The sequence below is a fragment of the Mobula birostris genome, chromosome 14 (assembly GCF_030028105.1).
Source record: "Mobula birostris isolate sMobBir1 chromosome 14, sMobBir1.hap1, whole genome shotgun sequence".
NCBI classification, from domain to species: Eukaryota; Metazoa; Chordata; class Chondrichthyes; order Myliobatiformes; family Myliobatidae; genus Mobula; species Mobula birostris.
Genome location: NC_092383.1, coordinates 67,885,820 through 68,462,535, shown reverse-complemented (window position 1 = coordinate 68,462,535; position 576,716 = coordinate 67,885,820). Strand labels below are relative to the sequence as shown.

The following is a 576,716-nucleotide window of genomic DNA, read 5'->3' as shown; positions in this document are numbered from 1 at the left end:
CTAGTGGTCCACCAGTCCTCCAGGTTTGGGGGTTCAGCTCAGGGCAAAGATCCATGACTGGTGAAACAAAATTGTTACGGAATGAAGATCCCTTCTTCATTAGAGTGCAACGGTATTCCTTAGCCCCCAGCATGATTGATAGTAGGGAAAACCAAGAGGAAGTTACTGACATGATGAAGGAAACTTTGAACACCATCAGGGATAGAGCAACTTCTCTGCTGCCCTAAACATCAGTGGTGTAATGGGTAGTAAAAGTCAACAGTTTCAGATATCAGCTTTTTGCTTGTATTTGCATTGTACTTTTCCAGTTTTCAACTCTGGTAAATTCTGTTTCTCTCATTTACACCTTTTGCAGCTGGTCCACTGTTAATCATTGCTCCCCTATTTCACTCTATTATACCTCCAAGTCCTCATTTCATGTAAGGATTCTTCCCTTCCATGCAAATAATTTTTATGTTATTATATTTTCAAATTATTTTCTCTGCATTTTCAAACCTGCTTTTTATACAATATTTCCCTCTTCTGAGGAAAGGTTATTGATTTAAATTTTTATCTGTGTTTCTCTACATATGCTGCCTGATCAGCTGAATATTTACAGCATTTAATGTTTTTATTTCTTTGAGCTAATTATAGGGCTTTCATAATTATTGCTCATGTGTTTTCTTTCTTTTTAACTTCACAATGCAAATATATTTCAATTAATTCTTCTCTTTTACTGCATGTTTAAATTTTATGCACAGGAATTACTTAACTGTTTCTGCACTTTAATTTTTACCAGCATTTTCTGCAACAGGCTTTTGATAGATTTTATGTGATATTATAAATTAATTATTTTGTTAAATAATTAAATAATTTAAAGATAATCCCCAATTTTATTTGTTGGTCTGATTTCTCAGGCTGAGCTTTAACTTCAGTTAAAATGTCAAAACTAAACAGGGCACACATTAACTCCCATGTTTTATCAAAATCTCACCAGAATTGTGGTAGTACAGATTGGGATGTTGAAATAATTGACCTGACTGGAAACCCATACACATGTAGAGTGCACCAATTAACAAAACATTTGGTGACTAATTTAAAATGGGAACAGACCCTTGGGAAAACAGGGAAAAATGGGAAAATGTATTTGCTCCATTTTCAAGGATCTGGAAGATGATGTTCTGAAATAAGCTTCAGGCAAACCTTTCAGGTTCTTATGAATCTCAGAGGCCATTTGATCGATCATTGTCATTAACACAAAAAATGCGCAGAAAGACATTCTGTGATCCCATCAGAATAGCAAAGTGAATACTTCTTTCCATTTTCCTCAGTCTTTGGAATACTCAATAATTGCCCTTGTCAATATTTCCTATACTACCTTTTAACATCAGTCCTATCACACACTCATTTCTTCCTTGTTCACTTCACACAAGCTGCCAGCAATGTTCTCTGTTCCAGAAGAAGCCTACATGCATCAGTTTGGAGCCGAGCTGTAATGTCATACACACAGTATAGAAACAGCTCTGTCAACCCGTTGAGACCGCACCAATCATCAGCCTCCCCATTTACACTAATCTGACATTAATATAGTTTTAATCTCTGACCTTCTCTGTGACACTTCCCAAGTTTAACAATTTATCTGCACACTAGAGGCAATTTACAAAGGCCAATTAACCTGTCAAACCACATGCAAGGTTAGTATTCAACCCTCGTCTCTAGCACTTTGAGGTAGCAACTCTATGAGCTGCACCACTGTGGGTTGCCTTGCATGCTCTGCTGAAGCCACTGACAGCCATTATCTTGGTAGAATAGCTTGTTAAAACTGTAGGTTTGTCGCTTGAATACCCTGAATTATGGTTGAAAAACCTTCTCTTCGCTTGGTAGATTATTATATGGTATTGCTTCATTGCAACTAGTTTAACTGTCATATTATTATTGACTTGGATGTTTGATAAATGGTTGACTTTTATAATGCAGAATGAAACATGTTGAACAAGACAACAATGATAGTTAACAGAAAACTGCGCCATGGTTTCTAAATGCAAGATGCTGTATATCACTGACCCAACAACTATTTGTCTAGTTTTCCTTCATCTTCATACAATCCTTCTGTTAGGGTGCTTTTGGGTTTAGGAAAAATTGCAAAATATTAGCTATTGACTTCAGCAACCAAATTCAGCCACCAATCTTCAGATCTGAATAGGGACTGCAGATTAAATTTAAAATGCATCTCTGGACAATAGGTTCTGAAGAACGGTGAACCACTGTTAAATGGAAAACCATACAAGGCTGATTTAACAATGGTGTAGGTGTGAAGAAGATGTGAAAGTTATATGTAATTCAAAGGAAGCATTGTAGATATATTGTAAATATAGAATTGTCCTATGATGGTTAGAATATAAAATGTCATGTAATGTTGGGTCAAGCAGGCCTCTTACTTCAAAACAGTCTCAATAGGATGCCTGCAGTGTCTAACTTTTCAAGTAACTTCTTTATATTTACCAGCTGCGTGTCACTGGTGACTTTGTTTACTTGACAACATTTGGGATCTCGTTAGGGGATACCACCTTGCAGCCCATGAGGTGGTCAGTGATCTTAACAGTCTATGCGGGTGAGTATTTTTAAAATTAGCACTCACACTTGGAGCTGTTTGGGTCGGTATTTACTGTCATAAGGGGGGGGGGCACTGGTGGCGGACCCAAATGCAAGACACAGACACTGAAGTACTAGGAACAGGACTTGACTAGAGAGCTGGGACAAGAACACAGACTTGGGCACGGACTTGACTAGGAAAGCGGAACCAGGACATGGAACTTGGAACTAGGAGCCTGGGATTGGACTCCGAGCTAGAGACTGGACAAGGGCCCGAAACCTGGGTCTTGACTGGGCTCGTACTCCGGATCTAGCCGAAGACATGACGAGGCTTGTGTTCCTCGAGGCGCGAGGGTACTTCGAGGCTTGGGTTTGGATTCCGAGCCAGAGACTGGACAAGGACCCAGAACCTGGGACTTGAATCGGGCTTGGACTCCAGAACTAGTCGAGGACAAGACATGGCTACAGGATGAGGAGTGGCAACACAGGACAAGGGAACCCCAGCAGAGTACAAGGGAACCCCAGCACCGGGCTGGGCGAGACACATGGACAAGATGAGAACACAAAGCCATGGTTTGGACAGGACAAGGTTCTTGGATCATGGCTAGGACTGGACGAGACCCCGAAGCCTTGACTTGGTCGAGGGAGAGACAGGAACGCAGAACCTTGGTTAAGGGAGAGATAGGAACACAGAGCCTTGGTCAAGGGAGAGACAGGAGCATGGAACACAGAGCCGGGACCTCTCCTTGGAAACAGAATGTAGGGCTGGGACTCATTACACAGAACGCAGAATACGACAAGACGGTTCCCAACACAAGGTAGCCCCAGATGCCTGGGCTTGCCTAGTGAAGGCGAGCACACAAAGCCAGATCCCAACACTAGGTAGCAGCAAATGGCCAGATCTACCTAGTGAAGGCGTGGACACAGAAACAGTTCAAAACAACGATAGACAGTTCCTTATCTTGCTCCGGCAATGGAACTTGACAGGGTTACAGGCACGGCAAGGCTTCAGACGAGGCGAGGCGAGGCAAGGCTAGGCTTCAGATGAGGTGAGGAGAGGCTTCAGACAAGGTGAGGCGAGGCAAGGCTTCAGACGAGGCAAGGTAACAGAAGGAAGGGGAACAGAAGGGATTCAGACAGGGGGTATGGACAGGAACAATCCAGCAACCAGAGCCTGCATCCTGAAGCTATTTATGAAGCTAGCACAAATGAGAATCAGCTGCCTCAACAGAAACTGGGGAAAACCGGAAAACCTAGAATAAGGAACATGGACCGGACTGTGAACCGGAATGCAGATTTCACGGACTGGACCACGACAGTTACAGGATTGCGAGGTATCATGAACATGGTGGTGACCTGAACTGGTGCATTTAAAAGAAGTGTGGTGTGCATGCGTGTCTCAATGTTGATGTAAGAGACTAAACTTTGTGTGTTAATTTGGTGAGACCAGGCCACCAGTTGTAAAAGGTGGTTATTGAAGCTGTGTATTTTAGCACATCTGATTGTGAGTATGTGTGTGTGCTTTACCAATATGTCTGTAACCTTGGTGTAACAAACAGTTAGGTGCAAAAGAATACAACAGGCATTATGAGGTCAGACACACATAGGTAGCAGGTTGCAGAGTACATACTCTGCAGTTTAAAGTATGTACTCTTTAATTTTTATCCATCATTTGTATTTTGCATAATGTGGAAACTAGTACGGAGATATTAGAAGGGGAGGTTATATCTGTCAGGATGGCACTGACTGACGTCAGTAACATCAGGTTGACAACCTCGATGACCAAAGCCACGCCTTGACTTTGATTACAACTATCCATAAACCCTTCACCCTGGGGGAGAAGCAGAACATTTTGTCAGAGCTGCTCTCACGTAAAATTATTCACCAAAGCATGTGGAATCCACAGAATCCTCTTTCTGATTTGTCTGCTGACCAGATTACAAAGCTGGTGAGGTTGGACAAATAGCTGACGGCCAACTTTATATATTAGGGAGTCAGCAATGGGACACAGGATCATCTGTATCGATAACTGACACCCTTGCCCATGACTGGAGAGGCGATTTACATTACCAGTACAGGAATTGAAAGAATGAGGATGGAGAGGAGTCAGCCCCAGGTACTTGAGATTGAGGGAGTGCAGCTTCCTCTAGATTTTTGGATGTCCCCAAACAATGACGGAACTAACCTGGGAATAGACACACTGAGTAAAGCAGATACTATTTTAGACTTGGGGGGGGGGGGAAGGAGAAATACTTTATACTTTATACTTAATTGTCGCCAAACAATTGATACTAGAACGTACAATCATCACAGCGATATTTAATTCTGTGCTTCCCGCTCCCTGGATTACACAAATATTAAATATTAAAAATAATAAAAATTAGTAAATATTAAAAATTTAAATTATAAATCATAAACAGAAAATAGAAAAATGGAAAGTAAGCTAGTGCAAAAAAACCAAGAGGCAGGTCCGGATGTTTGGAGGATACGGCTCAGATCTGGGTCAGGATCCGTTCAGCAGTCTTATCACAGTTGGAAAGAAGCTGTTCCCAAATCTGGTTGTACGAGTCTTCAATAACATGGCCAAGATAGGGACAGCAAATGTGTGTGATCCACAAAACAGTTAGCATGGCACACAGAGAGAAGAGCAGACCCAAGCAGGGAAGAGAGAAAGGGAAAAGTGTGGAAGTCATGTCAGGAGGCCCCAAGGGTAGGGGCTGGGCACAGTCAGGAGCTGTTGGAAGTAGGTGCAACTGCCTGAGGAGGTAGCAGTGATTAAAGTAAAGGCTCACTAAGAAAGGGGATAGTAAGGAGCAGAAAGGGAACAAGTGGGAAGACATCAGAGTAAAGAGGGCAGTGGAAGAACAAGAAGCAAAAGAAGTTACAAGTGAACAGAAAGAAACTACTACTGCCAATTTAGTAAGACTACATGGAGGTGTGAAAGACCATGGTAACCAGGGAACTCATTGAGGGACTGAGCAAAGCAGCGAGGACACATTGCTGATCACAAATTCGGAAGTCATGGTGAGGGTGCTGACTGAAAAGGCAGGGATTTCTTCCAGATGGATAGAACCATAGATGTAGGAGGACTTAGGCAAATTGGAAGAACAGGCAAAAATAAGACAGATGGAATACAGTGTTGGAAACTGTACGATAATGCATTTTGGTAAAAGCACCAATAGTGCGGACTTTGGACCTGTACTGACTGGAATTTAGAAGAATACAGGGGGATCTCATTGAAATCTATGGAATGTTGAAAGGACTAGATAGGGTGGATGTGGTGGCAATGTTTCCTATGGGGAGGATGTCTCCTGTGGTGGTGGTATCCAGAACTAAGGGTACAGCCTCAAAATTGAGGGGTGACCTTTTAGGAGGAATTTTCTTAGCCAGAGAGTAGTGAATCTGTGGAATGTTCCGCCACAGACTGCGGTGGAGGCCAAGTCCATGGGCATATTCAAAGCAGAAGTTGATAGTTTCCTGATCAGTGGTGGCATCAATGGATATGGCGAAGCAAGTGTATGGGGTGGAGTGGGATCTGGGATCATCCACGATGGAATGGTGGAACAGACTCGATGGTCTAATTCTGCTCCTATGTCTTATGGTCTTATGGTACTTTTCACAAATGACAATTGTGACTGTGTGCAGACTCAGTTTTGTAGCCAGAGGAAACACTGGACTGAGGTTAATGCATACGAGCCACCTTCTTGTCACTCCCACAGACAGAGTGAGAGATCAGTAACAGTGCCGTTGCAGAGAACCCAAGTGATAAACACCAGCTGGCTGCACCAGACCTGACCACAGTTGATGGAAACACACTCACAGCAAACACAAAGGCAGATGATACCGGGAGAGTGCAACAGAAAGCCATGAATAGCATGTTACAATGTAAAGATAACGCTACTCTCAAATGAAGCCTGGTTGCTGAAGTTAGATAATTAGTTGTATACCATGGAATAAAAAAGATATTGGGGAAAATAAAAGGGAAGGGATCCAAGATTCAGCAGAAACATCAGGTTCCACAACTTTGATTGCATGGAGGACTGAGAAAGAAACAAAATTGCACACAGCATCTGAAGGCAGTCACCCCCCGCCTGGATGGGGAGTGAATACAAATGAGCTGGGCACTTTTCAGTGGTTGGCCAGTGATCAACTGGACAGTCTGGAAAGTGCTGCCACAGGGAAGGGGTCCAGTAATTATCCAAATACAGACCAACCCAACTTTTCCTGTACATCAAAGAGAGGTCCTGTGAGCCTGATCCATTTACTTTGCTGGTGCCCCTGGAAGGAGAGTAACCACTGGTAGCCACTGCAGAGACTTAGCTATCAGAGAAGAAGGGGTGAAGATAAAGCATGTGATTAAATTGCAATATGCTCGCAGTGAAGGGGGCAACAGGCATGTGAATGACAAAGCTGCATTTTTAAAACTGTTGGTCAAACTTCTGGAACAATCTGTCTGCTAAGCATCTTGCAGGTCCACATTTGGGATGATAGAGTAGATGTAAATGCATGTAAGGTATTGAGAGGGATTCCGAAGCAGGGCATTTTTGCTGCCCTATTTGAGTAGGTTCTCCTTAAGGTTGGCCTTTCCTGCTACAAATTTATTTTTATCCAAGTCGGCCAAGAGAAGGGACTATTAAGGCATTTCAGGGGTTAGGACAAATCGCAAAAATATTAACTATTAACTTCAGCATCTAACATCAGCCACCAATCTTCAGATATAAATATGGACTGTAGATTAAGTTTAAAATGCAGCTCTGAACAATGGGTTCCGAAGAGCCCTGAATCGCAGTTAACTGGAAAACCAGACAATGCTGATTTAACATTCATTAGGGTGTCTGTAGTGTGCGAGCAAAGAAGGAGGTATGAAAGTTATATGTAATTCAAAGGAAGCATTGTAGATATATTGTAAATATAGAATTGTCCTATGATTGTTAGCGTATAAAATGTCATGTAATGTTGGGTCAAGCAGGCCTCTTCCTCCAAAAGGGTCTCAATACGATGCCGACTGTGTCTCATTTTGTTGAATAAAGAGACTCCCTCACATCTACCAGCTGCTTCTCTCTGCTGACTTTGTTCATGTGACAGCACCTTCCTAATGGAGTTGGATGATACAGAACTGCATCAGCCAACTGCATTCTTCATTGCAATATGCAGTACATGTTTTGATTCACTTTCTCCACATAGCCCCAGACCGAATCTTTGCTTGTAGCTGCAAATGCTTAGTTTGGTGTTATAGCTGGTACTCCTCTGGCAATAATTTGTCCTTTGATACACAGGTGTAGTGGGTGTAATGATCTGGTCCCATGTCTCCCCAGCGATCCCCTGAACTTCCAAGAAGAGTGATATTATAGAGGAATGAATGATCACTGCAATGAATGGAGAAAACATCATTGGCACTCGCTGCCTGTGACATTGATACAGACTTGTGTATTCCTGCTTCAGTGATCACAATGGCTCACCTTCTGGATTTACAATCACAAATAAACATTCAGTATTGTTACATACACAATAAAAAACAATAAATGTTGCAAATTAAGGAGGCTTCTCTCTAGTTAAACACAGCTTTTGATGCACTGCTTCTCTGAGACATACAGGGCAGTGGCTTTTGAGACCTTATGCTACATTTGACTCTCTGCAAGCATCCTCAGCTGCACAGAATGAACAGAATCATGTGTTCATAGAGATACAGCAGGTGTTGCCAGTAAAATAGGGTATTTGGCCTAACGTGACCATTGCATGCAAGGAGCCCACCTGAGCTATTCCCATTTTCCAGCATTTGCCACGAATCGCTCTAAATGTTTCCTATCCATATGTCCTCCCTCTAACTGTTTTAAATGTTGTAAGCATACCTGCCTTTACCACTACTTCTGATAGGTTGTTTCATCTATTCACTACACCCCGTGATATGAAATCATCCCTCAGGTTCACCTTAAATCTTTTCCCTCTCACATTAACCTAGGCTTGCTAGTTTTAGACTCCCGTACCTTGGGAAAATGACTGTGATCATCTAACCAGGTCTGCCCTTCATGATTTTACAAACATCTATATGGTTACTCCTTAGCTTCCTATGCTCCAAGGAAAAAAGTTTGCGTCTATCTAGTCTCTTATTGTTCTAGCTCTCCAGCGATAGTAACATCCTTATGGATCTTTTTTGTACCTTCCCTAGCTTAATCACATCCTTCCTGTAGCATGATGACCAGAAAGGCACACAATACTCTTAATATCACATACAGTTGTACCATGACAGCCCAGCTCTTGGAAGAAAAACAAGTCATATGCCCTCTTCACTACCCTATCTACTTCTGTCAGCATGCTCAGGGAATTATGCACAGTACTGTGGCAATTTTACATATTGCACTGTACTGCTGCTGCAAAAATAAATCAAATTTCATGATATCATGATGATACCCTATTTCTGGTATGGGTCTTTATTGTGGGCAGAGTGGGAAGGGGGCAAGGAGAGGAGAATCATGGTTGGGAAACGGGGAAAGGAGAGGGGACGAAGTGGGAAGCACCAGAGGTACATTCTATAATGATCAATAAACTAATTGGTATCAAATAAGCTTACTTGATGTCGCAGGTCTGGGTGGTGTCTGGGTGGTGTCTGCACCCATGCCATGCCACCCCCTCTCCCTGGCACTACTTCTCTGCCACCTGCCCACACCCCTTCCGTGGCACTCCACGCTTGTCATTCCCCACAGATTTACAAACTCGCTTCCAGTCCACTTTGGCAAATGCAGTACTATGCAAAAGTTTTAGGCACCCCAGCTACATACAAATGCCTAAGACTTTTGCACTGCACTGTGCTGGTACCCTGAGGTCACTTTGTTCTACAACACTCTTCAATATCTTGCTACTTAGTGTGCAAGTCCTGTCCTGGTTTAATTGATCAAAACCCAACCTTTGCACTTGTCCAAGTTAAATTCATCTTCCATTCTTTACCAACTTTTCCAGCTGATCTAGATCTTGTTATAACCCTAGATAATCTTCCTTACTGATGAACCGTCTCGGTCCAAAATGTCAATTCTTTATTCCTTATATGTACAGTGTACTGTGTTATATGTACTCTGCTATACACCTTGGTACAGAGGAACATTGTTTTGTTTGGCAGTACACATGTGTGCGACTCAGTGAATATAAACCTGAATTTGAACAATTTAACATCTGGTTCTGCTGGTGTTACAAATGATTGTTTAGCTCAGAATGTTATTGGAGAAGAAAGAAATTCATACCATTTAACTTCAGTTTCTGTTGGAGTTAGAAATGCTCGTATGGGAAGAAGTAAGCTTCAAGCTGGGAGAAGATATATTATGCACAAAATATTTCAGATAATATATTGAATATGTTTTACATTTACGAGGTCTTAAAGGGTGCAGGCTGATGAAGGGGAGTCTTTACCTTCTCTTAAGCTGAAAATTAAATTGAAGACAAATCAATTTAGGATTAACTATTCATAGGTTTTTATGACAGGACAATTACTATCACAACAATATGGAAGGAAGACATGTACCCATCTTCAAAATGGAGAGTCAAGAAAGTATGCAGATTCTGGAAAACTGGAGCAACTCATAAAAAATGCTGGAGGGACTCAGCAGATTAGGCAACATCAAAGGAGGAAAATGATTGTTCGGTATTTCAGGTCCACATACTTCACAGAACTGGATATAAAGAGGGAAGAAGTCAGAATAAAAGGGTGGGGGAAGACGAGGAGCATGAGCTGATAAGTGGAAGAAATGGAGAATCCTGGATGGTCTGTTGCCTCCCTGGTGCCAGGGTCCGCGATAGCTCGGATCGAGTTCTCGGTATTCTCAAGAGGGAAGGTGAGTAGCCAGATGTCGTGCTCCATGTAGGGACCAATGATGTGGATAGGAGGAAGGAGGAGGTCCTGCAAAGAGAATTTACGGAGTTAGGTGCAAAGTTGAAGGACAGGACCTCCAGGGTTGCAATCTCAGGATTGCTACCCGTGCCATGTGCTAGTGAGGCTAGAAATAGGAAGATAATGCAGCTAAATACGTGGCTAAGGAGTTGGTGCAGGAGGGAGGGCTTCATGTTCCTGGACAATTGGCCTTTTCCAGGGAAGGTGGGACCTGTTCCAATGGGACGGGTTGCAACTGAACTGGATGGGGACTAACATCCTTGCAGGAAAGTTTGCTAGTGCTGCTCTGGGGGGTTTAAACTAGATTTGCAGGGGGAGGGGAACCAAAATGTTAGAGCAGATAGTGAGGTGGAGGAGGATAGTCATGAGAGAACTGCAAGTATAGTGCATGGAGTAAAGCCAGATCTAACATATAAAGAGTCTTTGAGGAAAGGGAAACAGAATGAAGGGTGTAAAGGTAGTAAGGTAGAAGGGCTAAAGTGCGTGTACTTCAAAGCAAGAAGCATCAGGTAAAAAGGTGTGATGAACTGAGAGCTTGGATATATACATGGAATTATGATGTAGTGGCCATTACAGAGACTTGGCTGGCACCAGGGCAGGAATGGATTCTCAATGTTCCTGGATTTCTGTGCTTTAAAAGGGATAGAGGTGGGGGGAAGGGGAGGAGGGGTGGCATTACTGGTCAGGGATACTATTACAAGTACTGAAAGGGTGGGTAATGTAGCAGGATCTTCTTTTGAGTCAATATGGGTAGAAGTCAAGAACAGGAGGGAGCAGTTACTCTATTGGGAGTATTCTATAGGCCCCGTGGTAGCAGCAGAGATACCGAGGAGCAGATTGGAAGGCAGATTTTGGAAAGGTGCAAAAATAACATGGTTGTTATCATGGGTGACTTTAACTTCGCTAATATTGATTGGCACCTGATTAGTTCCAATGGTTTAGACAGGGCAGCTTGTTAAGTGTATCCAGGATGGATTCCTGTCACAGTATGTTGACAGGTCGACTAGGGGGAATGCCATACTAGATCTAGTATTAGGTAACGAACCGGGTCAGGTCACAGATCTCTCAGTGGGTGAGCATCTGGGGGACAGTGACCACCACTCCCTGGCCTTTACCATTATCATGGAAAAGGATAGAATCAGAGAGGACAGGAAAATTTTTATTTGGGAAAGGGCAAATTATGAGGCTATAAGGCTAGAACTTGCGGGTGTGAATTGGGATGATATTTTTGCAGGGAAATGTACTATGGACATGCAGTCGATGTTTAGGGATCTTTTGCAGGATGTTAAGGATAAATTTGTCCCGGTGAGGAAGATAAAGAATGGTAGGGTGAAGGAACTATGGGTGACAAGTAAGGTGGAGAATCTAGTCAGGTGGAAGAAGGCAGCATACATGAGGTTTAGGAAGCAAGGATCAGATGGGTCTATTGAGGAATATAGGGTAGGAAGAAAGAAGCTTAAGAAGGGGCTAAGGAGAGCAAGAAGGGGGCATGAGAAGGCCTTGGCGAGTAGGGTAAAGGAAAATCTCAAGGCATTCTTCAATTATGTGAAGAACAAAAAGATGACAGGAGTGAAGTTAGGACCGATTAGAGATAAAGATGGGAAGATATGCCTGGAGGCTGTGGAAGTGATTAAGGTCCTCAATGAATATTTCTCTTCGGTATTCACCAATGAGAGGGAACTTGATGATGCTGATGATAATATGAATGAGGTTGATGTTCTGGAGCGTGTTGATATTAAGGGAAAGGAGGTGTTGGAGTTGTTAAAATACATTAAGACGGATAAGTCCCCAGGGCCTGACGGAATATTCCCCAGGCTGCTCCACGAGGTGAGGGAAGAGATTTCTGAGCCTCTGGCTAGGATCTCTGTGTCCTCGTTGGCCACGGGAATGGTACCGGAGGATTGGAGAGAGGCAAATGTTGTCCCTTTGTTCAAAAAAGGCAGTAGAGATAGTGCGGGTAATTATAGAACAGTGAGCCTTACATCTGTGGTGGGAAAGTTGTTGGAAAAGATTCTTAGAGATATGATCTATGGGCATTTAGAGAATCATAGTCTGATCAGGGACAGTCAGCATGGCTTTGTGAAGGGCAGATCATGTCTAACAAGCCTGATAGAGCTCTTTGATGAGGTGACCAGGCATATAGATGAGCGTAGTGCAGAGGATGTGATCTACATGGATTTTAGTAAAGCATTTGACAAGGTTCCACACTGTAGGTTTATTCAGAAAGTCAGAAGGCATGGGATCCAGGGAAGTTTGGCCAGTTGGATTCAGAATTATGTCTGCAGAAAGCAGAGAGTCGTGGTAGAGGGAGTACATTCAGATTGGAGGGTTATGACTAGTGGTGTCCTACAAGGATCGGTTCTGGGACCTCTACTTTTTGTGATTTTTATTAACGACCTGGATGTGGGGGTAGAAGGGTGGGTTTGCAAGTTTGCAGATGACACAAAAGTTGGTGGTGTTGTGGATAGTGTACATGATTGTCGAAGATTGCAGAGAGACATTGATAAGATGCAGAAGTGGGCTGAGAAGTGGCAGATGGGGTTCAACCCTGAGAAGTGTGAGGTGGTACACTTTGGAAGGACAAACTCCAAGGCAGAGTACAAAGTAGATGGCAGGATACTTGGAAGTGTGGAGGAGCAGAGAGATCTGGGGGTACATGTCCACAGATCCCTGAAAGTTGCCTTACAGGTGGATAGCGTAGTTAAGAAAGCTTATGGGGTGTTAGCTTTCATAAGTCGAGGGATAGAGTTTAAGAGTCGCGGGGTAATGATGCAGCTCTATAAAACTCTGGTTAGACCACACTTGGAGTACTGTGTCCAGTTCTGGTCGCCTCACTATAGGAAGGATGTGGAAGCACTGGAAAGGGTACAGAGGAGATTTACCAAGATGCTGCCTGGTTTAGAGAGTATGCATTATGATCAGAGATTAAGGGAGCTAGGGCTTTACTCTCTGGAGAGAAGGAGGATGAGAGGAGACATGATAGGGGTATACAAGAGGAATAGATAGAGTGGATAGCCAGTGCCTCTTCCCCAAGGCACCTCGGCTCAATACAAGAGGACATGGCTTTAAGGTAAGGGGTGGGAAGTTCAAGGGGGTTATTAGAGGAAGGTTTTTTACTCCGCGAATGGTTGGTGTGTGGAATGCACTGCCTGAGCCAGTGGTGGAGACAGATACACTAGTGAAATTTAAGACACTACTGGACAGGTATATGGAGGAATTTAAGGTGGGGGTTACATGGGAGACAGGGTTTAAAGGTCGGCAAAACATTGTGGGCCGAAGGGCCTGTACTGTTTTATGTTCTATATTCTAAGACCACAAGACCATAAGATATAGGAACAGAATTAACCTATTTGGACTATTGTGTTTGCTCCACCATTTCATCAGCGCTGATCCATTTTCCCTCTCAGCCCCAATGTCCTGCCTTCTCCTTCTATCCCTTCATGTCCTGACCAATCAAGAACCTATCAACCTCTGCCTTAAAGATACGTAAAGACTTGGTCTCCACAGTCACCTGTGGCAATGAATTCCACAGGTTCATCACTCTCTGGCTAAAGAAACTCCCCCTCGTTCTCCATTCTAAAAGGATGCCACTCAGAAATATTCTGAGTCTGTGTTCTCCAGTCCTAGACTTTCCCACCAAAGGAAACATCCTCTCCACGTCCATCAGTATTGAGGCCTTTTAACATTCAATACATTTCAATAAGGGCACCACTCATTCTTCTAAATTCCAGTGAATACAGGCCCAGAGTTATCAAACGCTCTTCATATCACAAGACATTCAATCGTGGAATCATTTTCATGAACCATCTTTAACCTTCTCCAGTGTAAGCACGTTCTTTCTAAGATAGGGAGCCCAGAACTGCACACAATACTCCAAGTGATGCCTCACCAGTGCCTTATAAAGCCTCAACATTATATCTTTGCTTTTTTTATTCTAGTCGTCTTGAAATGAACGCTAACGTTGCATTCACCTTCCTCGCCACTGACTCAACCTGCAAATTAACTTTCAGGGAATCCAGCACACAGACTCCCAATTCCCTTCGTGCCTCAGGTTTTTGAATTTTCTCTCCATTTCGAAAACAGTCTACCCTTTTATTTTTTCTACCAAAGTGCATGACCATACACTACATGAAACTGTATTCCATCTGCCACTTCTTTGTCCATTCTCCTAATCTATCAAAGTCCTTCTTTAGGCTCCCTACCTACTCAAAACTACTTGCCCCTCCACCTATTGGTGTATTGCCCACAAACTTTGCAACAAAGTCAGCTGCCAACAGAAAATTCTCCCTGTATTCCCATTCTTTGTCTCCTGCCAATCTGCTGCTGCTTTTAATTGATTTTAACTGATTTTAACTGACGTGTGGCTGTTGTGTTTTACTATTTATTACTATGTTTATTATTTAGTGTTGTGTTTGTTATGTTATGATTGCACTGCCCCTGAGAAATGCCGTCTCATTCTGCCCTGCAGAGCTGATGCATGGTTAGAATGACAATAAAGTTTTTTGAATCTTTGAATCTTCATCCATGCTAGAATCTTTCCTGTAATACCATGGGCTCTTAACTTGTTAAGCAGCCTCATGTGTGGCATTCTGAAAATCCAACTACACAGGATCAACCAATTCTCCTGTGTCTATCCTGCTTGTTATTTTTTCAAATAATTCCAAATTATTTGTCAGGCAAGGTTTTACTTTGAGAAAACCATCTCAAAGCCTACAGCCTCCTTTATTATGTGCCTCTACATATCCTGAAAGCACATCCTTAACAATCAACTTCAACACCTTCACAACCACTGAGGTCAGACTAACTGGCCTATAATTTCCTTTCTTCTGCCTCTCTCCTTTCTATAAGAGTGGAGTAACATTTGCAATTTTCCAGTCTTTCAGAATCTAGTGACTCGAGAGATCATTACTAATGCCTCCACAATTTCTTCAGCTGTTTTTTTCAGAATCCTGGGCTGTACGCCATCTGATCCAGGTGACTTATCTACCTTCAGACCTTTCAGTTTCCCAAGAACCTTCTTCCTAGTAATGACAACTTAACATACCTTTGACCCCTGACACTCTTGAATTTCCAGCGTACTGCTAGTGTCTTCCACAGTGAAGACAGATGCAAAAAACATAGTTAGTTCTTCGGCCATTTCCTTGTCCCACGTTACCACCTCTCCAGCATCATTTTACAGTGATCCAATATCCACTGTGGACTTTCTTTTAGACATAATGTACCTGAATAAATTTTTAGTATCCTCTTTAATATTATTGTCTAGCTTACTTTTGTATTCCATCTTTTCCTTCTTAATGACTTTTTCAGTTGCCTTCTGTTGTTTATGAAAAGCCTCCCAATCCTCTAAACCACCACTAATTTTTACTCTTTTTATGCCCCCTCTTTGGCTTTTATGTTGGTTTTGACTTATCTTGTTAGGCATGGTTGTATCATCTTCCCTTTGGAATGCTTCTTCGTCTTTGGGATGTATATATGCTGCCCCATCCAAATTTCTTCCAGAAATTGCAGCCATTGCTGCTCTGCCATCATCCCTGTTCTTTTCCAATCAATTCTAGCCAACTCCTCTCCTATGCCTCTGTAATTCCCTTTCCCCCACTGTAATACTGATATATCTGACTTTCGCCTCTCCTTCTTAAATTTCCAGGTGAATTCCATTATATTATGATTTCTTGTCCCTACGGGATATTTTACCTTAAACTCCCTAATCAATTCCAGTTTATTGCTCAACACACAATCCAGAATAGCCAGTCCCTTAACGGGCTCAATCACAAGCTGCTCTAAAAAGCCATCGTTTACGCATTCTAGAAATATATGTGAACCTAGATTAGAGGGGAAGTCAGCTAGATGAGAAGGAGGAAGGTGAAGTTGGAATAACATGAGAAGTAATAGGTGGATGAGACAAAAGGCTGAAGAAATTGGAATCTGGTAAGAGAGCACAGTGGACCATGGAATAAAGAAAAGGAGGTAGGGAACAGAGGGAGAAAAGTACGGATGATGATCAGTTCCTAAGAGCTTGGGATGGGAAAGAGAAGAGTTAATCGGGCTGGTGGGATAAGGGAAAGCAACGGGGATGTGGACAATAAAAGGACGTAGTTACCAGAATTTATAGAAGTAGATGTTGATGCAGTCAGTTTAGAGATTGATGGATGGATTAAGAGCAGTTGTTCCTCTAATCTGTGTCAAGCCTCAACTTGGCAGTGGAGGAGTCTGTGGAATCCTTGCCTCTTTCACCCTATTACCTTATAGGTTCTCACATCATTCCTACTCCCTCCCTCCCCCATCTATCTACCATTCCCCCCACCCTCACCTGGTTCACCTTGTGCTGTCCCCCCTTCACCCCCATCCTTTAATTCTGGCTTCTGCCCTCCTCCTTTCCAGTCCTGATGAAGCGTCTAGGTCCAACACATTGACAGTTCATTTCCTTCTATAGATGCTGCCTCATCTGCAGAGTTCCTCCAGCATTTTTTGCATGATTTGCTGCAAATCTGCAACGTTGCAATGAATACACTTCAACTTATTTCTTGCATTAAGTCATGATAGGTACAACAACTTTGTTAAAGTATCATAACCTTGAGGTGTGTGATACACAAAATGCTGATTAACGTTATGAAGCAAGTGCTTCCAATCCGCTTTTGAGCATTTAGAAGATCTTCATATGAGGGTTAATAGGCCACTCATGAGATATCAATTTTTAGTATGAATGTTTTATCTGTGTGTGTATTAAACTACTCTGTCTGGTACAATTACAGCATATTCATTAAAATGATTTCTGTACCATTGTATCTGAGAAGTAAATTCTGAGGGATTTCTTGCTTTGCATGATTGATGGATTTGCAGGATAGTTAGTGTTATTTGTAGGATGGGTGACCTTCTTCAACAGATTACGTTTCTGTTCATTAAACAAATAAAACATATACCTTTTCTTTAAACCATAATTTTATTGAGCCGTGAACAAATGAGGTCAAGCTTAAAATGGCTTATGTCATTTCCCTTACCTTAGGCAATTTCAGGCTGGATGGTGGTGATTGATCATATAGACATCCAAAGTTCCAAAAGGGCAAGGCGCTTGTTTCATAGATTGGGCTAACAATCACTGTTCTCAGCAGTTTGGATTGAATAAGCAAGTGCTGTGTGACGAGATAAGAGGATTTGCAGCATCATGCTCACACCAATTATGCCCTGACAGTGCGAGTAATGTTCTCCTTCTATGCCAGCATCACATCTCAGACTCCTGACAGAGCAGTTCTTGCCATTTGTTAATCAATATTGCCCGCTGTCATTTGTCAAGTGGCAGCTACTTTGCTTGTGAATGCCTATCAGTTGTCAGCAACCCAAAACTGCCGTAGGAGAACTGTAAACATGCTTTCATTGAAATTGCTGGTCTTTTCTCTTTTCCTTACAAAATCTCTACATAAGTTTCCACTTGTGCAAGATAGTTATGGAATGTACTTGGTGTGCAACATCAGAAACACCAGAATGAATATACAAATACTGCATATTCTGAGATACCAATAGATCATTTCTAACTAATTTTAGACTCAATGATAAAAGTCAACTGTTGTTCAATTTTAGATGCACTGATTATTATATCTGCTTTAATAAGGTCATTTTATTTACAAGTGATTACTGTAAATATGGTCTGGAAACAATGTTTATGTCCTAAAACAAAAAGTCCCTTACAATTTATTCTGAAGGCTATAACTGTTTGTGATTGCTATTTTGTTAATACCAATTATGCATTTTGAAAACATGATAGAGATCAGATTAAAGACATTTTTTGATAATTTTTCTTGTGTCTTTTGCACCTAGATAATTGACAGCGGAGTATTTTTATATAGGTGTTCTGATGAAGAACTGTAAGGACAAATGGACAATGGTGGAAACTGATCAAGAGACATATAGAAATGAACACACACAATTGCCAATCTCTTTTCTATTATCATACTAAATTAAGCTTCCTCAGTGGAATCAGCCATCGGTACCAAATATCCACATATTTAATTGTGATTATTAGAAGTATTGGACTTAGGTATGAAGTTCTCAATATGCAGCTCGTGAGAGGATAAACTTTATCAAAGTCCAATGACTTTAGTAAGGCATTTGACAAGGTACCACATGGGAGGCAGGTCGGATTTCAGGATGAGGTAGTAAATTGAATTGGACAATGACTTTATGGGAGAAGACAAAGAGTGGTGCTAGAGGGCTGCCTCTTTGACTGGAAGCCTGTGACTATTGGTGTGTTGCAGGGATTGATGCTGGGTGCTTTGTTGTTTGCCATCAGTATCAATTATCTGGATGGTAATGTGTTTAACTGGATCAACAAATTTGTGGATGATACCAAGATTAGGGGTGTAGTGGACAATGAGGACAATGGCTTTCAGAGGGATCTGCATCAGCTGGAAAAATGGGCAGTAAAATTGCAGTTGGAATTTAATGCAGACAAGAGCGAAGTTTTGTTCTTCAGTAAGACCCACCAAGGTGGGTCTTACACAGTGAAGGGTAGGGCGCTGAAGGTTGTGGTAGAACAAAGAGATCTGCGAATACAGGCACATAATTCATTGACAGTGGTAGCCTACGAAGTACCCAGGACATGTTCAGGGAGCAGTGTCTCAGAAAGGCAGCATCCATTATTAAGGACTTCCAGCACCCAGAGCATGCCCTTTTCTCACTGTTACCATCAGGTAGGAGGTACAGAAGCCTGAAGGCACACACCCAGCAATTCAGGAACAGCATTTTCCCCTCTGCCATCGGATTCCTAAATGGACGTTGAATCTTTGGACACTACCTCACATTTTTAATATACAGTATTTTTGTTTTTGCACGTTTTAAAAAATCTTCAATATACGTAATTGATTTACTTGTTTATTTATTATTATTATTATTATTTTATTTATTTATTTTTTCTCTGCTAGATTATGTATTACATTGAACTGTTGCTGCTAAGTTAACAAATTTCGTGGCACATGCCAGTGATAATAAACCTGATTCTGATAGAGAGAAAGATCATAAAGAAAGCATTTGGCTCATTGGCATTCATAAATCAATGTATTGAGTACACAAGATGAGATGTTATGTGAAGTTTTATAAGACATTGGTAAAGCCTAATTTGCAGTATGGTGTGCAGTTTTAGTCACCTACCTACAGGAAGGATGTAAACAAGGTTGGAAGAGTGCTGAGAAAATTTACAACCATGTTGGCGGGTCTGGAGGATGTGAGTTATAAGGGAAGATTGAACAAGTTAGGACTGTATTCTTTAGAATGTAGAAGTTTGAGAGGAGATTTGATAGGGGTATACAAAATTATGAGGGGTATAGATAGGGCAAATGCAAGCAGGCTTTTTCCACTACGGTTAGGTGAGATTACAACCAGAAGCCATGGCTTAAGGGTAAAAAGTGAAAAGTTTAAGGGGAACATGAGGGGACACTACTTCACTCGGAGGGTCTGAGAGTGTGGAATGATTTGCAGCACAAATGGTCCACGCGAGTTTAATTTCAATGCTCAAGAGAAGTTTGGAAAGATGTATAGATAGTAGAGATATGGAGGAGTACTGTTCCGGTGGAGGTCGATGGAAGTAGGCAGCTTAAATGGTTTTGACATGGGACTAGATGGGCCAAAGAGCCTGTTTCTGTGCTGTACTTCCCTATGGCTCTGATATGAAATTAATTGACTTGAGTGATATGGGGCTGAGACTGTCATATGTGTGAACTGAATAATGAGGGAACGCTATACATAAAACTGAAGGTTAGTGGAATTGATTCAGGATTGCATTTCAGGGAATGTATATTAATGAGCTTCTTTAATATTCAAAGAAAGGATAACACAGAAGCACATCTTAAATATAACAGATGATCATACGGTTTTAAGAAGGGTTCTCAAATGAGAAATGCCACAAAGTGCCTTAATAGGGTTTGTCCATTGGACATTAAAGTCTTCTGAGGACATACAGTAGGTTCAGCTGGACAATAGCAGAGAGGCAGTGGCAAGTGCCAGAGGCTTTACCAGGCCAAATAAGGCTATGAAGAACAGTTGAAGTCAGCAACTATTTGAATCCATTGAATCTCACAATGTAATAAGACTTCAATTGTTTAATTTTGCTCAGTTGCTGAGTGTCCTTCCACATGCAATTGAGCACCTTCTTTACCTCATAAACTTAGATATGTTCAGTCACTTATTTCCTATTTTGTCGTATAATTCACTGCAGAGAAACACTTGCTATCAACCACCTTTGGGATTACTTGCGTTTAATTAGATTTTACTGTGACTCTGCAAAGTAAAGTTGTAAGGAAAGAGCTAATTATGATTTCTCATTGGTACAATGGAAGCTCAAAGACAAAATGGCGTCAGTTTGAAATGTTGTGATAGTCTGCAGATGAGGGCGAGGGCACATTCCCATGATTAGATCTGAATGATGTTTCCCTCCTTACAGACCTGTTGTCTGTTTTCCTAAATTATGTGTCTGGGTTGAAGGTAAAGTGATAAGGTGGTGCAGCTGGTACCGTCAATGGTTAGAAAAGTACTGGAGTGATAATTACTGTATGTGCTTTGAAGCAGTCTTAAGGGGTATAAAAAAGGGACACTTTCTTTGTGCAGTGGGAGAATTGTTGTCTTAAACATGAGAAAGTCTGCAGATGCTGGAAATCCAAAGCAATACACACAAAATGCTGGAGGAACTTAGCAGGCAGCATCAGTGGAAATGAATAAACAGTCAATGTTTCTTGCTGAGACCCTTCTGCAGGATTGGAGAGGAAAGGAGAAGAGGCCAGAATAAAAAGATGGGGGAGGGGAGGAGGATAGCGGGAAGGTGACGGGTGAAGCCAGGTGGGTAAGAAAGATAAAGGGTAAAGAGGAAGAAATCTGATAGCAGAGGAGAGTGGACCACAGAAGATAGGGAAGGAGGAGGGGACCCAAAGGGTGGCATAAGGCAGTTGAGAAGAGGTAGGAGGCCAGAGTGGGAGTAGAAAAAGGGGGAGGGGAGGGAAAATATATTTACCTGAAGGGGAAATTGATATTCATGTCATTGGGTTGGAAGCTACCCCTCAGAATGTAAGGTGTTGTTCTTCCATCCTGATGGTGGCCTCATCTTGGCACAAGCAGAAGCCATGGACCAACATATCAGAATGGGAATGGGAATTATAATGTTTGGTCACCAGGAAGTTCTGCTTTTGGTGGATGGAGCTGAAGTGCTATTTTTTGGCTTAGGCTAGATCACAACTGGTGCTGATGCTAAGAAGATAGGGGCAAGTATGTCCAGGAGCGTATGTTAAGTCAGAGTTAGAGGGAGAGTTAGAGAGAGAATTAGAGAGATAGAGAGAGAGAGAGATAGAGAGAAAGAGAGAGAGAGAGAGAAAGAGAGAAAGCTAGATGAAGTTTGTCGGATCTGTGGTTCTTCTACAACATGGCAGAGATTGGCTGATTTAGTGGATGAGAAGTATAATTTGCTTTCTGCATTGCCACTATAAAGGGCTGTCTTGTGGCCTTGAACACGTGCATATGAGAATACTCTGAGCTAAATCCGAAAAAAATAACAAATTTTAAAATAAATTTTGTTACAAAAGTTAATTTCATTTTGTGAACCTTTTGAGAAAAGAGACATTAAGCAACAGGAAGTGATTGGTGATGGCAGAAGGATACGAAATCATCCAAATCTTATTCCTACAAGGAAGATGCTCTTTGATCTGATAGAGTCAGAAGTGATGAAGGAATACGGGAACTACATCAGACCTAAATGTCTAATTCCTCCTCCAGTAGTCCTGTGACAAGCTGCTGGCTAACAACGACTGCATATTTCTCTCCATGATGCTTCCTGACCCATTGAATTCCCTTAACATTTTGTGTGTGTTGCTCTGGATTTCCAGCATATGAATAATCTCTTGTGCCTATCATCAGGAATTTTTGAGTCACCTAGACAATGATTGACTTGTGTAATATTTTAATTGTCCTTTTAGTTTGCTTGAGAAGGAAAACCAACGGACTCCCATTTGTAATTTCTTTGACTAAATTGCAGAACACCTGTTTGGGTAGACTTCTTGCCTTTATTGACTGGAGGGAGGGGAACATGTGATATACATCTCACTTTCCTTGCCGAGTCTGAGGATTTCTATTTCATTGATGTAAGCAGAAGAAAAAACCTATAAGTGCTGATGTCAATCAGAAATATTTTTCTGCCAGATTTTCCTTTGCAAATTCCATCAAGGTAGAGGTTTAAAGCTAATCAGCAATGATTGCAGTTGACTTCACAGACTCCCATGTTCATCCTATGAAAATTGTCAGTAATTCTACACTGGATGAATTACAAAGCACCTGTCAGAATGTGTGCCTGAGAGAGGACAATGAGTAGAAGGATACTAATAACCAAAGAATCCAGAGATGTCATAAGTGAGTTTAAAAGCTGGGAAATGCAAAACTCGTGGATTAGGCCTTCATAAGTAGGTTGTTTTGCAGGATCCAATAAGCCAAAAGCTTAAAACCCACTTTAGCACATCACAGAATTCTATCTCCAATTTTGTTCATGCTTCAGACTCCTAGATACTTTCATAATACAGATTGTATTACAACCCGCTTTATTGAAAAAACAAAGTATAACGTTCTTATGAACACTGTTTTGGGAGATCAATTACTCGGAGTGATTATCTTTGAAGAGTTATCCCTCTGCTGTTGCTGTTGCTGAATCAAGTTAATGCATCAAGTCTACTTAAGAGCATCCACAATCTTAAAAGCATTTTGGGGAATTGTGCCCATCCAAAATTTGGGATCACTTCTCTGTATTTATCTAGCTCTTGTTAACAGGTACACACCTTTAAATAATTTTCTCTTTTCCCCCCTTTTAGTGTGCAGTAGGGTTTTGATAGTTAAAATATGAAGACAGTGTGAAAAGCTTGGTTTGTATTCCCATGATGGGTGATCTAATCATTAGTAAATAGCTAAGTAGCACAGTAAACCTTGTTGCCACTTTTCTAGGCAAAATTCATTGACAAACTGTCATTTAGTTAATTTTCTTAATGCCTTTTTTATTTTAGCAACTCAGTTTCTAATTGGGGACTTAAATGAGGCTTTGAACTCTCACTAACACAGCGTTCTTTAGATGTTCAGCTGGAAAATAGCTGCAGCAATGGCTAATTTCTGCATTTTGTTCTGAACAAAAATATTTGTTCTGTTTTTTTTAAAACTCAGCATTCTTTCTGAATCTATTTTTAAAGAAAAAAACTGAAAAGAATATGAAGTAATTTCAAATGATTTGTGCAGAGCAAATAGAGGAATAAACCAAAAATATAGCTGTTACCAGCGAAAAAACAAAGGCCAAATTTACCATGAATTTACATGTATTTGCACAGCATTTACATATTCATTACAAGTAAAATTGCAGTGATTAGTACTGATGCATGGCTTTGTATAATTAGCATAGATTATGTATAATTAATGACCAGAATTATATATTTAATACAGATGAGTGGAGTTTCTAGGGAGCTACTCTCTTTCTGGTAGTGGAATATTCAAGATAGGTGCTTTGGAAATGTTAAGGGATATTTCTCTTGAGTGGAACCAGAATCCACAACCTTTTGATTCATCAGCATCTGCACAACCCACTTATCCATGACTGGCACTAATTTACATTTTGCTTCACTGTTTTCATGCCCACTTCCACTTTGAGCACATCAGATCACCGATTCCCCCAATCCAGCAGCTTCACCAGGTTGCACAGCTAGGTCTAGAAGTAGAGTCAAAGTCAAAGTCAAAGTCATTGGCGAGTTTATTGATGTATATACAAATGCCTCAATGCACTGGTGCAATGAAAATCTTACTTACAGCAACATCACAGATGCATGGCATCATATAAGCAGCTTTCATAAGAAAAAACATATGTGAAACATAAACTAGAGAATCCTTTTTACAAGAAATAACGCAATTGGAGAAAGTCCAGTTGTGCAAATTAGTCAGTGTTGAGTGATTAGGGGTTTTCATGTTGACTAAGAACTAAATGATTGAAGGGAAGGAGCTGTTCTTGAACCTAGTGGTGAGGTCTGCAGCCTTCTGTATTTCCTGCCCAATGGTAGCTGTGAAAAGATGGTATGGTCTGTGGGGATCTTTGATGATAGATGTTGCAATCTTGAGGCAGTGCTTCCTGTAGACACCACCAATGGTGGGGAAGGATGTGTCAGTGATTTATTGAGCAGAGTCCACAACACTCTTCAGCTTCTTACCTTCTGTCCATTTCAAGTGCTGTACCAGACCATGATGCTCAGTCAGAGTACTTACAACAATAAATCTGTAGAAGTTAGTTAGTGTGTTCAGTGACAAGCTAAACCTCCTTAATTTCCTAAGAAAGTAACAACACCGGTGTGCTTTCCTTATGTACGTGCTGAGCCCAGGAGAGGTCAACAGATACGTTAATGCTTAGGAACTTAAAGCTGCTAACTCTCTCAACTGCTGATTCCCAGGTGTAGAGTGGCATATGTTCACTGTCCTTCCCTCTCTCAAGTCAACAATCAGCTCTTTAGTTTTGCTGATGTAGAGCAAGATGTGTTGTGGCAAAACTCAGCCAGATAGCATAATTTGCTGACTCAGGATTACCTGTGATTTGTCCAGCAACAGTGGCGTCATTGGCAAATTTGAAGATAGTATAGGAACTGCATTTAGCCAAACAACATGTGTGCATAGAGACTATACAGAGGGCTAAGCATGCACATTGAGGTGCTCCTGTGTTGATAATCATTCAGGAGGCAATTCAGTTTCCAATCGTCACTGACTGAGGTCTGCCAAGGAGGAAGTCAGATATCCAGAGATACGGATGCCCAAGTCGTGAAGCTTGATGATAAGTTTGGATGGGATCATTGTGTTGAAAGCTGAGATTTAGTCAAGGAATAGCAGTCTGACATATGAGTTCCTGTTGTCAAGATGGTCCAGAGAATGAAGAGCCAGAGAATCATATCTACAGTAAATCTGTTGTGAATCCCCTCTGATTCAAGTCCTCCCTGAGGCTGAAAACATCTCTCTTCCTTTACACTCACCAATATGTAGTTACAGAGTAGCATCTTGGAACTAATGGCTTGTCCTCCTGTTCGGGTTACCATCTTCTGCAGAAAGGTTCTACCATTAAGTCCTAAACCATTTCTTCTGCGTAGCTTATTGGTACCAGTTTATTGAGATATTCATGTTTTTACACATCCTGGAATTCAAGGAAGAGCGGTTACTACAGTGATGCCACTGTGCAAGCTTTCTATTTGTATTAAATCATCTCTGCACTTCCTAAAATTGGGAGACTAACATATTGTGAGTCATATGTCTATTGACCACTTTCTTCAACAGCATTTTAAGCAGATAAGCATGTAAAGCCATTCAAGTAGAACAATTACTGACCAAACAAAAATCAAGAAATAATGAATTTTGGAAAGGGTCTGAATTATTGATCTCTTCATATTTGAAGATTGATCAATATGTTTACGAGGGATGTCGAAAAAAAACTTCTCTAGAGGAATTTATTTGCTGTAAAACCTAATCCCACACAGAACTATCATTTATGTAACTGGAAGGCATCAACTAGCAAAATTGACGTTGTTTGCCTAACATTCCTGAGTTTGCTACATTGACTTTGATGGAGCTGGATTTGTGAAACCCAGAAATACTCACAATATTTCATCCGAAGATGAACTAATACTAGTAAAGATGTAGCATTATGTTCTGATTTTTTTTCACTCTAGGTTTTTGTTTATAAAGCCATGTATTCGTTATGCTTTATTAAACTGCTTTGTTAACCTATGTGTCTCTCTCAAAATCTTGGACACAAACATCCCAAGCTCCCTCTATTCTCCCACCTCTTTTAAAGTTGTGGATTGAGTTTATGTTTGTTAATTTCCTCTGCGGTTGCAATCACAGCAAAGCATTATGAGTTTGCTGGTGATGGGAATATTGATCCTCAATTTATTTTAACATAATAATGATGCTGACAATATCTGCAATGTACATTTAAAAACAAGACGTTTGCTATTAATACAGCTCGGTCCCCAGGACTTGACTGGTTTCAGATTATGCTCTGACCCAAGAGAATAATGCAGTATTTTTCAGTTCCAGCTCTGCAAGCATTCTATGAGTCTGAGTAGCTTGTGACCTTCCCAAGCAATTTTTTTGCCTTAAAGGGAAAATAGTTCTATTCTTACACCAAATCAGAGCTTTATCTGTGGCTTCATTGTAATCCATAGTTTGCAGGTTTGGCCAAGGTCACAAATGTATGTGTTTGCCCAGTTTCTAATCTTTTAAGCCTTTCTCTTTGTGCTGCAAGTTTACCCAAGTACAGTAAATGCAAAAGCCAAATGCTTATCATCAGCTATGGTGTGCGGTGTTTGGTGTTTTGCTTGTTAGATTCTTAAAAGATTACAAGTCTCTTTCTTGATCCATGTGTTTCCATTATTTGCTATTACATTTCCAAACTGTCGGGACTTTTGATATAGAGGCCAGATTAAAAAACATCTTTCTCCCCTGCTCTCATAATAAAAATGTGAAAAGACACAAAAAAAGGAATAATCATCAAATTATGTTATAAATCATGTAGCTGTAATATTGCCTCCATTTATCCCTGCCAGAATCTATTATTCCACACTAAGGAAAGACATAGTAGAGCTGGCAGAGGCTGCAAAGGAGAGTCACTAAGATGTTGCCTGAGATGGAGCATTTCAGTTATGAGGTAAAACCGAAAAGAGATTAAGAGGTGATGTGATTGAGATCTTTCAAAATTATGAGGGGAATAGACAGTATAGACTGCAGGAAACTTTTTATCATATCAGTGGAAGATAAATCTTAAATTTAGATTAGATTAGATTAGATTATGAGGACACGCAGTCCTCCTTTATTGTCATTTAGTAATGCATGCATTAAGAAATGACACAATTTGTTCCTCCAGAATGATATCACAGAAACACAAGACAAACCAAGACTAAAAAAACTGACAAAAACGACATAATTGTAACATATAGTTACAACAGTGCAAAACAACACCGTAACTTGACGAAGAACAGACCATGGCACAGTAAAAAAAGTTTCAAAGTCTCTTGAAAGTCCCATCATTCCATGCAGACGGTTGAAGGGAGAAACTCTGCCTGCCATGAGCTTCCAGCGCCGCAAACTTGCTGATGCAGCATCTTGGAAGCACCGACCACTATCCGACTCTGAGTCCGTCCAAAAGCTTTGAGCCTCCGACCAGCCCTCCGACACAGAGCACCAAGCACCAACTCTGCCGAGTGCTTTGACCCCAGCCTTGGCAACAATCAATAGGCAAAGCCGAGGATTTGGGGCCTTCCCCTCCGGAGATTCTCGATCGCACAGTAGCAGTGGCAGCGAAGCAGGTATTTCAGAAGTTTCTCCAGATGTTCCTCTGTGCTTCTCACGTCCGTCTCCATCAAATCAGGATTGTGCATGGCCCCTATTTAACAAATATGATATCAATTCAGAGTGGCCGTATGCACTGAGTCGCACTGTCATCTTCTCCTCCCCTTAGGATAAGGAGATGGCGATATAGAAGGGATCTGAGGGAGACCACTTTCAGCACTGAATGGTGAATATCTGGCGTACATTGCCAGAGAGACTGGTGGAAGCAGAAGCATTTAGGAAATATCAAGATGAGCACTTGAATTGAAGAGGCATGGAAGGTCACAGGCTGAGTGCTGGAAGATGGGATTAATACAGATGGGTGTGCATGAGTCAGCATGGACATACTGACTATATGGATCATCGACTCTATAAAATTCACATAGCTATTATCCATTAAAATGCACCCATCCCACCAGCCTGTCTAGCCTTTGTTATGTTCATCATCACTCTTTTTCTCACAGTCAATTTTTTTTCGAGTCACAAGCTTCAAAATTGTTCCCTGACACGCAACTCCAAGCTATTAATCTGTATCAAGAACTGGATATGTGTGAATATCACTAGTCCAAGAACAAAATGTTATTCACCCATATTTTCTGTCTCTCTACAGATTTTGTTTCCACCTCAGATCCCTTTGATTTGGCTGGTTGTTCTTCACTCTTTTCCTGTATTTAAGATGACTGGAATATTGCAGGTACAGGACCTCTAATTTATGTTTTCTTTTCCCTCACTACCCCAGTGTCCACCCACCCGCTTTCAGTACCACTGTCTTTGTAAAATCTCCTCTTTATCTCATCTAGATTCCAATGATGTCTTCTTTCTGACGAACACCAATGCAAAGTGCTCATTTGGTAACTCAGCCATACATCTAACAATAGCTTTCTAATTTGGTTCCTAATGTGTCTACTGTTCCTCTCATAATCCTTGCATACACAGTACTAAGGGTCTAAAGTAATTTCAGATACGTATCTTGGAGGTCAGTTGAGCAGCCCTGATGAACTGGCTCAAATTAAGCGTATAATGAACTAATACCCTCATATGCTAATCTTAATTCTGTCAAAGATTACACTTATAGGTCAAATCATTAGGCATATACAAGAAAAACGTGGGAAAAATATCCGCATTTTCACTTCATTGATCAAGTTGTAATATTGAAACTTTCAGAAGACATTGATGCTGACAATTTTTTTACCTTTGATTTATCATCACCATGGTGTGAAAGTTCAGATGTTTTTTCTAATTTCACTTCACTATGGACTAAAATGATCAATTCATTGAGTAATTTATATACCTTGAATGAGACTTAATATCTGGAACTACACTGTGGGATGAAAAAACACATTTTACAGGCACTGTAATATATATTTTACATACTTATTTTATTTCGGGCAAGATTTAATTATATTTCTACAGAACACTGCCTGTATTATAATTTTGTCACTTGCTGTTTTACCTGCATATTAAAACTTGCTGCAGATGTGTGGTCCATTAGTCACTTCTTTTGTTTTATATTCTGAAGAAGAGGAAATATATACAGCACATCCACATCATTTTCAGAATGGTTCAAAGACATCTGCATTCAATAAAATAGATTTTGAATGTAGCCATTATTGGAGTGTTCGAAATGCAGGGAGGAATTTGTGTTCAGCAAACTTCCATGACTGGTGAAATGAGGACAACCAGCTGGATAGAATTTTAAACTGCTGGGCGAAGAATATATATAGGTCAGTAGACACAGATAACTCACTCATTCCTCTTTATTGGTGATGGGAGCTGGTATTTCCTATTCTTGTTTTATAATGAGTGCACACTTGCATTTGTCCAGATTCGACATTAAATGAGAAATTTTATGTCATGGCTATTACATTTGGGGAAAATCTAATGAAAATATGATACAGTAAAGTTTTTTATTTCCAGTAATATTCAGATTAAACTTCCTCCAAATGGTTCAAATGAAAAATATTCATCTAGCAGCCCAATAAAATATATTTTGGCACCAGGTTGGTGGTTTGTCTTAAATTGCTCTGTATTATTGCTTCAACCTGGAGGCTCGAAATGGAGCTCATGAGAGACTCAATATTCAATTTGACCTCCAGCGTGAGAGCTGCCATTAGATGGAAAGCAGACACATGTAGTACACAAAAAGTCTCATAAAAAGCTGATTGCACAGGTGAGTAAACCACTGACGTGAACAGATGGTGCTAGTGTTGGCAACATGTTGTTCTTGGTTGGGGTAGATGCCAGAGAGCAACGTGCATCTGTGAAATTAGATGTGAACTGTTGGGGGTAGATGCATAATGGCAGCATGTACTGACTGCATTAAAAGTATGGCTTCCTGGTGATGTTATTCTTGAATTACAAGCTGCCGACTAGTAATTAAAAATAATAGGTCAGATTACTACAGGTATTAAAACCAAGTGATATTATACCACAATAAGTAAAATAAGTGAAATATGAAGTTCAGAAATAGTTATACAAATAATATTATGATTAAGAGGTGATAGTTCATTTTATAAATCACCAGTTACCAGCTGTTTGATATAAAATATTTGTGTGGCTAATTCCTTGCTAAAGAGTGGGTGGAGAAAAGGAAGGACATGATTAATGTAATTGTCTCTCAAGCTGAAGGGTGAAGCAGTGCATCTAATTAAATCTGGAAGACCGTTATCATTCAAGCACCATATAGGCTGGATGACAGACTGGAGTCCAAAGTTTGTGCATTCATGCCTGATGGTCCAAATGGAAAATTTGGCACTTGCGTAGGATGATCGGTTAAGTAAACATGACTACATGTATCTGAAAGTTACCGTCAATAAAAGCTGATGATTTGTAATCTCATGAAATCTAAAGATTCCGGATTCATTAAAAGTAAGCTAAAAATTGAAAATATTCTGATTCAGTCCATTCTTATGTTATGACAAATAAACTCTAAGTTCCAAAGTTTTGTTAGTCAGAGGGAATTTGAGTTTCTGGATCTATGTATATATGAAGACTGAGATGGCCTGGAAATAAAAACAGTATGCAAGGATATGTGATAAGGTTAGCTGAAGACAGGAATACATGCAATAATTTTCACAAGTTGGGTCAAAGTATGCTATTTCTGTGCAGAGGAATGTAACAAATAATTTGGAGCCTGATATTAAAGCCACTAATTTTGCATATTGTTGTTAGTTTGATGGAACAGAAGCTTCAGAATCTGCTAATTGTGCATTGCATTTAAGGATTAAGTTGTACCTAGGGTTTTATCCAAGTGTTAATTGTCAACAATGTTAAGTAGTTTGGCAGTACCTTTGTTGCAGATGTGCTTGATTAAATGACGTAAGTTTTCTCAGAACCGTGTAGCAAGCTGCAATAACTGGAACTTAGCTGATGCATGCGAGCATCAATGAACATGTAATTGATCTTTTAGGAATCCAGAAAAAATCATGAGAAGTGGCAAGAAATGTTATTGCCTCAATGTTTGGCATATCATTAATAGGTAGGAACAGAGCTAAGCATGAACAAATCTGACAATGGAAGGGAAGAAGCAATGAATGAAAAGATGAATAAATATTTGCAAATCTTTTGGTTAATTGATGTTTTAATTGTGAATGTTGTTTTCCTAGTGCTATGTGACTATGATCCTAGTGCAAATAAGATTTTCATTTCATTTGTGTACATATGTGTACTGTACTTGTGCACGTGACAGTAAATTCAACTTACTTTTTTCCCTTATCAAAGCACAATTTAGGAATAGAGTTAAGGGGGTGGCACAGGCAAAAGGTGTGTTTTAAACAAGATAGTCTTGTAAGTTGTTGTGAGGGAAGCAGTAGGTGCTAAGGAATATGGGTGTTCTGATATGCAAAGGAAATCACATTCTTCGAGTTATATAGTGAAAAAACAGGCCCTTCTGTCCACAGAAACTATAACAACCATATAGGCAAACAACAGGAATTCTGCAGATGCTGGAAATTCAAGCAACACACATCAAAGTTGCTGGTGAACGCAGCAGGCCAGGCAGCATCTGTAGGAAGAGGTGCAGTCGACGTTTCAGGCCGAGACCCTTCGTCAGGACTGCTGGGCGAAGGTCAGTCCTGACGAAGGGTCTCGGCCTGAAACGTCGACTGCACCTCTTCCTACAGATGCTGCCTGGCCTGCTGCGTTCACCAGCAACTTTGATGTGAACAACCATATAGGACCCATTTACACCAATCTTACACTGACCCCAATTTCATTCTTCCCACTTTTCATCAACTCATTACTGATTCTAATGACAGTGGACAATTCCAACATTCACACTCAAATCACTGATGCAAATGGCAAATGCGGAGATCCCAGTGAAATCCTTGTGTCAGAGGCTTCCAATCAAAACGGTAACCTTCTATCATCACCGTCTCCTAAACCAAGCTGACTTTGCATCCAATTTGCCAGCTTGCCTTGGATTCCATGTGCTCTGACTTTTTGGACCAGCCTTCCATGTGTGGCCTTGTCAAAGGCCAGACTGAACTCTATGTAGACTACATCGACCACACTGCCTCCTCAAGAAACTCAATTAAATTAGTCAGATAGTATACTCCACCAACAAAGCCAAAATGATAATCCCAGATCATTTCTAGCTTTCTAAGTGTATTGTAGATGAAATTTGTCCCTCAGAATATTTTTCCAGTCATTTCTTCACCCCCCCCCATGACATTAGACCCATTAGCATGCATTTATTCTGCTCGTTCCTACTACCCTTCCTGAATAACACTTTCACATTTACTGTCCTCCAGTCATTTGGCAACTCACCTCTGGCCAGTGAAGATTTATAATTCTCTGTCAGCATCTCTCCCTTGCCACCAACTGCAACCTGGGATACACTTCATCAGGTCTGGGTGATTTATCCATCTTTGTGCCATTTGCGACAGCTAATACATTTTCTCTTTTAATGTCAATATGCTCTGGAATATCCTCATCTGTTTGCCTGAAATCCACAACTACATTGTTGTTCTCCTTTGAAAATACAAATGAGAAATATTCATTTAGAACCTGAACCATGCCCTGTGGCTCCAGACAAATTACCCTTTTGGACATATTCTTTCCTGGTTATCTCATGCTTTCATTGTATTTATGAGGTACCTTGGGATCTTCCATTACTCGTCTACCAGTGATATTTCATGACCCTTCTTTGTCCTCTCAGTTTTTCTACAAGTCATTCCCTGCACATTACACACACTTGAAGGGCCTTCTCTGTTTTCAATGCTTTGTACCGATTATATGATTTCTTATTGTTCTTTAACAATCCCGAGCAAATTTCTACAGACATACTGTGCAGAGAGTCCCACCTGATTGCATCACCACTTGCTATGGACTTTCCAGTATTCAGCATTTTAAAAAAAAGCTGCAAAATGTTGTTAACTCAGCCAGCTCCATCATCAGCACCAGCCTCCCCACCATTAAGGACAACTTCAAAAGACAGTGGCTCAAGAAGGTGGCATCCATCATAAAGGATCCTCAATATCATGCCCTATTCTCATAACGACCATCAGGGAGGAGGTACAGGAGCCTGAAAACATCTTCCCCTCTGCCACATGATTTCTGAATGGTGCATGATCACTACCTCACTGTTCTGCTCTCTTTTTGAACTATATATACACTCAGTGGTCAATTTATTAGTACCTCCTGCACCTAAATCAGTGACCACTGGGTATATGTGCGTGATCTTCTGCTGCTGTACCCCATTCACATTGAGGTTCGACATGGTGTGCACTCACGGATACTCTACTGCACACCATTGTTGTAACGTGGGGTTATTTGAGTTTTTGTCACCTTCCTGTCAGCTTAAACCAGTCTGGCCATTCTCCCCAAACCTATCTCATTAACAATGCATTTTTACCCACAGATGTCCCATTCATTGGATTTTTTTTTTTTGTTTTTTCACACCATTCTCCTTAAACTCTAGAGACCGCTGTGCATGAAGATCCCAAGAGATCATCAAATTCTGAGATACTTAAACCATGACATCTGGTACCAACAATCATTCCATGGTCAAAGTCATTTACATCACATTTCCTCCCCATTCTGATGTTTGGTCTGAACAACAACTGAATCTCTTCACTATGTCTATGTCTCTGAAGCTCCATTCAATGCTGCTTGGCACTTCCATTGTATCCTGGATAATGGATTACCTGACTGGCAGACCAAAGCTTAACTGGCTTCAGAGCTGTATGTCAGACATGGCTATAAGCAGCAAAGGGGTTCCATAGGGGACTGTATTTTGCTCCCTTCCTGTTTATCCTGTATACCTCAGACTTTAGATACAACACTGAAATCACCTGATGACTCAGCAATATTTGGGTCTATAAATGGAGGACGGGAGGATGAATGAAGGGCCCTGGTGGAGGACTTCGTCAAATGGTGCAGCTGAATTGTCTGCAGCACAACATTAGTAAGACAAAGGAGATGGTGATGGACTTTAGGAAGACTAAGCCTGCACTGCTCCCTGTTACTATTGAGGTGAGGATGTGGATGCGGTGAGGACCTACAAGTATCTGGGGGTGCACCTGGATGGCAGACTTGAGTGGAAAACCAATACAGAGGCTGTGTACAAGAAGGGCCAAAAGTGCTTTTATTTCCTGAGGAGACTGAGGTCCTTTGGAGTATGCAGGCCTATCCTTATGTTCTACCAGTCTGTGGTCACCAGTACAATCTTCCATACAGGGGTGTGCTGGGGCAATGGCGTCAACACGGGTGATGCCAACAGGATCAATAAACTGATTGGAAAGGCTGGCTCTGTTATAGAAGTCAAACTAAACACTCTGGAGGCTGTGGTAGAACAAAGGACTCTACGGAAAATCTTGGCAATTGTAGAATATGTTTTTCACCTCTTCATGCCACGTTGGCTGAACAGAGCAGCACTTTTAGTAATAGACTACGACAAATACGCTGCTCCAAAGAGGTCATTCTTAACCTCAGCCATTAGGCTCTATAATGAGTCAACCTATAGCTGGGGAAGTGATGACCGCGCCCCTCCCCCGTGAGACTTTTTGAAGTAACTTTTTTTTAATTATTTCGTACTTCTCTTCTAATATTTGTATATCTGTGCACTTGTAATGCTGCTATGATAATAAATCAAATTTGGATTTTGATTCTGAGTCTGCACAGCAGGATGAAATCATGAGTTTTTACAGGACTTTGGTTTGGCTGTATCTGGGATGACATGTTCATGTGTAGCTACTGTGCTTTAGAAAAGGCATGAAAGCATTAGAGTGGGTGGAGAAGAGATTCACTTAAGTGAAGAATAAATGATAAAAACAAGAAATTCTAGTAGTATAGTCAGTCCAGAGGAATTGGGGATTACTCTCTTTGAAGCAGGCAAGCTGATAGAGGCATTTAAAATCCTGATGTACCTAGACAGATAGAAACTTTGCTCTTTGGAGGAAGAGTCAAGGACCAAAAATAAACAAAGGAGATAATATCGAAAATATAACAATGGTCATAAACGGAGATCTTTGTACAACTTTAAATTAGGATTTAAAATAACTGTAGCAGGCATCATGGGTGCAATTAATTAATGGAATGCAAAAGGAATTGGTTCAGCACTTGAAAAGGAACGACATGCTGTGCTGTAGGGAGAGAACAGGATAATCTATATTTGTATCTGTATAGAGGCTTCAAGGACTTGTCAGGCAGAATGCTGGAACCGTTCTGTCATAATAACACCAATATTTAAATTTTACAGAAAAGAATGAAAATGCTCAACATGTCAAGCAGAATCTCTGGAGAACAGTGGAGAAAAGCAGTTAAAGTTTCACATCAAACAGGATAAACATATTTCTCTCTCCACAGATGCTGAGGACATGCTAGTATGTAAAAGCAAGCCAGCCTGTCATGCTAGCTCCACAAATTGTGTTGCTGAATCATGACACACAGGAGAGGAAATCATATAATTAAACAATTCTTCAGAGAGTGTTCATAAATATTTACATTGGCCTAACTGCTATTTCCTTCAACGTGCTGAAAGATACTGCTGATTAGTTTTATTGACAGCAGATCCATATAGTTCAGAAAGACCAGATAATCGGTTATGATGTGTTGTCACTTTGGAGGCAACAACTAATTAATTAGCAGCAGGTCTAGTCTCAAAACCTAATTAAGTTTTATGAAGAGCAAGAAAGGGAAACTGTACCTGTGTCTGCTCAATTAGTTTAATTGATAGCTTGAACAGATAGAATGATTTGCATTTTGAAAATGAATGGAAATGAGTAAGCTTTAAAATATTTGGAATTTTACACAAATTTTGTGGGTATGAACAATGACAATAAAAACAATTGAAATTGGTTGAAAGTTACCATTTCTCAACAGAGATGATATAATTATTACTGGTCGGTGGCATTCGTTAGTCTGGCGAAACCATGCATCTGCGCCTGGAAGGTCTTGCTTCTCCTCTCCAGGGCGCAGGCCTGGGCAAGGTTGTATAGAAGACTGGCAGTTGCCCTTGCAGCAAGTTTCCCCTCTCCACGACTCCGACGTTATCCAAGGGAAGGGCAAGGGTTGATACAGCTTGGCACCAGTGTCGTTGCAGGAATTGCCAAAATGAGGTTGAAGACAACGCCAGACTGCCTTAGGGACTCCAGCTCTGGATTTGTCCTCAGGGTTTACTCCCGAAGCATTTCCCATGAGTAGGTATGGCTGCAAGGCAGCGGAGGTTTGAAATCAGAGTTTTCCCTCTCTTACATGGACTGCCCTTCCGGGCTGATGAGCTCCATCTACCCGAAGCACAGGTTTTAAGGCACCAGGACCCGCCTTCGCCCCTTCTACTGTCAGTAGAAACAGTTCCGCCGGGCTTAGAGGCTAAGCCACACAAGAAGTTCAGGAGTTGGATTTGGTTGTCAGAGGCTGTTTGAGGCGCATGCTGTGAGGATCACTTTTAGGTAGTGGGAGCTTGTCCCCACTACCACTCCTCAGCTTGGCAACCTTAGGAACCATAATTATTACCAGATTTAGAAATTCTAAATGCGTTATTATGAAAATCTTCCTCCATATTATAAAGAGGAAATTTTAAAATTAAAGAATGCCACAGTTATAATTTATTGTGGAAGATCATTTTGCCAGACAGTCTTTGAACTTTAAAAACTTTTACTGATAATGAAGGCTGCAAGAAAAGTTTTTTTTGCTTTAACGAACATGTTACAAGGCATTTTCATTTGAATAGCAAGTCAATAGCTAAGTTACTAACATCAGCATAACTCTTCCACATTAACATCATACGGTGAAAAGGCGTTGCTTCTATAATGTTTCTTTGTGGGTAGAAATGGAGCTCCCCACGATCATGCTGCACGCATGGCACCCACCTTCACACCTTCCCGAACCGGAGGCTACACATAAGACATGGCAAAACTGCAGCTGACGTCATCACATGCCGCGATATACCATAGACAATGAATTTACCTTTGTTATACTGTAACTATATTATCAACCTTTAACTTTAAATAGAAAATAGTTACAAACAAATCATTTAAAACATAGACCCAACAAAGTCAAATAAATGCCTTAAGGGGAACACACTCCCTGCCTGACATTTGTAAGGTCACTATAAACATGGTATAGAATTTTAGTCTCTAGATCAGTCTTTAGGTAGAAATAGAACAACCTCTGTAACTGGTCTCAGGTTTCCTTTTCAGGGTTCGTTGTAAAGATGTGAACTGGTTGACTGCCTGCTCTTTGTTGTTTGGTAAGCGCTGGTATGGTTCTCTGAACAGTAGTGGGGTGACCCAGTTGTTTGCTTCATCTCTAAAAACCTTTGTGTCCGTTATTTTTAAGAAGATGGTGTCTTCCACCGATGGAGCAAGTTTATTATCGTGCTTAGTTTGAGCGAAGACTGACTGTCCCAGTGTCTTCTCAGTTACTTTACCATGCTCGTGCCTTTGTTGTGTTTCCTTGATACACGCAAAACTTGTGGAGGGCTGAGAAATTGAATGGCAGCCTCTCTCTAGCACGTTAGTCTTCAACGTGTTAACTGTCGGTTTGTGTATGTTGCCAAGGCACACCTCTCCTATCACCACCCAGCCCAGGTCCAGACATTGGGAGAGGGGGGCGTCGTGTGGTCCATTGACCTGCTGCCTGACTTTGTGCACCCTAAGAACGTCTCTTCCGAGTAACAGGATTATCTCTGCTTCCAGATCCAGTTCTGGAATGTGCTTGGCAATGTGGTGGTGATGGGGCTGGTGTAGCACTGCACTTGGCGTCGGAATCTCGGATCGGTTATTTAAGATCTTATTGCACTCTAAGAGTGGAGGGAGACTGATGACGACTTTGCCATCCAGCGACTTGAGCTGGAAGCCTTCTGCGTTCTACCATATGTTCCTGCGATGCCAGAGCAAGTTCTGAGGTAGTATAAGAATGGATTACCCTTTACGCTGAACAACTCGAAGAACTCTGGTCTCACTAGTGAGCGGTTGCTCTGGTTGTCAAGAATTACATAGGCTTTGATAGCTTTGTCTTTGGCTCCCTTAGAGTATACCTTAGTGAGGCAGATCTTTGAGTACGAACGGTTCGACTGACCTGGACTGCAAACTTCTGTGCAGCTTGAGCTGACAATAGTTGTATCAGAGTGATGCTCTCCCTCCCCACCATCCTCTTGTGGGAACGAAGATGCCTTGGCAGTTTGAGGTGTTGGGCCAGGGTGCATGGCCCCACCGTGATTAGTGCTGTTAAATTCCGAGCACTTTACGGGGAACATACACTCTTTAGCGAGGTGGAAAGTAGAGGAACAGCACTTAAAAGATATTCTTTTTTCCTTGAGAAGGGCCTTTCTTTTGTCAAAGGGTTTGTTTCAAAACATTCTGCATTTTTTGAGGGGGTGGGGTTTGTTGTGCAATGGACAATTCTTGCTAGGGTCATCGTTGTTTGCGGAGACTTCAGTTTTATACACTGAGATGGGTTTATTGATGACAAAACTGTTTGAAGTGGGTTTGACTGGGTTGGTGTGAGTGGTGGTGCTGCCTTGATTCATGAAGCTAGGGTCGTTTCGCCCCTTTGCCTCCTTGCACACAAACCTACTAAAATACTCAAAGGGAGGGAATCGACCACTGTTCCCTTCTTTGTACTCTGAGTCAATAGATACCCATCTTTCCTGCAGCCCAAATGGAAGGTTGGTCACAACTGGTCCAACTCTGCGTGAGGTATCCAGATATGACAGGCCAGGTAAATAGCCGTTTTCTTCAGCACCTTGAATCTCCATGAGTAAATCTCCCAGTTCTCGTAATTTAGTGTTGTCCTTGGCTGACTCCAGAGGAAAATTGTCCAGCCATTGAAATAGCACCCTCTCAATAATTTCAGGGGCCGCATAGCAGTCCAAAGTCTCTCCCATGATTTGTGTAAGGCTAGCTTGGGGTTGTTGACGTACACTGAGCGTATGCGTTTCTCTGTTCACTTGATTCCTTTCCCAGCCATTTAGTCATAGGGTCCAACTCTTGGGTTGCTGTGAGCTGGACTCTGCCGGTGGCACTGGTGAATGAGGAGTACCACGCACGGTAATTTTCAGGCTTATCGTCAAACAGGTACAGTCTTGAATTGACGAGGTCTCATTGCGCTAAATACTGTGCCAAGGGTTCTGCTGCAGGTGGCGTGCTAGCTAGGGGAATACGTTGGGGGCCATATGACTGAGCGTGTACGTTTATGGTGGGATTCGATGTTCTGTCTTCAGCCTTTGTCTCTGATCTCGCCGGATCTCATAGGTTTGGTGTTGGGAAGTATTCGTAGACAGCCCTTTCATACATGAGTTTGTGGCAAGGTTGCAATTGTGAGTTGTCTTCCCCAGGTGGATGCGATGCAACGAAGCTTCCCTGTGATTTCACATGAGATGGGACGTTAACAGGCAAGTATGGAGAGGGAGAATGAATCTGCAGATCAATTTGAGATTGGACATATTTGCTGGTGCGTTCCAATTTGGACTTTTCTGACATAGATTCTCATGCTTCGTCTAGAACGTGCATTTCTTCAGCGATTTCTAACACCTGTGCTTCCACCATGGCCGCATCTGCTTCTCGTTGTAGCGCCAGCACTTCTAACTCTGTATTTATCCTTGCCTGTTCCAACTGGTTTTCCGCTTCTCTGGCAGCTTTTTCCATGTTCAGTTTTGCCTCTTGGTTAGCGTATGACACTTGCACCTTGGTGGCTTCTGCTTTAGCTCTTGCGAGGGCAGCCACACTTGTCGAAGTCCTACTGCTCTTGATGCTGAGTGCAAGTGACTTGATGCTTGATAGCGAAGCCATCATACCACTTGTTGAAGCACCGAATGATTCCGCCTTTTCACTGTAGTGTTCTCGTGCAGTGTGTTGAAACTCTGACTAAATACCAAGTTAAACTGGAGCCAATGAAGACAGAGTCGTAGCAAGGTTAACCATTTACTGTTCATTCTTCCACATTAACATCGTATGGTGAAAACTGTTGATTAGATTAGATTAGATTATGAGGACACGCAGTCCTCTTTTATTGTCATTTAGTAATGCATGCATTAAGAAATGATATAATATTCCTCCGGTGTGATATCACAAAACACAGGACAGACCAAGACTGAAAAAACTAACAAAACCACATAATTATAACATATAGTTACAACAGTGCAACAATACCATAACTTGATGAAGAACAGGCCATGGCACTGTAAAAAAGTTCAAAGTCACTCGAAAGTCCCACATCACACGCAGACGGGAGAAAGAGGAAAACTCTCCCTGCCATGCCCGACCACAGTCCGACTCTGAGTTGTCTGAAAACTTCAAGCCTCTGATCAGCCCTCCGACACCGAGTACCGAGCACCATCTCTATCCGAACAATTTGACCTCAATCTTGGTCACCAGCAGCAGACAAAGCCGAGGATTTTGGGGCCTTCCCTCCGGAAGATTCTCGATCACCCAGTAACAGCAGCAGTGAACCGACGTTTCAGAAATTTCTCCAGATGTTCCTCTGTGCTTTTCACGTCTGTCTCCTTCAAATCAGAATTGTCCATGGCCCCTATTTAACGGATACAATATCATTTTCACCGGAAAGCTGTGCGCACGCAGTGCGCTGCTATCTTCTCCTCCCGCCTTTAAAAAAAATACAAACATATACAGTTTCTGTTTCATTCTGGAGACCACGTGCGCTCTCTTGTTTTAGCAAGTGTCTTCAGCCTCCCCGAGCAGCGGGCGTGGGGGTTGTGTCAAACCGCCATCGGGCTCGAGCCCACCCCGCGTTTGAAATTGAAAAGCTGGCACGCGTGCCACCCCAACCGCCACTTCCTTAACAGAAACCGCGTTAATATTTTTACTTCAAATACATTCTTATGAACTTATGGCATTGCTTCTATAATGTTCCTTTGTGGGTAGAAACGGAGCTCTTCACAATCATGCTGCACGCATGGCACCCGCCTTCACACCTTCTCCGAACCGAAGGTTACACATAAGTCGCGGCGAAACCGGAGGTAACGTCATCACATGCCGCAATATACCATAGACAATGAACTTATCTTTGTTAAACTGTAACATAATTATCAACCTTTAACTTTAACTAGAAAATAGTTACAAACAAATCACTTAAAATGTAGACCCAACAAAGTCAAATAAATGCCTTAAGGGCAACACAGTGGAAGATCATTTTGCCAGGCAGTCTTTGAACTTTAAACATTTTTACTGATAACGAAGACTGCAAGAAAAGTTTTTTTTGCTTTAACGAACATGTTACAAGGCATTTTTGTTCGACCAGCGAACCAATAGCTAAGTTACTAACATCAGCATGCAGGTATGGTCCTCCAAGATTTGTTTGACTATCTCTGTGTTGAGCTAGCAAATCCCAGCTGTGTAGCATTAGTGCTGCTGCAATTGGCCTGGTGTTCATGGATCTACCAGTGTAAAATTAGCTAGTTTGTTTATTCCAAGATATAAATCAAGATCCTTCTGCTTGGAAACACATGCACACAGACAACATTTAAAGGATCAGAACTGGCTGAGCTATGAAACAGACAGCCAATGCTTACTTTCAATAAGGAGACTGATTCGCACTTTGCTTTTTAAAGGATAGTTAAAGCCTGTGCACTGTTGACACAGGCAGAGTCAATACAGGCCGTTTTCAACTCTACCACACAGGTGGGAAACTAAAGAAGACTGTAGTCCTTAAAAAAAAGTGCTCAAAATTCACAATTGATTTTAATGAATGAGTGAAGCACATTGCCAGAATTAAGTTCAGAATCAGGATTATTATCACTCATTGGCTTCTTCCCCTTTCCTTTCCAGTTCCGATGAAGGGTCCAGGTGCAAAACGTTGACTGTTTATTCCTCTCCATAGCTGCTGCCTGACCTGTTGAGTTCCTCTAGCATTTTGTGTCTGTTACTTTGGATTTCAGTTCAATTGAAGTTTAACTGTCATTAAATCATACATGAATACTCATGAGTACAGCCAAATGAAACAGTGTTACTCCAGGGTCAAGGTGCTAAACACAGTACCAACACTCACACATGGCACAAAGCACAGACAAAATAGCAAGCACAAATGGTATCGCAATCACGTAATAAGAGAGGCACAAAACTCGCAACCATCAGTTCACCGACGTCGACAATTGACCCTGTCTCTTGTCAAGCGAACTCGGTGGGGGGGTGTGTCAGTGCGGACTCCCACCTGGGCACCACTCTGCACCGCCCTAACGGCCCTCCCCCAGGTGGCACTGCGGGCTTGGGTCCTAGTCCTCGCACGTACAAGACAACAAGCCCAAAAGAAAATTAATAAAAATAAAACAACACAAAATATACATGTATATAGTCCAGTCACCCCCACCCATTGAACTCTTCAGTCGACCACAATGGAGCTTGTCTCTGCTGATTGAATGCTGGCGGGGGCAGGGGGAGTGTGGTGGTGGTGATGGCAGCGCCAACTCTAGCCTGAACGCTGCATCACACCGTCCCCAGTGGAGTGCCCCCACCCCCCACCACCCCCAGGTGACACACTGGCTTGAAGCCCAGTCCTTGCCTATACAAGATAACAAGTACCTGTAGAATTTTAGTAAAGTACAACCATGCAACAAAATATGCATGTATATAGTCCATACCCTTCAGCTCATCGAAACCTTCAGTTGACCAAAATGGAGCTTGTCTTTCACTGAGTGAACACTGGGGGGTGGGGAGGGGCAGCTCCATTTCCAGCCTGGGTGCTGCACCACACTACGCCCAGTAGAGCATTCCAACTCAGCTACCTTCCCCCCCCCACCCACCGTGTCTGTTAAACAGGCGACCCTGCAGCTTAGTGGTCCCCTGAGTCCACGAAGTGCCGCCACAATCTATAGTCGACCGCAGCAGTTGTTGTCTCCTGCTGAGGCTCCATTCTTTTGGACATTGTTAATCTGGTATGCCGAATGTTCGATTCACTGATTTACTAGCTGAGAGCCAGGGTGGACGGCGGGGGACCTGTGTGGCCTTAGTCGTTTTGACGACTAAGCATCAACCAGAGTGTCACCAGTTTGCAGCCGTCGGGAGAGGGGCGTCGAAGCTGGTGCGCTCCATGGGGCCAGTGTGGCACAGCCAGTACTGCCCTGCCAGTGTTTCGCTCGGCAGAAGGCAACATCTGTGGAAAGAGAAACAGCTAAAACTTCAGATCCAGGGCCTTTCGTTACAATTATTCCTGTTCCAAGGTGTAAAATCAATAGATGCTACAAGGCATCTTTATTCTCCTGCTCAATCCTCTTGCAATGAAGGGCAACTTGCACTTTGTTTTGCCACTGATCACTGAGCCTGCATTTTATCGTATGGTGGTATGTGTATAAAGGCTGATTTATACTTGTGTGTACTAGCTTACGCCGTAGCCTATGCAGGTGGGCTACGCCGTTGTGAGCATTTATACTTGTGCATTGGTGTGTCTGCGTCTCTCTGCAATTCACTGCCAAAATGCTTGTTGGTGGTGGGGTTTCTATGCCACTGTGTTGAGTTTCTTTGTGTTGAAGTTCAACACAAGGAAACTCAAGCTTCAAACAATGGCAACTGAAACTGAAGGATGGTGAATTTTCTGTGCTTGTCTGGCCACTAAGAGACATTGACGAGGAATTGCATTTCAAATATTTTCGGATGTCGGTAGGTAGATTTGACGATTTGGTTCATTGTCCCCAACCATTTATTTCTCATCAGTGTATGCACAGTATACTTAGAGACTGGCAATCACCATTTGAGTTTTAGCTTCAGGTGGAAGTCAACAGGTTGCAGCAGCTAGCTACAAACTGGTGTCAAGCACAGGGTCCTCCGTAATTTCGGAGGTCTGCAAAGTTTTAGAAAAAGCATTGCAGCCAGAGTTCCTTCCCTGTCCTTCAGTCGCCTAATGTGAAGTTATTGCAGCGTAGGAGGAAGTGCGATGCTACCAAGCGGACCAATCACAGTTGTTCGGTCTGCATTGCCGCGACGCCTAGATACATGTTGGGAGAGATGCGCATTAGGCTACGGTGTAGGGTTTGGCATATAGTACAGCGTAGGGTACGCAGCTACACCGCACTTACAGCATACATTTGATGCACAAGTATAAATCAACCTTTAGGATGTTGATATCCAACATCATTCCGGCTCTCAATATTTGAAAACATACTTTATTTCTATTATACTTTGCTACTATTAATTTTCATTTTTTTTATTATTTAAGTCCTGATAAGGGTCTTGACCTGAAACATCGACTCTTATATTGTTTTCCATAGATGCTGCCTGGCCTCCAGAATTAGTTCAGTATTTTGTGTGTTTTACTCTGGATTTCCAGCATCTGTAGAAACTCATGTGCTTTTGTTTCTATTATTCTATCTTTGTGTAACACTCCATAATGGCCTCTCTGTAATGTTTCACTGCTAAGGTAATGGTTTCTCTGTAGCAGCGATGTTTGGGTTTTGACTACAGATAATGGGGGCTTTGGAATGTATGCTAACCAATGGGAGGCATGTTTTTCTTTCTTGTGGGTCTGGGAGCAGGGATTTTGCAGTCTTTTGTCAGCGAGACATGAAGAGAGAAGATGCAAATGGAGAGAGTTGGTAGACCGCCGGACGGAATGGACTAGGAGAGAGAGTGCAAAGGTCAGCAACACTTGGAGGAGGTCAATGGGGGACATTGGGACATACCTGTGAGCTCCAATGTGCTCATTAGACTGTTTCATTAATATGGACCCTTGTCTTTTTATTTTCTTTACTAACCCTATAGTCAGAGTAAGATTAATGAAGTTTCAATCATTAAATTGCATATGGTGTACTGTCTGATATTTTGCTGTTCAGATTCGTAATCGGGCAACACATCATGCAACATCCACTCAAATGAGATTTCTCAGTTTGGCTGGGGCAGAGGTTGTCTTCCTCTAGACAAACGCATGCTGGCTGAACCTGAGGGTTACAATTGTGGGGGCTCATCCGGGATCAATTCCATTGGATGTTGTGTGATTGCCCTGAGCATTGGATTGTGTGTTTAAGTCTGTGCTGGTATGGATGCTGGTGTGTTCAGAGTGTTACCGGTAATGAATGTGTGCATGTTGAGTGGGGTGGATATTCATACCCTGGATGAATTGTTAATTCAATTTTTGAGTATGGTTAAAGTTGTTGGCAAAGTTGAGGTTGTAGCGCAGATGTTTGATAAAATGGTGGGCTCAGACCTTGTTTTAGTTCAGACTAGCTCTGACGTAATGGTAGTGGAACTGCCAACATCTATCGGTGCCCCAGGTGAAGCGGGGCCATGGCTTGTCCATGCTGTCAGGGAGGAGGAGAATGTAGTGGAGCAGTCCGAATCCCAAGTCGAGCTTCCTGTAGCTGGGGGTGGAGACTTCAAAGACAGGGTCCTATTGTTTCTGAGGAGTGAGGGGAAGGAGTGGTTGAATTTGGAATGTCTAATTAGTCCCTGTCCCCCATTGAAAAGTGAGAATTCTGAGGTAGTATCCACCCTTACCTCTCTGGCGACAGTGGGTGGGCTGCTGATGTGGTGAGAGCTGTGAAATCATGGCAACCTTTAGCTAACCTTGCCGATTATCTGGAGCATTGGAGAGGATCTTTGGCACGATAAGGAGCCCACCGGAGCTCATGGTGGGGTCTCAGAACATGCGTCAGGAGAAGGGGGAGAAGCTTTCTGCTTACATTTTTTGGTTAAAGAGGCAGCTAAGTTGCTTGCGGTGCAGAGGGCTCATTCAAGCGGCTGAAGTGGATTAGTTAAGAATGGACCAGATAGGCAAGGGTGCCCAGTCTCAGGAGCTGATTGCTTGGGGTCTCCAACAGTCTCGTAAGACGTGCCCCCCTCTCTCTTTTGTTGAGCTGATCAGAGAGGTACGGGAGGAGGAGGATGCGTTGGAGGCATGGGAGGACTCCGTCAGCAGGGTACAGTCCTCGGTAGTAGGCCCTTGTGGTGAAGTGACCACGAATAGCCTGCCCCGGGGAGCGGTAGAGGAGCTTATGGCAGAGTTGACAACTGAGATGTCTCGGCTGTTATTGGTGGGTGTGACACCCCCACATATGATGGAGCTGATGGGAGGGGCAGATCCCCTAAGGGGATGAACAATGCGGAGGTCTGTAGCAACCGGTGTCACACAAGAAGGAAAGTGTGCCCCCGGGTATCTAAGCGGAGAGAGTCGTTGGGAAAACTTAGAGGAAACCCAGTGAGGGAACAGCCTGGTGTCTTTGAGGGAACACGTTCCCAGCAATGTACCAAGGAATTCCCAAAAGCCAAAGACCCTATTCCTGAAGGCTTAGTGGGACCATGCTCCAGCGGGTCACTACAAATACAGGGTATTTATGCTAAAGTCATACTCGACACAGGGGTGCAGGTTACTTTGTTGTACCGATTATTTTACAGCCGGTATCTGAAGCATTTAGATGACCCCATTCAGGGCACTGGAGATCTGGGGTCTCAGTGCCAGTGATTATCCCTACGACGGTCATTTGTTAGTGAAGCTGGAGTTCTTGGAGGCCAATGTGAGAGTGCCTGAGGTCCTTGATAAATTAGTGCTGGTTTGTCTGGACCCGGTTGAGAAGGGCTGGTGGGGACCAATACCCCTCTTGTGAGGAGTCTCATGGGGGCCTGCAAGGAGAAGGCAGGTGAGAGCTTTCTTGCATCATTGTCCGTGCATCCAGTGTTTAGAGCCGCTTTTGAGGAAGTGTGTTGCTGCATTGGGCCAGATACCGAATTTAGACAAGGGACTGTGTTGTTCACCCAGTCGAAGCAAATGGTGGTACGGCCTGGGGAAGTAGCAAGAGTGATGGGGACCCCCAAATTTCCTGGAGTGCCTGATTGCAAGGCCCTCTTAGCGGATGCTCTGGAAGACCACGAGGGGGAGTTGGGATTTCCTGTAGGGTTTCTGGTGAGGGCTAAACTGCAGAAGCCCTCGGTTGTTCAGGTGAGCAGGATGGCAGTGATTGTCAAGAACACTATAAAGAGGGAGGTCACCTTCAAGTGGGAGATGCCCCGGTAACAGTGATGACTAGTGTCCCTGTCAGACAAGCCGGGGAGAAACTATTGATAAAAAAGGAGAAAGTTGACTGCTGAGTCGTTCAACTTCGGGGACTCCCCGGTGCCTGCAGGTTGGAAGAGGAGGTTGCTAGAGAAGATGTTGAAGCTGGAAGGTATCTTTTCCACTGATGAGTTTGATGTGGGTTGTTCCAAGAGCACTCGTCACACCATCCGGGTGACCAAGGATACTTCGTTTAGAGAGAGGTCACGGAGACTGGCCCTCGCAGATGTGGAAGACATTCGGCAGCATCTGTGTAAATTGAAGGAAGCTGGGATCATCACCGAGTCCCAGAGCCCCTGTGTGTCCCCAATAGTAGTGGCCCAAAAGAAGAATGGGAAGATACGAATGTGTGTGCACTATAGGACTCTGAACAGGTGTACCGTCCTTGGTCAGTATACAGTCCCGGGAATTGAAGATGCACTGGCCTGCTCTGAGTGATCGAAGTGGTTCAGTGTGCTGGATTTGAGGAGTGGATATTACTGTATCAGATCCCTACGAGTGAGGCTGACAAATAGAAGAGGACATTTATATGTCCCTTGGGATTCCTCCAGTTCAAAATGATGCCCCAGGCCATATTGGGAGCCCCTACAACCTTCTAGCAGGTCATGGAGAAGATGGTGGGGCATATGAACTTGCTTGAGGTATTGGTGTATCTGGATGACCTCATAGTGTTTGGGTCCACCTTGGAGGAACATGAAGTGAGGCTACTGAAAGTGCTCAGCCGCCTGAAAGTGCTCAGCCGCCTGAAAGCTGAAGGGTTAAAACTTTCCTTGGACAAGTGCTAGTTCTGCAAAACGTCTGTTAGCTATGTTGGGAACATAGTCTCACAGAATTAATAGTAGCTAGAGGCAGTGACCACTTGGCCAAGACCCCAGACTGTGAGCAGTCTACGCTCATTCCTCGGGTTCTGTGGCTACTATCGGAGGTTCGTGAAGAGCTATGCAAAATTAAGTCACCCATTGAACCAGCTTCTGTGTGGTTTCCCTCCCTTGGGGAAGAAAGGGAGGGGGATAAAAGGACAGGAGGGTCGAGAGTATCTTAGCCCGTCGGAACCTTTTTGGACCGAGATGGGCTGTAAAATATGAAGAGGCCTTTCAGTCGTTGAAGGAGCTGCTGACCCAGGTGCGGTGCTGGCTTTTGCAGACCCTCGATTGCTGTATGTACTGCACACAGATGCCAGCTGAGAGGGTTTAGGGGGCATCCTGTATCAGGATCAGTGCATCGGGTTGAGACCCATTGCGTTTGTCAGCCGGAGTCTGTCACCATCTGAGAAAAACTATCCCACACACAAGTTGGAATTTCCGGTATTGAAATAGGCGGTGGTGGATAAGCTGAGTGAGGGCCAAATTTGAGATGAGGATGGACGACAACCCCCTAACTTATATCTTGACCTCAGCGAAACTGGATCACATAGGCCATCGGTGGCTGGCAGCGTTGTCTGCCTATGATTTCAGCCTGAAGTACTGGCCAGGAAGCCAGAAGATTGATATTGATGCTTTGTTCTGATGGGTACATGAAGGAATGGACAGGGATGAGGAGTGGGAGAGCGTTCCTGACCAGGGGGTGAAGGCCATGTGTCAGTTTTCCATCACTGTGAAGGCAGAGGAAAAGGAGGGGCAGGATCAAGCGGTGGATCAATTGGGAGCTTCTGATGACACTATCCCCCAAGTTTACTGTAACCTGACTGCTCTGAAGACTAATCAGCTGCCAGAATTGAGTTCTGAGGAAGTGGCAGCTGCTTAACGAAATGATCTGGGTATCGGTACCATTTGGTCAGCGGTCGGAAAGAGAAATGTGGCTCAGGCGGAGAAGATGAAACATGCTGCAGTGCCTCCATTACTACGAGAATGGCCCTGGTTGGAGTTGCGGAACCAGATCACGTCACCCCCGGATCGACCTCAGCAGTGCCAGCTGGTCCTCCTGGAGAAGTATTGAAAGATTGCGTTGAAGTCACTTCATGATGATTCTGGACATTTGGTGGTGGAAAAGACCTGTGGATTGCTCAGAGATAGGTTTTACTAGCCCCTGATGAAGTCGGAGGTCAAAGAATACTGCAAGTCATGCATTCGATGCATACGGCGGAAGACACTGCCTACGTGGACAGCTCCCTTGTCCTATTTGCAAAGTGCAGGGCCTCTGGATCTGGTGTGTATTGATTTCCTGTCAATAGAACCTGATGTCAGCCACACGGCGAATGTCTTAGTCATCATGGACCACAACACCAGATATGCACAGGTTTTTCCTACCAAGGACAAGAGGGCGCCTACAGTGGCCAAAGTGTTATGGGAGAAGTACTTCATCTATTATGGCCTTCTCAGAAGGATACATAGTGATCAGGGACGGGATTTTTTTCTCAGTTTGGCTGGGCCAGAGGCTGTCTTCCCCTAGACAAACGTGTGCAGGCTGAACCGGAGGGTTACATTTATATAAGGGGTACATCAGAGAATAGAATACTTAAGGATAATTTGACACTCCTGTCTTACACCAATTCCAGATCCAGTGTGCTTTACTGAAATTGTAATGGTTGCTGGAAACATCCTTTCTTCACCTGTATTAAACAGGGTTCTTTCTCACAAATATAATGCTTAGAGCATGTATGTCAGACAATTTTGCTCTGAAATGTGCCCTCACACAAAACTGGTACAGGTTCCCCAAACTTCTAATTCTGTACAGCAGATGCTTTATCACTTGTGTTACAGAAAGAAAGGATGGATTTGGGGAAACAAGAGGGAGCTGAGGAATGTTGTTGAAAATCGTGCCATGTTTGTGTCTGTTACAGGTGTAGCGACTATGTCCCACTTGGCCCCCGTTCATCTAGAGTAAACTGGCATTGACCCTGCCAACTCTGTAATCGCGTTGGCGTGGATACTGTGTTGTTGCAGCCCGTGACATAAGATATCAGAAGGTACACAATAGACAAGTAAATGATTACATTTTATAATTATTTCTCGGTGATGGATTAGTAGAAACAAATAAAATAAAGGCACCAAATCAATAAATTTTATCAGTTCTGTGCACAATAATTCGTTGGAGCTCACGAAATTCGGTATCTGTTCCTCCTCTCAACCCTCGGCTGGGATCCTTTCCGGTGATCTACCAGAGTGCTCAACTCACATCTGACCTCTTCTCTTCTCCTCAGCCAAAGCTCATGCTTCTGCTCCAGTTCCTGCAGATACAGATAGAATAACATGACTTCCATTGGTTAGCAAATGAATACAAGTCCTGTTATCACTAATTGTAACCCAAACGTGCTGCTACAGAGAACCCCTTACTCAGCAGTTAACAGTACAGCAAACCCATTTTGTCAGCCTTAACAATTAACATTACGATGGGTATTACTGAGAACCCTACACAGGTTTTGAGGACATTCTTAGGTATTTTTCCAGGATATGTTATCCAAAGACAAGGTTATGAGGTGAAGAGGTGAGGACAGGTTTGAATCAATTAATCAACTAAGCTAGCATATACATTGATGGGCCGAGTGATCTTTGCTACAATAATTATTTGATTCTCTTATACATCCAGATGAGCTCTTCCTCACCAGATAGCAGGAAATATATTGTTGCCTGTGGTTGAACCAAAACCTTTGTTACTGTAATTAGCTGGCTGAATTTACAATGAGCCTTCTTCTGTCTTTCACATTAGCTTTCTGATAGCAGAAGAATAAACATTTTTATTTTAATCTATAAATTACAAACAGATTTAGTAATGAGAAGTGTAAAATCATTTTGACAGGTTTCACTTGAATACTGGAGTTCTAAACTTCTGGTAGGTGTCTGTGAATCAACTGACAGATTCAAGGCATGGCGAGGGAGACAGAATTTACAATTTTATATGCCTTAAGAACATAAGGCATAAGAGCAGAATTAGGCCACTGAGCCTATGAAGTCTGCTTCATCATTCCATCATGGGTGATGTATTACCCCTCTCAATCCCACTCCTCAGTGCCTTCTCTCTGTAAATGTTGATGCCAAACGATCAACAACCTGTCAACCTCCGTTTTAAATATGCTCAACGGACTTGGCCTCCACAGCTGTTTTTGCAATGAATTCCACAGATTCTCCACCCTCTGCTCTAAATGCACGTCCCTCTATTCTGAGGCTGTGCCCTCTGGTCCTAGACTCACCCACTATAAGAAGTATCCTCTCCACACCCACTCTATCTCGGCTTTTCAATATTCAATAGGCTTCAATGAAATTCTCAATCCCCACCCCCGCCATTCTTCTAAACTCCAGCGATCGTTTAAGATTCAAGATTGTTTAATCTTATTTCCAGTACACGGTGTAAAGAAGAGCAAAATCATTGTTACCCCGGATCCAATGTAAAACACAAAAAGAAACATAACATGATAAAGAACACAACGATAAAAAAAACAATCAAAATTAACACATGGCTTACATACATAGATTGATTATATGTCCATAAAGTGATGCAAGGCACAGGATTATCTGTATATAAAGTGACTCCGATAGGAAATGATATGTAGGGGTAGTGTGGCGTGTGGGGGGGTGGGTTAGTGGGTGGAGGGGTTGCTCAGCCTTGTGGTGGTGGTAGTTGGCATCTGTCTGCTTCAAAGGAAAATGAGTGATGATGATTATCATCACAAGCCTGGGCAGAAGGTATGGAGATCCTGAGATCCCCCTCTCGGCCTCACCCGTGTAGTCCAAAACAAAGCTTATAAACCAGTACGTTTGGCACCAGCTCGGCTGCAGGCTCAGCCTGACCCAGAGAAAGTTACTGTTTTTGAGTCAGATAGTCCTGGTGTGGATGCTAGGTAGCCTCCTCCCTGATGTGAGTGGACTGTTTGTCCCAAGAACGGGGAGGGTAGGATCTTTCATGATGTAACTGGCCTATTTTCTGGCACCTTTCTCTATTCAAGTCCTTGATGGTGGATAGATTTGTGCTAGTGATGCATTGGGCAGTTTTGACTGCCATATGTAGAGCCTTCCTGTCCGCCGCAGTGATGTTCTGTACCATGCAGTGATGCAGCATGTTAGGATTCCCTCTACTGCAAATTTGTAGATGGACATGAGTATGGATGTGCATAATCTAGTTCTCCCCTTTACCCCCGAGTACTCATCCAAAGATGTTGTCTGGCCTAGCTGCCTTACAGGGGTTGACTCCCTGCAGGGTCTTTGTCATGTCTGCTGCTGTTGCAGACAGTGGCTGCTCATCTGGGAGGCGGATAAATTTCATGTCTGGTGTTGTGTTGCATGTCTCAAAGCATGCATAAAATTTGTTTAGAGCATCAGAGAGGGAGGTATCGCTGGTACAACTGACACTAAGCCAGAAGGCAAGTGCTTACTTCTTTTCAGAGCTATACATAACACTTAAGACAAAATCTAACTATTCAAATCTAGTAGTACTATATACTCTAAATGTCATTACCAAGCGACTCGATAGCATATCTATTGCTTTTCTAATTACTTGTTAACAGCATGTTAACATAAAATTAAATTACAAAAAAAATGCTAGAACTCTGAAATAAAACAGAAGTACTCAAAGAGCAATCTGTGGAGAGATTTATTATTTCAGGTCATGGTATTCTGTAAGAACAGATGAAGTGAAACAAAAATATTAAGTTGCAGAAAGTAGGAAGGATGGAAAGAAGAAAGGGAATCGCTGTAATGGAGATGACAATTATCCTGATAACAAAATGCTCTGTGGAGCCATCTGGTTAATCACTAAAATAGATCATTTCGAGGGTGAAGGACAAACAAAAGAGCTTGCTGAAACTGTGAAAAAGAGAACACGGCAGATGCTAGAAATCTGAAACAAAAGTGAATGCTGGATATATTCAGCAAATCATTGGTAGAAAGAGAGGAACGGAGTTAAGCTGGATGATGTTACATTGGAAATGGTTATCTGAATCATTACATTTGTTCTCTCTATCTCTCACTGCCCTGCAGCTTAAAATACGTTTTTTTTTTCATTTCTCCAGTTCTGACTTAAAATGTTAACAGTTTCTTTTTCCCAGAATGCTGGTGTCTTGAAGTGCATATCCAGTACTTACTATTTATATTTGTTAGCACAATCATTTGTGCAATATGTACTTCTGAAGACCCTAATGTTCCTTTACTTTCTGTTTTTCTTACCAAGTGGAAAACTTCACATTTTTTTTCAAACCATATTTCATTTGCTAATTGTTTTTGTCTACTTTGCTGGGCTGGTTTCCTTTACAGAATATTGCAACCTCTTCACAGCTTCCTTTTCTACTGAGATTTGTACAATTACTGAAAATACAGTTACTATCTTCATCTAAATCACTGGTACTCTAAACAGGCGAGCCCTAAGCATTAATCCTCATGCTATTCTGTAAGTTAAAGTTTGTCATCCCAAACTGACTTGTCCTTCAGTTAAGTAGTTTTCATTGCCAATATATTAGCTCTAGCTAATAAGTCCTAATTTTGCAGCCTTTTGAACAATTTATAATGGCACATTAGAAAGCCTTTTGAAAACCAAGCATTCAGCAATCTAGAAATTTCGCTCTTAGCTATCAAGTTAGTTAAAACCCTAAAAAATATACTAAATACACTTGCTAAACCCACAGTTTTCTTTCCGTAAGATCATAAGACATTGGAGCAGAATTAGGCCATTTGGCCCATCGAGTCTACTCTGCCATTTCATCATGACTGATCCATTTCTCTCTCAGCCACGTTCTCCCCGTTACCTTTCATGCCCTGACTAATCAAGAACCTATCAACCTCCGCTTTAAATGCACCCAGTGACAGGCCTCCACAGCCACCTGTGGCAATGAATTCCACAGATTTACCACTGTCTGGCTAAAGAAATTCCTCCTCATCTCTACTATAAATGGATATCCCTCTATCTTGAAGCTGAGCCCTATGGTTCTAGACTCCCCCACCAAAGGGAACATCTTCTTCACATCCACTTCGTCTAGGCCTTTCAACATTGGATAGGTTTCAATGAGATCGCCTACTCATTCTTCTAAATTCCAGCAACTACAGGCCCAGAGTCTGCAATAGCTGCTCATATGAAAACCCTTTCATTCTCAGAATCATGCTTGTGAACCTCCTCCAAGCCCTTTCCAATGTCAGCATACCTTTTCTTAAATAAGGGGCCCAAAACTAGGAACAATATTCCAAATGAGGCCTCATCAATGCCTTATAAAGGCTCAGTGTTACATCCTTGCTTTTATATTCTAGTCCTCTTAAAATGAATGCTAACATTGCATTTGTCTTCCTCACCAACAATTCAAACCTACAAATTAACCTTCAGGAAATCCTGTACAAAGACTCGCAAACCTCTTTGCACCCTGGATGTTTGAATTTTCTCTTCATTTAGAAAATAGGCTTCACTTTTATTTCTTCTTTCACAGTGCATGATCATACAATTCCGGACACTGTATTCCATCTGCCACCTCTTTGCCATTTTACTAATCTGTCGAAGTCGTTCTGCAGTTTCTCTGCTTACTCAGCACTACCTGCCCCTCCATCTATCTTCATATTATCTGCAATCTTTGCCACAAAGCTATCAATTTCATCATCCACATCATTGACACACTATATAAAAAGAACCAGTCTCAACACAGACCCTTGTGGAACACCACTAGTCACCAGCAGCCAATCCAAAATGGATCCTTTTATTCCCACGCTTGGCCTTCTGCCAATCAGTTAATGCTCTGTCTATGCTGGTATGTTTCCTATAATACCCTGGACTCTTATCTTATTTAGCTGCCTTAAATGTGACACCTTGTCATGGCCTTCTGAAAATCCAAGTACACAACATCCACCAATTCTCCTTTATCTATCTTGCTTGTTATTTCTTCAAAGAATTACATAGGTTTGTCAGGCAAGATATTCCCTTAAGGAAACCATGCTGACTTTGGCCCATTGTGTCATGTGCCTCCAAGTACCCCAAAACTGCATTCTTTACAATTGACTCCAACATTTTGCTAACCAGTGAGGTCAGGCTAAAGGCCAATTTATACTTGTGTGTCAAATCAATGCCGTAGGTACGGCATAGCCACATACCCTACGCCATAGCCTGATGCGCACCTCCCCAAAAATGTGAATACGTGTCGCGGCGACGCAGACCGCAACAACTGTGATTGGTCCGCTTGGTAGTATCACATTTCCTCCTACGCTGCAATAACTTCCCATTGGGTGACTGAAGGGCAGGGAAGGAACTCTGGCTGCAATGCTTTTCATAAAGCTTTACAGACCTCTGAAATTATGGAGGACCCTGTGCTTGACACCAGTTTGTAGCTCGCTGCTACAGCTTGTTGACTTCCACCTGAAGCTAAAACTCGAATGGTGATTGCCAGTCTCTGAGTATACTGTGCGTACACTGATGTGAACTAAATGGTTGGAGACAATGAACCAAGTTGTCAAATCTACCTGCTGACATCCGAAAATATTTGAAATGCATTTCCTCGTCCATGTCTCTCAGTGGCCAGACAAGCACAGAAAATTCACCCTCCTTCAGTTTCAGTCGCCATTGTTTGAAGTTTGAGTCTCTTCATGTTGAGTTTCAACATGAAAGAACTCAACACAATGGCATAGAAACCCTACCACCAACTAGCGTTTTGGCGGTGAATTGCAGAGCGACGCAGATGCACCAACGCACAAGTATAAATGCTCACAACGGCATAGCCCATTTGCGTAGACTATGGCGTAAGCTAGTACACACAAGTATAAATCAGCCTTAACTGGCCTATAATTTCCTTTTTTCTGTCTCCCTCCTTTCTTAAAGAGTAGAGTGACATTTGCAATTTTCCAGTCCTCTGGAACCATGCCAGAATCTATTGATTCCTGAAAGATCATTAAAAATGCCTCTACAATCTCCTCAGTTACTGCTTTTGTACCATCTCCCCAGTAATAGCAACTGTACTCACTTCTGCCCCTTGACACTGTCAAACGTCTGGCATACTGCTTGTGTCTTCCACAGTGAAGACTAACGCAAAATACTTATTCAGTTCGACTGCCATTTCCTTGTCTCCCATTACTAACTATTCAGCATAAGTTTCCAGCAGTCCAATATCTATTCTCACTTCTCTTTTACTCTTCATAATATCTGAAAAAAATCGGTATCATTTTTAATATTATTGAGGTATTTTTGGGTAGCTTTCCTTCATATTTCACCTTTTCTCCCCTTATGGGTTTTTAGTTGCCTTCTGTTGCTTTTTAATAATTTAACAATTTTCTAACTTCCCACAAATTTTTGCTGTATTAAATGCCTCTTCTTTTGCTTTTATGGTGGCTTTGACTTCCCTTGTTAGTTATAGTTGTATCATTCTGTCTTTAGAATACTCCCTCTTTTTTGGGATGTGTCTATTCTGTGTCTTCCAAATTGCTCCCTGAAACTCCAGCCATTGCTGTTCAGCCATCGTCTCTGCTAGTGTCTCCGTCCAATTAACTTTGGCCAGCTCCTCTCTCATGTCTCTGTGATTCCCTTTACTGCACTGTAATACTGATACATATGACTTTACCTTCTCCCTCTCAAATTGCAGGGTGAATACTATCATATTACGGTCATTGCTGTCTCAGGGCTCCTTTGCCTTAAGCTCCCTAATTTAATTTATTACACAATGCCCAATACAAAATACAAATTTGATGATACAAATTTTGTGGACAGATTTGCTAGAGTTGCTGGGAAGGGTTTAAACTTATTTGGTAGGGGTGTGTGGGATGCAGAGTGATAAGGTTGAAGATAGGGATGTTAGTTTCCAAGCAGAGGTAGTGTACAGTGAGATTGTCAGGAGGGACAGGCAGATGATAGGGCAAAATTGATGATCCCCTTAATGGGCTCAAAAATACCATTTTGGCTGCTCCAAAATGCCATCTTGGAGGCATCTTTTGAGATCTAGTATCAACTTGATTTTCCCAATCTATCTGCACATTGAAACCCCTATGACTATGACTATGTAACATTGCCTTTTTGACATGCTCTTTCTTTCTCCTGCTGTGATTTGTAGACCACATCCTGGCTACTGTTTGGAGGCTTGTAAATAACTTCTGTCGGGGTCTTCTATCCCTTTCAGTGTCTTAAAACAACCCTCTATTCTATGTCATCTCTTTCTAAAGATTTGATTTCATGTTTTTACCAGCAGAGCATCTCCTCCTCCCCTGCCTACCTGCCTGCCCTTTCGATAGATTTTGTATCCTTGGATATTATACTCTCAACTACTATCATCTATCAGCTATGACCCTGTGACACCCATAACATCTTACCTGACAATCTCTAACTGTGATACAAGATCATCACATTATTTCATATATTGTGTGCATTCAAGTGTAACAGTCCTGTTTTTGTCACCTTTTTCAATTTTGTCGCCCTTTTACACTGCAACCCATCCCGCTGATTGCAATTTTGCCCTATCATCTGCCTGTCCATCCTGACAGCCTCACTGTACACTACCTCTGCTTGGAAACTAACATCCCTATCCTGGACCTTATCACTCTGCATCCCACACCCCCTACCAAATTAGTTTAAACCCTTCCCAGCAGCTCTAGCAAACCTATCCACAAAGATATTGATTCCCCTTGGGTTCAGGTGTAGCCTGTCACTTTTGTACAGGTCATACCATCTCCAGAAGGAACCCCAATGATCCATAAATCTGAAACACTGCCCACTGCACCAGTTCCTCAGCCACACATTCATCTGCCAGATCATCCTATTCTTGCCTTCACTTGCACATGGCACAGGCAGCAATCCAGAGATTGTTATTCTGGAGGTCTTGTTTCTCAGCTTTATACCTTGCTCCCTGAATTCTCTTTTTAGGACCTCCTCTCTTTTCCTTCCTGTGTCATTGGTACCAAAATGTACGCAGATGTCTGGCTGCTTACCCTCCCCTTTTAAAATGTCATGGACACGACTTGAGACATCTCTGACCTTGGCTCCTGGCAGGCAACATACCATCTGATTCTCTCTATCACATCCTCAGAGTCTCCTATCACTCCTCTAGCAATGAAATCTCCTATCACTACTTTATTCCTCCTCTTGCCCCTTCCCTTCGAGCACCAGTGCCAGAGACCTGGTCACTGCGGCTCACCCTGGTAGTATCCAAATGGTATACTTGTTATTGGGAGGTATGGCCACAAGCGTACTCTGTATTGGCTCCTTTTATCTGTTCTATCACCCGACAGTCACTCATATACTTGCCTCCTACAACCTAGGGGTGACTACCTCCCTGTAGCTCCTATCTATCATTTCCTCTTATGAGTTTCCCTTATGAGATGAAGGTCATTGAGTTGCAGCTCCTATCCTTTCACATGTTCTCTGAGGAGCTACAGCTCAGAGCACCTGGTGAAGATGTGGTTATCCAGGAGGCTGGAGGTCTCCCAGAATTCCCACATCTCACACAAAGAACAAAACACAACCACTGGAGCCATTCTTACTGCCCTAACTATAAACATATAGATGAAGAACGAGCAAGAAAAAAACTTACAAGACACTTATATCACCCACGACTGCTGTCGTCAAGCCTGTTGAGCCAGAGCCAAAGCCAAAAGTCTCCCCACTCTAACACAGCCCCACTCCAACAATGGTCGATCTTCTTGTCCCTGCCTTATTTTTATTTGACCTGGCTTTTTCCCAGGGCTGAAATGGCTAGCACAAGAGGGCACAGTTTTAAGGTGCTTGGAAGTCGGTACAGTGGAGATGCCATGGGTAAGTGTTTTTTATGCAGAGAGTGGTGAGTGTGTGGAATGGGCTGCCAGTGATGGTGGTGGAGGCAGATATGATAGGGTTTTTTAAGAGACTCCTGGATAGGTACATGGAGTTTGGAAAAATAGAGGGCTATGGGTAACCCAAGGTAATCTCTAAGGTAAGGACATGTTCGGCACAGCTTTGTGGGCCGAAGGGCCTGTATTGTGCTGTAGGTTTTCTATGTTTCTATGTTTTCTATGAACGATTAACTCCAATTGGCCATTGTTCAAGTTCCAAAAACAAAACAGCTATGAAATGCTGATCTTTAAAGCTCTCTCCTCAACTTGGATGAAGACACCGTTACTTTTCACCTCCAAAAATCTGATTGGCCGCTGTTCAAGCTCCTTAAATAGAGTTTGCCAAATCATGATCCATCTGCTTTATCAAGACTGCAGCTTTGTAAATTATGTTTGGCCAGCATGGCATTATGTTTTCCTTCCAAGAACTCCCAGTGACTGTGTGATCAGTGCTTACTGAAAGCTGATGCAGGAATATTAGGAGAGAATGGCTGTATGTATGTCCTACTGGTATGGAAGAAAGAAATCTGTTCATAAGCCACCCTACCACATCGAAATCCAAAAATAACTTGTTCCTTTCCTTTAACAACAGTGAGAAGCACATCACAGAGCATCTTTTTAATAGCCATTCTTCCATAAAATTAATCCAGAACAAGAACTTTCCAAATGAATGTTTAAGTTCACTCCAAGAACAAATTACCCTGGGAAAATGCTAGATAAAAGTGTTTTCTATGCCCTTTAGGAAGCCCACATTTTAAACAATGAACAAAAATTCTGCAATAAGATAAATAATTCAAAGTTGGACTCTAACCATTCAAGATTCAAGATTGTGTAATGTCATTTCCAGTAAACTTTGTGTAAAGAAGAATGAAATGTTACTCTAGATTTGATGCAGCACAAAAAAAGCACAATAAATATATGTAAATACATAGATATATATATTGATATATTGATTGACTATATGGTATGTCCATAAAGTGAAGTGAGGCATAGGTGCGTCTGTACATAAGGCGACTGATAGGAAATGATAAAGTGGTGTTGGTTAGGGGTGTGGACAGGTGGGTTGGTGCATGGAGTGATGATCAGCTTAACTGCTTGGGGAAAGTAACTGTTTTTGAGTCTGGTGGTCCTGGTGTGGATGCTACGTAGTCTCCTCCCTGATGTGAATGGGACAAGCAGTCCATGAGCAGGGTGGTTGGGATTCTTCATTATGCTAATAGCTCTTTTCTGGCACCTTTCTTTATATATGTCCTTGATGATGGTCAGGCAGGTGCCAGTGATGCATTGGGTAATCTTCACTACCTGTTGTAGAGCCTTCTTGTGTGCCACATGTGCCGTTTACACACCATGCAGTGATGCAGCATGTTAGGGTACTCTCTGCTGTGCATCTGTAGAACGTTGTGAATATAGATGTGCATGGCACAGCTCTCTTCAGTTTTCTGAGAAAGTAAAAGCGTTGGTGAGCTTTCCTGATTGTGTAGAATATGTTCTGGAACCATGAAGGAATTTGTACGGTTACAGTGTGTTAACAGTTAAACATACATAACTTTTGGTTGGTCTCTGGTACAATCTTGGAATTCACGTTGAAGAAACTGAATGTTGTGTTACTCCCATATAATATAGCATTAAGTTATGGAATTGACATCCCTGTGAGTGCTTCTTCTTTATGACATAGATTTAGGGAAGCAGGAGCACTGAAAAGCCAGGCAAAAAGTGAAAATTTACAGGATATTCAGATCCTCAGGGCTATCCAGGCACTAGCAGACCTTGTTTGAGCATGTTTTCAGAATTACACATCATACCACTGCAGAGATGCTGGTCGTGTTTTGTAGCATTCTACAGGGAAGACCTAAAAACACCATTAAGATGCAATGCAGCACTTACTGAGGCTCAGATAGTCCCACCAGGCAGTTGATCATTCTAAGAGGCAACCAAACACTTCTGTCAAGTAGGTAAATTTACTGCCCAGTCTTCTAAAACACAAGTAATTAGTGCCCTGTTTGTCAATAAAGCACATTCTATTACATTTTATGAACAATCCATTAATATTTGTCTGACTGCAGAGATTCCATGAATTTTAGAAGCTATATTTAGTTCTTACACGACTATATAACTTTTTTTGGCTCCTTCATTTATATAGTCTTTATTTTATTTTATTTAGAGGTACAGCATGAAACAGGCCCTTCCAGCACCACCCAGCAACCCACCAATTTAACCCAATTTACAATGACCAATTGACCTACTAACCGGTGTGTCTTTGGACTGTGGAAGGAAACTGCAGCACCCAGAGGAAACACACGTGCACACAGGAAGAATGTACCAACTTTCTCACAGAGGACACCAGAACTGAACTCCAAACTCTGATGCACCGAGTTGTAATAGCATTGCACAAACCACTATGCTATTGTGGTGCCCTAATGTCCATCTTACTCGCCTAATGTCCAATTAATATGTGACTACAAACATATCTTTCTACAAGTTAATGTCAAACATGTGAAGAACTGCCACAAAACTTTCAGCAGTCCTTTAGATAATGCCAATACATTGGTTTGCTTGAGGGGCCAAGAGACATTCAGTGTCCTTGTGACTCTCCAACACAATACTCATTAGGTGAAGAAATGCACCATGAGCTAAAATGCACACTCAAACATTAAGGATAAAATGATTCTTTAAACACCTAAACAGAGATTCAGATGGCAAGTTAGAACTTTGAAAACCTTCATTAATAATTTGCAGTTTCCGTCATTGCAAAATAGCTATAGTTAAAAATGACAAAGGTAATCACGTGGAAAAAATGAGGAATGCAGAAGAGCACTGATAACCTGGAGATCCCTGGCTACATCCTTTAAGAATACAGTAGCTGGGTTAACTCCAATGGTGCCACTGAGCAGAACTAGCAGGGAGCTTGGGCTGTGGTGCTTAGGCAGGGTGTGAAACGAGTAGATACTGTAGATACTGGTATCCAGAGGAACAAACAATCCGCTGGAGGGTCTCTGCGAGTAGACCTGCATCTGTGGGGGGAAAATAATTGTCGACATTTCCAGTTGTAACACTGCATTCTGATGCAAGGCATGAAGGCAAATTTGTGGCATTCTCAATCTGACAAGATGTCCTGCTGCCACTATGGAAGTCTGGCTGCTTATTCATCAGATTCATTACCCTCACCATCTCCTAGTACCATTAACATTGAATTTTGTGCATCTCTTTTTGTCCCCGATGTTGCCCAACTTTAATCTAATAGAAAAATGAAGAACAAAATTAACAGTATATTGTGAAATATAAAGGAAGTTTAGAAAATAATGTTAACAGAGGACTTTTGTTGTGAAATAATGATTTTGGAATGAAGAATTCTTCACAACTATCTTTATGGTTACCTTATAGGTAAGAGCATAATCAGGGGATAGTAAAATGTGAACAAAAGGAAAGAGGTAAAAATTGTATCAGCAGTTTTAGTGGAAATGTTGGAAAGAGAAATACAAGTTTATTCCCTATTCAAGTTTTTTTTTAATCCAGTAATTGTAATGCAGACTCATAAAATATACCATACTTTCCTAGAAATACAAGGTTGATCCAGTTTTAAAGTCAGTGTCCCACAAATTATATCATGATTGATCCATTATTACAGACAGGACAATCCATAATAACGGCCCAAATATAATATTACAGTATAAACGAGTAAGAACAACTTTCTTAATAGATATAGCCATTCCAAACACACGTAACTTACAGAAATAAATAAGTGAAAACTATGGAAATATGCTGAATTAAAGGAGGAAGTCGAAAGATTATGGAAAGTGAACATTGTCGCAATAGTAATAGCTACAACTGGTATCATCCCAAAGTCACGACACAATAGCATTAAACAGTTAGGCCCACACGGCAATATTTATGTAAATCTCCAGAAAACCACAATATTAAATACAACTAGACTAGTCTGCGATTTCCTCACAACTGAGAAGTGAGTGTGCTTGGCTATGCTTGTACCTCATGTTTTACCAAGAGCTGAGAAAAATATAAGTATAATAATAGAGGAAATTGAAAGATCATGGAACATGAACTGATGTACATTGTCCCAATAGTATTATTTATGACTGCTGTCATCCCAAAGTTATTACAGAATAGCATCTAACAATTAGGACTACACAGCAATATTTTTGTAAATCTTTAGAAAGCCACAATAGTAAACACCACTAGAGTAGTCCAACGGTTTTAGCAACTGAGAAATGAGTATACTTGGCTATGCCTGTACTGCAGGTTTTACCTGCTTGAGGAAAAATATAAGTGCAATAATAATGATAATAAAGTTTGCATGCATTAGATAACCTCACAATAAATTGGGACTTCGTGTTGCTTCTACAAGTATTGGATTTCTTGAATGATGCAAATATACGAGTAAACAAGTCTTTTCAGAATAGTGTTGGGGACCATGGTAAAGGCACAAAAAACTGCTAGCATAACTCGTTATCCAAAGCGGAAATTGAGCATTAGCTTGAAGACAATACAATCAGCAATGGTGTAATGGAAAAATGCAGCCTGTCCAGAATAATAATGTGAATTTGAAAAGTGACCAGAAGACTGCAGGAAATAAGGCACAGGCATAAAATGCTAAAGCCACTGTTAAATCTGAATGCTGGGAGATCTGAAGAGAATGCTGACAAAGAGAATGGTAAGCTCAGACAGAAAGTTGTGATATCTTTGGTAATCTAGTGATGATAACATGACACTATTGTCAGGAAGGTATTGAGGAAATGTTATATTTATGTTTGCAATGTAATAGCTTGGATATCATCAAAATACATCAATCATAAGTTGAACTTAACACACTCGCTTTTTTTTTATTTGAAAGTGAGGAAATTGTTGAACTATTTTATGGAGTCCATGCTCCTTTAAGTGAAAAGTTCTCATGGCAACACAGAAATAATGTAAGAGAGAATGCACAGCAGAAGCTTTGAAAATTAATGATGCAGGAGGCAAGTATGGTATTTTGAATCAATACATCTATTTCTCTGTCCCACTGTGGCAATGATTTACAGCTAATGTAGCACCAGTGGTCTGGTTCAGTGAAAAACATGCTGGTCATGTTCCAAAATAGGCGTTGTGTGGGGATAGGTCTGTTTCCCTTTGCAGTCGTTATGGACTTACCACTGGGATATTTCCAGTGATAAATTTCTGGCAGTGTAATCATTTTTCTTTTCCACGGGACACAATTTTATCATTATAGAACACTGTGATTGTATGGGACAGTTTTATGTAGTTGTGATTCTCTGCTGTATTACATGCTGTTATAAAGTATGTATTATTTCATCTTTTACAATTTTCTTTCACTTTTACCCAAGAAGCAGTTGTAATTTCATTGCACTGTCAAACATGAGTTCATTAATGTCAGGCAGGGTCGCTAACAAATACACCTACCTTCTAAGCCAATGATTCACTTACTTGAAGAAAAATATCCCTTTTTTCTGCTTGTATTCATCAAATGTGTCACATGATGTGTGAGTTGAACAGCTGTGCACAACTACAATTCTTTTCAGTTTTTCTTTCCAACTTTGAAAGTCTGCACAACAAAAGCTTCTTTTAGTAAATTAAAAGACTCTGCTTTTGGGACAAAGAAACTAGCAGGGAAAGATATCTAGCCAATCAAAACACATTGTTTTGAAACACTTTCAGATTTATTTTGATAGTTATTTTGAATACATAATGATCTGATGCTATATCCAGGAAGAAACAACCTGCTTAATGAGAGAGCCATTTACAACACATTATATAATAAACTTTGCCAAATGCAATAATCAGTCCCATGCATCACTTCATGAGCTGAATTGTGTTGATCTTTCAAGCACAAGTGAAGCAATCCATTTCAGTTTTGCCCACCTTCTAAAGGCATAGATTGTCCTTCGCTAACTGGTGAACTGAGCAGTTTGCTATTTTATTTCAGATTGCATCACCTGCCCTTTTTGTGGGAGAACAAAGGAAAGGAAAATAAAATGAAACTCTGAAGAGAACACGGAAAATGCTGAAAATAATCAAAAGGTCATACAGGATTAATGGAAAAAGAAACAGAGTTTGCGTTTTTGGCTGTTGTTGTTTCAGATACTTCAGCTGGTCTGGAGTCACATGTAGACAAGGCCAATTACTAGTGGCAATTTTTTCTTTAAAGGATACATCATTGTTACTTGGTTTTTAATTCCATGTTTAATTAATATAACTGGATTTGATAAACTTATCCATGATGTTTTTTGTCTCTTTAGATCAATGGCAGGGTGAAGAAAATATATTGTATGTAGTAAATCACAAGCACAAGAAAATCTACATGAAATCCCCTAGTTTTCTTAGCTGCATAAGTCTAAGGAAGACACTCTCTGGTCCCGCTAAACTCGGGAGATTAAGATGGCTCTCCGACCCCAAACCCCAGTTTGTGTGGTTGCGGAGTAATTTGCTACCCTGTTACAAACTAGTGCCATGAAATAACAGAGAGTACACTGCATACGATTAAAGGAATTATATTTATGAATCTTAACTTTAGAGTTTGTAAAGAAAAAACAAAAAAAGGACCCATTTTAATTAAACAGACAAATGTGCAAAAGTTGGAGCTCATCTTGAACTTCTCTGGCACACACGTGTTGGGCCCTCGGTCTGTGTGAAAGCACACGCCACCTTCTGAAATTCGCTTGCAATCCATCCCGAACAAATGGGCTCCCTTCTGGGTTGTATCCTATGACTGGTTTTCCCCAGCGTCTTCATCTCTTCATCTCCTGCCTAACAAAAAAACCTCAAGACCAATCTCAGTCTCCCTCACCAGAAAAACCTCCCCCCAGTTCCAGCATTATAATTGGATGGCACACATTCCTCATCATCCTTTATCTTCAACAATAACCCAAGCGGGCTGAAAGCAGAAGAGGCTGCTCTTACAGAACTGCTGAATGAAATACCTACAGCATAACAGTAAGGATGTGAACCAGGGCATTACATACAGATGCTGGAAATCCAAAACAACACACACAAAATACTGGAGGGACTCAGCAGGCCAGGCAGCATCTATGAAAGTGTAAGCATGCAAAGTTTTGGGCCTCAACCTTTTATCGGGACTTTTCTTCTGATGTCACAAGGAATGTGAAAACGGATGTTCTAAAAATTAAGTACCTCCTTCCATGCAACACATACAAAATACTGGAGGAACTCAGTAGGCCAGGCAGCACCTATAGAAGTGTAAGCAGTTAATATTTCCAGCCAAAACCCTTCATCAGGACTGGAGTCCTGCTGAGTTCCTCCAGCATGTTGTGTGTGATGCTGTAATATGTAGTGCTAACTGAATAGGAATATTTTGTCAGGGCAATGGGGAAAAGGCAGGGGAATGAGACTAGCTGGATTAGTCTTACATACATCTGGGACAACTTGGCAGGATGATTGGTTTCCTTTCTAGCTGTGTCCTTTCTGTGATCTATTGCCATCACCTGTTTATATTTATAGGTGTAAGCAACTAGTATTTGGAGGTTAGAGGTTCTTGCCAGGATGGAGGGCAACAATATTATAGGATTAGGAGAAGCTCAGATATAATCACAACATAATTTATCAGAAACATACAGGCGCTGACAAGGTGAGTTCTTCATTTAAAGTCATAAAGAGATACAGCACCAAAGCAGGGCCTCTGGTCCAGTAAGTCCATGACAGGCACCAAACACCTACTTATACTGATTTAACATTAACCCATTTTATTCTCCCCATTTTCCCATCAGCTTCCTTCAGATTCTGCCACCCATTCCACACTAAAGGTGCGTTACTGCAGCCAACTAACCTATCACTGTACACATTTATCGGATGCTGGCGTGCAATTGAGCCCCCGGACAAAACCCACATCATCACAGGGAGCACATGCAAACTCCAACCAGGTAGCACCAGAGGTCAAGGTTGAAAGATCTCTGATATGGTGAGGAAACAGCTCTACCACCTGTGGCACTTTGCTGTGTCAAGAAAGAAATAGAACTGCAGAGAACATGACACACAGATCTAAATTAGTTCAGATCTAAATTTAGTGTAACTCTAAAATCATACACCTCATGGTAGTTATTTTTATCAGTACCTGTTTAATGACGATTCTAGAGAGCTGTGCACCAGGTATCATAATCTGCTGATAAATTTGACGTAAGCACTAACTGAAAGAAGAGATAAAGAAGCGATAGTTAGTCCTGATGAAGGGTCTTGGCCCCAAACGTCGACTGTAACTCTTCCTATAGATGCTGCCTGGCCTGTTGTGTTCACCTGCACTTTTTGTGTGAGTTACATATACAAGTGCCAGTTTTAATAGGAAATTCATAAATACATCATGACTGATCTACTTGTTGGTATATTTTCTTTTAAAGATAAAGATTAAAGATTAAAATCTGTCACAAGCCTTGCGGCCCATCAGGCCGGTGCTTATGCCTATTTCCGTGGCGTGAAGTGACTGAGAGTACGAGATAGGACGCTGGTCTATCGCGAGGTTAACCCCTAGCATTTGCCAGTACTGATTTTCAGCTGGGTAGACTGGAGCATTGTGTGGCTATGTGCCTTGCTCAAGGATGCACACGCTGCCTCGGCCAAGGCTCGAACCCAAAACTTTCAGATCACTAGTCCAACGCCCTAACCACTTGGCCATGCGCCATACAAAGATAAAGATTAGATTAGCTTTATTTGTCACATGTACATCAAAAACATTCAGTGAAGCACTTCATTTGCATAAATCAAATGTACAAAGATTGTGCTGGACTCCCCACAAGTTTTGTCATGCTTCCAGTGCCAACATAGGACACCCACAATTTAGTAACCCTAAACGCATGTCTTTGGAATATGGAAGGAAACCAGAGCACCCAGAAGAAAGCAACGTAGTTATGAGGAGAATGAATAAACTCCTTACAGAATTGACCCCCGATATTACAGCTGGTGCTCTAAACCATTGCGTTAATCACTCTGCTGTCATGCTGCCCCAACTTCTAATCTCAGGTTGAGTACTCAATGCATTTTCAAAAATTGTAAATTCTATGTGTATTAGGTAATTGTTTTATAGATTTTAAATTTATAATTGAATATTCAAAGATAAACAAACAGTGTTATGTTCACTTCACTTTCTGCTATATAAATAGAGTGGACCAAACTATACAAAGCTGAATTTTAAAACTTCAAAACAGTGTGAAAGTTATAGAATGGTGAGGAGAATAACAATAGGGTTAAGGAGGATAAATGGCCTGGTGATAAGGGTATACACCCAACAAAGGGATATGATGCAGCAAAATGCAAAATAGATCTTATTAGGAAGAATGAGGAGAGGAAATATAAGCAAAATTATATTTGGAACAGATAGAGCTTAGGGCTAGTGTATCTAAATCTTTGAAGGAGAAGAGAAGACTGTTTAAAAATACTGTATAAAGAGGGTCATGGATTACAAAGAAATAACACTACATCTGTATAAAAATGAGATTGATGCCAGCTGGAAAACAGTAAACTCTAATTTATCAGAGCGTTATGCATCTGGAATTCTCATGCACCCTGCAAACATTTCTAAGAATATTAATGAATTTATTTTCATGAAAATAACCACAAACAGTGAATTTTATTTTGTGTGCTTTACAAAATAAGTGTGAAAAGATTAGTCCATATGCATGTACACATAAGACCAATGCAGTCAGAGGCGATTAGCAGCTACACCTTTTTGAAAATAAGACAATTTATGTAACACTGAATTCAGTTGCTTATTTGATACATTTCAACTTCAAATAAATTACAAATTTAAATCATTGAATTTTAAAGGTTTGTGCATAGGACACTAATATGGGATGTACAGTTTTCTTTATAAATCAGTAATTCACATGCCATCTGCATGTTTGTGCACCCAGCAGTACCCAATTCCTTTGACTGGGATATACTAAGCATACTGAGGAAGAATATCAAATACTTAGAACACAGAGATAATGAGCTACATTATTGCCAAGGTTAAAACAGCTCCTTTGCATTGAGCAATTATATTTATTCTCCTTAGATCAAAGATGTTTTTTGTAGCCGAATTGTTTTATTAAATTGGACGTTGTCTTCTCACTCTCCTACCCAACATCTCACCAAGAAGTGAATATATTCATTGTTTCTACGTCAATCTCTATCTAACCGTCTGAATTTTCCATAGAAATAAGTTAACAGAACTGGAGACACGCAAACACGAGGAAACATGAGGAAGATAATTCTTTCTTCATGACAAGCAGCACTTCCAGGGTTTGTCACTTACCTGTAACTATCATGTCCAGACAGTTTAATACCAAAAGTTTATGAGAATTTATTTTCCAAGACTTTCTATTTTAGCTCTGCTATTAACCTATTTATTGTCTGTCCACGATACAACAATAGGAAACAAATGAAGCAGTAACAACCTGTTCTATTATATCTGATAGATACTTATAATTGTTTCTCCGCAAGTGTTGTCATACATGACAGCAACAAGGAATGACAAGTTAAAGTGAAAGTGATGGTCATTATTAATTTCATCCTGATGGCCAATTTGTCTGATATCATTGGACTGGACTTAAAGGATTGAACTGGAAAGCAATAGCAGGAAAATAATTAAAGATGGCGAGAATTTCATTCATTGAGATGTCGATCATTTATTCAACTTCCTACCCTAACCAGCTAGATTGGAGTCACTGCTGATGAGTAATTCTTGGACTTGTTCACTTACTTCTCATAATAGGGAGAAAAAAAGTTCTTCTATCTGGAAGAAGGGTCTCGGTCCGAAGCGTCGACTGTTTATTTAATTCCATAGATTCTGCGCAGTTCCTCCAGCATTTTGTGTGTGTTGCTCTGAATTTCCAGCATCCTCTTGTGCTTATAGGTTGGAAGATTTGGGAGAATCGAAATTGGACGCAGTCAGACTGAGATGAACTACATTTAATGTATTATATGTTGAATATAGATCTCATCCTACATTTCTGCATCCCATTGTTATAAGACTATTGAAGAGGTCCCTAGTATGATAAGATGGACTCCTGGCATCACAATGTACCTTGTTATGACCTTGTACCTCCACTACTCTCCTGTAACTGCAACTCTTTGTTCTGCACTCTTTTGTTTTCCCTTGTACTACCTCAATTCACTGTTCTAATAAATTGATCTGTATGAAAAAAATGCAAGGAAATTGTTTCACTGCATGACTTAAGGGTTATGGGGAAAATGCAGGTAGGTGGAGATGAGTCCATGGTTAGAGCAGCCATGATCTTATTGAATGGAGAATCAGGCTTGACGGGCCAGATGGCCTATTCCCGCCCTTATTTCTTCTGTTCTTACATTCTTCTGTGACAGTGATAAATCAATTTACCAACTTAGACAATAAACCATCAGACATAGGAACAGAATAGGCCATTCGGCCCATCAATTCTGCTCCACCATTCTATTATGGCTGATGAATTAACCTTCTCAACCCCATTCTCCAACCTTCTCCCCATAACCTGACTAATCAACAACCTATCAACTTCCCCTTTAAATATACCCAATGATTTGGACTCCATAGCCATTCGTGGCAACGAATACCACAGATTTACCACCCTCCAGCTAAAGAAATTCCTCCTTATCTCTGTTTTAAATAGGCATCCCTATATTCTGAGGTTGTGCCCTTTGGTCCTAGACTCCCCGCTGTAGAAAACATCCACTCCACATCTACTCTATCTAGACCTTTCAATATTCAATAGATTTCAATGAGATCCCCTCTCATTCTTCTAAACTTCAGTGAGTACAGGCCCAGAGCCATCAAATGCTCCTCATATGTTAAACCTTTTATTCCTGAAATCATTCTTGTGATCTTCTCCTGGATACTCTCCAACGCCAGCATATTGTTTCTTAAATAAGGGGCTAAATACTGCTCAAAATACTCCCAAGTGCAGTCTTACTGATGCCTTGTAAAGCCTTAGCATTATAGAAACATAGAAAATAGGTGCAGGAGTAGGCCATTCGGCCCTTCGAGCCTGCACCGCCATTTATTATGATCATGGCTGATCATCCAACTCAGAACACTGCCCCAGCCTTCCCTCCATACCCCCTGACCCCCGTAGCCACAAGGGCCATATCTAACTACCTCTTAAATATAGCCAATGAACTGGCCTCAACTGTTTCCTGTGGCAGAGAATTCCACAGATTCACCACTCTCTGTGTGAAGAAGTTTTTCCTAATCTCGGTCCTAAAAGGCTTCCCCTCTATCCTCAAACTGTGGCCCCTCGTTCTGGACTTCCCCAACATTGGGAACAATCTTCCTGCATCTAGCCTGTCCAATCCCTTTAGGATCTTATACGTTTCAATCAGATCCCCCCTCAATCTTCTAAATTCCAACGAGTACAAGCCCAGTTCATCCAGTCTTTCTTCATATGAAAGTCCTGCCATCCCAGGAATCAATCTGGTGAACCTTCTTTGTACTCCCTCTATGGCAAGGATGTCTTTCCTCAGATTAGGGGACCAAAACTGCACACAATACTCCAGGTGTGGTCTCACCAAGGCCTTGTACAACTGCAGTAGTACCTCCCTGCTCCTGTACTCGAATCCTCTCGCTATAAATGCCAGCATACCATTCGCCTTTTTCACCGCCTGCTGTACCTGCATGCCCACTTTCAATGACTGGTGTATAATGACACCCAGGTCTTGTTGCACCTCCCCTTTTCCTAATCGGCCACCATTCAGATAATAATCTGTTTTCCTATTTTTGCCACCAAAGTGGATAACTTCACATTTATCCACATTGAATTGCATCTGCCATGAATTTGCCCACTCACCCAACCTATCCAAGTCACCCTGCATCCTCTTAGCATCCTCCTCACAGCTAACACTGCCACCCAGCTTCGTGTCATCCGCAAACTTGGAGATGCTGCATTTAATTCCCTCATCCAAGTCATTAATATATATTGTAAACAACTGGGGTCCCAGCACTGAGCCTTGCGGTACCTCACTAGTCACCGCCTGCCATTCTGAAAAGGTCCCGTTTATTCCCACTCTTTGCTTCCTGTCTGCTAACCAATTCTCCACCCACACCAATACCTTACCCCCAATACCGTGTGCTTTAAGTTTGCACCCTAATCTCCTGTGTGGGACCTTGTCAAAAGTCTTTTGAAAATCCAAATATACCACATCCACTGGTTCTCCCCTATCCACTCTACTAGTTACATCCTCAAAAAATTCTATGAGATTCGTCAGACATGATTTTCCTTTCACAAATCCATGCTGACTTTGTCCGATCATTTCGCCGCTTTCCAAATGTGCTGTTATCACATCCTTGATAACTGACTCCAGCAGTTTCCCCACCACCGACGTTAGGCTAACCGGTCTATAATTCCCCGGTTTCACTCTCCCTCCTTTTTTAAAAAGTGGAGTTACATTGGCCACCCTCCAATCCTCAGGAACTAGTCCAGAATCTAACGGGTTTTGAAAAATTATCACTAATGCATCCACTATTCCTTGGGCTACTTCCTTAAGCACTCTAGGATGCAGACCATCTGGCCCTGGGGATTTATCTGCCTTCAATCCCTTCAATTTACCTAACACCACTTCCCTACTAACATGTATTTCGCTCAGTTCCTCCATCTCACTGGACCCTCAGTCCCCTACTATTTCTGGAAGATTATTTATGTCCTCCTTAGTGAAGACAGAACCAAAGTAATTATTCAATTGGTCTGCCATGTCCTTGCTCCCCATAATCAATTCACCTGTTTCTGTCTGCAGGGGACCTACATTTGTCTTTACCAGCCTTTTCCTTTTTACATATCTATAAAAGCTTTTACAGTCCGATTTTATGTTCCCTGTCAGTTTTCTCTCATAATCTTTTTTCCCCTTCCTAATTAAGCCCTTTGTCCTCCTCTGCTGAACTCTGAATTTCTCCCAGTCCTCAGGTGAGCCACTTTCTCTGGCTAATTTGTATGCTTCTTCTTTGGAATTGATACTATCCCTAATTTCTCTTGTCAGCCACGGGTGCACTACCTTCCTTGATTTATTCTTTTGCCAAACTGGGATGAACAATTGTTGTAGTTCATCCATGCAACCTTTAAATGCTTGCCATTGCATATCCACCGTCAATCCTTTAAGTGTCATTTGCCAGTCTATCTTAGCTAATTCACGTCTCATACCTTCAAAGTTACCCCTCTTTAAGTTCAGAACCTTTGTTTCTGAATTAACTATGTCACTCTCCATCTTAATGAAGAATTCCACCATATTATGGTCACTCTTACCCAAGGGGCCTCTCACAACAAGATTGCTAATTAACCCTTCCTCATTGCTCAAAACCCAGTCCAGAATAGCCTGCTCTCTAGTTGGTTCCTCGACATGTTGGTTCAAAAAACCATCCCGCATACATTCCAAGAAATCCTCTTCCTCAGCACCTTTACCAATTTGGTTCACCCAATCTACATGTAGATTGAAGTCACCCATTATAACTGCTGTTCCTTTATTGCACACATTTCTAATTTCCTGTTTAATACCATCTCCGACCTCACTACTACTGTTAGGTGGCCTGTACACAACTCCCACCAGCGTTTTCTGCCCCTTAGTGTTACGCAGCTCTACCCATATCGATTCCACATCTTCCCAGCTTATGTCCTTCCTTTCTATTGCGTTAATCTCTTCCTTAACCAGCAACGCCACCCCACCTCCCCTTCCTTCATGTCTATCCCTCCTGAATATTGAATATCCCTGAATGTTGAGCTCCCATCCCTGGTCACCCTGGAGCCATGTCTCTGTGATCCCAACTATATCATAATCATTAATAACAATCTGCACTTTCAATTCATCCACCTTATTACGAATGCTCCTTGCATTGACACACAAAGCCTTCAGGCGCTCTTTTACAACTCTCTTAGCCCTTATACAATTATGCTGAAAAGTGGCCCTTTTTAATGCTTGCCCTGGATTTGTCGGCCTGCCACTTTTACTTTTCTCCTTAGTACTTTTTGCTTCTACCCTCACTTTACACCCCTCTGTCTCTCTGCACTGGTTCCCATCCCCCTGTTGTGAACTAACCTCCTCACGCCTAGCCTCTTTAATTTGATTCCCACCCCCCAACCATTCTAGTTTAAAGTCACCTCAGTAGCCCCCGCTAATCTCCCTGCCAGGATATTGGTCCCCCTAGGATTCAAGTGTAACCCGTCCTTTTTGTACAGGTCATGCCTGCGCCAAAAGAGGTCCCAATGATTCAAAAACTTGAATCTCTGCCCCCTGCTCCAATCCCTCAGCCACGCATTTATCGTCCACCTCATCGCATTCCTACTCTCACTGTCGCGTGGCACAGGCAGTAATCCCGAGATTACTACCTTTGCGGTCCTTTTTCTCAACTCCCTTTCTAGCTCCCTATATTCTCCCTTCAGGACCTCATCCCTTTTCCTACCTATGTCATTGGTACCTATATGTACCACGACCTCTGGCTCCTCACCCTCCCACTTCAGGATATCTTGGACACGATCAGAAATATCCCGGACCCTGGCACCAGGGAGGCAAACTACCATCCAGGTCTCTGGACTGCGTCCACAGAATCGCCTATCTGACCCCCTTACTATCGAGTCCCCTATCACAACTGCCCTCCTCTTCCTTGCCCAACCCTTCTGAGCTACAGGGCCAGACTCTGTGCCGGACGCACGGCCACTGTCACTTCTCCCGGGTAAGCTGTCCCCCCCAACAGTACTCAAACAGGAGTACCTGTTGTTAAGGGGAACAGCCACTGGGGTACTCCCTATTACCTGACTTTTCCCCTTCCCCCTCCTAACCGTGACCCACTTGTCTGCCTCCCGTGGCCCCGGCGTGACCACCTGCCTGCAACTCCTCTCTATCACCTCCTCACTCTCCCTGACCAGACGAAGGTCATCGAGCTGCAGCTCCAGTTCCCTAACGCGGTCCCTTAGGAGCTGCATCTCGATGCACTTGGCGCAGATGTAGACGTCCCTGCTTTTTTGTTCCGGTCCTCTTGAAATGAGTGCTACCATTGCATTTGCCTTCCTTACCACTAACTCAACCTGCAAGTTAACCTTTAGGGTTGAAGGGTTCCTGATGAAGGGTTTTGGTCCAAAACATTGACTGATAGTTTCCACGGATGCTGCCCGACCTGCTGAGTTCCTGCAGTGTGTTATGAGTGTTGCTTTGACCCCAACATCTGCAGAGTATTTTGTGTTAATCTTTAGGGAATCCTGCACAAGGACTCCAAATCCCATTGCACCTCTGAATTTTGAATTTTCTCCCTGTTTAGAAAATAGCCTATGCCCCTATTACAGTCAGTCTTCTATGGATGGTAATATCTTTCCAGTAATCAAAAAATTCCATCAGATTTGTCAGGCAAGATTTTCTCCTTAAGAAAAGCAGGGTGACTTTGGCCTCTTTAATCATATGCTTTCAAGTACTCCAAGGCCACAGGTTAAGTGGCCTGTATTTTCCTTTTTTCTGCCTTCCTCTGGATTGATACTTGCAGTTCTTCAGAACCATTCCTGAATCTAGTGATTCTTGAATGATCATTGCTAACTTCTCCACAATCTCTTCAGCTTCCTCTTTCAGAACCCTGGGGTGTAGTCCATCTGGTCCAGATAACTTATCTACCTTCAGACCTTTCAGCTTCGTAAGAGCCATCTCCTTAGTAATAGCAACTATACTCACTTCTGACCCATAATACTCTCAAATTTCTGGCATACTGCTTGTGTCTTCTACACTGAAGACTGATGCAAAATACTTAAGTCCATCTGCTATTTCTTTGTCCCCCATTACTGCCACTTGTGTCATTTTCCAGCACTCTGATATCCACTCTTGCCTCTCTTTCACTCTTTATTTATCAGAAAATAAATTTGGTGTCTTTTTTATATTATTGGCTAGCTTACCTGCATATTTCATATATTCTCTCCTTATTCTTTTAGTTTCCTTTAGTTCATTTTTAAATGTTTCCCAATCTTCTAACTTCCCACTATCTTTTTCCATATTATATGCCCCCTCTTTGCTTTTATGTTGTTTTTGACTTCCCTTGACAGCCACAAATGTGCCATCCTCCCTTTAGAATACTTCATTTTGTTTGGGATTTATCTATCCTGCACCTTCCAAATTCCTCCGGGAAACTCCAGCTATTGCTGCTCTGCCATCATCCCTGTTAGTAGCCCCCTCCAATTGACTTTGGCTAGCTCCTCTCTCGTGCCTCTGCCATTCCCTTTACTCCAATATAATATCTATAGATCTGACTTCAGCTTCTTCCTTTCAAATTGTAGAGTGATTTTTTTTTCACTGTCTCCTAAGAGTTCCTTTACCTTAAGCTCTCTAATCAAATCTGGCTCATTACACTACACCCAATCCAGGATTATATTTCCCTTATGGGCTCAACCACAAACTGCTCTAAAAAGGCATCTCTTTATGCATTCTATAAATTCCCTCACTTGGGATCCTGATTTTCCCAATCTACCTGCATATTGAAAACCCCCATTATGGCAGTACATTCTGAAACAGAAATACTTTACCAATATTCTGGGACACATTTGCATAAGGGCGAATTGCAAGTCTCTTAAAAACTAGAGCCAGAGAATTCCCTGCACGCATGATTTCATGACTGCCAAAAACTCTATATGCTGCAGGAGAGATAGTCACAGAACCAGCCCATACCAAGACCTCACCAAAGGAATTTTGGAACGTATTCAGCTCATTCTATTTTATATATTATGGTGTTTAAATATTTTTATAATTACTTTTTTCTGTTATATTTACATTTAAAAATATAATTTAAGTGCATCTTTTAAACAATGACAATTTTAGTTTAACATAAATGCCGGTGCATTCTGGTGACGTACAATAAGAACTTTGTATGGCCTACAATCACCCTTCTCATAATCCCTGGGGATGATAAAACTAAGAATTGAAAATTAAAATGTAAACCGTTTAAGTCAGCATGCTCTTCTTTCTCTGACTTTTATCTACGGATAAAAAGATGCATTTAGTAGAAACGTGCAGCAATTTTTATCAATCTCTGTTGCGAGAAAAGTAAACTTAATGGCTTGACTTTTGCTGTGGCATGATGTTTACTTGTGATTTTGAAGACACAGAAATCAGTAGGCTCCAGAGATCAATTTCTTCTGTTCTAGTTATAGTTGATTGAATATGCTCAGGAAAAATGAAATCACCCAGAGATTTATCAGCCCATCATATTTAAAAAATATGCGGGTCCATTTTTAATCATCCAGTTTAATAACAGTACATTTTCTTCAAATTGATTGACCAATTTTTTTCCTAAATCTCACCAAACTTCATCCATTTTAATATTATGAAAATGGAGAAAGATTGCAGATTGCAAGTTATTTCCCATTTAAGTACTTAATGTAATGAAATTTTCTAACTAATGTTCTTCATGTGCATGTAAACTTTTACTTTTCAGCTCAGCTTTATGACCAATTTCATCTGTATTGCAGTAGTACCATATTCTGTATATGTTGTCATCTATATCTATTTCATCTATAATACAAGAAACTCTTTTGCCCGCTCTTGCATCTGAACTACAATGAACCTATCCCTGATTCAATGACTGCTTTCCATATGTGTCTCAAAGGCAATTTAAAAGGACACCTGCTGTACTATAATTCATAACTATTTACTCTTAGCTGCTTGAGAGATTATTAGCTATCTAATTCACCACATAGGCTTCAATCTGGCATTGAGCCCCGTACCTCTAGGGTAAGACAGTGTCAAATCATTTTAATTTTATATGTAAAAATTCTAGACATGAGTGCAATCAGTGAGAATGAAACAGATTGAATTATTTTCCTCAGGGTTTTGAACCAACATTTTAGCATGCCTGCTGAGGGGCCATTTAATGAATATTGTCATATGTTAGAAGTCACTTGAGTTCTAGTTGAGGTAACGCACAGTAGTGATAGCATTTTAGTGTTTGTGATTTTTAATTCTGTGTGTTTGAGATTACATTTTGAAGATGTTGTACTGACTTCCCAAAGGAAACTTCAACCTAGAAATTAAACTTGTTCATGTGACTTGATGGAAAGATATCAACTTAATTGTCTCACACTTTGATGTTCTACATTTTAAATCAGGAAACTTGGGATTTAACTGTAAATTGCATGCCTAGCTGCTACTGACTTTCTACTTAGTAATGGCATTCAAAAATTCAATATAATTACACTCAATTGGCATATTGTCAATCTGTCCATTTCAATTTTCTTATTTAAAGAAAACAATAGAGTGGAGAATTAGGGATACTCGTATTTGTACGTACTCATTCATGTCATTTCAGGCTGTTGCTAACCTTTCATCAATGTTATGATGAGTGACCTAGAAAACCCCTGTGCAAATTAAACCTGCCTATTTTTGAATGAGATGACTTTACATATTGTAGAGAATGGGTACCTGGTGCAATAATTATTTTCTATTTTCTGTACCCAAATGAGATAACTATATGTCGACATGATGGTCCTCTTATTGAAGTTGTCCTCTAATCCAGAGGAGTTACTGATAGAGCAGCTGCTGTCTAAAGATTTGGTCTCACCTACTGATGATGATCAATCCACCTCAAATACTGTAGCTAGATGCCCATCTGGCTTCACACACAAAATGCTGGAGGAAATCAGCAGCTCAGGCAGCATCCATGGAAAAGAGTATGGTCAACATTTTGGGCCAAGACCCTTCATCAGGATGCTGATGAAGGGTCTCTGCCCGAAACATTAACTATACTTTTTTCCACAGGTGCTGCTGCTGAGATCTTCTGGCATTTTGGGTGTGTTACTTGGAAGTCCAGCCTCTGCAGACATTCTCTTGTTTGAGATTTGTCTACCTGGTTTTATGATTTACAAAACCCTAAGTCAGAAAAGAATTAGGGTGGCAATTGAGGTTAATCTGCAGCATTTCTGGTCCTTTTAATAATTTATGGTGGCGCAGTAACACAGCTGTAAGCATAATGCTATAACAACACCAGTAATTACTGATCAGTGTTCAATACCTATTGCTACTTGAAAAGAGTTTGTATGTTCTCCCTATGACAATGTGGGTTTCCTCTGGGTGCTCTGGTTTCCTCCCACATTCCAAAGATGTTTTGTCAGTATTAGTAAGTTATGGGTATGCTATGTTGGTGCTGGAAGCATGGAGACACTTGTGACCTTCCCAGCTCAATCCCCTCTGAATTGATTTCATGAGAATGACACGTTTCATTGAATGGTTCCATGTACATGTGACAGACAAAGCTAATCTGTATCTTCTTTAATCTTTTGTAATGAAAGAACACAATCCTCTCTTTTATAACCAGTGAGCTGAATTCCCAAAGCCGCCTCTGGCCTGCTTATTCAGCATTCAGCTGCAAATATGTTATCTGCTGGCAGTTTGCCATGACATACCTGCTGGCAACAAGATGAAAACATTAAACCAAATAGGGGGGAATTAGGAAATGGTCAGATGTCTCATGTATTGTGCAAAATGACAAACTCCAATGGTGTGGTCCAAGGTATTTTGAAGTTGAAATGACATTGATAAATCTGAGCTCAGTTCATAATAATGTTCCAAACCCAAAAAAGCATTATGCCTTCAAATTCACTTCACGTGAATGTCATAACTAAACCAGAAATTTCAGAGAATGGTAGACGTTCAGTCCGACATACACGAAGTCATGTATTAACTATATCTTTATGAAAAGGAACTGGTACACATTAAAATAAATTTGCCCAACCCACCCTATCCAAAATATAGGGTGAAATCCATTGAATAGCTCTCAAAATCTCCACATAAACCAAGGACTATCCCCATCAGAATAACTAGGTCCTAGAATGATAATGATCAATCTTCCAAAAGAATTTCATTTCCTTTGTGGCAATGAACTCGTCAGTTCAAGGGCTTAGAGCAAATGATCGGAAGTAGGATAGTAAAATCAATGGAATCAGATAGAAGTGTATCATTAAAATCAGCGGAAAAGCACCATTCACCTGATGTAGTTTCCAGCTGAAATCTATCTCAGTAGACTTGTAATTTATCAGAATTGTGTCAAGGAAAATCAGTACTAAGAAAAAGACAAAAGTCAGGTAGTTCAAGCTAATTCCCACATACATAGGATCATTGGAGCCAAGTGGATAGTGAGAAGATTAGTTGAACATCAAAGGAAGATTGAAAAATCAGCTGATTACAGAGAAAGAGTATTTTGGGGAACAGTGATCATAACTCCTTAAGTTTTCATATTTGCTACAAATAAGCATAAAGCCAAAACTCAGACAAAAGTGCAAAATTGGAGGAAAGATAATTACAGCAGTATTAGACAGGAGTTGGGAGAATAGTTGGGAAGCAGCTCTTATTGGGCAAGTCCTCATGTGCCAATCTTGGGATTTGCTGATAGGACTGCTGGTCAGAATGCGAGAACAATATGCTCTTCTGAGGATGAAAGAAAATGAGGCCTTGAATGTGGGTGATTTTAAATTTTTATTCAAAAAGAAAAATGAAGCATCTGTAAGATTTAGGAAGCTGAAATTGGAAAAGGTCTTTGAGGAATATAAAGGAAGCAGGAGGGCTAAAAGGGGTCATGAAATATTCTTGATGAGTAGAATTAAAGGAAATCCCTTGCTATTTACACATAAGTTAAAAACAGAAGGGCAATGGGTGAGAGGGTAGACCCAGAGTGGAAGGAATATCTGCCTACAGCTAATGGAAGTGATGAGGTACTAAGTAAGTACTTCACCAAGAAGGACATGGAAGTTGGTGTGGTCAAGAATAGGCATTTTATTAAGGAGGATAATTTGAGGCTCCTGGAGAACATTAAGGTGGATAAGTTCTCAGGACCTGAGGGATCATGCTTAGGTTACTGAGAGAGCAGGACAGGAGATTGTTGGCATATTCACATCTGGGAGCCTAACATCCAATTATACACATTAGGGTGGATGGGATGGCTTTGTAAGTAATAAATGAAATCAAATTCTTTGAAAGAAGTGGCATAGGACCAGAAAATGTAAAATACTTGTGGGTAGAGTTTAGACATTGCAAGGGTAGACAGACCCTGATGAGAGTATTATGGAGGCCCCCAAACAGTAGGCAGGATGTGGAGTACAAATTACAAAGGGAGATGGAAGATGCATGTATAGAGTGCAATGTTACAATACTCATAGGGGATTTCAATATGCAAGTAAATTTGGGAAATCAGGTTGGTGCTGGATTTCCAGAGAAGAAATTTGCAGAATGCCCATGAGATGGCTTTTTTATAGCAGATTGTAGTTGAGCCCAGAATAGAAAATGTATTTCTGGATTGGGCGTTGTATAAAGAAACAGAATTGAATAGGTAAAGGAATACTAAGGAGGCAGTGATTATAATATAATGGAATTCTCCCTTCTTTTTGAGAGGGCGAAACTAAAATCAGCTGTATCAGTATTGCAGTGGAGTAAGGGGAATTTACAGAGGCATGAGAGATGAGCTGGCGAAAGTTGACTGGAAGGATCATGAGCAGGATAATGGTGAAGCAGCAATGGCTGGAGTTTCTGACAATAGTCCGGAAGATGCAGGATCAGTTTATCCCAAAGAAGAAGCATTTGAAAGGAAGGATGACGCAACTGTGGCTAACGGGGAAGTCAAAGACAGTACAAAAGCAAATGTGAGGGCATGCAATCTAGCTAATCTAGTGAGAAGCTAGAGGATTGGGAAACTTTTAGCAAAACAGCAGAAGGCAGCTAAAAAAAGCAATAAGGAGTGAAAAGGTGAAATATGAAGGGAAGCTACCCAATAATATAAAAGAGGATACCAAATTCATTTACAGACAAGTAAAGAGTAAAAGAAAGGCAAGAGTGGACATCCGACTGCTGAAAAATTACTCTGGAGAGGTAGAAATGGAAGACAGAAATAGTGGATGAATTGTATAAATATAACTTGTGCGTGGAATGGGCTGCCGGCAGCCGTGGTAGAGGCAGATAGGATAGGGTCTTTTAAGAGACTCCTGGATAGGTACATGGAGCTTAGAAAAATAGAATGCTATGGGTAACCCTAGGTAATTTCTAAAGTACGTACATGTTTGGCACAGCGTTGTGGGCTGAAGGGCCTGTATTGTGCTGCAGGTTTTCTATGTTTCTATCTGCTATTCACTGTTTTCATTATGGAAGACACCATACTTAGAAATTCAAGAGCGTTAAGGGACATAAGTGAATGTATTTCAAGAGAAGGTGCTTAGGATCTAAAAGGTCTGGACCAGGTGCTCTACACTCCAGGGTTCTGAAAGGAGTAGCTGAAGAGATTGTAAGAGTGATCTTTCAAGAATCATTCAGTTCTAGACCAGTTCTAGAGGATGAGAAAATTGCAAAAACTACTCCACATTTTACGAAAAGTGAAAGGCTAAAGATAGGAAATTATAGGCTAATTAGCCTGACTTCAGTGGTTAGGAAAATTTTAGAGTCCTTTATTAAAGATGATGGCCCACCAGTGGTGTGGTGGTGTGCACACTGGACTTCGAGGTAAGTGGTCCCAGGTTCAAATCCGGCCGGTTCCTTGCATTCATTCCACTTGTGCTGGTTGAATGATGAGTCAGCTACTCGGCCTTGTTTCCAAACACAGGCAAATACTAAATAAACAACAAGGTTACTGCCCGATGTGCCACAAAGCATGGAGAGGAACAATCAAGGATGAGGTTCGGCGTACTTCAAAGCACATGATAAACTGGGCCAAAATCGCATGGGCCAAATCAGGGGAAATTTTGCCTGACATATCTGTTGGAATTCTTGAAGGAAATAACAGGCAAGCTAGAGTCAGTGGATGTTGTTTACTTAGATTTTCAGAAGGCCTTGGACAATATGCCACACATGAGGCTGCTGAACAAGATAAGAGCAATTGTATTATAGGAAAGATATTAGGTTAGACAGAAGATTGGCTGACTGTCAGAAGGCAAAGTGTTGGACTAAAGAACACCTTTTCTTTTTGGCTGCCGGTAATAGAGGTGTCCTGCAGGGTTTGGTTTTGGGTCCACTACTTTTCATGTTATATATTAATGATCTGAGTGATGGAATTGATGGCTTTGTGGCCAGGTTTGTGGATGATATAATGACAGGTGGGGCAGCAGGTAATGTTGAGGAAGCACAGAGTCTGCGTAAGGACTTTGTCAGATTAGGAAATTGGGCTAAGAAATGCCAATTGGAATACAGTTTAGGGAAGTGTATGGTCATGTACTTTGACAGAAGGAATAAAAGTGCAAACTATTTTCTAAACAGGGAGTGTGAATTTAGAAATCAGATGTGCAGAGGGACATGCAAGTCCTAATGCAGGATTCCCTGAAGATTAAACTGCAGGTTGAGGCAGTACTAAGGAAAACAACTGCAATGTTAGCATTCATTTCAAGAGAGCTAGAATATATGTGAATGCTAGGATGTAATTTTGAGGATTTAAAATGCATTTTTCAGGCTGCAGTGGTTGTATTGTGTGCAGCTTAAATCCCTTTATCTAAGAAAGGATGTGCTAGCACTTGAGAGGGTTCAGAGGAGGGTGATGAGAATGATTTCAGAAATTAAGGGTTAACATATGAAGAGTATTTGATGGATCCAGCCCTGTAAATACTGGAGTTTAGAATGAGGGATGATCTTATTGAAACCATCTAAAATTGAAAGACCTAGTCAGAGTGGATGTGGAGATCATGTTTCCAATAGTAAGAGTGTCTAGATTTAAAGGGCACTGCCTCAGAATATGAGGGCATCCCTTTAGAACAGAGATGAAGAGGAATTTCTTTAGCCAGAGGATAGATAATTAGTGCAAATTAGTGCCATGGATGGCAATAAAGGCTGCATCATTGGGTATATTTAAAACAGAGATTGATTATTTCTTAATGAGAATCAGAAATGCATATCATATATACCCAGGACATATTAAGTTTAATAAGTAGTGCAAAAAGAGAGCAAAAATATTGAGGTAGTCCATTCAGAAATCTGAAGGCGGAGAGGAAGAAGCTGTTCCTAAAACATTGAGTGCATGTCTTCAGTCTCCTCTACTCCTCCTTGATGGTAGCAATGAGAAGAGGGCATGTCCTCGGTGAAGGAGATCCTTGAGGAAGGATGCTGCCTTTTTGAAGCATCACCTTTTGAAGGTATCCTGGATGCTGTGGAGACTAGTGTCTGTAATGGAGCTGGCTGAATTTGCAGCTTTCTACAGCTTTTTCCAATACTGTGCAATGGCCCTTCCATATCAGACAGTGATGCAACCAGTTAGAATGTTCTTCACAGTACATATACAGAAGTTAGCTAGAGCTTTAGGTGACATACCAAATCTTCTCAAACTCCCAATGAAGTATAGGCACTGTTGTGCCTTCTTTGTAATTACGTTAATATGTTAGGCTCAGGATAGATCTTCGGAGAGGTTAACATCAAGGAACTTGAAACTGCTTAACCTTTCCACTGCTGACTGCTTCCTGAAGTCCACAATCAATTTCTTTGTGACAGGAGATCTTGACAACGATCGTTAGGACTCAAGTGTTGGAGTATCCGAGGCTAGGATCGAGACAAGTTCATTGATTCCCCAATGAATTGGCACTATCATCTTAGCTTAGGGCAAAATAGTGGTAGGCTGCTCCCTCTTGAGTTTGTTGAACTGTTGAGACAAGGCATCGGATCTCTGGTTCTTTGACCCCGGTTGATAGGTTAGGTCAAAATTTAAATAGCTAAAGAAAAGAGACCACCTAGTCTGCCTGGAATTCAGTCTCTTGGCCTCCTGAATATAAACCAGGATCTTGTGGTCTATCCAGAAAATAAAAGGGTCCTTGGCCCCCATCAAGCCAGTGACACCAATCCTCCAAGGCCAACTTAACTGTGAGTAGCTTCTGATTCCCAATGTCATAGATTCTCTCTGCTGGGGAAAGGAAGGTCCGGGTTAGATGAAGCCAAGATGGGAGCTGATGTGAAATGTTGTTCAAACTTTGCAAAAGCAGCCTCTGCTTTGGTAGTCCAGACAAAAAGACCCCTGGTTTTCTTAGTTAGAGTCGTCAGCAGAGCTGACACCAATCTGAAGTTCCTGATGAACTTCCAGTAAAAGTTAGCAAATCCTAGGAATCATTGGACTTGTTTGACACTGGATGGATGTGGCCAATCTCTAACTACACTGGTCTTGGTAGGGTCCATCTTGAGATTGCCATTGGAAATGATGAAACCAAAAAATGAAATGGTTGTAACATGCAATTTGGACTTCTCTAGTTTTAAAAAGTCCATGGTCTAGAAGCCTCTTTAAAGTGTCCTTGATGTGAGTGATGTGCTCCTCCATGGATATCGAGAAGATTAGGATATTATCGAAATAGCCAAAGGTGTACTTATGGAGAGCATCCTGGAGCACGTCATTTATAAAGGCCTGTAAAGCTGCTGGAGCATTTGCAAGGCCGAAGAGCATAACCAAGTACTCACAGTGTCACGGTGGTGTATTGAATGCAGTTTTTCACTCATTGCCCTCCTTTACACGGACCAGATTGTACACACTCCGCAAGTCTAGCTTCGAGATTACTCTTATCCCTTGAAGAAACTCAAAGGCAATATTCATGAGTGGAAGGGGGTAATGATTCTTGGCTGTTATGCTGTTCAACTCTCTATAATCAATGCATGACCATAAGCTCCCATCCTTTATTTGTACGAAGAAAAGGTCTGCACCGGCATGTGAGCTGGGGTGCCAAGTGGACAGACCTCAGAGTCTTCTTCCTAAATTCACTATTTCCTTGAAACAGTGGCCAAATCAGGGCCCAAATTTCAAAATCAGAGATCAGTATTTAATACCATCATTCCCACAATCCTGATTGAGAAGTTGCAGAACCTGGGCCTCTGTACCTCCCTCTGCAATTGGATCATCAACTTCCTACCGAAAGACGATAATCTGTGCAGATTGGTGATAACATATCCTCCTCGCTGACGATCAACACTGATGCACCTCCCACTGCTCTACTCTCCATATACACATGACTATGTGACTAGGCATAGCTCAAATATTATCTATAAATTTGCTGATGATACAACTATTGTTGGTAGACTCTCAGGTGGTGATGAGAGTGAGATATGCCAACTAGTGGAGTGATGCCACTTTAACAACCTGGCACTCAACTTCAGTAAGACGAAAGAGCTGATTGTGGACTTCAGGAAGGGTAAGATGAAGGAACACATACCAATCCTCATAGAGGGATCAGAAGTGGAGAGAGTGAGCAGTTTCAAGTTCCTGGGTGTCAAGATCTCTGACAATCTAACCTGGTGCCAACATATTGATGTAGTTATAAAGAAGGCAAGACAGCAGCTATACTTTATTAGGAGTTTGAAGAGAATTGGCATGTCAACAAATACACTCAAAAACTTCTATAGTTGTACCGAGGAGAGCATTCTGACAGGTTGCATCACTGTCTGGTATATGGAGGGGCTACTGCACAGAACTGAAAGAAGCTGCTGAAGGTTGTAAGTCTAGTCAGCTCCATCCTGGGTATTAGCCTACAAAGTACCCAGGACATCTTCAGAGAGCGGTGTCTCAGAAAGGCAGCGTCCATTATTAAAGACCTCCGGCACCCAGGGCATGCCCTTTTCTCACTGATACCATTAGGTAGGAGGTACAGAAGCCTGAAGGCACACACTCAGTGATTCAGGAGCAGCTTCTTCCCCTGCGCCATCCGTTTCCTAAATGGACGTTGAATCTTTGGTCACTACCTCACTTTTTTTAATATACAGTATTTCTGTTTATGCACATTTAAAAAAATCTATTCAATATACGTAATTGATTTACTTGTTTATTTATTTTTTAAATTTATTATTGTAAGGGTTTCTTTTATGTTACTGCTAAGGCTAATAAAATGGCTTCTCTGTAATGTTAACTGCTGAGTTAACAGTAGCAGTTTGTTTGGGTTATAATTACTGATAACGGGAATTGTATTCATTTGCTAACCAATTGAGATAGATGTTATTCTTTCTTGTGTGTCTGTAAGCTTTTGTTTTTGTGGGCCTAAGGGCAGAAGGCGTGATGGGGACAGAGAGAGGAGACGCAATGAGAGAGATGCCGTAAGCTGGGCGAGGATCGGACCCAAGCAGCAGTCTGAGGCCCAGGGTCTGCGGTGAGGAGAGGAGACATGGACAGACTCTAGTAGAGCGTTTGGTCGATCACTGAAGGCGGTCCCATTTGTGGGTGGGCGGAGTTCAGAGGACATCGACTGGAGGAAGGGAGACCTAGTTCTGTAAAGCTCCAACGATGTGTGCACAAACTGATTAATAATAATGGTGCCTTTTTCTTCTTTTTAAACAGTTAAACAGTTCAACATTTCTTATTTTGTTCCTTTACTATCCACATAATCAAAGTAAGAGTTATAAAGTGTAATAATTTAATTGCATATGGTGTATTGTCTGTTATTTGGCGTGGTGGGGTGCATCTACACAAACTTAATTACACAATTTGGCGGTGCCAAAGGTTGCCCTCCCTAGACGAGAGTGAGCTGAGCGAGCCTGAGGCTTACCAGGAGGCTACATTATTATTGTTTTTCTCTGCTAGATTATGTATTGCATTGAACTGCTGCTGCTAGGTTAACAAATTTCATGTCACATGTCGGTGAAAATAAACCTGATTCTGATTCTGATACTGAAATCCCCGTCTGTATCCTCAGGTGATGGCTGTGAAGTTAAGAAATGGGCCTTGCACCCCCAGGAATGGGCTCCAAGGGGCTGTGTTTTGGAATCTTTCCTTTAGTCAGAACCTGGTGGCTAGATCCCATCAGCTTAACTGGAAGAGTTCCAGACTGCATGGACCTCTCCTTGGTTTTCTCTTGAACAAGAGATTCCCTCTCTAGTTCCAGTACGCCCCTGACTAGACAGGGTCAAAACTCATACCATCCTGTTGGCTGGGACTGACTTGTCTGGCCAAAGGGCAGGACTAGGTCTCCAGAAGGCTTCAGGTCACCTCGCATTGAAGTCCGCACCCCTGTTGGTTCTTGGTCCCATGGAAGTGTGGGGGTCAGAGCACCATGCTGCAAACATTCTCTCTTACAACAACTGGACCAACCACTGTTTCTCCCTTCCTTTCAGTTCACAGAAGCATTATGCTAGGACAGCCAAGGGTGCCCGAAGACAGGGGCATGAGTGGGGAGTCAATAATGTAAAAGCTAATGTCCTCCACATGATCCGCTATCCTCACCTGTGATTCCACAGTCTATTGTTAGATCTGCCCAGAACCTAGCGGGCAGCCGACTAAGACAGCTGTGTGCGTGGACTAGCTCAACTCTCGCAGTGGTATGTCGAGCCAATGGGCAGTCCCCAAGTCCAGGAAATTACCTGCTGCCCCAGAGTCCACAAAAGCCTTCACCTGTCTCCAGTTCTTACTCCAGGAGATCTTCGCCTTCAGCGTGATGCCTGGGTCCATAGGGTTGGGAGTGGTGACTGCTACTACTACAGTCTTTCCAACACTGGACGGTCATAGCAGTTTTCCCAAGGGCTGAAGCATTGGGTATTCAGCCTACTGGTGACCTGTCACCTTGCAGTAATAGCAGCAGCCTTATCTCTGATGCCGGGACATCTCATCAGCGGAGAGCCTCCTGTAACTGATCTGCATGGGTTCGACAGAGTCCCAAGCAGGAGGCAGGTTGGTCATGGTCCAAGATCAGGAGGTGGAACTGCAATGGGTGGAGGCCAGGCTCAGATTAGCCCTCTTCAACCTTTTAATGTAGTCCCACTTATGCTCCACAATTATCAAGGTGGATGGACAATTCGATAAGGACCTCTAAGTCTCCTGCTGGCTCTCCCAAGCTGAGGACATTCTTTAGTTTGTCCCATTGTCCATGGTAGTATAGAGTGGACAGGGTCCATAGCCATAGTCATAGTCATACTTTATTGATCCCAGGGGAAGTTGGATAAATTGGATTCCCCGTTCCAGCCACTCCTTTAGGCCAAAGTCTGGACCTCAGCCACTGACCGACCGCCCTAATGCACCTTCTTCAGATGGTCCGAGGTCCTCCTGGTGACCATGAATTCCTCCGCCTCTGAATCTGCACAAATCCCTGACCTTCGCTCCCAATGCATGGTGGCCCAGGCAAAGGCTCTCCTGGTCAGGAGAAAGATCAAGAAGGCCACTTTTCCATGTTTTGAAGGGAACTAGGATGACTGGAGTTTGAACACCAATGTGCACTGAATGAGGAAGCCGTGGCAAGAGCCCGGGTCACTGTCGAATCTCACTGGGGTTGGAAGATGTACTGGCTCCATAGAGCTACCAACAGCTTCACCCGGGTGACGCTGGCTTCCTCTTTGCCATAGCTGGCGACCTGGAAGTCAAAAATCTCCAAGCTTTGTCTTGAGGTCCTCTCACTGTGGCAGGACACGAAAAATTCTGACACCCAACTGGGTCTATGTTGGGTCAATCATACTGCGACGAGAGACCTTGACAAGGATAGTTAGGACCCAAGTGCTGGTACATCCAAGGCTAGGGTTGAGACATGGTACGATACTGAAACAAAAACAAAAAGTTGGACAATATCCAAGTTGAGCTTACTTTTGAGCACTGAACCTCCGTTCAGGTGCTCCTTAGTCCCGAAACTCTGGCACCAAAACACAGCAGCCGATTAGCGGGATGGTCCTGAATCCATAAAGGACTGCGGCAGCTATCCACACTCCCGAGAGTAAGTGTTGAAATTCAGGAAACTGGCGCGGTTGGGTGCACATCATAACATCCTTGGGCTTTCTGACATTGAGTGCAAGGTTGTTGTTATGACACCACTCAACCAACTGATCTATCTTAGTCCAGTACACCTCCTCGTCACCATCTGAAATTCTACCAAAAATAGTTGTGTCAGAGCTGTTGGAAATGTGGATAAGTAATAGCAGATGACATGTAGTCTGGAGAGGATGGTAGTGTACTTTGAGAGCTCAAATTTAAAAGGGAAGTATACAGTAAATGGCGGGACCATTCAAGGCTTTGATGTATAAAGAATGATTTCGTGATGCAAGTTCATAGATCCCTTAGAGTGGCAATGCAAGTAGAAAGGATGGTAAAGAAGTTGTACAGCATCCTTTTCTTCATTGGTTAGGGTGCATAATATAGCAGAAAAGGAATTCATTGAACTTTGATTGGCTACATATGGAATAATGTGTGGAATTCTGATTGCTGCATTATAGAAAGGATGTGGAGGCCTTGGTGCTCCTGCAGAAGAGGTTCACCAGGATGTTGCCTGGATTACAGAGTATTAATGATAAGCAGAGTTCAGGCAAACTTGGATTGTTTTCTCCAGGTTTTGGAGGCTGAGGGGTAACCTAATGAAGGATATAGAGTTATGAGAGGCATATCAGGATTCTTTTTCCTAGCATCAGAATGCCAAATAATAAATGGGATAACTTTAAGGTGAAAATTTAAAAGGAAACTTATAAGACTTTCATTTTTAAATCAGTGAGTGGTAGGTCCAAGCAGGTACTGGATGTGCTGGCATGGTTTGGTTTTTAGTGTCAACTTCAACAGAATACAGCAATGGAAAATCCATTTTAATGTTGACCTAATCTATGATTAATTTTTGCTCATTGAAAAAAAATCTGATTTGGGTGAAAAAACTTACTTTCCTGCATTGTGTATGCTTGTTTTTATTTGAGAGTGTATCTTGCAGAGCCTTTGCTTTATAAAGTTGAGAAGAGGCCTTATTTTGATTTACATTGATTGTACTTAAAACATTCAGTCTTTGAGTCTGACACCGGGAAAATCTTAGAAAAGTACTGATGCCTATAGATTTTGGACAAGTGCAGTTCAGTTTGCTACAAAACCACTGTTCAGCAATTTTCCAGCTGCTCTCCTCTTCATTATTCCTGATGCCAAGTTGAGCTTCTGCTGAAACAGCTGATTAATGGTGCAATTTGTCAGCCCCAACTCCCTCACACACCTGACCATTTCTCTCGATGCCTGATCAGACAGAGAGACAGAAAGGGATTTAAAATTAGCATGGAGTGTATGCTTTAACTGTGTTTCAAAAAAAATACTGCTGAGATGTTAAAAAGGATGTGGGTGGATATTTTCAGCTCAATCTGTACCTCACCTCAGTGGAAAGAGATGGAAATCAGTGAGAAAGATAATTGTATTTTTATAGAACAGAAAAACAGGACAGAATGGTGTCATAGCCTCTGGAGCAGGTGTTCCCAGCCTAGGGCCCATGGTTTCAATGCTTAATGACAAGATGCTAGAAGCACAACAACCACTGATAAACAAAATCAGGTGAGTCTCAAAATGAAGGATATAAAAGATCAGGATATCACAGAATAAAGATGCTTTTGAGTTCTTTTGGAGGAGGAGAAGGGAGCCCAGTTTAGAGGATGGGAATGGGAATGGGGAATAAGAATGAGAATGAGAATCGGCCCAGGAAATAATATGGAAATAATTAAAAATAGGGCAGATAATTGACTCATTTTCAGAAGAGGAAATTGTAATACATGAATAAGAATCAGATTGGGTAAAGCTATGAGCAATAGTGTTTAGATATATATACATTTATGGGAGGCCACCTGGAAGAAGAGTGAAATGGTAAAGTCGTGAGTTAGCAAAGGTAAAGATGAAGGTTTCATCAGAAGCTGAGCTGAGACAGAGAGGAGCAGTGATCTTCCTGAGAAGAAATGAGGCCATATTTGTAATAGTTATAGTCATACTTTATTGATCCCGGGGGAAATTGGTAATGGAGAGCATACAGGTAAAAAAAAGCTTTCATATGATTTGTGGCGATCATATAAGATCCACGACATGTAGTCAGGATTTGCCGGTGGGAAATTGTCAGGAAGCTCTTGGAAAGGATATGAGTGTCGTTACTGAATGTCTGCACTACATGAAAATTTGGGTCTGCTTCTCCTGCTGGGTTAAAGACCTCATCGTCTTTGTGTTTGGTAGTTAGGTGACTTTCCTTATGTAATAGTGTACAACAAACCATGCAATAAGGCCATGATCAATGGCAGCAGCTTGAAGTTAGGAAACTTAGAGTATCAATGATCTTGACCTCTTTGGACAAAACAATAAAGCATACAACTGGTCTGCTGCTTGAAGTCACATGATCTCAGTTGGTCATTTAAATAACATGTTCTTAGGGGAGGCAGTGTCAATAAATAAAAATCAGCATTTATTTTAGATCAATAAAGTCAAAATTCTCACTGCAAGTAAATGTAGCTTGCTGCATTGGAGGTGACATCATTAGGGAAGTTTTAAGTTAGACACAGAACGAATGGACAAGCAGAATTCCAGCCTAAAACTTGGAAGTCAAATTGTCCAGTAAATGTCAAGAAAATGTGCACAGAGTTTGTCTACTCTCGGTCAGGCCAGTTTTCAACTTGACAACACGATTTTATGCAGCAACACACGCAAAATGCTGGAGGAACTCAGCAGGACAGGCAACATCTATGGAAATGAATAAGCGATCAATGGTTTGGGCCGAGACCCTTCTTCAGGACTGGAAAGGAGGAAGGAAGATTGCAGAGTAAGAAGGTGGGGGGTGGAGAAGGAGGGCAAGCTGGAAAGTGATAGGTTTTTCAACTTGAGCACAAGTTTCCAGGTCAATGGCTTCAGTCCTTCTTAGAATTGAAGGAAATGTCTACTTATCCATTGTTGGATGTCAGCAAAACAGAATGACAAGACAGATACAGTACAGTGGCCCAGAAAGATGTTTTAGAGATGGACCTGAGTGAGTATGTAGAACCAGATTTGTTTGTATGACATAGAAATAAAAGAATCTGGAAAAAAAAATGCTATAATTGAAATAATCATTAGTGTACAGTAAATTAACAATGTTAATTTAATGTAAGAGGTAATTAATACATTTGCAAGATTAAAAAAAGTCATAAATTAATGTATTGCTCCTTAATTTACAAAAGCATCAAGATTACTAGTTTTCTTGCATATTAGAGGAGTATCTCTCTACCTACATGAAGTTCGAATCGTGATGAGGATGTAGGTTTACAGACAAGAGAAAATCTGTAGATGCTAGAAAGCTAAAAAACACGTACCAAATGCTGGAGGAACTCAGCAGGCCAAGCAGCATCTATAGAAAAAAGTACGGTCCACATTTCGGGCTGAGACCTTTTGGTAGGACTGGAGAAAAAGAAACGTAGACTTAGAGAGTGGTCCCTATATAAGGACCACACTGCAGTGCTTTTTGACTTAGTATAAAATACAGTGGATTCCAGTTAATTAGGCCGTAAGTTCATCAGTGCAGCCACTTATTTGGGACAATTCTAGAAGAAGAAAAGCTAATTGAGAAAATAGCCTGGATTCTGTCATTTATTTGGAACAGTGTTCCACTTAATTTGGACAAGAGACTGTTGTCAAACTATTTCTAACTATTGTCAGCTGTGTGCACCTGCTTGACCATTAGGCAAAGCACTGTGCTTAGAGTGAACAGTTTTAAAATAGCATCAGTTGCTTGTATTTGTGTTCAAAAGTCAGTGATTTTTGTCACTGATAGTCAGTGAGAAATAAACAGTAAGACAATTCAGAAAATGAAATGATTTCACTACTTCAACAAGTTAGGAACAACAATGAATTTGAAGGTATTGACCATCATCTTGAATATTACAACTAAATAAAGATTTGGAAGATGCAGTTGATGAAAGCCTTGTATGAAGCCGTTTATTATCTGCACTAGGAGTCTGTGTTGATTTTGTTCATTTACAATCAATCAAAAGAACATGACGGTGTACACTTTATGAATTCCTCTGTTAATAGTAACTGTTAGTAAGTACTGTAGTAGAATTGGTAATGTTCTAATCTGTTATGTATTTCATATAAATACATAATTTGTTACTCAGTTAAATAATAGTGTGTCTTTTTTATCCCTTTTAATCTATTTCCATGAAACTTTGGCTAATTGGGGCAGCTTCCTAATTGGAACAAGATGTTCTGGTCCCCATGCGTCCCAATTAACCACAATCCACTGTATACACATCTTAGCAAGCCACTGTGTCCTCATACTGGAGTTACCCAGCTGACTTGTATATCCAAGTACCTGACCCACAGGACCTTGGCAAATATAGAGTTAAAAAAAAAACTCTTTCTAAATTCCTCTGTTCCCTTCACTTACGAGCAATGTGGTAAAAATTGACTGGAGCAGATAACCAAGTTGAAACAGAAAGTGTGAAGTGGGAATGGCATTCTCTCTGAGTGGTAGACAAAAAACTTGATCAACAGGTACTAAGTGAAATTTGTGCACCTGTATACGGCACAGGTCTGCCCTATACCTGGTTCCTGCATTAGAGAAGTAATGTAAGCCTTTTTCCAGTTTATCTAGAGATTTAGGGTGCATCATGTCCATTGGGTTACGATGCATAAACATCTAAAGAAAGAGGAGAATAATATACCCAATGTTGTGTTCATGCTGATGACTGCTTTTGTATCAAGTTGTGCATCAATTTTATAGAAGTGATTCAGGAACAGCTTCTTCCACTCTGCCATCTGATTAAACCCATGAACACCACCTCACTACTTTTTAAAACTTATTTCTGTTTTTGCACTACACTTTTTAACTTAACCACTTTAACATAAATAGTTGCTGTAATTCAGTTTTTTCCTATATTGTCATGTCTTTCATGTACTGTATTACCAATGTTGTCTGTGATGAGCATGGTGATAAGCATTGTGCCTAATTAAGCTAATCACATCTGTCTGCACATGATCCATATTTCTCTGTTCCCTGCATCTTCATGTGCCTATCTATAAACCTCCTGAATGCCAGCGTCATAGAATACTAGCTTCCTACACAGCCAATGTCTCGCTCCCATGTACACTGCCCTCAAGATGAATGGGCAGTGGATAAGACAATCAATCGCCTCTTTGTGGATTGTATATTCACTGAAATGGTCTGGAAGAGGATGCAACATCCAGGTCTGCATTCACCCAAACAGATCTGTGATGGCAGTTGCCAGGGATCTATACTGAGGCAAGCAGGTCCTGCTGCTGGAAGATCATTGACTCGGTGAAAGCTACACTTTTGTTTGCCTGAAACTTGTAGTCTTCCAGTGTAAGGAAATGTATGCAAGATAATGCTGTTCACTGCTATATTCCAGAGTTTAGGAATACATGTTGATGGATAAAATAGTGGTGCAGTCTTGATGGGCTAAATAGTCTAATTCTTCTATGTCTTATGGTCTTATGGGTACACACCAACAGCAAAGTCTCCATAGGGAAAGACCATTGTCCAAGTCTTGTCATCACTGAACACTGAGGTGTTGGACTCCTTTAACATGAAATCTCTCCAGCATTTCATAGATGTATTTTTTGAGGAAATATGAGTGCTTTTGCCGCACCACATTAGAATATATTGATTAGATTGTACAATGAGTGAAGAGAAGGACATGCACCAATTCTATTTCCTCAATGTAAGGTTATGAATAATGTATATTTTTGAAATAGAGAAAGAAAGAAATTCCATCTGACCAGATTTTGTCAACAGTTCTTTTAAATATAACTTGATGCCTCGGGGTAAATATAATGAACTAATATTCATCGTCCCAGATCAGGGAGAGTTATGCATGTGCTGAACTGCTCCTCTCTTACATCTGGAATGCAAGAAATTTCATCTTGAAAGTGGTGAACAGAAACTATTTTTAACATCATTAACAAGCTCATTGTATCAACAATCTAGATAGGAGTACGGGAAGGCTATACAGAATGTGGAAAGATTGAGAAACTAGTGAAGGATTGTGATGTGTGATCATTTTGACCACTTGGTGCCAGAATGTGTGCCGAAACTTGCGGGTGCCCCCAGCGCATCTTTAGGTTGTGTTGCTCCCAACACATTTCACTATATGTTTCAATGTACAGTACAAGTGATACAGAAATAGATCTAAATCTGACCACTTTATACTACAATGTCCTAATTGTGTTCTTTCTTGTATAACTTTGTGTAAGTTATGTTTGGTTTATGGTTGTGTACCTGATGCTGTGTGCCTGTAAAGTTGTTGCAAATCATTTTTTTCATTGCAACTCTGCATACTTGTGCATGTGACATTAAACTTGACTGACTTTGATTTGTGCCCACTTTGTCCAATGTAAGCTACATCCTGGTCTTGCACTAGCTACACTCGCAAGGAATACTGCAAGGCAGCCAGAGCTAACCTCACAGCTAAGTGGCTACGAGTCTCTGTAGATGACACCATATGAGCTGACACCTCTTAAATTTAATTGTCTTTCTAAAAGTTAATCTGCACATCTGACTGGTGTTTTCACTGAGAACATCCATAATGGACCACATTATATTCCTGGCTGAGTTCGGGTGGGAGAACAGCTCCCAAAATATCCTTGACAGATACAGTCTTCTGCTGGAAGTTTTCTTCTCCTCCTCTCTCCTCTATTTGCCTCAATTAGTCGAGGTTGTTTTTATACATTTTTCCCAGTCATTCCATTAGAGAAAGGTGCAACTAATCAACAACGTGGAAAATCTTAGAATCATACGGCACAGAAGTGGGACTTCCAGCACACTAAATCCATGACAACCATCAAATACCCACTTATACTAATCTTACACGAATTTGCTCTCCTCACCTTTCGATGAACTCTCACCCGCCCATTACCCTCATGCTCGAGATTCTGCCATTGACCTGCATGCTAGGGGTAATTTAAAGTGGGCATCAAACCTACCAGCCTCTCATGTGTAAGGTCAATGATCTGTTTCTCACTTTGCACATGTAATTACAGCACCATGCTTGGCACTTTGACCTCGTTTCCTAGATTACATTGTGACTTCTTCCTATTGCTAGGGGAGAGTACAGACCTCTAGGTCTTCATAGTATTCCAGCTACCCATTCAGAGATTTATCACCTAACTTTCTCCAAATCCAGGATATTGTGAAGGGTTTTATAGCCAATGTAGCTTTTTTTTCTTGGTAGTTTAGATACTGCAATGACGTAGCAAAGCCAGCAGCCAATCTGAAAACAGGAAGATCCAGCTTGCCCTCACCCTAAACAGCAATACAAATTGATGAAGATAGAGTGGTGAATGCAGTATATAAGTATGAATTTTAGTAAAGTGCTGATCCAGAAATTCATCAGGCACAGGATCCATGGAAACTTGGCTAATGGATATAGAATCAGCATGCTCACTGCAGGTAGATTATGGTTATAGATGAAGCATATTCTACCTGGAGGTCCTTGATTAATGGTGTTCCACAGGGATCTGTTCCTGGTTTCCAGCTCTTTGTGATTTTTATAAGGAGCCTGAATAAGGAAGGTTAAAGGTGATGTGGAAGGTTTAGAAGGTTGTCAAAGGTTAAAACAGGATATGAACAGGATGCAAAGTTGGGTGGAGAAGAGGCAGAAGGAGTTCAATCCAGGAAAGTTTGAAGTCATACAATACATTTTGGAAGATCAAGCTTCAAGATGGAATACAAGGTCAGTGGCAGGATTCTTAGCAGTGCAGAGAGACAGCGAGATCTTGGGCTGCAAGTCCATAGATTTCTTAAAGTTGCCATGCAAGTTGAGAGGGTGGTTAGGAGCGCATATATTGTACTGGGGAACACACACGCACATACAAAATGCTGGAGAAACCCAGCAGGTCAAGCAGTGTCTATGGAGAGGAATAAACAGTCAATGTTTTGGGCTAAGACCCTCTTTTTTGGCCCAAAATTTCAACTGTTCATTTCTCTTCATAGACACTGCATGACCTGCTAAGCTCCCCCAGCATTTTGAGTGTGTTGCTCTAGATTTCAGGCATCTACGGGATCTCTTGTGTATGGGGTGTACTGGCCTTCATTAGTCAGGGGATTCAATTCAAGAACCGTGTGGTAATGTTGCTGATCTACAAAACTCTGCTTAGCCTCTACCTGTATCGCGTTCAGTTCTGGTTGACTCACTCAGATGCTGCCTGATTCGAGAACATTTCTCATGAGAGGGTTTGGTGCCTGGAATGTACTGCCAGCAAGAAGGTAGAAGCTGATACAATAGGGGTATTTTATACAGTCTTTAACACAGGCACATGGATGTAAGAAAAATAAAAGGTTATGATCTGCATAGGGGCAAGAGTTTGACTGATCATAGTGTAGGTTTATATTGGTTGGCATAACACTGAGGGCCAAAGGGCCTGTGCTGTGCTCTACTGTTCTATGTTCTCAGAAAGCAGGACAGTCTATATTGTTGTTTGATGAGAAAATATCGGGCAGTAAAGAAACTCCCCTTCAGTTGTTTGAAACAGTTTTATATGCACCTGAAGAATACAGGTGGGACCTTCATTCAAATCCAAATCTCATTCAAAACTTTGAATTCCACTAACACAATGCTCTCTCTGGGATCTGAAGCCACAATCTTCTGTAAGGAACAAGCATGCTGTCAAATGAGCCAAAGCTGAAAGCGGAAAATAACATGACTTCCAACACATAATCTTTGTCCCTGTGGCTGAGTTTAAAGCCTCTGAAAGACACGCTCTACTGTCTGCCGGCTTTCCCACAAATCACATGCGAATATTCACGCTCCTAATGGGATAGAAATAAGCTCCATGAAACTGGAATGTTCAGTGATTCAGATTGTCTGCCTGATCCGTCTACTTAATGAAGTCTCCTGAAGTTGGATTTCATATTCAGATTTTTTTTGAATGTGTTAAATTGCTTATATTCCACTAAACTTGCTTAAGAAAATATTCAGGCTATCTCAACATTGCATTTACTTAAATGGAGTGAAGTTCGGTGACAGTTACAACATGTCTCTAACTCTGGATAGCTATCGTAGTACCACAGTAACCAGGGAGGAACCTCCAGACATTTGTCTTCACAAGACTGAGTTCATTACCGCAACATTCAAGTTCAATAATAAAGGGGAGGATCAAACATATGCCTCCTCCTAACAGGATTCAGGTTTACTCTATTAGGATGATAGAGATCTAATAGAACATCGAACATAGAATAGTACAGCATAGTACAGGCCCTTCGGCCCACAATATTGTGCCAACCCTTAAACCCTGCCTTCCATATAACCTCCCACCTTAAATTCCTCCATATACCTGCCTAGTAGTCTCTTAAATTTCACTAGTGTATCTGACTCCACCAGTGACTCAGGCAGTGTATTCCATGCACCAACCACTCTCTGAGGCAAAAACCTTCCTCTATTATCCCCCTTGAAATTCCCACCCCTTACCTTAAAGCCATGTCCTATTGTATCGAAACATAGAAACATAAAAACATAGAAAATAGGTGCAGGAGTAGGCCATTCGGCCCTTCGAGCCTGCACTGCCATTCAGTATGATTATGGCTGATCATCCACATCAGAACCCTGTACCTGCCTTCTCTCCATACCCCCTGATCCCTTTAGCCACAAGGGCTATATCTAACTCTCTCTTAAATATAGCCAATGAACTGGCCTCAACTGTTTCCTGTGGCAGAGAATTCCACAGATTCACCACTCTCTGTGTGAAGAAGTTTTTCCTCATCTCGGTCCTAAGAGGCTTCCCCTTTATCCTTAAACTGTGACCCCTCGTCCTGGACTTCCCCAACATCGGGAACAATCTTCTTGCACCTAGCCTGTCCAATCCTTTTAGAATTTTATATGTTTCAATCAGATCCCCTGTCAATCTTCTAAATTCCAGCGAGCATAAGCCTAGTCGATCCAGTCTTACATCATATGAAAGTCCTGTCATCCCAGGAATCAATCTGGTGAACCTTCTTTGTACTCCCTCTATGGCAAGAATGTCTTTCCTCAGATTAGGGAACCAAAACTGCACACAATACTCCAGGTGTGGTCTCCAGGCCTTGTACAACTGCAGTAGTACCTCCCTGCTCCTGTACTCAAATCCTCTTGCTATGAATGCCAGCATACCATTCGCCTTTTTCACTGCCTACTGTACTTGCATGCCCACTTTCAATGACTGGTGTACAATGACACCCAGGTCTCCTTGCACCTCCCCTTTTCCTAATCGGCCACCATCCAGATAATAATTTGTTTTCCTGTTTTTGCCTCCAAAGTGGATAACCTCACATTTATCCACATTAAATTGCATCTGCCATGAATTTGTCCACTCACCTAACCTATCCAAGTCACCCTGCATTCTCTTAGCATTCTCCTTCCAGCTAACACTGCTGCCCAGCTTCGTGTCATCTGCAAACTTGGAGATGCTGCATTTAATTCCCTCGTCTAAGTCATTAATATATATTGTAAACAACTGGGGTCACGGCACTGAGCCTTGAGGTACCCCACTAGTCACTGCCTGCCATTCTGAAAAGGTCCCGTTTATTCCCACACTTTGCTTCCTGTCTGCCAACCAATTCTCTATCCACATCAATACCATACCCCCAATACCGTGTGCTTTAAGCTTGCACACTAATCTCCTGTGTGGGACCTTGTCAAAAGCCTTTTGAAAATCCAAATATACCACATCCACTGGTTCTCCCCTATCCACTCTACTGGTTACATCCTCAGAAAATTCTATGAGATTCATCAGACTTGATTTTCCTTTCACAAATCCATGCTGACTTTGTCCGATGATTTCACTGCTTTCCAAAGGTGCTGTTATCACATCTTTGATAACTGACTCTAGCATTTTCTCCACTACCGATGTCAGGCTAACCGGTCTATAATTCTCCGGTTTCTCTCTCCCTCCTTTTTTAAAAAGAGGGGTTACATTAACCACCCTCCTATCCTCAGGAACTAATCCAGAATCTAAAGCGTTTTGAAAAATTATCACTAATGCATCCACTATTTCTTGGGCTACTTCCTTAAGCACTCTTGGATGCAGGCCACCTGGCCCTGGGGATTTATCTGCCTTTAATCCCTTCAATTTACCTAACACCACTTCCCTACTAACATGTATTTCGCTCAGTTCCTCCATCTCACTAGACCCTCGGTCACCTACTATTTCCGGAAGATTATTTATGTCCTTCCTAGTGAAGATAGAACCAAAGTAGTTATTCAATTGGTCTGCCATGTCCTTGTTCCCCATGATCAATTCACCTGTTTCTGACTGTAAGGGACCTACATTTGTCTTAACCAATCTTTTTCTTTTCACATATCTATAAAAGCTTTTACAGTCAGTTTTTATGTTCCCTGCCAGTTTTCTCTCATAATCTTCTTTCCCTTTCCTAATTACACCCTTTGTCCTCCTCTGCTGAACTCTGAATTTCTCCCAGTCCTCAGGTGTGTCGCTTTCTCTGGCTAATTTGTATGTTTCTTCTTTGGAATTGATACTATCCCTAATTTCCCTTGTCAGCCACAGGTGCACTACCTTCCCTGGTTTATTCTTTTGCCAAACTGGGATGAACAATTGTTGTAGTTCATCTACGCGATCTTTAAATGCTTGCCATTGCATATCCACCGTCAACCCTTTAAGTATCATTTGCCAGTCTATCTTAGCTAATTCACGTCTCATACCTTCAAAGTTACCCCTCTTTAAGTTCAGAACCTTTGCTTCTGAATTAACTATGTCACTCTCCATCTTAATGAAGAATTCCACCATATTATGGTCACTCTTACCCAAGGGGCCTCTCATGACGATTGCTAATTAACCCTTCCTCATTGCTCAATACCCAGTCTAGAATGGCCTGCTCTCTAGTTGGTTCCTCGACATGTTGGTTCAGAAAACCATCCTGCATACGTTCCAAGAAATCCTCTTCCTCATCACTCTTACCAATTTGGTTCACCCAATCTATATGTAGATTGAAGTCACCCATTATAACTGCTGTTCCTTTATTGCACACATTTCTAATTTCCTGTTTAGTGCCATCCCCAACCTCACTACTACTGTTAGGTGGCCTGTACATAACTCCCATCAGCGTTTTCTGCCCCTTAGTGTTATACAGCTCTACCCATATCGATTCCACATCCTCCCGACATTGAGCAGTGGTGCCCTGGGGAAGAGGCACTGGCTGACAACTCTATCTATTCCTCTTAATATCTTGTAGACCTCTATCATGTCTCCTCTCATCCTCCTTCTCTCCAAAGAGTAATGATTTTCATTTCTGTCTCTCTTGCCTTGTTGGATAATCTGATAGTGTGATACACTCTCCTTACTTAGAGCCACCTCAGCTCCACCTCCTGAAGCTTGAGAACTTTCTACAAAGGACCACTCAGATCCACCAGATGCTCATGTGGGGAATTAAAAACTCTATCCCTGTGTGTATTTTCACTTCAAGGCTTTGATTTGAATTAACTAAAATAATGATTATCTCCTGTCTGATGACTAATGAAGTGCACACATAGAATCTGACCTTGATTCTACAGGATACAAGTTCCCAGTAGAAAGTTGTCCTTTAATCGGTGTTAATTGGGCAATCTCAAAAAAATCAAACAAGTTGGTGGCAACCAGAGCAGAAGAATTTCAAATTTATAAAAGGGTCTTATATCTCTTGCCGTTGGTTTAAAGGAAGATGTTACGAAGTTATTTGTGTTGTAACTCTCAATTTCCCTTGCTTGGTCAATGTGCAGAAAAATAGCAGAATTTTAGTGAGTTATATCACAATGTCTCATCAAGTGCAAAAGGTAGGAAAGATGCTCTGTGCCTTTATCAAATGATTTTTGCAAGCTTCAAAAGAAGTTTTCATAGGCATTTTTATGTCCTGATCAATGTCCCTATAAATTTAGAAGTTAGCAAAATGAAAATATCATTTCCAAAACATTAACAGTGGAAGGTGTGTAATTATATGTAGATTATATGTAGTGAATGAAGTGAAATTTGAATTGCTCAGTCTAGATTCAAATCCATGCTTTATAACTGCAAACAGCAATTCCACAATATCGATATGGAAGTATTATACACCTAGTCATAAAGCTTTGTTCAAGGCTACAGTATAAACATGCGACAGCTCAGCCAGTACATGTCTAGAAATTAAATTATGTAATGTTGTTTATTTTGGTGCTCCACAACTGAGGCGTCGTTAGCAAGAAGTGAAATGTGAAGGCTGTTTTTTCCCATGTTGTTCTGCGTTACACTGATATGAGTCACACTTGTGTGCTAACTCATTTTCTGTATCGACATCCATCAACTGTTTTTTTTTCATTTTTCCCCATGCAGTATTCCTCACAGAGTGCAGCAGGTAAAATTATACCATGGTCTCCCAGGCTAGTCATCACTTGGGACTGCATGGAGAGATGTCTTTACAGTGCGAAGGTAAAAACAACCGTCTCTCAAATGTTTGCTTCAAAACAAGGCAAAGATAAATTGTACAAAAAATAAAATGTGCCTATACACAAGTTAAATGATGAATTTTGTGACTTGAATTCTCAAGTGAACTGTCCATGTTAAGTCCATTCTTGTGTTCATTAGGTTTCACACTGGCTTCGGTATCAGTGATGTTGAAATAGGAATTCAAGAGGCATTGCCCAGATGGTAAAGTGGAGTCCCAGTAACCACTGGACTTATTTTATATCAGCACTGGGGAAAATTCAAGGTAATAAGGACACAAGAGATTCTGCAGATCCTGGAAATCTTGAGCAACACACAAAATGTTGGAGGAACTCAGCAAGTCCATTGTCCTCACTATAGACAGAAATAAACAGGTGGTCTTTTAGGCTGAGATCCTGCATCAGGACTGGAAAGGAAGGGGGCAAGAGCCAGTATAAACTGGGGGGAGTGGAAGGTGTACAAGCTGGTAGGTGATAGGTAAAACTTGGTGAGGGGGAAGGTGGGTTGGGGAGGAGGATGACCAAAGAAACCAGGAGGTGATGTTGAAAGAGATGAAGGGCTAAAGAGGAAGGAATCTGATAGGAGAGGACGGTGGACTATAGAAGAAAGGGAAGGAGAATGGGCACCAGAGTGAGATGATAGGTAGATCAGAGGAGAAAGGGTGAGTGGGGGATCTGTCCTCAAGGTTCCTTTTTTGAGTGGTTCATGACAAGCATCCTTTGTGATAGTTCAGAAATAGCCACATAAAGAATGACTAGAATAGTCTCTATCAGTTGTTCTGTGAATTACAAGTATTCTGATGTGTTTTATGATATGGAAACCAAGATTTACACTTCATTTCTTCAAAACAAATCAGTACTCATCTCGAACTGTTGAATAAAACAAGCTTTCAATTGGAATAATCAGTTTTGAGCATTTTCCTAGATGTCATTTGTTCTCAAAATAAATTCTGCGGAGAATAAGTATTTCAGGTATACTGTATACATTCTTTGATATTAAATGAAACTATTGAACCACTGAAATCTTGATGGAGTTAAAGATTGTCTGAGAGGACTAAGATAATATAAAAAGTGCACTTTGATGTTAAAAAGTAGAGGTGTAGTAGAGAGAAGGAAGTGTGCCTTTTCTGCATAAACAATTAATTAACCTTAGCTTTTAGTGGAGCACAAGATCAGATTATTAGTAGGTGTAGCAATTCGGACCAACCTGATGGAAGTTAATGCAAAATAAGGGCTCCTCAGCTAACGTGGACATTTCCTTTTCTTTCTCAGCAGAGCACTGGAACCTCTACATGAGTTGCTAGATCATGCGGGAAAATGGAAAAAGGCAAAGAAAAACTGTAAGCCGCATTCTGAGAGTCAAATCAGTTGTTTCCGTAAGACCATAAGATATAGGAGCAGAAGTAGGCCATTCAGCCCATCGAGTCGGCTCCACCATTCAATCATGGGCTGATCCAATTCTTCCAGTCATCCCCACTCCCCTACTTTCACCCCATATCCTTTGACACCCTGGCTAATCACGAACCTATCTATCTCTGCCTTAAATATACCCAACAACTTGGCCTCCACAGGTGCTCATAGCAACAAATTCCACAGACTTACCACCCTCTGACTAAAGTAATTTCTCCACAACTCAGTTCTAAAAGGACGTCCTTCAATCCTGAAGTCATGCCCTCTTGCCCTAGAATACCCTACCATGGGAAATAACTTTGCCATATCTAATCTGTACAGGCCTTTTAACATTCAGAATGATTCTATGAGAACCCCCTCATTCTCCTGAACTCCAGGGAGTACAGCCCAAGAGCTGCCAGACGTTCCTCATACGCTAACCCCTGCACTTCTGGAATCATTTTCTCATTGTTCATTGGCCCATCTGATGGAAAACAACATGCCTATCGATACTGATCTTACTTTCCTATATTTGTCCCATATATCTATCTTTCTTTCCTCTCCATGCATCTTCCAAGTCGGGTCAATTTTATTATCATCTTACTATATACATGTATATCGTCAAATGAGACAACGTTTCTCCGAGCCAGGGTGTAAAGTATAGTATTACATATAACACACAATAACTTATAAGAGTAAGGATAAAATCTACAATGAGTTATGCTTAAGTAAATAAAGAAAAGTGTATAAATTAACTATTGTCAGGTATAGAACAAATTAATCTGTGACACTTCGAATGTGTTGCAGCAGAGAGTTTAGAAATCTGATGGCCTGAAGGAAGAAATTGTTTTCCATTCTGAGCATTCTTGTTTTTATGCATTGGAGTCTCCTGCCTGATGGCAAAAAGTCAAAGAGGATGCTGAATGGATGGGTGGGATTCTTGATAGTACTAAAGGCCCTGCATACACAGCACTCCTGATAAATGTCCCTGAGGGATGATAGGGAGACCCCTATGATCCTCTCAGCTGTTCTCACAGTCCTTTGTAGGGACTTCCAGTCCAATGCTCGGCTGCTCCCATATCAGATGCAGATGTACCTTGTCAGGAAACTCTCAATGATGCTCCTGTAAAATTAATTTGAGATGGGTTGTGGAGGGTGCTTTCCTTGCATCAATCTCCTTTGGAAGTAGAGACACTGTTGTGTCTCCATGCATAAAGCAATCAACCAAAGCATTGATATGTGAAACCATCTAGCAACTGATTGTGGACCCAAGGATGGATTATGCTGGTTAGATTATTATTGTCACTATATATATATCATTCCACATTTAATATTTAATACACTCCAAATGAAAAAAATTGACCTGCCTGGTGGTTTTCTCATTTGTTGTAAGTCAACTATTCCTCTTCCCAAGCTTTAAACCTCACCTTTCATTAGCAAATTTATATCAATCTCATTCTGTAGTCGAAGTTTTCAGAAGCAGATCCATGACCAAAGCTGTCACTGACACACTGCTAACACAACCAACAGGAGTACCCATTCTGGTGCATTTAAAATGCCTAGGTCACAGTGTAATGAGGTGCCTTAATCAAACCTGAAAGAAAGGTTGGCACATTAATAATGTTGATTGTTTCAATGATCAACGGAATAATTAACAAAATTAGATAAAATTAGTTTTTAAATTGCCTGTGATTACGTAAGTTTGTTTACATCTAACCTTCTAAACAGTAAAATCTCTGACTTGCTTTGAAAATCCAAATGATCTAAAATTTGATACCTAGTGGGTAATGAAAAACAAATTTAAAAAAAAAGCTTTTAAAAGAGAATTATATATGTACTGCAATGCTGGAAAGTCAGATTATTTTGCACTGTTGCAATGGACCGAATGGCCTCGTCGTTTGGTATATGATACTATGACGATTAAAAGCAAACTTCAAAGTTTATGGTAATAATATCTATGGCAAGCTACACTTCAATCAATGTTTAGTGTTTTTTTTTGTGACCCCAGAATATTACATTTCTACAAAAGAGTGTAAAGATTAGTAGTAGATTGTATTAAGTTAGCTATTGACTGTATTCTGCATTAATTCACTTCACAGAATAAAATATTTTAATGAGTGCAACCAAAAAAAGTTTCTCATTGCTGATCAATAGCTTCAAAATATTAGCACCAATTTCATAGGATCAAGTTGTTTATAGATATCTTCCATATTCTTTTGGGATTCAAATGATTTCCTACAATTCATGAAAATAAATGTTTTGTATTGGAACATGGTGAATGTGTCTGCTGGTAGCACGGTATTCAACTGGAAGCCAAATCTTTGTGGTCACGTTGGAAAAAGAATTGGAATCAAATTGCTGGAGACACACAGTTGATCCAGCAGCATCTGTAGAAAGAGAAACAGGCCCAGAATCCTTCATTCTGACCTAAAATTTAATTGTCTTTCTTTTGAAGGATTTTGCCTAAATGCTGAGAATTTCCAGGATTTTCTATTTTAATTGCAGATTTCTGTCATCTGCATTTTGAACTTTTCATTTGCTTCTGTTTACAGGATAGTTACGCTTGATTAGAGGTGGCATGATAGCATAGTGGTTAGCGTGACACAACTACAGCTCCAGTAATCCGGGATCAATTCCCGCCACTGTGCATAAGGAGCTTGTATATTCTCTTCATGACCATGTGTGTTTAAGGGTTTAAGGGGAATTAAGGGTTATGGGGAAAAGGCAGGTAAGTGGAGATGAGTCCATGGCCAGATCAGCCATGATCTGATTGAATGGTGGAGCAGGCTCAACGGGCCAGATAACATACTCCTGCTCCTATTTCTTAGGTTCTTATGTTTCCTCCAGGTACTCTGGGTAGTAGTAGTCATATGGGTGTCTGAGCCAGGCTCATTGGTCCAGAAAAGCCTGTTACCATGCTGTATCTCTAAATAAAACAAAAATAAAAAAAATATTTTCCATGCATTCAGCCATGTCAGCAGCTTTGGTCAACAGGTTTTCACTCTTGTATACCAGCTCAATACACTGAAAGCTGAAGTGAAACTAGAATCATAACGAGGAGACCAAAATGATCCAAAATTCAATACCCTAAAAATGGTGAGGCAGATTTGACAGAAACTTGCAAAACAAAATTACATTTGCACTTGAATGGCTGGGAAGGGGACTGTGCCAAATGGCCTCACATTTTGATGTATTATTTAATGATTTCTATAAGCAAACATTTTTTGGCAAAATCAGTAGCAAGCCATACTTAAACTAATATTTTGTTAACATATCTATATTTTTTGTTGTTCCAGAACATTAAATTACTGTAAAGTATTTCTGGATCACTAAAATAACCACCAGCCAATCACAGAGTCTTCAGCAGCCTGAAGAATCAACACACCAATGTCTCTTGTTTGTGATTGGTATAAATACAAGGCAAGTTTATTTGTTGAGCAGGTAAACATAGACTCAAGTCAGTACGATCATGCATCTTGTGAGGTTGGGAAGCAGGCCTGTGTGAATTTGTATAGGCTCTGTCTGCAGTATTGCATACAGTTCTGGTCACTCCACTGTAGAAAGGCTGTTGAGGCTTTGGAGATGGTGAAGAAAAGGTTTACCAGGATGCTGACTGGACAAACTTGTGTTGTTTTGTCTGGAGCGACGGAGGCTGAGGGGAGAACTGAGAGAGGTTTACAAGATTATGAGAGGCATAGATGGAGTGGACAGGGAGTATCTTTTTCCCAGGGCAGAAATGCCTAATACCAGAGAGCGTGCATGAAAAGTGGGAGGGGATGCGAGCGGTAAGTTTTTTACTCAGAGAGTGGTGGATGCCTGGAATGCGCTGCCTAGTGCTAGAGGCAAATACATTTGAGGCTCTTAAGAGCCATTTAGACAGGCACATGAATATAAGGAAGATGGAAAAATATAGACATTGTTTAGGTAGGTGGTGTTTTTTGATTTACTTTTTGGCAGGTACAGCACAACATTGTGGGCCGAAGGGACTGTTTCTGAGCTGTATGGTTCTATGTTCTATACCAGTTAAGATGACTGACTGGGATCTTGGCTATTATGGGAATTTTGACGTCCCAGGGATCATGGATATCAAAGGTAATGTTTGGAATGGAGTGGACTGAGCTGTATCAATGTTATATCAATGAAAATTGTCAGATCAGGATGTTGGCTTCAACCTATCAACTTTCGTGCTTCATTTAAGTGGATAATAGAATGGCAGCAAGCCCACTCCCCTCCTGACAGCTGCAGTCAAGCAAGGACAGGCCTTGATAGAAGTTAATTTCATGTATACCAGTTTAAAGCAGAAATGCCTCTCAAGTATCTCATTTGGAATGCTCTAACGGAACAGTGCAACTGAAATGATTAAGATCCCTCTCCCCTCTCCCTCTTCCCCCTCCATCTTTATCCTCCACTTCCTCACCCATTTCCCCCTCCCACTCCTCTCTCCCTCTCCCTCCCCCTCCCCTCCCTCTTTCCCTCTCACTCCCTCTTCTCCCTCTCTCTCTCTCCTCTCTGTCTCCCTCATGCTCCGTCCCTCTATGGAATAGAGTACAGTCGACATTTCGGACCAAAACCCTTCAGCTAGGGAAAAAAAAGATAAGGAGTCAGAGTTAGAAAGTGGGGTGTGGGGAGGGAGAAACAGAAGGTGATAGGTGAATCCAGTGGGCAGGAGGGGTAAAGTAAAGACCTGGGAAGTTGTTTGCTGAAAGGGATACAGGGCTGGAGAAGAAAAGACAATAGGAGAGGACAGAAGGCCATGGAAGAAAGAAAAGGGGGAGGAGCACCAGAGGGAGCAGATGGGCAGGCAAGGAGATAAGGTGAGAGAAGGAAAAGGGTATGGGGAATTTGAAGCGGGCGTGGGTGTGGAGAGAATTTACCAGATGTTCAAGGAATCAATGCTCATGCCATCAGGTTGGAGGCTATCCAGGCGGAATATAAGGTGGTGCTCCTCCAACTTGAGTGTGGCCTCATTGCAACGGTAGAGGAGGCAATGGGTGAACGTGTTGGAACAGGAGTGAGAAATGGAATTAAAACAGGTGGCCACTAGGAGGTCTCCCAATCTACGTCGGCTCTTACCAATATACAGGAGGTCACATCCTGAGCACCAGGTAACCTCAACAGACTCACAGGTGAAGTGTCGCTTCTCCTGGAGGAACTGTTTTGGGCCCTGAATAGTAGTGAGAGAGGAGGTGTAGGGGCAGGTGTAGCACCTGTTCCACTTGCAAGTATAAGTGCCAGGAGGGAGATCAGTGGGGAGGGACAAATGGACAAGGGAGTCGCATAGGGAGCGATTCCTGCAGTAAGTGGAGGGAGGGAAAATGTGCTTGGCGGTGGGATCCTGCTGGAGATGGAAGAAGTTACAGAGGATTATGTTCTGGACATGGAGGCTGGTAAGGTGATAGCTGAGGACAAGAGGAACCCTATCCCTGGTGGAGTGACGGGAGGATGGGGTGAGGGCAGATATGTGCACAATGGAAGAGGTTCGTTTGAGGGTAGTATTGCTCCTCCCGTGACCCTGCCACCCCTCCAGCCCTGTATCTCTTTCACCAATCAACTTTGGAACTCTTTACTTCAGCCCTCCTCTTCCCCCGCCAGTTTCACCTATCACCTTGTGTTTCTCCCTCCCTTTACTCCACTTTCTTGCTCTGACTCCTCGTCTTTATTTCTCCAGTCCCACTGAAGGGTCCTGGACTGAAACGTCAACTGTACACTTTTCCGTAGATGCTGCCTGGCCTGATGAATTCCTCCAGCATTTTGCGTGTGTTGCTTAATACTTCATCAAATCATTCATTGGGAAGAATGACTAAATTTGCCAGGTGCTAGAACATTAAAACTCCTTTTACTTGATGTATTATTTTGTTTTCAGCATATTCCACAGCTTGAAATATACAGCAAACCAAAATTGATTTTAATTCTTCAGATACTAATATTAGCAAATCCAGGAACGTGAATATAAATTTTCACATGTTGATCTTGTAAATGCAGGGGAATACTGAACAGAGATATGGCTCAAAGATGTACAAGTAAGTCAGCAGGCACTGAAGCTGTCATTGCATCTGACCCATTGCCACAAATAATAGTGGAAATAATCCCTTGGTATGATACGCTACAGATGAGACCTGAAGGAAGTGTTTGATACAGGCATTGGATATATTCAGTGAGGAAAGTATTTCATTTTCGTGGACAGGCATTCTTCATTTGATGAATACAAAAGTTCACTAAAGGATAATTTCATTCATCTGCATGTCAAAGATGGAAAAACAAAAAAAACATTTTTTTAATTTGTTTAGATTGAACCAAGTGAATGGTCACTTTAGTTTGGACCACAGTATTAATATTGTAGGAAACGAATGTATTACTTAATCCCAATGAATATGACAAGCTAAATCTTTACAGAGGCAATTTTAATTGCTCAGTGTTTGTTTTTCTGAGAGTTCAAAATTGAGGGCACAAGAGGCATCTTGGCTACATCAGTTGATGCATGTTTTCAGGTTTCAATTAATTTTAGATTGATCTATAAATAGGTGAGCTTCAAGCTTGTCTGTTGCCAAAATGTTTAGTTAAATGTATAATTTGATCTAATACATTGGATTGTCATTTCCAGATAAAAATGGTAAAGTTACTGTATGTACATAACATCCATTCAATCCAGGGTTTGATTGCCTGAAAATCAGTTCTTGAATCTCACTACCCAAGAATTTAGTCTTGAGAATTTAAGTAACAGTAATACGATGAGGAGCACTGACAGTTCATTGTTGACTTTGGCCTGGTTCCCGTTCTCCTCAGAAATCTAACCTAGTGACTGGGCTCAACTTGGGAACCAGCCAATTTCCAGTTCCATCTCTCCTAATACAGCAAGCTGCAGATGCATATGCTCATTGGTATCCACTGTGCTCGTAGTTTATTAGTGCTAATTGTTCACCAGAAAGTGGCTTCAATCCAATCATGTTGGTTTGATGTGGGTATTCAGTAACTTTATGGCATTCTGGGCATTTTCAAAATTGCTTTGTCAGTGCAGATAATGTAGCCCAATTTGCTTTCACAATGTTGGCATTCAATTAATGGTTAAAGATGAGACTTTGCTCTGACTGTTCGCCTAATTAGTTACTTCAAAGATGACATTCACCTCACTGCTCTCCAATGACTGATTTACCAATGAGTTCTGAGTTTCTCTCATCACTGAAATGTGATCATAAAGTAGAGGTCACAATGACAAATATCCGGTTAAATGACTAGCCCACTTAAAATAATGAAATATTAGTTCATTAATTTTTTACTTATGATTTTCCAGATGATTTAAATTAATTAGTGTTAATGAATTATAATGCTCAGCTATCATGAACTATCACCAACCCTTAATGGTTGGTTTGAATGTATAAGAATTTCTTTCAGTAATGGCTGCAGTGTCATTACCATTAATAAGTTGCTTCTTGTATGTGATTGCCCAGATACTATACTACTCCTCATAGTTACTTAAATACTAGATTGGTCAAATTTCATTGGTGGCTGACAGCTGAGTTAATCTTGGAGTCATCAGCACTAAGCTATTGGCTCGGCTAGGTCTGCAGCACAACAGTTTTCAAGTTCGGTATGTGAGCTGATGAAGCAATGAAAGAAAATAGAGGGATAAGCAATGTCAGGCAGAACCTGCACTGAGGGAGTAGAAGCATCAACTCAAAAAGACACCATTCCAAAATTATTGCTTTGTATCTTTTTCCCTTTTTTTGGATTTCGATATAGATTTCTAGCAGATTTTATTTTTCCAGGAAGTCAAAAGAACGTGTTTGGATGGTGACAAAGCTGTTGAACATTTAAATCGCTGTTGCAAGTAAAGGTGAAGAGGGAATGACAAATAGTTGAAGTGTAAAATGTTTCAATTATCAGTGTCTTTATGCAAACTAAAACATCATTCAGGTCTATAAGTTAGAGTGTTACAGTCTCCAACTCTCAGTTCTCTGCCAGATGATTTTTTTTTCCCACGTCTGTCGATTCCCTTCCTTATCTACTTGAATTCTTCTTGTTCTCTTTCAAAGACTTTGATGCCATAGCAGCTATGATAGATAACCATTAACTTTTAGCTAGATTAATTAGTTATTCAAGAAAATATCTACCAGCTCTAGCAAAATTGCTTTCAGTTAAATGGAATAAAATTGGAAAGCAAAATGGCTTTTGAACTTTGTTTAATATAATTGGCAACTTATATTACTGTATGTGACATAAACCCAGTGGACACTTTATTCTGTACACTTGTGCAGTATACTTGTTTGTTTACACAAATATTTAATCAGCTAATCATCTGACAAGAACTCAATATATAAAAGCATGCAGACATTGTCAAGAGCAACAGGTCCACAGCAGATGTCATCTTATTAACCCTTCAGTCAATTCTGGAAAATTTTGACAGCAAAGATAGATACGAGGGGTGATTGATAAGTTCGTGGCCTAAGGTAGAAGGATATGAGTTATAAACTTCAAATGTTCTGCATAATCACTCAAAGAGTTGACCTGCGTGTGCATGTAACGAGAGCTGTATAACTCATTTCCTTCTACCTTAGGCCAAAAAACTATCAATCACCCATGCTGCGGACACTTTCTGGAGGTCCAAGATCTGTATGCTCCACGACCGCAAGACTAAGTGTGTAGATGTAGGAGGGGACTATGTTGAAAAATAAATGTGCTAGGTTTTCTAAAATAGACTCCTTCTACCTTAGGCCACGAACATATCAATCACTCCTCGTACATCATCATGCTCTTTATTGATTACAGCTCATCCCTTGAAAACCAACTAGAAAGCTCCAAGACCTTGGCCTTAATACCTCCTCATGCAATGGATCCTGGATTTCATAATTTGTAGATCCCAGTCGGATTAGATTGGCAACAGCATCTCCTCCATGATCTCCATCGGCACAGGTGCGTACAAGGCTGAGTGCTAAGCCCCCTACCCTACTCACTTTACACCTATGTCTATGTCACTAAGCACAACACCAATGCCATGTTCAAGTTTGCTGGTGACACCACTGTTGTGAGCCAAATCAAAGTGGTGATGGAGGGAGACTGAAAAGTTAGCTGAGTGGTGTCATAACAACAACCTCTCACTCAACGTCAGCAAGACCAAGGAACTGATTGTAGACTTCAGGCGAGGGAAACCAGAAGTTCATGAGTCAGCCCTCACTGGAGGATCAGAGGTGGAAAAGGTTAGCGTATTTAAATTCCTGGGTGTTACTATTTCAGAAGATCTGTCCTGGAACCAGCACACAATTGCAATTGCGAAGAAAGCACAGCAGTGCCTTTACTTCCTCAGGTGTCTGCAGAGATTTAGCACGACATCTAATACTTTGACAAACTTCTGTAGATGTGTAGTGAAGAGTGTATTGACCGGCTGCATCACGGCCTGGAATGGAATCACCAATGCCTGTAAAAGGAAAACCCTGCAAAAGGTAATGGATTCAACTCAGTATATCACAGGTAAAGCCCTCCTAACCATTGAGGACGTCTACATGAAATGCTGTCGTAAGAAAGCAGCATCCATCATCAGAGATCCCCACCAATGATGACATGCTCTCTTCTCACTGCTACCATCAGGTAGGAAGTACAAGACCTTAGGGCTCGCACAACCATGCTCAATAACAATTACTTCCTCTCTACCATCTCTTGGATGGAAGGGGATAACTATACTCACTTGCTCTGCTATTGGAATGTTCCTAAAACCGATTATCTGACTTTAAAGACTCTTTGTCTCATTATTTATTGCTATTTATTTATATTTGAATTTGCACAGTTTGTTATCTTCTGTACTCTGGTTTATCTTTTATTGATCATGCATAGTAACGATTCTATTGATTTGCTGAGTATGCCCACAAGAAAATGAATTTCAGGGTTGTATCTGGTGTCATATATGTACCTTGCTGACAAAATTTACTTTGAACTTTGAAAAGGTTCAGTTGTTGTTCAGGCCAAACATCAGAATGGGGAAAAATGTGATCAAAGTGACTTTGACTATGGAATGATTGTTGGTGCCAGAGTAGATGGTTTGACTATCTCAGAAACTTCTGATCCTCTGGGATTTTCATGTACAACAGTCTCCAAAGTTTATAGAGAATGGTGCAAAAAGCAAAAAAAAACAAAAATCAGGTGAACTGCAGTTCTTTGTGTGAAAATTCCAAAGAAGGATTGGCCAAAGGAGAATTGGCAGATTGGTTCTTGCTGACAGGAAGGTGACAGTAACTGAAATAAACATGCATTACAACAGTGGTGTGCAGTAGAGCATCTCTGAATGCATAATACATTAAACCTTGAAGTGGATGGGCTACCACTACAGAAGATCATGAACATACACTCAGAGGCCACTCGGTCATTGAGTATAGTTAACCATTAATTTACTGAAGTTACCATAACTAGAGAGAAGGTTCTTAGGAAACTGAAAGCTCTGAAGGTGGATAAATCACCTGGACCAGATGGTATACATCCTAGAGTTCTGAAAAGTTGGCTGAAGAGATTGTGGAGGCATTAGCGATGATCTTTCAAGAATCACTAGCTTTGGGAGTGGTTCCAGAAGTCTGGAAAATAACAAATGTCACTCCACACTTCAAGAAGGGATAGACACAGAAGAAAGGATACTACAGGCCAGTTAGTCTGACCTCCGTGGTTTGGGAGATGTTGGAGTTAATTATTAAGGATGAGTTCTCAGGGTATTTAGAGACATATAATAAAATTAGCTGCAGTCAGCATGGTTTCCTCAAGGGAAAATCTTGCCTGACAAATCTTTTGGTATTCTTTGAAATAACAAGCAGGATAGACAAAGGAAAATCACTTGATGTTGTGTACTTAGATATTCAGAATGCCTTTGACAGGGTTCCGCACATGAGGCTGCTTAGCAAGCTATGAGCCTATGGTATTACAAGAAGGATTCTAGTGTTGATAAAACAGTGGCCAATTTTCAGGTGGCAAAGACTGGGAATAAAGGAAGCCTTTCCTGGCTGGCTGCTGGTGACTAGTGGTGTTCTACGGGGACACCACTAGTGTTGGGACCAATTCTTTTTGCATTATATGTCAGTGATTTGGATGATGAAATTGATGGCTTTGTTGCAAAGTTTGCAGATGATATGAAGATTGGTAGAGGGACAGGTAGTTTTGAGGAAGTAGAGAGGCTACAGAAGAGCTAAAACAGGTTAGGAGAATAGGCAAAGAAATGGCAGATGAAATACGGTATCGGGAAGCGTATGGTCATGCACTTTGGTAGCAGAAATGAAAGAGTTGGCTATTTTCTAAATGGAGAGAAAATACAAACAAAAACTGAGCTGCAACAGTACTTGGGAGTCCTTGTGCAGGATTCCTTAAAGGTTAATTTGCAAGTAGAGTCTGTGGGGAGGAAGGCAAATTCGATGTTAGCATTCATTTCAAGAGGACTAGAATATAAATGCACAGGTGAGGACTCAGTTGGAGTATTGTGAGCACAAAAGTGTCTGTTTCTGTTGATCAGTGTCAAAAAAGCCAAATTAAATCTACTGCATTGTAATTTGTAAAACAATAAAACATGAAAGCTTCCAAGGGGGAGTGAATACTCTTTATAGGCACTGTATATGTTATGGTCTTTACACTTTACCAGACCATTTAGTTGTTCAAGAAAATATGTATCACTTCTACCAGAATAGCTTTCAATTAAATGGAATAAAATTGGAAAGCAAAATGACTTTTGACCTTTGTTTGATTTTAATATAATTAGCAATTTATATTATGTGGCATATAACTATATGGTAGCCAGGGTGCAACTTGTTATTCCTCAGTGATACAGAAAAGCTTTTTGATATTACCTTTAATTTTCAGGTGCTTTTCTGAATATGGTTCACTAGATTGACTTAAATTCATCCCCAGAGTTTTTGAAACCTCTTTGGACATTTCATGTATCATAATGACTTTGAAATACATCGTGAAGCAAAAGGAATCTATTTTTGAAATGAGATTAATGTAGTAAGGGCTTATTTTGGATTAAAGCATACAGCTGTATTCAGGAGATCTCTAGTAGGTTACAATATGGAATACAATATGCCTTTTAAGCCTGTTATTGTCAATGATGGAAGGAATTATTTATACTTGCTGTTGGGTACTTTGAGTTGTCTGCAATTCCCCAGCATAACAGATTGGATCCCTAATGAAAATATGTTTGCAGATCATGGGTTTTGCACCTTTATTTTATTTAAACTATTCCTTTCATTATAAACCAAGTCAAGGACCTGTAGTTAAGGTGAAGTTCATACAGGACTTAATAGAACGAAGAAACAGGTGTAATAACTTGAAAGTTTGGCGATTCTTACTTCGACCATCCCTCAGGTTGAAGGAGTTCTGCTTTCACTCTGGTTTTGTGTGTGTTGGTGGAAGATGAGGGAACTGAGGGTTCTCCAATAGATGGAGAAGTAGGTGCCAGAAGGGGTGGGAGGATAAGCAATATGTGTGGTAACGCTTCCTTCTGCCACTGACACGGGGGTTCTCTGCACTTGCAATGTAAAGACTCAAGATTATCAACAACATTTTTAATTCTCCTTCTAAAATTTGATTGGTTTGAATTATCTTGGGCCATAAATTTTTAGATGCTGGGAATGTTTAATTTCTTCAAGGAAGCTTTCATAGCTTCATTCTGAACTTTACCTGCTTGGCAATGGTCAGCACAGTGACACAGCTAATAATGCTGATGTTTCACAGCTCCAATGACCTGAGTTCTATTCTGACCTCAGTATTGTCTTTGTGCAGTTTGCATATTCTCCTGTGACCATGGGGTTTTCTCCATATGCTCTAATTTCCTTCTACATCCCAGCTGGTAGTTTAATTGGTCACTGTATATTGCCCCATGTGTGAAGGTGAGTGATCCACTCTGGGACAGAAAGGAAGGAAGACTAATGGCAATGCGAGTGGAATAAAATAGGATTAGTGCACTTCAAAGCTTATATTATCATTATTAATATTCTCTTCTCATTCTAACTTTTAAAACAGTCATGCTCAATTAATGATAGATTAATTTTGTTTACCCATTTGGTGGGAACTGGATGGGCAAGTGCCACAGTTGCCTGCAGGAGGGTGAGGGACCTGAACAATTTCCAGCCTATTTAGTTACGGTTGCAACTGTGTGTGGTGAACTGTATCAATCATTTTCCCTCATTTCACTTTATCATGTTACTCTTTTAAATCAGCAAGGTTGAAACAATCCTGAGGCAGAAAACATTCCCTTAGTGATTCAGTTACTGATCTAAAAAATTAAACCCTTTAATGTACTTTATAATTCTGGAAGTGACTATGTAGAAAATGTTCTGAACTCATGTTCTAAGATATATTCTTGGTTATGCAGAGCTTTCTGTTTAGCTCAATATGGACACTGGCTGTGCAGGCTGTGCAAGCTGTGCAAGGTCCTGTGCAAGCGAGCTAGCTGGGGTGTTTGCTGACATCTTCAACTGCTCCTTGCTTCAGTTATGTTCACTTTCCTGGCCACAAATTTGTCAGATTTTCTTGCCCTCTGTATCCCATTTTGTTTTTTACTACATCAAACCAGCTGGCTATTGACTCAATAAATAACAAAACAACATCTATTTATCTTTAGTTGGCTAATCTATATAGATCTAGAAAAAAATGGCATTTTTAATTAATTATGAAATTCGTCGTGATATATTTGATCAGCAGAAAACAAGCAGCTAGAAAAAAAATCCAATGCATGTTTTGAAGGAATTCTCCTTTTTAATAAAGATTAGAGAGCCACATTTTGTCTTGCATAAGCTCAAACCTATTAAAAAAGTTCTCAAGGATATGTTTTTATATTGCCCATCTAAAAACTCACCTCTCTCCTCTCTTCACAGCTCTGAGTGGGATGAATTTCGAGTGATAAATGGCAATGTTAGACATTAAGGGTTGCACAATCAGAAGTCAAGGTTTTGGATGGTGGATATGAAGCTTAGAAAAGGGGGTTTAAATGATGAGAAGTGCAATGGATTGAATGCTGCAAGGTGTGATTTTGGATGACAGTGGGCAAGGTTTTGAGAGAGCAGACTTGGAGTTTGAACTATGATGAATTAATGGTGGAGAACAAGAATTTAGAAGAGGAAGAGTGAAGATTTGTGATAACAGCCAAAACTTTCAATTGTTACGTAAATGGCAACAATGAATATCAATCGAGACAGGTTATATAAAAACAACCAAACATTTATTAAACACGGATAAATGATAAGGAAAAAAAAACAAACAAAAACTTTAACCGGTAGTTAACCGTTCACCAAATCGTCACTCAGCACTGGTTCTTAAAGCGTTAAATGCGAAAACAGTTCTTAAAGCTATAAAGTCAGATATAGTTCTTAAAATGGTAAATTCGAAAGTCCAACAGATTTATATGTTCAATTGGGAGAGACTTCTCTGGAGAAGGATTTCTTCATAGACACGACTTCCCTGCTGGTTCTGTCCAAAAGATTCACGATGCAGTAAATAAACAGTTTAAAACAACTGACCTTAAAATGTAGAGAGAGCAAACCTTTACATGAACTCTTTTCTCTTTTGGCAAGAGTTATCTCGATGCAGGTCGCTACTCCTTCAATGAAGACTCAATAAAGTCGATCTTTTGTTAAACTGCCAAATGATGCTGACTCCTCTCAATTCCTCGAGTCCTGTACTTCGATAAAGTTTTCACTCCCCCTACTACTGCTGGAATAGGGTAAATCAGCACATCTAGCAAAAATTTCCAGTCCAATAATATTGTATCTTGCAACAGAACGCAACACTCCATTTTAAAAATGAAACTGTGTCACAAAAACAAACACACAACAGAAATGGAAACACAGCACGTTCTACATGGAAATCTACAAACTAAAAACTAACTGCGTCATCTGGGGTCGACCCTTATATACCCATAGTGCACAGGTCATCACGTGACCTCACATTGGTGGTAAAATTACATCAGGTGACCTCCAAAAGACCATTACATCATTCTCACAAAAAAAAAAACAGATCTCCTTAAGCATGTAACACAATAGTTGACAGTTACGGTAAGGCTAGGGGCTTAAAGATTTAGATGGTAAACAATTCAAATTGTTGAATTGTGCGTTCACAAGGCACTTTCAAAAATGTAGCAGGAAGTTAAATCAAAAGCTATCTTACAATAACGTTAAAGTTTTCCATCAAAGAAGTAGTAGGTTGACCATTGCAAGCTATCACTCTGTCTAATGATGTTGAGATTCTATCATGTAGAGACTCATTAAACAGCTGAATTATACTTGTACTGTCCATTTGTATTTATTTAGGAAGCAGTGTGCCACTTCGCTCTCTTTAAAGCAGCCCTCTGATCGGGAATAGTCAAGTCATTATGGAGGATTTTGAGTATTACTTAATGATCTATCCATTTTTGCATGAGTTGCTGTTAGATGTTTGAAGGGAGCTTTTAAAGTACGTTGCTGTTCTTTCTGGGATGTTTTAAGATTGTGCAATAACTGCGGCACTGGTGGAAAGGAATTGTCTTTCACTGGGTGCACTTTAATTTACAGAGAGTATGAGGCCAAATAGAACAAAACATGCAATGGAGCCTGAATGTCACAAGGGTGAGTTGGACATTCTCCTTCTGCTCTGAATTCCCTAGTGCCATTTCTGAGAACTTTGATATTCTCTTTCTAGATCTAAACACCAATGCATATTAATTCCATCACCCCCTGCCAGGCAGCACTTCGATCCACCTTTTATAGATCTGGTAATTTTGATCCCAGGTTCTTCAGAAGTCAAGAAAGAGGAATAAAACATAATGGTTTCAGGCATTTTATTAAGTATTACAGGAACAAACAACAAAGGAGCAGTATCATATTCAGATATGAGATAAACAATTCCAGTGATAACAATTAACTTATGAGATAGCCAGATTCAAGTGGGGTGTGACACCTACTGCAGGAAAACTGAGAAGCTGCCAAAAAAATACAGAATCAGCTGTGGTCTGCTCCAGGTGCAGTGATGCCTGGTCACGTGTCTTTCATAAAACTTCCATTTTGAATGCTATTTGCTTACGTTAATTGTTTCTACGATTTTTATTTTCTCTCTGTGCATTGGGTGTTTGATGGTCTTTTTTTCAGTTGGTTCTTTTCAGATTTCTTTGTTTTGTGGCTGCCTGTAAAGAGCTAAATCTCAGGGTTGTATAATACATACATACTTTGATAATAAATGTACTTTGAAATTTGAACTTCGATTACTGGAAGATTTACTGAACATGTGTATCGGTGATTATATAAAAACACAAGCAAGCATAGGAAAGTTAAACTATAAATGAAAACATTAGAAAAGTAACAAATCTGCACCTTAATCCGACATGGGTGAGTCTAAGCCATATGCATAAATCCAGGAAATTGCGTCCAATTATTACGTGAGAGTTAAACATGCTATTATATTTTTTTCTCCAGTAACTGAAAAGATATTTAAATCATGATAATCCTAAATTACCCATCCTCTTCACTACTCCCAGCATCCACTACCGAGCCCCACTGCCTCTCACCACCATGAATTAGGTGCTACTCATAATCTATACATCATTTAATCCTTCATTTTGACCTCTGGCCAAAGCTCCTGCTGAGTTTAGTTACTGGCAAGACTTGATTAAACCCAAAATAACCTGGTATGTTATTTTCATCTATTCCTTTGGCTCCACTAATTTGTGCCTAATATAGATTGTTATAGCTGCTAATTAATATAACTAGTCAAACAAGCAAGGCTACTGTCAAACTTTCACCTGCTCAAATAAATCACCATATTTAGTGACTTTGCACTGCACATCCATACTTTAAGAGAGCTAATAAAATATGCATGACAACATATATATTTTATCACCGTGTGCTTGTGAGGTTGCGGTTAAACTGAGATGCAAATACAACGATCAGAGTAAAGGGAAAGAAATGGTAAGATGAAAGCTTATGATAGTAAACACAGCAGAGTGAGTTAGGCATTGCAGTTTGAGGTTTAACTGTCAGGTGCTTCAAAAAATAACTTTGTGTCAATATCTGTCCATGGTCAAAGAATCTGGACCTGAAGACCAGAGGATTAACTTGATATTAGGAAGTATTACAGAATTATTAACGTTAACTATGCAGGAACAGCTCAAATAATTCCACCAAAATAGAAAGTAACTTGATTTCTTCCTGTTGTCTTAAATAACCTGATTTGTCAACACTGAGATTATCTACACAGGATAATCTATCAAACTATTGTTACAAAATAGAACGATCAATAAGAAACTCTCTCATTTGTATAGCATTTTTACCTCACTTACAGTTTTTCAAAACTCACTTTATTGAAGTACCTTCCACATTGTAATACAGGAGATCAAACAGTCAATTTATGTTCTGCAAGCTCTCACAAACATACATACAAGATGATTTTATTTTTACTGATGATTACACACTAAATTTTGGCCAAGCCACTGGGGATAATTTCTCTGCTTTGTTTTTCCCAATTATTACACTAGGCTCTTATTTGGCTCTAAGGAAACTCAGATCATTCAGCATCAAGGCTCAACAGGTGATTATCACAGTTTCTTTCCAATCATCATAGCTCTGCTCCACACTCTCTGTCAACTCAGTGTGGTCCATTTTCCTTTAAGCCTAACTAGTTCTCTGGAGAATTTCTTGAACTCTTGTGTAGAACCTAAGAAAAAAGTGAATTAGAGGATTGTTGGTGTATTAATAGAATTAACATCCAATACACTAAAAATAATACCAATGCAGCACCACCAAGTATACTCAATGTGTCAGATCATTGGGGTTTTTTTGTGAATGGGATCTTTTGGACAATATTTCAAGTTTATTGTCATTCAACCGTATACATGTATACTGCCAAACAAGACAACGTTCTGTCATGGTCCTGACTGTACAGCAGCAAGCATCCAAGTTTCCACGCTCCACTCTCCCAGAGAATAGTTAGCTGCTGCTGTCTCTTTAAGACTCAGACTGCCTGTTATTGCCTGCCATATCCCATCATGGAAGGTCTGTACTTAAAGGCCTTGTGCTGAGCACTCAGTGCTCAATCATATGTTCCACTTCTAGTACTACTGTTTGTGATTTCACCTTTGGATTCCATTTGTGTCATCCTGCTTATTTTGAGTCTGAGTCTCTGTTAATTCTAGACCTTATTCTGTCTTGGATTCACCACCATCCATTGTTTAATGTTCCTCCAGACCAAGGTGCACAACACATGCAGTGTAACTCACACACATAACACATAAAGTAATATTACCACAAATAAATTAACAATTAATACAGTACATATGTGATACAAGTTAAAAAATAAACAGTATAAAGCTATTGGCACTTCATAGGTGATGAGACCTTGTGGTGGCAGGAAGATCTCTAGTCTGATGGCCTGAGGGAACAAGTTGTTTCCCATCCTAACAGTTTTTGTCCTAATGCTATGGTACCTCCTACCTAATGGTAGGGGGTCAAACAAACTGTTGGACAAATGGGAGGGATCACTGAAAATGCTCAGGGCTCTACGTATGTAGCACTCCTAATGAATATTTCTAATGGGAATAAATTATGAAGTATGCTGGTTTGTCATAATAACATTCAATTTTAAATAGCAGGTATTGAAATTTAAAATAATGCAAGACTCCAGATTACTAATGTTAGAATAATCTTTCTTCATCCTTTTTAAAGCAGCAATTGCCTCACATCTGCATGCTCAGTGTATTAATACAGTGAGATGCTGTGATGACAACTAGTTTTACAACAGAACTTAATGGGCAGCTTGATTTAATATGGCCCATGGTTTTGAATTCATGACGACATTTGCTGTTTGTGCCAACCCTTACCTTTCATTGTTGATCTTGCCATCCAAGAGCACTGAGTTAGATTTTGTGTTTAGCCATTGCATTTGAGGAAGGTTGAAGCCAGGGCCCACCAATGATAAGGTGCTTGTTCCCTGTATTGAGCATTTACCATTCCTCTGGGTAATAAGTATATGGCCAAATGTTGGCTGCTGTTTCCCAGAATGACCAGTGAGATTATAAACTCTTTGGTGATGATTTTTCCAATCTTTGTAACTGAGGAAATTGAAGTTGCCCCTTAGTTTGAATATTAGTTAATGAAGGCCAGTGCATGAAAATAGTGAACATTTGATGTTAATCATGCGGAAACAATATTGAACTTAGTTGTTGGGGAGATTCTTTATCACTTAATTATGGATGTGCTCACACAGAGAGTGGTGCATACTGCATATTGGACAAGCTGCTGAGGAAGTAGTGGATGCAGACAGATATGTACATTTATGCATAAGATATTTGCACAAGTACATGGATGGGAAAGGTTTAGAGGGATATGGATGAAATGCTGGCAAATTGGACTGGCTAAGATGCTGGTCAGTATGGTTGAGTGTGACTGAAATAACTGCTCCTGTGGCATATTAGTTTGGACTCTGCTGAGATTCACAACCATTCTGGGTAAAATAAAGACATTGTTACAAAGCAATTCTAAAGATTGAGATTAATATAACCAGTACATTTCATTTTTCTGAAAGATAAATGTTGTTTTGTGGTGTTTATTTTCCCTTTAGTAATTTTCAGGACATGGACATCACTGACAATTCCAGAATTTGTTGCCCACTCTAATTCCTTTTGAGAAGATGATGGTGATCTGATTTCACCTTCACACTAGTTGTTGTTAGGGGCAGATCATTTGAGGATTTAGACCCAGCTATGATGTAGAACATGTGAATAGTTTCAAATCAGGATGGTATGTAACTTGGAAGGGAGCCAACAGGTGATGGTACTCCTATCCACCTGCTCCCATTGTTCATCTTGGTGGTAGAAGTCAAGGGTTTGAAAGGTGCTACTGGAGTAGCCAGCATGAGTAATTGAGTGCATTTTGTATTTGATGCACATTACAGCAGCTGTGAGCCCATTCTGGAGGGAATGAATGCTTAGGATGGTTGTTCGGGTACAAATCAACCATTCCAGGACGAAGGAGATGTCCTCCTTTTTTAAAGTCATTCCAGGACAAGGAAGATGTCCGCTGTTTTTAAAGAAAGGGGCTTCCCTTCCTCCACCATCAACTCTGCTCTCAAACGCATCTCCCCCATTTCACGCACATCTGCTCTCACTCCATCCTCCCGCCACCCCACTAGAAATAGGGTTCCCCTTGTCCTCACCTACCACCTCACCAGCCTCCGGGTCCAACATATAATTCTCAGTAACTTCCGCCACCTCCAACGGGATCCCACCACTAAGCACATCTTTCCCTCCTCCCCCTCTCTGCTTTCTGCAGGGATTGCTCCCTACGCAACTCCCTTGTCCATTCGTCCCCCACATCCCTCCCCACTGATCTCGATCCTGGCACTTATCCGTGTAAGCGGAACAAGTGCTACATATGCCCTTACACTTCCTCCCTCACTCCCATTCAGGGCCCTAGACAGTCCTTCCAAGTGAGGCGACACTTCACCTGTGAGTCGGCTGGGGTGCTATACTGCGCCCGGTGCTCCTGATGTGGCCTTCTACATATTGGTGAGACCTGACGCAGTCTGGGAGACCATTTCGCTGAACACCTACGCTCTGCCCGCCAGAGAAAGCAGGATCTCCCAGTGGCCACACATTTTAATTCCACGTCCCATTCCCATTCCGATATGTCTATCCACGGCCTCCTCTACTGTAAAGATGAAGCCACACTCAAGTTGGAGGAACAACACCTTATATTCCGTCTGGGTAACCTCCAACCTGATGGCATGAACATTGATTTCTCAAACTTCCGCTAATGCCCCACCTCCCCCTCGTACCCCATCTGTTATTTATTTATATACACACATTCTTTTTCTCCCTCTCTTTTTTATCCCTCTGTCCTCCTCACTATACCCCTTGCCCACCCTCTGGTTTTCCCCCCCTCCCCTTTCTCTTTCTCCCTAGGCCTCCTGTCCCATGATCCTCTCATATCCCTTTCGCCAAAAAACTGTCCAGCTCTTGGCTCCATCCCTCCCCCTCCTGTCTTCTCCTATCATTTTGGATCTCCCCCTCCCCCTCCCATTTTCAAACCTCTTACTAGCTCTTCTTTCAGTTAGTCCTTCAAAGGGTCCATAAAACCATAAGACAAAGGAGCAGAAGTAGGCCATTTGGCCCATCGAGTCTGCTGCGCCATTTTATCATGAGCTGATCCATTTTATCCTATTTAGTCCCACTGCCCCGCCTTCTCACCATAACCTTTGATGACCTGGCTACTCAGATACCTATCAATCTCTGCCTTAAATACACCCAATGACTTGGCCTCCACTGCTGCCCGTGGTAACAAATTCCATAGATTCACCACCCTCTGACTAAAAAAATTTCTTCGCATTTCTGTTCTGAAAGGGCGCCCTTCAATCCTGAAGTCATGCCCTTTCGTACTAGACTCCCCATCATGGGAAACAACTTTGCCACATCCACTCTGTCCATGCCTTTTAACATTCGAAATGTTTCTATGAGGTCTCCCCTCATTCTCCTAAACTCCAAGGAATACAGTCCAAGAGCGGACAAATGTTCCTCATATGTTAACCCTCTCATTCCCGGAATCATTCTAGTGAATCTTCTCTGTACCCTCTCCAACGTCAGCACATCCTTTCTTAAATAAGGAGCCCAAAACTGCCCACAGTACTCCACGTGAGGTCTCACCAGTGCCTTATAGAGCCTCAACATCACATCCCTGCTCCTATACTCTATTCCCCTAGAAGTGAATGCCAACATTGCATTCGCCTTCTTCACTTCTGATTCAACCTGGAGGTTAACTTTAAGGGAATCCTGTACGAGGACTCCCAAGTCCCTTTGCATCTCAGAACTTTGAATTCTTTCCCCATTTAAATAATAGTCTGCCCATTTATTTTTTCTGCCAAAGTGCATAACCATACACTTTCCAACATTGTACTTCATTTGCCACTTCTCTGCCCATTCTTCCAATCTATCCAAGTCTCTCTGCAGACTCTCTGTTTCCTCAGCACTACCGGCCCCTCCACCTATCTTCGTATCATCAGCAAACTTAGACACAAAGCCATCTATTCCATAATCCAAATCGTTAATGTAAAAAGAAGCAGCCCCAACACTGATCCCTGTGGAACACCACTGGTAACCGGCAGCCAACCAGAATAGGATCCCTTTATTCCCACTCTCTGTCTCCTGTCAATCAGCCAACGCTCTATCCACGTATGTAACTTTCTGGTAATTTCATGGGCTCTTATCTTGTTAAGTAGCCTCATGTGTGGCACCTTGTCAAAGGCCTTCTGAAAATCCAAATATACAACATCCACTGCATCTCCCTTGTCTAGCCTACTGGTAATTTCCTCAAAAAATTGTAATAGGTTTATCAGGCAGGATTTTCCTTTAAGGAATCCATGCTGAGTTCTGCCTATCTTGTCATATGCCTCCAGGTACTCTGTAACCTCATCCTTGACAATCGACTCCAACAACTTCTCAACCACCGACGTCAAGCTAACAGGTCTATAATTTCCTTTTTGCTTCCTTGCCCCCTTCTTAAATAGCGGAGTGACATTTGCAATCTTCCAGTCTTCCGGAACCATGCCAGAATCTATCAACTTTTGAAAGATCATCACTAATGCCTCCGCAATCTCCACAGCTACTTCCTTCAGAACACGAGGGTGCATTCCATCTAGTCCAGGAGATTTATCGACCTTTAGCCTATTCAGCTTCCTGAGTACCTTCTCTGTCGCAATTGTGACTGCGTACACTTCTCTTCCCTGCCACCCTTGAGTGTCCGGTATCCTGCTGTCTTCCTCAGTGAAGACTGATGTAAAATACTTGTTCAGTTCCTCTGCCATCTCCTCATCTCCCATTACAATTTCTCCAGCATCATTTTCTATCGGTCCTATATCTACTCTCACCTGTCTTTTACTCTTTATATACTTGAAAAAGCCTTTAGTATCCTCTTTGATATTATTTGCTAGTTTCTTTTCATAGTTAATCTTTTCTCTCTTAATGACCTTTTTGGTTTCCTTTTGTAAGGTTTTAAAAACTTCCCAATCCTCTGTCTTCCCACTAATTTTTGCTTCCTTGTATGCCCTCTCCTTTGCTTTAACTTTAGCTTTGACTTCTCTTGTCAACCACGGTTGCATCCTTTTTCCACTCGAAAATTTCTTCTTTTTTGGAACATACCTGCCTTGCACATTCCTCATTTCTCGCATAAACTCCAGCCACTGCTACTCTCCCATCTTTCCCACCAGTGTCCCTTTCCAGTCAACTTTGGCCAGTTCCTCTCTCATGCCACTGTAATTTCCTTTACTCCACTGAAACACCGACACATCAGATTTTGGCTTCTCTTTTTCTAATTTCACAGTGAACTCAATCATGTTATGATCACTGCCTCCTAAGGGTTCCTTCACCTTAATCTCTCCAATCACCTCCAGTTCATTACACAATACCCAATCCAGTACAGCCGATCCCCTAGTGGGCTCAACAACAAGCTGTTCTAAAAAGCCATCTCGCAGACATTCTACAAATTCTCTCTCTTGAGATCCAGTGCCAACCTGATTTTTCCAATCTACTCGCATGTTAAAATCCCCCACAATTATCATAACACTGCTCTTCTGACAAGCCTTTTCTATTTCCTGTTGTAATTTGTAGTCCACATCACTGCAGCTGTTTGGAGGCCTATAAATAACTGCCATCAGGGTCCTTTTACCCCTGCGATTTCTTAGCTCAACCCATAAAGATTCTGCACCTTCCGATCCTATATCACCTCTTTCTAATGATTTAATATCATTTCTTACAAATAAAGCCATGCCTCCCCCTCTGCCTACCTTCCTATCCTTCCGATACACCGTGTATCCTTGGACGTTCAGCTCCCAGAGACATGCATCCTTTAGCCAGGTCTCAGTGATGGCCACAATATCATACCTGCCAATCTGTAGCTGTATGACAAGATCATCCACCTTATTCCTTATGCTGCGTGCATTTAAGTACAACACCTTAAGACCAGTATTTGATACTTTTTGCTTTGATTTCACTGCAACTTTATTGCACTGCAACTCATCCCAATGGCTACACATTTGCCCCATCACTTGCCTTTCTTTCCTGACATCTTTACTGCTCACTATCTTAGATTTATTTCTGTTTTCCCCTTCCTCCGCTCTATCATTCCGGTTCCCATCCCCCTGACAAATTAGATTAAATCCTCCCTAACAGCTCTATTAAACTTTCCCACCAGGATATTGGTCCCCTTCGGGTCTCGGCCTGAAACGTCGACTGTACCTCTTCCTAGAGATGCTGCCCGGCCTGCTGCGTTTACCAGCAACTTTGATGTGTGTTGCGTGAAATTCCAGCATCTGCAGATTTCCTTCTGTTCGAGACTGCTTTGTTTCATTTGATGCCTATTAACTAGGGCATTTTGGTTGCACCAAATCGTCACCGTCACCTCACCTCTGAAGTTAAGCTCTTTTTAAAGCTGTGATGGGGTCTGGATCAGAGTGGTCCTGGTAAATCCGAACGAAGACATCAGTGAATAAGTTATTGGTCAGTAGCTGCTACTTGTAGAAAACACAGTGTAACACATAAAATGCCAGACAAACTCAGCAGGTCAGGCAGCATCTGTGGAGAGGAAGGAACAGTCAATATTTTGGGCCAAGACCCCTCATCAGGATTGGAAAGGAAGAAGCCAAAATAAGAAGTGGGTCAGAAGAGAAGATGTATAGGTGATAGGTGAATCCAGATGAGGGGGAAGTGGATGAAGTGAGAAGCTAGGAGATGACAGATTGAAAACATTAAGGGCTGAAGAAGAAGGAATCTGATAAGAGAGGATAGTGGACCATGGGAGAAAGGGAAGTAAGAAGGGGCACTAAAGGGAGGTGATGGGCAGGTGAGGAAAAGGTCTGAAAGGGGAGCCAGAGAGGGAAACGGGAAAATAATAGGAGAAGAGGAATGGGAAGGGGGAGGGAAGAACAGAAATTACCAGATGATAGAGAAATCAATGTTCATGCTGTTGGTTTGGAAATTACGCAGAAAGAATATAAGGTGTTGTAGAAAACATAGTACTGCTGATTCATCATGTACAGTCTGGACAGTAGTTAGCGGGATTGGATTCGACCTGCTTTTTTTCTGAACAGAACAGAACTGTGCAATTTTCCACTTCAAAAGTTCAAAGTATGTAGACTTTATACAATTTGAAACTTGTCTTCTTACAGTCAAGTGGTTCTCCATTTTGTAACTATGCTGGAACAACTTAGAGGCACAGCTAAATCATAACGACTGACATGATGTTATCTGGTCCCATTGCCTTTGCTGTTCACTCAGCTGTTTCTTGGTATCACATGGAATAAATTGAAATGGGTGGAAGCAGGCTTCTCGTTTAGCAGGGATCTCCAGAGGAAATGAAAGAATCTTCTAAGCAGCAGTCCTGGTTTTAACATTTTTGCAAATGCTTCAGCCTTGTGTTTTAGCATTCATATGCTGGCACTGCCGACATTGAGGATAAAAATGTTCTTGGAGCATCTTTCCACTTGCTATTTAGTAGTACACCAACGTTCACAATGAAATATCAGTGAACTCTGGAGCTTTGATCTGGTCTGCCGGTTGTGAAATCACTGATACGTTATGTTTGTATCTTTTCTGGGCTAGCATCTTGTCATTTTTCAGTATGCCTGATGTTGCTCCTGTTTGCACTCTCAAATGAACCTTGGTGCATCCTCCCACTTTATTGTAAAGGGAATTAAGGAATATATGTTTTTCCTTCTGCTGGTAGTCCACAGTGCTTCATGGATGTTTAATTTTAAGCCAAAGTTTCTGCTCTGAATCTAACCAATTTAGCACATTTGAGGTACCACACAGCACAATAAAGGGCATCCATGGTTTTGTAGAACGATAAATCTACTAAATGCTACAGACTCAGAGCATCTTGGCAGATGAGACACTGTCACCACAAAGACTGCCACCAGTGCTTTCATAGACCTTGGGTGAAGAAGAAATCAGGGACATTTTATCTTTCCTGTTGTTTTAACAGACTCAATCTGAAAAAAGTGTCCTTCAGGCTCAGACATCTTAGCCAATGTTGTTGCTTTGTTGCCTCTTGGTGCTGGGCATTTGAAGCTCCCACCCAGAGTATATTCTGTGCCCTCGCTGCTTTCGTGTGATGTTCATTATGCTTCAGCAGTGGATTTTCTTGATGGCATGAGACTTCATACAGTCTGGAGACAATGTTGAAGACTCCAAGAGCTATTCCCTCTTCTCTGTGCCAATATTCCCTGACAGGGTTGTCATGTTAATGAACAAGGCATACCCAGGGAATGCGATGGAGCTCCTGACGCATTGTCTGGAAGATATGATTCTGTGAGTATGCCATTGCCATCCTATTGCCTATAATAGCGATACCCTCGTGTCATCAGAAAAGCACAGATTTAAGCTCTTTAATTTTAGAAATGCAGGGGTGAATTTTACTCTACTTGTCACATAGAACCTGCCTAGGTTTGCTCTCCATTGAAGCCAGTAAGACTAAAATAAAGCATAGTGTATACACCAATTCCATTTTCTTTGTGCTGAGCACATTGGGTTATGCATCCCTCCTGTGATTTGATGAGCATTTTATTTTCCTGTCATCAACAATGTGGCTTCCCATTTTGAATTAAAAGCAGAAATCCTCTATAACACACCCAGGGAAGTACTTTTTTTTAAACTGCTTGCTTTGCTAATAAAAATTCTCCCTTTTAGTTTTGTAAATAATTAGAAAACTACACTTATTTTGTTCCAGATCTATAAAAACCAACTTATTCATACAGAGAAACGCAAACAATAGCATACCTTGGGGATATTATTCTCATTGAATCAGGTAAAGAAAAATACACAAGAGGGTAGGTGTTATTTAGAAAGCTTTAGCTGACAACATATACTTACAAGATAAAAATAGTAAGCAATTAAAAGCATTATAGTTATATATTGTAATGTGATATTTAATCAGTTCAACAGCACTAAACTTAAACAGCAATACTGCAATTTTGTCAGTTGTAGCTCTGCTGGTAGCACCTCTGTTCCTGAGTAGGGAAGAAGGTACAAAACATACTGGAGAAACTTGGGCTCAAAATTGCCAGTGCAGTTTCAGAATGGTAGACGGTGTCCTGACGAAGGGTCTCGGCCTGAAACGTCAACTGTACCTCTTCCCAGAGATGCTGCCTGGCCTGCTGCGTTCTCCAGCAACTTTGATGTGTGTTACGATGTGGTGGTGTTGGGTGGGAGCAGAGTGCTTGATTTACCCCAACCTCAGAGGTCTACCAGGCACTGCATTTGTGAAGACATTATTTCATCCATCATTTCAGTGAGGAACAGGACTTGCTGGCATCTTGCAAGTACAGGCATCCATTCACAGAAAGCCCATAAGGGCTTTGATTACTTACACCAAGTATTTCTTCAATAGGATAAGTTCTGGTGGCTGTGAATCATGAACAATCAAATAATGGTCAACATGATATTCCCAGAAGGTCCTATGGCACCCTTGTCCTCAGAGAAGTAGAATTGCCTTACATTTTTTCTGTTTAGCACTGCCCACAGGATGGACCTTAAAGCACGCGGGCTGTTTTCTGTTTCTCTGCCTGCTTGCCCTTTTGGATTCTCCAACCAAAGAAGAGGATTCAAATAGCAATTGTGCAAATAAGATTAATGACGTGAATATCCAGGTCCCTTTCACTGAATTCATAAACTTTCCCTTCTACGTGGCATGCACCATGTATGCTGTTGCTGTTTGGCTGATGTGGAGAAGATGAACAACTTCCGTAGACTGGTGCACAGCAAGGTGATGGAGGCCGTGTTCAACAGAGCGAGATCCTGTTGGAAAATACATCGGCCTCATTTTAGCACACAGTTCTGGGTGAAAACTACTTGGCAGATTTTGCATTGCTCTGTAGGAGAACCAAAGCAATGCCAGTGCTAGATACGATAATGCTTTAGCACACCGAACTAGACAAAAAAAAAACAATGGTTTTGATCCATAGCACATAAATTTCTTATTTTTTAGAATAATTCGAACTTTAATGTTTGTGATTTATTGCTATTTTAGCAGAGTATTACCACAGTTGTGGAGATATAATTTCAGCTAATTATTTATAACAACTTCACAGTCTCAATATTTGCAATATAATAACAATTGATGATCCATTACACTACTGGTTTGCTTCGCATGAATTTTCTAAAACCCTTCTCTGGAAAGAAATTCCATTATACTGTTAAAATGATTAATGGTTTTCTTAAATAAATGCATCAACTTATACCTCAGAAAGCCATAGACTACAGAGTTTTGTTCCATAAGTTAAATTAAAATAATCCACTTAAAATGCCTTGAATTAATATTACTTTTATTATTTATAAGGAACAAACTTCACAGGGATTAAAGTCCATTTACCTCTTTAGTATAATAGAAGCACATTATCTATTAATATACTTTTTGAATTTAATTTATACCTCCTCATGCTAAAATGTAAATTGCCATCTGATGTTAAGTATGAGTGCTTAGGACTATATGGAAGGTAAACTTGTTACCGATCTCTTAGCGATAACTATAATTCAGCTCTGGTCTTGGATTCAATGTTTAAGATGACTTCTTCCACCTTGAAAACTGAAAACAGCAGTTAAACAACTGGGACACAAATAAGAGCATAAAAATTAGTTGCAGGAGTAACTGTATAAATCTTTCAGCCTGCTTTGAATTCAATAAGATCAGCAGATCTGACCTTTGGCTTCAGCTAAGGTTGAGAAGCTTGACACATAGTTGTGCTTTGTATTATCGAAGGCACCAAAAACTCTGCTTGGAGATCTTTTATCGAGTCTGAGGAGACTCTTGTGTGAAGGATGGTACTAATCTGGTTAACCTTTGTATCATGCCGAGGAAATGAATGCCTTAGTAAACACGTACAAGGGGTGATTGATAAGTTTGTGCCCTGAGGTAGAAGGAGTCAATTTTAGAAAATCTGGCACATTTATTTTTCAACATAGTCCCCTCCTACATTTAGACACTTAGTCCAAAGGTCGTGGAGCATACGGATCCCTTCTTTGTAGAAGTCGGCATCTTGGACCTCCAGAAAGTGGTCCACAGCGGGGGGGGAGATTGATAAGTTTGTGGCCTAAGGTAGAAGGAGATGAGTGATACAGCTGTCGTTACATGCACGTATAGTTCAACTCTTTGAGTGATTATGCAGAAAGTTTGAAGTTAATAACTCATCTCCTTCTACCTTAGGCCACAAACTTATCAATCACACCTGCTGTGGACCACTTTCTGGAGGTCCAAGAGGCCGATTTCTACAAAGAAGGGACCATATGCTCCATGACTGCTGGACTAAATGTGTAAATATAGGAGGAGACTATGCTGAAAAATAAATGTGCTAGGTTTTCTAAAATTGACTCCTTCTACCTTAGACCACAAACTTATCAATCACCCCTCTTAAGAAATTAGTCAGGAAGTAATGGAGACAAATTAGTTGTAGAAATGTATTGGCTGCCAATGAAAGTTCTTTAAGGCAGGCCCAACTTTCCATTTTTCTTGCAGCAATGACAGGGCAGCTGCAGTCTCTGCAGGTATCTGCTTTTCGGGACTGAGTTGCAGCTTTAAATGCAGCAGTCAGGGTGAAAACCACCTTAACAATTTAAAATAAATCCCCCCATCTTTGTTATATTGGAAGGTCTCCCAGTTGTGTTAGCAAAAACTTATCATATGAAACAAGGATGAAATCCAAATTCTAAGCATTTGTCTCCATTATAGCTAGACTTCCTGAAAATGTTTATCACAGGTGTTCAAAATTTTAAATGAAATACACACTTGCTGAAGATAAATCATAATTTATCTCCAGATGGATAATTATACAAGCGGAGATATGTTCCTATATATAGAACACAGAAAAATTCTAGAGTCTGCAGCTAGGCAAAAAAATTAGAGTTCTAGTTGACTGTGTCATAGAAATTTCTGATTTCCAATTTACTGATATCAATAGGAAATAAAATTTGGCAATTTCCTAAATGAAAATGAATGAAAATTTACTACTTTCACAAAAAATGCCCAAAGTAATATCATGTGTCCAAAAGAATTGGCTGAATATTGCTACTTGTATATTCCCCTGACAGGAGAAGTGAATATTCCATGGTTAGTGTAAATTTGCAGGCTTTAGTGTACACATTGGACTTGGAACTATCCCCTCACTTGATTATATTAATCACTTGTTATTTCATTACAACAAATTAGATATATTATTTCAATTCCTATTATAACACGCCTTCATCACTTCAGCTCAGATTTTGCTGACTGTGAATTGCAATACTGACAACATTACTGTTATTGTCAGGGTGCAACTGTTAGCAAATTCCTGCATTTGCAGCAAAATTTGGAAATCTAGGGATGCTATCAGCAACATCTTTCTTCATGGGCTACAATACGGTAGGCTTTACTATGGAGTCTCCATAGCAATCACTGTTATAACTTGAACCTAGGCTAATTACTGATTATTCTAGTTCTTAAAAAGCAAGTTGAAGAAGTTAAGGCACAATCAAGAATAATTAATCTAACTGGCATATTAGACTATAATTACTATTGAGCAAACACTCTGGCCCCATAAAATTAATCTGACAGGTGTGCAATCTTATTCCCTCAAAAGAAAGTTATAAATTATAGTAATAATGTTTATATAGTTTTGTCCTTTTCTTTCTTGCAACAAATGTCTTGATCTTTACTTTAAGTGTGGAGGGGAAAGTTAATAGTCTCATTGTACAGCTGTAGATTCTTCATATTTTTCTTATTATATTGAAGGAAACAAATGAAGTAAAGAATAAGAGGAAGATTTCAAAGTGACAGACAAATATTCTAAACTATTATTTAATGTGTATCATGTTGCTATTGAAATAGCGTGAATTTCAGGGCTGAATGGAGAAAGGGACATAAAAGCTGCATGAAAAGGCTTAAGGAAATAGTAAGAGCTCTAGTTCTGAGCTTTCAAAATCTGTAAATAAAAATACTGATTTTTTTTCCCCTGGTCCATTATAAAGATTTTGTTCCCCCCTCAGTAATCCTTTGATGATCATTCAGCTAATATACACTCAGTGGCCTCTTTATTAGATACAACAGTTCACCTGCTCAGTAATGCAAATATTTAATCAGCCAATCATGTGGCAACAGATCAATGCATCAGAGCATGCAGACATGGTCAACAGGTTCAGTTGCTATTCAGACCAAACATTAGAATAGGAAAGAAATTTGATCTAAGTGACTTTGACTGTGTAATGACTTTTGGTGCCAGATCATGTGGTTTGAGTATCTCAGAAACTGCTGATCTCCTGGGATTCTCATGCAATCTGTAGAATTAACAATGAATGGTGTGGAAAATAAAGCAACGCCCAGTGAGCAACAGCTCTGTGGGCGAAAATGCCTTGTTAATGACAGCGGTCAGAGGAGATTGGCCAGACTGGTTCCAGCTGACAGTAAAGCAACAGTAACACAAGTAACCATGTTTTACAACAGTGGTGTGCAGAAGAGCATCTCTGAATGCACAACATGTCATGGCACCTAATAAAGTGACTACTGAGTGCATGTTAGTCAAGTGGTCCCATTCTGAAATGTAAGCAATACAAAACAGATGACAAACAAGATAGTAAGGTCTTGCCCTTTATAGGAGAACTTGTCTTTGTTCCATTAGGTAAATATTTGCTTTACTATGAAGTTCAAATGAATAATTTTCTATATTCTAATGTGTAGCATGGCCATTATGAAAAGTGAAATAGGTACCAGAACATCCATTCACCAACTGAGCACATGTGAAAAGACCATGCTTTTTAATTCTGTCATGGAATTTCATCCCTGTGCTTTGTGAACGATAAGTACGCAACTACAATCATTGTACACTGATTGTGAATTTGATTTGTTCAATGGAACCAACTGTTGAAAATTGAGTAGAAAATGCAGTCACAATGTTCTTGCCCCTAAGTTTGAGAACAAGATGTCACCGGATGAGTAATCATGACAAGCCTTGCAGTGCGAGTCAAATGGGATTCTATCCATCATGTAACTATCAATCTGAGTAGTAACAAATAGAGGCGGCAGTGCCTTTCAGGGTTAGGCCTCATACAGGAACAGGTTTAGAAATGGTTGCTTTTGGAAGGACATCTTCCATGTGGATTCTGAGGTGAGTAATGCTGGACCCATCTTGCTGGCCAAAACAGCACATGGACTGACTTATCTGGACTAGATATGGTGGTCTAATTTTGCTGGATGTCTGCACCCGTAAAGTCAACTGTTGAGATTCAGTCAGTGTCTGAACCATGTAGAGTCCAACTATCAACCAGAGATACCATGTGTCACTCTGCAAGTGCTGAACTCACAGCACCATATTTCACTTCAAATGGTCACATACTAAAAATTTCTTTGCTCTGGAATTGTTGGCCACAACTTCCATAATGTGGTGTTCATATGCATATATGAGCATTCATTCATACATGTTTAATGATTATGGGGGGAGAGGTTGGGCTGTGTCTTAGTGCTTCCTTATCATTCCTCTCCCTCTCCCATTACCTTGTGCACACAGGCATCGTGGTTTTAAATGAAACAAAATGCCCAATTGTATGTGAATTAAAGAAAAATAGAGGAAATGGTTGAATCAGGGAATTTTTTTTGTGAAAAGGCACAAAAATAAGTTAATTCACACAAACTCTTCTGACTGATGATCTCAATACAGGGAAATGAACTGAAAAATGCTGGGATTACTGAAATTCAAGAGGAAGGAATTCGTTCCCAATAACAATAAGGGGATGTCAATTGGGAAGAAAAGGAGCTCGGGAACAATTAAGCACCAAAAGACCTGAGGAAATTTGCAAGAACTGTGCAGCAGTTTGAAAGGATGCAGCAGTAATGTATAAGATATTGACAAACGCTGAACGCAACAGTCATGGGCACATTAAGAAGTTGAAAGAGATAGAAATAGCTTGCTGCACAATTGAGAGACCAGAGGATGGTTATGAAAAAGAGAGTCTTGTGGAATGTCTGAGAAGATTAGAGTGAGACAGAAGAAAGGAATAAACTGATTTGGAAAGAAAATTAAATAAGGGAAATGCAAATTCACTGGAATAAAGGAATCAGGAATTAATTGGAAACCACTAACAATTCAACATGTATGCACAGTTCTACACTAAATATACAGATAGCAGCAAAGCTGTTTTTAATAACTGCTGTTCTCTTCCAAGCTTGAATGTAATCTGATCATTTTCCCAATCAGAGATAAGGGCCTGGGGTCAGTAAACTCCGGGATACAACTGTCAGCCAGCATTTTAAAGATTTTGTTCACACAGTAAGCAGCATGGAGAGAAACAATTAATGCAAGACAGATGCAGACTGTACCTAGCTCTGGGACTGGTGCAGAACTCTTAGATTAAACATTTCTCCAGCTTTTTTTTTTAAATACCAAAGTATTTTCTAAAGACTATTATTCCTCAATAGAAGTATGCTAACAATTTGTGTCATGTGGTGACTGCAATATAGAGTCCTTGGACATTTCACTGATGGATAAGACTTGCTATTTCTACTTGACTATTTCTACAGCAATTTCAAGTTGCACTAAAGCACTAAATCCATCATTGTAGTGAATCTAACTAAATTAGGCTTTTGAGAATTGATTGATTATTTATCTATCTATCTATCTATTTAGAGATACAGCATGGAACAGACCTTTTTGGCGCAAAGAGTTCCACCACCCAGCAGCCCATCTATTTAACCCTAGTCTAAATATAGGAAAATTTACAATCACCAATTATCCTAGTCACGGGAAGAAAACACCAACTCCTTACAGATGGCACTGGAATTTAACCCCAAACTCCAACACCTCGAGCTGTAATAGCATTGTGCCAAATGCTATGCTACCATAGGATTACCAAGGCAAGGGAAGTAGCCTCGTTCATGTTAGTTTGGTGGAAAAAAAAATGCAGAAATTTATTTGCTCAGCCACAGAAGATGAGAGATTTAAGTGGAGCATGGAAATATGCTGTTTTTTTTAAATGAAAGAAATATTGAAAATATCTGCAAGGAACGGAGTCCAATAGCAGCTTACCATCATAGTAACTGAAGAGGAAAGTAAATTGGGGACGAGGAGGATTTGATTGAATCGAATAGATGACAATTAGATGAGAAAGTTCCAGAAGTCTAAGAAGATGTCAGCATTTTATGCTGAATCATTATTTGATTTGGACAGAAATTTAAATAAAGCACTTAATTGTTGTCCACATATATCATCAAATATATTTTTTCTAACTGTGCTATGGCACTATCATTACAAACTAAATTGAACTGTGGTGTTGCTGCTATAAATGCAGTGGCACTAACAATTGTTCATCGTAGCAGATAAATAAAAGTGATTTGTATTAATAAATTAATGTCTTGGCAGACAATAATGGTGCAGAGGTACTGTATATAGAAAATAATTTCTCAGTAGTACTATAATATACAGTAAATAATGTTCCTTTTTGCCACTAATTTAGGTAGAGAGAATTGCATGAGAAATACAAGTCTGAAATTCAAATAGCCACCACAGAGAAGGATTTTATATAATACATTTGAACTACCATGTTTATAACTTATTATCTTCAGTAGAGAGATGTGCCTCCTCCCATATTCAATATAAATGGCAATTAATATATCCTTCTATTCAAATCTCCCTATGGTTTGTATCCAACATCCCTTTGAGTGTATGAGTGTATAGAGAGAATATGGATTAACTATGCATTCTGGATTACGATCTAGTATCAATCTATCTCATCCAGTTTAAATATTTAATGTAGAGTATCCAAATGGACATAACACTGGCTACTTAATATTTCTGGTCCCTAGTACTGATTTTTGCTACAAGAATATCATCATGTTAGAGTGGGACCTATTTCCCCATACTCACCTCTCAGATGTCTCCATTTCCCTAAGGGGTCACTTCCTCCAACAAGCAATCAAGTCCTTGTCAAATGCAACAGAAGAAAGCAGCAATTGGATTTGGATGAAAAGGAAAGACAGCAACTGGGCTGCAAGATGAAAACAGGAGGATATGGAACTGAAGGGAACACTCACAACACGCTGGAGGAACTCAGCAGGTTGGGCAGCATCCGTGGAAAAGATCGGTCGACATTTCGGGCCGGAACCTTTCATCAGGACTGTAGAGGGAAGGGGCAGAGGCCCTATAAAGAAGGCGGGGGGAGTGTGGGAAGGAGAAGGCTGGTAGGTTCCAGGTCAAAACCCAGTAAGGGGAAAGATAAGGGGGTGGGGGAAGGGAGGCAGGGAGGTGATAGGCAGGAAAGGTGAAGAAAGAATAGGGGAAAACACAATGGGTAGTAGAAGGAGGTGGAACCATGAGGGAGGTGATAGGCAGCTGGGGGAGGGGGCAGAGTGACATAGGGATAGAGGAAGGGAGGGGGAGGGAATTACCGGAAGTTGGAGAATTCTATGTTCATACCAAGGGGCTGGAGACTACCTAGACGGTATATGAGGTGTTGCTCCTCCAAACTGAGTTTAGCCTCATCTTGGCAGTATAGACATATCTGAATGGGAGTGGGAAGCAGAGTTGAAGTTGGTGGCTACTGGGAGATCCTATCTGTTTCGGCGGACGGAGCGGTGGTGTTCGATGAAGCGGTCCCCCAATCTGCGTCGGGTTTCACCGATGTAGAGGAGGCCGCACTGGGAGCACCGAATGCAATAGATGACCCCAACAGACTCACAAGTGAAGTGTTGCCTCACTTGGAAGGACTGTTTGTGGCCCTGAATGGTGGCAAGAGAGGAGGTGTAGGGACAGGTGTAACACTTGCGCTTACAGGGATAAGTGCCAGGTGGGAGATCCGTAGGGAGAGACGTGTGGACTAGGGAGTCGCGGAGGGACTGATCCCTGCGGAAGGTGGAGATGGGTAGAGAGGGAAAGATGTGCTTAGTGGTGGGGTCCTGTTGAAGGTGGCGGAAGTTGCAGAGGATAATGTGTTGGATCCAGAGGCTGGTGAGGTGGTAGGTGAGGACAAGGGGAACTCTGTCCCTGTTGTGGTGGCAGAAGGATGAGGCGAGAGCCAAAGTGCGGGAAATTGAGGAGATGCTGGTGAGGGCATCATTGATGACAGCAGAAGGGAAACCACGATCTTTAAAAAAAGAGGACATTTGAGATGTCCTAGAATGGAAAGCCTCATCCTCGGAGCAGATGCGGTGGAGACGGAGGAACTGGGAATAGGGAATGGCAGTTTTGCATGTGGCGGGGTGGGAAGAGGTATAGTTGAGGTAGTTATGAGAGTCAGTGGGCTTGTAGAAGATGTCAGTGGACAGTCTGTCTCCAGAGATGGAGACCAAGAGATCGAGAAAGGGGAGAGAAGTGTCCGAGGTAGACCAAGTGAATTTGAGGGCTGGGTGGAAGTTAGAAGTAAAGTTGATGAAATTGACGGGCTCAGCATGGGTGCAGGAAGCAGCATCAATGTAGTTGTCAATGTACCGAAGGAAAAGTTGGGGAGCAGTACCAGAATAGGTTTGGGGTATCTGGGATGCCAGGTAGCACCGTTGAGCCCTCTGGAGACGTCATGGGCTTATTAACGAAATGTCAAAGAAGGAGGGTGCCCACCTAGTGACCCTGATGACATACCTACCCTCCCTCCTTGTCACCACACCAAGTCCACTGCCAACATCGAGAGTGCCGACTTACGATAGGGATTGAAACATCACATCCTAGTAGCTCTGCTTGTCACCAATAAGATCAAGTTTTCAAGGTGGGGAATCCTAGACCCAATTCTGAAGGACATATGTGTCATAGACGGATTGTCAGTTGATTTGAAGACGCTTTGACACCATAGCTTTGAAACATGTAGAAAGCCTCTGACAGATGTTAAGGTCCGACCCTAGTTTTGATGCTTATCAAAGTTGTCATTCTTTGGGAATATCCCTAAAATTCAGAAGCATTCTAAATGTCTTAAAAATAAAACAAGCAATTTTGAAGAAAGAATACTAATATTTATAATGAAAAAATAAAATCACCTGAGCATATCCAAACATACTTTTAAATGTTTAAAATTATTATTGCAAACCCATGAGATTTAAATAATTTAACTTTACAGATTTCATGTCTTCCTTCCTTGCTGCTTTGAAATTATGCACAATCTGCATCTATTTAGGCACAGGATCCATAAGCAGGTTATTCAGCACTAGGCTCAATAAAAGTTCTTGTATTGGATTTCCGGTTTGGTCGCCGGCCGCTCGACCATGGTTTTCGGTCGGGCGCCGGATGCTCGGAGAGATTTGGTCGGGGGTGAGCGCCCGACGCTTGGCCGGGGGCCATGGTCAAGTGGTCGGCAACTTGGGCCGGCTCCCCCACTGGACTTAGTCCGGTGAGGAGGGTGTGAGGACATCCAGCAGGACTAAAAAAGAACAAGACCTGACAAAGGGCAGATGAGCTCCTTGTGAGCCAACGGCCATCTTCCGTGGAAGAGATTAAAGCCTCACCACGTATCTACGAATCTTATGCCATGCACCTAGTTAGAAGAGACATGATGAACTTAGGCGCAGCACTGTGTGCCTGGACCTGCCTAAGGCTTCCCCCTAAGGAAGGGCCAAGCTCGAAGAAGCAGCCGTGGCTGGAGGCCAACACGGCCTCGGGCTCGAGTTCGGCGGGGGCAGCGGTGGGTGGTGCCAAGGTGGCCAGTGAGAACAAACTGGAGGAGAGGCTGTACTCGATGCTGTCGCACGATCAAAGAAGATGGGGGTGCATAGCCGTCAACCCTGGATTCAGGAGGGCACCCACTGATGACTGACTGATTGGATTGTACTGATGGACTTACTTGCAAGGATCCATTGTTATTATGCCCCTCTGCACCTTGTGGCGCACCAGGCAGCAGCCTTGCCGTTTCTTTGGCATTTTGTCTGATTTTTTACATGGCCAGTTTGCCAGCTCAGTGCTCAACCAGAATGGATGGAAAGTGATCAAGGAGCAGGCCAGATTGAAACTCAAGACCACTCTCCTCAAAGTCCAGTGCTGGCGCTATGGGACTTCTATATTTGGTGTCGAAATGCCAAACTTTCAAGCATCAATAGGGTTAAAAATGCAGCCTAAGTTCTGGCATAATTTGTTAATCTATCTTGGTCAGTTAAAGGCCTCATTTATTTTCAAATTTCACTCAAAACCTCTTCCTATGATGATCACATCTCTTTAGTAGATCATTCACCATAAGGTAAGCAGATATTCTTCCTATACATTAACATAAATACAATGGCTCTCTTGGTTAACTGATGCCACGACTCGTGCTGCCAAAGCCTTCATAATATATAATAGTTATAGTGGCAAGTTTCCAGAGATCAACATTCAGGTGACTATACACCACAAGGGAATCATCATGGAAATTGTTGAGGAACTAATAAGAGAAAAAAAATCCAGCAATTAAAAATAATATTAACAACAGTAACCTGCAAATAAGAGACAAAATTCTGTGCTGGATTTTCTTCCCAGCTACTCAAAGTGTCTAAAGTAATTAGAACCTTCGAACATTGGAAAGTTTTTCACAAGAACAGGCCATTCGGCCTAACAAATCTTGCCAAATTTATATTCACACCATGTGTTGAAATGGCTATCAAGTTTAGATTTGAAGTACTACTCTCAACTACACAACTAGGTAGTTTGTTCCAAGTGTTCTCAACTCAGTCTGTAAAGAAATGCTTCCTGACGTTTGTCTGAAATCTCCCTTTAATCAGTCTCCATGTATGGCCCAGTGTCCTCGTTGATGGATTGGCTTTGAAGTAGCAGCTGGCATCCACCTTACTTATACCCTTACTGATTTTCAACACTTCTACCATGTCACCATCTCATTCTACATCTACTTAGGCTAAAAATATTTAAGTCTTTCAATCTTTCTTCCTACCCCGCAGACCTGGAATAAGTCTCATTGCCTTTCTCTGAACTCTTTCCAGTGCCTTCTCATCCCTCACACAATATGGAAATTAACATTGTACACAGTGCTCAAGGTATGGCCTCACAAGCTCATTATACAGCTTAAGGAAAAACCCTCTAGACCTGAACTCCACTAGCGCATTATATAGCCCAACATTCTATTAGCCTTCCTAATTGCTTCTGTGTATTCTGTAGATATTGATAGTGATGAGTCTACCAGGATGCCCAAATCCTTCTCATACAGTGCAATTTCTAACTCAAGACTCTCCCCCCCATTTAATATTTCTACTTCCTATATGTAATATTTTACATTTACTTACAATAAATTTCATCTGCCGTTTATCTGCCCACATCTGGATTTTGTATGATTCTGTATGAATTCTGCTGCCTGAATGTTATCAACCCGTCTCCCTAATTTTCTGTCATCTGCAGACTTTATTAGTTTATTTGTTATGTGCTTTCCAAACCATTAATTTAAATCAAAAACAGCAGCAACCCCAAAACTGATCCTTGCGCACCCCCACTTTCAACAAGTTCTAGGTGTGGAAATGATCCTCTCACCATAACTTTTGTTTTCTGTTTTGAGCCAATTCTGCACCCATTCATACTCCTTACCTTGAATCTCTACCTCCTGCAATATGATTATTAACCTCTTGTGGGGTACCTTGTCAAAAGCCTTCTGAAAGTCCAAGTAAATTATATCAACCACTCTATTGTTATCATAAACTTCAGTTGCATCTTCATAAAACTCCAGCATATTAGTAAAACCTGATTTCCCCTTTCTGAGCTCATGCTGGTTTTCTGTTAATGTGCCTGTTCTTATCAACTCCTTTTCCACCTCAATCTTTATTAACGTTTCCTTTGCCTTACCTATGACACACATTAAGCTTACTGGTTTATAGTTACCAAGGTCTGTGCGGTCACCATTCTTACTGTATATGCTGTGACAATGTTCACCCACTTCCAGTCCTTGGGGATTTCACTAGTCTTCAATGACTTTGAAAAATACGTGTTAAGGATTTGTATATATAATCACTGATCTTTTTAAGTACCCTTGGATATATGTTGTCTGGCTCTGGAGCTTTACTAACTTTTAGCCTTTTCAGCTAAAGCAGGACCTTACTTTCTAAGATCTCTAAGTCACTTAAAAAAACATTACTTTTCTCTACACTTACTGGTATATTTCTAACACTCAATATTTGGAAAAGTAAAATCTCCCATAACTATAACTATAACATCACCCTCAGAACTTTCTTTTCTAATAGTCTGATAGAGTTTTTTATTAAAATTCCAATCAGCATTAGGAGTTCTATAACATACACCCAATGTTATTCCTTTATCATTATGGTTTTCAATTCTCATTAAGATATCATCGGTAAGTCTCGATTCATCTCCTATCATAAGCAGCCTCGTGTTTAAATTCTCTCCTGTGTATATGGCTGCTGTTCTACCTTTACGATCTTGCCTATCTTTCCTAAGTAAAGTATGTCATTTAATATGATTTTCGTCACCATTCTTTGAGTTCAGCCAGGTTTCAGTTATAGTTATTATATCATACTTATACGCACTTGCATATAATTCCAACTCATTTATTTTATTCTTAATACTTCTTGCATTTGTACAGGCCACCCTTAGTCTATTACTGATATTTTTCATTAAATATAATACTTGACATCAAATCAACATTATTCTGCACAACAGATGGCTTAGTAGTATTTTCAAACAAAATTGATTGTTTGAAGTCATGAACTTTCTGGAAAAATATTTTTCTTCATGCTTTTAACTAGCCCAAGGAGATATTCCTTAATCCTTAAACAAGCATAAATTTTATGCATATCTCATTAAGGGAAAAGCTTTATTTTCAGAACTGTTGCTAATTATTTTGTGTCAGCGTTTAAACAATAAAGCATAGAATTACTAGAATCAAAAATTTGCATATAAAAGGTCTATGCTGTATTAATGTAGCAGGTTCAGTTCATTATAACTCAAATTAAATGAGGACAATACATCAAATGCACTAGATGTACTTCAATAAAATTAATTAATAAGCACATTCATTGCTTCAAATTAACTGGCTATCAGTTTCTATCTCTACACTGCGTTTGTTAAAGAAAATAGAAAAAGGTTCAAGAGTAAACATTTGTTAAGTTTGGGAATGCTGGAACTGGATTTCTGAGAACTAACCCCAAGTGATATTGAAGATGGTACAGTTGGGTGCTACAAAATTGTTTGTAGAACAGATTATGCCACTGCCTGCACTTGTGAGGGCTATAGCAATATGATCTGAAAAGACAACAGCAAAATGCATAGCAAGCAGTTCATGGTGACAATCTGCTTCCTACATTGGCTGAGGTTTTGTTGTTTATTTTACATCTGTGCAGCACTGGAATATATTTTTTACCCCTCCCCAGTTTTCTCTTGAAAAGATGGTGGAACTCCTCCAGCTGAATAACTTGCTGGACCATTTCAGAAGGGGTTTAGAGTCACATATACGCTCAGTAACCTCCTTTAGATGCACCTATACACCTGATTGTTAGAGCAAATATCTAATCAGCCAATCATGTGGCAGCAACTCATTGCATAAAAGCATGCAGACATGGTCAAGAAGTTCAGTTGTTGATCAGACCAAACATCAGAATAGGGAAGAAATGTAATCTAAGTGACTTTGACTGTGAAATGATTATTGGTGCCAGGCAGAGTGGCTTGAGTATCTCAGAAACTGCTGATCTCCTGGGATTTTCATGCACAACAATCTCATAGAAAATGATGTGTAAAACAAAAAAAAATCCAGTGAGCAGCAGTTCTGTGGATGAAAATGCCTTGTTAGTGAGAGGAATCAGAGGAGAATGGTCACAACTATTAAAGTTGACAGGAAGCAATAGTTACTCAAATAACAATTTTTTACAACAGTGTTTTCCAGAAGAGCATCTCTGAATTCACAAAATCTCAAACCTTGAAGTGAATGATCAGCAGAAGACCATGAGCAGAGAATCAGTGGCCATTTTACTAGATGCAGGAGGTACTGTACATAGCATCATAGCTTACCAGCTAGTGCAGTCACTTTACAGCAACAGTGATCACCAATTGGGCTTTAATTCCTATTGCTGCCTGTGAAGAGTTGGTATGTTTCTCCTGTGACCGCATGAATTTCCTCTTGGTACTCTGGTTTTCACCAACCCTCCAAAGATGTATAGTTTGGGATAGTAAGCTGAGGGCATGCTATGTTGGCACTAAAAGCATGTCAATTCTTAAGGGCACAAGTGTTGTAATGCTTCCAGTGCCAACATAACTTCAGCATAATCCTTGCTGAGTTCATTTGAAGCAAATGACATATTTTACTGTATGTTTCAAAGTTTTAATGTACATGTGACAAAAAAGCTAATCTTACATATATTAATCTTTAGTTTTAAGTTATACAGTTACTGAAGAAGGGATGGATAGAACAAAGGAAATACTTTTGATAGGGTGAGGCCAAGTTTGTTCTGGTGATATACTATTCAAAAAGTCATCTGACTGATCAAGTGAAGAGGAAAATTGGAGGAAAGGACCTGTAAATGATGTGAAAAACAGATCAGACCTACTACAATGAGCTGAAACAAAAAAAGAAGATGGTTGGGATTACTTTTTAGAGTGCTTCTACTTGGCAGAGGAATAATATGTGATTTACCAAAGGACCTTATTGTAATGTCCCCATGGGCAGTAAGGCTTGCAGCTCAGTCATTGATTGTGATCACTGTGGTCTGCTGCACCATCTACTGTGTGTATGAGACAACAGAGAAAACCATATGACAGACCTTCAAATGCTGATAATTATTGTGAGCAGTCCACACACACATCCAGCATGCATGCAGTGGAACACATGATGCCAGAAGAAATGTAATAGAATAGATGAATGACACACTGAGTCAATGTATCTGTTACCAGAACCATTTCAGAAGATCTCTTCAGCACATGTCAAAATGAATGCTGCGACTTGAGATATTCTGCTTTATTCTGCATGGTTTCAGAATTTTTCAGGCACAACTGCCAGCGAAGCAGCAGGTGAGATCAGAGGTCTGCCTAGGGACTGTAAGTGATTCATCTTATGATTGTTGGCTTGCTGGCTGACAGGCAACAGCAAGGGTACTGGCAGACTGCAATTGGTGGAAGCATGGAAGTTCTCACCCTCAGAGATGCTGCTAGATTCTTGGTCCACAAAACCCCTGCCATATTACTGAGGTGATACCTCTACAATCTTAGTTACATGTGAATAAAAGCAAATAGAGGAATAGTAACAATTCTAAATGATTATTTTGCATTGCTTTTCATCGACGAAGACATTCAGATCATTCAATTACAAAAGATAATCTAAAGGCATTATGATGGAAGAACTTAAAATAATTCCGCACAAGAGGAAAACATTCCAGGCAAATTAATGGAGGAAAAGGCTGACTAGGTGGCTGGACCCGATAGACTGTATACTGGTGATTTAATGGAAGTAGCTGATGAGCTAGTTATAATTCACTAATTTTTTCTGGATTCTGGAGGGGCCACAAATGATTGTAAAACAAATTTAATTGGGAGGAAGTTCTCTCCACAGAGGGCTGTGAATGTTTGGAATGCACTGCCTTGGAGAACTGAGTCACTGGAATGTAGTCAACACAGAGTGGCAGACACAAGCTACAAGGGTAATGGGGCAAGAGCAGGAAAATGGTGTTGAGTCCACCGGCTGAACCAATCACCCTGTTACTGAATTATGGAACGAGGTTAAGCAACCCATGAGACTATTCTGAGGACAGAATAGAGTTCATTTTTTTTAAAGTCACTTGATCTACAATTGGTTCCTCCGATGTAAAAGGGACTGTATTTTGAGCACTAGATCAGTACACTAGATGGAAGAAATGCAGATATGAGCCTAATATTCCAATTGTCTCTCAGCTCAATTTTCTACCACATTCCCACTCTGGCATTACAGTCTTTGTTCTCCTCCTACTGTGCCATTGAAGTCCAACCTAAGCTGAAGGAACCTTCCATTTGAGCATATTACAGACCTTCGATATCAATGTTGAATTTATCAATTTCAGATGGCCATTCTTTCCTGATCATATCTTCCTCCTGTGCCTTTAACTATGACTTTCTTTCTTCACAGATGTTACTTACTCTGTTGAGTATTTCCTGCATTCTCTTTTATTTTGCTGCAACTCATGTGTCCTAGAACATAGAACATAGAATAGTAGGGCGCAATAGATGCCCTTTGCCCCATGATACTTTGCGAAATTTTAACCTACTTCAAGATCAATCAAATACTCCATCCCATAAAAACCTTCATTTTTCTTCATTTTTTAAGTGTCTTTTAAATGTTCCTGATGTATCTCACATCCTACAATTTTCTCCAAATACCTTAAAATTATTTTAGCATTTTTGCCTGGGATAAATGTGCTGACTGTCCACTCTTCTTACGCTCCTTATCATCTTATACACTTTGTCAAGTTGCTCCAAAGAGAAAAGCCCTAGCTCACTCAACCTACCTTCCTAAGACATGCTATACAATCCAGGCAGCATCCTCATAAATCTCCTCTATACCCTCCTTAAAGCTTCCACATCCTTCTTATAACGAAGTGATCAGAACTGAATGCAATACTGCATGTGTAACCTAGCCAGTGTTTTATAGAACTGCAACATTATTTCATGGCTCTTGAACTCAATCCCTTGACTAATAAAGGCCCACAGACCATTCACCTTCGTAACCGCCCTTTCAACTTCTGCAGCAACTTTGAGGGATCTACGGATGTATCATACTGTTTCAACATTTTATTTCTACTAACTGCCCTGTATTTTAACCCCATTCAGATGCATCAACTTTCATCAACTTCTCTTAGATGGCAATAATTTTGTCACGAGAATGTAATGTCCTGCTTATACCGTTTCATAGGACAATCTTTTTTAGTCTCCATCCCTCCACCTTTATTTTCTCACTTTTCCAATTCTGATGAAAAGCCAGTGGTTTGAAATATGAATACAAATTCTCTCTCCAAAAATGCTCCAGTGACTTCCTTTGCAGCTCTAGCCTTTCTATGTTTTAAAATTTTAAGCCTCTAGCATCTGAAATTTTCTTTTTGACTTTAGAAAGCATTTGCTTTGGGTGCAATGGCAGCTGTAACAGCATCATAGCTGGTTCATAAGTGCATTAACTTACTTGGTCACAACCATCAAGAAGTATGAGCTTAAACAACACCCAATGACTTGAGCTATGCTCATGCCTGATACCTTCATATTTCTTGAGATTATTTCTCTTCCCTTTGGCATGAATTTCAGAGTGCACTGGAATATATTATACCTTTCTAATTTTTACACCATCAAAACCTTCTTACAAAACTTCTGCAGGAGAATTCATACACACAATCTGGCAACTGTGCCCTTAATGTCAGTGTTGATGGCTTTGATTGTAAAGTTGTGTGTTGGTGTGTCTTCAGCATTGCAATCTTACCGTCCCCCTTCAGCCAAGTCAGCTTGCGTTTATTAGATACCTGAAATACAAATGACAGAAAAGGTGAATAAGCAGTGGAATAAATTCTTTAAACGTAATTTTAAATTCACCAAGTTTTATGGATGTTCATTTTTGCAATACATCAATTTACTTTAGTTTCTCAGATTTGGTTAGAAAATCGATTATTTTTCTCTGCAAAATATTCCATTATGATGTTTCATTTCAAAGTAATGTTATTTGACATTTTGGTATATCTACCTCTCCTCACATTCATGGGGTGACATTTATTCTCCATTCCCATTTAGGCTTGGCTAGTAGTCAGCAATCACCTGCGTGAAGACATATTGTCCCACTGTACTGAAAATTACTGCTTCTCAGTGAATTGTCAGTAATGATGGAGGACTATTTCCATAACAGGAAGTTAAGTTACTTGGATGTAGTGGCAATCTGATGTCTCTGCAGCCCCTGATCCTTCCAGCTGTGGTCATGGCAAACTATTAGAGTTCACTCTGGCAAAGTTCTACATATTGCAACTGATTGTGCAAGAAGAACAGACCACTAAATATAGTGAAGGGAAGATGGTTGCATGGTCAACCTAACACGAGTGGGCATCGACTGATATAATTTATGAGCAGTTGTAATACAGGTATGCAACCAGTAATGCACAACCTCACATCTGATATTTCAATGATGGTAATGTCATTTTGAAGCAGTTGATCATAATTGTATCCACCATGTTGCCCTGTGAATTTCCTCAATGATATACTAAGGGTGAAATTACTGACCCCAGCATTCACATCTACTTCCTTTAAGCAGAGCTTTTAAAAGTGAGAAGATTTCCTGATTCCTTTGACTTCAGTGTTGTTAAGATTTCTTGATGAAACTTGGTAAAATACTAGCTTGAGACGTCAGTCTCTCTTACTTCCCAACAGAAATTCAATTTTCTCATCTGCATTTAGAACATGGTTACAATAAGACCTCCAGGTTCTTGACAAGATTCAGAGTGTGCTCTGCTGATCAGATTATTTGTGATAGTGCAATTGATCACACGTTCCAGCGGTTTTGTGATAATTGCCAACAGCTCCATGGGGGAGGGGGTGTTACTGAGCTGGATTTGTCAAGCTTTTTGTGGATGGAACATATATGGATTTTTTTTTCACTTTGCAAGCTTATTAATTCTTCAAAATGAGATGGATATTGCTGACAAGTGCAGCATTTTCCCTCATCCCATATTACTTTTGAAATGAGTGGATTTCCAGTTGGGTCAACCACATTTGTGTAAATCAGGAATAATGAAGATGCCAGAGCAACTAAAAGGAGTGCATTTCTTTCCTGTTATTGGTGACACAAGTAGAAGATGGATTGTTTTAAAACCATCTAGAAGTTTTATTACTGCATCTCTAATTCTATCTTTGTATTGCAAATTTATTTAATTAAATGCCCCTTGCAGCTGTGAAAAGATTTGAACTAGTTTCCTAGTACCCAGACTTCTGAATCTTGGTCCTGCAATGTAACTACAAAACAACTAAACTCCTACATATTAAACTGTCTGTCTGTCCAAGGAAGTTGACCCAGAGCATGAAGAAATAAAATAGAACCTTGTGTAATATATAGTGCAGTATTTTATTAAATTTTGTTCAGAATATATAACATTTCATAAACACAAGAGATTCTGCAGATCCTGGAAATCCAGATGAACAAACACAAAATACTGGATGAACTCAGCAGATCAGGTAGCATCTGTGGAGAAGAATGAATAGTTGATGTTTCGGACTGAGACCTTAATTTTCTTTGTCCCAAAATGTATAATTTCTGTACATATTAAAAAACATAATTACAATTCTGATTCATTTTAATAATTTGTTGGAAACAGTCAGAGTGAATTCATCCATGGCCCAAATTTTATGTTGTATTGACAACAAAACTGTAAACCTCATCGTCATTAAACCTTTAAACTGATATTACCTCTGGAACATTCACAGTGAAACAGGAACATCCAGAAGTTGCAGTCAGTTATTTCCTGTTCTTCCACAATTTGTGCTGCACTTTTCTAGCTGCCTAATTGAGGGAAAGTCTGTGGGTTTACTGATGGATGTCTATTTGTGCAATACAAGAAGTAGGCCTTGTTCCAGACTTACTCATGCTCCCCCCCACCTCAGCACATCAATATTTCCTCCACTTTTGCTCTCAATCGCTCTCCTTCCATCAGAGCAGAATAGGGTTCTATTTGTCCTCACTTTCCACTCCACCAGACCACATTCAACACATCATATTCAATACTTTACATCACAATCAATGAGATTCAACCTCACTTACCCCCCTTCCCTTCCAGCATTCAAAACTTCTTCCTTCGACCTATTTCACTCTTCTGTCTCCAATAACCACCCCCTTCTTATGGCACCTTACCATGTAAGAACAAGAGATGAAGCACCAGTTCTTTTGCCATGTCCCTCTGCACCATCCATGGACATGAAGAGATTTTCCAGCTCTCATTTATTGTATCCTCCATGAACAATGAAAAATGGCAGATGGAAGTTAATGCAGGCAAATGTGAGGTTTTGCATTTTGGGAGGACAAGCCAGGGTAGAACATACACAGTGAATGGTAGGATACTGAGGAGTGTGGTAGAACAAAATAATCTGGTAATACAAATCCATAATTCCTTGAAAGTGGATGACAAATAGGACCATAAAGAGAGTTTTTGGTATATTGGCCTTCATAAATCAAAGTATTGACTACAGAAGTTAAGTGAGGTCAAATTTGGAGTATTCTCTGGTCACCTACCAACAGCAAAGCTATTAATAAGATTGAAAGAGTACGGTGAGAATTTATAAGATTTTTTCTGGTACTTGAGGACAAGAGATTTAGAGAAAGGTTAAATAGGTTAGGACTTTATACTCTGGAATGTGGGTTTTTTGATAGAGGTAAGCAAAATTATGAGGGGCATAGATGATAAAAGCAGGCTTTTTCCACTGAGGTTGAACTAGAGGACATAGGTTAAGGGAGAAATGTGAAATATTTAAAGAGAATCTGTCGGGGGAGATTCTTCACTCAGAGGATGGTATTAGTCTGAAACGTGCTGCCAATGAAAGTGATGGAGATGAGTTAAATTGCATCAATAAAGAGAAGGTTGGGTAGATACATGGCTGGGAGGGGTCTTGAAAAGCAATGGACCAAGTGTGGATCAATAGGAGGACTCGGCATAATAACAGTTGGATGTGGACTGGATGGGCGAAAGGGCCTGTTTCTGTGCTGTAGCACTCTATGACCCTATCATGAAGAAAGTAAATTCTCCATTTAGTTAGCAAAGCTGATCCAGAGTTTTCAGTCACCTGTCATGAACTCCATCCCACTCCTATACTGACCTCTCTATCTGTGCCTACTACATTGTTCTAATGATGGAAAATACTCAAGGAATATCATCCCAACTTCTAACTGGGAGATTTACATGACTGGGATTTGGTATTTAATGTAACATGAAATAAGCAGACTTTATTGTTTATGTTAGAAATAGCCTGCTCTGATTTAAGATGAGTCCCATGTATTGTTGACTCAACGTTTTCCTCTCCACAGATACAAACTGACATCTTGAATAATGCCAATACTCTTTTTGTTTTGTTCGGTTTTGTTTCAGATTTCTATTACTTACTGCCTTCTGCCTTTCACAGTTCCACCTTATCTGTTTATATTTACTTTGAGTGGCCACCTTATTAAGTACATCTGTTCATTAATACAAATATCTAATCAGTCAAACATGTGGCAGCAACTCAACGCATAAAAGCATACAGACATGGTCAAGAGGTGCAGTTGTTGATCAGGAAAAAAAACATCAGAATAGAGAAGAATTATGATCTAAGTGAGTTTGCCTGTGGTGTCAGACAGGATGGTTTGAGTATCTTAGAAACCGCTAATCTCCTGGGATTTTCACACACAAGTCACTAGAGTTTACAAAGAATGGTGGAAAAACAAAACAAACAAACAAAAAATCCGGTGCTTGGCAGTTTTGTGGGGAAAAAACACACTGTTAATGAGAGAAGTCAGAGGACAATGGCCAGACTGGTTCAAGCTGATGGAACGAGACAGTAACTCAAATAACTATACATTGCAACAGTGGTGTACAAGGAGCATTTTTGAATGCACAATACATCATACCCTGAAGTGGGTGGGCTACAGTAGCAAAGACCATGAACATACTGTGCACTCAGTGGTTATATTACAGGAGATAACTGAGGGTATTGCCCCCAATCTACCTCATTCATCTCTTACCTGGCCCATTGGTTAACAACATCTATGCACACAAACACCACTGTTTTCCAACCTATCACAACCTATCTCTGCCTATTAATCTCAATGCAACAGAAGCACATTAGTTTTCTTGCTATTTTAGTTCTAATGGCAGGTTATTGACCTGTAATTCCTCTTCCCACAGATACATCCTGTCTCTTTGAGTATTTTCTAGCTCTTCCTGGTGTTAGTTTACATTTCCAAAAAAGAATGGTCGTTGATGAAGTCAGTGTACTGTACCTCTGTTCTGAATTTGAAAGGCAAGGACAATATACTGATATTGCTATATGGTGCATTCCAGACGCCAGGGCGATTTTCTGCTGTGAGAACTCTTCAACGTGATTGGCTGCTCCGCCAGTTTGATTGTACCCTGTTTGCTCTACATGGATGATTGCATCAAATCAATATCTGACAGCAACTGACATCTAAAAAATGCAGAAGTGGGAGCAGCTTTCTTTGAAGTGAGCACAAAGTAATATTGTTTCGCTATTGATCACAAAATCCATTACACTTGACTGAGATTGCTCAGATACAGGAATGACAGACACAAAAGAGGAAATTTGGATGTTGGTTGATTCTCTCCGTTAAACACTTGTGCCGGCGTTTCTTAGCTTTTCAGATCGCTTACTTTTATGGAGATCAAAAACAAAACAAAAACAGCCTATGCTGGAAATCTGAAATAAAAATAAATAGTAAACTGAAAATGTGAAAATGCTGGATATGCAAAGCAAGTCAGATACCATCTGTGGAAAGAGAAACAATGCTAACGTTTCTTCAGAACTAGGGTTCGACTTCACTTCACACAGACGCACCTAAGCTTTCGCTGATTTTACTTGTTTTATGCCCGGATTATGTGTGGAATCGACACAGATCAACACAAGATTCCATTCCGTCATTTTTGTTTAAATTCCAAGTGGTGGTGGATATGTTTTTGTGAAATGTTAATTGCGTTTAGAGAAATCCTATCTGTGCTTTGTTTTCGGTACAGTATGTCTGTTTGAATTGGAGATAATACTTGGAATAAAATCTCTTTACTAACAATACAGAGGGAAACAGCTTGCTACAATTTCAAAATTCGGCGTATACCCACTTAACAATGTTCGCAATCGCCTTACTGCGTGTAACAATGGCTCGTTCTTACGTCGATCGTTGTTGCTATTTCTGTGAGAATCTGAACTGGTGCTTGACGCATCAGTGATTTGTAAGTCGTTAATTCGGCATCTTGATTTACGGTTATACTTAGATGCAATTGTGAATCCGCGAAAAAAAAACACAGCAAACATGAATATTCTTTTCCGTACTTATCAGCGTTGTTTTCTGAAGTGCCCACATAATTTAGAATGCAGGGAATGTGCCGGACCTGTAGAACTTACTTCACCGAGACCGTGCCTTTGTCGGGTACCGAGTCCTGAATATGGATTCCAGATAGATTCTGCCGGTAAATGTGTCTCCGTTAGTTTCGACTGGAACCCTGTTCTAGAAATGATTGGTGCTTTGTTACGTGCGGCCCCGTGAGGCATTTGTATTTTTCTTTTGCATTGTTAAAAGTTCATACATACCAGCTGCACATATCCGGCAGTTATAGATGGCGCAATTGTCTTACGACCTCCCCAAAATTTTCGATCATTTTCTTTACGCATTTGTTTTCTCTTCCGCCTCTCTCTATAAGTTCAACGCGTGGATTGCCTTGTTGATTTCCTCTGTCTGTCCCAACCTCACTCCAAGCCTTGGGAGGCTACCAGAGGGACACCCGCGAGTAAAATATAAACCAGTACAGATACACGTGATCCGGCATTACCCGGAGGCTATGTTTAAATTAGTGCATTCTGTTTAAGCTATCCTTCCAGTTTCGCCCCTCCCCGATCCCCACACTCATTGCTGGTACTATTACGAAATAGATAACCCTGCTCTTTGGAAACATGAGTCCATGTAAGAAGACATATCAATTTAAACCGATACTGACATCTACATCTCACATGCATCTACTTAACACTGGAACTATAAGTTTATGAATAGCTCTGTTGGATGCAAGTGGCGGGTGCTGCGAGAGGTCGGTAGGGGCGGGGAGCGGCATGGTGGGGGAGGAAGCCTATAAATAGTATAGCTTTACTCTTGTATGAGCTGACGTTTCCAGGTAGGTCCATTCACGGACATCCGCGCAAAACCTACAGATCGTGCGATGTAATTTTTTTTTGGAGATAAAATTAACAATTCTCCTTTCAGTTTGATGAGTGTCTTTTACTTGTGCGGGATGTACGGTGCAATCCCATCTCGAGGCATGGTTTGATTTGGCTCATCCCGGGCGACCAGCGAGCAGGTTAGGGAATAATCGGCAATTAAGTCGGGCGCTGTCCAGAGTGCTGAAAGCAGATGTGTCTTTTGGAAAGTGAGCTAAATTCTGATCTTGAAACTAACTGAACAAACACCAAGAACTGGTGACACATAGGCACGTGCATCACCGATACGTTTCCTGTTGGTTCCTGCCCACTCGTTATCACAGTCTTCCAATCTGGGCATTGTTGTTTAAAAGTAATCCTTCTAAAATCCTGGTTGTAGGAGTGTGGTCAGTTTATTTGTCCAAAACATTACCGTTGAAAAGAAGTATGACGACCTGGTTGTCTCTCAGTTCTATCGCTGAAGTTCACTTTTAAAGGATGGTTATGATATGACTACTTCAGATGGAAGGATACTGGCTGTAGCAGTAACATGCTATCAACTTTTTGGTTTCTAGCTATACTGTCTGCGCTTCTCATTGCCTTTTGTAGTAAGTATAAAATAATTATTTTAGAGAGAATGTGGTTTGGATCTCAATAACATATAAATCTTATGAATTGCGAATTGTAATGACTGAATAACTTAATAGCCATTTCTATATTGAATTAGTTTATTATTAGTATTATAATTGGTTTGCATGTGCATATTTCAAGGCTTCCCCTTCAATTCAATAAACGGTATATAAAGGAACTTAAAGTAAAACATATATTTTCTGTTATTGAGGGGCTGCATTTTACATGTACGTTAAACATGTTTGAAATTCATTAAATCACATATGCTCTATTAGTAATAATGAAGATGTTGCTGAGAATTACAGGATACATTCCAGCCTTATAATGAAATGCTAAGAATCCACTTTTTTCCTGTTTACAAATTACAGGTAAAATTGTTCCAGATTTTACATACTTCTTGAAGATGAGCTATATTGCCAGTTTTAATACAACGCCTTTAAAATAGGGGTTAATAAGTCAAATTCCAGCAGTGTCCCATTACTTACATTCTCCCGCACTCAGCAGCCATTTCGAAATATCAGGAGCTTAAGCAAAATCGACTTGCCTCCGGGTGAGGGTCCGGGACGGCGGGGGGTGGCGGAGGTGGCTGGGTGGGCGTTGAGGGGGTGTGGTGCTGTTAACACACGTCAGCTGCCGCAGTTGCCTCTGTTCCTAGTTAATAGTCTGTTTTGTAACTCGAATTCCAATACACAGTGGTGCCACTAGTGGGACTCGAGATGATGAAACATTTATAAGAAGGACCAAAATGCTGGCTATAATTGAATGTTATGAAATATCACCTGATGTTGGTCATTCATTGCACTGAGCTTTTGCAAGACGCTTTAATAGTATCAGTATCAGTGTCGCCTTTGACCTCAGGCCGATTTGACTAATCATAGAACAAAATTAGGAATACAATAGAAGTAAAGAATAAAACTCACCACCGTGAAGCCATTAGTTACATGAGTTATCAGAGTTTATTTGGATATACAGCATTCTGAACAGCTGCACAAGGGGAAAAAAAACTTACCAGCTATGTCTTTGAACTTGTAACAAATACTCTAAATGTGGTAAGCGAGGGGAGTAATGCAATGACAGAGAATGAACACCGTGAGTTTATTTTTTTTTAGGTGAACAAAACTTCTCATTATGAATAGGAACACATTTGACCTTGTGATTTAGAAAATGTCACCACAAGTTGCAAATGTAGATTGGTAAAGTTAAGCTACATGTTTCTAAATTAAAGGAAATAATTTTCGTTTCGATTTATTCTAGTTTTTACAATAAACATAACAAAAATAAGTGCTTTTGGAACTTGGTCTGAAAATAATCAAATCAGTGTAATAGTTTTCGCATGCGTGTGGCATACAGTATGTTTTAGTTTCAGTACCTGTAATCACTCATAAGTGTTGAAACCTTCTGGATGGTAAAATGATTGGTCAAGGGCCAATTTCAATGCATGCTCAGTATTTCTTGTTCACTGAGCGAAACATAGATGTTTCTTGTATGTGCTTTATGAGCTGTACTGTCCTTAAGAGTAGTGGGGGTATTAGGCAATGAGCCTCACTGTCGTGTTATCCTATCCATTTGCAGAGATTACGAAGATAATAAAGTGCATGAGTCGTCATACAATAAATCAAGACAACTACATATTCCTAACAATGTCAGCTGATTTAGTGTTGCCATACAAGGAAGAATCCTACACTCACACCAATCATAACACTAGCATTATTATAGGAAAACTCTACAAACTCTATTTTAAAATACATAAGTATCAATTCTACTTCTTTAGAAACAATATCTGTGTGCCAGGAGCTAAATACAAGGTACCTGTAGGAAATTCTCAGCTTTTGCCCAATTCCTGTCTGGTTGAAAATGGAGAACTTCAATGTTGTTGTCATTTCTTTGGTTTCATAGATGAGTACGGCAGAGGAACAGGTCCTTCAGCCCACAATATCTGTTCTGACTCTACTGTCAATTTAAACTGCATATATTCTAGATCCCTCATTCCCCTGCCACTTTGTGTGTTTGTCTAAACCACACTTGAATGTTGCTACTGTGTCTGATACCACCACCTTCTCTCACAAGCATAGTTCAGGCACCTACCATTCTTCTGGTACATATATGGGATCTTCTGGTACATATATGGGATAAGCTGCCAGCCGAAATGGTTGAGGAATGTACAATGATACTTAAAGTACATTTAATTATGTTCTTGGGGCATGGTGTTCAGAGAGATATAAATCAAATGAAAGCAAATGGGTCTAGCTTGATGTGCACTATTATCAACATGGAAGAGCTAGGCTGAAGGAACTATTTTATGCTGTATTATTCTATGACTTTATATAAATCTCACAGGTTACCCCCAGTGTTCGTGCTCCAATGAAAATGATACAGTTTGTCCATCCACTCATTTAGCTGATATTCTCTTATCCGGGCAACATCCTGGTGAACATTTTCTACATGCTCCATAAGGCTTCAACATCCTTTCTATAATAGGGTGACCAGAAATGCACACAATACTCCAAATGCAGCCAAGACGAAGTCCTATACAGCTGCAAAATTGCTTACTGACTTGTGTGGTAGGAGGCTGCTGCTTTTCCACATTAAAATTGACACATTAATGATTTGGAGATGAGAGTGAAGCTTTATTGGTTAAACCCCCTTTACTCTCATTGGTAGCAATTTCAATTTAGAGTATGATAGAATGAGATACCAATTCAGGGGACTTTCTAGAAGGCAAGGTAGAGGTTAAAATTCTTAGGCCCTTGTGGGAATTTTTGTGCAATGGTCAGAGAATCTTCAATGATAGTTTAAGCTATCAATATTAAATGTGCACCAAAGGTCTGAATTCAAGTCCTATGGTGACACTAATTACGTTGATACCATTACATTGGTGTTAAAGAGCTCTGGTAATGCTGAATGGAAAGGGTTGTGGTTGTTAGGAATCTACATCTGCTTTTTCAATGAACTTTACTCCACCAGAAGGTCAGAAGTGGGATGTTCAATAATGGTTGATTGCTGTTCGAATTCCATTGATGACTCCTGGGAAACTGATGCAGTCCATGTCTGCAACATTAATCATGATACAACATGTAATGACACACATAAGTGAAGGATAACATCTGCACCAGAAATATAAGGGATGGCCATCTTCAGCATGCTGGGGGATCACAATTGACCAGAAACTCAACAGAGCCAGGTACCTAGGCAAATTAGCTTAGAAATTCAGCAAGGGATTCCATATCATAACATGGATTAGTTCACCTCCTACTATCCCAAGCCATTCCCAAAATCTAAAAAGCACACACCAGGAGCAGAATGCACATTTATCTGGATCACCACAGCTCCATCAACACTGAATATACTTAACACCATCCGCAACCGCGTCGTCGAAGTAAATAGCTTCCCATGGATCAGTTAGAAAATTCTGTCCCTGCACCAATAGTCAATCTGTATTGTAGCGTGCACCATCTAAAAAATGCACTTCACATCAGCTACTCCAAAAAACACCTCCCAAACCTATGAATACACCCTTCAAATGTAAGGCTCACCCATACTTCCATGTTTCTCTGGTAGTCACATACAATTCTGAACGTAAGTGATTCTGCAGATGCTGAAGATCCACAGCAACACGGCCACACTGCTGGAGGAAATCAGAAGTTTAGGCAGCGGCCATGGAGGGGAATAAACTGCTAACGTTTCTGGCTGAGAACTTTTATCGGAGCCCTTCATCATTCCTAATGACGTCTTGGTCCAAAATGTCAGCTGTTTATTTGTTTCCATAGATGTCGCTTGACTTGCTGAGTTCCTTCGAGATTTTGTGTGTGTTACATATGATTCTGGCTTGGATATATTTTGTTCTTCCTCCTTTGTTTTCAGATGAATCTTCTGGAATTACCTACTTAGTAGTATCATAAAGTATATTCAATACAGCAATTTAAACAGGTGGCTCAGCCGTTAACCTTCTCAAAGACAACTTTTCTAGCACCTAAACAGATTACGTTCCAAATAACAGGGATAAAACTGGATCATTTGTGATCCATTAGTCACTGGAAAGTGACAACAGTTTAACTCCATGTAAATGGCAACGTGGCACTGAAACGTATTGCTATTGCACCATAATAAACGAACACACAGTATAGAAATGTTGGTTTAGCATCGTGGTTACATATCACACAGAAAACTTCTCAATGTCTTTCAGGCATTTTCCTTACCTCAAATGGTTTGGAAGTTTTACTAGCTTTACTTTCGAAGTATGATGCACAATTGGGATACACAGTTTGGTTGTTTTTTTGTGGATGGGGGGTATTCATGTGGCGCAGCTTTCACCGTTCAAGTAGTTGGAGTTTACACGTATGTGTAGTAAGGCGCGATGCCAGAAATCTTTATGTCCTAATGTTGATGCATTTTCACGCAGGCAGGCAGCACTGAGGGCAAATCCCAGTCTGCCGAACTTTACTGGTGCTCTTTATATTGAATCAAGCGATTATTTATATTTGATGGGATGCAAATTCTGCTTTATCTCCACGAAAGTCTTTTCTTAAAAATGGAACAGGTAGAAAACACTCACCACTGCCACCTTGTGGCCAGTAGGCAATCGTTGAACTGAACACTTCGGCGTATAGCTTTGTATCTTTGAAATAGAAGTTGAGTTTATAATTCAGTCCATTTTTCCTAACATATACGAGTACTATATCCAATGTTGGTGGGTAATAATAGAAATATCGCAGAACGCGATTATGTAACAACCCGCATTCTTGGCGCATCAATTATTAGCTGATGTCTAGTGGCAGAACCCACAGTCGTATTCGAAAGTGAATGAGAGCTCTATCCATTTCAGCACTACTTGTTTGAATGGAAAGTCGCTGTGGTGGCAATAATGTCTATCTGATGTCCGATTAACTTTCAGATTGATGCTCCGCAAATTGGTGGAGGCAGTAGCATCAGTCATAGCGACTAGGAGCTATCTGTCATTCTCCCTTTCAGTGGCATTTCTTTGCAATTTGCGGGTCGGTTTCCATATTGATCTATACCTGCATTCATGATTGCACCATCGTTATATTCTAATTTTCCTAACATTTTATAAATATCCTCTTATCGACGTAAACCCAGTAGCAAGTCAATGTTCCGTATCACTTCCCTTCTCATGCACAGCATTTTCCGTATTTTGTTGGGATTCCGAGAATGGGGTTTTCAATTGGCTAGATTGAAGACTAAAGGGGAATCATAATTAACTGCTTGATTTTATAAATAACAAAGATCAAACTCATGATGAATTTAAGGGAGTTCCACTGAGTATCTATCCATGCCCACTTTATGCAGTTCCTGGCTTCCAAACACCGCGATAAATGTAGCGTTACATGGAGCGTATGCCTAGTGAAAGGTACTTAAAACTAAACAGGCTGATAATTAGAGTCGGTCGATAACAGTCTTAGTTGTGGGGAAATGTCTTGGCTACCCAGAGTGCGAATGTGAATGGTGCTTTCAGAGGGTTGATGCCGCTAATAGATCGATTCATTGTCACCTTTTTAATTAAAAACCTTGAAATATGTTCAGCCAGATTATGCCACAGAGTGTTGGCTTCTCACAAAGGAACACTTTTTGAGCCTGCACTGTTCATTTCGGACATTGTTAGCAATATTTGTGTGCACTGTTGTGAAGGTATTTATACACCGGAGCTGAATACTTCCCCGCCTTGCTCCTTATATATGCAGACAGAGAACGGATAGATTTCGCAAATTCCTCTCTGCTCTCTGATACCCTGGATAAACTCAAACGTCAGAATATTTTCACTGCATAAAACTAAAGCACATATTTTAAAATACAGTATTTCTGATCTACCTAATGTTCCATTACTCAATAAGTTACTCCATTCAAAGAAAGACATCGATAAAAGCATATAAATAGTTTTAACTGTGGTGCTATAGATTGGCGCCCCGTGATAATTGACGATCGAGGTTGATATCTTAAAAGGGGTCAGTCCTAACAACAAAAGAACGACTTCTGATGTAGTTGAAAAGAATGAAATTTATGGCAGAGAATGTGAACTGTATAGTACGACACGATCTCAACACTTAATAGATGTAATTTTATCGAGTGTTTGTACTGAAGTTTAATGAAAAAGTCAAGTTATACATTACCCTTGTGAGACCTATTTAAATGATTATGAAATTTACATCTTTCAGTTTAAAATGGTCCGTTTCCGAGACCTCTTTAGAAAAAAAAACACACACACTTGGCAGTTCGTCGGAGGAAGTATTTGTTAAGTTTAACCTTATAAAAATAGCTGGACTGGTATAATATGATACATGGCGGCTGTTAAGGAACAATAAGCGAACGGGAGCACTTTGCTCGTCACGCCGCTGACTGGGCTACCTTAAAAACACAATCTGCAGCAGAGATGTATTTGTGCATCACGCGTTACACAAACTTTTCTCCCCGCTCCATAAAGAAAAAAAGCTAACCTCGCCAGCGTGAATATTTTAATGACACGCCAGTCAGTAAATTAAACACCCTTGACTTATTTATGTGCCGATCGCAGCACTAGCAGGGTTAATTACGCGCTGTTGCATATCTGGATAATTACAACAGGCGATCAATAGACGCTGCCAAGCAGTGACTAGCTGCAGTTGGAGACCTCATTGCTGCAGGGTTCAAGTAGAATGTGGTTCTTATAGCGTGGAAGAGGAGAAAGGGCAGCGATCGGGGCTTTTACAACCCAGATGCACATCGCGCCCCGTGGATCTCCTGGTGTGCGCTTAGTGGATTCGCGCGATCGGTGACAGTCCAGACTGGAGATTTACACAGGTGCCTTGTTTTTGGATTAGTGTTGTGTCTTTTTTTTTCTCACTGAAATCGATAGCGACTTCTGGGGCTTGAATGTGGAGAGAGGATCTGCATGTGTGGTCTTGGTGCAGATGAGACGCACAGAAGCTGAGCTCTGAAGCCGGGAGATCCGAACATGCTGCCGGCCTGGAGGGGGCTCTGCACTGGGGCAGGAGCAGCCCTTTGCTGCCTCCTCGTCTGGATCATCTACTCGCACTTAGTCAAAGAAGGTAAATGGTTGCCTACCGTGATAAATAGCACTGCAATATTCTGTCACACCTTTCCTTAAAGCTAGCCCGATAAAGTTCAAGTGCTAGATACCGAGGAGGATTGCCGCCAATTACATTCTGTTTCTTCCAACAACCCCTGATTTCAGATGCCTTTACTGTGTAATATTTGGGCATGGAACTGATATCACAACCATGCCAAACGGCTTTGATTATTGAGATGAATATACATCCTGCAGCGAAAAATGTTTAGACACCTATACACGCCTGCGTAATTACAATAAATATGTACGCATTTTCTGGTGCGTACATGGGGACGACGGCATCTATTCGGCACCGTGGTTACATGTCAGTAACTAAACACACTCATGTACTCCAGCGGATTTAACCAGTGAAATAGGTGTGTTATGATAGAGCACCAGTACGTTTAATTCCGCACGGTCGCTGTCAGATGTTAAATTGGGGAATAAGAACTAGAAATTACTCTAGCAGAACTCTCTGTTTTTCGGGAATGCTGCGAGACTTTCAAAAGCTAGCGGTGTTGAATCGTGGGCCTGACGCCTCCCAAACCGTGGCACACAACTTGTGGGCCAGTATATGAAAATGACTGGTAGGTTAGACAGGTGAACGAGAGGGCTGCCGGCGCAAGGCTGCCTCTGCACACGTCAGGACAGACCGCACGTTATTGTTCGCGTCTATGACCACAAACGGACGGCAAAGTTTGACAGAATTATTGCGAAAGCACCATTTACTGGGCGTTACTGCCCCCACCCCCAATTCCTAACCGCTCTAACACATAGATTATAAAGGAACGGTGCCGGGGGGAGCTGGCAGCTTGCAGCAGCAAATTTAGCATTCAGCAGGAAATAAGAGCAATTTTGTCCTGTCAAGCCGATACACAAACAAGCAACCACCTGTGTCCCGTGAATGTGTGCCAGGCTGTGCAAAGCGTGTTCATAGGTCTAATCTTGTTGCCTGAACTAGGTTTTCATGTTCATTTGCCAATTTGCTCTATATGACATGACTGTTGGGCACAACTTAATTCCAGTTTTTTCAAACTCCTATTGCTGAAGCTTGGGGTAAGGGGGGTTTCTGTTCGAAACACTTTTTTTAAACATCCTGAAAGTTTTCAGACTATATATAAATATAAACCAGATATGCTTGATTAAATCAAATTACATTTATTTGCTCTAGGATGGACCTATACAATTAAATTGAGTTCCACGATAATGCTCTCTGCCCCTTGGGTTGAAGCAGATAAGTTTTCGCTAGTGTGGCGGAATGAATACCCGTAACTATTCGTAACAAGGAAATGCTCGTGAAAACCTATTAAATACATGGTCAATAGAAGTATTTCGAAAAGAATTGGCGGTTCTGTCGTACAGAGCAAAGCAGTCTGAAATTGGCAGAAGGAATTTCTATTATAATAAATACTAGCCAACTCGGGATTCTCATCTAAATCCTATGGACAATCCATTCACTTTCTCAACAGGATGCAGCTGTGTAAAAGGCTGAACGTGCTTATCATGTACGCATTATTATTGCTAAATGGATCGAATATGAACAACGGCAGAAGGGAAATGACAGTAATGGCCGTTTCGTAGTTTCTCCCATCGCCACACTCAGTTTTCCACGGAGAGCGCCTGCAGCAACCGTTTCGACTACCGTAATGCTATTTTGAACTGGTCAGTAGAGGGTGCACAAAGCAATGGGTTACCAGTCGAACTGTGTCTTCTCCAACCTAGATTATCACCTCTAGTCAGTAGGTGCTGCGGTGATGGTATCAAATCGGAAATCCACTGAGTACTGAACTAATTAAAGCTCAAATATGCAACATTCTCTCTGTCTCCTCTATCTTCGTTCTCTATGAACTGTAAAATAGTTACTAATTAAGGAAATAACAAAGTCCTTTATTAATGGAAATGTTAAACTATACGACAGACTTTTCCAAATAAGCCACCTGAAACTTTCTGCAATTTGTTGTAGCGCAAAGCACGAGTCACGTGGCAAATCCTTAAATGGGTGACGTCATTCATCGTCCAAAACCGTCCTGTATTAAGTTGCATCTCTCTTTTAATAGTGAAAGCTGAAATATCCACAAACCCGAAGGTGCTTCTCCAGACTGAAACTTTCTACTTTCAGAGATGCTGTTTCATCTTTTTGTAACGATTTTTCTTCATCATCTAGGGGGGAAAAGCGTCCGTTAGCTTGAGACAAAGCCACCCCATGTCTGGGTTAGTATTTCTGCCTCTCTGTATGCGGCCCTTATTGGTTTTGATTCTTAGGAGCCTTTTATCAGGCTGTGGCATTGGTCCTGTGTAGGGTTATAACCGCTTCAGATTACTTCTGATGTCCTTTCTCATGTGGTATTTTCCCAACGAGAGATGCCCTCCTTCATGATGACCTTGTACAAGTACGTGTGAGTCACTACTGCGTTCTGCCTCATCTATTTTTATACTTTATCCTCACTGTACCTCAAGCGTCCAGCAGTAGAAAGTCATTGGTACCTTTGCTCTGGTGCTGTACTACTCTTTTGGCCATTTCAGTTCCTTTTTCCCTTATTTGGATTCCAGTTTCAGCTGTTTCAAGTTCATATGCAGAGGTCCTTGTTATCTTTGATTAGAGCAGGGTTTCTCAACCTGTGGTCCATGGACACCCTGATAATGTTAAGGCTCCATGGCATAAAACAAGGTTGGGAACCCTTGGGTTAGAGTATTACGGAGGTAGGCTTTTCTAATTAAGGGTCTCGCTGTAATGATGTCTTCTGCAAATTGTTATCCACTATCACACCATTATCAACCTTCCCAATATCCCATGTTAAGTGAAGTGATCAGGCTCTGTCCCTGAGGGGGAAAAATCTCACAAGTTCTCACTGATCCTTGATCTCTCTCTGTTCATTCATGGCCAGTGGATAATTTTATTCTGCAGAACAAAACATTGCAGTTTGGGGGCAATGAACTTTGTGCTTCTGAAGATCAGGTCATTTTGAGTACACTGTTCAGATGTCACATGGAAGTCTGGTCAGGAACAGGTTGTGTTTTTTCATTCTGACTGAATTACGTAAGGCATTAAATTTTATCAATTTGTCTAATATGCTCCTCATTCTCCAGTATCAGTGGATGAGAGATTGGAATTTTGTCCTGCCAATTTCATTTTCTCAAACTCAGTGTTCTCATCATTTCTTGTTTCATTAGACAGGGTCACATAGGAGAATTGGCTACAAATTTATATTTGCCCAGCCATCATAAAAACTTTATATTTGTCTTTCTCCTCCCAATTGCCCCTTACTTCCTAGCCTTTGTCATTAGATCTACTCTTCCATCCTCTATCAGCCCACCAAACCTCTTTACTTGGATTCACCTATTACTAACTTCACTCCCTTTCCCTCATCATTTTACACTGGATATCTGCCCCAGTCCTCTGAGTTCAGAGAAGAGTTTCAATCTGAAACATTGCTCATTTCCTTCCACAGATGCTGCCTGAATCATTAAGCACCTCCAGCATCTTTTTGTTTGTTTGTGTTTTTATTTGCTCCCTGTTCCAGCATTTGTATTTTGTACTTCCAATTTCTACAGCCACCTTGGTACTCAGTGGTGCTGCAGGAATTATCTTGAGTGGCTGTGATCTTTGTGCATGTATGGAGTTTTCCAATATGTTTATTGGTAAAATATTTGCAGACCAAATATCACAGCCAGTAACTTGTGCACAATGTGTCACTGGAACTGTCAGGGCTCTGCTTGTATTTTCTCCTGGCTGACCCTCCTGCTGTGAGGCTCTTTTCTGAGTCGTCTTCCTGCAGTGTCAGCTCCTTATCAGAGTACTCCGTCATGCATTCTGCTGTGACTGATGCCTATGTTGGAGCAGCTGCTCATGAGTATTTAAGCAGGGCCACTTCACAATCTCATTGGTCAGTTGTTTGGCTCACTCAGCTGACTGAGATGGGACAGGAACATGCTCATGCAATTGATAAAACCAAGTATTGTTCATCTGTAAGTTTTGTTGAGCTCCATATGTACTCTGCTGCCTTGATCATTGAAGGATATAACTTTGGACCATCTCTTGTGATTATCTGACCCATAATAGAGATTTTTTTCATATTGAACTTTTTTTTTTCTTGTTCAACTTCATTTGCTTCTTTCTTTATCTGATCTCCAGGGCTCTCAGTTTGCAGCAATAGTCTAAATTTGCCTGTTCTGTTCATTTATTTTGGAAGGCCAATTTGTCATCCGCTGCAAACTTCCCTGACTGAGTCTTTTAAGCACAGCATGCAGTATCTGTTGAGAAACCCTCCAGAGCTGTGTTGATTCCAAATGGCATTCATTTGGAAAGGTAACGTATTAATGGTGAACTTCAAAAGCATACTTGTCCTAGTTCCTAGTTCTGATGAAGGTTCATTGACCGGAAACAATAGTTTTGTTTCTTTTTCCACAGATGCTCCCTGAATTGCTGAGTACTTCCAGAATTTTTTTTTGCCTTTGTATTAAATATTAACTCTTTATCGAATGCACATATCAGAAATTATTAATCAGGTACAGTAGAGCTACTAGGACTTGATGTTTCAATCCCTATCGTAAGTTGGCACTCTCAATGTTGGCAGTGGGTTTGGAGTGGTGACAAGGAGGGAGGGTAGGTACATCATCGGGGTCATCAGGTGGGCACCCTCCTTCTTTGATGTTTCGTTGATAAGCCCATGACATCTCCAGAGGGCTCAATGGTGCTACCAGGTGTCCCTGATACACCCCCCTCAGTTCCATACCCTCCTGTCTTCATCTTGCAGCCCAGTTGTTGTCTTTCCTTTTAATCCAAATCCAATTGCTGCTGCTTCTGCTGCATTTGACAAGGACTTGATTGCTTGTTGGAGGGAGTGACCCCTCACCCCCATCTTCTTCAATAGACTGGTTGTAGATGTAGCAAAGAATCCCCTGCATCCCACTTCTACAGGGAAAATCTTGGTCTTCCAGCCATTCTGGGCAACTTCAGTTGCCAGTTCTTGGTCTTTTTCCTCTCATAAGCTTCTTCGACACCATCTTCCCATGGTACTGTCAATTCCACAACATATGCCAGCTTGGCTGTTGTGGACGACAGGACCATGTCTGGCCAGAGTGTTGTAGCTGCAATGTCTGGGGGAAACACAAGCTTTTTTTTCCCAAGTCCACGTCCATTTTCCAATTCCGAGTAACCTGCAGAATGCTCCCATCTTTTGATGTTATATGGTGCTCTGGAGGTTGGCCTGCTGGTACAAATCATGTAATGTGGACATTTCCTGCCGATGTTTGTGGGAGAGCATTTGTGATGATTGGCCTCTGTTCCAAGATTGATGCCAGTTGTCTGAGAACTTGGTTATGCTGCCAAGTGTACCGCCCCTGGGTGAGGCTCGTGGTGCATCCTGTTAAAATTTACAATAATAAAATGCTCCTTTTATGGGTAGCTAACATCCTTGCTCATCATAGGGTCAGGGTCCATTAAGGTCTCTTGGATCAAGGCAAGTTTAAGCTCTCCTCTTGATTTCTCAGCACTTTCCGAATTTATTCACAGGAAATAGGCCTCTCAGCTGGGGCTAGAGAGACTGTCTTAGTCAGGCTGTCTTTTCTGCTTTGATTCCACTTGAAAACCACTGGAACATTTCTTGGTGGATGATTTGTCTTGGCTTCAGCAAAGTATTTGCTTTCCATTTTTCTGTTCCCTGAAACACATTGCAAATGGATTTGTGAATTGTGCAGCTGAAGTGGATGCTTGTATTGAAGCATCATTTATGATCTTCTCCTGTCTACTTTTGTTAGGCCCAACTGCTGTATGGAACTGCTTCTAAATATAGCTGTGACATTTTTCTGCTCTCCTCCAATGAAAATCACATTGTATATCTTTTAATTCTCTCAGTTCATTCCCTTCAAAGATCATCATCCAGTGAGTTTGTACATTGTCATCGCCTTGTATGTTGAAATATATTACTCACTGATTTCAGCTGCAACACCTAGTGGGTGGTGGCTTAGTTTGGGAGGACGTTAAAAGTTGTCTCAGAATGTTAGCACTTGCACAGTTTGGTGTAATTTTATCTGGACTCCTGGATTCCACAAATAAATCTGCTGCTGATGAAGTACTTTAATTCTGCTAAATCACAATTATCTACTCATAATCTTAGGCTTGATAAAGCTTCAAAGGATCCCCTCTGCTCCTGGTCACTCATGAATACTGGAAAAGCTCAGCTGTTTTATTTCTAGGGAGGATGCATTGACCTATTAATGTAGCTAATGCATTCCCCAGAATTTCATTTGAGGGCTTTCTACTCTGGTATGATTCTTCCTCCACATGACCAGCATTTATTGTTTGTTCTGATTTTTCTGCCATAGGCAACACAATAGGTAATCTGAAATCTTTCTTCCCTTCCATTCCTTAGAGAAGTTACTTGTTTTTTAAATTCAATTAATTGGACTGATTTATGTTCCTTTGTGGAGATCCCTTCCCCCCCTCCCCTCCCCCCTTCCCCCTCCCCCCTCCCCCCCCTTCCCCCCACTCCATATCCACACATTATCTCAATTGGGAGGGAGCATGATTAATGATTGGTATTCAGAATCAGTTCCTGCACTTAAATATGACAATATGCCTCAATTCTTTCTCGTTTACTGTCCACAATACTGGAAAATAATTGGTAATTCAGACTAGACTAAAATCATCATATTAGATGGTGCAAAGCAAACTGCTGGAGAAGCTCAATAGGTCATAGAATCTGAGCATAGAAAACTGAAGGGTTATGTAGGAGCGGTGGGGGGGGGGTTACATTGATCTTATCTTCATTATAAAGTCAACACAATATCATGGGCTGAAGAGACTGTACTGTGATGTGGTGTTCTACATTCTAAGCTGGGCAGCATCTGTGGAGTAAAATGGACAGTTATGTTCCAGGATACACATCCATCATCTTGACTGAAATGTAGAAGCAGAGCATACTTTTTATGGTTTTCTTTCAAGCAAACTGCTGTTGGAACTTTCTACACATTGTTACAGCTCTGGGATCAGTTAGTCATAACTAAGGAAACAGCAGTAGTGCCTGTTATTCTCCACAACTATTATCACAAATATAGTAGATCCCCCAGTTGTGTTTGTAAACAGTTCATCAATCTGTCATTAACCATGTTTGAAGAAGAGAGTTGGTGTGAACCTGTAAAATTGAAGTTATAACTGAATTCTGGGAATTCCATTTTAATGTGGTCTTTATTAAAGTTGAGTGGACATATATCTTGTAGCACAGTCATCTATGATTAAATATCCCTTAGGTATGGAAATACAGGGTAGACCTTCAAAGACAGCTGACATAAAACCTAGGAAATGATACTGAAGCTTGGTCTTCAGCTTCGTGTGGGTTTGGAGGAATTATTGAGTGCTTTTGATGAAGATGGGAATTATTGCAGGTTTTGTGAGAGGTATTTGACTTCATGAAGGGCATACAGAGTGGATAAAGTCTGCTTCCATTGGTGGAAGGTCAGAAAGGAATGGAGGTGATTGACAGAGAAATGAAAAGTAATGAGAGAAGTCTTTGTATACTGTCAAAAGTTGATGTCTGGAATGCCATCGTGTCATAGAGTAATGCAGCATGGAACAGGCCCCTTTGATCAACTCATCCATGCTGACAATGGCGGCCAGCAGGTTTGTCCTATTTATCCACATTTGACCTATATTCTAAACCTCTGCCATGTATTAATGTCATCTAAGTGTTGTTATTGTACCTGCCTCTGGCAGAGTATTCCATGTGCTCAGTACTCTCTGCATAAAGTTGTTGCCCCTTTCGAATCTTTAACCTCACACCTTAAACCCTATGTGCTCCAATTTTTAGTTCTCCTTCCCTGATCTCATGTTCACCCTATCTCTACCCCTCATGATTTTATGTGCCTCTATACAGTCAAGTGCAAGAAAATTTCAGTCCTGAAGTGTCTTAGAGGAGCTACCCCTACAATGGGTAAAAGTAGCAGCAGATTCAATGGTAACGTTCAGGAGAGTGGTCTACCTGAACTGCCATTAAGTAAGTTAGTAAAGACTTGATAGGCTGAATAAGCTTATTCAACTTCATAACCAATTGGTGTTTCGCTGACAATCAAGTAGTGATTAGATAATGCCTCTTCCTGTCCAAGACCAAAAGAAGCTGCAGAAGATCATGAACATGGTGCAGCACATCACACAAACCAATCTTCCGTCCGTGGACTCACTCTACACCGCATGCTGTCAGAGCAGTGCTGCCAAGATAATCAAGGACACGACCCACCCAGCCAGCACACTTTTCGTCCCCCTTCCCTCCGGGAGAAAGCTCAGGAGCTTGAAGACTTGTATGGCCAGATTTGGGAACAGCTTCTTTCCAACTGTGATAAGACTGCTGAATGGATCCTGACCTGGATCTGGGCCGTACCCTCCAAATGTCCGGACCTGCCTCTTGTTTTTTTGCACTACCTTACTTTCCATTTTTCTATTTTCTATTTATAATTTAATTTTTTTAATATGTACCAATTTTTACTATTTTTAATATTAAATATTTGTAATCCAGGGAGCGGGAAATGCATAATCAAATATCACTGTGATGATTGTACGTTCTAGTATCAATTGTTTGGTGACAATAAAGTATAAAGTATAAAAGAACTCTTCAAACAAAGTAGGCACAAATCAAGTGAGGGTTGTGAAACCCATCTGCAATTTTGACAGGACTTGTTTTAAATGCTGCTTATTGTAGAAGAAGAGCTTTTAGGAATGGGGTGGCTTATTTTCCTAGATCTACTGGAGGAGGACTAATTGTAATGACCTGCTGCTGACGACTAGTGTTCAGAGACTTGAAAATGGGGGACCAGTGTAGATATGCTTAGGAGGGAATGGTGGAACTGATCCACATTTTGTGAAATATTTTGTGCTTCTTGTTTGCTAGCTCTGATGTGAAAGAGAAATTTAGTCAAATAAAAGTCCATGGTCATTCTATGCTCTGTGCGAGCAAAGTTTGGAATGAATAAAGCCATGGCTGTGCATTTCAGCAGATTAACTGAAGCAAGAGCAAAAGCACATGGTATTACAGAGGCAGTAATACTGTGTGTGTCCTTGATAATGGCATAGATTCCATGGATGGTATAGAAAACTTGGAAGCTAAGTGCATTCATAAATACAAAATAGAAACTCACAAGTGAATTATTTTACAATTGAATGGAAACATACAGTAACTTCCCTGTAATAGTGTTTAAAATGATGCGTTTAAGTAGCAGGCAACACTCATAAAAGTTGCTGGTGAACGCAGCAGGCCCAGCAGCATCTCTAGGAAGAGGTACAATCGGCGTTTTGGGCCGAGACCCTTCGTCAGGACTAACTGAAGGAAGAGTTAGTAAGAGATTTGAAAGTTGGAGGGGGAGGGGGAGGGATCGAACCAAGAGCTGGACAGTTGATTGGCAAAAAGGATATGAGAGGATCATGGGACAGGAGGCCTAGGGAGAAAGAAAAGGGGGAGGGGGGAAGCCCAGAGGATGGGCAAGGGGTATAGTGAGGGGGACAGAGGGAGAAAAAGGAGAGAGAGAAAAAGAATGTGTGCATATAAATAACCGATGGGGTACGAGGGGAAGGTGGGGCATTAGCGGGAGTTCAGTGAAACCATCTCTCACTGCTCCCCATGTGTAATTTCTTTGGCTGTTCAACTTTTCGACCACATTTTGACCGACTTACTCTAATGCCCCACCGCCCTCCGTACCCCATCCATTATTTATTTATATACACACATTCATTTTCTCTCTCTCCTTTTTCTCCCTCTGTCTCCCTCACTGTACCCCTTGCCTATCCTCTGGGCTTCCCCCCTCCCCCTTTCTCCCTAGGCCTTCTGTCCCATGATCCTCTTGTATCCCTTTTGCCAATCAACTGTCTAGCTCTTGGCTCCATCCCTCCCCCTCCTGTCTTCTCCTATCGTTTTGGATCTCTCCCTCCCCCTCCCACCTTCAAATCTCTTACTAGCTCATTCTTCAGTTAGTCCTGACGAAGGGTCTCGGCCTGAAACGTCGACTGTACCTCTTCCTAGAGATGCTGCCTGGCCTGCTGCATTCACCAGCAACTTTTATGTGTGTTGCTTGAAATTCAAGCATCTGCAGATTTCCTCTTGGTTGCGTGCTTAAGTAGCAGACTGTATTTGTCAGAGTTCTGCTGTATTTTTATGCATAGAAGAAACTTAAAATTTATTATATTTTAATATATTATTATGAGTTTTAGGACACTATTATAGGGTCATACAGAATGGAAACAGTCCCTTCATCTATCCCGACCACGATGCATATCTACACGAGTACCATCTTCTTGCATTAAGCCCATATCCTTCTACTCCTTTCTTATTTATGTACTTGACCAAATGCATTTGAAATATTCTGATTGTACCTGCCTGTACAACTACCTCTGGCAACTTGTTCACGGACTTGCTTGTCAGACCACAAATAATCTCTCCATTTCACTATGCAAACAACAAAGTTCCTTGTACCAATCCCTGTGATTCTGATAATTAATAGGTGCAAAGTTCACTTGAGGTTTTGTGCTGTTTTCTAAGGAATGGATTGTGAGAAAATATCAGTAATCATTATAGTGTACTGCATAATATTGTGATTTACAGTATAAAATTTTAAGCAATTTGGAAACAAATATTTTGGTATTAATAACTTTTCAAGAAAGATGTGAACTTTATCTTTACATTGGAGTAAATGGTTCCAGAGTCACAACTGAAATGTCTTTACACTTTAAAGTGAAAAATGTTTGGAAAATTGAGAAATAGTGAATAGCTGAGGTAGGGATTTGGGAAGAATGATAATCATGAGGTGTATCAATAAAACAAAGGTGTAAAATTTAAAGATCAGCTTTATTTTTCCCAAGTATATTGAAATATACAGTGGAATGTGTCGTTCTGCATCAATAACCAACACATTCTGAAGATTGTACTGGGAGGCAGTCTGCAAGTGTCACCCAGTGCCAGCACATGCTCACAATTTACTAATCCTAACCCATTTATCTTGGGAATGTGAGAGGAAATCGGAGCACCCAGAGGAATGCCACACAGTCATGGGGCGAAGGTACAAAATCTGTATGGACAGTAGTGGGAATTGAACCCCAATTGGTGATGCTGAAAGACTGTCAGACTACAGATGCGCTACTGTGCCACATGCATTGGAAGTAAGTGGGAGAACAACATATTAACAGCAATTGCAGACGGTTCTGCATTAACAGTCAAAAATGCATATTTAAATGGACATAAAAAAGACAAGTTAATTAGACTTGCAAAGATAACAAGGCTGCATGATTTGTAAATTAATATAATTAAGTTCATGTGAGTTAAAATGCTTGTTGCAGTAAGTATTTATAATAACAATTTATTAACTGCATTTATTTCACTAAATAAAATCAATATTTGGGTGCCCTTTTAATTTCTGCAATTATATTAGACACGTGAGGCTACAGATGCTGCAATCTGGAGCTACAAACAAAGCTGGACTTACCTGAAGAGTCTCGACCCAAAATGTCAACTGTTAATTTCCCTCCACATATTGGACATTATTGATGAAGCAGATAGAAACCTGATTTTTGAAAACCATTTATTCCATGGACTCATTGTGACTTGGAGAAACCAAAGTAGACATGCTATGTTAAAAAGGTATGTCCATGGTTTGAAAAGTAACCTGACAAAGATAGAGCTTACAGCACACACAGAATACTGGAGGAACTCAGCAGGCCAGGCGGCATCAATAGAAAGGAGTACAGTCAATGTTTCGGGCTGAGACCCTTCATCAGAACTGGAGAAAAAAAGATGAGGAGTCAGAGTTAGAAGGTGGGGTGAGGAGTGGAAGAAACACAAGGTGATAGATCAAACCCGGGGTGGGGGGAGGGATGAAGTAAAAACGTTGGGAAGTTGATTGGTTGAAGAGATACAGGACAGAAGAAGCAGAAAGTTGGCAGAGGATAGAAGGCCAGGGAAGAAAGAAAAGGGGGAGGAGCTCTGGAGGGAGGTAATGGGTAGGTAAGAAAATAAGGTGAGAGGGAAAGGGTACCTACCATCACCTCCCTCTGGTGCTCCTCCCCCTTTTCTTTCTCCAGCACTTTATCTCTTTGACCAATCAACTTCCCAGCTCTTTATTTCAACCCCCACCCCAACTGTTTCATCTATCATGTGTTTCTAACACCATTTCCCCAACATTCTAACTGTGACTCCTCATCTTATTTTTTTTTTCTCTAGTTCTGATGAAGGGTCTCAGCCTAAAATGTGGACTATACTCTTTTCCATAGATGCTGCCTGGCCTGCTGATTTCCTCCAGCATTTTGTGTGTGTTGCTTGGATTTCCAGCATCTGTGGATTTTCTCTCGTTTGTGAATGATAGAGCTTGACCTTGGATGGCAGTGAGCTGCAATAAGGATGGACAAAGCACTCAGCATCCACTCAACATTATGTCATTATTTCATCACCCTTATTTGATGAATTAATAATTTTTAAGAATTAGTAATCTGTGTTAGGACTTCCCATGAATATTATTTCGTGCTGTTGTTCTTCTGTGTTATCACCACAAAAAACAAACATCTCTTGTATTTGGTTGATCGGTTGTTCATTGTAAGCGTATTGTTTTGTGCCTTTTAAGATCAAGCTTGTATCGGATAAAGTTAGATGTAGAAAACTAACATGACTGCATTGTTTTAATAATTCTTAGAAACAACTCCTCCCTCCAGACATGTGATTATTTTTTGAGTCCAATTATATAGGTCACTTCCACAATGAGACTCCAATGATATTTGTGCAAAAGGTATTCCCCTTGACTTTTTTAACCTTTGATTCATACATTAGTTTTTGAATTAATGGTAAAACAACATCTTGGTAGCAGCAATCTATCTATATCCACCTCTGACATCATCAAATCTGGAGACCTTTTGGTTTCCAGACTGTAGAGCACAAAGCTCAGATGTTTAGAACATTATATAGCTGCTTCATAATAGGTCCCATCCATAGAAATAATGAAATGACCTGCTGTCAAAATTTTTAAAGGCTAATGAAAATTAACCACAATAAAAATGTTACCAACTTCAAAACAAGTACATAAACTCAATTAATTAAAGTAAGCTTAAATTATTTAAAATGCACCCATGTCCCTTGTCATCTCTATTCAGTGAAACAAAAAAAATAGATTAAGTTACCCCAGGTCTAACCTCGTACAGATTCAGAGTAAGTGCTGAGTCCAGCAGTGCGATGCAGTTGGCAAAAACCTGACAGGGTGCTCCATGTGAAGTTGCTGGTATCTCTCAGGAGAATCCAGCCCCAAATTTATCCCCTTCTATTACAAATAACTTATAATCTTTTCAAGATAATTTTCCTTCAATTTGACTAACAAAGGTCACTGAGATAAATCAATGGGGGGAGTTTTTTTGTTCTTGGGGTGCTTTTTGTTTAATGGAACAACATGCTGTAAGGATTGCTATGGGGGACCAAAAAAGGAAGCTAAACCTTTACAAACTCAAAAGGACTGTTGAGTCCTTTTGAATGAATATATATTTCTACAAGCATACTTCACATTGATGCTAAAGAAATATAGATGCAGAAATCAAAAGCAAAAAAAAAAACTCTAGTTGCTGGAAATTTGAAATGTAAGCACGGTTTTCACCCAAAATGTCAGCAATTCCTTTCCTCCCCCCGTGGTTGCTCAAAATGTCAAGTTCTTCTAGCAGAATGTTGCTAGGTATATTCCACAGTTCAGGTAGGATCTGAGGAGAAATGGTGTTAATATTTCAAGACTTTTCATCTACCTACCCAGATGATTTTTTTTTCCTGGCATTTTTTTGGTTTGTATTCCAAGGAAAGAAAGTTACATTAAGGCTTGCTGTAGTTTTCTTCAAATATCCACGGACGTAACTTATTATATTGTGCTAAGAAACATGGATCATATTAGAGTTCATTGTCAAAGTTCAATCCACAGAAAGTTTGTCAAATTTTAGCCAGGATAGATCGGAAAATAGGGAAGTAGCTGTTGTATACATGGCTTTCTGTGTAAATGCCTTTTTTTCCACATTTCTGTTGCTTTTGAATTTGTGTTAGCAATCAACAATTTAAGTCAAAAAGTTGCTCAGATTAGTATGCCTAATTCATCAAGCTCATAATGATTTAGTTGATGGACTAACTATTGCCATTATCATTTAATTACATTTATTGATTTGCTTTATTATAAATTAGGGGCAATTGTATGGAGTTAATAAATTTCATGACGCATGTCTGATTGTGAGTAGTAAACACTGTAAATTTACTCCATGTATTCTCTGTAATTTCTTGAGCCACTATATGAATAGATGGTTAGCTGTTTTATGAAAGCCATGAGAAATATAGTCAGGTCCGTGGAGGGGAAGCTGGTTTCCTTGATGTGCTGAGCTGTGTCCAATGCTCTCAGCAGTTTCTTGTGGTCTTAGGCAGAGCAGTTGCTATACTGAGCTGTGATGCATCCCATTGGGATGCTTTCAATGATGCATTGATAAAATGTCATTTTATCAATGGTCATTTTAGTACTAATTTTGTTCTTGCGGAACACTTCTTAGAACCTTAATTTTGTTTCAGATTGAATCAGTGGATGAAAATTTGTAGTGTAACGGATCTATATGAGCTGAAATAGAGCAGGGTTCCCCAACTTGGGGGCCGTAGACTCCTTGTTTAAAGGAATTGGCACATGGCATAAGAAATGTTGGGAACATTTGTTATAGAGGCATAGAGGAATACCGCGTGGATACAGGCCCTTGAGTCTAATGAGTCCATGCCAAATATGGTGCCTACTCAGCTCGTCTCAGTTTCCTGTGGTTGGCCCATATTTCTCTAATCCCCAAACTTTTAGGTACCTTTTTAAGTACTTCTGAAGTGATACGGTTGTACCTGCATCAATCACAAAGATCTATCCTGGCCAAACTCTCACTATAACTCAGACCCTCCAGTCCTTGTAACATTCTCATAAGTATTTTCTGCACTCTTTCCAGTTTACCCACATCTTTCCAATAACAGGTGACCAAGACTGTGCACGGTGCTCCACATGCGGCCTTACCAACAACTTGTATGACTGCAACGTTATGTTCTAACTCCTAAGCTCAGTGACATGAGTGAAGACCAGCATGCTAAATGCCTTTATCACCACCCTGTTTGGCTGTGTTGCCATTTTCAATGAACTATGCACTTGCACTCCTAAGTCTTAACTGTTCAATCACAATCTTTAGTGCCCCACCATCCTTAGTATCAGTCTTAGGGGGAGTCTGACTTTACAAATATCACCTTGCACTCATCTGTGTTGAAATCCGTTTACCAGTCCTTGGCCCACTTCCCTAACTGGTTAACATTGACAACAGCCTTCACGATCAGCGACACCTGCTCTGCTGATCATGCTCTTTGGATTTGCATTCAAATCATTTATACAGCTGTGTGCAAAAGTCTTAGGCACACGTAAAAAAAATTCTGTAAAGCGAAGATGCTTTCAGAGATGTTACATTTCATTATTTTTAAATCTCAAAAATATTCCAATAGAGAACATTAAAGAACTAAATCAAATTAATATTTGATGCGACTGCCTTTAAACCTGCATTAGCCACACCGTCATACAGTTTTATTAGAAAATTGGCCGGTAGTTTATTCCAAGCATCTTGGAGAACTTGCCCCAGTTCTCCTGCAGATTTGTCTGACTTGCTTGCTTCTGTCTCTCCAGGTAATCCCGGACAACCTCAGTGGTGTTGAGATCAGGGCTCTGTGGAAGCCATACCATCTGAAACCATATAAAATTCTAGGGTGCCTAAGACTTTTACACGGTGCTGCACGAATAACAAATAACAAGGGTCCTAACACTGACCCCCATCACCTAATTACAGGCCTCCATTTTGAGAAACCACTTTCAACTTCCATCCTCAGCTTCCTATCTCTGAGCCAATTTTGGATGCACCAAACTAGCTCTCCCTGGATTCCATGGAACCTAACCTTCTAGACCAGTCTATCATGTGGGACATTGTTGCTGAAATCCAGATTGACAACATTCATCAAAAACTCTGATTATCATTCACCTCTCATTGCAGACCAGTCTATTAAGTAGAACCATTTTGATGGCCTTGTTAAAATCCAAATGGACAACATCGACTGAAAACTCTCATTTACCTTTTTGGTTACCTCTTCTAAAGTCTCTAATGTATGGCCTCCCATGCACAAAGTCATGCTGACTCCACCTAATTAGATTAGGATTCTACCAATATTTGGACTGTTTTGCCTGTCCAAATGCTTGAGGATCCTGTCCCTCTGAATTCCTTCCAGTAACTTCCCCAGTACTGATGTCAGGCCGAGCAGCCTGTAGTTCCTTGGCTTGCCTTTGCTACACTTCTTAAACAAAAGAGCCTCATCGGTGGCTAACAATGAAACAAATACAGTATCTCTTGACAAAGGCCTCTGCAATTTCCTCTCTTGCCTCCTACAAATCTGAGGATGCACTTGGCCAGGCCCTGGGTATACATCTACCTTAATACACTGTAGTCCTGCAAATACCTCCTTGCTGGTAGAGTGCATGTCCTCCACAATATCTCTACATTTCCTTTGTCCCTTGTGAACTGTTTTTATTTCAGATCTGAAGAATAATTGTAGTTTGATCGGCCATAATTTCATGGTGAGAGAGGCAGTTTGAGAAAAAGTTCTGAAAAGGCCTTGGTTGCTAGGATACCACATGCAGTCACTGGTTATGAAATTGGCTGGGTATTCCCTTGCATGGTTTCTGCCTATACTGAGCTCAGTGGACTTCAGCCTTGACTTGTTGGGAATGCAATGCTCCTCTACACATAATTAAAGATTATAATATTATTCAAAAGGTACTATTGTTCACAATGTTCCAGCTAATTCTCTTCCCTCATGGCTGTACACCATCAGTCCCGTAAGCATTGTTTTTCTTTGTTTTGTGCTTTCAGTTTTTTTTGTTCCTTTGAATTTTTGTTGCACTTTCATATTTTCTTTATTACGTTACAAAGTGTAGAATTTTAATTGTTGCAATAAAAATGTAAGATTTGTAAGGTATTTTATCTGGTCAACTCTCTCGGTTCTTTGGAAGATCTGAGGAGGGTCGAGGGGCAGGCCTGTTGGCAACAGATGAGCTGCCATGGCTCAAGCTGCTGCAACCATAAACCCAAATACTGTACCTATATTAAAAGTTCTTCCATTGGCAGCTTTGCATCAGTACTGGACAGTGATGAAGATATGCCATATCGTATAGTCTTCGTGGCTAAGATCAAGTATATGGATAGATTTGGCAGCACTATGAAGGTGACTTTAGTGTTGAACTCCTAAACATAGAGAACTACTAATCCATCACCTGGTCACCATTCAGGTGCTATTTCAACAGAACCTGACAGCAGTGATAGAGAGATTAAAGGTAACAGGTACAGTACTTGAAATATAACTTTCCCAATGGAAATCTGTAATGGTATAAATTGCACTGTTCTGCTTTTACATGACATTCTGCAAAGTGTAGAATTTAGTAAAAATGGGCATCTGTTGATAGGTGAGGACTTGATTGGTGGAAGGATTTGTTTCCATGCTATATACCTCTATGACTTTGACTCTAAACATGCGTCTGTATGTTCACCCAATAAAGGACAATTTAAAGATATTTACTTGGACTTAAAATTTGCACACTTGGCAAAGACAAGATTTTGTCAGAGAGTCTAGGTGGATTCTAAAAATCCTTGGCTGTTCTTTGGCATCCTGAACATGCGGCTCAATTACCTAATGGGCTTCCACTGGTTGGAGTCAACCACAAACGTTGTAGCCTGGCTGTCAAAGTCAGTGCACATGCCAGTACATAAAGTCATAGAGGTATATAGCAATCCAGGGCATTACGATATGGAGAGCAAGCTGTTGCCCCTCTCCATAAGATCATAAAACTTAGGAGCAGAATTAAGCCATTCAATCATGCTGATCCCGAATCCCACTCAACACCATAAACCTGCCTTCTCGCCATATCATTTAATGCCCTGACTAATCAGGAAACTAACAACTTTCGCTTTAGATATACCAATGGACTTGGCCTCCACTGCAATCTGTGGCAGAGCAATCCACAGATTCACCACTCTCTGGCTTAAAAAAAAAAAAAAAATCCTCCCTACCTGTGTTCTAAAAGGTCACCCCTCAATTTTGAGGCTGTGTCCTCTGGTTCAGGATATCCCCACCATAGGAAACATCCTCTCCACATCCAACTTGTCTAGACCTTTCAAGATTCACAGGGTTTCAGTGAGACCCCCCCCCCCCAACAAATTCTTCTAAATTCCCGTGAATATAGGCCCAAAGCTGCCGAATGATCCTCATATGTTAACCTCTTCATTCCCAGAATCATCCCTGAGAATGTCCTCTGGTCTCTTTCCAATGACAACACATCCTTTCTGAGATATGGGGCCCCAAACTGTTGACAATACTCCAAGTGTGACCTGACTAGTGCCTTATAAAGCCTCAGCATTATCTCCTTGTTTTTATATTCTATTCACCCTTGAAATAAATCCCAACATTGCCTTTGCCTTCTTTACCACAGACTCAACGTGTAAATTATTCTTCTGGGAGTCTTGCACGAGGACTCCTAGGTCCCTCTGCACCTCTGATTCTTGAATTTTCTCCCATTTGGATAGCAGTCTGCACTATTGTTCCTTTTACCGAAATGAATTATCATACATTTCCCAACACTGTATTCCATTTTTCCATTTCCACCCATTTTTCCAACTTGTCTACATCTTGCTGCAGTCGCCTTCTTTCTTCAGCACTACCTACCCATACACCTATCTTTTTATCGTCCACAAACTTTGCCACAAAGCCACCAGTTCCATTATTGTTGACAAACATTGTGAAAAAAACATTGTGAAAATTAGCAGTCCCAATACTGACCCCTGAAGAACACCACTAGTCACTGGCAGTCAATCAGAAAAGATAACCTGTATTCCCACTTGCTGCCTCCTGGCTATAAGCCATTCCTCTATCCATGCCAGTATCTTTCCTGTAACGCCACAGGATTTTATCTTGTTAAGAAGCCTCATGTGTGGCACCTTATTAAATGCCTTCTGAAAATCCAAGTAAATGACATCCACTACCTCTCCTTTATCCACCCTGCTTGTTACATCCTCAAAGAACTCTAATAGATTTGTCAGACAAGGTTTCCCTTTACTGACTTTGACTTAGTTTATGATTAGTCTCCAAGTACCCCAAAATCCCCTCCTTAATAATAGACTCCAACACTTTCTCAGTCACTGAGGTTAGGCTAACTGGCCTATAATTTCCTCCCTTATTAAAGAGTGGAGTGACATTTGCAAAATTCCAGTCCTCCTGGACCATGCCAGAATCAAGTGATTCTTGAAAGATCATGACCAATACATCAGATATCTCTTCAGCAACCTCTCTCAGGGCTCCTAGATGTAGTCTATCTGGTCCAGGTTACTTATCCGCCTTAAGACCTTTGAGATGTCTAGGACTTTTTCCTTTGTAATAGCAGTGGCACTCACTCCTGCTGTCTGACACACATGGCCCTCTGGCACACTTCTGGTGTCTTACACAGTGAAGAATGATGCAAAGTACTCACTAAGTTCTCCTGCTATTTCTTTGTCCCCCATTTCTACCTCACCAGCATCATTTTCCAGTGGTCCAATATCAACTCTCACCTCCATTTGAATCTGTATATAACTGAAAATATTCATAGTATCCTGCTTTATATTATTATTGGCTATATTATAATATATTGTTGGCTAGTATGCCCTTATATTTTATCTTTTCCGTTAAAGTTTTTTTTTTAGTTGTCTTTTGTTGGATTTTGAAAGCTTCCCCATCATTTAACTTCCTACACTTTTGCTACCTTATATGCCTTTTCCTTGGCTCTTATGCGGTCCTTAACTTCCCTTGTCAGCTATGGTTGCTTACTCCTACCATTTGAGAACTACTTCCGTGGGACATATCTATCCTTCGCCTTGTGAACTAATCCCAGAAACTTCAGCCATCTCCGCTCTGCTGTCAACCCTGCCAGTATCCTCCTCCAATCCACCTGGGCAAGCTCCTCTCTCATGCCTCTGTAATTCCCTTTATTCCCTTTCTCCAAACAGCAGATAATTCTAAAGGAATGGCAGAGACCTATACACTTAGGTACCAGTGGCATCATAGGAACTTCCGGTCAATGTTAAACTCAATGTAGGACTTCCTTAGGGACTCTAGCTTTGATTTTTTTGTTGGCATTTACTCCTGAAACCTTTCCATGAGTGAGTATAGCCACAAGGCAGCAGAGGTTTGAGATCAGGGTTTTGCTTCTCCTAGGTGAGCTGCCAACCATGGCTGACAAGCCCTATCTGCCCAGGGTGACTGGTTTTAAGGGCCTTCGCCCCTTCTCCTGTCAGTTGAAATGGTTCTGCTGGCTAAGAAGCTAAGCTACACATGGCCAGGGTCTGGACTTGTTTGTCAGAGGCTATTTGAGACACATGGTAGTGGGAGCTAATCCCTACTACTCCCCACCCTCGGCTCCACTCCCCCCAGCTATGACAACCTTGAGGAACCTTCGATTACTTAGTCATCTCTCTTTAGATTGGAATCTCCAAAGATGGATGTGGCATGATAGATTTCAAGGGTTGCCTTCCATTCTTGTATGATTTAATAGTTTCTTCTGTATCCTCATGGGAATATGTGATGGGGAACAGAAGTCACTGAAGAAATAAGCACTTCTATAAAATATTATGCACACTAACATCTATTGTATCATGGTATTGTAATGCCTGTGTTTAGTTTGACATCAGATGGTGAATTGAGTGGCAAAGTCATATTTGAAAAATGATGGTAAAGGTGCTGATAAGATGTAAACTCAGGAATGTTATCAACATATTCCTATTCCAATATTACAGTAGATTTTTATTTCCCATATCAAGAGAGATATCTACTTTATAATATTGTCTGTCTGACAATCAGCAATTATGCCATCTACATGGAAAGCTGTGCAGACTTGATTCAGTCACAGTCAGATATTGGATCCAACTATTGCTTGCATAGCCTTGTCCAAGGTGGAAATGACATAGGTAAGCATGTTATCTTAAGAAGATGTTTGGATGAGCATGTGTCTACACCCATTCACTTTGTTCTAATTTGCTACATGTTGATGTCACGGCCAAGCCAGCTCACCAATGCCTCTACGTCCTCGGAAGGCTAAAGAAATTTGTTTTGTCCCTGTCGAGTATTAACAATTTTTATCAACACATCATAGAAAGCGGTCTGTCTGGATGCATGATCGCTTGGTATGACACACGTGACGGCAAGAAACTGCAGAGAGCTGCAGTCTAGCGCACACAGGGACCAGCCTCCCTTCTATGGACTCCAATGATACTTGCTGCCTCAGTAAAAAGCCAGCTTAATCAAACACCACACTCACCCGGGACCTTCTTTCTTCTCCCCTCTCCCATCAGGCGAAGATACAAGAGCACATTCCACCGAGTTCAAGGACAGATACTATCCCTCTGTTATCAGACTTATGAATGGGCCTCCTGTATGATTAGATGGTCTCTTGTCCTCACTATCTACTTCACTATGATCTTGCATTTTGTTGTTTATCTGCACCGTACCTTTTCATTAAGTTGTATACTTTATTCTGCGTCATTACCTTTTTACTTAATTGTGGATTGTGTAATAATCTGTATAAATGGAAGACAAGCGTTTTACTATATCTCAGTACATGTGACAATAAGAAGCCAGTACCAATATCTAGGCTGCATTATACAACCTCCTGTAGCCAGGTGTAGCCTATTGACAATGAATCACTCGAGGAGATTTATGGAATAAAACTAAAACTAGTAGTATTCCCTCCCTGTGTTCCTGGTTACATAACAATTCTGCAGACTATTTATTGGTGCCTTTTCTTATTTGATATAACGTAAAAGGAACAAAGAGAATTGTGTCCAGATGGCGAAGCAGATATGAAATTGCTTCCAATAGGCTAACTGGGTATTGAGTGAAACTTAACTTCAGGTGAAGCCAAGTTTTTAAGCATTTCTCAGATGAGCAGTTGATTCTCATATACACTGAGTGGCCACTTTATAACATAATGTACATAATGAAGTGGCCTCTGAGAGGGAGTATGTTCATAGTCTTCTGCTGTTGTAGCCCATCCACTTCAAGGTTCACTGTGTTGTGCTTTCAAAGATGCTCTTCTGCACACCACAGTTGTAATGCATGGTTATTTGAGTTAGTGTTGCCTTCCTATCAGCATGGACTAGTTTGGCCATTAGCTGATTAGATATTTGCATTAATTAGCTGGTATACTTAATAAAGTAACCACTGAGTTTTAATCTTTTGATTGTAATGTTCTAGATTTTCAATCAGCTGTGAATCTCAAGCTTGCCCAATTAGACATTTAAGTTGTCATCTCTGTGGAACTAAACTATGCACATATCTACTAACGCTTAGAGGTTCAAGGTTCATTACTGTTATCAAGAATACTCTATCTAGACTTTCCAGTGTTAAGTAAACTTCACAGTAGAATATTACACTTACTGCTTTGTTTTGTTTCTAAAGTTATGACGAAGATCTTTTCATTAGTAGGAAACCACATTTGAGAGAGATATACATCCATTAGTCTCATGAGACCATGGATTTGCGCCTTGGAAGGTTTCCAGGGCGCAGGCCTGGCCAAGGTTGTATGAAAGACCAGCAGTTGCCCGTGCTGCAAGTCTCCCCTCTCCACGCCACCGATGTTGTCCAAGGGAGGGGCATTAGGACCCATACAGCTTGGCACTGGTGTCGTCGCAGAGCAATGTGTGGTTAAGTGCCTTGCTCAAGGACATAATACGTTGCCTCAGCCAAGTCTCGAACTAGCGACTAGCGACCTTCAGATCACTAGACGGACACCTTAACCACTTGGCCACGCGCCAACTTTGTGTGTGTGTGTGTATATATATATATTACATCACATCTTGTAACATATATATTTGAGGCCAAGAATAACTAAACTTGATAGTTCAAAACCAGATAGATTATTTTTCTAATATTCACTGCCTGGTTATGAGAATTACTGGGGGAGGCGAGTATTTCCTGGCCCTATTAAGCTATCTTTGGCATGATAGTAATGGATTGTTGTCACAAGATACAGTAAAAGGTCCTCCACAGACTATTCTACTACTTAAAATGACATGGAAATGTATAAGAGAAGATGCAGCAGCTCAGGGTTTATCATCTTATAAGAGAGGTTTACATGGCTTGTGTATGCTTTAAAGATCCTGATGAAAATGGTTTGTATAGTTTTTGGTGTTATGAGGAGATAATGGGTAACAGCTTTTAAGCACTGCAGCTGTAACCTCCTTCTCCTGATATACCTTGCCAAGACTGTAATTGTGTCTGAGCCAGCTGGGTCAAAGATTCTTTGATGTTTCCAAAGATGCTCATTGAAATGGGATGTTTAATATTTTGAATGATGTTTTCCTGATATTAATACATTCTGATGACTCAAGCAGCCTTAAAAAGGTGAAATTATTATTTAAAAAATCCAAGTCTTTATGAATAAAACATATAATTGCACATTGATTCTCAGAAAGATTATCCCTTAACTCAGTGGGATTGTTCATACTCAGCTGGATGTTGTAGCAATAAAGAGAGTACAGAGGAGATTCAAGCAACGCAAACAAAAAATGCTGGTGAATGCAGCAGGCCAGGCAGCATCTATGGGAAGAGGTACAGTTGACGTTTTGGGCTGAGGCCAAGGAGATACACCACGTTTTTGTCTGGAATGGAAGGATGATTACATTATAAGGAGATATTTGATAGGTTGGGTTTATTCTCATTGAAATGCAAGGGGCTGAGGATTGACCTTGGAGGTTACCAGTACTTGAGGTGCATAGAGAAGATAGATGTTATGTTGAAATTGTACAAGATGTTAATGAGGCCTAATTTGGAGTATTGTGTGCAGTTTTGGTCACCTACCTACAAGAAAGATGTAAACAAGTTTGAAAGAGTACAGAGAAAATTTACAAGGATGTTGTTGGGTCTGGAGGACCTGAGTTATAAAGAAAGATTGAATCCGTTAGGACTGTATTCCTTAGGACATAGAAGACTGAGAGGCGATTTGATAGAGGCATACAAAATAAAGAGGGGTATAGATGGGGTAAATGCAAGTAGGCTTTTTCCACTGATATTGGGTGGGACTACAACCAGAAGTCAAGGGTTAAGGGTGAAAGGTGAAAAGTTTAAGGGGAACATGAGGGGAAACTTTTTCACGCAGAGGGTCATGAGAGTGTGGAATGAGCTGCCAGCACATGTAGTGCATGTCAGCTCAATTTCAGCATTTAAGAAAAGTTTGGATAGGTATAAACATGGTAGGGGTATGGAGGGCTATGGTACCAGTGCATGTCAATGGGAGTAGGAAGATTAAATTGTTTCAGCATGAACTAGATAGGGCAAAGGGCCTGTTACTGTGTTGTACTGCTATATGACTTTACAGATGGACAGAAATATTCTCCCAGGGTGGGAGAGTCTAGAACTAGAGGTTACTGGTTTCAGTTGAGATGGGAGAAATTTAAAGTATATGAGGCGTAAGTTTTTCATAGAGTGTGGTGACTATCTGGAGTGGGCTATCAGAGAAGTAGTAAAGACGGATACAACTATGTCACTTAAAAGGCATTTGGACAGTGTTTGGATAGCACAGATGGAAGGATTATAGGCCTTATCAATAATTTTACAATATACAGAAACTTATGGAGCAGGCAGTCAAAAAGAAATCACAATGGAGCTGTGTCTGTCTACTGTACTATGCCTCTGACATTAATGGAATTAATTTGACCGAGACAGATCACATGCTGATGTGATGACGTGGCATGTTTAGTGTTACTGACCACGTGGATTTCTCTGCAGTACTACATACAGCAGAAACACAGACCATGTAGTTCAACAGGCTTCTTACTGGTATTTATAATAGATACATTCCCCTTCCATATCTATTCATTTATGCTGTCAACCTCAGCAGTTGGTATCAAATCATATTCCATTATAATGGGACATTTCGAGGCAAATTTCAGCATATTCTCTGCCCCTTTCTGGCCTCTGTGCTTCTTTAGCTTTCTCAAAAAAAGTCCTTGTTTCTGGGTTCTCTATTTAATCTATCGATGATTATTCTATATTTATGCCACTTAGTTTTAGGTTTCCCAAAGTAGAAATATTTACTCTGCATTTACTCTTCCCCAGCCCTTTCTAAATAGAAGAGCTCCTTTGTAGCAAAAAATGATATCAGGTGGGAGATTTATCAGACCAAAGTCAAATGCCTGGACATGAAGTAACCGGGTGAATTAGGCTACATTTGCAGAATGTGCAGAACAATTGAGGAATAACAGTTCATTTGGAAACTTTCTATTTAGTTTTTATGTACTCCCTTGAGCTTTTCTGATCATTATATTACTTTGGCTATGCTAAGTCCTGAGTATATATTTTTCACTTTTAGAGAATTTGACTTCATGCAGCATATGTCAAATAGCAAGCTTTATTTTTAAAAGAAGTCTAATGTTGTTGTATCTCAATAGATAAACTTGTTTCAGTCAATATGATAAATGTTGCTAATTTTCCAGCTGTCCTTTCCTTCTTCAAACCTCTTGGTATCCTTCACCAGAGCCAACTATTTACTGTGCATGACTCAGTGTGGTTCTTGCTTTCAGAGCTATCACCCCCCAGTCAATTTTACAGGGATTTATGGTGGCTCAGAATGGCTTCTGACATAAGAGGAAAGTAACTGATTCTTTGATTCTGCACACGCATCACTCCCACTAGCTGTATCCTCACAAGATCCCCCTGATTTCTCCGAGCATACAACATTAAACAGCTCTGATTGTTCCAAATCCTTCTTCTGTCACTCCCTTTATACATTTATTAAGTAAGTTGCAGGAAAGGTAACTGCTTAGGGCAACCTATCCATTTCACTTTCTGCTGCCTGCTATTTCTACATAAGGAGTGGGTAGAGAGAATGGATTATTTAATATTGCCAAAACGTGACATTTTTCTTTGTGAAAAGGAAACCTTATTATATTTTTGTTTGAAAACAGCTTGAGAGAGTTTTGTAGCATATCAGTACTTCATATGCAGATACGTTTCATTTTAATTATTTTTTTCCTCTATTAATAAATTATTAGGTCATCCCCATCCAACCCCTGCTGCAAATCACTATATAAAGCTTATGACTGCCTTTCTAATGCATAAGACAGGTGGGATTTATGGCTAAGTATTCGTTATGCTGCTTCTCAGAGGACCTTTCTCGGTCTGTGGAGATACCTGCGTGAATTCTCCGGGTAGTTGTTGCAACAAGATGCTTCACTCTCATTAGATAGGCTGTGCAAGGAATAAAAGTTTATTTTTATCAGGTGCACTAAACTATTATTTCATAAAATATTAGGTTGAACTCATTCATATATATTATGTAATATGTACAGCAGTCACTGAATGGATTTGGTTCATGGTGCTTAGTGAATGTGTTTGTTTAAATGGCTTCTCATCTCTGAAGGCTCCTTTCCTAATCACAGGAACAAATATGTGAAATGCTTTTAATGACTATTCCTGAAAAGCAGTATGTCACAACGGAATGGGTTTCATTACTGGAAATGGCGGCTTTATTAGGTATACCTGTATTCATCTTCAGAAAGATAAAAAGAATGGAGGATCAGCCTTACCAAAATTTAGATTTTATTATTGGGCAGTTAATATGAGAAATCTTACATTTTGGTTATATTACATTAATCGTGAGGATTGCCTGATGTGGGTTTTTTTAGAAGCTAACTCTGTCAATAAATTTTCTATTATTTCTCTTCTTGCATCCTCACTTCATTTGTCTCTGAGTAAATTAACTGATAATCTGGTAGTTAAACACACTATGAGAATTTGGATACAATTCCGAAAATACTTTGGCTTATTGAGATTTTCTCTTTCAAGTCCCATTTTTTTCTAATTATCTTTTTAAACCCTCTATGATTGAAGTGGCTTTTAAAGAATGGGATAGATTAGGTAGTAAATGCTTTCAGGACTTGATTGTAGAGGGAAGTCTCTTTTCGTTTGAACAACTGTCAACTAAATATAGTTTACCCAAAACTTTTTTTTTGATACCTTCAAATAAGATATTTTTTATGGTCTCAAATAAGTACATTTCCTAAAAGTCCTGATAAGAATCTATTAGATATAATTTTTAATTTAAAACCTTTTTATAATGGATCTCTATCTAATATTTATAATATGCTGTTGGGAATGAGAAGTGTTCCTTTAGATAAAATTAAAAATCCTTGGGAACAAGATTTACAGACTTCAGTTTCTGAGGATACTTAGAATTAAATTTTTAAATTGGTTAACACTTCATTCTTATGTGCCTGCCACTCTCTTCTACAATTTAAAGTGGTCCATAGGGCCCATATGACCAAGGATAAGTTGTCTCGTTTTTGATAGCTATATCTCCGTATCGTGATAAATGTAATAATGGAGAAGGTTTACTCATTCATATGTTTTGGACATGCCCGAGTCTCGGAAAATATTGGAAAGAAATATTTCAAACTTTCTCGATACTCTTCAAAGTAAACTTTAAGCCTAATCCTTTGACCGCTTTATTTGGTGTTGTTAGAGGAAAGGATATTATTTTGGCATCATCTGACTTGCACATTTTTGCTTTTATTTCTCTTATGGCCAGAAGGACGCTCTTGCTTAAATGGAAAGCTGCGTCCCCTCCTATTCACGCTTAATGGTTACGTGATGTGATGTGATGTTTAAATTTAGAGAAGATTCGATGTTCAATCTCTGAATCTAGCCAAGACTTTCAAACATTGTGGGGACCTGTTTTGAATTATTTTCAAAACCTTTGATTTGCTGTTAAAGCACAGATGATGACTAATTTTTTTTTCCTTTTTTTTCTTTACTAATCAGCTTCGGTCTTGGTAGTGGGTTAGATTTTTTTAATATAATAAAATTACTATATTTCAATGTTATGAATTAATTTGTATGAATATAGGATAAGGAGTCTTTATGTGCAATTTAGTATAATGTATTGATATATATTTGTACTCTGTATTCCTATATGTAAAATTAATAATAAAAATATTGGAAAAAGAAAAGGTATACCTGTATAGCTCATTAATGCAAATATCTAATCAGCCAATCATATGACAGCAACTCAATGCATAAAAGCATGCAGGTATGGTCAAGAGGTTTAGCTGTTGTTCAGACCAAACATTAGAAAGGGAAGGAAATTGTGATCTAAGTGACTTTGAGCATGGAAATGATTGTTGGTGCCAGACAGGGCGGTTTGAGTATCTCAGAAATTGCTGATCTCCTGGGATTTTCATGCACATCAGCCTCTAGAGTTTACAGAGAATGATATACAAATATAAATAAATATATAAATATAGTGAATGGCAGTTCTGTGGTTTAAAAAATGCCTTGATAATGAGAGAAGACAGAGAAGAATGACCAGACTGATTCGTGCTGCCAGGAAGGAGACAGTAATTCAAAATAGCCACATTTTACAACAGCAGTGTGCAGAAGAACATCTTTGAATGCACAATATATTGAACCATGAAGTGGATGTGTTGAAGACCACGAACATACACTGGGTGACCACTTAATTAGTTACAGGAGGTACCTAATAAAGTGGCAGCTTAGTGTATGTGAAATGCTTTTAAATGACTATCCACTGAAAAGCAGTATCACACAATGGAGTCTCTTTCAATTAAATGTCACTATTCCTGTTGGTCTTAATGAACTGTCAGATTAGGTTTGAATGTATTTCAGAATCAATTTCCAATCCAGCATTGAAATCATTAGCTCCTGATTCAGTAAAACTTGAAGACAGAAATAATTTTCTGTTTTCCCATTAACTGTATATCCACATAGGCCACGAAGGCATAAAATGTGTTGTTGTATATACCTGTTATTCCAATTGTATGGCAATGAAAATCAAGAGGAGGTCTATGATTTGGGTCGTTTTCCACCTAATGGCTTAAAATTGTACAGGCAAAATGTGGCATTTCTATTCCGTCAGCAAATCAAAAGCCTATAATGAACTATGTCTTTATCGATGCATAGTACTTTCAAAAATATAACAACAGCATACATGTCCAAATACTTTTCAAATTAGCTAGACATTGCTTCACAGCACAGCAATAAGCAAGTTTAACACTGAACCACGCAGAGCAATACTTGGTCAATGAGTTTTATGGAGCACCTTGAAGGAAAGCAAATTGGATCGCAGAGATCTTTAGGGAGAACAGTCAAGATCATTAAGTCCTAACAATTAATTTTAGGGCTGATCAAGAGATAAGAAGCAGAAGAGCTTGGGTTTCCTAGTGCATAATGTTGATGGAGGGTATGGAAGTAGGGAAAGGAAGGGTGATGGAGACATTTGGATACAAGATGAAAAAAATTGAATTTTAGCATTGCTTTACCTAGAGACATTATCAATTAGCAAACTGCAAGGATGATAGGAGTGAGTTAGGACATAGAACTGAGATCAAAGGAGGACATATTGGAATACACAATAATGCTATTCTTTTTGCAACCAAGGACATATTCCTTTAAAGTATAAATCATCTGGGTTCTTCATATCTGTGCTGAGTTAGGCAGAACTTGTGCGTACCATTCTTACAGAGCCAAATATCAATATTGATGGATAAAAGTTTATACATATAATGAAACTTAATATAAATACATTTGTAATGTGGTATGTTTTATGTTACTAGATTTTCCTTCACACAATAGAAGGTGAAAGCTTGACAGTTTAAACTATATGATGCAGTTGCAGACACCACTATTGCCAGCCATAAGCAGTACAGATCAACCTGTAAGCATAAAAAGAGCTTTTATCTGTAATTTCAGTATATAGCAGTGAAATATTGCCTCATACAGACCATAAATCTGAGTTTAGGTGTCATTAATACAGCAGTTGTGTTATTCCAATGGTTCCCGATACTGTCTGAATCTTTTAGAGTGTTGCTGCCTTGAAGCAAATGCCAAGATAAACTCTCTTGAATAGGTCTGTACAATCATTTTGTATTTAAATTTGATTCGTGTCTGCATGGTAAATGTTTGATAAATCTGATTTCTAGTTTTAATAGATTTCCCATGCAATGGTGCAAATTGGTTGGGTATTCATGGCAGGGTGTTAGGATTGCATCGGGTTGAGAGTTGTTATTGTGTTAGGGGAAAAGGAACTCAATGGTTTGGGACATTGGCCCAGGCAGTGGTTATCCAGCAAATCATGAATGTATTAACCAAAACAGTGTTGCAGAGTGATGTGTTGCATTCTGTTGGATGCTACTGAAACAGATCATTGCACAGCCTAAAATGTTGGCACCTCTGCATATTTCAGTAATAACAGTATTTGAACAGGTTAAGTAATGAAATTTCCACGTCGGAACCTTTTGTATTAGATCACTTAGTTTAGAGTATTACAGTATGTCAGTATGCATAAATTGTAGCAAAGTCAGTTCATCCAGGTTGTTATTGATAAGAGAATAATTATCTGAAAACTACTGTCATAAATGTGTGCCACTATTAACTTCAACACTAGTCTAATGAGTACACAGAAAGCACTGAATTGATCTATTTATGTCCGCAACAGATTGCAACAATGAGATGTTTCACCCTAAACTGCTGGAAGTAATGAAGTTAGAACTATAACAATTTTTGCACTGACATTTTAAATGTCAATTCATGGCTGAATATTATGAGAGTCTTTGTATTCAGTCTTTGCCATGATCCATGAGCCAGTCTTCATCAGGAGATCGGAGGTGGAGAGAATTGCAACTTTAAATTCCTCAATGTTACTTCAGAGGATCTGTTTCAGGGTCTATGACGCCAGTGCCTTTATGAAAGCACAGCAGTGCCTATACTCTGTTAAAATTTGCAAAGATTCTGCAAGTCATCTTGAATTTTTGACACCTTCTATGGATGTGTGGTGAGGAATATATTGACTGGTTGCATCACAGGTATGGAAGCCTGCAAAAAGTAATGGATACTGCCCAGTCCATCATGGGCTTTTATGTTTTGTAACTCCAAAACCATAAAAAAAAATCTAGTTGGAAGGAAAATGCGGAGACTCCAAAATTTGAGTCTAGCTTAATTTTTTCTTGAGAATGGTGGTCCTGGTGTGGATGCTACATAGCCTCCTCCCTGGTGGGAGTGGGACAAACAGTCCATGAGCAGAGTGGGTGGTTTCCTTCATGATGTTACTGGCCCCTTTTCTGGCACCTTTCTGTGTGTGTGTGTGTGTGTGTGTGTGTATATATATATATATATCCTGGATGGCAGGTAGGCTGGTGCCAGTGATGCATTAGGCAGTTTTGATTACACGTTGTAGAGCTTTCTGTGTGTGGCAGTGCAGTTTCTGTACTATGCGACTTGTTCGGGTGCTCTCTATTGCACATCTGTAGAATGACGGGATTATAGGTGTGTAAAGTCCAGCTCCCTTTGGCCTCCTCAGAAAGTAGAGGCGTTGCTGAGTTTTCCTGATTGTGTAGAAAATAATGGATTACGAATTTTGTGTAGTGATAAACACCAGTCTCAACAATAATATTTTTTCTCTCATTATTTAGTATAAGACCGTAGATATAGGAGAAGAATAAGGTTGATTGGCCCATCAAGTCATGGCTGATCCATTTTTCCTTTCAGCACCAATCTGCAACCTTCTCCTTGTATCCCTTCATGCTCTGACCAATCAGGAATCCATCAGTCTCTGCCTTAAATATACATAAAGACTTGGCCTCTACAGATGCATGTGGCAATGAATTCCACAGATTCATCACTCTCTGGCTAAAGAAATTCCTCTTCATCTCCATTCTAGAATGATGCTCCTCTATTCTGAGGCTGTGACCTCTGGTCCTAGACTCTCCCACGATAGGAAACATCCTCTCCACATACATTTTGTCAAGGCTTTCACCATTCGATAGGTTTCAATTATGCCACCCCTCACTCTTCAGAATTCTAGTGAATACAGGCCCAGGACCATCAAAAGCATTTCATATGACAAGCCATTCAATTCTGGAATAATTTTCCTGAACCTACGCTGAATCCCTTCAAGTTTCTGCAATCCTTTCTAAGATAAAGCGCCTAAAACCTCTCTCAATACCCTAAGTGTGGCCTCATTAGTGCTGTAAAAACCCTCCACATTGCACCCTCGCTTCTATATTTTAGTCCTCTTGAAATAAGTGCTAACATTGCATTTGTCTTTCTCACCACAGACTCACCCTGAAATTAACATTTGGGGAACCCTGTACAAAGACTCCCAAGTCCCTTTGCATCTCAAAGTTTTGAATTTTCTTTCCATTTAGAAAATAGTCAACCCTTTCATTTCTTCTAGTAAAACACTTGGACATAACTTTCCAACACTATCCCATCTGCCACTTCTTTGCCCATTCTCGTAATCTGTCAAAGTCCTTCTGTAGGCTCTCTACTTCCTCAAACTACCTGCCCCTCCACCTATCTTTGTATCATCTGCCAACTTTGCAACAAAGCCATCAATTCCATCATCCAAATCATTGACATATAACGTAAAATGAATCGTCCCAACACTGGTCCCAATGCAACACCACTTGTCACCGGCAGCCAACCAGAAAAGACTCCCTTCATTCCCATTCTTCGCTTCCTGTCAATCAGCCTCTGTCTTATCCATGCTAGAATCTTTCCTGTAATACCATGGACTCTTAACCTTATAAGCAGCCTTGTGTATGGCAGCTTGTCAAAAGCCTTCTGAAAATCCAATTGCACAGCATCAACCAATTCTCCTTTGTTTATCCTGCTTGTTATTTCTTCAAATAATTCCGACAAATCTGTTAGGCAAAATTTTCCCTTAAGGAAACAATGATGACTATGGCTTATCTTAACATTTGCCTCCAAATACCCTGAAACCACATCCATAACAATCAACTCCATCATCTTCCTAACCACTGATATCAGAGTTTCTTCTCTTTCTCTACCTTCTTGAAGAGTAGAGTGACATTTATAATTTTCCAGTGTTCTGGAACCATTCCAGAATCTAGTGATTCTTGAAATATCATTGCTATTTATTCCACAATTTCTTCAGCCACTTCTTTCAGAACCCTGGACTTATCCACCTTCAGGCCTTTCAGTTTCCCAAGAACCATCTCCCTAGTATTGGCAACTTCACACACTTCTGACCCCTGACACTCTGAAGCTTCTACCATACTGCTAGGGTCTTCCACAGTGAAGATGGATGCAAAATACTTATTAAGTTTATCCGTCATTTCCTTGTTCCCCCATTACTACCTCTCCAGCATAATTTTCCAGCAGTCCGATATCCCCTCTTGCCTCTCTTGTATATGAAGAAGATTTTGGTATCCATTTCAATATTATTGGCTAGCATACTTTTGTATTCTATTTTTTTCCTTAATGACTTTTTTACTTGCCTTCTGTTTATTTTTATAAGCTTCCCAATCCTTTAACTTCCCACTAATTTTTGCTCTACTTTATGCCCTCTCTATGGCTTTTATATTGGCTTTAATTTCTCTTGTTACTCATGGTTGTGTCATCTTGCCTTTAGAATACTACTTCCTCTTTGGGATGTATTTATTCTGTGCCTTCCAAATTGCTTCTAGAAATTCCAACCATTACTGCTCTGCCATTAACCCTGCCAATGTTCTTTTCTAACCAATTCTAACCAACTCCTCTCTCATGCCTCTGTAATTCCTTTTGCTCCACTGTAATACTGATACATCTGACTTTAGCTTTTCCTTCTCAAATTTCAGGGTGAATTTGAGCATATTATGATCACTTTCCCCTAAGGGTTCTTTTACCTTAAGTTCTCTAATCAATTCTGGTTCATTACACAAAATCCAATCGAGAATAGTGGGCTCAACCATGAGCTACTCTAAAAAAGCTATCTCACTGGTATTCTAGAAATTCCCCCTCTGGGAATTCAGCACCAAGCTGATTTTCCTAATCTAACTGCACATTAAAATTTCCCATGACTATTGTAACATTGCTCTTTTGCCATGCATTTTCTATCTCCCGTTGTAACATGTAGACCAAATCCTACTATTTGAGGTCTATATACATTTCCCAGCAGGGTCTTTTTACCTTTGCAGTTCTACCCAAATTATTCAACAGTTTCCAACCCTATGTCACCTCCTTGCTACTGATTTGATTTCATTTTTTAACCAACAGAGCCACAGCACCCCCTTTGCCTTCCCACCTGTCCTTTTGATATAATGTGTATCCTTGGGTGTTATTCTTCTATTTATAAACTTCTTTCAGCCATGATTCAGTGATGCCTACAACATCATACATGTCAATCTGTAACAGTGCTACAAATTCACCTCTCTTATTCTGTAAACTATTCAAATATAACATCTTCAGTCCTGTATCCACCCTTTTCGATTTTGTCTGCTTTTTATATTGCAACTCAACCTGCTTGTCAAGAGTCTCACTACACATTGCCTTTGTTTGTAAACCAACTTCCTCATCCTCAGCACTATCACTCCAGTTCTCACCCCCTCCACCCTCGCCAAATTAGTTTAAACCCTCCTGAACAGATTAAGCAAACCTGCCTGCAAGGATATTGGACTCCCTCAGGTTCAGGTGTACCCATCTCTTTTGTATAGGTCATACCTTCCCCAGAAGAGATCCCAATGACCAATAAAGCTGAATCCCTGCCCCTCCCCACCAGTTCCTCAGCCACGCATTTAGTAAATTACGATGCTCATGCATTTGAAACTGGCTTCCTTTAAAGTTGTGACCGGGCCTAGCCAAATTTAAAGCACCAATCATTGATTACAGCTACTTCATTATATATTAGATCATACTTTGAGTATTGTGTGCGGTTCTACTCCCCTGCTATAGTTGTGATAGTATTAAGCTGGAAGGGGTGCGGAAATGATTCATGAGGTGGTTACCAGGACTGGAGCACTGAGGCTTCAGGAGCAACATATTAGGTTGGGACTTTCCGCCTTCCCATTCAGATATTTCCTGTAACCACAGGAAACAGTTGAGGCCGGTTCATTGGTTATATTTAAGAGGGAGTTAGATATGGCCCTTGTGGCTAAAGGGATCAGGGGGTATGGAGAGAAGGCAGGTACAGGGTTCTGAGTTGGATGATCAGCCATGATCGTACTGAATGGCGGTGCAGGCTCGAAGGGCCAAATGGCCTACTCCTGCAACTATTTTCTATGTTTCTATATGTCAATTAAATTATAAGGGGCATAGATAAGGTGAATGGTCAAGGTCATTTTCCTAAGATAAGGAAATCTAAACTAGATTTAAGGTGAGAGGGGAAAAGATTTAAAAGGAATCCGAGGCAAGTTTTTCACACACAGAATGGTGGGTATATAGAACCAGCTGCCAGGGGAAGCTGTAGATGAGAGTACAATGCTAAGATGAATACATAAATAGGTACATGAATAGGAAATCTTTAGAGAGAGATGGGCCACAAAGAGGCAAATGACACTAGCTGAGGAGGATAATAACTTGGTTGGCATATATGAGTTGGGCTGACAGGCCAGATTCAATGCTGTTTAGCATTGATTCTCTAAAAGAAATGCTAGGAATGAATGACTATTTTTGACATAAGTGTTATTTTCAGCATGTGGCAAAATATTACTCTTGGATATTAAAGAACATTTACCTATGCAAAATATTGCTTAATGAATCCCTTTATTACTTTTGAGAAGCCTTCTTTAGTACAGCTGCAAATAAGGCAGTTAAGATTCAAATATTCAACTTAAGCCATAACTCTTGTGAAGACTATATGACTTGCAATAACATTAGACTGCTTGTTCTGGAGCTAAGATGGACTATTTTAATCAGGGCAATTTTTCTGAAATTGATTATGCTAGCACAATGGATAAAACTATTTAAAATAAACTTTCAGTAATACTTCAGTTTGATTGTGGATGGTGAACTTTCCCACATTTCATTCATGTACCACCAACAACCAAACAAATTAATCACGATGTTAGTTTATGCTGACTGAAGTTATTAGGTATTTTAAGAAAACTGTTAATTAAATTTTATTCTAGATATAGGGATTCCACTGAGCACATTTGTAAAGTTAATTGACATGATCACTTTACATTAGGTGACTTTGTTTTCATGTTAGTGCTCTGCTGTCCAGCTTGAGAATCCTGGGTTTGATCTGGATATTGGGTATTGTTAATGTGGAGTTTGTATGTTCTACCTGTGATCACAAGGTTTTTGTTTTTTCCTGGATAATCATAAGATATAAAAGGAGAATTAGGCCGTTCAGCCCATTGCGTCTGCTGCACCATGTTGTCATGGCTGATTTTTGTTCAACTCTATTTTCTTGCATTCTCCTGGTAACATTTAACTCCCTTACCAAGCAAGAATCCATTAATCTCTGCTTTAAATACACCCAGTGATGTGGTCTCCACAGATTCACTACCCACTGGTTGAAGAAATTCCTTCCCATCTCAATTTTAAATTATTAAATTTCTTTCCATCCTGTTGGCCTGGTGCTGTGCCCTCAGTTCCTAATGATAAGCATCCGTTAGTCTTGTGAGACCATGGACTTGTGCCTTAGAAGGTTTCCAGGGCGCGGGCCTGGGCAAGGTTGTATGGAAGACCGGAAGATCAGCAGTTGCCCATGCGGCAAGTCTCCCCTCTCCACGCCACCGGCGTTGTCCAAGGGAAGGGCACTAGGGCCGATACAGCTTGGCACTTGTCGTTGTAGAGCAATGTTTGGTTAAGCTCCTTGCTCAAGGACACAACACACTGCCTCAGCTGAGGCTGGAACTAGTGACCTTCAGATCACTAGACTGATGCCTTAACCACTTGGCCACGCGCCAACAAATCCTAGGCTCCTACCATTTGAAACATCCTCTCCATGCCTTCTCTATCTAGGCCTTTTTGTATCCGGCAAAATTCAATTGGATTCCCCCTCATCCTTTTGAACTCCACCAAGTACAGGCCCAGAGATAGCAAATGTTCCTCATTCCTCATTCATATCAATGTTAAGCCTTTCATTCCTGGGATTACTTTTGTGAACCTCTTCTGGACCCTGTCCAGGACCTGCACATCCTTCCTTAGATATAAAGCCCAAAATTGCTGACAATACTCCCACTGTAGTCTGACCAACGCTATATAAAGTCTAAACAGTGCATCCTTGCATTTCTATTCTAGCCCACTCAAAATGAATGCTAACATTACATTTGTTTTCATTACTATGAACTCAACCTGGAAGTTAACCTGGAGGGAACTCTTAACTTGAAAACTCAAGCCACTTTGCACCTCTGATTTCAAAATGTTTCCCTCATTTAGAGAATAATGCACACCTTTATCCTCCTATCCAAAGTGCATAACCTCATCCTTCCCTAAGTTGCATTCATTTGCCACTTCTCAGCCAACCTGCCCAAGTCCTTTAGCTGAATCCCTGCCTCTGTGACACTACCTGTTCCTCCAGTTGTATTGTTACCATTTTCAAATCGATCTTCATCAATTCCTTCCTCTATATCATTATTGTATAAAGTGAAAAGCTTCAGTCCGAACACTGATCTCCACGAGTCACTAGCAACCATCCTGAAAGGGAGCCCTTTATCCCCACACTCCAATTTCTGCCAGTCATCCAGTCTTCAGTGCATGCTGGTACCTCTCCTCTAATACCATGGTTCTTATCTTGTTTAGCAGCTCCTTTTCTGCACCTTGTCAAAGGACTTCTGAAAATCTAAATAAATAACATGCACTGACTCTACTTTGTCTAATCTGCTTGTGGGTTCCTCAAATAATTCCAACAGATTTGTAAGGCAAGATATCCCCTTAAAACTGTGCCAAAGTTGTCCTATTTTAAAATATTTCCAGGTACTCTGAATTTTCATCATGAATAATGGACTATAAATTCTTAACCATCAAGGTCAGGCTAACTAGCCTACAATTTCCTGTCTTTTTCCTTTCTCTCTTTTAAAATAATGGTGTCACGTTTATGTTTTTCCAGTTCTCTGGAGTCCTCTCTGACTCCAGTGATTCCTGAAAGATTACCATTAATACCTCCATAATCCTTGGCTTCTGCCCACATCTTGGACTACAGTATATTGTGTTCTGTGTAGATGGGGGTGGGGTGGGTGAATTAAGGTGGAATTGATGGTCATGTGCAAGAATTGCTACTGGAAAATAAGTGAGGGAATGGGACTAATGAGATTGCAGTGAGAGCTGGCTTAGACTTGATGGGCCAAATGTCCTCTTGGCATGTGTAAGAATACTGTATATGAGAAATACACTCAGTGGTGACTTTATTAATAACATCTGCTTGTCAATGCAAAATATAATCAAATCATGTGGCAGCAATTCAATGCATAAAAACATGCAGACATGGTCAAGAAATTTGGTTGCTGTTTAGACCAAACATCAAAATGAGGAAGAAATTTGACCTAAGTAACTGACCATGGAATGACTACTGATGCCAGACAGATTGTGGTTTGTGCAAAATGCTGAAGGAACTCAGCAGGTCGGGCAGCATCCGTGGAAACGGTCAGTCAATGTTTCGGGCCCGAACCCTTCCTGAAACGTTGACTGATCGTTTCCACAGATGCTGCCCGACCTGCTGAGTTCCTCCAGTGTGTTGTGAGTGTTGCTTTAACCCCAGCATCTGCAGATTATTTTGTGTTTAAGATTGAGGTATGTATCTTAGAAACTGCTGATTTCCTAGGATTTTCACGCACAACAGTTTCTTGAGCTAACAGAGAATGGTGGGGAAAAACAAAAAAAATTCTTATGAGTGGCAGTTCTGTGGTCAAAAACGCTTTGTAACCCGGGTTAGTTAAACCCAATATATAATGTTAGAAAGTTCCACCTGTGGAGTGACAAGTCTAAGATGAAGGAACACATACCAATCCTCAGGGGGGTCAGAAGTGGAGCAATTACAACTTCCTGGGTGTCAAGATCTCTGAGGATCTAACCCAGTCCCAACATATTGATGTGGTTATAAACAAGCCAAAACAGTAGCTATATTTTATTAGGAGTTTGAAGAGGTTTGGCATGTCAACAAATACACTCAAAAACTCGCGGAGAGCATGCTAACAGGCTGCATCACTGTCTGGTATGGAGGGGCTACTACATAGGATCGAAAGAAGCTGCAGCTTCTTGTAAATCTAGTCAGCTCCATTTTGGGTCTCAGAAAGGCATCATCTATTATTAAGTACCTCCAGCACCCAGGGCATGCCCTTTTCTCAATGTTACCATCCCGTAGGAGGTATAGAAGCCTGAAGGCACACACTCAGTGATTCAGGGACTGCTTCTTCCCCTCTTCTATCCGATACCGAAATGAACATTGAATCGTTGGACACTACCTCACTTTTTTAATATACGGTATTTCTGTTTTTGCACGTTTAAAAGAAATCTATTCAGTATACCTATACTGTAATTGATTTCCTTCTTTATTTCTTCTTTATTTTATCTTTATTATTATTGTTTTTAATTCTCTGCTAGATTATGTATTGCATTGAACTGCCGCTGGTAAGATAACAAATTTCACATCACATGCCGGTGATGGAAAAACCCGATTCTGATTCTGGAGGGCTGAAAAGGAGGCGTGGCTGATGCAGGCACAGACAAGTGATCAGAAGTGCAGCAAACTATTAAAAACTAAGGATGTAAACTGTTAAAAGTGGAATTACAAATGAGTATCTCCACCCTACTTGAAAAACTCAGGGTGAAACCCCTGGAGGAGACACGACGTAAAATATTTATTGAGGCCACGGCTACATACAGCAGCTGAAATGAGACAGTATCGGGAGAGACCAATATCCAAGATCTCTACCATGTAATCGGGAATTAGTTCTGTTAAGCTACTCCAAGGAATTTGGTCAGTTTTTAAAAAATACGCTTTGTGAATTGACTTTCCCATGGATGGCCAACTATTTCATCCAACAAACCAAGAAACAAGATGGCGAGCCACTCAAGATCAAAGAACCAGCGCGGGTACAAAATGTTTCAAGATGTAGATGATTGGTTGGATGTATAAGTCTATTTTTCACTCGAGGGATCTGAATTTGATTTTCTACAAGAACTGATTATTTTTGCAAAGACTTTGATAAGGTACTGAATGAAATTTACCTTGTTTAAAAGTTGTGACATAGGACAATTGTCATGAAAGGCGTAAAGCTGTATGCATTTTTTTTGGTTTTGAATTTGTAGACATACTGATCTGAATTGAAACTGAAGTTAACCGTAATACTTAAGAATAGGAATTCAATTATAGATAAATAACAAGGCAAATGTTAGTTTATAAACCTATAGATCTAATTAGTTAGAGAAATTGGAATAATAAAGGTTATTCTAATGAATCTCAGATTTCTAACTAAACTGGTGTTAGGTTTTTGTTTGATATGAGATTGGGAACCTATGGCAGAATGTTGGAATTTTGAATTGTTCTTATTCATGTAAATATTTTGTATACATTGCTACTTTCATAAACTTGACTCCAGAAGTGTGTGTTTTCTATTTATTGCCTCCTTTCAATACCTAGAGTTTCTGATAGCCCACTAGCATCTAGTGTGGTACTATGTAATTTGACTCCCATAAAGAGTGCGACGCCCAGTCACGTGAGATAAGTCTAGCACTACACAGGTGTTACACCTTGTTAATGAGAGAGGTCAGAGGAGAATGGCCAGACTGGTTCAAGCTGACAAGAAGGTAACAGTAACGCAAATAAATACATGTTACAACAAAGGTGGGCAGGAAAGCATCTCTGAATGCACAACACATCAAACATTGAAGTGGATTGGCCACAGCAACAGACCATGAACATGTATTCAATGGCCACTTTTTTAGGTACAGGAGGTACCTAAGAGGGGCCACTTAGTACATGTGTTTATAATCTAGTTACTCAAGAAATGAATGGAAGATTGAAATGCTTACACTTTTCTCATAATGTTTCTTGGCTGCAGCAAGGAATATCTTGTAAAATGAGAGAATATTTTAAAATAGTCTTTCTCTTTGATCAGGTTAGACTTCAATAATATGCAATAAACCTTTTGAAGACTCTTGAGCAAAAAAAATGAAGCTAGTGAGATTTTCAGTTTAATTTTTACTCCCCTAAATATTAATAAATTAGATTTCAGTGAACTTGCAGTTTATCTGATTTTGTAATATATTACTTGGCTATCATGGGTATCAAATTGGTTCCAACGGAGCAGTAATTTGGTGATCAATGCCAAGTGTAGTGTGGCATTGACAGGCATTGAGGAGCTTTTTAAACAAAACAATTAAAAGATGGTTAAAATAAAAGTTGCTCTATTTATACCTCTAATACATTTGGTGATGTTACTGACCTCCATCGGTCAGAGTTAACCATGTCTTAGCTGTCTAGGTACACAAGCCTGGGCAGTATGATATGTAGATCAAGCTGTTACCCATGTAGCAAGCTTCCCTACTCCATGCATCTGATGAACCCAAAGGAACGGTAGAGACGATACCGTTTGGTACCAGAAGTGTCGCAGGAGTTGCCAGTCAGCATTAAACTCAATGTAGGACAGCCTTAAGGATTCCAGCTCCAGATTTTTCCCTTGGGGTTCACTCCTGAAGACTTTCCCATGAGTGGGTGTAGCCACAAGGCAGCGGAGGTTTGGGATCAGTTTTCCTTCTAGATGAGCTGCCAACCACAGCTGACGAGCCCCATCTGCCTGAAGCGACTAATATTAAGACGCCAGTAACCCGCCTTTTCCCTTTCTCCTGTTAGTAGAAACAGTTCCAACAGGATTGGAATCTAAACCACACATGAACACCAGGAGCTTGACCTGATTGTCAGAGGCTATTTGAATCACACACCATTGTGAGCTTTTAATAGGTAGTGGGAGCTTATCTCCATTACCACCCTCTGATATAACAACCTTGTAGTATATGTTGTATAATATTAGTATGACAGATTTAGTTAATGGTAGTTGTGAATGTGGATGCAAAGTCATATTGAGAATCACCAATATTAATTAAATCAACACTAGAAATTGACTGTCATATATCCCCCTCTCTCAGCAACATCTCTCCAATTAAAATGAATGGTATCAGTGGAACAGTTCTCAGGTATAACAGATCAAGTACCCACACATATGAATATGGGATTTTCAAACTTCTAAGCAACTTTGAAGTAAAGTTTACAGAAGCCAATGAAGCATAAACTTCAGTGATATCTCCCCCTCCCCCCCCCCCCACCCCGCTATCCCTACCACAACTTTTTTTCATGACTTGTGATTTTGGTTGAATTTCATTCATTCCTTAATGAAGTCCCTTAACAAGACAAAATCTCTCTCTCAAAGTATTCTGTATAACAGCTTTCTTTGTTGATGACATGTTTTGGTGCAGGTGGGCTTTTTTTTGCTGTGTCTTTAGAAGTTTTTCCTCTTGCTTCCCATTCCAAAAAAAAAGAACAAAATTCTTCTTGTGTAATATTGAGTAATCTCTCTGAAGACCTACACAATTTACTAATTTGCTTACCTTTAATTAAGCCACCATTCATAGCCATGCCTTCCCCTGCCAAAATTTTAAGCTCTGAAAATTGTTTAAATTACTGTCTTGTTACTTTTGACATGTTTCTTAAAATATTTTAATTTGATCTAACCTCTGATTATTTAGCCTGAAGTTTATTTTCCTGTATTAGGCTATGTGTAGTACTGCTATAAAATGGGGCATTCAAGGCAATGTTTAATGAGTTTTCCACAATAAACTAAGGGAAGCAACTTCACATTAGTTTGAGGTAAACAAGAAGTTAAAAGTTTAGACGCTAAAACATTTTTAATCTTCAGAATGTCTCCACAACAGGCATCTATATTGTCGATTTTAATGTTGGCTGCAAAAAGTGTGATTGAAATTGATTTTGGTTAAGATAAGGCAACTAAAGCCAAAGTATTTTATAAACCTGATTCTTATTCCTGAATGATTTAAACATATGAAATTTTGTAATTAAATTGAAAATGTGAACAATTATGGAAATTTGTTAACCAATATCTCAGACTTGCATTACAACTTCACACTAATTAAAGCTTGTTTTTCTCCAGAATGTTTGAAACAGATTGCACCTAAGTTATTCTACCTTAGTTTGTTTCTCAAAGCACTTTTATAAGAATAATTTTGGAATAAATGTTGTTATTTCCATTGGAATATAAATATCTTCCCAATGTTCAAATTGATATCAGTATAATTAAAGTTGATTTTTTTTCTTTCTGATGCTGCTAGATATTCATTGCTTAACAGTTGTGTAAGCTTTCAACTAGGCCTTTGTAGATTAATATAGTAAATGTACAAAACATCAAACTAGGGATCTTTAGATTAGCTTGGGCATAGTTCAGTGATGAGACCTTTAAGATAATATGTTAAATTGATGAAATATTAAAATTTCCCTTAACAAATGAACTATTAGAGCAAGTTCTTCTATCCAGTGTGCACAGTCCTTATGATTCTTTTAAAATACTAATTCATAATTGTAATCAGCGACACCAGTTCCTCATGGTCTGATTAATCCTTTATCTTTTTAGCGGTACTGTAATTGTATTGATAAGGAAGTAATGGAGCACTGGTTTCTGACAGCATGCGTGAAAATAATTGCATTACTGTAAAATTGGTTTAGTAAGTTGCATTCCACCAATTAGTCAATGTGCTTGCCCAAAAAAGTACTTAGCAATAAATTATAATGTTCAGACTGGCATCTGGATACAGTAGGACATTGGTTGTACTTTTATTTTCCACTTTATTAAGCCACCATGATGAAGCATGAGGTCCAGGTAACACTAATGTTACACACAATGAAAGATGAAATGAAGAAAAGCAAGAAGCTAAGATAAACTAATAGCAAGCTTGAAGTTTAAAGCCTGAGGATTTGAGCAAGAAAACACGGCTGAAGCAAATAGATTTTTTGAATTTGAAACCTTGGGCAGGATTGTATTGTTGGAACCACTTGCAGTGATCCTGATTTTTAACAGGAATTTATACTTAAGTAATTTATTGAGTTATTTTTTTTTCTGCATCTGATCTTCTAAAAAAGTGAATCTAATCCTAGTCTTTTGCCACTGCATATTCAGGAGTCTGTCAAAACAGGATCCTTTGAATCCTGGATCATGACTGTCATTACCTACTCTGTCAATGTGACCTTCTTTTCATCATGATAAAAATGGGTATTATTTGCTTAGTGTTCTGCTCACTTTACTATCCCTTTAAATAATGATGCAAAATCTGTCCGGAGAAGATGGAGCCAGGTCTTCCTGCAAAAGGTTATGAATATCTGGAATTCTTTATCCCAGGGAACAGTTTGAATTTGATGCAAAGTTAAGATGTTTTTTTTTTTGTTTTATAAAAGAATCCAGGTTTATAGGGATCAGGAAATGAAGTGGAATTGTGGTAAAATCAGATTATGATCTTATTTAATAGCAGGTTAGGCCCATGGAAGTGCGTGCCCTCTCCTATTCTTGTGTTATAATGTTCAGCGTGCCAAATGGGCCACAGCATTAATGTTGTATGAGTCCCAGGTGTTCATCATCTCCAGCATGGGAGATTTGGACCTTTAGCATTATCCATTGGTAACACCCCCCCACCCTCCCAGGCGAGTGTTGGGACCAGATGAGAGGGTCGGGCTGATTTCACTTGCTTTTCCATGATGTTCATTCCTCTCTCCAGTGGCTGTTGTCCCTGTGAGTTTCATGGCATATTTGCCCTGCTAATATGATGAACTGAGATAGAGGCTTTGGCCTACTCCAGCTGCTTCAGGGAGTGGATCTAAGGACTCAATTTGGTTCAGAAGGCTGTCGTTTGCTTCTATTGTCTGCGTGATGTGCATTTCTATCCACTATCTCTGTGCAGTGGTTATAGTCTTTTTTTTAAATTTGGTTCTGTGACTTTCTTGCTTTGTGGCTGACCATAAGCAAACAAATCTCAAGGTGTATAAATTATACATTCTTTGATCGTGTACTTTGAATCTTTGAATCAACAACCTAGGAATTCCCATTTCAAAGAACCGCTACTGTTGTGGCCATTCTGTGGCCAATATGACATGTTAGCACTTGAGGGCTGTGTGGCAAATGACTTGATTCATGACTCCCCCAAACTTTTCCACCATCTGAAAGACACAAGTTTGTGTATTTCTGGAGTTCACTGCCTGCAGCGTTGAAGGAAGCAACTTAATTGTTACTTTCAGAAGGAGAAAAGGTTGGCACAGTGGCACAATAGCCAGTACAATAGTATTATAGCATCAGTGACCAACGTTCAGTTGAAAGGAGTTTCTGTGTTCTCCATGTGACCTCCTGGTTTCTTCCAGACGCATTGATTTCTCCCACATTCCAAAGGTGTAAAGGTGAGTGGGTTAATTGGTCTTGTGTAATTGGACAGTGTGAGCTCATTGGGCCTAAAAGGCTTATTACTGTGCTGTATGTCTGTGACAGAACAGGTTGGCAATGCTAATTCTCCCGCTAACCTTGCCCCATTGCCTGGTTAGTCACTCCTCCTCGTTCTGACCCTGGTCTAGTTTCCCTCGTAGTTCGCACACTTTGCCCTCCTGTATCTGCAGTTCTTGGGAGTTCACCGTTTACACACCCCAACAGTAAAACAATCGCCAGCTTGACTAATCAAAACAATCCCTTCAGTTAATGAGCTCTACTGGTTTTCTAACTCATAAAAAAAAATAAGGATTCTAGACACAGGCGTCCCAAACAGTTCCATTTATTTTCACTCACACTGTTACATCGGTTTGTAGACAGCAGAATGGCCCCAAAAGACCCGAGGGACAGTTTGGGGCATCCTAAAATAATGCCTGGGATAGTGGGAGTAGGCGCACCACACTCTACACAGACAACACCACTGGTGGATGTTCATCTGAGCATGTGGACACTGATCTATGGGTCTAACTGAGGCACTTGTTGTGGAGTAAAACTAAGATGTTAGAATCCCTGTTTAAAGTGTTTCATTTCTGAATCTGAATATTGTTAAGGTCTGGTCACATGATTTTCCCCCTCCCTCCCAACCAACAGTAGAATTTCCTGGTCTTTCCAGGTGGAAACAAATTGAAACCCTCCACAGCACACACAAAATGCTGGAGGAACTCAGCAGGCCAGGCAGCATCTATGGAAAAAAGTACAGTTGACATTTCAGGCTGAAACCCTTTAGCAGGACAGAAACCCTCAGTCATGGAGTGTGTCATGGAGAAAGCCTCTGTATATTTATAAAGTTTTGTACAAGTTTGTTTTCATTTGTCTATTTGTAAATACTTATTTTCTTCACCATTTTTGGGCCACCTCTGCATACTTATCACCTGGCACAAAATAAAACCCCTTGCACTAATGTGCTGTTGTGGCTTACCATCTATGTTTCACCAACTGGTGACCCTCATCAGGCACACTTACCCATGCCCAGTAGTGAGGTGTGACAGATGGTAGCGGTGGTGGGATGGGAAGCCGAGAAGGGGTGAAGATGTTGAAATGAGCTGGTCTGTGTTCACGGAAGATCAGAGTTGAGCAAGACGCTCCAGGATTGGAGTCTCCTGAAGGAAGATGGTGGGACATGATGGAGTCCAAGGAAGAGAATGTGGCCCAAGGTGCATTGCCCAAGACATGTCGGGGTCCTTCTGAGGAACTGGGTAAGTCTGTGGAGATGTTGGAGCTGGCAGCTCTTCTTGGCCAGTTCATTGCCACGCAGCAGGCTCAGGGAGAAATACTTCTGCAGGACTTCTGAGAGCTACGAACCAGCCTGAGCAGTGCTCCACCACCAGAGACAGGTGTTGACCCAGGAGCGCCCACTGCATCAGGGACTCCAAGGATCATAGCGTCTCTAGTCCCCTTGGAGTGCAGAAGCCCAAGAATGCTGCTTCTCTAGTGCTGTCTGCTATCTGGGCTTCCAGGTATGCAGGACCAGCCCTCACAGCCACTGGAGACTTCACCTGAGTCAGGATGTGGAGACTTTGTCTTCCGGTCAGAACCAAAGATGCCAGTCTTCCAAGAGGAAGAGGATATTGAGAATCATTTCCTGCAGTTCGAATGGCTGGCTCAGATGTGGGGATGGCACATGGAGGAGTGGGCATGTTGACTTAGCCCCCTCCTGACTGGTAAAGCGTTGGAAACCTACTCGGCCATGAATGAGGAAAGGGCCAACAGTTACTCTGACCTGAAGGAGGCACTCCTGGCAAAATTCCACAGGTCTCCGGCAATATATCGACTGTGCCAGTTGGAGAGTCACCAAAGGAGACTTACTGCCACCTGAAAGAGCTTTTCTAGCACTGGATAAGGCCAGAGGTCCATAGCAAGGAAGAGATCAGCAAACTCATCATCCTCGAGCAGCTGCTGCAGGTCTTGCCGGGAAATGTTTGTACCTGGGTCCAAGAACACAATGGACTGGTCGTGGCACAGCTGGCCCAGTGGTACATCAACACCCAGAGAGGAGGACTCCTATCATTTCCTGCTCAGTCACAGGAGTGGCTCCCACTCGTAAGTAATCCTAGTCCACAAATCAGACACTAAAATCAATACAAAACCCCAAACTCCCCTAACTTGCTATTACTGTTAACAAGTTGGTCAGAAAGCTTCTGTTTGTCCTTATTTTTTCAACTAAGCTGTCTAGCTATTATGTCCCAAGGGAGGGGATCTCTCATTGCTACATTCAGGGGTGGCTGTTAACCTTGCAAGGGGGAAGAACTGAGTAAAATATTCTGCTGAAATAGCAGTTTGGTGAATGGGCAGAGGTTCCATGTTCTCTTGGATACAGGAAGCATGGTTACCTTGGTCAGGACAGAATTTGTACCACCTCATCTTGCTGATTTCTGCAAACATATGATTCAACGTGTTCATGAGGATGTTAAAGGGTCTCATCCTGCTGATGTTATTCTTGAGGTGGTGTGTAATGTATACCTACTACGGGTGGGTGGAGTTGATGATTTGCCAAAAGATACGGTAACTGGTAGTGGTTTACCGGTCCTAGTGGACTTATTGGATAATGTTGACTCTGCTGCAATCTTGTCTTGCCCTGTGTCGACACGGCCCCAAACCAAAGCTGGGGTGGAGCTGCTGCCAGCAGTGGCTGATAGCCTATTTGAGGGAGGTAAGAAAGGGCACGTCAGAAACGCCGCCTGGAGAAAGCATTGGGTACACCTAACCACTGACCCAACACCAAAAATCTTCAACTCAGCTCATTGGCAGGCCCCCACAAACATAGCTGCTGTACAGCTAGCAGATCCGTCTCTGGCTCCTCTATATACTCAGGTGAATGGGGAGGCTGACAAGGGGCCCTTTAGCTGTAAAGATAGCTATGTGCTGGAGAATGACATCTTGTATCTGGCAGGTACCCCTGACAGCCGATTGGTAGTACTCACCTGTTACAGGCCCCTCATTTTTCATCTGCTCGTATCAACCCCTGGCCTGGCCATTTGGGTCAGCAGAAAGCCTACCTGAGAGTAAACCACAAACTTTATTGGCCATCTATGTACGCTGATGACAAGCAATATTGTTTGTTCTTCTTGCCCTGAGTGCCAAAAGACCCGTCACGTCTGACACACTGACAGAGCCCCACTACAGACTTTGCCCATCCTAACCAGCCCATTCAAATGTATTGCTATGGCCATTCTAGGCCACCTACAGAAAAGCAGATCTGGTTTCCCTTATATTTTGAATTTGTGACTATGTGACCTGGTTCCCTGAGGCCTTCCACTGTGTTTCATCACCACCCCTAAAATCAATGCTGCCCTAGTACATCTCTTCTTTTGTGTGAGTTTCTCTGAAGAAATTTAAACTGACCAAGGCACCAATTTCACCTCATGCCTCGTGTCTCAATTACATCCTCAGTTGGTTGTTTCATGTATCCGCACCACATCTTACCACCCCCAAACTGACGTCTCAGTCGAAAGGTTTCATCAAACCCTCAAGAACATGCTGGAGAAGTCTACGTCTGACACAGGAAGAGACAGGGAAAAGTGGCTGCCCTTTCTCCTTTTTGATATCAGGAGATTTCCCAGGCATCATCTGGCTTCTCCCCGTTTGAGCTCCTATATGGGTGGGATGTCCACGGACCCCTCGATTTGCTCCGCCACCAGTGGGAGGGCAAGTCCCAATGCAGCACAGGTGAGGGCTTTGTCTCTTGTGTCTTACAAATGAGGGAGCGCATGGAGGCTTTCAGAGAGGAGGCTTGGTGCAATTGGGAGAAGGCCCAGTAGAACTATAAGAGTCGGCATAACTGTAAGGCATGGCAAAGGGAGTTCACCCCTGGTCAGAAGCTCCTGCTACTCCCCACCTCCACCAACAAACTCTTGGCCAAATGGCAGGGGCCTTTTGAAGTTCTGATGAAGCAAGGTCCAGTCACCTATGCTCCGTCTGGGGAAAGAAAGACTCCTCAGGCATATCATGTCAACCAGCTGAGGGAATGGAAGGAAAGAGAGGGCCTGAAGCTTTCCTTGATGGTCCAACGGGTGGAGGAAGACTGGGGAGAGATGGTTAAAGACCTGCAGCATTGGAGTGCTTCTCCAAAGCCCAACTTGGGCCACCTAACCCCTCAACAACAGGAGGACTGAACCAAGTCTTCCAGCCATATCCCCTCTCTTCCTGGCTGAGCAATCGCAGTGCACACCATTCACTTGAAGGACAACACCCCCGACCAGCAGCGACCTTATTGAGTCCCAGAGAGGTTGGTGGAACCACTCAAGGCTGACATCCGTAGCATGTTGGACCTGGGGGTGATGGAGCCCTTTGAGAGGGAGTAGTACAGCCCGGTGGTGAGTGTGCCAAAGCCTGATTGGTCCCTGAGGGTTTGCATTGAGTTCCCAAAAAATAAATGCCATCTCCAGGTTGGATGCCTACCCCATGCCATGGATTGATGAGTTGTCGGAAAGTTTGGGCCATGCCAAGTTTATAACAACCCTTAATCTCTGCAGGGGTTATTGGCAGATCCCACTGGCAAAAACTCTCGTGAATACATAGTGATAGTCATAGTCATACTTTATTGATCCCGGGGGAAATTGGTTTTCGTTACAGTTGCACCATAAATAATAAATAGTAATAGAACCGTAATAGTTAAATAGTAATATGTAAATTATGCCAGTAAATTATGAAATAAGTCCAGGACCAGCCTATTGGCTCAGGGTGTCTGACCCTCCAAGGGAGGAGTTGTAAAGTTTGATGGCCACAGGCAGGAATGACTTCCTATGACGCTCTGTGCTGCATCTCGGTAGAATGAATCTGTGGCTGAAGGTACTCCTGTGCCCACCCAGTACATTATGTAGTGGATGGGAAACATTGACCAAGATGGCATGCAACTTAGACAGCATCCTCTTTTCAGACACACTGTGAGGGAGTCCAGTTCCATCCCCACAACATCATTGGCCTTACGGATGAGTTTGTTGATTCTGTTGGTGTCTGTTACCCTCAGCCTGCTGCCCCAGCACACAACTGCAAACTTGATAGCACTGGCCACCACGGACTCATAGAACATCCTCAGAATACACTGCATTCAGCACTCCCCTTGGTCTCTTTCATTTCACTGTCATGCCCTTTGGGCTGCACGGAGCCTCAGGGTCCTTCCAACAGCCGATTGACTGTGTGCTGAGGGGATGCAAGAAGCACTGTGTGGCCTACCTGGATGATGTGGTCATCTTCAGAACCAGCTGGGAGGACCACCTGAAGCATCTTGAGGATGTCCTAAAGAAGATTGCAGCTGCTGGCTTGACACTGAACATCCAGAAATACAAGTGGACCTTTGCTGAGACACGGCACCTGGGCTACCAGCTAGGGCGAGGACTAGTTCAGCCACTGGTCAACAAAGTTAAGGTTATCAGAAGGAAGAAACTGGTCCAGTCCTTCCTGGGGTTAATCGGGAGGTGTCAGCATTTTATCCCTCAGTCTGTCACCTTGGCAGTCCCACTAACAGAACTGACGCTGAAGTTGGCAAAGAATCCGGTCCGGTGGACTAAAGAATGTGAGGAAGCCTTTGTGTCTCTGAAGGAGGCCTTGTGTTCCAGCCGGTCCTCATCAGCCCAGACTTCACCAAACCATTCAGCATCCAAGTCGATGCCTCAGCAGAAGGGATTGGAGCAGTCCTGGCCGGGGAAAGGGGGAGAACAGCTGGTATTGTACCTTAGTTGGAAGCTGCTGCCATGGGAGACAAGGTATTCCACTGTCGAGAAGGAAATTCTGCCATAAAATGGGCCTTGGAGAGCGTCCGGTATTGCCTACTAGGCAGAGAATTAGTTCTGGAGACCAATGACAGAGCACTCAGCTGGATCCACTCTGTGAAAGGCCACAATACACACATCATGAGATGGTACCCGGCTCTACAACTATTCCATTTCAACATCCATCATAAGGCAGGTCAGCACAACATCATGACAGACTATCTCTCCTGATTACCTACTTTGTGCAATCCAGAAGAGCTGGGGGTGATGTGACAGAACAGGTTGGCAATGCTAATTCTACTACTAACCTTGTCCCATTGCTCGGTTAGTCACTCCTCGTTCTGACCCTGGGTCTAGTTTCCCCAGTAGTTTACACACTGTGCCCTCCTGTTCTATAGTTCTTGAGAGTTCACCATTTACACACCCCAACAGTAAAACAATCACTAGCTTGACGAATCAAAACAATCCCTTCAGTAAAGTGCTATATTGGTTTATAACGCATAAAAATAAGGATTTTAGACACAGGCATTCCAAACAGTTTCATGTATTTTCGCTCACACTGTACATCACGTTGTGGACAGCAGAACAGACTCAAAAGACCCCAGGGTCAGTTTAGGGACGTCCTGAAATAATGCCTGGGTTCGCGGGAGCAGCACGCCACACCCTACACAGGCAACTCCACTAGTGGGGAGGCACTATTCTTTATATTAATCTGGGCATGTGGACACTGATCTGTGGGTTTAACTGAGGCATTTGTTGTGGAATAAAACAGTGGAATCCCTGTTTAAAATGTTCCAATTCTGCATCTGAAACAATTGTTATGGCCTGGTCACATTATTCCCCGCCCTCTATATATTTGTAAGTTTTTGTTCATGCATGTTTGCTTTCATTTGTCTATTTGTAAATACTTTTTTCATTCACAACTTTTGGGCCACTTTTGCATTTTTTTTTGCCTGGCACTAAATAAAACCCCTTGTACTAATGTGCTGTTATGGATTATACGTTTTTTTTCCCAACAGCTGACCCTTGTTGGGCACATTTGCCCACACCTGTTTGTGAGGTGTGACAATCTTTAGCTAAAATAAATGAAGTAGAAATTAGAGAGAAAATAAGTTCAGGGCTGTGGAGAAATAGCCGGTGAATTAAATGGCTGAAATGCTCTTGCAGACTATCAACATCGGCTGAAAAATTCCTGTGTCTTCCTTCTATTTTGTGATTCTATATTTCTTTAGCAAAAAGGTAAAGCTATAAATACAGGAAATTCAAGACAAAAACTGATGTCTTGATAAGCAGCAAGCACTGTAGTAAACAATTTAGCAAGGCTCATTCAACGGCAGTTCTTAAAACATGACCTCCAACATGCAGACATTGAGTGGAAAACCACACACCATGGAGTACTAAGAGTGAATTGAGCTCTGCTTCCAAAATGTTTTTTCATTGGCCCACTAGATTGGTGATTATTCATTAGAAATATTTTGATTAAGGGTCTTTAGAAAATTTTGATAGTGGGAGATTAATCTGAAATTACAACAAATTCTCTCTCCATATTTCCTATTAAAGCTTTTGAGTATTTCCAGCTTTTTCTGATATCTGGTATTATACTAATTGTGATGTATTTGATACTTTGGTGAATTGTATAGTTGATTCATATTCCTCTATTCTGTATTCAGTATTTCTTTGATATTGCGGTTGACTGAAAAGACTGAATACTCTCTAATGCTAAATGAAGGGTGCAGTGACAGATGAAACCAGATACATTATCCAGAGGGATTGGATGTAAATTCCAAAGGCATAAAAAAAATATAGAATCAGTGAGAAATAAGATGACCTTTCAAATTTGTTGTGAAAAAATATTGAACATGGTCTTCCTCTTCTGGTGTTTCTCAATTTAAATAGAATACAGGTGTGTGGACAGCCCAATATGAAAATCTGACACCAGAGGAAAATTTGATTGATAGGACTGGAGTAGCCTCTATTTTGTGAAGAAGACAAAGTTGCATATTTACAATGAGTTTTCTGCATGTGTTTGGCATTATCCTTGTGCTAAAAAACATTAGATTCATAGTTGTTCTAACAGCCCATGATTAGATAAGGAAACCTCCCATGAGGCTGTCATTGTCCACACAAGAAATGTGCTTGGCCATAGAGGCCAACCTCTTCCTCCGTCTATCTTGCCACAATCTGTTCTCCATGGCTGTCATTAGAATAGGTTGTGGTTGGTGCTCATTTGTTTCAAAACACCCAAGAGCAGCATTTCCGTCAGAACACCGAACTGAGTTGTCTTCCTCTACTATTGTTGAAACTGCAGGGGCTGTATCCCATAGGAGTTGTAGAAATACAAATATACACAAGGTTGTTAATTCAGTCCTTTGAATTTGCTAAAAAAACACATTGTTGAGTCTTTTCCAATATGTTTGTCATTGACAAATGGTGTTAACTGAATTGAATATTGGAGAACAGTTTGATCCACAAGCAGAGAGAATGGAAAATATTTTCTTTTAGACAGACCTTGGATTTGAATCCTTCTCTATTATTGATAAGACTGATCACTGCCTCCACTGAGCCAGCACAGCTTTTTTTTGGCTTTTTGAGGGAAAAGGTACTAAATAATTGAGACCTTAAATTTGCTACAAAGCCCATGATCCACAATGCAGCAGTTATTCTTGGTGTCTCGCCACAGCAGATGTCAAAGAACTTAAGAGAAGCTGTTGTAATGTGAGCTTTATTAGAAGTAAGTTAATACTAATTAGGATAATGGGGGGTTTTACTTCCCTTCTTTTTACTTCCGGTGTGCTTTGTATATAGTGTTCCTGCCATGCTGTACGGGTTGTGAAAGCCTCTGTATATACATAACGGTTTTGAAGTTTGAGATGAAGTTGGTTCTTGGGCATGAAGTTGTCGAGTGTGCCTTTTTCAAGGTAGAAGTTACTGCATATTTTTGGTGACAAGGTGAACTGGTTTTGTGGCTGTGTCGGCACATTTCGAGCGGGAGCAGCAGTGCCGATTAAGGGGCCTCATGTTCGGATGGCTACGTTTGGAGCTATCATTGATTTTGTGGACGTGACGGAGGACTGGCCGGAGTAAGAGGAAAGGTTGGGGCACTTTTTCTTTGCTAATGGAATTACGGAGGAGGCTAAGAAGCGTTCTATTCTCCTGAGTGCATGTGGGGCAAAGACTTACAAGCTAATAAGGAATTTAGCCACACTGCGGAAACCAGGGGACATTCCATATGACGAACTGGTCAAGCTTGTGGGGAACCACTACAATCCAAAAACTTCTGCAATAGTCCAAAGGTGTAACTTTCACAGCCATTTCAGGAAGCCAGGCCAGTCTGTGGCCAATTTCGTGGCCGAGCTTCAGCAGTTGTCAGAGCATTGTGATTTCAGAGCGGTGTTGGATGACATGCTCCATGATAGATTGGTATGCGGACTTAATAATGACAACATACAACGCCACCTGTTAGGGGAAACCCCACCGTTGACTTTCAAGAAAGCCTTAGAGATTGCCCAAGGCATGGAGATGGCTGCTAATAATGTCAAGGATATCCAGAAAGGACATGGGGAATCACAGTCGGCAGCAGTGCACCAAGTCAGGAGGGAGACTGGTAAACAGGCAAAGTGGGTGGAATGTTTTCGGTGTGGAGGGACGCACTATGCAAATGATTGCAAATTCAAAGACACTGCCTGAGATGCTTGTAGCAAAAGGATATTTAGCTAAAAAGTGCAGAAATTTAAAGGGTAAGATTAAGCCTGGGCAGGGGAAAACTCAACAGGATCAGGCAGTTATACACCATCTAGAAGAAGCAGATGAAGAGGCAGCATGTGCCTACAACATGTTTGCAATGGAAACAGATGAGGAACCACCTGAACCATATTATGCCACAGTCACTATCAGGGGAAAGGACATTAAGATTGAGATTGATTCAGGGTGTACTGCATCGGTCATTAGTGAGGAGACCTACAGGAGGACATGGGGGTCCAACCTGCCTCCCATTAGACTGTCAAAGCTCAAACTTGGGACATTTATGGGGCAGCCTATACCTCATTTAGGGGTGTTATATGTGGACGTTTCAGCCGGGGGTCAGAAGGCTGAAGCCAGGCTAGTGATAGCTGAAGGCAGGGGGCCCAGTCTGTTGGGTCGCAATTGGCTTCGCAAAATCTGGCTAAACTAGCATGAAATTAAGTATGCACACATGACGGAGGACATTCTGCAGCGGTACAGTGATGTTTTCAGGGACGAGCTAGGAACGCTGAAGGGTGTGACATTGAAACCGCACGTCGACCCTGAGGCTAGACCACGTTTTTTTAAACCCAGGTCAGTGCCCTATGCCATGAAAGGCAAAGTCGAGGAGGAGCTGAAACGTTTACAGAGGCTGGGCATTATTGAACCCATCCAGCTTTCAAGGTGGGCGGCTCCCATTGTTCTAGTTTTGAAGGCAGACAAAAGGGTGAGGATATGTGGGAATTATAAACTTACGGGAAATCAGGTCTCTAGGCTGGAGGAGTACCCATTGCCATGGGTGGATGACCTGTTTGCGACCCTGTCAGGGGGTAAGCTGTTCACAAAGCTGGACATGAACCACGCCTACCAACAGCTGCTGCTCGACGAGGATTCAAAGGAGTACGTCACAATTAATACGTACAAGGGAATATTCAAGTACAATTGCCGGGTGTTTGGAGTGGCGTCCAGCCCTGCCATTTTCCAAAGGACAATGGACACTTTGCTGCAGGGGATTCCACACGTAGCAGTGTAACTTGGTGATACCTTGATCACAGGGGCTATGGAGGTGGAGCATCTGGCTAATTTCGAACGGGTGCTGAAGAGGCTCTCAGACGCAGAGCTGCGGTTGAAATGCGGAAAATATGTGTTCCTGGCATCGAGTGTGACTTACTTAGGACACAAGGTCACAGCTGAGGGGCTTTGCCTTGTAGAGGACAAAGTGAGAGCTATTAAAGAGACCCCAAGCCCTGAGTCCGTCACGAAACTCAAATCATTTTTGGGCATGGTGAATTATTATGGCAAGTTTCTTCCTGACCTCTCAAGGGTTTTGACCCCACTGTATAAGCTGCTTCACAATGACACTAAGTGGCAGTGGGGTGAAGAGCAGGAGAAAGCTTTCAAGGAAGTGAAAGAATTTCTCCACTCAGCGAAGCTGCTTGTTCACTATGACCCAGACAAGGAGATCACCCTGGCATGCGATGCCTCGCCCTATGGAGTCGGGGCAGTTCTCTCACATGTAATGGAGGACCGTTCAGAGAAGCCTACTGGTTTTGCTTCACGTACCCTGACAGCTGCTGAGCAGGGATATTCACAGCTAGACAAAGAAGGGCTTGCCATTGTTTTTGCAGACAAACGCTTTCATCAGTACCTTAATGGATGTGTATTTACAGACCATAAACCACTGATAAGCCTGTTCAGTGAGACTAGATGCATCCCACCACTAGCCTCAGCCAGGGTACAACATTGTCAGCCTACCGGTACACTATAGTGTACAGAGTGGGTGGGAATAAAGCAAATGCTGATGCACTGAGTCGACTACCTTTACCTGAGACACCTGTTACTACATATGTCAGAGACACCTGTAAAGGCGACCCAGATCAGGCAGTGGACAGAGAGGGACCCAGTCCTGTCCCAGGTCAAGACTTTTACAAGGCTGTCCCAGAGTCATGGAAGGAGAGGGACTGAGGCCTTAGGCCAAACGCAAGACAGAACTCAGTCTGCAGGATGGCTGTATTTTCTGGGGGGCGAGGGTCATTGTGCCTCCCCCTGGCCATTCACAGATTGTGGAGGAAATTCATGAGACTCACCCAGGAGTGTCTCGAATGAAAAGCCTTGCAAGATCCTACGTTTGGTGGCCAAGAATGGATCAGGATCTGGAGATCAAGGTAAAATCATGCACGCAATGTCAGACTAATCAGAATATGCCACCACCAGCTTCTTTGCACCCATGGGAGTGGCCAGACCACCCCGGTCGTAGCTACATTTGGACTTTGCTGGCCCTTTTATCGGGCAGATGTTTGTTGTCATGGTAGATGCACATTCTAAATGGATTGAAGCTCACAACATGAGCAACATCACAACTCCCTCAACCATAGACAAACTCAGGCAAGTGTTTACAGTCCACGGGTTGCCTGGCACTCTGGTCACTGATAATGGCCCGACGTTCACCAGTGAACTGTTCAGTGAGTTCATGCAGCAGAATGACATTCATCACATTCGACGTCTGCTTTCCACCCAGCCTCCAATGGTTTGTCTGAGTGGGCTGTTCAGACAGTGAAGGGAGGCCTGAAGTGGATGACAGGGGATTCCCTTAGCATGCGGCTTTCACGTTTTGCTGTTTAAATACCACCTCACACCACTGACTACAACTGCCCGCACTCCAGCAGAGGTGCTGATGGGGCGTAGGCCCAAGTCAAGATTGGACCTACTGTGCCCAGACATGAAGGCGCAAGTGGAGAGAAAGCAGGAAAAGCAGAAGGTGGGACATGATCAACATGCGCAAGAGAGGCAGTTAAATCCGGATGACAATGTCTATGTGAGATACAATCAGCAATGGCTGCCTGGGGTTATTGTTAAGCAGTGTGGTCCTGTCTCCTATGTTGTTAATCTGACTGATGGGCGTGTTTTCCACAGACATCAGGACCATGAGCGTCTGCGTCATGATACCGGCTCAGAGGCAGACAGTTCCATGGAGTTTCCATTTGTGAGACAGACTACGGTGGAAGCATGTCCACCAGTGACTTTGCCAGAGGGCGAGATGCTGGCAGAGGGGTCGGGGTCCCCTGAGGAGGATGGATAGTCTCACGCAGACACACAGACCCGTCTCATGCCTCCAACACCAGCTCCACCCAAAACACCCTCACCAGTAGTGCCTGCTGGGTCACCGGGGGTAGTGCGCAGATCACAGCGCATTCGTAAACCTCCTGACCGACTGAATCTTTGATGGGACAGTTCTTTTTTGTTGTTGTTAGATTGAATATTGAATCTGTCATGTTTTCCAGATTTTTGTATTGATAAACTGTTGCTGAGATACTAGTATAAGTTTTCAGGGGTACACAAGTTAATAACACAGCTGCTTTTAGTTCCCAGTTTTTTTACATTTGGGGATGTTGGATTTTAAAGGGGGAGAAGTGTTGTAATGTGAGCATTATTAAAAGTAAGTTAATACTAATTAGGATAATGGCGGGGCGGTGGAGGTGTGGTGGTTCTACTTCTGTTCTTTTTACTTCCAGTGTGCTTTGTATATAGTGTGCCTGCCATGCCATACGGGTTGTAAAAGCCTCTCTATATACATAACGGTTTTGAAGTTCGAGATAAAGTCGTTTCTTTGGGCATGAAGTTGTCGAGTGTGCCTTTTTCAAGGTAGAAGTTATGACAGAAGGCACTTACACCATCTCTATAAAATCCTTTAGTCATTGGCAGGATAGGTGAGCCAATGTCTCCTAGATCAACATGCACAGCATCAGGTTCACTTGGTTGGCTCCAGTGGGCAGCCACATTGTTTCCATACTTGACACCAGATTCCTGTCACTTAACATCATGGCATGAGATTACAATGAGACTTGAAGATTGTTGTCAAAGCAGTCTTGTGGGGGGGGGGGCACAATCTAACATCCCCAATGACTCATGACATTCTTGAGCTATGACTAATCAAAGTGGAAATGGAGTATTTGGATTGGCAGTGAAAATTGTGAGAGTTTTTCATTCAAGGTCACGTGGATGCCTAGTGAAAGTGGCCGAAGGAGAATACTATCTCCATCATTATCCACTCAACCACTCCCACCCCACCTGAAGCAGGGTTTACAAACACAAACTGGGGAAATATAAAGTGCTGACACTTACTCAGCAGCACACATCAAAGTTGCTGGTGAACGCAGCAGGCCAGGCAGCATCTGTAGGAAGAGGCGCAGTGCCTCTTCCTACAGATGCTGCCTGGCCTGCTGTGTTCACCAGCAACTTTGATGTGTGTTGCTTGAATTTCCAGCATCTGCTGAATTCCTGTTGTTTGCGTAAACTTACTCAGCAGGTTAGCCAGCATCTGCAAAGAAAGTTTTTCTGACTTTTCATCAGAGCTGGGGATAGTAGGAAAATGAAATATCTAATGTTACAGAATGGATGGATGGGTGGAGAAAATGAAGGGAATGCCATGATATAATACAAGCCAAAGAAAGTGATCTTGCTGGCAGATAAACCTATAAACCCAGGCAATCTGTCTGGAAGAAATCTCTATGGAAGGAGGTGAATGAGCACAGAACTATTGAACCCTCCACACACTGAGGATGCATGTCTGATCCTTTGTGGAAGTGGACTTCGATCTGGTCCAGGTGTCTGTTGTACACTCTACAATACTTCACAGGTTGAAGATCCAAGCTGAACTAGGGGGGAAGGAAGTAATTTTCAACCATAAACAGACAGAAACAGAAAAGTAGCATATTTTACTCCCTGTATGTATCCATATACCCTCTCCACTGAAAAAAAACTGTCATCAACTTGTCAATAATTCTCAATTTTAGATTTTTGATCTGTTCCAAAAAGAAAACTGAAAGGTCTAAAAGAGCACCCCTGTGGCTATTCCCCTCAATGTATAATGTCAAGATGGGACAAAGTCAACATGGTTTCCTCAGGGGAAAATCTTGCCTGACGAACCTGTTGGAATTCTTTGAGAAGATTACAAGTAGCATAGATAAAGGATTCTTTCCTGGTTGGCTGCCAGTGACTAGTGGTGTTCCACAGGGGTCGATGTTGGGACTGCTTTTTATGCAGTATATCATTGATCTAGATGACGGAATAGATGGCTTTGTTGCCACGTTTCCAGATGACATGAAGATTAGTGGAGGGACAGGTAGCTGCAGAAGGACTTAGACAGATTAGGAGAATGGGGAAGAAAGTAGCAAATGAAATACAATTTTGGAAAATACATGGTCATGCACTTTGGTAGAAGAAATAAATGTGCAGACTATTTTCTAAACGGGAAGAAAATACAAAAATCTGAGATGCAAAGGGACTTGGGAGTCCTTGTATGGAATACCTTAAAGGTTAACTTGCAGGTTGAATTGGTGGTGAGGAAGGCAATTGCAATGTTAGCATACATTTCAGGAAGTCTAGAATATAAGAGCAGGGGCATGATGCTGAGGCTTTGTAAGGCACTGGTGAGGCCTCACCTTGAGTATTGTTAACAGTTTTGGGCTCCTCAACTAAGATGTGCTGGCAATGGAGAGGGTTCAGATGAGGTTCACAAGGATGATTCCAGGAATGAAAGAGTTATCATATGAGGAAGAGAGATGGCTCTGGGCCTGTATTTGCTGGAATTTAGAAGGCTGAGGGGCGATCTAATTGAAACCTTTTGAATGTTGAAAGGCCTAGACAAGGTAGACCTGGAAAGGATGTTTCCCCTGGTGGGGGAGTCTAGGACAGGAGGATACACCTTCAGGATAGAAGGACATTACTTTAAAACAGAGAAATTTCTTTAGCTAGAGGGTGGTAAATTTGTGGAATTTGTTACCACAGCCAGGTCGTCAGGTGTTTTTAAGGCAGAAATTGATAGGATCTTGAATGGCCATGGCAGCAAAGGTTCGGGGAGAGGGTCAGGGAGTGGGGCTGAGGAGGGAAAAAGGGATCAGCCACGGTTGAATGGCAGAGCAGATTTGATTGGCCAATAGCCTAATTCTGTTCCCATGTCTTGTGGTCTTCTAGCCTTATGGTCTTTTTTTAAATAAAGACATGTTCATCGTTAGGGATTAGGCAATGCGGATGGAACTGTATTCTGTTGGAAAGTGGGAATGTTGCCACCTAAAAGTTAGACAGATGATTCATGGATTCAAGCTGATCTTTGCAGTGAGGAGGGTATCCTGGACGTTATGGTGAACATATGCACCACTGCTCGTAAACTGCCTGTTTATTGTTCCCTATAGCTTGCAACAGCTTTAGTTTATTTCCCAGCCCTGTGCAATCTTGTGAATGGTATGTGTAGCATTCCAAATCAATGAAAACATCTTTAGCATATCTATGGCCTGCTGTTTGTGTTTTGTCCTTTTACGTTTTGATAATTTTGCTATGGTGAGAAGTTTCCTATCATCCACCCTTTGGGAAGCCAGCCAGAAGTACAAACCCAACTACACGCTCAGTATGATTTGCTTCATGGGTATCACGGTTAATGTGATTGGCTGCCTTGGGTCGGGAGAAAAAGACCGTCAGAAATTTCCTGATGTACTTGTACATGACCTACCGAATCCTGAATATCTCTGACAGAGTTAACCAGAGAGCTCTGGAAGATCCCATGGAGATGATTACACCCACTATCAAAGACTGGACACCAGGTCCATCTGGCAATAGCACTTGCAGTAATTTGCTGTAAATATTTGCCACCACCTGTTATAATGCCCAGAGTTTCTTCTGATATAGAAACTCAAGTCTCTAGATCTGCATCCTGCTGTGTGGTGATGGCATACTATGTGCTGGCTACTTCTGCTCATTCTCTGTCCTGTGAAGCTAACTGAAAAATGGCCTATAGTTTCTGATTGTTGTCATCACCTTCCTCGAGGTTCCACATGCTGCCTTCATGAAGATTTGACAATGGATTTTTTTTTTGTTTATCAAGTCATCCCATTTTAAATAAACAGAAAATTTGCTATATTAGCAGTAATTCCAATAGCTTTACTAAACAAGCAACAATCATGATTTCTATGATGAAAAGCTATTAAAAGATGCTCAGAAAAACAGCTGTGAGACTGCAAAATTTAATGTATTTTTCTTATTGCCAGTTGCTGTCACAGTTCTCTTGATTTCTCTATCAGATTAAAGATTAGTTTTGTTTGCCATCAAAACACAGGGAAATGTATCATTTTCGTAAGCGATCAACAGTCTGAGGATGTGCTGGGGGTAGCTAGCAAGCATCACCATGCTCTGCAGAAATGTCAGTAAATTTTGGTACAATGTGTTTAAACCCTCAACTCTGGTTATTGTTGCTCCATGAATGAGTAATGCATGGAGAGGGTGGAAGCCTATTTTGCCTAAGGGGTTTATTGCACACAGACTGATGAGATTAAACTGAGTTGGCACAAGGTTTCTGGGCACAGTTATTTTTTAGTGCCGTTAATGGCATTTAACCCTTCATATCCACCACTACAACTGCTACCCATAGGAACTTTCCCTTAAAGTTTGGGTTCCCAACCTGGGATTCCTGGACTCCTTGCTTAATGGTATTGGTCCATGGCATAAAAAAAAGGTTGAGAACCCCTGCCTTAAAAACAAATGCCAGAAAATCAGCTTCTGAGGGAACTCAGTGGGTCAGGCAGCATCTTTGAAGGCAGTAGGGTATTTGATGTTGTTGGCCCTGTAGATTTTAAAAAAAATGCAGTCCCTTGTGTCTCCATTAAATAGGCAATGCTAGGAAAATCACCCATTATAGCATACTGCATTGTGTGTTGTGCAGCATTTCCAACATCTCAGTCTAAATAAAAACTGTTCTGCCAGTTCAGCTCGGGAGCTTTTAATCCACAGCTCCATTTAAATCAAATTGTAATCTTGACTGTGTATTACATTAACAACATTATTTTAAAAAACAGGTACATAAACATGTGTTAGGAATGGAAGTCTTGCAGTTTCTTTTCAAAAATTACATATTCATTAGCTAATGGTTGCCACCGTCTCCAGTTTCTGAGTGAAAATGTTGGTGACATGGATGATGGATGAGCTTACACAAAGTTGTAGTTGAGTGTATTCTTCAACTTGTATAATCCATTTTAGGCTACATTTGTACTTTAAGCTACCTTGTCTACTGGAGGCTCGAGGCCAGAGGTGGCCTGTCCAGGTGTAGGAGGACTATTTGTGTGTGCAACTGAGTAGGGAGAAGGGAGGAATGAGGCTTGTTTTGTTGTTGTGGTTCTGCTGTTGCTGCCGGTGATGTTCTGTGAACATGGTGGGCATGATGCCTTAGTGCCAGAGTGTGTAGCGGCACTTGCAGAATGTCCCAGCACATCCTTGGGTTGTGTTGGTTGTTACCACACAGGGGCCTTAGTATTATTAAGGATCTCACCCATCTATCCATCCAGCATCCTTTTTGACTTTCTACCATCAGGCAGGAGACTAGGATGCATTAAAAACAAGAATGGTCAGGATGACAAACAGCTTCTTTCCCAGGCCATTAGGCTTCTGAACTCCTGGCCACATAGTATTCAAAGTATCACTGGTTAATCTGTTTCAAACCTTATGATATTTAATATTAATGCACTTTAGTTTGTTAACTATATGTAGATTTTGTCTTTACCTTCATAAGTTATCATGTATTAAGTGTGTTACACCCTTGTTTGAAGAAACACTATCTCGTTTCTATATACGTTATATACATGTATGTAGCTAAACGACAATAAACCTCATTTGTCACTGATGCAAACAACTAATTTCACTATTTCATTGTACATGTGACAATTGTATGCATCTTAATCTGAAATCATTTTCCACCTCCTGTTAGAAAATAATATTTTCTGATTCTTTCTGGAGTTTACTTAGTAGCTTATTATCTTTCTAAATAATATTGTTTGCATGAAGATTAAATTATTTGTTTCCTTCATCTGCCTCAACCTTAAATGCTTAAACACAAAATGGGAATGGTTTGGCAGGATGGAAAACCCATGGCTGTGTTTCAAGTTCAATTGACATTGCCTCAGCGTGGCAATGATGGAACTACTGGTGAGATTTTGTTAAATAATAGGAGCAGACAATAAAATTTTGGGTGGAGTTACAAACCATCAAATTTTGACAAATATTTCTTAGCTTTGGCACACAATTCTACCAAGCTTGAATCTTCGCACAATCACATGAATCTTGGATTTCATCTTTTGGAACTGGGGATTAATATGTTGTAAGCCCAATGCTTCTATCATTTGTATACAATATCCTTCAATTTATAGAAACAGTGAGACCAGCTTTTCCCTAACTTTTGAATTTATCTATCAAAGATTACGGTTTAAGATGGCTTTGGTGAAAACACAGTGACTCCTTGCTAGTAGCAAACAAAACAGAACTATAAGTTACTCTATTAATCACATTTTTTTTCTTGGATATGATCTCTGCACTCGATAGCCTGTAACTTCTCTTTCAGAGATGAGCTTTTGAACAGCCTATTCGACCTGGCATTTTTGTGATTTGAAATGAAGTCTCGAATGCGCAGGACAATTGCGGCGTTGTATGGATGGGCTGCATTGAGGCTGTGGGGCCTGGGCTTGAGAGCAGGGAATGAGCCAATGCTTGGTCATCGCTGGAGTGGACTTGGAGGCAATTCGATGTGGCAGAATGGAGGCAGTTTCAGGGCCCTAGAGTAATGAACTACCCTAGGTTTGGCTGACTTAAGCACCAGGCCAGATTGAAAATTCAGGTTGGTGGGTCTGCAGGCAAGGGATGAGCTGGTTCAGTTCGCTGCTCTGCAAGGTTTATTTGTCTCTGTGATGAACTAAGGCTGTGCCTTGCAACTAATGGGCTCCTGAATCGGCTGCAGTGATGACTGGCTTTGAGGCTGTGGACTCACTTCTGTGAACTTCAGTTCTAAATGTTACTTACTTTTATTGTTTGCATGAATTGTCGTCTTCACATTGGGTGTTAGATGGTCTTTTTTCTAATGGGTCCTGTTGGGTTTCTTTGTTCTGGCTGCCTGTAAAGAGACGACTCTCAAGATTGTATTTAGTATACATACTGTGATAATAAATGTACTTCGAATTTTGTATCCAAGAAAAATGGTACAAGAATCAAGGATGCCTGATTCCTATTGACTGTTGTTCTGAGGGATTGCAAAAGGAAGGCAAATGCTTTATTGTCTTAATAGGATTTCCACCCACCATAAACTCCAAATGGACCTTCAGTTTGCTCATCTCCCACCATAACTGTAATGTTATAAACCTGAAGGCTTAACCATAGCTGAAATATTGTCACATTACTCAAATTGCTTTTTAAGCCTTTTGGGACAAGGACCTTGCAGGAGTATTAAGGAGATGCTTGCTTAATGGCCTGTGCAGTATTTTCATATCCATGACTGGGACGGAAAGACACAGGGAAAGCAACAAATATAAATGTTAATGGAATTTATATAAGATCATCTATTATTCTGGAGGAAGTCAGCAGGTCAGGCATCATCTATAGAGAGGAGTAAACATTCGACATTTCAGGCTAAGATCCTTCATCATGACTCATGCTGAAGGTTCCTGAAGATGGGTCTTGGCCCAAAGCAGCGGCTGTTTATTGTTTTCCATAGATGCTGCCTAACCCGCTGAGTTCCACCAGCATTTTGTGTTTGTTGCTTTGATTTCCAGCATCTGCAGAATCTCTTGTGTTTGTTATTTGATATGGCATTTTTGAAATAATTAACTCTCAAACAACATTGCTAAGGACAATTTCTGTTTATAGTCTCTTACCATATGCAAATTAACAGCTATGTTTCCAAAAAGCAAACTATGATTAAAATTCCACTGTTCATTTCTTTTCCTTTCTTGTTTCTGTTATTGCTCTTCATTGGAAACCGATATTTCCATAAAAACGGGGAAGGAGATGTTTAATTAGGCCTAACTTCAGATCAACATTTCTTTACTTCACTTCGCAATGTTGAAATGTACACTTCAAAGAAGATGCAGCAGTTTTGGCCATCTGGTATAAACTGAGACATAAGAGAATGCAGGTGCTGGAACCTGGACCTGGAGGCAACCTGCTGGAGGAACTGCATCTGTGAATCCAAAGGGATTGTTGACCTTTTAGGTTCAGACCCTGTATCAGGAATACAAAGAAAAAGTTTAACTTGTCTCAATTGGCTAGCCAACTGATCTCAAGTCACTTAAAATGGCTTGGATCTCATCCCTCCACACGAGCTGGTATTTTAAGTGATGATCATCCACCTGTTTTAATAAAATCTTCCCATCTGAGTCAGTTGTGGTATTTAGTTTTGTGTCTTTTTCATTAGATATCCTCTGCTGGGTGTTGGCAAGATTTGTAGGATGGTGTCGGTGAATAAACCAAAAATAGCTCTCATATTGTGGAGTTCATAGAACTTTTTTTTTAGCAGAATGTCATAGCGTTAAACAACATGGATACAGGCCCTTTGACCCACCGAGACCATGCTGACCATCCAACACCCATTTTTAATGGATATTGAAAAGCACTACTAATTCATTTAGTCTAGACATATTATGAATGTTTCCTACCAATGAAAAAAGATTTTGGCCATACTTGCACCATGCACTGGTTTGCTCCCTTCAGTTACCCGATGAGGTAACTGTAGTCTTTGGCCAGGAGCAGATGTTGCCAGGTGGTGCCCAACATTCTTAAAAAGTTTCAAACCTTCACCACTACACTCTCCAGTTGGTGGGTCAGCAGCAATAGTGGTCAAGTCGCTGCCTATCTTCTATCGACTTCCAGCTCCACTCCTCTCACCTGCTCCATATCCAACAAGAGGTTCTTTTTGATTCCTCCCCCACCTTGTGAGCTGCTTAGTTCGTGCTCGTTTCATCAAAGTCCAGTGCAGACAGCAACCTCCATGCAGACCTTTCCGGGAACCCTCTACAGTCTGCATCCTTTGTCCCTGTACTCCTATACTAACGATTGGCACTTCAGGGCCTTTCTCTTGTGAGCCTCCTTGCATCCTTCCTCCCATGATACTGTGAGTGCCACCAGGGTGATTTTTTTGTCATTGGTGGACCACAGTACAATGTCTGGTCACAGTGTGGTTTGCACCGCTTCCATAAATATAGAAAACAAAACATGAGGTGTAATGTTCTACAGTGAAATTCATTGAACACTGGATAGTCTAGAATATTCTTGATAATTATGTGAAAATTTAAGCCTTGTGGAAAAAATCTTTATTACCTTTGATATGTATACTGTGTCCTCTTACACATGCCAAGCCATTGCCATAATAAGAATTCATTATTGTATTTAAGACTACTAGTGGGTTCCAATACCACTAGGTTTCAAAGCACTGGCTAGCAGCAATCCCAAATGTAAGCCTTTTCAGCAAATGATCTTGACAGTGCTCAAATTTGTCTTGCCTACCTTTTTGAATGTTGTTGTCATGAAACGTGGTATAAAATATACATCAGCCCAAGTCATATTCCTTGGTTCATGGCCGATGTGACACAGGTCAGCAACAAGAAAAAAAAAACGCAAGGAAAGTAGCTGTGATTTGGGTAAAATGATGTAGCATTTTGTTTACTGTATGTTCCTCAGACTCCAAGCAGCAATGTGAACTGACCCCCAACCACCATATCATGAGGGACCTAAAGTCTCTGTAAACAACATCTACTATCCTTCCCTCATCAACCATCTTCACCACTTCATCAAAAACCACAATTAACTTTGTGTGATAGGGCCTCCGTTGCACAAATCATCCCTAATAAATCCCGTTTTTTCAAATGCAAGTATATCATGGCCATAATAACTTTTCCAATAATTCCCTTACTGCTGATGCAAGGCTCATTGGACTCACTAAAATTAGTTGCTAAGAAAGATATTTGTTCAGACCTTGAGGATGCCATGGCATTAGAATGTATGCTGTGCCTGAAGATGTATCATGCAGCTGTCCTCTAACATGCCCATAAGCAGTCAATTTGCAAGCAGCTCAAGGTTTAAGAGAGCTCATATTTCACTACAATCTAAATGTCAAGCAAATACAAACAAATGAGGTTTCCAGCCAGGTATCAGATCTACACAACTAAGTAATTATGTTGACTGTTGACTTAAAAGTTAGCAACTCTCTGAATTTGTTCCTAAATTTAGCAAGATAGTAAGCAAGTACGAGTACTTACATACTGCCCGTTACACCTCCGGTATTTAAGGCAGCATTGAAGGTTCTCCATCTGTTCAAACAGATCCAGACAGATTGTTCATTGCTGTTTCTGTAGCAATTTTCTTTCACCAGTCAGGGTTGTTAGCCTTGAGATGAACCTCCAATTGTGGAGTGTTGTAATGTGAGCATTATTAAAAGTAAGTTAATACTAATTAGGATAATGGGGGGGAGGGGGGTTCTACTTCTGTTCTTTTTGCTTCCAGTATGCTTTGTATATAGTGTGCCTGCTATGCTGTACGGGTTGTAAAAGCATCTGTATATACATAACGGTTTTGACGTTCGAGATAAAGTTGTTTCTTTGGCATGAAGTTGTCGAGTGTGCCTTTTTCAAAGTAAAAGTTACTACATATTTTTGGCGACGAGGTGAACTAGTTTTGTGGACGTGTTGGCATGTTTCGAGCGGGAACAGCAGTACCGATAAGGGGCCGCGCATTCGAATGGCTACATTTGGAACTATCGTTGATCTTGTGGACGTGACGGAGGACTGGCTGGAGTATGAGGAAAGGTTGGGACACTTTTTCTGTGCTAATGGAATTATGGAGGAGGCTAAGAAACACTCTATTCTCCTGAGTGTGTGTGGGGCAAAGACTTACAAGCTAATAAGGAATTTAGCCACACCGCGGAAACCGGGGGACATTCCATATGATGAACTGGTCAAGCTCATGGGGAACCACCACAATCCGAAACCTTCTATGACAGTCCACCTGTGTAAGTTTCACAGCCGTTTCAGGAAGCCAGGTCAGTCTGTGGCCAATTTTGTGGCCGAGCTTCAGCAGCTGTCGGAGCATTGTGATTTTGGAGCAATGTTGGATGACATGCTCCATGATAGATCGGTATGGGGCATTAATAATGACAACATACAATGCCGCCTGTTAGGAGAAACCCCACCGCTGACTTTAAAGAAAGCCTTAGAGATTGCCCAAGGCATGGAGATGGAGATGGAGATGGGAGTCCATTCAGATTGGAGGGTTGTGATTAGTGGTGTCCCACAAGGATTGGTTCTGAAACCTCTACATTTTGTAGAGGATTCTCGAAGATTGCAGAGAGACATTGATGGGATGCAGAAGTGTGCTGAGAAGTGGCAGATTGAGTTCAACCCGGAGAAGTGTGAGGTGGTACACCTTGGAAGGACAAACTCCAAGGCAGAGTACAAAGTAAATGGCAAATTACTTGGTAGTGTGGAGGAGCAGATGGATCTGGGGGTACATGTCCACAGATCCCTGAAAGTTGCCTCCCAGGTACATAGGGTGGTTAAGAAAGCTTATGGGGTGTTAGCATTCATATGTCAAGGGATAGAGTTTAAGAGTCGCGAGGTAATGATGCAGCTCTATAAAACTCTGGTTAGGCCACACTTGGAGTACTGTGTCCAGTTCTGGTCGCCTCACTATAAGAAGGATGTGGAAGCATTGGAAAGGGTACAGAGGAAATTTACCAGGATGCTGCCTGGTTTAGAAAGTATGGATTATGATCAGAGATTAAGGGAGCTAGGGCTTTATCCTTTGGAGAGAAGGAGGATGAGAGGAGACATGATAGAGGTGTACAAGATATTAAGAGGAATAGATAGAGTGGATAGTCTCTTTCCCAGGGCACCACTGCTCAATACAAGAGGACATGGCTTTAAGGTAAGGGGTGGGAAGTTCAAGGGGGATATTACAGGAAGGTTTTTTACTCAGAGAGTGGTTGGTGCGTGGAATGCACTGCCTGAGTCAGTGGTGGAAGCAGACACACTAGTGAAATTTAAGAGACTACTGGACAGGTATATGGAGGAATTTAAGGTGGGGAGTTATATGAGAGGCAGGGTTTGAGGGTCGGCACAACATTCTGGGCCGAAGGGCCTGTACTGTGCTGTACTATTCTATGTTCTATGGCTGCTAATAATGTCAAGGATATCCAGAAAGGATATGGGGGGTTACAGTCGGCGGCAGTGCACCAAGTCAGGAGGGAGACTGGTAAACAGGCAAAGTGGGTGGAATATTTCCGGTGTGGAGGAGTGCACTACGCAAATGATTGCAAATTTAAAGACACTGTCTGCCATGCTTATAGCAAAAAGGGAGGTTTAGCTAAAAAGTGCAGAAGTTCAAAGGGTAAGATTAAGCCTGGGCAGGAGAAAGCTCAACAGGCTCAGGTAGCCACATCACCACCTTGAAGAAGCAGATGAAGAGGCAGCGTGTGCCTACAACATGTTTGCAGTGGAAACAGATGAGGAACCACCTGAACCATATTATGTCACAGCTCAAACTTAGGACCTATACAGGGCAGCCCATACCTCATTTAGGGGTGTTATATGTGGACATCTCAGCCGGGGGTCAGAAGGCTGAAGCCAGGCTAGTGATAGCTAAGGGCAGGGGGCCCAGTCTTTTGGGTCGTGATTGGCTTCGTAAAATCCGGCTCAACTGGTGTTAAATTAAGTATGCATACACAACGGAGGACATTCTGCAGCGGTACAGTGACGTTTACAGGGACGAGCTGGGAACACTGAAGGGTGTGACAGTGAAAATCCATGTCGACCTTGAGGCTACAATATGTTTTTTAAGCCCAGGTCGGTGCACTATGCCATGAAAGGCAAAGTCGAGGAGGAGCTGGAATGTTTACAGAGTCTGGGCATTATTGAGCCTGTCCAGTTTTCAACGTGGGCGACTCCCATTGTTCCAGTTTTGAAAGCAGACAAAGCGGTGAGGATACGTGGGGATTATAAGCTTACGGTGAATCAAGGCTCTAGGCTGGAGGAGTACCCATTGCCACGGGTGGATGACCTGTTTGCGACCCTGTCAGGGGGTAAGCTGTTCACAAAGCTGGACATGAGCCACGCCTACCAACAGCTGCTGCTCGACGAGGATTCAAAGGAATATGTCACAATTAATACGCACAGGGGATTATTCAAGTACAATCGCCTGGTGTTTGGAGTGGCGTCCAGCCCTGTCATTTTCCAAAGGACATGGACACTTTGCTGCAGGGGATTCCGCACGTAGCAGTGTAACTTGGTGATAACTTAGAAGAGGTGCTGAAGAGACTCTCAGACGCAGGGGTGTGGTTGAAACGTGGAAAATGTGTGTTCCTGGCATCGAGTGTGACTTACCTGGGTCACAAGATCACAGCTGAGGGGCTTTGCCCTGTGGAGGACAAAGTGACAGCTATTAAGGAGGCCCCAAGCCCTAGGACTGTCATGGAACTCAAATCATTTTTGGGCATGGTGAATTATTATGGCAAGTTTCTTCCTGACCTCTCAAGGGCTTTGACCCCACTGTATAAGCTGCTTCATAATGACACTAAGTGGCAGTAGGGTGAAGAGCAGGAGAAAGCTTTCAAGGAAGTGAGAGAACTCCTCCACTTAGCGAAGCTGCTTGGTTACTATGACACAGACAAGGAGATCACCCTTGTATGCGATGCCTCGCCCTATGGAGTCAGGGCAGTTCTCTCACATGTAATGGAGGACCGTTCAGAGAAGCCTACTGGTTTTGCTTCACGTACCCTGACAGCTGCTGAGAAGGGATATTCACAGCTAGACAAAGAAGGTCTGGCCATTGTTTTTTGCAGACAAACGCTTTCATCAGTACCTTAATGGATGCGCATTTACAATTTACATGGACCATAAACCACTGATGAGCCTGTTCTGTGAGACTAGATGCATCCCACCGCTAGCCTCAGCCAGGATACAGCGTTGGGCTCTTACATTGTCAGCCTACCGGTACACTATAGTGTACAGAGTGGGTGGGAATAATGCAAATGCTGATGCACTGAGTCGACTACCTTTACATGAGACACCTGTTACTACATATGTGCCTCCAGAGACTGTGTTTCCATTGGAGAGGTTGTCAGAGACACCTGTAAAGGCGACCCAGATCAGGCAGTGGACAGAGAGGGACCCAGTCCTGTCCCAGGTCAAGACTTTTCTTTTACAAGGCTGTCCCAGAGTCATGGAAGGAGAGGAACTGAGGCCTTCTGCCAAACGCAAGACAGAACTCAGTCTGCAGGATGGCTGCATTTTCTGGGGGGTGAGTATCATTGTGCCTCCCCCTGGCCGTTCACAGATTGTGGAGGAAATTCATGAGACTCACCCAGGAGTGTCTCTAATGAAAAGCCTTGCAAGATCCTATGTTTGGTGGCCAGGAAAAGATCAGGATCTGGAGAACAAGGTAAAATCATGCACGCAATGTCAGACTAATCAGAATATGCCACCACCAGCTCCTTTGCACCCATGCGAGTGGCCAGACCACTCCTGGTCTAGGCTACATTTGGACTTTGCTGGTGCTTTTATGGGGCAGATGTTTCGTGTAATAGTAGATGCGCATTCTAAATGGATCGAAGCTCACATCATGAACAACATCACAGCCCCCTCAACCATAGACAAACTCAGGCAAGTGTTTGCAGTCCATGGGTTGCCTGATACTCTGGTTACTGATAATGGCCCGACGTTCACCAGTGAGCTGTTCAGTGAGTTCATGCAGCAGAATGGCATTCATCACATTCGGACGGCCCCTTTCCACCCAGCCTCAAATGGTGTGGCTGAGCAGGGTGTTCAGACAGTGAAGGCAGGCCTGAAGCACATGACAGGGGACTCTCTTAGCATCCGGCTTTCACGTTTCCTGTTTAAATACCGCCTCACGCCACAGACTACGACTGCCCTCACACCAGCAGAGATGCTGATGGGGCGTAGGCCCACGTCAAGATTGGACCTGCTGCGCCCGGACATGATGACAGAAGTGAGACAGACTACTGCGGATGCATGTTCACCATTGACTTTGCCAGAGGGTGAGACGCTGGCATAGGGGTCAGGGTCCCCTGAGGAGGATGGACATTCTCACGCAGACATACAGACCCCTCTCATGTCCGCAACACCAGATCCACCCAAAACACCTTCACCAGCGGTGCTTGCTGGGTCACCGTGGGCAGTGCGCAGATCACAGCGCACTCGTAAACCTCCTGACAGACTGAATCTTTGACGGGACAGTTCTTTCTTTTTTGTTGTTGTTAGATTGAATTTTGAATCTGTCGTGTTTTCCAGATGTTTTGTATTGGTAAACTGTTGCTGAGATACTAGTATAAGTTTTCAGGGGTACGCAAGATAATAACACCACTGTTTTTATTTCCTAGTTTTTTACAATTGGGGATGTTGGATTTTAAAGGGGAAGAAATGTTGTAATGTGAGCATTATTAAAAGTAAGTTAATACTAATTAGGATAATGGGGGGTGGGGTTCTACTTCCATTCTTTTTGCTTCCGGTGTGCTGTGTATATAGTGTGCCTGCCATGCCGTACGGGTTGTAAAAGCCCCTGTAAATACATAATGGCTTTGAAGTTCGATATAAAGTTGTTTCTTTGTCATGAAGTTGTCGAGTGTTCTTTTTTCAAAGTAGAAGTTACTACATGGAGGACTGGTGACCACTTTTAGCCTGGCAACTACCCTTTGGCCTGTTTAGCATGGGTGACCCTACCAAGAGCCAAAGCACTAGGCCCTGACTCCAGCCAACATAGCTCTTTGTGTCATTGAGGTATGCAAGCCACCAAACCCTGCAACAAGATTGCGGTCCTCTTGGAGGGAAGTACAAGGGTTATAAGGAAAGGGAGGAAAAAAATCTGATGGACTCTACAATCAGCAATTTCCGGTTTGTCATACAGGTGCAAATAAACCATGCCACCCATACCCCTCACTCCTCAAATCAGTTTCCTCCTATTTTAACAATTTGTTGTTTTATCAAATCAAAGTTTCTAATGTTAAATCATTAGTTAATATATTAATTTGGCTGTGCAGATGTGATGACTGCCTGACAAACTCAGTACTCTGCCCTTGTTTATTTAATTTTATTCTTTTTATAATTTTTTGAATTTCTGGGGTCAGTATATTTATAACAATAGATACGGGAATTAGCTCTGGGTGTTTACCCACTGAGGATTGGAATTGACATCTTGCTTCAGCGTGGTGGACAAAATGCCTTTTAAAATCATCCTTAAGAAGATGCCACAAAGAATGATAGTTATTAGGGGGAGCATCTCAAGTGGATGGAAAGTGGAAGCAACTTCAGACAATGCTGGATTCAAAAGAAACATTAAGTTATTTTGAGTCAGCTAAAGAGTGATAAACATCACATTGCTATGTTGTAACAAGGACAAGGCGTTCTGCAATTTTGCCTTAATCTGGGAATTCTAGTTAAACATAGACAGTTGAAGTTTAACTTCAATCTGTCAACAGTGTGATCAATGGCTTCCAGCGTATTATCTCTTCATGCAGCTCCTATTCTAATATATGTAAATCAGTATTACTTGTCTTAATGTACTGTATATAACAGTTGGTAAGGCTCAGTTTACTGCCTCCTCTAGGTTAGGGTACTAAATGCGATTGTACCCTGAATTAAGTTGGGGTACTGATAGTCATCAGCCACTTTGAAACATGCTTTTCTAAACTTTGCTAGTGATATGTGGACTTGAAATGCTGTGTCGCAGCAGTTCTGTGCTGAAGTGGGTGAAGGACATCAAAAGCAAGTCGCACAATGAGGCAGTGAGTTCCAGTCTATTCATGAACGCTGCTGCATAATGTAATAGAAATTTAGGCCACATTGCTGGCACCGTGACCTTCAGAAAACATTGCACACTAAATTTGCATACTTTTGTCATGCAGCTATGAGTTGACCCTCAGAAAGGAAAGGAGCTGTGAGATTCAGGTAAAAGTGATGCAGCACTTTGTTTATTTTATGTTCCTCATACTCCGAGCAGCAATACGAAGAGACTTTGACCACCATTCCATGAGGGACCCGAAGTCAATGTAAACAACTTCCACTGCCCTTCCCTCATCAGTCATCTTCAGCACTTCATCAAAATTTACAATTAAATTTGTGTGACAGGGCCTTCTGCAGTAATCATACTGACTATCCTTCATAAATCCATATTTTTTCAAATACAAGTATATCATGTCCATAATATTTTTTCCAATAATTTCCCTACCACTGATGTAGTGCTTATTGGTCTATAATTAGAGGTACAGTTGACGTTTCGCGCCGAGACGTCGACTGTATCCCTTCCTATAGATGCTGCCTGGCCTGCTGCGTTCCACCATCATTTTTTATGTGTGTTGCTTGAAATTCCAGCATCTGCAGATTTCCTCATGTTTGGTCTATAATTGCTTGGTTTGTCCCTGTTGCCCTTCTTAAACAAAGGGACAACAGCATGTATTCTCCAGTCTCCTGGCACCTTGCCCATGGATAAAAGGATACAAAGATCTCTATCAAATACCAGACAATATTCCTCGTTTCCCTCAATATCCTGCGAAAGATCTTATAGGTCTTGGATACTTGACGATCTTAATGTTTTTCAGGACCTTTACCCCGATATTGATGTGGGCTAAAGGCCTAAAATATCAGAGTACCTCTCTCTAATCTCATCTTCATCTACAGCCTCATTTGTGAAATTCAATGTGAAGTATTCATTAAGGATCTCACCCACTTCCCTCTATCATTTGCATAAATTACTCCATTGTCATTAAGTGGACTTGCCTTTTCTCTAGCTATTGCCTTGCTGGCATTACACATATAACGTCTTTTAGGATTCTCCTTAATCCAGATTATCAAGGACATTTCACCCTCTATAAGCCATCTTTCTTGCTTCCTTAATATTTCTTAAGACCTTTCTGTTGCATATTTAATATTCCACTAATATTTGAGTAATATTGTAAATGTCATTTGATTAAGCATTCTTTATTGTCTACATAATGTATTGTGGGTTATATGTAAAAGTACATTAAATGCAACGTTTCATTATGCACCAAGTCATACATGTGCATCTCACTTAAAGTTAGACTCACAATCTAGACTCTCCAAGTTTTCCTTTTAATTAGTTTTTCATGTGTTGGAGTTCCAAAACATAACTGTGGCGACAAGGATGGGGTTGGAAAACACATACACATCAAGGGTGAAACAGTGTTAAATGAAAATGCCACACTCAAGTTTTACAAAGTCTGTCCGGTTCCTTATAGCAGCCGTGATAAAGAAGTCAGTGAGCTAGATCGCCTGGAGGCCAAAGAAACTCTTTCTAAGGCTGAGTGAAGTCCATGGACAGTGGTCCCAGTAGCTAAGGAGAATGGGTCTGTCAGGGTCTGTAGTGATTTTAAGGTCACTATCAACGTAGTACTGAAAGTAGATCAAAACCTCTGCCTAGGGTGGGAAATATCTTTACAAACCCTTCTGAAGGGAAACACTTCAGCAAAGTGGACTTAGCTGAGGCCAACCTACAGATGCAGATGGAAGAAGAGTCCAATATGTTTCTCACTGTAAACACTCATAAAGGGCTCTTTCGCTATAATAGGCTTATTTTTTGGAGTAGCATCTGCACCTGCACTCTGGAAGAAAGGTATGGACCAGATGCTCCAATTCTACCCAGGCACACAATGTTTTCTGAATGGCATTATTGCTACTGGTAACGATGATAAGGAATATCTCCAAAATGTCAAGATAGTGTTAAGTAGATTAGAAGGTTAAGGGCTCAGAGCATGATGTACATCAAGTGTGAATTTTTTAAACCAACCATCACTTGCTGTGGTCATACTATTGTCACACAAGGATTACACAAGTGTGTTTAGAGAATTCAGGCAGTAGTAAATGCTCCAAGGCCCAAGGCTGTGTCTCAGTTAGGGTCATTTTTTAGGATTTGACAATTAGTATAACAGGTTCCTGCCAAACTCATTACTACAGAGCAGGAAGAAATGCCAGACAAATCAGTGTGAGAAGGCTTTCAAAAGGGTAAAGGAAATGGTGATGTCAGATAAAGTACTCACACATTATGATCCATATAGTCCAGTGAAGCTTGCCTGTGACGCCTCGTCTCAGGGTAGAGATGCAGTCATGCCACATTCTATGAGTGATGGAAGTAAACGCCCCATAGACTTTGTGTCAGGTTCTCTTAGTGCCGCAGAGCAAACTGACACACGAATTGACAGAAAAGCCTCGAGCCTAGTTTGAGGTGTAAAAAGTTTCAATTAGTACCTGTATGGGAGAGAGTTTTGCCTAGTTACCGATGATCAACCACGAGCATCCATTTACAAACCATGGATGAGTGTTGTACTAACAGCAGCAGCACAGGTGCAGAGCTGGGCTCTGTTTCTTGCAGGACAGATATACAAGGTTGAATTCAAGAGGAGGAGATGATGACTAATCATAGAAATGCTGATGGATTGTCCCATTTGTCCTTGGGAGGGGGGTGGGGGTAAGGGAGGGATCCCTGAAAAAGTTACTCAAGGGAACACTCCTCTTGAAGTATCCTCACTCCTGCAAACTGAAAGTCTCCCATTTATGGCAGTGCTGATCTAAAGGGAAACCAGAAATACCCCACACTGTCTCAGGACAATATGGCAACCCAGCATGGCTAGAATGTGCAGCAGAAACTCCAGTTCTTCCATTTTTTACCAGCACTAGGATGAAGCTGTCCTTGATAGGGTTGCCTTATGTGCTGATTTACAGTTGTCGTACCATCCAAGCTGTGAGCTATAGCATTGGAGCAACTACATACCCGGTCATCCAGACATGGTCAAAATGAAAATGTTGGCTCAAAGTTTAGTCAGCTGGCCTGTGATTGATCAGCAGATCAATCAGCTTGTCATGCACTGTTTGGGATGCCAACATGTCCAGTTGATGCCAAGAGCAGTGCCTCTCTATCCCTGGGAAATGCCTGCATTGCTCTGGCAGAGTATTCACGTGGATTTTGCTGGACCATTCATGGGCACAAATTTCTTAGTAGCAATGAATGCAGCTACAAAGTGGACAAAAGTGTTCACAACAGCCTCCACTACAGCCTTGTACACTGTTAATGTGTTGAGCAGCCTCTTCTCAAGGCTTGGGGTTCCAGATCACTTAGTCAGTGACGATAGACCACGTTTTGGTGCGGAAGAGTTTCACTCATTCCTGAAAATGAATTGAGTGGGACATATTAGATCTGCACTGTACCACATAGCTACAAATGACTTGGCAGAAATGTTTGTCCAGTCTAAAGAATGCATTGCCAGCAATGTCAGCAGAGCACACTACACTGACACTGAGTCAGAAGCTCACCAATTTCTTCTTTGCATATCGTAATGCAGCACACTCCGTAATCAGCAACTCATGAGCTACGCTGTTCCTGGGTTGTCCCTTGTGTTTGCACTTGGATCTTCTCAAACCCAATCTCAGTAGGAGTATACCGGACAGACAGCTGAGACAAATTGAATGCTCCTCAAGGATAGAGGTACAATGTTTCACTCCTGGACAAGCAATTCTGGCGAGGGACTACAGAGGTGATAAGAAGTTAGATACTCAGAAAGGTTAAGGACAAAACTGGACTACTGTCTTACACAATGGAGATTATGTCTGATATCATCTAGAGGTAACACATCAATTAGTTGAGGAGAGCAGAGTCAATTGTAAGAGAAGAAAGGTGTCCAGGGCTGTCAGAATCATTTTCTGCAGTCCCAGAGTCAACTCCTACAACCACCATGGAGGAGGTCCCAGGATCTGAGATGGTTTTATAGCCGCAAGTCTCACCTGCCAAGCGGAGTGATTTCTCTTGTCAAGAAAGACATTATCCCACACAAGTAAGATGGCCTCAACAGCGATTAAATCTTTAGGCCTGAATGGAACAAATTAAAATTTATTATACTGTGGATGTTTGTATAGTAGTTGTATTATTTAGTATACTGTGCATATAGTTGAGATGCATCCTATATGGAGTTGGAATTTATAGCTAAGCAGGGAGGGGTGTTGTGTATTTAATATTTCAGTAATATTGTAAATATTTTATTAAGCATTCTTTATTGCTTGCATAATGCATTGTGTTATATGTAAAAGTACGTCAATAGTATATGTCTTTACACTGATAGGTCATAAGTGCACACTTTGCTTAAAGTAAAGACAAAGTTAGACTCGCATTCTGCACTCCTTGTAGTTTTTCTTTCAATTAGTTTTTTTATATTTTGGAGTTAGAAAATGTACATCTTGTTTAGTTTCAGTTTCTGAATCATTGATATTCTTGCTTTCTCTCTTTGACCAAATATGAAATCTACTGTCATCAAGTTTCTCAAAACTTTCTATCCTTGTCTTTCATTTGCACAGGAACTGCTACTCTAAACTCTAATCAACTGGCCTTAAAGACTCCCAAATGTTGAATGTGAAATTACCATCAAATCTATGCTATTCCCTTTTACCCACCTTCGGCCTGTATCCTTTTTCTTCTTTCCTATTCAAGTACCTGATCAAATGCTTTTTAAATATTGTAATGTTATCTGTCTCCACTATTTATTTTGGCAGTTTGTTCCAAATATTTACCATTGTCTGTGTGAAAACATTATCTCCTTTAAATAACCTGTACCTTCTCATTTTGTACTCCCATGCACTAGGAAGATTATTCTGGCTCTTGATCCTGTCTATGCCGCTCATAATTTTGGAAACCCCTGTAGGGTCACCCCTTGGCTCCTACATTTCCATGAGAATAAACCCAGCCTATCCCATCTTTCCTCGTAACTACAGCTCTTCATTCTAGTCAACATCTGGGTGAACTTCTTCTGCAGTTTCACTTATAACTTCTTTGTGCGGCGACTAGAACTGTACATAGTACTCCTAAGTGTGGTCCAAGCAATGTTTTGTACAACTGCAAAATGGCAAAATAAATGTTATACTCAATGCCTTCGCCTAGTGGTCACCAATCTTTTAAAGCCCAAGATCCCCTACCTCGGCCTTAGTGAAAGGCAAGATCGACCTACTAAATCGGTTAGTCACACGCATGTGCACTGGGCAAAAAAGACCGGAAGTAAAACCCCACAACCCGGAAACAACCTCTCTTTACAAACAGCTTTCCGTAGCAGGAGTATTGCTATATTACCATTATCATAATTAGTATTACTTATTTTTATAATGCTCACATTACAACACCTTTAAATCTATGTTTCATTATTTAATTTTATTTCAGCATGAAAAATTAATGAATGAAAATTGACTGTTGAATTCAGTGTGATGACTGGGGCTGAATACTTTCTGCTAGTTCCCTGAAATTTGGCTCATAACTACAGACAGCCAGTTTGAGACAGTCTGTGAGGTGTCTGTCAGTAAGACAGCCCCTGTACTTAGATTTAATAATTTTCATCTGTTGCAGCATAGCGCTCTCGCAAATCTCCTGACAGACTGAATATTTGAATGGACAGTTTCCTTTGTTCGACTGAATGTTGAATCTGCCACGTTTTTCAGGTATTTTGTATTGGTAAACTGTTACTAAGACACTCGTATAAGTTTCAGAGGTACGCAAGATAATGACACCACTGTTTTTTGTTTCCCAGTTATTTACATTTGGGGAATGTTGGAATTTAAAGGGGGAGAAGTGTTGTAATGTGAGCATCATAAAGATGTTAATACAAATTAGGATAATGATAATATAGCAATACCCCCACTACGGAAAGCTGTTTGTAAAGAGAGGTTGCTTCCTGGTTGCGGGGTTTTACTTTCCGGTCTTTTCTACCACGGTGCGTGGCGGGGTAGCTACACACATGCTCACTGGACAGAAAGAATGGAACTAAAACCCCGCAACCCAGAAACAATCTCTTTACAAACAGCTTTCAGTAGCAGCGGTATTGCTATATTACCATTATCCTAATTAGTATTACTTATTTTTATAATGCTCACATTACAACAGTATTTGTGTATTTATTTTTCATTTTTTTCGGGATCTACTGGGAAAGTCTCAAAGGCCGATCGTGATCGACCGGTTGGCGACCACTACCTTAGCCCATGACAAGCATACAAAATGCCTTTTTGACTACTCTTTCCACCTGTGTCACCCCTTTCAGAGAGCTCTTGACTTGCACTTTGAGGTCTTTCTGTGCTCCTAATAACCCTGTCATTTACTCTGTAAGTCCTGACAAAATTTGACCTCCGAAGCTCACACTCTAAATCAAATACCATCTGCTACCCACTCCACTCAACCTTCTGGCTGATCTATGTCCTGCTGAAGTTTAAGCCTTCTTTGCTATCTATGATATCACCAATATTTGTCAGTAAACTTACTAATTGTATCTTCTGCATGTTCATTCATTTCATTTATATAAATCAAACAAACAATGTGGTAGACCACATTGCAAAATTGCAGTCAGAAAAATATCCTTCCACTACTACCCTCTGCCTCTTATCACCAAGAAATTTTGGATCTAGTTTACCAAAAAGCCTCAGATCCTTTGTGGTTAAAATTGCAAACCAACATATAATGCAGGGCTTTGTCAAAAACCTTACTAAAGTCCATATAAGCAATATCTATCTCCCTGCCTTCATCAAACCCCTTGGTTACCTCCTCAAAAAAAAAAAATCAAATTTGATCACTCCTGCAAAAAAAAGACATTGGATTCTGGATGACACTGAAATAGGTGGTAGCGCGGACAGTGTAGAATGTTGTGAAAAAATAAAAGCATGCTCTTGATCAGCTACATTTGTGAGCTGAGGATTGGCAAGTGGCTTTCATCCCAGTTAAATGTGAAGCTTTGCACTTTGAGATCAAACTGGAAGAGACTTGTATAGTGACTTGTAAGGTAGGGCTCGGGGAATGTTATGGAACAGAAGGACCTAAGAAAGCAGCATTACTGGTAGAATGGTGAGGAAGGTGTTGGTCATGCTGGCCTTCAGAGTATTGAGTATGGAAGGTACGTTGGAGTCATATAGGTTGTCGGTGAGGCTGAATTTGAAGTATTAGGCTCAGTTTTGCTCAGCCTGTTATAGGAAAAATATTACTAAACTAGAAAGATTGCAGAAAAGACTTACCAGAGTGTTGCCTGGATTTAGGAGCCTGAGTTACTAAGAGGTTGCATAGATAGGAGTCTTTTCCCTGTGTGACAAAAGACCAAGTTATCAGAAGATTTATGCCGGTAAGAGAGACAATGGGGAAACATTCAAAATGCTAATATGAGAGACGAGAGAGATTAACGAAAAGAGACACAGTTTCGAGTATTGTCAGACCGGTTGCTTTGAACCTGAACTATTTGAAGTTTGATGGACAGGCGATACCCCAGCAGAGGGTTAAAAGGAACAGGTTCGCTAAAGCAAGACACACCACGACACCACGAGATAACGAGACCCTGGAAGTGCGGTGTGCCACCCCCCCCCCCCCACAAGTTGGTGGGAGTTTTGGAGGTCTGACACAGGACCGACCATAGAACCGACCATAGATGCACAGGGTGAAAAGGTACGATCGGCGGGAACCTGGTGTGTTTGTCCGCCCTTGCCTGGGTGCCGGGTTCACTGCAGGAGAACGATCGTATCTGGAATGGAGGGGTCACAGTTGGTGACCTCAGAAGACGTTACAAAGGGCTCGCCCGAAAGCTAACTGCGAGGAATATCAAAGGTCTGTTGAATCCAATTTGAATATCATAATTCGCTCTCTCTCTCTCTCTCCCCAACAGCACAACAGCGATTACTGCGAACTGAACTAAACTGAACTGAACTCTGCGTCACTTGAGACTGATCATTTTACCCCTAGACTGCGATAGAGCTTGATTGATCCTATTATCCTAGTTCTGTGTACATGTGTGTTTTATCATTGCTAACCTGTTGCATTTATATTCTTATGATTAGAGTACTGTGTTACTTATTTCTTTAATAAAACTTTCTTAGTTCCAGTAATCCAGACTCCAACTAAGTGGTCCATTTCTGCTGGTTTGGCAACCCAGTTACGGGGTACGTAACACCTGGAACATAGAAGATTGAGACATGACTTGATATAATGAAGGGCATAAAGAGAGTTAGTTATTTTCCCAGGGAGGGATGCTAAAAACAAGAAGACATACGTTTAAGACCAGAAGTGAGAGCTTTAGAAGGGATGTTAGAGGCAGCTTCTTTATACAAAGAGTGGTGCATATTTAGACTGAACTGCTAGAACTGGTGGTTGAGCCGGACACATTAGTAGCATTTAAAAGACATTTAGATAAAAACATGGATAGCAGAAGCTTAGAGGGCTATGGCAGATGGGACCAGTTTGCTGGACAACACAGTCGGCATGGACAAGTTGGGTCATAGGGCCTTTTTCCCTACTGTATGACTCTCTGATTCTGAGATTGGAGTTAAACTATAGATATCGCACAAAATCAATTTGGGAGGGTTAATCTGCAAGAGGGTTTGAAAAGGAGAAATTAAAGGAGTAAGAGAGATAACAATGGAAGGAATACATCTGGTCATGGGAAAAGCACAGAGAAAAGGTAGGGAAATGGAGAAACAGGATCAACATCTAAAATTAGCAAAATAAAAACATGATGGACAACAAAGAAAAATGAACCAAGCTTTTATGCTGATGTATATTTGAAGGCAAAAATGCAGAAGTGATGCCTTCAATCTAAATTATCAAAGGTAAGGAATAGGCATAACACAGATGGATTTATAATACTTACAATTTGATGGTTCTTTCATCTTACTAAAATTCATGGAGCAGTAACTTCGACATTACCAACATTAATGCTGATTTATAAGGAGCATATACACCTCTCAATGTCACATAAAGCTAAATTTGCTTTACACTGAAATATAAATTAAGTGCCAAATACTGCCTCCCAAGTGAAGTACAATGAAACTGCTTCCTCTGGAGAGCAGTTCTCAGATTCGCTGTAGCGTTTGGTCAGGTCCTAAGGCCAGACTGAGGCTATAATTACTCTGTAACAGCAAGATATGCATCAATCCAAACTACTTTGTTCTGACACAGTTGTGTGCATAGTCCTCTGACAGAAGATGCAGTTTGTGAATCAAACCTGTTAACTTGTGAACATTTTCATACCCTGAGAAAAGTGCGATACGTGGTTTGGCTTAGAACTGTGCAAAGGATATTGCTGAGCTGAAATATTGGCTGCATAACTAGATGTTTTGAAATGGAGATGCAATGCTCAGCTCAACATAAATTGAGCATATCTTGTTGCCTTCGGTGTGTTTCCCACATCTAGAGGAAGAAAATTGTTCCCTGCTGTAGATTTTGTTCACTACAACTTAGTGAGTGATGGGAGCCAGCTTCTGTGCTGGAAGATGCACGGTAGCATTGTGGTGAGCACAACACTTTACAGTACCAGCGACCCAGGTTCGATTCCTGCTGCTGTGTGTAAGGAGTTTGTACATTATCCCAATGACTAAGTCTATCGCCACATTACAAAGATGTACTGGTTAGTAGGTTAATTGGTTGTTGTAAATTGTCCTGTGATTAGGCGAGGATAAAATTGGGGCTTGTTGGGCCATGTGGCTCAAAGGGCCTATTTCATTATGTTTCTTAAAAATAATAACATACTCCTTTCAGTTTTTCAACAGAGTGGTATGTTAATTCAGATTTAAGATTAATATTGATAGGCAGCCAGGACTGAATAAAGAATTCATTAAATTGCTGTAGTTGAACCTTTCTCTGTGACAAATAAGGTTGAGGAAAGTTCAGCACGTAGTTAAAAGCAATGTGATTGATAGCATTACGTAGCGATTGGTGGGTATTCACTCTCTTTACATTTGCCAACAAGAATGCAGCAGGTGACCAAATGTGCAGCTGAAGTTAAAAGAAAGATGGCTCAACTCTTGGTGCCAATTAGACTGTAAGCAAATGGAAAGCTGGTTTTGAGTTACTGAGATTGTAATAAGGAGGAGAGAGAGAGAGAGTGGGGCTGCTTCAGAGAGCTATACAGAAAAGGAGGTAACATGTGAAATAAATCACTCCTTCCCAGAGTATTGCAAACACAGCGGAGTATGGCACCTCTTTCAATTCACCTCATGATGTGCAGGTCAAAGGTGACAGAAAGTTTCTTCACCCAGAGGTGAGAGAGTCTTTGGACTTCTCCATTAATGAGGGCACTTGGAACCTAAGTTTATTTAAGATGAGAGTATCAATCTGTTCAAGGAGCATCTCTGGGAGGAAAGGAGGTGCTAGCATTTTGCTTGAAACCCTGCATCAGAACTGTTCCTTTCCCACACCCAACAGATGCTGTTCCTCTAGTAGCTTATTCAAGATAAGAATTGATAGAAATTCAGGGATTAGTGCATGATAGTGGTACCAGGTGTAAATTCAAGATTTAACTGATTGGACTGTGATTTATATTGGTTATTGGTCTCCTTCAGTTTTTTTGCATTTTCTTTCTTGTGGCCAATTGACGGGTGGGTGATCTGTGAGTGAGGGAGGGGAGGGCTTTGTTGATGCTACTGTCCCTGTTTTTAGTGAGTGAGGGGGTTGAGGATTGTTATGGTCAATATTTTTTTCTGCTGGGAGGGTTTGGGGATGTGTTGCCATTGTCACTTTTTTTTCTTCTGCGGGTGCTGAGGGCAATACAGAGGGACCTGAAAGCCAGGATCAGGAAGGCTAAAGACAGGTTCAGGAGGAAGCTTGAGTGGAAACTCCAGCAGAACAACATGAGAGAGGTCTGGAGTGGGATGAGGACCATCACTGGGCTCCGGCAAACTAGCAACAGAGGAGCAGAAGGCAGTGTGGACAGGGCCAATGAACTTAACCTGTTCTTTAACAGATTTGACAGTGTGGCCCCTGCCCATCCCCCACATGAGCCATCTGTTGTCAGCCCCCAACCAAAACATATTCCACTCTCCCCTCCTACCCCTCCTCACAGTCCCCCACTCTGCTCTCATGACTATACCCCTTCCCCACATGAAACCACCACGGTGGGCTTCACAGCTGAACAGGTGAGAAGACAGCTGAAATGTCTCAACCCAAGCAAGGCTACAGGACCGGATGGTGTCAGTACCAGGGTGCTCAAAGCCTGTGCCCCTCAGCTATGTGGAGTACTTCACCTTGTATTCAACCTGAGCATGAGGCTCTGGAGGGTTCCTGTACTGTGGAAGACGTCCTGCCTCGTCCCTGTGCCGAAGATGCCGCGCCCCAGTGGCCTCAATGACTACTGACCGGTGGCATTGACCTCCCACATCATGAAGATCCCGGAGAGACTTGTTCTGGAGCTGCTCCGGCCTATGGTCAGGCCACACTTAGATCCCCTCCAGTTCACCTACCAGCCCCGGCTAGGAGTTGAGGATGCCATCGTCTACCTGCTGTACCGTGTCTACGCCCACCTGGACAAGCCAGCGAGCACTGTGAGGGTCATGTTTTTTGACTTCTCCAGTGCGTTCAACACCATCTGCCCTGCTCTGCTGGGGGAGAAGCTGACAACGATGCAGGAGGATGCTTCCCTGGTATCATGGATTCTTGATTATCTGACTGGTAGACCACAGTACGTGTGCTTGCAACACTGTGTGTCTGACAGAGTGATCAGCAGCACTGGGGCTCCACAGGGGACTGTCTTGTCTCCTGTTCTCTTCACCATTTACACCTCGGACTTCAACTACTACACAGAGTCTTGTCATCTTCAGAAGTTTTCGGATGACTCTGCAAGGGAGATGAGGCTGAGTACAGGGCTATGGTAGGAAACTTTGTCACATGGTGTGAGCAGAATTATCTGCAGCTTAATGTGAAAAGACTAAGGAGCTGGTGGTAGACCTGAGGAGAGCTAAGGTACCAGTGACCCCTGTTTCCATCTAGGGGGTCAGTGTGGATATGGTGGAGGATTACAAATACCTGGGGATACGAATTGACAATAAACTGGACTAGTCAAAGAACACTGAGGCTGTCTACAAGAAGGGTCAGAGCTGTCTCTATTTCCTGAAGAGGCTGAGGTCCTTTAACATCTGCCAGTCGATGCTGAGGATGTTCTACGAGTCCGTGGTTGACAATGCTATCCTGTTTGCTGTTGTGTGCTGGGGCAGCAGGCTGAGTGTAGCAAACACCAACAGAATCAACAAACTCATTCGTAAGGCCAGTGATGTTGTGGGGATGGAACTGGACTTTCTCACAGTGGTGTCTGAAAAGAGGATGCTGTCTAAGTTGCATGCCATCTTGGTCAATGTCTCCCATCCACTACATAATGTACTGGGTGGGCACAGGAGTACATTCAGCCAGAGACTCATTCCACCGAGATGCAACACAGAGCGTCATAGGAAGTCATTCCTGCCTGTGGACATCAAACTTTACAACTCCTCCCTTGGAGGGTGAGACACCCTGAGCCAATAGGCTGGTCCTGGACATTTCATAATTTACTGGCATAATTTACATATTACTATTTAACTATTTATGGTTCTATTACTATTTATTATTTATGATGCAACTGTAACGAAAACCAATTTCCCCTGGGATCAATAAAGTATGTCTATGACTCTGACTATGACTATTTGACAATAGAATGAACCTTGGAAACTTTGAACAAAAACAAAAGAAAAGTCCATGTTATTGAATAGAAGAACAGGTGGGATATTCTGACTCTTATTTCTTATGTTATTTATTTGCCTGGCTTCAATCATCTACTGATGTTTCATGCCATAGGGAAATTTGTTAAGGACTGACTCTCATCACTTCAGTGGTGTGTTGAAGTGAGCTCTGCAAATAGGAAATACACAGGAGCAGACCATCTAAATGCGTAACTGTGTGCTAAACTTCACTGCATAAAACTTAAGTTCCACTAAATTCAACTGTAGTCTCTGTAAGGAGATCTAAATGCATGCAAGTACTAAGGTGTCAGGGTCTGAACTCTAATTTCAAAGCATAAAGCTTACTCTGCAACAGATGTAAAATGCTGCAGCAACTTAACAAGTCAGGCAGCTTCCATGCAGGGCAAACAGTCAGTGTTTTGGGCTCAGATCCTTCATCAGAACTCCAGGATTGTTGCACAAGACTTCCAGCATCTGCAAAGTCTCTTGAGTTTTTAGTTTACTTCTTCAGATATTTACACTCATGCCACAGATTATATGTTCATGGTCTTCTTCTGTAGCCCATCCACTTCAAAGATGCTCTTCTGCACACCACTGTTGTAACATGTAGTTATTTGATCAATATTGCCTTCCTGTCAGCTTGAAACAGTCTTGTCATGTTCCTCTGACCTCACTCATTAAAAAGGCATTTTTGCCCACAGAACTTCTGTGCTTTGGATGCTGTTTTCTTTGTTTCTTGTACCATTCTCTGTAAACTCTAGAGACGGGTGTGCATGAAAATCCCAGGAGATCAACAGTTTCTGAGATACTCAAACTACTCGTAAGACACCAACAATCATTTCATGGTCAAAGTCACTTAGATCTCATTTCTTCCCTATTCTGATGTTTGGTCTGAACAACAAATGAACCTCCTGACCATGTCTGTGTGATTTTATGCATTAAGTTGCTGCCACATGATGGATGATTATATATTTGCATCAACAAGCAGGTGTGCAGGTGCACCTAATAAAGTGGCCACTGATTGTATGTCTTATTTGTCAAGAACACTGATAGACGGTTTGTTTGATTTTTATTCTGTCTCATGATTCAGCTCTTAATTTAGGTTTTTATTTATTTAATTTCTGACTAGTATGCATCTAGATCAGCCATCCCCAACCATTTTTATGCCATGGACCAATACCATGAAGCAAGAGGTCCGTGGACCCTGGTTGGGTACCGCTGATTCAAAGGTTTCAAAAGTACATTTAATGTCAGGGAAATGTATAGAATATACATCCTGAAATTTTTTTTCTTCACAACCATCCACAAAAACAGAGGAGTGCCCCCAAAGAATGGATGACAGTTAAATGTTAGAACCCCAATGTCCACCCCCCCCCAGCTTCCCACCCTCCCATGCATAAGTGGTAGCAAGCAACAATCTCCCCTCCCCCCACTGGCAAATAATGCATTGGCACCCCCGCTGAAAGCGTAAGCAAGGCAACAGCAAAGACACAGAATTTCAGTACACCAAAGACTACATTGTTCACCCGGCATTCAACATACCACAGGCTCTGTCTCTCCTTAATAAGGGAAAAAGAGATGTCTCCGTTTCACAGCCAGAGGAGACATAAACAACTCACAAGTTTATGATGTTAAAAGTCAGTTGTGTCGCTTTTTCCGAGCTCTGTGCCCAAAGATCTCAGGTCTCTGGGCACACAGCCAGAGATCTTCCATCTCCAGCAACATGCCAATCTCCTGCAGAGGCACAGACCTCTGATTTCACCCCACCCCGCAACTTCTCCACAGCCACAAAACCCCAGGCCCCTTAGATCAAGCCCTTGGCGTGCCGAACAACAGCCAGTTGTGAAAACCTGAGAGTGGGTCCCATTCACGCAAAGATTCGTAGTCAGTGTGTAACTCCAGGTCAGGGTCTTCAAAAGAATCTTGAAAGAGAAAAATGGAGATATTAAAGATGGAAATAGACCTGTTTCCAAAGATGCAAGCAAAGGAGTGGCCGTTAGGTGCCAGTAACCCTCCTAAGCACCGCCTTCTGTGATCTCAATTCTTTTACTTTGCTAATCTTGAGTATGTTTATTAATATTCAGCAGTTGCTTGGTTAAATATCCACTTTTGGTGCGTGCAATATAATTGATTGCAGTTTTCATCTATTTTGTGCGTTAATCATCCCTGGTGCTGCACACACACACTTTCAAATTTCTGGTGTTAATGATAATTAGAAATTAAAGTCAAGAGGTTATAAGCAGTTTATCTGATCCTTGCTGTTCTGTATTCAATGTATTTCTTTATAAGGACTTTGTCCTTTGTAGCTGTTCTCTATCCATTTTACATAGCTACATTACTGAAAATTGAAAGGCTATTTTGGACCCACAAATTCAGACCACATCTAACTTATTTATTTAACAGTGGGGCACCATAACCTGCCTTTCCGGCCCAATGAGCCCATGCCACCCAATTACACCCATCTGACCAATTAACTCCCTAACCCATATGTCTTTAGAAAATTCAGTCTACCATTTAATGAGATATGAGACTTTGATCTTGATAGGGCAACCAGTTTCACTACCATAGAGACAATGGTTATTTGAATGAGTTCACCAACATAATTGCAAGAGTTGGATCACTTCATTATTCAACTGCACAGTCCTACATAATCCACAAATGAGAATCCTGACATTAAATCCATTCAGAATTAAATCCAGTATTATTAAATGGTCCAATTTTTACTGTAACTGATGCTTCACACATTAAAAGACCGTAAGACAAAGGCCCATCAAGTCTGCTCTGCCATTCCATCATGGCTGATTTATTGTCTGTCTGAACCCCTTACTCCTGCCTTCTCCCCTTATTAATCAGGAACCTATCAACCTCTGCTATAAATATATGCAATGACTTAGCTTCCACAGCTGTCTGTGGCAATGAATTCCACAGTTCCACCACCCTATGACAAAATAAATTCCTCCTCATCTCTGTTCTAAAGGGAGGTATTTGTATTCTGAAGCTGTGCCCTCTGGTTTTAGACTTTCCCACTATTGGAATCATCCTCTCTACATCCACTCCATCTAGGCCTAATGATACACCTCATCTTGAATCTATTTTTTCTATAAACTGTAACATCGCAGAATATTACCTAGCCTTTATAGATGGCTTAAATAATTAACTTGGATTTATATTTAAGTTTTATTCGTAATGATTGCAAGAGCCACTATCCATTGTAATTAAAAATTAGTTGCTCATACAATTTTAGGGAGTATTTTCTTCTTCTTTGGCATTCTCTCAGAATGAAGAACGACTTTTGTCTGTCTGGTTCTGTAATGTCTAAAGTGGTTAAAGAGTCCATTGTGGGAGTCACATATTGTGCCACATAAGACTATTGGAACTTAATATATAGGAGCAGAATTAGGCCATTTTCCTCTCAGCTCCAATCTCCTGCCCCATATCCCTTCACGTCCTGCTCAATCAAGTATCTGTCAACCTCTGCCTTAAACATACATAAAGACTTGGCCGCCACAGCTGCCTGTGGTAAGGAATTCCACATGTTCACCACTCCCTGCCTAAAGATATTTCTCCTCATCTCTGTTCTAAAAGGACATCTCTCTATTCTGAGGCTGTCTCCTTTGGTCTTAGACTCTCCCATCATAGGAATCTTCCTCTCCACATACAATCTATAAAGGCCTTTCACAATCTGGTAGGTTTCAATGAGGTTTTAGCACATTCTTTCTAAAATAAGGGGCCCAAAACTGCTCACAATACTCCAAGTGATGTCTCACATAGTAGTAGTAGTCATAGTCATACTTTATTGATCCCGAGGGAAATTGGTTTTTGTTACAGTTGCACCATAAATAATAAATAGTAATAGAAATAGTAATAGTAATATTACTATTAGTAAATAGTAAATAGTAATAGTCATGGAAATAATAACTAGTTATAGAATAGTAATAGAAAAATAGTAATAAATAGTTAAATAGTTAACTATTAATAGATAAGTAGTGACCAGTGCTTTATAAAGCCTCAAAATTACATTCCTGCTTTTATATGCTAGCCCTCTTGAAATGAATGCTAATATTACACTTGCCTTCCTCACCACTAACTCAACTTGCAAATTAACCCTTAGGGAATCCTGCACAAGGATTCCCAAGTCCTTTTGCACCTCAGATTTTTGTATTTTTTCTCCATTTAGAAAATAATCTACCCTTTCAATTCTACTACCAATGGAAATAACCATACACTTGCTGACACTAAATTCCATCTGCCTCTTTGCCCATTCTCCTAATCTGTCTAAGTCTTTCTGTAGCTTCTGTATTTCCTCAAAACTACCTTCCCCACAACCTATCTTCGTATGAAGTGCAAACTTTGCAACAAAGCCATCAATTCCGTCATCCATTCTTTATTGTCACTCTTTGCTTCCTGCCGATCAGCCAATGCTCTATCCATGCGAGTATCTTTCCTGTAATACCATGAGCTTTTAACCTGTTATGCAGCCTCATGTGTGGCACCTTGTCAAAAGCGTTCTAAAAATGCAAATACACAACATCAACCGATTCTCCTTTGTCTATCCTGCTTGTTATTTCTTCAAAGAATTCCAACAGACTTGTCAGGCAGGATTTTTCCACGAGGAAACCATGCTGACAGTGGCCTATTTGATCATGTGCCTCCAAATACCTTGAGACCTCAACCTTAATAATAGATCGCAACATCTTCCTAAGCACTAGGTCAGATTAACTGGCCTGTAGTTTCCTTACTTCTGCCTCTCTCCCTTCTTGAAGAGTGAAGTGATATTTTCAATTTTCCAGTCAATAGACAATAGGTGCAGGAGTAGGCCATTCGGCCCTTTGAGCCGGCCCCGCCATTCACTGTGATCATGGCTGATCATCCACAGTCAGTACCCTGTTCCTGCCTTCTCCCCATATCCCTTCACTCCGCTATCTTTAAGAGCTCTATCTAACTCTTTCTTGAAAGAATTCAGAGAATTGGCCTCCACTGCCTTCTGAGGCAGAGCATTCCACAGAACCACAACCCTCTGTGTGAAAATGTTTTTCCTCAACTCTGTTCTAAATGGTCTACCCCTTATTCTTAAACTGTGGCCTTTGGTTCTGGACTCCTCCAACATCGGGAACACATTTCCTGTCTCTAGCGTGTCCAATCCCTTAATAATCTTATGTATCAATCAGATTCTCTCTCATCCTTCTAAATTCCAGCGTATACAAGCCCAGTCGCTCCAATCTTTCAACATATGACATTCCTGTCATCCCTGGAATTAACCCAGTGAACCTATGCTGCACTCCCTCCATAGCAAGAATGTCCTTCCTCAAATTTGGAGACCAAAACTGCACACAGTACTCCAGGTGGGGTCACACCAGGGCTCTGTACAACTGCAGAAGGACCCCTTTTCTTCTATACTCAACTCCCCTTGTTATGAAGGCCAACATGCCATTAGATTTCTTCACTGCCTGCTGTACCTGTATGCTTACTTTCAGTGACTGATGAACAAGGACACCCAGATCTCATTGTACTTCCCCCTTTCCTAACCATTAAACTGCATCTGCCATGCATCTACCCACTCACCCAACCTGTCCAAGTCACCCTGCATTCTTATAACATCCTCCTCACATTTCACACTATCACCCAGCTTTGTGTCATCTGCAAAATGCTAATGTTACTTTTAATCCCTTCATCCAAATCATTAATGTATATTGTAAATAGCTGCGGTCCCAGCAGCGAGCCTTGCGGTACTCCACTAGTCACTGCCTGCCATTCTTAAAAGGACCCGTTAATCCCGTTAATCCCTACTCTTTGTTTCCTGTCTGCCAACCAATTTTCTATCCATGTCTGTACTCTAACCCCAATACCATGTGCTCTATTTTTGCCCACTAACCTCCTACGTGGGACCTTATCAAAGGCTTTCTGGAAGCCCAGGTACACTACATCCACTGGCTTTCCCATGTCCATTTTCATAGTTACATCCTCAAAAAATTCCAGTAGATTAGTCAAGCATGATTTCCCCTTCGTAAATCCATGCTGACTCAGACCTATCCTGCTACTGCTATCCAAATATGCCGCTATTTCATCTTTTATAATTGACTCCAGCATCTTCTCCACCACTGATGTCAGACTAACTGGTCTATAATTGCTTGTTTTCTCTTTCACTCTTTTCTTAAAAAGTAGGATAACATTAGCTACCCTCCAATCCGCAGGAACTGATCCGGAATCTATAGAATATTGGAAAATGATTACCAATGCATCCACGATTTCTAGAGCCACCTCCTTAAGTACCCTGGGATGCAGACCATCAGGCCCTGGGGATTCATCAGCCTTCAGTCCCATCAGTTTACCCAACACCATTTTCTGCCTAATGCGAATTTCCTTCAGTTCCTCCATTACCCTAGGTTCTCTGGCCACTATTACATCTGGGAGATTGTTTGTGTCTTCCCTAGTCTTCCAGATCAATTCCAGAATCTAGTTATTTTTGAAAGATCATTACTAATGGCTCCGCAATCTCTTCAGCCACCTCATGCAAAACTCTGGGGTGTACACCATCTGGTCCAGGTGACGTCTACCCTCAGATCTTTCACTTTCCCAAGAACCTTCTGTCTAGTAATGATAACTTCATACACTTTACGACCCTGTCACCTGGAACTTCTGCCATTCTGCTAGTGTTTTCCACAATGAAGTCTGATGCAAGGTTTGTCCTCAATTTCCTTGTCTCTTATTACTACCTCTCCAGCATTGTTTTCCACCTTTGCCTGTCTTTTACACTTTATGTATCTGAAGAAATGTTCGTACGCTCTTTAATATTATTGTTCATCTTACCTTCGTATTCTCAATCCTCTAACCCCACTAAATTTTGCTCTATTATATGCCTTCTCTTTAGCTTTTCTGTTGGCTTTGATTTCCCTTGTTGGCCATGGTTGTGTCATCATTCCTTTAGAATACTTCCAGAAATTCCAGCCATTGCTGCTCTGCTGTCATCCCTGCCAGTATTCTTTTCCAATCAGTTCTGTCCAGCTGCTCTCTCATGCCTCTGCAACTACCTTAACCCCACTATAGTACTAATACATCTGACTTTAGCTTCTCCTTTTCTAAATTCAGGGTGAATTCAATTATATTGTGATTAGTCCCTCCTGAGGATTCTTTTCCCTTAAGCTCTCTAATCAATTCTAGTTCTTTGGAGGACACACAATCCAGAATAGCTGATCTCTTAGTGGGCTGAACCAAGAGCTGCTCTAAAAAGCCAGCTCATAGACAGTCTAAAAATCCCCCCTCTTGGAATCCAGAACTGACTTGATTTTACCAATCTCCATATTGAAATCCCCAATGACTATTGTAACACTGTCCTTTTGGAATGCATCTTCTATCTCCTGTTGTGATATGTAGACCACATCCTTACTACTATTTTGGGTCTGTTTACAACTCCCACCAGGGTCTTTTTACCCCTGTGATTCCTTATTTCTATCCACAATGATTCAACACGTTCCAACCTTTTCACTTCTTTCTAAAGGCAAGCGACACTTGGCATGATAAGACAGGTGGTTTGTTTGGGATGTTGTGCATTCTTCCACTGCTTGTGCTTGACTTCCAAATGTTTCTAGTTGTAGAGACTCAAGATGCTCAGCAACTCATGAATGTTCCTCCATTTTGAGGTGTTGTGGGCTGGGATTCCCATGAGTTGGTGAAGGAGATGGATTTTCTCAGGGAGATTTTGACAGCATCCTTGAAGCATTTATGCTATCTTGCAAATCTTGACAGAATTTGATGCCAAGTGTTTCTTTCTAGAACTTAATGTCAGCCAAATGGAGAATGGAGCTGGTTGAGTGTGGTCAGAGTCTCAATCCTGGGAGTATTGGCTTAGGAGATGATCCTAACATTGGTTCACCAATAATGCCAAAAGATTGGGGATTATCCTGCAATAAAAATGTCAAAATTGTACACGTTTTTTCATCAGTAATTGCTGCATTTACAGCTCTTAAGTTTATTTTGCTAAAAAGGATTCATTACTATAATTAGTTCTATTAGATTTTCACAAATTCAGCCTGCTAATCATCATGAAATCTATTCGCTGTTAATAGTTATAGCATTTATAATGCTCATCATTTACAATTCATATAGGTCAAAGTTACTGAAAACACAACTTGTAAAATGCAAACAATTCCAAATTTATTGTCAGTTTTGTTAGAAGGACACTTTATGGGGAATCATAAGTTCAGATTAGAAAAGCTATAAACAATGGTAAAGAAGTCCATAAGTTTTTAGACAAAACAATATACAAGAATTGAATCTAATAGATAACAACTCTATGATGTGTTGTCATTGTTTTTTGAGTAATTTACTTTTATCTCAAAGATAGAAATGGGTGAAATGCTGATAACTGACATTTAAGTATATTCATGAATTCCCTGTGTTTATCTCTCTCTGGCTTACTGACATTGGCTCCCCACTTTTGTCTATTGTCTTTTCCACTGTTTACCCTCAAATTAACCTTATTCACTCACACTGGCCCTCTGCTGCTGGTTCTCATACTTCTTGTTGTTGTACACACATTATTTCTGCTCCTGTTGCCCCCCCTGCTCATGTCATCTGCTCTGGCAGTTTTCTTGAGAGGAAGCAAAAGGAATTGGAGGTAGAGTAGCACTTTTTAAGAGATTGAGTATCAAGTTTTAACGCTGTCAGATTTGGAAAGAGCAATGATTAAACTTGAGTGTAGGTAACTGTTAAGTACCAAATGTAAGGAAAAAGCATGCATTTTCCTGCATTACAGGTTTCAATATACTGTACATGTCTGCAGAATGATTGTTACTGAACTCAGTTGATTGGAAAGTTATTCTTGTTTTGGAGAAGTTATTTATCCTTTGTTGCACAGTTTGCCAAGGTACAGTAAATAACATGCTTTATGATGAGAAGGTCATCTATGCTTTGTAGAAATTTAAAAGCTAATGTTATGTTATTAATATGTTTTCAGTAGAATGAGGCCCAAAGGCCCCAAAATTTAACAATTCATAAAGGTCCAAAGGTTTATTTTATTATCATAATGTACGCAGAATAGAACGCTGAGATTTGTCTTCTCCAGATAGCCACAAAATACATAATAACCATGAAATTTGTGAAAGAAAAGATAACACACACACACACATACGTGCGCGTATGCAAAAACTAACAGCGATTAAAACATCAAACCCCCAACCTCTCTCTCGCACACAAAAATCTACTATGTCGCTCTTATGGAAAAACACCAACAAGTATGTCAGACCTGAAATTCCCAACTCATTCCTTGCCAGAAAAAAAAGGTAGCAAATTACCCACCTGCCAATCTGCAGCAAGAAAGAGACCACAGAAAAACTGAAGGAGACCAGTACAAATTACAATCCACACCAATAATCACATATGTCTCGGAATTTTGAAAACAACCTCCGTCAGCATCGAGGAGAACAACAGCTCAAGTTCAGTCCTTCTGTGGGGAGCTTCAATACGTGTTGATGCAGGTCAAGAGATGGGGTTGGCAAGCTAGTGATTTTGAACAGCAAGCAAACCAGTAGTTTGGAACAGAAATCAAAAATGATTTGATTATCGTGACATACTTCTTAAGATTACTACAATGTTTAAAGTGTTTGTTTGTCAAGCCTTGAATGTCCTTTCTTCATAACCACTGCTGACATGTTGACTGACTTGCAGTAAATTTTAGCAGCACATACAGGGGCATGCAAAAATTTGGGCACCCCTCGTCAAAATTTCTGTTATTGTGAATAGTTAAGTGAGTAGAAGATGAACTGATCTCCAAGAGTCATGAAGTTAAAGATGAAACATTCTTTTCAACATTTTAAGCAAGATTAGTATATTATTTTTGTTTTCTACAGTTTTAGAGTGGAAAAAAAGGAAAGGAGCCCAAAGAGATTTGAGCTCTCAGATAACTTTTACCAAGGTCTCAGACCTTAATTAGCTTTTTACGGCTATGACTTGTTCCCAATCATAGTTAGGAAAGGCCAGGCGATGCAAATTTCAAAGCTTTATAAATACCCTGACTCCACAAACCTTGTCTCAATGTGGCGGTAATGCACCATTAAGCTGGATGCCAACCACCGTAAAACAAGATTGAGACAGACCTTGTCTCAACAATCAGCAGCCATGGGCTCCTCTAAGCAGCTGCCTAGCACTCTGAAAATTAAAGCAATTGAGGCCACAAAGCAGGAGAAGGCTATAAGAAGATAGCTAAGCATTTTCAGGTAGCCGTTTCCTCAGTTTGTAATGTAATTAAGAAATGGCAGTTAAGAGGAACAAGTTGAGGTCTAGAAGACCAAGAAAACTTTCAGAGAAAACTGCTAATAGGATTGCTAGAAAGGCAAATTAAAACCCCCATTTGACTGCAAAAGACCTTCAGGAAGATTTAGCAGACTCTGGAGTGGTGGTGCACTATTCTACTGTGCAGCGACACGTGCACAAATATGCCCTTCATGGAAGAGTCATCAGAAGAAAACCTTTCCTGCATCCTCACCACAAAATTCAGCGTCAGAAGTTTGCAAAGGAACATCTAAACAAGCCTGATGCATTTTGGAAACAAGTCCTGTGGACTGATGAAGTTAAAATTGAACTTTTTGGCGCAATGAGCAAAGGTATGTTTGGAGAAAAAAAAAGTGCAGAATTTCATGAAAAGAACACCTCTCCAACTGTTAAGCATGGGGGTGGATCGATCATGCTTTGGGCTTGTGTTGCAGCCAGTGGCACAGGGAAAGTTTCACTGGTAGAGGGAAGAATGAATTCAATTAAATACCAGCAAATTCTGGAAGCAAACATCAAACTGTCTGTGTATATATAAAAAAAATTGATGGTGAATTGGGGATGGCTTCTACAATAGGATAATGATCCTAAACACACCTTAAAGTCCAGAATGGACTACCTCAAGAGGTGCAAGCTGAAGGTTTTGCCATGGCCCTCACAGTCCCCTGACCTAAACATCATCGAAAATCTGTGGATAGACCTCAAAGGAGCAGTGCATGCAAGACGGCCCAAGAATCTCACAGAAGTAGAAGCCTTTTGCAAGGAAGAATGGGAGAAAATCCCCCAAACAAGAATTGAAAGACTCTTAGCTTGCTACAAAAAGTGTTTACAAGCTGTGATACTTGCTAAAGGGGGTGTTACTAAGTACTGACCATGCAGCCTTATGTCTTGCCTTACAAGGTGCGAAACGAAAGACTGTGTGGCGCGTCGTTCCTCACACAGACAGTAGTTGGCCGTTGACTCATCAGGAGTTCATCGCCCCTTGACAGGTTTTGTTTTTAGTCCTGCTTGGTGCCTATACACCCTCCTCCCTGGTTAACTGAAGTGCACTGGGGGGTGTGCACCGGTTGAGTCGCTGACAACCCGAACCGAAACAGGTAGTACTGGGCTACGTGGTACCAGTAGCAAGGCAAGGTCCTGACCTGACCAAAAAGTCCCTAGGCCTGAGTCGACACAGTAGTAGTGGTAGTAGACCATGCAGGGTGCCCAATCTTTTGCTTTGGACCCTTTTCCTTTTTTTGTTATTTTGGAACAGTAAAAGGTGCAAATAAAAAGAAGTAATCTTGCTTAAAATAGTAAAGAAATGTGTCATCTTTAACTTTATGCCTTTTGGAAATCAGGTCATCTTTTACTTGCTTAGCTATTCACAGTAACAGAAATTTTGACCGGGGTGCCCAAACCTTTGCATGCCACTGTAAGTGCAGTATGAACTGGAGTCACATTTAACTGATTCTGACCTTTTGCTTATGCTTTTTATTTTCATTAATTCTGTAGAATTTCTCTGTCCGACTGTAAATTCCTGCAAGAAAATGAATCTCAGGGTAGTATATGGTGACATATAAGTACTTTGATCACAAATGTCCCTTGGATTTTGAACTTTAATGTTGGACAGAGCCCGAGGCAGTGGTGACTGGTTGAGCTGATGTACACTACTTATGTCTGATCCCTCAGCTTTACTTATTCTAGACCTAACCACAAAAAACTTGATGTTGTCTCTCGTTAAAGTGATCTATGGTTTGATTATTTCACTTTATTTCAATTAATAGTAATAATTAAATGTTTTTATCACTTTTGAGAGGTTAATTTTAATTTATTTAAATTTTGTTCCTAAATTTGTGGGTCTTTATGCAGGGTGTCAGTTTAGCTGCTTTGCCTTAGTCCCTAATGGCTGCCCACCGAGTGTTGTGGAACAATTGTAACAGAGAGGCTTGCAAGTGATGGGAGCTGTGCGGTCATAAAAGATAAAGCACAACATTTCCTGAGCCCTAATCAAGGCCTGGGCTGGGTCATTCATGCTCTAGCCTATGCTGTTTAAAGCATGCTTTTGGATTGCCTAGATTGCAAGAATAAACTTTTCAACAGTGCCACTTTCCAATTTGCTGTGTTAACATTTTTGATAGTACACCTGCTTTTTATCTATGTGGTGGTTCTATTTTTCTATCCTGGAATACCTTGAATTCTGATACAATTCATGCAATCAGCTGCAATTTGTTTGACACAAAATAGTATTCTTTTAGAGTTCTCTTGGAATTCAATTATTGCAAGAAAATATGGTAACAATGAGAGAATGAGACAGACTAATACAACTGTGTCTCAGGTATTATGCTTATCTAGAAATCAGGCACCAGAAGTCCTTTAGACGTACTGAATGAAATTTGACTTCTACACCTTTACTTCACAAAGGCAATGACTACCAAGCTATTTTGCTGGATGAAGGCCATTTGCATGCACATTTTTCTGTAGGGCCAATAATTCCTGAAGTTCTGCATTAAATGTTATTGATAGCAGTGTATTATACAAAAAGAAACCTCTAGTCAAATATGTGTTCGCATTTCAGGCTACAAAAAATCACAAAGGAAACTATTTCAAAGGGCAACTGTTTTACCTCTGGAGCACAAACCTTAGCTCTTCAGAGGAGAAGGGAATGATGTAGGTGGGTGAGAGGTGGGGGTTACGGATTTTGGGGAAAATACAGTAGATAAAGTTGTTTTGATATGTGTAACAGAATACTCCATAAAATCTTATGTGTAAACATAAGAGTTAGCATTTCAATGCTCTTTTAGCATGTTAATTTTGTTTTTCTCTCCACTGACACTATCTGACCTTCTAACTATTTCCAGCTTATTCAGTTTTTATTCCAAATTATATATGTTTGCAGTCTTTTCTGATAACTAGGTAGTACTAAGTGCACAAGAAAGATTAGAAGGTAGAAGAAACAATGAATGATGCTGATTGATCAGAGTAATTCAAATGATTGATCAGAGTAACCACCTTGATGAAAAGGACTCTGAAAAAGAGATGGCAGGTTGAAGGAAGGTCCAGCCAAATGTGTGGAAGATTTTACCTGAAACCAGATATTTTGGGACTGTAACAGGACAGTGATTTTAAAAGGTAATAGATGAGAGGAACAATAAAGTCTACCAAAATAAATGAAAATGTGGAAATCATTTTGCAGATGAGCTCTGAATAAGAGTTGCAACTGGAAAAATATTAAGGGCCGAGGAACAGTAGTGAATAGAAATTCTTCAAAATGAGTTGAGTAGGAAGTGGGGATTAAAACAGGAAGAACACAAAGAATAAAAGACATGTTGGTTCAGAAGTTCCTTAGACTGGTGATCAATTCACATCCACCCCACCTTGCCTATCCACTAAATATGTTCTAACCATCAGCTGATCTCTGCTAAGAACTTCATTAGTGAAACTGACTCAAATCTGATTCGAGACATGCTCTATTGCATTAGGGTTTATGATTATAAATTACAGCAAGTTGCATTAATAGAAAATTAAGTTAGTTCTCCAGGCTCTAGTGATTGTCAAAGCTGTTAAGGAACTTCATCCTCTGAGCTGAAAATATTGCAAGTCACTGATGACCACACTAACATTATCATAATTTGTGGTAGCAAGTGGTGAAATTGGTGGATAGTATACTCAAAGCACGAAAGCTTTGTCAATTAGGGAAAAAGGTGTTTCATTCCTGAGCCAATTTTCAGTCAAAGTCAAGAAGTTAATGAAGTCATCCACAATTGAGTAATGGAAGTAAAACACTTTGTTCCTGACTAAAAGTCAACCAGGAAAATAAAAATGCCATGTTCAGTGAACAATGTTGATTTGAAGGCACAGCAAAGGGGGGGGTTTGCTGACAAATTTACTATGAAGGACAGGGAAGAGGACAGTGAAAGTAGTACATAGCAGGATAGAAAGATTGTTAGAAATGGGGTAATTATAATTGTTGCTTATATCTGTGCTGGGATCTCTGCTGTTTGTAATGTATATAAATGTCCTGGATGAAAATGTAGGTGAGTAGGTTAGTAAACTTTCAGATGATTCCAAGATTGATGGAGTTGTGGATAGTACTGAAGACTGATAACAAATACAGCACAATATACATCATTTGCAGATATGGGCTGAGAAATGGCAGGTGGAGTTTAACCCAGATAAATGTGAGGTGTTGCACCTCAGTAGGGCAAATACAAGAAGAGAGTATACTGTTAAAGGCAAGGTCCTTAACAGTATTGCTGAGCAGAGAGATCTTGGGTTCCAAGTTCATAGCTCCTTTAAAGTGGCTACACAGCTTGATAAGGTGATTAAGAAGGCTTATGGAATGCTTGATTTTATTAGTTGAGGCACTGAGTTCAAAAGTCAGGAGGTTATGTTACAACTTTATAAAACTCTGGTTAGGCCACATCTGGAGTAGTGCATACAGTTCTGGTCACCCCACTATAGGAAGGATGCTGAGGCTTTGGAGAGGCTGGATAAACTTGGAACAAGAGAAAATCTGCAGATGCTGGAAATTCGAGCAACACATACAAAATGCTGGAGGAACTCAGCAGGCCAGGCAGCACCTATGAGGGAGGAAAGTATAGTCGGCTTTTCCGGCTGAAACCCTTCGGCAGACGGATGTGTGTTGCTGGATAAACTTGGGTTGTTTCCTCTGGAACAGCAGAGGCTGAGGGGAGATCAGATAGAAGCTTACAAGATTCTGAGAGGCATAAATAGAGTGGACAGAGAGTATCTCTTTCCCAGGGTTGAAATTTTTAATACTGGAGGGCATGCATTGAGGTGAGGGGCAATAGTTTCAAAGAGGATGTGAAGGGTAAGTTTTTTTTACTCAGAGTCATGGATGCCTGGAATGCACTGCCTGATATGATGGTAGAAGCAAATACATTAGAAGCTTTTAAGAGACATTTGAATAGGCACATGGATGTAAGGAAGATGGAGGGATATGGACATGGTGTAGGTAGGAGGGATTAGTGTTTGGATCTTTTTGATTTGATTTGTTTTTTAGCTGGTTCGACACAACATTGTGGGCCAGATGGCCTGCTCCTGTGCTGTACTCTTCTATTATCTATACTCAGGGAATAAAGATAAATCAATCAGAACTACGAAAGGAACAGAAGGTAGCATGGGTTAATTGAAAGTGATTTCCTAGCCAGAAAAGTGGTAGGAAAGAAGGAAGATGTAGTGGAAGTGTTATATTAAAGGAGGAAGCTGGTGGTACACATTGCTGAAAGGAGAACATGGCCTGCAGATGATCTACTTGAAAGATGATTTCTTTTTCTTTCCCCACAGATAATATCTGATCTGCTTGTCATTTTGAGCATATTCATTTGAAGGTAATGGACTTGGAGCATGAGCAACAGCAAAATGAGTATGCAATTTGATAAAGGGAAACTGAGCAACAGAAGCATTTCACAAATGAAAAGGGATATGAACTTAATGCAAACAAAAAAATCATTATGCAAACCATATGGAATTCTCTACCTCCAGACGTCCGTGGGTATTCAGTTGCTGAGTAACTCCTGTACCTAACAAGTGCTACCGTGTGTATGTTCGTGGTCTTCGGATTCTGTGGTCCATCCACTTCAAGAGCCAAAAACTTGTTCATTCAGAGATGCTCTTCCGCATTGTGTTAATGTCATCTTCCTGTCAAGTTGAAACATTCTGGACATTCTCTTCTGATTAACAAGGCATTTTTGCCTAAAGAGCTGCCACTCATTGGATGTTTTCTTTAAATTTTTGCATCATTCTCTGTTAAACATTAGAGACTATTGTGTGTGAAAATCCCGACAGTTTCTGAGGTACTCAAACCATCCTATTGGGGAACCAACAATCATTACATGGTCAAATTCAATTAGATCACATTTCTTCCCCATTCTGATGTTTAGTTGTTGCCGTGTCTGCATGCTTTTATGAATTGAGTTGCTGTCTCATGATTGGCTGATTAGGTGTTTGCATTAACGAGAAGGTATGCTGGTACACCTAACAAAATGGCCACTCAGTGTATATTTAAAGTCAAGATTGATGAATTATTAAATACTAGAGAATATGAGAATCTGATGGGAACATGGAGTTGAGACACAGAATCAGCTGTCATACTTATTATGCGAGATCACTCAAGAAAATAGGACTCGTTACTCAGCACCTCAAGCCTGCTGCATCATTCAATATCATCCTGGCTTATCTATGCTGACCTCAAAGCTCATTTTCAATCTGGGCATTAATTAGAATACATGAGCTTGAAAACATAAATTCATTGTATATTTTCTTCTGGATAGAAGAGCAGTATTGATTCCAAACATAATATATTTAGTAAAGTTATAACCATGCATTGGATTTGTTCTGCCAGGGGATTGTACTTTTGCATCACATCAAATAAAGTGAGTGGTGCATGCATATTGTTAATTAAAGCAACTGACGTAGAACCTTCAGTGTAACAAAATGCAGCAAAAGAAATTATAGAAAATCTTGGATTTCACGTTCCCTTTTAAAACATCCTGTTTAATAGTTAGTAGTGTTCTTTAGAAATGTTTTTACAAGTGCAGCTTAGGATAGCTGGCAGCCAGTTTGAAAACAGAAAGCTTCTTAAACAGTGAAGTCATGGAAATGTTGATTAAGAAATAGGATATTTAATATTACTGCTCCAGTCTCTCTTGAAATTATATACCCACCTGAGAAATCAGGTTAAGTGTCTTGACTGAAAGATCACTGCTTAATGTACTCACACACTCCTAGAAGGAAAGACGCAGTGCACTTGAAAATTAACTTAGCTCTGTTTAGATCAAGAATAATGCTCGTTTCAGTGATTCTTTGCACCCAGAATGAAATTTGGCCCTTTTTATTTGTGTATCCTGTACCTTTTTATCTGCATAAAATTGTGTTACATTAAGTAACATTAACAATAACTCCCAGTTTGCTTCTAGCATGATTTTTAAACCCTCCTGGTTTGAGAATAACAAATCTTGCTCACAGAACAACCAGATTCTGCTAAGTCCATTTCTGCTGAAGCTATGACATTTAAAGAGTCACAAAAAATGAAGGGAGTAATTCAGCATTTCATGCAGCATCTATGGAAGGGAATAATCTCTTTCCCCTTCATCCACCTTATTCAGGCTCTCCTTCCCCTCTTTCCCGCCTTATTCTGGCTGCATTGGCCTTCCGACACCCCCACTGGCTTCTTTCCACTTTCCTTTCCCATCCTGTTGATGGGTTATGGCACGAAAGATTGACTGTTTATTTCCGTCCACAGATGCTGAGTTTCTCCAGCATTTTGCGTGCATTGCTTCTGATTTCCAGCATTTGCAGAATCTATTGTGTTTATCACTTAAAGCGTCGAGCTGCATTTTCTGGAGAAGCAAGAACTGCGGAGGTTGGAATCTGGAGCAACAAATAATCCGCTGGAAGAACTCAGTGGGTGAAGCAACAGCTGTGGAAGGAAAGGAATTATTGACAGACATTGCTTGATCCACAGAATTCGCCAAACAGATTGTTTGAAGCTGCATTCCTTGTCCTTTCTGAGAATAGTAGTATACTGCAACATTAAACACATGCTCCTGGACTACTTTGCCCATGGAAATCAGAGTCGTGATCACTTATGGATTCCTAGCCTCAGGGTTATTCCAGGCCACTGTGACTGATCTCAATCCTATCTCACACTTTGTTTTCACTGCTGTATCAGGAAGTCACCTGAATTCCAAAATCAAGGAGAGGAGATTTGAACACACAAGGACATGAGTTATGTAGGCTTCCCTGCACAGTACTCCCTCCCTTACAGAGAATTCCATGGCAGTCTTAGCTAGAAAGTTTCCATGGCCACCCCATACAAAGAACATGCACAGAGGAATACAGTAAGCTGTTCGGAGAAAATTGAAATTGAGTATTGTGAATTTAACAGGACTCTTACAGACAGCAATAGGGTGACACACAGCATTATTTAACTGCCGGTGTGATCATTCAAGTCGTGTTTGATGTTCTCCAAATGGTTTGTCTATTGGCGAGTCCTCAGGTAGCTATGGAGACTGATCATGAATCCACATAACTGGGATGTTGGGGTAAATTCCCTTCAAGGAGAGTGCCTGTGTGTGGCTTTGTTTACTGTGGGGGGGGGGGGGGAGAGGATGATGCATAGGCAGCCACCAGGTTGTTCTTGACAAATCAGGGTCAAGGTCCAGTGACATGGAGTGCAAGGCTACTGGGAACCATAGTTCCCTCTAAGCTTTGCGCGTGTGCGCGCATACACACGTTTTTCAACCAGTGCACGAAGGAAATGAATGTGTGCACAAAAGGTTAGTTACCTAAAATAATATAGTAATTAATAATTATACTTATTGAAAATAATCTTTTAGCTAACTGTTTCTGTTAACTAGTTAGTCAGTTTTTCAAATACCACAATGCACGTCACCTCACCTTCCCCGTTCCGGTTTGTACAGCTGCATCACGGCGGCAGCCATGTTTGGCGGACAGTGTTCATATCGTAAGGTTTATAAAGATCTGTTTCAAATCCTGTAGATAGCTTACTAAGTTTATATTGAAAAAAGTATTGATTCACTATGTTGAATTCAAAAGAAGCGAAGGGCGTGAAGCACAAAAGAACTCCAAATTTGTTTAAAGTTGAATGGCTTAACAAAATAGTAGAAAATGCTACACCGAAGGCTCATGAGGTCATGAATGTTCAGCTACGAGAAATATTTATGTATGATTCAGACACTGGAGTTATCTGTTTGTATTGTCATGTTGCAAAAGTTGCTGGGGAACTTGCTAGTGGAAAGAAGTGGGATGATATTTGGAAACTTGACTTTTTGAAGCGTCATTTGGCAAGTAAATCACATTTGGACGGTGTGCAAAAGCTCAGGCAACAGAACCCGTCATTACCCGTCACAGGAGTGCTACGCATGTTACAGCTGAGTGCAGATGAGCGAGAGCGAAAGCGATCAAACCCAGAGGAGATCAAAGTTGAGGTACAAGAATAGTCAGCTTTTGATTTCTCTACAACTGCAGATTGTGACTTCACACTTGGCACTGAACATGTTAATGCCTTATGTCTAACATATCATGATTTGCTAGCTGAAAGTACTGTAATAGTTAGACAGTTTAATTATTTCAAATTTTCCGTGCAAGAAAAATTAAATCCAAACTGATTTCAAGCTTTGCTCAAATGGTGGCATTTGTACTTCAAAATGAACAGTTTTGCCACCTTGCACAGTTGATGGACATTGGGGGAACCTTTCTTGCATCTAATGCGGACTGTGAGTGAGGTTTTAGCCTAATGAATCAATTCAAAAACAAGCTGAGAAACTGTTTAGGTGAATGTCATTTGGATATGTTAATGAGAATCAAAAGCTATCAATTGGATGGAAGTTCTATTAGTCTAGATAGAGTTTACAAAGAATGGGAAAATGCCAAAGACAGGAGAGAGGAAAAAATAACTGGGTGTCTTAAATATGTATGTTATTTTTTTGTAATTCCGTGCAGTTTTATGTAAAATATTTTGTAAACCTACATAAACTGTGCCATGTGTGCATTCAGTGCGCACATACTTTTGTCACAGGAAAAAAATTCGCACAACGTAAGATTTTTGCACACACTGACTACTAAAAATTAGAGGGAACCTGGCTGGGGACCCTTCAGTCCAGCAGCCTTCCTCCAGCTTCACTGCCGTTGTGATGTTATCATCTTCCACCAGCTCCACCACTGAGGTCTCGGTTGGATTGATCTTTGATCTGGAACCTCCTCCTTCTCATTAATACTACATATGGGTGATCCTACCAGGAACTAAGCATTAGATGGATCAACTCCAGGTAGTATCACCCTTGGGATCTCAGGAACTCATGAGCCTCTCCACCACGACAAGATGACGATTCTCAGAGAAGATCTGGTAAAACTGGAGAATTGCCAGCAAAGTATATTTAAATAGTTTCTATTCCAACATCTTCCAGGGTGTAGGACTTGCTCAATACTGGTCTGGAATATCAGGCCTGGAATGGGTCTTACATCAAAGAAGCTATTGAATGATTCATGAGTATGATAAGGTGGACTCTTGACCCCACAAACTACTTCATTATGAACTTACACCTTATTGTTTACCTGCACTTTTCTGTAGCTGTTTTACTTTATTCTGCATTGTTACTGTTTTACCTTGTTCTACCTCAATGCACTGTGTAATGATTTGATCAATATCAACAGTATCCAAGACAAGCTTGTCACTCCGCTCTTCAAGAAGGGAGAGAGGCAGAAGAAAAGGAACTATAGGCTAGTAAGTCTGACCTCAGTGGCTGGGAAGATGTTGGAGCTGATTATTAAGGATGAAGTCTCAGAGTACTTGGAGGCATATGATAAATAGGTCATAGTCGGTATGGTTTCCTCAAGGGAAAATCTTGCTTGACAAATTTGTTGCAATTCATGAAGAAACAACAAACAGGATAGACAAAGGAGAATTGGTTGATGTTGTGTACTTGAATTTTCAGAAGGCCTTTGACAAGGTGCCACACATGATGCTACGTAACAAACTACAAGCCCATGGTATCACAGGAAAGATTCTAGCATGGATTAAGCAGTGGTTGATTGGCAGGACGTAAAGAGTGGGAATAAAGGGAGCCTTTTCTGGCTGGCTGCTGGTGACTAGTGGTGTTCCACAGGGGTCTGTGTTGGGACCGATTCTTTTTACATTGTACGTCAATGATTTGGATGATAGAATTGATGGCTTTGTTTCAAAGTTTGCAGGTGATAATAAGAAAGATGGAGGGGCAGGTATTCTCGAGAAAGTAGAGAGGCTGCAGAAGACTAAGGCAGATTAGGGGAATGGGCAAAGAAATGGCAGATGGAATATAGTGTTGGGAAGTGTATGGCCCTGCATTTTGGTCGAAAAAATCTAAGGGTTGACTATTTCCTAAATGGAGAGAAAATACAAAAAAACTCAAGTGCAAAGGGACTTGTCATATGAAGAATGTTTGATGGCTCTGGGCCTGTATTCACTGGAATTCAGAAGAATGAGGGGTTACCTTCATGAACCTAACAAATGGTAAAAGGCCTTGATAGAGTGGATGTGAAGAGGATGTTTCCTATGGTTTATTCTGGAGAAGGCTGGGGATTGGGGCTGAGAGACAAATTGGATCAGCCATGTTGAAATAGCGGAGCAGACTTGATAGGCCAAATAGTCCAATTGTGCTCCTGTATCTTATGGACATATGGTTTCTCAGTACATGTAACTATAAAAAACCAATTGCAATTCCAAAGATCATGATGTGAATATGTTACCAATGGAGCCAAAGCATGAAAGTTGCTCCTACAACTCACATCTGTAGATATATAGGTTTAGGCACTTCAAAAATGGAAATAAGGTACTTAATGCTTGTTTGATGCCACATTTACCTAAATGGGTTGTTTTAGCAGTTCTGTGTAGACCAGTACCAGTTCCCTTACGTGACCTAACTAAATGTGGAATTTAGGATCATAAAGCTGCATCTTTTGGTTGGGAGCCTCAGGCAAGCTGTAGGCAACCATTGGCCACTGTAGCTTCCGGTTTGTCTATTTCTTACTCCAGTCTTGCAAGAACTAATTGAGGAGCTGCAATTAAAATCTTTCACAGTGAGTGCTTGGTGAGGGCCTGCAGGCGTCTGCTCTCCTGATGGATACAAACAAGACCCACGGTCCATGTCGGCTTAGGCCTGCAGATTCCACCACGGGAATCTAATCAATTTCTCAATTGCATCATAATGAAACCATTTGTATAGACGTTACCTCTATAGTAATAGGTTGTGTAATAACAAGTAGTGCAGCAGCATAGAAAATTACAATTTGTTTGTTTTAATAAGTCAGTGAAATGTGTCCTTGGATTTCTTTTCTGTCAGGGAAAGTATCCTAGGGTCAGCATTTTATTTTAATTACTGCTGTAGCTATTTGGAGAGAGCATTATAAATGTCAAAGCCAATTATTACCAGATAAGAACATTCACTTTGAGCTTGTAAGATAATTGAAGTGTATAATAAACTGCTAAAGTTCCTGATTGTTACTTTAAAATATCTGTAACTATTTTTATATTTCCCTTTCTTTTGCTTCTTTTCCTTTCCTCTGCTATTCTAGTACATCTGAGAAGGAAAAAAATATTTATTTTATTCAGATTAAGCACAGGGTAGGCCCATCAAGCCGTGCCGCCCAACAATTCCCTAATTTCATCCTAGCCTAAACATGGGACAATTTACAATGACCAATTAACCTACCAACTGGTATGTTTTTGGAATGTGGGAGGAAGCCGGAGCACCCGGAAGAAACTCATGCGGTCACGGGTAGAACGTACAAACTCCTTATGGGCAGCGGCGGAAATTGAACCCAGGTCACTGGTACTGTAAAGTGTTGTGCTAACCATTACGCCACCATGCTACCCTTTGGGTTGTGCCTTTTACTGTTACTGATGCCTTGTCAGGTTGGGAGGTTGGAAGCATTATTAATTTGAATGTAACTCCCCACTCACTTTTTTTGCTTCCTTCCCTAAGGTGGAAAGCACCATGTCAGAGCATTTTCAAAAGCATTTTTACCCTTTAACGATCACTAGAGAAGACAATGAACTCACTGGTGGTCTCAGCCCATTAATTTAACTTGTCAAGAAGCCAATGAAGCCTACTAATTTGAAAGGGCACAGTGGAGCAAAATCTCTACTCTGGAGGTGGACATGTAATTCATGCAATGCTGTGAATTGCTTCCATGTTTGATATCTTCAAGAGACTTTCTGAGTTTGTGGGCTGTGGTAGACTGAATCCATTGGATGTATCAATATAGTTTTGTTTGCAACATTTTTTCACAATGTTCAGATTGTTTTCTTTTGAATAAATATTTCAGGACATCAGTACACGGAAAACTGCTGGAATCTGTTGGAGGCCTGTGACTAGTGGTGTGCTGTAGGGATCACTGGTGTTTATCATACATTTTAATAATCTGCATGCAAATTTAGATGGCATAATTAGGAAGTTTGCAAAAGAAAACAAAGTCGGTTATATAGTGGGCTGTGAAGAAGGTTTTCCTAAATTACAATAGTATATGGATCAATTGGGAAAGTGAAAACAGGAGTGGCAGATGCATTTTGGGAAGTTCATTCAGACCCAGGTAGCACAGTACCTTTGGAGAGTATTGTAGAACACAGAGATGTAGAGTTACAAGTACACAGCTCCCTGAAAATGGGGAAACAGGGTGGTGAAGAAGGCATGAAGGAAATGAGTACAAGAGTTGGGATGTCAGGTTACAGTTGTATAAAATGTTCATTAGGCAGTACTTGAAGATTCCCGAGGACATTGCGTGGAATGGAGGGCTTGAGCTTTAAGGAGAGATTGGATAAGATGGGTCTGTTTTCCCCGGAACCATGGAGGTTGAGAGGTGACATTATAAAAGTATGAGAGGCCTAGATAGCCAGAACAGCACACACACACACACACACACACACACACACACACACACACAAAATGCTGGAGGAACTCAGCAGGTCAGGCAGCATCTATGGAAATGAATAGATAGTCGATGTTTTAGGCCAAGACGCTCTTCGGAGATAACCAGACTCTGTTTCCTATGATAAGGATTCAAAAACTGAAGGCTGGAAATTTAAGTTGTGAGGAAGGAGATAAAAGGGGATTTGAGGGGGAGATTTTTCGCAAAGAGCAGTTGATATTTGGAATGAACTGCCAGAGCAGTTGGTGGAGGTAGAAAGAGTAACAGCATTTATGAAGTATCTGGACAGGGATTTGAAGAAGCAAGGCATGGGAGAGTTTGTATTTAATGCAGGTAAGTGTGATTAGTATTGAGACACATGATGGTTGGCATAGACTGATGAACCAAGGGCCTGTTTTTATGCCGTAAAATTTTATGATATTATTAAAGAAGTTGTAACAAGGCACTCCGAAAATAATAGGATTGAGCAAAGACAACATGGATTTATGAAACAGAAATAATATTGGACAAATTTGTTTAATATTTTAAATTTTGGTTGATCAGATTGATGTGGAATATTTGGACTTTTAATTAAGTGCAGTCCAAATAGAATCAGAGCACTGAGTGTTGAGGTTAACATATCATTGGTTCACAAACAGAAAACAGAGCAGGAACAAATGGGTCAGTTTCAGTTTGGGAGGTTAGAGATTAATGGTATGCTATTCATGATCTGCAACACAATCTGTTCACAATTTAGGCTTGAAGGGATCAAGTATAGCATATCTAAGTTTGCTTATGATGCAAAGTTGGGTTGAAATGTAGGTTGTGAGGAGGAAAAGATGCTTCGGGGTTGTAGAAAAGTTATGAAAATATGGAGGGACATAGCAGACAAAATATAATGTGGAAAATTAAAGCCATCCACTTTGGTGGGAAAACAAATAAGAGAGGCAGAGCATTTTTTTAAATGGTGCAAGACTGAAAGGTGACACTATTCAGAGTGACCTAGATGTCATTGTCCATAAATAATAAATGTTAACATACTGAACATACAACGTAAAGCAGTACAGCATGGAAGGAGGCTCATTGATCCACTATGTCTGTGCACCCATGATGCCAATTTAAACTGCATTTCTGCCTGCACGTGATCCATATCTCTTCATTCCCTCTCTGTTCATGTGTCTGTCTAAATGCCTCTTAAGTATTGCTGTTCTATCTATTTCCACCACTTCCCATGGCAATGCATTTCAGGCCCTTATTACTCTATGTTAATAAAAACCTTGCCATGCAAATTTAATTTAACCTTGCCTCCTCTTGCATGAAAGTTATGCCCTGTAATATTTGACATCCCCACCCAAGAAATATACTCTATCTACCCTGGATTTGTCATATGAGAAGTGATTAAGCAGAAAGGGCCCATTTACTCATGACCTCATTGAAATGTATAAAATTGATACATTTCTTGATTAAGTGATGATGTTTCCTGGTCAGATTGGAGCCTATAACGATTGGCCACCCTGGAGGATAACAAATCTTTGGAATGCTCTTCTGAAGAGAGCCTTGGGAGCTCAATTCCCGAATATATGCACAACAGAGACTGCTGAGAGCCATGGGATGTGGGGTTTATATAGGAATGCGATGCCGATAAACTGTGACTTTATTGAATCAGCACAGACAGTAAGGACAGAATGGACTCGTCTACATCTATTGTTACATTATGTGAAGTCAAACATAGTTTTCAAGTATGGTTTTCCTAGTGCATTTAAAATAATTTGGAAACATGCGATTATGTTTATCGTTATTTATAGGAGTGTCATAAAGAAAGCTACATTAAAAATCAATTGTTCCTTGATAATCTGATTTGGTCCTGCTCAATAGCTAAATAAGCCACTGGGGAGCAACATGTCCCTGGAAGATCTAATTCCTATGCTATTGAACTGAACATCCAGTTAGATCACTGATTAAATCATAGAATGCAAGATACCAATTTGGACTGTGTTATCAGACAGGACCTAGGGCAAAGGGGAAAAAAAACCAAAGGGAAGCTGAATAAGAAAAGTAATTTTACAGTCACGGGATACTGAAAAAAAGAAGACATTTGTTGTATTGCATTTGGAATATTATTGTCTCGTTGCCAACTACTTTCATTATACATTCAATTTAACTCGGAATAAATAATGCCACTAATTGGATCAGATGGAACTATTTTCTAACATGTCCCCTGTCCTTTAGTTAGTGCTTACTGTTGTTGCTTTCCTCTCTGAAGTTGCTGCACAAAACACTCATCTGTTATTGCCTCAGGATATTGTAACAGAATTTGAAATAGTTGTCTTACTCACCAGGTCAGTGCTTTTTATAAAACTATTTTTAACTATTACCAACTTCCAATCAAGTTACTAGGAACCCTATCCAGAAAAATATTGAAAAGACAGCACTTCCAACTGTGATAAAAGTGTTTTACTACAAAGGAATGCATGTGTGAAGTGTAATCTCGCTATGATTTCTATCTTTTAGTTTTATATTGAACAATATGACTTTTGAGGAGGATTCAGCTAACGTTCGAAGTGGTGAAATGCGATTTAAATTACTTTTATAATGTTTCTTTAGTCCTTCATAGCTACTGTCTATTGATTATTTCTGACACTCATCTTCTTCAACGTTGGTTGAGGGCCTGTGTGGTATATTTTGCATTCTGCATGGGTGAGCAGGAGAGAGGCATTGGACAGATATCAATCGGCTGGATTGCTGCCAAGTCTCCTGACCTTTTAGGTGTGTTTAAAGGAACTGTTTCACATATTCCATAAGAGCGCCTCTGAATTAACGAAATATATCTCCAATCAGTGGACGTGTAACTTTATAATTTTTTGGACAGTCCAGTGTAAAATAAGTGCATCAGGATGCAACAATGATGAAGCCAGAGGACAACAGATGGCTTAGGGAGAAGTCATTGCAATGGGTTTCTACATTAAGTTCCCGAGAGCTTGATTCAGCGAAGAGTTGGAAGCAGTGTAATTATAAAAATGATATTGGATATTTCTCCATCTCTGTGTAATTTTGTTATGATGCTATGTTTGCTTCATTGAACACAGGTAAATATCATCCCTATGGCAATATTGCTGATCTAAGTGCACCTGTCTAAGGAAACTTCCTTTCAGATGGGAACCAATAATGATGATGCATTATTTCTCAAATGTTAATTAGCTGATAAAGTTTAAACTTTAAAAAAATGTGTTGATTTAAAAAATCCAGTAAATGAAAAGCAAAAACAAGGCAGAAGCTGAAAATCTGAAAATCCTGAAAACATGCAGCAGGTTAGTCAGCACTCGTTCAGAGAATCAAAGAGCCAACGTTTAAGGAAACCAGATCGTATTGATTTGAAGTTTTGGTTGTGTGTTTCCAATATCTATCACTGAAACCTCTATCTCTATGACATGCCCTGTAGTCACACACTCTGTGGGATGCTTTCATTCCTCCAATTCAGCTCTCTTGATCTTTCCTGAATATAATTATTCCTTCATTGAAGATGGTGGATACAGCTGGCATCATGGTAATCTCTGGAATACCTGTCTAATTCTCTCTATTACTCTCTCATTCATCAAAACCTACTTGACCAAGTAAATGGTCATGTCTAAATCCTCCTTGTGTGGTTCAATGGCAAATTTTGTTTTCTGATGCTTCTGTGATACACTTTGGGATATTTTCTAATATATTCTATTCCTCCAAGCTGTTTCTTCAACATAATTGATTTGCAAAAGGCTAAGTGGTAGGCATGATGATTTTTATTGCAATTAAGTTGATGCTGGGAACTTGATGGTACTTTGGGTTGTGTTTTGCCTTCACTCTAATCATACAATCAATTATGTCATCTGAATACAGTGTTCCTTTTGGTACACTGTATAGGAAATTGAATTATGGTGTTTTGGGTCTAGCTGTTGACTGGCAGTCAGTGGTCACTCTAGAACAACAATGTATCATTAAAGCTACTCTGAAAAATCACATCATAAGATGTATTTACCTTCAGGTATTAAACATAACTGCATCAGCCATTCCCTCTGAAGCTGACTGGAAATCTATTCCTGTGGAGAAGGCATTCTGAAGTCCCAAATTAAGCCAACATCTTTTCCCATATTGCTTGCAGAAGTAATTCAAGATGAGCAGTATGTGCAGATGTGCAGGCCCAAGGATTGCTCTGGAGTTAGCAAACAGGTCAAGGACCCATTCTATGGCAGCCTCTTAAGCATTGTGGCTGAGCAACAATTTCACATTTGGCACCTACCGTGGTCCACAAAGAACAGATCAAATGATGGACAGAGAGTTAATTGTAAGTATGTAACTGAGCTGGTTTCAGGACATCAAAGAGGTTTGAAAAAGTGAAATGTTCTGTGGACTATTGTGCATATGACCAGATAGTATTCTCTTCTTGTAGTGTTTCGAAGGTTTCAAGGGTACATTTAATGTCAGTGAAATGTATACAATATACATCCTGAAATTCTTTTTCTTCACAATCATCCCCAAAAACAGAGGAGTGCCCCAAAGAATAAATGACAGTAGAACCCCAAAGCCCCCTCCCACGCATAAGCAGCAACAAAGCACAGAACACCCTCCCCCACCAGCAAAAAAAAGCATCAGCGTATCCCAACGAGCATCAAGCATACAGCAAAGCATCAATAAAGACACAGACTTGCAGTACCCCAAAGGCTACTTGTTCCACCGGTAATTCAACATACCACATGCTCTCTCTCCCTAATAAAGGAAAAAGAGGTGTCCCCATTTCACAGCAAGAGGGGAGACATAACAGACAACTGATTGATTTACGATGTTAAAAGTCTGTTGCATCACCTTTTCCGAGCTCTGCGCCCGAAGATCTCAGGTCTCTGGGCACACAGCCAGCAGCTAGCTTGCTGCTTTCAATCTTCTGTGTACTCCCTTGACACACCAGATTGCTGCGGAGGCTGCCCTCCTCCAGAACCACGAATCCTGAAACTCCAAAGGTGCGGTAATCTTCTGGTATTTAATATTTCAGTAATATTGTAAATATATTGTTTAATTAAGCATTCTTTGTTGTTAACATACTTCATTATGGGTTATATGTAAGAAGTAAGTGAATAGCATACATTATTATGCCACCATGTCATAAGCGCATGCCTCACTAAAAAAAAGGTAAGATAAACTAGCTAGACAAGTTCCAGCTCTTGCGCTTTTCTCTGTTAGTTTCTGGAGTTACAAAACGTAACAATGGTGATGAGGTGATGTGAGAGTTTTCAAACAAACCCATGATGACTACCTAGTATTCAAGCACAGCAGATTTTTCTTTGAAAGGGGGAGAGAAACATTCAACTTTAAAAAAAAAGCACAATGTGGTTTCTTTTTGGAAGGACTGAGAGAAATTAGAGTTTTTTAAAAAAAGCAGAAAATGGTTGAAATTAAGAAGCAATGAGTATGGCCATAAGTTCATAAACAGTGATTACCAGGTGACGATAATACTAACTAATAAATACGAGGGGTGATTGATAAGTTTGTGGCCTATGGTAGAAGCAGTCAATTTTAGAAAACCTAGCACATTTTTTCTCAACATGGTCCCCTCCTACATTTACACATTTAGTCCAGCGGTCATGGAGCATACGGATCCCTTCTTTGCAGAAGTCGGCGTCTTGGACCTCCAGAAAGTGGTCCACAGCAGGGGAGATTGACAGGTTCGTGGCCTAAGGTAGAAGGAGATGAGTTATTAATTTCAAACTTTCTGCATAATCACTCAAAGAGTTGAACTGCATGTGCATGTAAGGAGAACTGTATAACTCATCTCCTTTTACCTTAGGCCACAAACCTATCAATCACCCCTGCTGTGGACCACTTTCTGGAGGTCCAAGATGCCGACTTCTACAAAGAAGGGATCCGTATGCTCCACGAACGCTGGACTAAGTGTGCAAATGTAGGAGGGGACTATGTTGAAAAATAAATGTGCTAGGTTTTCTAAAATTGACTCCTTCTACCTTAGGCCACAAACTTATCAATCACCCCTCGTAAATAAGCAGAAATTGCTGACTATAGTGGAAAGATAGACACATTTAATTGCACAAAAGATAATTGGATGATGTATACTGAACAAATTGAACAGTATTTTGAAGCAAATAACATAGCCAATAAAAGTCAAGTGCCAGTGCTGCTGAGTGTAAAGGGTGAAAAAGCATACAGTTTGCTTAGAGCTTTTACTTAGAAGTTTAGCCAGTCAAGATGAGCTTTGCTGATATTGAGAACATAATGCAGGAACTGAAACCATTGACACTTGCAGAACACTTTAGGTTTAATAAGCAGAATCAACAGAAAGAGAAGTACATTTTAGCTTTTGTGGTCGAATTGTAGAGATTGTACGAGCATTGTCAATTCAGTGATGGGCTTATTGATACACAGAGATCACTTAGTTTGTGGAATCTTACAAGAAAACATTTTAAAAAAAACAGCTCTGAAGTGAAACATATCTCACAATTAAAAGAGCAGTTGAAAATGCTGTATCAATGGAAACAGCTGCTAGAGATGCAATTAAATTGCAGTCAGGAATGAAAGTGAGCAGATGTAAAATTGCAACGATTGAACAGAAACATGCCTGGCCAAACAAATTGTGTTACAGTTATGGCAGGGACTCGCATACATTAGACCAATGCAAGTTTAAAGGTTAAACTTGCAGAAAATGCTACAAAAGGATATGTTGGGAAGGCAAAAATCAATGGACTGCAAAGGGAAGAGAAAAGATAAAACATCAAGCTGAAATTTAAAAAAAATGCATTAATCTGCATGTTGATGATGAAAAATCAGATGCTGGTGAGAGGTCACCAGACGGTAGCTTTGAGATCTACAATTTGAAAACTAACAAGAAACGAGCAATATGTCGTACACCAGAACTAAATCGCAAATTAATAAAAATGGAATTGGATACTGGCTCAGCATTTTCAGTCATTCCACAAAATGAGGATGAATTGAATTTTAAAAGATACTGAACTGAAGGCAGCAGATAGCCAACTAAGAACTTATACAGGAGAAAAGAAAACTCCAGTGGGAATTGCATTCATAACAGTGAAATACAACAACCAACAAGCCACATTGAGCTTGTATATGGTTAAAACCTGGAATGTCAGCATTGTGGGGCCATGATTGGCTGAGATAGTTGCATGTTGATTGGAGATCCATCCAACATTTGGATGCCACATCCTCTGCAATATTCAACTGAAAGTGAATTAAGAAAACACTGCTAAATGCCACAGCAGTGTTCAAGGATGGCAATGGAAAACTCAAACATTGAAGGTAAAATATTGTTAAATGGAAGTGCCACAGCCAAGTTTTACAAAACCCATCCAGTTCTTTATACAATCTATGATAAAGTTGCTAGTGTGTTAGTTTACGTGGAGGCTGAAAGAATTTTTTCCAAGGTTGAGTGGAGCCAGTGGGCAACCCAAGTGGTCCCAATAGCCAAGAAAAATGGGTCTGTCACGGTCTGTGGTGATTTTAAAGTCAATGTCAACCCAGTACTGAAAGTAGATCAATACCATCTGCCCAGGATAGAGAATATCTTTACAAACCGTTTCTGAAGGGAAACATTTCAGCAAAATGGACTTAGCTGAGGCCTATTTACAAATGGACATGAAAGAAGAGTCCAAAGTGTTTTTTCACCATAAACAGTCTCAAAGGGCCTGTTTTTGGAGCAGCTTCTGCATCTGAACTCTGACAGAAAGCAATAGACCAGGGGCTGCAAGGCTGCCCAGGCACTCAGTGTTACCTGGATGATATTTTAATGGTGAGGATAACAAAGACCATCTTCACAAACACAAGACTGTATTAATAGAAGATTAGAAGATTATGGGATCAGGGCATGACACAACAATAGTGAACTTTTCAAAAGAAGCATCACTTACTGTGGTCACACCAATGATGTACAAGTTTTATTCAAGTGTACTGGAGAAAATCCAAGCAAGGGTGAATGCCCCAAGGCCAAAGGACATGTCACAGTTGTGGCCCTTTTGTATGATTTGTCAATTACTATAATAGGTTCCTGCCAAACCTGGCTACTGGGCTCCATTGCTTGAACACATTACTATAGATTGAGAAGAAATGTCAATGGACAAAGCAGTTTGAGGTGGCTTTCCAACAGGCAAAGGAAATAGTGACATCAAACACTGTACTCATACTTTATGATCCATATCGTCCAGTGAAGCTTGCCTCTGATTCCTCGCCTTATGTTATAGGTAGTCATGTCACATGTTGCAAGTGATGGAAGTGAATGTCCCAAGGCATTTGCATCACGTTCCCTTACCTCTGGAAAGAAAATTTTGCACAGACTGACAGAGAGGCCTTGCGTCTGGATTGTGGTGTGAAATGTTTCAACCAGTACCTGTCTGGGAGAGAGTTTACCCTAGTGTCCATTTTCAATCCACGGTAGGGTGGCCCACTAATTGCAGCATCACAAATGCAGAGATGAAAAAATACAATTACAAGATTGAATTCAAGAGGACAGTAACCATGGGAATGTTGATGGATTGTCCCATTTACCCTTCAAAAAGAATATACCTGAAAAAATTTAGAAAAGATGACGCTCTCCTTGATGTAGTCTCCCTAATGCAAATCAATAGTCTCCCTATTACGGCAGAAATGATCCAAAGGGAAATCAGAAAAGACACCACACTGTCTGAGGTCTACAGGCCAACCCTAAATAGCTGGAATGGAACTAGCGTCTCTTTCTCAGTAGCACACAGTATTCATTTACACTCCGTGTTCAGATCTCACACCGACTTCTGACACCATGTTATGTTTGTTCTTAACAAAGATAAACCAGAATGGTTTAGCTGGAATGGTAGGAGAAATTCCTGTTCTCCCGTTTTTACCAGCACCAGGTTGAACTTTCCCCTAATGGGGGTTGCCTTACTTGAAAGCATTAGCTCAAAGCTTTGTCTGGTAGCCTAAGATGGATTGCAAGATTGAGTAGCTTGCTATGCACTGCTTGGGATGCCCACACATCCAGAAGATGCCAAGATCAACACCTCTCTATCCCTGAGAATGGCTTATATTGCCCTGGCAGAAGGTTCATGTGGATTTTTTCAAATGAAAATGGGCACAAATTTCTTTGTAGTACTAGCCAGAAAGTGGCCAGAAGTCTCTCCAATAGCCTCCACCACAGCCTGGCACACTGTTGGTGTGTTGAGAAGCTTCTTCTCAATGACTGGTGTTCCAGAAGACTAAGTCTGTAACAATGGACCACAGTTTGTTGTGTAACAGTTTCAGTCATTCTTGAAAGTGATTGGTATAAGATACATTACATCTGCACTGTACTACCCAGCTATAAATGGCTTGGTGGAAAGGTTTGTTCAAAGTCCAAAGGACGCACTGTGAGCAAGGTGAGCAGAACACACTACTCGGACACTGAATCAGAAGCTCATCAATTTCTTCATGCATATTGCAGTGCAGCACACTCCAAAACCAACAACTCACCAGCAATCCTGTTCCCCTGTTGTCCCTTGTGCTCACACTTGGATCTCCTCAAACCCAATCTCAGAAGGAGTATGCAGGACAAAGATCTGAGACAAATTGAGGACTCCTTGAACAATAAGGTTTGATGTTTACAGCGAGATATTGATAAGATGCCAAACTGGGCTGAGAAGTGGCAGTTGGAGTTTAACCCAGATAAGTGTGAAGTGGTTGATTTTGGTAGGCCAAATATAATGGCAGAGTATAGTATTAATGGTGAGACTCATGGCAGTGTGGAGAATCAGAGGGATCTTGGGGTCTGGGTCCATAGGACGCTCAAAGCAGCTGTGCAAGTTGACTCTGTGGTTAAGATGGCCTTCATCAATCGTGGAATTGAATTTAGGAGCCGAGAGGTAATGTTGCAGCTATATAGGACTCTGGTCAGATCCCACTTAGAGTACTGTGCTCAGTTCTGGTCAGCTCACTTCAGGAAGGATGTGAAAACCATAGAAAGGATGCAGAGGAGATTTACAAGGATGTTGCCTGGATTGGGGACCATGCCTTATGAGGATAGGTTGAGTGAACTCGGCCTTTTCTCCTTGGAGCAACGGAGGATGAGAGGTGATCTGACAGAGGTGTATAAGATGATGAGAGGCATTGATTGTGTGGATAGTCAGAGGCCTTTTCCCAGGGCTGAAATGGTTGCCACAAGAGGACACAGATTTAAGGTGCTGGGGAGTAGGTACAGAGGAGATGTCAGGGGTAAGTTTTTAAGGCAGAGAGTGGTAAGTGCGAGGAATGGGTTGCCAGCAATGGTGGTGGAGGCAGATACAATAGGGTCTTTTAAAAGACTGATGGATAGGTACATGGAGCTTAGAAAAATAGAGGGATATGGGTAAGCCGAGTAATTTCTAAAGTAGGAACATGTTCCGCACAACTTTGTGGTCCGAAGGGCCTGTATTGTGGTGTAGGTTTTCTATGTTTCTATACCCTGAAGGTTAACCTCTAGGTTGAGCCAGTGGTGCAGAAGGCAAATAGAGTACAGGAGCAGGGATGTGATATTGAGGCTCTGTAAGGCACTCACGAGATCACACTTGGAGTATTGTGTGCAGTTTTGGGACTCCTTATTTTAGAAAGGATATACTGACATTGGAGAGGGTTCAGAGAAGATTCACGAGAATGTTTCTGGAAATGAAAGGGTTACCGTATGAGGAACATCTGGCAGCTCTAGGGCTGTATTCCCTGGAGTTCAGGAGAATGAAGGGGGATCTCATAGAAACATTCCAAATGTTAAAGGGCCTGAACAGAATAGATATGGCAAAGTTATTTCCCATGGTAGGGGAATCAAGTCAAGAGAGCACGACTTAAGGATTGAAGGACGTCCATTTAGAACAGAATTGCGGAGAAATTACTTTAGTCAGAGGGTGGTAAATCTGTGGAATTGGTTGTCATGAGTGGCTGTAGAGGCCAAGTCAGTGGGTGTATTTAAGGTAGAGATAGATAGATTCTTGATTAGCCAGGGCATCAAAAGGTATGGGGAGAAGGCAGGAGAGTGGAGATGACTGGAAGAATTGGATCAGCCCATGATTGAATGGTGGAGCAGACTCGATAGGCTGAATAGCCTGCTTCTGCTCCTATATTTTATGGTCTTATGACTGTAGTTACAGTCTACAGTATTACTATATAATACTGTATTTGTATTATACAGTATACTGTGTGTGACACAACAGACAATGCGAGCAAAACACAAAATACTCTGCAGATTCTGGGGTCAAAGCAACAGTCACAACATGCTGGAGGAACTCAGCAGGTCGTGCAGCATCCGTGGAAACGATCAGTCAAAGTTTCGGGCCAGAACCCTTCGTCAGGACTGTAGAGGGAAGGGGCAGAGGCCCTATAAAGAAGGTGAGGGGAGGGTGGGAAGGAGAAGGCTGGTAGGTTCCATGTGAAAAACCAATGAGGGGAAAGATAAAGGGGTGGGGGAGGGGAAGCAGGGAGGTGATAGGCAGGAAAGGGGAAAACACAACGGGTAGTAGAAGGAGGCGGAACCATGAGGGAGGTGATAGGCAGCTGGGGGAGGGGCAGTGTGAAATAGGGATAGAGGAATGGAGGGGGAGGGAATTACCGGAAGTTGCAGAATTCTATGTTCATACCAAGGGGCTGGAGACTACCTAGACGGTATATGAGGTGTTTCTCCTCCAACCTGAGTTTAGCCTCATCATGGCAGTAGAGGAGGCAATGTATGGACATATCCAAATGGGAATGTGAAGCAGAGTTGAAGTGGGTGGCAACCGAGAGATCCTGTCTGTTGTGGCAGACAGAGCGGAGGTGCTTGATGAAGTGGTCCCCCAATCTGTGTTGGGTTTCACCGATGTAGAGGAGGCCACACCAGGAGCACCGGATGCAATAGATGACCCCAACAGACTCACAAGTGAAGTGTTGCCCCACCTGGAAGGACTATTTTGGTCCCTGAATGGTGGCCAGAGAGGAGGTGTAGGGACAGGTGTAGCACTTATGCTTACAGGGATAAGCACCGGGTGGGAGATCCGTGTGGAGGGATCGATCCCTGCAGAAAGCGGAGAGGGGTGGAGAGGGAAAGATGTGCTTAGTGGTGGGGTCCTGTTGAAGGTGGCGGAAGTTGCGGAGGTTAATGTGCTGGAATGCGAGCAGATCCTCAGGTGAAGTTTTACCTCACCTGGAATGACTGTTTGGGGCCTTGAATGAAGGTGAGAGAGGCAGTGAATGGGCAGGTGTAGTACTTTGGCCTCTTGTAGAGATAAGTGCGAGGAGGGAGATTAGTGGGGAGATAAATGGTCAAGGGAATCACAGAAGGAGCAACCCTTACAGAAAGCAGAGCGAAAGGGAAAGGTAATTATGTATTTGGTGGTAGGATCCCTTTGGAGATGGTGAAAGTTGTGGAAAATGATGTTTTGGATGCGGATGCTCTTGGGGTTGTCGGTAAGGACAAGAGGATCTCTATCACTGTAAAGGCAGTGGGAAGATGGAGTGAGTGCAGATGTTCGAGAAATGAAGGAGATGGATCATTGGTGAAGAAAGAGAAATCCTGTTCTTTGAAAGAGGAAATTTATAATGCCATGGATGTGTATATAGTCATTGTATTATATAGAATACTGTGTGTGTTTATGTGTGTCTATGACTAATAAGCAATATATTACACATTTGAGTTGAGATGCATTCTATATTAAGTTGGCATTTATAGCTAAGCTGGAAGGAGTGCAGTATTTAATATTTCAGTAATGCTTGAGCAATATTGTAAATATATGGATTCATTGAGCATTCTTTGTTTATATAATTCATTATGGGTTATATGTAGCAAATACATGAATGCCATAAACAAGAGAAAATCTGCAGATGCTGGAAATCCAAGCAACACACACAAAGCGCTGAAGGAACTCAGCAGGCCAGGCATCACCTATGGAAAAAAGTACAGTCGACGTTACGGGCCGAAACCCTTCGGCAGGTCTGGTGAATGCCATATATCATTACACCACCACGTCATATGTGAGTGCCTGATTAGAAAAAGGAAGGAAAAACTAAGTAGACACGTTTCTGTCTCCTGTGTTTTTTTTCCCTCAATTAGTTTCTTGTGTTTCACAACATAATGCTCCTGTTTCTTCCTTTTGAATAATTTTACATTTGGTTCCTTACATCTTGGTAACTAATTGCATTGCAGAGAAAACGTTTCAGCCAATGTTCACATTTTTGTCCCTTCACTTTCAATGAAAACATTTTTCACAATGCATTGCTTCAATTATCTGCAATATAATTCCAAAACAAGATTTGTCCTCAAGGACACAAGATGCTGGTATTTCTTTAAAGAGTGACAACATAATATTAAACTACGTTGTAATGAATTATTTTTATCCTCTTTCTGTCACAAATAATATGGGCATTGTAATTGGTCCTTGACTTTACCATACCCAGGAGGCAATCAGAGATCGATTGATTTATTTAAATAGAACACATTCTAATCTCTTTGTGATTGAGATCACAAGAATAGGTTATGGTTTGCAATCTTCATTCCCCAGACTGTAAATTTGCAGCATTGCCAATGAGGACTGGCTCATGGACCTGCGGTTTACTTCTCCTGAAGTTAATGATCAGCTCCTTGGTCTTGCTGACATTGAGTGAGAAGTTGCTGTTGTGGCACCACTCAGCCAGACTTTCAATCTCCTTTCTATATGTTGATTCTTTATCACCTTTGATTCAGTTAATGACATCAATGCTGTCAGCAATCTTAAATATGGTATTGGAACTGTACTTAGCCACACAGTCTTAAGTATAAAGCAAGTAGAGCAGGGGCTAAACACAGCCTTGTGGTGCACCTGTGCTGATGGAGATTTTGGAGTAGATGTTTTACCAATCTAAACTGTCTGGTGTCTGCAAGTGAGGAAATTGAAGATCCAGTTGGGCAAGGAGATTCTGTAGCCAAGATCTTGAAGCTTATTGATTAGTTTTGAGGGAATGATAGTATTGAATGCCGAGCTGTAATCCATGAAGAGAATCCTAAGGTACACATCTTTGCTGTCCAGATGTTCTAAGATTGAGTGAAGATCTAATATAATGGCATCTGCTCTGGACCTGTTGTAATGGTAGGCATATTGTTGTGGATCCAAGTCGCTTCTCAATCAGGAGTTGATATATTTCATCACCAAACTCTCAAAGGACTTCATCACAGTGAATGTTAGTGTTACTGGACAATAGTCAAAAGGTAGGTTACCACATTCTTCTGAGGCACAGGTATAATTGAAGCCTGCTTGAAGCATGATATCGTATCAATGAAAGACCAAACCAACTGGGCATAGAACTAGGGTACAAAAGACAAAAAATTGTTCAAATAAAAAAAAAGAAATAATAATAATACATAAAAATAAATAAACAATTAATGGCAATAACCTGAGATGAAGAGTCCTTAAAAGTGAGTCTATAGGTTGTCACTTTGTTGTCAGATGTGAATGCTACTGCTCTGTCCGTCAGCAGATTCTGGATCACATCGTTCATTCAGGGCTTCTGGTTGGGAAAGACTCTGAATAAGTTTGTGGGGACAAAATCTTCAAAGACTACTATTATATAGTAGTGATAACTGATAACTGTGGTGCATTCATTCAGATCCCCTGAGTCATTGAACACAGCCCAGTTCACCGATATGAAGCAGTCCCATAATCACTCCTTTACCTCCTGTGACCATCGTTTTGCTCTCCTTATCTCTGGATTCTTGTTCCTTAGTCTCTGCCTGAATGCAGATAAGAGGAGGACAGCCAAGTGATCAGATTTCCCAAAATGTGGTCCAGGCATGAAACACTAGGCATTCCTAATCGTAGTGTTGCATGGTCAAGTGTGATGAGACCCCTGGCACTGCAGGTTATACAGTACTGTGCAAAAGTCTGAGGCACCTTGGCTATATATATGTGCCTAAGACTTTTACACAGTACTGTATGTTAATGATAATTGAGTAGAGATTTCTTCAAGCCTGTTTGAAGTCCATGACAATGATTTGAAAAGTGTCAGGTTAGTCTGTTTCTTGTTTACTGATGGCAACACTTAATCTCTTGAGTGCCTGTTTAATGTCAGTCTTTGGCAGTAAGTAAATTATAGTCAGGATTACGGAGAACTGTCTTGGTAAGTAGAAAAGTTGGCACTTAATTGATAGACGTTCCAGGTCAGGGGAACAAGAAAGCAACAAGACCACTGTGTCTGAACACCATAAAGAGTTTATCATAAAACATAGACCCCATCTTTTATCTTCTCCAAATCAGCAGTCCTTTCCATCCAGTTTATAGAGAAGCCCCCATGTCTTTCAGATATATCTGGCATATCCAGGATGAGCCATGTCTCCATGAAACATAGAGCACAACAATTCCTCAATTCCCTACAACCAGAAATCTTGCCTTTAGGTCCACAATCTTGTTCTTCAGTAGCTGTACATTTGCTAGCAAGATGCTGGGTGGAGTTTTGTTGTCCAGTGTTTCAGTCTGGCATGGAGTTCTCCCCTCCTCCTGCTCTTTTGGCTGTGGTGATGTACCTTCTTAAAGGTGCCTTACCTGCACGCTTGAGAGTTAAATCTGCCGAGTCCTTCAGAAGATTGTGAAATCGCTAATTCATTAAGGTGGTTTGAAAGTGCGTTACTTAAGGGGAAATTACAGGCTTCAGTAAGAGTAGTTCAGAAGAAGTATATTTAGAAGTTTTGTAAGCTGCCCGCAATGTGTCCCTGTGGTTTGCCCGCACCATCTTGACATTAAAACTGGGATGAAGAAGTGGTGAAGAAGGCATGTGGCAACTTTCCTTCATTGGTCAGGGAATAGAGTATATGGATTGGAATATTATGTTGCAACTTTACAAAATAATTGTTAGATTTCATTTGGAATGCTGCGCGCACTTCTGGTTGTCAGACTGTAAGAAGGATGTGATTGTGTTGTAGACAATGCAGAGGACATTGACCAGAATGTTATCTCAATGGGAGGAAATTAGTTATGGGGAGAAACTGGATGAACTATGTTTGTTTTAACTGAAGCAATGATGGTAGAAGGGTGATTCAATGATTGTATATAAAATTATGTGAGGAATAGATAGTCAGAATGTACTTTATTTCCATGATAAGAGTATTAGAAGCACAAGGGCATAGATTTAAGGTGAAAGGTCATAGTTGTAAAGGGATTTGAGGGATAAGTTTATCATATATAGAGATGCTTGATATCTGGAACATATTGCCCAAGCATGTGGTGGAATTATTGATGCATTTTGCTGTAGTTTGATACACTTAAACAGGTGGACAAATGGGATCAGTGTGCATTGCTTAGAAGGTAGGCGTGGATATGATGAGCCAAAGGGCTGATTTCTGTATGGTATAACTGTGTGATTTTATGACACTATGCTGCAAAGTGCAATGCAAAGGATTAGACTTGATTCAGGAATAAAATCCCACTTGGCTGAGGTTACAATTAGAGTTATTTAACCCATTCAGGCAGCCTATTGGTAATTCTAACCTAGTTCTTAAGCTCTTGGTGGTTCATTGAGGACAGAAATGTCTGAACTAGAATGATTACTTAAAAACAGAAAAGACTGACTTTACTGGTGAAAATTGATTGCTGACTTAATGAGATCATGATTATCTTCTTGTAGACCCTCTAACCTCCAACATCAGGAAAGCTTGTTGGTGGGACTCTATTATCAATCAACGACACTGAATTGATCATAGAAGGGCAGTAAAACCTTGTCAAGTATCTGCTGAAGTTTCAACCTGCCTTATTGAGACTATGATCTGAACCAAACATAATTACTTTAAATAGTTGGAAGCTGTCACCAATGGTAGCAGCAACATGTTCTTGCAATTGATTTTGCTGCTGATTTGTGGCCTGTCACATTAATTTGATGTGGGATTGTAAATAACAGATCTGTTGATGAAGGGAGGATGTTCTGTCTAGTGGCACCAAGGGAGTTCTTTTGAGATTGAGAAAACAGGGGCTTCTCTGGATTCCCTTGAAAGTGGATATGGGGGAGCTATAGAGAGGTTAGAGAATATGGGTTAGGCCATCATTATTTTACACCATTGTATCCCATGTTTAACTAAAGAGTCAGAAGAAACATTAGTATCTTTCATGATGCTTTGTCCTTATTATCCACTGATTAGTTAATTCTGTATTCAAGAGGTCGGCCTTAAGCCCTATCTTGAATTTTTTGAACAAATATATTTGTATATGTGTACACAGTGAGGAACTAACCATTGTGTACATGTAAATACGATAATTAATTTCTTGACCACTTGTGTGCCACTCTAATAGAAAGAAAACATCACACAGCTACACCTTGTGATTTCAAAACTGATCACTGCTTGTTAATTTCAATTGGAGTAATTTGTTAGCTAATTATATTTTCTTTCAGGTATTTAAATGTTCTATGTGTTTATTAATGTGTTTAATGATCTTAGACTATCACAGGGTGTATTTACGTTTAATTGGAGAGTGTATTGAGTACAAAGGAGATGATCATAGTGGTATCCATGTATTTTGTAATCAATAGGAGGTCCATGCCACTATTCCTATCAGAATTAATTTAAGAAATGTTACATTCAGGTTTACTGCAGTTAGGCTCCTATGAGGAACTGTGAGCTGAAATTCTAAACTTGACTAACAATACAACTCCAGCTTCCTCCAAAGTGACTATTTTGTCATTTTATGTTGAGTCTTCAGGGGTAAGCTGAGGGTTAAACATTGATTCCTGTGTTGTTTGTTTTGTTCTAGGTCAGCTGGCTGTGGGTACATGTGAAATAGTTACCTTGGACAGAGATAGTAGTCAACCACGGAGAACAATAGCCAGACAAACAGCACGATGTGCTTGTAGGAGAGGACAGATTGCTGGTACGACAAGAGCCAAGCCAGCATGTGTGGATGGTAAGTGATAGAAAGTTGCAAATGGAAAAGCAGGAAATCATTTGAAATGTAATTACTTCTGAGCACTTCATAATTACTTTAGGTGCCAGATGCTGAAAACCATTGTCTTGGTAATTAAACAATAATTATTGAACACCTTGGATTTTAAATTTCTGGACCTAAGGGGCACCAAGATCAAACTGCAAAAAGGAATTGAAATTCATAAGAGGGCACTGTCCTCAATTTTTGCTTCTACTTTGACAACTAATCCTCCAAATCAAAGTGTAATATAAACGATAATTGCAGGGAAGTCAAAATTCTCTTACTTTTTGAAAGAAGGATTAATTCAAGGACACGGAATACCCTCTTATCTTGCAACATATTTCTTTGTGAGCAATAATTAGATCGCTGAGTTTTAGCTTCTTTGATTCATTTGTGTCAACCAATCAGCAACTCCATTTTATCATTAAAGATTACAGATTCTCTTTTAGCTGACTTTGCGTATGGATTTGTTGCCACATCTGCTGATTACCTCATGTGGTATTCAGTGTTTTTACATGATGCTATTTTGTTCCTTAGCTGTTGTTGCCAGGTCTGCAGAATCCTAAAGATACATCACACAGCTATGAAAAGTTTGCATTTTCATGAAACTGAAGGAAATGGATCACTCTTTGCACCAGGTTATTAACTGAACAGCTCAATGAGGTGTTATTTGGTTAATTGGACAGACACCCCATGTAAGTTGAAGCTCTTTGCCATAACTCTCTATTATTTCTTGGAACCAATTTTCTTTATTAAAACATATAAATAAAGACTAAGTGGAATAGAGAGCAAAATGGTATTAGGCAGATCTTTGAAGAATTTTTCTGAGTAATTTCATATATCTGTCTACCTTCCATTCTGCTCTTTTCATTTGCCTATCAGAACCATAGTTCTTTGTACTCCTTTCCTGACTTCAGCTTTCCATGCCTTATCCAGTTCCTCACTTTGCCCTCATGACTCTGCTTTCCTCTTCCATCACCAGCTACCAATGTTTCTTGTGCTCCCCACTCTTGTCTCATCATGCAAGTTCTATGTGCTTTCCTAATAATTGCAGTTCTGCATGCCTGGTTCTCAGTGTATCTCTGTATGCTCCCAATTCTTCATGTCTTTCCATTTAATCCAAATCCCTAAGTACTCTAGTTCCCTAGGTCCTTCTATCTGCCACCATTCCACAAGTCCCTTCATAATTTCACAATTTTTCCTGCTATATGCTCCATTTCTCCATGTCCTTCATTCTGCCCTATTTCCCCATGTCCCTCAGTCTTGTCCAATGTCCCCATGTCCCTCAGTCTTGTCCAATTTCCTTTGTGATTCTACCTGCTCCACTTTCCCCATCCAACTTTAACTGCTGCAGTCACCATGACACTCTGTTGGCACTGCTTATGGTTCACACATAAACCTAATTCTGTTTGTTTCTGTCAAGTTCAGTTCTCTTTATTTCCAGAATCTCCACTAACTCTTCCTCCTCGGTCAAATTCTTTAAAAAAATATAATTTTTGGATGCTAACCCAATCACCTTTCTCCTCCTGTTTCATTATTTACTGCAATAGATAAGGCTGTCTGAGCTTGTTTGTTGCTTCCCTTAATGTTAGAATGAATGACATTGACTGATAGCTTGATGACTGTGTATTAGAGCTGAAAGTTGGATCTATTCCTTTCCTGCTGCATGTACAGCAACTGTTTTTGGTCATGGTGCATAACTGCCTGATCAGAATTACCATTCAGAAATGCTTTTATAAACCATCAAATGACAAATTATTTTCTTATCAATACATTCCTTTTCCACATCTATTATTTTGTGTGGATCATAGAAATAAGAGAGAGAGCGTTGGCTGAAGTCCATTGATATTTACTACTTTAATTCTTATGCTGTCTTCTTCAAGTATATCACACTAAATAGGGCAGGAAATCAATGGGTTGGACAGCATCTATGGAAGGAAAAAGATAATCAGCATTTTTGGCTGAGACATCATCTGTTCGTTTCCTTGACCTGCTGAGTTCTTTCAGTTTTTTGTGTGTTGCTTCATATTCCAGCATCTGCAGTCTCTTATGTCTTAAAACCTGTGTTAGGAGGTTAACCTTCCATATTGGACTTTGCCCAAAACAAATACTTTACCTTTTTGTGGTGAGACATGATTAGACTAGCTCAGATGTGCACTCAGTTCCGATCAGCTTGGACTGAAGTCCCTATCCCAAAATTTGAGCTTTAAGTATATGCAAACACTTTTGTGTAAGATTGAGTACATGGTGCACTGTTTGACATGAAGACATATGGGCATAGTGAAAATGTAGTATTTAGATCTAGGGACCCCATGCTTAATGGTATTAGTCCATTATATAAAAAAGGTTGAGAACTCCTGATTTAGATAGATGATCATCCAGGATCTTTGTGAATATGGAGCATCTGTAAGGACAGAGCAACTTACTGCTCCTATTGTTTAATGCTTCTATTGAAACAAAGGCTGCACCTGTTCACTTGGGTGAACATAATAGAGTTAACCAGAAAATGTTTCCTTGGAAACTGGCCAGTATTTATCTATGAATATGTGCACGTTGTCTACGTTATCTCCTGCATTAAACAAGCAAACAATTTGAAAGCACTTTATTAAGTTTGAAAACTTTAGGAAATGTTGGATTTTATGTATAATGTCTTACACAAATGCAAGTTTTATATATTTTTTTGTCATTCTTTTACCTTTATTGATTGGCATCAACTCTGCTCTGGTGTTAAATTCACTCACCTTTCCAAAATGCCACAAAAAAATTCCCTGACTGCTGCTCAGAAAGTGATAATATCCAATAGATATTTTTCTAAGATGTGCATTCAATTCTGATCATTCCATTATAGGAAGCATATAGAGGCTTTAGAGGTGGTGAGGGAGTTGTTTACCAGGATGTTGTGTACAATTGAGAGCTGGTGTTATAAGGAGAGATATATAAAAAAACAGGGTGGTTCTTTATTGAGTTTTGGCGGCTGAAGGGAGACCTGACAATAGCTTATAATCTTAAGAGAAGCAAAGGTGGAGTATACCGCTGGTATATTTTTTTTCCACGGTCCAAGTATCTGATACCAAAGGGGATGCAAATAGGTTGTGAGTGAAAAGTGATTGAGTGGCAGAGAAGATTCTGAACTGAATGGCTTAATTCTGTTCCAGTGTCTTCTGAAGATACGTAGGCCCGTTTTTACACAGAGATTGACAGGTTCCTGGAAAACACTGCCAGAGGTGGTTGTGGATTTAGATACAATAAAGGTGTTTAAAAATGCTCTTGGATATGCAGAGAATGGAGGGATAATTGACCATGTGTAGACAGAAGTGATTAGTGCAATTAGGCATCATTAGATTATGGACCAAAGGGCTTGTTCCTGTGCTGTACTGCTCTATATGTATGTTTGTAGACTAAACAGATTTTCACAAACTCAAGACAACAAGATTAATATTTTGTCCATGAACCCAATTTGCATTCATTTCCTGTTGATTTGTTTTCCATTAATATAATAGGTTAAACTCCAACATAGCACATATATATCATTACTATATATGCAGCATTATGCCATATTAAGTGAAAATATAATTTAGTGTAAATTCAATGTTATTAAAATAATAAACTGTTAACTCTGAATTGCTTGCATCTCTAGCATGCTTCTCCTGAACATTTGTGCACAGTAAATAAAAATAAATCAATGAAAACGCATCATTTCAAGACGTGTTATGAAGTGACCTCAGGCAAGAAGATAGAATTCCATTTAATGAGTACATTTACCAAAGCTTTATGAATAAAATAATAGTTTAGCAATATTTAGATATCAGAGGGCATTTAATTCCACACGTCCAATAATGAGCAAGACGAGTCTAAATTAAAAAAAAAGCTGGAACAACATTGCTGTTGGGTTTGATTGTTGAAATCAGCTGGAAATAATTGAGGTATTTATATCCATTATATAATATGTATCTCTCAGTATCATGTTAACAAAGCCTATTGTAAACTTTGAGATGTATAAAGGGCAGTTCTATTATCATCCACAGTGGCATTGAATGGATGCTGAAACACATTTAAGGATGCAATGAGACATGTCATCAGTTGCTGTATCCTGGGGTCATCAGGTGTTTCAGGTCTTTCAGCTTCAGACACGCTTGCCCAGGTGACCCAGCCAGGGTTGATCAGGCCCTGGGTTATGACCCAGGAGCATTGGTCTACCGGTTACACCTCTTGATCCATAGCCATCTGGAGGTTTGCTCAGCAGCCTCTGTGACGGTCCTGATGGATCTTTTCTTCGCAACCCCTTTAATGCCAAAGAGAAAGTATGTTCTGCAAAGCGAGCAGCCAGCAAAACCTCTACATCTCACCTCTATAGGCTCGCATCGTGCTCTCCACCCCTGTCTCTGGCACTGTTCTACTAGCTCCTGGTATTAGGCTTTCTTACCTCAAACACATCCTCAATCCAGTCTTCCCAAGGAACTGTCAGTTCTACTATGACCACCTGCTTCAAGGTTTATGACAGAACAACCATGTCAAACCTCAGGGATGATGATGCGTTGAAGTTAGGGAACCTTAATTGCTTGCCCAAATCGACTTTCAGTTGCCTGTCAGATGCTATGTTGAGCAAGTCTGAGGTGATCTGGGCTGAGGCTGTGGCTGGTCTCCAGTTTTGACAAAGGCTATGGGCTTTCTGGGTTGGCGGAGAGGCCTACTGTTGTTAATGGCCAAGGAGATACCTTCTGCCACTGCTTTCAGCACCTGGTCATGGCTGCAGCAGTAACGTCCTTCTGATTTCCTTGATTGTCCTGTCTGAAGACCACAATGCTGTAAATAACTTATAGTAATCTTAACCATACTATTTATATTTTATAATCTTTCACATGGTAAAATTTTCTGCAGAACTTGTCTTTTCACTGTTTTTAAGTAGTTTATTTAATGAGTAAGTTTACTGTGTTTACTTCATAATAGAGGTTTTCGTGGACCATGAAACAAAATCAGCAAATGTTTGAAGTACTCAGTACATCAGGCTGTAACTGTGGAAAGAGAAACTGAGTTAACATTTGAGGTGAAGGCCTTACCTCCGTGTCCTAGGGACAGTTCTTTGACCTGAAAGGTTAACTCTGTTTCTCATTTCACAAATGCTGTCTAACCATTTGAATGTTTCAGCATATTCTGTTTTGTTTCTGATTTTCGGCATCTGTAGTATTTTTGAGCTTCAATAGTTGTAGGTCATATTACTTGCCTAATGTTTAACTTATTGCTGCTGCAATGCTCCCAAAAAGTACCCTGTTATTATTGTTTGTTTTAGTTCTTATTATGACTTCAGAACAAAACAAGAGCAAAGGTTTAAACAAGTCATTTTCTGCAAAATGAGCGCAAGTTTAAACAACATAAGGATTTTATCATGAAGACAGAATTCTTTCTCACTGGACAATATCTTTGGAAATTTGTATTTAAATGTTGGCTTTTTATGTTCAGTTCTGAGACAGAGAAATATAAAGTTATACTATTGTTAGCATTCAATACCTCAATGTGAACGTTTCAATGGTACAAATTCCTTGCTGCTGCAGATTGAGACACATCAAGCCTAGGAAAATTAGGGAGTAAGTCTACTTATGTAGATTTCTTTGTATTAAAAGGCTTTTTTTATGCAAGTCTTGTAAATTCCAAAAATAGTTTAATCATTTCCAATGTAATTTTCTCATTAATAAGCATGTCTTTTATATGCTAATCCTATTTTTATGCAAGAAAACAATGTATTTTTCTCTCTGATTCTATCTGCTATGGCTCTGATCCCAGGACCTGGACCCTGCAAAAAAAAAAAAAAAAAATGGATATAGAAATGGTTAATATTCAAAGTAGAAAAGTCAAATTTTCCCATGATGGCCGAGCTTAGTCATTTGCTTGAGCACTGTAAGTCAAGATGTGTTGGATGCTGTTCTTAAGTCACTATAAATTTGCTTGGACTGATTACCAACATTACATGCATATAAGCAAACCAGCACAATGTAAATATCTTGATATTTTGTGAGATTTAAGACAAGAGGAGTCCCAGAGGAATACATTGGAAAAAAAAAATTGGTGGAATGCAAATGAGCTAGGTTCCTTTGACTCCTTTTCTAATGCACGGTTTATAAAATTGGCTGCTGCCTCTTCATTCCTTTGTTCTGTTTCAGAAAGCAAGAGATTACAATTAAACTGCACTTTTGCATTCTTCACAAAGTAAAAAAAAACATATCCTATCAAAATTATACTGCTTCAATTAAGAACGCTTTGCAGTTTGTCCTTTGTGATTTTTGTTTTTCAAAATCTATAGTGTTCTGGAATTTGCAATCAAACATCAAGTTAACAGACCATGCAGTTTTTCCACCACTACTGGATGCAATAGTCTTTGACTTGGATGGGAATAAAAAATGAATTGGAAAATAGGGCAGTGATTCAACATTACAGATTTACTACTGTTCACCTAAGGTCAAAATTAACTCCACTGAATAAATGTATGCTCATCTTTAAAGTATGTTTAATTTCTACCCCATTGGAATATTGGTGAAAAAAACAAAATAGATTAAGGAGAGACTGAGATGCTGATTGTGGTAGATGAGTTGAATGATGTATTGTCCAGTAAGCTAGGAGCTTCAAGTACAAATTCAATTGTAACTCTTGGTTGTGGATTTGAATTGCAAATTGCCACTACCATAGCCTTTACATCCACTCATTTATGGATTTATTTACTTAGCTGCAACACGGCTTTCCGGCTTTTCCGACTCTTCGACCTGCACCACCCACCAACCCCCGGTTAACCTTAGCCTAAGCATAGGACAACTTCCAATGACCAATTAACCTACTAACCAGTACGTCTTTGGACTGTGGGACGAAACTGGAGGACCCAGAGAAAACCCATGTATGCCATGGGGAGGATGTACAGACTCCTTACAGACTATGTTGGAATTGAACTCCGAACTCCAACGTCTTGATTGCTACGCTACCGTGGTGCCACGTTGGTTTGGTTGGCATCATTAAAAACCTAGTGCTTTTTTACAAGCAACAGTGATCTTAATCATATTTTTAAATTAAATTAGAACATAGCGATGACTTACAAAGCACATGGAGCTGAATTCAAAGCTGGAATTCAAGGTTATTTGAGTTCTCATCTGATTAATACCAATGAGGCTATACACATATTCATTAAGCTAAAACTGTGTAATGTTATTTTGTACAGCTTACTTGTATAAAACTCCAGTGTCTATTACTTTAATGATGGTATTAATATATTTATTATAATTGTTTTCTGTTAAATTAGCTTAAATGGATTATTGTATCCATTTTATTTATGAAATAAAAATAAAAATGCTGAAAAATCAGCAGGCTGAGTAGGGCCTTTAAAAGGAGAAACAAAAATAATGTGCAAAGTTGGAGGCCATATTGACATAATGGTTAGCACTATGCTATTAGAGTTCAGGGTATCAGAGTTCGCCGTTCAATTCTGGTGCCATCTGTAAGGAGTGTTTATGTTTTCTCCTTGACTGATCCGTTTGTAGGATAATTTATCATGATAAATTGTTCTGTGATTTGGCTAGTGTTAGGTGGAATGGCTTGTTGAACCAGCAGGGACTGTTTCACACTGTATCTCTAAACTGAAATAAGATCATTAGGTTTTTTTCCCCAGATCTGATGAAGTATTTTTGTGCTGAATTAGGGTGTTAACCGACTTCCCCAGAGTTCCAGCAGAGTTCAGATCAGATCTCTGGTACTCCGTGTATGGAACCTTTGATCACATGAATTTCTCAAAGATGCTCTAGTTTCCTCCCACATCCCAAAGACACGGTGATTTGTAAATTAATTGGTTACTCTAAATTATCCCTGTTCTGTAAGTGTCTGGTGGAATCTGTGAAGAGGTGATGGGAATGTGGGAGAATAAAATAGAATCAAAGGAAATGGGTTCTTGATTGATATGAACTCAATTGGCTGCAGGGTTTGTTTCTATGCTGTGAGTTTCTAAATGGTGATTTACCTGCCTAGTTCCAAAACGTTCTATTGTTATTCCAGATTTCCAGTTCCTTCGGTTATTTTATATTTTTATTAACATAATGAATTTAATATCAAAGATTTGAGCCTTCTTTTATCAGTTTCACAGCTAATACAAGAGCAAGTCAGAGACTTAGTATATGAAATAAGATAGATGAACTTGTAGCACAGTTATAAGTTCATGAATGACATTGTGGGCATCACAGAATCGTGGCTACAAAAGATTATAGCTGGAAACTTAATGTCCAAGACTATACATTGTATTAAAAGGACCAGCAGGTAGGTGGAGGGAATGGCATGGCTCTGGTAAAAAAAAATGAAATCAAATCATGAGAAAGAGGTGACTGAAATTAGAAGGTGCAGAAACATTGTGGGTAAAGCTAAAGAATTGCAAGGGTAAGAAGACCCTCATGATAGTTATATAAAGACCCCAAACAGTAGTAAAACTACTGTGGTCTACAAATTACAACAAAAGATAGAAAATTCAGAACAAAAGGGCAGTATTATGATAGTCATGGGAGATTTCCTAAGCAGGAAAGAGAACAGCCAGAGGTTGTGGTACATATTGATACCAATGACATAGGTAGAAAAAGGGAGAAGGTCTTGAAAGCAGACTACAGGGAGTTAGGAAGGAAGTTGAGAAGCAGAACCACAAAGGTAGTAATCTCGGGATTACTGCCTATGCCACGTGACAGTGAGTATAGGAATAGAATGAGGTGGAGGATAAATGTGTGGCTGAGGGATTGGAGCGGGGGCAGGTATTCAGATTTCTGGATTATTGGGACCTCTTTTGGGGCGAGTGTGACCTGTACAAAAAGGATGGGTTGCACTTGAATCCCAGGATGAACCAATATCCTGGCGGGGATGTTTGACAAGGCTATCAGGGAGAGTTTAAACTGGAATTGCTGGGGGGGTGGGAACCGAACTGAAGAGATGGAGGAAGAAGCAGTTGGCTCACAACTGAAGAAAGCTTGGAGACAGTGCGAGAGGGTGGATAGACAGGTGATAGAGAAGAAATGTGGTCAGACGGTTGAGTTGAGATGTGTCTATTTTAATGCAAGGAGCATTATGAACAAAGCAGATGAGCTTAGAGCATGGATCAGTACTTGGAAATATGATGTTGTGGGCATTACAGAGACTTGGATGGTTCAGGGGCAGGAATGGTTACTTTGAGTGCCAGGCTTTAGATGTTTCAGAAAGGACAGGGAGGGAGGCAAAAGAGGTGGGGACGTGGCACTGTTGATCAGAGATAGTGTCATGGCTGCAGAAAAGGAGGAAGTCATGGAGGGGTTGTCTACAGAGTCTCTGTGGGTGGAAGTTAGGAACAGGAAGGGGTCAATACCCCTACGGGGTGTTTTTTTTATAGACCACCCAATAGTAACAGGAATATCGAGGAGTAGATAGGGAGACTGATTCTGGAAAGGTGTAATAATAACAGTGTTGTCGTGATGGGAGATTTTAATTTCCCAAATATCGATTGGCATCTCCCTAGAGCAAGGGGTTTAGATGGGGTGGAGTTTGTTAGGTGTGTTCAGGAAGGTTTAGTGAAACAATATGTAGATAAGCCTACAAGAGGAGAGGCTATTCTTGATCTGGTATTGGAAAATGAACCTGGGCAGGAGTCAGATCTCTCAGTGGGGGAGCATTTTGGAGACAGTGATCACAATTCTATCTCCTTTACTATAGCATTGGAGAGGGATAGGAACAGACAAATTAGGAAAGCATTTAATTGGAGTAAGGGGAAATATGAGGCTATCAGGCAGGAACTTAGAAGCATAAATTGGGAACAGATGTACTCAGGAAAATGTGCAGAAGAAATATGGCAAATGTTCAGGGGATATTTGTGTGGACTTCTTCATAGGTACATTCCAATGAGACAGGGAAAGGATGGTAGGGTACAGGAACTGTGGCGTACACAGGCTGTTGTAAATCTAGTCAAGGAGAAGAGAAAAGCTAATGAAAGGTTCAAAAAACTAGGTAATGATAGAGATCTATAAGATTATAAGGCTAGCAGGAAGGAGCTTAAGAATGAAGTTAGGAGAGCCAGAAGGAGCCATGAAAAGGCCTTGGCAAACAGGATTATGGTAAACCCCAAGGTATTCTAGAAGTATGAGAAGAGCAAGAGGATAAGACATGAAAGAATAGGACCAATCAAGTGTGACAGTGGAAAAGGGCGTATGGAACCAGAGGAGATAGCAGAAGTACTTAATGAATACTTTGCTTCAGAATTCACTATGGAAAAGGATTTTGCCGATTGTAGGGATGACTTACAGCAGACTGAAAAGCTTGAGCATGCAGATATTAAGAAAGAGGATGTGCTGGAGCTTTTGGAAAGCATAAGGTTGGATAAGTCACCGAGAATGGACAAGGTATACCCAGGCTACTGTGGGAGGCGTGGACGGAGATTGCTGAGCCTCTGGTGATGATCTTTGCATCATCAATGGGGATGGGAGGGGTTCCAGAGGATTGGAGGGTTGCAGATGTTTTTCCCTTATTCAAGAAAGGGAGTAGAGATAGCTCAGGAAATTAGACTAGTGAGTTTTACTTCAGTGGTTGGTAAGTTGATGGAGAAGATCCTGAGAGGCAGGATTTATGAACATTTGGAGAGGCATAATATGATTAGGAATAGTCAGTATGGCGATGTCAAAGGCAGGTCGTGCCTTATGAGCCTGATTTAACTTTTTGAGGATGTGACTAAACACATTGATGAAGGAAGAGCAGTAGATGTAGTGTATATGGATTTCAGCAAGGCATTTGATAAGGTACCCCATGCAAGGCTTATTCAGAAAGTAAGGAGGCATGGGATCCAAGGGGACATTGTTTTGTGGATCCAGAACTGGCTTTCCCACAGAAAACAAAGAGTGGTTGTAGCTGGGTCATATTCTGCATGGAGGTCGGTGACCAGTGGTGTGCCTCAGGGATCTGTTCTGGGACTCCTACCCTTCGTGATTTTTATAAATGACCTGGATGAGGAAGTGGAGGGATGGGTTAGTAAATTTGCTGATGACACAAAGGCTAGAGGTGTTGTGGATAGTGTTCAGGGCTGTCAAGAGTTTACAGCCGGATATTGATAGGATGCAAAACTGGGCTGAGAAGTTACAGATGGAGTTCAACCCAGATCAGTGTGAGGTGATTTATTTTGGTAGGTCCAATATGATGGCACAATATAGTATTAATGGTAAGACTAGTGGCTGTGTGGAGGTTAAGAGGGATCTTGGAGTCCGAGCCCATAGAACACTCAAAGCTGCTCCGCAGGTTGACTGTGTGGTTAAGAGGCATACGGTGCATTGGCCTTCATCAATCATGGGAATGAGTTTAGGAGCAGAGAGGTAATGTTGCAGCTATATAGGACCCTGGTTAGACCCCACTTGGAGTATTTTGTTCAGTTCTGGTCGCCTCACTACAGGAAGGATGTGGAAACCATAGAAAGGGTGCGGAGGAGAATTACAAGGATGTTGCCTGTATTGGGGAGCATGCCTTATGAGGATAGGTTGAATGAACTCGACCTTTCCTCCTTGGAGAGATGGAGGATGAGAGGTGACCTGATAGAGGTGTATAAGATGATGAGAGGCATTGATCGTGTGGATAGTCAGAGGCTTTTTCCCAGGGCTGAGATGGCTAGCATGAAAGGGCATAGTTTTAAGGTGCTTGGAAGTAGGTACAGAGGAGATGTCAGGGGTAAGTTTTTTACACAGAGAGTTGTGAGATTGTAGAATGGGCTGCTGGCGATGGTGGTGGAGGCGGATGTGATAGGATCTTTTAAGAGACTCCTGGATAGCTACATTGAGCTTAGAAAAATAGAGGGCTATGGGTAACCCTAGGTAATTTCTAAGGTAAGGGCATGTTCGGCATAGTTTGTGGACCGAAGGGCCTGTATTGTGCTGTAGGTTTTCTCTGTTTCTATGTTTCTATTTCAATATACAGATAGATTGGGAAAATCAGTTGGTGCTGGATCCCAAGAGGGGGAATTTCTAGAATGCCTATGAGATGGATTTTGGAGAAGCTTGTGGTTGAACTCACAAGGGGATCAGGTATTCTGGATTGGGTGTTGTGCAATGAACCAGAATTGATTGTAGAGCTTAAGGTAAAGGAACCATTAAGGTACAGTGATCATAATATGATAGAATTCATGCCACAATTTGAGAAGGAGAAGCTAAAGTCAGATGTATCAGTATTACAATGGAGTAAAGGGAATTACAGTGGCATGAGAGAGGAGTTGGTTAAAGTTGATTGGAAGAGGACACTAGCAGGGATGACAGAACAGCAAGGACTGGTGTTTCTAGCAGCTATTCGTAGGGCTCAGCATATATACATCACAGAAAAGAAGGGGTATTCTAAACGCAGGATGACACAACCGTGGTTGACAAGAGAAGTCAAAGCCAATATAAAATCCAAAGAGAGGGCATATAGTAGAGGAAAAATTAGTGAGAAGTTAGAGGATTGGGAAATCTTTTAAAAACCAACAGAAGAGAACTAAAGAAGTCATAAAGAAGGAAAAGATGGAATACGAAGTTAAGCTAGCCAATAATATTAAAGAGGATATCAAAAGTTTCTTCAGATATATAAAGTGTTAAAGACAGGCGAGAGTGAATATCAGACCACTGGAAAAAGAGGCGGGGGGGGGGCAAGGAAGTAGCAGACAAACTGAATAAGTATTTTGCATCAGATGTCCACTGTGAAAAACAGTAGCAGTATGCCAGAATTTTGAGAGTGTCAGGGTGTGTCAAGAACTAGAATATAAAGGCAAGGATGTAATGTTAAGGCTTTATAAAGCACTGGTAAGGCCTCATGGAATATTGTGAACAGTTTTGGGCCCCTTATCTAAGAAAGGAAGTGCTGACATTGTAGAGGGTTCAAAGGAGTTCACAAAAATGATTCCAGAATGAAAAGACGTCATATGAGAAGCATTTGATGGCTCTAGGCCTCTACTCACTGGAACTCAGAAGAACGAGGGCTGACCTAATTGAAATGTATTGGATGTTGAAAGGTCTCGATAGAGTATATGTAGAGAGGATGTTTCCTATGGTAGTGGATGACACAGACTCAAAATAGAAGGCTGTCCTTTTTGAGTGGAGATGAAGAGGAATTTTTTTAGCCAGAGAGTGGTGAATCTGTGGAACTTGTTGTCACAGGCAGCTGTGGAGGCTAACTCATTGGGTATATTTAGTGCAGAGTTGATAAATTCTTGTTCAGTCAGGTCATGAAAGGATACAGGGAGAAGGCAGGAGATTGGGGCTGAGAGGGAACTGGGTCAGCCATGATGAAATGGTAGAGTAGACTTGATGGGCCAAATGGCCTAATTCTGCTCCTATATCTTATGTACCTATCGTCTCAAATTCTATCCACTCTGATTCATTTGTTTAGTATATATTATCTACAAAATGTACTGCTGTAACTCGTGTAAACTGCACCCGTAGCATCTCCCAACTCCATGACCTCAGTTGAATACCACCACCAAGTCACATCCATTCTGAATTGGAAATAAACCACCAGTCCTTCACAGCTGGGTCAAAATCCTGGAGCACCCTGAAATACTTTGGGAATAGTTTTATTGGAATACCTGACCCGCTCAAAAGGGTGGATGATCAGTCCCTTCTCAAGGACTGTTTGGAATAAATGACTTGCCAGCAGTGCCCAAGTCCTGGAAAATGAATACATTGGAAAGGGATAATTTACACACAAGAGTAAAGCTGTAGCAGCAAAAGAGAGAATACAGTAGAGATTCACCAGGATACAGGCAAAATTGGATTGACATAAGTAGGCATTAAGGTTGCCATGGATAAGATGGGCTAAAAGGACCAATTTCTATGCTGAATGATTTTATGATTCTAGCCTATTATATCTCATGTAGGATTACTTTGTATGCTTCTGACATGATATATAAGTTGACACCCATCTAAGTAAATTTGACACAAATGTTAACAATTCCACAAAAAAAAAGGAAATAATAATACGACACAGAGACACAAGCGCGTACAGATGGTAGAACCTGGGATAACACACAAAGAACTATGGGAACTCAACACGTCAGGGTATCTGTGGAGGGAAATGGATAGGCAGCATTAAGATGACAGGATTTGACCCAAAATGCCAACATCTAAATAAAATAATAACATTGTGTTGAGTTCGAGGGGACAAGTAATCCCTTGTTATTACATCATTCATTGTGTCCTCTATGGAAATACCTTTACTAGAAGGCCTCAGTAAAATTTAAATCTCTGGTGCTCCATGTATGGAACCTTTGACCACCTGGATTTCTTAAAGGTGCTCTGGTTTCCCCACGCTCTTCCCAATTTTCATGAGTTTATACCTTATTACTAAATTAATGGGGTGCTATTTTGAGCTATCCAAACCAAATGTTATAATGGATGTTAAATTCTTAAATTAGAATATGTGTCCTTTTGTAGGATTCCATGCAAAAGCTTGCATGAGAGAATAGGGGCCATTATTTAGTGCCTTCCCTGATCAAGAATCTTCCACAACCACAGAAGCTATCAAGTGATTTTAATTCTGCACCACCACATCCTGCTCTAAACCCAGTCCCTGGCTGATGACAGCAGTAACATGAAACTGAAGTTATTACTCCTGTTGGATAACAAACCATGTAATCAATTTGTGTTGAGTGTGTGGATATTAATTTCCATCAAATTTTTGGCCTTTTATTTGGTTACCCAGTGCTGAACTTTGGCCAAAAAAAAATCAGCTTTAGACTCAAATGTAATGACTGCTTTGAAATTATTTTGTGTAGGTGCGTTAATTAACATGGGAAAATGAAACAAAAAATATTACAGATAACTTTTCATAATTCATTTTAACAACTATTTGCAATTTGCATCCATTTTATGATGAATGTTGGTGCTTTGCTGGCAACAATGCTACGTTCTAGTTTCACCTGACTAAGCCGCAATCTGACTCTGTTTGTAGTATTAGGCTGGCAGAATTATAAAATTCAATGATCATTTCTGCAAGCTTACTTACGTCCAAAATGCAAGGTAGCACTTTCTGTTTTAAGCTACTGGACAATTACCAATCTTACTTAAAAATAAACTATGCATCCAGGACTGGTAACAGCTTGGTCTAACCTTGGAAGAGAAAGCTTTCTGGCTAAATGAGTGTTTTTATTGTAGGCTGGCTGGAACTATGACTGAGACTGACTTCACTTGTGCTGTGTAGACAGTGGGAAGACATAACATCACATCACAAAGCTATAAAATAGCTCATTTTTTTTTACATATTCCAGTACTAAGCAGTAAAACATCACAGAAAAGGACAGACATTCAGACTTGGTCAGTATTGCTACTCATGACAAAGCAGAGTTAGTAATTGTGCGATTCCTCTGAAATGCTTTTCATTCACTCTGAGTTTAATTCCTTAGTCTTTAAATTACAATAAACTGATGATCTCATGCATTTTGCACCCATGGTCTACAAATTTCTTGGCATATCTCTTTCTTCAGGTATTCAATAATTTATGAAAACAGAATGTTGGTCATGAAATTGGCTCTGCGGCACCTGTTGCTTGGATACTTTGTGCAATGATTTGGCTTGGAAGTTTATGTGTGACATATGCATCCATATGTTTAATTGCACATAAGAAGATTGGCTGTTGCTGTAAAGCAAATTAAGTAGAAGTTGATGACTAGGCAAAGCTCAAACACCATTTATAAATTTACCAATGACACCACTCTTGGCAGAATCTCAGATAGAAACAAAGAGACACATAGGTGCTGTTCAGGTGGTGCTGCAATGATAACCTTGCACTCAATGTCAGCAAGACCAAGGAATTGATTGTGGACTTCAGGAAGTAGAAGTTGAGTGAACCCTCACTAATCCTTATTGAAGGGACATCAGTGGAAAGGGTGAGTAGGTTCAAATTCCTGGCTGACAACATCTCTGTAGATCTATTCTAGGCCCAACGTGACAAAGAGATGCCAGCAGCTACGTGCCTGCATACTTTTGTGCATTGAGTTGCTGCCAGATAATTGGCTGATTAGATATTTGTATTAATGAGCAGGTGTACAGGTGTACCTACTAAAGTGACTACTGAGTATATACTTCACGAGGAGTTTGAGGAGATTAGGTAGGACACCAAAGGCTCCAGTAAATTTCTTCAACATACCATTCTGACTGGTCACATCAGCATCTGGTATGGGGGCACCAATCAAAAGACTGTAAGAGACTTGAGAGAGTTATGGCTCAGCCAACTCTATTAAGGGTACAAGCTTCCCACTATTGAGGACATCTACCAAAGGTGATGCCTCAAGAGGATGGCATCCATCATTAAGGTCCCTCACTATCTGGGACATGCACTCTTCTCATTAGTAAAATGAGAGAATTGGTACAGGAGCCTCAAGACCCACACTTAATGTTTTAGGACCAGCTTCTTCCCCTCTGTCATCAAATTTCTGAACAGCCCATTAATCCGGGAACACTACCTCACTATCTTGCTGTACGCTATTTGTTTATTTAATTTTTATTGTAACTTATCATAGCTTGTTATGCCTGCACTTTAGTGTTGCCACAAAGTAACAACATTCCTGAGTTATTTTTATGATTCTGTTTCTGTGTTCATTTAACTCTTACATTCAAATAATTCACTGGTTTACAGAACTCCAAAAAAAAAGATGTTTTGTAGTTGAAGTAGAGTAACATAGAGGGGATGCTTCCAATAGTGGGTGAGCCTAGGCTCAAGGGATGTTTCTTTAGAACAGGGATGAGGAGCCAGTAAGGCTATTGAGTCTGTGGAATTCATGGCTGTAGACAACTATGGAGGCCGCATCACTGGGTGTATTTAAATTGGAGCTTGATAGGTTCTTGTTTAGTGAGGGTATTAAAGGCTATGAACAGAAGGCAGGAGAATGAGGTTCACAGGGAAAATAAATTAGCCATGATAGAATGATGGAACAGACCCAATGGGTTGAATTGTCCAATTCTGTTCCTAAGTTTTAAAATCTTGTGAAATTCGGGATTTGTGATGAGTGACAACTAAACTGATGGTGGGATTTTGCTTCCTTTTATCATCTTCGCCGGCAGAAAAATTGGTCTTTAGTCTGTTGGATTCACTCCACTTGGTATCCAGTAATGGCTAAGAGCGCCTATTACATTAAAGGCAATGGTTTCAATATTCTGGCTTTGGTACGAAAGACCTGCGTTCCAGGATTAGTTAAGTGCTCATCTCCTGACTTCCCAAAGCCTTTTACATTGTCAAGGCAAAGATGATGTCACATGGATGCTCTCTGTCCAGTAGTGACTCTAACTGGCAGATTAATTATGTTACCCATTTTCCAGTGCTGTCCACATAATCCCTTAATAGTTCCTCCATACTACAAGTTGAACATATTAAGTTTTAAGAAATGAACAACTTTTGAGCAAGCTGCTCATATTTCACTCAAAGTTTTAATGGTCTCCTGGTAAATTCAAACTGCTCTATGCAATACGTGTACATAATTAAACTGTATGCCTCATAGGTGGAATATGAATTCAGATCTGCCACTAAGTAACTTGCCTGTTTGGATGATATGGCAAAGACCCAAATAAATGTCAAAGTGATAGGTAATTCTGATTGCAAGTTAAAGTGGTTTTGCTATAACACCAAAAAAGGCTTTTTCATTTTGAATTGTTTTAGGTCTATATTATAGCACAGCAGCAGCTAAATTTATTTATTAAGATTATTTGTATAATATGAGATCCTTAATCATTTTCAGATGGATGTAGAGAAAAAGTTGTAAAAGTAGGTTTCTGATGAAAAAACATTAAAAATAAAAATTGATTTTGTTTTGTACATTGAAATATATAGTGAAATTTGTTGCTTGTATCAAATCAAATCAGTGAGGATTGTGTTGGTTGTCAATGTAACAGGCCCACAGCTCACTTTCCCTAACTGTGCATTTCTGGAATATGCAAGGAAACTAGAAACTAGAGCACCCAGGGGAAACCTACACAATTACAGGGAGAGCATACAGACTTCTTATAGACAGTGATGGGAATCGAACCCCTATCTTAGAGCTGTTACTGTAAAGAATGGAACTAACCAATACTTAAAACTTGCCTCAAATATACACCTGTATACCAATCTCATGGTTACTCATACATTATGTATTTACATGGCTTCCAATGTCTTCAAGGCCTCTCTAACAATGCTAAGCACAGCATTTCATAAGCAGTTACAGGGTTTGATTGGCACATTGCCTGGACTGCCTTGTTGGCCTTCCATTAGCTCATACTGCCAAAGGCTTTTTCAACTGTTTCAAAATGTATCTGACATATATTTGATAAAAAATCATATATTTAAAATCAATTGAAATAAATAAATCATTTAAGAATTCAATAAACTATTGAGAAATAATTTGGATTATAAACATAAACTGAAATAAGGAAAGAAACAATAGACTTGTCCTGCAGCACACATCAAAGTTGCTGGTGAACGCAGCAGGCCAGGCAGCATCTCTAGGAAGAGGTACAGTCGACGTTTCAGGCCGAGACCCTTTGTCAGGACTAACTGAAGGAAGAGTTAGTAAGAGATTTTCTTACTAACTCTTCCTTCAGTTAGTCCTGACAAATCTCTTACTAACCCTTCCTTCAGTTAGTCCTGACGAAGGGTCTCGGCCTGAAACGTCGACTGTACCTCTTCCTAGAGATGCTGCCTGGCCTGCTGCGTTCACCAGCAACTTTGATGTATGTTGCTTGATTTTCCAGCATCTGCAGAATTCCTGCTGTTTACCTTTTAAAATAGACTTGTCCTTCACTTTTTATTCTTATGAAGGTCAGTGACTCAATTCAGTTGAATGGGGGTGCACTCAATGCGCTTAACCAGTAACTGATATAAAGCTAAGGAACTGGATACAAATTGTGTCTGACCTGTCAGCTCAGCAGGATTTATAAGAAGCTGTGGACACGTAGTGAGTCCAGCAGCAGAGCAAGACATCGAACGAACTAGCAACTGACTTGAAGCATACTTGAACAAAGAAATTATGAGCAGCCTGACGGCAGTTCCTTAATGAATGGCTGGCAAAAATTAATTATGAACTGGCTCAGTAACTTCCTTTTTTTATTCCAGCATTACTTTTGACATTTATTAGTAGTTTTCATTTTAGTTTTACTGCAGTACCACCCCATTATTGGGCTCAGTGTGGTCAGTTGTCCATATGAAACATGTTTAATTGTACATACTGACATATTTTAGTTTTAATTTTTAGCTCCCTTCTAAAACATGCACTGATGTTGCGCTATCTTCGTAATCTCCCATCCAGTTTACTTCTCCATCCGTTTATTGCTCCAGTTTCCAACTTAAGGCTGCAGAGGATAACACTCCTAATGAACATTAAACATTCCCTTTGACAATGTTAAGCTAATATTGATACTCAAGACAAAATGAAAATGTTGTTAGCTTAAGCACTTACAAATTTCATTTAGTATGAAGTCATTATAAATTTTACATTCTCATTAGCTTCATCTAAATAGTTCTCTCCATTTTACTGTGGGTTTCTGTTATAAATATGCATAAAATTCAAGTAATATGGCAATAATTGTTACATGAGGTGTGGCTCCTATTTTAGCTCATAAGCACAAATACGATCAGTTCCAGGTTGCTAAAAAGATTCAACTGGGCACCCTTCGATGGCAAGGTCGGTACAGATGACTTCATTTCCTTTGCATTGTTCCTTTTGGAGAGTTGAAAGTAAACTTTAACTGTGTCGTCCTAGGGGCACACACTGGGCATTTCCAGGACAACATGGTTTTATACACACAATGCCTGCTTGCAAAATAACTACTTATCTTGTCAACATAGCTCAACAATTTTCATTCCCTGCATCCAGTGATCTGCAATTCTGCCCTCTTCTCTTCATATTGCCACTAAAGAAATTCCATCCATCTCTCTCCCCTCCTTCGCTGAGCAGTAGTGCAGGAGAATCTTAATTCAGTACTCCTTCACTACAGATGGTTGTAAAATTGTGCAAGCTTCATTTGGGTGCATCTGAACTTCAATGTCATAGGAGAACAACCCAATTATTGTTATCTGATTCCTTTTGTTTTGTTCCAGTACGTCCTGTTGTGTGTAGCACAATTCCTGATTGACTCACCTTCAGTTCCTAGTACCATTATCATTCATCATACCTTTTGGTGACTGTTCCTTCAACAAGATAAACATTGAACAATAAGCACAGGACAGGACCAATGGCAAACAAGATTGTGTCAAACTAATTAGTTCAGTAATCAAATGCCCAACTAAACTAGTCCCTTTTGCCTACACAATGTCCATTTCCTGCACATTCATGCACCATTCTAAGAACCTCTTGAAAATCTATTTGATTCCAGCAACACCCCAAGCACTAAATTCTGGCCCCGCGAACTCTCTTAGTAAAATAAAAACTTGTCTTTCACATTTCCTTTGAACTTACCACCCCTCAGCTTAAATCCATGTCCTTTAGTAATAGACATTTCAACCCTGGGTAAAAGAAATTGGCTGTCTGATCTCTTTAGGCTTCTCATATCTTATAAACCTCTGTCAGATCGTCCCCCAGCTTCTACCACTGGGGTAGAACAGAAATTCAAGTTTCCCAACTTTTCCTTATAGCACATGCTGCCTAATCCAAGCAGCATCCCGGTAAACCATTTCTTCAGCCTCTCCAAAATTCCACAATCTTCCTACAATGGGGTGAACAGAATTGAGTGCAATACTCCGGATGCAGTCTTTAACTACAATTTCATAAAGTATCAGCATAACTTCCCAACCCTTTAACTCAATTCCTCAGTTACTAAAGGCAACATGTCGTATTTCTTCTTTACCACCCTTACTGTCTGTCTAGCCACTTTCAGGGAGCTTGGACAGCAAGATCCTTCTACACATTGACACTGTTAAGGATCTTGTCATTAGGAATTTACTGGCCCTTTACATTGGGTAACAGTTCACATTTGACCAGGTTAAATGCAGTCTGTCAATTTTCCACCAATATCTTTAACTGATCTATATCCCACTATATCCTTTGCCAGTCCTCATTGCTATCTACAATACCACCAATTTTTGTACCTTTTGCAAATTACTTACCTACCCATCTATGTTTTCATTCAGGTTACATACCCTTAGTGGTCACTTTATTAGGTACCTCTTGTACATAAAGTGGCCACTTCATTATGCTCACGGCCTTCTCCTGCTGTTGCCATTCCACTTCAAGGTTTGATGTGTTGTGCATTTAGAGATGCTTTTCTGCATGCTGCAGTTATAAAGTGTGGTTATTTGAGTCACTGTTGCCTTCTTGTCAGCTTGAACCAGTCTGACGATTTTCCTCTGATCTCTTTCATTAACAAGGCATTTTCACCCATAGAACTGCACTCACTGGATTTTTTTTTGTTTGTTTTTCACACCATTCCATGCAAACTCTAGAGACCGTTGTGTGTGAAAATCCCTGATGATCAGCAGTTTCTGAGATACTGAAACCACCCTATCTGGCTCTAACAGTCATTCCATGGTCTTCCCCATTCTGATGTTTGGCCTGAACAACAACCAAACCACATGACCATCTCTGCATACTTTTATGGACTGAGTTGCTGTCATATGATTGGCTGATGAGATATTTGTATGAAGGAGCCAGTGTACCTAATAAAGTGGCCACTGATTGTTGTGTTTATTTATATATATAATTAACACCGGTAGTCTCACGCTGCCAGTCAGAATAAGCCCCTTTGACCACTATCCTCAGCTTTCTACATACAAGCCAATTTCTTAAACTGAATAGCTAATCCATCGTGGATCCTATGCATCTTAATCTTCTGGATGAGCCTTCCAGTCGGGATCTCGTCAATGCCTTAATAAAATCCATACAGACAACATCCACAACTCTACCTTCATCAATCATCTTTTTTCACCACCTCAAAAAAACTTTATCAAATTAATTATACAGAATTTGCACAAAGCGATGATTAATAGGCCATGGTTTCCCAAATTTTCAAAAATCATATCCCTAAAACTCCTCTTTATTAACTTCCCTACCACTATGTAGGACTCATCAACCATAGTTTCCAGTATCATCCATATTTCCTTTCTTGAATCATGGAACAACATTGGCTACCCACCAGTCCTCTGAGACCTTGCCTATTGCTAGAGAGGACATAGAGATATTGGTCAAGGCACCAACAATGTCATATCTTGCCTCTTTCAATGACCTAGGGTATATCCATTAGGGTCTGGATATATCCCATCAGGCTCTACGGACATCCACCAAAATGTACTTTAAGAGACCCAACACTATTACCTATTTGGTTACCTCGAAATTCCCTAGCAAATTATCATGTTCCACACCAATCCTCCTCCTCCTCATCCTTCTCCTTGGGAAATACTGATGCAGAGTACTCATTTAGGTCCACACCCACATCCTCCATCTCCAAGCATATGTTTCCTTCTTTACTCTTAAGTGATTCTACTTAAGCTCCCTAGTTCTCTTCTTGCTCTTGATGCATGTACAGTATAGAATGCCTTGGGATTCTCTTCAATCTAACTTTAAGGCCCCTCATCATTTTTTAATTCTGTTGAGTTCTTTTATAGATTCTTTATAATTCACAAGGGCTCTGTTCAATTTTAGCTTCCTAAACTTCACATATGTTTTCTTTTTCTTGACTAAATTCACCACCTCCCTTAACATGAAAGTTCCCATAGCTTGTGATACTTGTGTTCCTTCTATCCTGCACTCTGTGCAGTTCACCTTTGGACACCTTTCACTTATCAAATGTGGAATTGCCTAAAACAGTTGCTACCAGTTAATTCTCCTTAGTTCCCGCCTAATACCCTCATAATTTTCCCTCCTCTAGTTTAAGTCTCTTAATACAAGCTCCATACGTATCTATAGCTACTTTAAAACTTAAGGAATTGTGATCACTGTTCCGAAGCGTTTCTAACTGAAAGGTCAGTCACTTGGCCAGGCTCATTACCCAACACCAGGTCCAGTATGGCCCCTTCTCTTGCTAGACTGTCTACATATTGATAAAACCCTCCTGGATAACGATGAAACTCTGAAGCTGTTCTCCACTAATTGTCTCTATATTATCATCTCCTTGAATGCTATCTTCACACTATGCATGGTTTAAGCTTTTAGTAAGTTACATACATATAAAGAGGAACTTCGAAAACATGTAATGGAGATGGGAATGATCAGGGGCTGATAAAATACTGATATAGATTTGCCTTTGATTTGCTGCATTATCACAAGCAGTTGAAAGGCTAACTAGCATGTAATTTCTCTCCCTCCTCCACCCTTTCCCACCGGTAAAGCTTTCCTGTAAATTCTATTTTATAGGATTATTTAACACCAGAGATTTTAGTTTTCCAGATTATTTTCTTTTATTCTCCATTCCATCCTGCCAAACTTTTAGAGGGTTTATATTATAAATGTTCTTGCATAAAAGCACCTGTTCCCTAGACTCGGCTGAGTTTAATGTTTTGGGATGTTTTTAGTTTCAAGTTTCACAAAACTTTTCCAGATGTTCCCAACCTTTTTTATGACATGGACACTACCATTAACCGAGGGGTCTTTGGACCCCGAAGTTGAGAAACCCAGCTGACATTTTACAGGTAGATATTATTAGACTTGATTATTATCTGTTTGTCATTAATTATTTGAAACTAGTTACATCTGCCACCTTACTTTTCTTTCTATGTGTTTATGGACTTGCCCTTCAATGTTATTACTTTCAAGATTTGTGAGTTAATTCCCTGCCATACTTATCACCAATAAAAGTGCCTGTGTACCATGTGTGTGTGTGTGTGTGTGTTTGTTTGTTTTGTACAATGGAACTGACATGCTCAGATTCTGTTATTAGAGGAATCACTTATTTACTATTAGATGATCTATCTCCTCCTCCTTTTTAGAGTTGATTTTTGTCCAAACTGCTATGATCTTTCGACATTTCATCGGAATGAATTTTTAAGCTGATCAAGTCAACCAGCAGGGCTGTAGCTGAGGCAGCAGAGAAAGGATCAGCATGGGTGTGGACCAAGTATGTCCAGAGGGGCAGATAGTCAGACAGTGTATACATATCTTGCAAACCCTTCAGTAGTTGCATAGACACCTGAAGAGCAGTCTATCTGTTGGATGGAAGTGACCAACAACTCTGATAGAGGCAGATGCCAAGTTTTTAAGCTCACCAGTGAGAGGTGGTGCTTTAGCACTGCTGGCCCACCACCTTGAGGGAGTCTTGATCATAAGCGGGCTGAAACTCCTGAAGACAGGCGGCAGATCAACTGATGATCCCACTGGAGATAGCACAGGACAGTTAACATCTTAGTCCACGTATATATTTTTTAACTCTTTTGTTCCTTCCTTGACCTTAAATACTTCTACACAATCATTGTTGTGCATGTTGCCCATTCCTCTTTGCATTTATATTATTAATTATATCTAAATTTCACCTTGTATTCCTATTTAATAGATTTCTCTTTCCTATTATAGATTTCTCTTCAGATTACTACTGCCATTGTTTAAATTTAAAAGAATCCCCTTCAAAACCCACACCAATCTAATCACAACTTGGATCCACTTCTGATCACAACACTTTCAAGCTTTCTAGTATTTCACAAATCGCTTTTCTGAATGCATTGTGAGATTCAATCTTAATGACACATGCTTACTTTTGAGCTCTCTCTGTAACAGCACTGGCTTATTGTATTTCAAAGCTGCTTTTGACTATAGTTCCATTTTATCCTTCATCAAACTCAGTGTATTAGGATACTTCTGGGGGACTGTGTATATGTATTGGTGGATGGGAGGAATGGGACTTGTTTAACTGTTTTTGCTTTGTTGTTTCTGTGTTGTGTGTGTGTTCTGCTGAGCTTTGTGGGCATGCTATGTTGGCACCAGGATGTGTGGCAACACTTGTGTGCTGCCCCCAGCATGTCCTCGGGTGTGTTGGTTGTTAACACAAATGGCACATTTCACTGTATGTTCCAATATACACATGATAAATAAATTTGAATCTTAAATATTCTGCATATTCATATTTGCTTCTTAAATCCACAAGTACTTCTAAGAATTAACTTCCCTGCTGGCTCAAAATGGCTGAAACCTAATCTAAGTGCTAACTTCTTGTCCCATTCCCTTTAAAATTTGTGTAAGCTTGTCACATGTTCATTGTGGAAACTGATTATCTGCACCAATAAATTTTGTGGGCACGCCATCCAGAGATATGTCACAAACTCTTAGATGTCACTTTATACGTCCAGGGCTTTTTTGCATGTGACTCCCATACAAATGGAAGATCAAACACTGTTTGGTATCATTCATCAAAGGTTTAGTAAGTATGGTTTTTCTGATTAAATTATATAGTATAGTTCATATAATCTTTGCACAAGGTGATAACATTTCAAGCCCACGTCTCTTCATTTGACAGGGACTGCTTCTGTTGAGGGCTCCCACTTTGTCACCTTACCAATTGCTCTCGTTAGAAATAATTACCATCCCTCCAAGTGAAAACTTTAATTATAAGTCAGTCTTTGCTTCTGTATCATTTGATTCTAGTTAATCTCCTGATCCCACTGAAAACCCAAATTAAAAAAATGATTAATCTTTGACTGCTAACAGTAAGCGGCTAAAACAGGTCTTCCACTAAATTAAATAGAATCAGATGCTGGGAGATAAGTACATCCAATGGCTGATACTCATGTATGCATTTGAAACAAGTTACCAAAGGCAAATTTCTCCTTTAATGTATACTCAGCCCATAACTGATTTTATACCACCTCATAGTAATTAATAAAGCTCAAAAAACATACTTGAAAGGTTGTACAATCAGAAACAAGAGAAGATCTACAGGTGGTGGAAATCCAAGCAACACAGACAAAATGAGGAACTCAGCAGGCTAGGCAGCATCTATGGAAAAGAGTACAGTCAATGCTTTGGAGAGAAAAAGATGAGGAGTCAGAATAAGAAAGTGGTGAGATGGAGGGAAAAACTATGAGGTGAGGGGTGAAACTGGGATGGGAGGAGGGGTGAAGTAAAGAGCTTTGAATTTGATTGGTGAAAGAAATACAGGGCTAAAGAAGGGTGAATCTGATAGGAGAAGACAGAAGGCCATGGAAGAAAAAAAAGGGGGGAGGAGCACCAGATGGAGAGAGGTGATAGGCTGGTATGGAGATGAGGTGAGAGGAAAATTGGAATGGGGAATGGTGAAGGCTGCTCGGACGGAATATAAGATGTTGCTCCTCCAACCTGAGTGTGCTGCCTGGCCTGCTGAGTTCCTCCAGCATTTTGTATGTATTGCTTAGAAAGGTTATACAATGTCTTTAATTAAGTTCTCTAAGTCCACTGATTAGTTCTTCATTCTGAATTAGCCTCTGCTCAGAGTTTCATCGCCTGCCAGCTTAAAATGGAATCCTTTTCTGTTTTATACCTGCGTGCTCTGTTTAGGGATAGAGACCAGTAGGTTGTTATATTCTTTCAGAATAAAGATAGCAATAAGAAATAGTGATAGAAGAGTTATAGAGGGGTACGGATCTAATACGGGTAAATGGGACTGTGATTGATATGGAAAAAGTGGGTTGAAAGAGCCCATTTCTGTGCATTTTATGAATTTTATTGTATTCTTTGAAGAGTAAACAGAAAGTATAGGTGAGGGCAAAGTGCTTGAATTGGATTTCATGAATGGAAAAGACCGTGGCTGATTGTCTAGGTGTATAATAATGAGTCAGGTAACAGCGAATTGGAAGTTAGCCAGGAAATAAAGATAAGAGCTAAGGGTAATTTTACCAAAGTAATGTCCTGAGGGATCCAACCAGCAAGAGCTTTGGAACAATTAGCCACATATTTTAATGAACACTGACAGAAGGGAGGGGATGGGCAACAGAAGTGAGTTCTCAGATCTCATTCAAATATTTGTACTCGGTGTTGTTGGGCTCCCATGCTTTTGTGATTCAAAGATTCTTCAGAAGTCAAGGATGAGCCATAAAGCGTCTTGCTTGAAGATGTTTTATTAAGTGTTACAAGAGTGTAAATCAAAGAAAGAAAGGAGCCGAGAGATCAAAGAAAAGAGAAAGGAAAAAGCAGTCATGATTGTCAGATACTCAGACTAGAGATAACCAAATACCAGTGCTGACAATTAACCTATAAAATAGCCAGATTCAAGTAATGTGACACCTGCGACTGAAAACTAAGAAGTTTCTGGAAAAAATGCAAAAGTGACTGGACTATAATTATAGAAAAATTCAACAAACAATTACATGTGTGTATACAGGTGATTATATAGAAGTACAAGAGACCATAGGGACAGGTAAACTACAAGAAAAATATAATTCGCCACCCAATCCAACAGTGCGTGTGCAGGAAACTAGAGCTGCATGTGGAAGAAAATATTTGTGATGCTGGGTATTTAGCGTGACCTCTGGCAGTCCAGAGGAGCAGAGGGAGGGAGACAGAAATCTGAAGGGCTGTGGGTTGGTGATTGGTGAGGGGTTGCCCTTCATTCAGTGCTGGGAATATCAGAGACTTCCACAGACTTTGTACAGGGTAGGCTGGTTGCATTCCAGTTCCTTTTGGTGCATGAGCATTGCTGATGAGCCAACATTGCTGTGGAGTGATTAATATTAAGTCTGTGATGTTATTTTTTCATCCAGGCCCCTATGCATCTGGTATGGTGACATATGAAGAAGCTTAGGCAGTGGGTGGTGTCTAATGGCATTTAGCACATGCCTTGCTGCAACTTCTAGAATTTTCCTTTCTGCCTGCATAGCCTGCTCCATATGTTAACACTCACTGCAGAAGTAGGCCTTCATTGCACTTGAGTATGATTCAGCACTGCTTGTAAGTGGTGACCCTTTAGAACAAAGGTAAGGAGGAATTTTTTTAGCCAGAGAGTAGTGAATCTGTGGAATGCTCTACAACAGACTCTTGTCATAGCCATACCTACATTTAAGGCGGAAGTTGATCAATTCTTGATAGGTCAAAGGATATGGCGAGAAGGCGGGTGCATGGGGTTGAGTGGGATCTGGGATCAGTCATGATGGAATGGTGGAGCAGAATAGATGGGCTGAATGGCCTAATTCTGCTCCTATGTCTTATGGTCTAAAACAACTTCCAGCCTGGGTTTGCAAATGTATTTTAAGTACTGTAGATGTCATTAAGTGAAGTACTTACCCAGCCCATTATCTTTTCACCCAATCCCTGAATCCAATAATCTGATTTACCCAGAGAAACCATCTTTTAGCTAGCAACCATTCCCAACCATGGACACTGACCACAGGAGTCCCAGTGGAGACTCGAGATACACAGAATCTTGTGCAACACAACCAAAATAGTGGAAGAACTCAGCACCTATGGGAGGGAAATGAATTGTCCTGATGAAAGTTCTTGGCCCTGCTAAGATCCCCCAGCATTTTGTGTGTGCTGCACAGGATCCTCAACACCTTGATGATAAAGGGTCATTACCCCTTCCCTTGAACTTTTTGCCTATTATTTTCAGCCATGAAGTAGCAACACATCTGGCAGGACTCTCCAAGAATGCAAACACATGTGATCTTGTTTCTGGAGAAAATGCACTAACAGGTTGGCAGTGGTAGACTTACTTGTCCAAATCACAGCAAGATGATTATGGACAGTTTTGGTCTCTATAGTACAATGAATGTAATGAAGCAGTGTACAAGTTGCTGACACAGTTTAACAGGAAGGAAAAGAGGCAGTAATCACAAAGGATGGAGAAGTTTGCAGCTGATTACTCTGGAAAGGGGACTAAAAGGAGATGTGAAAAATAATGATATTCAATAGAATGGGTGTTTTAAAAAGGTTCCTTTTCCACTTGTGGCTGAATCTAGAATGAGGAAATGTAAAAATAAGATAGTCACTTGCAAACTGTTTCAAAGATATTTCATTACATTGAGCTCAGAGAGAATGTGGAATTCAATGCCACGTGGACTGGTTGAAGTAGATAACGCAAGTGCATTAAAGAAATGTTCAGTGCATTTGTAACAGAGAAATGAGCATAAAGATACAGGGAAATGATGAGAAGAACAAATTGAAATGGATAGAGATTCTTGTTGAGTGTAGGGCAATGCACAAAATACTGGAGGTACTTGACAACTCAGACAGCACCCAAGGAAGGAAATAAACAGTTGATGTTTCAGGCTAAGTCTTTTCTTTAGAGCTCGTTGAGTATACATAAGTCTGGCCATTGATCATTCTGTTTCTCAGCTGAAGATTCTATGCAATTTAATGTGAAACAGATTTGAGGCAAGCTACATGTATATCCTTTCTGAGAATATACAATGTTATACAGTATGGTGCAAAAATTATAGGCACATATATGTAGCTAGGGTGCCTAAGATTTTTGCACAGTGCTGTGTTTGTCAATGTGGAGTGGAAAGTGAGTTTGTAAATCTGGTGGGAACAAAGGATATTGGGAATGGTGAGGGTGGAGTGCCCTGAGAGGGGTGGGGGACATGTTCCAGAGAAAAAGTGCCAGGAGTGGTGAGTGGTGCAGGTGCAGACACACCCCACCCTGAGATGCCAGGCAAGGTAATTTCATTCTAAACAATTGGTTTATTGATCATTACAGAATGTTCCCCTGGTGCTTCCCACTCCCTCCCTTCTCCTTTCCCCTTTACCCCAAACATGATTCCTACCTCCCTGCCCCTTTCCCACTCTCAGTCCACACTACGGATCCATGTCAAAATCGGCTTTATCATCACTGACATGTGTCATGGAATTTGTTTTTTTATTGCGGCAGCAGTACAGTGCACTTCATGAAATTACTACAGCGCTCTGTGTAAGTTTGAGGTACCATATCTATATTTACGTACTTAAGGTATTTGCACAGTACTGTAAGTAAATTGCACATAAACAATAAATCAACACATTGGTACCACTTGACTAGTATAATAAACTTAATGAATATTTGTGAAATTTTGTTACAATAATGAAAACTATTTTGTAAAGTTGTTGTATAAAGGCTATGGTCATTTTATAACTGTATTCTATTTTGAAGTGTACATGCCTTTAATACTTTTGATAAGATTTATATTTTCAGTTTTAGGGTGTAAACCAATAGCTCACACAAAAGTGAAGATTAACAAGAGCATTGTGTTCTGTAAATTTTATTTCACAAGTCAGAATACTTGCAGGCTAATCAATTCCTTTCTTATATGTATGGAAACCAGAACCAAGTGCATTTCACTTTTTTTCACTGAGAAAATTTACAGCACTGAAGGAAACTGTGGAAGAGAAGCTAGAATGCAATTATTCTTCTTGGGTTATTTTGCAGAGGCTGTATTTCATCTCCTAGCTGAAACAAGTATTTATAGTGTTCATAATTTTTTTTATTTGAAGTATTTTTACTGATTTACACCCTGTCATGCTGTGATAATTCTTTGAAATGCATTTATTGTTTGAAATGACCTTGGTGTTTTAAAGTCAGTATGGGTAATTTTCTTTATGCACATCAGATATTGCAAGTGGCAGATATACACCATTTGTTTTTGTGGTATGAGTAAGTAAGCTGCTGCTGCTTGTAGCTTACAGATTGATGAGACTCAATTTACTTAACAAAAATCTGACATGAACACAAAACTTCCTGATGAATTGAATAATCCCATTGAGCATAATAATTACTTACTCTATGCTGATAATATACAAAAGTATTAATACATTTGTATATAGCATGCCCAATATTTCCTTGAAACCAGAATCACCTTTATCGGACATAATAATATTAAGACTACTTATTTAAATTTGCTACATAAATGCATGCTTCTGTGCCCAAGCTATGCAATTCATTTAAGTTTTGATGCTTTAATAGCTATTAGGCAGAATTAAAAATGCATGTACACCTTCGTTACATTTCAGCATTGTAACAAGCCCATTTAATACTCGGTAAGCAATGTTAATCGAACTATATTCCCAATGCTGTGATATAATTCCTGTTCTAATAATACGGTTCTTTCGAATAATGAAATATGCAGTGACTATCCTGATGTACAGTATGATATACTCATGAAACAGCTATTGATGTATTTTAACACAATGTATTTTGCTATAATATTGTATCTGCAGTCAGTAACTGTCCTAAACATCCATTGAGGTTTCTCACCATTTTCATTGCACAATGTGATGCATTGTTTTACGATGTAACTTTGATTTGGAGCAATTGTAAAACACTTGTGACTTTGGGCTTCAAATAGCATTTGCAACTGTCAATATCTGAACATGTAATATTCATAATGAGCATGACTTTTTATTTAATGAAGTGCCAGTGCTTCACTGTGTACACTTACCTGTCTCTTAAACAGCAAACATCTAAATCTGATATAAACATATGAATTTAAGGATCTTTTCCCAAGATCTAGGTTTTAGTTATATGAAGAATTTATAATCCTTTCTCTGGCTCTTCTGAGCAACAATACATCCCAATATGCAAAATTCAGTTTGCCATTCACTGTTTTCTTCATGGCTGTCCTGGAATCCTAAGTAATACAAGATGAATAGTAACTACTTTTTCTGAAGTAGATTAATTAACAACATTTCTTTAATATTCTTTGTAAGAACTGTAGGCAGAGAAATTAAGCACAACTTGATAAATACTTAGGACAAGTTCTTAGAACAGTGATCTGTTTACAAAGTTAGACAATCATATTCTCTGGTCTTGACTGTTAGCCTGTTCTTTAATCTGCTTCCCAGAAGAGAAAGGTGCAATGCAGGTGATTGTGTGGGAAGGTCTTTAGAATGTGAGTAAAGTGGAAGGGATGGTTTCCTTGAACCCATCCAGATCCACCATTTATGTTTACATTGAATCAGAAAAGGGAAAAAAACATACAGTGGCAGAACAGGGGTTTAATTTACATGGTTCCAGGACAGCACAATAATATTGTTGGGTTCTGCATACAGCTTTAAACCTGAGCCTGACCACTCCTAGAGCAATACAAAAGGGTAAGTACTATAGTCTTTGGTCTAGAAACAAAGGCTTACAGTAGTAAAGATTTGAGAACAGGTAAACTAATTTAAAATAACCAGCCTACACTCAGTGGCCACTTTATTAGGTACACCTGTATACCTGCTGATTAATGCAAATTATCCAATCAATCAATTGTAACAGCAACTCAATGCATAAAAACATGTAGACATGGTGAAGAGGCTCAATTATTGTTCATACTAAATATCAGAATGGGGAAGAAGTGTGATCTGAATGATTTTGTCTGTGGAATGATTGTTGGTGCCAGACAGGATAGTGTGAGTATTTCAAAAGCTGCTGATCTTCTGGAATTTTCATGCACAACAGTCCTTAGGGTTTCCAGAGAATTGTGCAAGAAACAAATAACATCTAGTGAGAGGCAGATTCGTGGGCAAAAAATGCTTTGTTAATGAGGGAGATCAGAGAAGAATGTGCAGACTAGTTCAAGCTGACAGGAAAGAGAAAGCAACTCAAATAACCATGTATTACAACAGTGATGTGCAGAAGAATATCTCTGAATGCACAACACATTGAAGCAGCAGAACACAAGAGGTACCTAATGAAGTGGCACTGAATGTATTTTGTAGGTTCCTTATAGGCAGGAGGATAGGGGATGTTTTAGCTTCTTGAATAAGGCAGAAACCTCATGAACTAAAACCAAATAGTAAACAATTTTAAAGTTAGTGCATTATATAACTGCTGTATAAAACAAGGCAGTTAATTATGCGAGGCACTTCACAACAAACTCTTCCTGCTTTGTGCTTTAAATCTCCATTTATGGAGAACTAGAAACTGAGCTAGAAGACCCCTTTGGACAAGTATGACACCCAGCAGCTAAAATATTTTTGGGTTGAGGCATTTAAATATCATCTCGGGAGATCAGATATTTTTCTGTTGAATTGTGGAAGACAATTCTGTATGAAGTAAATAGTGTGGAAAAATACAAGCGTGTCAACATTGTAGAGATGGAAAGTAGACCAGTGGATGGAGGTTTTTGATTAACTGTGCCAAATAACTGCAGTGCAGGTGACATGCCCACTCTCTGACTGTGTACTGATTTCAATGGTGTCTTTGTCTACCCAGTGTTAACTGCTGGCTGACATTCTGTGACTTTATGATAAGCCTGATCAGCATACTCACAGACTGTGCCCAAAATAGAAAGAAACTGCTGGCAAGATCCATCAGGTCATGCAGCATCAGAGAAGGGGAGAGAGAAAAATATATATATATAGTTAATGGCACAACCAGCTTCTGTTGGATTGGCTTGAAAATTTTGAGCATTTGAAAACAATAAAGAAAAACTGCTACAGATGCTGGAAATCTCAAATAAATTCAGAAAAGAGCCTTCACCCTGAGATATTAACTCTGTTTCTTCTCCCACAAATCCTCGAAGAGGACCACAACCTTGCTGTAGTGTTGGCAGGCTTGTGTGCCTCAATGACCCAGAGATCTATGTTGGCTGGAGTCAGGACCTTGTGCTGTGACTCTTGGTAGGGTCACCCATGCCAAACAGGTCAAAGGGTAGAGGCCCGACTCCAGTCCTCCAGGTTCTGGGGTTCAGCTCAGGGCTAACAACCCTGACTGGTCAAAAGAAATTGTTATGTAAACAGCAATGAAGAAAAACTTCATTGATGCCCTAAATGCCAGTGGCATAATAGGCAGTATGTTTTCCCACAGATGCAGCTTGATCTGCTGGGTATTTCCAATATTTTCTATTTTAATCTCTCTCATCTCTCTTTATTTCAGACTTCCAAAATTTGCAGGTTTTTGTGTTTTTGCTTTTCATTCACAGTGCCTACATTAACATCTCATCACATAGCAGGATGATACCTGGCACGATTCATACTGCAGACAGCCATATGTACTGCAAACACCATCTTGGAGCTCTAGGCCACTCATGGCTTCCAGTTTACAGTCACTAATCATCTCACTCATTCCCAGTAGGATCTGCAGCACCACCACAAAGTGAGTAGGATTAGGATAACTTTGTTCATTTTATTGTCGTAGACTTAATTATGGATTGAGGGAAAAGAGAAATAAAATCTTTAAAATGTGCAATAACAGAAGAAATAATCAAGGCCAATGGCAATTCAATGACATTTAAAAACTTAGTAGAATGCAATGGTCTTGGGTGGTGGAGAAATACACCACGTCACAGTACATTATATGCTTTGAATTCTCATTCGATGAACTACAATGTAATTGCCAAGAAATGCTGCTAAATTTTTCCAGTAAATCAATAAAATCAATCAACATACTCAAACTTTACTCTGTTGCCTATGAAACTGAGAAAAATGTATCACAATTAAAACAAATTGAATATTGATGAAATAAATCAATCAAAATAACTTCTGACATCCATCACTGTTTCCCTCAGCTATCCAGCTTGCTGGAAGTTTAAATACAGTTTTTTACATAATTGATATTAAAAAGGTAGTTGTAATAAAAGTGCTCAATGAATTCAAGATGTGGGGAATTAGGTCTTGATTTACTGGATCTACCTTGATCTGTTCAATGTTAACTCTTGCTGTTGTGAGTTCCTGAACTCAACCCACTCTGATGTCAACAACAGGAATTCTGCAGATGCTGGAAATTCAAGCAACACACTTCAAAGTTGCTGGTGCACGCAGCAGGCCAGGCAGCAACTCTAGGAAGAGGCGCGGTCGACGTTTCAGGCCGAGACCCTTCGTCAGGACTAACTGAAGGAAGAGTTAGTAAGATCTTTCAAATCTCTTACTAACTCTTCCTTCAGTTAGTCCTGACGAAGGGTCTCGGCCTGAAACGTCGACCGCGCCTCTTCCTAGAGATGCTGCCTGGCCTGCTGCGTGCTCCAGCAACTTTGATGATCCACTCTGATGTCATTGCATCCTTTTGGTGTTATCACTATTTCTAACCCATAGTCCTGTCTTCATCTTAATATACTCATGTCCACTGAGGAGGCAATTGGTCTGAAGCCAGTTTTTGTCTGCCTGCTTTATACTGACATAAATTAAGTTGTAAACACAGAGCTGTTGTGTCCTTGAACATGTTTTGGATATGTCTGTAAAACAGATTTATCCAAAATGAAAATTTACCTACAAGCTCAGCAGAAGTAGTGGATGCAGGTTTGATTTTAACGTAGAAGAGAAATTTGGATAGGTACATGGTTGGAGGGTGTGTGGAGGACTATGGTCCCAGTGGTGGGGTTGATGGGACTTGGCAGTCTTGCAGAGACCAGATGGGCTGAAGGGCCTGTTTCTTTGCTGTATTGTTTTGTTACTCTGGGACTCTATGACTATTTGATTCTTAAAGCTGTACATGCAGTCAAATCACAAAACACATAGATGTACATAAGCAGCATTTTCTCCAGAATAGATATACAACTGACCGGCAGCATATACTTGAGTTAACAAATATGGCTGATATAAAATTGGGTGTGTTGTGCGACCGCAACACTAGCTGCTCTGCATGTAAGCATTGTTGCACTGTGAATGTCGAACTTACTCAAACTATTTGCCTGGTGTGAAGTAAATACAACAAAAATGAGATGCTATGTTCATCTGTGTAAGTTTTTGTTATGAAGTATTCTGCTTATCCGGTATCTTAGAGATGCTGATGTGCCAGAGTCAAGAAATATTCTTGGGGGTAGAACAGCAGATTCTGAGGGTTGACTCACATCCAAACTGCTCATACCCCTGTCTCCAAACAGTGATGCAAGTGTACTGCATTCATTTTTGGTTCTTCACGGCCGTCCGCTATCTACTGAATATGCTCTTGATCGTAACCAGTCAATTCCCCAATGAGTAGTTTATGGATTCATATTCAAATCAACAATGGAAGATCATTTATTTTTGAGAGATGATTAAGGCCGGCCTGGACCTTTTTATATGACCATCTTAACGATGTTCACAGTTTTGAACTGGCAGTAATTATCTGGAAATGCTTAATAAGAGCAGAAGCTTTAATGAGAGAAGGCCAGATTCCCAGCTAAACAACACTTAATGCTCTACAAATCGGCCAATCAGTGGACACAGATACGGGATACGAGAATAAAACTATAAACACTTTTGGGAGAAGCAGTTTATAAATACATATCAAAATAGGGGGAAAGTTTAAAGAAATTGATAATATTTCAAACCTAATGTTGATCAGTCTTGGGAAATGTTTTAAAGGATGTAAACATCCCTGATTTAACAGGATTTTCCTTGGCTGAGTTTCCTGGGATCAGGGAATCATAGCGTCAACTAGGTTCTGTCCATGAGGTGAATGGCAAGAGAAAGGGTGTGATTTTATTTCCCCTCCCCCCCCATGTCCAATAAACTTATTGCCTTAGATACTCTTTAATCTCTGACTTCTCCATCTCATCATAGAATTCCCATTTTCCAATCCTTTACTTAAATCAGAGATATTTGTTGGATAGGTAGAAGTCAATTGTCTCAGTTGGGTTCACACTGTTCAAAAATGAACCTATTTTATACACAAGGTTTGTGATAGAGGTGGCTAGTGTGTTGTCAAGAATAAGAGCATAGGCTCTATGCCAAATGCATAAAGGTTCTTCCTTTGATGTGAAATGAAGTTTACCTCTCAAACGTGGCTTGGTCTGCTTACTTCTTCCAGAATTCCTTTTATTTAAGAAGTAAAAATTTGAAACCCACGGAATACTAAAAGAGTGGTTGTAGAGAAGATGTTTTCAATATTAGGAGTTGGGGATATCTAGAGCAAGAATAAAGACTCCCTTTAGAACAGAGATGGAGGAATTTCTTTACCCAGGGGCTGGTGAATCGGTGGAAGCCATTGCCACAGGAAACTGTGGAGGCTAAGTCACTGGGTATATTTAAAGCCAAGGTTGATTATTTCTTGATTAGTGAAGGTGTCAAGGGTTACAGGGAAAAGAGTGGAGAATGAGTTTGGGATGGAATAATGAATCAGTTATGACTGAATGGTGGACAGACTTGATAGGGTAAGTGGTCTAATTCATCTCCTGTCTTATGGTCTAAAGCAGTGTTTTTTAAAGTGGGTGATATTGCTCCCTCCCCCCACCCCGGGGGGTGGTGGGAGATTCTGGAGGCGATAAAAGATAAAGGGAGTTGTGGGGTGGGAGGCTTGGTAAGAAGAGGAACACTCACAACACGCTGGAGGAACTCAACAGGTCGGGCAGTATCCGTGGAAACGATGGCTCGACGTTTCGGGCCAGAACCCTTCGTCAGGACTGAAGAGGGAAGGGGCAGAGGCCCTATAAAGAAGGTGAGGGAGGGTGGGAAGGAGAAGGCTGGTAGGTCCAGTTGAAAAACCAGTAATTTGAAAGACAAAGGGGTGGGGGATGGTAAGCAGGGAGGTGACAGGCAGGAAAACAATGGGTAATAGAAGGTGGTGGAACCATGAGGGAGGTGATAGGCAGCTGGGGGAGGAAGGGAGGGGGAGGGAATTTCCGGAAGTTGGAGAATTCTATGTTCATACCAAGGGGCTGGAGACTACCTAGACGGTATATGAGGTGTTGCTCCTCCAACCTGAGTTTAGCCTCATCATGGCAGTAGAGGAGGCCATGTATGGACATATCTGAATGGGAATGGGAAGATGAGTTGAAGTGGGTGGCTACCGGGAGATCCTGTCTGTTGTGGCGGACGGAGTGGAGGTGCTCGACAAAGCGGTCCCCCAATCTGCGTCGGGTTTCACCGACGTAGAGGAGGCCGCACCAGGAGTACCAGACGCAATAGATGACCCCAACAGACTCAAAACTGAAATGTTGCCTCACCTGGAAGGACCTTTTGGGGCCCTGAATGGTGGCAAGAGAGGAGGTGTAGGGACAGGTGTAGCACTTACGCTTACAGGGATAAGTGCTGGGTGGGAGATCCGTGGGGAGGGACCGATCCCTGTGGAAAGTGGAGAGGGGTGGAGAGGGAAAGACGTGCTTTGTGGTGGGGTCCTGTTGAAGGTGGCAGAATTTGCGGAGGATAATGTGCTGGATCCGGAGGCTGGTGGGGTGGTAGGTGAGGACAAGGGGAACTCTGTCCCTGTTGTGGTTGCGGGAGGATGGGGTGAGGGCTGAAGTGCAGGAAATGGAGGAGATGCGGGTGAGGGCATCATTGATGATAGTAGAAGGGAAACCATGATCCTTAAAGAAAGAGGACATTTGAGATGTCCTGGAATGGAAAGCCTCATCCTGGGAGCAGATGTGGCGGAGACTGAGGAACTGGGAATAGGGAATGGTATTTTTGCATGTGGCAGGGTGGGAAGAGGTATAGTCGAGGTAGTTATGAGAGTCAGTGGGCTTTGTGTTTTCGGTAGAAAGAGGGACGGCTGAAGGATTACGGACTTAATTTAAGAAATGAATTACTTATAAACATTTAAATCCCAATGCCTCATAATTCATTGATTACATTATCACCTCATCTCCTGCTAACCCACCATTCTCTTATACTCTTCTGTATTTGGCATATCATGGGAAATTTGAACTGTAGAAATTTTGTTATTTCCGGGCCCAGTCTGCGCATTATTGCAGTTCATTACTATTATACAGTGTTAGCTAGTATGATTCCTGTAAATTAGGGTATGACATTCAATGGGGGTAAAGTTCACAATCTTCCCTTTTGAATGGTATTTACTGCATTTCAGTAAGCCATGGCCCAATATCCTCTGACCAATATTCTGGCTTGTGCAACAAATAGGGCACTGTCAATTACAGGATGCTACCGTGGGGCTGTTACTTTCTCGAAAAAAGCTGCTCCTAATTTATTTGCCATTCACTGTGTAATTCACAGACAACATTTTGTCATGAAAACCTAGGTAAACAGCTACACAAATCATTAAATACTGTTATCACAGTGTAAATTAAATCAAGTCCCTTGCTTTCAATTCTTGACCATTTTGAGTGCTTTTTATTGAAAATGTTGAACAGTTTGAACTTGCTGTTGCACACAGAAGTCGGATAGCTCTCAAAAGCAAACTGCCTGAGATGCTTTTATGTAATTTTTGAAATTGTGATAAAATTCTTTGAAGGTTCAAATGCTGCATTCAGACATCAACTCAAGAATATCAGGCATGACATTGCTTACTTGTCAGAATTATTTGCAAGTTTATTGAAATCAATCTTCAATGGCAAAGAAGTGATGTAAACCTGATCAAAGTCAAATCAGTCTTCTCCACTTTTCTGTTCAGGTTAATCCCATTTAAGTACAACATTGGGCATTGCAGATTTTTCCAAATTCTGAGCTTCTCTGAGTTGGAAGAGAAAGAATACCACATACTGATCTTTAAGTATATAGTGTCCACTTGGGTAAGCTGATAAGGACATGTCAAAAAGATTTCAGGATCTTCTCCTGATCCAATTTCCAGATCAGGTAATAAATCCATTTTCGAGCACTTTTAATGAAGTATTAACAGGAAGAATGGAGGAAGAACGGATCTTGCTAAAAAATAACTTTGAGCTGAGACCAAGGTTCAAAAGTCACATCACAACTTTTGCTTGAAGGAAGAATTCTCTGAATGCTATCCTACAATGTGGGAAAAAGTCGAGATATTCTTTATTGCCTTTCCAACATGAGATTTGGTAGAGCCTGGTGTTTGTGTAGTCACCCAACTTCTCCCAAAATAACAAAACATACTGCAAATTACTGAACATGGGGATCTGATACTCCTGAGTGACATTCGGCCTGCTGTTGAGAAGCTGATATCACAACACCAAGCCCATCCATCTCACTGAAAGTTGAAAAACCAATGAAATAGTGACTAGTTAGACAACTGATGTACAGTACGCTCTAAAATTGCTGATGAAAGTTGTTTGTACTGTAGTTAATTAAAGTGATAATTTTATTTGTGGCTTTAAATAGATTTGAATAATTTTTTTTACAATTATTTGTCACTGCTTTGAATTTGCAGTTCCTATTTTCTTTCACTGTGCATCGTAAATCAAATTTCTTTATAGTTTCATTGTAAAAGCAAGAAAGAGAGAAGGGGCAATGGGGATGTGGTCTGAGGAGCCAAGAGGGCTGTAACCCAAAAAAATTGGGAAACCATTGGTCTAAAGTAATCACTTTCTCTCATAACAAAAAAAATCTTACAAATTTGAAGCAACAGAAACAAATGATTTCTCAAGACAATAGGACATTTTGATAGAATAACTGTTTTGCCAGCAGTTGGAGAACAGAGAGAATTAATAGATTAAAATGATACAAAGAAAGTATAGAGGAGAGATGAAGATAATAACTCCACTCAAGTTGCTGGGGTTGAGTTGAAAATAAGGTTTAAAAATGATTTTGTAGATAATCTTGAACCTGTACTTGAAATAGAAGAATCTACAGGACTTGGGCCAAGAAGTGCAGTGGAGTGGGATGAAGCATGGATGCTCTTTCTAACCAAGAACTCCAGCACGGTAGACCAAATAACCTTCCTTCTGTGCTGTGAGCTTTTATGAAGACATAGGGATTACTTCTGAACTGCTGAAAATGAGTGCAGGGATCTCAAAGCAGAATTAACGTGCCCATTGCCTTCAGTGCAGGCACTATGCCAGAATGATTGTTGGATTTAACAGCGCTATTGCATGGCTGCCCTCCGAAGCTGGTTTCCAAAGTTGTAATTGATAAACACCATCAAGAGTGTCAGTGGTGAATTTAAAAAGCACCTGGTGAGCAGTATCTTGCACAGTGACTAACACTAGCCCTGGCCCTAAAGCAAGGAAACAATTGACTATCAATTGAGTCATACCCTGGATTTAGCTACATCATAGTGTTCTATCATCCTTAAAAGTCCGAAGATTTCTGAATGTTTCTAATATATTCAAAGGCATTAACTAGTTTTAACAAAAAGTAAAGAGTGAAAACAGAGGACTAGACATGTTAAACATTTAAAAAATATTAATAATCATATTCAAACACTTTTGAGTACTCAAAAACTCCAACTTCTGAGCCATTAGAGATATAGTTGGAAAGACTGTAGAAAAAAATTAAAATTAATTTCTGCCTAATTATTGAACTCTTACTGGGTTCTCTCACTTGAGGTTCTCTCAACCATTTCCTTATTTCAGTTTAACCTCCGTGAACCTTATCCGGTGCATCAGGCAACTGCAAATGGATGGGTGTCACATTTAACCTCAGTTCCCTCTCCCACAGTGAACTTTATGAAGTCTAGTTACTGAGAGCAACCTGCTCCTTCACAATAAATCCCACCTATCTGAACTTAAGCAATCAAGTACCTACGTGCCAAAACCGCAAGTTTAATTGCAGTGTTGCTAGGCAATGTTTTGAGGTACATATTGTGATAAATTGATGGAATTAATACAGCACCCAGAAGCAATGAAACTACCTTTGCGAGTTGTGTGGTGAGGTGACTTTATTTTGCAATAAATCATAAGTTCCCACATATGGGCTTGCTGCTGACGAAGACAGTTACAAATTTCCTTAGCAATAATGAGTAACTTGGACGGAAACGTACTACTGATTCCATACCTACAAGCTTACTATCTTTTCATTCTTGATAGTAGAGGTCATGTCTTTGGGGGACGCTGTCAAAGGTGCTTTGTTATTTCACTGTAGTGCTAGTGCCAGCCTTAAGAAATATCAATCTTTGCAAAGCTATTGAGATCAACTTGCATGAACTCTAATGTTCTCAATCAAGACATTATTCTACCGATATTTTTACTGTTTATCTTGGAATACAGGGTTCAGGTTGATAATGTTTCTCTTCACCTTAGCATGAAGTAATTTTTCTCTTGATGCTTGACCTTCTTGCTTCTGCAATGCTTTCATTTCTTAATGCAGGCTGAGATAAATGATCAATTTATATCTCTGTCAATACTACTGGAGATTCTGTCAAGCATTTTATCAAAGAATCATAGCACCACCTCCTTTACTAATGTCCCAAAGGATGCAATTTTGTGCGAGTATTAGAATTAGTACTTCTACCTTTGCATTGGCCTGACATTAATGATCAAAAATCTAAAATGAATTTGAAGGGTAACAAGGATGAAAAACTAGATACCATGGTTGGTTGTTAAGGTAGACAGCATCAATGTTGATGTTAGGTATTTCAACATATGAACGAAAAAGCAAGTCAAAGTGAGCTAAGTCAAGTTAGTTGTCATACGCACATACATTTATGGGCAGGTGTGAAAAGCCTACTTACAGTAGCATCGCAATCACACAGAAATAAAATGATTTGTAATAAGTTTTGAATAGGAAAGATGGAAAGAAGTTCCAGGAGGAGGATGAATAAAAATAGGAGAGGTGTTTTTTTTTTAAACATAAACCTGTCCAACTGCTGTCCAGCACATAGATTGCATTTTCTCTCGGCGACCTTTGAAAGGTAGGAAAGTGAGAAACTGCTGTTCCTGTTCTCTAGAAGGAGATCACTTGGCCGTGGTGCCTTCATGGTTGTGTAGCATCTCACTGCAAGTGACAATAATGAGAATTGCTTGGATGAGATCCTGAAGAACTTCTGAGTTTTGCAAAGCCACATATCAGCGCAGTTCACCGGCTCCACAAGCGGGACCTAACCAAGTAGAGAGAAGGAGGAGAACACATATCTGAAAGGAAGTTTTATGTGATCGCCTCTTTGCAATAAATACATTCCTTGAGATATGTTTGGCCTTCAGCATTAATTTTAATAAGATATTGTGTTGGCAAAGTGACAATGGATTTGGACATCTGTGTTGAATAACTGAAGACCAATTAGGAAATGATCCAATCATATATCTCCTCTCTTAATTTCCCAGACAATGAACAACTAGGAATTATCTAATTATGGCAATACATTCCAGAACAGAACATCTTAAAGTGCCTTTCCAGTGAGCATTCGAACAGATTTTAACACCGAGCCATGTATTAAGATTGGTAGTGAATCTGAAGGAGGATTTCAAAGGGAAAAGAATGTAAGATGGGAAGGGTAAAGGAGGGAAACCAAAATGTTGGTATTTGTTAGCTGAGGGCATAGCCCTGAATGATACAATAATAAAAAAATGAGAACTGATATGTGTTCGAAAATGGAGAAGATATAGTAATATTGTTGATGTGTTCATAAAATGTTATAGCATTTCATATTTTCCCATGCCAGTACTACATTCTGTGATGAGCAAATGGAAATAATATAGTAAAATATTGGATGACATAGGGAGCAGTTGTTCACCTAGTTTGAAATGGTTGCGCTAAATGCCAAGGGAATTTAAGTTTTTTTTTTGAACTGTTCAACCTGCTGTTCATTTTGCTTAATAATTCTGTTAATTAGTTGCTCACTTTAAAATGCATTCATCCTGTTTCTAACCATAATTAAATATTTGTCTTACTCTTCCAGAAAAGTTTACAGTCAAATTAGACATCTTTTAAATACAGTCTTCAGACTTCATATATTCAATAAATTAAGCCCTTTCCTCTGACTGTCACTGACTTTGCATCTCATTCCACACTTGAATAATGTGCAGGACCATGCCCTGATGTTTATGGCTTCTGGCAGGGCGGTCCATAAAGACCATAAGACACAGGAGAAGAATTAGGCCATTCAGCCCATCAAGTCTGTTCTGCTATTCAATCATGGCCAATTGCCTATCCCTCTCAACCCCATTCTCCTGCCTTCTCCCCATAATTGTTGACACCCTGATGAATCAAGAACCTATTAACATCTGCTTTACATATATCCAATGACTTGGCCTCTACAGCTATCAGGAAGAATGAAATCCACAAATTTAGCATCCCCTGGCAAAAGAAATACCTGCTCATCTCTGTTGTAGAAAATGCCCTTCTATTCCGAGGCTGTACCTCTGGTCCTAGACTCATCTATTCTAGGAAACATCCTCTCCATGTCCACTCTATCTAGACAATTCAATAGTTTATAGGTTTCAATGTGATTTCCGCCCCCTCCATTCTTCTAAACTCCATTTTGTACAGACCCAGAGCCACACCCACACCATCACTCATTCCTAGAAGCATCATAACATCATACGCACTTTATTTCAAAAGGAAGAAAGTTGTTAAAACTTTTCAACAGTTCTGAACAATTTAAACCAGTGAGGCTCCTTTTCCATTAACCTCTTCAGGTGAATCTGTGCAGTAAGTGTCAACGGCACGAAGGCAAAGCCGTTAGCACAATGCTTTACAGTACCAATGGCCCGGGTTTATTTCTTGCTGCTACCTCTAAGAAGTTTGTACATTCCCCCTGTGACTGCGTAGGTTTCCTCTGGGTGCTCCAGTTTCCTCCCACAGTCCAAAGCTGTACCGGTTGCTAGGTTAATTGCTCATGGTAAATTGTCTTGTGATTAGGTAGGATTAATTCAGAAGTTTGCTGAGCAGCATGGCGTAAAGAAGTGGAAGGCCTATTTCTCGCTGTATCTCAATAAATAAAAGCAAAATAAAATTATTTTCCCATTTCACAGATCTAGGCTTGGCTTAAAACGAAGGTTGGGAAGTTATTAATTTTTCCTGGGTAGTATCTACTCTGATTCTTGTTCTTCCTTGCATTTTTGGAACTAAATCCACTGAACATTTTAAATGAATGATACATTCCTAATTTAATGGTTGTTATTGGAAAAATGCTTTGGAGTGAATCAATGAACCTGGATTTATGGAGAATGCATTAGAACGGTAGCATTCAATTTGTAGAACCGTTGTCATCAGGTTAGAAAGTAAATTAGATGTTGGTTGTGGAATTATTTACATCTCAGAACCCTGAAGGAATTGCAAAGGAAGTGCAAGAAAAGGTGAATGGATACATGATTTGCACCTCTGCGCAATTCGCAACAAGCAGGAGATCCTGGTGGCCAAACATTTTAATTCTGATTCCTATTCTTGTTCCAATGTGTCGAGCCATGGCTTCCTCTTGTGCCAAGATGAGGCCACCTTCAGCATAGAGTAGCAACACCTTGTATTCCATCTGGGTAGTCTCCAACCTGATGGCATAAATATATATTTTCCATTTCTCCTTCTGGTAAATAAATAACACCCCCCCCCCCATTCCCCACTCTGACCATTAACTTCTTCTCACCTAGCTATTACCTCCCCCTGGGCACCCCCCCCCCCCCCCCCAGCTTTCTTCTATTGTCCACTCTCCTCTCCTACCAGATTTCTTCTTCTCCAGCGCTTGATCTTTCCCACCCACCCTACTTCACCTATCGCCTTCCAGCTAGACTCTTCCCCCCCCCACCACCCCTCTTTTTATTCTGGTGTCTTTCCCCTTCCCTCTCAGTCCTGAAGGTGGGTCTTGGTCTGAAACATTGACTGTTTACTCTTTTCTATAGATGCTGCCTGGCCTGCTGAGTTATTCCAGCATTTTGCGTGTAACATGATTTGTTGATTTTTTTTTCAACAAAAGCATTTTTCAAGTAAAAAGGTCCACAATCACATTGAGCCTTGAAAATTGTGAGATTGACTGGGTTTCAATGTAGTCACTAACATTCCTACTAATTTCATTCAAGGAAATGGATTGCCTTGCAGAATTAAACCAGAATCACTTTGAAAATATAAAGTGAAATAAAAGCTGATATCAGCAAAGTATCAATAATGCAGCTTCAAAACTGCCTTATGTGTACCAATGCTTTATATGATTGTATGTTGGCTTGATTATTTTTCAGTGCAACATAATATTGATTTTCCCTTAAAGTCTTGCATAAATTCCTTTTCTTGTTGATCCAGATACTGTGTGTTGTTGCATACAAGATGTATGAAATATCATTCTCCAGACAATAAATTGCTGTTTGGAAAATATATTGAATAGTCTGCAGTTTTATAGGCATTGATCATGAAAATTTTGAATTTATCCAAGAGAAAATTTGGCTTACAATTGTTTCTGGGTAAAGTCTCAACCAAGAGAAAATCTGCAGATGCTGGCCATCGAAGCAACACACAAATTACTGGAGGAACTCAGCAGGCCAAGCAGCATCTATGGAAAAAATGTACAGCCAACGTTTCGGACCGAGACCCTTCCCTGTCACCTGGGCCACTGCACAGGATGAGAAATAACTGCAGAGGGTTGCAAGCTCAGCTAGATCCATCATAGGCACTAGCCTCCTCAGCATCAAGGAGATCTTCAAAAGGTGTAGCCTCAAAAAGGCAGCATCCATCATTAAGGGCCTGCATCGCCCAGAACATGCATGCTTCTTGTTAGTACCATCAAGAGGAGGTAAAGGAGCCTGAAGACATACACTCAACATTTCAGGAGCAACTTCGTCCTCTCCACCATTGTATTTCTGAATGGACATTGAACCAACCCATGAAAACTACCTCACTCTTTTTGCTCTCCTTTCACCCTCTTATTTAAATGCATATTTCTGATTGTAATTTATAGTGTTTTTTGTGTATTGCACAACAAAAAGCAACAAATTTCATGGCATATGTCAGTGACATTCAACCTAATTTTGATCAACAAGATAGAAGCTGTCCTTGAGCCTGGGCATGCTTGCTTTTAAGCTTTTGTATCTTCTGCCTGATGGAAAGCAGTCTGGGGTGGGAGTGGTCTTTGATTTTGCTGACTGCTTTTCCAAGGCAACGAGATGTGTACGCAGAGCCTGTGGAGGGAAGCCTTGTGTTCTTGTATTCGTCAGAATTGTACCCACAGCTCTCCAGAATTTCTTGTGGTCTTGGGCAGAGCAGTTGCCATATAAAGTTGTGATGAATCCAGATGTAAATATGACACTCAACGAAGGTGACAGGGAACATGCCAAGTTTCTTTTGCCTTCTGAGTAAGTAGAGATGCTGCTGAGCCTTCTTGGACCAGGACTGCCACTTGGAAACTTGAAGCAGCTTTGATAGTGACGTTCAAGAGGCATGAACAAGCAGGGAATAGATGATGTGGACCATGTTTGGCAAAGTTCGAGGTAAAATTTATTATCAGAGTACATACAAGTCACTACATCCAACCCTGAGATCATTTTTGTACTGGCATACTTAGGAAATCTATAGAACAGTAACTGTAAGCAGGATCTGTAAACTGTAAACAAATTGTGCAAATGCAGATAATAAATAAATAGAAATAAATAATGAGCATGAAATAAAAAGATAGAGTTCTTAAATGAGTGTAGCTATCCATTTTTGTTCAAGAGCCTGATGGTTGAGGGGTAATAAATGTTCCTGAACCTGGTGATGCAAGTTCTAAGGTACCCATACCTTCTACGTGATGGCAGCAGGGAGAAAAGAGCATGACCTGGGTGGTGAGAATCTTTGATGGATGCTGCTTTTCTACAGCAATTATTTTATGCAGATGGAGTTAATTTAGATTGGTATAATGGTCTGCACAAACCTATCCTGATTTCTCTTTCTATGAAAGGTGTGCTGCAGATCCTAGCTAGCTGAATGCAACAGTCAGTGCTGGAGGAGCTCAAGAGAAGGAAGGCTGCCAAAGGGAAGTCACAGATGAACATCATCCTCCTACATCTCCTAACAATGAAAAGGGCAGAGGCATAGTCCACATGAACTACCAAGGACTCTACCACAGGGAACTCACTTTCAAAAATATTTTAAATCACCGCAAGGAAAGGATTTGTACTACATATGATGTATGTACTCAAGAGGCCACTTTGTTAGGTACACCTGTACACCTGCTCATTAACGCAAATATCTAATCAGCCAATCATGTGGCAGCAACTCAATGTATAAAGCATGCAGACATGGTCAGGAGGTTGACACCCTGACACAGTGGTGCCAAGATAACAACACCTCCCTCAATGTCCAAAAAAGCAAGAGCTGATTGTGGATTACGGGGGAACGGAGACAGGCTCAGTTGAGAGGGTGAGTAGTTTCAAGTTCCTCGGTATATACATCATTGAAGCTCTCACGTAGACTGTACACACCGGCTGTGTGGCAAAAAAAAAGTACAACAGCATTTCTTCCACCTCAGGCTACTGATGTTGGGCATGAGCCCCCCCCAGATCCTCAATACCTTCTACAGGGGGCATCACTGAGAGCAGCCTGACTGGTTGTATCACTGCCTGGTACTGGAAATGCACCAACTTTAATCACTGGGCACTACAGAGAGTGACAGACAGTCCAGCACATCTGTGGACAGGAACGTCCCTCCATTGAGGACATTTACAGATGCAGGTGTGGAAAGAAGGCCTGGAAGATCGTCGGGGACACCAGTCACCCCAACCATAAACTGTTTCAGCTGCTTCTGTCCAGCAAATGGTACCACAGCATTAAAGCTAGGACCAACAGACAACAGGTCAGCTTCTTTCTACAAGCCATTAGACTTATAAATCCACAAGTCTGTTCAATGCAATAGAATCATAATGCAAAGATTTTTAACTCTCTCACATTGCAGGATGGATGTAAGATTTAAATAAATTCATTTTAATCAGAGGTTTAGTTGTTGTCCAGACCAAACATCAGAATGGGGCAAGTAATGTGCTATAAGTGACTTTGACCATGTTCTCCTGGGATGTTCACACACAACAGTCTCCAGTGTTTACAAAGAATAGTGCAAAACAACACCCAATGAGCAGTAGTTCTGGGGACAAAAGCACTTTGTTAATGAGAGTGGTCAGAGCAGAATTTCTCGACTATTTCAGACTGACAGGAAGTAACTCAAATAGCCATATGTTACAACAGTGGTGTGCAGAAGAGCATCTCTGAATGCACAACATGTCGAGCCTTGAAAATGATGGCTACGGCAACCAAAGACCATGATCATACTCTCAGTGTATACTTCAAAGTGTATGCTTGTAATGTATGCCACCTCACAAGTATTAGCAATTTAGAATAAGGATGCATTTAGAGCACAATTTCTCAATCACTGGGGAAAGGAAAAATAATGATTTTAATTTGTGATTTGGTAACAAGGACAGAATATGATGTACATCCTTCAGCAAGGTCTGGCCCACTCTTTCATTTATTAAGTTTTCTTCAGAAAGAGTGCTATAGTAAAATGATTCCTTATATTTCAAGGCAAGAAATGTGTATATTGAACTTCTTGGGTTGGAAGAATCCAGCCAATTTAATTCTACACATGCGGCTCAGAACATGATCTGGACACTATCTTACTTGAGAGTTTGTTCTGTTCACATCTACAACTGCAAGCCAGCCAAAGTGTAATCTAATTCTGCTTAATCCTGTAAAACTACATAATTGGTTGCAACATTAATAAATATTTCCTCAGACTTCTCTCTGCTTGGAAAAAAAATTGTAACTGAGGTCCACTTAGTAAACAACTCCTTATACAACACAGCTATATTTTACTTAAATTTAAGGGATTATTTCAGTGTCTTTGATCAATAAAGAGGAAAGGTCACTATTGTTATAATGATTTGTGTCTTGCTGAGCATGTCTGATGATTCTGTGTCCCAGATGGAAGAATAACTTAAAAGGGAAGGTTATTGCTTTCAGAGTAGATTAGAAATTACTTTGTGGTAATAAAATGTCAATGTCCATTATCATTTAAAGTAGGAAAAATGATTTGAGCATGCCTTAACTTTCAACATCTTTCTGCTATGCTTTAATCACAACAGAGAATCAAAATTATTTGTAGATGACAGGGGTTGTCCATCATTACTTTAAGTCGGCTCTGACATTCCACTAAGTCACTGCTGAATTGTTTTGTGCTAGTTTTGTTCCATATCTTTTGATATTTTGGTAGGCTGTAGTCGTAACAATCTTTTCGGCACTTGGAAAAGGCAAATAAAAGGAAGGAACGTGTAGGTGGAACGGATATCGTAAGAGCAGCCATTGTTAATGTGGACAGTGTTAGACTGGTCAGGCTTTGGCTCACAGGCAGAGGTTCTAAGTTAGTTCTTCTTTTCTCCATCTACTAGTAAGCTAGTGTGGTAAGAATTGGCCCAGGGTTAGTGGTATGTTCTCAGTGTGAGATGAGGAAACTTTAGGAGACCTCCAGTCTCCCTGATAACTATATTTGCATGAAATACATCAAGCTGCAGCTCCTTAGAGATGGTGTTAAAGAACCGTAGCTGCAGCTTGATGACCAGCTCATTCCCTCAATCAGTAGTTAGAAGTCCCAACTAGAGAAGGTGCGATACTAGATCTCCTATTAGGGAATGAGACAGGGCAGGTGACAAAGGTTTGTGTAGGAGAACACTTTGCATCTGATGATCATAATGCCTTTAGTTACAAGGTAGTTATGGGAAAGGATAATTAAACTTGGCTTTGTGCGTGATAAGTTGTGTCTAACTGATCTTGTAGAATTTTTCGAGACATTACTATTATGTGTTGTAACTCCAGGAATGAATTAGGAGAAAACATGGAAGCTGGGGAGACTCATGAAATTAGTTTTCTTTTCTTTCTGATGTTCTCACATATGAAGTGGCTGTAAAGATGTATGCATTTCACATACTTCTTAAATATAACCCATAACAAAGAATGCTTAATCAAAAAGAATGCTTAATCAAACAGTATATTTATAATATTATTCAAATATTACTGAAATATTAGACACAGAAATATATACCTAAGTCTCTCTCTCTCTCTCTCTCTCTCTCTCTCTCTCTCTCTCTCTCTCTCTCTCTCTCTCTCTCTCTCTTTTTCTCCTCTCCACCCCGCCCCCCCATGCCTAGCTGGACCACATGTAGCGCTCATCCTAGTGCTGGTAAAAATGAGGGAACTGGCATTTCTACTGCACATTCCAGCCATCTTGGGTTGTCCTGTGGACCTGAGATAGTGTGGGGTATTTTCTGGTTTCCCTGTGCATCATCTATGCCATAATTAAAGAGCCTTTCAATTTGTATTCGGGAGAATACATCAAGGGGAGTGTCCGCTGTTGTAAATTTTTCAGGTATTTCCTTTTCCAAGAGTAAACAGGATAATCCATCAACATTTCCATGATTAATCATCCTCTTGAAATCAATCTCCTAATTGTGTCCTACATAAAGCACAGCCCATCTCTGCATTTGTACTGCTGCTGTTGTTACACCCTTCTGTGAATTGAAAATGGGCACCAGTCGTTGATGATCAGCAATGAGGGTTAACTCTCTCCCAGTCAGGTACTGGTTGAAATGGTTTACACCCCAAGCCAAACGCATGACCTCTCTGTCAATCTAGATGTATTTTTTCTCTGCAGCAGCAAGGGAAAAAGATGTAAAGTCTATGTGGTGTTCACTTCCACCGCTCATAACATGTGACATGACTAGTCATAGTCATACTTTATTGATCCCGGGGGAAATTGTTTTTCATTACAGTTGCACCATAAATAATAAATAGTAATAAAACCATAAATAGTTAAATAGTAATATGTAAATTATGCCAGGAAATAAGTCCAGGACCAGCCTATTGGCTCAAGGTGTCTGACCCTCCAAGGGTGGAGTTGTAAAGTTTGATGGCCACGGGCAGGAGTGACTTTGTATGACGCTCTGTGTTGCGTCTCAGTGGAATGAGTCTCCAGCTGAGTGTAGTCCTGTGCCCAACCAGTCCATTATGTAGTGGATGGGAGACATTGTCCAAGATGGCATGCAACTTGGACAACATCCTCTTTTCAGATACCACCGTCAGAGAGTCCAGTTCCATCCCCACAACATCACTGGCCTTACAAATGTGTTTGTTGATTCTGTTGGTGTCTGCTACGTGAGGCATCGCAGGCAAGCTTGACTGGACAATGTGGATCATAATGTGTGAGTACAGTGTCTGACATTTCCTTTGTCCTTTGAAAAGCCGCCTCACACTGCTCTGCCGATTGAAATTCCTTCATAGTATTTAGTAATGAGTTTAAGAGGTAGAGCACATTAGCCACGTTTGGTAAACCTGTTATAATAATTGACAAATCCTAAAAAGAACTGCAATTGTGACATGTCCTTTGGCCCTGGGGCATCCACCACTGCTTGGTGTGACCCCAGTAAGTGATGCTTGGTTTAAAACAAATCACACTTGATGCATCGTGCTCTGAGCCCATAATCTTCTAATCTTTTTAACACTGGCTTGAAATTTTGGAGATGTTCCTCATCAACCTCACCAGTAACAATGATATCATTTAGGTAACACGGAGTGCCCGGGCAGGCTTGCAACACCTGGTCCATAGCTTTATGTCAGAGTGAAGGTGTAGATGCTACTCCGAAAATAAACATATTGCAGCAATAAAGCTCTATGTGAGTGTTTATGGTGACAACACTTTGGATTTTTCTTCTATCTCCATCTGCAGGAAGACCTCAGCTAAGTCCATTTTGCTGAACTGATTCCCTCCAGAAAGGTTTGCAAAGATATCCTCTCTCTACCTTTCTGATATAGCCAGCCATTTCTACTCTTTAAAAATTCATTATTATTATCACCCGATACTCACTGTTTGTGAACCTGTGAATTTTGTCTGTTTTCTTCCTTTTTTTTAAACTTGAATGTCTCTCTCCTCTTCTGAAGAGAAAAAAAATGCTGTGCTTTTTTAAAATCTCGAACTTCACGCTGCGCTTCAACAGGTAGGTAGTCCTCTAGAGTTTGTTTCAACACTTTCTCATTGCCACTGTTGTTTGGTAACTCCGGAAACTAATCAAAAGAAATATGCGTGAGTTGGAGATACTCATGCATTTTTCTTAGTGAGGCTTTCACATATGATGTGGTGGCAAAATGGTGTATCATAATGAACTGGATCAGCAAGTTTGCAGATGACACCAACATTGGGGTGTAGTGGACAGGAAAAGACTATTAAAGCATGCAATGGGATCTGGACCAATTAGTGAAATGGGCTGAAAAATGGCAGACTTTAATGCAGATAAGTATTGCAGTTTGGGAGGACCAACCAGGGTAGGTCTTACGTGGTAAGCAGTAGGGCGCTGAGGAGTGTAGTACAACTGAGAGATCTGGGAATACAGATCCATAATTCCTTGAAAGTGGTGTCACAGGTAGATAAGGTCATAAAGAACGTTTTTGGCACATTGGTCTTCATAAATCAATATATTGAGTGCAGGAGTTGAAATGTTATGTTGCAATTGTTTAAGACATCGGTGAGGCCTAATTTGGAGTATAGTATGTAGTTTTGGTATTTACAGGAAAGATGTAAATAAGGTTGAAAGAGAGCAGAAAAAATTTATGAATATGTTGCCAAGACTTGGGGACCTGAGTTATAGGGAAAGGTTGAACAGGGTAGGACTTCATTCCTGAGAACGTAAAAGATTGAGGGGAACAGATAGGGTAAGTGCAAGCAGGGTCTAGAACTAGAGGTCATGTTGAAATGGTGAAAGGTAAAATGGTTAAAAGGAACATGAGGAAACTTCTACACTCAGAGGATGTTGAGGCACTGCCAGTGCAAATGGTGGATGCAGGATTGATTTCAATATTTAAGAGAAATATGTAGAAGGAAGGTGGTGGGAGGGGCTTGGAGCGCTATGGACTGGGTGCACTTCGATGAGTTTAGGGAAATTAATGGTTCGAAGTGCCTGTGAGATGGCTTTTTAGGGCAGCTTTGGGTTGAGCCCAATAGGGGAAAAGTAATTCTGGATTGGGTGTTGTGCAATGAACAAGATTTAATTAGAGAGCTTAAGGTAAAGGAACCTTAAGGAGATGGTGATCACAATTTAATAGAATTCACCCTGCAGTTTGAGATGGAGAAGCTGAAGTCGGATATATCAGTATTACAAGGTCGAAAAGAGAATTACAGAGGCACGAGAAAGGAGCTGGCTAAAATTAATTTGAAGGAGACATAGGCAGGAATTATGGCAGAACAGCAATGGCTGGAGTTTGTGCAAGCAATTCAACAGGCACAGGATCCATCCTAAAGATGAAGAAGTATTCCAAAGGGATTATGAGGCAATCGTGGCTGACAAGGGAAGTCAAAGACAGCATAAAAACAAAGGAGAGGGCATATAATATAACAAAAATTAGTAGGAAACTAGAGGACTGGGAATCTTTTAAAATCACCAGAAGGCAACTAAAAAGCCATAAAGAAAGAAAAGATGACATGTGAAATTAAGCTAACCAATAAAGGAAAATACCAAAAGTTCAGATATGCAAAGAGTAAAAGAGAGATGAGAGTGGATGTCTAACCATGGAAAATGACACTGGAGAGGTAGTAATGGGGGAACAAAGAATTGGGGGATGAAGTTAGTAAGTATTTTGCATTAGTGTTAAGGAAAGCAAATGCAATTTTAGCATTTCGTTTTGAGAGGATTAGAATGTAAAAACAAGCACATAATACTGAGACTATGTAAGGCATTGGTCTGACTGCACTGGGATATTGTGAGCAGTTTTGGGCCTCTTATCTAGGAAAAGATGTGCTGGTATTGGAGAGGGTCCAAAGGAGGATCATGAGAACGATTCTGGGTTTGAAAGGCTGAAGGAGCGTTTGATGGCTCTGGGCTTGTACTAGCTGGAGTTTAGAAGAATAATGGGGGATCTCATTGAAACCTATGGAATATTGAAAGGCCTAGACAAATTGGATGTGGAGAGGATGTTTCCTGTAGTGGAGGATTCTAGGACCAGAGGGCACAGCCTCAGAATAGAGGGGTATCCATTTAGAACAGAGATGAGGAGGAATTTCTTTAGCCAGAATTCAACATAGTTAAAAGAGGTTGATAGGTTCTTGATTCCACAGGGCGCCAAAGGATATAGGGAAAAGGCAGGAGAATGGGAGTGAGTGGAATAATAAATCAGCCATGATGGAATGGTGGTGCACACTCATTGGCTGAATGGCCTAATGCTGCTTCTATGACTTATGGCCTTATGATATCACTTCTTGACTTTATTATTGTCACATGTACCAAGATACAGTGAAATGCTTGCCTTGCATATTGTTCAGACAGAGCAAAGCATTACACAATGCATTGAGCTAGAATAAGGTAAAACAATGATGATGGCATCTGTCTGTCTGGAAAGACAATAGATAGAGGCACTGTAGTGACCCCCGTGGGGTACCAGCCTGGGCAGACGATATGGAGTTCCTGGGATGCTCAGTTGTCAAGATCCCCCTCTTGGGCTTGCTGGTGTAGTCCAAAGGAAAGTGAGGCAATACGTTTGACGCCAGCTTGGCTGCAGGAGCTGCCGGAAGGATGTTCAATGATGTCCATCCACCTTAGGAGCTCCCTTCCGGATTTTCTGTCTGAGATTACTCCCGTAACCTTCATCTCTCCTGAGGCTGCCCACAAGACCTATTTACCTATAACTGGTGATCTGGTACATGAGCACCAGGATATGTCCATACACAAGTGGGCCTGTGTGCTCTCTGTTCAGGGGCCAGATGTCTTCCCCATCCTCTATAGTTCAGCCAGAGTGCAAAAGGAGCTCAGTTTCTGTGTGTCACCAGCAAGGAGGCACTACGTGAGGCTTGCTGTTGGAGTGGCTATGAACTGGCTGGGAGGGACTTGTGCATTCAGCTCTCCTTTTCACAAGACTGCCAGTGGTGGACGCTGAAAGCGAGAGCAGCAAGCACTACCCACTACACTACCACATGATGCATCACAACAGCCACTGGACACACAGTAAAACAATACCAATGCAGAATAAAGTGTAAAAGCTGCCAAAAAAGTACAGTGTAGGTAAACAATAAAGCGCAAGATCATAACGAGGTAGATTATGAGGACAAGAGTTCAGCTTACTGTACTGAGGCCCTTTCAAGAGCCCGATAACAGTAGGATACAAGCTACTCTTGAGAACGGTAGCACATGCTGTCAGGCTTTTGTATGTTTGCCCGATGGGAGAGGGGAGAAGACAGAACGGCTGAGTGGGTGGAACCTTTGATAATGCTGGCTCCTTTACTGAGGCAGCAAGAAGTATCCATAGTGGGGATGTGCTGAGGTGTACTCACAATTCTCTGCAGTTTCTCGCAGTCATGTGCAGAGCTGTTGCCATAGCAAACCATTATGCATTCAGACAGAATGTTTTTTATGGTGCCGATATCACAATTAGTAAGAGTCAATGGAGACATGCCAAATTTCTTTAACCTCCTGAGGTAGCAGCGGTATTGTTGAGTTGTCTTGGCAGTGACATCAACATGGTTGACTAAGACAAGCTATTGCTGATGTTCACACCAAGGAACTTGAAGCCTTTCAACTCTTTCAATCTCAATACCATTGATATAGGGGCCACAGTAGTATAAGACCATAAGACATAGGAACAGAATTAGGCCATATGACCCATCGAGTCTGCTCCGCCATTCAGCCATGGCTGATCCTGCTCTCCCCTCCTCAGCCCCACTTCCCGGCCTTCTCCCTGTAACCTTTGATGCCAAGGGTGTCCAATCAAGAACCTATCAATCACTGCCTTAAATACACCCAATGGCCTGGCTTCCACAGCTGTCTGTGGTAACAAATTCCACAAAATCACCACCATCTGGCTAGAGAAATTTCTCTGCCTCTCTGTTTTAAATGGATGCCCCTCTATCCTGAGGCTGTGCCGTCTTGACCTAGACTTCCCCCACCATGGGAAACATCCTTCACACACCTACTCTATCTAGGCCATTCAACATTTGAAAGGTTTCAATGAGAACCCCTGTCAACCTTCTAAATAGCCATTAGCACATCACTTTACAGCTCCAGGGTTCAATTTCTGCCACTGTCTGTAAGGGGTTTGTATATTCTCCCTATGGGTTTCCAGCAGGTGCTCCTGCTTCCGCTACATTCTGAAGACCAGTGGTTAGGGCTAGTAAGTGGTGGGCATGGTACGTTGGTGCCAGAGGCTTGGCAATGCTTGTGGGCTGCCTCCAACACAATCCTCAGACTGTGTTGGCCATTGATGCAAAATGATTCATTTTGCTGTATATTTCCATGCTTTGATTTCCATGTGACAAACCAAAATTAACCTCTTTAGCATGTGCACCATCCCCTTTCTGAAGTCAATGACCAGTTCTTTTGGTTAATTTTTATTAATCATTTGCATGGAGTTCACACAAATTGCACTGCTATCTTCTGAGTGCCAAAATTGATAATTTTTCATTAAATTGGACTAATTCAGGGGTCTGTAATTTCCTGTGCCAATAGGAGAAACAATATGGTCCAAGGGTAGGTGGCTGGCAAACTCAGATAGCTTGACAGGCCTGGAGATGCAGCCCATTAAGCTGGTAGCCAGCCAAACCCATAAAGCTGACCATGCCCCAAATCAAATTAATCACCATTGTGAGCTTCCATAATTTTCCTCATTTGAAATATATTGATAAAGCTGTAAAAATGTTTTTTTTTAAAGAAGAGTCTTTGGGAAGTGAAAGCAAGTTGATATGATCCTCTGTCATGTTATTTTAAAATTTATTAAAATCGGGCAGTCAATCACCAATGTAACAAGGGGTTTTTAAAATCAATTTCAGTTAACTTAAATGAAATTAAGTACAGATGGTGAACTAGACACAAAATGCTCTTTTTCAAACTGTGATTAAGCTATTTTATAATTGGCAACTAAATATTCCTGGATTTAATTACTTCAGGTGTGATAGAATCGGAGGGACAAGAGGGGGAGGTGTAGAATTGCTTGTCAGAGAAAATATTACGGTGGTGCTCTGGCAGGATAGATTAGAGCGGTCGTCTAGGGTGGTTATTTGGGTGGAATTGAGGAATGGGAAAGGTGTAGTAACTCTTATGGGGGTGTATTATAGACCACCAAATGGGGAGTGAGAATTGGAGGAGCAAATTTTTAAGGAGATAGCAGATATTTCTAGTAAGCACAAGGTTGTGATTGTGGGAGATTTTAATTTTCCACACATAGACTGGGAAGCCCATTCAGTAAAAGGGCTGGATGGTTTGGAATTTGTAAAATGTGTGCAGGATAGTTTTTTGCAGCAATACATAGAGGTACCAACTAGAGAAGGGGCAGTGTTGGATCTCCTGTTAAGGAATGAGATAGGTCAGGTGACGGAGGTTTGTGTTGGGGAGTACTTCAGGTCCAGTGATCACTGTGCTATTAGTTTCAATATAATTATGGAGGAGGATAGGTCTGGACCCAGGGTTGACATTTTTGATTGGAGAAAGGCTAACTTTGAGGAGATGCGAAAGAATTTTGAAGGAGTGGGTTGAGGCAATTTGTTTTATGGGAAGAATGTAATAGAGAAATGGAGGTCATTTAAAGGTGAAATTTTGAGGGTACAGAATCTTTATGTTCCTGTTGGTTGAAAGGAAAGGTTAAAAGTTTGAGAGAGCCATGGTTTTCAAGGGATATTGGAAACTTGGTTCGGAAAAAGAGATATCTACAGTAAATATAGGCAGCATGGAGTAAATGAGGTGCTCGAGGAATATAAAGAATGTAAAAAGAATCTTAAGAAAGAAATTAGAAAAGCTAAAAGAAGATATGAGGTTGCTTTGGCAAATAAGGTGAAAATAAATCCCAAGGGTTTCTACCGTTATATTAATAGCAAAAGGATAGTGAGGGCTAAAATTGGTGGCTTAGAGAATCAGAGTGGACAGCTATGTGTGGAACCAAAAGAGATGGGGGAGATTCTGAACAATTTCTTTTCTTCAGTATTCACTAAGGAGAAGGATATTGAATTGTGTAAGATATGGGAAACAGATAGGGAAGTTATGGGAACTATGAGGATTAAAGAAGTAGTACTGGAGCTTTTAAAGAATATAAAGGTGGATAAGTGTCCGGGTCCTGACAGGATATTCCCTAGGACCTTGAGGGAAGTTAGTGTGGAAATAGCAGGGGCTGGGACAGAAATATTTCAAAGGTCATTAGAAACGGGGATGGTGCTGGAGGGTTGGTGTATTGCTCATGTTGTTCCATTGTTTAAAAAGGGTTCTAAGACTAAACCTAACAATTATCAGCCTGTGAGTTTGAAGTCAGTGGTGGGTAAATTGATGGAAAGTGTTCTTAGAGATGGTATATATAATTATCTGGATAGACAGGGTCTGATTAGGAACAGTCAACATGGATTTGTACGTGGAAGGTCATGTTTGACAAATCTTATTGAATTTCTTGAAGAGGTTACTGGGAAAGTTGATGAGGGTAAAGCAGTGGATGTTGTCTATATGGATTTCAGTAAGGCCTTTGACAAGGTCCCACATGGAAGGTTGGTTAGGAAGGAAAATCGTTAGGTATTAATATTGAAGTAGGAAAATGGATTCAGCAGTGGCTGGTTGGGAGACGCCAGAGAGTGGTGGTGAATAACTGTTTGTCAGATTGGAGGCCGATGACTAGTGGTGTGCCTCATGGATCTGTACTGGGTCCAATGTTATTTGTCATGTACATTAATGATCTGGATGATGGGGTGGTAAATTGGATGAGTAAGTATGCAGATGATACTAAGATAGGTGCAGTTATGGATAATGAAGTAGGTTCTCAAAGCTTGCAGAGAGATTTAGGCCAGTTAGAAGAGTGGGCTGAAAGATGCAGATGGAGTTTAATGCTGATAAATGTGAGGTGCTACATTTTGGTAGGACTAATCAAAATAGGACATACATGGTAAATGGTAGGGCATTGAAGAATGCAGTAGAACAGAGGGATCTAGGGATAATGGTGCATAGTTCCCTGAAGGTGTAATCTCGTGGATAGGGTGGTGAAGCAAGCTTTTGGTCTGCTGACCTTTATAAATCAAAGCATTGAGTATAGGAGTTGGGATGTAATGCTGAAATTGTACAAGGCATTGGTGAGGCCAAATTTGGAGTATTGTGTACAGTTTTGGTCACCGATTATAGGAAAGATGTCAACAAATTGGAGAGAGTACAGAGAAGATTTACTAGAATGTTACCTGGGTTTCATCACCTAAGTTACAGAGAAAGGTTGAACAAGTTGGGTCTTTATTCTTTGGAATGTAAAATGTTGAGGGGGGAACTTGATAGAGGTATTTAAAATTATGAAGGGGATAGATAGAGTTAAAATGGATGGGCTTTTTCCATTGAGAGTGGGGGAGATTCAAACAAGAGGACATGAGTTGAGAGTTAAAGGGCAAAAGTTTAGGGGTAACATGAGGTGGAACTTCTTTACTCAGAGAGTGGTAGCTGTGTGCAACGAGCTTCCAGCAGAAGTGGTTGAGGCAGGTTCGATGTTGTCATTTAAAGTTAAATTGGACAGCTATATGGACAGGAAAGGAATGGTGGGTTATGGGCTGAGTGCAGGTCGGTGGGACTAGGTGAGAGTAAGAGTTCGGCACGGACTAAAAGGGCAAATGGCCTGTTTCCATGCTGTAATTGTTATATGGTTATATGGTTATTTTAAGTTATAATACTGGCACCAGGTAACCATTTTTAACTTGATCATGGACTACTTTGATGCAAATTTGTTTTATATACTGTTTAAGTCAGTCAGTCAGTGGGTGCCATCCCAAATTCGGGGTTGGCGTCTATGCACCTCCATCTTCTTCGATCTTGCGACAGCACCAAGTACAGCTTCTCCTCCAGTTTGTTCTCGCTGGCTGCTTTGGCATCGCCCGCCGCCACCCCCGCCGAACTCGAGCCCGAGGCTGTGTTGGCCTCCAGCCATGGCCGCTTCTTTGAGCTCGGCCCTTCCTTAGGCGGAGGCCTTGGGCAGGTCCAAGCACATGGTGCAACGCCCAAGTTGATCATATCTCTTCTAACTAGGTGCATAGCATTCGATTTGTAGATACATGGTGAGACTTTAATCTCTTCCACAGAAGATGGCCGTTGGCTCACAAGGACCTCATCCACCCTTTGTCAAGTCTTGTTTGTTTTTTAGTCCTGCTGGGTGTCCTCATGCCTTCCTCACCAAACTAAGTCCAGTGGGGGAGCTGGACAAGTCGCCGACCACGGCCCCTGGCCGAGCGCTGGACGTCCACCCCCCGCCGAATCTCTCCGAGCGACTGGCGCCTGACCGAAAACCATGGTCGAGCGGCCGGCGACCAAACTGGAACCACAAGATGCCACTTAAAATAATGGTAACCTTTATGTTGAAAAAAGACAAATGATTTAGATGAAAATAAAGCGGGGATACACAAATCTGAACAGAATGTGTGTGCAAATGATTTCTGCTCTGTTTGATCAGCCCTCAGCCATTTCACCTTAAGGCGTACAGATCACATTTTGCAGTTGTTCTCACAATTATACCCTTTTTAGCATTTGTGCATGATTCTCGTTTATCAGCATGGCATTACATCTTTTGTGCGGCTTTATACTAAAGCTAAATATATTATAATAAATAGTCAGATATTTTCCACATGGAAGCTACTTACGAATGTTTTCAGTAATTATGTCCGTTTGTCAAGTTTTGTCCATTCTTACATTACGCCGCTATATATGCCACTGATTTTCTCACACTAAAGCCAACGAAATACATATAGCCTTTATTGTTCTCTTTTCTTTGACTATCCTCAGTCACTGTTATGCAATGACATTTCACCAGCTGAGACTCTTTTTATCACTCATTTTTTTGCTTTGTGTCTTTCTGCTTTCAAGTTCCCTTGTTTCAAATCTTATATCTGTAACATTCCACAGATCTGCACTGTGCTAAATCCATTTTCTTCACAAGTTATTCTTTATTGGTTGCATTTAGTGGATTAATTGATTTAGTAGTATAGAGATATATCATTTTGACAGAGGTAACTAAGCGGTAGATATAAAGGATCTGATATTTCACCATAATGGGAATGGTTTTACTTAATGAATTGATGACATGTTCAACATGAGTTGAAGGTTTCTGCCTTCTAATAGGTTGCAGTAATATGATCTCAAAAGCTTCAATGGATTCATATGTACTAAACAACACAAACAAATAACCTTCAACTGTATCAATAGGTTACACAGATTGATGGGTTGGTTAAGAAGGCATATGGCATTCTTGACTTTATTAGCCGAGGAATTGAGTTCAATCGTTAGGAAGTTATGTTGCAGTTTTATAGGACTCTCTTTAGGCCATATCCAGAGTATTGCATAGAGTTCTGGTTGCCCCATTATAAATAAGTTATCGAGGCTTTGGAGAGGGCACAGAAGACATTTACTATGACGTTGCATGCTCGATTAGAGGGCATGAGCTATTATGAAAGGTTGTTTTCTCTGGAGCAGCAGTGGCTGAGGGCAGATCTGATAGAGGTTTATAAGAGTATGAGAGGCATAGATAGCATAGAGAGAAGGTATCTTTTTCTCAAGATTGAAGGGCCTGTCCCTGTGCTGGATTGGTGTATGTTCCCTGTTTTATGTTCTATGTATCATTGACATATGTGTGTGTTGTTATTTGCTCAGTGTCTATTAGAAATAGAAGAAGGTTAGAAGATACAAAGAGTAGATTAGTTAAGAAATATTCCAAATAACATGACAAAAAAAAATCGACATTGCACTTCAGTGTATTTGGTTCAGTAGACAGACAGCATGTTGCAAAAGGCAACTAAGAAGCCCATATATGTAGCACAAGTTGTGCTAGTTGTCATATTGCATGTGCACTGCTAATGCTCTCCACAAGTATTCAGTGTAGACAGATTAACATCAATCAGCATGCAATGCTGAAGTCTTGTAAGCTGATTCTTTTTTAAAATGTCACAAGAAGACTCCCCATTGGTAGTAATTAAAGGATGGTATATAATGCTGAAAAAACTCCACCAGTTAGGTGACATTTGTAGAGAGAGCAAGAGAGAGAGAGAGAGAGAGAGAGAGCAAGAGAGTTGATGCTTTTGATTATTGACCCTTTATCCATGTGATTATTAGAAGTATCTTCATCCTGATACATTCCATTCTTATGCCTTGGATGCCGTGTACTTTTGGCTTTCTCTGTTTTTTTGGTTTGGATTTTAGACAGCTGCTTCTTACTTTTCTACAACTGCTTTCAGGTTAGATACTACTGGATTTCTGCTGATAGCAGGTCTGATTATATAAGGATAGATGCTTCCACAAGTGCTAATTAGGAAACTCCTGCGGAATACTTTCTTAGTTATAAGTTTTTAATGAAACTTGTTACTCCAAGATAAGACTGCATGAACAGGTATTCCACTTGGGATGTAGCTTGGCTTGGATTCTGAGCATTGAGCAAGCAGGGCAAGATGAGCTGTTAGAAGAAGAAGGATGAGTGGGAGAAGGGATATCACCAACACAATAACTATCAACACAGGATAGTCAAGGAATAAGTATCCTATCTGAATATCAGTGAAAGCAAGGTATTCATGCTTCAGAAAGTCTGTCCTGACAGAGTTTTTTTCACCTGTTTGTTAGAATGTTAACTTAGACGTTTCATTTTGCTCATAGCTCTCATTTTCATTAGGGTCATGAATAATGTTTCTTCCAGGTTAAGTTTGGAGTTACTTGTAACATCATGTTGTTTGAGGACCATTATTACATAAAGGAAGTCATTGTTACTTTCTGTTCCAAGAGGTGAGTGCAATTTATTTACTGTCATCAGAAAGAAACAGGTGAAGAGAGTACATATTTTCTTGAGGACTGCAAAATTTCCTATTCAAAAGGGAATTCCCAGTGCCAAAATTCACTTACTATATGCAATTTGCTTAATGCCAGCCAATATCATCAAAGTTCAAATCCATTTATTATCAAAGTGTACATTATACAACCCTTGAGATTCATCTTCTTACAGACAGCCATAAAACAAAGAAACCTCAAAAGAACCAATTAAAAAAAATACCCAGAGTTCCTCCAGCATGTTGTGTGTGTTGCTTGGATTTCCAGCATCTGCAGATTTTTTTTTCTTAGTAGAACCATTTATTTGCATTCTGAATTCATTAAACTGATGAATCAGTGCTCCACCATGTTGAGCAGTACTTATCATAACAAGAGCACAGAATGTGCTTGATGAAGAGGACAAAAAAACTATTTCTCAAAGACCATCGTTAAGAGCATCCTGATAGCGCCATCATTTATTTTATATGGGTGAGTGTTGAAGGACAGACATAGCTGCCGGATTAAGTCTGCAGCAAATAGTGATTTACAAATTTAAGGGATGAATCTGAACTTCCAAAAGAACTGTAGGCTTGGATTAAGCATTGAGATATAGAGTTAATATTTCAGATTGAAGAACCTTTGCCCTCTTTTCCATTCCTAATTTTCCTCCAAAAGTGGCAGAATACTGTCTGTTTGATCCACTTCAACCCTTCAAGTGTGGATATATTACCGTTGGAAAGAAAGTTTAGACACTGTGATAATGAAAAACATGACCTTTTTCCGCAATAGTGTGTTGTACTATTTGGTTGGGAACCTGCAGGTGGTGGTATTCAAGACTGAAGATTCAGGATCGTTTAATGTCATTTCTAAGGATGAAATACAGTACTGTGCAACAGTCTTATGCACTTGTATCCAACTAGGATACCTAAGACTTTTGCACAGTGCAGTATTGGCCTACATGGAGCAGAGAGCAAGTTTGTAAATCTGGTGGGAGCAAAGATATTGGGAATGAGAAGGGAGGAATGATGTGTGAAAGGTGCCGGAGAAGGAGTGCAAGAGACAGAAGGTAGCAGGGGTGTAGCGCAGGTGCAGAAACCAGGCAAAGTCATTTGATTAGATTCTGAGGACACGCAGTCCTCTTTTATTGTCATTTGGTAATGCATGCATTAAGAAATGATACAATATTCCTCCGGTGTGATATCACAAAAACACAGGACAGACCAAGACTAAAAAACTAACAAAAACCACATCATTATAACATATAGTTACAACAGTGCAACAATACCGTAACTTGATGAAGAACAGTCCATAGCACAGTAAAAAAAAAGTTCAAAGTTTCTCGAATGTCCCACATCTCACGCAGACGGGAGAAGGAAGAAAACTCTCCCTGCCATGCCCGACCACAGTCTGACTCTGCTTCGAGCCTCCGTTCAGCCCTCCGACGCCGAGTACCAAACACCATCTCTATCCGAACGATTTGATCTCAGCCTCGGTCACCAGCAGCAGGCAAAGCCGGGGATTGTGGCACCTTCCCTCCGGAAGATTCTCAATTGCCCAGTAACAGCGGCAGCGAACCGGTGTTTCAGAAATTTCTCCAGATGTTCCTCTGTGCTTTCACGTCTGTCTCCATCAAATCAGAATTGTCCACGGCCCCTATTTAACAGATACGATATCATTTCACTGGAGAGCTGCGCGCGCTGCATCGTGCCGCCATCTTCTCCTCCTGCCTCACCTGACAATTGGATTATTGATTATTACAGAATGGCTCTTTGGTGTATCCTGCTCCCTCCCCTCTCCCTTCTCCTTTTCCCAACTATGATTTCCCTCTCCCCGCCCCCTTCCCACTCTCCGTCTACCATAGAGACCCATATCAGAATCAGGTGTATCATCTCTCATATACCTCGTGAAATGAGATTTTTTTTTGTGGCAGTGGTACAGTGCAATACGTAAACTTACTACAGCACTGTGCAGAAGTCTTGGGCATCCTAGCTATATATATGTACTTAAGACTTTTGCACAGTACTGCAATTGTTACTCCAGATCTGATGCAGCATAAAAAACACAATAAGATACCGAATACAATAATAAAAACACGATAAATATAAATACATGAAATAGCTTGCATACATATATTGATTGCATGTCCATAAAGTGATGGTAGGCACAGGAATATCTATACGTATATAATGTGACTGTGACAGGAAATGATAAACTAATGGTGTGAAAGTGTGTGGTGCGGTAGGTTAGTGAGTCAAGGTGTGGATCAGCCTTACTACTTGGGGGAAGTAACTGGTGGTCCTGCTGTGGATGCAAAGTGGCTTCCTCCTTAATGGGAGTGGGACAAGCAGTCCATCAGCAGGCTGGGTAGGATCCCTCATGATGTTATTGACCCTTTTCTGGCACCCCTCTCTATATACTGTATGTCTTTGATGGTGGGTAGGCCTGTGCCAAGGATGCGTTGGGCAGTTTTGACCTTTGTAGAGCCTTCCTGTCCGTCACAGTGCTGTTTCTGTACCATGCCGTGATGCAGCATGTTAAGATGCTCCCTACTGCACATCTGTAAAAGGACGTGAATATTGATGTGCATAGTCCAGCTCTCTTAAGCCCCCTCAGAAGGTATATTATTAAAGTCTGTCACGAGCTTTGTGGCCCATCAGGCCGGTGTTTATGCCGAGTTCTGTGGTGTGAAGCAACTGAAAGTAGGAGACTACACCCCTCGCCCCCGCCCCCCCCCCCCCCGGATAGGACACCAGTCTATCACGAGGTTAACCCCCAGCATTTTTGCCAGTACCCATTCTCAGCTGAGTAGACTGGAGCAGTGTGTGGTTAAGTGCCTTGCTCAAGGACGCACACGCTGCCCCGGCCGAGGCTCCAACCCATGACCTTCAGATCTCTAGTCCAATGCCATAACCACTTGGCCACATGCCACACTCCTCTGGAAGTAGAGGCATTCTTAAGCTTTCCTCATTGTGTAGGATATGCTGTGGGACTATGAGAGTTTGCACAAGATGTGCTATCGCAAGGGTTTGAAACTGCTTGCAGTTTTCACTAATGTGCTGCTGATGTGTTGTAAGTTTCCTTGAAGTCAATAAACATCTCCTTTGTCCTGTTGACATTGAGACAGAGGTTATGTGCCTGGCACCTGGCCTCAGATCTTCCACCTCCACTCTGTAAGCTGCTTCTTGATCATTTGTGATGAGCCCCACCACTGTCTTGTTATTGGCGAACTTCACAATGTAATTACTCAGGTGCTTGCCTGTGCAGTCATGTGTGAACAGAGTGTACAGCAATGGGCTCAGCACACAGCCCTGAAGTGCGGTTATGCATCCTGATTATCTGAGGTCTGTTCATTAGGAAGCTCAACACTCTGTTGCACGGTGGTGTGTTTAGACAGAGGAGTAGGAATTTGTTCACCAAAGTCTGAGGGACAATAGTGTTGAATACTAAACTGGTATCCGGAAAGAACATTGTGACATAAGTGTCCTTGTTTCTAGATGGGTCAGTGCCAGATGCGTAACAGATGCTATGGCATCTGTCATGGAGCAGTTTCATCGGTAAGCGTATTGCTGAATGTCCAATGTGGCAAGAATGGAGTTTTTGATATGTGCCATTACCAGGTTTCCCCTGTATTTCTGTATCCTTGGTGGAGATGTCATAGGTTTTTGAGATGCTGTTGAAATAGCTTGAATGTATTTTGTAGGTGGTGCACATCACAGGCACGGAGCATCTGTGGTGGAAGAAATGATTGCCAATCAAGTGCAACAGGCTCAAAATGTTGGAGGAACTCAGCAGGTCAGGCAGCATCGATGAAAATGAATAAACAGTTGATGTTTTGGGCCATCACCCTTCTTTAGGACTGGAAAGAAAGGGGAAAATTTCCAGAATAAAAAGGTGGGTGGGAGGGGAAGGAGGATAGCTAGAAGGTGATAGGTGAACCCAGTTGGGTGGGAAAGGGAAAGGGCTGGAGAAGACGGAATTTGATAGGAGAGGAGAGTGGACCACGAGAGAAAGGGAAGATGGGGAATAGTGGAATACAGAGAGGCAGGGGAATAAAAATTACCATGACGAGAAATTGATATTTGTTCCATCAGGTTGGAGAATACCCAGGCGTAATATGAGGCGTTGCTTTTTCACCCTGAGAGTGGCCTTATTGTGGCACAAAAGGAGGCCATGGAGCGACATGTTGGAACAGGAATGGGAATAAGAAAACTCTGCTTTTGGCAGATGAAGCGGAGATGCTCGACAAAGCGGTAACCCAATTTACAACGGGTCTCGCTAATGTAGAGAAGACCACATCAGAAGCACTGGATACAATGGATGACCCCGACAATTTCACAGGGGAAGTGATGCCTCAGCTGGAAGGGCTGTTTAGGAAGCCGCATGGATGTGAGGGCAGAGGCGGATGGGCAAGTGTAGCACTTTGGCCATTTGCAGGGATAATTGCTGGGAGGGAGATTATTGGGGAGGGTCAAATGGAGGGAGAAATCCCTGCAGAAAGCAGAGAATGGTGGAGGGGTAGAGGGTAAGATATGTTTGTGGTTGGAGATGGCGGAAGTTGCAGAGAGTGATGAGGATGGGAAGGCTCCTGGATTAGCAGGAAAGGACAAGAGGAACTCTATCCTTGTTAACGCAGTGGGAAGATGGAGTGGGTGAGGATATTTGTGATATGAAGGAGATGCGGGAGAGGGCAACATCAATGATGGAGGTGGGGAAACCCCCATTCTTTGAAAAAGGAGGACATTTCTGATGTCCTGGAAAGGTACGCCTCATCCTGGATACATATGCAATGGAAACAAATGAACTGAGAAAAAGAATGGCATTTTTAGAGGAGATAGGGTGGAAAAAGATGTAGTCAAGATAGCTGTGGGAATCAGTAGGTTCATAAAGGATGTTCGTGGACAGTTTGTCTCCTGAAATGGAGTCAGAGAGATCGAAAAAGGGGAGAGAGGTGTCAAAGGGCAGGGTGGAAATTGACTGTAAAGTTGATGGAATTGACATGCTCAGCTTGAAAGAGTTGGGAAGCGTTACTAGGGATGGCTTGGAGCATGGACTGTTATACGTAACCACGAAAATGGCACACATACCTGCGGTCCATATGGATACCCATGGCTATCCCTTGAGAATGGGGAAAGTGGGAGGAGCTGAAGAAGAAATTGTTGTCAAACAAATGAATTTCTTTGTCCTGGATGTGACTGGGCTTCTTGAGAATTATTGCATTTTCAGTTGCTTTCAGATTTCCTGCATTTGCAGTTGTCTTTTTTTATTTTCATAAGCAATAAATGTTTACCTAGCTAGTGACATTCAGATCGTGAAAATGAATGTTAAAAGAATCCTATTATAATTGCCAGAACCACAGCCAGAAAATTACTGCCTGTGACTGCAACATATATATGATTACTTGTCTCTGCGGCACTTGGTTGTCAGGTGACACACAAGCTGATCTGTATGTGTAGCAAAGAACCTCTGCACCTATTCTTTCTAGTAATCCGTCATTTTGAGGAAACAGTCAACATCAGCATTTTTAAACAGAATATGACATCGCGGACGATAGCCCCACAGCACATTGAGCTTATGCAAGCTTCGTGTAAGGGCTAAAAACTCCCTAGCACCAACCCCATGTTCTTGAACATTTTTTCCTTTGTCTAGTTCCTTTTCTAAGTGCCAAAATTGCTTGAAAGTATGTCCCAGAATGCAATCACAGTGCATAAAATTCATGGGTTTTTTTGCCATTATGCTATTTATTCATTCTATGTTTTGGTTCTTTTATTCTCCTACCAACAATCTCTTTTTATTTGCTCTGCCTATACCCGCCGATGGTTTTTAAAAATGCATTTCATAGCCTCTCAACGCTTCCTCATTATCATCAGATTATGAGAGCCATAGACAGAATAGACAAATAGTATCTTATTCCCAGGTGAAAAGGGGCTAAGTTTAAAGGCGATGTGTGGGACAAGCCTTTCTCACAGAGAGTTGTGGGTCCTGGGAATGCACTGCCGGGGTGGTGGTGGATGCAAATAAATTAGAGGCTCTTTAGATAGACAAATGAATATGCTGAGAATAGAGAGATATGGCATTGTGTAGGTGGAAGAAACGTCTTTAGTTAGGCATTTACTTAGTTTAATGACTTCAGCAATTAATTATATTTTTTGTTTCTTTGGATTCATTATGAATGTCCACAAAAAATGAATCTCAGGGTTGTATGGTGACATATATGTACTTTGATAATAACATTACTTTGAACTTTAAGCTTTCAACATTGAACATTATTGTGGGCCAAAGGTCCTGTTCCTGCACTGAACTGTTTTAAGTTCTTCTGTTCTCATAAAGAACTGTCCCAGTTTCTCCAACCTTTCTGGATAAGTGAAGTCCTCCATTCTTGGATTCATTTTCATAAATTGGTTAATTGATTTATTGTCATTTGTATTGTATTCTTCCTGCATGCCATCCATACAGATAATTTCTTTACAGATTATTCAGCTCATACAAGGAAAATCTATAACAGAATTGTGAATAAAGTATTACAGTTACAGATAACGTGCCGTTCAAGTAAACAATAAGATCCAAGGCCACAATGATTATGAGATTGTGAGGTCAAAACTCCATCTTTTTTTCTACTAGAAGACAATTCATTAGTGTTATAACAGTGGGATAGAAGTTGTCCTTGAGACTGATGATAGGTGCTTCTGCCTGACAGGAGAGTTAATTGAGGAAGTAGGTGAGTTTTCTTGCCTTTGGCATCTTATGTTTTTTTTTTGCCTTGGCATCTTCAATAGCACAAACTATTGGTGACCTTTATTCCTAGGAACTTGAAGTTTTCAACTCTCTCAACCTCAGCATCATTGATATGAACTGAAGCATGTGCACCCCATCCCCTTCTTGAAGTTAATGACTAGCTCTTTGGCTGGAAAGCTCTTCTACATGCTTTCTAATGACAATAATTCTTTCCAAATGTTTGGAATCCAGCACTAGATGCAATTCACTGTTATGGCTGAACTACTGTTCATCATGACTTCTTGTTCTTGTGTTCTGTGCTTTTATTTACAAAGCCCAGGATGCCATTTTCTGAATATGCCCCACCAATTTCAGCGAACTATATACAGTACATGTCCTCTGGGTCTTTTTATGTGCACTTTTAAGAACCTAGTTTATATTGTCTCTTTCTATTCTTCCTGATAAAATATAACTTTAAATTTCCCAACATTAAATTTCATCTGCCACTTATCTTATGGTTTTCATCAGCCTCTCCATAACATTGAAATCTATTGCAATGCTCCTCATGTGTCACTCAGCAGTTAAGCCCCTTTAACTTTTTTATGTTTATTATCATTGATTTTTGTCTTGAAATTTGTTTTGCAATGGTAGTACATTCCAATACATTAAAGAATTACTGAAAGTTACAGTAAGAGATTATAATCTTTCAAAGATTCTTAGGGATTCATTGAGTTATACAACATGGAAAGAGGTCTTTGAGGCCAATTTGTCAATAACAAAACAAGTTGCCTATCTATGTTAATCAATTTGCTTGCATTTAATCCATATTCCTCTCCACTATTCCTCTCTAGTCTTTTAACGTTTGTTATTAAACCTGCCTCCATCGCTTTTTCTAACAGCTCAATCCATCTATTCACCACCTTCTGTGTGGAAAATCTTGCCCTGAAATTCCCTTTAATTCTTTCCTCTTTCACATTAAAGCTCTGCCCTCTTGTTTTTATTCCTCTATCCTTGGAAAAAGACTGTGATTACCTATCTAATCTCCCCTCATAATTTTATAAGTCCCTACAAATCAACTCTCAGTCTTCAACACAGTCTCAGCCTAATTTATCGTTCAACCCAACTCTTAATAACTCACAATCTCTAGTCCAGGCCACATTGCTGTGAATCTTTTTGTTAGCTTGATTAGCAATGTGGTGAAATGTTACAGGGAGAAGGCAGAAGATAGGGCTGAGAGGGAAAGTAAGTTGGCTGTGATGTATTGGTGGAGATGGCTCGATGGGCCAAATAGCCTAATTCTGCTACTATTCTATGTCTTATGGTCTTATGGTCTTAATCATATCCTTTCTTTTGTGCGTTGATCAGAACTACACAAAAAAAAACCTCCAGGTGAGGCTTTGCCAATAAGCTGTACAACTGTAGCATAACATTCCAATTCCTATATGCCTCAGCTGAAGAAAGTAAACTCACCACTTTCAGGAAATTGTGTATTTAAAAGCAAAGGCCTTGCTATTTAATAACGCTCTCCAAATTTTCAGTTTTAAACCCACTGAGGATTTCAACTGCATATGTCCTTGCTGACACTCCGGAAGCAACTTCCTTCTTAGTAAAGACTGATATAACGTTTTCATTTAGCACAATAGTGCTCATGAATAGATATTCTCCTTGGTGTCCAATTGTTTCTTCTACTCCTCTTCCAAACTATTTTCAGGTCACTTCTCTATACAATGGTTTTGAATTAGCTTTTAGTTTTTTCTGTCAGTATTTTCTTATGCTCTACCTTTGCTCCTCTATTCTTTTAGCATCCCCTTTGAACTTCCCTGGTTCAACTTGATTTTAACTTGTATTGACAACCCGGAGTCCAACATAAACTTTCTTTTTCTACTCTTATCTTTGTCTATCCCCTTTGCCATCAAGGAAGCTCTGGCTCTGTTACCCTTCTCCATCAGAGGATCTACCTGGACTGTAGCTGAAAAAACACTAGCTAAATCAAGTTTGATTTTTCTGATTAAATTTTCTGATGTAAGTGTTGCAGAAAAACGTGACAAGCCATAGTCAAAGCCAGTAACTAAGCCATCAGTTCCTAGAACAAGGGAGTCTGTGATTATTCTGAGATGTAGGTGCTTTCTCAGCATTTAAAATAATATACTCAAAGGCCGAATGGAATGGCTGTAGATTTGTACTGCTAGGATGTTCATTTGTTGTTGATCAATGTCATGATGTAATTTAAAGTGAATTGTATGACACTATGCATCCTGAAAGTGATTTCCTGCGGTAGTTGTGAAATGATAGAACATTTTAAATAGTTCTTTTTGATCTCTATATTCCTGTCACAAGTAGGTGTTGAATGTAATTACTAGTCTGTTCACCATGATAATGCTGCAGCTTAATGCAAAGTGATTGATCCTTCTCCTGCTAGATGGAAGGAGTCTATGATCCATAGTTGTTTTCTATCAGCAGGTTTCGTAATTCCTAACAACCATTTACTACTATTAGACATCTTTGCTCTGTTCACTGCAAAGGCAGGATCTCCCATTCCCATATCGTCGTGTCTGCCCATGGCCTCCTCTACTGCCACAATGAGGCCAAACTCATCACCTCATACTCTGTTGCCTCCAACCTGATGGCTTGAAGATAAATATCTGTAACTTCTGGAAATTACTCCCCACTCCCCCCCCCCACACTTCTCCTTTCTCTCTTTTTCCATTCCCCATTCTGGTTACCCTCTCACTCCCCCTGTTCTCCTCACCTGCCCATCACCTCCCTCTGATTTCTCTCCTCCTTCCTTTTATTATATAGTTCACTGTCCTCTCCTAATAAGTTCCATCTTCTTCAGCCTTCTACCTCTTTTATCTACCATCTCATAGCTTCTTAATTTGTTAAGCCTCCCCCCACACCCAGTTTCCCCCTCAGTTGGTCTCATCTCTCACCAACCATCTTGTAATCATCTCCCTCCATGTCACTTTCTTATTCTGACTTTGGTTCCCTTCCGTAGCAGCCCCAATGAAGGATTCGGCCTGGAAGATTCACTGTTTATTCCCCTCTATAGGTGCTGCCTGAATTATTGAGTTCCACCTACATTTTACACTGTGTGTGTTGCTCATTTACTAATATTGTTTTTCTTATTGAAATTCTAATTCATGCAAAAGATAGAATCATTGCAAAAGAAGATCTCCCTTGATTTCTGTAAGTTGAAAGTTTTTGGGGTTAGCTGTGAAATATGATAGTGTCCTTCCCAATGTCTAATTCGCTCTCTGGCTTTCTTCTTCTGTTTTAGATCACCCTCATCCTCCAAGGCATTTTGCAAATTGATACATATTGTTGCATATTATTGTCTATTTGGCAAAGTATTGAGTTGAATTTTATAATATCTCCTGTTGTACTTCTGTAAATTTATTTAAATAAGAGCCAGGTAAACTGTGAAAGGGGGATCACATTGAGGAGAAAGTATAGTATTCACACATTGCTTATATGGAAAGATAGGAGAAGAGGAACGTCGACCCAAACCATGCGAGGCCTGCATCGGGCTTTTTCATGCCTTACAAGGAAAGATAATTTAGAAACTAAAACCACAAAAATTGTCCCAGAGGGAATTTGTTGCCTACGGTTCATATCTATCACTAATACTATTTGTATTCATCATCACCCCTTTAAAAGTTCAACGGATAGGAAGGATGTAGAAGCTTTAGAAAGCATACAGAGTAGATTCATCAGAATGCTGCTTCGACTAGAGAGCATATCATATGAACATAAGTTGATCCAGCTTTTCTCTGGAGCAAAGGAGGATGAGAGGTGACTTGATAGAGGGTGTACAAGATGCATCAATCGAATGGATTGCCAGAGATTTTATCCCACGGCAGAAATGTTTAATACCAGGCACATAATTTTCAGGTGATTGGAGGAAGATATTTGGGGGCGGGCAGCAGAGTAAGTATTTTTACATAGAGAATGATGAGTGAGTGGAACATACTGCCAGGAGTGGTGGTAGAGGCAGATATACCAAGGGCATTTAAGAAACTCTTGGACTGACATGTGGATGAAAGAAAAATGGAGGGCAATGTAGGAGAGAAGGGATGGAGTACGTTATAAAAATCGGCGCAACATTGTGTATCGAGGTGCCTGTACTGTGCTTTAGTATTCTATGTTCTAAGTATAATAATATAATATCATTGCTTCTCTAGGTCCAGCAGTTTGATGAATAAAATGGTATGTAACATTTTAAAAAAGAGAACTATGAAGTGGTCTGAATGGACAGAACTAAAAACACAAACAGCAGATATTTAACTTACTGTGAGAATATACTGTATTTAACAAATTTAGGCAATGCTGATCTTCTTTTTGATATTAATGGAGAATGCTCCCAACATCTTTCATCTCAAAATAAAGAGCCTAATGCTAATTAATACCTTTTATCAGCTTGTGTTTGTTATATTTGCATTAGCAACCTGCATCATTTGTTAATGTATTTGCATTCAGAATGAACCAATCAATAACCTTTGGTTTATTTCACCAATTAAAAAGCTTGACTATTACTCAAAACGGCTTCTCTGTCTTTAATATTTCTTACTACAGGTCTTGTATTCCCCACAACTTGAGGTTCATAGTAGGAGGTCAACTTTATTAAATGGATTGAATCAAGTCTGGGATGGAGAGTCTATCTACTCTGGCCAGATTTAACAAGCATCTGCTGTAAATCATTAGCAGAAAGTACATTATGTTCCATATAACTGCAGTAGATAGAAAAATGACTCACTGCTAGAACTTTTGTGTAAAGACCAAGTGACTTTGTTAAGCTTTGCTTGCAAATTCCATGGGGTGTTGAAACAAAAAAAAGACACAGCAGGAAACTTAGATTTATGTAGACACTTTAATGTAGTAAGATCCCCCAAGGAAAATTTACAAAGATAAAAAAGAAAGACTATGAATTTTCATTGAGATAATCAAGGCATCAGGTCATCACAAAGCATATTCCAGCTAACTAAGCATTCTGAAGAACTCTCTCCCACATTGTGAGATAGACAACAGCCAATTTGCCCCCACAGCAATGTAATAATAAGTAGATATGTAGATAAAGGGAAAATATCGACAAAGATACTGAGAATAACTTTTTACTTCAAATTTGCCATGAAAACCTTTAGGTTCTATTGAGGTGGACGAAGAAGCCTCAATCACATCCAAAAGATAGCAGCAATGACAATGTAGAACTGTATTTAACTTTAAAACCAAAGTTTTACATCAACAAACTGGAGAAAGATATATTAGGCAAATATAATCAAGTGAACATAATGTATAAACAAATCTAACTGATTAAAATATGAAAACATGTAAGATGGGAAATTACTATTTGTAGACTTGAGATACTGTAGATGCTGGAGCAATGCACAAAAAGTCATGGGAACTGAACAGGTCAGGTAGTACCTACAGAGGCAAATGGACTGTCCATGTTTTGGGTGAAGACCTGAAATTTCGACTGTCCTTTTCCCCCCATTGATGCTGCCTAATCTGCTGAGTTCTTCCAGCATTTTGTGAATTACACTCGCAATTGTGCAAGACGGAAAATAGAAAGGAAAGAGCAGACTTTATACTCGACAAAAAAGGGGTAGGTTTTGCTGAGAGGATCCAATCTTTTCTCTCCTGAGTCCCAGTGACTTCAGATTCCCATACAAGTGTGTGTGAATGCTGGAGTTCCACATTTTGGCAGCTGTTCATCACTAATTTAATGAAAGCACCCCACTGCTAGTCTCTGTGCAGTTATGATGTGGGCACTTCTCAAACAATCTAATCCAATTTACCTTGATGCAGGAAATTCTTCTTCATTGATTTCAAATGAAGAGAATGTCTGCAATTAGTTAAGTGTTTCTGGTTTTAAATAATTTTAAAAATGATCTTATTTGATTATATAAATCACTTTTATGTTTCAATCCAACTTTTTTAATAGCCTGTTTTTTTATATTTTTGAACATTTATAAATGCGTCTGAATATCAGAGACTACCGATTCTTTCATGGGTATTATACACAACTACTGAAGACCAATGTTGAGAAGATTGTATTTCAGTAATCTGTTCAGCGAATCCTTGGCAACACAGCCTTTGAAGTTGCATTATCTTAATGGCTTATTATTAGGCTCCTACTTCACACTCTCCATTAATGGCAAGATCAATAGAAGACTGAAGATCATGTGTTCATCACTAGATCATTCAGGTGTTTATCTTGTCATGAAGAAGGTCATCAACCTTGATTGAATTAACCACTGGAGAAGAATGATTTCTTCCTCATGTGGTGAAACTTCCCAAGCCTAAAGTTCTGTTTTCAATACATTTGTATCGTAATAAAGTAAATCAAGGCTATTTACATAGCAGGCAAGAAAATGCTACACATTTTAATATTGGATCTTATTCTAGGCATTAGAATAGATTTTAGCTCAGATAAAATTTTGAATGATGGACAGAATCTTATTGCTATTCTAACTGAACATATGAGTTGCAAATGATAGATTCTTCAGGGAAATGTTACCTATAATCATCACACATAATTTTCTTATCCTTTAAAGAAGCTGTAATTCAACACATCTGAAAAGAAATTATAAGGGCCGAAGTGAATCAATTGTCTTTGCACAGCAGATTCAGTCTCCCAAGGCAAGACTAGACAAAAATAAATTGCTGGAAATCTTAAAGGAGAAGAGAAATTGCTGGAAACACTTACACAGCATTGGTGGAAAAGGAGTGTATGACCAGTTTTATCGGCCACATTATAAACCTTACTTTGGATCGATGTGTTTAGCCTGCATATTTTTGAGGGCTGTTTGTCATGCACAAGATATCAAATGGTGTGTAGTGCGGATTTTAACATCACTTGTGCAAAATTGTTCTGCACAGACCAGATTCACAAACAATGAACAACATCTACACTGAATTGGACCATAACTAGGTGTCTGAGACTCGCTTCAACACCAGTTAAAAGTCCTAGTCTTAACTAGGCTGCTAATATGGAGACTAATACATCCAACTCTTTGTGGATAGATTCTGTTTTAACTCAATGTGAATTTCAGTGATTATTCCTCTGCATCCCCCTTTCACAGCCTAAGTTCTCAGGCTTGGTGGTCTCCTTGATAACTCTGTCAATCACTTCTGTGACAGCCTACCCTAACTCAAACTGATCATTTCCCCAACTGACTCGTTCTGTTATCTTTTCCTTAATCAGCACTCACTCCTGGCTGAGGTACTCCGACATCCACTTCCCCCGGCTAACTATATCTGTCTCCATAATCATATCAATCCCACCCCTCCAGACATGATATTTACTTTATCTTTCCCCATGTAGCCCTCTTTCCATTGAACCTCTCACCCCTTATCACTACTCTGCTTTTGAATTCACTAACTCTGTAACTTTCACCTTCATATGGAATAAATGTCATGATTAATATACACTTTAAAATGATAATTATGAATATAAAATCTTGCAGGCTGCCCACTTCTTGTCAATATAATCTTGTTTCTTTGAATACACTTACAATAGGAGCCGTCAATGTAAAGCTCTGTATAAATCTTAGGTTTGAAAAACAAAATCAAAGATTTGTCTGTAAACTTTAACATGACCCAACCTATCTGGTGGGCTTCAGTTACTTAATCTTGGTACAACTTTATATTTTAGATTATGAGGACACGCAGTCCCCTTTAATTGTCATTTAGTAATGCATGCATTAAGAAATGATGCAATGTTTTTCCAGAATGATATCACAGAAACACAAGACAAACCGACTTAAAAACTAACAAAAAACACATAATTATAACATATAGTTACAACAGTGCAAAACAATACAGTAATTTGATAAGAACAGACCATAGGCACGGTAATAGTCTCAAAGTCACTCGAAAGTCCCATCATCTCACGCAGACGGTAAACCTCCAGCGCCACCAACTTGCTAATGCAGCATACTGGAAGCATCTGACCACAGTTCGACTCTGAGTCCGTCTGAAAATTCTGAGCCTCCGCCCAGCTCTTCGACACCGAATCAAGCACCATCTCTGCCGAGCGCTTCGACCCCAGCCCTGGCAACGGGCTATAGGCAAAGCCGAGGATTTGGGGCTTTTGTCTCTGAAGATTCTCGATCGCGCAGCAGCAGCGGCAGTGAAGCAGGCATTTCAGAAGTTACTTCAGGTGTTCCTCCATGCTTCTCACGGCTGTCTCCATCAAATCCGGATTGTGCACGGCCCCCTAGTTACACATAATCGAAATCATTTGGAACGGCTACGTGTGCTGCATTGTGCCGCCATCTTCTCCAGATTTTTTACCAGATTTAAGATAAACTTTGTAAACAGAGTTGTTCTTGATACATTATGAATTTTTGTAGAATAATTTTACAATGTTCCCCCATGAAATGGGTCTAAATTGGCTATTGTAAAGATAAATTCCAAGAATAATGTTAAGTATTTTGTACCTTGATTGTAATTCTTTGTTCCTAAAATATTAAAATGCTAAAAGCATCAGATGATCACTGTACAAACAGAATGAGCTAGAATGCCGCCTAGCTTGAAAGCAAATCTGTTAAATATTGAAGTGTTAAGTGTACCTTTTCCATATGCAATCATTTCTTGTGATATCAAAAAGCCACTGGGAAATTAATTCATTTTGATCCATTTTTGTAATGTATTTTTTCTAGGATTTAGGTGTAGCCCCCCCTGGCAAGCCTCAGGGTCGCTCAACTCGCTGTCATCTAGGGAAACAGCCCTTGGCCCCGCCAAACTGGGTAATTAAGTTTGTGTGGATGCTGTGTGATATACCCCACCCCGCCAAATAACTGACAATACACCATATACGATTAAATGAATTACAGTTTATAGATATTACTGGAACTATATAATTAATAGAGATAAAGTATAAAAGGAAAATAAAAGGCACCACACTTATCAAAGTTCAATCTCTTCATGCACAAACGGTTGGAGCTCTAGTAACGATCTTCTGTTCGCCATTCAATCCCCCCCAACCACCTTGATCTGCCGCCTAGGACCAACCTCGGTGGTCGACCAGATGCTCCACATAAGTCTGTCTCCATCTCCTCTCCTCGCCAAAGACCCTGGACCTCGGATGCTCGCGGTCCAAGCCCATTAGCCAGCTCAAGCACCTTGTCCATTCTCTCTCCATCCATCGCGCCTTCTGCCCAAAACCACGTGCATCACAATAGCTTACAGACACACTAGAAAGAATAACATAGACACCCATTGGTTCATTTGCTCTGTTATTAATAATATACCCAAACAAGCTGCTAACAAGAGAACTTTCTCAGCATTTAACATAACAAAGAAGCCATTTGAATTATAACGTAACAAAGAAGCCATTTTAATTAGCCTACGCAGTAACGTAAAAGAAGAAACCCCTTACATAGGCATTGCTAGTGAGTCCAGCATTTATTCCTCATCCCAGATAGCCTGAGGAAGTGGTGGTGAGCCAACATCTTGAACCCCTGGTGAAGGTGCTTCTGCAATGCTATTGGATAGGGAGTTCTGGATTTCCAACCCAAAGTAAATGTTGGAATAACAATATCCTTCCAAACCAAGGTGCTATGTGACTTGCAGGTGATGGTATTCACATGTGCCTGCTGATCTTATTTTCCTGGGAGGTAGAAATCATGGATTTGTCAAGTGTTGAAGGAGAATATATGTGTATCTGTACTGTCTTTACAGATAGTGCACACTGAAGTCATTGTGTACTGATAGCAGAGAGAATGTATGTTTTGAGTGACAGATGGGGTGCCTTTGTCCTGAATGGTGTTAAGCTGCTTGATTTTTTTGGAGCTGCATATTCCATGTCACTCCTCACCTGTACCTAGTAGATAGTAGAATGGCTTACAGGTAACAGAAACTAAGTGACTTGCTGCAGCGTACCCAGCATCTGACTTGTTCTTGTAGCCACCTTATGTATGTGACTGATGCATTCTGGTTAATCATTGTCTCCAGGACATAGATAATGGAGAGTCTGGCAATGAAAATGCCATCTACGTTACATTTTAGGATGGAAAAACTTGATTAAGCAAATAATAAATAGGAAAATGTAACAGTATTTCTTAGAGGACAATGAAGAACATTTTGCTGTGCCACTTGATAAATGTTATCATTATTTCTATCTATAATCAGCACAGCAGCTCACATGCAGTGGTGGTAATCTCACAACAATGCAGTGCAGGATGATACATTGCCAGCTGTCTGTTCCAAATCTGGAACTAAAGGAAGTAACCGCGGCTGATAGGAAAGGTTATCAGCTATTTTCCAAGTAAATTCTTCAAACATCTCTTTCTCTGTCCTATTCTCCTTTCATCCTGCTGCCCTTGTCTAATTCATCAGTATATTTCTTTTTTGACTTTCATCACTGTCTTCTATTTTCTTTTTGATTTCTCTGCATTTCATCTTGTGCCTAGAGGCACTAAAGAAGGGTATTCTTCACTGCAATAGATTAACTAATAGTAAAGTTTCAGTATTAATGAGCTGTGGCTAAGTTTCCCTTTGCTGGGGCAATCCTTGACATTTTTGATATTAGTACCATTGCAGTATTAAATTCCTAACTGATTTACATTTTTAAAGTGTTGGGCTAATTATATGCAGCACATTTAATGTTACATGACAAGCAAATTCTATTCAACATTGAACTATTTTCATGCAGGTTTATAAACCACATGTGGTAACACTATGATCTTCCAAAGAGTCAGTGGTTGAAAATTTAATTCCTAATCAGTGTTCCTGAGTATGCAGCCCACTTTCAAGTGACCTTCATTTTAAAAATGCTCAGTGAAATGAACACATATCATTACTTCTGGTTTGACCTATTGATGAGGTAGCAATATTTGTTGGTAGAATGTAAGACTGTATTAAATGAAAAGCCATTCTAATCTTGTTATCAAATTATCACTAGGAACCTTCAGAAAGGTCTGTGATAAAATATCCTCAACATTACTAATTTCTTTTAAGTTATTACCAATGTGCAGAAGATAACTTTTACAAATGTAATGGTTTTGATTACTTTACCTGATTGTGATGTTAGGTTGCAATGTGCTGGGAATCTAATCCTTTGAAACTCTACTTATCAATTAATTTTCTGTAGAATTATAAAACAATACAACACAGGAAGGGGTCCTTTCTTCCCATCATGTCCAAGCCAAATGTGATGCCTATATAAAATAATTGCATTTGCCTGCATTAGGCTCATATCCCTCCATGTGGGGTGGCATGTTAACATAGGAGTTAGGTTAACACTATTACAGCACTACCGATCATCGATCAGGTTGCGACTCCTGCAGCCGCCTGTAAGGAGTTTATACATTCCTCCTGTGAACACAGGGGTTTCCTCTGGGTGCTCTGGTTTTCTCCTATATTCCAAAAGGCACATGGGTTAGGGTTAGTGAGTCATGACCATGATGTGTTGACCCTGGAAGCATATTGAAACCTGCAGACTGCCCAGCACAATCTTCGCTGATTTGATTTGATGCAAACGACACATTTCACTGTTTGTTTTGATGTTTCAATGTGCATGTGACAAATAAACCTAATCTTTCTAATCTTATCTTTTCCCTATCCAAGTAACTGTCCAAATATATTTTACATGTTATAATTGTATCTGTCTTTATCATCTTTTCTGTCAGCTCATTCCAAATAGCCATAACTATCTTTGTGAAAAACGTACCCTTCAGATCGCCTCTAAGTTTCTATCCACTCACCTTAAATATGTGACCTCTAGCTCCAGGCTCCCCTGCCCTTGGGGAAAAAGAAAGATTATTTATGCTTTAATCACTCACCGGTCTTCTAAATTCTACTGAGAAAAAGCATAATGTATCCAATACCCCTTACAACTAGAGACCTCTATTCCAGGCAACGTCCTGTTTAATGTCCTCTGTACTCTCTCCATTGGTACTACATCGATTGATATGGAAGAATGAGGAGGTGATGGACAGGAGCTACAGGGAGGTAGTTACCCCTAGTCTGCAGGAGACAGGTAACTGGGTGACTGACAGGAGGAAGAGGGACATGCACGAGTGCAGAGTATGCAGAGTACACCTCAATAATAAGTATATAACTTAGAAACTATTAAGAAGGACAAACTACTGGGGGAGCCACAGTGACCAGGTCTGGTGCTGTGGCTCAGAAGAACAGAGAGGTGAAGAGGACTGCAGTACTGATAGGAGATTCATTAGTCAGAGGAACGGAGACAATGTTCTGTGGCTGCGATAGAGAAACTCAGATGGTGGGTTGCCTGCCTGCCTGGTGCCTGGATCAGGGACGTCTTGGATCATTTCCATGCAAATCTCAAGGGTGACAGTGAGCAGCCAGAAGAAGTCTTGGTACATGTCGGCACCAAAGACATAGGTAGACAAGGTGAGGAAGTCCTGAAGAGAGATTTTAGGGCGCTAGGTAGAAAGCTGAGAAACAAGATTTCCAGAGAATTGATCTCTGGATTGCTGCCTGAGCCACACACCAGTAAGAGTAAGGTTAGGATGATTTGGCAGGTGAATACGTGGCTGAGGAATGTTCAGGGGGAGGGGTTCAGATTTATGGATCATTGGATCTCTTCTGGGGAAAGTATCACCTGTACAAAAGGTACAGGTTACACCTGAACCCGAGGGGGGGTTCAATATCCTTGCTGACAGGTTGGCTAGAGTTGTTCGGATGAGTTTAAACTAATTTGGCAGGAGGATGGGAACAGGAGTGATGGTGCTGAAGATGGGATAGTTGGTTTACAAGCAGAGGCAGTGTGTAGTGAGACTCCTAGTAAGGAGAGGCTGATGCTAGGGCAAAATTGCAGTCAAGAGAATGAGCTGCAACTTAAAAGGCAGATAAAATGGAGAAGGATGAATACAGGACTAAAGGCATTATATTTGAATGTGCACAGTGTGCAGAATAAGGTGAATAAACTTGTAGCACAGTTAAAGATTGGCAGGTACAGTGTTGTAGGCATTACTGATTCATGGCTGAAAGATTATAGATGGGAGCTTAATGTCAAGCATACACATTGTATCAAAAGGATAGGCAGGAAGGCAGAGGGGGTGGCCTGGCTCTGTCAATAAAAAAACGCTACCTCACTTTTTAAAAAAATGTATAGTATTTCTGTTTTTGCACGTATTTTATTCTATTCAATATACATAAACTGTATAAAGTATAATGAATAAGATTTATTTATTTACTATTATTTTTTTCTTCTATATTATGTATTGCATTGAACTACTGCTACTAAGTTAACAAATTTCACGTCACATGCCGGTGATAATAAGCCTGATTCTGATTCTGAAGTAGGTCATTAGGAACAGGTGACCTAGGCCTAGAAGGTGTTGAATCATTTTGGATAGAGCTAAGGAACTACAAGGGTAGAAAGATCCTGATGGGAGTTATATAGAGACCCCCAAAAAGTAGTAAGTTACAACGGGGGATAGAAAATGCATGCCAAAAGGGCAATGTTACAATAGTCATGGGGAATTTAATACGAAGGCAGATTGGGAAAATCAGGTTGGTGTGGGATCCCAAGAGGGGGAATTTGGACAATACATTCGAGATAGCTTTTTAGAGCAGCTCGTGGTTGAGCCCACTAGCCCCACTAGGTATTCTGGATTGGGTATTCACAGATTGGGAAATGAACCAGAGTTGAATAGAGAGATTAAGGTAAGGTAACCCTTAGGGGCAATATGATTAAATTCACATTTCAATTTAAGAAAGAGAAACTGAAGTCAGATTTAAGGAAATTACAGAGGCATAAGAAAGTAGTCAGTCAGAATTGATTAGAAAGGAACACAGGCAGGAATGACAGCAGAGCAGCAATGGTTGGAGTTTCTAGAAGCAGTTTGGAAGGCACAAGATATACATCCCAAAGATGAAGAAGTATTTTAAAGTCAAGATGACACAAACTTGACTAACAAGGCGAGTCAAAGCCAGCATAAAAGCCAAAGAGAGGGCATATAATAGAGCAAAAATTAATGGGGTTAGAAGATTGGGAAGCTTATAAATACTAACAGAAGGGAACTAAAAACATCATGAAGAAGGTCAAGATGGAATATGAAATTAAGCTAGCAATAATATTAAAGAGGATACCAAAAATTTCTTCAGACACATAAAATGTAAAAGAGGCAAGAGTGAATATTGGACTGGTGAAAAACGATGCTGGAGAGGTAGTAATGGAAGACAAGGAAATGGCAGCTGAACTAAATAAGTATTTTGCATCCCGCCTTCACTGCTGAAGACACTAGCAGTATGATGGATGCTCCAGGTGTCGGGGGCATGAAATGTGTGAAGCTACCAGTACTAGAGAGGAGGTTCTTGGGAAAATGAAAAGTCTGAAGGTAGGTAAGTCACCTGGACCAGATGGTTCTTCCCAGAGTTCTGAAAGAGGTTCCTGAAGAGATTGCAGAGGCATTACTAATGATCTTACAAGGATTATTGGATTCTTGAATGGTTCTGGATAACTGGAAAATTGCTAACATCACTCCACTCTTCAATAAACGAGAGAGGTAGATGAAAGTCTGACTTCAGTGGTTGGGAAGATGTTGGAGTTGATTGATAAGGATGTGGTTTTGGGATACTTGGAAGCAAATAATAAAATAGGCCATAGTCATTATTGCTTCCTCAAGGAAAAATCTGCCCGACAAATCTGTTGGAATTCTTTGGAGAAATAAGCCGGATAGGCAAAGGAGAATTGGTTGATGTTGTGTACTTGGATTTTCAGAAGGCTTTTAACAAAATGCCACACATAAGGTTGCTTAACAAGTTAAGAGCCCATGGCATTACAGATGCCATGGTTAAAGCATGGATGATTGGCAGGAGGCAAAGAGTAGGAATAAAGGGAGCCTTTTCTGGTTGGCTGCCAGTGCCTAGTGATGATCCACAGTGGGTCTGTATTTAGAACTGATTCTTTTTATGTTATATGTCAATGATATGGATGACAGAACTGATGGCTTTGTTGCAAAGCTTGCAGACCATGCAAAGATAGGTGGAGGGCAGGTAGTTTTAAGGAAGTAGAGAGGCTACAGAAGGACTTGGACAGATTAGGAGAATGGGCAAAGAAGTGGCAGATGGAATGCTGTGTTGGAAAGGATACAGCTATGCACTTTGGTAGAAGAAACGAAAAGAGGAAGGAAATGGAGAAAAAGTACAATAATCTGAGGTGCAAATGGAGTCCTTGTGCAGGATTCACCAAAGGTTAATTTGCAGGTTGAGTCTGTGGTGAGGAGGGCAAATGTGATGTTAGCATCTATTTCAAGAGATCTAGAATATAAAAGCAGAGATGCAATGTTGAAAGTTTATTAAGCGCTGGTGAAGCCTCACTTAAAGCATTGTGAGCAGAATGTGCTGAAACTGAAGAGCATTCAAAGGAGGTTTATGAAAATGATTCCAGGATTAAACAGCTTATCACATGAAAAGCATTTGATGGCTCTGGGCCTGTATTCACTGGAATTTCAAAGAATGTGGCGTGACCAAATTGAAGCTCATTGAAAAGCCTTCATAGAGTGGATATGCAGAGGATATTTCCTATGGTGAAACTGTCTAAGATCAGAGCACATAACCTCAAAATAGATGGGCTTCCTTTTATAATGGAGATGAGGATGAATTTCTTTAACCAGAGAGTTGTGTATTTGTGGAATTTGTTGCCACAAGCAGCTGTGGAGGCCAAGTATTTATGTATATTTAAGGCAGATTTTGATAGATTCTTGATTGGTCAGGACATTAAGGGATACAGGGAGAAGGCAGGAGATTGGGGCTGAGAGGAAAAATGATCAGCCATGATAAAATGGCAGAGCAAACTTGATAGACAAAATGGCTTAATTCTACTCCTATACCTTTATGGTCTTATCCTTTCTGCTATTTGGTGACAACTGAACACAAAACTCCAAGATGAATCTAAACAATGTTTGGTGCAGCTGTAACATGATGTCTCAACTCTTTTATGCAACACCTCAGCCTATGAAGACAAATATAGCAAATACCAAATTTTGTTCTTAAGATGAGACTTTCCATTCTAAGACATCTAAAATGTTATCTATTTTTGGGAAACGTGGCTTCTCCATTACCATTGTTGATGAAGCCTTCATTCGCAATTCTTCAATGTTCTGGAAGTCTCTTAACATCCTCTCCCAAACAAAACAGAGTTAGCAAAATCATCTCTTACCCTACCAGCCCTCATGTGCAGCACATCATTCTTCATCGTTTCCTCCAGCTACAATGAGGTCCCACCACCAGTCTCATTTTCCCCTCCCATCCTTCTTCTCTGCTCTCCATGATTTCCTGCTCTTCCCTATCATCCACCACTCCCATACCTCTTTTAGTTCCACATTATCATCTTCCATATTTATTGCATTCCATCAGAAACAGTCTCTTATCACCTTCTAGCTTCTACCTTTATCTCCACCTCTTCCCTTCCCTCACCTAGTTCCATAGCCCATCATCCCCTTCTTCATCTAGTCTGACATAATATCTTCAGCCCCTGACTCACTACTCCCTCTCATCTCTTTATATTGTCTATCTCCCCTCTAAATCTGATGCAGTGTCTTGACTTATAATGCCAATGGTGAAGAACAGTGACAACTTGCTGGTAACAAACAAAACAGAAAAAAGACTATATTAATCACACTTCTTGGATATAATCACTGCAGTTAATAGCCTGTAACTTCCATTTTGGAGTTGAGCAGTTAAACTGACTATACGACCTGGCATTATTGTGGTATGAACTAAAGTCTTGAAGGTGCAGGACAGTTGCACTGTGGCATAGGGTTGCCAACTTTCTCACTCCCAAATAAGGGACAAAAGTAGCAGTCAAATATGGGACACTTGTGTTTACCCTGAGAAAGACTACCTTGACCACGAAGCCTTGCGTAGGCACCTGTGTGTGCATGACGTGCCGATTTTTTTTCTACAAATTGGTTTTGATTTAATCTTCCCAATTCTATTAAATGAAACTACACTCTATGTACATTATTTCTACTTTATATAGGCTGTGTATTTATCATATCATTCCTGCTTTTAATATATGTTAGTATTATTTTAGGTTTCATGCGTTATTTGGTATGATTCGGTAGGTTATTTTTTGGGTCTGGGAATGCTCAAAATTTTTTCCCATATAAATTAATGGTAATTGCTTCTTTGCCTTACACCATTTCTGCTTATGAATTATTTCATAAGAATGCAGTATCTTAGCGGGGGAAATACAGGACAAGGGCAGTCCCGTATGGGACAAACTAATTTAGCCCAATATACAAGATAGCCTGGCAAATACGGGACAGCTCACTGCTCTGCGTGCTTTGCTTGTCTCTGCGCTGAACTGAGGCTGTGGCCTGCAGCTAATGGACTCTTGAATTGACTGGCTTCGTGACTCTGAACTCACTTTTGTGAACATCAGTTCTGAATGTTATTTACTTTCTTCTATTGTATGGATTTTTTTCCTACATGTTGGGTGTTTAACAGTCTTTTTTTTAATGTGTTTCATTGGCTTTCATTGTTTTGTGACTGCCTGTAAGGAGATGAATCTCAAGGTTGTATATAGTAATCTCACTTTAATAGTAAATGTACTTCAAGCAACTTTCCTTTTGCCTGCGCAAATGCAGTTTGACCCATTGAGTTCCCCCAGCAGTTTGCTTTTGCTTAGATGAAAACTCATGAAAACCCTACCATTTACTCTATATGTCCCACCACAATTTGACTAAATTTCATTAACTCACCTTCTCTGGATTAAATTCCATTTGCCACTTTCCACCAAAGTTTTCAACTACTCTGTGTCATGTTGTATCCTTTGACAAATTTTGTTGCTATCTGCAACTTTATTAATCTTCATATTGCCTGTAAGCTTACTAATGAGATCTATTAAATTCTTACGCAACCCATTTATAAGCACTCATCCCACTGGCACACCAATTCTGACCATCTCCCAGTCAGAAAGAAAAACACCATCCAGCCTCTTCCTCTGACTCAAAGCAAATTTTAGATTCAGTTTGGCAACGTGTCTTGATCCTTTGTCCCTTCATCGTTTGGACTAGCCTAAAATGTGAGACTTTTTTTAAAAGCCTTAATAATGTCTATTCAAAACCATGTCTGCCACACTGGATTCATCAATTTTCTTAGTAACTTTCTCAGATCTTTGAGATCTAATCTCCTGCACAAAACTATTTGGCTTCTCCTTATCAAGCTCTGGCCTCCCAAGAGAACATCCTGTTTCTCAGAATCTTCTCCAACCTCTTAATGCCATTGATGGAAGGATCATCAACCTGTGGTTTCCAGACATCCCTACTGTTCTCTAGTCTTCTGGTACATTGCATAAAACATTTACACAGTAAATGCCAAGCTCCTAGGAAAGGTTACCCTAAAAGTGGTGACACAGTTAGATAGTGATTTGAAGAAGGCATATTGTATGCTTGTCTTTATTGACTGAGGCATTGAGTATAGTGCTTGAGACATCATGTCACAGTTGTACAGACTGTTGATAAAGTCATATTTGGAGTATTGTGTGCAGTTTTTTATTAAACTGGAGATGGTGCAGAAAAAAAATTCACAGGAATGAGGCCTGGACTGGAAGGCTTGAGTTACAAGGAAAGATTGGATATTTGTTTATAAAATCATGAGGACATGCGTAGAGTTAGAGTCACAGTCTTTTTTTTTTTCTCAGGGTAGGGGAATCCAAGACTGGAAGGCATAGACAGTCAAGGTGAGAGGGGAAATATTTAAAGAGCATCTGAGGGGGAAGTTTTTCACACAGAAGATGGTAGGATTAGGAGTAGGTTGCCAGAGGAGGTGGTAATGGCAGGTTGGGATTAACACAGGTAAGCATATTGGTTAGCAAAGTGAGCTGGGTGAGTGACCTGTTTCCTTGCTGAATAACTCTATAAACTCACATTTCTTAAATTCCACACAATTGATAAACCTGTATGTGAGGGTAATACATTTGATGTAAAAAAAATCCAACATAATTGGATGTTTGCTTGGAGATATAAAGGAAAGATGTTACTCAGTATTAATTGACTTCTTTTGAATTATTTCTCTTAATTTGGATTAATATTAGCACAGTTCATTTGCAGGCATTCTTGCATTTGGATCAAAAGATATTGGAGCTTGTGCCCACTTCCTGATTTGAGCACGTGAGGCCAGAAGAGTAATTGCTTGATTCATATGGTGGAGAATTTTTGAAATGCTTTATTACAGAGGGCTGCTGAGGCTTGTGTCTGAGTTCATTCAAAACAGGGAGTGAGAGATTTCTGGATATTAAGGGAGGATGGGGAGAGCACAACGGTAGAAGATCTGCCATGATTATGATGAATGGGAAATTAGTTCAGCTTGGACTAGATGAGTGGAAGGACCTGCTTCTGTGCTGTAGTGCATGATGACTCTATGACTCATCAGCACTACAACACATAAATCAGACTCAAAGAGTCAGATACACTGATTCTGTTCCTAATTCTTATGTTTTTATTTTCTGTTCTTAAGTATACAACCATGGGGGGGGGGGTGGAAACATGTGTACTGTGTTATTCAGTAGAGTTATGGGTGAACATGTGTGTCAGTATCATATTTCTACTTTCTACTCCTGCCCCTTGAACTCTGCTGTATCAATATTTTCCTTGAATGTGAACATCATAACGCAATCAGGACAGCTAGGCATCCAGGACCTTGGACAGCAATGTGATAAACAGTCTTGACTAATAGGTTCAATCCCTGTTTCTTTTCCTATCTTTCTGACAGTAAGTAATAAAGGACATAAAACTAATTGAAACAATGCCAAATATTTTATAGCTGTTACAGAGACTTTCTCAGTCCAGTGGACAACTTTGTCTAGAGTCCCAATACGTCAGAATGGATTACTTTGTGGTTCTCTTCTGCAGCCATATTTTTCATGTCTGAAACCAATGAGGCAGTCAGCAGCAATAACTTCTGAGTCAATATTAAAATGACAGCAGTCCAATATTATGTGGTGTCAGTAAAGAACACCTGAATTTAACGGGTACCTCTGCAGTCTGTTGTGCTCATGTATACTGATTGCATGGTAATAATGTGATAAAAATAATATGCCTCAAAAATGCTTTTCAATAGCATGTTAAATAATTAACTTGCAGCCTTCAGTTTACTTCCGGTCAAATCATGTCCACTAATAACATCATTTGCTTTAAATTGCGCCTTCACCATCATTTCATTCAGAACACCAATATTAAATTGATTGGAGTAACTAAAATCATTGTAAAATGTGTGATAAGAGTTTTGGAATGTAAGACGGAGAAGCAGAAATAAGCCATTTTCCACTTGTGCTTACTTCACCATTCAGTAAGCTGAAAAATTGCTTTTTCTTTGTGTCACTTTCTTGTACTTACGACTCATTCATTGGTTCCTTTAACACCCCAAAATCCATCATCCTTTCCCTCTGTGCTCAACAACTAAGTCTTCTCCACTTTCTTGGGAAGAGGCTTCCAATATTCCACTACCTTTTGAGTGAAGAAAATTCTCAATTATGTGAATGGGTCCTTATTAGAACTGAGTGGCTCTCAATTCTAGACACTTCCACCAGGAGAGACTTCCGTTCCTGCATCTATCCTTTCAAGCCACGTGAGAATTTTGCGTGCTTCCACTTCTGGTAGCTATTGGTCTGGGTGTTTATTACTCACAGGAAAACCCACTCCCCAACATCCATCCCCCCCCCCCCCCGTAAAGCATGAAGAACTGGAATGTCAACAGTTCAAAAGTATTCACCTCCCTTTGCTCAGTACTTAGTTACACCACTTCTTGCAACTATTACAACCAGTAGACTTTTGGATAAGTCTCTGTTAACTTTGCACAATGTGATGGAGCAGGAATTGCCCTTTCATTCCTGCAAAATTGCTCAGGTTGTACCAGGTTAATTAGGGGAGGTGGTGGACAGCAGCCTTAAGGCCTTGCCAAAGATGTTCGATTGGGTTATGGTCAGGACTTTTGACTCAGCCACTCAGGGACATCAATTTTCTTCATCTGAAGTCACACCATGGTTGTTCTGGCAGTGTGTTTTGGGCCATTGTCCTGCTGAAAGTCAAAGTTTAAGCTTTCAGGAAGATGTGTATGTAATATATCACTAATATTAGTAATTGTAAATAAGTTATTGATTATGCATTATTTGTTTATATGTGAAATACGATTAAGGAGCTTAAGGTAAAAGAACCCTTAGGAACCAGTGATCACAATATGATTGAGTTCAACTTCAAACTTGATAGGGAGAAAGTAAAGTCTGATGTAGCAGTATTTCAGTGGAGTAAGGGAAATTACAGTGGTATGAGAGAGGAGTTGGCCAAAGTAAATTGGAAGGAGCTGCTGACAGGGATGTCAGGCAGAGCAGCAATGACGTGTGTTTCTGGGGAAAAAAAGAGGAAGGTGCAAGACATATGTATTTCAAAAATGAAGATATACTCAAATGGTAAAATAGTACAACCATGGCTGACAAGGGAAGTCAAAGTTATTGTAAAAGCAAAGAAAGAGCATACAACGAAGGATCAATCAGAATCAGAATCCTTTATTATTGCCAATTATGTGGACACATACAGGGAATTTGATGCCGATTTCCCTGAGCTCTCGCTGTACAGAATCAAAAAGCAAACAAAACAATAGTGCAAATAATAGTGAACTATATACAATGAGGTATACCTGTGTATGTATAGCAAAAATTAATGGGAAGATAGAGCATTGGGAAGTTTTTAAAAACCTACAGAGAATAACTAAAAATATCATTAAAAGGGAAAAGGTGAAATATGAAAGCAAGCTAGCAAATAATGTGAAAGTGGATAGTATAAGTTTCTTTTTCAAGTGTGTTAAAAATAAAAGAGCAATGAGAGAGGATATAGGACTGCTAGAAAATGAAGCAGGAGAAATAATATTGGGGGACAAAGAGATGGTTGATGAACTAAATGAGTATTTTGCATCAGTCTTCACTGTGGAAGACACTAGCAGTATGCCTGATCTTGTAGTGTGTGAAGGAAGAGAAGTGGCTGCAGTTACTATTACAAGAGAGAAGGTGCTCAAAAAGCTGAAAGATCAGAAAATACATAAATGACCAAGACCAGATGAACTGCACACTAGGGTAGTGTTAGAGATTGTGGTGGCATTAGAAACAATCTTTCAAAAATCATTGGACTCTGGCATGGTGCCAGAGGACTGGAAAATTGCAAATGCCACTCCACTCTTTAAGAAAGGAGGAAAGCAGCAGAAAGGAAATTATAGACCAGTTAGCCTGACCTCAGTGGTTGGGGAGATGTTGAAGTCAATTGTTAAGGATGAAGTGGTAGAATACTTGGTGACACAGGACAAAATAGGTCAAAGTCAGCATTTTCCTTTAGAGAAAATTCTGCCTGACGAACCTATAGGAATTCTTTGAGGAGATTACAAGTAGGATAGATAAAAGGGATGCAATGAATGTTGTATATTTGGACCTTCAGAAGGCCTTTGACAAGGTGCCACTCATGAGGCTGCTTAGCAAGTTAATTGCCCATGGTATTACAGGAAAGTTACTAACTTGGTTAGAACATCGGCTTATTGGTAGGAGGCAGTGAGTGGGAATAAAAGAACCCTTTTCTGGCTGGCTGCCAGTGACTAGTGGTGTTCCGCAGGGGTTGGTGTTGAGATCACTTTTTTTTTTTTTTGCAGTATATAAATCACTTAGATAATGGAATAAATGGCTTTGTTGCCAAATTTGCAGATGGTACAACGATTAGTGGAGGGGCAGGTAGTGTTGAAGAAACAAGTAGTATGCAGAAAAACTTGGAGAGAATAGGATAATGGGCAAGAAAGTGGTAAATAAAATACAATGTTGGAAAATGCATGGTCATGCACTTTGGAGGTAGAAATAAATGTGCGGACTATTTTCTAAATGGGGAGAAAATTCAAAAATCTGAGATGCAAAGGGACTTGGGAGTCCTTGTGCAGAACACCCTGAAAGTTAACTTGTTGGTTGAGTCGGTGGTGAGGAAGGCAAATTCCATGTTAGCATTCATTTCAAAAGGTCTAGAATACAAGAACAAGGATGGGATGCTGAGGTTTTACTAGGCACTGGTGAGGCCTCACCTTGAGTATTGTGAACAGTTTTGGGCCCCTCATCTTTGAAAAGATGCGCTGGCATTGAAGAGGCTCCAGAAGAGGTTCACAAGGATGATTTCAGGAATGAAAGGGTTATCATACGAGGAACGTTTGATGGCTCTGGGTCTGTACTGGCTGGAATTCAGAAGGATGAGGGGGGAATCTCATTGAAACCTTTCAAATGTTGAAAGGCCTAGACAGAGTAGATGTGGAAAGGTTGTTTCCCATGGTGGGAGAGTTTAGGACAAGAGGGTACAGCCTCAGGATAGAGGGGTGCCCTTTCGAAACAGAGATGCAGACAAATTTCTTTAACCAAAAGGTGGTGAATTTGTGGAATTTGTTACCACATGCAGCTGTGGAGGCCAGGGAATTGGGTGCATTTAAGGCAGAGATTGATAGGTTCTTGATTGGACATGGCATCAAAGGTTATGGGGAGAAGGCCAGGAACTGGGGTTGAGGAGGAGAGGAAAAAAAAAGTCAGCCATGATTGAATGGCAGAGCAGACTCGATGGGCTACATGGCCTAATTCTTCTCCTATGTCTTATGGTCTTATGTGAATTGTATATGTCATGATGCTTCAATGTGATATGCACATGCCTTGCTTAAAGTGAAGAATGAAATTAGACTCCCATCTCTCAGCTCTCTTATATTCCCTTGAATCATTTTAATGTTTTGTGGTTATAAAACATAACAGTGGTGATAAGGTATTTTTAAATGAACGAGTAAAATAATGCTGTGCAACGCGTGGTCTTTGTAAGGAAAGACTTGGCTGAGTTTAAAAAAAAAGCAGAATAATTCACAGGTTCATGAACAGTGACTTCCTCGTGATAATCATAAATACAAAAAAGAACAGAAATGTCTATCTACATTGAACAGATAGATGCATTTGATTGCTCAGTGGGTAACTGGCTCATGTATACTGAGCTAATCGAATAGTATTTTGGAGAAAATGAAATAGCCAATTTTACTGAAAGCATTGGGTTTAAAGGCATACAGTTTACTTTAAAGTTTAACTGCTCCAGCCAAACCAGCAGAAATGAGCTTTGCTGTAACTGTGAAAGTAATGCAGAAACATTTAGAACCAAGACCATAGTTTATTACAGTATGCTTTAGAATCAAAAGGAAGGTGAGTCCATTTCAGCATACATGGCTGAATTGAAGAGATTGTCTGAGCGTTGTCAGTTCAATGATGGGCTTAATGATGCAATAACATATTGTTTCCTTTGTGGAATCTTACAAGAACACATTCAAAAACAGCCCCTAACTGAAGTATTGCATACATTTAAAAGAGTAGTTCAAGTTGCTGTATCAATGGAAACAGCAGACAGAGATGCAACTGAGTTGCAGTCAAGAATGAAAGTGAGTGTAAACAAAATTGAAAAGTCTAAACAGAAATCGGCCTTGCCAAACAAATTGCGTTAACATTGTGGCAGGCTCTCACGTACACCAGACTAATGCAAATTTAATCGTGAAACGTAGAAAATGCAAGAATGTAGGATACTTACAAATATTATGTCAGGCAGACAAAAATAAATAACTGCACAGAGAAGAGAAAAAGATAGAAAGTCAAGTCGCAGTTTCAAAAGCTATTCTGCATGCTGTTGATGGAAAATCTGATAATGATAATGAGAGTGACACAGGAGTGGCTAGCCTCGTGATTTACAATATCAAAACGAACATTAGGCAATCAATATGGCTTATTCCAGAAGAGAATGACAAATAATTTACTATAGAATTGGACACTGGTTTGGCTGTTTCAGCCATTCTACAAAATGAGTTTGAATGGGGACATCTTCCAGATAGTCAATCAATTCAATTTTTCTGCATCTTCTACTAATTCTTTCATCTTAATTTTCTTTTTCAAAACTGTTGGAGCCTGTGACTTGTAGTCTATAGTTTACTCGAGTGAACTAGTGCTCCACTGTCCAGAGAAGGGTTAAGGAGAGAAATGCGAACACAAGCTACCACAAGGAGAAGCTCAGAGACAAGATGAGAGCCCATGATTGGCTACATTTCTCCATTTCTCGCTGATTAAAGCATTGAGGAAGATTGAAACATCGAAACAAATGTGGAAGAAAGCGAGCAGTTCTCAGAGAGACCATCATTTTCGAGTCGGTGCCCTAGGAAGGGTCGCTGCTCCTGGGGGTGGAGGAGGGTGCTGGTTTTGAGTCGCTGCACTTGAAGTGGCCACTGGTTCGAGTCACTGCCCTCGGAGGAGCTGCTGGGTTTGAGTCGCTTCCCACGGAAGGGCCATTGGTTTCAGTCACTGCCTTTGGAGAGATCGCTGGTTTGAGTCATTGCCTGTGGATGGGCCACCAGTTTGAGTCACTCCCCTTGAAGGGCCCACTAGTTTGAGTTGCTGCCCCGGAGGGGTGATTGGTAATAGTCACTTCCCTCAGAGAGGCTGATGGTTTCAAGTCAATGCTGTTGGAGTTGTTATCAAAGTTCTGAGATTTATGGATTGGACTGAAGGTCAAACTAACTGTAGCTCATATTGGCCTCTTTCAGTCCTTTGGCTTTTCTTAGTGTTCTTTCATGTTGTCAGTTGGCAGGCTCAGGGTTTGGGGTTTGATGTCCCTGTTGTTGTTTCCCTCTGTTGGTGATTTGTTAGTTTTTGTGCAAGGGAGGTGTTGGAGGGCATGGAAATTTGGGGTTTGCAAGTTTTTGTTTCCTTTTCTTTTTTGTGTGGGGGGATTGCTATCTGGAGAAGATAAATTTCAGAGTTAGATTCTGCATACATACTTTGATAATAAAATGAAACTTTGAAACTTTAATTTCAATGATACTAAACTGAATCCTGCAGATATCTAACCAAGAACTTATCTGTCTGTCTAGGTACCATATCCGACACAGACTTCGGTGACCATGGTTTTCCATATAGATCTATCCTTCGTTTTTTGGATGACTTCCATTTCCTCGATGTGTAGCCACCTGGCTATGCTTTTGATGTACATAAGCCAAGGTCTTCCTCTAGGTTTACTCCCCTCAATCTTTCCAGAGAGCATGAGTTTTTCTAGTTCATCTTTCGCATGATGTGTCTTAGGAATCTGAGTTGTCTTTCTCTCATTGTTGGTATGAGTGATAAACTGCTTGGGCTCTTCTGAGAACTTCTTCATTTGACGTGTGCGTGGTCCATGATATTTTTAACATTCTTCTGTAGAACCATAATTTAGCTGCTTCTAGTCTCTTTTCCATTGCTGGGGAAATGGTCCAGCATTCACTTCCATATGTCAGGATAGAATAAATGTAGCAGTGCAGTATTCTGTTTTTAGTGTACGTGCTCATCTTTCTGTCTGTTTATATGGTCTTCATTTTTTGTAAAGCTTCTTTTGCCATTGCTATTCTGTATTTGATATCTGTATCGTACCTGCCATCACTTGTTATTAGGCTGCCAAGATATTTGAATTTGTTGACTTGTTTGATGTTTGTATTTCTGATCTTGATCACACATTGTGGGATGTTTGTCTTTCTGGAGATGATCATGCTTTCTGTCTTCTTGGTGTTGATTGAGAGGCCTCTGCGATTACTTTCTGCTGCCACTATAGTGAGTAGTTCTTGAAGTTTTGTTTCTGAGTCAGCTATTAGTACGATGTCATCAGCATATCTGATGTTATTTATATTATGGCCTCCAATTGTGAATCCTTTAATGTCTTTGATACTTCTCAAGATATTTTCACCATACAGGTTGAATAAGTCTGACGAAAAGACACAACCTTGCCTGACTCCTCTCATGATATTCACATACTCACTCACTTCTCCTTCTATTCTGCTGGATGCTGTCTGGTCCCAGTATACGTTTCTCAAGAAACGTATATCTTTCCCATCTATGTCAAGATCTTGAAGCATTTCCAGAAGATCTTGCTGTCTGACAGTGTCAAAAGTCTTTCTATAGTCAATGAAACATAGATGTGTTTTTGTACCTAGATGGCTCGTTCACAGATCATCCGTAGCGTGAAAATTGCATTTCTACTTCCGGTGTATTCCACAAAGCTGCATTATTCTTTACTGATTTCTGGTTTTATACAGTGTCTTGATTACTCTGAGCAAGAACTTATAATGAAGAAAATAATAAATCCTGTGGGAATGACATTTATAACAAAGAAATAGAAGAACCAACAAACCACATTGATACTGTATGTGGTAAAAACAGGAGGAACAGTGTTGTGAGGGCATGATTGGCTGAGACAACTACAACTTGATTGGAGGTCCATTCAACATTTGCGTTCCACATCCCATGTAATAGTGCAATCTGAAAACGAATTAGAAAGGTACAGTAGTGTTCCAGGGTGACTTTGGAAAACTGAAACATATCAAAGGCAAAGGTGTCAGTCCAGCCTATATGGCTCTGTTTGGAAAGCATATTGGACCAAGGAAGGGCTATGTTGTTCAGAAGAATCATGAAAGAGATGAAAGCAGTGGTCCAACAACACTTTTTGTCAGCATTGTATCTGAGAAAGCTTCTGATATGTTAATCAGGTAGCTCATTGCAAACTGTGGCTTGGTTTTAAACTGAAAGAGAGTTCAAGGAGCTTCAGGGAAGTTGCAAGCATTTGAGTACAAAGAACCAGAATCTACTCTGCGTGCCTTGAGGTTATTGCAAGTGGGAGCCAAAACACTACTTACAAAGACCAAAGCCTAGCTGGATGAATGGAAGGCCAAATAGAAAGGAAACAATGGAAATGCAAAAATAGAGGATTTGTCATATGTTGTGGGTGCAGAAACCAAGAGGAGAGATCAGACCATAAATAAGATTAATAAGAGAATACTCCAGTGAAATGAATGCACCTTCCCAAGATCAAGATGCACAAACTAGAAGAAGAAAAAAGAAGAAGGGTATTAAGAGCTGTCAGAATTACTTCCTGCAGTCTCCGAATCAACTCCAGAACTTGTTATTGTTTTCACAGCCACAAGTCTCACCTGCTAAGCAGAGCGATCGCCCTTGTCAGAAGACGTTATCCCACAAGAGAGAAAAAAAGCCTCCACAGTGATTAAATCTATAGGCCTGAATGGGACAATTTAAAAGTTGACTATGCTGTGGATGTCTGTCTAGTAATTGTATTATATAGTATATCATGAAGTAGTTGAAATCCATTCTATATTGAGTTCGAGTTTATAGCTAGGCAGGGAGTTGTGCATTTAATATTTTAGTAATGTGAGTAATATTGTAAATATGTTGATTACACATTCTTTAATTATTTAAATAATTAATTATGGGTTGTATGTGAACTGCATGCATCATGATGCTACCATGTGATAAATTAAGTTAGATTGCATCTCTTGGCTTTCTTGTTTTCCTTTGCATTAGTTCAATGTTTTGAAGTTACAAAACATAACAGCAGAGGCTAGCAGGTTTTTATCCAAGATCTCTCTATATTTAGCAGCATTCATCTTCCCATCAATCCTAACCAGATTTCCAGTTCCAGATTTGCTGCTGAAAAGCATCCTCATAGCATGATACTACATCCACCATACTTTACAGTAGGGATAATGTTATCTGGCTGATATACAGTATCAAATTTGTGAGCCACATACCGCTTAGTGTTGAGGCCAATAAGTTCCACTTTAGTCTCATCTCACCACTAGACATTCTTCCACATCTTTACGGTGTCTTCTAAGCAATGCCTTGCAAAGTCTTCATGGGCAAGGATATTTTTTTTTCTGCCAGGACTTCCTTGCCAGTCTTCCATAAATACCCCTCTTGTGCAAGGCTTTAGAGATTGTGGAGACATGATCTTCATCTCCAGTTGCAGCCACTGACATCTGCAGCTCCCTCATAGTGTTGGCATCACAGTAGGGTCTCTTACAAATGCCATTCTTCCATGGTGGCTAGGTTTAAAGGGGCAGCCTGACCTAGGCAATGTGGCTTTGGTTTCATATTTTTTCCACTTGTTCATGATGGACTGCACTGACCTTTGAGGTATGTTCAGTGCCTTTGAGATTGTCATGTACCCTTCCCCAGATCTGTGCTTCTCTATTATCATTTTCCTGATGTTGAATGTTCTTTTGTCTTCACCTTTGGTTTGGTCTAAGAAAATGTACCATACTATACCATACTGTTGGACCTTACCTGGGTCGGGGGGTGGTATTTATCTGTATGAATTCATTGAAAACAGGCAATCCTCCAATCTTCTATATCAACGCATTGGGAGAGTTAGTAATATACAGTGTTGCACCTGAGGAAAGTTAATGTAATAATTGCAAAGGGGAAGAGTACTTTTTGATACTCACAATTTTGTTTTTTAATTTTTAGTAAATTGTTGACAGGTTTTGGAATTTTTCTTTTGATTTGACACAATGTTTTGTAGATTAATTCAAAACATCCTACTTCAATATATTTTAAATTTAGAAGATAAGACAGTAAATTGTGAAAATAGTTGTGGAGGCTGAATACCTTTCCAAGGCACTGTATAGCTACTGTATCATTAGGTAGGGATGTACACATTATTTCAGCAGCATATTCTAAAAGGTACACTATAATTGCAGTGAGGTGCTTTTGATCATGCAATCAAATCCTTTTATGTAAATATCAACATATCGTTTGCCTTCCTAATTGCTTTCTGCATCTTCATATAAACCAGTGATTCATGAACGACACTTAACACCATTGTTCCCCTAAATACCATTGTCTTTCAGCTTCTTACCATTTAAAAAAATCCACTTTTCTGTTTTTTTTCTACCAAAGTGGATAATTTAAAAAATTCTGCATTATTATTCATCTGCCACGTCTCTGACTATTCATTTAGTCTTTCTATATCTCCTTGAAGTTCATCTGCAATCTCCAGACAACCAGGAGAGAATAAAGATCTTTTCATTTTAAGATCTGCAATCCTTGTCTGTCCTATCGTACTTTGAAATGTAAGGAAGGTTAAATACATTTTATTTAGTTCAGAAAACAATTAATCCATATCATTTTCAAAAGAATTAAGGTTGTCAGTCTTATTTTATGATTCAGTTTTAATAAAATTAAAACCCAGTTAGTTGATCAATCTTTCCTTTGATTAAATAGACAATGAAGATCATTTTCCATTTCTGTTAGGTTATAGCCATTTCATGCTGCTCTAAAGATATACTTAATTCAGCAAAAATATATTAATAAAAAAGAATGATTATCTCGAGAAAGCAAAATTAGGCAACTCTAACTTTACAATCTACCCCCAAGAAATGGGACTAAATTGTCCATTGTAAAGATATATTCCAAGAATAATGGTAAGTACTTTGCACTTTGATTATAATTCTTTGTTCCAATTGAATGAAAATGCTATAAATGATAGCTCCATTAAATGCGTTCCTCCAGTATATTCAATGTGCTCAGGCATTGACATGGTGCAGTTTTACAAACTGTACGTCTTGTTTCGACGCAGTCAACAAAATGAAGGAACAACATGATGTCTGAAAGGTATTGACAGATTTTTGATTTTTGGGTTTGTTCTGTTTTTCTGAAGTTTCCAGATGCCAATTGTTTTTTGAACCTTCTGAGGAGTTGGCTGGTTAGCCTTGCATCACAGTTGACTTGTATTTTTTGAACTATTAATATCTAAATAAATCAGCAGAGTGAATCTATTATGTAATAGTTACTTGATGCATCAAAGTCCAAATACAATTATACAAGCTTTCAAATGTGGCAGTTTTCAGATATTTTCAAGTTTAATGCTGAACTGTTACTGGCATGTAGTGGATGAATCACTTTTAACAATACTGATGTTTTCCATAGATGTTATATACATATTATGGTATAAGAGCAGAAAAAATAAGTTATCATGTGGTACGTTAAGGGATCAAGGGCAGAGAAAGTAGATAACATTGAACTAGATTAACCAATTGAAACTAGAGCAGGCGTGTGAAGTCTAGGCAAAGAGCTGGTTGATTTTTTTATTATCTGGTGGCTTTGAACTGTCAAGTATAGGCTCTGACATTCTAGGGTGATGATATTAGGTTCACTGTCCACAAAATCCTAAACTCCAAAAGAGGATTTTAAGCTCTGTCCGATATAAGTATTTATGGGTACCTTCTCTATGGGGAAGTAATACTGTACCAATCTTCTCTTCAAAGACTAGATGACTTTCCTGTCTGGTCTCTATGGCAAGGTCTAGCTGTCAAAACACATTATTTGAATGGTAGTTCCCACTCCCTACCAAGGAGGAGGTACTTCCAGCTAACAAAGTAGTTTAAAGACAATTTCTTTTATTTTAATTATAAGCATTTAATTTTTAGACAAATAGTTCTTAACACACATTTAACATTGAAAGGATTTCTGATTTAGAAAAATTTCCAAATTATGCAAGATTTCTAAACTGCAAAGGATTTCTAAACACTGTCCAAAGATGTACTGGTTGGTAGTTAATTGTCACTGTAAATTGTCCTGTGATTAAGCTATGATTAAAATCAGGGGTTGATAGGTGGGGTAGTTTGAAGGCTGGAAGGGCTTATTCTGCACTGGATCTCAATAAAGAAAGAAAGAAAGAAAGAACATACCAACGAGTTGCAGACAGTAGAGTTGTCTGTCACAGTAACCAAAGATTGAGGAATGAATACTAATTCTTCTTTCTCTCACCCTCTACCCATCTTTTTTATCATTCCCCTTGTTATTCCTAACAATCTTCAATGATCTCTAACATTTTTTACTGTTTTTCTACTGGTTAACATTATTTGTACGTGATGTTTTGCGAATACCTTCGCTGGGACAAAGTAATTCACACAGATAGAAAAGTTTCTGGAAGGATAGATATCCTAGATACCCAAAATTAATGTTGTTAGAACTGACTCTGTGTACACAAATATCCCATCTATTGATTGATCAACTCTATCTGTGACTGTGTTTGATGTGCTAAGTGACAAAATCAGTCTGGTCTGCACGCTTCCTTTAACTTAATCACAATGGTGCAAATAACTTAGCTTGTGTTCTCTGAATTGATGCAGACCAATTAACATAACCCCACTGTCTTATGACTGATTATAAACAGGCCTACAATACCTCATTGATGACTCATTTGAAACAAAAATCTGAGCAAGGATTATTGGTCAGTTGTCAGAAACAACTCTGACTCTTTGGGAAGGTGATGTTACTATGCTCAACAGCTGAGGTCAGAAATAAATCTCTTAGGACCTAGAAAGTGAATATACATCATATCACTTGAGAGTGAGGACATTTGTGGTCATGAAGGCTAATATCCAGTAATCTTGCTTACAGTTACAATGCCTTCATACTGCTTCAGTCCACTGTGCTTTAAATATCTGAGTTATTATGAGCAACCGGTCAATTAAGGACTAATCATTGCTCATCTCCCTGAAGACTGTGGTATACAATCAATGCAGACATTGGCAGCATATGTACAATGAGATCCATTTTACCACATTCATTGTGGTAAAGCAGGTCATTGACGTAATGAAGTAATCATCTGCAACCTTGAATGGCCTGAAGGAATTTCAGACAACTTGTTTGTTAGGCCGCATCAGGAATATCGTGTGCAGTTCTAGTCGCCGTGCTATGGAAGGATGAGATTAAGCTAGAAAGGATGCAGAAAAGATACACAGCAATGTTTCCAAGACTGAAGGGCTTGAGTTATTAAAAGAGATTACATGGACAGAACTGTTTTCCTCGGAGTGAAGGAGATTGATGAGTGACCTTATACAGGTTTATAAACTTATGAGGGACATAGGTAGGGTAGGTAGTCACAGTCTTTCTCTCACAGTAAGGAAGTCTAAAACTGGAGTATGTAAACTTAAGGTGAAAGGGGAAAGTTCTGCAGGGGGGGGGGTGTCTTTCACACAAAAGGTTAAGGGAACAAGTTCCCAGAAGAGCTGAGAGACACAGATATAATTAAAATATTTAAAAACATGTATTCAGGCAAATGAATAGAAAAATGGAATTGGCACCGATTAGCTTTCTGATAGGCATGAACGACTTAAACCTAAGAGCATAATTCCATGCTGTACAATGCTATGGGTCTATGGATCTACAGTGGTGCTGTGTTTAAGCTACACAAATATGAGAGCATACCCCTTTCTACCAGTTACAGAGTGAACAGCAGATGGATGACAAAGTGTAGCAGTAACGTACTTTTTCCCTTCCTATCTATGATGTTCTTGAACAACTTATTCAATTATAAATGAAGCTCATTTCTCCATTAACCAATAGTTCCATTCCGACCTTTCCTCTATTGGTGTTTGTCTAACATCCAAATAAAGACAATGCAAAACTTAAAATAAACATTTAGAAAATTTATAAATCAAACTATACCATTTCCCAATTAATCACCCCAAATGAACTTGTAATGGTTGTCTTCTATCCCTCATTGATGACCTTGTACAAATGTGGGCATTGATCACTGGGCATTCTCATCTGGAATCAGCAGTGTTACTCTTTCTTTTCCCTGCACATGTCGGAATCTTATCACATGCAGATCATAACTATAAGCTAACCTTGAAATAATGTGTAGTGTTTGTTCTTGGACAGGTAGCTATGGATGTTAAATCAATTAATCAAATATCTTCATTTATCTTCCACTGCTTTCTTTTACCTTTTTTGACTATGTTTCAGAAATCCAGTCTATGAATCATTCCTCTATCTGTTTGGTACATGAGAAGAGTTAGGCTATTCAGCCCATGAAGTCTTCTCTGACATTCAATCATAAATGATTATTTTTTTCAAAATCTTTCTCCTCTTCTCCTTTCATCATCGTTAACCCTTTACCAATCAAAGCCTCTCATTCTCAGCCTTAAATGCACTTAATAGTCTGACCTCCTCAGCCTTCTGTAGCAACAGATTCCATAGATTCACCAACCCCTGGCTGAAGAAATTCCTCCTCATATCCATTTTAAAGGGATGTTCCTTTATTCTGAGATGGGGCCCTTACAAATGGAAACATCCCCTCTCATCCTTCTGAGCTCCTTCAAGTACAAACCCAGAGACATTAAACCATCCTCATACATTAAGACTTTTATTTTTTGGATCATTCTTATGAGCCTCCTCAGTCCCTCTCCAGGGTAACACATCTTTCCTGAGACATAGGGTTCAGAATTGCTGATAAACACAAGCAGGTGCTGGAAATCCAAAGCAACACATAAAAATGCTGGAGGAACTTGGCAGGATAGGCAGCTTGTATGGAAAGCAATAAGCAGTCAATGTTATGGCCCATGACCTTTCATCAGGACTGGAAATGAAGGGGGAACAAGCAAAATGAAAAGGTGGGGTGAAGGGCAAGTGATAGGTAAAGCCAGGTGTGCGGGACGGTTGGTGAGTGGGGGAGGGGGATAAAGTGAGAAGCTGGGAGGTGGTACCTGTTAAAGGTGGTAAAAGCTGAAGAAGGAGGAATCTGATAGGAGAGGAGAATGGATCATGAGATAAAGGGAAGGAGGAGGGGCACAAGGGGGAGGTGCTGGGCAGGTGAAGAGAAGAGAAGGGGTAAAAGAAGAGCCAGAATAGAGAATGGGGGTAGAGGGAGAGGGTAAGTTAAGGAATTTAGAGAGATTGATGTTCATGCTATCAGGTTAGAGGCTACCCAGACAGAATATGAGTTGTTGCTCCTCCAACCCAGGGGTGGCCTCATCACGACAGTGGAGAAGGCCATGGATCGAGATGTTGGAATGGGAATGGGGCTGGATTTAATCTCCCTAGGCCTCTCGTCCCATGATCCTCGCATATCCCTTTTGCCAATCAACTTTCCAGCTCTTAGCTCCATCCCTCCCCCTCCTGTCTTCTCCTATCATTTCGGATCTCCCCCTCCCACTTTAAAATCTCTTACTATCTCTTCTTTCAGTTAGTCCTGACGAAGGGTCTCAGCCCGAAACGTCAATTGTACCTCTTCTTGTAGATGCTGCCTGGCCTGCTGCGTTCCACCAGCAACTTTTATGTGTGTAGCTACATGGAAATTCTGATTGTTGCAGACAGAGCAAAGGTACACAACAAAGTGGTATACCAGTTTATATCATGTCTCACTGATATAGAGGAAGCCACATCGTGATCACTGGATACAGGAGATGACCCTGAGAAATTTGCAGCTGAAGTACTGCTTCACCTGGAAGGACTGTTCAGGGGCCTGAACGTAGGTGAGGGAGGAGGTAAATGAGTTTACCTACCACCCCAGGACCTCTGCATGCAGCACATCATTCTCCGTAACTTCCCCCATCTTCAACGGGATCTTACCAGCAAACACATCCTGACACCCTTCGCCCCAGCTTTCCCCAGGGATCACTTTATCCATGACTACCTTGTGCATGCATCCTTCCCCACTAATCTCCCTTCTGGAACTTATACCTGCGATCTTCCCATTTATTTCCTCCCTCACATCCATTCAGGAGGACAAATTAATATTTCATATCTGGGACCTATTAAAAGGACTAAGACAAAATTTTAGCTATTTATGTTTACAAATATGGTGACAAAAACTAAGCAGCAGAGATCTCTTCTACTCTGTGTGTTTTGAGACTTAAGGTTACCTATAGCAGACATGTTAAGACACTGGAGAGTTAGCACCTGCAGTATTTCTACAAATTCTTTAAAGCCACTGCAAAGTTGAGTCAATTATTGTCTGTGCCCTTTCCCAGGTAATCGTCCCTAGCACTGATTATATTAGTGCCTCAGTGTATTTAGATACTTTCACTGGTTAGAGCATAGCATTTACTGTACATGCCCAGTACTTGAATCAAGAAATACATACAGTTTCCAAAGTTCTGTCATAGACAGAGATCAGTAAGTAGACTGAGCAAATACTTAAAGGATGCAATGTCCTTACCGACTCCTGATGTATGATTCCATAAAGTGGGGAAAGAGTGGTTTAATGGAACTGATGATCTCAGCTACATGAGTCAGGAGCATAGGGAAGCCCTGTGTAAACAGCAGAATCAGCAGTCCGTTCTCAAACTACCCAACTGTGCCTCCTGTAGAAGAGACTTTGGTTCCAATCGAAAAACCTTTATATCGAATAGACTAGATTACTGCCCACCAAAGCAATCTATTGACAAAGTTCAACTCATTCAGAACACGGCTAACTAAAACCAGGATGAGAGAAAGTTTCACTCCCATCCTACCTACTCTACATTGGCATCCTGTATCTTTTAGAATTTATTTTAAAGCTTTCTGACTTGTTTTTCAAAGTCTCAATGGTCCGTGCCTGGATTACATTATAGAATCACTTTTGTTTTATAACTCCGCATAAGCTTTCATGTCTTTTTCTGCTCTTCTCTTAAATTGAAATAATTTCCCTCCAAACAAAATTGGCAGTTCCGTCTACTGAGTCAACATAACGTTCTTAATAACATTTAGCAACAATGACATTGTTCCAAAAGGTTTTAGGTTGAAGGACCCTTGTTCATCGTGGAGATCCCGTAGGTTGTTACAATGAGCTGGAAGAGCACTAGTGAGAGTGAGTGAGAGAGTGAGACACACACACAATGCCATGAGGTACAAGAAGTTCTAGTTAAATATAATAAAACTGGAGGATGAGGAAAACACCAGAATGTAATATCGTAGGAGCATTGGCTTAGAATGAAACAATCAATAGACTTTGTGGCAAGCAGAGTGTAACAGGAAGCTTGAAAAAGGCAGAAGAGAAGATATTTAATGAACAGTCATAAAGCTTCCATAGTCAGATTTCATAGTAGTGGGGTTTAGTATTGTGGCTTTTTGGAGATTTACATAAATCTTGTTGTGTAGGCCTAATTGTGCAATAACTTTGAGATGATACCAGTTGTAAATATTACTATTGGGACAATGTACATACTGTTCAAGTTCCATAGTCTTTCAATTTCCTCTTTTAATTGAGCATATTTCAGGTGTTTTTCATTTGCTGATTTGTGTACGTTATGTGTGTTTGGAATGGTTGTATCTATTAAGTAAGTTGTTCTTGCTTGTTTATTGTGTAATATTATAGCCAGACAATTATTATGGATTGTCCTAACTGTATTAATGGATTGATCGTAATACAATTTGTAAGGCTCTTGACTCTAAAACTGGATCAGACTTGTATTTATAGTAAGGCATGGTACCTTTTATGAGTTTATATTTTAAAGTAAGACTTTGGTGAACGCTATTTGCCACTTGATTGTGCCATTGTAAATAATTAGATTATGTTAAATTGCTGCAGGATCCTGTAATGTATTGGATTGTTTCTGGTTTCTCTTGGCATTTATTGTCTCGAATTTATTGTTTTTATTAAATTTTTTGATCATTTTTGTGTTAACCACCTAGTCCTGTTTTGCCACAAGAATCACCTGTCTCTGGGAAGAAGTTCCCAACTCTGAGCTAGGCTTTCAATGCTTCCCTGTCCACATCTAGTCCAGTCAGGTCATAGGAATGTCTTCCATGGAGGGTCATGCTCTACCATGAGTTAACTTTTTCTTCTGTAGTGATAATTTCTTTATTTTTCTGGGTTCTACTTTCATTTAAGTTTAGTGGTGTGTACTTCTTATCAGAATTGTATATGCTTGTGTGGATATACGATTTTCATTAATGAAAATATATCCTTAGATGTTTTATCTGACTGTTGTGTAAGTTTTTAAGATTTGTTATTCCTCTTCCTCCTTCTGTCCTAAGTAGTGTTAATGTAAATGCATTCAAGTGTACATAGTTTTTTTCTAAAATTTGTCATTTCAGCTCTTATTATTCTTTGTAATTTTTCCTAATTGGTTTCAAACCAAGATATTATGTCAAAAATATACATTAATATGGGTATAGTGAAAGTGTTTATTACCTTTGCTATATTAGTAATAATATTTAGCTCTGTTTGGCAGAATTTCTTAAGCTTTGAGGTAACTTTCCATTGAAAGTTTTCCTTTTATCTCACAATGATTTATTTACTTGTTGATATCCCTGATACTTCTAAATTTCATTTTATCCATCAGTTATATCCTTCTGCTCTATTTATTATTCCACTAGCTCTCTCGTACCTTTCTTTAGTTTAATGTTTTGCTCTTACCTAGTGCAAAGTTCACGTTTATGTCTTTAGAAAATAGTTCTACTATTTAAATTAATTGCTTTAGCTGTACTGATGAAGGAGTGTATAATTTCAAATTGTCCATGTATGGAAGGTGTATCAAGGTGTAATACATTTGATTGTTTTTGATTGATACCCTATTTTTATCCAATTCAGTAAATTAGAGATTGGATTTAAAGCTAGACAAAACTATAATGGGCTTAGAGAGTCACCATGGAGTTATTATTATGAGTTATCCTGAAATCCATGAAGCTGGAATGGAAGCAAGCCATCCCCAATCCTAAGGGACTATTTAAAAAGGAAATTGTGGACTTTAGCATGGATTGCATTTCTAATCTGGTTGACTACATTTGTAAAAATAATATCCTGGCCAATAGTTTATCTCCATCTGCAGCATTTGCTGTCATCCAAGTCTACCCGTCATCTTCTTGTTCTAAGTGTCCAGTTCATACCATTGTCTAGTTCTGTGCTGGTTCTTTCACCACTGATGGTAAACATATAATTCAACAAGTGAAATTTTATGGCAGTTCAACAACTTCTTAAATACCTCTGTTGAAACAATGGGCCAGATCTTCCAACCAACCACCCGCAGTGAAAGCTGCAGCAATTAATGTTATTTTGAGTTGGAAGACTGGTAATCTGGCAGAGGGGTTACTTGATTGCCAAAGTGCAGAGCTCTGGAGTTTTTTGTACATTGGTAATTTGCACCAATGCTGAGTTCCAATGGAACTTTGAATCTCTCAGCAATTTGTTGTCAGGCACTCTGTTACTGTCAAGCCAGCCAATGTTGAGAATTTCTTGGCGCATTGGGTTGTTGAATGGTGGGAGATAGCTGGACTGAGAGAGACCCTTAGAAGCAACAGGATTTCTGGTCAAGTAGCCAGTATTCGCGGCCTTTACATGTGATACAAAAACCCAATTGCATTTGATCAACGTTCTTGTCATAATTATTCAGTGCCACAGTTGCTTGCTGTTATATTTTGTAACTTCAAAACATCAAAAAACAAATTGACGGGAAAACAAGGGAGCCGGAGATAGCTTGTGTATGTTTGTTTTTATTTAGCACATATGATGTGCTAGCATCATGACATAAGCAATTCACGTACATATAACCCGTAGTGATTTATTTAAACATACAAGAATGTTTGATTAAATGATATACTGTATTTGCAAATTACATAAATGTTACTGAAATATTAAATACACAACAGCGGCTGATTAATCTATATCTTCCATGTTCATATTGAATACTCATGACATTTATATATATATATATATATATATATATATATATATATATATATATATGAAGTATTAACAGTATTTTCTTGTGATAGCAATTAAGAGTCATCTATTCAATTTTTGTTGGAAAAATTATGTGATCCATGCCTTTTTAACTAATTGACATCTAATTCAGATGTACTTTGTTACCTACCATATTTCAATTGTCAGTTTGGTTTGGGATGTAGGACTAAGTCTGAACAAAAACTGTTCCAAACCTTTCTCAATGCTTCTCTTACCCCAGTTCTCTGTAAAAATTAGCCAGTGAAAATTATGAAATCAGTGGAAGTGAAGGATGGTCATCTGGTCTCCAGTACATGCTGGTGAAAGGTGCACCATACAAGAATCCCAGAGAATCTGATAGCTGAACTCTATCGGGTGATCATCAAGGTCAGGTGGAGGGGACCAGTCATTTCTGACCACAGACACAACTGCACAGAGAAGAAACTGTTCGCCATCAGACTTTTACAAATGAAGTCAATTGAAATGCGAGGTCACTAGAGGTTTTCCATTGAAAAGGATCTGTTGACCCCCTCGTTGGATCAAACAGATGAGGTCATGTAGGATAAGTTATCCACCTGAATAGCCACAAAGGAAAGGGTATGGTTATCCAGTTCTTTGTGATCTGAACTAAACATAAGTAAAGATCAAAGGGCCCCATTATAGTCGACACATTTTCCTTGCAAGAATACAAGAGTGAAATATCTATTCACTTTCTAAAAATGCAGCCAAAGTTAACTTTTGCTTTAACTCATGCAGGGGAGCTTTAACTGGGACTAGCTAGTCATGATATTGGCCTCCTGTTGGGATGTGCAACTAATCAACACATAGTTAGTTCTGGCTGGGTACAGCCATCATGTAAATGAGCAGGCAGTGTGAAATTGGCATCCTCCTTGTATTGAGGTAATGTTTGGAGTTTCACTGAAGTCCCAGTGCTCATTTTCAGGGGCTATTGAATTAGCTACCTTGATGATTTCGCCACAGAAAGCGAAGACCTGAGACCAAGGTTGTCTGGCAAAGCACATCATTTCATAGCAGGTTTCAAAAATATAAAATAATTTCTGATGCTTTCACAACTTGATTACGCTGGATAACAATAAACATTTAATATAGAATTTATATATTATGTACTATACGTGGGAGCCAGTAAAGCCTACTGCACTTCACTAATATTGAGTTTGAAAATTCCTACTTACAACTTGTACAAAGCATAATTAGTAAACACTAGTAGACTGAAATAGGGATTTAAGTAGGGAACTGTCAGGCGTTTATTATTACTTTATGCATCCGGGAATATTCAACAGTGCAAGAGAAAAGCAATTTACAGTTGATGTATTTGATTTAGTTGATGCTACCGTAATGGAGAGAAATTTATACAGAGTGAGGATTATTCAATATAAGTTTCTGATGGAATTTTCACCAAATAATGAATGCCAGCAGAAGTAGAATTTTACTAATAATACTGGATCAAAGAAATAAATGAAGGCTTAAGATTATTTTATTCCACACAACTGCATGCATGTTGAAGAAGTGAAGAACTTTTTAAGAAAACCGTAAAAAATTATTACTGAAAGTGTTGAACATGATAGTTGGTTTCGAGAAATACATACTTCTCTAATGTGTATTCGAGAAATGTCAAAAGGTATTAATTGAACTGCAAAACTAATTGATATTTTAGCCTGTTGCCTATAAACACGAACTAGATTTTTGAATGTGAGTACAAGATTGAGATGCTTTTACTCACAGCTTTAGCAAATATTGAACTCTTTTAATACCAATATATAAGTTTGGAATTATTGTTTGCACTGCCTGGCTATAAATGTTTTCTATAGCACTAGCCTTTTTTTACTGTTTCAGTGCCTTCTATTGTAAGATTTTACCAGTGATTCATTTTAATACAGCATAATCTGACTCACTTGTGGTAGTTTTGTTGTCATTGAGAATTGAACACCAATTTTGGGAAAGTTGTTAGCAATTATTTTCAGCTATTGGTTGTCAACAAACTTACTGGAATATTGAAAATGTTATTCAACCCAGAGAGCAATCTCTGAAAATCACACCAATTTCAAAAAGTTTTCTTTATGTTTCTATTCAAATCAACCTTTGTATTGCTAAATATAAAATTTACCAAGAATTTAACATCTGGCAAACTTATAATATTAAAACCAAAAAAGTAATTTATAATTATTCTTAATATATTTAATTAGAAAAGACTGGAGCAGTCTGATTAATACAACTGTTAAAAGAGTTTATTACAAAATATAAGGAATGTGTAAAACATTTGGGAATAACTCAAATTTAAATTATTAGAAATTAATATTAACAAGATCTGCAAATCCTTTACTAGTTATATTCAGTTACAGTAATCAGTTTCTTAGTAAATTAGAAAAAGTAAAGTTATATTCAAAAGCTTTTAAAGTCTAAGTAGCAATTTTGAAGCTTACTGGTGGAGTAATTAGTGTGTGGGAATTGTTACTTTTGGTCTGAGATGAATAGCATGGATGTATAGAAGGGGTATCTGATTCAGTGAATGATTATGAAAGGAATAGGAAAATATATCAGAAGAAAAGGAATGAGAGGAATTTCTTGTGGAATACAAAGAAACTGCTGGACAGACTGGCCCTTTTCCATGTGCAAATTCATTGTAATAGCCTATGTTCAGAGATGTTCTGCTGTATTTCAGTATGCTTCCCTCAAAAGCTGATCTCTGAAAATAGTCCTTCAGTTAGTCCTGATGAAGGGTCTCGGCCTGAAACGTCGACTGCACCTCTTCCTACAGATGCTGCCTGGCCTGCTGCGTTCACCAGCAACTTTGATGTGTGTTGCTTGAATTTCCAGCATCTGCGGAATTCCTGTTGTTTGCTCTGAAAATAGTCATTTCTTCCTGTTTGTCCTTGCCAATGCCCCATTTGGATTTTGCCTAAATTCTTCTGAAACTCCAGTCTGTGCACTCCCCTATTCTCAGGCTTTTACTCTCTACTTCCAGAGATTCCCCTTTATTCTCAATGTATTCTTTCCTTTATTCTCGATACTTCCTTTCATTTCTCATAGTCCCAAGTGCTGAGATATCCCTCTTAATCCTCACTATTCACCTGTCCCACTATTCACTTTTCACTTTTTTGGAACGCTGAAATCCTATCAACAAACACATTACCCGGTAATATTCCCAATTCTTATACAATATCTTCCTCACTATGAACCATACAGAGGTAGTTTTGTTTTACAATAGTCTTGTAATTTGAGGATTGTACTTGTCACAACTATCATAACTGAAAGTTTGCTTTAGAGACATATTGTCATGAGCGCCTAATCTCAAAGGTACTCCGCCACAACACTGACATATGTTATTACAATAAAAAAAGATCAAATTTTACTTAAATATATTGTTAATGGATGAGAAGAGGAATGCATACCATACTTGACATGCATTCTTCCAAGATGATTTTGTTGAATGCTCATTTTATGGAAGATTCCCCAAAATGTCTAGTCTAATAACAGGAAAAGTTGCACCATAAAGAGAATGGAAAAAGTAGACTGAGACACATTGTCATCACATCCTGATGGCATGCTAGCATAGTGGTTAACACAATGGACCCGGGTTCAATTCCTGCCGCTGCCTGTAAGGAGTTTGTACGTTCTCCCCGTGACCATGTGGGTTTCCTCTAGTGCTCCAGTTTCCTCCAGATGTACTGGTTGGTAGGTTAATTGTTCATTGTAAATTGTCCTGTGATTAGGCAAGGATTAATTCAGGGGATTGCTGGGCAGTGTGGCTCAAAGACTGGAAGGGTCAATTCCATGCTGAACTTCAATACATATATAAAAAAATGTAAAACACATATTCTTGTGCTTCTTTGCATTACCACTGTGTACAAATATATCAATGTCCATGAAACAGACAGTGCTATGTAGGTTTTGATATGCAGACAGCTGATAATTAAATAGATTAGTAGCGTAAACTAGATTAAACTTGTCTATAGAAGGAGTAAAGTAGAAAAAACAACAATGGAATTATGCATTCATTCAATGAGTATACAAGCCAAGAAAATCAGGTTTTGTCCCAGTTTGTATTGAATTCCCTGATCTTGGGCAATGTGCCATATGAAGCAATAATATTGGCGCTGCTCCTCAGAAGTTAGGAAAGGGAAGTTTGGTCAAGGGTTTTAGTTGTTGGATGTGTTGAGTTGAGCACGCAATTGGGACTGTCAGGTTGGCCTCTGGAGAACTATAGCCTGCCAACAATCAATGTCGAGACAAACAAATGAATGTGCAAAGCTCAGGAGAGGAATAGACACATGAGGAAATTTGCTTTAGTGAAAAATCAACACTTTCAGAAAGTGTGATGAGTGAGGTGAGAGAAATTAACTAGGATAGCGAAAAGATTATCCCTTATAAAAATAAAGAATTTGGCTGATCCTTCAGTGACTTTACAGGATTTATTTTATTCTACATTTATTTTGGATAATAGGTACAATAACTATACTGGAAGGTGACTCTTGCTGAGGTAGTTTAGATATTTGGAAATAATGATGGCTATTATAGTTTCCAAGTGAATACATACATATATAACCCGTGTGTTTCACAATGTTGGATTTCTGAACACCAACACAGACTACGTGGGCTGGATGATCTGTTCTGTGTTGGTAATCATGGAATGATAAATTTTAGCAGTGAATTAACTTTGATTTCTTCCACTGAATTTCAATGTTTTAGTTAGGCTGCAATTGCAGACACAACATGTGTCTGCAACAGACACCTCACTGCAGAAGTTTGCTCGAACAATATGACAGTTCAGCCTTTCTTCAAAGCTGTTTACTTCTGAAAAGCTGTTTTGAATTCAAGGTCAGAATGCTCAGAATATATTCTAGTCATGCTTGTGGAATGTGTTGTACTCGGCACATAAAGCATTCAATAGTTGCAAGCAAGAATGCTGTGGCTTATATTCATAGCAACATCATACAGCTTCAGGTAAAGGTTGGATCTGCAGGACAGTTATTTGCAATGAATTTGTTAAAATAAATGAATTCATTCATAATTATATGTTTATGATTAAGGGGGTCTCTCACTAAGTTCCATTTGGTATTGTGATTTACTGCATGTTTTAGAGACATTATGGACAACCTTTGAGGTAAGATATGGTTCTGAATGCAGGTCACATTGATTTTCAATAACATTTCCTATTTTTTTTAAGAAAAGAAACAATTTAGCAGATCCTTTTGCATAAAAACGCACAGCAAACATTCTTGTTCCTCTGAAGTTTGCTGTGCATAGTGAACATATGCAGGACATTTCTCTGAAATGTTGTTAGTAGACTTTAAACTATTTTATAGATAATTTGTACTAAAGAATGAAAAATATATTTGCTTATGGTACATTAAATGTTATAGCTTTATGTAATTAAAGTTTGCATTCAAAATAGAACAACCATGAAGAGGCAATATTAGTGATAGCTTCAGGAAAGCTTCTCAGCTTAACAATCTACAGAAATAATGCCACTGGCATTTGCTTGAATGATTTTGGTCCTGAGATAGCATTAGCAGCAAATTTTCAACAAGGATTAAACAAACAACTCTGGTGTCAAACAAAAGCTGCATCAGTATGTTTTGTCAATGATTACAGTAATTACATTCAGACGTATATTTAAAGCTCTTTCACTCTATTCACATTTCATTTTGCAAGCAGGTTCTTTGTTCTGCCAGCTGTGAATCTTTAGGTAATGCACTTGCTGAGTTGGAATATTTTCACTTCAAGTTTCCCTATAATGACTTTTGTAAGTGTAAATAGCCACTGCAAGACAAGGCTCTTTCTATTCTCTAAGGTGAATGCAAAAGGTCCAATAAAACAATTTTGAGAGAAAGATATGGAGATTCCTTGAGCCCTGGCCCAATATTTGTCCCTCAGTCGATACCTCTAAAATTGTGAATTTAAGGAAAACTGCAGATACTGGAATTTCAAAATATAAGCCTAAAGCATTAGAAACACTCAGCAGGTTGGGCAACATCTGAGGAAACAGTTAATGATTCAAGTCTTATACCCTTTGTAATATATTTGATTTTCTGTACTTTATATTTGTTATCTTCTGCCTCATTTCCTATAAAATGACAATATGCAGATACTTATTTGGATAATAGTGATCTGAATTAATGGAGATGCAATTTTTTTTCTACCCTAATTCCTTCTAATACTTCTGCATGACCAACAGAGCTTGATCAATGACAAATCCCTCCACCATTTCTATTAGATCTGCCTATTCCATTTTCTCCATTTCTTCAATGGAGATTTCAGCTCCATATCTGTTTGTTCCACTGTCACCAGTTGACACATTTAGCACCTCCCCATATAACCTACAATTTTTTTCCTCCATCTCATAGATTTGGATCTACTTCAATTAAAGGTCTTTAACACTTTCTTGGTTTTGATGCCTTCCCAAATTATTTTTAGTGCCTCTCATTGTACTTACAGAAAAAAAAACAACAGCTGCTTTGTTCTAAACGTGTTGCTTTTGACAGATTTGAAGCCCTGAAATGAGCTGTGGTGAAACTTTGTCATACTGTAATAAGCTAGTCATGGTCTCATTTGCAATAATCACCCTCCATGGTGCTATAGAACCTAGAAGCTCTAGGAGTTTTGCTGACGTAAAGAATTGGTACCCAGAAGACTTTGATGAACCCTGGCTTGCCCTTACTGAGGTGCAGGAAGAGGTCATTCAGCCTATTTTCTCTCTGCAGAGTTAAGTTTCCTATCAGTTCTAATCCCCTTCTCTTCTGTAGCCCTATGGCCTTTTCTTTTTTAGATTGACTTTATATTGGCTCCCTTTTCTTTCTTTTGCCACCTGTAAGTGATGATGAACAGTAATTAATTAATAACTGGGACAATTTCAGGCTGTGGATAGAAACTTGAGAACCTAGCGCGAACCCTTAATCGTAGAGTTGACATCTAAACTCTTCAGGGTCAGAATCAGATCTATGTCCCTGTAGCTATGAGGAGTAGCAGTAACTACTGCAGTAATGTACATCAAAGTTCTTGCTACAATTCTACTTAGTTCTTAGTCTTTCTGGAAGATTTTATTATCAACGCATGATTTACAAAGGAATATTTAAAAAATGACCAGACTTGACTAATGTGGAGGAAAGAGTGACTTGGAAACAGCAAATCCTTAAAGGGAGTTTGTCAGGTCAATAATATGGTTACAAAGGCACGCAGCATTATTTTTTTTTATTATTCAAGGCATCAGATTATGCTACAACTGTATGAAATGCAATTTAGATCACAGCTTGAGGATTATGCACAGTTTGGATCACCACATTAGAGGAAAAATGCACTGGAAAATTTTCAAATGAGATTTGTGATGATGCTGGCAGTACTGGAATATTGTACCTTTGGGGAAAGACCGGCTAAGATTGTTTTCTTTGTAATAAAGGACACAGCGAGGAGCCTGAACTGAACTGTATAACATAAAGAGGGGCCTAGATAAAATAAGTAGGTAGGACCTGTTACTCCTAGTCATGAGGTTGAAGGCCAGGAAGAATTGATTTAAAGCAATTAGTACAAGCAGTAAAAGACAGATGAAGAGACATGTTTCACCCAGACCTGGAGCTCACTACTAAAAGAAATGCTTCAGGTAGAAACCATCATTTAACCTAAAAGGATGTGAACTAGGGTTATGGAACTAATGCTGGTATGTGGGATTAGACTGCATTGGTTTTTTTTCCCAATTGGGTGAACACAGTATGTTGAATATCTTCCTTTAGTATTAGAAATGTTGTTTGATTCTGTAATCTAAAGTTCTTCCTTTATTAATAAAGGGACTCTAACTGGGTATATTATGAGAGGTTGAATTAAATTGATTTCCCATAACTCCTGATCAGTCACTTTAGATACTTGTCAAGTTCTGATTTTTATATATATATTATGGTTTTTACATTAGAATCTGGAGTGCAAAACTAGATTAAGTAATATTAAGAGAGTGCTACACTATATTTCAAATGTGATGTTAAAATGAGGCTGTTTCAGCCCTTAAAAGGACCTTAAAGTTCCCATGCCAAAATCTACCCACTAGCTAACATTACTGATAAAGAATATGTGGCCCTGCGTGAAACATTCTGTTGTGAAAGTTTCATCTTTTACAATAGTTTGAATTGAATATCTTGAAGGGCATTCTTTATACATTTTCGTTTTAATGAATTGTTTGGGCTAACCAATCCAACTAATATACAAAACTAAGGAAAAGAAAAATAAAACAGAAAACTCCAAAATATAATTGAAACAAGTATTCCTGTCTTCAGTGACTGTTTGCATGCTCATTTGAGCAGTTAGCAAGCAGAATAGCACAACAGGAAGGATAGGGAGGTAGGTAAAGGGGCTGGCGTGGCCCTGATGGTAAGTAACGATATCAAATCAATAGAAAGAAGGGACATAGGATCAGAAGAGGTAGAATCCTTATGGGTAGAATTAAGAAATGGCAAGGGTAAAAGGACACTAATAGCAGTTATATACAGGCCTCCAAGCAGCAGCCGGGATGTGGACTACAAGTTGCAGCTGGAAATAGAAAAAGCGTGTCAGAAGGAAAATGTCAAGATAATTATGGGGGATTTTAATATGAAAGTGGATTGGGAAAGTCGGGAAGGTAATGGATCTCAGGAGACGGAGTTTGTAGAATGCCTACAGGATGGCTTTTTGGAGCAGCTTGTCCAGAAGCCCACCAGGGGACCGGCTGTTTTGGATTGGGTGCTGTGTAACAAACCTGAGGCGATTAGGGAGCTGGAGGTAAAGGAACCTCTTGGAAGTAGTGATCATAATATGATTGAGTTCAGTTTCAAATTTGAAAAGGAGAAGCTGGTATCAGGTGTATCGATATTTCAGTGGAACAGGGGAAATTACAGTGGTATGAGAGAGGAACTGGCCCAAGTCAACTGGAAAAGTAAACTAAGTGGAGGGATGGCAGAGCAGAATTGGATGAAATTCCTACAAGAAATAAGGAAAATGCAGGAAAAATGTATTGGAAGAAAAAAGAAAATCATGAATGGAAAAATGGCACAAATGCGGCTAACGAGAGAGGTTAAGGCAAAAATAAAAGCAAAAGAAACGGCGTACAAGGAAGCAAAAATTAGTGGGAAAAATGAGGACTGGAAGACCTTTAAAAACTTACAGAAAGAAACTAAGAAAGTCATTAGGAAAGAAAAGATGAATTATGAAAGGAAGTTGGTGATTAACATAAAAAAGGATACTAAGAGTTTTTTTTTAAATATGTGAAGAGTAAAAGAGTGACAAGCGTAGATATGGGACCGATTGAAAATGATGCTGGAGTAATTATAATGGATAACAAAGAGATGGCGGAAGAACTGAATGAGTATTTTGCATCAGTCTTCACAGTGGAAGACATGAGCAATATACCTGATTGCCAGAGGTATCAGGGAATAGAATTAGGTACAGTCAAGATAACTAGAGAGAAAGTGCTTGGGAAGCTAAGTGGACTAAGAATAGATAAGTCTCCGGGCCCGGATGAGGTGCACCCAAGGGTTCTGAAGGAGGTGGCTTTGGAGATTGTGGAAGCATTGGAAATGATCTTCCAGGAATCAATAGACTCTGGCATGGTTCCGGAAGACTGGAAGGTCGCAAATGTAGTTCCGCTATTTAAGAAAGGAAAGAGGCAGCAAAAAGATAATTACAGACCTATTAGTCTGACATCGGTGGTTGGAAAGATATTGGAGTCAATTCTCAAAGACGAGGTTATGAAATACCTCGAGGTGCATGACAAGATAAGCTGAAGCCAGCATGGTTTCATGAGGGAAGATCCTGCCTTACTAACTTATTGGAATGTTTTGAGGTAATCTCGAATAAGATTGACAAGGGAGAGGCTGTGGACGTTGTGTATTTGGATTTTCAAAAGGCCTTCGATAAGGTGCCGCATATGAGGCTGCTTAATAAGGTGAGAGCACGTGGAATTATAGGAAAGATATTGAAATGGGTGGAGCATTGGCTGATAGGCAGAAAGCAAAGGGTGGGGAAAAAAGGGATCCTATTCTGATTGGTTGCCGGTTACCAGTGGTGTTCCACAGGGGTCGGTGTTGGGGCCGCTTCTTTTTACGATGTATATCGATGATTTGGATTATGGCTTAAATGGTTTTGTGGCCAAGTTTGCGGAAAACACCAAGATAGGTGGAGGAGCAGGAAATGTTGAAGAAACGGAAAAGTTGCAGAGAGACTTAGTCAGCTTAGGAGAGTGGGCAAAGAAATGGTAGATGAGATACAACGTTGACAAATGTACGGTTGTACATTTCGGAAGAAGAAATAATCAGGCAGATTATTATTTAGATGGGGAGAAAATTCAAAAATCGGAAGTGCAAAGGGACTTGGGGGTCCTCGCGCAGGATACCCTAAAGGTTAACCACCAAGTTGGATTGACGGTAAGGAAAGCAAATGCTATGTTGGCATCCATTTCAAGAGGAATGGTGTATAAGAGTAAGGAGGTGTTGATGAGGCTCTGTGGGGCATTAGTGAGACCTCATTTGGAATACTGTGTGCAGTTTTGGGCCCCCTATCTTAGAAAGGATATACTGATGTTGGAGAGAGTTCAGAGAAGATTTACGAGGATGATTCCTGGAATGCAGGGGCTAACATATGAGGAGCGTCTGTCGGCTCTTGGATTGTATTGATTAGAGTATAGAAGAATGAGGGGATCTCATAGAAACGTTTCGAATGTTGAAAGGGTTGGACAGAGTAGATGTGGAAAGGTTGTTTCCTTTGGTGGGTGAGTCCAGGACAAGAGGCTATAGTCTTAGAATTAGAGGGTACCCAGTTAAAACAGAGATGAGGAGAAATGTTTTTAGCCAGAAGGTCATGGATTTGTGGAATTCGTTGCCACATATGACTGTGGAGGCCCGATCATTGAGGGTGTTTAAGGAGGAGATTGACAGGTATCTAATTAGTCAGGTTATCAAGGAATATGGGGAAAAAGCTGGAAATTGGAACTAGATGGGTGAATAGTTTAACTCATGGGGGAGCTGCGGAGCAGACTCGATGGGCCGAATGGCCTGCTTCTGCTCCTTTGTCTTGTGATCTTGTGAATTTTATTTCCGATTGCTTGATATCTAGTGCATTAATCAACAAGTCTCATTCCTGGAAATTTCAAGGCAATCCAGGATGGTCTGAATATTTATGATAACTTATGCTTGGAAGTAGGTACAGAGGAGATGTCAGGGCTAAGTTTTTTATGCAGAGAGTGGTAAGTGAGTGGAACGGGCTACCAGTGACGGTGGTGGAGGCGGATACAATAGGGTCTTTTAAGGCGCTCCTGAATAGGTACATGGAGCTTAGAAAAATAGAGGGCTATGAGCAACTTGAGGTAATTTCTAAAGTAAGTACATGTTCGGCACAACATTGTGGGCCGAAGGGCCTGTATTGTGCTGTAGGTTTTCTATGTTCTGTTTCTATGTTCTATAACATTAATGAATGAAATAAAGGCCAGGAAAGAATTTGCTAGAAAGCTCACCATGTAGATGGAAATGGATGTTCGTAATTTGTAAAATAAGTCTTGATTTTCTCATTTTGCCCACAATTTTTTCTACAATACCAATTCCCTAATGCTTATTTTCTTCTCATGGACCTCATATTGGTGTTAAGACATTATGCTGTCTTTCTGCTTTTTGTTGTGAAAATCATAATGAAGTTAATGTAAATATAGAAATCATGGAATTGATTACAGTCTTGTTTTCTTCTTCGGCATGAATGTGAAAGTGAACAAATGCAGATCTTTGCTGTTTAAACTTCTAGAAGAGAATTTCTTTCTTTGTTCCTCAAAGCAGTAAGAGCAATTATCATATCAGTGGTCCGGACAGACTATGTTTTGGTTTACTGTTGTTACATGTACTGAGGTATGGTCCAAAACTTGTTTTGCATACTGTCCATGTGGATCAATTGATTCTAACATTGCATCGCAGTAGTACAAGGTAGACAGTAACGAAATGCAGAATCAAGTGTACAAATATAGAGAAAGAGCAGTGCAGTGAGATAAGAAGGTGCAAGGTCAGAACATGATGGATTGTCAAGAGGCTATCTTATCATACTAGGAAACCAGTTAATTGTCTTAGAACAGTAGGGTAAAATCGTCCCTCAAGCCTTGCTTTTGTATCTTCTGCCTGATGGGAGGTGGTGGGGGTGGGGGGGAAGAGAAAAAGTCTGGGATGGGTAGGAGTCATTGATTATGTTGGCTGCATTACTGAGGCAGTGAGAAGAATAGACAGAAGGGAGACTAGTTTTCATGTCGTGCTGCTCTGTTTCCACAACTTTGCAGTTCCTCGTGGTCAGATGCAGAGTAGTTGCCATACCAAGCAGATAGGATACTTTTTATGGTGCATTGATAAAAATTAATTGTTATGGGTTATTAAGGACACGCCAGATTTCTTTATCCTTCTGAGGAAATAGGGGCATTGCTGAACTTACTTGGCGTTGAGGTCTGTGTGTTTGGAACAGGATAGGATCTTGGTGATGATATTCCTGGGACTTTCAGAGTTCTCAACCTCAGCACTGTTGATGAGGACAGAAACCTTGACTTCCTGAAGAAAATGACCAGCTCTTGTGTTTTGCTGATATTAAGGGAAAGGTTGTTGTCACGACACTCATCACTAAGCTCTTTGTCTCCTTCCTGTAGACCCACTCATCATTATTTATGATATGGCCTACTACCATGGTATCAACTGTGAACTTTTAGATGGAGTCAGAGCAGAATATGCAGTCATGATTGTACAGGGAGTTTGGGGGGGCTGGGGGTTGAGATGAGGATGCAACCTTTTGGAGCACCAGTGTTAAGAATAATTGTGCTGGAGGTGTTGCTGCCTTTCCTTACTGTTTGCAGTTATTTGGTCAGGAAGTCAAGGATTCATTTACAGCAGGAGGTGTTGTTATCCAGGTCTTGGAGTTTGGTGATGAGTTGGTTTGGAATTATAGTACTGAAGTTAGAGCTATAGTCAATAAACAGCTGTCTATCTTACATGTCTTTACTGTCCAGCTGCTCCAGAGTTGTGTTTAGGGCCATGACCAATTAATCAAACCAAGTACACCTTCTACTTCAGATTTACTATCTACCAGGGAAAATATCTAAATAAGTTAGGCATTTTTTTTTCAAATAAATTCACCTAGGAATTTAATTAAAACAATAATTAAATATCAACTTTGCATCCCAGTCTAAATTTTGCATTCTTTGTATGAAATCAGATTTGTTTCTTGAGGAGTAAAGTTTCTTTATCTTTTATCCTCTGGTTTCTCTTTACTCTGTGTTATTCTGCTTCATTTGCTGAAGGATTGGACAGGCACTTTGATAAAGTCCCTGCAGAACCAGCTTTCCTCGACAAGAAGGGACATGGCTGCAAAGAATTAATTTGTGTCCTGTCAGGGTCTGTCTATTTTGTACTTCCCATTTTCCTTCACTAAAGCAAACTTATATTTCATGCACTCATTAATATTGAGATCTGGCTTTGTGACTGAATAAAGCCTTTTTTTTACTTTGCCGTCCAGTTTTGGCATCAAACATTTTCAGTTTATGTATAACCTAGTTAAATGCAGACAAAGCCTTCATCTATATTATCCTGATAATGTACATTTAAGTCAATCTCAGAAGACTAGTGCATACTGTACTACTGTGACTTTGTCCACTTTGCATTGTTACAATCCTTTTGACAAATTATGTCCAGCTTTTTGCAGTGCCCACTCTACCAAGATTGCATTTACAATGCCCAAATTCATTTCATTTGGGACACTGAAAAGCCACAGAGAAGGCTTTCATCATTTTGTGTTTGAACTCAAGCAGTGTTTCCGGGTGGCAGAATGCTGCAATGCAGAAGCAATGTTGGTTGCTTCTACATGGATGAATCACATGGACCGAATAACCTTTCTTGTGTACTATTTGGTGACCTCGTGAACTCACTGACCCGTGCAGTTTCGTTTTACATTCGTGAAAGAATCTTTCACCTATTCATTTTTCAACGTGGTCTAACCATTCCCTTTTTGCATTTACAGTTCGAGTTGTAAAGAGCAAGCAGTGGTGTGAAATGATTCCGTGCTCAGAAGGAGAAATCTGTGGTTTATTAATGAACAAGTCAGGCTGGACCTGCACGCAGCCAGGTGGTCGAATAAAAACAATAACGGTAGGCAACTCCAAGGTTTCATATCATTAATGATGTTCATTGAATCGTTTATTTAATTAGAATCTTTAAAAAAAATTAGGTAACCAACTTATACTCTCATGCAACTTCAAAATCTAAAAGAATTAAACCTGACCAATCGTATAACAATGTTAACATGCCTTAATTTCACAGAAAATATTGAAAATAAGCAAGAGGGAAGCATGGGCTGAAACATTCAATGTTAAAAGAAGTAAATGTTAATAATTGAGAGGATATTTGCATATGTATCATGTCCATAGACAACTAACCAATGTAAATGCAGAGGACCACTCTTTGTTGCTTTATGAAGAATGTTGTAATACACTGAAAAATAGTGGTTGACTTGCAAATATGTTCAAAGTAAATTTATTATCTAAGTACACGTATATCAGCATATAGAGTACTACCCTGAGATTCATTTTCTTGCAGACATTCACAGTAGAACAATGAAAGACAATAGAGTCAATGAAAAAACTACACACAAAGAATACAATCAACGTGAAAAAGAAGACAATTTGTGCAAATGCAAAAAAAGTTACTTAAAATTTATATAATACTGAGAACATGGTGCATTACATATTTTGTCTGTAAATGGATGAAGGGATATTGATCGTCATTTTGTCAACAGTATTGTATTGAATTTTATGCAGTATGCAGTATATTAATTATATATTACATTACATATTTGGTAATAATGCATTCTGTTTCATGAGAGGAGAAGGAAAGGATGGTGTAAAATGAAAAATAATGTATCATAAGAGGATTCAATAAAGGTCAGACAGCATTAGAACAAATAATGTAGAAATTTATCCATGACTTTACTGGATAAATGGCACGTGGACCTATGTTCTCAACACAGGTCTCTTTTGCTGAGCCACATCTTCTGCAAGCAGCTGACAGTATCTCCAGGTCTTTTATACACGGAAATCCCAAAGTTTCTGTCACTCCGGAGGGAAATAACAGCAGTTATATGGGTAACTCTTGGTATTATAGGAAGGAAAAGTCGAGGGAACACACACCAGTCCTTATAGAGGGATCAGCAGTGGAAAGGTTGAGCAATTTCAAGTTCCTGGGTGTCACCATCTTTCAAGGTCTGCTCTGGGCCCAACATATCGAGGCAATTACAAAGAAGGCATGACAGTGGATATATTTCATTCAGAATTTGAGGAAACTTGGTATGACAGCAAAGGCATTTGCAAATATGGATATACCATGGGGAGCATTCGAATTGGTTGCAGCACCATCTAGTATGAAGGGGCCACTGCACAGAACTGGAAAAAGCTGCAACTCAACCAGCTCCATCATAGGCACTAGCATCTAGGGCACTTTCAAAAGACAATGCCTCAAAAAAGTTGACATCCATCATTAAGCCCCCCCTCCCCACCCACCATCACCAGGGACATGTCCTCTTTTCCTTGTTACCATCAAGGAGGAGGTAGAGGGGCCTGAATACACATATTCAATGTCTCAGGAACAGGTTCTTATCCTCCACCATCGAATTTCTAAATGGACAATGAAACTGTGTACCCTACCACATTTTTTTGATTTTTTTTTGCTCTTTTTTGCAATACTTAATTTAATTTTTGTATATACATTTACTGTAATTTAGAGTTTTTTTTATTATGCATTGTAATGTACTGCTGTTACAAAACAACAAATTTCATGACATATCACATTATTAGATCTGATTCTGATTCTGTTGAGAACCTGGGCAATGAACAAAGCAGAATGTTGAGAAAACAGATTTCATTTAGAAGTCATTTGTGATCTCTCATGACAAGGTAATGGCATATCTGCAATTATAATCCTCAAACACAAGGGTTCCCAACCATGGGTCCATAGACCCCTTGCTTAATGGTATTGATCCATGGCATAAAAATGGTTGGGGACCCCTGCTCTAACATGTTTCAAACAATGGTAAAAGCTCCTAACATCAAAGCTTTAATAATTCAGCTGCAGAATGTTCTGATATTAGACAAGATGTTTGATGTCAGCAGTGAAATGTCTGCTTATCAACAAGCTTCATTTAGTGCTAGTAAACACAATAATGAAGCAAAATAAATCACATATTTGGTGGAGGTGGATAGACCTCTCCCTCTAAAGAAAAGGATAACAATATATTGCAAGGCTTGATGGGCTTCTTAGCAGTTGTTTTATTGTAAGAGTCCACTCAATTGCTAGTTGCTATTGTTGAAGCAAATATGTTGCAAGCATTATATCATTCCTATAATGAGAAAAAGAATAACGTATAGATTTTTTTGTGTGATTTAAATTATTCTGTAGCAGCACCTCTGCTCTTTTATCTAAAGGTAAAATAGTCAAATTATAATGACCAGGAACATCAAATAGTGAAAGGTTGAAAAATTGTTAAAGAATTTAAAAGGTGTCAGATTTATTGGGAGAGAGTTGAACTAATGATATACTGTGCAAGTCATAGGTTGCAAGATTTGTATGGCCACCTGAGAATTTACAAGAATGTTTGTATGTTGAAGCCCCGCAGTAAATAACAATGTAAGGAGATGAAAGAATGAGCACATCCAAGCAAATAGAAGATGTAAACTCCATAACTTTAGTTCTTAGACTAGTGATGATTTCAAGTTTTTAATAAAGTATGAAGAAAAGCAAATATACTTACTGCCATCCATTGTGGCGAGGCAGATTTCTCTCACACTGATTACCTAGTGAGTTTATTTAGCTTCCTCTGCGCCCAGAATAATCCTTTTTGTTGAACTACTGGAGGAACTCAGCGGAAAAAAAACATCCATCCTGTTGCAGGGTATCGGCCCAAATATCAACCGTCCCACAGTCTTTGCAAATTCTGCTCAATCCACTGTGTTCCTCCAGCAGTTTTTTTTTGCCTCAGATTGCAGCATCTGCAGTCTCCTGTCTCTCCATAATCCATACTGCTTCCTGGTATGTGCTGAGGTAATCAGAACAAGAATAGCAGACGATACAATTTACTTTAACTTTGCTTTGTTTAAGAGGATGGTATTTGGATCTTGCTCTCAAAGCTCATCCAGTAGCTAATACTGGAAGTGTTTGCTCAGAATGCAGTTGCTTTGACCCTCAGTGGTTCTAGCAGATGAATTACCCAGAAGTCTCACTGTCCACCGAAAACCAGATAACTGGTGTTATCCATAACACCACTGAGCAACAGAAGCCTCCAGTTTTAGGAGAAAGATGTGCACAAGAACTCAGGGGTAAAAGCTAATGAGATAGCATTGAATAAAAGATTATTTATGTCCAGGGATGCAGCAATTAATCTTCATGATGTGAAGCTAATGGACCTGGCAATGGACTCAAAGGTTTCAGGAGGGAAGAGAGATAATTGGAAATAGAACTGAAACAGCAACCTAGAAAAGGAGAAAATAATGTAAGATATGAGAGACAGCAGGTGCTGGAAATCTGGAGAAACACACAAAATGCTGGATGAACCAAATGGATCAGACAGTCATCTATGGATGGAAATGGACGGCCAACGTTTTGGGTCAAGAAGCTTCGTCAGAATTCGAAAGAAAGATGAAGGGTATCCAGTAAATTTTAAAAAAAGGTTGGGGAGAAGGAATGAAACAAGAGCTGACAGGTGATAGGTAGATCCAGCTGGGAGAGCGAGGTGCTAGTTAGGTGAGGGAGAAGAATGGAAGGAATGTAAGAAGCTGGAAGGTGACGTGGAAGCGACAACAGTCTGAAGAAATGGAATCTGATCAGAGGGGACCATGGAGTAAAGGGAAGGAGGTGAGGACAGGAATCAGAGGGAGGAATATATGGGAAAAGGACAGACTGAAATGGTAGGGGAGAGAAAAAAGATGGGGTGTTAGGACCAAAGGGATAGAGGGAAAGTAGGGTGGGGGGGAAGCAAAGGAAAGCGGTTACAAGAATTTGAGATATTGATGCTCGTGTTGTCAGGTTGGCGACCACCAAGGTAGAATATGAAGTGTCGTGCATTTAGCCTCAGCTTGGCAGTAGAGGAGGCTGTGGACAGATATGTTTATGTGGTAATGGGAGTTGGATGCAAAATGGCTGGCCACCGGACCATGACTGATGCTGACGGAGCAAAGGTCCATGATGAACTGGATGCCCCCCACCCCCAATCTGCATCAGGTCTCAACAATGTTGAGGTGGCCGCAACGGTTACAATAAATGACACCAATAAAGTCAATATGGAGTGAAGTACTGCTGCACCTGGACTGAAAAGGGCCCTCAATGGTGGTGAGCAAGGAGGTGTAGGGGGCAAGTGTAACATTTGGCGTGGCTGAAGGGATAACTGCCTGGAGGAGGACCAGTGGGAAGAGACAGGGAGACAAAATATGTTGGTTGCATAGTCTCATGGGGTTGGAGGTAAGGATAAGGGCAACTATATTCTCGTTATGTCTGCGGGTAATGAGGTGAGAATATTTCAAGTGAAGGATTAAACATAAATGTCTGGATTTGTGTATGTTTGTTCTTCATCTTTCCTAGCATACAGAAAATAGTAATTTTATTATATGGTTATCATTGGCAACTCCTTCATAATTTTGGATAATGTCCTGACACCGTTCTTGTGCTTCAGTGATACTTGACAAACTTCCTCTGACAACTGTTACTGATCTGTTTATTTTCTAAAGATGTATTACCTTCGGCTATTTTTTTTTCCTACACATTTTCTGATATCGCAAGAAAAGCTACTGAATTAGAACCAGGTAGCCATAGGAACAACATCAGATGAAAAGCAGGAGAAACAGGAATGAAATCCTGCAATAAATGCGTGGGGAGAGCAAAAAGCACCTGTCATCTTATGATGGTATCACTTCTGAAAATCTTGATCTTACCAGAAAAACCTTTGAGATTGCAACTTACTGTTGAAGGCATTGCTAGCCAGAAAGCCAAAAATTGAGAGGATTTTCCCCAATACTTATATCATAAAAATTATGTTCACTCCATGCCAAGTCAATCAATAAGAAAAAAAAGTTGTAAAATATTGGTGTGATAGAGCAAAAAGTCTGGACTAAACTATCATGCAGGACCTCATCACAATAATCAAACAGGAGTTCCCTACATAAAGTCATGTTGTCCATCCCTGATCAGAGCCTGTGTTTTCGAAAGTACGGTCCCTATCACTCTAGGCTTCCTTCAGTAATTTCCCTCCTACTGATGTATGGCTCACTGGCCTATAGCTGCATATGTGACTTACCCCTGCTCCCTGACTGAAGACTAAACATTAGCTATCCTCAGATCTTTTGGAACCTGAGCTGTAGATTTATCAACCCTTATGCATCCTATTGCAACTAACACCTTATCCTTTTTAGTAATGACTTGTCCCAGATTATTCATGTACCTCTCCCTGATCAGTATCTTGCACATTATTATCCTTGGTGAATACTTATGTCTATTATTTATTTCAGTGCACACCCATATTCTTATTTATCACATCTGACATTAAGCTGCCATTACTGCCATTCCTTCGACCATATTTACATGATTGCAATAATATCACAATTCCGGGTACTGATTCATACTCGCAGTTTATCTGACTTACCTGTGAGGCTCCTGGCATAGAAGTAAATGGATTTGAGCCTTCCAGCCTTCCCCATGTTCCACTACCTGTCCACTGGAGTTGCTTGATTTATTCTCTACATTTTTCTCTCCATCTGCCGTGCTGCTGGTTTGCTTCTCATTTCCCTTCCAAATTAGTTTTAAGTTGTCCTGTGTCAGGTGAGCAAACATCCCTGCAAGATACCAGTCCCTTTCCAGTTCAGGTGCAACCTGTCCTTCTTGGCAAAGATCCCACCTACACCAGGAGCGATCCCAATGATCGGAGTATCTAAGCCCCTCCCTCCTGAACCTCCATGCATTCATTTGCCCCATTCTCCCATTTCTACTCTCACTAGCACACAGTTTGGAGAGTAATCCTCAATAAGGACACTAAAGGCCCTGCTTATAATCTACTGCCTAACTCCCTAAATTCAATTTGCACGTCCTCATCATATTTTCTTACTCATGTTATTTTTACCATGATATCTGGCTGTTCTTTTCTCTGTACTCAATCTGAGACTTACTTGGGCCTGGCATCGGACTAGCAACACACCATCCTGGAGTCGCATAGAAGCTGCTGTTGCCCTCATGAACGAATTCACCGCCAATATGTTTCACGAGATTTTTCCCTGATCTGCTTGCATCTGAAACAGCTGTGGTGCCACAAACTTGGCAGCTTCTGCCTCTTTTCCTCTGAGAGGCCATCTCCCCAACACTATCGAAAGCAAACACCTGTTTGAGAGATGAATGACTTCGGGGATTCCTGTACTATCTGCCTGTGCTTACTGTCCTTTCTGATAGTCGCCCATCTTGTTTGTTTCTATACCTCCGGTGTGACTAACTCACTAAACATGCTATCTATAACATTTTCCACATCCCCAAAAGCTCCCTAGTGAGTCTGATTATTCTACATGATCTGACGGGAGCTGCAGTTGAACACACTTTCTACATCAATGTATGCTCATCAGGGCCATTGTCAGTGTCCCTTATCTCCCACATCCTGCTGGAGGAAGCCCCAGCTTCCAGAACCTTTAGCCCCAGTCCCTTCTCAAGAAGAATACATCTTACCTAATCAGCACTTCCCTTCCTTATGAAACTCCAAATTGACATTAACAGCAGTGATTTGACCTCACAGCCCTTCACAAAATAGCTTCTCCCAAGATGGTCACTTCCGTCATAGTTGTCTCTCCTATTATATTTCACATTCAGCACTGATCTTCTGTGCTGTCAGTCTTACCTCTTTCTGAACTTTCTGAACCTGATGAACTCAATGCCTTCTATGCCCACTTTGATGGAGAAATATTACTACAGCTGAGAAGGATCCCTGCTGCACCCGGTGACCCTGTCATCTCTATCTCGGAGGCCAATTTTAGGCTCTTTAAAGAGGGTGAACCCTTACAAGGCGGAAGGTCCTGATGGAGTACCTTTTAAGGCTCTGAAAACTTGTGCCAACCAACTGGTGGGAGTATTCAAGGACGTTTTCAACCTCTCACTGAAATGGGTGGACAACTTGCTTCAAAAAGGCAACAGTTATACCAATGCCTAAGAAGAGTCATGTGAGCTGCCTTAATGACTATTGCCCAGTAGCACTCACACCTACAGTGATGAAATGCTTTGAGAGGTTGGTCATGACTAGACTGAACTCCTGCCTCAGCAAGGACCTGGACCACTGCAGTCTGCCTATTGCCACAAAAGATCGATGGCAGACGCAATCTCAATAGTTCTCCACACGGCTTTATACCACCTGGACAACGCAAACACCTATGTCAGGATGCTGTTCATTGACTATAGTTTAGCATTTAATACCATCAGTCCCACAATCCTGATTGAGAAGTTGCAGAACCTGGGCCTCTGTACCTCCCTCTGCAATTGGATTCTCGACTTCCTAACCAGAAGACCACAATCTGTGCGGATTGGTGATGATATACCCTCCTTGCTGACGATCAGCACTGGTGCACCTCAGGTCTGTGTGCTTAGCCCACTGCTCTACTCTCTATATACACGTGACTGTGTGACTAGGCGTAGCTCAAATACTATTTATAAATTTGCTGATGATACAACCATTGTTGGTAGAGTCTCAGATGGAGACGAGAGGGCATACAGGGGTGAGATATGTCAACTAGTGGAGTGGTGCCACAGCAACAACATTGCACTTAACATCAGAAAGACAAAAGAGCTGACTGTGGACTTCAAGAAGGGTAAAATGAAGGAACACATACCAATCCTCATAGAGGGATCAGAAGTGGAGAGATTGAGCAGTTTCAAGTTCCTGGGTGTCAAGATCTCTGAGGACCCAACATATTGATGCAGCTATAAAGAAGGCAAGACAGCATCTATACTTTATTAGAAGTTTGAAGAGATTTGGTATGTAAATAAACCACTCAAAACCTTCTATAGATAGACTGTGGAGAGCATTTTGACAGGCTGTATCACTGTCTGGTATGGGGGGGAGTGCTGCTACACAGGGCTGAAAGAAGCTGCAAAGGGTCGTAAATTTAGTTGGCTCCATCTTGGATACTAGTCTACATAGTACCCAGGACATCTTTAAGGAGCAGTGTCGCAGAAAGGCAGCGTCCATTATTAAGGACCCCCAGCACCCAGGGCATGCCCTTTTCTCACTGTTACCATCAGGTAGGAGGTATGGAATCCTAAAGACACACACACCCAGTGATTCTGGAACAGCCTCTTGTCCTCTACCATCTGATTCCAAAATGGACATTGAATCCATGAACACTACCTCACTTTTTCAATATATATTATTTTTGTTTTTGCATGATTTTTATTCTATTCGATATATATATATATAGCGGGGAACCGCGTACGAGGCAAGTTACAGCAGTGGTTTGCCATTGCCTTCTGCTGGGTGAGTTTCCAAAGAGATCACCAGCTCATAACCCAGCATGGATGGAAAGTGTGCAGGGGAGCCGGCTGGATTGGAACTCGGGACCTTTCGTCCCGAAGTCCGACGCTGATGCCACTACACCACCAGCCAGGTCATATATACTGTAAATGATTTATTTTTCTTCTAAACAATGTATTGCATTGTACCGCTGCTGCTAAGTTAACAAATTTCACGATATATGCCGGTGATAATAAACCTAATTCTGAATCTGACTTTTCCCCTCTTATCTAATCTCTCTCTCTCTCTCTCTTGCTGCAACTTTCTATAATCTTCCCTGTTTGCCAGGGATTATCTTCCACTTTGCTTGAAGGTTACAATTTTCTGCTGCTGTCTTTCGTACCCAGAACCTGACCGACCTCTCAATCTACCCAACTGTGGGTTGGGATACCACTGTTAAATTCAGCTGGTTCCTCTGTGTTTCTAGCAGCAAGCTGAATCCCCAGCTCCCTGTAAATATCAGGGTCACATCTTTTTGCTTTATATGATATCTGATCAAAACTCCCTTTCCACAATTAATATAATTTTTGGTCAGCTCTGCTAAAATCAAAATGACACTGTATATTTGAGGATTTAACCTTGCTAATGGAGTGTGTATGTGCACCTTACATTTTAAGGTTGTGTGCTATTAATATAGATTACTCTCAGGAACTCAAAAGAGAAGCAATTTGTCTTCAATTGAAGGATGTCATAAAGGTCACAAGTTTATATTCTCCAGTGCAGATTCACTGCAGACAAATATGAAGTACACACTGAGGAAGGCAAGCATAAACAGAAAGAAACTACAAACAAATTCAGACCTTAGCTGATTTTGGTCATGGTTTCAAATTTTAAGAAAAGGTAAACTAATTGTTACTATTTTTCTGGATTTTGAGAGTAACTAGAGTAGACACAACACTTCTGGTTATGTCAAGTCTTTATTATCTTAGTGATTCCAGGACTTCTAAAGGACAATAAGAAATATCTCTGAGATAGTCATGGGTGACAGAGTAAAAGTACCATATTCCAGCAAAGGTACCAATGTGATACTGAGTATTACTTTTAACAGGGATTTATAACCCCCACTATTTTAACTCATGCCATTTTCTTCCTTTGAATATGATCTTAATTTTTCCTGAAGAATATATACCTGTACCTTTTTTCCAATTACACCTTTTCTCTCTCTTCAGTCAAAACACTCAAATATCTGGCTTAAGAGGGAGCTGACCAAGGAGAGGCAAGTTGTTTAACTCTGGATAATTGTTGCCCATGATGGGAAGTAATCAGTAGATAAACCAGCAATTGAAACAAGGTTCCAATCTGCACAATACCCTTCTGCACAAAAGTAATTTTCCCACTCTGCCAGTATGCATAGGGCATTCTCAGGACTATGTATTTTCAAAGTTTCTCCTCACATTTTAACAGAACATTATTAATAAATATGAACATTTCTGCAGATGCTCGGAATCCAAAGCAACACACACAAAATGCTGGAGGAACTCAGCAGGTTAGGCATCATCTATGGAAATGAATAAACAGTCGGCGTTTCAGGCCAAGACCACCGCCTGCTTCTGGAGAAGGTTCTCTGCCTAAAGTGTGGACAGTTTATAACTTTATTAATATTGATTAATACTTCTTAGGGCAAGGACATTCCAACCATTGTCCCTTTGAAATGGATAATATTGCCTTTGCTTTGCTTGCTCAGCCTGCAGTCTAACAAATAGGCCATAAACCGAGACATTCTTTCCTCTTTTAACATGGAGCAGGGACCAGGGTGTTGCCTTCTTCATTCCTGCTGCATTTGAAGAATACCAAGACAAGTATCATTCTATGGGCATACATAAATGGCAACCTAATTTATAAATGGACTGATATCTCTAACACAGAAGAATGACTATTCTGACATTGACCCCAATATTTGCCATACTTTGGAGAAATTTGTCAACTCACGTGACGGACGATAGATTATAGAAGCATCATGAACATTAAGTTTTATAACATCCCAGAGGGCTTTCACTGTCAACTCCTGTCAATTACCTTAAGTTCTTTTTCTGCTATTTGCAGACATCAAAGAGTTCAGAACACAGCTGTGGTGTTAAAAAATACTCGCCTTTGAATCTGATCATGGGGAAGCTAATTTATTCTATATTATCATTGATAACTCCCTAATAATTTTGTATGACGTCCTAAATCTATTTGTGCTCATTTGGTTAATCTCCAAAATCAGTGTTACCCAAACCTCAACTGATGAGCTTCAGCATGCCGATGACACTAGTGTTAATGCATGTTGGGAGCTCTAAGGCATCATTGACTCTTCTACTGAGGCATACGAGACGATTGATCTTCCATCTACATTTACATGACCAGCATCATCTGTGAACCTGCCGCTGCTGCACATCATCACTCTTTGAAAACAGACATTCACAGTGGGTCCCTGGAAAATATGGAACCAATTCCCACATATGAGGTACAGCCTCCTGCTGAAGATGCTAGTGATGACACTACCACATGGAATATTTGAAAATTATGACCTCAAGCATGGCACAAAATTGACGATGTACTGGGCAGTGTTAATACTTACACGTCAGAGACTGGGGTTACAAACAGGAAACATTTCAAGATACAGGAGAACTATCACCTAATTTGTCTTGGCAAAATCCTCCAAATTCACTGGGACAAAAAGCCAAGCAATGGCAGTGTCCTCTTTCAGGCCGACATTGCCAGAACTTGTAACAACTATTATACCCAATGAACAGGCAGGCCATGTCATTCATATCTGACACTTCGTTACAAGATCCTTCTCTGGAAGTGATGGACAGAGGGACACAAGGAAAAAGAACCAAAGATTTTCTCATAGCCATTTTGAAGAAAGGCAACATCCTCACTGACTCTTGGGAGTCTTTGTTCCATGACAGCTCAAAGTGGAAAAGGAACATTCAAGATAGTATTGCAAACCACAAGGTGATGTATCAGGAGCTTGTTCTTTTGGTTTGCATTGGGCCTCACGTTGACAGAGGAGAAGACTGAAGCAAGACAGTCAGGTCATCGTTGTACCAGGCTTGGCTGTTGAAATGACATACAGCGTGATCTTGGATGCTCTTGAGCTGTTTGCTCTGCCAGTATTATAGAAAGCGATGCAGTTCAGGACTGATATAAAGTAGAAGATTTAGGATGAAGGATTGCTGTTGGGATTTCAGTGAGATATGATGTAAGTAAACATAGTAAAGATGTACTTGGTAGTTAGCAGTAGCCATGATTTGTAGTGGGGTTGCCTCGGTAGTTCTGATAGTTGTTGTGAAGTGGAACTAGCCTTTTAGTGTTGCTTAGGTTGGTGATTAAAGATTAGCTTCATTTGCCACAGTTATGTCAAAACACAGTGAAATGAATCTTTTTTTGTCAAATCAAATCAGCAAGGGTTGTTCTAAGTAGTCTACAAATGTCATCATGCTTCTGGTGTCGGCTTACCATGCCACAACTCACTAACCCTAACCATGCATCTTTGAAATGTAGGAAGAGCACCCAGAGGAAGCTCACATGATTGAAGAAAGAATGTGCAAGTTCCTTAGCAAGAGCAGAAGGAACTGAACCCTAATCTTACAGCTGGCACTATAGAATATTATGCTAACCACTACCGTGTCATCCCTATGGGTGGAGGCTGGTGGCTTATGAGGTTTGGGCAAGTAGCATGTTGGGCAGGTCGCATGTTGGTAGTTGGGATGCAGTGATCTGGAGGTGTTTATGGATGGGGATTGTGCACTCGTGATCAATAGTGTGGTTGGCTCAGTAAGTCAGTGATCTGGTTCAAGTCTGGCAAAAGTAGCAAGCTTGAATGTTGGCACTGCTCTGCGATTTTCTGCACGGGTTTTGTAATCAATGTAAAGCCAGACAACTACAGTACCTAGCTTAGAGAGGACTGACCTGAAATGGGAAACAGCACTATGCTGGAATCTATGTTAGGTCATATGGAATGATTTATTGGGTGCTAAGAGTCCTGCTTATGGATAGATTAAAGGCTTTGGCCTAAGTGGCCTACAGACTGAATGGATTGCACTGCACATTTCAACATTTGGAAGTGGTAAATGGTTATGTTTCATGCTCTGCTGAAGGCCACTATGCACATATGAGGTCCCTATGTATTTACATATAGGATCCTAAATGAAAAATATGGATTTGATTCAGTTAACAATGTCTTACTTTTTACTTAAATTGGATTACATCATGCATGGTGCTCTCCAATCTAGTTGCTTCTTATTAAAAATTGCCATATTGCAATTTTTCATTTGATTTATTCACCTACATTTCTATTCACATATAACTGAATTGGTACTCCATAACTTAAACTATATAACATTGGAAATATTCATCAATGTGAAGTGATTTAAAGACAAACTTTCAATATCAGGAGAAATTGTCTAATAGAATTCAGGCTGATTAAACTGGTGGCTAGAAAATGGGTGATATGATTTACTGTCAGTTTTGTGTTTGTGCCAAAGTTGAAATTTTCTTCTGCACTTGTCAGTTCAGCAGACTAAAACCAGCACAAACTGTAAACTCCTTAAGATGCTATTTGGATTTGTCTTTAACTTACTCCTATTTTGTATGTAAAAGCTGATGGAAGGGAGGCACATTTTCATTGAAGTGACTTGGTGACCAATCAAATATATTGTGAAATCAGGGCTTTTTGATTATTTTTTTAATACATTATAACCAGTGATTGGAAAATTATGACTGTTCTGTATACAATGCCATCATATACAAATGTTGGCTGGACATGTAGTGCACTTATGGTGGATATTCATAGAATTCATCTGGAGATAAAGTCTGCATATCTGGGCCAGAGACAGGAGGTTGGAGGCCCTTTTTCTGCAAGTCTGGCAGTCCAGGCCAGAGAGTGGAGGTAGAAAGTCCAGTATCTGTGAGATTGAGATTCCAGGGCCAAGGACTGAAGGCCCTGAAGTGATTGGTCTTGAGGTTGAAAGTCTGGGTGCGTTAAGGGGTGAGATGATAGGATAAAGTTTTGTTTTACTGTTGTTTTCTTGTTGTGTTGTTGTTGTTACTGCTGCTGCTTGGGTTGTTCTATGTTTTGTGTTGTCTTGTTACTGTGTTGAACATTGTAGGCATGCTGTATTGGTGCCAGAATGTATGGGGTCACTTTGCAGGTTCTCCCAAAACATCGTTGGTTGTGTTGGTTGTTAATGCAAGTAACACATTTCTCTGTTGTAGCTTTCGATGTACAACTGATAAATAAATCTGAATCTGAATTGGTCCAATATGTCTCAGAATCTTCAGGCACAATGTTATATGACTCATAATCCAACAAGATTCATATATATCAATACCAGCAAAATAAATATTTGTTGAATATTCTGATTATTTAATAAATATAACCATGCACTATTTAGTAACCCCCTTCCAGCTTTATTTTTCCCTTGGTATATGTTTTTCTAATAGCACCATTTGTACTCCAGCCCTTCTACTCACTTTACAATTGCCTTTAAAGCTTTCTTCCATTTCGATTCTATCACCTGGAGCTCTTTCCTAACAATCTCCACCTTGATTTTCATCTCCCTTTCTGGAGGAATGTTTGACTGTTAGGTTTTCTATATAAAAGGTGCCTTGGACCATTACTTTATGTTAAAGGTGTGTTTTTTTGATGATTGTCTTGTTCTCTGTAAGTAGAACTTTCAGAAACTGACAGAGCCAGGAAGCATTCAGTGCTGACAGTGAGTAACCTCAAATCAATTCAAAGGCTGTCATTTATTTACTCATTTATTTTTATTTATTGAGATAGAGCATGGGGTAAGCCCTTCTGGTCCTTCAAGCCAATCCGTGCTGCCCAGTAATCCCCCAATTTAACCCTAGCCTCATCATGGGATAATTTTCAATGACCCGTTAACTTACCACCAACCAGTTCGTCTTTGGACTGTAGGAGGAAACTGGAGCACCTGCAAGAAATCCATGTGGTCATGGGGAGAATGCTTCCTTACAGCCAGCAGTGGGAAATGAACTCGGGTCGTCTGTACTGCAAAGGGTTGTACTAACCATTATGCTACCATGCCACCCGACACTTGAAAAGGGGATCCACGAAGTTGAACAAGCTGCAGACCCAGAACTATGTCAGAATTGCCAAAATCATTTTCCATTCGTTCTGATGCCATCAGAATTTCTGGAGTAAATGGAAAGCATCTTAGTATCATTAGCAATTGACTAGCAGAGTCCGTGCTATGAGCATGTATGAAGAGGATCAATGCAATTGTGTCACTGTTACAGATTTTAGCACATGCAGTTGTGGTAGGGTTTATGCAAAATTCTGGAGCCTTTCAGAAAGTCCATGTGAACTCCTCCTAACCCCAAATAAGGCTTGGAATGAAAAAGGAAAGGAGGTTAAACATTTGCTCACTAAGTTCCTTTCTTATTATCCTTTTGTGATGCAGGAACATTAACTACAGATAACTTTGTATTCAGAACATTTTAATACATTGCCTTTTCATGGCTCAGAATTTATTGGTTTATCTCATTGTTTTTTGGGAGCATGCTGTGAGTACAGAACATCAATGCAAAAGATACGCAACTGGGTCATTGATTCTTTTGGTTTTTCATTTGCATATTAATGACACACTGCTTGCAATGGGAAATTTCAGACTTCTGTTTTAGTCTATTCTTGTTAACATTAATCGTGTTTCCACTGGAAAGCTTTGACAATTTGTCTCAAGCCAGGAAAAGAAAAATGGGTAAGGAATGGTGGAAACGGATTGTGATAGGGAGACAGACGATGAATATCTACAGGTCTACCAAAATATGATAGGAATTATCTTCACATTTCAGTCGGATAAATTTAATCAGAAATGATAAAAGGCAGCCAGCAATGTCCCCTTATAAAATCAAATAAAGCCAGCCTTGCAGATGACCAGGTAAAATCAGAATAATCTGCTTTTCCTAGCCATTTTCATTAATTGAAGTTTGCCATTCATTTTCTGCAGCTTCTGCAGAGGCCAATTGGGTGTATATTCGAAGAGTGTTATCCACCTATGTATGAAGTCCCCAAAGCTGACTTTCAAACTATGTTGCTGAGGAGCTATTGGAAAAGGCCATTATGTCATTTCTGAGTGAAAGATATATATGAACCTGGGGGAAGGATAGTAATTCTAGCAAGGTAGAATTATTATTACCATTAGGTTATTGAAAATCCAAATGGATCTTGGTGCGGAATTCTTCCATTTTTGAGCTATCGGCTACTAAATTTGGGGTTGTAACTCAAGCACTGTGATCGTTGCATAAACCTAAAATGCTCCTGTAGCGTGTGTATCCATAAAGAAGCACATGTTAATTTCTGTATCTCCTACTATCTCATTTATATCTTTGAAGAATATTAACATGGACATTATTCAGAGGTTCAAAGGTTCATTTTATTATGAATGTATATGCGCAGAATACAACTGTGAGATTTGTCTTCTCCAGATAGCCATGAAATACAGAAAAATCATGGAGTCATTGAAAGAAAAAACGTCAACATCATCCGGCATGAAAAAGAAAAAGAAACAAAACTCACAAACCCCAAGCCCCAACCCTTCCCTCACACAAAAGCTAACAGATCACCCACCCGGACACGGCAGCTAAAACATCAAACCCCTAAACCCCAAGCTCCCCCCACACAAACAAACAGCGACAATAAAAGCAAACCCCCGACCCCATTCTTGCACACAAAAAAACCTAACAGATCACTCACCAACACCAACAAGATCATCAGACCCCCAAATCTCCAACCCCTCCCTCATCCAAAAATTTAACATCATCCGTCCACTAATCTGCGTCAAGAAAGAACACACAGAAGAACTGAAGGAGACCAATTTAAACTACAGTCCGCATTAGTGATCAAGACAACATGACCATTTAACATTTCTCTTTTCATGATTTCAAGATGTGACTATTTAACTGAAAAATATTTAACAAATTTTGGCCAAAACAACAGGCAGAATATTCTATGAATGCATTATAACTTTGATGATATCACAAACTATGCCTTTTTAGATAATTGTGAGGTCAGTCATGGTTTCAGCTATCACACATCAACTGCAAATTTATTTTTACCATTTGGCTTCTTATGCAGTAGGTTTGCTTGATGTTAAAAGTGTAAGAAGATAAGTTGATTATAGTTTGGTGAAGACCAAGTAAATGCAGTAATAAGATACTAGATAATTCTTTCTGGAAATCATTCTAGGAATAGAAGCTCTGAAATAAGCACTGAAAATTTTACTTTTAATGTGATTCATGGATTTGTGTCCATTTTCATTCATTTAAATTTCTATCCAGTGCAAGATTCCTTTAGCTAACAGATAAATGAGCAAATATCCTAAATCAAAGGAATCAATCACGTCAGTTTCACTGATGTTATTCTTACATGAATTTTGCCCTCAGATTGGTGCATCTTTCATTGATTGTAAAATGCAGTTTTATATTCTGTTACCTGTTAGCTACACCAGTTTTGAAAGAAGTTTCCTTATGGCAAGCTTGTTCATGTTACAAGAAGTGCAAAACACAAGGGACACAATTACCAGGGTGTTTGGTTGCTGTTCTTTTTTTGAACAGGTTCTTGGACTGAGATTTTCATCTGCAGCTGATTTTTCTTGGGAAGCAGAAAATAGGTTTTAGTTTGCTCCAGAAATTGCAGGACCACAGAACCAAGAAGGAGGTTTTCAATGCAGCAGTAAGAAGTACATGGATACATAAAATAAGAGTCCTTGCTGAATTTCCAAATTGAAGCACTTGCTTCAGCAGTAAGAATTGCTTGCGAAGTAAATTATAGTCATTATAGTCCTGTGAATAAAATCTACATCTGTTCCTGGCATTGTTAGGGCACTGATCTATATTATTTCTAGAATCTGCTTATTTCTTACATTTTATGTGCATAGTACAAAAGTGGGATGTGTGTGCATTATCTCCTCCCACAAAAAAAATCATAAAAAAAATCAACTGTTCTGGAATTACAGGAAGAAATATTTCTGATTCCAGTCTTTGTGTTTGCCATTTTTGAAGTCTGTGAGGCAATTGTCAGATGAGTGCTTTTCTCCTCTTCACGGCAAAGCACCCGTACCCCTACAGTAATGTAACAGATTGGTTGGCACTGTGCCCAATTTCCACAGCACTGACCAAACCTCCATGGCGCAGTGCCCAACTCCCTGGAACATTACCAACCCTTCACAGCACCACACTAGCTCTTCAAGCTCCACAGTACCCCCACTCCTCAGAGGTATACCAGCCCCAACATAATCCTCTCTCTAAAATGAAGACCTGCCCTTCACAGTACAATACCATTTCCATGGTACAGTAGATGTTCCCAGACCTACAGCTCCTGCTGCCGACAGCTCAGCAAGAATAAGCAGATTTTTAAATTAATGCTTGCTTCATTACCGAGCCAAATTTCAATTTGTGCTTAAACATTGATTGATAGATAAAGGGAATGTAGTAAAAGCTATCAAATAACATTCTATGAAATGCTTCACAAAACATTTGTTTGAAAAGTTTGCTTAGAATAAAATAAAAGTGCAGCAGAATTAATAGAAATCTGGTTGACAGTAAAAAGATTTTAAAAATCTATTGTTTTTAATTGAATTGTTTTAAGGGATGTTGGCAAGACTAGCATTTATGGCTTATCCTACTTTAGATGTGATCTGACTGCATTTCTAGACTATTTCTGACAGAATTAACCTTTTTGGTAGGTGTGAAGTCACATAATGGCCAAACTAGATAAGGGCAGTGGATTTCATTTCCTGAAGGATGTTAGGGATCTAGTTAGCTTTTTACATTTCATTGTCTCTATTACTATGGCTAACGTTTTAAAATTTAATCCCAGACTATTTAATTAACTAAACTTTAATTTCCCATGCTGTTGTGATAGGTTTTGAACTCAGTTCTCCAGGTCATGATTATCAGCGCAGTAATTTAATAACCATACCACCATCCACTAATGCCCAGCATACAGTTAGATCTTGAGCAAATAGTTTTAACCTCAAATCATATTAAATACATTTCTAAGATATAAACAGATTTTAATAATTATTAACAATTTTTTCAGATTAGTTTAATAATACATTTCTGATTTTCATCGTGTCTTACCATAGATGAAGTCAAAACCTGACAACTATTGTATAAAAAGGCATAATTATAGTGACAACCCTTTTATTGTTTCTAGATTTGATAATGACAGACTTTTTGATGAATCTGCATGTGTCAAAGTAGTTATGAAAATTTGATCCCTGGGAAGTGGTAAACACTTACATTGTTCTTAGTTTCATTTTAGTTTCACTTTTCAACGTATAAAATGGAATCACAAATTATGTTTGGATTCCTGAAGAGGTATGGAATTAAACTAAATCAAAACTAAAGATCATTTAGCCTAAATACTTGTTTAGTACAAGAATATTTTATGGAAAAATATGTCTAATGAATGGCTCATGAAATTAACCCTAATATACTGATTGTAGTATAAAGCACAGTAATCTTGTGCTGTCTATTGTAAGATTTCTAGTGACTTGTCATCACTATCTATATTCTTAGTCAGGCGGAACAGAATAGTAATATTATATGATAATATCATGAGTGATAAGCAGCAGTTAGAGCTAGCCAGTGTTGTTTGAAGTGAAAAAGGTACAGTATTGTGGCAGGGTGTGGCTGGACAGCAATGCCCCAGGTAAATTAGGTAGAAGAAACAATGAAGATTGGTGCAACATTATTGAAAACCCTAAGATTTTGAGATGACATTGGGTCTGAGAAGTAAATGTTTTCTGCAGAGTCCGGTTAATATTTGGAATGGACTACTAGAAGAAGGGATGGAATCAGCTGCAATTACTGTATTTAAGGTCCAGTTAAATAGACAAGACAGAGGAGGATATGGGTCTCATGCAGGGAAATAGGATTATTGTAGATGGATCTAAAAGGTCAGTATAGACATTGTAGGCCAAATGAGTAATTTTTGTGCTGTGTATCTCCAGGATACAGTGGAGACCTTAGATGGAAAAGATGTGAAGAGAAAGAAATTTCTGCAAACAACAGGAAAAATTCTTCCAGGTGCACACTCTGAACTGAGTGGAGACGGTCATGTGAAACAGTTCCAGGCATCAAGCCCTGAGTATGTGGATGCAGTGCCACAAGTTCAATAGTATCCTTAACAGCAACTGAATGTTAAATGTTTAACAAGACCAACCATGATCATGTTAAAGGATGTACCAAGTTTGAAAGGCCGAGTGGCCTACCCTTGCTCCTATTTTGTACGCTCATACTGGTGTATAGGTTGCTCACCACCATCATCACTTTTCTCATCAGTGGACAATATTTTGTCTCATTTTCCATCTATAGGTTTTCTGCAGATACTTGGATACAGCTGGAGCAGTGGACTGCTACAGAATGAAGCATCAAAAAAGCAATCAGCGTAAAAGGGCTTTTCCTAAATGATTTGTTCCCTGTGAGCTACTAGACCAAGTCATAGAATTGGGTACAATTACAGTGGTTAAACGACATTTGGCCATATCAGTTTGAGGATCTTCATCTTGTTGTGTTGGAGAGGTTTGTGAGCTTGAGATCCTGAGAGACAGAGTTAGCCATCTGGTGCTTAGCTCCTGGTAGGGTCATCCATAGTCAAGGGGTTGGTTCCAGATAAAGAACAATCCAACCAGAGCCGCAGCGGTGGAGCTGGCATGAGATGATGACAGATCATAACAAAAGTGAAGGTGGAGGAAGGCTGCAGCAGTGAAGATTCCCTAGTCATCCTGCATTCCATGCCACTGGACTCTAACATCAACCCACAAGGACTGTGTGGTAGCTGCCTATGCAACAGCCTTCAAACAAAAGTCAATCAAGGTCACACACAGGCATTCTCCATTAAGGGAATCCACTCTAATATCCAGAATGTGGATCCCAGATCAACCTCTACAGCTGCCTGAGGACTTACCAATAGACAACTCCTTTGGAGAAGGGGTACTTTGTTTGAATGACCACAGAAGGAAGGAAAAATGGTAAGGATTAGAGAAATATAGGCTAATGAACAGAAATGGGAATAGCTCAAGAATACAGATTGGCTGGCATGGATGAGTTGGGCTGAAAGGCTTATTTTTGTACTGTATAACTCTAGGAAGATATTCATCATAGCTCAGCCTGATGTTGAAAAAGTGGAATATCATCTGGTTGTGACTAAGGGTGCATTTAACACATAGCACTTGTGAGGTTGTGTACGTGGAGTCAATGACATTCTGAACCATGGGGACCCATGAATTCTACCAAAACCACATGCTTTCTGTATCTTTTGATCTGTGACAAAAGTAAACAACATTCAGTTAGCTCTCAGTGAAGGCATGCCTTTCTTCATGCTACAATTATGGCAAACTGTGTGATGTGGATATTTCCAGCTTAGGTCTCGAAGGAGCAAGACACTTAGAAGTTGCCACATTCACCTTGACAATTTGTGTCTTTCCCTTCCCCTAATCCTGCATCAGCTAGTACATTTTAGTAAATATGCCCTTATTGAAGCACAGATACAGCACTCATTTCACACCTTGTCTGATTAGTCTTGCCCTTGTTTTCCCATGACTGGTTTGCACAGGTGGCTTGAAGTCGACAAACATTTCTTTGGCATCTGGCACACCGCTCCACATAGACTTTTGCAACTGTAGAGGCCAACAGAAAACCTAAAACTCTATGGAAATATACCAGCAGAAAGCAAAAAAAAATCTAAGAACCAGTGTGAAAGTAATTTGATAGATCCCTTTGAATACACCTGGTTGTTGGGAGGAGGTAGCTGGGGGCATGACCTTCATGCTGTAAAATGCAACTAATTCGTGGATGTGCAAGAGAACATTCACTTCCAAAGTAGCAGCATGAGTCAAATCAGTATTTAACAATTGTTCACTGCATTCAATACCCCCACTAGGATGACAGCAGGTAACCCACATCTCCTGTGTTTTTTTTTCCCTTCATATTCACCCAGGATCTCTCACTCCTCTTTCTCTAGCTCCCATCCAATGTTGTTTCCTTCCCTCATCTGGGCTGATCTGCCTTTCACTCACACTACTTAACCTGCTAGGTCCCCTGTCCCCTTCCCTTACTGGTTCCATCTGCCCATTGGTCCTCCTTTAACTGGTTCTACTTTCCTTATCAGATTCTAGCACCTGTAACTATTTTGTCTGCACTTCATCTCTCCACCTAGCTCCTTCTGCCCTTCCACCCCATCTTCTTTTTTTCTCCCGATTTAATTTTCTATCTATCATCCACCCAACTGCTACCTCCCAACTCCACCATCCCTCTCCTCCTCTACCTGGCTACATCTGTGCATCATCCCCTCCTCAGCTGGATCCACCCATCACCTGCCTGCCCCACTCATCCCTCCCTCTCATCTCTTTATACTGACAACCTTCCTTTTGGACTTTCACTCCTGATGCAGGGTCTTGATCTGAAATGGCAATTATACCCCTGCTTTCCAAGATGTTCTATGATCTGCTGAGTTCTTCCAGAAGTTTGCTTGTGGCTCCAGCTTTGAGTACAAACTTACTATTTACTTCTTCCATTTCCTGTCATTGAAATTTCCACATTCATGGCATCAACACTGATTTATCTGACTTCCAGTAACTACATCCCTCTGTACTCACCCCGCCCCCATTTGTATTCCCTTATCCATCTGGCCCTTCCATCCCTTTTCTTTCCCCTCATCTGTCCTCACAAACTGTTCGTCACCTACAGTATACCTTTCTCCCTCTGGTTCCCCACTTCCTTCCAATTCTTCTATGATCTACCACAATACACTGCCCTCTCCTGTCTGATCCCTCCTCCTGCAACCCTTTGTCTCTTCCACCTATCACCTTCCAGCTTCTCACATAATTCACTTTCTCCACCCTCTCCCACATTCCCCTCCCCCCCCACTGGGTATCACCAATCACCTGCCAGCTCATGCTCCTCTCCTACTTCATTCTTCTATTCTGGCCTCTGCTCTCTTTCTTTCTAGTTGTAATGAAGGGTCTTGGCTCAAGACATTGATTGTCTATTTCCCCTCATAGATGCTGCCTGATCTTTTGAGCTCCTCCAGCATTTTGAATGTGTTATTCCATCTTCTCACCACTGCTGGGGTCAAGAGGTTTTCTCTCATTTCCTAAGCAGTTTTCTTGCCGACTGTTTCTCACTGATGGCCAGTATTTATGGTGTTCTTCATAATCAGAAACACTTTCTCTGCATTTTTTCATTTAAAACTTTGCAAAGTTGTAAAAGCTTCTAATTAGTTATCCACCTTTCTAATTAGTTATCCATTTTTGTCCTTTTTTGAATGTTCTCACATAACTATAATTATTCTTGTAAATCTTCTTTGCACCTTCTCAAGTACCTCAATTCGTTGCAATCGTCCTCAATTTTGATTATCTACAAATCATTTACATATTCATAAATTATGTTTTCAATTCTATAGTCTAAATCATTCCATAAATTCTAAGAAACAAAGGTCTAACAGCCAAGCTTTGTTGAATGCCACTGTATATCTCTCACTGTAAATTGCTTCTGTGTTCTGCTTTCTGTCTTGAAGCTAGGTTTTTTCATCTATCCATCCATGTGTATGCCCAGTTCACGTCTTGGCTATATTTTCCTTGCTGAAAGTTGTTTGAAATTTGAGATAAATTAATTCTTCATGACTAATGTCTATTCTCTATGTTACATTTTCAAAACAAATGAATAAGTTCTGACAGGTAAGCTTAACTGTTTGAAATCTATTCTGATGATTCAATACTAATATTTTGTTGTTGCATTTTCTCTATTCCTTCCTTTAGTAAAGACTCATTATTTTTCCTACCACTTAAAATAAGCTGACTTTTCTATAGTTCCATGGAAATGATCTACTCCTCTTTGTAAATGTAGGTGTCATATTACCTACTGATCAGTCGTCTGCCACTACACCTTTTCAACAAGTTATTAAATAAATACGGTAATGCTTCTGCCCGTCCTACCTCCAGATATTTAAAAAATGCGGATGCTTTCAATCTGGACTGGGGTGTGACCTTCTATATTATCCAATATATCCTTTCTTTTCTGTTGTAAATCTGTTAATCTCATCATTCACCACTTCATCTAATATCATGCTTGCCTGTTCTAACAACCCTTTAATTCCAGTAAGATGACAGTGAACCAGGACACAGTGGCCTCTCGGCGGTCAACCAAAAGTATCTTTATCTTTTTTAGAAAGCTTTTTTATGATGACACGATACTGCTGGACACTAAGATCTTCAAGTACTGCTGGTCTACAGCAAGTTGCTTGTTAGTGGAGGAGCTGGACTAGGTGTGGACCTGTCACCTCGGGACTTGAGCTTTACTATATTATTTTAAGTGACTGTATGTTTACTGCTAGCTTATATGTGCTATATTGTATGTGCCTCGTGCTGTGTATGGCCGTTGGTACTGTGATTTGCAGCTTGGCCCCAGAGGAACACTGTTTGTTTGGCTGTATTCATGGGTATTTGTTTATGGTTGAGTGATAATGAAACTTGAAATTTTGGTGAAATATAATGGAATGTTTCATCTCTGTCCTCCTGCTTATCTGTCTATTTTTAATATACCCAGTACATGAACACTATTTTAATTTGTGGTAAATATCTTGAATAATGTGGGTCCTGGAATGGTTTTGGGATTGAGTATATTAAAATACTCTATAGTTATGAGCCTACTTCAAGATATTTTAATTCTGGATCATTTTTATTCTGTTGTCTAAAGTTTCAACTGAACATAGAAAGCAGTAATGTACAAGTGCTAAATAGGGAGCATGATTATCTTAGAGACACATGATCCTTGATAGATATCATTTATGGAAAAGTATTCTCTAGTCATCCTCAGTTTTCAAGTAACATCCAGATTAAATCCAGAGTGGCCTTTCATTAATAGTTATTGTTTTAATGTCATACATTGCCTTTATTTGACTCTTTGTGGAATATTCTCTGAAAATATAATTTTTAATAATGGAGGAGATCCAAAAATTCAAAGAAAAGTTTAGATTTATTTGTCACATGCACATGAAAACATAGTGTGCAATGCATCATTTGCGTCAACAATCAACATCGTACAAATACTGCAATATGATTGTTTCCATTGGAGTGAGGCTTCTAGTGTTATATACAGTATATCATTGTACTCCCAAACTGCGGTGGCCACTGGTTTCACGCCAGTATTGACAGATTGTTCAATTTGCCTGTCATCAACAGGTTTATTATATCTCTGTTTTGCCACTACAGAACACTCAACAATAGCAGACACTTCACTGCTTGGAGTAGAGAAAGCTGCACATCTCAGCAACTGTGCAATAGTCTGCTGATGGTTGATTGAAACAAACACATTAATCCAAGAAAGAACACTTTGAGTTATATTTCGAATCATCAAAGGGACAAAAATGTCCTCCACTGAATTATTATGTGATGAATCAAGTATTTATTTTTGCTATGGATAAAAGGAATGTCTTTTGTCTTAGCTAATTAGCTCTAAATATCTTGCTGGTGCAGGCGACTCTTGTTAATAGTCATATAAAAACTTGGCTATCACCTTCAAAACAAGTTTAAATGTTAATGCAATAATATACAATTACAATGCATATTTGCTCCCTCAGCATATGACAGATACAGTTGTAGCTAAATCTAGTCTATATGTTCACCATTACAATATACAATCGTGTCAATGGTTGCAAGATCCTATTAAATTAGTCTGTAAATGTTATAGGTGCAGAGTTACATCTTTTCATAAGTAATAGTTGGAAATTTTAGTAGAAATTGGAAGGAGACAGTCATGAAAGTAAAGCAGAAAAAATAGCACAAAATTCATTGGTATATTGATTTTAGTTCCACTTCATTGGACCATGGAGAGTCTCTCACATTGTTGGGAAGAAAGTTGATTAGAGACCCAAGAAATGGTGTATTGTAACTACACTGAGTCCAGTGATTAGGGCAGTAGGTGTCAATAATAGTCAATCCTTCAGCGTGCAAAAATAACAGCCAGATGTCCAAACTATAAGCTGTTGCTTGTTGATCACTGATACAAAGACTGCCATAACATTTTCAAAACCATCAGTGCAAATAATCTGTTTAGTTAATTATTTATATCTACATCGTCACTTGGTCATAAATTAGCACGTCAGTCTATGAGGTTATATTCTGCTGACTGAACTCAGGATATATATATGAAGATAGATTCCTACAGCATCTGAGGTTATCATTTTTTTTGAATGAAAACATTAATTTTAAATTTACTTTCTTCCCATCTCTTACTTTTTTTAAAAAAAAACATTCCTTTCCACCATGTGTATTAACGTCAGTCACATGGAAATCTGTTCCCAATCAAATTATATCAATTAAGGTTTAAGTTGTAAGATAATTTTTTGCAAAAACTATTCTAATGATATGAGTATCTAAGGAAAGTTAATTAAAATCCACATTGTTCCATATGCTAATAGGCATGATATGTGCATGGCACAAATGAGTTTTGACTTGAAATGTTGAAAAAATACTTAATAGTATTCAAGATATACTGTATATAATTGAATAGAACTCTAGTTCACTTCATCAAAATGTGTTGCATGACGACTGATACTTCTGAAGTTTCTAGATTGTACAATACAATGGGAATCATGTTATTAGCTGGCAGTTTGTGAACAATTTGCACTAATTTCAGTTCTCTGACTTTCATTCAGTTGTACAGTATATCATTAGTTTTCCCATGAACTACTGCAAATAAGCGATTTCAGATTTTTTTAAATTATTTGTTAAAATAAATCCATGTATTTATAAAAAAAGATGTACTTTAATTATTACACCTAAAATGTATTTATCTCAAAATATGTTTTAAATCAATTTCAGCATTTTAACCCAAAATAAATTTCAAACCATTGCATCAACCTATGAGTTATAAAATGGATGTAATTTCTGCAAAATTTCTCTAAAATGTTTTGTTTTAGATATTAGTTTTCCTTTTATCAATTTTATTATGTGTCACACCTCTGATCTGATAACATTTTGCGTAGGGTCATGTTATCAGTTTGTTATGGTAATTGTGCTGCATTCCTGTTGTAGTATTAAAGTGATCTGTTTCCATATTATAGTACAGTCAATATCACAAAATAGCACAAATCAACACAGTATTTGAACAATAGAAGCATTTTTTAACTCTCAATCAATTCAGCAAATATATCATTTCCCATTATCAGTTTTTATTGATTCTGATGTGCTAATATTGAACTAATTTATTTGTTCACTAAATTCCCTTAACAGTGGATCAAATAATATTGTAGCAATCGGACAATCTAAGTGCCTTATAAAGTTTACAGTTTCAATAAATATGTTTTTATATTTACTTTTATAAAAGTAAGTGTGGGTGTGAGGCGAGGTCGAAGCATGTCGAGGTGAGGTCGAGGCGTATTTGAGACAAAGCAGGGCGAGTGGAGCGGAGTAGAGGCAGATTCAAGGCCTGTCCACCTAAACCTAAGAGTGAGGTTTGATCAGTCTAAGTGCAGGCCTATTTGGAAAGGTCGGGTCTGGGCCGAAACGTGGCAGCGAAGTCTGTGCCCGGAGTGTATCGATGCGAGAGGGTCTAGGTCCTGGTGTGAGGAACGACACAATGTTTGGATGATTTAAACGCTGAGCCAGATGGATTGAAAAGGCAAGGTGCCGAGATGAGAGGTGAGGGTCAGGCCTGCTCTGCTCGCTGCTCTGGGCTCCACAACAATAGCTCGTCCCTGCGCTAAATTGCGCCTGAGACTGTGGCCTGCTCTGGGCTTCGTGTCTATGGACTCACTGTTGTTCTGGACGCTGTTTACTTTTATTGTTTGCATGATGTGTTTTTCTCCTCTCTTCACATTGGCTGTTTCACAGCCTTCCTGTTGTTCTGGGTTCTGTTGGGTTTCCTTGTTTTGTGGCTGCCTATAAGAAGATAGATTTCAATGTTGTATAATGTACACATACTTTGATAATAAGTGTAGTTTGAACTTGAAATGATTTTGAGGAGAAACATCATTCAGTTGTCCTGCCAATGGGTCTCAGCACAGAACGTCAACTGTGCATTTTTTTTCCTCATAGATGCTGCCTGGCCTGCTGAGTTCCTCCAGCATTTTGTGTGTGTTGCTTGGATTTGCAGCATCTGCAGATTTTCTCTTATTTGTGATTCAGTTGACTCGTGTGGTTGGAATTTCATCCATGATCACCAGTGAAACATGAAACACTCAATCCTAAAGGCACTAACCAATGCTTTTTCCGATGTAGTGTTGCTGCTATATACTGTAGTTTGCCTATAGTGAATGATCAGGGTGGGTTAATTTCTTGGCATCTGTAGTTTTTCTAGCAACCTGGGATCTTTGAGCCTATTTACTCTCCCTTCAGCTAAGATAGGACTCATAAAGGTGATCAAAATAATCAGAGAATTTATGTTGGCACCAAGTAAGTTTCTTGAAAATTACTCGATGTTCACAAAATATTAGCCCTCATCTGCATTAAGGAAGGGGGAACGTCGACTTAAGGAAATCAATAAAAATGCTGAAGCAGGAACTTTGAAATGAAAATAGAAACTTCCAGGCTGATAAAATAATCTTGGTTCAGGTTAAAGGTCCTTATAAGAACCAGTAAAGAGAGAGAGAGAAAAAAAAAACGTTGATTTTAATTTGCTAAGAAGGTGGAAATATCTGTGACATGGTTAGGTCATTGTTGGCCAGGGTTTGCTGTGGGAACATGTGGTGGTTGATGCAGAATTAACGTTTTGCAACCCCATTTTCTGTATTATTGCTCTGTAACTGGCACTATTAATCTGCAGACCACTACATCCCCCACAGCAGTCCTCGCACAGAAATTCTGTAGGAACTATTTATTCCTCCTCCACCTTCTCATCTGCATAAAATGCACATTAATATGTATTCCAATGCCCAGTACTGATTGAAGTCTTATGACAGTCAGCTGATAGAAATGAATGAAAACAGATTGAAGGTAATCTTGACTCAGTAACAAGCTATAATACTTTAATGCATACTCAGAGTGCTGAATGTCTGTTTCAGTCAGACACCCTGGACATTTGACTGTTAACCAGTAGGTCCGGTGTTGGAGACATGAGAAGCAAACCTGAAATTCTGTTTTTTCTTTACCCTGCAAATAAGTGCCACAGAATTGAATTTCTTTTTAGTGTTCTTTGCTTCGACTTCTTTGTATCATATAAACACAAGGATAAATATTAAATTCAATATAATTAATTTCCATAGTTCAAAAAGAAATTCAAATCATTATATTACTGAAATGTGTTATTCTCAAGAACAGGCACTGGTGGTAAACTAACGTATTGAATATTGACTGCTCTATCTTGAGTTTATTCAAAATTATTTAACAGTGTGAAATTATTCAAATTTGGAACATTCTAAAGGTAGTCATAATTAGTTTTATACAAAAGAGAAGTTGTTTATATGCAGATGCCCAGATTATCCCTCTTCACAGCTTTGATTTGAGGCCTCCGTTGGTTGGTGTTGGCCATGGACGGTACATCCGATCTATTTGCAACTCAAGGCAGTACGATACAGAGAGCAGGCTGTTTCCCATGCCTCAGCCTCCCCCCCCCCCCCCCCCGTGCAGCTGAAGAATACTGTACGAAGGAACAGCAGAGACCGATAGAGTTCGGCACCAACAGCATCACAGGAGTTGTCAGTCAGCATTAAATTCAATGTTGGAATATCTTGGGGACTCCAGTTTTGGATCTTTCATTGGAGGTTATTCCCGAGGCTTTCCCTAAGAGTTGTTATAGCCACAAAACAGTGGAGGTTTGAAGTTAGAGTTTTTCTTCTCCTAGATAAGCTGCCAACCACGGCTGACGAGACCCATCTGCCTAGACAACTTTGATATAAATTTACATTTTTATACTAAAGGTTTGACTCAAATGGAAATTTATGTGGTACATTAATAAAAATTAGGGCTTCCAATTCTTTACTTTCTGAAATGTGAATTTAGGGAACCATAGCAACCAATTTGTACTCAGTAGTGTGATTGAAAAATAAATGAGTGACCAATAACCCTTAATATTAGTTATTTTGGCACAACATCATGGGCCAAAGGGCCAGTTCCAATGCTGTATTTTTGTTCTGTGCTCTAGTTGGTACTGATTTATTAAAAAATATTTCTTTAAAACTGCATCATTTTTTATAGTTATTTTTATTTTGGTGATAAATGTCAACTTGATGCAGGTTTATCCAATCTCTTGATGTTCCAGATACGTTGAAGAGGTTCCTCTTTGGTCTAAAGCAAACATAAATTATTTTTGAAAATGTCAGGGAGACTGCACTAGTTCTGATTGAATTTGCACGCTAAGCAATGTATTGTGTGTATCAGAATCCTAAATCTCAGGTCTTTTGGTTGTAATCGCACAGAAAATGATTCGCAGAAACAAATGCATACAAGAATGCATTCAGGAGAATTTAGAGTAGATGACTTTCAATGGTAGGTGTTAGGACAGATATCATACATCACTGGCTAATGGAGGATAATGGGGGTGGATCCAACATAACAACCTTGGAATAAATCACACAGTCACTTTAACCCAGATAGCAATTAGGCCTTTAACTTGTTGTGAACTAGGCCTTCACCCCCTGGTGAAGAGCTACTCTTGCATCCCATACCCATACCGTTTGCAAAGCAAGTATTCATATTGAAAGCTTGCTAATCTGATGTGTGCAAAATGTCGTCATGTCTTGTACCTTCCATTTGTAAGCAAATCATCAATATGTGGAGGACTACATTGTAAAATCCAGTGGTATGCTGAGTTGTAGTTTTCAGGTAGATTCAACTGTGCAACAACATTTCTTGAATTGGCGAGCAAGAGCAACATTGCGTGGTGGGAGCCATTTGAAGGAAAAGCAAATCTCACCGGGAGTGAGGTTTATTTGAGCATCAGAGTGGTAAGGCTTTGATGAGAACAGATGGAGGCTAAGGGTGCTGAGTCATTTGTTATCACTTGTTTTGATTGTGGAACTTGGGTTTAAGAATTTGGAGCCCAAGTTATAACAAGCTCAGCAAGAAAAGGTTGAGTAAATGACCTAGGTGAGTCAAAAGGTTTCAGAGAGTAAGATAAGAACAAGTAAGGTTTTTTTTTAATTGTCTGTAAATCTTATGTTCAGTGTAAACAGGATGGTTAAGGTGATGGAATGCTCCTCCTGTGAGATGTGGCATTTCTGGGTACCTAACGGTCTCCCTGCAGGAAGTGCACCAAACTTCAGCTCCTAACTGACAAGGTCTAGGAATTGGAGCTGGAGCTGGTTGTATTCAGGACCATCCAGAGGGCTAAAAACCTCAGAGACGAACATTTACTGAGGTGGTCACACCCAGAGTGCAAGGTTCAGATAGTAGATGGGTGACCATTGGGAGAAGTAAGGGGAATAAGCAGTCGGTGCAGGTTTCCCCTGTGGCTATTCCCCTCAGCAACAAGTATACCCATTTGGATACAGCTGGGGGAGGATGCATAATTAGGGCACCGCAGCAGTAGCCAGGCCAGTAGAATACTGACCAGCCCTGAGGCTCAGCAGGGAAAGGTAAGGTCAGGCAAGAGCGTTAGACAGGAACTACGGAGAGTTAATTAGAAAAAAACTGCTGTTTTGGGCAAGTCCACCTCTGTATGTTGGAAGGTATTTAAAGACCAACTGCACAGAGTACAAGACAGGTATGCTCCAGTCAGAAGGAAGAAGGATGGCAAGGTAAGATTACCTTGGATGTCAAGTGTGGTGAGAATTATAAAGAAGCAGTAAAAGAACTCAAGAAAAAAGTTGGGAAAGCCAGAAGGGTCCATGAAATGTCCTTGGCAAGAAGAATTAAAGAGAAACCTTGTAAGGCATTCTGTACAGATATCAAGAGCAAGGGGATAACTAGGGTGAGGGTGAGACTGCTCAAGGATAAAGGCAGAAACATTTACTTCGATGCGAAGGATGTGGGTGAGGTGCTTAATAAGTACTTTATGTCAGCGTTCACCAAGGAGAAGGACATGGATGATCAGTGTCAAGAGCATTCATATGTTCAGGCATTTCAAAGTAACGGAGGAGGTAGTGTTGAAGCTCTTAAAAAGCATTAAGGTGGATAAGTCCGCAGGTCCTGATGGGATATTCTCCAGGTTATTGAGAGAGACTAGTGAAGAGATTGCTGTGTCCTCTCTAAGGTCCTGGAGGACTGGTGAGTAGCTAATTTTGTTCCATTGTTCAAGAAGGGAACCAGGGATAATCCTGGAAATTAACTTGGCCAAATGTGAAGTATTTCACCTTGGTAGGTCAAAGGTAGAGACAGTACATTGTTAAGGGCAATCTCCTTAACAGTGTTGATGAACAGAGGGATCTTGGGGTCCAAGTTCATAGCTCCCTGAAAGTGGCTACTCAGGTTGATTTAAAGGCATCCGTTAGTCTTGTGAAACCATGGATCTGCGCCTGGAAAGTCTTCACTTTCCAGGGCACAGGCCTGGGCAAGGTTGTTTGGAAGACCAGCAGTTGCCCATGCTGCAAGTCTCCCCTCTCCATGGCACCAATGTTGTTCAAGGGAAGGGCATTAGGACCCATACAGCTTGGCACCAGTGTCATCGCAGAGCAATGTGTGATTAAGTGCTTTGCTCCAGGACACAACACATGTTGCCTCGGCTGGGGCTCAAACTCACGACCTTCAGGTCGCTAGTCCAATGCCTTAACCACTTGGCCACGTGCCCACATACACAGGTTGATAGGCTGATTAAAAAGGTGTATGTCATACTTGCCTTTATTACTTGAGGCATTGAGTTCAAAAGTCCAAAAGTTATATTGCAGCTTTATAAAACTCCTGTTAGGCTGCATCTGGAGCATTGCATATAGTTCTGGTTGATCGTTAAAGGGAATATGTAAGGTTTTGGAGAAGGTGCAGAAGATGTTTACTAGGATGCTCCCTTGATGACAGGCATATGCTATAATGAGAGGTTGTTTTTTATGGAGTGCCGGAGGCTAAGGAAAGATCTGATAGAGGTTTATAACATTATGAGTGGCATAGATTGTGTAGACAGGCAGGATCTTTTCCCCTGGGTTTAAATATCTAACACCAGAGGGAATGCATTTAAGGTGACAGAGGTAATTTCAGAGAAGATGTGAGGGGTAAGCTTTTTTACACGGAGCAGTGGGTACCTGGAATATATTGTCCAGAGTGGAGTTAAAGTTGAGAGACGTTTAGATAGGTACACAAATGTGAGGAAAATTGAGGGATATGGACATGTAGGCATAAGGGGTTAGTTTAGATGGCCATTTGATGAGTAATTTAATTGGTTTGGCACAATATTGTGAGCTGAAGGGCCTGTTCCTGTGCTGACTGTTCTATATTTTAAAAAAAGCTTTAGGAGTGCAATGAGTTTTCCTGCCTGATATATTAAACCACCTAGTCTCAGCCATATGTCAGATTCCAGGCTGTTTATTGGAAATTGGATTTTCCCTTTCAATATTTTTGTTAAAAATAGGTTTCTGTTTTGTATTTAGGGAAAGATCTAAATGTCTAGGTCTTCCAAATTTAAAACTGAAATCTATCCAAAATCACATGTCATTTCAATTGTAAATCAAGATACCTGCACTGAAAATTTAAATTCACATGCACAAGACAGAAGTACGGTAAAGATAAATCAGTGATAAATATTAACTTGTATTCAATATTTGATATAAGGAGAAATGAGCTTTAAATCGGTATTCTTTTTCTTTCGCTGCCTGTCAGACTGAATTGGTGGCAACGTACATACTTGCTCTCAGCCATCACATAAACCCCATACAAGTGATACACAAGACAATCTATCACATGTTTAATCTCATGGAGCACAAAAAATGCCTTATGGTGCAAACTCAATACATGATGATGATATATATGGGCCACAAAATGATTTTGTTGGCACATAGAAGAGGGATTGTAGCTAATTGCTTTTATTTTTTTTTAACATATTACTAGATCTCACAAAGTTGCACTAAGGATCTGGTAGTTTTTGATAATGGAGGATCAATTTATTGTACTTGCAGATTAATTTATCTGTCTTGATTGAGGACAGTATTGTGAAATATTGCTTTATTCAGGCTGGTGTCCCACAGGTGTAACTTGTCTAATTGCATTTGTGAGACACTGTAAGTGGTGAAGCATAATACTTTAGGTGGATATAGTAGAGAAAGGCTGCACTGTAGGTAGTACTGAGACATTAGACTGAGGTGCCATCTACTCTCCCAGGAATGCATGTAAGATTTTGTGGGGAGTTATTGAGGATTAATATATATATTCTTTTCAGCAAGAGTCAGATTCCCTTGTCAATACCATAGAAGCTTGCTAATTTGTTTGTGGTGTTTCCCATGTTACAATGGTGACTATAATTCAATTTCTTGTTAATTAACCTATAAACACTAATGCCTAGAAATTGTCCCCAGTTGGCAGTGCTAAGTACGCCTACGGCCACATTGGCAGATTGTCCTTGTCCTCTGGAATTCAGTCCATTGGTTTGATAGGGATGAAATTTTGAGCAGTAGAACATCACACTGATGTACTGGACCAATCAAGGATGAAATACTTGACATAAGTACTTTTCTTTTTGAGTTTCAACTTCCATCCTGGTTATTCACAGAATTCCATTTATAATTCCTTCTTTCTCAGTAGAATATATTTGCCTCTCGTCTTTCCATAACCTTTTTCCATTCCGGCACGGTAATGTACTGTTTAGCATAATACTAATACAGCACCTGTGATCAGCGATCAGGGTTCAATTCCCACCACTGTCTGTAAGGAGTTTGCATGTTCTACCCGTGACTATGTGGATTTCTTCCAGGCCCTTCATTTCCTCGCACATCCCAAAGATATGCGGGTTAGGGTTAGTAAGTTGTGGGCATACTATGTTAGTATTGGAAGCATGGCAACACACAGGCTGTGTTGGTCATTGACACAAATGATACGTTTCACAAGTCTTTCTTTTTTTTTGGATGTATCTTCAAAATGGACCACCCAGTCCCTTTTTTTTTGTTTTTTTTTGTATAGTGTAATGGGTTTTTTTTCCTTCATATAAAATTCAATGTTTTTTTCTTTCCTCTTCATGAACTGATAAGAGGAGAATTGCTGTTTTTTATTATATATTTTTACTAGCTTAACAATATGTATGATTTTGATAATGTCCGTCTTAATCTCGATTTGTATTGTTATTGATATATATATATATTTGAGATAATTCTCCTCCTGTTTGTATTTATTTTCCTTTTAAATCAATAAATAGATTAATAAAGAAAGAAAAGATACATTTCACTCTGTATTTCAATATACCTGTGACAAACAAAGCTAATCTTTATTTTGCTGATTTACGGTTCTCTATGCAAATTTCTTCCTTGTATATCTCAGTCTTATAAGATTTATTTCCATCATTTCCGATGTTCTCAATTTTACTTTTATAGCTCTATGATGATTCTGTTTGACATCGTCAGTGTGAAACCAGATTTTGCACATCTGCTGTACTGTTATGCATGAAACCTTTGCTGGCCCTGAGTGAACTGATTTGCCCCAGAATTGTTCCACGTTGTTTTTTGTATAGATTACACTGCATTGAGAGTGACTCTAATGCTAGTTGTGAAATCAGATAAAGAGTGTGGTGTTCACTGAACAGTGTCGTCAAGCTTCGCTGTGCAGAGATCTGCACTAACATCCTTATCTGTGTGCTTGAAATAGATGTAAGTTTCCCTAGGAGAGACCATGACGAAGTTGTCAGATCACACCTGATATTTTAGGTTCTTGGAGGTTATAGTAGGTCACAAGTAGCAGTGAGGAGAAAAATAAATGCAGTTTGAATATTGCCCCTTTAATTTGCACAATTTTGTGGAAATTGGTTTAGTAAAAATCTGACTGATTTGTGAATAAAGACTAATAAGGTTGAGATTTCACAACTGATGAATCTTGTGTGACATGCTAAACACTGTCAGTTTGAGCAAAAGATATGCTTGGTTAACAAAATAAAGAAAAATGAAGAGACCCACTTTCTGTTAGGTGCTAATGCACCCAGAAATATGCCCAATGTTGCTCTATGACTTTTAACTAGACTTACAAAAAATTGCCAATTCTTTTGTTTCCTGGCAAAATTACCTAGTGTAAGCTTGTGTGAATGCTTTGAGAATGCAGTGTGTCTCAAGTTTTGAGGGAATACTCTGTGGGAATCTGGCTGGTATCTTGTATTAGAATTCTTGTCTGTGACCTTGCCTTGTCAGCTTTCTTCAAACCGCATTCTTCATTTTGACTTTTATAAGACTCCCAGGGTCACACAGATAGCAATGATTCTGTCTGTGGCCATCTTCCAGATCTGTTACACTGATTGCTCTTGAGAAAGGGATTTTACTGTTTCATCCAAGGTAGCCCGCCTTACCTGCACTTTATATACACTTTGCCATTGAAGGGATAACTTTGACTCCTAAGATTCCATCCCATTCAAATTCAAAATTCCTTCCACTGCACTGTCTCCCCCATCCCCACCAACTGTTTAAGTAATTGATCTGGTCAGTGCTTAGCAACTTTAAAGATGAAAAGACCATCCTGCTTAATGCTGCATTATTTTAGATATTCATAAAACAACAACATTTGCCATTCATTGCCTTGATAGTGTTTGTCAAAAAAATCATCTGGAAAACCTTGACATTACAAAAGTGGATTACCTTGTTTATTAGGATGACAGCTTATTGGCTTGCTCAATGCAGTAAGACAATTGATAAACATAACTCTTCTTCTGAGCATTAAGGGTGGCATTGTTGTACTGCATAAATCACTCACATTTCAATGCTTGCTAGAAAGTTATAAAGAGGGGTCTTTGTAATTTCAAAATGATGGTCTGGAATGAATGTGATGAAGTAATTTCCCATTGAATTCCTGGCACAAGAGAAACAAAGTCCATCAATCTATGACATATGAGCCCAGTCATTTGAAGTTTAAAACATAGATCTTCAGCAGATATAATATTATGGTATCAGTGAAAAGTAATTAGATCGAATGTCATATAGTTCAATCAATTGTACTGTGTACAATAGAATTGGTAAAGAAATATAAAATATTCAAGGGCATCATTTTCCATCTTGCTATTTTAGTCCTTTCAGAGTGACATTGATAATTTAGACCCAACAACAGTAAAGAAATTGCAGCAGATACTTATATTGTGATGGTTTGTGCTAGATGAAAGACTCAGAGAAGATGATTCAATGATACTGCTACTTTCATCTATCAAACTCAAAGTTACAATCCAAGTGATATTGTCAGTCTCAGGCTAGGGAGTTCTTCCAGTGAATCCTGTATAAAGAATGTATTATGGCACCAGTAGTGGAGTGGGGTAGATTGTGAATACTGTATTGGGAATGCTTTGCGACTATTCTGATGCTTCTTAAGCTTTGGAAGGTTGAGGATTAACAGCAGAGACAAAGCCTATGCGGAAATGTATTGGTTCTGTTGCTCCGCATGTAAGTGGTGCAGTCTTGACTAATATTGTTGTAAATATCTGATCTGTTTTGCTTTGTCACACATTTGGAGCTGGAGAGGTGAATGGCCTTGCATAGTGGAGCAGACCCTCTGGTACCCTTTGTGTTGCTCAGCTACAGTTGTATCCTAAACACCATTTAAACTTTTGCTCAGTTATGGTTTTTAATGCACATTTTAAGGTTATTTGGTGAGCATTGTAATGGGGCCATTATTGAACAATGGACACAGAGTCGATGAAACTGACAGTAAAATTATCTTAAGTTGGCAAAGTCAGTCAGCTAGTAGAGCTTAATACTTTGCAGTTCCAGAACCTTGGGCTCAATCCAGAACTGTGGTGCTGTCTGCACTGAGTTTGCACCCTCCCTCTGCGACTGCTTGAGTTTCCTCTGCAGTGTTCTGATTTTTTTTCCACATCCTAAAGCCCTGTTGATAGGTTAATTGACATATGTAAGTTTGCTGTCAAATTAGAATGTTAATGGATATGTGACAGAAAGTAGACTGCAAGGAGATAATTTGGGGAAGAAGACTGATGGTGTGCTGTGAGAGCTAGGCTGGAATTAATGGGCTGAGTGGCTCCTTCCTGTCATAAAGAAGTATGAGAAAATTGGTGAAAGCAAAGGACAAGCTTGTTTGACAGTCTGCTCCATTTTCTACTCCATTGATTTCACTAGAAAAGAACATCAGGCAGGCTGTGAAAATAACTGCTGATTTATGATCTGCCATTTTGTATTACAACATATGGGAACATAACCACCAATGGCAACTGCTTGGAGTTCGAATTCTTGTCACTTTTCTTAAAATACAATATATTTATAATTGCTGCAGATCTTAGTTTGTGGATAGTTTTAAATCTTCATATTCTCTAAGGTTGCTAGTGCCGTGACTGAGGGACTAAGGTACATTTTTATTTAAACTGTAACAATAGCTGACATGTAAATATTTTAATTTAATCAGGGACACACTTTATAGTCACAATCTTTACTTTTGTTTCATTGATATAGAAAATAAGATGAATATATTGGCTCAAGATTTCCTAAATGCTCTACACCCTGCATTTGTTCTTTAAGGAAGATCTTCATTGAGGGAGGAAAATGTAGCTCATGCCAATTTTCTGCCCTTTGGTTTTTTTTGTTGCCTGAAAATAATCTTCCAACTTCTGTCAGGAGATATGTTGGGGAAAAATGTGGCATTTTGAAAGAGCAGGTCTTTGTGATTGCCGGTGAATGCAGAGTATCACAAAATGCTATCAATGTTTACAAAATAAACACATTTATACATGTGCATACTTTGTCAGTGGTTGTAAGAGCTCTATTTTCCATGGAATCTCTTACTTATCTTGCTGCCGGCTATTGGACACCATAAGCAGCTGAGCCTTGAATCCTGCATTCAAACAACTAAACTCTGAAACTCTATAGAAGGGGATGTACAGCAGAATCACCAGGGCAATACTGGTGATGAAGTATTACTTCATCCTTGGGCAAATCCTATCCATTGAGATATTAATGGAATAGATGGAAAAGGGTGAGCTCATTCTCTTATCCCTTCCTGCTGACGTTACATCAACTGTTGTCTTCTATTTACATTTATGTTATGGAAATGAAGGCAGGAATGCTGTTCCACCAGACATATCATTGGAAAATAGAGGGGACATGAGTGGGCACATAAAGCAAATTTTGTTTTTTCTTTCTTTCAATGACCCAGGAATGTTTATGTGGATTAAGTGTTCCATTCCGGACTGCTGTTCTGAACCCAGCTTTGGATATGTTTGGAGTTTGGGATTTTCCATGTTTCTTGCCAAGCTCAGAAATTAGATATTCGCAGTTAGAGTCATAGAAGTATCAGAGGGTTGTCTGGAAGTATCAGAAATTTCCAGTTTAAATATCAGAAGGTAACCCCAGGCAGTTAATTCGACCTCACGAAAAGTATGGCTTTCAGTGGGTGATAATAAATAGGTGAGATGCCAATCTCTGGAGAAAGTGACTTACAAAAATGAAACATATAGCAGCTCAATGCTAACAAACAGTAATTCTAATGTTAACATTATTTCTCAGATTCTATTCCTATTTCCCCTTGCTTTGTTATTTTATTGTTGTTTAATGTTGGGCTCTTCATTGTACAGATGGCAAATACACTGAGAAATAGTTTCTTATTGGCAGCCTACAGCTGATACTGCAAATTTTTGCAGATCACACAAGATATTACTTTATTCAACTATTTCTGATATCACGCACATCCGTTTTATTTGAGGTATTAGGAGTGTTTGCTTGCCAAGGTGTTACATAGCTGTCAGTGGCACACATCTGCTGCCAGGTAAAACTTAGTGCAGCAGCAGAATGTCTGCAATTACTTCCAATGAAATTGACAATAACTTACACACCGATTTCATGCGTATGAACTCAAGCAACTGAAATAATGAATGACCAGCTGGCATTGTTGGCATTGTTATTTGCTCATTTTCCTAATAGATTCTAAATAAATGGATTGTCCTTACTAAAATTGCATACTGCAGCATTTAGAATATAAGAAGGTTCAGATTCAGCAAACATAAAACAAAATTAAACAGATACTACTCTAAGGTTAAGTTCAAGGTCAGAAGTAGTGGTCATAGATATCCTGATGTTATAGAAGATGGTTATTGGAAGGGACAGAAAGGGAGGGGGGATGCAAAGGAAAATGGATATTTTCAGAGTGACATGCACAAAATACTGGAGGAACTCAGCAGGTCAGTCAGCATTTTTGGAGAAGAATAAAGATATTTTCAGTGTAGGTAGCTTATGTGAGAAAACATTTAAAAAAGAGGCAGCTTTTAACCCAGGGAATAGGCAGAAAAGAGGATTTATTGCATACGTTTAAGTGCCGGGGTTAAGAATTCTCTCTTACTAGAGTAAGATTAAAGTCTGTCACAAGCCTTGTGGCCCATCAGGGCCGGTGCTTACGCTGGTTTCCATGGCGTGAAGTGACTGAGATTATGAGACTGCCCCCCCCCCACCGGATAGGACGCCAGTGTATTGTGAGGTTAACCCCAGCATTTTTGCCAGTATCCATTCTCAGCTGGGTAGACTGGAGCATTGTGTGGTTAAGTGCCTTGCTCAAGGACACAACACGCTGCCTTGGTTGAGGCTCAAACCCATGACTTTCAGATCGCTAGTCCAACGCCCTAACCACTTGGCCACGTGCTACACTCTCTTACTAAAGGGAGAAATGAAATGCAGTGCAAATTTATAGTTGTTAGCTATTGCAGTGCATTGATTGTGCTGTTGAATTTATAATCCTGAGGGCTGGATTAATGAATGATCTGGAGACATAAACTTCAATATGAGCATGAGGAATTTGAATTTGGTTATTTACAGTATATAGTCTGGAATAGACTGCTGTTATTAGTAACAGCAAGTTTTAAACTGTTGCAGTGTTGGAAAATCCTACCTGGTTCCTTTAGGAGAACAGATGTGTTGTCCTTAGTGGCACTGGCAAATAACCCCACATCCATAGTAACGCAGTCAGCTTATAAATGCACTTTGAAGTGGTGTAACGAACCAGTCAGTTCAAGTTCAGCTAAGCATTGATAATAACTATTGGTCTTGAAATCCTGTGAAAGAATAAACACAAAGATCAGCAGAAGTTAAAAGCACCACCATGCTGTGCTTCTAGAATTAATGTGAGAAGGAAACCTACACTGCTGCAACTCCAGCAAGTTTGAGTTATCAGTATTTCTGTAGACTATGGCATTAGGCCTTCAAGTTGAAAGAAAAGCAGACGTAATAATCAATTGAATTTCACCGTTCCTATGTTGATGTTAGGAACTAAACCAGCGTGTGATTTAATTGTTACAATAACATCACAGTCTTGTTTAGTTTCTGTAAGCAAGTAGATAATTATCATTCCACCTTGCACTTTGAACATTCTGCATTGCATTGACTAAGGGCTGCAAGAAATACATGAATAATAGTGGATGGACTGTTGTTGCAAGATTTACTCTGTTTGCACTTTATTCTGCTTTAGCAGTTCTCTGTTTTGATGATAAAACATTGGAATAGAATTGGGCTATTTGGCCCATCAAGTCTTCTCCGCCATTCGACCATGGCTGATTTATTATTCTCTCAACTCTATTCTCCTGTCTTCCCCCCATAACCTTTGAAGCCCTTACTAATCAAGAACCTATCAACCTCTGCTTTAGATCTACCCAATGACTAGGCCTTCATAGCTGTCTGTGGCAACGGATTCCACAGATTAACCACTCGCTAGCTAAAGAAATTACTACTTATTTCTTTTGTATAGGAGCGTACTTGTTCAATGACCACAGCTCCAGTAAAGATCATCAGAACAAACTTGACTTCTGTGTATCAAGAGTCCTGAAGTAGATTTGGGGTGCTTGCAAGTGCAGTCTCTCCTCTTCACAGTAGAACATCCAACATCTTGTTGACATGACGTGACCACCTCAGCTATGATTTTATCTGAACAGCACAGACGCTTCTGCTTTCTCTGTGTTTGTGAACTTCACATTCTGAGAACTTACTCTACAACCAGTTTCCTCTGAGAAAAGTAGGTAATAAATTGGAACACAGAAACAAAATATACTACAACATGATTTTTAATTAACAGTAATAAAGAAAAGTGGAATAAAAATTATCTTCAATTGCATGCTGAAAATGTGAAGAAAGGAAAAGGGCTGTGGAGTGGCCTGATAGCTGTACATAAATTATGAGAGACATAAATAAGGCAGGTAGGCCTCATCTTTGTCTATGTTTGGTGTAGGTTTCAACTGAGAGAAGTGAGTTTTAAAGGAAACCGTAAAGAAAAGTCTTGCAGAGAAAGTGGTTGAAATCTGGAATTAGCTGCCAGAGAAGGTAAGGATATCAGATACAATCACTATATTTAAGATGCATTTTATTCAGGCACTTAAGTAAGGCAAGGCATGCAAGTTTATGGACTTAATGCAGGCAAATGGAAATTGTGTAGATGGACTCAAAATTTGGCTTGGGCTTGGTGGATTGAAAGGTCTGTTTTTAAGCTGAGGAACTCTATAATAATGCCTCTAATAACATATGCATATTAAACTCTACTTTTGAAACCCACTTCTGTTAATTTCATTGAAACTTTACTAGTTAAGTTTCAAAGTTCTGGACACTGAAATTTGCATAGTCAAGCTACATTGTTATCTTCATGTGGAAGGAGGAAGAATAAGTGACAAAGTGATACAGTGATGAAGACAATAAGTCTACAATACAGAGGGCACTAGCCTGCTGGGTGATTATAGGAGGAACAGATCTTTTAAATAAGCTTTATGTTGATATGGTATAATCCCAAGTTCAATTACACTTTGGTGTAATCTTTTCAAAGATCTTCAGCTTTCCTTTAAATGTTGAATAGCTCTGTCATTCAGTATCGAAGTGAGCGCTGGTCCAAATCTACTTCTTGTTCTGCTCTTCCAAGATTACAGAACTGTGTTGGGATCTGTCCAGAAATTTATCTCCATATAAATAGAGAAATTGTACTGATGTAAAAAATATACCATTATAGTATTTCTTCAAATTTCTAATGGGATATTTGATTATATGTGCCGGCTGGTGGTGTAATGGCATCAGCACAGGACTTTGGGGTGGAAGGTCCCGAGTTCGAATCCAGTTGGCTCCCGTACACGCTTTCCATCCGTGCTGGGTTGAGCGTCAAGCTAGCAATTCAACCTCGTAAAAAAGAAATTGCCTGCTACAGAAACATCAACAGCAAAAAGTTGATGGCCTATGCTCCCTCGTGAGTTGAAAGGTAATTTCTTTTCTTTCTATTTGTTTATATGCCGTTCTGTATAACCGGGAAATTTATGCATTTATGGAGATAAAGGAATATGGGGAGATAAGCTAGTCAAGTCTGAAAATGGGGATTATGATAGAATTAACTTGCATCCATTTGAGACAGTGCAAGATGCATACAAACTTGACTTCAGCCAGCAGCTCGTGCTAGTTGTATTTATCACATTCATGCATCTTGGTTGGTCCAATTTCGTTGTTAACTAATACTAGTTCAAACTAGCCAGTACTGATTATGTTCAATCTTAGTGTTTTATAGTTGGAAGGACTGGCGATTGTCATTACCAGGTGCTTTGGCATTTCCCTGAAGCCATTAGCAGACAAGGGTACTGAAAGCAGTCTTGTTCTGCCTGTCTATGTGGCGCGTTCCATAGGTGGCTGCCAGCTGTCCTGAGGGTTTAATCAGCGTCAATCAGGAAGGATCCAGAACATTGTTGGTCACCATGCTATATGTAGCCCCTGGTAATACAATTTCCACTGCAGCAAATGACATTTCTGTTTCAGCACTTCCTTAGAAATGTGGACTCTCATAATGCATTACTCCTTGCTGCTAATCTTGAATATAGAAGGAGGATGGAGCCATTTTCCTTCTTTTCTTCATTCCTTCTTTGGAAGGTTGCACTGCTCTTCCTGCCCATTCCCTCACCATTCTCCTAGCAATGCCATCCTCCGAGAGGAACAGTCATCAAATCTTCCAGACAGCAGGGTCTGGTTGAAGCCTAGACACCAGGATATTATTCTTCTGGCAAAACTGCTTGTACACCATAGAAATTGTGGCAAGTTCAATAATCATGAATCAGTACTTCTCACCAATCATCAGCCTCCATATGTCAATCAACTGGAAACCTGCAAGTACTTGATGATCCCTTCAAATATAACAGATGTGATTGGCCCTTATTTCTGTGGAATGCAGGGTTCAAAATAGAGTTAAGCATGTGGTGGTGACTGCATTGCTGAGCTTTAATTGAATTGTCACTCTTTGTGTACAGTTTTTCATTCATTTTATTGTATTTCTTTGTTCTACTGTGAATATTTGCTACAGATTGAATCTCAGGGTAGTAGATGGTGACATATACATTCTTTGATAATAATTTTACTTTGAACTTTGAAGCAATGAAAACAAAAATCAGCATTCCATGAAAACTGAAATCAGAAGCTGTCTATTTTGCATAATGACTGTATTCAAGAATATCTTGCCCACTATTGCCTTTTCTAATGTAGTGGACAGGGTAAATCACTCTTCAAATGGGCAGCCTAAAACCTTGGCTGTTTATTTCCTCCGTAGAAGTTGCCTGACCTGCTGATCTCCTCAAGCATCTGAAGAATATTTTGTGTTTATGATTTGGCATAAGCAGCCCACAAACACTAGCTAAAGTTTGTACCAGTGGGCATCCTCTGCCAAGATAAGGTTGCCACCCTTCAAAGTTGTTCATCTCTCTTTCTAACATCTGTCTTCCTTTACTCAACATATTTCATCAATAACTAGCAATGAAGTGAGATAATTAACTAGGGTCAAAATTCAATGCTTCTGCCACACAAAAAGTGTAAATTGTGTTAACACTAATGGGGTTAGTTAAAATAATGCTTGCTTAAAACATTCTAAACACAAAATGCTCTGCAGATGCTGGGGTCAAAGCAACACCCACAAAACGCTGGAGGAAATCAGCAGGTCCGGCAGCATCCGTGGAAACAAACAGTCAATGTTTCAGGCCGAGACTTGACGAAGGGTATATTTAGCAAATCTGGTGGCATCTGTGGAGAAAGGAACAGAGTTAAGAATTCTAGTCAATAATGCTTCACCAGAAAGTTCTGATTTGACATATGGTTACCATTATGTCTTCCAAGCAGAACACGTTACAAATTCCCATAATCAATATTTGGGTGAAATAGTTATCTAAAGTTCAAAGTCTATTTATTATCAAATTGTGTATACTTTATACAGTCTTGAGATTAATCTCGTTACACGTGGCCACAAAACATTGAAATCCAGCTGAGCCCATTAAAACAGAAAAAGACCATCAACTACCCAATGTTTTATTGGCCACCATCAAGTCATCTCTGAGCTTCACCAGCACCATCGTAAACCAGAAAATAGAAATGGTTTAACACAAAGCATTAATAAAAATTGATTTCTCATCTACAATAAAATAATAAACCATGGAAGAAATAAAATATGAAAAAATAAGAAAGGGTACTTTGTAGTAGGCAAACCAACAGCTCACACAGCCCAGAGTTCAACAATTACTTTACTTAATTTTTTGTTAGAATATTAGATTTCATGATATCTTCATCAATTGGAGAGACTTTTGTGAGCTCACTTTGAACATTAAATATGCAGTGTATAATTACGCTAGTGAACTTCATTTCCTTTGTTTTTGGACATGCACATTCTTCATTACTTTGATACTTAAAGAAAAAAGTCCTGACTATAACATCATTCTAGGTTTTCTCCATATTACATATATTGAATTAATTTGCAAACTATTAATGATTACAGTATAGAAATGTTGAAAAGAATATATTTTTTTAAAAAGGATAATCGGTTTTGCAAATTTTAAAGAAGAATTCCTATCAAGTTCTGTAAATTGCTCAGAATCATACAATGATCGAGCTCTTGATGGTTCAGCAGAATATTCTTTTGTTCATTATTTATAGCAAAATCATTTATGTATTTTTACACATGATTTTTCTTGGTTAAAATATGAGAAAACTATGCTGATGACATTACAAGCATTCCCATGGGATCCTGTAATTCTTTACAGAGATTTAAACTAATAATAAAAGCTAAAGCCAAGATTAAATCACCCTGTAACTTAAAGAATAGGATGATGTAAAACAAAGTCAACAATAAAACAAATTCATGCCTACTACAGTTGATTAATCCATATACAGCAGAATCAGACAGAAGCATTAGATTAGACTGATTCACCACATAGCCAAAAATAATACTGCAAAAAAGAAGGGTCAGTGCCTAAAACCATTTTGCGAGATTTGGTTGAAAAGTGTGCTGCCAATGGTTTAATTGGAAACCTCTTTCTCTGCAGATCTCCTGTAACGGACTTGGACTGCAGGGTCACTGTATTGTGTGCAAGGAATAGTGTTATTTTTTATTTAGAGAATCAGCATGTAACAGGCCCTTCCAGCCCAAGAGCTGCAGTGCCCAGCGCCCACCTATTTAACACTAGCCTAATCATAGGATAATTTACAATGATTAATTAACTTACCAATTGATGGGTCTTTGGACTGTGGAAGGAAATTGGAGCACCCAGAAGAAACCCATATAGCTTACGGGGAGAACGTACAAACTCCCTACAGATGGTGCAAGTTCTGGAATGCCCCAAGCTGTAATATTGTTGAGTTAACCGCAATGCTTCCATTGTGCTTAGAACTTTACACCTGCTTGCATTTGATTTCAACACATTTGCCACTGATGTGGTTGTGAGTGAAGCAACATGCCTATCATTCTCTAAATCTTATTTTTTCCTAACAGCATTTTATGTTAATGATTACAATTCAGGCACATTTTCATGTAAATACGATAACCACCACTACAATTGAAAAATCTGGATGTCATACTGCAGCATATTATTTTTAAGGAGTACTTATGTTATTATAGTCATTATGGTCTAAAACTTCTTATTTCCTTTGATGTCCAGGAAAGGAAAAAAAAAATGCTGCTGGTGTTTGTTCAAACAGCTATCTTGTGTATTACGCTCTGAAGTTTTGGGACCACAGAAAAGATGACCTTCAATCTTTCATAATCTCACTTTTTAAGTTAATGGCAAGAAAGAGCCTATTCTTGATTTGATGGCATGAGTTTTCACAGAGTTCAAAGTGACTGACAAGGACTCCCAAATGCTTGGGCTCTAAGCTGATAGCTATTACATTTCAGCAGTTAGGAAGAACATAACTAGGGATTGAAATAGAAAAATCAGGGTTGTTATCCAGTATTTTAAGCAATTTAGGCTCAAATACACAGTAACATTCTATGTATAATTGTTTGGGCTGAGTGTGACTTTGTTTTGCTATATCTGATAACATGTTATATTTAAACTACCTGTTATTTAAGCCATCCTTTAAAACATTTTATAGTAGGTTTGTACAACTATGTATAACAAATGGCTAGATGCCTATTACATTCTAGGTCTGGAATCTCACATAATGCCAACTAAATGAAGGTGGCCAGTCTTTTAAATATTATTCTTGGACCTTATCACCAATCCAACACATAATCATATTCTCCTTCCTGGAAGTGATATAGAAACAATATACAATACTTGTGTAATCTTGTCATTTGGATGAATGCAACAAGTAATTATTTTAATAACAGTATAATACAATATAGAGAGGATTCATTGTCAATGGAGTACACTAAAAGATAAATTGATAGTTCATTGTGTTTTATAATTCATGAATATAACAGGTATCTATTTCAATCAATGTATGTACGTAGACATGCATTGCATTATTTTGATATAGTATTCAATAAAGTTTTTTTAATGAAAGTATGATTATTTTTGCCTCTGGGGAACCGCTGTCAATTAAATATGGATGTGTCAATTTGTAAGATTAACACAAATAAAATAAAAGAGATTACTTGTACCCTTTTAAAAATTGGAATATAATTTAAGTGCATGCTTCAAATTGACCCAAGTTAATTATATTACAATATAATGGTTATTTTGCATGCATAATTAAGCATTTTATAAAATGTGTTAACATTGTTTTCATAATAACAAATTGTGTTAAGACAAATATTTATGCATGTATCTGCAGTGTTACTGTATCTCATCTTAGTTTCAGTTAAATAGATAATCTAACGAGTACTTCCTGATATTAAACTGCCATAGTAAAATACCCAGATAATGCAGGTCCATTTTTCAACCTAGTTCACTATGCTTCATTTGCATATTGTTAGAAACTCTGAGTCTGATAATAAAATTCTAAACTATCACTGATTAAATTTTATGATGAAAAATTATTCATAATATCCTATATTGCTAGATCCTATTTGAGTTTGATGACTTAATTAAAGTGCAGATCTTTCCATGCTGAAGACAAATGTGTCAAGTTCAAAATGTTGGTCAGAAACCTAAGTGAAAATTATTTTTATATTGTAAGGGATGATTTAAAAAGTTCAATGTGACGTCTAATAACTTTGGTATAACTTGTGACAAAGTAATAATTATTTTTACTAAATGTTATGAAAAATGTAATGAATTTCCTGTTTATTTAATATAATTAATTCAAGTCTTTGTACAATATAGTTAATCATTCATCTTGTAACATATGGATCTTAAAGAATTCAGAGGGAGATCGTGACAAGTGTGATGTTGGCTGATTGGAAGGCAGAAACATTAGCAGCTTATGTGGGGGCTAAGAAGAGAAGTTTGGTCAGCTGTTTATGAGAATATGTTTAATGAAAGCAGAAAAGCAGTTTCCTAAGACAAAATAAAATTAGAAAGAACTTGAGGAGAGTTAAGAAGAAAACTTGAATCTGGTTTAAGTGTTAGGTCATTACTGAAATAATCCCAGAACTCTTGGGTTGCCTTGGTTATCTTTATCCTCCTTGGAACGTCAATGCTGCTGCAGTGTGAAACTGAATCAAAGTGTACAAACCAATATCAAAACTAATGAAGTTGCAATCTTTTGGACACAAATATAGTATTTCATGGTTTTCACAATTGGTTGATCTATTTTTTTGCACACTGGCATTTTATAACATCACTTGCCAGGCCCATTCAATCCCAGAAAATTATATTGTATTAGCAGATGCTTTTTAGAAACTTGCAATTATTTCCTTAGCAGAAAATTGGGCAAGATGATGAAAATAATCATAATCATTGTAGTGTACGGTGTTGGGTGCGACAGAAAAATGAAATAGTCCCCAAGCTGATTTGTCATTTGTCTTGTTTGATTTGCTTTTTGATAAGCATGGATTGAACAAAAAAAAACACAAAGCCTGAAATTTATTTGTATGCAGACAGAATGTTATTCCATCAGGGATTTTTGCAGGAAAAATTAATTTGGAAAATCATTTGCCTTTACCATATTCAGTGGACTATTGTGTCTTTAAAGTGTGGGTGGATTAGAGTGTAGCCTTGTGCAATCTAAAGTTTATTTCCACTGCTGGGCAATTGCAGATGAAACAGCTTTGGTTGTTACATGACATGAATAAGGCTATTTAATATGTCAAATAATATTCAGTTTAATTAGTATTCAATATCCAATATAGATTTTGAAACAAATTGGACAACAAAGAACAATTTTAAATAACATTTTTAATATATGTGGTGGTTATCATGTTTATTGCTATAATTCTCCTTTTTCCCAGTAATCTTTAATAACCACTGGTACCAGAAAAATGCCTTCCAAGATCATTGCCTCATTTATTAACCTTGTGCATAGAGTAGACAGGCTAAAATGCCACAGAACCAGCAGTGAATATTTGATTGTATTATAAATTGAAAAAATATTTGGGGTCCTAAATTTTTCAACCAAAAGAAAAAAAAAGTGTTTTGCTATCAGACGAGATCATTCAGTCAACACTAAAAATTGTGGTCAAATGCAAATTTATAGAGAAGCTAAAATAAAACTGTATGTACTTTGTAACAGAGTACTTACCTCAGTACCCAAAAGTGGAGGCACTTGTTTCCTTTCATAAATACTGTTTGACCTATTAAGTTTCTCATACATTTTGTGTTTGTTGCTGAAGATTTTTAGCACCTGCCATATCTCTTGTATCAGCCAAAAACACTTTAGAGAATCAAAATAAGAACATTATGTAATACTCACCTTCAGAAACCATTGACTGAATATTGCACATGCAGTATATAAGTTTGGAATCTAACTGCTTCCATATTTGGCAGTAACTATATTCGAACACATTTATAATGATTACTCACATCCTTCTCAATTTGTCTCCAATGGCAACTAGCTTGTTTGAGCAATGTACCAAGATGCCTGTGTGATTGAAGGTTCTATACTAAATAAGCAGGTTGTGTTTAATGGCATCATCAGGACATAATCATAGTCATTGACATGTAGTAAGGGATGAGTACATGGTCATCATCCCCCTTCAGTTGAGGATTTAGATTTTGGGCCACAAAAGGCACAGCAGCTAAGATAAAAATATATACATCTCAGTTTTTCCTGTGGTTTGGGGTTGTGTGGTGGGATACAGAGAGAATTTAGAGAAAATTTCTAAACCTGACAGAAAATATGAGCCTCACATAAATTGTCTTTCCCTGAATTACTAATGGCAAGATCCATGTGACAAGAAACCTCACTGTTCACACTCATTCACTGAAATCCTAATAGTGTTCTTTTCACAGCGATTCCCCCCCCCCCCAACCACCCCTTGATAATGGGCTTGAGCCTTGATCCAGGAACCTTATTTTCCTGATTTGCACTTCTTGCTACATTCTTACACTTCACATTGCTCATCTTCTAGGTGTTGAGCAAGAATTTACATTGTGTTCATTAAGTGATACCCTTCCATTTAAATTCATAAGACATCCATGTCCTCCCTCCATTAGACTCTACATGTTATATATCAGAAACTTTAACTTTCACTAGTTTTTCTGCCTTATATCCAGAATATACTCTAATTTTTCAAAATGGATACGGCAACGAGGTTGAAATAAAGATACTGCATGCAGGAAGTTTCACCCGTCTTAATTGAATAGGGATTTTTAAAAACATTTCCAGGGATGGATTGCTAGATACAGAATGATACCTCTATTTCTTTAGCCCTGGGATTAGAGTCTCAGTTAAGTGTTTATTGTGAATGTAGACAATGGAAGAGAGGATACATAGAATCCTGTCTCATTCATTGTGTCATACAATAAGATCCTGGTTCATCTTTTACTCATGTTAAATCTATAAATAATGCTATAGACCTGATTGTCTTAATAATCTATAAATCCTGTCTTGGATATACTTAGCAACTGTGCCCTCTTGGGGAAGAAATTCCCAACATTTAGTACCTTCTACGTGAAGAAACTTCTATTAATCTTTATCCTAAATAGCCAGCCTTTTGTTTTCAGACTGGTATCTCTGCTTTTAGACACAGCAGCAAGGGGAAAGATCAGTTGCACATACACCCTACCAACCCCTGTACAGTTTCTTATATTTTAGTGAGATCATTCTCATTTTTCTAAACTCAAGAAATCTGACCCATTCTGCTTAATCACCCCTTAATCTTGCAGTCCCGGAAATTGGTCTGACAAACAATCTCTGCTTCTGATACATACGTAATGTATTATATAAGGTAACCAGGTTTACACACAATATTCTTAATGAGGTCTCAACTAAACACGTTAATTGAAGGAAGACACCTCAAACCCGCTTTCATTTAAGGTTCACATATCATCTACATTCCAAACCTCATGTTGTACCTACAGATTAATTTATAGTGATTCCTGTACAGGAACATGCAGATCCTGCTGAACACTAATGCCTTTTAATCACTTAACCATTTAAAAAAATTCTACTTTTCTAGATTTTGTTATCAAAGTGCATTTCTGCTATGTCAAAACCTATTCCGTTCACCCTTCTATATCTCTCTAAAGCCTCTCTACATCCTCCTCACAACCTACAGTTCCATGTAATGTATTACAGGTGCACATTCCTTTATCCAAAATCCTGAAATCCAAAAAGCTCCGAAAACCGAAGGTTTTTTTCGCCAACAGCTGATGTCACTCAGGTGTGACGTGGAAGCACTAGCAGAGGCTACCAGACGTAAGTTGTGGCTCAGCGATCGTACTGGTTACACCTGCATTTGCTGTTCGCTGATATTTTGTGTTCACTGTTGACCTTGTGTTTAATTTCACTGTGGAAATGTCAAAAAGAGCTGCAGATACCCCTGTGGGTAACAATGAGAAAAAGAGAAGGAAGCATCTATCATTATCAGTAACGCAGAAAGCAGAGTTATTGCAGAAGCTTGATCGTAGTGTGTCTATGTGGCGTCTTACTGAAGAAAGTAGTGTCAGAACTACCACAGTATATGATTTTAAAAAACAGAAAGACAAGTTACTGAAGTTTTATAGTGACAGTGGCGTTCTACATTTATTCAAATAAGTCATTTACCTTGTGTTTGATTCGGTTCGTTTGAAGCTGTATATTTTTATGTTTTATAGAATGTTTTTGTTGGAAATAAATTTTTTCTTGTCATTATTCCCTAAGCAATACAGTATAACAACTATTTACATAGCATTTACATTGTATTAGGTATTATAAGTAACCTAGAGATGATTTAAAGTATACGGGAGGATGTGTGTAGGTTTGGAGTGCCACCGGATCCACTGCACTGAGACAGGTTAATAACGGACTTGAGTGTGTGTGTTTTTTGGTATTCGTGGGGGGGGGGGGAGTCTGAAATCCGAAAAATTCTGAATTCCGAAATGCAACTGGCCCCAAGGATTTTGGATTAGGGATTACGGACCTGTAGTAGCAAATTTACAGTAGTTGTATTACACTTAATCCTTTGATCCCAATTTTTACTAATTATTGTGAAAAGCAAGGGACTCAGCAATGAGCTCTGCATCACAGCACTGTAAAACAGTCTCCCAAATTGAAAATAAGCCTCTTGATTCTTTCTTGTTTCTTAAACAATCCCCAATTCATACCTGCGTATTAACCCTATGAGCTGTAATTGTGTTTACTACTTTCATGTACAGTGCTTTGTTGAAGATCTTCTGGAAGATTTGTCTTCCTTTACCTATTCTGCCAACTGTAGCTACAAAAGAATTCTTATTAGATTTGTCAGACATAATTTTCCTTTTGTAAATTGATGGAAGTGTAGGTTAGTTAGTTTGCAGATGACATGAAAGTCGGTGAAGTTGTGGATAGTGTGGAAGGTTGTTACAGGTTGCACAAAGATATTGATAGGGTGCAGAGCTGGGCTGAGAAATGTCAGCCGGAGATCAAACCGGAAAAGCGTGAATTGGTTAATTTTGGAAGGTTGAATTTGAAGGCAGAAAACAGGGTTCATGGCAAGATACCTGCCAGAGTAAATGAATAGAAGGATCTTGGAATCCACATCCATAGATTTCTCAAATTTGCCTCACAAGTTGTTAGGGAAAAAGGCCTACAGTGAGTGGACTTTATCAGTTGGGGGATTGCATTCAAGAACCATGAGGTAATGTTCTATAAAACTCTGGTTAGACCACACTTAGAATATTGGGTTGAATTCTGGTTGCCTCATTATAGGAAAGACATGGAAGCTTAAGAAAGGGTGCAGAGGAGACTTACCAGGATACTGCTTGGACTAGAGGGCATATCTTATGAAGATAAGTTGAGTGAGCGAGGGCTTTTCTCTTTAGAACTAAAGAGGATGAGGAGTGACTTGATAGAAATGTACAAGATGATGAGAGGCATAGATTGAGTAGGCAGCCAGGACAGAAATGGCTAAGATCAGGGGCATAATTTTAAGGTGATTGGAAGAAAGTATAGGGGCATGTCAGAGGTAAGTATAGGGGCATGTCAGAGGTATAGTAAGTTCTTTACACAGAATGTGGTGAGTGTGTGTGGGGGTGGTGATAGAGGCAGATACATTACAAACATTTACAAAACTCTTAAATAGGCACAAGGATGATATAAAAAATGTAGGAAGCAAGGGTTAGATTGAACTGAGAATGGGTTGAAATGTTGCCACAAAATTGTGGGCTGAATGGCTTGGACTGTGCTGTGATGTTCTGTTTTTTGTTTATCTTTCTCGATGCCATATTCAAATTTTTCTTTCCATATCAATGTCTTTGCAGAATCCTGTTTCTCCCCCCCCCCACCGCCCCCCATCTCTCCCTTGATCTTTGCAATGTGTCTTCAGATTCAGAAATAAGAAATAGTCAACATTTCAGGTTCTGATGAAGGGTCGGGGATCTGAAATCTTGACTTCCATGGATGCTGCCTAACTTAATGATTTTTTTCTAGCATTTTCTATGTTTGTTTCAGATATACAGCAATTGCAGGTTTTTATTTTCATTTTGATACCCCAGGCTCTTTCCAAGGTGGCCATTTTATGGTCACATGTTTTTTTTTGCTACTAGTGGTTGGATCGCAGTGTATTACCATCTCCCTTGATCTCCCCCTCCCCCTCCCACTTTCAAATCTCCTATTATCTCTTCTTTCAGTTAGTCCTGACGAAGGGTCTTGGCCTGAAACGTTGACTGTACCTCTTCCTACAGATGCTGCCTAGCCTGCTGCGTTCACCAGCATTTTTTTGTGTGTGTGGCTCCCACTTAGGAAATACACTTCATTTAGAACAAACAAGTGAGATCCAATTATGCTTGCTCTACCAATGACATTGCTTTCCCCAAGCTCCAGTGCTACCAACTCAGTCTATCTGCGTTGAATTTAAGATCTTGTAAAATATATTCAAGGCAGGTACACAAACTCATTCTTGTCTAATGTATTGCTATGCTAGATTAAAAATAACATCACAGATATAGAGATATATAGGAATACTAGACAACGGGGTGACCCATTGGGACACCCTTTGAGAGAAGGGTAGTGCAGTCTTATGTGACCAGAATGAACAATAAATTTTCCTGAATTCTATTGGTATCGCTTTGCTTTGGAAACTGAAGTAGAAAATCTCAGTGTATTAAAGAAGAACGACGCGTAGCAAAGCAAATATAACTGCTCCTCATTTAATGAAGGACACTTTTGATGGCATTGTTTCTGGTTTATCTGCCACCCTTGTGCCTCTCGTTGTCATTCTGGAGACATGCAGCCCTTTCATCCCCCGTCTCTTCATCCCTTGTGCTGTTTGTTGTTTGTCTCTGATCCTGGAGATGTGCATGCCTCTCCTCCTCTGTCTCCTCTTCTCTCATCGTTTTTTGTCCTGACTCTTTGATCCTGGAGTCGTGCGGCCCTGGCCTCATCCAATTCTTGTTCTCTCCCTCTCCTTGCCGCTTCTCGACGATGTTTGGAGTCATCTCTTGACCATAATGTTCCCCTTCCCTTTCCATGTGGCATAATTAGGCTGACCATTTTGTTTTACCCTAATGCTGGATAGAAGATATGAAGCACTAACACCAAAGGATGCTGATTATTCTTGATGATGTGGTTGGCGCTCTCCTAAATGGACGTGATATAGTCACCGCTGTCCTTTGACTGCAGCAAAGGGTTTTATGGGTGTCTCGAAGTATGTCATTACAATAAGATTTAATTATCTCTTATTGATGGGTGGCAGTTAGATCTGTCCCTATCCTGCACATGCTGATGGTAATTAGAAGAATGTGACCTCTCGAAATAAAGTTGCTCTGGTAGGTGCCGCTGCTGAGGCTGGCCGTGCGCATGCATTGGGCTATCGCGTCCCGATTTCCATAATGGCCAATCGCGTCTTGGGTGAATGCCAGCCTGTTGATTTTTGGCGAATGGGTAATTTTATACCAATATGTAACCCTGAACTTTGCCTGCATTCTGTAAGTTAGCGCATTTTAATTTGGTTTAGCCAAAAAAAAGTGCCGCAGTAATGCACCGTTTGCGCTAATTGGAGGTCACAAACAGACAGACAGAGTATGAGAGTTTTAGTAGTATGTAGATTAATACATTTTTTTTCACAATGATTAAATACATGCAGATTGAGATCAATGGTATTAAAAATAAGTTTCCCCACTTTTTTACTTTCTTTAAATTACATATTTTGCTACATATTATACAAGAAATACTGCATCATGTTTCTATTGCTATGTTTCTGAACTGTTCAAGGATAGCTTTATTAAATTTCCTTGAACTAAGGTAGCATATTACAGCTTACAGAATTGCCTGCCATGTCATCCATTCAGAACTTGCATTGTCTGTTTTATGCCTTTGACTCTTGTAGTAAAGAATGAATTATAAAATAAGTAGTTAGAATGAAAATGTAAATTTGAAAACTGTAATGGAAGTAATCATCTTTTTCAGAATTTGGTAGAATCAGATAAAATCTCAGAGAATCTATAGATTACAATGGTTTTGCAATTTAATAACCTGATGAATAAAATTGAATTTTACAATGTATCTATTTATTACTCACTGGCAATATTTCATAGTTGTTGACTTGTTAACTGCCTATTTCTTCAGTATGTTCTGTGCAAGATGTCAGTAGACGATAGACAATAGGTGCAGGAATAGGCCATTCAGCCCTTTGAGCCAGCACCGCCATTCACTGTGATCATGGCTGATCATCCACAATCAGTACCCTGTTCCTGCCTTCACCCCATAACCCTTGACTCCACTATCTTTAAGAGCTCTATCTAACTCTTTCTTGAAAGAATCCAGAGAATTGGCCTCCACTGCCTTCTGAGGCAGAGCATTCCACAGATCCACAATCCTCTGTGTGAAAAAGTTTTTCCTCAACTCTGTTCTAAATGGTCTACCCCTTATTCTTAAACTGTGGCCTCTGGTTCTGGACTCCCCCAACATCGAGAATATGTTTCCTGCCTCTAGCGTGTCCAATCCCTTAATTATCTTAGATGTTTCAATTTGATCCCCTCTCATCCTTCTAAATTCCAGTGTGTACAAGCCTAGTCATTCCAATCTTTCAACATATGACATTCCCGCCCTCCCTGGAATTAACCCAGTGAACCTACACTACACTCCCTCCATAGCAAGAATGTCCTTCCTCAAATTTGGAGACAAAAACTGCACACAGTATTCCAGGTGGGGTCTCACCAGGGCCTTGTACTACTGCAGAAAGACCTCTTTGCTCCTATTCTCAACTCTCCTTGCTATGAAGGCCAACATGCCATTAGCTTTCTTCACTGCCTGTTGTACCTGTATGCTTACTTGCAGTGACTGATGAACAAGAACACCCAGATCTCATTTTCTTCCCCTTTGGAAATAGTTACATTCGGACAGGTCTCATTAGCGTGGCTGCAGGATGGCTGCATTGTTTATTCCAGGGACCAGCTGATTGCGCTTATGTCGACCGGTTTAGTGAACAGAGCAGTGGACACCCCGGCTGAAATCTGGAGGATGCAGAGGGGGATCAAAAAGGCGAGGGAAGAGGACCGGGTCGAGACAACAGAGGCTTATGGAGAAGAGAAGTTATAAGCCATGTCTCCCCTCTCTCATCATGGGAAATGTGAGATCGCTGGGTAATAAAATGGATGAATTGACGGCACTTGTCAGGAGTCAGAGAACATTTCGGGAGAGCAGTGTCATATGTTTTACTGAAACGTGGCTGCACGAGGACATACCTGATCAAAGTGTTTCCATAGAGGGCTTCCAGACCGTTGGAGCTGACCGGAATTGCACTGAGAGCGGTAAGCGTAAAGGAGGGGGGCTTGCGGTTCTGGTAAACAACAGATGGTGCAATCCTGGGCATACTACGATCAAGGAATGTGTTTGTAGCCCAGATATTGAACTTTTTGCTGTTGGACTCTGGCCATATTATTTGCCATGCAATTGTGGTTGTTGTGTACATCCCTCCCTCTGCCAACCCGACGTTGGCGTGTAACATCATTTACACCGTCATAGCCAGGTTACAAACCCAGCACCCGAGTGCCCTCATTACCATCTCGGGTGACTTCAACCCTGTTACCATGGCTAGAACACTGCCCAACTTCACGCAGTATGTGAGCTGTACAAACAGAGGGGAGAGGACTCTGGATTTGATGTACACTAACGTTAAGGATGCATACAGCTCCTCTCCCCTCCCCCCACTGGGAAGGTCAGATCACAACCTGGTTCATCTAAAGCCCTGCTACGTGCCTCTGGCGAAGAGTAAACCTGCAACCTCGAGGACAGTGAGAAAATGGTCGGAGGAGGCTTATGAGGAGCTCCAGGGTTGTTTTGAGGTGACAGACTGGCAGGCACTCTGTGAGCCACATGGAGAGGATATTGATGGGCTCACAGAGTGCATCACTGATTACATCAACTTCTGTGTGGACTGCAATGTTCCGACAAGAACTGTCCTTTGTTATTCAAATAACAAGCCATGGGTGACAAAGGACATTAAGGACATCCTGAACGCTAAAAAGAGGATGTTTAGTGATGGAAATAGGGAGGAGCTGAGGACAATACAGAGGGACCTGAAAGCCAGGATCAGGGAGGCTAAAGACAGGTACAGGAGGAAGCTTGAGTGGAAACTCCAGCAGAACAGCGTGAGAGAGGTCTGGAGGGGGATGAGGACCATCACTGGGTTCTGGCAAACTAGCAACAGAGGAGCAGAAGGCAGTGTGGACAGGGCCAATGAACTTAACCTGTTCTTCAAGAGATCTGACATTGTGGCCCCTGCCCATCCCCCACATGAGGCATCTGTTGTTGGCCCCCAACCAACACATATTCCACTCTCCCCTCCTACCCCTGCTCACAGTCCCCCACCCTGCTCTCATGACTATACCCCTTCCCCACACGAAACCGCCATGGTGGGCTTCACAGCTGAACAGGTGAGAAGACAGCTGAAACGTCTCAACCCAAGCAAGGCTGCAGGACCGGATGGTTTCAGTACCAGGGTGCTCAAAGCCTGTGCCCCTCAGCTATGTGGAGTATTTCGCCATGTATTCAACCTGAGCCTGAGGCTCCGGAGGGTTCCTGTACTGTGGAAGACGTCCTGCCTCGTCCCTGTGCTGAAGATGCCGCGCTCCAGCGGCCTCAATGACTACAGACCGGTGGCACTGACCTCCCACATCATGAAGACCCTGGAGAGACTTGTTCTGGAGCTGCTTCGGCCTGTGGTCAGGCCACACTTAGATCCCCTCCAGTTCGCCTACCAGCCCCAACTAGGAGTTGAGGATGCCATCGTCTACCTGCTGAACCGTGTCTACGCCCACCTGGACAAGCCAGCGAGCACTGTGAGGGTCATATTTTTGACTTCTCCAGTGCGTTCAACACCATCTGCCCTGCTCCGCTGGGGGAGAAGCTGACAGTGATGCAGGTGGATGCTTTCCTGGTGTCATGGATTCTTGATTACCTAACAGGCAGACCACAGTACGTGTGCTTGCAACACTGTGTGTCTGACAGAGTGATCAGCAGCACTGGGGCTCCACAGGGGACTGTCTTGTCTCCCTTTCTCTTCACCATTTACACCTCGGACTTCAACTACTGCACAGAGTCTTGTCATCTTCAGAAGTTTTCTGATGACTCTGCTATAGTTGGATGCATCAACAAGGGAGATGAGGCTGAGTACAGGGCTACGGTAGGAAACTTTGTCACATGGTGTGAGCAGAATTATCTGCAGCTTAATGTGAAAAAGACTAAGGAGCTGGTGGTAGACCTGAGGAGAGCTAAGGTACCGGTGACCCCTGTTTCCATCCAGGGGGTCAGTGTGGACATGGTGGAGGATTACAAATACCTGGGGATATGAATTGACAATAAACTTGACTGGTCAAAGAACACTGAGGCTGTCTACAAGAAGGGTCAGAGCCGTCTCTATTTCCTGAGGAGACTGAGGTCCTTTAGCATTTGCCAAACGATGGTGAGGATGTTCTACGAGTCTGTGGTGGCCAGTGCTATCATGTTTGCTGTTGTGTGCTGGGGCAGCAGGCTGAGGGTAGCAGACACCAACAGAATCAACAATCTCATTCGTAAGGCCGGTGATGTTGTGGGGATGGAACTGGACTCTCTGATGGCGGTGTCTGAAAAGAGGATGCTGTCTAAGTTGCATGCCATCTTAGTCAATGTCTCCCATCCACTACATAATGTACTGGGTGGGCACAGGAGTACTTTCAGCCAGAGACTCATTCCACCGAGATGCAACACAGAGCATCATAGGAAGTCATTCCTGCCTGTGGCCATCAAACTTTACAACTCCTGCCTTAGAGAGTCAGACACCCTGAGCCAATAGGCTAGTCCTGGACTTATTTCCTGGCATAATTTACATATTACTATTTTAACTATTTATGGCTTTATTACTATTTATTATTTATGGTGCAACTGTAACGAAAACCAATTTCCCCCGGGATCAATAAAGTACGACTATGACTATGACTATGACTTTCCCTAACTTGACTCCATTCAGATAGTAATCTGCCTTCCTGTTCTTGCCACCAAAGTGGATAACCTCACATTTATCCACATTAAACTGTATCTGCCATGCATCTGCCCACTCACCCAGCCTGTCCAAGTCACCCTGCATTCTCATAAAATCCTCCTCACATTTCACACTGTCACCCAGCTTTGTGACATCTGAAAATTTGCAAATGTTACTTTTAATCCCTTCATCTAAATCATTAATGTATATTGTAAATAGCTGCGGTCCCAGCACCGAGCCTTGCGGTACCCCACTAGTCACTGCCTGCCATTCTGAAAAGGACCCGTTAATCCCTACTCTTTGTTTCTTGTCTGCCAACCAATTTTCTATCCATGTCAGTACCCTACCCCCAATACCACGTGCTCTAATTTTGCCCACTAACCTCCTATGTGGGACCTTATCAAAGGCTTTCTGAAAGTCCAGGTACACTACATCCACTGGCTTTCCCATCTCTATTTTCATAGTTACATCCTCAAAAAATTCCAGAAGATTAGTCAAGCATGATCTCTCCTTCGTAAATCCATCCTGACTCGGACCTATCCTGCTACTGCTATCCAAATATGCCACTATTTCATCTTTTATAATTGACTCCAGCATCTTCCCCACCACTGATATCAGACTAACTGTTCTATAATTGCCCATTTTCTCTCTCCCTCCTTTCTTAAAAAGTGGGATAACATTAGGTACCCTCCAATCCACAGGAATTGATCCTGAATCTATAGAACATTGGAAAATGATTACCAACGCATCCACGATTTCTAGAGCCACCTCCTTAAGTACCCTGGGATGCAGACCATCAGGCCTTGGGGATTTATCAGCCTTCAGTCCCATCAGTTTACACAACACCATTTTCTGCCTAATGCAAATTTCCTTCAGTTCCTCCGTTACTCTAGGTCCTCTAGTCACTATTACATCTGGGAGATTGTTCATGTCTTCCCTAGTGAAAACAGATCCAAAATACCTATTCAGCTTGTTTGCCATTTCCTTATTCCCCATAATAATTTCACCCGTTTCTGTCTTCAAGGGCCCAACTTTAGTCTTGACTAATTTTTTTCCTGTTCACCTACCTAAAGAAGCTTTTACTATATATTCTTGGCTAGCTTACCTTCGCATCTCATCTTCCCTTCCCCCCCAATTGCTTTTTTAGTTATTTTCTGTTGCTCCTTAAAAGTCTCCCAATCCTCTGGCTTCCCGCTCATATTTCTAGAGCCACCTCCTTAAGTACCCTGGGATGCAGACCATCAGGCCCTGGGGATTTATCAGCCTTCAGTTCCATCAGTTTACCCCAACACCATTTTCTGCCTAATGCAAATTTCCTTCAGTTCCTCCATCACTCTAGGTCCTCTAGCCACTATTACATCTGGGAGATTGTTCGTGTCTTCCCTAGTGAAGACAGATCCAAAATACCTGTTCAGGTCTGCCATTTCCTTATTCCCCATAATAATTTCACCTGTTTCTGTCTTCAAGGGCCCAACTTTAGTCTTAACTAATTTTTTTCCTGTTCACCTACCTAAAGAAGCTTTTACTATCCTCTATATTCTTGGCTAGCTTACCTTCGTACCTCATCTTTTCCCCGCCGTATTGCTTTTTTAGTTATTTTCTGTTGCTCCTTAAAAGTCTCTCAATCCTCTGGCTTCCCGCTTATCCTTGCTATGTTATACTTCCTCCCTTTTATTTTTATACTGTCCTTGACTTCCCTTGTCATCCACAGTCACCCCTTACTCCCCTTAGAATCTTTCTTCCTCTTTGGAATGAACTGATCCTGCACCTTCTGTATTATTCCCAGAAATACCTGCCATTGTTGTTCCACTGTCATCCCTGCTAGGGTATCTTTCCAGTCAACTTTTGCCAACTCCTCCCTCATGGGTCCATAGTCCCCTTTGTTCGACTGTAATACTGACACTTCCAATTTTCCCTTCTCCCTCTCAAATTGTAGATTAAAACATCACATTATGGTCACTGCCTCCTAATGGCTCCTTTATCTCGAGTTCCCTTATCAAATCTGGCTCATTACACAACACTAAATCCAGAATTGCCTTCTCCCTGGTAGGCTGTAATACAAGCTGCTCTAAGAATCCATCTCTGAGGCACTCCACAAACTCCCTTTCTTGGGGTCCAGTACCAACCTAATTTTCCCAGTCTACGTGCATGTTGAAATCCCCCATAACAACCGTAGTATTTCCTTTGCGACATGCCAATTTTAACTCTTGATTTAACTTGCACCCTATATCCAGGCTACTGTTTGGGGGCCTGTAGATAACTCCCAGAAGGGTCTTTTTGCCCTTACACTTTCTCAGTTCTATCCATACTGACTCTACATCTCCTGATTCTATGTCCCCCCTCGCAAGTGACTGAATTTCATTCCTCACCAACAGAGCCACCCCACCCCCTCTGCCAACCTGTCTGTCCTTTCAGAAGGATGTATGTCCCTGAATATTCATTTCCCAGCCCTGGTCCTCTTGCAGCCAGATATTGAGTTCCCAGATATTGAGTTCTACCACTGAGAAAGACAAGGGCACCATCTCCTCCAAAAGACTCTCTGAGGCATATATCATTACTGTATGGTACCATGATAGTCCAGCGGCTAGCATGGCGCTATCATAACTTTGGGCATCAGAGTTCAGAGTTCAATGCCAGTGCCGTCTGTAAGGGATTTGTACATTCTCCCCATGTCTGCATGGGTTTCCTTCCCCAGCCCAAAGACTTACCGGTTTGTAGGTTAATTGGTCATTGTAAATTGTCCTATGATTAGGCTAAGGTTAAATAGTTGGGTTGCTGGGCAGTGTGGCTCATTGGGCCAGAAGGGCCTTGTCCGTGTTGTATCTCTAAAAGAAAAGAAAATATAAATAAGATAAATTATTGGCTTGGAGATCTACAGATCAAAATGTTTGAATTCTTTTTCCTACTAGTATCATGTCAAAATCCTCACCACTTTTTTACAATAGTCTAAGAAGGTTGGTCACTGGTCTCAGTAGTCATACTTACAACACATGGTAAAAATGAAAACTGTGTAGAGTTGTAGAGGCAATAGCATAGGTATGGGATCCTGATGTGTCGTATCATTTAAAATAGTTTGCTCATGTAGTAGTGTGACTGTACTGTGACTTAATATTAGACAACTTATAGGAAGGACAGAGTGATCAGCAGCACTGGGGCTCCACAGGGGACTGTCTTGTCTCCCTTTCTTTACACCATTTACACTTCGGACTTCAACTACCGCACAGAGTCTTGTCATCTTCAGAAGTTTTCGGATGACTCTGCCATAGTTGGATGCATCAGCAAGGGAGATGAGGTTGAGTACAGGGCTACGGTAGGAAACTTTGTCACATGGTGTGAGCAGAATTATCTGCAGCTTAATGTGAAAAAGACTAAGGAGCTGGTGGTAGACCTGAGGAGGGCTAAGGTACCGGTGACTCCTGTTTCCATCCAGGGGATCAGTGTGGACATGGTGGAGGATTACAAATACCTGGGGATACAAATTAACAATAAACTGGACTGGTCTAAGAACACTGAGGCTGTCTACAAGAAGGGTCAGAGCTGTCCCTATTTCCTGAGGAGACTGAGGTCCTTTAACATCTGCCGGACGATGCTGAGGATGTTCTACGAGTCTGTGGTGGCCAGTGCTATCATGTTTGCTGTTGGGGCAGCAGGCTGAGGGTAGCAGACACCAACAGAATCAACAAACTCACTCGTAAGGCCAGTGATTGGGGATGGAACTGGACTCTCTCACGGTGGTGTCTGAAAAGAGGATGCTGTCTAAGTTGCATGCCATCTTGGTCAATGTCTCCAATCCACTACATAATGTACTGGGTGGGCACAGGAGTACATTCAGCCAGAGACTCATTCCACCGAGATGCAGCACTGAGCGTCATAGGAGGTCATTCCTGTGTGTGACCATCAAACTTTAGAACTCCTGCCTTGGAGGGTCAGACACCCTGAGCCAATAGGCTGGTCCTGGACTTATTTCATAATTTACTGGCATAATTTACATATTAAAATTTAACTATTTATGGTTCATTACTATTTATTATTTATGGTGCAACTGTAATGAAAACCAATTTCCCCCGGGATCAATAAAGTATGACTATGACTATGACTATGACCATGACTATGACTATGGAATGCAGATACTGCTTATATTAAAGGCAATCACAAATTTCTATAGATGTACTGTAGAGAGCATTCTAACCAGCTGCATCATGATCTGGTATGAGGGGGTGGGGGGAGAGAGGTCGTGCTACTGCACAGCATTGAAAGAAGCTGTGAACTCAGTCAGCTCCATCATGGGCACTGGCCTCCATAGCATTTCAGACGTCTTCAAGGAGAGATGCCTCAAAAAGGCAGCGTCCATTCTTTTCTCATTGCTACCAAATTTCACAATGTATGCTGGTGATATTAAACCTGATTCTAATTCTGATTGCTAGGTGCAACTATTTATTTCCTAGGTAGATGGAGTATTATCATTTCTAATATCTAACCCATTACCCTTGGCAGTAAATCTCAGCAGTCAAAGAAAGTGTTTTAGTTGTTATCTGTATTCCAATAGACAACACTAAATAGGAAATGGAGGTGGAGATTACTCTGAAGAGATTACCTCATTTTACTGAGGTATAATAAAAAATACTTCAGTTCAATAATTCAGAAAACTAAAACTTTTGGCTGAAGGTAAAATTGGTCAAAGCTCACTAGATAACAGATGCATAAGCTATGGTTAGAATATTGGATAGACTTTCCGTACGTGTACAGTGCTACTGAATTTGTAGTTCTTAGTTGGTGGAGTTGAAAAGAAATAATGGAAAAAGTAAATGTCTCACATTCAACACTCTGGTAATAGAAACAAGCTAGCTGTGTAGCTAATTTCCAAGCTGTTCTATTTACTCAATCAAGAAAAAAGTGATTTCTCAGAATCTCAACAGTTTAGCACATAGGTAATACAAAATGTGTTTGAGCACTCATTCGTATGGAATAAGTAGAATGATGTGACTATCCACAAGAGATTAAATAATAAACATCAATATCAAGGTGCAAATCTTAACTTACTTCAAAAGAAAACATTAATGGAATGGTATCCTTAGTATCTCCAATATCTTTGTCTAATTCCTCTGTATCCAATGCTGATGCAGTAGTAGTCTTAAAGGAAGGTGATAAAGCATAATGGAGGTCAAATCTTACGTGATGAGGAAATTCAATGTCATCCATCTAAAGAAAAGAACATACATACGATCAAACTTGAAATGACTCTTCACCTCATACCAACCGCTTCAGACTTAATGAAGCAGATGGATTACAGGGTCAGTGTAGTTCTAAAAATATATTTCCTGATCAACAATAGTGGATGCTCCTGCATATAATCAGTATTACCAATCATAAGATGTATGGAAAACAGACTATGCAGTGATATTACTAGCTTCCACTGAAACATAAAAAGAGCTTATTTGCAATGTTACAGTAATGTTCTTTGACAACAGTTATTTCGAAGCACTGTTTTCTTTTGAACAGATTAAAGTTCATGGTCTTTGGAGCTTCTGCAGCACTGGGTTTTACAGGATGGCATTGCTAGCCCCATGACCAACCCTCCTCCTTTTGCAGTCAGACTTGGGAACTTCCATAGCAGAGTTAGAGTCGGAACAAGAGAATGATTTTTGTTATGTTATCAATTTGTCTCCCAGCAGCTGTAGCAGATTAGCACTGCCCCTAAGAGAGAGAAAGAAATTAATAGCATGGAGACCCACTAGAGGAGGAGGATGGGAGATACATGCTTGCAGATCCCTATGTGTTCTCTGTAATTGTGCTTAGTAGATATTGATCTCTTCAACCCCCCACAGTAATATTTTATAGAGTGGACAGAAAAGCACCTGAGAAACAAACAATGTCACAAAAGCACACCAAAACAAATATTTAAACAATTTAAAGCATTTTAAGTATTGTGAGCAATTTGTATTTGATGGATTTGATATATAAATTTGTTATAATACATTAGATTCTTAAAGTTATATATACGAAACTGAAAATAGAAAAAGCATTCCATTGAAGGAAGTTTCATAAAACAGTTGTTATTGTGTATAGCAATCGACTGACATCTTGGGAGTACAGTAATCATAAATCAATGTGTCATCTGCAGAGCCTTTTAAAATATCATTCATGGAAACCGTGTGCAATCTTTTCCATACTAACAGTTTACTATCCCAATGGAAAATATATGTTCACATCATTGAATTTGGTTTCTTTTCAAACTGAAATACTTAAAGAATAAATTAATTTACAAATCTCATTTTTCCTGCATAAATCATCAATAAACAGTGGTGCAGTGAGCTGAGGTTCAGTGCAGAGACACGTTAACCTCACAGAGCAGCAAGCTGAACCCTTGCCTCCAGCCCCGACACCCTGACCTTTTCACTGTGGGCCGGCAGTTAAATCGTGTAAACCTCGCGTCATTCCTTGCTCTCGAACAGGTTTGGGCCCTATGGCTTCGTTTACATTAAGATTAGAACATCAAATGAAAACAATAACTCCATTGGTCTCTAAAAATACTTATCTCAATCATATCCTCTATTATCCTAATTGCCTGAATTGTTCATATTATTAAAGTTAAGGTGGAAACATATGCAACAGGCCAGTCAAGAAGTGAATGCTCCTGTTCTATAATATATAACAGAGTTATTTCCTCTTATTAATTATATTTGCTCTAAGCTAACTGAATATATAAAATCTAATAAATTATAGAGATCTAAAATTAAAACAGAATATGCTACTAACACTTAGCAGGTCAAGCAGTATCTAGGCAAAGATGAGAAGGGCCAACGGTTGCAGACCCTTCTTCTCAGCTATAGGATGATAAAACAAGCTGGTTTTTAAGTTGCAGAAAATGTGATTGAGGCATAGATAAGAGAAAAGTATGAGGCCAGGATGCTGTGTTCTCTGCTACAGCTCAGATGTGTACGTTACAGTTTTTACATGTCTTCTTGTTTGTTTTCTTTCTCTTTCTCACATCCTTACCCAACAATATTATAAACCATGGTAATCTAAACTTCAAAATTAATTTAATCAATTTTAAAGATACAGCACGCTAACAGGCTCTTCCTGCCCAACGAGACTGTCCCGCCTAATTACATAATATCAATCAACCTACTAACCATGCCATGGTAGTGTATCGGTTAGCGTGCTGCTTGGTGCATCAGAGGTCAGAGTTCAAGTCCAACATCATCTGTAAGGAATCTGTGCATCCTTGTTGAATGTGTAGGTTTTTTCTGGGTGCTCTGATTTCCTCCTACAGACCAAAGGTGTACTGGTTAGTAGGTCAATCGGTCATTGTAAATTGTCTTGTAATTAGTCTAGTGTTAAGTCGGAGGTCGCTGGGGGGCGCTGCTCAAAGGGCCAAAGGGGTCAATTCCGCATTGTATCACAACAAAATAGATAAATAAATAGCCCATACATCTTTGGAAAGTGGAAGAAAACCAGGGCACTCAGAGGAAACCCACACCATCAGGGGGAGAATGTATAGAAATTTCTCTCCCCTACATCCCACTTCATCCACTCTGGCTTAATTGTAAACCTCAAGGCATTATTATCGTATCCTGGTGTCAATTTTATAATAACTTTTCCTGTGTTGTGAGCAGACTTGCATTTCAGAATCTTCCACTTTAGATATTTAATTAAGACATTCTAAGTTCATTCATGTAATGATTTCCATAATTAGAAAAGCAATAAATATTTATTCTCTGCTAAATGTTGTGAAATTAAGCTCTGTCATCAGAAGTAAATAGCTAATGATTTGTATTATGATACACACATGGTCTTGGAAAAATTGCCCCATGCGAACCTCTTTGCAAATTCATACCTACAGGTTTCAGGGGTGAAACACAATATAGAATAGTATTTGATTAAAAGGAATAATGCTAAGATTTCTCATAAGTGAAATTAGGTGGAAAAATGGAAAGGTTCTCTTTCCCAAAATGGAATTAGAAGTAATCTAATGGATAGTCTCAGACCTCAAGTTAAATGGTGCCGATAGAAGCATCATTATACATAGGATAAGGACATGGTTCATTAATATTACTTTAGCAGTAAAACCTCTCATTACACCAAGAAACTTTCAACTTAGTGTTTTTCATAGAAGTGACTCTTTAGCTTTAGTTGGAGCTAATTAAAGAGAACTGAGGGGCTTACAAGTCAGCCAAGATCAATGAAGGTTTGATACAAAATCTGTCCATATTTAGCAGCTAGCTAAAGAAAGGTGCTGACAGGTAAAATAATACAGCTTGTATCTGACTGCATGGGATAGAAATTCCTAAAGGCAAAGATGAAATAGACCAAGGAATGTTGATATATTGGTTCAGTACATGCAAGATACCAATGAATATTAAGAAATAAGATTGGATCATTTGCTCAATCGCTTTAATTTGGTTTAACAGATTGGTGGATATCATCGTAAAAGTAAACAATAACACTTAATTGTTATTATATATAATTCCGGTTGTCTTGCAATAGAGAATGTAGTAGTTTCATTGTGTAGGTGTGGAAGATGATGTGAGGTTCCAATGTGAAATGTATATTGATTTATCATATAGAAATTTTAGATACATTAGTCTGAAAAGCAATGTTGATTGTGAGATAGATAGTTTGTTAGGAAATAGGTCATAGTTTGATGTATAAAAATATTACTGATGCATTAAAGCAATAAAATTGAACTTTATGACAAATACTGTTTATAAAAATACAAACGTACATCCATCCAGATGTCTCAGTATTCCTAACTCTATCCCTGACTCTTGAATCCTATAAACACAATCCTCAAATGACCCAATGTGCAATAAAATGTATAATTGATTTTCTGAAACTGGTATCATTTGTGTTAATAATCAAATGAAACATAGACAATTCTGAGAAAGATTAGAATTCTAACTCATTTTCAGCTGGTTGACTTTGCTGCCACTTTAAGCATTTCAAATGTTCATAATATGCCAAAAATTTCCTTTAGAAGGATTTAGTATTTAATTTTGTCTAGTTAATATTCTCCATGCTCAAATGGATAAGTAGAGGGTTCAGCTGTTGTCAAGAAAAGTAATACCCGGGTCCAACAGATGCAGGTTACGTTGAATTGATGGACAGGTACTTATTTTGCATTTTGATATTTACATCCAACAATATATTATCTTTTCAAAAGAAAACAAATAGCTCTATAATACCAATGTATATGGTGTAGATTATTGCTATTTACTTAATGGCACAAAATTTTCAGTAATTTCAATTAAACTTGAGCATTTTTAGTCTTTTTAAGGGTTGAAGATTTTTTTTCATTTGAGCCCTTTATCATAAAAAGGATATTTTGGCATTGAAGATAGTTCAGAGGAGGTTCTCAAGAATAATCCTAGGAATGAAGGGGTTCCATGTGAGTGTGGTAAACCATATATATGTTGTAACTGGGTTAACTGTCTGGACACGCCCCTCTGCTGATTGCCCCTGTGGCTCCTCCCACAGCCTCCTGTATAAAGGTGTTTCGCCTTGCCCCTCCCCCTGAGTCCAGGGGCAGACTCTCACCATGGAGGTCGTATTGCACATCGAATAAAAGCCTTTCAGTGTTCTACCCAACCTCAGTCTTTTGGAGTTAATAAAGGTGCTCCAATTTTATTTGCTGTACATTTTAAAGCATGGAACATGTACTGAGACCCGACAAATTAGATGCGATCCTCAAACACCTGAAGCTGGAAACGCTTTCAAACTCTGGCTGGCCTGCTTCGAAGCGTACCTAGAGGAGATTAAAGAGACCGACCCCGTAGCGAAGTGCAGAGTTCTACTCTCCAGGGTTAGTCTACGGGTCTATTCGCTGATCAGACACCAGCCCAGCTATGATGGCGCGATGTGCGCCCTCAAAAGACAATACCTGCGGCCAATAAACAGCGTCTATGCTCAGCGCCGCTTAGTGACACAGCAACAACGTCCCGGGGAATCGAGTGCTGAGTTTGTCCGGGCCCTACAGACACTCGTGCGAGCCTGCAATTGCCAGGAGCTGACGGCGGCGCAGCATGCAGAACTCCTAGTGAGAGACGCCTTCGTCACGGGGACCAGGTCAGTGTATGTGCGCCAGCGGCTGTTTGAAAAAGCCGATCTTACCTTAAGTTCAGCGATCGAGCTGGCCGACACGCTGGAGACTGCTCTGCATGACTCCGAGGCTCTCCAGGCACGTGATCCCCCAATGGCCTCGTGGGCGCCGCAGACCCCGCAACCCACCGGCGAATCGACCTCAGCTGCCACCAGTTGCAAGTCCCCGCAACCCGCCGGCGAATCAATCTCGGCTGCCGCCAGTCACGAGTTCGCGAAGTGCTACTTCTGCGGACTGGAGAAGCACCCCAGGAAACGCTGCCGGGCCTGAGAAGCTACCTGCTCCAGCTGCGGAAAGAAGGGCCACTTCGTCAAGGTCTGTAAGTCCAAACCACGAGCGGGATCGAGCAGCGCTGCATGCGAAACATGGGGGCCGCCATCTTGCCTGCCGCCACCTTCCCTGCACACCGCCACCACGGGCGAGACATGGGGCCCGCCATCTTCCCTGCACGCTGCCTCCACGTGAGAGACATGGGGGCGGCCATCTTGGTCGGTGCCACCTCCCACCGCCTACAACCAATGGGTGCTCACAGGGCACCCCACGGCGCTGGCCCAAGATAGCAACCCAACCCTGGCTTCCGTGACCCTCGACCAAAGCGCTCCCCACCAGCTCGCAAGGTCAATGATGGACATCCTGGTGGAGGGGTGCAGGACAAGCTGCCTGTTTGACACAGGCAGCACGGAGAGTTTTATCCACCCGGTCACGGTGCAGCATTGCGGATTCGTGATACGGCTGGTAAATCAGAAGGTCACCATGGCTTCCGGGTCGCATACAACAGACATCCGGGGGGGTTGTATAGCGACATTAGTGGGGCAGGTCACAGAATATCGAGACTTTACGTTACTGGTTATGCCTCAACTGTGTGCCCCTGTGCTATTGGGGCTCGACTTCCAGAGCCACCTGAAAAGCGTGACAAAGGAGAATGATGGGCCCCTCCCACCAATTACTGTCATATTTCCACAGTTTTGTAGAGATATGTCAGATACCCCGCTACTGACCACACACACACACACACCGACCCGCACATCCCACCCAACACCATGCCAACTGCCGCACGACCGAAGCCACTTGCAGCCTCTCCACCCTCAGGATCCCTCCCCCACCGCTGTTCGCCAACCTGACCCCCGACTGTAAACCTGTGGCAACTAAAAACAGGAGGTACAGCGCGGGGGACAGAGCTTTCATTAAGTCGGAGGTGCAGCGGCTGCTCAGGGAGGGAGTCATTGAGGCAAGCACAAGTCCTTGGAGGGCCCAGGTGGTGATTGTTCAGAATGGGGAGAAGAATAGGATTGTCGTGAACTATAGCCAGACCATCAATAGGTTCACGCAGCTCGACGCGTACCCTCTACCCCGCATCGCGGATATGGTCAATCAGATAGCACAGTACAAGGGGTACTCGATCATAGACCTAAAATCCACTTACCATCAGCTCCCCATCCGCCGGGAGGACCGCCCTTACACTGCCTTCGAGGCGGACGGCAGGCTTTATCAATTCCTGAGCATCCCCTTCGGTGTCATGGATGGTGTATCTGTCTTCCAGAGGGAAATTGACCGGATGGTGGACCAGTACCAACTGAAGGCCACGTTCCCATATCTGGATTACATCACCATCTGCGGTCACGACCAGCAGGATCACGACAACAACCTCCAAAAATTTCTCCAAGCGGCCAAAGCTTTCAATCTCATCTATAACAAGGACAAGTGTGTGTTCGGAACCACCCGACTTGCTATCCTTGGGTGTGTCGTGGAGAATGGAGTCATTGGCCCTGACCCCGACCATATGCACCCCCTGTTGGAACTTCCTCTTCCCAACACCCTCAGAGCCCTCAAAAGGTGCCTGGGCTTCTTTTCATATTATGCCCAATGGGTCTCTAACTGCGCAAACAAGGCCCGCCCCCGGTCAAGTCCACCACATTCCCCTTCTCAGCCGAGGCCCGCACGGCCTTCAGCCGCATAAAAGGGGACATTGCCAAAGCAGCAATGCATGCGGTGGATGAGGTCATTTCCTTCCAAGTAGAGAGTGACGCCTCCGACTTTCCACTGGCTGCCACCCTCAAACAGCCGGGAAGACCAGTGGCGTTCTCCTCCCGTACTCTTCAAGGCCCTGAACTTCAACACTCCGCAGTGGAGAAAGAGGCCCAGGCCATAGTGGAAACTGTTACGCACTGAAGGCACTATCTCGCCGGCAAAAGGTTCACCCTACTAACTGACCAGTGCTCAGTCGCATTCATGTTTAATAACCAACAGCGGGGCAAAATCAAAAATGATAAAATTCTGAGGTGGAGAATCGAACTCTCCACCTACAACTATGACATCATGTACAGGCCTGGGAAGCTCAACGAGCCCTCCGATGCCCTATCCCAGGGAACATGCGCCAGCGCGCAGATCAACCGGCTATACGGCCTACATGTAGATCTTTGCCACTCGGGGATCACCCGGCTTTTCCACTTCGTGAAAGCCCGGAACCTGCCTTACTCCCTTGAGGAGATCGAGACGATGACCAGGGACTGCCAAGTCTGCGCAGAGTGCAACCTCACTTCTACCGACCCGAAAAAGCACAACTCATCAAGGCCACCCGCCCCTTTGAGCGACTGAGTGTCGACTTTATATGCCCCCTTCCCTCCACCGGTCACAATGTGTACTTTCTTAATGTAATCAATGAGTAGTCATGGTTCTCCTTCGCCATCCCCTGCCCCGACACCACTACCACGTCAGTTATAAAAGCCCTGCGCAAGCTCTTCACTCTGTTCAGATACCCATGCTATATCCACAGTGACAGAGAGTCCTCGTTTATGAGTGACGAGCTGCGCCAATATCTACTGGCTAGGGGAATCGCAACTAGTAGGACCAGGAGCTATAATCCCCGGGGGAATGGACAGGTGGAGAAGGAGAATGGCACGGTGTGGAAAGCCACACTCTTAGCCCTCAGGTCAAAGAGATTGCCAGTCTCTCACCGGCAGGAGGTCCTTCCCGAGGCACTCCACTCCATCCGCTCCCTGTTATGCACGTCCACCAATGCCACCCCTCATGAGCGAATCTTTTCCCAGAAAGTCGACCACTGGGACCACCCTACCAACTTGGCTGACGTCCCCGGGGCCAGTGCTGCTCCGGAAACATGCGAGGGGCAATAAATACTCCCCGATGGTCGAGAGGGTTCACTTACTTCATGCGAACCCCCAGTACGCCTACGTGGTTTTACCTGATGGGTGGGAGGACACGGTCTCCATCCGGGACCTGGCGCCCGCAGGAGCTCCGGGCCCCTACCCTGAACACTCTGTGGTGACTATTGACCCCGTACCCACCGATGTATGTACCCACGAGACACCGCGCACTCCAAACCCTACACAGACACCACACGACACTCCCATACCGGGTGCGACGCACACGCATGAGGGATTACCAATGCCTAACGTGCTGGCACCTCAAGTCAGGCCGGAGCCAGCACAACTGCCATCGCCGGTGCTACGTAGATCACAGCGACGGACTCGACCGCCTGATAGACTTAACCTGTAAATATACTTGTTGTAAATATTGTCAGTCACTTCACCCCGCTGGACTCTTTTTTTTAAAAAAAGGAGGGGTGAATGTGGTAAACCATATATATGTTGTAACTGGGTTAACTGTCTGGACACACCCCTCTGCTGACTGCTCCTGTGGCTCCTCACACAGATTCCTACATAAAGATGTTTCACCTTGCCCCTCCCCCTCAATCTGGGGGCAGACACTCACCATGGAGGTCGATTTGTACAACGAATAAAAGCCTTTCAATGTTTTACCCAACCTCAGTCTTTTGGAGTTATTGAAGGTGCTCCAGTGAGGAATATTTGAATCTCATTGATGTCCATAAGACCATAAGACCATAAGACAAAGGAGCAGAAGTAGGCCATTCGGCCCATCGAGTCTGCTCCGCCATTTTATCATGAGCTGATCCATTTTATCCTATTTAGTCCCACTGCCCCGCCTTCTCACCATAACCTTTGATGCCCTGGCTACTCAGATACCTATCAATCTCTGCCTTAAATATGCCCAATGACTTGGCCTCCACTGCTGCCCGTGGCAACAAATTCCATAGATTCACCACCCTCTAACTAAAAAAATTTCTTCACATTTCTGTTCTGAAAGGGTGCCCTTCAATCCTGAAGTCATGCCCTCTCGTACTAGATTCCCCCATCATGGGAAACAACTTTGCCACATCCTCTCTGTCCATGCCTTTTAACATTCGAAATGTTTCTATGAGGTCTCCCCTCATTCTTCTAAACTCCAAGGAATACAGTCCAAGAGCAGACAAACGTTCCTCATATGTTAACCCTCTCATTCCCGGAATCATTTTCGTGAATCTTCTCTGTACCCTGTCCAACGTCAGCACATCCTTCTTAAATAAGGAGACCAAAACTGCCCACAGTACTCCAAGTGAGGTCTCACCAGCGCCTTATACAGCCTCAAAATCACATCCCTGCTCCTATACTCTATTCCTCTAGAAATGAATGCCAACATTGCATTCACCTTCTTCACTACTGACTCAACCTGGAGGTTAACTTTAAGAGAATCCTGTACGAGGACTCCCAAGTCCCGTTGCATCTCAGAACTTTGAATTCTTTCCCCATTTAAATAATAGTCTGTCGGTTTATTTTTTCTGCCAAAGTGCATAACCATACACTTTCCAACATTGTACTTCATTTTCCACTTTTCTGCCCATTCTTCCAATCTATCCAAGTCTCTCTGCAGACTCTCCATTTCCTCAGCACTACCGGCCCCTCCACCTATCTTTGTATCGTCAGCAAACTTAGCCACAAAGCCATCTATTCCATAATCCAGATCTTTGATGTACAATGTAAAAAGAAGCGGCCCCAACACTGATCCCTGTGGAACACCACTGGTAACCGGCAGCCAACCAGAATAGGATCCCTTTATTCCCACTCTCTGTTCCCTGCCAATCAGCCAATGCTCTATCCACGTATGTAACTTTCCTGTAATTCCATGGGCTCTTATCTTGTTAAGTAGCCTCATGTGTGGCACCTTGTCAAAGGCCTTCTGAAAATCCAAATATACAACATTCACTGCATCTCCCTTGTCTAGCCTACTGGTAATTTCCTCAAAAAATTGTAATAGGTTTGTCAGGCAGGATTTTCCTTTAAGGAATCCATGCTGAGTTCTGCCTATCTTGTCATATGCCTCCAGGTACTCTGTAACCTCATCCTTGATAATCGACTCCAACAACTTCCCAACCACCGACGTCAAGCTAACAGGTCTATAATTTCCTTTTTGCTTCCTTGCCCCCTTCTTAAATAGCGGAGTGACATTTGCAACCTTCCAGTCTTCCGGAACCATGCCAGAATCTATCGACTTTTGAAAGACCATCACTAATGCCTCCGCAATCTCCACAGCTACTTCCTTCAGAACACGAGGGTGCATTCCATCTGGTCCAGGAGATTTATCGACCTTTAGCCTATTCAGCTTCCTGAGTACTTTCTCTGTCGTAATTGTGACTGCGCACGCTTCTCTTCCCTGCCACCCTTGAGTGTCCGGTATCCTGCTGTCTTCCTCAGTGAAGACTGATGCAAAATACTTGTATTTTGTTATAGTTCCTCTGCCATCTCCTCATCTCCCATTACAATTTCTCCAGTATAATTTTCTATCAGTCCTATATCTACTCTCACCTGTCTTTTACTCTTTATATACTTGAAAAAAGCCTTTAGTATTCTCTTTGATATTATTTGCTAGTTTCCTTTCATAGTTAATCTTTTCTCTCTTAATGACCTTCTTGGTTTCCTTTTGTAAAGTTTTAAAAACTTCCCATTCCTCTGTCTTCCCACTAATTTTTGCTTCCTTGTATGCCCTCTCCTTTGCTTTAACTTTGGCTTTGACTTCTCTTGTCAACCACGGTTGCATCCTTTTTCCACTCGAAAATTTCTTCTTTTTTGGAATATACCTGTCTTGCACATTCCTCATTTTTCGCATAAACTCCAGCCACTGCTGCTCTGCCGTCTTTCCCGCCAGTGTCTCTTTCCAGTCAACTTTGGCCAGTTCCTCTCTCATGCCACTGTAATTTCCTTTACTCCACTGAAACACCGACACATCAGATTTCGGCTTCTCTTTTTCTAATTTCACAGTGAACTCAATCATGTTATGATCACTGCCTCCTAAGGGTTCCTTCACCTCAATCTCTCCAATCACCAACGGTTCATTACACAATACCCAATCCAGTACAACCGATCCCCTAGTGGGCTCAACAACAAGCCGTTCTAAAAAGCCATCTCGCAGACATTCTACAAATTCTCTCTCTTGAGATCCAGTGCCAACCTGATTTTTCCAATCTACTCGCATGTTAAAATCCCCCACAATTATCATAACACTGCCCTTCTGACAAGCCTTTTCTATTTCCAGTCGTAATTTGTAGTCCACATCCCTGCAGCTGTTTGGAGTCTATCTAACATTGAAAGGCCTAGTTAGAGTGGATATGGAGAAGATGTTTCCTGTAGTCTTAGAGAAGTACAGCACAGAAACAGGCCCTTTGGCCCAACTAGTCCAAGCAGAAACCATTTAAACTGCTTACTCACAAAGACCAGCACCAGGACCATAGTCTTCCATATCTTTACCATCCGTGTACCTGTCCAAACTTCTCTTCAATGTTGAAATCAAGTTTCCATAGGCAGAGTGATGGAGTCTAGGACCAGAGGGCACAACCTCAGAATGAAAGGACGTCCGTTGGGGTACCGTTAGCCCAGTATTGCCGAACACATATTGAAAGGTCCTTCACCTAAGACATTACCTTTGTTCCATTCTCTGCAGATATTGCCTTACTGGCTTTTATTGCAAATTTATAGCATACTGGTTTGCAGTGTGATTTTCACCACCGTCAGATTACTATATAGTACTTGTTTATGTTATTGTATGATTTGTTCTTCAGTCTGTGGAGAAAACATTACCTATTCTCTTTAACTAGAGGTAATTATCTAAAGAAGAGGAACTATACATTTAAACCAGAGTTGAGCTGGTATTTTTTTTTCTCATTTGGCGACCTTGAATCTTTGGAATTCTAGTCCTCAAAATTTGCGGAAAGCATCTTTGAATTTTATGACAGAAACAGATTCTTGTAAAAAAAAATGAATAAAATATTGCTAGTTGTAGGTGAGGACATGAAATTGAGATCACAATTATGATCTTATGAAATGGAAAAGTAGGTTTCGTGGCCTAAGTGATCTATTCCTGCCTTGTATGTACATATGTACCTATCCGAGCTATCTAAATATACAGTGCCTAAATTCACCCCCCCCCCCCGGAAGTTTTCATGGTATATTGTTTTAACATTGAATTTGACATTAACAACATTGAATCACAGTGGATTTAATTTGACTTTTTTGACACTGATCAACAGGGAAAGCCTCTCTTGTGTCAAGGTGAAAACAGATCCCTACAAAGTGATCTAAATTAATTACAAATATAAAACAGAAAATAATTAATTACATAAGTATTTACCCATTTAATATGGCACACCGAATCATCACTGGTGAGGCCAATTGGTTTTGAAGTCACATATTTAGTTAAATAGTAATTGTTTATGGAGACCTGAGAGCAGTCAAAGTGCTTCAATTGATTATAGTAAAAATACATCTGTATCTGGAAGGTCCAACTGCTGGTGAGTCAGTATCCTGGCAAAAACTACATCATGAAGACAAAAGAACACTTCAAGAAATTCCACAAAAAGGTTATTGAAAAGCACAAGTCAGGAGATGGATACAAGAATATTTCAAGTCTCAAGTGATGCTATGTCTTAGTTTGAAGAAAATTAGATGTCGAAACTTTGAATCTATGTTTGATTTTGAGAAAAGATGGGGTTCATTCATTTGCTCGTTACTATCATTTGAGTTAATTGATAAATTTCCTCCACGATCTAATTGTAAATTTTTGGTACATTTTTTTTCTTGCTGGTGGTTTGATATTTATCTTTAGAAGCTTTTTGTATGACGCATGGCTTCGGGGTTGAACACCTAATGGTTTTTTTTACCTCGCTTTTTCTTGCTTAGTAGGGTTTTTTTTTTTCTCTTTTTTTGTCACCAAATTTTTTTCTATCTTTAAAATAATGTTTTTTTTTCTTGAGACATTGTAAGTGTTGCTTACTTCGATGTACTCTTGTTAATTTTGGTTGATAATAATAATAAGAAGATTTGAAAAGAAAGGAAAGGATCATTTCAAGTCACTGAATATCCCTTGGAGTACAGTTAATTTAATCATCAAGAAATGGAAGGAAAATGGCACAGCTGTAGATCTGCCTAGAGTAGGCCATCCTCAAAAACTGAGTGACTGTGCAGGAAGGAGACTAATGAGGGAGGCCATCAAGAGATCAATGGCAACTCTGAAAGAGTTACAATCTTCAGTGGCTAAGATAGGAAAGACTTTGCATACAACGTTTTGCCTGGGTGCTTCACCAGTCGCAGCTTTATGGGAAAGTGGGAAAGAGGAAGTCACTGTCGCATAAAACCCTCACATGAAATCTCAGTTAGAGTTTGACAGAAGGCATGTGGGATACTCTTGAAGTCAGCTGGAAGAGGGTTCTATGTCCTGATGAAGTCAAAATAGAGCATTTTGACCATCAAACTAAATGCTATGTTTGGCATAAGCCAAGCATTGCACATCATCAAAAACATATCACGTCTACCGTGAAGCATAGTAGTGGCTGCATTATGCTGTGGGGATGCTTCACTGCAGTAGGTCCTGGAGGGCTTATGAAGGTAGAAGGTAAAATGAATGCAGTAAAATACAGGGAAATCCTGGAGGAAAAGCTGATGCATTCTGCAAGGTAATTGCAACTTGGGAGCAGATTTGTTTTCAACAACTAAGTATAAAGCCAAAGCCACACGGGAATGGCTTAAAAACAACAAAGTTAATGTCCTGGAGTGGTCATATCAGAGTCCAGAACTCATCCAAATGAGAATATGTGGCTGGACTTGAAAAGGGCTGTTCACTCACGATCCCCATGCAATCTGACAGAGCTTGAGCAGTCTTGTAAAGAAGGATGGGGAAAAATGGCAGTGTCCAGATGTGCAAAGCTGATAGAGACCTATCCACACAGACTCAAGGCTGTAACGCTGCCAAAGGTGCATCTACTAAATACTGACTTGAAGGGGTGAATACTTATACAATCGGTTATTTGGTATTTATATTTGTAATAGGTTTAGATCACTTTGTAGAGATCATTTTCACTTTGACACAAAAGAGTCGTTTTCTGTTGGCCTGTGTCAAAAACCAAATTAAATCTACTGTGATTCAATGGTGTAAGATAAAATATGAAAACTGCCGGGGGCTGGGGGCGGGTGAATACTTTTTATAGGCACTGTAGTTCATTCCCAGACTTCTAAGTGCTTCCTTTGGTGTTCCTTTCATGAACGTATTTACCTCTGTACCTCTTCTTTAACAATGATGATACTCCTTACTGACCTACTTTATGACCCAAGCAACTGATCATTATTCCTAATATTTTTCTTTGTACACTTTGTCAATTTTTTTTTTATTTCTAATGCTCTTGTGGAGTATCTTGCAGTATTTTGCAAAAAAATTGGTGCTTTAGAAATGAACCCTTTGCAATGCATAAAATTCCTGAGTACAATAAAGATCTGAAGTAACCTTGTATTACTCCATCAATAATTTGATTTGGTGGTCATTGCAGGTTAATTTATGGTATTCAATTTCCTTCCATTTAAAACCCCCAATTTTCTGATTTACCATGATTAATTTGCTAGGAGGTGCATAGGGTATGTTATACTGTATATTAAGTACACCTTGCTACCAATCTAAATTTACAATTGATTGATTGTGTGACATATTCAGAAAGCAACTATAAATCAGTAAATGAAATAATAAATATCATAAGCATGTAGTCAATGTGAGTAAAATCTGTCAGTCAGGAAGTGCCAGTGGATATTTCTAAGGCTGACTATGTACAACAGCAGAAGAAGTCTATAAATTATCCACAGAAGATAGCAGATGAAATGTGTAGTTGCAATCTGTAATCACACAAAAACACATCTTTTGCAAATGTTTTTTCCAGCTCTCACTTAGATGATTTTCAGTGCAAATACTCAAATCTTCCACTGAATCAATTATTTTGACACAACATCATTAACAGATTGGGAAATAAGGAAAATTGTTTGTACGCAGAATACTGGAAGGCGGAGAAAGAGAGAAAGAGAGAAAGGGGGGAGAAAAGTGTTATCTGCTTAGCCGCATGATCAATTTGTATTCACAACCAGGCAATCATTTTGGTTTTCATGCTCCTCTGTTGGTTACAGATTCAAAGTTCAAAGTACATTTATTATCAGAGGATATACATTACCGCTTTGAGCAGCCACAAAGCAAAGAAACCCAAAAGAATCCATAAATAAGACCATCAAGTGTGACCACCCAGTGTGCAGAGTGACAAAAAAACCCAAAAAACCTTCAAAAAACAACACTTTGTAAAACAAATACTGACCAACTCTACAGAGTCTTATGCCCATCTTTCCCTACTGATCCTCACTCCGACTTCAGCATTCAATCCCTTCCCACCATTTTGCTCACTTATCTACCAAACTGTCCTCTCCCATTCCCTGATCAGAACTCCCTCACTTGTCTAACTTTATTCACTAAGGAACACTGTTGTGCCATTTAGTCTTCGGTCATTAGTACACAGCACCTTAAGACTCATAGACTACTCAATTTTTCAACGGCAAACTCTTGATCAAAATCTTCATTCCTTGTCCACTCTTCCCCTAACCTTCTTATGTTTGCAGTATTCACTTTCCAGAGACTGCTATATACATTGCAATGTGTGTATAAAGGAAAGTAGCTCATGTCTGTGTGTATCATTATCATCGAAATTATAAATACAAGCCTGAATTCTACTCAAGATAGCTCACACCTTAAATAGGACTCCAGTGTTGACCTTGGAATTGCACCACATCTTGCAGCTGCACAACTCCCAGCTGCTAAGTAGCTTCAGTGCAGCAGCTGACCCATGAGGAAGGTGCATTCCATGGGTGCTAACCAGACTACAGGCTATGGAAGGCAAGGCCCCACCTGTGGACCACCGTGTCAGACTCCTGTTAAAGTGTGCCTCAAAGGCCTTTTCAACCTTTACCAAATATCTCCTAGGATTATAAATACTTAAAAATAGTTAATGTCAGTAATGGGGCTATCAATTTTATTCAGATGATAGCATTGGTATGCGATGCTTAATTTTATTTGCAATGAGCACATGCCATGTTAACCAAGGGCAGCAGCGAATCCAAGTTATAATTCCTTATGTTTCCATATTCAAGGTGCACTGGAGGAGGATCATTTCGCTTACTTTTCTGGGTGCAACATATTAGGGTGAGCTGCCATTTCAAAAGTTCAAAAGTTCATCTATTATCAAAGTATGCAACTCACGATAGCCACAAAACCAAGAAGGAAAAGAACGACATCACAATCATCAATCCCCAAAATCCCTCCTCTCCACACAGACAAAAAAAAATTGGAATAGGCACCTCGAGCCTCAAAATCCCCTCCTCCGCACACAAAAAATAAGAGAAAAATCAGGCTTCCTTTGGGAGCTCTTGCACCCAATATCCAATCGAAGTATGTTAGTATGTCTGCCACTAAGAGCTGACCAAAAACAGTTGCTTGAAAAGCTGTGTAAGGGGATTAGCATCCTAGCCCCTGTAATATGAATCTGAGCAAAGGTTATCTACAAATTGTCAACGCTAATGCACCTGTACTCCATCAAGCTATTCCAATCTTGAATGACCAAGAGATTTTCTGAGGTACTTTAAAAAAGAAAATCAAGTGTCTTAATGGTCACAAAAGATTCAGACAAAGCTGGGGTTCTCTGCCAAGGTCTTCATAACAATTATATGCTATTGATTTCCACTTCACTGGCCCTCAGCCCGTAACACTCTCCAAACACTATTTTTAACCGCTGTAGTAGACAACTCAGCCATGGAGTCTGTCAGAATTGATCAGGCCCCTTCTTACAAGTGTATCTGAACAGCTATCACCATGTTTAGTGAACAAAAATGAAACCTGAGCCCCAATTCCAAGTAAATCTTAGATTGCCGAGAAAATGGCGGAGGAGAAGATGGCAGCGCGATGGCAGCGCGCGTGGCCTCTCTGGTGAATGATATCTGTAATCTGTCAAGTAGGGAACCGTGCACAATTCTGATTTGATGGAGACGGATGTGATCTGGAAAACTTCTGAAATGTCGCTTTGCTGCCGCTGCTACTGTGTGGTAACCGGAATCTCTGGAGCTGAAGGCCCCGAATCCTTGGTTTTACTTGTTTCAGCGGTCGGGGCTAGGTCGAAGGCGCTTGGCAGAGGATGGCGCTCGGGAGGCTGTATCGGAGGGGCTGGTCGGAGGCTCAAAGTTTTCGGACGGACGGCCTCAGTGTTGGCTGCTTCCAAGGCATCGGCAAGTTGATGGTGCCTGGAGGTTTATGGCAGGGAGTTTCTCCCTTTTGCTGCCTGCTATCAGGGACTCGGGAGTCGATCGACTCGGGGACTTAGAGACTTTTTTTTTTACCATACCCATGGTTTGTTCTTCATCAAATTATGGTATTGCTTTGCACTGCTGTAACTATATGTTATAATTATGTGGTTCTGTCAGTGTTAGTCTTTGGTTTGTCCTATTTTCTGTGATATCACTCCAGAGAAACATTGTATCATTTCTTAATGCATGTATGCATTTCTAAGTGACAATAAAAAAGGACTGAGTGTTCTCATAATCTAAACTAGTTGCAAAGATATCACTTTGGTAACTTACAGAAAATCTAAAATCCATGGTAATAATAATCTGAAAAAACAATTACAAAATCTTTGAGTACTGAGGATCAATGATAAAAAAATAATTGGAGTTAACATGTTAGGTTGATGAATGTATGTGTTAGGATCAAGACAAAGTTACTCAGTGCCTTGAGCTTCAAATTCTTACCAATTCTCAGTATCCTTTTACTCCCTTTGTCACCAAGAATCTAGCCACTTTGCATTAATATTTAGCTTTTGCTAATCAGAAACATCCTGTGTTTTCTATAAGAGATTTGGATGAGGAAGTGGTAGGTTGCAGATGATGCTTAGGTTGGTGGTGTTGTGGATATCGTGGGAGGTTGTCATAGGTTACAAAGTGATACAAGTAGGATGTAGCGGTGGGTCGAGAAACAGCAGATGTACTTCAATTCAGAAAAGTGTGAAGTGATACATTTTGAAAGATTGAATTTGAGTACAAGACCACTGTCAGGATTTTTAACAGTATGGAGGAACAGAAGGATCTTAGGGTCCAAGTCCATAGACCTCTCAGATTTGTCATGCAAGTTGATTGGTGGTTAAGAGGTCATATGGTGCACCGGACTTCATTAGTCAGGGGATTAAGTTTCCAGGCAGCGCTATAATAACTCTTGGTCTATAGAGCAGTTGTCCTTTCTAAATTACTGTTTGGAGCTGGATGATGGACCACCTACGGTAGACATCTTAAAACCCTGGAACAGTACCACCAAAGAAAGATTATGAGGAACAACTGGAAGGGCAGATACATTAACAGCATCTCCACCATGAAAAAGCAACACCGACTCCAATGGATAGGTCATGTCTTTCAGATGCCTAACTCCCATTTCCCCAAACAGATTCTTCACTCCCAGATGAAGTAAAGTCTGTGAGCCCCTGATGGGCAAAGGAAACACTTCAAGGATAACATCAAAATTAGCCTGAAGAAATTCAACATTGCAACTAAAATCTGAGAAAACATTGCACGCAGTAGATGGACCTGGAAGAAATCTGTTCAAGACTGAGCCATGTGACATGAGAGTGACCTCCGCTCTTCCACAGAGAAGAAGCAGTAGATGTGAAAGGAGAGAGTGAATAACCAAAAGACCCCAGCCACTAATCACAGCCACCATTTACTGGTGCCCACACTCCACTAGAATATATGGATCCTGGATCATCCTCTACAACCACCTGAGGACCCACCAATAGACAGCACCTTAGGACAAGGGTTACCAACCTGGGGTCTATGGAACCCTTGCTTGGCATTGGTCCATAGCATAAAAAATATTGGGTATCTCTGCCAAAGGAGAACATCATACTTGACTCAAGTGTTCAAGCTACTACTAAAACTCTGGTTAGATCACACTTGTGTTCAGTTTTCATTGCCTCATTTTAGGAAAGATGTGGAAGCCTCAGAGAGGGTGCAGAGGAGATTTACAAGGTTAATTCCTGGATAGAAGTGTATAAGATTATGAGAGACATACACAGAGTGGACAGCCAACACCATTTTCCCAGGGTAGTAATGGCCAATACTAGAGAATATCTGTTTAAGGAGAGTGGAGGAATGTTTAGGGATAGATGTTTTATACACAGAGAATGATATGTGCCTGGAACACACTGCTGGGAATGTGGTACAGGTTAATACTATAGGGACATTTAAGAGACTGTAAGACTTTGACACATGGATGTAAGAAAAAATGGAGGGTTATGGGTTGTAAAGGAGGGAAGGGTTAAATTGATTGTGGAGTAGGATATGTAGGTTGACACAGCATTGTGTGCTGTACTGATTTGTGTTCTATATTGTATGTTCCATGTTCCACTATACTTGAGGAGAAGAGTTCCAATGATTCATGACCCTTTGAGAGAAGAAAAGCTTACCTAATCACTGCTTTAAAATGTTCTTTATTATATTGGACACTGGCCACTAGATCTTGGTTCTCTCACGTTCGCAAACACTTCATCTCAGTTTTCAAAGTTTCAATTGCTACAAACCTAGCTTATGCAATCGTATAAAACCACATCCATTCCATGCATCTTTCAATGACCCTTTTTTGAATGCTTCCAAAGAACTAATGTCCTTCCTTAAGTAAAATGTAGTAGTATCTTCAGTCCCCTATATAACCAAAGAATAACCTCCTTATTCTTTTGTTTTACTCCCTCATAATAAAAAATGACTTTCTGTTAAGTTTCCCAACTTTTTGTTGTACTTTCATACCTGCTCTGCAATCATGCGCCATTCAGATAATATGCTTCAATTTTTTTTCTTCAGCCGAAATGGACAATTTTCACATTATACTCCATTTGCTAGGTATTTGCCATTACTTAACTTTTCTATGTATGTCCAGTAGCCTTCATAAGTCCTCTTCATAGTTTAGTTTCCTGCATACCATCTTATTTTGGCAAATGTTATAACTGTGACATCAATGCCTTCATAAAATTCAGTTATATAAATTATTTATTTAATTTATTTCTGGTTCTTCCTGGTCAGCCAATCAATGCCAATAATTTACTGCAACACCATGAGCTTTTATTTTCCTCAATAATCTTTGATTTGACCTTTTGGAGTACAATACAACCCAATCAGCTCCTCGATGTTCACTGTACTTGTTACTTCGTGAAAGAACTCAAAGGTTTTCATGAAATATGATTTCTCTTTCACGAAACCAACTTGAACTGCATAGTCACCTTGATGTTTTCAAAATTACGTTCTATAATGTTTTTAGTGATAACTTCTAACATTTTACCGATGACAAATGTTAAACTAGCTGGTCTGTAGTTTCCTGTTTATTGCCCCCAATTTCAAATGAATGAGTTACATTTGTTATTTTCTAATTTAATCAAATTTTCCTCAAATTGAGGGAAAATTATAATCAGTGCATCAATTTATCTCAGTTGTGATTTTCTTTGAGACCTTGGAATGATGTATATCAGGACTTTACATCAGAATTAGAAAAAGATGAGGCACAGAAAAGAAGAATGGAGCTTTGAATGAAAACAATATTGGATATTTGAAGGCTGGTGTTATTAAAGAACTAAATGTGTGATGGTTCATAATTAAAGAGAATATTTAGAGAAGAGAAAATTTCCCACAGTATGTAGAAATACAGAATTACAATTTGAAGTTACCTGAAGAAGGTAGAAATGATCTTGGAATTCTGAAATAGAGATATTAGAATTGCTAATTACCTCAAATTGCTAAATTCAGTTTTATGAAAGGAGAGCTACACTGTCTCAAGCTAGAAGATGAGCTTCTCCTTAAACTTGAGAAAAATACAGGAGGACAAATAGACTAAAGTTTACTTGGAGCTTGTTGAGAGTGGAGTCTTAAACAGAAAATACTCTGCAGATGTTGGGGTCAAAGCAACAATCTGGCCCAAAACATTGACTAATCATTTCCATGGATGCTGCCCGACCTGCTGAGTTCTTCCAGCATGTTGTGAGTGTTGAGAGTGAAGTCTAATTTTTGTTGCAATAACTGGATGATGAAGAGATGACAGGGCGTGGCTATACTTATTTCTGTAATAAAAGTCATTGGTCTTTAAATTACCAACTATTCACACTTTATCTAAAATTAGAAAGGAATTCGTAACCCTGTGATTTTAAGGCCCTAAAATTAAGAAAATTATGCTACTGAACTGAATTTGGCCATTCAAGTTAAGATGGGGCCAATGGATTACAAGATACTTTCGTACCAGGATTAGATCATAATGCCTGCAGTATCATCTTTACAGACATTTTGTGTAATCTTGCCTTGCGGCAATAGTTATTTTTCAAGAATAAGGGATGAATTTAATGGAATTTCTGGTGAATCTGTAACACCAATGTATGTAATTAAGGTTTACTTTTATTATACTTGCCAAATGCATAGACAGTGAAATTGTGGAACATCCTTTGTGTGGTTGTTAATTGTTAGAGAAGCAAAATAAAATTTCTCTGAAAATAGGTAAATAAGAGATGTCTTAAACGTGATCAATTTTACTCTGAATTATCTCCAATCTGCATCACATGAAGGGTTAGTATCTGATTCAAGTGTTCTCGATTTCATTTTGTTTTCTGGCAATTCATTTGTTTTAGAACATCAGGAGTTCTTATTAATTCAGCTCTCTGTCCAGGTATGTTTAATCCAATAGTTATATAATCACTAACATCAGAAATATAATACAACATTTAATTAATTTTGTTCTTCTATACTGTTTCTCTGTGAAATTGCTTTGCTATGTATGGATGATATTTTCAGCTTTCTGTAGTGCTGCTTTTGTTACCTAGTCCCTCTATCTTTCTTTCCATTATATCATTTTTATTACCTTGGTGACCAGTTACTAATGTCACTGAGGCAGAGTTAGATCTCTCAACAAAGCATATGTTATAAAATACAGTTGCACAGATGTGTTTTTTGTATAAAGTAGAGTAGAGTTGTACCAGATGATTAAAAACTGTGATATCTCAGCAACCTCTGCTTGGTTTGACCACTATTTTCAATATTGTTTATCAAAACTTAGTAAGACTGCAAAAAAAATCATAAGAATCTGTGGCTTATCCATGAATAATAACATATAACTGTTGATTTCTGTTTGACTAAATCTTTCTAATTTTAGCAGGTATGGCCAAATTTGCCTGTTGGTAAAGTATAAGGTTATAAATCAACTATATTTAAGATTTAATGAAATTTGTCCATGCCTGCTTAAGAGCCATACAATGGAAATGCAGCATGAACCCCAGCTGTGTGGTTCAATGTTGGCTTAAAATTACTTGGGTCCCATTTCAGTGAGTAAGCAGATGCCAGCTTTTGACTGCCAAAACTGATTGTTTCTAGAGACAGCTCACCCATCTCAAGTAATTATCTTTTATAGTAATGAGTAAGCCCTAACATCAGTGCCGTGGGTATTGAAATTAACAGAGTCCATCGGGAGTAATGCAGAAAATAGGTGGTACATCTGCTCTGTTCAAGAGAGCATAATTAGGTCATTTCCTAAGGGGTCCTGAAACAAGGAGAGGCTCCTTGTTGACACAAAAATTACCGTGCTGCCTCAAAACACTGCAACCAATAGACAACTTTTAGTATTTCAAAAGCACAAACCCAGTTAAACTACTTATCTCTCATCCCATTTTATAGAAATGAACATTTTCTACCTCACTGTCTATTTTTCTGTAAGATATGATAATAGCATGAATCTTTCAAAGCTGTATCTAAAGGCATGATTCACAAATATTTGGGAGAGAAGTTTGATTGATTTTTAACAAATTTACATGGAAGGAAGAGTATATTGCCATAAATCACAAAATCTAAGCAAAATTTACGAAGTCTCATTGATAATCATTAACAGCCTGTTACATTTATGAAATGTTGTTCTGATTTACAAAATCAGAACAACATTTTATATTTATATAAACAAATCATTTAATATTTATATAAACAAATCAAAATGTCAAACATCAAATTTTACATGAATCATTTATTTTCAAATGTAGATGTTCCACAACTGTGCAAGACACATGGAAAGTTAAATATTATTTATGAAGTGGAAATGTGTGGTTGTTTCTTCTTCGCTGCCGTTCTCTTTCCTGTTGTTTGATCTACACTGGCACTTGTTTCCACACAACTTCCTCCAGTTTTGATGTCTGTGCCCAGCACCTCCCTTGAAATTTGCATTTCATTTAGTGTGTTTCTGTTTAGTAGTGACTACAGAATAGAATAGCAGGAGGTTTTCATTTTTAGTTCTCCCTTGCGTAAAACGTTCCACAAGTATTGAATCTTATGCTGAGGTGTGTTAAGATTAGTTTTAGATTGTATATGTATGTTACATAAATTCATTGAAGTTATGATGAGAAGAAAAATTTATTAACTAATACATGTCACAATTGTTGATGGCTCTGTTCCACTGCCTAGAATTCTATTGGGCTAAAAAAATCGACGGTGATTGTGAATTTTCTAAGTTCTGTTTCACTGGAATAAGTTGCAGCAAATATGAAAGTATTCAATAGCTTGGTTGATGTTCTATATCTGAGATAACTCTTTTATTATTTTGTGCTGTGATTGTGGTTTGGAGCACCGCCATACTATTACCGCAAAATGAGGAGGAGTTCCATTATATAGTTTAAAGAATTCACAACTTTGAATACAATCATAGGGAGCTGTGCTATATATCTGTATGTATTATATATCATAGAGATAATAAACGTTTGTATGATTGATATATTATTTCTAGCGCATATTTTTCAAAGCATATAAAGCTGAACTTTTGATGTTGCAAAATGTAAGATTGTTTGAGTTTGTCAGTATTACATGTTGAAACTGACAGCGATGGGTGACATTTATACTTCAGTAATTCAATGTGGAAATCTAGAACCTGCTACTGGGGATACCACTGAATGCACGATTAAAAACCTCACTAAAATTGGTAAAAAGAAATACAAGAACAAACTGATTCCTGAGGAACAAATCACAGGAGATGTTACTGCTGACCCAACTCAGAGATTGGCCTATCAAAGCATTTATCCTAATAAACATCTAAATGTAAAGGTGATAATTTTAAATAAGTATTTGGTGTTAACAACACACAAGCATAATGACAAATTATGTCCTAGGCTGTTACATCTCTACCTGCTACGTAGGATTTTTGAAAAAATTCACTATAGATAAAATGTGATGGCACACTTTACATTTTGGTCTACATCAAAGAATTGCAGTTCTGTTCATCGTTTATATAGCCTGCTTACACAAGGAGACCATTGAATTACACAGTGAAGTCAATCAGTGTGTGCACAAAACATTATTTGGTATCATTATAGCAGTTTTTGGAAATATATGTCTTGCAAATGACATAGGATTCCTCACCAGGAGTTTTAGTTAAAGGTTTCAGTTCTGCTTGGATTTCTGCCGGAAAGTAAAACATTAAAGACAAAACTTTACTGATAGACATTTCCAAAATCTTTCAGATTCAAGTTTGTATATTTTTCACATATTGATCAAAATGTACAGTGCAATGTGCTGCTTGCATTAACTACCAACACTACCTAAGGTTGTACTGGGACAGCGGTGCACAAGTGTCGCCAAACTTTCTAGTGCTATCATAGCATGCCCACAGTACCAGGCAGAACAACACAGAACACAAGTAACAAAGCAACAACAATAAAATAAGACACACACACACACACACACACACACACACACACACACACACACACACCCACACCTCCAAACTGAGGACTGGCTATCTCCAGTGGATTCACAGACTTGCAGACATTGGGCCTTCAAAGTAAATTCATTACTAAAGAACATATATCTCACCATATGCAACCCCGTAATTCTTTTTCTTGTGATCATACTCAATAAATCTTGAGAATAACAGAGCACCACACACCTACACTCCATCCGCCAGAAAAAGTGTGATCTATCAGTGGCCACCCATTTTAATTCCACTTCCCATTCTCATTCTGGCATACCAGTCCGTGGCCTCCTCTTCTGTCACAATGAGAGCACATCCAGGTCGGAAGAGCAACACCTTATACCCTGTCTGGTTAGCCTCCAACCTAACGGCATGAACATCAAACTTCTGGTAGTGTTACCCCACCCCCTCACCGTTCCTGTTTCGCTCTCTCACCTTAACTCCTTGCCTGCCTATCACCTCCCTCTGGTGCTTCTCCCCCTTTTCTTTCTTCCATGGCCCTTTGGCCTATTAGATTCTTCCTTCCCCAGCCCTGTATCTGTTTCACCAATCAAATTCCCAGCTCTTTACCTCATTCCCCCCTCCCAGTTTCACCGATCACCATGTGTTTCTTCCCTCCCACCCCCCAGCTTCTTACTCTGACTCCTCATCCTTTTTTCCCAATCCTGCTGAAGGGTCTCAGCCTGAAACTTCAACTGCTTACTCTTTTCCATAGATGCCGACTGGGCTGCTGAGTTATTTTGTGTGGGTTGCTTGGATTTGCAGCATCTGTAGATTTTCTCTTGTTTGTGAGGGGTAGTAACAGTTCCTGAAGCTGGTGGTATGAGTCCTGAGGCTCCAGTGTCTTCTTCCTGTTGGCAGCAATGAGAAGAGACCATGACTATCATGATCCAAGGCAAATGCCCTTGGTGCCCAACTCTGCTGGCCTCTTATCCCAGTGACATTCAAAGATGAGATGTTTATCTACAGGCTTCTTCCATATCATACTAGTTCAAGAAGATCATGGAGGCAAGGTCTTTTTATAAACACGAGAATGATCTGCAAATGCTGGAAATCCAGAGCAACACGCACAAAATGCTGGAGGAACTCAGAAGGTCAGACAGTATCTGTGGAAATGAATAAACTGTTTTGGGCTGAGACGCTTCTTCAGGACTGGTAAGGAAGGGTGAAGACACCAGAATAAAAGGGTGTAGGGAGGGGGTAGAGGGCTGCTCAAAGGTGATTGGTGAGGCCAGGTGGACTGGAAAGGTAAATGGCTGGAGAGGATATGCAGTCATCCCAGCCGGCAAAAACTCATTTCAGGGAGGTATCACCCCACTCCCCGCAACCCCATATCCCCACCCCCCCACCCGTCGACCTCCAAGGGTGTATGTAATACTTTGTTTAGTGATTTTGTCCAATCTGTAAACCAAGTTGGGTATATGCAGCAAATGTGACATTAAAATATGTGCTTATATTATATTATATTATCATGTTTATTCTATTACAACTTTAGTCAAGTCTACAGGGAGTTCGGCCTCATCATGTAGGACATCAATAGCGTAGCTCCTTAGCAGCCAGCCAGCTAGTTTAAATAACATTAGCTATGCTGTAATGACACCTGTTAAACTCACCACAGCATGTCTTTTACATTTTAACCCACCCTAGGCAATAGAAAATTCACTGTTGCAAACAGTGCAGCGAGCAACATTGTCATTATTTTTGAGATCGATTGTAAAGCCCACCCACAGAGAAAACTGATAGGTCTACTTAACAGGGATCCCCAACATTTTTTGCACCACAGACCGATTTAATACTGACAATATTCTTACGGACCGGCCGACCGGGGGCAGGGGTGTTAATCACCACCGGAATATAGGTGATAAGTCAATAGCATCATAACGTTTTAAGTAACGTTTGGATATTAAACACACAGCACATATTTTCCTCATATGAACATATAAAATCATTGCAACACACCAATATCGCTGAATCAGCGCGAGCCCTGGGCTTGTTTTCCTGCAACAAGACGGTCCCATCGAGGGGTGAGGGGAGACAGCGATTCTCGAAGGGGGTTCCTTATGTCCAGTCTATTCTGCAATTTAGTTTTTGTTGCATTCATCGCAGAAAACTCTGTTTCGCAGCGATATCATGCCGGAAATGGAAGCAACGTTTTCAGTGCTTTCGTAGCTATCTCAGGATATTTCGCCTTGACTTTGATCCAGAATGCCAGCAGAGATGTTATGTCAAACAAACTTTTCAGCCCACCGTCATTTACAAGTTCGAGGAGTTGATCTCCTTCCCGCGCTGACAGGGATGACGCGCGGGTAATGACCTCGCATGCGTTCAAGTTCGACAGTGCATGACAGGGAATGAGGAAAGGTGCAAATGACTCATATCATTTCATATCGCCAAATCATATCGTTTCCTCACTGCCCGGTGGTTGGGGACCACTCTTAGCACGAAGGGAGACCAGTCAGGATGCTCGCTCTCCCTCTCTCTCTCAAAAAAATCTATTTCCGGGATATTGTATATAATTTCCAGGCGTCAGGGAGTCACTATTGATATGCGGGAGGTGGGATGTCTGGATATGCAACTTCAGGCCTACTACAGGTTTTAATTGCAGTTATGCCAACAGTGCAGTAACGTTTAAGCAGGTCTATGAATTGAAAAGATTTGGAGAGAGACAGGTCAAGCACAGCATATGAGAATAACAGATGAGAATCTTGGTCAGCATGGACAAGTTGGGATGAGAGCCCTGTTTCTGAGGTATATCAGTGTGGTAAACCATATATATGTTGTAACTGGGTTAACTGTCTAGCCACGCCCCTCTGCTGACTGCCCTGTGGCTCCTCCCACAGATACCTGTATAAAGGTGATTTCGCCTTGCCCCTCCCCCTCAGTCCGGGGGCAGACACTCACCATGGAGTTCGTATTGTACAGCAAATAAAAGCCTTTCAGTACTTAACCCAACCTCAGTCTTTTGGAGTCATTAAAGGTGCTTCAATTTTATTCGCTGTACATTTTAAAGCATGAAACATGCACTGAAACCTGACAAATTAGACCGCGATCTGCAAACTCCAGAAGCTGGAAACGCTTTTGAACTCTGGCTGGCCTGCTTCGAAGCGTACCTAGAGGAGATTAAAGCGACCAACCACGTAGCGAAGCGCAGAGTTCTACTCTCCAGGGTCAGTCCACGGGTCTATTCGCTGGTCAGGGACCAGCCGAGCTATGCCGGTGCAGAGAGCGCCCTCAAAGGCCAATACCTGCGGCCCATAAACAGCATCTATGCTCAGCACCGCTTAGCGACACAGCAACAACGGCCCGGGGAATCAAGTGCTGAGTTTGTCCGGGCCCTATGGACACTCGTGCGAGCCTGCAATTGCCAGGAGCTGACGGCGGCGCAGCATGCAGAGCTCCTAGTGAGAGACGCCTTCGTCACGGGGACCAGGTCAGTGTATGTGCGCCAGCGGCTGTTTGAAAAAGCCGATCTTACCTTAAGTTCGGCGATCGAGTTGGCCGACATGCTGGAGGCCACTCTGCATTACCTGAGGCTCTCCAGTCACACGATCCCCTGATGGCCTCGTGGGCGCCGCAGACCCCACAACCCGCCGGCGAATCGACCTTGGCTGCCACCAGTCGCGAGTCCGCGAAGTGTTACTTCTCCGGGAGTGGAGAAGCATCCCCGGAAACGTTGCCCGGCCCGAGAAGCTACCTGCTCCAGCTGCGGAAAGAAGGGCCACTTCGTGAAGGTCTGTAAGTCCAAACCGCGAGCGGGATCGAGCAGCGCCGCGTGCGAAACATGGGGGTCGCCATCTTGCCTACCGCCATCTTCCCTGCACGCCGCCACCACGTGTGAGACATGGGGGCTGCCATCTTCCCTGCACACCGCCACCACGTGTGAGACATGGGGGCGGCCATCTTAGTCGGCGCCACCTCCCACCGCCTACGACCAACGGGTGCTCACGGGGCACCCCACCACGCCGGACCAAGACAGCGGCCCAACCCTGGCTTCCTTGACCCTCGACCAAAGCGCTCTCCACCAGCTCGCAAGGTCAATGATGGACATCCTGGTGGAGGGGTGCAGGACAAGCTGCCTGTTTGACACAGGCAGCACGGAGAGTTTTATCCACCCGGACATGGTGCAGCATTGCGGACTCATGATACGGCCGGTAAGATAGAGGGTCACCATGGCTTCCGGGTCGCATACAACAGACATCTGGGGGGGTTGTGTAGTGACACTGGTGGTGCAGGGCACAGAATATCGAGACTTTACGTTACTGGTCATGCCTCAACTGTGTGCCCCTGTGCTGTTGGGGCTCGACTTCCAGAGCCACCTGAAAAGCATGACAATGGAGTATGATGGGCCCCTCCCACCAATCACTGTCGTAAATCCCCAGTTTTGTAGGGATACGTCACATACGGCTGGCTGAGGTGTTTGACCATGGTGGGCTGATCCTGCTGGTTAGTGCTGGGCTGTGCTGGCTTAACTGCTGAAGCTCCAACTGCTGGGCCAGAGTTACGAGTTAGCTGCTGGCTGTGGGGTGTTGTGGGGGACATTCTGTGGGAATGTTGACTGACTGCCTGTATAGGTCCGGAATGATATTCGTACGCGGTGCCTTGCAAACTCTGATAGGGTGGCAGGGAGGGAGACTAATGGTGACAGCAATAGCACAGAGTGTGAGTGGGAAGAGGTGGGGAGAGGAACTAAGAAAAGGAAGATGATGGGTTGGAAGAGAAAGAAAGGAGGTGGGTCTAGTGTAGCTGGATCGGAAAGTGAGGGAAGAGAAGTTGAGGAGAGGGGCCCGAGGGCAAAATTGCTAAATGTAGTGATAAGATTTCAGGGGGAAGGGGGAGTAAAGAAAATTGATCCGCTTAAGCTAACAAAAATCATTCGAGGACAAGTAGGGGAAGTGAACCATGCGAGAATTTTAGGAGATGGAAACCTGCTGATAGGATGTAAAACTGAAGAGCAGATGGAGAAAGCAGTGAAGGTCACTAAGGTTGGGAAAGTCAAGGTGTCCAGGGTTGTAAGAGTTGGAGCACAAAGGGTCAATGGTTGCAGGGGGGTGATATCCGGGGTTCCCCTCAGTGTTAATATGAAGGAGCTGGTGGAGAACTTGAGGGTGAGGAATAGTTCAGTGAAGAGTGTGAAAAGAATGACAAGGGGAGCAGAGAAAAGGGAGACTGAAACTGTTCTGGTAGAATTTGAGGATAAGGTGCCTCCAAAGGAGTTATATTTTGTATTTCTAAGATACAATGTAAGAGAATATATACCAAAACCTATGAGGTGTTTCAATTGCCAGGAGTTTGGGCATGTGGCCAAAGTGTGCAAAGGAAATAGAAGATGTGCAAGGTGTGGTGGGGAACATGAATACGAAAAATGTGGAGAGGGAGTGAGACCAAAGTGCTGTAATTGTGGAGGTAACCATAGTGTAGTGTACTGGGGATGTGAAGTGTTGAAAAAAAGAGGTGGGGGTGCAGCAGATAAGGGTGAAGGAAAAAGTCTCATATGCTGAGGCAGACAAGTTGGCAGGACAGAAGAAAATGAATGAGGGACAATGTGGCAAAGGGCAAGCGGCAGCTAAAGAAAGGCAAGATAAGAAGAATGCATGGATAGAGAAGAAGAAATTGGTGACCTTTATAGCAGGAGTGATAAACGCAACGTATAAGATCAAATCTAAAACTGAAAGGATTCAGATTATTGTGAAAGCTGCAGAGCACCATGTGGCTATGATAGGATTAAAATAGGAAGAAGTAAACGATGAACTCAGGGTACAGTCAAGTCAAAAGACAGTATGTGTGGGTTAATATTACCAATAATGCTACTTCTTCAATGGAATGCAAGAAGCCTGATTGCTAATGGACAAGATTTCAAGCAGTTTATAGCAAGTAGAAGAGAAAAGCCAGATGTTGTGTGTATCCAGGAGACCTGGTTAAAACCTAATTTAGATTTTGTTTTATATGGTTATGAGGCAGTAAGACGAGACAGGAGAGCAGGTGGAGGAGGAGGATGTGCAACTTATGTAAAGCAAGGTATTCCTTATAGAATACTAGGTGTAGGAAGTGAACAAGAGTATGTGGTAGTAAAAGTACGGGCTGAAAGGAAAGCGTTGGTGATTGTGAATTACTATAATCCATGCAAAAGACTAGAGTTAAACAAGCTTGAGAAGATAGAAGGGCAGAATAGTAGTAACATTGTTTGGTGTGGTGACTTTAATGGACATAATGTATTATGAGGGAGTGACAGAACAGACATCAATGGTCAAGTAATAGCGGAGTTGCTAGATGAGAAGTATTTAGTGTGCCTAAATGATGGCAGTAGTACTAGAATTGGTGTTAATACGGGTAAAGAATCTGTGCTTGATCTTACATTAGTATCAAACTCCATTGTATCAGTGTGTGATTGGTTAGTGTACCAAGAAGGAACTGTAGGGAGTGATCATTACCCAATCTGGTGCAAGATAAATATTTCTGCCTCATTGATCACAAAGAATACAGGTGGGAAATGGATCCTTGAGAAAGCCAATTGGGAGAAATTTCTGGAAAAAAGTGATAGATATCTAAGTCAGGTCAGTGATGGAATGGACGTAGAAACACTTGACAGCATATTAAAACAAGGTATAATATCAGCTGCATTAGAATCCATTCCTAAAAGTAAAGGAAGAATAAAGAAGAGAATAATACCATGGTGGGATGATAATTGTAAGGAAGTAGTGACAAATAGAAATACGGCATTTAAACTGGTTAAAAGAACTCATAACTTCCAACATCTGATTCAGTACGAACAAGCTCAGGCAGTAGTAAGGAGGACAATAAGACATGCTAAAAGGACGCACTGGAGAAAGTATTGTGATTCAATTGGAAACACAACTCAAGTAAGAGAGATGTGGGGGATGATAAAAAGGACAGGACGGGACAGGAGAGAGTGGAGGTGCCCAGTTCTGGTTGATGGAAATGTGACTGCAGTAACAAATAAGGAAAAGGCAGAGTTGTTGGCAAACACTTTTGTTCTGGTACATAGTTCTGATAATTTGTCTGAGAAGGGAAGAAGAGGTAGAGAGAGAACAAAAGCTGAAAATATGGAGGCTTTGAGTAGGAAAACTAACCTTGACGCTGTGCAAGATGTCCCTTTCAGCATGGGAGAATTAGGAAAGGCACTAGATAAAACAGGAAAGACTGCGCCAGGTAAAGATGAAATATGTTATAGTATGATAAAACAAGAGTGAAGGAAGTCTGGAGAAACTACTGCTTCTGTATAACAAAGTCTGGGATGAAGGGAGAATACCAGGGAGCTGGAAAGAGGCAATAATTATTCCAATAAGGAAGCCTGGGAAAGATGCCAGCAGGCCAGAAAACTACAGGCCACACACATCAAAGTTGCTGGTGAACGCAGCAGGCCAGGCAGCATCTGTAGGAAGAGGTGTAGCCGACGTTTCAGGCTGAGACCCTTCGTCAGGACTAACTTAGTCTCGGCCTGAAACGTCGACTGCACCTCTTCCTACAGATGCTGCCTGGCCTGCTGCGTTCACCAGCAACTTTGATGTGTGTTGCTTGAATTTCCAGCATCTGCAGAATTCCTGTTGTTTGCATTTAAAAAAACTACAGGCCAATTGCCTTGACGTCACATGTATGTAAACTTATGGAACATATGATAAATGAGAGGTTAGTGTACTTCTTGGAAAGTAGAGGTATGGTGGCTATGTATCAAAGCGGGTTCAGGAAAGGAAGGAACACTATGGATCCAGTGTTTTGTCTAGAGGCTGAAATAAGAAAAGCTCAAGTAAATTAAGAGACAGTGCTTGCAGTTTTTTTTGATGTCGAGAAAGCTTGTGATATGTTATGGAAAGAGGGGCTCCTAATCAAGCTACATTTAATAGGAACTGGGGGGGGGCAATGTTCAATTGGATTAAGGACTTTTTAAACGGGAGAACTATTCAGGTGAAGATAGGATCAGAGCTATCAAGCCAGTATGTTGTAGAAAACGGGACACCTCAGGAGAGTGTAGTGAATCCAACTTTATTCTCCATTTTGATAAATGATATATTCGTAAATATTCCAATGGAAGTTGGGAGGTCATTGTTGGCAGATGACGGGGCTTTGTGGAAAAGAGGGAGAAATATTGAACACATAGTTATGAAAATGCAAGATGGAGTTAATCAAGTTGAAGCGTGGGAGACAAAGTAGGGTGTTAAATTTTCAGTGGAGAAAACAAAAGCCATGTTCTTTACAAGGAAAAGGTTCAGGGGACTTAATTTGAATCTGTATGGAAGTAACCTGGAGAGAGTTGAAAGTTTTCAGTTTTTGGGAGTGCACTTTGACCTGAGATTAACATGGAGAGAACATGTTAGATATGTAGTTAGTGAATGTAAAAATGTGATAAATGTCATGAGGTGTCTTGCTAGATTGGAATGGGATGTTGATTTTGCATCACTGAAGTATATTTACGTAGCATTAATGAGATCAAGATTAGACTATGGAAGTATTGTATAAGGGTCAGCAGCAAAATCTGTGCTGGCAGAACTGGATATCGTGCAAGCTCGGGCTCTAAGGGTGTGCTTGGGAGTGTTTAGAGCTTCCCCAGTGTGTGCACTCCAAGTTGAGGCAAATGAAATGCGCATTGGGGCTGAGGCATAAACAGCTGGAGGCCAGTTACTGGATTAATTTAAGGGGGCATGGTGATAGCCATCCTACAGCTGTGTACGTACATCTATGGATGCTTCTGGACACATCTTCAGTGATGTTCCTGGAATCATTGGGTGTTTTAGGTGTTTCAACATCATACAACCTCCTCCAGCTGAGCCAGCCGGGACTGATCAGACCCCAGCTTGTGTCCAGATGGCTAGCTACTTATGACTCCATGGCTCCCCTCTTTTGAGCCAAAGCCATCTTGAGGCCCTCCCTGCCGCATCGGTGGTACTGCGGATGGCTCTCCTCTTCCTCTCTCCCTCGATGCCCAAAATGCTGAAGGCTCTAACTAAAGAACGGGCTATGAATCCCCTACAGCCAACCTCCACTGGGAGACACCTCGCTCTCCATCCAGCCTGCTGACAGTTGCTGACCAGTCCTGCCTACTTGGAGAGCTTCCTTTCAAAGGCCTCCTCCAAACTATCTTCCCATGGGACTGTCAGCTCCAGCAGCACCACTTGCTTAGTAGACTCAGACACTAGGACAATGTCTGGTCGCAGGGTGGTGGCTGCGATATGGTTGGGGAACTTCAGCTGCCCTTCGAGGTCCACCAACAGCTGCCAGTCCCTTGCAGAGGTCAGAATGCCTGCAGATGTTCTTCTGGCAGGTATTGGCTGCTCCCCAGCTCTGACAAAGGCAATGGTCTGCTTGGAGGGTCGGGACCGCTTCGCCCACTCAACTCCTGCGCTGATGGCTTCAGCGATGGTCTTCAGGACCTGATCATGCCTCCACCTGCACCGTCCCTCACCAAGTGCCCTTGCACAGCCGCTGAGGATGTGCTCCAGGGTTCCTCGCTTGGAGCACAGTGGGCATGCAGATGACTCTGCCTGTGCATGGTGATAGCCATCCTACAAAAAGGGTGTTGCAGACATGCTGGGAGAAGGAGAGGTCACAAAAAGAAAGTTTTGGCTGGACAGGAGAGCAAACAGCAAAAGATATGGGTGTATACGATAAAGAGTTTCGTCGAAGTGTGGTGTGGCCTGTCAGACCTTTCTGGGTATTAGAAAATCCCTCTGTAGATTTGGAATTGCTTAAGATTAAGCACAGTAATAAGATGGCTGATACACTCAGTGAATATCATAGTTATAGGGAATGTAAATATAAAGGCGTACAGATTTCTACTGATGGATCAAAGGATCCAGAAACAGGTGCAACAGGGTCTGCAATTGGTGTACCAAGTTATCGAAATTAGCAAGAGAACACCTGATTGCTTGAGTGTATATGCGGTTGAAATGTTTGCCATATTGTTAGCACTAGAATGGAGTGAGCAGGTTGATTGTAATAATTTTGTGATATGTAACGATTCTGTGTCGGCCCTTGCAAGCATCAAGGCGGGTACAGCTAGAGATCACCAGGATCTGCTTTATGAAACCTTGCTGGCAAATTCAAGACTGGCTAGACAAGGCAAAAATATCGCATTCATGTGGGTTCCAGCACATTCGGGTATTATGGGAAATGAGACAGCAGATAGGCTGGCAAAAGCAGCAGTCAAAAAAGGGTCTGCAGAGGTCAATATTAAACTATCAAAATCAGAGGGGAAGAGCATAGTGTGGAGAAGGATAAATCAACAGTGGCAGCAGCATTGGGATAGAGCAATAAAAGGAAGACATTTACATTCAATTCAGAACAGAGTAGATATGGGAAGAAGTAGGGGAGTAAAGCGGAACGAGCAAGTAATTATAAGTAGACTGAGAATTGGGCACAGCAACCTTAATGGCACTCTGGCTATCATAAATAAGCATCCAACAGGTTTTTGCGATCTATGTCAGGAAACTGAAACAGTAGAGCATATCCTTATTTCATGCCGGAAATTTGCACAGGAAAGGCCACAAATGTTACAACAATTACGCAAAATAGGACTGGTAGAGAACAGTGTTACAGGTTTATTGGAATGTGGGGAGAGTGAGCAGGGGAGGAAATGGTTATTTAGTTATTTAAGGGCGACGGGACTGGAAAGACGGCTTTAAAGTGAATGGACAATGGAGGACAATAAATCCTGAAGATGGCAGTAATGCAACAATGTGGATGCCAACTGCCGTAAAAACTGAAAGAAGAAGAAACGTCACATACCCTGCTACTGACCACACACACGCACCGACCCGCACATCCCACCCAACACCATGCCAACTGCCACACTACTGATGCCACTTGCGGCCTCTCCACCCTCAGGATCCCTTCCCCACCGCTGTTCGCCAACCTGACCCCCGACTGTAAACCTGTGGCAACTAAAAGCAGGAGGTACAGCGCGGGGGACAGAGCTTTCATTAAGTCAGAGGTGCAGCGGCTGCTCGGGGAGGGGGTCATTGAGGCAAGCACAAGTCCTTGGAGGACGCAGGTGGTCTTTGTTCGGAACGGGGAGAAGAATAGGATGGTTGTGGACTATAGCCAGACCATCAACAGGTTCACGCAGCTCGACGCGTACCCTCTACCCTGCATCGTGGATATGGTCAATTAGATAGCACAGTACAAGGGGTACTCGATCATAGACCTAAAATCCGCTTACCATCAGCTCTCCATCCACCGGGAGGACTGCCCTTACACCAACTTCGAGGCAGACAGCAGGCTTTATCACTTCCTGCGCGTCCCCTTCGGTGTCACGGATCGTGTATCTGTCTTCCAGCGGGAAATGGACCGGATGGTGGACCAGTGCCAACTGAAGGCCACGTTCCCATATATGGATCACATCACCAACTGTGGTCACGACCGGCAGGATCACGACAACAACCTCCAAGAATTTCTCCAAGCGGCCAAAGCTTTCAATCTCACCTATAACATGGACAAGTGTGTGTTCGGAGCCACCCGACTTGCTATCCTTGGGTGTGTCGTGGAGAATGGAGTCATTGGCCCTGACCCCAACTGTATGTGCCCCCTGTTGAAACTCCCTCTTCCCAACACCCTCAGAGCCCTCAAAATGTACCTGGGCTTCTTTTCATATTATGCCCAATGGGTCTCTAACTACGCAGACAAGGCCCGCCCCCCGGTCAAGTCCACCACCTTCCCCCTCTCTGCCGAGGCCCACGAGGCCTACAGCCACATAAAAGGGGACATTGCCAAAGCAGCAATGCATGTGGTGGATGAGCCCATTCCCTTCCAAGTGGAGAGTGACGCCTCCGACTTTCCACTGGCTGCTACCCTCAACCAGGCGGGAAGACCAGTGGCGTTCTTCTCCCGTACTCTTCAAGGCCCTGAACTTCGGCACTCCGCAGCGGAGAAAGAGACCCAGGCCATAGTGGAAGCTATTAGGCACTGGAGGCACTATCTCGCCGGCAAAAGGTTCACCCTGATGACTGACCAGCGCTCAGTCACATTCATGTTTAATAACCAACAGCAGGGCAAAATCAAAAACGATAAAATTCTGAGTTGGAGAATCGAACTCTCCACCTACAACTATGACATCATGTACAGGCCTGGGAAGCTCAATGAGCCCTCCGATGTCCTATCCCGGGGAACGTGCGCCAGCGCGCAGATCGACCGGCTATACGCCCTACATGTAGATCTTTGCCACCCGGGGGTCACCCGGCTTTTCCACTTCGTGAAAGCCCGGAACCTGTCTTACTCCCTTGAGGAGATCGAGACGATGACCAGGGACTGCCAAGTCTGCGCAGAGTGCAACCTCACTTCTCCCGACCCAAAAAAGCACAACTCATCAAGGCCACCCACCCCTTTGAGCTACTGAGTGTCGACTTTAAGGGCCCCCTTCCCTCCACCGGTCACAATGTGTACTTTCTTAATGTAATCGATGAGTACTCATGGTTCTCCTTCGCCATCCCCTGCCCCGACACCACTACCACGTCAGTTATAAAAGCCCTGTGCAAGCTCTTCACTCTGTTCAGATACCCATGTTACATCCACAGTGACAGAGGGTCCTCGTTTATGAGTGATGAGCTGCGCCAATACCTGCTGGCTAGGGGAATCGCAACTAGTAGGACCAGGAGCTATAATCCCCGGGGGAATGGACAGGTGGAGAAGGAGAATGGCACGGTGTGGAAAGGCACACTCTTAGCCCTCAGGTCAAAGGGACTGCTGGTCTCCTGCTGGCAGGAGGTCCTTCCCGAGGCCACCCCTCATGAGCGGCTCTTTTCATTTCCCAGAAGGTCGACCACTGGGACCACCCTACCGACTTGGCTGACGTCCCCGGGGCCAGTGCTGCTCCAGAAACATGCAAGGAGCAATAAATACTCCCCGATGGTCGAGAGGGTTCACTTATTTCATGCGAACCCTCAGTATGCCTATGTGGTTTTACCTGATGGGCGGGAGGACACGGTCTCCATCCGGGACCTGGCGCCCACAGGAGCACCGAGGCCCCTACCCTGAACACTCCGTGGTGACTATTGACCCTGTACCCACCGATGTATGTACCCACGAGACACCGCGCACTCCAAACCCTACACAGACACCACACGACACTCCCATACCGGGCGCGACACCTCAAGTGGGGCCGAAGCCAGCACAAGTGCCGTCGCCGATGCAATCACCACCGGTGCTACGTAGATCACAACGATGGACTCGACCGCCTGATAGACTTGATCTGTAAATATACTTGTTGTAAATATTGTCAGTCACTTCACCCCGTGGGACTCTTTCTTAAAAAAGGAGGGGTGAATGTGGTAAACCATATACATGTTGTAACTGGGTTAACTGTCTGGACACACCCCTCTGCTGACTGCCTCTGTGACTCCTCCCACAGAATCCTGTATAAAGGTGTTTTGCCTTGCCCCTCCCCCTCAGTCCGGGGGCAGACACTCACCATGGAGGTCGTATTGTACAGCGAATAAAAGCCTTTCAGTATCTTACCCAACCTCAGTCTTTTGGAGTCATTGAAGGTGCTTCAATCAGTTTATGACCTTACGGCTGTATAACTGGGGTTCCCAACCTTTATTATGTCCTGGACCCCTGCCATTAACCGACGGGCTCTATAATATGCATGATGCATTTGAAAACGGTACCATCCCAGTCCAAATCAAAAACCGGTAGATTGAAGGCCAGTTTAAAACTAGAATGCAAAAGTGATGCCAAATGCTGCAGGTTCTCTGAAGGCAGTGAAGAACCACAAGTCCAAGCCTTGAGTTTAATATATTCAGATATTTCATGAAGAAATATTGAGAATAAATTTTGAACTCCAATAGCTGTATTCTAACGTGGTGATCGTCAAGCAGCATTATCATGGAGTGGATACAAATCAGATAAAGTTCTACTTGTTTAACAAACAGGCAAAAAATTTCAATGTTCTGATATGTGTTCTGATGCATGCTGCTTTGCACTCAGAGTGCAAAATGGAAAATTTTCCACGAATTTGTTTACTTAGTGTCACAGCAGAACAAAGGAAGTGCTTTTGGCAGCTGAAAATTATGAGGTGTGAAACAGCCCTTAATCAGCAGAATGTTTAACTAAATCTCTTGTATCTGGAAGAATGTTAACTCTCAAATGGATCCTTTTACCTTGAAAGGTTGATAAATATATGTGGCTGGATCAGACTGGCTGCTAGTTGGCAGTTCCATGCAGAAACACTGGCTAGCTCCAGCATGTGCATCCCTTCTGTATCTGCACCGTGAGACAAGAATGTGCAGAATCCAGCAGTGTTTGTGTTATACAAACTGCTCATGTTGAGTCCAGGAATGACCTTTTACTACATGCCTGGGCTTAATATGCGGGCAATTCTATAACACACTGAGCTCAGAGCTGAATACATTTCATATCCAGCTCCTTAATTTCATTCCAGTCAATACTTGCTTTTACGTTTAGCCATAGGGTTAATAACTTTCACTGAAGTGCTAAGGAAAAGTTAGTGACTTAGTATTTTTGCTTGTGTTCAATGAATTAAATTTTTATGAGAGTCTTCAATCTGAAATTAACATTGTTCCTCTCTTCGTAGGTGGTATTTGCCCTGCTGAGAGTTTCCAGCATTTTCTAATTTATTTCAGAGTTCTAACATCTGCAGTTTTCTTTTTATTTTGGACTCTTACCAGCTTAGAGTCAAAGAAAAGTGCAGCACAAAATCAGGCCCTTCAGCCCATCTAGTTCATGCTGAAACATTTAAACTGTCTAATCCCATTTGTTATGCACCAGGACCATAGCCCTCCATACCCCTACCTTCCATGCCCCTATCCAAACTTCTCTTAAATGACGAAATCAAGCTCGCATGCACCACTTGTGCTGGCAGCTCATTCCACACTCTCATGACACTCTGACTGAAAAAGTTTCCCCTCATGTTCCCTTTCAACTTTTCACTTTTCACCCTTAACCCGCAACATCTAGTTGCAGTCCCACCCAACCTCAGTGGAAAAGCTTGCTCGCATTCTCCCTATCTGTACCCCTCATAATTTTGTCTATCTTTATTAAATCTCCCCTCAGTCTTCTATGTTCCAAAGAGTAAAGTCCTCACCTCTTCAAACTTCCTTGATAACTCAAGTTCTCAAGTCGAGGCAATTTTGTCAATTTTCTCTACACTCTTTCAACCTTATTTACATCTTTCCTATAGGTAGGTGACTTAAACTGTACACAATACCCCAAATTAGGTCTCACCATTGCGTTATACAAGTTTGACATATCAGCCCATCCCCTGTACTCAGTACTTGGATTTATAAAGGCTGATGCACTAAAAGCTTTCTTTATGACCCTATCTACCCGTAGCACCACTTTCAATGAATTATGGACCTGTATTCCCAGATCCCTTTACTCTACAGCACTCCTCAGTACCTAATGCTGGTTGGTCCTACTGAGGTGTAACACCTCACATTTGTCTGCATTAAGTTTCATCCAACTTTTTTCAGCCCATTATATCAGCTGCTCCAGATCGCACTGCAAGCCACCACAGTTTTCCTTGATGGCAACTATACTCAAATCTTGGTGTCGTCTGCAAATTTGCTGATCCAGTTAACCACATTATCATCCAAATCATTGATATAAATACAATTGATACAGATAACAACTGATTCCAGTGGCACTCCATTAGTCACAGGCCTCCAGTCGGAGAGGCAACCATCTACTACCAAGCTCTGGCTTCTCCAACAAAGCCAATGTCCAATCAAATTTACTACCTCATTTTGAATGCTAAGCAACTGAACCTTCTTGACCAACCTCTCATGCAGGCCCTTGTCAAGTTCCTTGCTTACGTTCATGTAGACAACATCCACTGCCTTGCCTTCATCAAATGTCCTAGTAACTTCCTCAAAAAAACTCTATGAAATTAGTAAGGCACAACCGACCATGCACGAAGCCATGCTGACTATCCCTAATCAGTCCATGTCTATTCAAGTCCTCAAATATCCAGTCCCTTAGAATACCTTCCAGTAATTTTCCCACTACTGATGTCAATCAGGCTAACCAGCCTATAACTTCCTGATTTATTTTTAGAGCCTTTCTTAAACAGCGGGACAACACTAGCAGGCATCCAATCCTCTGGTACCTCACCTGTCGCTAATGATGATTTAAATATCTCTGATAGGGCCCCTGCTATTTTTGCACTTGCCTTCCGCAGGGTCCAAGGGAACACCTTGTCAAGCCCTGGGGATTTGTCCACCCTAATTTGCTTCAAGACAGCAATCACTTTCTCCTCTGCAATCTGTATAGGATTCATGAAGTTGATTAGATTAGATTCAACTTTATTGTCATTGTGCCGAGCACAGATACAAAGCCAATGAAATGCATTTAGCATCTGACCAGAAATGCAAAGAATAGTGTTATTTACAAAATAACTGCAAATAAAAGAAGTGCTACAGTGCACAAATATAAAAGTACTGAGACAGTACTAAATGGATGCAATACTGCTTTGCGCTGTGATGAGAGGTTCGGCAGGGTCACAGCCTCAGAGAAGAAGCTCTTCCTGTGCCTGCTGGTGCAGGAGCGGAGGCTCTTGTAGTGTCTACTGGATGGGAGGAGAGTAAAAAGTCCATGGTTAGGGTGAGATGCATCCCTGATAATGCTTTTCGCCCGGCCCAGCCAGCGTTTATGGTAGATGTTCTCAATGGTGGGCAATTGGGTGCCGATAATCCGCTGGGCAGTTTTCACCACATGCTGGAGTGCTTTGCCGTCCGATACAGGACAATTGCCATACCACACTGAGATGCAGTTGGTGACTATGCTCTCAATGGTACAGCAGTAAAAGTCCGTCAGTATCCTGAGACAGAGGTGAGCTTTCTTGATGCTCGGCAGGAAATAAAGGCGTTGTTGTGCCTTTTTGATCAGGATGGAAGAGTTCAGGGACCAGGTGAGATCCTCGGAAATGTGGACACCAAGGAATTTGAAGCTTGGTACGTGCTCCACTACAGTTCCATTGATGTAGATGGGGATGTGAGTGTAACTCCTGGCATGCCTGAAGTCCACAATGATCTCCTTGGTCTTCTGGGTATTAAGGGCCAGATTGTTGTCGGCACACTACGCAGCCAGGTGCTGAACCTCATCCCTGTAGGCCGTCTCGTCATCCCCTCTGATCAGACCAACCACCCTGGTGTTGTCTGCGAACTTGATTATGGAGTTAGAACCATGTACAGGAATGCAGTCATAGGTGAAAAGGGAGTACAGAAGAGGGCTCAGCACACAGCCTTGGGGCATACCAGTGTTCCGGGTGAGAGTGGAGGAGGAGAGGTTGTCTAACTTAACTGATTGGGGTCTGTTAGTCAGAAAGTCCAAGGTCCAATTGCAGAGTGATACGCTGATACCAAACTGGCAAAGTTCGGTGATCAGCTTGGAGGGGATCACAGTATTGAATGCCGAACTAAAGTCAATGAACAGCATTCTGATGTAAGAGATGCACACTTAGCCTGTGTCCATCTTCTGTGTAAATAAAGATGCAAAAAAAAAATTAAGATCTCACCCATCTCTTTTGGCTCCGCACGTGGATTACCATTCCATTCTTCCAATTTTGTCCCTTGCAATCCTTTTGCTCCTAGCATTTCTGTAGATTCCCTTAGGATTCTCCTTCACCTTGTTGCTAGGGCAACCTCATGCCTTCTTTTAGCCCTCCTGATTAAATTAATTAATTTGAATTAGTTTAGTTTATTAGTATTTATTAGTTGTAACTAAGGTGATAATTTTTGAAGTTGCCTATGTTAATTGTTTTGAACATGAAATTAAGATTTAAAATGTTAGTAAAATATTGGTCAAATTCAATCCAATACTTACATTTCTGCTTTGCTGATATGATGACTTAACCTTAGAATGAAAGTATTTGGGTGTTTAATTTGCTTCATTGGATTTAATGGATATTTCTGGAAGCCTCTATCAATGTTAGAGGGGGCAAGTTTAATTACAAGTGTTTCCAAATCAGAATATTGATGATGTAATGCTCCTGTAACTGATTTGACAATATAGGCACATTCAATATAGAGTCTACAGCAGGGGTTCCCAATCTTTTTATGCCGTGAACCCCCACCATTAGCTGAAAAGTCCATCGGTCGCAGGTTGGGAACTCCTGGTCTACAGTGATTCAGGAACATAGCCTTCTATCACCTTCTTTAGGGTAATTAGTGGGCGAGTACTAAGCTTGTTTTTAAAAGAAGCATACAGTGAAATGCGCCATTTGTGTCCTCGACCAAAGACGTGTTGGGAACAGTACGCAAATGCCACCTTGCTTCCGGAGCCAACGTAGCGTGCCAACAACCTGCTAACCCTAACCCGCACTGAATTGTGGAATGTGGGGGGGAAACTGAAGGCCCCCAGAAGCTACCCATGCAGTCACAGGGAGGATAGACAAACCCCTTAAGGACACGGTAGGAGTTGAACCCTGATCGATGATCGCTGCACTAACCACTATGCTACCAAGCCACCAGGTAAACGCTGGTAAGACCTGGCCTTGTTAGGGTTGCTGGCATCCAGTAAAAGATTTTGAACTCAGTGACAGTGACGTGTCGAGAGAATGCTAAGTCAGAGGCGAGATCCTTTTACAATATTACGTTGTGGTGCTGCTCAGCTGTTAAAATGGAAATAAAGGATCCTTTGCCTTGTTCAATAAAAGGCCAAATCTCTGAACAAACACTCTAGTCTCGATCTCCACCAGCAAAACGATTAACTGATAGTTCACCTCATTTGTGATTTTGGCAATTCTGCCAGGTGCAATTGAAGCTGCTTGACTGCTGTTGTAATTGTTTTGCTTCATATTCCTCCTGTTGCTATTTTCATGAATATGTAAGCTACTTTAAAATCTGGACAAAAGAAACATGCATCAAGGTTATAATTGATTGCTGTTGTTGGCAACAGTCCTACCAATCTTGTTTTCATACTAAAAGTCTTGGGCTCCAAAGGGGATAGTAAACCATCATTATGTGTGGACAACTGCGTGTTTTGTTTTGTGCAGGGTTTCTTCATAATTTTGTTTCTCTCCCAGCTCCAAAGCATTATAACCAGCAAGTGAAACCATGTAAAGAGATCTCTCACTACAAAGGATGCAGCCAGGGGGGAGGGGGTGCAGGAGGTGTGTGGGGGGGGGGGGTGCAGGAGGAGGCAGTGAGGAATCAGTTGGGAGAGTAATAATCATAGGTGCAAAGGATGCTGGGACCTCAATGGTGAGACATACATATGGCAAAAAAAAAACTCCAGGTTGCAGAAATGTAATTGCCAATACTGTCTGCATCGCAGGAGAACAATTAATAAGTAAAGCTGTTCGATACAATTTGTTTAATTCTTTCGTATTCCTCCTAAAATCTTGCCTAATTGCCTCCTAATCAATATAGTCTAGCAACACTATGACCACTTTGATCACTTTGCACTAAAGTGGACTTTTTTTTGTCTTTTTTCTGTATTTTATTGCAAACATTGGGTGTAATTTAAGTCATATTTATGTTTTCCTTGCGAATGTTGCTTATAACATGCTTTGTGATGCAAGTAAGCTTTTTATTGCACTTGGGCAGGTGACTATAAATTTGACTTTGACTTTAACATATAGAACTATTTAAAACTTTTATTCCAATATCTAATTTTAGAAGCCCACCCAATTTTTGCATATCAGTACTCTTTATTCCGAAGAATAGCATTGTTTGTCCAAAATATTAGTCTAAAATTTGCGTTTAATCATAAATTTGTAGAACCATTTCATATTCCCAAATAAGAGAAAATCTGCAATTGACATTTCGGGCCGAGACCCTTCAGCAGGACCTGCTGAAAGGCCTCAGCTCAAAATGTTGACTGTACTCCTTTTCGTGGATGCTGAGTTCCTCTAGCATTTTGTGTGCATTTCATTTTCCCTGTTGTTTTATGTTTGAGAAAGTCAATAAACTGCAGTTGCTAACTTAATGCCCTGGTTAAGATTTCTGCTTCTATGCTGAGAGATTTTATTTTAGCAGTTTTCTGTATAAACAGTGTGTCCTGCTGGTAAGAATATTTTGGCTTCAGTTAAAGATAAGGAGACATGTTGTCCAACTTAGGAATGTTATGTCAGCCAACTGTAACTTTTTGTCCAGTGGAAGATTCGGAGAGCTCAGCTGGATTAGATTGCTGAAGGACAGTAGTCTGCTCTGGGGTCTTTTGGTGAGAGTGACAGATTGAGGCACAGGAGAAGGTGTTGCAGAATGCCATTGGAAAGCGAGTCTCCATTGCAAGAAGTGCTTGGTGCAGATGAATGGCTTCAAGGAGGAAGGGCAAATACTCCTGAGGGAGCCAGTTCATTTGAGATGCTCTTTGAGGGGTTCGGAATGTGATGGGTGATTTCATGCAGATCATGGGTCCCGCACATGAGTAAAGTGATACACCCCCAACAAATCCAGAAATGAGCTCCAACGTTTGTGTGCACTTTGGCCTGGTTTAACTGTAAAGGGCCCTTTTATTTTTTTCTATTCTTTTTTTGTAACTGATTGTTGAAGTTGAAAATTTGGTAAATATACTTTCTTTGTGAGTTTATGCTGGTGTGCTATCTGTCATTTCTGGGCTACCGATAACTGTGGTGGTGGCATCCATTAGTCTCACAAGACCATGGATCTGCGCCTGGAAAGTCTTGTTTCAGTCTGTGTTGGTAGAGAAGTGTCTGGAAGCGACGCTGGAGTGTCCTCTCCAGGGCACAAGGTTGTATGGAAGACTGACAGTTGCCCATGCAGCAGGTCTCCCCTCTCCACGACACTGATGTTGTCCAAGGGAAGGGAAAGGGCCGATACAACTTGGCACCAGTGTCATCTCAGGAGTTTCCAGAATGAGGTCGAAGGCAACACAGACTGCCTTAGGGACTCCAGATCCGGATTTGTCCTCAGGGTTTACTCCCGAAGCCTTTCCCATGAGTGGGTATGGCTGCAAGGCAGCAGAGGTTTGAAATCAGAGTTTTCCCTCTCTTAGATGGACTGCCTTCCCAGGCTGATGAGCTCCATCTACCCGAAGCACTAGTTTTAAGGTGCCAGGACCTGCCTTCGCCCCTTCTCCTGTCAGTAGAAACAGTTCCACTGGGCTTAGAGCCTAAGCCACATGAGAGGGCCAAGAATTGGACTTGGTTGTCAGAGGCTATTTGAGGCACAAGCCGTGAGGAGCACTCTTAGGTAGTGGGAGCTTATCCCCACTATCACTCCTCAGCTTGACAACCTTGGAACCGATAACTGTATATGGGCAGTATTTACACACCATGTTCCTTAGTCAGAACATCCAAAATTTTCTATTTGGTTGAACTCCAAATCATATCGACCCTAGACATATATTGTTTATGAAAGATGGCCTTCTCGCTGCTGAGTCACGTAGCTGTTAGCAGAGTTAGCTAATAAGCCAAGTTTGTCTACGAGATCTGGTGAGAGGGTTACACTCAAAATCTAAAATAAAAACAATAATGCTGGAAATAGTCGGCAGGTCGAGCCATATCTGTGGGAAGAGAAACAGGCTAATGTTTCAGATTGAAAACTTTTCATCAGAACTGGGAAGCAAACAAATGAAGATCGTGAAATCATAGTCTCTCTTTTATCTCTGTGCTTTTTCTCAAGTTCATCCTTTTTCAGATACAGTACCTAAACTTCTCCCAACTTCACAATGTTCTTTTGGAGGTGCTGGAGAAGTAATTTGTGAGGATAAGGAAATCAAGTGTTTCTTTTCAGGTGCTAGGTGTTAGCAATAGTTTTGAAAGGAAGAGCAGACAGTAGCTGTAATGAAGGAACAACAAGCTTCTTCTGTATGCAGAAAGTGTAAAAGGAATATCACACAACATCAATCATTACTGAACAGCAGAGCAAAGTGATTGTTTTCCTGAAAAAAATGATGATGTAGTGATAAAAATGCTGTACTGCTACCCATGGCAATAAATATGTTCTGTGTTTGAATATTCAAAGGGCTCATGAATCATTGGAAGGAGGAGAAATTGAAATAGAATTTATTGTATGGCCCTCCAACACCAGGGTTGACTTGATGCTCTTCAAGCTTTATCCCTTTATCATCGATGAAATATTCATATGTCAATGCATATGCATTGCTTGCTTCTAGCCCGAGAAGCTCAGACGGACATGAAGAGTCATAAGGACCTGCCAGAACAAGTGTGGTTGGTTTAATCAACCAACAAATTGCACTTAGCATGTTTGAATATGCATCATTTAAATACGTTATCTATGCATGTCATTCATTTAGATGCATAACAGTTAAATAAGATGCTCATATCACCAATTAATAATTGCTGTTCTGTTCCAAATTATTTTATTTGTATTTATTTCTTGAGCTCTATAGACAGGTCTGAGATTTGCTTCACCTCTTGTCATTTTTATGTATCTGTACCAGATGTGCCAACCACATGTGAAAAGAAGCCACCCCTGTTTAGACAAATTAATAGCTGAGTAATCAATAAAAGCAGAAGAAGGAGACAGTAACTGAGTGCTTCTTGTAACACATTAAGAAACTCAATGGAAGGTTCTCGAGCTGATCTTTTCACTTTTATTTCCTGAGATCTTCATCGCATCTTCAAAATCCCTTACGCTTTTTAAAGCAACATTTTCACATTTTAAGAAAAGTTATGTTGATTGAAAATGATGATTTGGTGATTTGTGATTTTTGTAAAGTCATTAAGATTAAAAAAACAAAGGAAGATGACTTAAGTTCTGTATTTTCCTTCCCCCTTCAGTTTAGCTCATGGTATAACATTCCCGTGCAAACTTTTCAGGTATTGGTGATTGGTTATGGAGAATCGTGCAGCATTGCATGATGATGAGAACAAGATTCCAGTTCATGATTTTGAACAGCACTGAGTTAGGATCACCAAAGAAAAAAATAATTATATTAAGGTCTGTATAATCAACAAAAACCTCGACTATCAATAGATTACTTGTTCATCCTGGATTAGTTTCTCACCATATAACAGAGTTCACAATTGAATGAGATCCATTGCAATTACAGCTTTGTCCTTAAGTGTTGATCCGCATGTGCATATACTCCATATCAGACATTGTGGATACAGAGTTCTGCAAAATTGGTTTGCTGCCAGCCTTTGCACTATATATTAATCATTGCTCTTATAATCTGTGGGCTTTGTTAATTAAAGTTGTATACCACTTTATAACTAAATCTTCATTCACCTCTTTTTAAATTATTTAATTTCATTTGATTCTCCATTTCTAACAAATAATAACACTAGATAACATTTTTTTTGAAAGTGTTGCTTACTCAGAATTTCAGTTTTGTTGATGATAGAACACTTGAAGCTGAACAAAAATATAATTTCAGACTACTTTTATCACGTAGGAATTTGGAGAAACAAGAAATTAACTTCTATTGAATATAATGCGTTTAATTGCATAACTGCGCTAATGCTTTGTGATAGTTCAACTGAGCGAAGTGTTTTATTGATAATTTTTGTTTGTACTCAGTATCTGAAGCTTCTCGCTTAAGAGTCCAACAATAATCAGTGAGCATTGATGGATTCCATTGCCCTGATGCTGTTTTTCCATGACTACAATGCCACGATGAAACCTTTCACCATGCTCATCACTGACAGCACCAAGATTTGCAGAGAGGAAATCTAAATGGGAATCCAGAAAATAAATCTTTTGTGACATGTTGCACTTCGTGGTTTTGTATGCTTGAAGAATGTTGTCAACCAGCTGCATATAGTTTGGTGCACTGTAGTTGCTAAGAAAATTTTCAACAATATGCTTGAATGCCTTCCATGTGATTTTCTCATTGAATTTCTTCGAATTGCCTGTCATTGATGACCTGTTTGATTTGAGGACCAACTAAGATGCCTTCCTTAATCTTAGCATCAGTTATTCTGGGAAATATCTGTCTCAAATATCAAAATCTTTCATGAAAACTTTTGTGCCTGATGACAGCAGATTCCATCCTTGCAGCCTTTAAGTCAGTAATTCCGCTTTTGCCTTTGACAAACCCAACTCTCTGACCAGGTTATTTAACTCAGATTGAATTATCGGAGGAGGTTCACTCAACATAAAGGGTTCAAAATCTGTATCAGTATCAGTGTCATCATCCATTCCTGGCTCGTACCTCATTGTACCCTCATCTGCCTCCTCTAGTCTCCATGTCTCTGGTGGCTTTGGCACTGGAAGCTATCATCATGTGGTACAGGTTTCATGGCTGAAGGGGTATTAGGGAATTCAACAGATTTCTTGTTTTTAGCAGAGAAACCAGACACACTGGTCAGTCAGAGGTAATAGTCTGTCTCAAGGTCTTTCTGCTCTCACCATATCATCGGGACAGTGAAAAGTATTGATTTCCGAGTACCTCTGAGCCAAGCTCTAAGGTTGACAGTGCATGTTGCACAACAAATGTGAAGAGTTCAGGTTTGGCTTGGTCACCAATTTTACAACCAAAGTAGAGCTCATGGGCTTTGTTAATAAGAGGAATCATGCTCTGTCTTTGAGATTTAAGTGTACACTTGCCACAAATATGAAATAAAGTAACGCAGCTGTTGCAACATTGGTGAGACAGTTTGCTATCACAAATACTCCTGTATATGCAATTATTTTATTATAATGAGTACACACAATATGCTATGCACATAAAGCACGTGCACTAATGTGATCATAAAATGATATACATGTAAATACAATGCATAGAACAGTGTGTGCATAATGCTTTTATAGCCTTTCTAAAACCTGTCCTGCCATGCAGCATCTGTTCTGCCTAAACATTCGCAGGCATGCCTGGACAAGATAGAAAACTTTTCAGCTTACATTGTGGGCAACATCTTAACTGACTTGAATTATTAATGGAAGTAACAAATATAGGCAATTTAAAAAAAAGGTGATTTTCATGATCAGCAGCCCAAAATCCATAAGGTACACACAAAAGTATTCAGGAAGCTAAATCTTCGTTGTAACTCAAATGGATGTGACATTGGGACAAGACAGGTTTCCAAAACTCCAACCGAACAATAACATTTGCTTCTGACGTGAAAGTATAAACAAAACAGATAACCTGCTGAAAATATACTTGCCAATAAAAACACTTAACTGGGATTTCCCTAGGAACGGCAGTTCAAGTTTCAGCAGAAGATCAGTTAAAATCCTAGATACATCATATACAATAGTTTCTGGTTTCTAGTGATCCTTTGCCAATTACAATCAGGAGAACCTTTTAACAGTTGACTGAAAATGACATTTAAAAGAGATGTATTTTTTATTGGAACTGCAAGAGTATCAAAGACACAGGGGTTTGCATGATTTATTGTGTGGTCGAGAGTTATCTAATTATTCCAACAGATCTAAAAGTATCTGACCTCTGAAAATGTATATGACAGTTTTGTTAGCTACTGCATTTATTTCTCTTCCAATCAAAAGAAACTCGTACTAACATTGTTGCATTCTTCAAAACTCTTGTGAAAATTTTACCTAAACTGTAATTTATCGGGCTGTATTTTGGTTTCATGTTTCAGTGAACGTGAAGTGTATTATATCTCACAGTGCTTTAAGATACAGCTTTAACACTTTTGTTCAGCAATATAAAGTGTCAAAATATAAACACTGAAGTACAGGAACAAAGTCATCAGACATTCCGTTATAGAAGCAGGACTGTTTCTTTGTCATGTGCATGCTGCAGACTTGCTTGGCAGACAGCAATGAATTTCCATTCATAGAAACATACATAGAAACATACATAGAAAATAGGTGCAGGAGTAGGCCATTCGGCCCTTCGAGCCTGCACCGCCATTTATTATGATCATGGCTGATCATCCAACTCAGAACCCCACCCCAGCCTTCCCTCCATACCCCCTGACCCCCGTAGCCACAAGGGCCATATCTAACTCCCTCTTAAATATAGCCAATGAACTGGCCTCAACCGTTTCCTGTGGCAGAGAATTCCACAGATTCACCACTCACTGTGTGAAGAAGTTTTTCCTAATCTCAGTCCTAAAAGGCTTCCCCTCTATCCTCAAACTGTGGCCCCTCGTTCTGGACTTCCCCAACATCGGGAACAATCTTCCTGCATCTAGCCTGTCCAATCCCTTTAGGATCTTATACGTTTCAATCAGATCCCCCCTCAATCTTCTAAATTCCAACGAGTACAAGCCCAGTTCATCCAGTCTTTCTTCATATGAAAGTCCTGCCATCCCAGGAATCAATCTGGTGAACCTTCTTTGTACTCCCTCTATGGCAAGGATGTCTTTCCTCAGATTAGGGGACCAAAACTGCACACAATACTCCAGGTGTGGTCTCACCAAGGCCTTGTACAACTGCAGTAGTACCTCCCTGCTCCTGTACTCGAATCCTCCCGCTATAAATGCCAGCATACCATTCATGATTTCAATGCGACTGATTTGGAGTCATTAAAAAAAGATGAGTCAGCGTAAGGACTGTGGTGTCACCAATATGATATTTGTTGCTTTTGAATTGGTTTCAAATCATGCGGAAGAGTTCACAGCTCAAGTAGAGGTGATCTGTTTATGGACTTTATTAGACCCAGTAATGCCTGGAGATTTGGATAAAGAAATTCATGGCTCACAAGAGCTGCTGTCATTACAAAACCTGAAGCCACCTTTCATTTACTGGCCAACAGTGATGTATTAAGAATTCAGTGAAGTAACCTATGCAAGTTGTAAAGGGACTTCCAGTTCAGCTTACAGATGTGGCAGCTTTGCAGCATTACCTTATCTTGTGCTTTCAGCTGTAAAAGAACACGGTGCAGTGTAAACAGCTAATAATAATTTATCATTTTCAGTCTCATCTATGCAGCCTCGGACTGCCCCTTATAACATATATATTATTGAGTTTCTTATAGTTGTCAATTTTGGGGAGATGTAATTATATAGATTTCACTAAATAATCATGTCATTTGTCATTGCCTGGAGAATAATATTAACACTGCAAAGCATTGGTTAACACCATTTAATGTTGCATGCTGTGAACAAGCAATGTAACTGCATATAGATGTATCCTACTTCAAAAATTGTGTTTCATTAAAAGCAAATTTTAGAGTCAGAATTCAATACATATAAAGGATCTTATTGTACTTAAAGTCACAAATAATGAATTTACAACTCATAATGACTGGCAATTCTGTGGATGTGCTGCTTTGTCAAGAATGATAACTTTTGTGTGAAATATACAATTGAGTCTCCACCTAGTCATTTGAGTAGACTTATTCTAAGAAAGTCAATAGACTTTTGTGAAGTATTTGCAACTTGGTCAAAATTATCACGACACTTTCATCATTCACTTACCCAAGAGATTCTATAGATGTTGGAATTCTAGAGTAACACACAGAAAATGGTGGAAGACTTCAGCAAATCAGGCAGCATCTACAAAAGGAATGAAGAGTTGATGTTTTGGGCTAAGACTATTCATCAGAATCACTTGTCTCGTTGGAATTTTCAAGACTCTGAACTGTGTGAATTGGTTGCTGTGTTTGCCTGCAAAACAATAGTGATTAATCTACAAGAATGGATTAATTAGTTCTGAAGAACTTCCTGATGTTCTAAAAATGGAAATAAAATTCTTTGTGCTTTTCCTTTCAATCAGCATGCTCTGGATCAAGATTCAAGATTGTTTACTGTCATTTCCTGTGCACAAGTGTAAAGGAAAACAAAATGATTGTTACTCTGGATCTGATGCAGAACAAAAATTTAAAAAAAACATGTTAAAAATGATAAAAAACACAATAAATATAAATAACACACACAAAATGCTGGAGGAACTCAGCAGGCCAGGCAGCATCTATAGAAAAGGCTACAGTTGACATTTCAGACTGAGGCACTTTAGCAGGACTTGGATTTCCAGCATCTGCAGATTTTCTCTTGTTTGTGTTAAATATAAATACTTAAGATAGCTCATATACATAGCAACACACATCAAAGTTGCTAGTGAACGCAGCAGGCCAAGCAGCATCTGTAGGAAGAAGTGCAGTCGAAGTTTCAGGCCGAGACCCTTCGTCAGGACTAACTGAAGGAAGAGTGAGTAAGGGATTTGAAAGTTGGAGGGGGAGGGGGAGATCCAAAATGATAGGAGAAGACAGGAGGGGGAGTGATGGAGCCAAGAGCTGGACAGGTGATAGGCAAAAGGGATACGAGAGGATCATGGGACAGGAGGTCCGGGAAGAAAGACAAGGGGGGTGGGGGAAACCCAGAGGATGGGCAAGGGGTATAGTCAGAGGGACAGAGGGAGAAAAAGGAGAGTGAGAGAAAGAATGTGTGCATAAAAATAAGTAACAGATGGGGTACGAGGGGGAGGTGGGGCCTTAGCGGAAGTTAGAGAAGTCGATGTTCATGCCATCAGGTTGGAGGCTACCCAGACGGAATATAAGGTGTTGTTCCTCCAACCTGAGTGTGGCTTCATCTTTACAGTAGAGGAGGCCGTGGATAGACATGCCAGAATGGGAATGGGATGTGGAATTAAAACGTGTGGCCACTGGGAGATCCTGCTTTCTCTGGCGGACAGAGCGTAGATGTTCAGCAAAGTGGTCTCCCAGTCTGCATCGGGTCTCGCCAATATATAAAAGGCCACATCGGGAGCACCGGACGCAGTATATCACCCCAGCCGACTCACAGGTGAAGTGTTGCCTCACCTGGAAGGACTGTTTGGGACCCTGAATCGTGGTAAGGGAGGAAGTGTAAGGGCATGTGTAGCACTTGTTCCGCTTACACAGATAAGTGCCAGGAGGGAGATCAGTGGGGAGGGATGGGGGGGACGAATGGACAAGGCAGTTGTGTAGGGAGCGATCCCTGCGGAATGCACAGAGAGGGGTGAGGGAAAGATGTGCTTAGTGGTGGGATCCCGTTGGAGGTGGCGGAAGTTACGGAGAATAATATGTTGGACCCGGAGGCTGGTGGGGTGGTAGGTGAGAACCAGGGGAACCCTATTCCTAGTGGGGTGGCGGGAGGATGGAGTGAAAGCAGATGTACGTGAAATGGGGGAGATGCGTTTAAGAGCAGAGTTGATAGTGGAGGAAGGGAAGCCCCTTTCTTTAAAAAAGGAAGACATCTCCCTCGTCCTAGAATGAAAAGCCTCATCCTGAGAGCAGATGCGGCGGAGATGGAGGAATTGCGAGAAGGGGATGGCATTTTTGCAAGAGACAGGGTGAGAACAGGAATAGTCCAGATAGCTGTGAGAGTCAGTAGGCTTATAGTAGACATCAGTGGATAAGCTGTCTCCAGAGACAGAGACAGAAAGATCTAGAAAGGGGAGAGAGGTGTCGGAAATGGACCAGGTAAACTTGGGGGCAGGGTGAAAGTTGGAGGCAAAGTTAATAAAGTCAACGAGTTCTGCATGCGTGCAGGAAGCAGCGCCAATGCAGTCGTCGATGTAGCAAAGGAAAAGTGGGGGACAGATACCAGAATAGGCACGGAACATAGATTGTTCCACAAACCCAACAAAAAGGCAGGCAAAGCTAGGACCCATACGGGTGCCCATAGCTACACCTTTAGTTTGGAAGAAGTGGGAGGAGCCAAAGGAGAAATTATTAAGAGTAAGGACTAATTCCGCTAGACGGAGCAGAGTGGTGGTAGAGGGGAACTGATTAGGAATATAACCTCTGAATATACCTCTTGCCCATCCTCTGGGTCCCCCCCCCCTTGTCTTTCTTCCCGGACCTCCTGTCCCATGTTCCTCTCGTATCCCCTTTTGCCTATCACCTGTCCAGCTCTTGGCTCTATCCCTCCCCCTCCTGTCTTCTCCTATCATTTTGGATCTCCCCCTCCCCCTCCAACTTTCAAATCCCTTACTCACTCTTCCTTCAGTTAGTCCTGACGAAGGGTCTCGGCCTGAAACGTTGACTGCACCTCTTCCTACAGATGCTGCTTGGCCTTCTGTGTTCACCAGCAACTTTGATGTGTGTTGCTTGAATTTCCAGCATCTGCAGAATTCCTGTTGTTTGCTCATATACATAGATTGATTGTATGTCCATAATGTGATGCTAGGCACAGGAGTATCTGTGACTAATAGGAAATACTAAAGTGGTCGTAGTTGGGGTTAGAACTGATGTGGGAATCAAGAAACTGTGGACACAAGGGCTTCTGCAGATTACTGGAAATCCACACAAACCGCTGGAAGAACTCAGTGGATCAGGGGTCATCTATTGGAAAGGAATAAAGAATCAACATTTTGAGCCGAGAACCTTCATCAGGACTCGCCCTGAGAGGTAGATTATTTGTTTCCATAGATGCTGCATGACCTGTTGAGTTCCTCCAAGAAACTATGGATGCTGGATATGTAAATATAGGAAATGTTGGAAGGCTAAGCAGATCTGTGGAGGGAGAAACAACATTAATATTTCAAGTCAGTGACCTTTCTACAGAAGTAACGAAGGGCCATTGATCCAGAACATTAACTCTGTTTCCCTCTCTTCAGAATGCTGCCTTTTCTCCGGAGTATTTCCAACAATTTCTGCTTCAGTATTAAATGCCTGTGCATTAATGGATTTCTAACAGTGTCCTTATCCTTTCTAACCTTCTGTTGTAACAGCGGGTAAAATGTAAATTTCAGTTGGAGATACTGGCTATATAAAGAGCTATCTTTGAACTAAAAGCTGTGAATGTCTCTAGGCAATATGCTAGTTGAAATTATGTTGACTTAGTAATTAGTAATTAGATTGAGTTCAAAAAGAAATGGAAGTCGCATATAGAGTATTTGGGCTATTTTTTACAGGATAATTTTATAAAATCTGGAAACCTATCGGATTCCATGAGCTATTAAAAGTTAATGATATTTTGTAAACTGCAAATATGAAATAAAGGGAGAGAATGTCTTTGTGTTGTTTTGTATACAATCATTAAGTGTTGGAAATGTCAATAGAAAATTGGAGTTTAATTGTATGACAGCTTGGGTTGGAGTCTGAATCAAACCTTTTAAAACCATAAGAAACGACCATAAGATATAGGAACATATTTAGGCCATTCAGCCCATCAAGTCTGCTCTGCCATTCCATCATGCTGATTTATTATCCCTCTCAACCCCATTCTCCCACCTTCTTCTGAGAACCTTTGATGTCCTTATTAATCAAGAAACCATCAATGTCCACTTGAAATATTCCCAATGATTTGGCCTCCACAGCTGCCTGTAGCAATGAATTCCACAGATTCACCATCCTCTGGCTATAGAAATTTCTCCTCATCTCTGTTCTAAAGGGACACCCTCTATTCTGAGGTCGTTTCCTCTGATCCTAGATTCCCCCACTATAGGAAACATCCTTTCCACATCCACTCTGGGCCTTTCATTATTCAATCAATTTCAATCAACCCCCCCCCATCGCCCATCCACCTCCATTCTTTTAAACCAGTGAGTACAGGCCCAGAGCCTTCATTTGCAATTGTTGGCAATAGAAGCTCAACTCATCATGCTGTGGGTCACAGGGAAATAATACACACTAAAAAGTCGCATCTCAAACAGAGGTCTATTTTCACAGATGGTAGCTTAATTCAAACATTGTGATAACCATGAATAATATGGTTCAGAATTTCATCATTACACCATTGGCATTTTGATGTGAAATGGCAGCAGGATCGCTTGCACTTTCTACTTGAGGTAATTTTGGCAGCTCAATTAAAATAAATGTTGAGTTTATTGAAATTGAAAATCCAAACACTCGAGATGTCTGGGCTTAAAATTATATTGCATGCAGAAATGTGCACAAAAATAGCAACAGACCATGAACAGTTGCTATTTTTTTTTCAAACCCAATAAGGGGCAAGGTTCTTAGCTGCAGTGTATGGAGGGAATGATGCCTGCTAGCAGCACAGATTATGAATCTCCAGCATGGTCAGGCAAAATCACCATGCATCATTCACAACTTAGCTATGAGGCTAAGTGCCATGGGAATTCCCCTCAATGCGGTGTTTCTCACACGAACTATAGCTTCATGTAGCGGATTGCTCAAACTGGTGTGGTGGGTTAGTGTTGCCAGGCACTAGGTGTCTCCAGTAGACAGTCAGGCAATCTGGCTGTTCAGATGATTGTTTCCTCTCCTGCCCCACAGTTTTGTAGAATCTAAATGTGAATCAATATTGCAGAACACGTAGCATCTGACACGCTTTCATAGCCACAATATATGGCTATTCCAGGTATGACTGTCCTCAGTGGTGACTTCCAGAATGTGTTTGATGGAAGTTCAAAGTAATTTTTTTTGTCAAAGTACATATACGTCACCGTATAGCACTCTTGCGGTCATTCACAGTAAATACAAAGAAACATAATAGAGTCACCGAGAATCACATCACCGAGGATCTAATGTGGTCTGTACATACCTACTCTGTGATGGAAAAAGCACAACAGTACCTCTTTCACCTCAGGCAGTTGAAGAAGTTTGGTACGGCCCCCAAATCCTAAGGACTTTCTATAGGGGCATGATTGAGAGCATCATGACTGGCTGCATCACTACCTGGTATGGGAACTGTACTTCCCTCAATTGCAGGACTCTGCAGAGAGTGATGCGGACAGTCCAGTGCATCTGTAGATGTGAACTTCCCACTATTCAGGACATTTACAAAGACAGGTATGTAAAAAAGCCCGAAGGATCATTGGGGACCCAAGTCAGCCCAACCACAAACTGTTCCAGCTGCTACCATCCAGGAAACGGTACTGCAACATAAAAACGAAGACCAACAGTCTCCGGGACAGCTTCTTCCACCAGGCCGTCAGACTGATTAATTCATGCTGATACAATTGTATTTCTATATTATATTGACTGTTCTGTTGTACACACTCTTTATTACAAATTACTGTAAATTGCACATTTAGACGGAGATGCAGCGTAATGATTTTTACTCGTCATGTTTATGAAGAATGTAAGGAATAAAGTCAATTCAATTCAATGAAAAACTGCATGCAAAGATGGACAAACAACCAATGTGCAAAAGACAATAAGTTGTGCAAATACAAAAAAGTAAAAACAAAATAATCATAAATAAATAAATAACAGATATCGAGAATGTGAGCTGCAGAACCTTGAAAGTGAAGTCCGTTGGTTGTGGTATCAGTTCAGTGGTGGGGTGAGTGAGCTAGGTTCAGGAGCTTGGTGGTTGAAGGGTAATAATGTTCCTGGCAGTACAGGACAAGGCTTCTTTACCTCCTTCCTAGGGGCAGCAGCGAAAAGAGAATACGGCATGTATGGTGACGGTGGATGCTACTTTCCTGTGAGGGAGGGCTTTACTTCTGGTGGACTGAGTTTTATCCACCAGTTTTTGTAGGCTTTTGCGTTCAGGGGGATTTGAGTTTCCATAACAGGCAATGATGCAACCAGATTTTATCAGTGGATGCTATCATGTATTGAATGACAATAAAGTAATAGAATCCTAAGGACTGATGATTGGGGTTCCTCTTGCTGAAGCTGGTCATAGTCACTGCCATGAATGATACTTGCCAGTACCCACCCAAATCCGAACATTATCCCAATCTTGCCGACTAGCACAGAGAACATTAGCTGCGGAACAAACATCACTTTTTTTTTTGTGGTGGCGGATCTGTCATTGATGCAGCAGCTGAAACAGATGGTTAGGTTTAGTACATTATCCTAGGGAAATCCTACAGTGATGTACTGTAGCATAGATAATTAGCCTAAAACTGAATTACCTTTGCGTTGGATTTTACTGTGGCTAGTGGAGCAATTTTCTCTTATTTCCCATTGAGCTGAATTGTACCAGGGCTACATGATACTGCATTCCACCCAATGCTGTATGGATGCCGAAGGCTGTCACTCTCGCCTCATCTACTGTGCAATTCAGCACATTTGAAACTATATTATAATAATGTCCTGTGCTGTCATCCTGGCAATGGCCAACAGTATCAGAGAAGAAGTTAATGATAAGTAATGCCTGCTGTTTGTGGTATTTTTGAAACATTGGTGATGATTGAAAGCAGGGTAGTCACTAGTCAAGTTGGACTTCTCCTGCATTTTGTAGGCAGGTCGTAGCTGAGGAAAACTTTCCATGGCTGGGCAGGTTCCAATATGCTGTATTGAAATAACCTGGCATGTGGTGTAACTAGAATGCAATCTGCTGGAGGAACTCAGTAGGACAGGCAGCAAATGTAGTGGCAAAGGCGACAGGCCACATTTTGGAATGAGATTCGACATTAGGATCCAGAGTCTCAACTTGAAATATTGACTCTTCCTCTGCCATCAAAGTTGCTGCCTAACCCACTTAGTTCTTCTAGCAGTTACGTACCCTGTAACTGGGTTGCCAAACCAGCAGAAATGGATCCCTCAGTTGGAATCTGGATTACTGGAACTAAGAAAGTTTTATTAAAGAAATAAGCAACACAGTTCTCTAATAGTAAGGATATAAATGCAACAGGTTAGCAATGAAGAAACACACATGGACACAGAACTAGGATAATAGGATCAATCAAGCTCTATCGCAGTCTAGGGGTAAGATGATCAATCACAAGCAGTTAGCTTTCGGGCGAGCCCTTTGTAATGTCTTCTGAGGTCACCGACTGTGACCCCTCCGTTCCAGACACGATCGTTCCTCAGCGGTGAACCCGGCACCCAGGCAAGGGCGGACACACACCAGGTTCCCGCTGACCGTATCTTTCCACCCTGTGCGTCTATGGCTGGTCCCGCGACCAGACCTCCAAAACTCCCACCGACTTGTGGGGGTGCACCGCTTCCAGGGTCTCGTTACCTCATGGTGTCGTGTGTGGTGCCTTAGCGAACCCGCCCCTTTTTATCCCCCTGCTGGGGTATCGCCTGTCCATCACACTTCAAACAGTTCAGGGTTCAAAAGGAGCCGGTCTTGACAATACTCAGATCAGTGTCCCCTTCTGTTAAACTCTCTCGTCTCTTCATTAACATTTCCAAATGCTGCTCCATTGTCTTACTTATCTCTCTCTCCTGAAGACAGGTGGCAGATCAACTGTTGATCCCACTGGTGCTAGCACAGGACAGTCAACATCTTAGTCTATGTGTACTTTTGTAACCCTCTTTCGTCACATAGCAGATTGTGTTTTGTTCCAGGTTTGAGCATCTGCAATCTCTTATGTCTCTAGTAATACGACTAGTTTTTGGAAGTTAAGTCCCCACCACCACAATATGGATATGGTCCGATCCCATAGCCTTTGTGCTTGTTTGTTTCTTGATATTGTGTGGAGTGAATGGAGTTGTTTGAAAGTTTGCTCAGTTATGGAAACAGACTATCAAGATGGACATGTCTTCTCTACCTACATGCTAGGCATGCTAGCAGATATTCTAGGAGCATCCATATTCTGTAGACTATTTAGTTGAACATACCAAGTTTGTAGAGCATTCGCCCGATCTGTATTTTGTGGAATCAATTTGCTTTAATAATACCATATGGTATCTGCTGTCTAGCACGGAGGCTGTCATTTGTAGCACCTTGTTTTTTTTGGGTGCCCCTAGTGCTACTTCTGGCAATCTCTCCTACACATATAAATGGAGCGCGCTTTGCTCTCTAATTTGATGATAATTTAAGAGCAAAGAAAAGGCTGTGTAATAATTTGCAATTTATGATGACATAAAGTTCTGTTGCTGCTAATGGTTCTCATGGATGTCTAGGTTTTAAACTGTTGGCTCTTTTTTGAACCTATTCTTCTCAGCATTTAGTGAAGCATTTTGTATTGGAAGGTGTCCTTAATATGAAGATGAGATTCTATTATCACAAATACTTTGCAGCTAATTTTAATTTAATGACTCAATTTAGTAATTGCATACATTATTTAAGTAAAACAATTTAGCTGCCAACTAGATTATAATTGTTTATAATTTATGTAGTAACTGTTCTATATCATTAAGATATAATTATAATATATTTAAAAAATTAATATTTAAAACTAATATCTTATCAACAATGCCATACAAATACAGCAGTAACACACTGATTAAAGATGTCAATGTCAGCTAGATTTTGCCTTGACTTCAGTGCAGTGTCCATATGTCAATGTCCCTGACTGGAATGAGTGCCTTTCAGGCTCAGCCAGCGTAGTTAAGTATCTCTGGACTCTAAGTGCCTGAAGAATAGCTTTCCCAACTTTGATATAACAATCCATATAAGTCAGCAGGTAGGACTTCGCAGGATTTTCTGCATTTCCTATGTCCAGAATGGGTAGATGAGGGTAAATGATGAAGTAGGAGTTAGGTGAAGAAGTCATGTTCAGGCATAGGTTGATATTAGAGGTGAGGAGTTGTTCTGCATTGTTGATATATTGATCAATTAAGACCCTGAATTGTGAATGTTTGTTATCTGAAGGATTGGGTAGGGAAGGTTCTATTAATTGTCCAAGTGCACTTCTCTATGGATGGAGCCTAATGAATGCAACATTATGTTTTGTGCTTATAAACTAAGTAATAATATATTTATAAACTTATATTACATGCTTATAGTCTTTCAACTCTGGCAGGAAGCAAATATTGAGCTCTCTGTACCCATATTCCCTTGGCAGTTCCAAATTTTAATTTTTGGAAAAGGCTGAAGAAAACTCATTGTATAACCTCCCAGGAGATGAGTAGAAAATTTTAAAATTGTATCTACAAGATCAATATTAAAAGGGTAAATTACTAATTAGTTTAATTCTATGTTTATGCTTATATTGAGATATGAAATCTCTACAAAGATTCATCAGCATATGTCATCAGTGTTGATGGCAGTATAGGAATGTTCTCAACATTGACAGCTGACATATAACAATATATGTGATAATTTTAAGTTAGAGAACAAGATGTGTACAATTCTTGCAATTACATTTTGACTTATTAAACTTTAAAGAGTATGTTTGTGTACATTAATATTGGCTGTTAAATTTGGTGATGTTCTTTAAACAACCTGAGTAAATGTTGATGGATAATGTCTGCAAATTAAAATTCTAGTTAGACCTTTACAGATGGGACAGTAAAAACTAGGTCAGCTGCCTGACTTCTTGATCATTCCTGTTATCATTCTATGAATTTAACTTTTCACTGCGGACCCCCTAACACAAGGTTATTTTTTAAAAATTATAAAGCCTGGGCTGTGCATGTCGTTTCATCTTATCTTCTTGGTAACTCTGTAGAATTTATTGCCACAGACATCTGTAGAGGCTGAGTCATTGGTTGCATTTGAAAGAAGGGTTGACGGGTTCCTGATTAGTGTGCGTGCCCATTGCGAGTGACGTGGCTTGCCATGCTGTTTGCACGCCACAACGTTTGCTGGGAAACGCCATCCTGCCCGTTGAACCAGCTGTTGGTTTCCTCCATGCAGTCCACTGAATCCAATCTTCACATGCTTTGGGTAGATGGGCCAGGAGTCACCAAGGGTTCAAAAAACCCCAATGACTATTTTAACTTGGTTGGGCTGGCCTGTTAAAGCTGTTGTCTGGGGTGTGGCAACTGTCACATGCAAACAGTTTACTTGGAGCCACAGGTGACAGCTGAGTACCAGCTGAGGACCAAAGGTTAAAGACCTACCAAGGAAGTTATGGCAGGTCTTCACACCAGAGGTGCTACCCCTCTCTGACGTACCATTGATTAATAGGGTTGAGAGGGAAAATAAATCAGCCATAAATGAATGGCAGAGTAGACTTGATGGGCCAAATAGCCTATTTCTGCTCATATGTCTTGTGGTCTAATCCATGCCTTCCTTCCTTGAGATAATTATTGCAGGACTTCAAATTGGAGAGGAAAAACACTTTGAAAACACGTGGACTTTAAAAAAAGTCTTAAATAATCCTCTCACCAATACAATAGAAATTACATTAAAGCATACAGTTGGTGTTTATGTTTCCCTTAAATCTAGGGCAAACTGCATTCAGAGGGGAAATAAGTTCAATGAGCCTGCATTACTGGTCAGGGTGGAAGTGGACGGATTATTTAGCAGTGATAAACACTCGATGTATGCGTGACTGTGTTCTCTATTGGACTGTCGTATGATATGCCAAAAAGTCACTGAGACTCAAAATGCCAACTTTTCATCTCAATAGCTCCTTTACACTGATCCTAGGAATTTCTACTGATAATGTTGCCAGCCAGAAAGCAGGCACCACATGACACTGCACTTCAAAAAGTTCAAAAGTGCAAAATTCAAAGCGTATTTATTATCAAAGTACATATGTGTCACCATATGCTACCCTGTGATTCATTTTCTTGCAGGCATTCACAGTAAAACAGGGAAATGAAACTGAATCAGTGAAAAATTACACAGAAAGCAAGACTGGCAAACAAGCAATGTGCAAAAGAAGGCAAACTGTGCAAATAAGTAACACTGGGAGCATGAGTTGTAGTGTTGTAGGTAATTAAACGACAATTCCCTTTTACAACCAACAATACAATGAACATTCTGCTTCAATCATTATCCAGGGTACAAATCAAATGCTTGCAAGTTATCATTTATAGAATTCCTTTGGCTGTGCTATCTCAAGGGAAAACATACCTCCCTGGACTCAGAAATGCAGCTCATGCAGGAAAGAAGAATAACGCTATTTAAGAATAGGATAAGGATATTGAATCCAATTGTGGGTTAAGTGTCTGTTTTTATGCCTTAAGTATTGTGCAATTCTACTTCAAGATTCAAGATTGTTTAATGTAATTTACAGTACACAAGTGTAAAGAAGAACAAAATAATTGTAAGTCCGGATCTGATAAATGCACAAAAAAGCACAAAGAAAACATAAAGACACAATAATTTAAAAAACACACAATGAATATAAATACCTGAAATTACTGATATGCACAGATTGATTGTATGTCTATAAAGTGTCACTAGGCACAGGAATGTCCATACAGAATTGGAATCAGTTTTAATATCAATGGCACATGTCATGAAATTTGTTGTCTTCGTGACAACATTACTTTTCTATACATAATAATAGAAAAAAGCTGTGAATTACAGTAAATACATACGTGTGGTCCTTCGTGATGGATGCCACTTTTTTGAGGCATCGTTCCTTGAAGATTTCCTAGATACTATGGAGGCTAGTGCCCATGATAGAACTGACTAAGTTTACAACTCTCTGCAGCTTACTTTGATCCAGTCCAGTAGCCACCCTGCCCCATACCAGACAGTGATGCAGCAGTTAGATACTTTGGTACATCTCTAGAAATTTGCAAGTAAGGCAACCCTGACAGGAAGTGATAAAATAATGGTGATGTGGGATGTGGAGGGGTGGGTTAGTGGGTGTAGTTGTTTATCAGCCTTACTGCTTGGGGAAAGTAACTGATTTAAGTCTGGTAGTCTTGGTTCGGATACTACACAGCCTCTGACCTGATGGAAGTGGAGCAAACAGTCCATGAGCAGGGCAGGAAAAACATCATTTTTCCTTTGTGATGTTACTGACCTTTCTCCAGCACCCTTCTGTACACATATCCATGATGGTATGTAGGCTATTGCTGTTGATGTGTTAGGCAGTTTGGACAACTGTTGTGGCACATTCCTGTCTGCCGCAGTGCAATTTCCATTCTATTCAGTGATACAACATGTTAAGATGTTCTGTACTGTGTATCTCCATCACGACTTGAGTATAGATGTGTACAGCCCAGCTCTCTTCAACCTCTTCAGAAATTCGAGGTGTTGGTGAGCTTTCCTGATTGTGTAGGATATGTTCTGGGTCTGTGAGAGGTTTTGCAAAATGTGCACTCCCAGGAGTTTGAAACTGCTCACAGTTTCCACCACAGTCTTGCCCATGTAGAGAGGAGTGTGAGTGATCCGAGTTCTCCTGAAGTCAATAACCATCTCCTTTGTCCTGTTGACATTGAAGTTACTTGCTTGGAACCCAGCCTCAAGCTCTTCCACCTCCTCTCTGTACACCATCTCATTGTTATTGGTGATGAACCCCACCACTGTCGTGTCGTCATTGAACTTGACAGTGTGATTACTCAGGTATTTGGCCGTGCAGTCATGGGTGAGAATACTGCTGCCCAATAAGCTTGGCATTCAGCCCTGGGGGTGGGGGGGGGGCACTCATGCTGAGAACGATGGGGAGGGAGGAGCTGTTGTGCATCCTGATTATCTGGGCTCTGTTGGTTAGGAAGTCAAACACCCAATAGCACAGTGGTGTATTTAGACTGAGGAGCAGGAGTTTGTTCACCATGGTCTGTGGGAGAAAAGTGTTAATTGACAAACTGGAATCCAGAAACGAGCATTCTGACGTAGAGTCATAGAACACTACAGCACAGACACAGGTCCTTCATTCTATCTCATCTGTGCTGAACTATTAATCTGCCTAGTCCGATCAATCCGCACCCAGACCAGAGCCCTCCATACCCCTCCTATCCATGTACCTTGCCAAATTTCTCTTAAATGTTAAAATCAACCCTACATCCACAATTTTCACTGGCAGCTTGTTCTGCACTCTCACACACTCTGAGTTAAGAAGTCCACCACCCTCATGTTCCCCTTAAATATTTATCTTTCACTCTTAACTCATGAGCTCTAGTTGTAGTCTCTCCTGACCTCGATGGAAAATGTATGCTTGCATTTACCCTATCTATAACCCCCTCATAATTTTGTATATCTCTGTCAAATCTCCCTTCAATCTTCTATATTGTAGAGAACAAAATCCTAACCTATTCAACCTTTCCCTATAACTCAGGTCCTCCAATCCCATCAATAACCTTGTAAATTTTCTCTGCACTCTTTCAATCTTATTTACACTTTTCCTGCAGGCAAGTGACCAAAACTGGACACAATACTCCAAACTAGGCCTCATCAATGTCTTATACAATTTCAACATAACATCCCAACTCCTGTACTTAATACACAACCTTACGAAGGCCAATATACCAAAAGCTTTCTTTATGACCCTTTCTACATGCAATGCCACTTTCAAGGATTTATGGATCTGTATTCCCAGATGTCTCTGTTCTACTGTATTCCTCTGGTCCCTATCACTCACAGTGTAAGATTTACCCTGACTGGTTCTCCAAAATTGCAACACATCATACTTGTCTACACTAAATTCCAGTTGGTCCAAATCCCATCACAAGCTTTGATTTTCTTCCTCGCTGTCCCCAGTCTTGTTGTCATCTGCAATTATGCTGATTCAGTTAACCACATTATCACCCAGATCATTGATATAGATGACAAACAACAACGGACCCAGTACCAGTCTCTATGGCACATCACTATTCACAAGCTTCCAGTTAGAGAAGCAACCATTTACTACCACTCTCTTGCTTCTTTCATGAACTCAATGCCTAATTCAATTCATTACCTCATCCTGAATGCCAAGCGACTGAACCTTCTTGACTTATCTTCCATGCTTGTCAAAGACTTTGATAAAGTCCATGTAGGCAACGTCTACTGCCTTTCCTAGTAACTTGATGAACATCAACTTTCCTGGTAACTACCTCAAAAAACTCTATAAGATTGGTTAGACATGACATTCCATGCATAAAACCATGCTGAATATCCCTAATCAGTTCCTTAGAATACCTTCCAATAACTTTCCCACTACTGATTCAGACTCACAGGCCAATAACCTCCCTGATTTATTTTTAGAGCCTTTGTTAAACAATGGGGCAATATTAGCTATTCCCCAATCCTTCGGCACCTCTCCTGTGGAGAAGGATGTTTCAAATTTCTCTGCTAGGGCCTCTGCAATTTCTGTACAAGTCTCCCACAGGGTATGAGGGAACAACTTCTCAGGCCCTGGGAACTTGTCCATCCTAATTTGCCTCAAGACAGCAAACACCTTCTCTTCTGTAACCTGTATCGGGTCCATGACCTTGCTGATACTTCACTTCGCTTTTATAGCATCTGTGCCCTTCTCCTGAATAAATACAGACGCAAAAATTCCATTTAAGATTTTCCCCATCTCTTTCAGCTCCATGCATAAATTACTATTCTGATCTTCCAAAGGACTAATTTTGTCCCTTACTATGCTTTTGCTCTTAGTACATCTGTAGATGCCTTTTAGATTCTCCTACTCTTTTTCTAGAGTAACCTCCTGCATGTTTTTCCCCTGATTTCCTTCTTAAGTGTTCTCTTGCATTTCTTATACTCCTCAAGTACCACATTTGTTCCTACCTGCCTATACCTGCTATGCACCTCCTCTATTTTTAACCAGGATTTCAATATCGCTAGAAAAACAAGGTGCCTAAATCTGTTATCCTTGCCTTTCATTCTGAAAGGAACATACAAACTCTACTCTCAAAATTTCATTTTGAAGACCTTCCACTTACCAAGTATACCTTTGTCAGAAAACAACCTGTCCCAATCCACACTTCCCAGATCCTTTCTGATACCATTGAAATAGGCCTTTCTCCAATTTAGAATCTCAATCCAAGGACCAGGCCTATCCTTTTCCATAATTACCTTGAAACTAATGGCATTATGATCACTAGATGTAAAGTGTTTCCCTACACAAATTTTTATCACCTGCCCTGTCTCATTCCCTAATACTGTAGGAGATCTAGTATCACACTCTCTCTAGCTGAGACTTCTATGTACTGATTAAGAAAACTTTCCCGAACACACATGAAAAACCCTTTCCCATCCAGCCCTTTTACAGTGTGGGAGTCCCAGTCAATATGTGGAAAGTTAAAATCATCTGCTATCACAACCTTACATTTCTTAAAACAGTCGGAGATCTCTCTATAAATTTGCTCCTTTAAATTCTGTGGACTGTTGGGTAGTCTATAATATAATCCTATTAATGTGGTCATACCTTTCTTATTCCTCAGTTCTATCCAGAGAGCATCACTAGACAAGCTCCCCAATCTGTCCAGACTCAGCACTGCCTTGATATTTTCTCGTACTAGTAATGCCTCCCCTCCTCCTTTAATCCCTCCTGCTCTATTGCGTCTAAAGCAACAGATTTTCGGTGATTGCCATTACTACCCTTTGAAGGCAATGATCATGACTGGCGTCAGTACCGCCAAGTTGAGTCATTCAGTTTTGACAGTATAGAGTCCTTTGGAACAGAGATGATTGTGCATATGGGGTGAGCAGCCTGGATGAGTGACGTGTTGAAGATGTCTCTGAAGGCATGAGTGAGCTAGTGTGTATGGCTTCTGGGCCTGAGATGTTGTCTTAACTGTCACCACTTCAACCTTCCTGATACCTCTGGAAAAACCTCATAACTTTACCCAGCAAAGATAATTTATCTAACTGTTAATGGGTCCTTATCCCTTTGTTTTGACCTTGCAAAGACTTTTAGACTGTTGGCTTGTCCATACCAGGCAACTGACTCTATCCCCATAGTTTTCACAGCCCTTACACGATCCCAAACAAGTTAACATGCAATTTAAGTAGCACAAAAACCCTGAGTGTTCTGTAGACCTTGGAGTAGGACCGCTTAATTAATAAAAGAGTTGAAAAAATTATTAAATTCTGCTGTCTGATGGGGATTTCCAATTAACTTCCAAGATGTTATTGTGCAGCGGTCTCTGAAGTTACAAAAAATGCAAAGAAGCTACACGAATCAAACAGTGTGTTGACTTACAGTAATAGAATACTGAATACTCATGAAAGCCCAGAAGACAGAGGAGCTGAATTAGGCCATTCACTCCACTGAGTGTCCCCACCATTCCATCACGGCTGATGTATTATTCCTCTCAACCCCATTCTCCTGTTTTCTCTCCATAACCTTTGACACCCTGAAATATCGACCTCCACTTTAAGTATTCAGTATCAGAATCAGGTTTAATATCACCGACATATGTCGTGAGATTTGTTTTGCGACAGCAGCAGTTTGCAGGACATAAAAAAATCAGTAAATTACAATATGAAGATTACTGTATTAAAATATATTAAAAGGTTAAATTAAATAAGAAATGCAAAAAGAGAAAAATAAGAGAAAGTAGTGTGGTAGTGTTCATGGATTCAATGTCCATTCAGAAATCTTATGGTAGGTGGGAAGGAGATTTCCTGAATCATTGAGTGTGTGCCTTCAGGCTCCCATAACTCCTCCCTGAAGACAGCAATGAAAAAGGGGCATGTCCTGGGTGATGAGGGTCATTACCGATAGATGCTGCCTTTTGGAGGCATTGCTTCTTGAAGATGTCCTGGATGCTGGGGAGGCAAATACCCATGCTGGAGCTGACTGAGTTTACAGTTTTCTGCAGCCTGTTTCCATCCTGTGTAGTGGCCCCTCCATACCAAACATTGACGCAGCCAGTTAGAATGCTCTACAAGGTACATCTGTAGAAGTTTGCAAGGGACATACCAAATCTCGACAAACCCATAATGAAATATAGCCACCGTCATGCCTTCATTGTATCTGCGTCAATATGTTGTGACTAGGATAGATCCTCAGAGATATTGAAACACAGGTACTTGAAATTACTCACCCTTTCCACTTCTGATCCCTCATTGAGGCTGGTGTGTGTTCCCTCATTTTACCCTTTCTGAAGTCCACAATCAATTCTTTGGTCTTACTGACATTGAGTGTGAGGTTGTTGCTGCGACACCACTCAACCAGCTTATCTATGTGCTTTTGTATTCCTTCTCGCATGAAATCATCGGAAATTCAATAATCATGATGTCAGCAAATTTACAGATGGCTTTTGATCTGTGCCTAGCCACACAGTCATGGGTATATAGTGAGTAGAGCAGTGGGCTAAGCACGCTTCCCTGAGATGCGCCAGGGTTGATTATCAGTGCAGTGGAGATGCTATTTCCGATCCGCACAGACTGGTCTTCCAGTGAGGAAGTCGAGGATCTAGTTGCAGAGGAATGTACAGAGACCCAAGTTTTGGAGCTTTTTTGTCAAAACTTTAGGAAAAATTGTGTTAAATGTTGAGCTGTAGTCAATAAACAGGAGCCTGACATAAGTATTAGTTTTGTCCAGGTGACCCAAGACCTTGTGAAGGGCCAATGAGATCACAACTACTGTAGGCCCATTGTGGTGATAGGCAAATTGCAATTGGTCTAAGTCCTTGCTAAGGAAGGAGTTGATTCTCTCAAAGCATTCATTACCGTAGATGTGAGTGCTACTGGATGATAGTTGTTAAGGCAACACACACTGCTCTTCTTGAGCACTGGTATAACTGTTGTCTTTTTGAAGCAGGTGAGATCTTCCAATAGTAGCAAAGTGAGATTAAAAATGTCTTTAAACACACCCGCCAGTTGGTTGGCACTAACAGGTACACCATTGGGGCCTGTCTCCTTGCCAGGGTTCGTCCTCTCAAAGGATGTTCTGTCATCAGCTTCCAAGACAGAGATCACAGGGTCACCAAATGCTGCGGGGATCCTCATAGCTGTAGTTTTATTCTCTCTTTTAAAGTGTGCATAAAGGATATTGAGCTTATCTGGCAATGAAGCATCAGAGCCATTCGTGATGTTAAGTTCCTTTTTAGGAAATAATGGACTGCAAACCCTACCAGAGTTGAAGTGCATCTGATTCCACCTCTAACCTCAATTGGAATTGTTGTTTTGCACTTGAGATAGCCCTCCACAAATTGTGCCTGGCCTTCTTGCATAGTCCTGGTTTACCAGACTTGAATGCCACAGATCTAGCCCTTAGCAGATTACGACTCTCCTGGTTCCCTCATGTCTTTTGATTTGGGTATGTATGGTATGAGTTTGGATGTAGACACTCACCTATGCAGGTTTTAATGAAATCAGTGACAATTGTGACATATTGATTTAGACTAGAAGATGAAGTACTGTCCAGTCCACTGACTCAAAAATTCATTTCTTATTAAAGTACATAAGCAGTATACAACTCTGAAATTCGTCTTCTCCAGATAGCAATGAAACAAAATAAAACATAGATGTCATTCAAAAAAAAATCAAATCCACCCCTACACACATAAAAGAACAGCAAAACAATCATCCACCCCCAAACCCCTCTCCCCCACATGAAAAAACTAACAAAATGCACCAATGAGAAAGAGCAGATGAAAAGACAGAATATAAAAACCATCAGAATGAAAACGTCCACCATCTATAAAAAGTCATTCTATAAACTCAGAACCTCAGTAACATCCTCCAACAGCATCGATAGAAAGAGATACCACTCGAACGCAGAGGCCTACCCTTCGGCAACAGGAACAACAGGCTGCCACACAGGGTCCTTCTCCAGCAGTGATCAAAAGCAGGCAGTCAGCACTGAACACTCGCTTGCCTTCGACATTTGCCTCAGTATTTCAATCTTCCTCAACGCTTTAATCAGTGATTAATGGATGCTTTAATCAGCAAAATTGAGTCAATAATTATCACAAGCCCCATATCTAAGTTTCTTTATTTCGAGGGCACTAGAACAAGTGCTCGCTCTCTGGAATCTTCCTGAGAAAGCCAAATGCTGGATCACGCAATCAATCTCTAAAATGTAAATCACAGGCTTTAACAATTCCAGAAACACATTTAGGATGAAAAGCAGATGTAAAAAAAAGTGAAATAAACAGTTTTGTGAACTACTTGGAAGATGTCGACCAAGGGGGTGTTGTGCACCTGCGCCATCATGACTGGAGTCCTGAAATCACTCCTCTGCCTCTTAAATCCATACCTTCTTGGCACTCTCCACTGGCGCTGAGGTCTTTTGTCTCTGTCTGTACTCAGGGAGTAGAAGTACAGCTAGATGATCTGATTTTCCAATGTGTCGGAATGGGATGGAATGATAAGCATTCTTAATGGTAGTTTTGTGTGCTGGCTGCTTTGGTTCCACAAGTGATATGTTTGTGATATTATTTACTGTATTTCTGCCGTATATGGATTGGACTGGACTCTCTTTGGTTTTATATCTGTTATATTCTGTGTTTTCATCCGATCTTTCTTGTTGTCATCTGAGCAATTTAAATTTGGCATGATATGTGAATTTTTTTTGTGGGGAGGTGTTGGGGTTTGATGTTCTCACAGTTTGCCCGATTTGTTTTGCTGCGGGCGGAAGGGGTTGGTTGCTTTTGTTGCCACTGTGATTTAAATTGGAGTGATTTGGGTTGGGACTTGATGTTCTCACAGTTTACCTGATTTGTTTTTCTTCATTGGTTGGTGGGGGGGGGGGGGTTGATGGTCTTGTTGCGCAAAGTAACTTGGTGCAATTTGTAAGTGCTGTTTGTGTGGGGTGGGGGGGAGTTGATGTTTTTCTTTGAACTTCCATGGTTTTCTTTGTTTTGTGGCTATCTGGTGAAGACAAATCTCAGAGTTGCATATTACATGCATACTTTGATAATAAATGAACCTTTGAACCTTTGAAACTCTGCAAAACTTTGCTTGCTTGACAGTATGTGACAACTCCACATGTTTTCAAGGAAGAACTGCTCTGGTACTTGGAAATGGCAGTGATTAAAAAGGAAAATATAAAGGAGAAAGGATTAACAGTTAACAAATGCAGGGTCAATATAATCTCTTGAACTGAATTGAATTGACTTTATTTCTTATATCATGTATGTGAGGAGTAAAAATCTTTAAGTTACGTCTCTGTTTAAATGTGCAATGTGCAAATTATAGTAATTTGTAATGTTCAGTGAGATATACAACATAACAGTCAATAAAGCTTAGGAATACAATTGTGTCAGTGTGAATTAATCGGTCTGATGGTCTGGTGGAAGAAGCAGTCCCGGAACCTGTTGGTCCTGGCTTTAATGCTGTGGTACCATTTCCCGGATGGCAGCAGCTGGAAAAGTAAGTGCTTGGGGTGACCTGAATAATGGAAAGCTAATACCCACAAATTGGGTTGATTTGGATTAACTGAGGGAGTTGGAGAGGAATTTCCCAGAGTTCTTTTTTTTCCATTATTGACCTTTATTTCTTAATATTTTTATTCTTATAAGAGAGATTACATTACTCTGAAGTTAGGAGGATGTGTGTTGTCAAGCTAACCTTAGACTAATGAGTGTGAGGGCACCACAGTAGCTTAGCAGTTATCATGATACCATTATAGCTTGGGGTGTTGGAGTTTGGAGTTCAATTCTGATGCCATCTGTAAAGAGTTTGTACGTCCGTTGCCATGAACGTATAGGTTTCCTCTGGGTACTCCGATTTCCTCCCACGTTCCCAAGATGTACCATTTAGGAGGTTAATTGGTCATCATAAAATTGCCCTGTGATTTGCTAGTGTTAAGCAGGTGGGCTGCTGGGTGATGCAGCTCATTGGGCAGTGAGGGCCTGTTCCACACTGTATCTCTAAATAAATAAATAAATAATCTGTGAATAAAACTGGCACATCCAACAATAGTAGCTACACAAATCCTCAAGTCCACTTTAACATTATTGTAATAATTTAACCAAACTCATCCTTGCCATCCTACCCCTAAATCACTCGCTCATTCTACTATTAGAAAGTCCTTCATCCTTGATCAACATCAGGGGGTTCCCAGCCTGGGGTACATGGGCCCTTTACTTAATGATATTGCTCCATGGCTTAAAAATGGTTGGGAACCCCTGATCTAAAATATTCTCAATAACAGAAGAATCACAGCTCTTTGTGGTCAAGAATTTCAAATATATGCAACACCATAAGTGAAGAAATTTCACCATCTCACTCACTTGATGGCCTACCCTTTTACATGTCTCCAGATTTAGGCTCACTAGCCCGAAGAACCTCATCTCAGAAAATTACATGGTCATCCCTCTCTGTAAATTGAGTTGCCCCTAATTAGGCACCTCAGCTCTTAGTGTATAGTGCCAGTGAACCTTTCATTTGAGCTACCAGTGATGTCAATATAATACCATAGAGCCCTCCTTTGTGACTCTTGTCACTGGAACTATGGTCAATCTGGGGCTTGATTGCAGAGAAGGAGAGTGGTCATCACGTGGAAAGAATTGTCTGGAAGTAAGAGATCAGAGTGATGGCCATTAAGTGAACAGTGGAAAGGTACAGGTTGGTTACGAGTGTAGAAACGTTGAGAATGAGATTGAAAAAGGTAGAACAATGGCATATCTAGAAGAGGTGCTTCCTTACAATTCCAGTGATCCGTATTCAATATTGACCCATGTTTCTCCCATGACTGCATGGATTTCTTCCATGGGCTCCACTTTCTAGAAACAGTCTAAAACATGAAGGAGATAGGTTCATTGGCCATTGTAAATGATTCCTAGTTACCAGGTGAGCTTGGTGGTTGGAGTAGGGACAGGGTGGAGTTTGGGTTATTGATGGAAATGAGGAAGAGAAGAAAAATAGAATTAGGTAGGATGCTCAGCAGGAAATGTTGGCTCATTAGCTAAAGAACTCTATTATGAGAAAAGGAACATGTGATTCACAAATAAAAATTCTCAGTTAAGTTGATCAAAATCCTAGGATATAATACTCATTTATGTGAACAAATTGTTGAGGGCTAAATACTTCTGTAAAGCAATGTATATCAGTTCTTTCCACTTTGTCCTCACTTGACAATAATCACAGGATTCAATCCAGTGTACCTGCATAGCATTGCTTTCAAGACAAGTATATCCTTCCCCAGCAAAGGAATTCAAAACTCCTCATGGTATTCCGGATGAAGTCTTGTGTGCAAAACTCCACAGAATTGCAATAAGATTGTACAGGACAAGAGCATGGGAGCACTGTCATGATCAAGTTCACATTCTAGTCACACCCTGTCCTGACTTGGAAATAAATTATAATTGTCACTAGATTTAAAACCTGGAGCTCTCTACACAAGACTTTGTAGGAGTACCTTCATCAAATCGATTGCAGTAGATCAAAAGGTACATGAAGATTTATGATGAGCAATAAATAATGGAGTTATGCAGCACTGAAATATGCCTGCTGTTACATGTCCATGTTGAACTTAGTACCTTCCTAAGCTGCTCCTATTTGCCTGCCTTTGACCCATCCTGAAAATTAAATGAAAGCTATTGTTTTCTGTTGAAAAAAAAATCCACTTCAAATTTCAACTAATGTTGGAAAAATGAAAGCATGAAATTAACCTCCTAGCTTTATTAATATTAAAATACAGTTAACATAGTTTTATCAAATACTATTTTTATAGTATTAAATATCAAAAAATGCATCCAATTGACTGAATGAATGCATAATTTAAAACTACTCCTCATTACATTTTGTTATCAAGCTTTCTTTTTGCAATTAATCCTATCAAACACAATTATATTTAAATTGCTTTATCATTTTCATTAATAAACATTTATATTTAATTTTTATATTATTCAAAATGGAAGTCTAATATGAAATGCTTGTCTGAACAATAAATACCCTACTCCCAGTAGGTACTTTCCAGCTATAATTTGTTTCTGTACCAATTTTGTTTCATACATTTTTCATTATAATTTCACTTGCTATTATAAAGCTGCACATAGTTGAGGAAGAGAAACGACCAGTCCTTGCCCCGCAAGACATCATAGACTGGTCTGAATACTGAATGTGAGCAATTAATATGCTACAGTGCCTCAAGCCTGCCTGCACCATTGTTACAGCAGAACTTTTGAAAACTAATACTGAAGAGACATCAGTTAAAGAGAATGAATCCTCTGGAATAAAGAGCTTTAATGGCATTGTGTTGGAAGATATTGCTGCTTATCAGACGTGACAAAGTGCATGGCGGCTGGAATTTATTCCCTACTGGTTTTGGACATCGGGCAGTATATGGCTTAAATATGTAGTTTTCGTATAGATATCACTATAAATGTATTAAATATGATTGATGAATCACTTGAATGTTAAACTATATTTTTTAGTATGGTGGAACCCAAGGTGAAAGGATCCATGAATGTGTTGTGTCAAGGCTTCAAGGAATCCCTATTACATGACCATAGTGAGTAAATGAGCTGGAATCCGAATTGGGTTGGTCATAGAAAACAATGTCTTTGTGGAGGGATGTTTTTTCCCTGACTGGAGGTCTATGACTAATAGTTTTCCACACGCATCTGTGCTAGGACTTCCATTCTGTGTAATATACTGTATCTGTTAATAATTTGGATAAAAATGTAGGCGGTCTGATCATTCAGCCTTCAGAGGGTGAGGAGATTGGTGGAGTAGTGGATAATGAGGAAGGTTGTCAAAGGACACAGCGGGATATTGATCAATCGGAACTTTGGACAGAGGAATATCAGATTGAGTTTAATCCAAACAAGTATGAGGTGGTGCATTCTTGTTCGGATGCATAGGGAAAATATACAGTAAATTGTAGGACCTACTGGAGCAGAGGAACAAAGAAATTTTGGGGTGCAAATCCATGGTTCCCTGAAAATGTCAACATAAGGTGGTAAATAAGATATTCAGCATGCTTGTCTTCATTGGCTGTAGCTCTGAGTATAAAAGTTGGGAAATCATTTTGCAGCTGTGTTAAATTTTGAGTTAGGCTGCATTTGGAGTGAATTATTGGTGGATTTTGAGGCTTACAGATGGTGTAGGAAAGCTTCAGCATGATATTGCCTGGACTGGAGTGTATTGGTTATCAGCTTGGATTATTTTCTTTGGAATATTGGAGGCTGAAGAGGTGACCTCATAGGAGTATATACAATTATGGGAGGACTTAATAGGGTGGATGGTCAGACTCCTTAGGTGAAAATGTCAAATACTGGAGAGCATAGATTTGAGGTGAGGGAAGAAAAGTTTCAAGGAGATTTGCAAGTCAAGTTCTTTTTTTACACAGAGAGTGGTGGGTGACTGGAATGTGCTGCCGGGGAGACGGTGGATGCGGGAATGGTAGTATTGTTTAAGAGGCATCGAGAAAGGCACTTGAACAAGCAGAGAATAGGAGGGACATACTGTGCCCATGAAAATGGGATTGGTTAGATTGGCATCAGAGTTGGAGCAGTCCTGGTGGGCCGAAGAGCCTGTATCTATGTTAAACTGTTCCATACCCCATCCTTTTGACTTGTGGCTTTCACATGAAATGTGGTTAGTAGAAACATCCATCTCTACAACACAATGGCATGAAATTTGTAGCAGCATATGGTCTTTTCAGTCTCTATGGAAATTAAGACGTGAGCCCTCACCTTTTCAATCTGTAAGTAAATTATGACAGACTTTCCTTTTCTTAATTGCTCCCAGTGCACACATTAAGAATACCTGTATATTCGTTCATGCTCTAAGCTATTTTATGCAGTCAGACATTTCCATTTGAATTGTGCTGTATAATAAAACGTGTTGTAGTACTAGACATTCATTCTGCTGTACTAGTTAGTGCCAATGTTGCACGCTAATGTCCATAAACTTTCTCACTTTTATGCAAGCAATTTTGTTGTACAGAATGCTTTAAGACTTTATACACATTGTCACCTTCATGAGGATATCTAATTGTCTTAACAGAAAAGCTATTGCAGAAATTAAGTTATTTTATTTATCTGTCAACATTGCTGCTGTTGGCGTTCGTCTAGTGATCTGAAGGTTGCTAGTTCAAGCCTTGCTTGAGGCAGCGTGTGGTGTCCTTGAGCAAGGCACTTAACCACATATTGCTCTGCGACGACACCGGTGCCAAGCTGTATGGGTCCTAGTGCCCTTCCCTTGGACAACATCGGTGGCGTAGACAGGGGAGACTTGCAGCATGGGCAACTGCTGGTCTTCCATACAACCTTGCCCAGGCCTGCACCCTGGAAACCTTCCAAGGCGCAAATCCATGGTCTCATGAGACTAACGAATGCCTATATAAAAAAAAAATTGCTGCACCAGCTTGTATCTTGTCTGGTGCTCTAACAAGTGGCAGGTGTGTTTATTTTATATTTTCAGAATTATGGACAGTATATCATGATGATTAATGTATTAGAAAAGAAAATGGTTTGGATTCATGGAATGTTTTAACTTAAATATTTCAGAACCAATGTTTTACTTTAAATATTAACATTTATTATGTATTTAAATGGCTGTATTTGTTCAAGTTCAAGTTTATTATCATTCAATTGTACATATGTATATAGCTCAATGAAACAACTTTCCTCAAGGACTAAAGTGCAGGACATATATTACATACAGCACATAAAATAATATTGGCACAAAATAATATAATATAGCTAATATTTACAGATTAAAAGCTATTTTACAGATGTGCAATTTGAAATAAATTGCTTATGTGATATATACAGAACTGTACAAAACTGTTAGTCATCTGTATATAACTAGGGTGGCTAAGACTTTTGCAGTGTTTGTTAACGTGGAGCAGAGAGTGAGCTTGTAAATCTGGCAGGAACCAAGGATGTTGGGAGTAGCAAGGGTGGTGTGCTGCGAGAGCCATGTGGGGCAGGTGACAGGGAAGGAGTGCCAGGATGGAGGGTAATGTGGGTGCCGACATACCCAGTCCTGAATCATTAGGCACCTTAATGTGGATCACTGCAATGCAACTCTACAGTATATATGTGCCTAAGACTTTTGCACAGTCTTTTGTAGTTAAATATACAACAGTATTACTGCTAGTGGTGCTGTCATAAATAATGTATACTGCTCGTAGCAGAGTGAGGATGAAGTTCTAATATTTATGGGGTTCCTGAGAAAAAAATATCAACAAGTGCATTGGTCAGTATTCTTTTAATAACTCTATTCTACATTTCTAATCAGTTTCAATTTGGTTTGAAGTTAACTAAATTGACTTGAATCTTACTATGGAGTAAAATATACAAAATATAGTTTTGTTCTACAGAGTAATCTAAACTGAGAGAGGAAATTATCCACATAATAATAAATAAATACAATTTGTTTCTAACCTTGCTTGATACCTGGAGAGGTTTGTTTGTCAGCGTTGTGCAGAGGGTATATAATTAATATATATATATTAAATAAGTAGTGCAAAAAGAAAGCAAAAATAGTGAGGTAGTGTACATGGGTTCATTGTCCATTCAGAAATATGATGGCAGAGGTGAAGAATCTGTTCCTATAACATTGAGTGTGTGCCTTCAGGATCCTGTACCTCCTTCTTGATGGTAGCAATGAGAAGAGAGCACGTCCTCAGTGATAGGGGTCATTAATGACAAATGCCACCTTTTTGAGGCTTCGCCTTTTGAAAATGTCCTCTATTCTGGGGAAGTCAAATGCCCATGATGAAGCTGGCTGAGCTTGCAACTTTCTGCAGGTTGTTTTCCAACCTGTGCAATGGCCCCTCCATACCAGGCAGTGAAGCAACTAGTTAGCATGGTCTCCACAGTACATCTGTAGAAATTTATCAGAGTCTTTGGTGACATACCAAGTTTCCTCAGTTAGCTAATGAAATACTGTATATCTGCTGTCATGCCTACTTTGTAATTGGGTTTCTGCTGAAGTTAAGGGATGGAAATTTACATATTGAAGACAAATCAGGAATTGAAGAGGATAGTTCTGCACTCAAGCAAGTGATGTATCTCTGGAATTCAGCAATTCAGGAACAGCTTCTTCCCTTCTACTATCCAATTTCTAAATAGACTTTGAACCCATGAACACAACCTCACTACTTTTTTAATTTCTGTTTTTTTTTCACTAGTTATTTTAACTTTCTATTTAATATATATACTTGCTGTGATTCAGATTTTCTTTCACTATATTTATTTATCATGTATTTCATTGTACGGTTGCCATAACAGAAACAAATTTCATAATGTATACTGGTGATATTAAACCTGATTCTGATTCTGTATTCTGCACTGGGGGGGTGGGGGTATGGGTATGGACTCTAGGTCAGTGGGGTTTTCAGAGGGGAAGTAGGTCATGCAATCCAAGGCAATATGAACTGGTACAGAAATATAGGTGATGCCTGATGTAAATCATCTATGATCATATTGAATGACAGAGCTGGCTTGAGGAGTCAAGTAGAATACTCTTGATCCTATTTTCTTAGGTTTTTATGACCACAATTATCTCGGAGCTATAGGTTATACTCAAGATCAAATTGCAGGGGCTGAGCTGGAACCACTTTGGGAGGGGTGGGAGTTGGGGCGTGATGGAGAAACAGGTGCGTAAGCTTTCATGTCTGAACTATAAACAAAGAAAAGGCATCTTGATTGTGCCTCATTTGCTTATGGTTGCCATTATACATGCCCAGGTACTTCTGTATGTTAACATGGCTGATCTATAGAGGGCCTTGGAGGAACAATGCACAACTTGCAATCTGTGCAATATATCAAGAGTTGACTTCATGGAGCATTATATCAAACAAGGTCAATCACAAATTGACTGTAAGCAGTGCAGCAAGCATTGCAAGCTCCAGGCTTAAACATATTCAATATGAGAATTGCAAATTAATTACAGAGAAGAAATGCAGCATTCTAATTAACTACTCTCATCAAGCTAAAGAATAAAAACAGAAGGTGCCACATTAATAGTTAGAGATTAAAACTTTCACTCAAGTATGCATTGAGAAAGGTGAAAATAATTCCAGCAATGTTCAAAATGCAAATTGTTGGATAATACTGGTAAGAATCTGAAAAGTGCAATCTCTTAACTCAGTAACTCATGGGGAATTGCTGCTATGTAACCCTTAGGTCACATAGTATGACCATTTGTCACCACATTCATCACTCTGTATTACTGACTGATGGAATAAAGAGCAAGGATGATTGTGATTGTAGCAACTATCTTATTTCAATATTTTAGAAATTGGTGACTCTTCCATAATGAATCATTTTTTACTTCAACAGCTGAGTCACAAAGTTAGCCAACCATTGAGCACCACTGAATTGCTAATTGTATTGTTTCATTGATTTGTAGATGATGAAGCCTGAGATAGTTTGTATCAACTCTGTGAATGGAAACACAAATAGACTTTCTTCGATATAATATGCAATGTATAATGAACTACTAATGCCATTAGTCCATTGTGGACTGTAAGTTCAGGATTGGCTGGTTTTATTACAGATACCCAACTTCTGTAATTCTTTTGATTTTCAGCTCAGATATGGAACTTGATGTGACATTCACTGCTGTGTACATACATCTATTGATGCTTCTGGACGTATCTTCAGTGATGTTCCTGGAATCATCGGGTGTTTCGGGTCTTTCAACATCATACAACCTCCTCCAGGTGACCCAGCCGGGGCTGATCAGACCCCAGCTTGTGTCCAGATGGCTAGCTACTTATGACTCCATGGCTCCCCTCTTTTGAGCCACAGCCATCTTGAGGCCCTCTCTGCCACATCGGTCAGATTAATATTAGAATTTTCTTACAAAATAATCAGAGGGTCAAAAAATCTTTAGAGTAGAGCAATGTGAGAAATCTCAAATAGAAACAGATAATGCTAGAGATATACATCTAGTTAGGTAATTGTGTACACAACAAATGGTGGAGAAACAAAGACTATCTGGAGAAGCAAACACAGTGATTTTATTAAGTTTAGGGGCAGGCCTACTCTTAGGGTCAAATGGCTTAGTCTTAGAAAATTAGACCATAAGACATAGATGCAGAATTAGGTCATTTCACCATTCAATCATGATCCTTTTCTCCCCTCCTCAACCCCATTTCCCAGCCTTCTCCCCATAACCTTTGATGCCATACCCAATCAAGAAACTATCAATCTCTGCCTTAAATACACCCTATAACCTGGCTTCCACAGCTGCCCGTGGTAACAAATTCCACAACTTCACCAGCCTCTGGCTAAAGAAATTTCTATGCATCTCTGTTTTAAATGGACACCCCTTTATCCTGAGGCTGTGCCCTCTTGTCCTAGATTCTCCCACCATGGGAAACATCCTTTCCACATTCTGTCTAGGCCTTTCAACGTTCAAAAAATTTCAATGAGATCCCCCCTCATCCTTCTAAATTCCAGTGAGAACATACCCAGAGCCATCAAACGTTCCTTATATGTTAACCTTTTCATTCCCGGTGTCATCCTTGTGAACTGCCTCTGGGCTCCAATGACAGGACATCTTTTCTTAGATGAGGAGCCCAAAACTGTTCACAATACTCAAGGCGAGGCCTCACCCAGTGTCTTATAAAGCCTCAGCATCACATCCCTGCTCTTATATTCTAGACTTCCTGAAATAAATGCTAACATTGCAATTGTCTTCCTCACCACCAATTCAACTGCAAGTCAACCTTTAGGGTGTTCTGCTTAAGGACTCCCAAGTCCCTTTGCATCTCAGATTTTTGGATTTTCTCCCCATTTCAAATTAGTCTTCACATTTATTTCTACTACCAAAATGCATGGCCTCATATTTTCCAACATTATATTTCATGTGCTACTTTCTTGCCCTTTCTCCTAATCTGTTTAAGTCCTTCTGCAGCCTTCCTATTTCCTCAACACTACCTGCCCCTCCACCAATCTTTGTATCATCTGCAAACTTTTCAACAAAGCCATCTACTTCATTACCCAAATCATTGATACACAGCATAAAAAGAAGCGGTCCCAACACCAAACCCTGCAGAACACCATTAGTCAATGGCAGCCAATGAGATATGGATCCTTTTATTCCCACTCACTGCCCCCTAGCAATCAGTCAATGCTCTAAGCATGTTAGTAACTTTCCTGTAATACCATGGGCTCTTAATTTGGTAAGAAGCCTCATGTGTGGCAACTTGTCAAAGGCCTTCTGAAAGTCCAGGTATACAACATCCACTGCATCCCCTTTATCTATCCTACTTGTAATCTCCTCAAAGAATTCCAACAAGTTCGTCAGGCAAGATTTTCCTTTAAGGAGCTATGCTGACTTTGTACTATTTTGTCCTGTGTCACCAAGTACTCCATAACCTCATGCTTAACAATTAAATCCAACATCTCCCAACCACTGAGATCAGGCTAATTGATCTATAATTTCCTTTCTGCTGCCTTCCTCCTTTCTTAAAGAGTGGAGTGAGATTTGCAGTTTTCCAGTCCTCTGGCACCATGCCAGAGTCCAATGATTGTTTTAAAATATCATTTCTAATGCCACTACAATCTCTAATGCTACCTCTTTCAGAACCTTAGAGTAAAGTTCACTTGGTCCTGGTGACTTATGTACTTTTTGGTCTTCCAGCTTTTTGAACACCTTCTCCCTTGTAATAGTAACTGCACTTACTTCTCTTCCTTCACATACTACAACATCTGGCACACTGCTAGTGTCTTCCATAGTGAAGACCGATGCAAAATACTCATTTAGTTCATCTGCCATCTCCTTGACCCTCGTTATTATTTCTCCGGCCTCATTTTCTAGCAGTCCTATGTCCACTCTAATTTCTCTTTTATTTTTAACATACTTGAAAAAGCTTTTACAATCCACTTTGATATTGTTTGTTAGATTGCTTTCATATTTTATCTTTTCCCTCCTAATGATTCTTTTAGTTGCTCCCTGTAGGTTTTTAAAAGTTTTCCAATTCTTTATCTTCTCTCTGATTTTTGCTTTGTTGTATGCCTCTCTTTTGTTTTTACATCAGCTTTGACTTCCCTTGTCAGTCACAGTTGTACTATTTTGCCATTTGAGTATTTCTTCATTTTTGGAATACATCTGCCCTGCACCTTCCTCATTTTCCCAGAAACTCACACCATTGCTGCTCTGTTGTCATTCCTGCCAGCAGCTGCTTCCAATTTACTTTGGCCAACTCCTTTCTCATCCCACTATAATTTCTAAGAATCCACTGAAATACTGCTACATCAGACTTTACTTTCTCCCTATCAAATTTCAAGTTGAACTAAATCATACTGTGATCTCTGGCTCCTAAGGGCTCTTTTACCTTAAGCTCCCTAATCGTCTACAGTTCCTCTCATGGCACCCAATCCAGTATAGCTGATACCCTAGTAGTCTCAATGACAAACTGCTCTAAAAGGACATCTGATAGGCATTCAACAAACTCACTCTCTTGAAATCCGTTACCAACCTGAGTTTTCCAATCAACCTGCATGTTAAAATCTCCCATGACTATCATAACATTACCCTTTTGACTTGCCTTTTCTATTTCCTGTTGTAATCTATGGTCTACATCCCAGCTACTGCTAGGAGGCCTGTATATAACTGCCGTCAAGGTCCTTTCACCCTTGCAGTTTCTTAACTCAACCCACAAGGATTCAACATCTTCTGATCTGATGCCGTTCTTTACCAGTAGAGCTACGCCTCCCTCTCTGCCTACCTTCCTATCCCTCCGATACAATGTGTAACTTTGGGCATTCGGCTCCCAACTACAACCATCCTTCAGCCATGATTCAATGATGGCAACGGTGACAACATCATACCTGATAATCTGTAATAATGCAAAAACATCATCCACCTTACTTCTTATACTCTGGGCATTGAGTTATATCACTTTGAGTGCTGTATTTGCTACCCTTTTTGATTTTGTATCCCTAATGCACTGACACTCATCTTGCTGGCTACAATTTTGCTCTATCATCTGCCTGCTCTTCCTGTCAGTCTGACTACACGTTATCTTTGCTTTTTACCATCCGTCCTATCCTGAATCCCTTCATTGTGGTTCCCATCTTCCCCAACAAACCTGCCCGCAAGCATATTGGTCCCCCTATGGTTCAGGTACAACCCGTCCCTTTTGTACAGGTAATACCTCCCCCAGAAGAGATTCCAATGATCCAAGAACCTGAAGCCCTGCCCCCTGAACCAGCTTCTCAGCCACACATTTATCTGCCAGATCATAATGTTTCTACCCTCACTAGCATGTGGCACAGGTAGCAATCCAGAAATTACTATCCTGGAGGTCCTGCTTCTCAGCTTTCTAGTTAGATCTCTAAATTCTCTCTTCAGGAGTTCATTGCTTTCCCTCCGATGTCATTGGTTCCAATATGTACCAAGACATCTGGCTGCTGTCCCTCCTTCTCCAACATGCTGTGGACACAATTGAGATGTCCCTGACCCTGGCATCTGGGAGGAAACAAGCTATTTGGGTGTCCCATTCACAACCACAGACTCTCCTATCTGTTCCTCTGATTATAATTTCCCTACCACTATCGCGCCCCTCTTTTCACTCTTTACCTTCTGCACCATGGACCCATGCTCAGTGCCAGTAGCTGGGTCTTCGTTGCATTCCACTGGGAGGTCATCCCCCACAACAGTATCCAAAACAGTATACTTATTTTTGAGAGGAATGGCCACAGGGGTGCTCTGCGCTAACTGCCTATTCAGATTTCCATTTCCCTTTGCTCCCAATTAATTGGTTTATGTGTTCAGACTTAACATTTCAGGATGATAGCCTTTCAGCACAGCAGTTCCAATGATGAATCATCAAGACCATAACACCATAAAACATTAATAGGAGAATTAAGCCATTTGGCCCATCAAGACTGCTCCGTCATTCCAACCTGCAAAGTTAACCTCTGTTTCTTTTGTTTGATTTGCTGAATATTTAGAATACTTATTTTATTAATTTATTTCTTTCTTTATTAAGCTTTTTATTGATTTAAAAGGAGCGTAAATACAATCAAGAGGAGAATTATCTCAAATATATATATATCAGTAACAAAAAAAACAAGATTAAGATAGACATTGTCAAAATCATAGCTGTTATTAAACTAGTATAAAATATATAATAAAAAATGAAAATAGCAATTGTCCTTTTATCAGTTTATGAAGAGAAAAGAAAAAAACATTGAGTTTTAAATAAAGAGAAAAAAAACCACTACACTATATATAAAAAAAAACAAAAAAAAAGGAACTGGGCAGTCCATTTTGAGGATATGACCAAAAAAAAAGAAAAAAAAGACTTTCTGATCAAATCTAAAACTTAGAAAAAAAGATTGAAAGAGTAATAAGTCAAATTAAATGAAAATATTGGATAAAAGATTGTCAAATTTGCTCAACTTTAAAGGATGTATCAAATGTCCACCTTCTTATTTTCTCTAAACTTAAACAGGACATAATAGAGGAGAGCCAATAAAAGACCAGAGGTGGATTAGAATCCTCCCACTTCAATAAAATTTCTCCCCCAGCCAGTAAGGTCGAAAAGGCTATCATACGTTGGGCGGAAACAGGAATATTTCCTGCTTCCAATGGGATAATCCCAGAAATTGCCGTCAGCAAATTAGGTTGAAGATCCAGATCCAAAACTTACTTTCACTTTTAATCTTTTTATTAATTTTCAAATTCATAAACATAGCAACAATACTAATACAAAGAGATTGGGATTACATTATTGGTAATTGACATATGCAAGTAAAAACTACAGATAATATAAGTATATTTGGCCTCCCAAACTCTTAATATAATTAAACATGATAAAAAGAAAAATGAAAAAAAAATCAAGAAAAAAAACCCCAAAATAAAAAAAAACTAAACTGAACCAAAAACTGAACTAAACAAAACTAAACAAAGCTGGGCTATTATATTACATTGAATACAATCATTAATGTCGTTAACTCCGCTCCTCTGTCCATATATTTTAAATTAATAAAAAGGATTCGGAAAAGGTCAAGCTTCATCATATGAAAGTGTGAAATAAATGGCCTCCAAGTCTCTTCAAATTTAACTGACAGATCAAAAGTGATACTTCTGATTTTTTCTAAATTTAAATTTAAGATATAGTTTGGGAAAAAGTTTTATTAATTTAATTTGCCAAAAAAATGTCCACTTGGAAAATAATTATCTATCCCATATCTTTTGTCTGATATTCTGTAATAACTCATTCTGGTAACATCAAATGAAAAGCTCTTTTTCATAAGAAGAATGATGCATTAAAAATATTCCTTATTTGTTTTCATAGCATGAGCCTGTTCCTATTCCATTAATGCATTCAGTAGTGGGCTTATAAAACATTTTTAATTGGAGTACAGTACCAGTTCATCTCCTCCAAATAATCTGATTTCAAGTGACTGAAAATAGCTGGAAAAACTATCAAGGGTTACATAAATGTTACATTGATGTGGCCAAATGCTCAGCTTTATTTCCCCAAAAATAAACCAATGTAAGGCTTTTAAAATGTATTAGTGCCTAAGTACCTGAAAAAGACCAGATTTTAAAAACCACTTTGCATGAATGAAACATTGTTCAATAAGCAGAAAATCACAGTTGTTGCATTAGCAATCAATTCAAGGGCCACATGTGGTAGAGTGGTGCAGGGAGTAAAGCCGCTGCCTCATAGCATCAATAAATGGAGTTCAGTCTTGCCTCTAGTCTGTACATTCTCCCTGTGCTTGTGTGGGATTCCTCGAGGTGCTTAGATCCCAAAGAATATGGATTGGTAGGTTATTTGGCCACTGTAAGTAACTCCTAGTGCATAGATGAATAGCAGAGCTAAAGATTAAAAATAATAGGGTTAATATAGGATTAATGTAAACGGGTCATTAATAGTCATACTTGAGGCTGAAGGACATGATTCCAGTACAAACTCAGATTTTCTCTGGAATACCAAAGAGATTAGAAATTTATAAAATGATGAGAGACGTAGAAAGGGTAAACAGACAGAACAACTTTTCCCAGAATAGAACTGTCAAGGGCATACCTTTTTTATGATCAGGGGCATGTTTAAAGGGAATGTGCATTACACTGAGTATGCTAGATGCCTGAAACATGCAGCCAGGGGTGATGGTGGAAGTAGCTATGATAGTGGAATTGAAGAAGTTTTCAGTAGCTGCAGGAATATGCAAGGAATGGTGAGATAATGATCATATGCAGGCAGAAGGGGTTAGTTCAATTTGGCATCATGATCTAAGGAACCTGTTCTATGTTCTATGTCTATGTGGTATCTCTCTGTGACTCTAGGAGGAGGGGTGTGAGTTCAAGAAAAATGAACGTGTGAGTGGGATAGCGTTAAAGTGGCAAGTTTGAGACTTTGGCTCAAGAGTCTTCAGTGAAACCAGGTGAAGGCTAGGATGAGGTTTCAATCGGGTTTCTCTTTCTTTGTCTATTAGTGCATAATTAGAATAGTGAGGATTGATCCCTGGTCAGAGATGTACTCCTCATGCAAGATTGAAGATCTGGGGACCTCAAAACTTTGCACATGTAACAGAATCCTAGATGGTATATTGTCTCCCAAGTGCCAGGGTCAAGGATGTCTCAGATTGAGTCCACGGTATTCTTAACAGGGAGAGTGAGCAGCTCCAAGCTGCGGTGTATATTGGTATCAACAACATAGGCAGGAAAAAGTATGCTGTTCGGAAGAGAGAATATAGGGAGCTGGGTAGGAAGCTTAAAAAGTAGAACTTCAATGGTGATAATCTCTGGATTTCTGCCTGTGCCATGTGTCAGCGAGAGTAAGAATAGGATGATTTGATAGATTAACGTGTGGCTGAAGAATTGGTCTAGAGGGGAAGATTTCAGATATTTGGTTCATTGGGATCTCTTCTGGGGAAGGTATGACCTGTATGAAAGGCACAGGTTACAAATGACCTCGAGGGGGACTAATGTCCATGCAGGCAGGTTTGCTAGAGCTGTTGGGGAGAGTTTAAATTAGTGATTGGAGGAAAGTATAAGGGGAATGTCAGAGGTAAGTCTTTTCACACAAAATGCCTGGAATATGCTATCAGGGGTTATGGTAGAAGCAGATATATTGAGGACATTTAAAAGACTCTTGGATACCCACATGGATGAGTGGAAAATGGAGGTCTATGTGGGAAGGAAGTGTTAGATTGACCTTGGAGTAGGTTAAAGGATTGGCACTACATTGTGGGCCAAAGGCCCTGTACTATGTTCTATTCCTAGGTGATTGGTAGCAAAGCAAGCACATAACACTGGTGGTGGAGGGAATGAATATTTATGTTGGTGGATAGGATGCCAAAGATGCTGTTTAATCTTCTAAGGTACTGAGCTGCCTGATTGTTGTTGGAGTTGTCCTCATCTAGGCAAATGGGATCCTTTCACCACAATCCTGACTGATGTATACCTTGTTGATGCGGAAGGACTTCAAGGAGTTTAGAGGTGAGCCACACCATATAATATACTCTGATACAGACCTGCTCTTGAACCCTCAGTGTTTGTGTGGGTGGTTCAGTCAGTTACGTAGGTCAGCACTTTCATGCCTTGCCTATGTTGTGCTGCAGGCTGGTGAAGTTTGCTTCCTTCTCTGAGAAGTTGCCTATTAATCATTCTGCTGTTGCTAATGAGCTTCTCCACTTCTAACCTTTTGATACAGCTAAGGACATTGATGAAGCAGCTGAAACTGTTGCCATAACAGCTGAACTCCTGTAGCAAAGTCTTGGTTTGCAATGATTGCCCTCCAATAGACACTTCATTGTGTCACAAATAGCACCAACTAATGAAAAGCTTCTCCATTGATTTCAAGGTGTTTTATGATAAAGAGTAATCACTTTCACCTCATCTCTAGAACTCAACCGGGACAACACCATGGAGTTTAATTGTTAATTGTTGGATTTATTATCTATTTATTACCTCTGTTTATTATTTGCTTATTTTTACTAGGTAACACATATAGAGTCCTGTCATACAATTTCCATATGTTTCCTTAAGTGTTCAGTCACTAAGCCATTATCGGCAGACTAGCGGCGTGTAAGAAATTTGGGAGAAGTTCAAAGATACTTCCTCACGGGCCAAAGGGCCAGTACTGTGGTGTACTGTTTGATGTCCTATACTGTTGAAAGGAGACTTTTTTGTTCTAGTTCACTGAGAGATCATGTCTTAGGCAGAGACAATGGTAGGAAGGAGGACACTAACTTAAAATGATCAATGTGACTTTCATGTTGAGTGGAATTGTGTAGTGGATGAGATGGAGCAATGGAAAGGGAAAACAATGTAAGATGAATAGTGGTGTGGTCAGGAGGGATGGGTGGAGAAACTTCTACAACCTGAATCTGTTGTTTTGGCTGTTGGGCCTCCTTCTCATAGAAAACATTGTGTGTTTATGAAAAAGAGTATGAGAGAGTTTATTTCCTCAAAATCAGTCTCAAGAGGCCTAAAAACCAAAATGTGACTGTTTCTTTCTATGTTAGGTTGCATAACGACAGGGTGAAGCTGAAGGCAACTGTAGCAAGAATAGATGTCTCATGATTTGAACCCGGTGGTTGCTGGGAGCACAGGAAATCTTGGGGGACAACAGGCAAGTCTCAGATTTCCATTAGCCTAATGTATCCTCTACATTATAACAAATGATGGTTAAATCTCGGTAGGAAGCATTCATGCAAAGCATAATATAAATGATAGGAAAAGCTTCACTGATTATTCCATAAACACAAGGAATTCTGCAGATGCTGGAAATTCAAGCAACACACATCAAAGTTGCTGGTGAATGCAGCAGGCCAGGTCAGGACGAAGGGTCTCGGCCCGAAATGTCGACTGTACCTCTTCCTAGAGATGCTGCCTGGCCTGCTGCGTTCACCAGCAACTTTGATGTGTGTTGACTGATTATTCTGGTTGGAGATGGACAATTCAACCATTATCGTAAAAGCTCCTGAATTCTTCTAATGAATTATAATATTTCTGCCATAATTTCAGTATGGGAAAAAATTATCTGCACACAATTTCAGTTTTTATTGTCTAGAAACCATCCTGCTACCATTTGGCAGTCTCTTCATCAAATTCAAGCTCTCCCTCTCCATAAATGAATATAAGAGAACTAAATCACTCTGGCCATGAGGTACAAAATATTATACTTCTGCGCATCTGACCTGTGGTTCCACTGTTAGCTTCACCACTGAGTCCAGTAGTGGGGCACTAACATGCCAGGCTGAACTTGATTTATTTGAATGAGTTTGCTGAGCATAAATACAAAGCTCAGTGCAGGTTAATAGTTTATTTTTCTTTATTTTAATGTTTTAATTAATTTCTTACAATTTAAAGTATTTGTGGTTAGTTTTTAATATATTTAATTAGAAATCTTTATTTTTAGGGACTGATGTCTGAACAGTTTTTACATATCTCTGTTTATTAGAGACTTCTAGAAACAATTAAGAACAGTGAAACCGTCAAAAGGCATTCCAGGGTCTTCCACCGAAAAGGCCAGTCACCACTCACAGCTCACTGCACTTCACAGGAGAGCTTGAGGGAATGAAGGATCAGTCTGGTCAGCCCTATGGATTTGAATACAGTTGGTGCCTGCAGGCAGGCACTGTGGATGGAGTTACTGAGATATGGTCCAAATCCAATACAAACTGGCCCAAACTGCATCAGTTCTCAAAACTGCTCCTATAGCTGTCAATGGAATCCACTTTACTAAGCAGAGTTTGATACATAAAGTACACACGTGACCTGAATCAGGTTTAACTTACCAGATAGAGTTTTTACTACTGTAATGATACTTTCTCATCATTTAAGAATTTAAAACCATAGATGTTTTCCAATAATTTGCTTTGGAATTTCTGTCATCAGACTTGTTTACTAAGTGCACATTATGCTCATTTGAATCATACAAATATTGCATTTCATATTTATGTGTTTTGAACATTTAAAGTTTATAATAAAGCAGTGAGTAGATTTTGTCTTAAACTATTTCAAACTAACAGATCAGAAGGTAAAGGCATTTATTTATAGGATAGACTGAATTCTAATTGAGAGCTACCTCACACTGAGCATCCAGCAGTTGGTCACTGTGAGTAATCTGAAGGAAAAGGAGATTGTTATTTCCACGAATGCTCCACTCCAATACAGGTGGCAAATATTTAACATCATACTCTATAGATAATCACCATCAAAAATTGACCAAATTGTTAATTAACTAAGATAAGCAGATCCAAGTAGCATGGAATGCCAACTTGAATGGCTGCTAATCTAGATTATCGATAGGCACCATGAAGCTATGAGTAATTCTTTGCCCTCAAATGATATTTTAAGACATTTATAAACTGTATATTGGCTTGCTGGATAAATATATTTATATTTTAAAATATTTGTGCAGGTGTTACAGTTACCTTAATCTTGAATGCTTTTATATCACAATGACTTTTATTTACTTTTATTTCCCTTCAGCAGGTGGGGACTTCTTTACTGTATATCATTGTGTTTAACTTACTGATGTGACATAGCTGTAACATAGACTGTCCTGAATTTAGAGACACCAGAATTCAGTTGATGAAACAGAATGAAACACAAACTTCCACTCGCATATTATGGAGGTCAGGAACATGCTGACTGATTCAGATAGCTGTACTCATTAATTTGCCCCTTTGCACAATGCACAACCCATTCTTGCAGTACTTTACCAAAACAACTCTGTGGAATCGCCATTCAGATCTTGGACCAAGTTTGACAGGATCTCAAATCCCATTGGTGTTATTTGTGGTTATAGTACAAGAACTTAAGAGGCAAAGGAAATAAAAGCTATTTATTTCAATTATCTTGCTTTAATACAGTATTCTAATTATCTACCGTAGTTTATATTCATTAGCATTATTAAAATGTAAGTGTAAAATAAAATCATTGATATACTTCAATTTTAATAACCTTTTCTATATGTATACAACACTTAAAATTACATAGAACAATAGAGTCTACTATGGCCCATGATTTGTGTTGACCTTATAATCTACTCTGTGTGGCGCATAGCCAAGTGGATAAGGAGTTGGACTAGCGACCTGAAGGTTGTGAGTTCGAGCCCCAGCCAGGGCAGAGTGTTGTGTCCTTGAGCAAGGCACTTATCCACACAATGCTCCAGTCCACACAGCTGAAAATATGTACCGGCAAAATGCTGGGGGTTAACCTCGTGATAGACTGGAGTCCTATCCAGGGGGGAGTCTCATACTCTCTGTCACTTCACACCATGGAAACCGGCATAAGTACTAGCTTGATAAGCCTAAGGCTCAGGACAGACTTTAACTATAATCTACTCTGCAATCAATCTAATCCGTCCCACCTACATAGCCGATAACCCTTCATTTTTCTTTCATTCATGTACCTGTCTAAGAGGCTCTTAAATGTTCCTAAAGTACCACCCTCCACCACAACATGTAGCAGTGCATTCCAAACACTTAACATTTACTGTGTACAAAAAACTATATCTCTGACATCTTCCATAAATTTTCCTCCACTCACCTTAAATGGATGTCGTCCGGCATTAATCATTGCTACCCTGGGAATAAAGATGCTGGCGATCCACCCTATCTATTTCTCTGTTAAATTAATCATTTTTAATTATAAATCAAGTTTATTTTGATATATAAAAGATCTGTCAGATGGTTTTATGAAATTTAATAGAACACTTCATAAGTCATTGACTATGAATGTAAAAATGAAAGTCGTTGCCCAGTTTAAATATTTTTATTATTTTGTTTATTTTGATATAAAAATTCTAATTGATTGTATAAATTAACAATAGTTTTTATTGCTGACGAGGACTTTCATGGATGGGGACCCTGCTCAAAGCTATCGAAGGTCAAGTTGCCATTCAGTCTTGGCATTGATTTCTCAGATGTAGTGAGTGTGAGATGTACCTTTGCAGTTTGGCTCAAGAAGATAATGGGATGACAAACCAATGTGAGGCCAGCAGGTCTACACAATGTGGTCTATTCTATTTTGGAGGCCAGAAGGAGAAAAGATCTGTTTTATAATCATCTGAGCTGGCATGGCAACTTAATGGATTGCAAAATGTTTCTGTATTGTTTATGGAAACTATGAATTCTTGGAAAACTTTAATAGATGTAGACGCTAGAAAACATTTCGGGAATATGACAGAAAAATGTTGTTCAATTCTGATTCTCTTTATGCTTAACAGCTGGGTGCATCTAATACAGAATTCAGCAAATTCCATTTTGACAGGCAAAAAGGGACAACCTATTTACTTTCTCGTGCTGTGGCCTGAAATTAAAAGTATGTTCTTGAGGGATATTTAATGAGCTATTTACTCACAAGCCATTTCTCATTGGTTCACAGGTTTCCTGACACATGTATCAAAGGAGAGATCCTTACCAAGGCAGCTTTTCCTGTGTGTGCCACTTACCTCAAAAAATGATTTCGCTGCTGTGAGTCCCCATCTGTTGTCTGTCACTCTGTACTTTCAAGCTACACTGTGGGATCAATGTTTTCTCCAGCATGGTACTAAGCCTGACATGTCCAGCTGTTAAATGCACAAGCCTAGGAGATGCAGATGCTAGAGCCCCACAGGAGCTGAGGCAACTTCTCCGTATATGGACCTATTGCTGTCGAATGACTATTCCTCTCTGGTGAAAATTGCATTGCGAATGGTCTGATCATTTTCACGTACGATCCCTTGATAAACACTGAACTTTTTACAAGTCGAAGAGCAGGGAAAATAAAACTCTAGTTGGAGAAAAAAAAAACAATATATCAACATGATGGGAATTCATCTGCCTTTTCCTTCAAGGCTTCAAACTAAAGACCAAAGAATGAAAGATCTGTGCAGCAGATGAAGAAAATGGGATTGTTCAACGATCCTTTAATAATTACAATTGCTTGCAGTTTTCTGTACAAGGTCTGCAGTGCTTCTAGAAGAAGAAGCTTTTCAAATAATGGGGACACCACACAGGTGTGGCTAATAAAACATTCTTCATGGAGAAGTTGCAGCTGGGATTTGCAATGGCTTAATTACTCTGAAGAACTAAAGAGCACATGCACATAAACAACGAGGACAGATTTACACTGGCATAGAAGGACCTCTCATGCTCTGAGGCACATGCTCATGCGTTTTTGTAACATCCTGCAGTTTCCGTGCTCTATCTTATCATTTCATACAATTACAGAGCATTAGGCAAGCTCTTGTCTGTTTGTCCATGCCTGTGATCTATTAGACCAATTGCAGAATCTGATTACCTGAAAGCATTTCAAAAACGGCATTTTTCTTTTCCAATTTTGAATGTGGCATTCAAGCCAAGTTTATCATTCAGTGTGTCTAGAGAAAAAAAAATCCTAATTTGTAAACCTCTAACAGATTTTGTATGTTGTATCTTTGTAGGAAACCTATTTAACTGTGTCTGTGCTCATCACGTAAGGCCTGCAATGCCATGATGGAAAGCTGTGATGTGGATAGAGTGCATCTCATGCTGCCAAATAAAGCTGTTACTTTACTGAACAAACATCCACAAGAGAAATTATTGCCTCTTTGTTAAACAAAAACACTGCAGAATGGAACCTTACCATGAAAATGAACTTTCCTTTATACCTGCTCTGATTCTGCTTGTTCAAGTGAAAAATAAAAATGTCAATATTAACAAGATAAGAATGAATTTCCACCTTCTGCACATAAATGCAAATTTCATGAAAATAAGCAATTCTTTAAAGTCATCTTTAACATTTTATGAAAATCATTTACACTTATAATCACCAATATATTCTATGGCTCAATGCTTTGTGCATGAACATATTCATAATTTTATTCTGATTTTGCATGCACAGTCACATCTATTTGAGAAACACATTGAATAATTTTTGACTTCTTGTTTCTACTGTTTTATGATCATTTTTATAACTGTTCATAAATATAGCTTTCCACTACATTCCATTAAGGCCTAACTATTAAATATGTATCTGTAAAAAATAATCTTCAAAATTCAGGAATTTTGGTGGGAAAGTTATTCTTGCTTGAACAATCTATTTTGACTTGACCTGACAAGCATATTTCTTGTTTATGTATAAGTAACCTTGTCTAAGCAATACAAAGGTCCTTGAGTTAGAGAGCTGGATGAAAATCATCCATGGACAATTGTAAACTGAGGTAAAAAAAGATGGATGAATTTTCTACAATTTAGTTTGATTGCAATTAGATACAGAATAGTATAAACTTCAGGAGATTGAATGAGTTAGATAGAATTATGTTCTATGAAAACAATCGTGCTCCCTCAGCCCATACTTACATTCTACTCAAGCTGAGATAGAAAAAGTCATTGAGATGGGTAAATATATTAGGTCACTTCAATACATTTTTCTCAAATGTATAATGCAGGTACAACTAAAAGTCCTGAGATTAATGCATTGGACAGTTAAGAGTGGGAGACACAAATGTATGAGAGAAATCTTAAATTCTGGGTCTACAGTTCTTGTGCACAAATCCCCATTGACGTGTATTTATTTCAAAATTGGAAATAATTTTTATGTATCAAGGTGACCACCAGAAACTGTCTATCCATGCTCAGGTGAGGAAACTTGTTGTACTTCCATTTCTAGGGGAAAGGAATTGTTCCTCCTTTTGATCATAAGACCATAAGATGCAGGAACAGAATTAGGCCATTGAGTCTGCTCTGCCATTCCATCATGGCTGATTTAGTATCCCCTATAACCCCATTCTTCTGCTTTCTCCCCATAACCTTTGACATCCTTGCAAATCAAAAAACTACCCAGCTCTGCTTTAAATGACTAGGCCTCCACAGCCATCTGTAGCAATGATATCCACTGATGCACTATCTGGATAAAGAAGTTCCTCCTCATCTCCATTCTAAATGGACATCCCTCTATTCTGCAGCTATGCCCTCTGGTCCAAGAGGACGCAGCCTATAGTTTCCCACCCACTGCAGGGAACATCCTCTCCACGTCCACTCTATCTAGCCCTTTTCAATATTCAATAGGTTTCAATGAGATCCCCTCTTATTCTTCTAAACACCAGTGAATACAGGCCCAGCCGAAGTCACCAAATATTCCTCATACATTAATCCTTTCATTCCAGGAATAATTCGTGTGAACCTCCTCTAGACTTTCTCCAATGCCAGCGCGTCATCTTTTAGATAAGGGGCCCAAAGCTGCTCACAATACTCCAAGTGTGATCTGACTAATGGCTTAGTCAATGGCTAATGGCTAATGAGGGAGTTAGATATGGCCCTTGTGGCTACTGGGATCAGGGTGTATGGAGGGAAGGCTGGGGCAGGGTTCTGAGTTGGATGATCAGCCACGATCATAATAAATGGCGGTGCAGGCTCGAAGGGCCGAATGGCCTACTCCTGCACCTATTTTCTATGTTTCTATGTTTGTAAAAGTCTCAGCATTTCATCATTGCTTTTATATTCTAGTCCTCTTGAAATGAATGCAAGCATTGCATTTGTCCTCCTTACCGCCAATTCAACCTGCAAGTTAACCTTTAAGGAATCCAGCGTAAGGACTCCCAAGTCCCTTTGCACCTCTGATTTCTGAATTTTCTGCCTATTTAGAAAATATTCGAGGCCTTTATTCCTTCTG

General features: G+C 40.5%; 1 protein-coding gene across 1 annotated transcript; it reads left to right on the top strand.

Moving 5' to 3' along the window:
- The first annotated feature begins 163,618 nt into the window (after positions 1-163,618).
- On the top strand, positions 163,619-434,979 carry LOC140209395 (chemokine-like protein TAFA-5). The gene is made up of 4 exons (XM_072277647.1): positions 163,619-163,712; positions 292,167-292,316; positions 415,289-415,416; positions 434,812-434,979. Exons 1-4 carry the CDS (start codon positions 163,619-163,621, stop codon positions 434,977-434,979), a joined length of 540 nt encoding a protein of 179 aa, XP_072133748.1.
- The last annotated feature ends 141,737 nt before the right edge of the window (positions 434,980-576,716 follow it).

What these genes read in the sequence shown, in the direction of transcription:
- LOC140209395 (XM_072277647.1), top strand. Translation starts at nt 163,619, where the DNA reads ATGCTGCCGGCCTGGAGGGGGCTCTGCACTGGGGCAGGAGCAGCCCTT. An exon ending in CTCGCACTTAGTCAAAGAAG is followed by an intron (nt 163,713 to 292,166) that starts GTAAATGGTTGC and finishes GTTTTGTTCTAG; the next exon opens with GTCAGCTGGCTGTGGGTACA. An exon ending in CAAGCCAGCATGTGTGGATG is followed by an intron (nt 292,317 to 415,288) that starts GTAAGTGATAGA and finishes TTGCATTTACAG; the next exon opens with TTCGAGTTGTAAAGAGCAAG.